General features: G+C 39.7%; 4 protein-coding genes across 7 annotated transcripts in view; 3 read left to right on the top strand and 1 right to left on the bottom strand.

The window, feature by feature from the left end:
• LOC145987158 (deoxynucleoside triphosphate triphosphohydrolase SAMHD1-like) overlaps positions 1-7,608 on the top strand; it is a 144,019-nt gene extending 136,411 nt beyond the window's left edge. For all 3 annotated transcript variants that reach the window (XM_083121667.1, XM_083121668.1, XM_083121666.1), the window contains exon 9: positions 4,827-7,608. In XM_083121667.1, the coding sequence (XP_082977793.1) occupies positions 4,827-4,962 (136 nt within the window). In that variant the 3' untranslated portion in view covers positions 4,963-7,608. The remainder of the gene's footprint in view (positions 1-4,826) is intronic.
• Positions 7,609-28,805: 21,197 nt separating this feature from the next.
• LOC145986940 (protein CFDP2-like) lies at positions 28,806-30,224 on the bottom strand. The gene has a single exon (XM_083121404.1). The coding sequence runs from the start codon at positions 30,222-30,224 to the stop codon at positions 28,806-28,808; it is 1,419 nt and encodes a 472-aa protein (XP_082977530.1).
• A 48,251-nt stretch (positions 30,225-78,475) lies between these two features.
• On the top strand, positions 78,476-95,865 carry LOC145986939 (deoxynucleoside triphosphate triphosphohydrolase SAMHD1-like). The gene is made up of 8 exons (XM_083121402.1): positions 78,476-78,491; positions 78,817-78,988; positions 82,109-82,277; positions 82,624-82,806; positions 85,446-85,705; positions 88,674-88,884; positions 94,289-94,311; positions 95,745-95,865. The coding sequence occupies exons 1-8, from the start codon at positions 78,476-78,478 to the stop codon at positions 95,863-95,865; spliced, it is 1,155 nt and encodes a 384-aa protein (XP_082977528.1).
• A 12,917-nt stretch (positions 95,866-108,782) lies between these two features.
• On the top strand, positions 108,783-404,154 carry LOC145987156 (deoxynucleoside triphosphate triphosphohydrolase SAMHD1-like). 2 transcript variants are annotated; one of them, XM_083121664.1, is made up of 10 exons: positions 108,783-108,869; positions 112,431-112,489; positions 113,389-113,554; positions 125,895-126,063; positions 169,895-170,080; positions 304,519-304,778; positions 342,105-342,152; positions 343,348-343,549; positions 382,506-382,693; positions 402,697-404,154. In XM_083121664.1, the coding sequence occupies exons 2-10, from the start codon at positions 112,474-112,476 to the stop codon at positions 402,815-402,817; spliced, it is 1,356 nt and encodes a 451-aa protein (XP_082977790.1). In that variant the 5' UTR covers positions 108,783-108,869; positions 112,431-112,473; the 3' UTR covers positions 402,818-404,154. The 2 variants fall into 2 exon arrangements, with proteins under 2 accessions (XP_082977790.1, XP_082977789.1); XM_083121663.1 differs by having other exon boundaries at positions 382,503-382,693.
• The last annotated feature ends 68,866 nt before the right edge of the window (positions 404,155-473,020 follow it).

Raw genomic sequence — 473,020 nt, 5'->3', positions numbered from 1 at the left:
GGAAACCGTGAAAAAAAATGACTTGGTTTTCAAAGGCATACAAGCTTGGTAGTCTAGCTTGCTCGCGATCAAAGTGACTCACTCACGCTATTCAAGGCCGCTTCTTATCGCACCCAGCACGTTACAAGTGACCAGAGTCGAATTTTAAAGAGAATCTGAAGAATGGTAGATTTCATCAGAGGCGGCTAGGTAGGCACCAGCTCAACATGCAATAGTTTAAGTGATAATTCCTGACAAAAAATACGTATTGAATAATTATTGTGATAGCAATACGTGTATCCGCTCTTTTTTAGTAGAGGACGATCTTCAACCTCTTAGGTGACGAGTTCAAGCCTTAAATATGAGAATTTCAACCTTAGACGACCTCAATTTCACCTAAGAGGTTGGAGATCGTCTTCTACTTTGTGCGTGGCCTTCTTTGCGTGGCCAAAGGTAAAATAAGAAAAGTCCTCCTCCGTGACCTCCGACTGCAGGACGGCATGGATTCGAGTCCGCCTATGCTCACTTTCTAGGTTCTCGGCCTGTGTATGGGACCGGTGGAAACCCACCATCGTGAAGAAATTGGGGAGCTACGAGTGAGTAGCGTAACCCGGTCTCGGAAATCTCCTATGGGGCATGTTCCTGGGTAAACAAAAAATAATCGATCAGACAATTCGATTATCGAAGGCGATAAAATAACCTCCGGTTGACCAAGTTGCTAATATAAATAAATGGAATACAGATTGTCTTCGAGCTTACATTGTTAAAAATGAGCGGATACACGTATTACTATCCCAATAATTATTCAATACGTTTTTTTTGTCAGGAATTATCACTTAAACTATTGCATGTTGAGCTGGTGCCTACCTAGCCGCCTCTGATGAAATCTACCATTCTTCAGATTCTCTTTAAAATTCGACTCTGGTCACTTGTAACGTGCTGGGTGCGATAAGAAGCGGCCTTGAATAGCGTGAGTGAGTCACTTTGATCGCGAGCAAGCTAGACTACCAAGCTTGTATGCCTTTGAAAACCAAGTCATTTTTTTTCACGGTTTCCGAACGCGATTGCTATTGTAGACGTATATATTCTCTCAAAAGAGCAAGAAAGGAAATTCGACCAATGTTCTCCCGTCGTTTAAAACCAAATATTATCTATTAAACGAAAAGTTCACGATTGTCAATAAACGGTTTAACCTATCTGAGCATAAGGTGAATGTAAATACTAAATTTAATAGAAAGGTTCTCCAAAATTTCTCTTCCACTGTCTACGTAAGGTCAGTACCCAGGGGAGGGGCCATGTGGGCCATGCTTCCCCCTCGAACCCTAAAATATTTAACTGTGAACCTATAAATAAATAATTACGAAAATAACATCGTCGATTTTTGAAATGTGTAAAAATTTCAATTTTGCTCTTGTATAAATGAATCTGTTTCTTGCGCATAAGTCTTCAAGCTGCAATATTGGGTGGTTTTAGTTTTATAATCATTGATGCAAGGCTACCAGACGTCCGATTCACCGATTTAGTCAGGATAGTGCGTTACTTTCAATCCCTGTCCAGACTTTTTCGAACTGCAATCGTGATGCAAAAATGTCTCTTTATTATTGTTTTTTTTTGTAACTCACAATTAGACATGTTCTTTATTGTATGAATAGTTCTAAGTACGCAATATAGAATTATCATGACTTTTTAATGACGTTCGCACTATTTGAACTATTTTGTAATATCTGTCTGTCTGTCTGTCTCTCTCTCTGGTCTACGTCAATGACAGAAATGCAAGCAATATTCTTATTTATTTTTAACCCAATTAAAGGAAAGTGTAAGCATTTAAAAGAAATAAGAAAGATCATCACTGTTGCTCTTCCTTAGAAATTGTTGTTTTTCGAGGAAGAAAAATTAGAAGGATTTAGTTCAGCACCTTAACACAGTGTCCCACGAGTCTCTCTTGACTAACACTGTCAAATGTGAAGTGATTTTATGAATAAAATTTTCCGCCTGTTTACGTATAACGTTGCACAGCTTTGGTAGTTCGCAAACGGTGTAATTATTTCATGTTATCTTACGCAACAGCAAATACATTTCATAAGACTGTTCTGGACACAAGACTTGCATCAGTAAACAAGCATTTTGTCTGTTAGAGTATCACAGGAAAAGAACATCGTCCTGTAATATTCAAGCCTCTAGATATTTTCCATTAGTAATGTCTAATCACAATAATAAGTTAGAAGAAATAACTCGCATTTTCACAACTACCAATATTCTCGTTTTTCAATTACTTCGAAAATTATTTCTCGAAGATATCGGTTATACTACAAGAAAGCAAATCAAAGTTAAAGTAAAAGTTCAACTACATGTATACCAAACGACATTTACAATATTGGAGGGACAGAATACTTAAAAAAAAATTATTGTTTCATTCGAAGGTAAAGGCGTAGTGTAGTGGTTCTTCTACCTGATTTAAGGAGCTAAAGGTTGTAGGGTAGTGGTTACCGTTCAGGATTGTGAATCTGATGGTCGTAGGTTCAAACCCTTCCGCTGGCAGAAAATTTTCGTAAGTTGTATACATATATCCATTGTGTTCATTGTCCACGCCGTGTGAAACGGAATGATTCAGTTTGGAATTAACGATGGGGGAGGGGAAATATTGAATTACAAAATTTCCATTTCAACGAACCGAGAAGTGGAGAAAAATTGAATAATTCTTATAAATATTAAAAATTACGTTCATTTTTTTAGTGGTGTAATCGCAGGTAAAATCAAAGATCTTACATGGAAGATTTTAATTTGCTCTGAACTCAGCCAAAAGGCATTTCGCACCGATCTAATATATTCTCCAATACATTTCAAAATGTCATTGAATGTTTGATGTCGATAATTTGACCAATGCTTCCATTCTTGACGCTCAGACGGTATTTTATGCAACTACCTCTTGACTCCAGTTCCTTCTCCTTCTTCTCTCCCCTCTTTCCGTTCTGCTTTTATCTCATATCGCCTTCTCTACTTTTCTCGCATCTTATCTCCATCCCACTCTTCTCCACTCGTCTTATCTCCTTTCCTGTCTTAGATTTTCGACTCCACTGCACTATTCTATCTTTTATCGTTCTTCTCTTTTTCTCTCCTTTACTCTACTCTCCACTTCCCTCTTCTCGTCTCCTCCTCTCCTCTCCTCTCGTTTTCCTCCTCTTTTCTCTTCTTTGTTTTTTTCCTCATCTCTCCTCGAATATTTTTCCATTCTCCTCACTACATCTCCTCTCCTCGTCTATCCTATCTTTCTTCTCTCCTCTACTTTTCCTCTTCTCCTTTCGCTTTCTCTTTCTCCTCTCCTTTCGTTTCCTCTCACCTATTTTCCTTACTGTATACTCATCAGCGATGAAATACTAGAAAACCTATTTTTTTCTTTCAGAAATGAATTTTGTCATTTGCGATATAATAGTGATATTTTTAATAATTTTATACAATAATACTTGTTTATATTTCTTTCGCGTGTTTTATAAATATCTATTGTGCATGTGGCAACCCTGAAATTGAGCCTAACTCTGCACGCAACCCACCAACGGCTTGTGTAAATTGGGTTGCCTAGTTTAAAATGTCGTTGTCCGAAAACTTTTGAGAGACACTGTACAGGGTAGGACGCCACCACTCAGTCTAAAGCAGAATTTCTCAGCGACGCATTAATAAGCTTAGTCAATGAAAATCAAGCTTTTTAAAATTTTCCATTTTTGTGCTGACTACGACTACTGTAGAAGGTATTTCACGATTCAATGTAGGACACAATACTACCGTGCGTCCATTTCGATCTTCAGCCGAGAGATCGGGAGAAGCGTGGCGGGCGGCGCTGACGGAGATGCCGATATTTGCGGCCTGTAATACCCGCTTATTTTTATGGACATATGCAGACATTTATATAAATATTGCACAACAAGCACTAACCTGTGTTATAAGAGTTGTTCAAACTGATATCCACCAAGTGCCAAGTGTGTAGACTTTCGGGGAGAATACGTTGAATAGCCTGAAACTTTCGTGCCTGTAGCTAAAGTCCTTCTGGGTCAGGCCGAGAACTTATCAGCCCCCCTCGTAACGTGAACCTTGCGGCTGGCATTCCAATCCTCTCACTGACACAACACACATACACATTGCAATAACACAAACGAGTAACGGCAAGTAACCAATAATAACACTCTTGCGCACAGTACGAAATTAACACGCTCTTGGTTTACATCTGCTCGCCACTATATTCACAGCTCTGTCGCGAAGGAACAAAAAACTCGAGCTCGGAGATTTCGGATTGCAAGGAAGCTCACGAACACCATTGACTTATAACGGTTTCGTCTACAGCGTAATCTTGACACAGTGTTGCACATTCGAAACCTCCAAACGATCCCATCGACACAAAACTCTTTCAAGGATATAAACTTAAGCAGGACGTTACTGGTCAAAACTATGATTAAAATGTTTTATTATCTGTAGCTCTTAACATCGTTTCTAAAGCGTATTTTTTTGTGTATATAAGGGCAGAACTTGGATGAATTACAGATGATAAATTATAACACAGGTTAGTGCTCGTTTTGCAATATTTCTATAAATGTCTGCATATGTCCATAAAAATAAGCGGGCATTACAGGCCGCAAATGTCGGCATCTCCGCCAGCGCCACCCGCCACGCTTCTCCCGATCTCTCGGCTGAAGATCGAAATGGACGCATATATTTTAATTGATAATAAGACACACGTTGCTTCTTATTTAAAATACATGACAATTGAATGAATGTTTTTGAATCTATAAGAGTATACTGAATTGCAAGTAGATGAGGCAGTTTTACAATTGAACTTATTGGTTTTATTGTTTTTCCAGACCCAGTACTCGCCACACTGTTGTGCAAGTGCTGTACAAAGGAGTCCATATGGAGGACCAGACGAAAATTCAAGTGGAAGAGTTTATGCGTCACTTCATATTTGAAGAGAATCAACACCTTGAAATGGATAGATAGATAAATAAAGGAAACTTCTTGAAGCTCTATAGTGTCTGTAATTAAACGCAGGATGGACAGTACTATATGGAACTAAGAACCAATCAATATATAAAGAGTCAGTTTAAGAAAATATTTACAGGCTGTGTTTCGACAATTCTTATGAAAAGTGAACAAAATATTTATGTTTTATAGAAACATATATATTTTTTTAATTTATAAAAGGCTTTTAATGTGACATAAAGAGTTATATTATGAATCATCAAAAAATGTTGGAATTCTTAGTTACCACTTTCTGCAAATACAGAGGGTGGAGCTTACTATCTTCTCTTAACTTTAGGAATGAAACAGATAACACACCATTGTCACTAAATCCTGACTATATCAGTTGTAATCAGTCTACTGATAAAGTGGTAATCCAAAGTTCAATACGTGTAAGGATTCAGTAAAACGAAATGTGATGGAAAATCTTTTAACGTGGTTACAAACATTATGATTTCTAAGATTTGATGTAATATTAATCGTCTCGGTTGGTCTTTCATTTGTACTGCCTATGGATGCGAGTAAGAATGATCAAGAAGAGACACTGACACCAAAAACAACAAAGTATAAGGTTTTCCAATAAGAACGATATGATTTTACAATGAAATAAAATAAAAATTATTTCAGATACAACCAAACTTTTTATATTATTGTGAAGCATAGTTTATCATATTATGTTTTCAATAACACATCATTTAAGTGTCCATCTCGACTTCGTGCACACGAGTGTATTCGATGAACCCCTTTTTTCGATGACTTCGTGCAATAACTCGGGCCTAATATCACGAATGCAGCGTTCGATGTTCAATCTTAATGCATCAAGGATTCGTGGTCTGTTTGCCTAGACTATAGATTTCAAATAACCCCACAAAAAGCAATCTAAAGGAGTTAAATCACAACTTCTTTGAGGCCAACTAACAGTTGCATTTCTTGAAATTATCCTTTCACCAAACTGTTCTTTCAATAAGTCGATAGTGGCATTAGCAGTGTGACATGTGGCACCGTCTTGTTGGAACCACATGTCCTCCAAATCAATTTCATCTAAATTTGGCCACAAAATATCTGTTAACATCAATCGGTACCGCTCACCAGTCACTGTAACTGCATCTCCTACCTCGTTTTGAAAAAAAAAAAAAAATGGCCCGATGATGCCATCATGCCATAAAGCGCACCATACAGTGACCTTTTGCGGATGCAAGGGCTTCTCGTGAATCTCTTGTGGATTGTTTTCACATCAAAAACGACAATTTTGTTTGTTAACATATCCACTTAACCAGAAATGAGCTTCATCTGAGAAGATAATTTTTGCCCAAAATTATGATCCGTTTCAAGTTTCAAAAGAATATCAATTTTCATAATTTTTTTGAATAACAACCAAACATTCTTGAAGTGTGTATTTAGCCATGATGAATTGTCACGGCATACTAAGCACAAATGACAACTAGTGACAGTTATAACATTTGAAGCATAGGTGCCAGTTCATTTCAAAATCATATCTTCTTATTGGAAACCCTTTATAATGCATGTTATTATAGTTTTGTTTTCAATAGTTACAATGGCATTCCGTGTTTTACTCAATTCTGCAATAAATCTTGGCATAATTGTAATTTAAAATATACCTGATTCAAAACTTTTCAATAGTAGTTTAATCAATTTTATGTTGATGATGAATAAAAGTATCTCTGTATATTTTTCACACAACACTTCTTCTGCCTAGGAGTATTTCAAAGAATATCTGTCAAATAATAACTAGTATGGACATATATTTGATTACGTCTTGTAATGCAAGCCAAATAATGTATATTCCTTCTATCATTCTATTTCATTGAAGGTAGCTATTTATAATATTAAGGCGGTATTTATATTTTTAAGGCAGTATGTATTTACAACATGAAATCATTCTTAAGCGTTAATAATTGTATGCGAAATTTCATTCCAGCCGGAGGCATAAAATTATTTTTTTACGATATATTGCTGTTCGTGAGTAAATAAATATCATATTTTTTGTTGTGTTTTGCACCATGTGTAGTAGTGGATGTTGATGAATTTACCTAAAGAATTAATCTTCACTTGACTACAGCTTGGCCAAGAAGAGATAAACCCTGTGGCCTTGCTGTAGAATTTCCAACCATAAGCGAGCGAAGGGAGCGTGGGTGATGCAATCAGCAGGTTACCGTGTAATCCTGCTCCTACCTTACAAAATTGTGCAGCTATTTCTAACACATTGTTCACAATTCTTCAGTGTCAGTTGTGTGTATCATCACGAACCAGAAACCGTTGAAGCAGAGGTGTAGTACTTTATGTATAATTCTATTTTTGATGTTATTAATTTGATTTCAAGTTACAAAGAGCAGAAATGTATCACCATGAAGATTATTATGCAGTGTTTTTAGTTTCTTCGAGTAAATATATTATGACAATTTTATTCAGGATTTTAGTGTGCTCCTTACTGAAGAGCAAGTGACGGACTGTTTCAGATTTGGAGTATTAAAAACTTTAACAGTGAGTTAAATCAGCATTATATACAACTTTATTTTTGTAACAAAAGTGTGTGTAACAGACAACAAAAGTGTATGTAGCTTAAAGGTTTACATAATAGTTTACCTGAAAACTGGAGTTTAAGTAGCGAGAAATATCTTTGCAGTCACCGTTGGTTCGAAATAAATTTGTCACACAATGCATGAGAACTATGATTTTTCCAGTTTTCTTTCTATTCCAAAATAAAGGTGGTAAAATGCAATGGGGTGATGTTTCCATCAGCAGTGGAATAGAAAGCAGATTTTTTTCTGGATTGGAATGTTACTTTAGAAGGAAAGGGTGAAGCTTGATTAGTCACGCTAGACATAAGAGAAGAAAAGCAGACGTGTTGTTGTTTTTTTTTATTTATGGTGGTAACATTGTTACGAAGAGCGTTTGAAGTGGACATTTCTAGCTGGGGGGATGCTTGTTCGAGCCTTGGTGCTAGCTGGGGGGCAGGTGCCTCTATGGTTTAACATGGCGACAGTAAAACAACTGGGGTGATGCTTTGCGAAAATTTTGCTAGCAGTAGATATCACCCCCCACATCAACCTCACTTCGAGCACTGCTGACGAATGATTATTTAATAATAAAAATCAATATACTGAAAAGTGTTAACTATCACTAGTTTCACTTACAGTGGCGGCGATTAGGGGGCGAGGGGGGGGCAGTTGCACTCCCACTTTTCGCCACTTTTGCCTCCGCACAATGTTAAATCTTATATACAAAGGGAAATATACTGTATTTGCCCCTCCCAGTTTTGGCACCGTGCCCCCCCCCCGGTTTTAGAACCCAATTGTAGACGATGTTAACTTATATTTAAATACCACGAACTGAAATCATATCACATTTTCTACAGGTACTTAGGAAAGTTTATTAATCTTGAGAATTGCACAGATACTGCCCGTATTACGTATTTTAAAACTTATATTTTAATTTTATGTATTACTAGCTCTGTTAGATCTGCGATATTTCAGATATGCAATAAAAATAACTTGTCATTACACCAACTTTTGGTCAGTTTTCAATTCAGTGGTTTTAAAACAAGTCAGACTAAAAAAGTAAAACACCGTTCTAACCACCTAAGTTACTCAAAATGTGGTGCAGACCTAGGGCCACGTTTGCACCATAAAAAAACAGCCGGCTGGAATTTCTAGCTGTTCTGGGCACGGCCCTAATTTGTTTACCTTTCTACACTCACCCAACTTCGTTTTATTCTAACATTAGCATTTGAGGACGCAACAATGGACCCACATTTCGACATCAACCAACATTGCAGGGAGTCTTCCAGCCATTTCGGTGATTGTGATTTAAGGGTTGAAAGTGAAAACATGGTCAATGCCTGCAAGGGGCCTGCTGATGAAGCTGCGGCCTCCAAATGAATGGGCCAAAGTGTAAAAATTAGGGGGGGGGGGCGAATATATGTGGACGCAAGTATCGTGCAAAGCACGAGATTAGTGACTAGTACATTTTTTCTACAGCAAAAAATTGTTTCAATTAACCGTTCAAAACTTCTACATTCGTATTAAAATAACTAAGTAGCCTATTATCAGCCCTCCTGGCATGACCTATAACTTGACAAGTTTAAAAACAAGACGCTGCAAGTAGCTGTTGCGCATCTCACACCACATTTCCCCTCTCCATTGTTCGCAGCGACGTTGGTTCGCAGTGTTGCAGCCTGGTCTGAGGATTTTCAACGAAATTTGTATTCGCTTTTTCATGGGCTGTTTTCTACCTGTCGGAGTACAGAAATTCAGCTCACCTTCCGCCAACGACTCTTTTCCTTCTCTTAAAACTTGGCCTCCCCGATGGCGCAGTGGTAGCGTTGTCGCCTTGTAATCCCGGGTTCGATTCCCGGTGGAGGCACATAGTGGTTCGGATCCCACTTTAAACTGTAGGTCCAGTACCAATTAGCCTTACTGTGCATAAAGTGAACTTAAAACAACAAATCAATCCAATCCAATTCTTTTAAAACTTGAGAAATCATCCATTTAGATACTCCCGTGGCGGCGCTTGTGGACTCGACAACATTATGTAACTCCTTCTGATTTCGCAAATATGTTGCAACATTGTAAACAATTTCTCTGGCCTGTCCTCTAAGGGGCTTTCCAGAGCAGATTGTGGATTTCGTTGGACCCGGCATGATTTGATTTTTCATTTCAAAAATGTGCAGCCAAGAGTAAAGAGCAAGATCATTTCAATGCTTTAAAAAATAACACAGGCAAGCATGTTATCAGATTGCCTTTTCGTAGCGATTGTTATACGATAAACAAAAGAACCCCCACCCCACTCGACTTTACAAAAACGAACAGGCCACTGCTCGATGTCGCATTCAGAAAATGAAGTCATTCGCCCAGTAGTTTCTCTTCGTTATAAACGTTAACACGGGTGCGTAATACTACAGTTTACGATCCGCGCACAGTACGCATTTTCTAAGACCGGATTAAATCAAATGAACCACTGATAAACTGATATGAGTCGGCATCGTCAATGTACACAGTAAAAATAATTTGTCATATTTGTTTTAGCTTAATTTTGCTGAGTTGGCACCACTCGTAATCTCAAGCCAAGACTAGTGAGTAGAAGAGTGGTGGGGAGGATGACGTAATAGGAAGTGCTCCGCAGCGATCTGCGCATATCGGGACTTAACTTGTCAGGCTATAGGCCATTGTGTAGCTTTCTTAATATACTCTCCATTAGTCCTACACAGATACTTCCATGGCGTGACAAACTAGTCACAGGAGATTCCAGCTTTGGGTACCAGCCTGAGCATGGATGTTTTGAATGTTCGCATGCATTTCATTTAATTAAACATAATTAACCCTTGATGATTGGCCAAATGTCATATGCTGCATAATTCAGACAATCTTAGGATTCAAATTCAAAAGCAAATTAATACTAACTGTCATTTGGATTTCTAGGGATTGTTGGGCAAATCTGAAGTCCTCCATCTAGAAACGCTTTGACAGATTTCACTCACACCCAGTAGATCAGCCATTCACGTATCTACTTGCTGTGTAAATTTCAACTTAAAACATGTAATTTTTCTTCACTTAAGACTGGTGACTTGCCCCAGTTTATATCCCCCGCCCCGTCTAATTTATTTTCTATATTAGAAACTTATCATGAAAAGCTTATAGTTTGAGTGATGACCTTACGTTTGGGTGGATCAAGAAATGCTATAGTTTTATTGTTGTTTGTGGGAACTAGTCATGTTACAAGTGCACAATTTTTATATAAAATCGAAATAATTAATTCTGCAATATGTCCATTTGGTCAAGCGAGGAAGATCTACAGTATGTTTTTTCGAATCTAAGGCACGTTTTTTTCTTCGGGTTCGATGGCGTCTTGAATTCGAGTAGAGGAAGTGTATAATATGTGGGTCCCCACTTTGTTCATGCCACATTTCAAGGAAACCACCAACCCAAAATGAATGGAACTTATGCTTGAAATTGTTCCTTATTATCGAGAAAAAAAATCGCTTCATTGTGAAAATCCTATTTTTTCGAAGACATGCAACTTTGAACATTGAAGAAAAGAAAGCGTTCCTAAAGCGGGCTCCTTTAAATTTAGTACAATTAAAAACAGCAACAGCATAATTTATAGTGATATATGCTGAAATACAATACATGGAAGGCTGTGGAATAAAATAAAAACTTTTCTGAATTTTCAGCACACTGTATTACAAGAAACTTTAACAAAATAACCTGGAAGAAAGAGAAGAATGGAATCTTCAATCAAAACTCTCAAAGAATCAAAAACACTACACACAGTAATCACAAATCAGCCCCTGGAAAATCTACATGGGGCCATAAAAGCGCAGAACACACTGGAACGACGTGGTGGCCCAGTTTAGGACCACACTTGATTATTTTTTTCAGGCTAATTTTTTCTCACGCATTCAAGTTCATTACTTACGAACAGTGGCGTAGCAACATATCGCGAGGCCCTGGGCGAGATTAGAATGCGAGTCCTCCATCCGTTCTTTAAATTTGAAATCTCAATGTGAATCGATAGAAAATCTTCAGGGATACGTCGGAAGATTATCATATATAAATAATAATAATACATTACTGACGAAAATGATATATAATAATATGCCAGGGAAAAATTTACACTTGGTAGAGGTATATTCTTGTAACACACTGCTGGAATTTTCTTTAACCAAATTACTAGTAACTAATAGCACGTTCTTAAAGATGTTCTTCAGACATAACTGATATCCTTAAATATGATACTTTTTTTAATCAGAAATGCAAATTACGAATCTTTAAATATAACTTATATGGACGGGTTAAAGTTACAGTGCTGTAAGTCACTTTTTTTAAAAAAAAATGACTTAGACACAGAAACCAGATCTATACAAGTCAATCTGTTAACAGAAAACGTGAAGTAAGTCAGAGATTCATTCAACTGGCAACAGATGACAATTTGAGGTCTAGTGATAAAGGAAAAAGCTGTTGTGTTGATCAGCAAAGTGCTGTGAATCAGACTTTTTTTTTTTTAAAAAAAAGAAAAGTGAATTACACCACTGTAACTTTAACCCGTCCATATTAATTTTAATGAGTTTTTCTTCGTTTTCTCATTTGAAAATTTGTAGGATGTAAATATCACAAACCATGGCATTAGAAGAAAATATCGAAGGACTCCCATTCGGTTTCAATATCAAAAAATCTTATAACGATAGCCATTTGCTCCATACGTGTGGAATCTTTGGCACAATCAATTGGAACAACTACTTTGACCTAGATTTTATGTTACCTCTGATTTAACGTATTCATTCAAATTATAACGTTAAAATAGAATTTCAAGGAAGATAAAAACAGAATGTTTTAATTTTATTGTCCACAGAAATTAGCCTTTTCCATCTATTTTTCTCACTTCTGAGTCATTCCATGCCAAATCAACACAGACATGTGCAATTTCCAACCTGACCACCTCCGATTTTCATGAAATTTGGGGAGTTGGAACTATGCATGGAACTTAGTAACTACAGAAATTTTTAGTCTCGTGTGTCTTGTAATTGTTAAATTATTCAAGTTCAAAGTTCGCAGAAATTGCCCTTTCTGAGCACGTTGAGCTATTCTAATTCTGTTCCTAATTTGCCTAGGAAGCTGAAATAAAGTGTATTGTGTAGAGAATGGAACATGCTTTCCAATGATATGTAACAAGTTTACTTTTGGATAAAAATAAAAATTGTCACATGGCCTTGGCCTTTGACTTTGAATATCTTAAAACACGTCATCACCAAAAATCACGAAAAAAATATTTTGCACATCATGCTATACTTTAAAACACATGAAAAGATCATGCTGGGACTGCCATGGGATCAGAAGATACAAAATAATATGTGTAACTATGTGACAGATAAAGGCCTCATTACAATGTAGTAGTGCGAGTCAAAAGTCCCTTAACACTCCATATAAAATGTATACGAGTTATGCTGGGTACAATTGGTCATTACAGAAACATGTTAGGTCCAGGGGGAACCATAGTTGTGTGTGCGTGTCAAGCAGAGGTCCGCCATGTTGTTGGCCATCATAGTGAATCAAACTCAAATATTTTCAATGGAAGGGGGGTGATGTGATATATCAAATAATTTCACGAGAAATGCAGTGGTTACCTTACATTGGAAGTCTTTTTTTTCTTCAACAGTTGAAGCAATATTTAAGGTGCACCTTGGATTCGAAGAAATACGATATATCATATTCTCATGCAATATTATAAATTATTCTTTAGAAAAAGAAAACCTTTATGACGACAGGTCAAACATAAGTTACAATCACCTTTAAGTGTGGATAGTTTATTGTATGAACTTGCCATCCAAGTCGGCGGGCAGTACGGCTCATTGAGTTTTTTCAGGGTTTGACGCAATGTAGCACTGCTTGCGTGACGCGAGTGTCTGTCCGCCATGTGCAAGGAGTAGGCTGTTGTCAGTGCAGTCTGTTAGGACATATCTCATTTTATTTGTGTTGTAGTTCTCGGCGTGCTGTCTCGACTAACTTTTAGGACTTTCTGTGTTGAAATAGGCAAAATAGTAATGCAATATACTATATTATTATTACTGTCTGCTGTCCAGAATATGTCCTATGAGTTTTAAACAGTAACGTTTCTTCGTTTGGTTACGAGACATTTTCTTCATTAACGACTCGGTCGGCCGGTTTTGCCCATACTAAGGTCGGGCGGTATATGCCAAATAATGACATGATTTTCTTTCAGGGGCCGAAGCCAAAGTTTAAGAATAAGTTGAAGTTGAATTTAAAATTTTGGGTGCGTCAGCACGTAGGCTATTTTGCACCCGTCACATTATACGGGCGCCAGCCCCTTACCATTACAAGTAACAACTCTAACGTTGCATAACTAAAATCTTAAAATATTCTGACTTCCGTTAAAAGCTGAGGCTGTAAAGAGGCACTCAGCATACACAAAGACAAAACACAGGACAACACACACAAAATTATACTGGCCATAGTGCCAGTCGCCAGAGCCTCGTTCGTCTGCAAAATGCAGTCCAGGGTGTACTACGTGGAAGTGAGGTTGACTTTTGGGTGCCTACGTGGAAGGTACCCCTTACAACCCAGTTTAAGAAGAAGCCTGCAGGTGAAGGCCATGGGGAATGGTCTGTAGATGACATGAAATTAGAGAACAAAATGTCATAATGTAGCAACAACTACTTTACGCAGAAAACTTGATAGTGACAGGTAGAAATGAAACTTCGACTGGGTGCTTTCAAACCAACTTTTAATTAAATGTACACGAACAAGCTGGTCACGCATATGAAAAAACTTGGATGGTCGGTTAATGTCAATGTCGAGAAATGAATTCTTAAAACTCGTCTTTGAATTAGCAGAAAGTTTGAAACTGCCACATCAATTCAATAAAGAAAAGAAAACGGCAGGTTAAGATTTTTATTTAGCGTTCATGAAGAGGCATCCTGAAATAGCCTATAGAAAACCTGAATCCACTAGTCTAATGCGGGCAGTAGGCTTTAATAAATAATAGTTAATAGTTATAAAACTGTATTACCAACTATGTAAACTATATTAAGTGATTACAATAAACTATTTCGTGCTCAAAAATATGTTTCGCAGATATAAACTAAAATTGTCACTAATCTATTATTTCACACATAAAAAATATTTTTTCAGTATGTATGTAAAAGTAATACTTCAAAAAATTGTATTACACAATTTTACATGCTTTTCTTAGTTTTTATAGATTTTATACGATATATTTTCCTTAAGAGGGGCATACTTCTCGCCGTTCCCCTATTACTATCTTCTTGAGGAGGACAAGCAAAGTTCTTTAGTTTGTTTAATTATTCATTTATTTAAATTATGTGATTTGTACAGGTATATGTATCTATAATACGAAACTTATCTAGATGTTTGTGTTTGATCTTATTACTGCGAAATGCTATGTTCTTATTGGATGTTAAGCCTGTATGTTTTCAAAGAATATCGGAGACTATAACACCTGCTGTAATCTCTAAATTGAAGGGGTTAAGTCTGGCTATTATCTCCTACAAATAAGTGAAATGCGAAGTTATTATACAATGTAAAATACAAAGATAAGCATTTCTGAAATGTCCTGTATGCATTCTGATAGTGAGTTATTTAATGTTATCTGTTGCACATTCTCGGGACAGAATCATTTATACAACGCGTCTTACCACACACATCTGCATAGAACAACGTCTCACTTCTTCTGAAGTTCTGAAATAGGTAAAATGCATAAAGTGTTTAATGATTCGGTTCATGAGCACATTAGCATTTCCCAAATCTGTATCAAGTTCGTGGACACCCCTGAATTCCAACGACTCCGGAACATCAAGCAGCTGGGTGGAGTTAATTTCGTGTATCCCGCCGCGTGTCACAGCAGTTTCAAGCATTGCCTGGGGTAAGTATGTTGATTAGTTCATTGAGAGTCGGTGTTAGGTAATTTATGCATAATTAAAAAAAAACATGAGTAGGTTATGGAATGCACTAGATGTATTCCAAAAAATTTCCAGTCAGGGGGAACATTCCAGAAATATACTCTTGACGTAATTGATTGAATAAAAATTGTTGGGTTTGTAGGCGACTCGGCACATTAGGCCATTTTGCACCCTTCAATGTACATGGGGAAATATCCCCTTATCTAAAATTCTTAATTATAAATTTAAAACAAGGGGTGTAAAAAGCTCCTTGGGAAATGTTAAAAAGTGCAAGGTTGTAAAGAGACCTGAACAAGACAAACATAACACATTAGAAAGTAAGAAAGAACTAAAAGCTTTTTCACAGACATTGGAAGAGTCTGGCTCTTCGCAAAAAGCTAAAAACATTTGATAAATCTCGGTCGTCATCCCCCAACAAGGATGGCAAACAGTTGGAAAGATTAAACGTATGTCAAATTCAGCACATTCAACAAGAATAGTCCAATACTTAAAATAACATTACAAACACGACGCATTGGAGGGTTCAGCTCTTGCAGTAAATGACCATGGGCTAGATGGCTGTGTCCAATACGCAGTCGAGTGAGAATAATTTATTCTCAACGTGAGGGACGGGACGATGAATGCCATGCACCTATGGCGAGCTTAATAGCGTCTAAGAGTGTTCCCCGTTATAGCATCCCACTCTTCCTGCCAAGTGTCAAGAAGACATCAAGGGAGGAGGTAGAGGGGGCACGACTATCCCGTGGAAAATTAATGTCAACCTAAAATTATATATTTCACATTATAATTTAATTTCAGTCACAGTTCTTCATGCTAATTATTAGAAGGGCATTGTCAGAATTTAACTTCAAAATGAATGATTGTCTTTTGTGGGACAAAGCATTATTATGGTAGAAATACTGCCTCGTTTGCCCACCCCCTGCAAAAAAAGGACCCTGCTTGCCCCTCCCTGGAAAAAATCCTGCGGACGTCCATGGCAAGAGGAATAAGACGTGGGAATGCTTTCGACTGTCAAACGTGGCACGGGTGGCTATTTCTGCTGAAAATGGAATGGCGGTCGTCATACTCTGTCAAAGCTTATATACACATTGGATAATGGAAATAAAATCTTTGAAGATCAATCATCTTGTACACAACAAACAAGAGTTGTTTCTTTTAAATGTACTTTAACATTTTTTACACCACAAATTAGTTAAAGTAATCATTGCCATGGTGAGGCGCCAGTGGCAGCGATTGAGGGAAAAGAGCGTGGGGGCGTTTGTCCCCCACTTTTTGCTACTTTTGCCCCAGAACTATGCTATACCTTATACACCAATGGAAAGTAAACTGTCCTTGCCCCTCTAGTTTTGGCATCTTGCACACCTAGTTTTGGAAACCCATCGCCGCCACTGGTATCCGTATTTAACACCTGCTGGCTCTGATGCTCTATTCTGCATACAATCGTTCCAGGACATGTTACCTAGCCGGAAAGATGGCAGCGGCTTTGAACGCAAATTCAGATCCAGAGCATAAAATCACCGATGAAGAAATATAATGTCTGCAGATTGCAGGACTATGCCACGACTTGGGCCTTGGACCATTCTCTCACCTGTGGGAGAGAATAGTTGGAGAAGGATTCAAGGTTAGTGTTGGCGTATTAATTTACCACTCTTGTTAAATTTAGCCATTTGGAGGAGAGGGGAGAGGTCAGCGATTATTCCTCTAGATTAGTGGTGACGTTACTAGTAGCCAATGTCCCGGGTGTTATTTAAAAAAAAAGGTTTCGACCAGCGATGGGTTATCGAAAAGGGATAACATTTGTTACAGTGACATCATTTACCATGTAAAATAGTGTAGGTAGTATGTACAGTCACCGGCAATAACAATGGGACACCAAAATCCTAAAATACTCGCTTTCCTGCAAGGCATTATGTGTGTTGCCTATCTCTGCGGCGATGAGTAAATTTTCACAGCGAATTTTCGATTTCAAATTCTGCCACCGTCGGTAAGAGTTATGCAACACACATAACATGCCTTGCAGGGATCCTTTCAGGATCTAGGTGTCTCATTTTTATTGCCGATGACTGTACCTATACATATATGCCTAGAAAAATAATAATTACTTACAGGTGATGTGTTAAATGTTGTATCATATCTACTAGTGTAATCGCATTGACTTACATCATTATTGTGTTTCCTTTGCCTTGTACTGTACCATGTAGTTTTTTTTATCTCTTTTATTTTTAGATAGAAAGATTTGGGGAGACAAGTCAATTTCTGCTACCGCAAAATACCACAAAAGGAGGAAGTGGAAGAGTAGAGCATATCCTCCGAATATCAACTCTCAGTGACCATTTTTTAATATGAATTGATAGCAAAATATACAGGGTGATTCTAAAGGTATAGTACAAACGAAAACCACAGATACCTCCCATGAAATAGAGACGAAAGTTCCCCTTCCACTTTGCCGAGAGATGCCTCCGTGAGGAGCTAGACAACGCCGAAAACGTGTGAAAATGAACTTCACACCTCTGTACAGCCAGTACCAGTGAAGATAGAAAGGCGGAACAAACGAAGTCAAAAGGAACACCAAAGTCGCCCATCCGAAAAACACTAGGCGGCAGCTGCGCAACGCATGCGCATGGGGTTCCACAAAGGAAATAGGTGTGTCCCGCAAGACAAGTGAAGGGAAAGGGTAGCGATCGACAACGGTAGGGAGAAAAGAAGCTATGAAGCATGAAGTAACAATTGCACAGCGGGAAACAAACACATGCAGCGCGTGGGGAGTCCCCAAACACAGTGGGGAGACACCGCAGCAAGAACAAAGCACGGTTCAACAAAAGAGAAAGAGGACCGGACGGGGAATGGTACCTGTCAAGGAGACAACAAATGCGGGACGAGGGATTCCCCGTAGCAGCACCGAGGGGATGTCACACAGAGGTCGTGCGCCAGCAGGACAAACACAGCAACTACGGGCACAGGAGGTTTATTGCCACGCAAAGGTGCACTTACAGATAGGAATAGTACGTAGTCGTACCCCGGACTGACGTTGTTACAAAAGTTGCTCAAATTGACGACCACCACATTCAATGCAGGCATTGCAGCGTCGGATGAAATTCTGGCGAACCCTATCAAAAATCTCTGGCATGGTACACACCTCGGCCGATGCTGCAAGTATCCGCGCTACCAATGTTTCCTTGTCAGGCACCGGGGTCTCGTAGACGAGTGTTTTCACATGGCCCCACAAGAAGAAATCCATTGGTGTGAGGTCAGGCGAACGGGCGGGCCAGGGGACGGGGCCCTCTCTGCCGATCCAGCGCTGTGGGTAGGTACGGTGCAAAAGGGTTCGCACTGTGCCATCAAAATGTGCAGGCGCTCCATCCAATTGAAACCACATACGATGTCGCACGTTTAGGGGTACATCTGCTAGCAGCTCTGGAAGGACTGATGCAAGAAAGGTGCGATAGAGGCGGCCATTTAAACGTGGTGGCAGCAGGAATGGACCGATAATCTGTTCATCGATGATACCTGCCCAGATATTCACTGCAAACTGGGTCTGATGGTGCACCTCGACTGCTGCATGTGGATTTTCATAATGCCACACATGGCTGTTTCGGCAATTGAAGATGCCCTCACGGGTGAATGTTGCCTCGTCCGTGAAAAGCACATGGCGCAAAAAACGGGGATCGTCGGTACAAAACTGCAACAGTCGTTGACAGAATTCCACACGTCGTGGGTAATCCCCAGCCTGCAACGCGTGGACTCGCTGTGGATGATAGGGATACAGCAGATCATCATGAAGGACACGCCACACTGTCGACTGTGATACTCCCACTGCACGTGCAATGCTACGGGTGCTAGTGGACGGTGTGTCGTCCACGCGAGCAAGTACGTCCTCCTCGACCGCCGCGGTGCGCACATGTCTTGGGTGACCGACATGATGGCCTGCACGTAACACACCCGATTCACCAAGGGTACGGTGCACGTTCGAAAACAACCTGCTGTCGGGTTGTCGCCTCTCCGGATACCGTCCGCGATAAAGGCGTGCAGCTGCTCGGCCATTGCCATCTGCAAGGCCGTAGACAAAATGCATGTCCCTCAGTTCTACAAATGTGTAGCGTTCCATGGTACGGTGAGGATAGTGCCAATTATGGAATACTGTACTGCAGTGCACAGGTGGCACACACACACACACTGGTCACAACGGCTTCGAAACAACGTACTCAATTGTCGTACGTCAAGCACACCATCACCGCACCGGCTCTTTCACTGACACGCTCCCTGACGCTGCACTTCCAATCAGCCCACACGTCAGCACGGCGCTGTGGTACAATCAGCTGACGTTCCTGAGCCACCCGTGCCTGTGCTCTTCACTACCTGACCACTGCCGTCAGGTGGGGCCATGTACTATGGGGCCTTGTCATCGTGGAACACATGTAGCGTCCTTCATTCTTGCCCCATTCACCACAACACGTACTTCGTCCGTCTTGCTCGAGCCGACGGGGAGCACTACGTACGATCGTGTGGTGTTTGTGTACACCAATGTGGGGTAACCCAGCAGTTGAACAGACGTGCATACCCCCACATAGCTTCATTACACGATTGTCCCACGCAGTTTATCTGTCCAGCCTTGCTCGGCCCGGTCTCACACCCACGCGGCAGTGTGCGGCTGCGGTGGTATGAGGCCACGCTTGGTTTCGGAGCGGAAGGCTGCGGCCAAGGAGGGACTCGAGTTGTTCGGCTGGGGTTGCGCTCGGAAGCAAGCAGCCGCGTCAGGTCTGGGAACGGTGGACCTGGTGATCGGGATGGAAACATTCCGACATCGTCCATTAGTGTCGTCCACCGTACGGAGTGGTGGGGTCCGTACGACACTCCAGCAGCCTTTCGTCCGCTCCCACCCAGCGATGTGCCTCCGGCTTCATTTCTAAGAGGCTGATTGGGCCCCATTAAGACGTTTGTAAAAACGTCAGTACGGGGTACGTGGTCCTATCTGTACGTGCACCTTTCATTAGCAATAACCTCCTGTGCCAGTTGCTGTGTTGCTGTGTTTGTCCTGCTGGCGCACGACCTCTGTGTGACATCCCCTCGGTGCTGCTACGGGGAATCCCTCGTCCCGCATTTGTTGTCTCCTTGGCAGGTACCATTCCCCGTCCGGTCCTCTTTCTCTTTTGTTGCACCGTGCTTTGTTCTTGCTGCGGTGTCTCCCCACTGTGTTTTGGGGACTCCCCTTGCGCTGCACCGCCAGCGCCGCCATTTCTGCCTCGAACCATGTACGCGTCTGTTGCCTGTCGAGTGTCACGGACCACTTTGCTTGCATTCTCGGTGTGTTTTTACATCCTACGTCGTCCTCCCGTGGTTCTGCAACCCCGCACTACTTTTCTTGACTGCACTGCTTCAGTCATGGTGTTTGTTTCCCGCTGTGCAATTGTTACTTCATGCTTCATAGCTTCTTTTCTCCCTACCGTTGTCGATCGCTACCCTTTCCCTTCACTTGTCTTGCGGGACACTCCTATTTCCTTTGTGGAACCCCATGCGCATGCGTTGCGCAGCTGCCGCCTAGTGTTTTTCGGATGGGCGACTTTGGTGTTCCTTTTGACTTCGTTTGTTCCGCCTTTCTATCTTCACTGGTACTGGCTGTACAGAGGTGTGAAGTTCATTTTCACACGTTTTCGGTGTTGTCTAGCTCCTCACGGAGGCATCTCTCGGCAAAGTGGAAGGGGAACTTTCGTCTCTATTTCATGGGAGGTATCTGTGGTTTTCGTTTGTACTATACCTTTAGAATCACCCTGTATATGTGTTCATTGTATGAAATACACTGGACAGTACAAGATAGAATCTTACATTACCTTTAATGACTAGGAAAAAGATATTTCATCTTCAACGGGTTCATAGAATATCTAAGGTTCTAAAAGCAAGTGTATAATTTGCACAGGGTGTTACCAAAAACTTGGGACATATCCACATCTTTCCCTCATTTTTATCGGAGCGCAAAACCAACTGCTTGTTTTCACTGAGCTAATAGGCACACACACACACACACACACTATATATATATATATATATATATAAAATATATAATATATAATGTGTGTAATTGTGAGTACATTCTCTTCTACCTTTTCTATTCATGTCGATCTCTCTTGCCTGGGCTGTAGCTAATTAATTTGGGAAGAAAAATGTTTTTATTGTTGTAGCATGAGGTTCTATCCATTAAAATATTCGAAAGAATTGTGGAGAATAAGAAAATATGGGACGACGAATCAGGTAAAGAAAACAGAATTCATATGGTGAAGAATATGATGACTGGAATGAAAGCAGATGACTTGTTGAGTCAAGGAGAGAAAAAGTGGTATTTATATCAGGTAAGTTTAAGTCCCAGCTTTATAATGTGAAGTTTCATTCTACAATTTGTATGGGAGAAAATTATGTGTTGGGTGCAGTGCAGAAATATTGACGGGAACCTATCGGGAATTCAATTATGGCATATAATAATCAGAAAAAAAATAGAACGGCATTAACATTCTTTGTATTTGGTGCATTTCATATTATGTCTATATTTTGTAACGACCTTGCTAATATATATTATATTTATGACGCATTTCTAGGAAAAGTTGGTTGGCAACCAACCTGGATGATTCTATCTTGACAGTTGATTGATCGATCTTAAAATTACGGGCACGTCAGCACGCAGGCTACTTGTGCCTGTCACGCAATATGGGGATAAGTCCCTTATCTAAAACAAAATGAAAGACAAGATCCTAACAAGAAACAAAGTATGTTAAAAATTTTCCCAAGTCAATTCTTAAAACTGTCATAGACTCCAATCAATTTGTGACGGAATTACCTTTTGGACAACAATTTAATTACATATTTCCCTTATATACTAATATACATAGTACAATATGGCAAGGTTATTAGAAGTATAGAGGTTTGGTCAGTTCGTTGTTTACTCGTGATGACGAAACGACACGGTAAGAGGTGTTTTTATTCATGAAACGAATTCCAAATCTATGCGCTAATGTTGCACTATGCAGATAGGATACCATGCTAGAACTGAACACACGAAATTGAGTAGGCCTACACAATGAGCATTTCCTGATGTAAGATGCTTTCTTCTTTATAAGCAATAAACGGGCCTTCGAAATACTACAGGCCTCAATCTGCGATGCTAAAAAGGCTGGTGAGGTCAAACGAGTGATCCTATGTTTTACGGAAATACATACCTATATTTGAATGAACAAGTAATTCGAAAAACAGGTCGTATAAATTTATTTATTTCATAGTAAGATTAATAATTATAATCGCAAATTAAAAAAATATTATATCCTGATCAAGTAAATTTGTGCGTTGTATGTAATACAAATCTCAGTTACATGTTAGTGCAAAAATGTTTGAGTTCAACCAGTGCGAAGTACGAACCTAGCTAATTGAACATGTTGATTACATGGATGTCGACCATATTAGTATTAATATTCCTTTATTTAACACGAAAGAAAAATATTGGGATTTTTATGTAGTTAGATGTGTATAGGACACGTATTTATTTTCTAGCCATAAAGCATATTCATTTCCTTCTTCAATAGCATAGGCCTATTATGTTCCAGCTGTATAGCATTATAGTAAACGTTACGTCAAATAAATATAATGCCCAACAAGGATGTTTGGGTCCGGTGTCCATTCTACACCCTCGATTTCGGAAGGTTTTTTTTTTTTTTTAATGAAGATTATGTGATGCTAATTATGAAGAACAAAAATTTGGAGCTCGGAAACAAGTATTTACGAATGTACAACCGTTTGAAGTTGAGATATTGTCGTTTGAAATTGTTGAGTCCAAATTTTCCACCGATTCCGGGCTCCGCCCCTGGGGTAATTGACCTACCGCCCCCTACCGCTACCGCGGCCCCGCCTTTATCTATAGAGTCCCTTTTAAAGGCATGTTACAAATTGGCCGAAGTCACCTGCCCCCAACACTATTTCTTACTGTGTTCCGCATTGACAAATGAAGATACCAAAAATTAAGGCTAAAATTAAACCTAAGAAGGTAACTTACCTCTTTTTACCAAGGCCAGGCACTGAATTGTGGGTCGAAGTTAAATTTGAAAGTCCAAAAATGAAGCAACTCCTATGTTAAAAGTCCTTGTTTTCCTTTTCCACAGAATACCACCCTCCACTCCCGTCCCATCATAAAAATAAGAAGTCGCAAATTATCCCATCCCACAAGTCATTTAGAAAATACAACCCTCCCCTTTAAGGCCTGCAGTTGCCAAAAACAAATAATTAATTCCAATTTCTGAAGTCGCATAAATGAAATCCAATGTCTGAAATGTCCAATATATCACACAAATAACATATCGTAATCGCAAATGTTCCCATTGCACAAGTCAATCATAAGAAGAAAAAGAAAAAAATCAGACGTGCGCCTGTGACATGAATCCATGATCCAAAATCTTCAGACTTGCGCCTGTGACATGAATCCATCATCCGCCATCATAGAAGCCCTGAAAAACCTGTTTGACGTTATGTAAGGAATGTTAATACAAAAAAAGACGTAAGTTTCGTAGCACGTAGATCTAAAAAATTACCTTCCGCGCTATTTACAAAGACTGTTTGTTATGAGGAACTAAATGTTTTCACGAAAATATTTGAAATGTGCCCGAAATCGAGGTGAAGAATGATACCCCGGAGCCGGAAGTTTTACGACTTCATTAAATTTGAATAACCTACGGTATTTCACAAATATATTGTGGATAATTTTGAACCTTTTTACTCAATATAAACAATGGATATTATTTTATCCCTTAGAATATCTCTATCAAAAACAGCAAAATATTTTTCATTATTGTGATATTATTAATGAACTATTTAATTTTTTTTTACCTCAAAGTAGCATTTAAGGTGTATGGAAATTTAAGAAGGAAAATCTGTAGACAAGGTATTAAAGTGAAAATTTACTGTTTAAAGAATAATGATTCATACCTTTGCACAATCAGTCATTGCATTTCGTGTAACCTATTGCTTTATTTTCATTAATGCTCTGCATGTAAGAGTAACAAAGCGAGATATTTTATCCTAACTTGTTCAAAATGTAACAAGTGGTTGGGATCCAACTTTAAATTCTAGATCCAGTCCCGATCAGCCCATATGTGCATAAAGTGGACTTGAAACAACAAAAAATATAAAAATCCTGAATGGATTAATTATACTCTCGAATTCGAAATTTTGTCCAAGTTTAGATTACAGTGTGATTATATTTTCATTATACATACATCTATTTTACCTGACATAATTTCGGCACACGTCTATGTCCCTACCGATAAGGAATATTAAAGGGATTTCAGAACAAAAAATGCTTTAACAATCACAATATTCTCCTGGTTTACAGTACGTACATGAGGTCTCCTGTGTTCTTTTGCTTCTTGCTTTGGATTTATTCAAATAAGTTGCTTTAATTAATATTCTCCACCAGTTTCATTTTTCGTGTGATCGTAAATCCCTTTCCATAGGCTTGAATTAGTAGGTTAGGTCATTTATGTTTGGTATTCTTAGCAGGCGTTTCAAGTAAGTTAGAGTAGACTTTTTAAGTTCGTTGCATGTTTGTACACTTACACTCTTTGCCTGAACGTGTGCACGCAAAATCTTTAGTGAGAAAAATGCTTTTAAAAAACTCCAACCTATGATCACGGTAACTTGTGCAGCCAAATATTTACCATATTTATCGAAACTTTAAAATTTCTGCACATTACAAACGAGAATTGCGTTTTCAAAGTTTGTAAGCTTATTTAATACGAATTCCAATCTTTCTCTTTCCCAATCCTCCTGTACGTTACATTTTCAAAAATTACCTTAAATACGGAACTCGAACACGTAAGTTTTTATTACATAGCAATTTACTATACAGGGTGTCGCAAAACTCTTTCAACAACGCTTGGGTGCTGGTAGATATCATGAAAACAAGTAACTTTTCCCTATAAAGTTTACCTCGAAAGCGCTTAGTTTCTGCGCTATAAGCGCTCAAAATCTATCCTGTACGTATACAACCCAACACAGCAAACGCTTGCTCTGACATAACTACCAGGGGTGCGTAGCAGGGTTGCCACTAGCGTTCCTCGTTAAGAGAGACGACTTGAAAACAACAATTTGGGAGTCTTGTCTGAGCAAAATCCAAAACATTAATGATACTTGCGATGTTGTAAGAAGCATTGACAGTATTTATAAACTGACTGAGACAAATAATGGACAGACTGAAATTCAAGATTACTCATTCTAAAATATCTCGATAATTGATTGATTGATTTGGTTTATTTTAATTCGCTTTTCTGTCACCTTTGGCTAATCGCGAAGAAGAGGATGATATGATGAAATAACAAATGACACCAATGTCTAGGCCAGGATTTCAACCCGAGACACCTGGCGCCGTAGCGAGGAGCTGTGCTAACCACATCACCATAACCTCCTCCCCGAAGCAGTCAGCAGGAAAACAGGATTTTGTCAAAATAAACGTGTGATTGCACTCCGGTTAGTCCAAACTTCGTTATGTGTAAATGTTACCATAAGATTTAATGACCTAGGTTAGAACCAATGCTCTAAGGTACTTACAACTGCAAGCTAAGAGTTTAGTTTACTGACTGCTAACATGTATACAAATTTACCAACCCCCTCCTCCCGCAAGAAAAACTACCCCCCAAAATGTAATCACAAGTAAACCACTAAGTGGGCATCCCCCCATAGCAAAAAGTTTAATTCGCACAGTGTGTAAAGGGGCGCTCAGAACACGCAACAAGACGAACAAGGACTCCACAGAGGAATATACTGGCTGTGGGCCTAGGTGCCAGAGCATCGTTGGCCTGCAAGAAGCACTTATCAAGGTGTCTGTGTGAAAGTGAGGTTGACATTGTGGTGTCTTCGCAGAAGGCCACTCCTTATACTCCTCTATCTCAACAATGATCTATGTATTATCTGTTGTTTACATGTTGTATGTTGTTAGGCGGGTGGTAGGGGCAACATGAATCCCCGAGATACCAAGAGAAATTTCACAAAGATATAATGGTCTGGTCTTTATTTAAGCAGGCGTGTTTCGGCCTCATGCATGGGCCGTTCTTACATAATTTCAATCGTGAAATTGTAGCGTGAAAAACTATCAGGGAAGACATGAAAGCTTTTCATGAAGAAAATAAAGCAAGTAAAATCTAGTTTCTATTTAAATAGTGCAGTTAAGTCTGAACTTGACAACAACGCCAAGGTATTTCTAATTCAATTTTTATTATATGATTTGTAAAGAAAATAATATAGGATAAAATATGAGTTTTTATGACTGAAGGGTAAGATATAAAATCTTACTCTGCCCCCAGTGTTGGAAGTTGAAATTCCTAGCTAGGGGGTGCTTCGCCCAAAGGTGGAGGAATACTTGGGTTGATCAGCATGTAGAAAATGTAGTGGGTGAGGTGCTTATCCAGATTATTCTGGAGGGAGTTTGTTTCGAACTGAATCGTAGAATTGCGTACGCAATTCTTTCTGAGAATTTTCGTAGCTAGGGGATAGCATCCTTCACGTTCCACCCACTTTTAGCACTGCTACCACCCTCTCCCCCCCGAGAAAAAAACACTGCGGGCTCCCTTTTCAAGGGAAGACGATTTAATGTTGGCCGAGTCTGCTGCCACGTACGTGTCAGCAGTAAGAATAAGTGTCAAATTTGCTACTGCCACGTAATTCGTCTGCTAAAAGGATGTTACAAATCTTAAGAACAGATGAAGACGAGAAAAATGCAAGTTTATGATTCTTCTTCTCCTATGGCACTGCAGCCCGATATCGAGCCCTGGCCTCCATAATAGAGCCTCTTCATGCTTCTCTGTCCAATGCGTTCCTCCTCCAATTTCTCATTCCTAACATTCCTTTCACATCTTCCTCCACTGCCTCCATCCATCTTCTCCTGGGTTTCCCTACAGATCTTCTACCTCCTATTGTACTATAAGCCACTATCTTGGGTATGCGATGTGCATCCATTCTTTGGACATGTCCTGCCCACTCTAGTCTTTTAAATTTAATAAAGTGGGATATACATAATTCTTTGTATAGATGGTACATTTCATTGTTATATCGTAGTCTCCATCCATCTCTGTCTCTTACTGGTCCCCATATTCTTCTCATAATTTTCCTTTCAAAAGCATCCAGGTCCATCTCGGATTTCTTATTGAACGTCCAGCTCTCGCTTCCATAGTACAATGTTGGTCTGATTATAGATTTATATAGTTTAACCTTAGTTACTCTGTGTACTTCCCTGGTTTTGAATATCGGCAATAGGGAAAAATAAACTTTGTTTCCCTGATTTATTCTACTTTTGATTTCATAGCTTTCATTTCCATCTTTATGTATTTTTGCTCCCAAATATACAAATTCTTCTACTAGGTCAATATCGTCATTACCTACTGATATTGTTTTTCTTGCATCATATACCTTGGTCTTTCGACTCTGGATCATCATTTTTGTTTTATTTAAGTTTATTTGTAGGCCAACTGTTTTAGCTGCATTTTTAAATTGAGTATATGTTTCTTCTGCTCCAGCAATTGTTCTTGAAATGATAATTACATCGTCTGCGTAAGCCATTATCTGAGTGGTCTTATATACTATAGTGCCATTTCTGTCTATGTTAGTTTGTCTTATTATATATTCTAAAACCATATTGAAAAGTAAAGGAGCAAGTCCGTCACCTTGTTTCAATCCCTGGTTCACTACTATGTTCTCTGTGAGTTCGTTCTGTATTAATTTGGCTTTTGGTTCCTGTCATTGTCTGACTAATCCGTTTAATCAGTTTTTCTGGTATTTTAAATGTCCGTAGCATGTTTTCCAATTGCCCTCTCAGTACACTATCATATGCCTGTTTAAAATCGATAAAAATCATATATACGGTATATCCATATTGTATTCCCAGCATCTCTCAGTAATCTGTCTTAATGTGTAAATCTGGTCTGTTGTTGATCTTCCTATACGAAAACCTGCTTGGTATTCTCCTATACATTTTTCCGCCAAGGGTTCCAATCTCTCTTTAAGAAGTCCTGATAATATTTTTTTTATGCTGTTGACAGAAGTGATATACCTCTGTAGTTGTTACATTTTAGCTTATCCCTTTCTTATATATAGGGCATATAATACTATTCTTCCATTCTTCCGGCATATGTTCTTCTTCCCAGATTTTATATATCAACTGGTATATTGCCTTTATTAATTCCGGTCCTCCTTTTTTGAGTAGTTCACTGGGTATGCCATCTCTTCCCGGTGCCTTATTCCTTTTCTGTCTGTCCATTACTTTCTTAAGTTCTTCTTCTGTTGGTGGTTCGATTTGAACTTCTATATTACCTTTCTGTTCTCTATTTATCTGTATTTCTATTACATTATCTTATACGTTCAGGGGTGGGTTTAGTAGCTGTTCAAAATAGTCTTTCCATACTTGCATAATCTCCTGTTTTTCACTTACTATTTCTCCCTCACTTTTGCGGATTAGATCTGTTCTTGGTTGGTATCCTTCTTTGAAGGATCTAACTTTTCTAAAAGCTTGTTTTATATTATTTGCCTTAAATTCTTCTTCTATCTGTCTCAGGTTATCATTTATATATTTCCGTTTCTTCTTTCTACAAATTTTATCCGCTGCCCTTCTTGCTTCTTTATACACTTCTTCTCTTCCTCTAGTTGGTCTATCCTGGTATTCCATGTATTTTCTATTCCTAAATTCAATCACTTCCTTACATTCAGTATCAAACCATTCCTGTTGTTTTGGTTTCTCTTGATATCCTAGGATTTCTCTCGCTGTTGTTGTTACATTCTCCCTCACTTTTTCCCACATTTCTTCTATAGAGTCTCCTGGTATTATTGGGTTTCTTTGCATTTTTTCCTTTATAACTCCTCTGTATTCAGTTAGTTTTTCTTCTTGATATAATCCCCCAGTCTTGTATTTGTCCTGCCTACTATTTTTACTTAGTTTATTTTTGTTCATTCTGCATCTATATTTGATTGTTACTAGATGATGATCCGATCCACAATGTGCTCCTCGCATAGTTCTTACATCTAATATGCTTGTGGCGAATATTTTATCTATTAGGACATGGTCAATTTGATTAAATGTTTGACAATCCGGTGATATCCATGTTCTTTTGTGTACATCTTTATGTGGGAAAATAGTGGAGCTAATTATCATGTTCTTACTTATTGCAAATTCCATTAATCTCATCCCATTCTCATTGGATTCATTGTGCAGACTATGCATAGCTATCGTTCCTCTATATTCTTGCTCTTTTCCAATTTTGGCATTCATGTCTCCTAAGACTATTATTGTATCATTATTAGGCGTTGAATCATAGACTTTTTCCAGCTGTTGGTAGAATAAATCCTTTGTTACCTCATCCTTTTCCTCTGTTGGAGCGTGGGCATTTATCAAGGTTAGGTTAAAAAGCCTGGTCTTAATTCTTAAGGAGCATATTCTTTCACTGATTGGTTTAAAATCCAGGATATTGTTTTTAATCTTCTTATCAATTATAAATGCCACTCCAAATTCTTTTCCCCCTCCTTCTTTTCCACTGTAGCAAATTGTATGAGTCCTATGTTCAGTGATTCCTTTATCTTTCCATCTTGTTTCTTGTATGGCTGTTATCTGGATGTCATATTTCTTAATTTCTTGTATTAAACGTCCTATTGCCCCTGGTTTATAGAGTGTTCGGACGTTCCATGTACCAATCTTCATATCCATTTTCCGTTGCCTTTGTCGTTTCCATTTGTGGCTACCATTTCGAGGCTCCTTTTCTGGTTTCGAAACCTTTCTCATTTTGCGGTGTGGGGTTGTCAGCCCCACCCCAACCCCCATACTTGGAGGACCAGGATTTTTGATTGAGGTTTACTCCCCTAGAGAGACTGGCTTCACTATGCCTTCGGAGCCCTCTCTGCCCCTTTGGTTTTCTGTCAGGGTTCCTTCCCTTAGCCTTTGGGGATCCTTTCCCTCCCTGCAAGACAGCAGGGGCTCAGCTTTTATAGTGGCGGCTCTACCTCGCCACATCACAGGATTTTCCTCGGAGTCTTGCAGTATTTACAGAGATGTAGATGCCGCCCCACATCTCGCTGCCTCCTCTAATCCTGCTGCTGCTTGTCCGCGACTGTTTCCAGTTAGCCAACATATCTGCTGGCCGTTCCCCTATCCGCAACCTGGGGACGCGCCTGGTGGCATGCAGCTTTGCCTCTGGGAAGGTAGCCCAGCCCAGGAAGTTTATGATTAGTGGGAATGAATGTACATGTAATTTAGAACCTTTTTCTTTAGAAAGCATTTAGCGATATTATTTTAATGCTAACGGAACCTAACCTAACTACGAGAGCATTTAGGTTTATTATTAGAAGAATGCTAAGTGACCTAATCTTAAAACATTTATGTGAAAGTAATCGCTACAACTTCACAGTATGTGTTATAGACGTAATTGCATACATAGCATGATGAAATCACGATAAAACAAAGACCGAGTGTGCTGCCACGCGCATATCTTTTGAGGTTCCAGCAGAAAAAGAACTTGGCAGCAGACACTACTTTTAATGTTATGTTACGGGGGGTGGGGGAGTGCAAGGAAAGTTTGCTTTCTCTTGGTAGACAAGGCTTATAGTGTAGAGGCAAAAAAATGAAGAGACGAGGTGAGGTGCTTATGCAGATTATCAAGGAGGGAGTTTGTTTCGAACAATCTCCTAAATCGTAGCCACTGTTTAAGGCTGCCATTTTAATCAGAACGTGAAATCGGAATATTTTTTACCACTCGATTCCTCTGTTTCCATTTATTAATATTGTGTGCCAGAACCATCTCAGTATGTGTGTTTGTCCATTTCTTCTCATGAGGCATTAAAACATTTATGGTGTCTTTGAGTGTTTTTGCAAAGCTGTTACACACGCACGGAATGGACAATCCACTCGACAACGAGAGATTCAAACTGTGGACTGCGAACTGGACGCAGACAGTTCTCGAATATTTCTCTCTGATTCGAGCCTGAACACCACTACTGTGTCTTGTCCTCCCATGTTTGAAACTCTAAAAGCCGAAATTGTTCGTATTAAGGCCTAAGCATTGGCACTCTTGTCATATATCGGCAAGAAACAAAGGCAGTCTTCTCGAACACAGCTGGATCGTGAAACAATTAATGTGTTTCCAACACATCTAAGTTTCGTCTCCCAATATGATCAAATGCTTACTCATTTATCTCCAGCGACGTGCCCAACGGAGGGTTGGTGGGGTCATAATTCTCCAATTATTTCTCTCCTTACATTATCGTCACATTATTTTATCTCACACCACAAGAAACCAAAAACCTCATTTTATCTAGTTTAAACCGAAAACTTTCGGGGGTGGGGCTTGAGCCCCCAACGCCCCCCTTGGATACGTGCCAGCGTTACATAATGTAACAATTTCAGAACACAGGATTTACATACAAATTGATGGTAAACCTAAGACTTTATAAGAAAACCACCATGGTTTTATAGTACACAAAATCTCCCAATCTCTCCGATTGCGTACAGGACATTTTCGCATTAAATCACACTTAACTTGTTTGAACATCGTTCAAAAACACGATGTAAATGCGGTTCGAAGCACCAAGTTACCAAACATTTATTCTTCGAATGCTAAGAATACAAACAACAAAATACACAATTTCCTTAACCTCACTTTTAACAGATCCAACACCTACTACAATCTGGGTACTATACAGGAGATTCAAACTCGACGTGTAAAAACCAATCACAATGCACAACAAGTCCAAGGGAGGGAAAAGTGTGAAGTGGGAATTAAACAGTGAGTACAAAACACTGATCAAGAAGAACAAAACAGTACATCCTATGGCATAGTACGTGTAACCAAACTTCACACATAGTCAATCAAGTCAAACAAACGAAGAAGAAGAAACGTTGCATAAAAGTATTTTGATATTATTATGTTTTGCGCATTATATAAAACGTATATCTTATATTAATTTTATTTGTGATGTCACATGCATGGTAACTGAGCAAACACGGTGCAATAGGCTGCTTATGCCTTAAGGCGAAGAGTGCAAGTTTTGCACCTGGTATGATTTTTTTTCAATATCGTCTGGAAAAGACATAGCACAAGAGAGCATGAATTTCTCCCCATGTTGCAAGTGGAAGCATTTTTTAAAAAGTTGATTATTAAGCTAGTAGATACGATCTGTCAAAAATATGATGAATAATTATTTACACACTCCCATGTATTTTTTTATGGGTAAACAACTTCAACTTCAAGGTACGGCTAATCAAATGGAAATTTGACTTTTCCTAATACAAATCTTCAACCTGTCCTGTTCCCGTTCATGTGTTTTTCTACGCCATCGGAAATTTGATATTCCCAAGAGAACAAGTAAAATAATACACCCATAAGCGTAATGTTAAGTTTCTCCCTCCTCCTACAACTATCCAGCGAAGAGACCTCTCTTTCTCCAGGTCGCCGCGGCCGCGGGCAAAGGTAGGTGGGGGCGATCAGTTTCGGGTCTCGCGTCTGGCTGGACATGGAAACTGTTCCTCGTGTCTTTAAGAAAATAGATTAAGCTTCATCCGACCTACTGTACATGACTGTAGACCAACCATTCCAATCCCTGGTTGTGACTATATGCTCCCTCCAAAGCTACAGGTTAAGTCTCGGCTGTTAGCTATCCCATACCCGAGCTGAAACTTGATACTCCCCAAGCAAAGCCCTTCAGGTTAATTCTCATATTATGCGTACTTCCAGTCCACCGTGGAGGCAGATTCTCCGTGGCAGTATGGCATTTCAAGAATTCCCAGTGAGTAGGAAATTTCAGTAACTTCTCTTGAAGCATCTGATTTTTCTGTAACTTATACACATCGTTCCTTCCAAAGAGTAATAAATTAGCAACCATAAGGGAGGATGCCCATTCAAATACAACCCTACTTATAAGCATTAATTTCGGAACACTCACCAAGATATATTGATGTTTTAAAATTATCTGGAACTAACTGTTTCTCAGACGGACAGAAGCAAATAAAATATTAACTTTCAGAAATATTCTAAAGTTTTAATTTCCTGCACGAACAACATTAGATGAGATAAAGAGCGTCACTCAAAAGATCAAAAGGAGATAATGTAAAGTACCTACATTACACAGATCCCTTTACAAAGGTTCAGCCAAGGGCCGCTCTGCCACCTTTATACGATGAATTACGTGTGAAGCAGTAAGCTAGCTGTAAAAATAATACATAGGCATTATTATGTGTGTCAATGTTCTTTTAACAGTGTACATTGAGTTACAAGATATAAACTTTGTTTCATTTTCTGCATTTTCATTTGAAAATGTCACTCGAGCATTGACCCTTCCAATATATAGCTACACAAATCTATGTCTGTACTGTGGTCGTCAACCTAAATTGTCATAAGAAGAAATTACAAGGTAAAGATACATCCAACATATCCAATAAGTTCTGTAAAACTCTGTATAAACATTTTCAAAGAAAATTCCAAGAAACTACTTTACGAACCCATTGTGATCAGCGATCTTTGAAATTAAGTGACTATACATTACCGTAGATGGCAATTTTATATTTATCATTTATGGCCACGTATATGTAAGTTTTCACATACAAGTTGCAGAAATATTATGGTTTACTTTTTGCAGATAGTTGCTAACAAGCAAAACGGGATAGACGTGGACAAGTGGGATGACTTCCTCCGAGACTCTCATCAGCTGAAGTTGGGAGTGACCTTTGATTACAGAAGGATTCTGGAGAATTGCAAAATCATGGAGGTCACCGTAAAAGGTGTGGAAGTGCAGCAAGTTTGTTTCAGAGACAAGGAGGAATTCAGCATCTATGACATGTTTTGTAATCGAGCAACTCTGCACCACAAAGCAGCCCAACACCCTGTAGTGAAATGCATTGAGACAATGTAAGTCTGGGAAATGTCATAAAGACTAAAATTAAATGTTTTACAAGGACAACTTTCACTAATGGTACCAATAGCTATATATTATGTTAGACATAGAATATATTCTGGATGCTTTGCCGTTTTTCTTTATAAAAAAAATAATTAAAATATTAAGCTGTTAGTGAGAGAAATGTGCGTTTCTGAAAAAGCATGATACTTTTAAGATTTAATCTACACAAGAGCAGAAACAATTTTTGAGATGGCTAAAATTATCGCCTCTTTTTTTTTCTTTTGGAAATACGACAATATATTGGATTTTTGCACCTCTCAAACTGAAACATACTTTCAAAATTTACATAAATGTTACTTAATTTGATTAGGAAAGCAACATTTATTTTAAAGGAATTTTTGTACAAAAATGGCTAACATTACTGAACATAATATTCAGCACTTTTTTTTAAAGTTGATCATTGAAAGAGCATTGATTTGATATACTGTATATGTTAGAATATTACAATTGGTTTGGGGGCCTCCCATGGCGCAGTGGTAGCGTTGTTGCCTTGTAATCAAGGGGTCCCGGGTTCGATACCCGGTGGAGGTACAAGTGGCTCGGATCCCACTTTAAACTGTAGGTCCAGTCCCGATCAGCCATACTGTGCATAAAGTGGACTTAAAACACCAACTCAACAACAACATAGAATTGGTTTGAAAGTGGCAGAGAATCAAGTGTTAAAGCGTTGCTTTGGAATAATGACCAGCGTACTTTTACATGTATCCCATGTTTTCAGCTTGAAAGAAGTACAAAGCCCAAAATTGCTAGAGAATTAGTTCAGATGTCCCATGCCAGTGTCGATGAAATACGCAAATTCAAAATTTCAGTCAGGAAACTACGCCTCGTATCTTACCAGGTGATCATAATCGTTATGATTGCACCACAAACTTGAGGCAACGACAATTCGATGAGAAATCTTTGGATACAATAACTACAAAAAAATTTTACATACGTTTTTCCATAAATACTAAATTCCTCCAAAAAGAGTAGACTTTTATGACGTACTAAAAATAATACGAAACGTTATGGGAATCATCAATCATATTCGAAGAACATTTTGAATCAGTACAAGAACTTTTTATTAGATTTATGGCTTAATGACTCTAAATATTTCGTTAGTTGCAAAACAGAATTCTAATTATTTGTATCTATTTACAGGCTTGTATATGCAATCGTAGTCTATGACAGAAGGTAAGTATCGTCAAGTAACATCATCTTCACTTATTTTCAAGTAATTTCAAATATCGAATGACACAGTAATTTCAGCAGATAGGATTCAATAAGATCTTTACTTATATTGCCTGCTCTTGAATATCAGAAAAATCAAAATACATTTCGAAGTATTTAGGTTTATATTAACTTGTTGTATTCAATTTTTCAGAGGACAAGGCACAATATATGGATATAGTAATGTTACTTGAAAGAATTGTTAATGCCGTGTCTTGTTTTGTCTCTTCTAGTAGGAATGGCGGAGATGGTATGTGGATTGATATAAGCAAAAAAGCATCTGACGGTAACGTTGACATGGTCGAACGATACGTACAGCTGACCGACCATATCCTAAATGAAGTTCAGTGTGATTCCGGCAGCATAGAAGATATAAAAAGAGCCAAAGACATAGTTAAAAGAATTTACGAGAGGAAACTATATAAGCGTTTTACCAAACGCTTGTTCCTAGAAACAGACCAAAAGGTTAAGGTAAATAACTATCTTTGTATTCAACGAATGTGTGTAACCTGTACAAATAAAATACAAACATTGATTCGCTTTCCATCTGGAGATTTAAAATGTTCACTCACCTATGACAGTCCTGCATTCCACCATCGGTTGTGTTCGATGTGCAGACCAGCACTCTGGATTATTATTGCCTGACATCGCAGTTTCCATTTAAGATTTCTTTGCATGAGTATCTTATCCTACTCCTGTTGAAAAGGCGGCGTTTCAGTCCAAATGCACAGCAGTCCATTGAACTGGCATAGTAAATCTTCACAGGGATGTCATTGAAGGGAATTGCACGAATCCGGGTCTCCGCTTCCATCAGTCTGTAGAATTCCAGCGATATTTATATGACTGGACGGCTTACCATGACGATTAGTGTCCTGTCCATACAATGTGGGGATTTCCTTCTTGTAAATATCATTCCACACAAGTCCCTGATAATACGTAGCGTTGATTTTTACATTTTCTTTTCCATGTAACAAAATCCAGCCACAATCATAAAACCTTTCGGAAACTTTCAGTGCACTTACGAACGATATTGTTTCGACCTTTTACATAGATTTTGTTGCACGAATGTTTCCACAATCAGATATATCCACGTTTCTTCCTAGGTGATTACAAACTACAGTTAGTTTTCCGTTCCATAACATGGCTGGGTTTCAGAGCGTGATCACTAGCCTTGTATACCTCCCTGACACGTAACTTCTTGTAAAGGCACGGTCAAGAGTTGGTTGTGTTGCGACACATGGAAACGTTTGACCATAGCACGCTGTGTCTGAGGATTGTCAGAAGCAGTCAATGTGCGAATTCCACGCAGCACCGGTGCCGTGAGTTTTACTGAGATCAGTTTCAGATCAGGCTTTGTCGGTGATACATGCTCCAGGAGGTGGCCGCCCTGCATATCGTCACACTATGGCATTCTGTCGCATATTGTGAATCCTCAAAAACGAAATCCGTGCTTCTGGCACTGCTAGAGCAACTACACTTTACATCGGAAAGTGCTACAATATAATCTTCTCAGAATCGATTCACTTTTGGCACCATTAGACTTCGCACGACGTCTCTGCTAGTGGACACTAGAAGCACTGATGCGTGCGTGGTGCAACTTTCATAACTATGTGTTACGCCTGCGCCGTAGTGTCACGTTCCAAACTGTTCCAGATGGAAGCGAATCAACTTATGTACGTGCACTTGAGTGAAATATAGTTATTAATGTCATAAGACATTGTATACATCACCTCAAATGTTCTATTTGGCATTTTCTTAAACATGTGCCAAGCTTACACCATTTCATATCAATTGTATACCATCACCACCAACAAAGTCACAGAATATCAGCTTATTTTTTCCTATCTGGCCTCGCTTCTTAAAACCTTTAGCCAATCTTTTGTCTCCTGACAGAATCCAGTAAAATTAGAAATATGCATGAGTTGAATAATGAGCACTTCTCCCCGGTTAACAAACAAATGACTTTTGTAGAATATTTTGAGTTGCATTCTGAAAACGAAGGTGGAAAGCTGGTAATCTTCCTTATAACTCACTTGCAAATGTGAGTTTGGTTACCGAAAACTTGAAATCTGCTCTAAAACTCACCTAGTCATCACTCATATTCACTTCACTCCTGTAAACAAGATTAACGTATGCTCTGAAAACTTGGAATCTTGTCCAGAACTCAACTTCACTTACATCCTGAAGATGAGGTTGGCTTTAGCTTTCTGGGGCTTGGAATCTTTTCTAAACCCCGTCAAGTTGTTAATCAGAGAGAACATCATCTACAATTAATTCTACTTTTTAAAACTTCATGCTGGTACTTGGATGTAATTAAAATACCTTTAGAATAGAGGTCAGCAAGTGCTTGGTAGGTATTTCAGCAAATGTATAATGATTTGGTGTATTAGTTCTAGCCTGCAATTCTGTTGCAATAATAAAATATAATGAAATTACTTTTTCCTTGTTCTTTCAGGATCGGGATGTCATCAAACGCGAGCTGATCGAGCAGCTTAAAAGAAGGCAAGGTGCATCAGATTCTCTGAATGAGGAACATTTTGAAGTCAGGGTGATCGATATTAACCTCAGCAGTGAGAAAGGTGTCCCATTCAATGATATCATATTCTACGACAAGAATGGGAAACTGATGAAGAAGAAACTTAATGACGTCATGATATTTGCTTCTGTGAAGTAAGCACCTTCCAGTATTTTTTACGCCTGTTCCGCGTAATTATGATCGCTGCTCGAAGCTTTCGGGACTGAACCTACAGTTTAAAAATCGCAGTTCATGACTATGTCACAACGTCAATAAAGCATGTACCAGGATTAAACAGTTCCCTATTGACTATGTCGATTTATTATATTGCAATTGTTCTTATTAACCCTCTTAGTTGATAAGTGAATCGCATTTTGTGTGTGTGTGTGTGTGTTTGTGTTTGTGCATAGCTTGCATCTGAACCAGAAGCAAAATGACAACGTTTTATAATGAACACTGCAAAAAAAAAAAAATTAAAATATAACATTTTAAAACATTTATCACTCTGGTACGCACAACTGTAGAAGGTAAACTTGATGTTCTCCAGGATCGAGACTATTGTAATTTTACAACACACACGTTTGTAGGGAAATTTCTTATAATGAAAGGACACCAGTTGATTTTTTTTGAAAGAGACAATTCGATGAAAAAGAGAGTTTTATTAATAAATATATAAGATAATACTGAATTATGGGAGTTGAATTCGATGGTTTTTATCGATCTTACAGGCCCAGCACTCGTTATACTGTTGTGCAAGCGCTTTACAAAGGAGATGATATTGATGAGGAGACGGAGAATGGAGTGAACGAATTTATGCACCCCTTCGAATTCGAGGAGGATCTCTAGCCCCAAAGGAGAAATAACGCAAAGGTATGTTTGTTTGTATTTTAGGTTATTTTACGTCGCTTTTCTGCCTCTTTTGGATAATCACTGCGATGATGATGAGGTGGACACATACACACGCGGTCAACAAGACACAAAACACAAACCCCGCCAAAAGTGATGACACTGGCTCAGGGTTCAGAGCCTTTATTGCCTACCCTACAAGAATGGAGTTTCCAGGGTATCCTGCGCTGTATGTTTGTTTAATATAGTCGAACAAATGCTTTGTGATGCCGTACAGTGCCTGTACTTTTTAATAAAAAATGCTTACATAGAAAGAGTAGGTAGATGGAAACGAGAAAAGATTATTAGGAACGTTTACCCATTTATGATGCTGGTCACGTGCGTAATTTTCTGTAAAGTTAGCACTTAGAGAACTTCTTTATTTTTATCATGTCATGAAGCGTGTGAAGCTGAGAATGGTTCTAATGCATTGCAGGCAGGATCATACATACAGTTAATGTTTGTAAATAGTGGTGGAGCCAGGGAGAAAAGTGTGGCTGAGGGAAGGGGAAGTATTTTCTGGTGGGAGTTACATTTCACATTAAATACAGTGGCTGCAATTAGGGGAGCATAGGGGGCATTTGCCCTCCCACTTTTTTACCACTTTTCGGTCCCACACTATGGCCTCTCAATACTATGTCTACCAAGAGAAAGTAAACTGTCCTTCACCCCCTCCCTCCTCATCAGTTTTGGCACCCAATCGTCGCTACGGATTAAATACCACATAGAAAATGCATATTTGGACTGAGTTTTTCTTGTACAGCTGGGAGGTCGGAAGTGGGAGGCTCACCCTCTTTCCCGCCACCCTCTGGTGCCGTTACAGATTGACTCTATAGACTCAGACTTTAAAGACACAGCATTAAAATAAAATTATTTACAGATGGGATATCATGACTTTCTTGGAGGCCGACACGAAACTGTCCGTTTTTAAAAAAAAGCCATTTAATTGGGACAGAAATACGGCAAATCTTAAAAAATAAAATATCTTATGTTTGAGCATTGGCATTTGCTACTTAGGTGAGAAAGTTGTATACCACCAGGCATGGGCGTATATATAGTTCACGTAAGGGGGGGGGGGTCAACTTTTGGTATGATTAGGGTTGCTATTTGGTAAGTGAAAATCCGGGACACTGTTGACCTGAAGCTTGTTGGGGGAGCGGGGGGGGGGGAAGGTTCCTGGACCCGACAAAGTTGTGTGTATGTACATATCCATTATCATATTCTTTACACTTCTTAAAAAGAAACACAAATCTACTTCGAAGTATATCATTGACATAGGCGTGCGCAGACCCTCTGATTTGAAGGGGGGGGGGGCAAAAGCCTTGATGAAAGTTCAGCCTGGAAAGAAAAAAAACTCATTTTATCTCACTATCTTAGTTATATTGCACTGAGGGTGTGTGCGAATATAATATTATATATTATATACATATTATTTTAATACATTGCATAATCAATTCATCCTCCCCATAACAAATCAACAGCAAAAAATATAAATTCCCTCTGGGATGTGCGCGCACCATTTCCTCCGAACAATTTATTGTTCTTCTATTTAAGACAAAACTGTTTAGCAGCAACAGTCTGAAGTTCTTAGTTGTTCTTATTTCTCTCTCTCTCTCTCTAGTAATTGACAATGCAGTATACAAATGAAAGAAATTGCGAGCGAAGCGAGCAAGAAAATTTTCTGATCCAAATTTTAGCAAACTGAAAACAATATTGATATAATTGAGCGCAAAAAAAATCATGGGGCGCCATGGCATTCTCTTTAATTTTTTTTTCCATTTATATTGTTTGGCACCGAGGGCCAACTCCCGATAAAATTACCCCTCTGTGTTCCATTGCAGGTGCTCTTGACCGTCTGGAAGAAATAATGCAAGAAATACGTAAAAACTAATATCAGCTTGAGTGTTATCTTGTCCTGCTACTCTTAGATTCTGCTAGTCTTTCTTTCTTTTACTTAAATGTTTGCCCCCCCCCGAATTGATTTCCGTCCACTGTACCCTCTTACCCTGTAGTTGCTTTGAACTTTCATCAGCTTGGAAGTACCTCATTTTTTGAGAGAGTATAATATCGTTTAATAACGGCGATAAGATTCCTCTACCCTAAATTTTTAGGTGAAAGTATAATATAGGGGAATGGACATCTGGAAGGGGGACAAGGATGGCCACACTTCCCCCTTAGGAATGGAATGTCAATCTAAAAGTATATATTTCACACGTATAATTTGATTTCAGTTACATTAATTTACATTAATTATTATAATGGGGATGCGGGAATGCGATAATTTCAAATTGAAGTGGCGTTTTTTTTTTAAGGAGCAACACTATTATCGGGGTAATACGCCCCAAGGAAAAATGCCTTGCTTGTCCCTCCGTGCAAAAAATCTGCGGACGTCCATGAAACTGAAGAGCTTGCTGACATATTTATCTTCTACTAGTAAATTGTAAAGTCTGCAAAGTTTCTACAATTAGTGAATATAATTTCACAACTCAAGCTACTTAGTATTGACACTTTTCTGTTCATCTTGTATCAAGCAACTTGAGAACGTTACGGTGTTTCCCTGGTTTTCTTGCACTGCATTTTTTAAAAAACACATTCCTTTAAGAGGACAAAAATTATAACTAATTCGACAGTCTCAATGCAGTTTCTTATCACAGAAATTTCAAGACTATCACGAAATTGTAGACATTTAGTCTGCAATTCCATCTGGTGAGTGGAATTACGTAATTTCCTTCCCATCCGTATCCCATCCTATACGTCTCAAATTTAGGAGAATAAAACAATTGCGAAGAAATTTTTATGAACAAGTTGATAGAACAGGTAATGTGGTAATTTTACTGGACCTAAGGTACCCGGTTGTACCCGTGGAACCCCCACCCCTCCTTAAATACGCCCATGCCAAAATGATATAAATAAATGCCTTTCCCTAGATTTTGCTTCACTGGGTTGGGTTTACTAACTCCTTCAGTCGGTTATTAAAAATAATACATATATAATATAAATTTATCTTACACATGCATATTCTCACTAGTACTCTCTTCTCCCTTCCTATCGGCTTAGCTTCATCCCATTCTATGTCATGTTCTGTTTCTCTTGTGTGCTTAAATATCGCATTTCTCTCTCTCTTAAGTCGTACATCATCTCTATGCTCTTTCAACCTGTCTTTCATCCTCTTTTTAGTTTCTCCTATGTTCCCTTCCTCTTCTCTGTTTTCCTTTTTCTTGTTTGCATTCTTCGCTATTCTCAAGATGCTTCGTCCTTCCTTCCTGCCCGTTTTTCTAAGCACTTTGCATATCTTTTCTGTAGTCTTCCCCATACTCCTTCTGGCAAACCACCTCTCTTTTCCTTTCTCTTCCTCTTCTTCTCTGCCACTTTTCTTCCTTCTTCTGTTTATGTCCAGTCTATCCTCCTTCTCGTAGCCATTCTTTTCCAGCTGTTTCCATACGCTATTTATTTTGACTTCTTTTTCACATTCTTTCGTGCATATTTTCTTGATTCTGTCCTCCATATTCTTTATAAAATTTATTTTTGTCACCTCACTTATATCACTTCTTTTGTGATAGAATACCCCTGCTGCGCACTTCTTCTGATGCCAAGTGGTTTCGATTTCTTGTCCTCTCTTCTTCTTCAATTTCAAGTTCCAGCAATATCCCTTTTTCTTCATCTTGTATTTCTTTGGCAAATATGTCGAGCTGCCTCTTTGTTCCCTTCCATATGCCAAAACAATCGTCCACATACCTGCAAAACAGAATTATTTTGTCACCTCCCTTTTCGACCACTTTCTTTCCCCATTCATTCATAATCAATTTAGCCAATGCTGGGCTTAGGCTAGAGCCGATATTCAGTCCTTCACTCATTAACATTATTTTATCCATCACTTTACTGTAACGTTGTTCCAAATGGTTTCCAGCGCCTTCACTACCCTTTCACTGTCCCATTCTCCTATAATTTCTTGTCCCATTGTCTTTCTAACAATGTCCAAAACGTATTCCCTCTTGATGCTTGGGAACATACTTTTCACGTGTAAGCTAAATATCGTCGTCTTCTTCTCATTCAACTTAAGTCCTTTTATGAGTTCCACCACTTGTTCACTGTTCCTCACTGCTTTGCTTTCTTGCTGTCTTACTAACACTTCAGTAACTTACTTTAATTTCTTTTCCAAGGGTTCCAAAATATTGTTTCTGCTGTCCATTACTGGTTTCAACTTTATCGCTTCTTTGTGTATCTTTGGAAAGACTTTCAAACTGGGCAGTCTTTCTGTCTACTTTATGGACTTCTTGAATCTTCTCCTCCTACGGTATTATATGACCTTTTCTCTTATAGTTTGGTCTTCTTCTGTTCCACAAATCTCGTATCCGTTCCCTTTTAGATCTTCATACTTCCTCTCGTACCATTCTCTTTCCATCACCACAACGTCTCCTCCCTTATCTGCCTGCTCTACCACCACATCACTTCTAGTCTTGATTTTCTTCATGCCTTTCCTTTCTTTTTGACTCATATTATCTACTTTTCCCTGCTTTTCTATTTCCTTCTTCAATATGGCTGCTGTTCTCCTTCTAATCAAGTCTCTTTCTGGTTCTTCTTTTATATGAAACACTGCTTCTTCAATGTCATGTATAACTCCTTCATAGTCAACATTTCTTTATTTTACTTTGAAACCTCTTCCTAGTTTTTAAAAAGCTTTCTCTTTTTTGAGAGTTCTACATTCCCTATTACCACAACTCTTCTTCTGGAGTCCTCCTCTTCTTCCTCTTCTCTTCTTTCCATCCTAGTCCCTCTCCTTTCTTCTTCAACTTTGTTTCTATTTTCTCTCTAAACTTCTCCTGCCAGCTTTTCATTTCGTGAAATGTATATTTTCTCGTAAAAATAGTGAGCCCATCTTCAATAGATTCTTCTATTTTTGTCCTCCTTTATTATTTGTATCTCCTTTCTTCTTGTCCTTATTTCATTCCATATCAGTTCTTTTTCCATTTTCTGAACCAATATCTTCCATCTCCTCGTGTTACACACCACTATCTTCTTACTTATTTTTAATCCTTTCGGCACTGTGCCTATCTCCAAACATTTTCTCAGAAACCGGAATGAAGAAAGAAAGGATAAGGAAAAAGAGCATGAGATAAAGAGTCCAACCACGTTCCAGATGAAAGGGAATGTTTATCAAGATCACCTGTCAGATGAAACAACAATTGACAGTCGGTCGGCCACCTGCTGGAACACCTGGAAAAGAATGTTCCAGATAAACAACTTTCTAATTATCTTGAGTCTGGAGGGGAGTAATTTTTTTGTATATACCGTATATCTTCCTGTTTTGTACCATATGTCATTTGTATTTGGTACAGAGTCTGAAGAAGACCTTACTATAAGGTTGAAACGGTACGTTTAGTTTTATGTTTTATAATAAAATAAATTCTGCATTGGTCAGCATTTTGAGTTTTTGAAAGCCATATCTTGAATTTTTCAGTCAAATACACATAATACTTTACCTCAAAACTTAATTATTATTTGCTTGAGTTCATATAGTGAGATATATATCTTTGTATTCAATTAATATCTTCGTAGTCGCCATTGGGGGTGTGATTTACATATTGAAAATGAAAGAAAGGTCAAATCTTACAATAGTAGAGGAAACGAATGGGAAAAAATGGCCTAACCCGGAAATAAATGCAACATAAATGTCTTTGGCCAGATTGTGCGGAACGGTATAGTGAATGATTCACTAAAAATCCACCATTCAAATGTTTGGCAAAAATCCACTATCATGGAAAATGGTAGCAAAAATTAACCTTAAAAATTTTAAAAATATATAATATTTCGAAAACGGTGAATTGAACACAAAAAGTGAAGATAACCAATAAAATTGCTAAATTATGTTTTTTGTTTGATTGAGCTACCATAAATCGTAACTGAATTAGAAAGATTCAAATATTTTATTTAATTTTTAGAATTAGCATAAAAGTTGGTTTCCGACACAAAAAAGAAACAGCAAGTATGTAAGAAACTATGTAATTTACGTCCCAAAGTCACTGAACTAAATTCATAGCTTATGATTTCCTCTAGAGATTGGTTTTTGTTTCGTGTCTTTAGAGTTTAGGGTTGAGAAGATATGTAGTTTAATGCAGAGTCAGGTGTTACTTTGAATTTACGTGTTCCATTTCTTATGAATTTGGTGAGAATTTCCACGGCTTTAATGCAATTTCAAAGAATATCGAGCATCCTAATGTATTTGCAGCCACAGAGCAGCAGCAGTATGCTGTTATCTTTTAGGATTGAACCAAATGTACGTAGATAAAGATGTTTCAGCACCTCAGAGCTTGAACATTCATTAGTGTTTACTTCTGAATTGAGCAGGTCGATTATTGAACGTATCTCAGAAATACGTTCATTTGCATTGCACTTTGCTTCTTCAAGTAACGTAAAGAGTGCTGCATAAACTATGATATGACCCCTTGTGCCTCTGACTATGACTTTTCCGGATTGATTTTATTTGTTTTAGTTTATATTACGTCGGTTTTCTGCCACTTTTGGCTAATGGCGAAGATTAGGACTGATGGTGATATGGATGAAGGGACAATATGGACGACAACACAAATCCCACAGACGATTATACTGACTGAGTTCAGACACCAGAGCCTCGCTAGTCTTGAAAATACAGTCCAAGGTGTACTTATTGCAAGTGAGAGGCTTTTCCGCTGATCATAGACTACCATAGGTTTAACACTAGGGTAAAGACCCCGAATATGAGGATAGGCACCTAAAATGAGACCCCCATGTATCTCGTAAACAAGGAGCTGTACCCTAGCGAATAGAAGCTGAAACACAAGGAGGATTCACGCCATAGCACTGGAAGTCGCGTGAGGTCTTTGTGTGTAGAGTTGGTGACGTAGCGAATGTGAAAAAGAAAGCGTGGTCGTGGAAATTTTGCTGACGTTTGGAAATTAGCTGCTGAAAATGGATAAGGTAAGTTGTTACTGATCACCCTTTTACTGTGTTTCGTAGTGGTGAGTGTGTGTGTTGTACCATGTAATTAGTTGCTACTTTTCGTCCACTTGTAAGAGAGATAGCGTTGTTCATTTGTTTACCCTGCGAAGGTAAACCTGGAAGAGGTTCAATATATGAGACCGGTCTCATAATAGAACTACCATAATAATGAAGGGTCTCATATTAGGAGTCACAAAATATATCTAATATTTTACGTTGATTTTCATCATCGCTTTTCCTAATTTGGGATTTACGTTGCAATTATGTTACAAATGAAATATTTATTAATCTTTACCTTTTGTTATTTGTAATGATCAGAATATTCTTTTAGTTTTTACACAAAGTAACGAACTATATCGGACGATATGTTTGGGAAGGAAACTTGAAGGCAAAGTATTGCAATTTTCAATAAATTCTATGACGTATTTGTTTCTAACGAAAGAAAAGACATAAAACCATAAAGTACTCAAATTGTTGGATAAATGTTTTGGACCCACTCATTTTCAAATTTAACCCAAATTACTCATAACTAGATTAATAAAATGTGAACAATTATTTTAGAAATGTGTAGGCCTATAGCTCTATAGCCTAGGATTTATTTTTTGTTTCAGGGAGCGGCCTCATCCCAAAGGAAGAAGTGGAGCCCAGAAAGCATGATAAGGGCTGTAAATTATGTTCGAAGTGGCGAATTGGGTTATAAGAAAGCTGCACGTTATTTCTGCGTCCCCAAAGGAACACTAGAACGTTATGTGAGAGACAAAGGTGTTACGACCTTACTTATTTTGTAACTTTGCAATGCCGTGTTAAAAAGAAAAATTGATATAGTGTTACCTCAAGTCATTGTTAATGTCCGTGATACTACATGTTGTGACGCAAATATGAACGCGCCAATCAAGGCGTTGTTGAACTAATGTATTCACCTTTCTGTAACTATCAAATGAAGACAGCTCGCTTAAGACAACGAGCATTTATTATGATGTAAATATAGATTTGCCAATCAAAGATTATCCATGTTTGATGAACTAACCTAATTGTAATTAAATAATGGCGGAACATTTAAATTTGTATATTTCCAAAATGTAAGATTTTATCAACGTTAAAGAAATAATTGTTAACTCAAATGAATATGTAAACTTTCTTTGTAAATTATTAATTGCCAAACTATGTATTTTTCAAATATCTTTCTGTTGTAATTTAGAGTATTGTAATAAGAAATTACCTAAAGACAGGTGTTCGAGGCTGGAACTTCGGGTATAAATACGAAGGAGTTCGGTCCGTAAGGGGGTCTGTTCTGGTGTCAGTCTAGGTAGAAGTGAATAGGTGCAAGCCGCTCTTCTTTAAAGACCTAGACTGGCCAAATAGGAACGGTCTAATCTAGGAAGAAGTGAATAGGTGTATGCCGCTCTTCTGTAAAACCTAGGTTAGCCGAATGGGATATAAGTTCCAATTTAGGAAGAAGTGAATAGGTGCAAGCCGCTCTTCTGTAAAAACCTAAATTGGCAATCTCGGGTGATAACTCCAAGTCTAGGAAGAAGTGAATAGGTGTATGCCGCTCTTCTGTAAAACCTAGGTTTGGGCCACTCTAGTTTGACCTTTATAGAAAGTTCGAAATTATCTATTAACCATTGATCTCCAAGTTCCAGTTGCGAGTTACCTAACCACTGGCTGTAAACACTCAAGCAGTAAATAAACTTTTCATTAAAACTTCACGACGTTGGTTGGATTTGTTCTGCACCTACCCTGAAGATAGGTTTCAGTGTAGACCCTTAGAGACTCCATGCTCCCGACTATAGGAGTAAAGGGTGAGGAAAGTTACTAGGAACGTAACAGATCCTTTTTGGCGCCCATCGTGATGGCCACGACAGTTTAGAACTTCAACCACCGACGTTGGATACTGGGTATACAACGTAGAGGCTCGACAATTGAAGAATCCAGCCAGACGACTATTGCGGAAGAGGTCCTCGTTAGAAGCGAAGTTGCAGTAGCGCCGTAGAAGCTGAAGAATCCTGACCGCTGCAGTTGAAGAAGATGACCAACGACGAGTAGAAAATTCCTATAAGAAGCAATAACTTAAAGACTTCATTAGTTTGAAAAAATTCTTCAAGAAAAAGGACTTACATTTTAAAAGTGTGAAAACTCAAATATTAGTATTTAGTCATGTCTAAAAGGTATTTAAGGGGGGAACAAAGAAAATTAACCATGGCGACCTTCAAGTGCTGCTCTGATGACTCCAAGTCCGAAGAAGGAACTGTCAAATGTCAAGAATGCGAGTGTTTGTTCCACTTGAGTTGTTTGAATATGGATGCCACGAATGAAGACGTTGATAGAACTAGTTTTAAATGCCAAGGTTGTCAAAACAAATCTGAATCTGCGAACCAAATGATAGATTTATTGAAAACGTGGAGACAAGAAGATGAAGAAAAGAGACAGAAAGATGAAGAGAAGAGACAAAAAGAAAGAGAAGAAGATAGTAAAAAGATGAGAGAATTAATAGAGGAAGTAAGATTAGAGTGTAAGATCAATAAGAATGAGTTACAAAAAACTGTAGAAGAATGCCAAAAGGGAATGAGGGCCGAAATGGAAGAATTTAAACAAGTAATGAGTCAAGAAGTGAAAGATCAGATGGAAGCAACCCAGAAAGCCTTATTGGAAGAAATAGATGAAGAAAAAAGTCAGAGGAAAACAAAAGAAACAGAATTAACAAGCTTATTTGAAAGTTTAAGGCTTGAAACTACCAAGAGCTTGATGGAAGAAAAACTGCAAAGAAGAAAGGAAATGGAAGACGAAATAAAGGAAGTACAATGGCAATTTCACAAAACTTCTAGTGAAATAGATTCTTTGGCCATGAAATTAGAACGTCTACCTTTGAGTGCTAATTCAGTAGACCAAAGTCAGAGGATTCACTCTGCCAATTTGGCCACTCCTATCGCTAGTGTATCTAAGAGGAGGTATACTGAAAGAAGTAACCTCTCATCCTCGAGTGCTACGTCCGACGAAGGTTCGGAGTTGAATAGAAGCCGACGCTCAAAGAAAATGAAGCAGTCACAAGAATTCTTAAATCACCTTTCGGAAGAAGAGACTAACAACAGAGTTAGGAAATCCAAGTGTCGGAATTTTAGACTGGCAGATATAAAAGCTTTAGAGAAGTTTTCTGGAGAAATAAATTCAGTCTCGGCCGAACGATACATCGAAAGTTTAAAGACCTATCTAGATATAATGGAAGTTTCAGAATTTTACAGGTTGAAAATTTTACCTTCCTTAATGACAGGAAAGGCCAAATCCTGGTTTATAGCAAATGAAAGGAAGTGGAAGAGTTTTGATCAGTTCTGTTATGCATTTCGAAAGCAGTATGCTTCCTTAGAGGCTAAACAACGAGAAATGCAGCTGTTAAGGAATAAGAAATTTCAGAGGTCCCTTGGATTAACGTTAGAAGAATACTGCTGGGAAGTCTATGGAAACTACTGCAATCTGGTGGAAGTAGTAAATCAGGGTGAAGTCTTGCATTTGATAATCAGCCAACTTCCGGTGAAAGTTCGACAACTAGTATTGACTCGAGATCCTAAAACCATGGAACAACTAGCAAATTATCTTAGTCGATATGAAGCTTCCGAACAACTGGAGATAAGTAGGGGAGATAACCCCAAGGTGGAAGACAGAAGGCAGTTTCAACCCAGAGTTAGGCAGACTAATATAGTTTCGTCTAGGTTTAACAACGAAAGTGAAGGAGCGACCAGAACGCCTCAGAATCCTAATAGGAACAATAATAGAAACCAGAGGGGTTACCAAGGGCGGAATTTCTATAGCAACGGCAATAGAAGTCAACCATATAGACGACCATGGAACCAATCCCGTTTCCCCAACAACCACTTCAATAGAAATTCTAATACAAAGGAAATCTCCTGCCAAACTGAAGAAGTCCCGACTGAGTTAAATCCTGTCGCTCCAGCTTGGGAAGGTTCAATGCTCCCAAATCAAAATTTAAACCAACCCTCGTTGTAAATGAAGCTCTCTCATTTACAACGGAAGGGAAAACTGCATCGGAGAAAAATGAGAGTACCGACAATTTCCTCACCGAAGATTTTTTAGAAGTATTGCATTTAGAATTAGAAATCGAAAATGAGGAATGGGAAAAAATAGAAGAACCTGAACATAGGGGAATATTGTTGTCCAAGAAACCAGAAATTATCGCCCAAATTTTAGGATTAAAAATTAAGTGCACTATAGATACAGGGAGTGAATGCACTATAATGAAATATAAAATTTGGCTTAAGTTACGGGACAGGTTACCCGGACTTAAACTTCAGAAATGTCCCGGAGTGAAACTACGAGATTTTACTGGAAAGGAAAGTTCTAGAATAGTAGGATGTAGAAGAATTCACTTTGAAATTGGGGGATGTGTATTTGAAGATTTGGTCTATGTAAGTCGGAATTTAGATGCTGACTTATTAATGGGCTACCCATTTTTGGAGAAATATCAAGCAAATTTAGATACAAAAAACCAAAGACTGTATTTAATGAAAGAAGGACTGCTGGTGGAAGAAGAATTATTAGGAAGAAATACCTTGACGGGAAAAAATACGTCGGACTTTGAAAACAGTATTAGTCAAGTAATCATTGATGCCTGGATGGCCAATGAAGAAGAAATAAGACAGAAAGCCTATTCTCCTGAGATACTCAACTTTAAAAGGAGACGAAGGAAAGATCAAATGGGAAACCAAATTGTTCCTGGCCTTATATAAACCAAGAACTCAGAAAAAGAAAGGCGAGCAAAGCGGATATATTTTGAACATCGGAGATTTAGTGTTAAAAAGAAATCGTAAACTGAGTTCGGCACCAAACAAAGAAATCGCCAAATTTTTTCGAATATTTCCTAGGTCCCTATGAAATAATAGAAATAGGGAATAATGTGGCTTTGCTAAGGGATCCCTGGACGAAGGAAAGGAGAATTTCCACAACCTTAAAAAAATTAATTGTTCAGCCGAACGTAGAAAGGAATTGCTGGAGAAGTGGAGCTCGAGCCGAGGAGGACTGGAACCTAGAAAAACAGAAATTTAATAATAGTGCAGAACCTGAATGAAAAGAAAGACCTTATAAACTGATCACAGGGAACCGAGGATGTTTCCATAAGCCGAGTAAGCGTTATTGCTTGGTAAGCCAAGGAAGGGCTACCAGGGGAAAAGGTTGATTCCCTTACTCTTCGAGGATAGAAGAGAAATTGCTGTAACAATTTAAAGGAAGAAATTGTTATTTTAAGAGGCTGAGTCCTCATAGCGTTAGCAAAAATGGCTTAAATTGTAAACGTTTATACGAGAGGTCAAATAATAAGGAAGAGTGAGAAACTCTAGAATTAAAAGGTTCTACTGAGAAAAAGAGAGATCAATAATTATTACATAAAGGTCTAGGTCTGGCTCGAAATTCTTTAAAAAGCGAGATTATGATAAACGGTCAAGCATTACGTATCAAGATTGTTAGAGAACTAACATGGCTGAACGACAGAGCTCTGCTATTCAGATACCCAAAGAGTTAAGCTTAGCAGAACTACAAACAGTGGTTTCAACAATCCAACGCTTGGACATCTGACAATGAAAGATTAGAGGGATGTTTAGAGGATCTTACCAAAAGTTTTACCTCAATATTGATCCAAACTAGGCGAAAGGAAAACGAACGACTACAGGATACCTTTAGGAAGATCGAAGCTGAGCAGAAGCAGCATAGGGCTGAACTAAGAGACATACTAAACAAATTTTCCTCTAGTATTGAGGCAGTCTCAAAGGAAGTTGGGAACGACAAAAACGTTAACAAACTAACCTGTGATGAGCTAGTGGACGACCTTCCTGTTGAAGCTTTGATAACCCTAGTGCGCAAGGAGTTAGTAAACGTCCCTGAACTAATTAATGACCATTTTTATGACGATCAACCTGCCCCGCTAGTTACTAGTCCCCTGAAGGAAGACAAGGTTCCTAAAAAGGATGTCCCTGATTGGCAAGGATGGTTCCTGGAGCTAAGCCCGGAAGTGAAAATGAAGAAGAAGATTTTCCTCCAACTCATGGCAAAGAAACTAAAGTTAAGTCGGAATGGTGCCAAGCGAGAAATGAAGAAATGGTTTAGTTGGAACGGGATGCGGTTTATTTTAAAGAAAACCTAATTAAAGAAAAAAATGGTGATTACTGAAATAGCTTATAACTGAACATCACCTTTACAGGAAATAATTAATCAAGCAACAAATTCTTGTTTAACTAAATGTGTGTAACCTTGATATGTTGTATTTGTTTGTTAATTCTTTAAAAACTGTTGTGTTGAATTGAAAAAAAAATATATATATAATAAAAAAAAAAAAAAAAAAAGAAAGCCGTTTAAAAAGTTGTGATCAAATATTATCGTTTGAGAATTGTATGATATGTTGATTTAACAGTTTAAAATTTGAATGTAAAATTGTATTTAAGACATGTACTTAATTGAAATCTAACCATATAATTTCTAGTGTTGTGTTATAAATGTTGATAAAGCATTAATATTTGGGAAACAATATGATTGTTAGTTGTACTGAACTAATCATTTAATTTGAAATAATAAACGCAATTGGTGTATATATAAAAAAATGTATAGGAAAGGCAAAGAGTTTAGAGAAAGAAAAATTTGTTTCACTTTCGTTTCTCAAATTTTCCTTTAAACTACAGAGGGGGGAACCTGTTACGACCTTACTTATTTTGTAACTTTGCAATGCCGTGTTAAAAAGAAAAATTGATATAGTGTTACCTCAAGTCATTGTTAATGTCCGTGATACTACATGTTGTGACGCAAATATGAACGCGCCAATCAAGGCGTTGTTGAACTAATGTATTCACCTTTCTGTAACTATCAAATGAAGACAGCTCGCTTAAGACAACGAGCATTTATTATGATGTAAATATAGATTTGCCAATCAAAGATTATCCATGTTTGATGAACTAACCTAATTGTAATTAAATAATGGCGGAACATTTAAATTTGTATATTTCCAAAATGTAAGATTTTATCAACGTTAAAGAAATAATTGTTAACTCAAATGAATATGTAAACTTTCTTTGTAAATTATTAATTGCCAAACTATGTATTTTTCAAATATCTTTCTGTTGTAATTTAGAGTATTGTAATAAGAAATTACCTAAAGACAGGTGTTCGAGGCTGGAACTTCGGGTATAAATACGAAGGAGTTCGGTCCGTAAGGGGGTCTGTTCTGGTGTCAGTCTAGGTAGAAGTGAATAGGTGCAAGCCGCTCTTCTTTAAAGACCTAGACTGGCCAAATAGGAACGGTCTAATCTAGGAAGAAGTGAATAGGTGTATGCCGCTCTTCTGTAAAACCTAGGTTAGCCGAATGGGATATAAGTTCCAATTTAGGAAGAAGTGAATAGGTGCAAGCCGCTCTTCTGTAAAAACCTAAATTGGCAATCTCGGGTGATAACTCCAAGTCTAGGAAGAAGTGAATAGGTGTATGCCGCTCTTCTGTAAAACCTAGGTTTGGGCCACTCTAGTTTGACCTTTATAGAAAGTTCGAAATTATCTATTAACCATTGATCTCCAAGTTCCAGTTGCGAGTTACCTAACCACTGGCTGTAAACACTCAAGCAGTAAATAAACTTTTCATTAAAACTTCACGACGTTGGTTGGATTTGTTCTGCACCTACCCTGAAGATAGGTTTCAGTGTAGACCCTTAGAGACTCCATGCTCCCGACTATAGGAGTAAAGGGTGAGGAAAGTTACTAGGAACGTAACAAAGGGAAGACACCTGAGGCATTAGTGAGTGTTCGCTTAGGGAGAAAACCTGTGCTGACAAACGACCTTGAAGAATTGTTGGTGAAATATTGTGTAGAAATGGACGCGCGGTGTTATGGACTCAGAAAATGTGATATAAAAAGAATTGCTTTTCAGCTTGCCCTGAGAAATTCTCTCCCTAATTAATTTTCAGGCGAAAAGAAAGCTACAGGCAAGAAATTATTGCGAGGTTTTCTGAAGCGTCACCCCGAACTGTCTATCCGGAGTCCAAAACCTACGTCATTTGTCCGTATTAAAGGATTCAATCCCGATAGTGTGAGTGCCTTCTTTGATTTCTTGAAGGGGAACTGGAGAAGATTCAAAACAAACCACACAGACTTTTTAATGTGGACGAATCAGGAATATCAGTGGTACAGCACAGAATGAGTAAAGTAATCAGTGTTCGAGGAAAGAAGAGTGTCTCTTCATTAGTATTCCTCGAAAGAGGTAAATTGGTCACAGTTGTGTTGTGTATGAACGCAGTAGGAAACTATGTTCCCCCTCTAGTGATTTGGCCGCGCAAGAATATGAACGATAACCTAATGGATGGGTGCACCAGCAGGATCCATTGCAGCATGCAACCCATCAGGTTGGATTCAAACTGGCATTTTTTCTCAGTGGTTTGATCATTTCTTGGAATTCATACGACCTTCATCCCAAGAACCTGTGCTTCTCGTTTTAGACGGTCACTACTCCCACGTAAGAAATATAGCAGTGATTGAAAAAGCGAAAGAACACAATGTATCAAACAAATGTGAAGATACGTAAGAATCTTTCTCATTAGTAGAATCGTCTGACAGTTTAGAATTAGATGAAAATGATACAGAATGTGTATTTTGTGATTCATCGTATTCCAAAGATCAATGGAAGAGTGGGTAAAGTGCACACGTTGTTACAAGTGGGCTCATGCTCATTGTGGTGGTGCAGATGACACATTTGTGTGTCCGATGTGCAAAAATCAAAAGTAAACGCATGATGAACTTCGTTTCTACCAGGTAGCTACTTCATGTGTAACACAATGTAGGTCTTTTCACAGTTTCATTTGAAGTGAACCAATTTTGGTGACAACAGGACAGCTACTATAGTGGAACCACAAGGAAAGAAACCTGCGCAGACCCCATCGCGCTGGCGGGTGGGGGAAAAAAGACAGGAGGAAGGAGCCTTCAGAGCGGCCAACGTCAGTGTTGCCAGACCTATTGATTTCTCGGTAGGATTCCATAATAAACTATTGCTATGGCACCTCCGATGGCCTGCTCAAAAACAAGTTTCCTGGTCACCTTACTTGAACATGGAGGGGAGAGTGGAACTCCACTCAGCCATGAAAAGTGCTGTTTGAACTGTGAAATTATGCCAAACGATGTGCTAGGACATTATTATTATTTTATTACTATTACTACATTACCATAGGCGTCCGGAAGGGGGGGCCACGCCCCCCTGGAAAATGAAAGTCAACCAAAAATTATATATTTTTCACATATAATTTCATTTCAGCTGCAATAATGTGTGTTAATTATTGCATGAATATGAAACATTGAAATTTAACCAATGCTTTTTGAGGGAACAACACTGTTATTGGAGAAAATGTGCCTTCTTTGCCCCCCCTGGAAAAAAATACCTTCCTTGCCCATGCCTGGAAAAAATCCTGCGGACGTCCATGTACATTACTATTTTTAGATGGTTGTATTTTATCCCACCCGAAAATCTATTTCTATTTTAGTTATTTTACGTCGCTTTTGTGCCTCTACGGGTAAGTACGACAATATGGATGAATGAAAAACTGATGAAATGAATGAAGTGACACAAACACAGTGAAACGTCCTTGCCTTACTAAGTAGAAATACTGACTTCGTAGCGTGGGCAAATTATTTTATATATGTATGTATGTGTGTGTGTGTGTGTGTGTAATGTATATATATTAAATGCAGCAACATAGAGGCAGCATAACTGACGAATAAAGCATGTGAGTGTTAATAACAAGAAATTTGCTAGAGAACGAAGCGGCATAGTTCAATTACAAAGGAAATAATGCACCCTCTCCCCCGTAGTTGCTTGGAACTTTCATCGGCTTGAAAATACTTAATTTTCTACCCTTAATATACTATTCTATACTTAAATACTTAATTTTCTACAAAATTATAAAGCGGCATGGACGTCCAGAAGGAAGTGCAAGGATGGTCGCCACCCCTCCCCTTCTGGAAAATGAATGTTGACATAAAAGTACCTATTATTTCACACGTATGAGTTGATTTCAGTCACAGTAATTTACATCCATTTTTATAATAGGGAAATAGGGATGTAGGAACGTGATAATTTCAAACTCAAGTTTTCTGAGAGGGCAACATTATACGGGGTAATATGCCTCGTTTACCCGCCTGATAAAAATACATTGTTTCCCCCTCGCTGGAAAAAATCTGCAGACATCCTCTTGCCCCCCAGTGCGCACGCCTATGGCGCCCCCGAGAAGGTCGTTCATCCGCTACTATTAGATCATCGGATTTTGTAGCAGATCTTCTGGTTTCCCAAGAAACAATCTCCCGATTTTTTCAAGTCTGACCTGGCAACACTGCTCCGAGCACCGATAACGGCAGGGAAGATGCGCGAACGCTTTTGAGGGAAGGTTTTTTTCCTTGTGGTCGAGCTATAGGATAGCATAGAAGGAACATTTTGTTTTGTATTTTTAGCATGGTAAAAATAGTCAGTTTCTTTTTTAGAATAGCCTAATCTTTTAAAACATGGTGTAAAAATAATTTTGTTTCACTTATAGTTTGGTAAGAAAATAATTTAGTTAATTTAGTTAAAAAATCATTTAGTTAAAAGATTCAAATGATTTATATAACCCAAACAAGGTCGGGGTCTCTTATTCGGTACCCCCTATAAAATAGCTCAGTAGCATTTGTTTTAATTTTTATGTTTATAATTTATGATTGTTACCTTTTTTATATTACAATACCTTGTATCATAAAATAGACTCCCTACAAAATATATTTAAAAAAACAACATAAATCGTTTATGCTTTAATTAACAAGTAAATCCAATTCTACCAAAAGGGTCTCATATTCGGGGTCTTTACCCTATTACCTCTGTAAGTGATCTCAAGGATTTGTTGGAGGCCATCTTGATATGAAGACCACCCACCTTTAATATGAGCTGTTTCAGAGGACTCTCTGAGTTCTCATTGGCTACGATACAGAGTGCTTTCAGAAATATTGGTTGATCAAATGTGATGATGTTTGTGTGATTTACCTCTTTGATTGCTCACAAATACAGTGCAATATGGACTGAATGCGTATCTGGAAATAAAGAAATCCGTGGTTTCCCTGCATGATCAACTTTTTCGATTATACGTATTTGCAGCAGGACCTTCCACAGACGGACTCGTGTTGAGTCGTCCATATATGTTTTTGATTGTTCATTCATAAGGATCTTCGTGATTAGCCAAAAGTGGCAGAAAACCGACGTAATATAAACTAAAACAAATAAAATCAATCCGGAAAAGTCATAGTCAGAGGCACAAGGGGTCATATCAAAGTTTATGCAGCACTCTTTACGTTTCTTGAAGAAGCAAAGTGCAATGCAAATGAACGTATTTCTGAGATACGTTCAATAATCGTTGACCTGCTCAATTCAGAAGTAAACACTAATGAATGTTCAAGCTCTGAGGTGCTGAAACATCTTTATCTACGTACATTTGGTTCAATCCTAAAAGATAACAGCATACTGCTGCTGCTCTGTGGCTGCAATACATTAGGATGCTCGATATTCTTTGAAATTTCATTAAGCCGAGTGTATTGGGAAGCGGAGTTTTGCATAAGGGGCAACACGTGTGCCTAAGTGCACGTCTGTATGTAGAGGAAATGATGAAATTTAACATATTAGCACAAAGTATCTACGAAAAATTCTGCAATAAGGCAAAGTGACCGGTTTAGAACAGTATTTTATCATATTAGTTTAAAGTTTTGACAGTGGCGGAGATTAGGAGTGGGGCCACGGGGAGCACTGTTGGTTCCTTTGATCTCCCTATTCCTCGCGTGGCGGGCAACCTGATTGGTGGCCGGGTTTCGCGCCAAGCAGAAATGGTTTCGCCCTATCTGTGGCGCGTTAGCTGTTGAAAGTCGCTGCGCTGAACGTGTTGTTTGAATCTGCACAATGCCTAGAAAAGGGTCGATTTGGTGTTCTGGAATAAATTTCAAGAACAATGGAGGAAGAAAAGATGAACAAGGAAAACTTGCAAGTTTCTTCCGCTTCCCAAAAGAACCAAGAAGGTGTTTCCTTTGTGCATTCATACACTGAATATCATTTTCTGAAAGTCGCACAACGCTTAATTTTGATTGTCAATAAAATGGAAACAGAAATATCCTCACCTTTTTTAACCTTACAAGATTCGTCCACTGAGGTGTTTTTAAAATATTTTTCCTTACTCGTTTGTCACTGTCAAATAAAGTCAAGAAATTAATAAATGTCGCATCTAGAAGTGTATATTGATATTTTATATTTCACAAATCGACCAAAAGAGATCTACCAAACGGTTATTGTGGTGTGATTTATGGTTTATTACTGTGCGTGCAAGAAGGACGGGCGCCAGTAGCACACTTACAGTTTCACATTTAACGTCGTCACCATCATTCCGTTATGATTTACAATAATTTATTATTTTGGCAGGCATATCCTAACTTGAATGTCCCTAAGTTGGATATCCGTTTAGGCGGCACTCATGAGGGGTCATTCATTATTATTTATTATTTGAGCAACATGAAAAGTTCAACTTTTATCGCAGATATGGATAATATATGTATAGGTGCATGTGTGACACCACACGCGCAACCACTAATTTATATCTAGGTTGGGGAAGGGGGTCAAGTACCAGGACAAACGTGCAAATAATAATAATAATACTATTATTATTAGTAGTAATATCAAAGACGTTATTATCCTCGTAAATCATGCAAAAAGTGGATAGAAGTCGTTGCTAACACATTTGTGTTGAAATAAACTATTTCAAATACTTTCTCAACACGTTCAATTTAACGTTACCTAATGATGGAAAACAAGCACAAGAACGGTGAAAGACAGAAAATCCATGACGAATATAATTCTTTTGTACATATGACATGTATAACTTTCATGTATAACATAATATGCTTTACACATATGCAACATGGAGCGACGTAAAATAACAAAATATGCAGGATGTTAACACTAAATCGTGTGTGTATTCAAAGCTTCTTTACACCCCCCTCACATATATATATAAAGGTAAAGTGTTCCCCTGTGCATAGCACCACAAAATGAAGGCGTATAGGGGGTGTGGGGGTAACACCCCACACTTTCTTCATCCGGTCGTGAGTGGGGGTGATGTGATCAGCATTACGCCCCTGACCGCCTTTACCCCCCCGGGTTTCCCCCAGGTACCCATGTTATTCGACGCTGGGTGGGCACCGGGGCCGCTTCCAACGTTAGAAAAGTTCCCGTATTTGAACTGGCCGGGGATCGAACCCGGGACCTTTAGCATGGTAGACAGACGCGTTACCGACTTTTATTTTATTTATTTGAAACTATTACATATTATTGTGCATGTTATACATTTTAGGTCATTTTAAAGTGAACATTACATTTAGGAAATTTGCATATAACATATCTCTTTTACAACGAGGGATCTTTTGGTATTCCTGGTGCAGGTGATTGATAAATTGGGTGTGAAAATCTTGTTGCCTATATATGGATACAAAAAGGGCATATTGGCCTAAGAGCCATTGTACACTGTGGCGTTTTGTTTTTGGATAATATGCAAAGGAAGGATACAAAAGAATATCTACTGAAATGTTACGTTCTGATGTACGACAAATTGTACTCACAAGTTTTTTGATATATAACCATGATTCTTGGATTATTTGAGATTCACTAAGCTTATGCACTAAATTATCTTGTACATTACATGTAGCACATATTGGAGTATTTACTAATTTTATATCATAAAGTTTAACTCCAGTAATGAATATTTGGTGTACAATTATATATCACGCTGATCTGACTCTTAACGTAAGGTGGCGGGCCTGTATATTATTCCATACTTCCCGCCAATTGACTCTTGGATTCCGATCTACAATTTTACACTGTTTTTGTGATAGTGAACACATTCTTCTATATATTTTTGACGTCTCTTGCATTGGAAGGATAGGAGATTGTATTAAAGCGTAACTGATATCCACTATTGTATTCTTAAAATACCATAATCTGTCTGGAAGTCTTGTTACATCAATGGGGGCCTCCAATTGAATGTTGTCCAAGGCGTGTCTCAGAACTTTACTAGTGAGGCTGTTTGGGTGTTGAATAAGCTTGAATACGTAGAGCCTGACTTTTATATTCCACGTTTACAAGGTTCATTCCCCCTTCTGCATAGGGTAAACAAAGCGTTGCGTGATTTACACGCAAGATTTGACCGTTCCAGACAAACCAGTTCACAGCACTCTTGAGCTTAAAAATATCCAGTTGCAGCAACGGGAGGATTTTTGCTACATACCACACCTTGGAGAGAGCGTACACCTGTACAAACGTCACTCTTGACTGTATACTAAGTATTCGAAATTTATTCATTTGTAGAACTGCTTTAACACCATTTATCACTCTGTCATAGTTTAACTGGATCATTCGTGGAAGGGAGCGCGCGAAAATTATTCCAAGTATTTTTATCGATGGAACAACATGAAATTCTCCGCTCTGAGGGTAAGTTATATAACAGTTTCAGCACACAAAACAGCTGTGATTGCCAATTGTATGATTGGTTCAGTTGAATTGACTCCAGTTATAAAAATAAACACACCATGGAAAATGTAGGAGGTAAAATTACTCTACGCTTTTCTCGGTAATATCAAAATTTGATAATGGGCTGAAATTCCCATTAAGAAACTTATTTATTTATTTGTAAATTGTTGCTAGGCAACTTATGAAGCATTGCTAGGCAATATATATCGGACACTCAACAAAGCTTAAGGAACAATACCAACACATAAAAATGGTTTTAGAAAAAAATTGAATATGCTGAACATAAGTGGCTCGTGTATGTGGATTTCAAGATGGTGAAATTTTTACTAGGACAGCAAAGTTGGTACACAAAATATCCCTGTTTCCTATGTTTGTGGGATAGTCGTGCTAGAGAAAAGCATTGGACGATAAAAGTTTGACCCCCAAAATAAAATATTAGTGGGAAAAGCTAATATCATTCATGAACCGCTGATAGATAGGGACAAAATCATCCATCCGCCACTGCATATTAAACTTGGGTTTATAAAACAGTTTGTCAAGGCCTTACATACAAGTGGTGATTGTTTCAAATATATATGCCACACTTTTCCAGGACTAAGTATTGAAAAATTGAAGGCAGGAATCTTTGACGGACCACCACAGATTCGTACACTTATAAATGATGCCAATTTTACAACTTACATGTCTTACATCGAATCTGAGGCCTGGCTAAGCTTTGTGTCCGTCGTAAAAAACTTTTTGGAAATCACAGAGCAGAAAACTACCGCGATATAGTTGGAAATATGTTGAAAAATTTTGAGAAATTGGGAGCTAATATGAGTGTGAAGATACATTTTCTACATAGCCACATTGACAGATTCCCTGAGAACCTTGGTGATTTTAGTGAATAACAGGGAGAAAGGTTCCATCAGGGTATAAGAATAATGGAAGAAAGGTACCAGGGACGGAGGGATCGCCACATGATGGCCGACTACTGTTGGAGCTTACAGAGGGATTGTCCTAAAAATCAATACAGCAGGAAATCGTATAGAAAACGTTTCACATAGTTTGTTACTTCATTGTGTACATATTTTTTTAATTATTATGATCATAGGCCTATATAAATTTATTTTTATAATAATGATTGTAATCACAAAAATAAATATTAAATTGTTGTTGGAAGTTCATTTATATGTATGTCTTATGTTTCCGCCATTTTGGTTTAGTTGCATTTATTTCATAAATTAGAGCCAATTCAGGAAATATATTATTATATCATTATTCAGAAGCATGAAATTGACCTAAATTAGCTCTCAAACACTGTGCCGCAATTTCACTGTTCCCCAGTGTAATTCATTTAGCAGCAACAGTCTGAAGTACATAGTTGGTCCTACTTCTCTCTCTGGTAATTTACAACGCATTGCGAGCAAAGCGATCAAGAAAATTTTTTGATCCAGATTTTTGCTAGCTGAAAACAATATTGATTTAAGAGGGCGCAAACGATTTCACAAGACGCCCCTACCTACGGCTGAACTTGACTAGACTACGAGAAAAGCAGATATTGCGAGCGAGACGAGCAGGACAATTTTGCGAAATGTATTTTTATTTTATAAAATTTGAAACTGAGGGGGGCAATCGCCCCTCCATTGCCCCCTGCAAGTCTGGTATTCGTTAAATAATCGATAAGTGACAATTAATAAGTAATATGTATATAAATTCTGCTGTGGTCAAAATGAGCTACAAAATTGTTACTATCTATGTTTTCCTTAAACCAAAATCAATATCAGTTTAACAGGTCGTAAACAGTTCCAAAAATATTATTAACTTTTAACATTATGCCAATACTAGTGACTCCAACGAACACAAAAAGATACGAGCGTAAAAGGTACAGAGCAAAAACAAATTACCAAATTTTAGGTAAAAATTGATAATTTAGATCGACTTATTAGTATAAATTTTGAATTTACGGGAGGTGGATGCCCTTGGGGGAACGAGTGTCAGTATCTGTAGTGGCGGATAAAAATCAGTACACAATTCTATTTTAAGGCAAACAAATGTAATCAAAAATCAAGAATTGCCTACCATAGAACAAAATACGCCAATTTGAAGACTTTGCATGTAAGTGCAATCATGTACAGTCTCGGTAACTTCTGCGTTGTAGCGATTCCATTGAAAGTAAATTAGGTCATTACAACCCAGAAATGTCCGTGACTGTACTACCACACATTTAGAAATTACATATGAAATAATAGATATCATATATAATTAAAAGCGATGAAGAGGAAAAAATGGTTGCATAAAATTGGAAGCAAATACATTCTAAAATATTACTCTTTATCAAGATCACGATATCTGCGCACATTTAGAAAAGCATATCAAGGAACTCATTCAAAGGAAAAGGTCACAATTTCTTTTTTTAATCACAACCCAAACTATTACGCGTATGCTGCTTTAACATTACGGTCAAGTGCGACCAACGCGCCAGGAAGGTGTCGGCCGCTACAGATCTAGGGTTGCCAGACATTCCTGTTTTATCTTTAACTTCGCTGCTTCTAATTGAAGTAATATCCAGCATTAAACCATCTCGTTTGTGAACGTAATAGTCAGTGGCGAAGCGTGACATTTTTACCTAGTCATCGCAAGACTTGCCAAACGTCATGGTAAATCTTTTAACCAGGGGCAGGCGGGGGGGGGGGGAAGGCAATATTTCTCCAAGGTCATGCGAAATGTTATGCGATTCATATTTTAGTATCTGAGTGATAATAATATCTCACGCTGCTGTAAGCGCATGTCCACATTATCTCAAGAAAACGACAAATTCTGAGTTTGTTTACCATACATATCCGTCCGATGAGATGTTCCGAAATTGGGAAACAAAATCCTATCGAAAATACAAAATTTCAGGTTGCCAACATTTTTTACAATAAATATTACGAACGTGATTTAAAATCCGAATTACTCAAAACAATAGAAAGTACTTCGTGTTTTGTAAAGCAAGAACGTTTCTTACCGAAATCGATATTTGAACCGTAGGATCGAAAAAAAATAAAAGTAGAAATACTATGAAGGAAATATAATGGATCCCGAACTGATCTTATTGCAGTTCTTTCCAGCACTAACCTGGGTAAATGTATGCTATTCCTTAGTTATAATTTTTTCTATGCACCATTACTTTCATGTATTCTGTGTGTTTACAATGCTGGAAATAGCAGACACTCGGAGAAGTTTCATCTTGATGACGTCACAGAAACCCTAGCGTGGTTGTAAACATAGGGGCTAAAAAAAAGGGTCTCTCATGACCAGACCTTCAAGAGCGGCGGAAGAACCTTGGAATCGCAGACCTGCTGCGATGAGTTGGCCCACCTGACACCATTGCACTCAACAGGAAATGTAGCGGTACGGTTTGGCACGGGGGGGGGGAGTGTAGAACTGGGCTCTTCTGACTTATTTATTCACTTCTTCTCTAAAATATTTAAAATGCAATGTTTTTATTATTTTTCCTTTGTCAACGCCGCATCTTCCGATGACCGGACGCCTCGCCTCTGGTAATAGTTAGTTTACACATTTAAACTGAAATCCGTTTTGTTATGCCTCCGGTGAAGCATTGTTGAAACAACAAGGGAGTCGATTCTCTTGGTTCTCTTCCGACCGCGGCAAACATATGAGTCAGACGCAGTGGCAACCATGCCAGCGTAAGCTTCGGCCACCTGGGGACAGAAATGTTCCTCGTCTGGAACATATACTCCATGTCTACCAGCGGATTTGAGCCAAAATCATTTGCCCGAATTCCATTTTAAATACGATTCTTTCTAATTGCAGGAAGTAGAAAGTAAACTGTACTTGCTCATCCTCTACTCTCCCTCTCGTTCAGTTAAGGGAGAATTCACACCGAAGATACACGCGACATGAGAGTTTCACACCTAAGAGACAAGATACACGCGACACGCGGCAAGCGACACAGGTTCCTTTGCTCAGTTTGCATGATGGTACCGATATAATTGCATTAGTCAGTTTATTATTAGTCACCGATAAAAACGGAACAAGATACATTGTTACATCTAAATTGCATTGTAAAATTTCTGCAAGTCATTGAAACTTGAGAGAGGGATGTTGTGCACGAGAAAACTGAGAAATAATATGCACTCACCTCAAACTGTATACGCTATACTTTTCAGCCTGAATAAAGCGAATACCTGAACACTAGAGAAATGGTTTTCAACTTTCGTAAAACCATGTCACCGTATTTTTTTTAAGCCAATGCCCTTAGCCGAAGAATTTTCCTCGTAAATCTTTACAGTATTTAAGATTTTATGCATGAATTAACATGTACCTATGAATTTAAATATTGATAAATAACTTCTAGCATAATCATAAAGAGTAATAATAGTTTGATTACGTGTGCAGGATTGTTGACAAATATAAAAAGATGGAAGACAAAGTGGTAACGTCGTCTCCTTGTAATTAAGTGATCCCGGGTTCGATAACCGGTGGAGGCACCGGGCCAGTTCTGATTAGTCTATTTGTGCATCAAATGGACTTAAAAAACGAAGACTCACAATTCAAATATGATATTGGGACTATGATAGTTGCCAACCACTTTCAGCAGAACCTTTCGCTGCTCAGTATAGTTCATACGAGGGCACGGTAACGTGTCGCGGCCCGGCGGTTGAGAAACATTGCACTGGAGTACTTTACCATGTTGACTAATATATTTTGGACAAAAGTTCCTCCGTATGCTGCCCTTTTCACATGAAAGCAGTCAAGTAAATGGCCAAAACAAGGCCTCTTTACATGACGTTGAAGGCAAATTACAGCCGATAACTGCATCAAAAAACTTGATATAGCGAAAAGAACGTTGTGTTTAAATCTTAAAACATTGTGCATATCGATACTTTATTATACAGTAAAATCTCGTTAATCCGCACCCTGATAAGTCGGACTTCGCTTAATCCGGACAGGCAAAAGTCAACAATCGCATTCGTCATATTACTCCGTAACGGCTAAGAATAGAGTAGAGACGGCGAATGTGGGATGGTCGGCAAAAGTGGAATACCATGATATTTACAACTACATACGTCTACCATCTGTCGGGGTAGTTTAGAACCATCAGACGGTATGTACAGATGGCAGCACTGAAGCAACCACCGCCATCCACTGTGAATGTTTGCTGACAGAGCACATAAAGCTGTTTTGGAAGGAGCGGACTTATTTTCGTTACCGTCGTTTTGTACACACAAAGCAAACACAAGGTAAGATTTCTGCAAGTGTTCTATGTGACATTGTTCACCAATGTCGTAGCTAAATAAGCATTGTCAATTAGGTGTCCTGGAAGTTTCCGTTATTATCTAATTTAAGATTAAAAAAGAAAAGTAGTTAGCGCGGGTAATGTGGAATAGGTGAGGGTGGTTAATGTGGAATACTATTCCACATTACCCTCTCTTCTTCAGGCCTTGATACAATTTGTTAAAATCACATTTTTATAGTTTTATGACTTCCTGAATGCAGTTATAAGGTACAGCTAAATGGCAGAGAATGTTTATCATGTTGTGGGGGGTTCAAGACACCCTCAAAATTTCTGCAACTTGTTAATGAGAACATTTTTGGCAAATATTCCCTCGACATTGATCTTATCATGCGGCAGCCATTCCTTCTTCAGCCCTTATTACTGTTCTTATTACGAAATTATTTCCTAAACCCTTGCAGAAAAAAATTGAAATTGTGCCCATGTTAAGATAGAATAATTACTGTAAATGTATTATGACAAAAAATCCTATATTTAATCTGCATATTTAATGCTCAAAATGGTCTCTTTATATTTTGCAGATTCACAGACCCTCCCAGAATGCCGAAAGGAGGAGTACAGCAGAAGAAGTGGGACCCAGAGAAAATGACGCAGGCAGTGACAGCAGTCAGGCAAAAAGAAATGGGATTTCTGCGTGCCAGCAAAACATATGATGTTCCACGGACCACATTATTTCGATTAGTTAGAGAACATTCTGACAAATCTGCAGATGACGCTGCAAGAATACGTAGGTCGAAAGCCAATCTTCTCTCCAGCCATGGAAAATGATCTTGTCAGTTATGTCTTAGAAATGGAATCTCGTTACTATGGACTCACAAAACGTGACATTAGCTGTTCGAAATAATGTGAAGCACCCATTCTCTGTGGTAAGAGAATGTGCTGGTAAAGACTGGTTTAGATTGTTTATGCAAAGACAAAGATGTAGTGACTCTTCGAAATCCCACTGGAACCTCATTTGCGAGAGTAAATGGCTTCAGTCGCGAAAACGTGGCTAAATTTTCAACAACTTGGAAGATGCCTACAAGAAGTTCAATTTCCCCCCTGACCGTGTGTATAACGTAGATGAGAGTGGACTTACTGTGGCGCAAACCAAACAGGACAAAATCATTGCATTAAAGGGGAAAAGACAGGTGGGTACTCTGACAGCCGCTGAACGAGGATCACTAATAACTGTAGTAACATGTATGAGTGCGGGAGGTTCATTTGTCCCTCCCATGTTAATTTTTCCAAGGAAAAATGAAAATGTTCAACTGATGAAATATGCACCTCCAGGTTCCATCGCAGCGTACCATCCCTCAGGCTGGATTCAACTCTCAATATTCACTAACTGGTTTCGTCACTTCATCAGTAAAGTGAAGCCAAGCAAAAATGACCCAGTACTCCTCATACTTGATGGCCACTACAGCCACACCAGGAATATTGAGGTTATTGACCTAGCTCGGGAAGAATCTGTTGTTATAATTTATTTGCCACCACACTCGACACATAAGCTACAACCTCTTGATAGAACATTCTTGGGCCCTCTGAAGAGATATTACAACGAGGAGTTGATATTGTTTCTCCGTAACCATGGGAGAAGAGCAACTCATTCTGACGTAGGAGAACTCTTTTCCAGAGCTTACCTAAGTGCTCAGTCGGGCGAGATTCCTGTTAATGGATTCAAATGCACTGGGATTCATCCCCTGAATCCAAACGTTTTTAGGGATAGTGATTTCATTGGAGCTACCAACACAGCCAGTAATGACGTCTCTCTACCTCCTGATAGTGTTAATCCACAACCATCCACATCTTCACCAACTGAAAATCCCACACCGCCTGTACAGGAAACAACTTCACCAAGTGAAAAGTTTACAAATGCTGTCTACACTCGCCGATCAACTCAACCCAACCTTGCAGTAACACCATGGGATATATCTCCAGTTCCAACTACAAGTAATGCACAATCCAAGAAAGGAAGCAGAACCACTTCGTCAACTGTACTCACAGGAACACCTTATAAACATTCTCTACAACACTCTCTTCATGAATCAGAAAAGAAGAAGTCAAAGAAAATCAACTCGTGCAAGAGATGTATCTTCAAAGGATCAAATCAGTGTGAAGGGAAAGGAAAAGATGAAATGGCAAAATCCAGAACGCAGCGTGGCAAGAAGCAGGAAGACATTGCAAGTACAACAAGTGAATCGACCATTGAAAGTGATGGAATCACCTCTGATCATTGTAGTGTGATTGGTGAAAGTGTAGGTCCGAGGAACCCAGACACTGAGTGCTTGTTCTGTGGAGAGAATTGGTCGACTGATGTTCCAGGCAGTAAGTGCATCCAGTGTTTATTGTGTGAATTGTGGGCCCATGAGCTCTGTAGTGCATCAGAGGGAGATGTGTTTATTTGCGATTTTTGCAAGTAAATTTGTAGTTTTTCATTTAACTGCATAACGAATGTCGAATTAACATAAATGAACAGAACAATAAGGCTAAGTGTCAAAGTTGTGTAATCTCTAATTATGAGGGTAATATGGAATACTGTATTCCACATTACCCCCACTTTCATTTTGTTGACATTTCGCACTTTATTCACTAATGTTTTTTTCTTCAAAAACACATTAATTATTTCAAATATGTATTGTATTTTTTTTGTTGAATTTTCATATCAAAATGTGCACAAATATAGTAATTATAGTTCAAAACAAAAACGGTATTCCACATTTGCCGCCTCTACTCTATGTACAAGATCCAACGTCCACGAGGGAACTTCCCAAAGAAAAGACAGTCATCCGCTGATGAAATTCTGTTTCCCGCAGACTTATTTAGTATTAGGCCTATTTAGGCCAATGCCCTTTAAATACACCATAATAAACGTGTTTTGTTGCTATAAACGGAGTTTTAATGCACTTTCTACTGTTCTTTTAGGTTATTTCAGTTAATCCGGACTTTCGTTAAACCGGTCAACTTATCCCCCCATTAGTCCGGATTAACGAGGTTTTACTGTAACAGCAAATTAGAGGTTCAAATATGATCCCGACTGGGCTATCTTCCAGAGTCTAAATATAGCTCGTTTGAGTGAACCATTCACTGCGCATACACGAACAAGAAACTGAGGCGACACGATGCACGGTATTGATTGATTAATTAAATTGTCCTATTTTACTTCGCTTTTTGTGCCACTTTTGGCTAATTTGTGAAGATAGGGATGAGTGCTGATGTGATGAAATTGATGAATGGACACTCACAAACATCCATGACCAGGCCGGGATTCGAACTCAGGACCCCTGGCGTCGTAGCGCGATGTGCTAACCACTCCGCCACGGGAGCCGGCACACGGTATTGAGAAAACGGCACAGTCCGAGAGACACGTAAGTGACACGCGACCGTGTCTTTTCGGTTTGAAAGGTTGCATTGATTACTGAATGTTGGCTTCCAAGCGACACGTGTCTCGGGTCGCATGTCGCGTGTCGCTTTTCACGTGTCGCGTGTCTCTTCGGTGTGAATTCTCCCTAAGACATCTAATCGCCGCTACTGTGTACATACATTTTCAAACAACAAAAACAACATGTAAGAAACGCAAGTGAACAGAACACTGCAGAAAACAATATATTACGTTCTCACGAAATTCATAAGAAATGGAACACGTAAATTTAGGGTAACACCTGACTCTGCATTAAACTGCACATCTCCTCAACCCTTAACTCTAAACACACTGTAGAGGAATTCATAAGCTATGAATTTGGTTCAGTGACTTTAGGACGTAAATTACATAGTTTCTTACATATTTGTTGTTGTTTCTTTGTAAACCAACTTTTAAGTTAATTCTAAGAATTAAATAAAATATTTTTGAATCTTTCTAATTCAAATATGATTTACGAGGGCTTTATCAAAGAAAAACCATAATTTAGAAAATTGTTTGCTCCTTCGTTTTGGTTATCTTCACTTTGTGTAAAATTCACCGTTTTCGAGATATTATATATATTTTTTAATTTTTACGGTTATTTTATGCCGCTATTGTCCAAGATGTCGGTTTTTTGTCAAACATTTGGATGGTGGATTTTTAATATATTATTATTCACTACACCATTCTGCACAATCCGACAGAAAAATAATTGTGTTGCAAATATTTCCGGGTGAAATCGTTTATTTCCTCTACGAGTACCACAAGGAGAGGTTGATGAGGCTGTTGCTTTCAAAATTCCTGGACAAAATATGAGAAAAATTGGGAAAATATTTAGGAACATAACTAAGTTGAAAAGTACGAGCTAATAACTAGAATATTTTTTCACAAGGAAAAAACAAAAACAAATTGCTCCAGTAAGTAATTGAATTTCTACATTACTATGAAAAACATCAAACTTGACTAATTAGCCTAAAATTAGCCCAGTGTGTAGCTTCGGTGGCTGAGGGTGTTGAATGATAAACTTCGATTTAGTCACACAAAGTTCCGGGCTTGTGCACGGGTGTTGAATTCGGCGTGCTCTTTCATAATTTCCAAAGAGTGATTTTCAAAATTATTTCAATCAGCTCGTTGAAGCCCATTGCTGTTGTCCATCTTTCTACGATCTAGAACACACATTTCAAGGGGCAGAGGGCGAATTCACTTGTACTTGGAAATTTGAACATTTTCTATGGGTATAATAGGCTTCAGGTTCAGCTGCTCCAAAATAAAATTCGCTTGCAACTGGAATACACCCAGGAAGGGAGATGGCTGGGGCCATGACTGATCACCTGGTCCTCGACGAAAGCGTGACGTCACCGGGCGAACAGATCGCTCCGCTGCACGATTTCGCGGCGAGATCAACGCATAAATTATGAACAAAAATAGCCCTCATTATGCCCAGAAAGTAGTTGAATATACAGATTTGCTTAGGATCTTAGATAAATGTATGTCCTCAGAACTGTATTATACAGCTATTATCACATATATTGCATTGGGAGTTTTTAGGTCGTCACATTTCTCTGTGAAACCTAAAGATTCATGCAACATTGAAGTTAATATGCCTGGTCATGAGTTCTGTTAAATAAATAACGGTAGAAAGGAAAAAGTATGGATATGCTGAATACATATATATATATACGGTATGCGCCAAAATATACAGTACTGAAACTCGTGCACCTCGAATGCGCATGTGCGTTTGTCGATGGGGCATAGCTCCAGCCGCTCGTGTTCTCAGTAGTGAAAAGGAAGTTATTACTCGCTAATAGTGTGTATGTAGTGTTTCTTTCAGGATAAATAAACTCACAGATAACAACAATGTACTGTATATTTTGGCGCATACTGTATATGCAAAAAAATGTCCATTGCTCTCTTTTAGGAGTGAGGGAGGAGCTGTTTTCACTTCAACTTCTTCAATTTGGTAACATTGCTTCGACAATTGATATTTATTTCTTCATACATTTTCCTTATTCGGATTACAGTTATGGATCTTGTGAATGTTTGAACTACACCAGGAGGAATGTGAGGAAGTTCCGTGTGTATTATGTCACAAACAGTTTAAACAACTTTCGACTTCGAACGAAAACTTCTTAAGGCCATGGAATTGAAAAAAGTGGAGGGTCACTTTCTTTACATTTTCCCATCTAGTAGTCTTGGACGACGAAGGAATGGTACTCAGACCGAGAAGAGAACGAGACAGACCCTTCGAGACGAGACTGAGAACGATACATATCCTTGTACGTACAAATCAAGACGAGAATGTCCAGGATTCCCTATCTTGCTCGAGACTTGGGTGTGGTAGTTAAAAAATGCGACTTCCTCAGATATACCAAGAGGGTATCTACATGAATTTTACAGATAAGTCATACATTTTGTTTGCAATGATTAGAAAATCAATCCATTAGTGGCAATCACGAGGCTTGTGTACTCAGGATAAAATTTAATTTTTCGAAGGTCTCTCTTTGTAGCAGGAGCGGCGCCGGGAGGTGGTTGCTAACGTGTGCTTGCGCACCCCTTAAATTTCTTTAGTAGCCCTGTTCCAAAACCTACTTTCAACCCAAAACATTATTAACTCTTGCATTGTCATATTAAGTTATGACATATCGTCATATTGAGTTATGACATACTAAAACCCATGTCATCATATTGAGCTTACCTATAGAATGTTTAGTGTTGAAGTGAGACCGCTGATATTGTATACAACTGACTAGCCATTGATCATAATCTGAAAGAACACTCGCTTTACTCTATTGAGGGCAGCAACAATTATCAGGGGCTGTTGTCTTTCTTTCGCTAGTATTGTTGTTAAACATTCATTCTTCTTTTGTAAGTCACAACATGTTATTAGCCTGCCAAAACGAACTTCGTTCGTTTCAAATTACAAAACATCAAATGTGAATCTGATTCTTTGAAGAAGCCATAAAACACACTTTAGTGCATCAATCGATATGATGTATTTAGTTTTCTGTGTGTGGTTGTTGTGGTCAAAGCAAGCAAAAATGAAGCAAGATCCAAACTTTTGTAAAAGTTGAATGGTGCATCAGTCTTCAGTTTCATTGGTATATTTCATAGAAGCTTACTGAAAGTTGATTCGTGTTTGATGTGGTGGCTAAAACATGCGTGCATGTTTCATGTTTTTTTTTTAAATTTTAATATCGCAACCCCCAAATTTCATTCCACGCCCTATCAGCATCTCTAGATGATTAATCCTGGCGCTGCCGCCTTGTAGCGTCAAAACGACTGATTGATTATTAAGTCCACTTTATGCACATATAGCCTAATCGGGACTAGTACAGTTTAAACTGGGATTCGAATGATTGTGAAATGTGCCTCCACATCGAATACAGTCAAAACGAGACCTTGAACATAAGAGGAAAAAAACTTCCGAAAAGGAGACACATATTTGTAAATCGAAACGAGACAGGCATTTCCAAACCCTAGACGAGACCGAGACTGTAAAATCTATCTTGTCTCCTCTCGATACCATCGCTAAATGATATAACTCTTGCCTCCAAGATAGCAGGAAACAGGAAACTATCTCTTGGCAAAGGCGAAGTAATAATAAAGGTAATTTACAAATCCTCTCCTCAGAAAGAGGGGAATGGAAGCAGTGTTTACGAACTTGTCTTACCAGTTTGTTGGTGTACCAAAGTTAGTAGTTCTTAACGAACCGTTCGTCTGGGCAATTTCGCCATCGGTTAAGATTCGAAATGGCCGAAAATAGTTCTGTTTGGAGAAGTCTTAGCATAAAGGAGCCACGAAGAAGATAATTGGAGTGTAGCTGGTCTTGCAGGGTGCTCTTATTGTGCCTCGTGAACTTTCCATCTCCTGGTAAGTTATGCATAAACTAATTTAGATCTTTCTTAATGTTTGCTCTACATTTGTGGCTTCTTGTTTTTGCTGGTTGGCTTGCTCAGTGATGGCGCAAGAAAAAAATGAACAGGGAGGCAGAAGAGTGTTTACAATGCTTCCTGGGGTTGTCTTTATTTAATATACACTAAAACACAAACAAAAAATGCTTTGGGATAAAATATCCTCTATTTAGAGGAAAGTTGCTTAAATCGCACCGGTTCCCAAATCGGATCACTGGTCTAAAAACCAGTGAATTGATGAACATTGATAAAATCTAGCGACTGTGTATGAAACATCACACATGCCCAAGAACACCGCCTGTCAGCTGTGGCTGTTGGTGAAGTGATAGGCGTTGTATGTGTATTTGAAGAAAACACCTGTCCTTCATGCTATTTGTTGCACCTTTTCATAAAGATATAAGAGACGAGTGGGTTATATATTTTTAAATTTTTGTTATTTGTCCCATTTGTCAATTCTGTTAGATTAATTTTAACCACATTCGCATTGTGACATGCTTACGAAGTGAGGCAGGGAATTATTTTAATTTCAAAATTGCGGGAGCTCCTTAATCGCTCCACGATGTGTCTGGCCAAATGGCACCGCATTCGCTACTAAAACTCTACGAAGATTCGTGTTTGTACAGAAACAGGGTATTTTATCCTCATCGGAGGCAAAAAGCCACAGAAATAAACAGATGAAAGAACTCAAACAACAATCTGCATCTCCATCTATATTTCAAGATCTCAAGACTACCAAGAGAGAGAAGAAAAGTTAACTATCAGAAGAGAAGAATTCTATGAGGCCTACAATTAGATCTAAGAAATTTAAATGTTGTGACCAAGTTAAAGCCCAAGCTGAAAATTACACACAATGGTATTGCTTCTTATGCGAAGAAACTGTGGAAGATAACATGGTGCAATGCATCAAGTGCAAGAAATGGGTACACGATTCTTGCTCTGGCATCTGAAACGAGTAAAAGCATTTATACATTTGTGATGTTTGCTGTTCAGTGCTGTGTTTACTTCTTCCAGCTTCAAAACTAATGTCGAGAATACGTTTACTTGTTTATCATTTTCCATTTCTTATTTCTTATGCTGAAAAACTGATATATCATATATGTTTGGAATGATTGCGGCTCTAAATAAACATACTGTCAATAGAAAACTTGCCTCTGTATTTTGTAGTCTTTCAGCCTTTGAAACTTGTTCTTTCTCAATATTTTAAACAGCGGTGAGATTGGGGCTCCCTGTGGTGCGATTTAGGAGACCAGTTGCCTAAATCGCACCATTTGCAAGGGTATGGAATTTCATATTTTCCTGGTACTTCCAATTGAAATAAAATCTTCCAAAGAGACATGATGAGAGGTAAAAGTTCCCTTTACAAGCTGGTATATCAAAAACTTACGTCACGTCACTTGTTTTGCAGCTACACCCATTTATTTGAAAACTGGTTCGATTTGGGCAACTTTACCCTATCTAGTTTCTTTTGTTCGTTTTGTTGACGTTCACTTGGTACTCCGATAGGCTAAAGGGAACTGGGGTTCGGGACAGTTCCGCGCCGAACATTTCCGTGCAAGTTAAAAAAACGGACTTTTGCGCGCAGGGGTGGGAATGAAGGGGTGCGAGTGAAGGCTATCCCTCTCCCCATCCAGGTTAGGTTTTCCTTCACGGATAATTTCGCGCAGGGTGACCCTTCGCTATAATTTTGCAAGACACTCTAGTCCACTAGTCGGCTATACAGTTACCAGGGATCACCACGAGATTTAGGTAATTAATTGAACTCTTATCTCTGATGTACACGTCATATGCTATTTAGGGAGTGTCGTATACTGACTCATGCTGTGCACTAGACCTGATTATTGTTAATTATCTATAGTTAGTTATTTTGCCACATTTTCTAATTTTCACTCTTTATCTGTCTAACCCCCCTCCCTACAACTCCTTTACTGGGATTGACAATATCCCGGAGGCTCGTGTTTGGCATGTAATTGTAATTCTATCACACACTAAAAAAATTCTTTTACCTTGGAAATTTGGTCTGGTGTTCGCTTTGCGTGAAACTGTTTGAAATGAATGGCAAAATGGTGGACAAAATATCGATGTCTACCATTTTTTGAGATATTCGAATCCTGTTTTTATTATATATATATATATATATATATATATATATATATATATATATATATATATATATATATACAGGGAGGTTATTTCAGTCGTTCACCGCCAGAGTGACGGCCGTTCAGCGGGCTCTTCATGCAACAGGTCCCGGCAAATTGCATTCAGGAAGTCCGTAACAGAAACCGCTTGTTTTGTAATGTTTCCACTTTTCACAATTACAGTTACAATTACAATTGAAATAAGCACGTACCTTGTCGCAAGGATGCTGTGTGTGTGTGGAAAAGGTGTCCTCCCAAATACAAATATTTCTGGCACCTTATTTCTGACAGAAAATCTTAGATTAGACATCGTTACTTTATCGTCAGTTGTCAGAAAGGGAAGACAGCATCCCGGCGCATAAAGCAAACCGAAAGCGTAAAATGATATTTAAAAGTAATAATAATGATGATCACTAACCTCCTGTGTTATAAGAGATGTTGAAAATGACCTCCTTTAACAGCAATACAACACGTTTCTTAGGTTCAAGAGATCCTGTCTATCGTAATTCCCTGACCACTTTTCTGCAAGAATTCGTTTTCACGTAATTATCGTACATAAAAACTCTCTGTTCAAGACTATATTTGTTTAACGACATAACTAATGAATGAATAACAATTAACACACAATAAAGCACTGGCCATGAGTAGCACATTACAATAACACAGTATAAGCAACACGTGTACTGATAAACGCAAACAGAAGTGAACATGAACGTACACTGACGTCTGGTAGCCGACAGTGTTGCTAACCATTTTTCGGCAATGTCCCTACAGACGTAGTCAAAATGTCCCTACAACTGACCAAATGTCCCTACGCCAAGTAAAGCGACTAAAAAAATTATCACCTCATGAGCATGCAAAACAGAAGATAAAATATACACATTTACTTACCAAATCTTTCTGCTCGGTGCTTCCACAATTAATGAAGGAGCGAATTTACATTTGCCTATCCTAACTTAACCTAACCGTACCTGGAAGCGGCCCCGGCGCCTACCCAGCGTCGAATAACATGGGTACCTGGGGGGTAAAGGCGGTCAGGGGCGTGATGCTGATCACATCACCCCCACTCACGACCGGATCAAGAAAGTGTGGGGCGTTACCCTCCCACCCCCTATACGCCTTCATGGCGTGGTGCTATGCACAGGGGAACACTTTACCTTTTTTGTACCTGAATGGTTCGTGGGGCTATCCGTCAATGGTTTGTTGGGCTACCCGTTTCTCGAGCCCAAATTTTAACTATGTTTGCCTTGCCTAACCTAACTTAACCTAACCTTACCGAGAATGCTCAGTGGGGCTATTCCTGAATGGTTTTGCGGTAATTGTGATTACGAACCGATAAAAAATATTTTTTTCGTAGCACTTTAACATCATCGAAGACGCCATTTTAGTATCCTGCAATTTTATGATTGATGTAATGTTGCCAAATTTACCTGTAATCAAATCAGTTCTTCTACATCGTGATTGTCGCTGTCACATGTAAGCACGTTCTTTGGGCAATATACTGAAATGAATAAGTTTATTAATTAGCCCTCCTGCACACTCCACCTAACAATCTGTATAACATTAACAACTTTTTTACTGTTCTCTTCCGCTATTCTTACACAATCCATGCTCTCCAAGTATGAAATCAACAGTGTGGCAACGCTGTAGACAGCGTAACTAATTGTAATTTGTTCATATCAACAAATATGGCTACCATACTTGTATACGGAGAATCATTGCGAGAATTGAAATGCTTATTTTACAACTTCTACACGTTAATTAACATTTTTTCCCCCTCACCCCAACATGTTAACTTGAGATAAATCATCACGAATAATTATTTCGTGAGTATAAGACGTAGCATAGAAATTACAGAAGGGTCCGGTATTGTAAATTCTTGCCTTAATGAATAATAGGGGTGTGCGGGACAGAATTTTTTGGGTCGGGACGGGATCGGGACGGTAATTTTTTTAAATCCCGACATTCGGGACTGAAAAATTTGCAATTTCCCGACCAAGTCGGAAAATTTTCGGGACGGGAAATGTTCGAAATTTCCCGAAGCACTGGAAATCTCGAATTTTACAAGTCATTTTCACTTTAAGTGATTGTTTTTGCATTTCTAGAATAAAAACTTACAATTTTCGATAAGTTCCAGAAACTTACAAGGCAGAAAACGTCGAGAATTAACGACTTTTTAAAGTAAAGGATCCCGCACACACCTAATGAATAACGTTGAGTCGTTTACTGTTGATTATGTTATTTGAAGTCATACATGCTGCTGCTGTGCAGAGATAGATGTTGGTTGGTGATGCTGTATTTCCTGCAGTCTTTAACAATTCTGGTCCCATTTTATTTCCCTTTTTTGTTTTTGTATCACTTAACATTGAAAATATTCTTTCTGTTTCCGCTTTAGAATGTGGCAATGTTAGCACTATTTTCGCGAGAGTGGAAATGTTTTCAAAAAGGAACTTGCCTTGAAAGTTTTTGGCAACCGATAACATGTTCCAAAATTCTGATGGAGATTTGTTAGTTAGTTCTTTTTTCTCCTCTTCGCTAAAGTATCCAGATAAACTAATTCATAAAATGTCATTTACCAAGATTGAAAAAAGTACCTACGTTTTCCCTCATTTGGCAAAATCTGGCCCTACGTTCCTACGCGGGCGAAATTTAGTGAAAAGTCCCTATGCTTAGGGACATGTCCCTACGGTTGGCATCACTGCCGACACGTGCAGTATGAATCGCCCTCTCGCGGCTGACAACTCACCCAACCCCCGATAAGCTGCCGGCGCTGTCGCGACAACTGAGGATAAAGTAGCGATGACTAATCTAAGATTAGATGTCAGAAATAAGGTGCCAGAAATATTTGTATTTGGGAGGACACCTTTTCCACACACACACAGCATCCTTGCGACAAGGTACGTGCTTATTTCAATTGTAATTGTAACTGTAATTGTGAAAAGTGGAAACATTACAAAACAAGCGGTTTCTGTTACGGACTTCCTGAACGCAATTTGCCGGGACCTGTTGCATGAAGAGCCCGCTGAACGGCCGTCACTCTGGCGGTGAACGACTGAAATAACCTCCCTGTATATATATATATATATCTACTCCAATTTTAGGATATTAGTTGCATTACAGTTCTGTGATAACCCATTGAAACATAGTACGTACTTGGTTGAGGAAGGGCATTTTATTCTAATTCTAATGCATTTTATTCCAGAGAATATTAACTGCTGATAACGATTAACAGGCTACACGGGAAATGAACGAATATCAAGGTATGTGATTAAGCAACGAAAGTATTATATAACTAATTTTTAGAAATATAGATCTTATTTTATCAAAAGTGCTGTGTCAAGTTATATATTAACGCATGAGTAAATAACGATGATGCTTTGTTTAAAGTAATATTATTCTTACTTTGCACGTTTGCAGAAATTTATAATATTTTTTTTTATAAATATACCAGAAAGATTCCATATTTTTTATGGATTTGGAAACCTGGTTATACATACTTGTAAACATTGGATAACATGTAGTAACAGAACTTGTTCATTACATAATTTCCACAGTGTACTTCCGCTTTATATATTTCTTAAATAGGCTCATCAAAAGTATTCAACGACTCTGTCTATGGCCATATCACTCTTCCTCCGATATGTGTTAAAATCATGGACACCCCAGCGTTCCAACGTCTCCGAAACATCAAGCAGATGGGAGTTATGCATTTTGTCTTCCCAGGCGCCTGCAATACACGATTTGAACATGCCTTGGGGTGAGTCTGCTGCTCTAATGTATCTGCATTTACATTCTCTCCAATAAGGTTTAGATATTTCGTTAACATTTTAGACAGTCATTCTATTCATTATGTTAAACTTAAGGTTGTGCATTACACGAAGGGGTGATAAAGTATCAAATGTCAGTATAAGGTCACATTAAAGTGAAATACTCTTATCACTTATTTCACGTGTAAATGTTGTGGAAAAGAATGTTGATAAATAGTTTATTTTAAGCGTGATTTAAAGAGTGATTTACATTTATAATTTTTGACCATTACAACCATGGTTTCATATTTTTATTGAAATCTTCATTTTTCATTTACATAGACGAGTGACATATGACTCAAAGGGCAATAAGAATTGCCTTCACATTTCGTACGAAATATTTTGTTTTCTCGTTGTAACATCATTGTATTCTGAAAAAATCTTCAATAGGCTTGCTTATTTGTAACAGAACAATAGTATGACCAATAGTCTGCAGTCCACTTTTCGTGTCGTTGCTTGTATAAATTTGTACAATTCCGTGGTATTTTGACAAAATGGCAGAATTCGAGGTTCCAGAACACATTTGAACACTACCTTTTTCCTCATTTTTTTGACATTGCAGTTAGAACATAAATACCACGTACCTACTTATATTATTGAAGTGTGACTCGTTATTAAACTTGGGGATCGTTGAGTCACGAGGGATGTAGCTAATTATGCAATGCGAGAGGTTTCCATTTTCTAACTTAACTAGCGTTGTCCGGGTGTTTAATGAATTCTAACTATAGCGTAAAATGTAACTATTTTTATTTACAGGTATTTAAAAGTATAAGTATAGTACACAAATTGTAAAGTAATATCCTTTACAAATTCCTTATAATATAAATCTAACAACAATTTATGAACAAGATTTTAGTTTCACCTCCAAGAGCAAGAATAAATAAATTGAACGGCATTGGGAGTGTCACTATTCATCTTATCCACCCCGAAAACTATGGATTCCACACTAATATTGGTCGTTTTACATGTCACCCCTTCCCACCCCCACCCCTAGGGGTGCCAAGGGTGTCTTGGAGTTGAACGGCATTTGGAGTGTCCTTATTCATATTATCGACCCCGAAAACTATGGATTCCACATTATATCGGTCGTTTTACATGTCACCCCTTCCCACCCCCACCCCTATGGGTGCCAAGGGTGTCTTGGAGTTGAACGGCATTTGGAGTGTCCTTATTCATATTATCGACCCCAAAAACTATGGATTCCACACTAATATCGGTCATTTTCGATTATTTTTACGTCACCCTCTTCCCACCCCTTCCCTAGGAGTGCCAGGGGTGTCTTGGAGTTGAACGGCATTGGGAGAGTCACTATTCATCTTAGCGACCCCGAAAACTGTAGATTCCACACTAATATCGGTCGTTTTCGATTATTTTTACATGTCACCCCTTCCCACCTCCACCCTAAGGGTGCCAGGGGTGTCTTACCCCCAGATTATTTCTTTCGAGATTGCAAGTGATACGAGTTCTAAGTTTGGTTGAAATCGCTCCAGGCGTTCGAGAGTTATGCTGGAACAAACACACATACATACACACATATATACACACATATATCCATTTTTATATACAGGGTGTTAATAAAGATTGTTTCCAACGCTTAGGAGGTGATTCTACAAGTGAAAATAAATACAAAAGTTCATGTGAAGAAATGCCGAAAACGGCACTCATTCGGAGTTATTGAAGTGGGAAAAAGTGGGAAAATTATGTTTACAAGGAAATAGTGGCACAACAGCCAACCATATGACCGCGGCGAAGGGCGTTCCACAAAGAAATGCGGCATGCTCTATTCAAAAAAGCACATGGCAGATGTGTGAAGTTGATGCGCAAGGGATTCCCCAAAGGAAGCGAATGGGTCTGTTGAAGTCATCGGGGTAGGGAAGGGTTTAGCGAGATGTGTTATCCACGGAAAGTGATATGTGGAGACTGACAGCTAAGAAGAAAGCGAATATCCGTAGTGGACATCACCATTACGTAGAACAACAAAAATGGTGGTGGTGCTGCGCTAGGTTGCATATGTGTCGACATGTGCCACTTTTTCCCACTTCAATAACTCCGAATGGGTGCAGTTTTCGGCATTTCGTCACATGAAATTTTGTGTTTATTTTCACTTGTAGAATCACCTCCTAAGCGTTGGATTGGATTTATTTGTTGTTTTAAGTCCACTTTATGCACAGTAAGGTTCATCAGGACTGGACCTACAGTTTAAAGTGGGATCCGAATCACTATGTGCCTCCACCGGGAATCGAACCCGGGACCCTTTGATTATAAGGCGACGACGCTACCACTGCGCCATCGGGGAAGCCTCCTAAGCGTTGGAAACGAACTTTAGTAACATCCTGTACATAGAGAAGAGATTTGGCCTATTCTGTCAAGAAGAGGAAAGAAGAGGAATACCGGAGCGAAGATCTCTCCACACTTACCCAGACCAGACCGTGAAGAAGATCGACGTAAAGTCCTGGATTCGAGGTGCAACTTACTGAGGCGTCTCGCGCCTTAAGTTATACGCCGCCTCGAACTGCCACGCTTTACATACTCACTATACTTGATGAATTCTTATTAACAACTCAGCCTTAGTTTTACATTTCAGGACGTTTTATACTGTTCTCTACATCCTTTGTTTCTGACCCTCGACGAGAGGTAAAAGCCTCTATCTTCCACGGAAAGTACCAAGAGGAAGTGAGATCGAGATTACATACTCAGCGGTATGCAGTTATAAGAATAGTCTTGTTCTCTGCGGTATGCAGCATTGTCGTTGAATGGTCGGGTTGATGGTCAATGTGGAGAGGTGGAAAAGTAGAGCTTTCCAGATTTTGCTCGGTAGCACTCTTCAATATGTATGTGCATGTGGCATATAATAATCGTTGTATAATATCTAGAATAATTGTGCTACAGCCAAACTTTGTAAAGTGATCAATCATTATTACCAGTGCTGAATTAATGATTTTATTGGTTCAGAAGAGAAATGATGATGAACAGAGCAACAATTATGTTAAAAATTAGAAAAAAATCGAGTATGAATTTCTTTTATCAACTCAATGTTATTGATAAACTGACCAAAATATTCTCCCTTTTAGAGTATGTTTCCTCGCTGGTAAAATGGTTGACGCATTGAACGCAAATTCGGATGTACAAATCACAGATGAGGAGAAAGTGTGTCTACAGATAGCTGGACTCCGCCAAAATTTGGGGCATGGGCCATTCTCCTACATGTGGTGTCGAGTAATCGGAAATAATGATTACGATGTAAGTAGTCTCTTTACATAACGGCATTAGTGTATCATTATTCAAAATGTCATAATTAAGTCATATGTGTTTCCATTATAATCTATACACATTATGTAACAAATTTAGAAGGTTAGATATTCATAGAATTATACTATATCAGTGAACGATTTGTACAGCATATGATCTAATGAACGAAAATAAATTAAAAATAGATAGTATTAAGAGGGCGATGCCTGCTTTGGATTTGTCTGTAGATCTGAATAAGGACTAAATCAAGTTCCATATCTTTTCAACTGAATTATTTGCAAAATTACTATTACTAGACAAAATCACTTCAAACCAATTAAACCAATTCTCTTTCCAGGACGTGAAAGTATCCTTAAACATTTTCGACTACATGGTAAACCAGAATGGATTCCTCAACGAGTTGACTACAGAAATCCAGGGCTTTCCTTTCACCACGAAGAGAGATTTAATCAAGAAATTGATCGAAGGTGTGAAAACCTCTGAAGAGCAATCATACAGAGAGAAACTCTATTTGTTTCAGGTAAGAGAGAAGAGCACCAACTATTCTTTTTGGAAGTTCAAGTAGGGAAATCAATTTCATAATGGCCACCTTCTAAAATAATTGTGTTACATCCGTGGAATTTATCATTGAAAATGTCATTCGCCAAATATAACAATATTTTTGAAGGATTATCAATTCTAGGTTCGTCATTTAAAGCTTATTTGATGATTTTTGCCATACATCTTGGAATCGAAGTCGCCATCGAATTTAAGCCGAACCTTAAATATTGCTTCAACTTTTGAGAAAGAAAATAATTCCAATTTAAGTCACACAGATGCACCAAATACCGATATTCTATTACCGTACTTTTACATTTATATTATTGTTTCATTTACCTTTCACAATACTGTAATTTCCATTAGCATTTATATTTAGCATTTGAACTATCTATACACCATATTACACTAATACCGTGCTATATTTATATAAGGGTTGCTCAAATGAAAGTGAGACTCTTGTTTTTCTTTTTATAATGATTTATTGGTTGGAATATATGAACATACAGGAAGTAAAAATGACCCACGGGTAAAATATCCTCTACACATAGTCACCTTGTCTTTAAGCAAGTGTCCCAACGCGTCAAAAGGGTATGGATACCCTGAGCGAAGAACGTCCGTGGTTGACTGCGTAACCAATCTTCAACGGCGTCACGGACTAAGCATCGTTGGCGAACCGGCGACCCTTCACACGTTTTTTTTTTAAGTGGCCAAAGATGTGGTAGTCGCAGGGCGAAAGATCGGGGCCGTAGGGAGGATGCTTGAGAACTTCCCAGCGGAAATGCCGCAGCAGATCACGGCACACCTGTGCAACATGAGGGCGTGCGTTGTCGTGCAACAGAAGAACCCCATTTGACAACATGCCTGGTCCCTTACTCTTGATGGCCGATTTCAGTTTGTTTAGGGTATATTCAAAATTGAATAACTGCTCGCTGGCCCCGTTTGGACAAATCCATGTTGTGAATGTGCTTCTGCACATGTAAACAGCAGACTGCGCCGTCAGACCATACCAGTCTGCTTTCTTACATACAACGCCACCTACCAGAGCCAACACAAAGCTCTGCGTTAGTTAAGCTACGATGCTACGACAAAATCTTAGTTTCATTTGAGCAACCCTTATACATATATATTCGAATCCAAGACGCCGTCGAATCCAAGGTGCACCTAAAATTTCAGCATCCTGAACCAGAAGAAAATGGTGCGTTTTAGATCCGAAGAAATAAAGGTAGTTAACGTGGTAATTTATTCACTGTTGATTCACCTGTACTGCAATCCACATGAAATCTTTGCGAATGTAAATGATTTTTATTTTTTATTAATTTTAAAAAAATATTGATCTCTTTGTTCTCTAATTTATTGTTTTGCACTTGTAAGTTTGCTAAGTTCAGGAATTAGCAGTAGTACGGTACATTTCATTTCTGTAAGTGAAATGAAAGTTTCAAATTTAGAATCAGATTTCAAGATTCTAACAGTACATCAACGAAGTGACGAAAACTACAATATTCATATTTTTTGCAAATTGTCTGTGCACATACAGGTATTCTAGAATTACTAACGATAATATTGTGTTTTTAGTATTTAGATACATAGCTATGTCCTCTAAGTTTCAATACATATCAAACACATCGTGTCTTAATGAGGATACAGGAACAAATCAAATAATCTCTAGGACATTTTAGGAATCATATTAGAAATAAGTATGCAGTGCAAGTTATGCTTTTAACCTCTCCAATGATATACGAGTATCATGCATGTTGGGAGACGATGACAGTGTTTTAACTATTGTCTTTAGCTTTTTGAGAAGAGCGAGCCTCTTCTACTGCCTCTGAGGAAGTTTCTTGTCTCTCCTTACCTTTTTAAGTATTGTGTTTGTCCTGCACAGGTCCCTTTAAAACCTTCCAATATTAACATTTTTAAACCCCTTTTTTAACTCTCAGGTAAGAATTTTGGATGAGGGATATTGATAGCCGCAAAATAGCCACATGTGCAGACACACCACAAAAATTTAAATAATTTATTCATTTCAAGATATATTATAAAATATGGACATCCTCGAGATTTTTCCCAGGGAGGGAAAAGCAAGGTGTTCTTTTCCGGGTGGGAGGTGCAAGCGTGACATATTTCCGCCATAACAGTGTTGCTCCCTTAAAAAAAATCTTTCAGTTTGAATTTATCATGTCCCTGCAACGTCAGTACGTTTGAGTTGCTTCCCCTTCTGTATAAAAGCTTCTACATTATTCATATTTAATTGAAAGTATCATAACAGGAAAATGATCTTGGCTTATCTAATTGTAATTAGTTTTGTTGTTCTACTGTTTTCTAGCATGAGCTTGTTAGAAATTCTCAATTTCAACATTGATTCACTATATGTGTTGAAACATAGAGGGAATAACGTTACATTTCTGGTTATTAAAACTACATTGTTGCCATAAATCTAAACACATAGTGGTTCGGATCCACTTGGAACTGTAGGTCCAGTCCCGATTAGCCTTACTGTGCATAAAGTGTACTTAAAACACAAACTCAATCAATCAAGCAAAGTCATTAATCTAAAGTTTACTCTTTTAAAAACTTTAAAAGACTTAATTAAATGGAAATGTAGGCCTTTTATTGACTTTTCAGGTGGTCGCCAATAAACAGAATGTAATCGACGTTAGCAAGTGGGACTTTTTCCTCCGCGACGGATTGCACCTAAACCTGAAGACGACCTTCGATTACAGAAGGCTTCTGGAATTCTGCCGAATACAGAGGGTACCGGACGGCACCATGCAGATTTGTTTCAGAGCCAAAGAAGCCTACAATATTTACGAGATGTTTGTGAATCGAGCAACACTGCACCACAAGGCTTATCAGGATCCGGTGAAAATCTGTATTGAAGAAATGTAAGTATTCCTATAGAGAATCGCGATAAGAGTCCTCTTTTGTTCAAGTATCTTTAATGAGAGTTCTTTTCGGTGTGTCAGTTAGGTGCTGGCACGGAGAGCATTTAACATGTGTGCTATTAGCAGAACAATCGTGGTTTAGTGCTGTACAAGGCTTTTTGCTTTTCTGTATCTCATCTGAAGTGGTTATCTAAAAGGAACCGAGCATATACAGAGCAGATAATGTCTGCGATATATTTAAGATAGGCATGAAGAGTAGATTAAACTGCCAGCAACAGTACATCCTTATTTTTAAAGATGTTAAAGCAGCTGATAAGATATTATCTTATCAAAGATTCTTCTTTACAAACATAATATAAAATGATGTGGGAATGAGATGCGAGAAGACGAACGTCAATTCATATCTCCCCAACAAGTGCTTTTCTTTAGGTAAGAAGTCGATTCCCTTTATCGCTTTTTTAGCCTTCTACTTCGAAGTCGTGACGCACTGTCAGCAATTGGATATTCTTCGCAGGAAAAAAATGCCAATTGACGTGCTAATTTTAGTAACAAATTAAAGTGCATCAACTGCTAATGGTGCACTTTGGTGCATCAAAATACACAGCTCTGTGTGATGCACTAGAATGCATCAATTGAGGTGATCATGTCAGAGAAGTAAAAATTGCATTTTTAACGCTGTATAAAGGATTTCTTCTCAGAGAAGAGTAAGCAAGTTTCTTTCTTCTCCAAAACAGAGCTACACCCTTAAAAACACTGAACTGGAAATTATAATGTTCCTGTGATGCTCTCGTCTATCACCTAACCAATGTATGGACATAAAAATGAAATTTATATGTATGAAATATGTAAATTTCGCGTAACATTCATTTACCACGAGAGAGGGGGAAGTACCGGTACCCTTCTCTTCTCCCTTTTCAGGACAGCACTGTATATTTTATCTTCATATATTTTTTTCTTTGAATTTCTACTGTAAAAAAATGGTTAATTTGTTTCGTACTTAAACATGTACTTAAGGTAGAAGTTTTTTCACGGAAGAAGTTTCCGTTCTATTAAAATGAAATTTACTGTTTGACATTTAAATCCTCATGCAATTTTACACTTCTTCGTCGTGGACAATAACGCGTCCTTCCTTAGCTACACCAATCCATTCCTTGAATTATGTGGGTGGTTCCAAAATGATCGACGCTACAATTTTTTCTTCACACTAAAAGTGAATTTTTAACAAAGTGAGTACACGTTATATTAGTGGTATCCCCCGTCAATGCCTATGCACCTTTGCCATCGTTCCGGCAGTTTTCGTATTTCCGCAGCAAACCGTTGTATCCCGGCACCACTTCTAGACTGTCGAGTGAAGTTCGTCGTTGGAGATAATTTTTCACTACGCACCACCTCTTTCATTGTATCGAACAGAGGTGCATGATCTGGCGAAAATGGAGCATGAGACACAACGGTGCACCCTAGTCACGGTGGCAATGGTGTGGTGACTGCTGTGTTCGCGCATGAAGTCCGACATCCAGCAAGACACGGTTCTGCGACTTTGTGATTCTTTCTCGCACACGACTGCTAACCTCCTTTGGATGTTCCAACCAGACACTCCTTTCTTCCAACGTTGTCCATCATTGTCCATGAGTATCTGCTTCCATATTTTTTCGGTTTGTCCACAAATGCACCTGCACAGATAATGCAGCACTGTTAATCCTGTGTGATGAAGCAACGTCAACTAGTGACAATACGTGGCACTATAGCTTACCTTCACACACACACACACACACACAAACTGCTATGTTTGCGAAGTTATGGGGAGAGTGCCAATCATTTTGGACGACCTAATTACTTGTATTTAATCATCAGATAACTAAACATTCTGAGTACAATAAATGTTTTCTCTTGTAGGCTCATCGATGCGTTTCGAAAACATGAAGCAACGTTGCCACCAGAGGAGTAAGTTTTACTAAGTATTTATAATATAATAATAACTATTATAATTAGAAGTGTAATGAAAAATTACGTTGAAACTTAGAACTATCTATGAGATTCAACAACAACAAAGATCCTTACGTAACCTTCAAAACCTACGTAATTTCCAAAATAAGAACTTCATTTTAATTTTTATTTGTCTTTGTTGCTTCCTTTGCGTTAGATTAAGCGGTTCGAAAAAATGAAAACTTGTGCGAACAACTAAGGTAGCGTTATCGCTTTGATTAGAGTGCTGACTCTGAATTACGATTTTTGGTGACTATATCTAATCATTTAATTTACTTTTAAATCATTTAATTTACTTTTAAATGTACGAAATCGCTACCTCAAATTCAACAATTCACCGGAATCAGTAGTCCGATTTAGACCTTTCTTCACTACACCATTCCTGTAGAATCCCTCCAGTTTATTTCTTCACAGACCGTAAATTACATAATAGTAAAATATATGTTTACTTGTTTTTGTATTCCCAGTTACTCTTTGAACAAGAAAAGATGAAGGACAAGAAAATAACTTCGATATATGAAAGCGACTTAACCTGATGATTTACAGATTTCAAATAAATTTCTTCCATTCATCGGTAAAATTTATTGCAGGAATATATTTGCACAATGCTTACATGATTTCAAGTGTAGTGTTAGTTGAAAAGTATTAATCAGACATTATACTCAAGTTTTGTAAAGTCATTTCGAACAGAGGTTGAGCAGTTATTGAATATTAGTTGCACGGTTTTCAAACTCGAAACACTGATATAAACACCTTTAGAAGACTAAGTTACTTGTTGGCACCTTTTTTTAATATTTTTATTACGAAAGAAAATATGTAGTATTATTGATTGTAAAAGATGTGATGTAGTACTGCTCGAAATACTTACAAATATTAATATTTGAAGGTTGAAATAGATCAATTCCTACTTAGTAATTCCAATAGAGGCAGGAATTAATATTAAATTCTGACGGTTCCTTTGAATTTGAATTACTTCCATGTGCAGAAAATGGAGTGAGATATCCATGAGGGTACAAAATGTGGAAAATGGAAATCGCCAATTCGTGGAGGAGTTTCTAAAGTTGACAGATGACTACACGATGAGGGCCGTGCAGGAAGGAGATTCAGAGGAAGTCAAGACAATCCTTAACAGATTATTTCGCAGGAAGCTGTACGAACGGATTCCAGAGCGCCCAGTTCGAATCTCTGCCGAGCAGGTACATTTATTCACTAACTAACTAACCAACTCTCTAGCCTTCTTAAACCGGAAGGTTCATGGCTGCAGCAACACAGGCCTTCCATCTTTCCCTATCTTGAGCAAGTTCTATATACTCTTTTCCATCCCTACCGATTTCCCTTAGGTCCATCTCAACGTTGTCCCTCCATCTTCGTCTTGGCCTTCCTACAGGTCTCTTACCATCAGGTTTCCCAACAAGAATCCTGTAAACTCCTCTTTCCTCTCCCATTCGTGCCACATGGCCTGCCCACCTAAGTCTTCTTGATTTAATAATTCTAATAATATCTGGACATGAATGCAAATTATGTAGTTCTAAATTATGTAACCTTCTCCACTCACCTGTCTCCTCATCCCTTTTAGGTCCAAAGATTTTCCTAAGGATCTTATTTTCAAATACTCTCAATTTATGTTCCTCTTTCAATGTAAGGGACCAAGTTTCACATCCATATAATACTACAGGCAAAATTACTGTTTTGTATATTTTAACTTTTAGTTTCTTAGATATTAAACGAGAAGACAAAAGTTTATGAAGAGAGAAGTAACATGCATTTCCTGAATTAAGCCTACTTTTTATTTCCTCTTTAATAAAATTTTCATTTGTTACTATTACTCCTAAGTATTTGAATTTGGAAACTGGTTCAAACGAGTTGTTATCAATAATTAGATTTTGATTATTACCTAACACTTGGTTTCGGCCTGTAAGCATATATTTAGTTTTCTCTTTGTTAACTTCCAAACCTATCTCTTTAGCAGTTTTGAAAAATATTTTAGCATTATTCTTAATTGTATTCACATCATCCCCCAGTAAGTCTACATCATCTGCATATGCTAACAACTGAGTCACACCATTTAATTTTAGTCCTTCTTTAGTTTCTTTTACCTTCCTAACAGCATATTCTAAGGCAAAATTAAAGAGCAATGGAGATAATGCATCTCCTTGTTTTAACCCATCATGAATTGTAAATTTGTCAGACATATTAATACCCACACGAATTTTACTTTCTGTTTCACTGGTGCATATTTTTATCATACTAACAAGCTTCTTAGGTATTCCAAACTCTACTAATATATTATATAATTTATCTCTTTTGACTGAATCATATGCTTTTTTGAAATCAATGAATAGCTGATGGACATTTTGATTATATTCCCATTTTTTTCAAGTGTCTGTCTGATGTGAAAAATTTGATCTGTAGTTGATCTGTTACGTTTAAATCCACATTGATAATCACCTATAATTTCATTAGCATATGGGGTTAGTCTTGTTAAAATAATGCTAGACAATATTTTGTATGTTTTTGAGAGTAGAGAAATTCCACGGTAATTATTGCAGTTCATTTTATCACCTTTTTTAAACACAGGAACAATTATGTATTCTTTCCACTGTTGAGGGATTTCTTCTTTATTCCATACTAAACAAATTAATTGATGGATTTGACATATTAATGAATTTCCACCATATTTAATTAACTCAGCTGGTATTAAATCAATGCCAGGTGCTTTGTTATTCTTTAGCCTTTTAATAGTATCTATAACTTCAGTCAAGTTAGGTTCTGGAACTAAAGGTTCTGCTGTGTGTACTTCATTTACTTCTGATTTATCTCCTACATGGACATTTAAAAGGTCATTAAAGTAGTTCTTCCATCTATTTAGAATATCGCTTGGGTCAGATAGAAAATCACCGTCTTTATCTTTTATCAAGTTTACTTTAGGTTGCCACCCCTTTCTAAATTCATTTACACCTTTATATAAATATCTAATATTTTTATTTTTGCTGTTTGTTTCAATTTCGTTAATTTTGCTTTTCAAGTAATCTCTTTTTTTACTTCTAAACGTGCGGTTAACTTCTCGCTTTATTCTATTATAATTGTTTAGATTTGTATCATCAGAGTTATGTAACCACCTAAGTCTAGCCTGATATCTTATTTCTATTAGAATATGAAATTCATTATCAAACCATGGCTTACTTTTTCTCGGTTTATGGTATCCTATACTTTCTTTAGCTGCTGATTCTATTGCATTACGTATGTGCTCCCAATTCTTATTTATGTCTGTTTCATTTATATTTTCATCATCATTTAAATCCTGCAAAACATCAAATCTATTTGACAATTTAATTTGGTAATCTTTCTTAATTCTTTCATCAGTAAACTTTCCTGTATCAAATTTTAGAACTTTTAGATTTTGTTGCTTATGGTTTATCACTGAGAGTCTTTCTCTTAATTTAGCAATTACTAAATAATGGTCACTGGCACAGTCAGCACCTCTATGTGTACGAACGTCAATTATACTAGTATGCCTTCTCTTATCAATGAGAATATGATCTATCTGATTATGAGTTTTACCATCTTGAGAAGACCAGGTATATTTATGGATATCTTTATGTTTAAAAGTGGTACTTTTCACAATTAAATTCTTTGAGGTTGCAAAAGTAATCAATCTTATACCATTATCATTACTTAATTCATGAAGACTTTCTTTACCAATCGTGGGTTTAAATGTCTCTTCTTTGCCAATCTGTGCATTACAGTCACCTAACAGAATTTTCATATCATACTGAGAAAATTTATCAAAGACCTGTTCTAACTCTGTATAAAAATCATCTTTAGTATTATCATCTTTATCTTCCGTTGGTGCATGTATGTTTATTAAAATAATTTTACACCACCTACCTGTAAAACTGCATATGATATCCTATCATTAATAAATTCTACTGTTTTAAGAGCCGAGGTAATTCTATTATTTATGAAAAAGCCTGTTCCAAAATTATGATTTTCAGTACCACCATAGAAAAAAGTATAATTTTTAGTTTTACAATTCCCTTCTCCTGGCCACCTAACTTCCTGGACAGCTACTACATCTAATTTATACTTAACTATTTCATTAACTGTACACTGAAATGCCCCAGGCCGGTAAAGGCTCAGAACATTCCAGGTGCCTAATTTAATATCCTTATTCCTAATGTAGATCTTATCCTTAGTCCAGGGACCTCCCAAAGTAGTCCCCACCCGGAGATCCGAACGGGGGACTATTTTACCTCCGGAATATTTTACCTTGGGAACATCCATGGCCTTATATTGCTGTTTGTTGACATGTCTTTTTACAGTGCAGAGTTGTCAGCTCTACGCCTAACCCCCAATATGAATGGAGGAACTACTACACACAAGACAAACACAAACACATTAGACAGCACAATTACTACACAAGACGAACACAAACAAATTAGATAGCACAACTACTACACAAGACACACACAAACACATCACAACTATAACACAATATAAATACAAACACACCACAACTACTACACAATATAAACGTAAACAAACTACACACCACAACTACTACACAATACAAACACAAACAAATTAGACAGTACAACTACAAGAAATATTATTTAAATACATTACACAACGAAACCATATCCCTATATCAAACTGTTACCTTGTATACAAATAAGTAGGTGGAATTTTACTTAATGGCAGATAGTGCAATCAAAAAGTTTCAGTCCAGAGCCGTTTTATGCAGACAATAAAAACTTTGTAAATGAAGGAACTTTATACCAAAAACGAAATTTGCAAGGTGTAGTCGATAGGGCGTCTGACTGCCAGATGTGAAACCCGGGTCCGATATTCCCAGAGTGAATATACCAAGGTCGAAATTTTTCCCAGCCTTGTCCCAGCATAAAGCGGCTCTGGGGCTCACCCAGCCTCAAATAAATGGGTACCTGTGGGCAACCCTGTAGGGTAAAGGCGGCGAACCGTGGTGCTGATCACATCACCTCTAAACTGGCAGATATCGAAGAATGTGGGGGGGGGGGGGTGCTACAAGGCTTCTTGTTTTCAGAAAGAAGCAATTGTTAGGAGATTCCAAGAAGAACTAAACCTACAAGACGACAGACTGTATGACTTGAATGTCATAGAATTCAAGCTTGGTGGAGAACAAGAAAATCCAATGGAAAGAATCGTCTTTTACAGTAGAAGTGGGAGGCAAGTGGAGTCAAAGACCTTGGATGAAGTTAGCATATTCGGTCCAGCGCCGTAAGTTCCCGTTATGAAAGTCTTTTGCAGCAGAGGCATCTATACTGGACGTAAGGCCAACTGGCGGCAGGCCTACTTTTTGCTGCATAGCTCTATCTGCTTCCCAATCGTCTTCGGGGTGTGTGCCTCAATGAGTGTCAACAACCTTAGTTGCCAAGTAAGAGGTGTAGGGGTAACATCGCTTTTCCCGATACAACGTTGCCAAGCGTACGTCTGTTGTTGTCAGTTGTTTTATTGGCATGATTGTACAGTGTTAGCTTGATTTGTGAACTAATTTTCCGTGCTTTGTGTATTATTGCACAACTTTTATTCACTAACGGCGATGATCTTTTCTCTCTCTCTCTCTCTCTCTCTCTCTCCCCCGTTTTACAGTACGTTTGGCAATGGTGTGTATTCGACGCTAATTTGTTTCGTCCCGCCAGGAACTTTCGTGCCTTGTAACTCAAAAATGCCCGATGTCAATCGAAGATATTTCAACTGATCGCTGATTCGTTGTTTCCCAGCCGCCAGTTGGAATTGCGAGCGGTATAGTAACATATCACTTTCACTGTTGAAGCTGTGATGACCCCAAGGCGGCGGTGATAAATATTTCCTGTCTATAGAAGGTATTGGTTGTAGCCAAAGTGAATTCCTAAACCGAAACTAGTGCACTCATTGGCCGTGTAAGAATTTCCAAGTCCCTTTTATGGTTAGGGCTGAGTTGATTAATCGGTGTAGTAACTGCCGCCTGTGGTTTTTAGTCAAGCACGAGGCACTACATAGCTAAACTTGTGTTATCGCGCTGCAATAGAATCACCACTTCTCACAAAGAGGATGCCTGCAGGTGAAATAGTTACAAAAATTACTTGACAATGCTATTTACTTTATGATTACAGTTGTATACATCCAATTTTTAAAATTGTTAATCATATTGTTTCGTTACATAACGAAAGAGCATGAAAGCCTCGCCACACATTTCAGAACTGGTTTAGGAAAAGTCGTTCAATATACTGACCGAGGTCGAAACAGACACGAGGTGCCACACTGTTTCCAACAATGGGCAACAAAGGAAAGATTTTTGAGTTCTCTACACATACTTCTCAAACTGGAACTGATAATAATGAAATTTATAACAACGAATACATATGCATAAAAAAGGATCTTACAAAATTTGGATAACTTAACTGTATATTAAGTCTTCACATATCGCCAATATTGATTGTTGATTATGTTATATAAATATATCAATTTGAATGCAATAGGTAAGTTAACCTGAAAATTTGTGAAAATTCGAACTTACCTAAATATGCGACGCGCTCCAAAATCTACTGCACAACGTTTCTGTTTCCTGTTGTGTATTTCTAGATCGTACCCAAATCGGAAGCTACGTAGGTGTCACATTGTTCTAGACCACAGACGAGGTACGAACACGCTCTTACATATTCTTCCAGTCATTTCTCGATCTGGAAATAATAATAATGACAATAGGAGCAAAAACATAACAACTACAGACACAAAATCCATAAAACATTACAACCCCTCACACAAAATTCGGATCGCAGGAAGTATATATGGTGCTATTCTTGAAAGTCGTATGGTAATAAAATTACCTAACAATGTAGTGTCCTTCAATGAATTTGTTCGACAACTGATGCAGGTCGTGATCGCACCCCAAATAAATAAACCGGATAAGTAATCACCGTTCCCGCTCATGACAGAGAAGTATAGACAACAAATACATTAATTTCTGTTCTACATACTAATAGTAAGTCGGGCAACGTACGTCTGCAAGATATTACAATTAGGAAGAATCGTATAGAGAATAGAATTCGGGCTGAATATTTTGGGTTCACGTTAATTTTATCTTATTCCGTCACTACAGTAAGCATTTTTTCCTAATTTCTAATATAGTTATAAGGAGATTACAAGGGAGAGTCAAGTGAAAAAAATGATTTGTTTTTGGTTCTTATCTATAGTAATTTCTGTATGTAGGGTTGCACAAGTTTGCTGCATTTTAGCACAGACCTATTGCTGATCTACATATATTTTCAAGTTTGAGTAAGTACCTGTAGGTATACCTCAAGAATAAGTCTTTTGGGGTTGGAAGGTCTTTCACCAAGCTGCCTGCGAACTGAGGCCATTGTCGAACTTTCTCCATCTCCTCCATTAGTAAACTTTCTGGTGTGGTAAGCATGTGTAATGAATTTTCACATGCCGAAACATTTCCGTAAGTTTTAGGCTGACGGAAGGCAAGAAAACACTCCTCTTCACTGGTGCAAGTGTGCAGAAGAGGCGCCATCTTTAGAATGACAAAAATGACGTTTTGAAGCTCACTTGATCAGTGTTGAAGCCATGAGATTGTATTGCAATAAGAGTGGATACATCATGTAAATTTGAGCTGTATACACTATATCCTGTAATTTTTGTCGTACTTATAAAGTTTTCATTTCACTCTCCCTTGTAGTTAATAATTTATGCTTCCAAATACTATATCAGTATGCTAAAAACTTGGATGAAGTCAGATTGAAATCAGCATTGAATATATAAAGGCATGCTTCTCAAGAATTACAACAACTTGTCAATAGTTGCTACATTTTTCTACTGCTTCCTAGGACAGCAGAAAATCCTTAGTACGTTTTCACCTTCAAACCAGTCTTGTCACTTCTACGAGACCATAGCAGCTGCAAGAAGTCTCGTAAAGGTCATAAAAATAACCAAGCATTTATTGTCCGAGAGGTTAATGGAAGTATTTTGTTGTGTTTACTGCTCAAAGGAAAGATTATTCAAATTTATGTTCCAGTAATAATTAACTATTTCTCAGGTCTGAGTTGAAGTACACAGCTGTTCAAGTGCTGTACAAGGGCGAGGAAGGGACTCATGCTCCAAGGGAAGTGAGGAACAACGTCACCAGAATACTTACCGGCCAGAATGCTGCATTATAAGTTTTGCACTAGGAGCGTTGCTTTGTTATTCGAATCTCGTCCATATTATTGTGTCTTCATGTTCACTGAACAATGTTGGTTCTTGAAAGTTATGTAAAGACATTAAGAAACACTGTTGAGAAATGACATGGAAATGCGATAGTTGTATTTAATTAATGATAAGGTAACATCAATCCACAGTATACATCTGTATGTATGCTATTATCATGTGAATTATGTATTCTGTATTTCGAGACTTTAATTCTATTTTATGTGATTTTGATTGAAAGTCTAGTTGGAGTGTCAATAAATACGTAGAACATATTCCAGTCCTAAAATACGATCAATTTCATGAGAACAAATTCTCAAATCGAAATCTTTGATTCTGCCCATACAGGTAAGGTTTCATTTAAAGTATGCTCATTGTCATAGGTGCTCCTAAAATTTGTCTCAACAGTATTATTAGCAATAATAATAATACCATGAAAGGAAGACGTAAAGCATACTTTTTGATAATGTGATGTTCATATAACGCTACACACATCTTACTATTGCATCTTTATTTTTGTATGTATTTAAAAAACGCTATGTATTCTTCATAATAAGCGAAAAGAAACATAAGTTCAAGCATAAATCTGGTAAAAATCCATAGCAACTTAATGTTGATTTTTAGCTTCTAAAAAGCACTATATAGCTAGCTAATGGCCATCAATCATTGTCTGACTGCGCTGCTAGGTTTGAAACGAAATAAATACATGTTAGTTCCACTCTTTTTTTTAATACATGTAGTAATTGTTGGTCCACTATACCCATGTCTACAATCATAAGTTCATTGGCCAAAGTGTTTTATTTTAATATACTATTAAGGATACGCGGCAGAAGAATTTCGCCAGGACGATTATTATCGAAGTCTGTTCTGCCATCTATTAGTGCAAATTCGAACTACAAGCGCCGGTACCTAGTCTGAAGTGCGTGCATAGTTGCTAACTTACGCAAAAACTAGCTAAATCTTGCAGGTTTGTTTATGTCGGTGACGAAATATATGAAATAGTGGTGAGAGGCTTTTGTACCTACTTTACCCATATCCATCAAGATTTACTGTATATTAACATCTAAAGGACTGTTCAAATATGTAAAACTTTTTAATTCACTGATTGATTTAGTTTATTTCACTTCCTTTTTCTGCCACTTTTGGCTAATCGCGAAGAGTTTTCAACTTATCTTTGGATGAAGTAGGAACATATATTGCTTTTATACGAATTAAATATACTACAAATCCAATAAATTTGTTGGAAACAACTAGATGCATTCGTCATTTTTATTATTATTATTTTGCAAGAAGAATTGGCTAGAACTTACTCATATCGATAAAAATATGCCGAAAACCAGGAATTGATTACATTTGAATTTTACATTGAAGTAGCATTTTAATTTTTTTTAAAAAAATATTTTCATGCAGATTTTCATTTAGCTACATTTTAGCAGATTTTACGTGGTGATTTAGCGACGTTATATTTCAATTGTTGGCAACACTGATTGAGTGTGCTTGTTCTGCTGAAAAGAGCAGGTCATACTAGGAACAAGACACTTCTCTCTTATAATAATATACAAACACAACCAGCCTAAGAAGAGTGCAGTGGATTGTTCATTGATTTCCTTCATTTTACTTCACTTTTCTGCAACTTTTGGCTAATTGCGAAGATGAAGATGAGTGATGATAGCACGATGAAACTGATGAAGGGACACTCATAAAGATCGTCCATGTCCTGGCCGGGACTCGAACGCGGTATCCCTGACGTTATAGCACGCTGTAGTAACCACTATGCTACGGAGGTCGGCTCAATGCAATAGATACAATCGCTCTATACACCACAGTAGATTATAAAGAATACATTTTTCGTGAGGATTCACAGCACAGTGGTTCGAATCCCACTTTAAACTGTAGGTCCAGTCCTCATTAGCCTATGTGTACCTAAAGTGGACTTAAAACAACAATTAAAACATTTTGTGAAGTTTCAGACTGAGTCTGGTGAAAATTCAAGACAATCACCCCCCCCCCCCCATGCAGATAATTTAGATCACACTCTGAACAAAGTGCTCCATTAATACATGAATAAAATATTTCAATGCTATTAAAAATAACTGCGTACTACAACTAGCCAATGATTTATAGAATAGCATGATACGAAAATGGATGTCTTATTTCAGTCGCTTTTCTGTCTAGTATATAGCGTATGCTTGTGTATGTTTTTTAATAGAAGTCGAATTAGTTTAGCGATTAGCGTATGGCATGAATCTAGAATAATCTACGAATTGTTTACATTTTATCAAATTATGTAGGTGGGTGATGGTTTTATGGGTCAACATGGAGACAATGCAATTTGTGGGGGATACTTATGCAAATTATCCTAGCTGAGGGATGCTTAATGAAAAATGTCCTAACTGGAAGAATAACATCCCTTTCTTCGCCAACCCCCTGCGAATTGAACACCCCTTTTTATGAGGTGGTTGACTTTTAGACCTGTAAGCTTGGTGTTTGAGTAATTTAAAGTTATACGAAATGTATAATTTTAACTCTGTGCGCTCGGCTGTTGATATGTGAGTTTGAGTTTTTGTTTGCACAGACAGGCTAATCGGGACTGGATATACAGTTTAAGTGGGATCCCAACCACTATGTGCCTTCACAGGGTATCGAACCCGAGACCCCTTGATTACAAGGCCATGATATTACCACTACGCCATCGGAGAGGTCCTAGTTGATATGTGAAATAATTCTACTCCATCTGTCAGTGGAATGTGAGAAGTTGGCGATGATGATGATACAGGGTGTTTCATAATTTCTTCGGAGATTTCGAACGTTCATAGTACAAGAACTATAACACATACTGCAAAAAGTGCATAAGGAATCTCTCCAAGTTTTGCACTCGTAATGGTGGATTTAGTTACTAGGTGGCAGTATAACTCAGTTAACGCAAACATGGAGTGCACTGATGAACACATAGCTTTCTGCGTCTTAGAATTCGCTAAATGTGAGTCGGGTGTGACGGTACAATGGATATTTCTCACGAAATATCAAACCTAAACACCTACAAACAAGACAATTTGCGTGTGGTACGACAAGTTCCAGGAGACCGGCTGGCTACCTGTGTGATGCAAAACGATATGTTGGGACGTGTGTGGCAGGAACTTGATTTCAGGATTGATGTTTGCCGCGTCACCAGCGGTGCAGATATCGAGCACCTGTGATGTACGTACCAAATATCGAGAGATTCGTTATGTACTGATATGCACCTTTTTGCTGCATCTGTTATAGTTCTTGTACTATAGACGTTCGAAACGCAGAAGCGAATTATGAATCACCCTGTATAAGCCATATCTGCACATTCTGTGGGCACGCAATCAGGTTTTGTTGGCTTATATTGCAGCGATGCCTCGGTATCGATCACTATTGCAGCCAGACCAAACTTTACGTGGTGGCACGCTCTCTTCCAGTGCGGGGAAAGATATATATATAGATAAATAGACCGAGAGAGAGAGAGAGAGAGAGAGAGAGAGAGAGAGAGAGAGAGAGAGAGAGAGAGAGAGAGAGAGAGAGAGCATGCTCTAATTCCCTCGCTAGGTCAGCCACACATGCAAATATGTATACTTTTATTACGATTTTTATGGTGAAAAATCCCAACAGATGACCTCTAAAAATACACTTTACTGGAATTATATAACTAAACGATGCTAAAATCAAGAACTTATTTTAATACTTCAATATTAATAAATATAGTACGATGTGGTTCTTATTGGTTTCATTCACAAATGACATATATAAAGATAAGTTTATAAGGAAATACTGTAAATTCGATGTCTTATATGAAGATGTCATGATTGATATGATTAAGAACTAGCCTACTATGATAATCAATACTGCTATAAAAACCTAATAGCCTATGCATTTAACCTGGTATTTAAAATTCAATGATAAATTGGAAATCAGGAGGAAAGTATATTTTAGAAATTTTCAACAGTTATAGTTATAACTTGCGTGCACCCCTGAACATGGTCAAGGAACAAAATATAAACCACAGCAGATATAATTGTAATTTTTTTTTGTACCTTTTAATTTTCGTTTATTAAATACTACTCATAAGCCACAGCGCTACAGCACCTTGGAGGGCCTTGGCTTACCTACCGACTGCTGGTCTCCCTCCCACACTGTTCCTCCGTCACCTGTTATAGCGTGGAGGTCTTAGACCAGTATTGGGGTGACGGGTGATCAGCCCGACTTTAAATACTACTCGTGTAAACTGAAAATTGTAGAAAAATAATTAAATGGTTGTGTAAATTTACCTCTGTATTTATATTTATAATTGAACATGCATATAACAGTAGAAGTCTTGAAAGCATGTAAGGACGCCGGAAGAAATTCTTACCCCAGAAGGGTGTTGGTGGGCCAAAGTTCTTGTCCAATATATATATAATCCCAATCCCACCACTCACTGACATAAATGTTCTCCATGAAGGAAGCCCCGGAAGCAAAAAACGCCCGATTACGACCCCCCATGAAATTGTCCGAAAAGGCGGAGAAAATTAAGAAATCGCTTAACTAGCCCTTCTGAGGGTGAAAATGCCCTTTTTTACGTCCTTCGTAACCCGTTTCCTTGGCTTTTGTTTGCTTACATTGTTTGCTTCAATTCTTTTTTGTCGAGATACATTATATTTGTCACAGATCTACAACACACAGATGAATGAACTCCTGGTTTTGAAAAGGTGTTTTAAAAAAGGGTGACATCAACATAACAATAAGATTCAGTCCAGATACAATTACGTATACATTGGTATATACTCGATGCGAAAATATCTATATCGTGCTTGTTATAATTAAATGTTTAGAGGCATAATAACAAACAATTATTTAGAGAGTTTGGCGTGCTTGTTGTTCACCATGAAAATAGACGTTGCTAGGGTACTTAAAGAAAGTTTATTTTCACCCCGAAAACTACTGTAAGTGAATTATGCTAGTCTTTTCGAATTTCAAAATATGAGAGTCAGAATTATTACAGAGGAGAGGTGGAAATTAAGGATGGCCAGATTCGGATCCTTGGGATCCGGATCCTAAAATTTTTCGGATAAGGATCCGGATCCGTTTGGCCATCCCACATGAGCGCTTCTTTGGAAAGTAGGAATGTGTTTATAACATATTGTTACCTGCTAATATATATATATATATATATATATATATATATATATATATATATATATATATATATATATATATATATATATATATATATATATATATATATATATATATATATATATTGACATTTGAGGGGGTTTGCCCCCTAAAACCGTTTTTTAGCCGAGACAAAAACATGTATTTCTTCCTTTGGGCTCCTTTATACGCCTGCCAAGTTTCATGGAAATCGGAGGGGGACACAGGGGTCAGATCCTCACTTCAATTTGTCCTCATCTTGACATTTGAGGGGTTTTGCCCCCTAAAACAGTCTTTTAGCTGAAACAAAAAAAACACGAATTTCTTCTTTTAGACCTCTCTATACACCTGCCAAGTTTCATGGAAATCGGAGGGGGGCAAAGGGGTCAGATCACCACTTCAATTTGTCCTCATCTTGACATTTGACGGGGTTTTGCCCCCTAGAATAGTTTTTTTTTCGGAAACAAAGAAACACGTATTTCTTCCTTTGGGCCCCTCTATACACCTGCCAAGTTTCATGAAAATCGGAGGGGGACACTTAGACAACCTCCCTTGTTAGTCAAAGTTAAAAATTTAATATTTTATGGGAATGTTCTTCCTCTGAGAAACCCTCTCACCACCCCACCCTCGACGCTCTATGCGGACACCCATACATTATACATGCAAAATTTCCTCTTTACTTGAACATTCTACCGAAGTCTTCAATGTGATGTACAGTCACGGACATTTCTGGATTGTAGCAATGCCATTAACAACGGAATTGTTACAACGCAGAAGTGTCCGTGACTGTACAGTACTAATAGCAAGATTAAAACTCCCCCGTCGTCCAAAAAACGAGATCCAGAATACACCACTGTTTGGAATGAACATGAAAATGTACAGTGCATGAACAACATGGAACACGAAAAATTCAGAACTTATGCAGGTTGCATTCCAACAGCGAATTTTAAATTCTTGCCTTACGACGGTATACACCACAACATAAAATCAAGACGAAACGACGAAAAGGTCATGGAAGACTACCAATCCCGACATCTGGTGATTAAATGTAAAATACAGCGAGTAACTGATTGGACATTACAATGGAATTTCACTAATTAGAAATTTACTTCAATCCTGTCATGCCCCTTGCTTCGGTATATCTCTCTCTTTCTCAATCTCTCTCACACACAAACGCACACCAATCCTCTCTCTAATGTTTCATAAACATATCCCACACTTCATAATCTCGTGACGGAAATAGAATTAAAAAAACAATAAACAACGAATATTTATTAAGACGAAAATATCTATATATTTTGTATGGAGGAGAAAAATTACAGGGAAATTATTTATCTAATGAGGCAATATATCATTCTACGGCCTGGCAATATTGATTCAATACATGAGTTGGAGTTAATCTGCACGGCACAGCACGTTAAACACGACGAGTATTTGCACGTTAAATTTTCTTTAGAGTTTCTTTCCACAATGCAACTGTTGTGGAAATGGGTTTGTTGTATCATTACACTAATAAGGTTATGATAAATATTGTAATATTTGAGGTTATATATATAAGTAATCCATTTTATAAAATAGAGCTTTGATTTGAATTTTGTTATTTAGCATAGCCTTTCTGGCACTTTTGGCTAATCGCGACGATGAGGATGAGTGATGATATGATGAAGAGACACTCACAAAGAACATCCATGACCAGACTGGGATTCGAACTAGGAACCCCTGACGTGTTTTATAGCATTCTTTTACAATTACAAATTACAATTCAAGGATTTAATCTTTTCTCTCAAAATGATTAACATTTCCTTAATACTACAATCAATGCAAGGATTAAGCTACTTGAATTGGGCGAGGAAATGACATGTGTTAATGTATTGAGGAGTATATAGCAAGCAGTGGCGGCGATTGGGTTCCAAAACCGGGGGGGGGGGGGCAAGGTGCCAAAACTGGGCGGCAAAAACAGTATATTTCCTTTTGTAGATAAGGTTTAGCATAGTGCGTGGGCAAAAGTGGCGAAAACTGGGGGGGGGGGGAACTGCCCCCTCGCCCCCCCCCCTAATCGCCACAGCAAATGAATAATGTAGAAACTTAACGAAAATATTGTTTCGGTGAGAGATGGAACGCAAGTTTCTGGCAGACCTTGCCATTGCTTTGTTGCATAATAACACGTTACTTCGGTAATTGCGTTAGTACGCTAATTGTGTCAGGAATATATTATTGTTTAATGTAATTACTACTGTTTTACATTACCTTACTCGCGTTACTTTCTTAAAACCAGTTCGGATGCTGTCTAAGTACGTAAAGTGAGGACTTTCGATCTCGCCACTCATGTTCCCTGGTTCGAATCCCGTTCTGGCCATCGGTGTTCTTTGTGAGTGACCCTTCATCACTCATCATCATATCATCTCTCATCCTCATCGTCGCGATTTGCCAAAATAGGCAGAGAACCTGCGTAAAATAACATAAAATACAATTAAGAAAAGTCACAATTATCCAATTTGATCGCTAGAACAAAATTCTTGCAAATGAAGAATGGGGTTTTTAATTTACACAAGCACTATAACAACATAATGACTGGGATATGGATTATGGTGTGATGGTTGAGTTGAAATTTAAAAAATATCTGTATTGCACGACAAGTTAGTAAAGCAGCACGTTACGTTTGGAAGGAAAATATAGTAACTTGCAGCGTGTTTTACGTTTATTCAGTTATTTCCCAAACTTTGGCCAACCGCATGAATAAGATTTCCCTCAATAATCGATGTTCATAATAACTTCTTGTATATTCTGCCATTTCACTTCAAATGTTTGTGTATTGACCACAGAATGTCCACTGTATATTTTGCAGGTGTCATGGTAACCGAAACACAACAAAGGGTATAGTAACAACGGACTAGGTGTTAAAACATGCGAGAATGCCATGCGAATGCATAATTAATGTTGTTATGCATCGACTCTAGGCGATCCTTTTCCCGAGGATCTTGACGAAAGCAACATTAAGCTATTATTTGGATTATTGACTTTCACAAACAGTGAAACTAGCCAATCAAAGCGGCTTGCGTCACATGAAGGTACTACTGGATAGGATCCTAGTCCTACAAACTCTATCTAACATTGTTTGTGCCATATCACTAATTGAGCTAATTGCAGCACAATGGAGAAGTGCACAAAAGTTAGACGAGTTGAGTATAAACTCGTCCCCCGTACTACGACTCGGGAAATGAAGAAAGAAAGAAAGTCAGGAAGTAAAAATGAATGAAAAAATGATTGGAAATAATTGAGGTAGGAGAAAAATGTTCCAAACAGGGAGGATTTTTTAGTTCGAATTGATGTTTTAAGTCCACTTTTATGCACAAATAGGCTAATTGGGATTGGACCTACAGTTTAAAGTTGGATCTGAACCACCGCAATGTGCCTCCACCGGGTATCAAACCCGGGACTCCTTGGTTAACTTTAGAAATGTATCCCAATGTCTATAATTGTGTTGGAATTAATCGAGTATCATTCACACAACAATATGTTACAACATACAATATGTTAAGTCTGGACTAAAATCCCAAAAAACATAGTCATTGATTAAATCATTAATCAAAACTTATCAATTCTCATTTACTGGTACAATGAATCGATCAGTGATGGCGTCATAAGAAAATATTTCATAATTAAGATAGTACGCAGTGGGAAATTGGTGAATCAAGGAAAGTTAAAACCACTAAATAGATTTAAAGATGACGATAAACAAGTAGTGCCAACTTTAAATGAGGAGTATTACTGGAGGGTAATATCGATATCAAGGACGATTGATTTCAATCAGATGATTCTTTAAAACAAATACTGATTTAAATCACTCTAAATAAATAATTGATAGAATAATATGCATAAGGATTTTGTAGATATCAGAATCACTTTTGGTGAAAGTACATTCATCTCATAATCATCTAATAGTGTTTATGAGGCTCTAAGAAAGGAAAAAAAATATATGTACTGATGGGGTGAAGCTCATACTAAAGGTAATGCAATATATAAACTGCTGAAACACACATTTATCTTGATTTAAAATTCAATATTTTTTTAGTCAAGAATAGCAAACATTTTATGTAGAAAAAATATACAAAATACTAATCATGTTAAACCATAAATAGTGTTTTGCAAACTATCATTAAAAAATTGCCAAAATTCAGGTAGAAAGACTATAAAAATATTTTAAGTTATAAATATTGAGTACATCCAAATTTTTTAATTTCACTGGAAGAAAAGTTACTGAAATTATTATAGTTTCATTAACACAAGTAGTGTATTCTATCCGATTGTGTGGCATCTTTTTGGTTGTTTATGATCCTTTTGGTTGTCCAAAATCCTTTTGGTTGAAATGCATAGGTACGAAATAAACTTGTGGTCCGTTAAGCAAACCTCATCAGGGTCTTGAACTGTCCTAACTTAACCTAACCTAGCTCATTGTGCGCCATCATCTTTTTGGCGGTGCGCCGTCTTTTTGGTTGACCGCCATCCTTTTGGTTGTTCACCATCTTTTTGGTTGAAATGCAGCGGCAGGAAATAAACATCACTCTACACCTTGTGAGTAGTACTGTTAATGGTATGTTATGGACCTATCCTCGCACTATGTAAGCTAAACCTCACTTACATTTTGTGCTGAGTTAAGAAAACCTCATCAGGATTTTGAAGTGTGCTAACTTAACCTAACGTAATCAATAGACACCCCATAGGTACGAAAAGTCTGTACGAAGTGACCCTTGGCATCGTCCTTTGACATACTTTTTTTAACGACCTTTTACGGGCTAAGCTAACCTACAGGGAGAAACACACACACACTATCGTAACGCCCATCTGCATTATCCCCCCTTACAATCCTCGGTTGGACTACAAATAATGTGAAGTTCAAAAATTTTAGATTGATGAGAAAAGGGGGCATCCATGTTAATTTGCAGTTGTCGATCGAATAACACACTTATATAATACAATGGATTGCGTGAGCGCCGACGGATATACAAACGGTGCTTTTTCTTCTTCCCTATTCAATGACAACCGTGACAGCCACGCGTGAGAGGCTAATAATAACCCAAAACAAATAGTACATGATTCTTGTGTATTCTTGTAATGTGGAATCTTCGATACCTGGTGAAGGTGCACGTCCCTATAAAAACTGCATGTCCAGAATAAATGTATCAATTCATTAACTTCGAGGATGCAAAATTTGTGCAGGGATAGTACTTTTCACTCTCAGTCTCATGACTGTTACAACCCAACGCAGTTTCATGAAGCTATAACAATCTACTTCCGTGCCATATCACGCCAAGAGTATGATTCGATAACATACTTCTATACACTTTCGCTAACTGTCACACAGACATTAAGAAAAGTCACTGGCTGGAATTTTTGAAGCTACGGGTTGTGAAAATGTATGTTTTCCCCCCCATAAAGCTACAACATGCTATCATAAAGTACCGTCATCGTAATGATGTGTGAAAAGGAAAGGGAACTCAAAATGTAAAAACTTCATTATCACGAGTTAGGAAATAGGTATAAGGGGAGTGGGAGAAATGCCAAGTAGGTTTAGAAGTGCCAACACGGTGAGTGATAGATGACACGTAAGACGAAAATCGAATTTCCCACAAACGCGAGAGAAGAAGAGGAGAAGAGAAGGGTGAAAACAATTGCGTACTTACAAAGCTTTATCGAAGAAAGATAAAATTAAATTAACATATGTTATAGGTTAAAAGTGAGTTTTACAACTGTTACTGCGTTTATCCCTGTAGGTTAATTTACTCTCGTGGAAGATGCTAAGAATTTGCAAGAGGTGAGTTGGCATGCATACATAGAATATAGAGGTGAAAAGATGTTGCCAGAGCCGCTAGTGTGTTTTGATCCTATAGGTTAGTGTAAGCCGTAACAGGTCCAATCCATTTTTACCCATCACATCTAGTTTTTTTTTTTTTTCAGGAAACAGCAATATATTAAATGCCTTAAAGTAAAGTAAAGGGCTCCCCTGTGCTTTGCACCACGCCACGAAGACGTATAGGGGGTGTGGAGTTAGGGCTCCACACTTTTTTGATCACGGCCGAAGGTGGGGGTGATGCGATCAGCACCACGCCCTGACGGCCTTTACCCCCAGAATTTCCTCCAGGTACCCACTTTATACGACGCTAGGTTGCCGCCGGAGCCGCTTGAACAGGTTGAAAAAACCAGGTTGTCCCCCACCGGGGATCGAACCCCAGTCTCTCGAATGCCCTAAAGACTTTTTTTTTTTAAGGAATGCTCCTATGCGGTAGTATTCCCCCGACAAACACAAACATCCATGTCCTAACCGGGATTCGAAACCAGGACCCCTGGCGTCATAGCACGCTGAGCTAACCACTCCACCACGGAGGCCGAATGAACTACCGCGTCTCATTAAATGCCTTCATTTCACAATAAATTGTGTAATTCCATTATTTACACAATAGATGGCTCTGTATATATACCGGTAAAATATTGATATTCTACAATACAAATTCTCCAATTTTGAACTATAAATGCATGGAATATTGTATGCATTTAATTCACCTTCCACCTACACACGACACATTGGCATGAAAATTGTTTGCACTTTGATTATGTATTTCTATTTTCGAAACTCCTCATGAAAATTTTATTTAAAAATTTCCAAAATTCAATGTTATAATATGGTGGGTTGATTGAACTTAGTGACGTGGAGAAAAATCCAGACAGCGAAAAATCCTGACGTGTTGGGAAGAAATAAATCCCATATGCGTGATCATAATTTAAAATACTGGTTTGTAAACAACTGACACTTCTCTTGTATAAATTTATTATGTTGTGTTGTGTAATAAATGTGATGTAATGGCGAATATGAGAATACTGGTTGTGAAATTGTGAAAAATTCTGTCTTGGTGTGAAAAAATGGATGTCATTTCTGTGATCGGCATTGAAAAAATACTTCCAGAATCAGTTATTGAATTGGAAGCAATCGAAGTTTCCCATTTGTTGCGTATGCACTAAATGTAATGTAATGGCGAATATGAGAATTTTTATTGTGAAATTGTGAAACATTCTGACGTGATGGAGAATAATGGATGTCATTTCCGTGATCAGAATTCAAAATACTTCCAGAAACACCTATTGAATTGAAAATATCGGAATTTTTTTCTCAAAATGTCGATCAGTGTGGTCTATGTTCATAATCACGCTACGGAGCCAGGGATCCCGGGTTCGAATCCCTGAGAATGGGTCTCTGTGAGTCATTCATCAATTTTATCATCACTCAACCCAATCTTCACAATTAACCAGAAGTGGCAGAAAAGCGAAGTAAAATAAACCAAATCAATAAACAATACATCTATGTTCATAATATTTTCTTGTTTATTGTGTCATTTCGTTTCATTTGTTTGTGGATTAACCACAGGACATGGAGTGCGTACAGAAACTTAAAAATATCTGCAATGCGGATTCTATGTTTTGCAGGTGACGTGGTAACCGAAGCACAACAAAGACGAGAAACAACCGACAAGTAATTACCACAGTAATTTATCATTCGTATGAGTGATCGCATGAGTGAGAATGTCATGACAAGGTATAACTTCGTGTCATACTTCGCTTCTAGGTGATCGAGTTCGGTGGATAAATTACATCTCCACCCTTTTTCCAATAATATTTACGTCACATGAAGGTCTTATCTGATCCTAGCCCTACCAAACTCTATCTGACAATGTTTCAGTGAGATCAATACTTGAGAGCAGAGAGGATCCTTTTCTTGGCCAGAGTCCTTATATGCAGCGGTTGTTGATACATCAACTCATTTCCTAGTTTGGTAAGTAAATTACGACAATAACAAACTTGTTCTAAATTTTTGTAGGATCAGAATGGAATATATCAAATAAATCGGTAAAGATATAAATTTCGAAAGCTAGAGGAAAATGAAGCCTGTGCCAGAATGGAGAAATGCAAGAAATGAAGAAGAATTGGGCACAAACTGCTTTCCTTAAATACTACTACTAATAATAATAACACATGGCGGAACAGCCTATTAAGGGTCCGGGCCTACAGACTGCCGATCTCATTCACCCGAGGTGGGAGATCATCCAACTAAAAAACTAGTTACGGGGTGACGTGTGGTCAGCACGACGAACCTCCAGTCGATGTTGTAGCTTTTCATGACCGGGTTACGCTACTCATTAGTAGCTCCCCAATTTCCTCACGACGGTACAGTCACAGACACTTCTGGGTTGTAATAATCCCATTGACTTTCAATGGAATCATTACAACCCAGAAGCATCCGTGACTGTACATGGCCATCGACGTCTGCAGGATTTCTTTCAGGGAGGGGCAAGGGAGGTATTTTTTTAAGGGGATCAAACAAGGCACATTTTCCCCCAAAATAGTGTTGTTCCCTAAAAAATGCTTAAATTTATGGTGTTCATGCAATAATTAACACATATTATTGTGGCTAAAATGAAATTATATGTGAGAAATACATAATTTTTGGTTGATTTTCATTTTACAGGGGGGCACGGCCCCCCTTGTCATTCTTCCGGACGCACATGTACATGGCCACCGGTCCCATACACAGGCCGAAATCTCAGGAGAAAAGTTGTGACGCTTCCCTCAGGAGACTCGAACCTGCATGACGCCTTAAGCTTGACGTCCACTGAGACGCGGAGGAACGTGGCAAAAGACCCGTCTCAGTGGGCGGACAACCTTTAAGATAACCGCAGACTTCTGATACGGAAATTCCCGCTTCTGTTCTGCGCGTTTCCTTGTAGTGGGTGTTACACCATTTGATTTCAATAGAAGCAGACAACTGAAGTTCTGTTGCCGCGTTTATCTGCTTCTCAGTGCGCGTTAAGCTTTAAATCGTACGGCCACTATGCGGGACCCTTAAATACCAAGGCATAGGAAATTAAGAAAGAAAGAAGGCGAAGAAAGAAAAAATGAATTTAAATAATTAATAAACTTTCGTAAGAGGAGCGGGAGTCAGGATTGAGCACCTTAGAAGTTTTAGGTACTGAATCTTCCATTTGGTAATCATTGTATATCTCAATGTGTTGCAATTAGTTAAGTATTTGATCACACCACAATGTGTTGTAACATCTAATACAGTGAATCGGATGTCATGTCAGGGATGGAGTCACAAGAAGAGCTTCCTTACTTAAGATAGTACACAGTGCAGTGGCGTTAAAACCTTGGGCTATCTCTTCATATCATAATGTTCAAATGGGAGGCTCTTTTTCGTTCAATGTCTTGGATTTTAAGGTGATGTGACATTCCGATTAAAAATACATACATTACAATTTACTAATAATTATAAAAATATCACTGTTTCATTAATGTAGAAACAGTAAGGAAAACATTTCAAATATTTCATGGTTATTTATAAAATATAGAGGCCCATATTGTGAAATATTTATGTAGGCCTACGTGCGAGAATAAAATATATAATACACTTCTTACTTTGAATATTTAATTTGAGCAGGAACTCCGTTCTTCACTTGCCGACCTCTGTGGTAAAATGGTTATTTGCATAGTGCACTACGCCGCCAGGGATCCCGGGTTCAAATCCAGGCATGGAGATGAGTATTCTTTGTGAATATCCCTTCATGAATTTCATCGTATCGTCACTCATCCTCATCGTCGCGGTTAGCTAAAGTGGCAGAAAAGCAACGCAAAATAATAAATCAAATTCATTCTTCTCTTCTTTACGATGCCAGAGGCCTGCATATCTTCACGATTTGAAGCTTATCCTCATGCAAAAGTCGAGTAAATTGTTTCGTGAATAGTTTGTTAATTATGTCACTCATTTTCGTTCACTACACGTCGCAGCACAGATCATTCAAAACATATATACGTCATTCACTCACCCACTTAGGAAAATCCACGCAGTAAGAAACCTAATGTCCTTATACTTTCTTCAACGCGATTTCCACTCGCAAAATGCCCTTTGTCATCTCCGGCCAGTCAGTCTACCCCAGCCAGTCATAAACAAACCAGCAGAGGAGTTGAAAACACCGTAAAGCGTGGTTGGTTGAAGGTCAGCGGCCTGCGACTTCCGCATGTGTTCGTTGGGACTGTGTTGTTTTGGCCAAGAGGACAAATTTCCTATCACATGCCAACACATTTCAAAATTTCCCTTACCTGGAAAAAATCCCATGCTGGTTTGCGAATTGGCTTCGCTGTAAGGTTTTACCTCCGTTATAAAATGAAGACTTTCCTGTCCACGCTTGGGCTTGGAAGCTACTACAAATACGTCAGCGATCGCCTCTAGGCGCTGGTAGGGGACGAAATTTAACCGATGAAGCCTGGTGGTAGCTTTAAAGGAAAGGGAGCCATCCCCATGTAGTACTATAGTTTTCTCCCGCGCTGGTTATTTGAGAGTGAAGAATCAGCCACATTTGCTAGTCGATTATTTTCTGTATTTAATCTGGGCTTCGGGGATACCATAGCTAGCCTAGAATATACGCGCCTGACGCAGTGGCAAATTGGTGCACGAGGGGAATTTAATAAAGCAATACGAGATTTAAAGATGACGATAGAAAATGTAACTATGCTGTACAGTGCGGGGCATATTGAGGAAGTTAAAACACGTTCCATTTCTACTCTTTTTCTGTCGCAAGACAGAAGCAGGATCTACAAACCAGAGTGCTAATGGATACATACTATGGACAGAGTCCAGGAAATTATCATTATTTGACACAAAATCTGTAAAAATACGATTCTCATATATTTATTTGAACAAACATTGAAGTATTTGACATTGAACATTAACTTGCATAAATTTACAACCAAGAATTAATTATTTTACAACCATTTATTTCATTAACAAAATCCTTATAAACAAATAATTGAGCAAAATGAATTCCCTTTGTGTGAATTTATACAATTTGGTATTAAGACAGAAAAATGAATAGTGAGCAAGGCCATACGATTGAGAATTACAGAAAGGGTTCCCGTATACCTAACAAAATATCATGTAAATGCTGAGAATAATATACTACATGCAACATAGTAAATAAATCAATTACGAAATAAACTAGTACCTATAACTTAAAGGAAACCGCATCCTATAGTCATACTCACCATTTATGTGACTGCTAGGCTATTTCACATCGCGACCCTCTCTCTTTGACGATACCTCCAGACAAGCCACGTTCATTTCTCAGCCTTTTTGGTTCACATGGTTTTGACGAGCTCAGCTCGAGCGACCTCGTATCTCAAATGTTCATTTTCCTACATAACACGATTTATTTTCTACTTGAAATTTTGCACATAACTATGGAACTCATTGTCCCTTGAAAATAAATAAATAAATAGATATACAGACGTTGACTCTCATCTCCAAGGAAACACTCTTTAATCTATTTGTGTTCCATTCCAGAGTACATTAGTTGCTGTTGAACCCCAAACGGTCACCCGAGACAATGTATAGACCTGAAGGTAAGTGTTGAGGCGATGAGGGTAAGTAGGATATCAGTGATTGTATTTACAAAAATAAATACAGAATACCACAGTTATGAAAAGAACATATAGTAAATAGAATATCATGTTTCAAAATAGAGAAATCATGGACCTAATCTCCTCCAAGAAATATTGAAAAAAGTGAAGAAAGGGCGCTTTAATACTTTCCCACGCAGTGTTTTACATTAAACAAAGGATAGAAAATACCGTTGCAATTTTGTAACTCCTAGGTTAGCATCAATGTGCCATTGTTGTCATGCAGCTATAAGTTGCACATGTCTCTCGAAATGGAATTACCGAACTGCAACTTTCAGATTTTAATAATCCGTACCAACAGTTTCGGGATGGCCAAACTCAATGATATACTTTTAAGCAAGAGTACTGGAGAGTCAAGGACATGGCATTATTCAAGTGCTTCATCAATTCGTCATTAATCTTCATCGTTGCCGAAAGTGATAGTAAAATGTCATAGAGTAAGTAAAATACTGCGTTATAAACAACCTTTTATTTTCTATACCAGTGGTTTCCAAACACGGCGCCCTTAGTGTTTCAAGAGTTTTCCGTAGCAGCCAAGTCGGAATGTAGGCCTATCTACAACACTTGCAGCGCTTAGTTAGTGTGGTTAGGTTGCTTGTCTTAAAATGTATCCGAATTTGATACTTATGTGTAAAAAGTGCTAAAACCCGAGACTAACAAGTAAGTGTCAGTTCAGTGAAAATATTGGAACATTTCGCGAAGCCTCTGTAAGCGTGGTGCACACTTTGGGAACCACTGAACTGGATTATAATTATAATAAGTAGCATATAAGTAATGGCAATATTTTTCATGACATAATTTACATGAACTAATTCCGATTTATATTTCTTTATCACGCGCAGTCAAAGTCTTCAACGACTCTGTCCATGGCCATATCACTCTTCCTCAGATATGCGTTCAAATCATGGACACCCCAGCGTTCCAACGTCTCCGAAACATCAAGCAGATGGGAGTTACAAACCTCGTCTACCAAGGAGCCTGCAATACACGATTTGAACACGACTTGGGGTGAGTTGTTATTTAAGAGCCATTATTTTGACATTCATACAAAAAAGTCATATTTTGATCGATGTATTTTTTATCTCAAAGATTTTTTTATATCTTGAAGTAGGTAATGAGAAATGAATATTGTGCAATTTTGAGACCTTGAAAAAACTTTCCCTCCCCTGTGAAAAATGTCAAAGTTCAAGGTCAGACCGACCATTTTTCATGAAAAGTGAAATATGGGTAAACAAAGTCAATAAAGGACAAAACAAGGCCAATGTCGGAAATAATTCCTTAAAAGCTGAATTTTGGTCAGTTGTTAGAACACTACTAGTAGTGCAAAATCCCAAAAGTCCCCGCCTCTCCTCACGGTGCTTCCCCCCCCCCGCGTCCCCCCAAACAACAATTTCACAGACTCTCAGTGTGGCCGCGGTGGCTCAGTCAGTAACGCGTCTGACTACCATGCTCAAGGTCCCGGGTTCCCCCGGCCGGTTCAAATCCGGGAACTTTTCTAACGTTGGAAGCGGCCCCAGCGCCCACCCAGCGTAGAATAACATGGGTACCTGGGGGAAACCCTGGGGGGTAAAGGTGGTCAGGGACGTGGTGCTGATCACATCACTCCCACTCACGACCGGATCAAGAAAGTGTGGGGCGTTACACCCTCATCCCCTATACACCTTCATGGCGTGCTGTTAAGCACAGGGGAACACTTTACCTTTTTTTACCTTTTACCTCAATTATTATATCTCTGTAACCAATCGTCGTAGGCAGGTTATATTTCTTTAGTCTTCATTCTCATTGGATGGGCTACAACAAAGATTCTGTTCAATGGTTCGATAATGTTGGTGGTTTTGCCGTAATTTAAAAAATAATCTTTAAAAAGTGAAATTTTCTAGTACTTTTTAACGTTTTGGCTTGTAACTTTTGAATAAATTATATTACAAGAAATTGTTTCGAATAAACGTTGAAGCCTATTTTGTAAGCTTTAAAACTATATAAGTTTTAAAGTATTTTAAGGTAGGGTAGACCATAAAACGTGTCTCCAAATGGAAGATAGTACCAAAAAAGACTCTCTTTATCACAGTCCGCCGGTTAAGACCGGAATCATTGACTTTTTAATAAGATAAAGAGACTTGGAAGAATTAATTGTTGTACCACTTAAGATATGTTCAGTCAAATAGCCAATTGCCATCTGCGTTCTCACTGCCGCCATCTTGGAAAGAGTCCCCCATATTGGATATTTTTGATTTGATAAATCTCGGGAACGGTGGCACCTAACAACTTCCGATTTTTTTTTTCAGAAATGTTCCAAATAGTGCAAACTTCAAAAATATAGTAATAAATGTATTTTTGAAATATAAAAAATAGTAGTTTTGTAGAAAAACTCACTACTTTATGTGAATAACGGCAAGTTGAAAGTCTTAATAATTCTGGAACTAAACAATAGTAGTATTTTATATCTTGTAAGATGTTTCTTAGAAGACCTTGAACAAACTGAAGCCTTAATATACTATTTTTATATTTATAAATTTATATTTAATAACATTTTAAAGATATATAAAAGTTATGTGCAACCCAATTTAATTTCTGAAAGTGGGCGTTATTGAAATTTATACAGTATTAAATTGTTTTATTATTCGAAAGAAAACACATATTCATTGTAATTGATGATACGAAAATACTGAAATTTGTTTTCAAAATATTTTGATATGAATTTCTCATTATATCGGTTCCCTTTTCGATCAGGTCTTCAATTCAAATCCTACATTTGGATAATATAGTAGTACAGACAAGATTTCCCATTCAACACCAATCACATATACTCTGTCCTGGGAATCTCTGGAGCAAGGTCACGCATAACGATAGAGAAGGGGAGAAAGCGAGAAGGCGGAGCAAAGCAGTACACTCTGATGAAAACAGCTGGTAAATTCAGTTCCTTTCCCACCTCCACGCAATCCCGGTTTCTCGCAAGTTTTTATTCGTCGAGCCCTCTCGAGTTACTCCTTGCGCAGAGACTTAATTTCGTTCGCTTGCTCAACAGATTCCAGGGACAGAGTATAGTACATCGTGCTTGGTTGTAATGGTCTTGAGCGTGAAAACCCCACTAAAGATCGGACAGAGATTTGATGTATAAAGATAGGTTTATTTCATGAAGGCTCTTTCCCAGGTGAACAGTGTGAATTTCTGTCTCATTTAAGTTCTTACACTGAGAGGGTTTTTTTTACTTGCACTATCTTGAGTCAGCTTCTGCGTTAAAATTCACAAGGTATACATCCTTATGCAGTTTGTAGAGCGCACTGGTTGAAGTCTCATGAGTACTACTGTAGTTATTCACATGTCAAACTTTATGGTTGGTTGGTTGATTTGGTGTTTAAAGTACACTTTAGGCACAGTAAGGTTAATCGGGACTGGACCTACAGTTTAAAGTGGAATCCGAACCACTTGTACCTCCACCGAGTATCGAACCCGGGACCCCTTGATTACAAGGCAACGACGCTACCACTGCGCTATTCGGGGAGGCCCTACCCCTTGATTACAAGGCAACGACGCTACCACTGCGCTATTCGGGGAGGCCCTCAAACTTTATGAAATGAATCCCTTGTACCAAGTAAGAAGTACTTTTTATTTGCTCCAGATCTAGCTTCTTCCAGCGAGAACACCACCATTTATTTTAAGACGGTCATTTCAACGTGGACCCTCCCAACATGATGACTCTCTTATCGTCTCCACATAGATGTGGCCAGCCCAGAACCACTGAATCCAGTTCGATATTTTGAATATTTGTTGGTCGCATGCAATAATTGGAACTGTTCCGATTTCAGAAGATTTACCACTTTTAGAGTGACGTCAAACCAATGTCATATCATTGCGACTTATTAAGTCATCATTAAACAAAAGCAGAAGTGCTGTTGCATTATGTGGATGAGTTGAAGTTTGAAGTGATATACAAACTATGTTGCAGAGTGTGATTGCTATCAATTCATCTGAGGTAATTCATACATTTGAACACCACGCGGTTTCTTTACTTGCAATTTCTTAACTCATCAGATCTTGAAGGCTGAAAGGTTCTGAGCTTAAGTCACTCACTCACTTTCTAGCATTTCTAAACCCGAAAGTTTATAGCTGCAGCAACACAAGCCTTCCATCTGTGCCTATCCTGGGCAAGATCAATCCAATCTTTTCCATCCTTACCGATTTCCTTTACATCTATTTCAACGTTATCCCTCCATCTTTATCTTGGCCTTCCTACAGGTCTCTTACCATCAGGTTTCCCAAGTATCCTGTAAACTCTTCTTTCCTCTGCCATTCGTGCCACATGCCCTGTACATCTAAGTCTTCTTGATTTAAATATTCTAATAATATCTGGACATGAATGCACATTATGCAGTTCTAAATTATGTAACCTTCTCCACTTACCTATCTCCTCATCCCTTTTAGGTCCAAATATTTTTCTAAGGACTTTATTTTAAAATTCTCTTAATTTATGTTCCTCTTTTAATGTACAGGGCGAAGTTTCACATCGATACAATACTACAGGCAAAATTACTGTTTTGTATATTTTAACATCTAATATCTTAGATATTGTACAAGAGAATGAAAATTTATGAAGAGAAAAGTGTTCAGATCTTAAGGCTTTCCGGAAATGTATAGTTATTGGGAAACATCCCAATCTAATATATTCGTTTTGACATGGATAGAATGGGCTATTTTTATCAACTTTTGTCAACATGAGGATGTTAGAATAATAAAATTTCTGTATTATCAAAGAACTTCCAGCACTTATAGTCATAGGGTTGTTATCTTTCGTGTAAGTGCCCTTGGTGTCAACCCAGCTCTGCTGATTTCTGATGCAGGAGTACAGAACAACAGTGGTCCTTGGATACCTCAATGGCTGACAATACTATGTACCTGCTGGTGATAACTATAGAGAAATCATAAGATACGCCGAAAGAAAACAGTACACTGGACGTTCCAAGTGTTGAATGGAAAATCTTGCTTCCACTACATCATGCGAATGTGAAGGATACGATTTTGAAACCTGGTCAAAGAAGGGAAACGATCTTATGAAAAATTCACAACAATATATTTTCTAAATCATTTTCACTATTTTTGTATCATCAATTACAATGAATATGTGTTTTCTTTCAAATAATAAAACAATTTAATACAGTATAAATTTCAATATCTCCCACTTTCAGAAATTAAATTGGGTTGCATAGAAATTGTAATTATCTTTAAAATGTTATTAAATATAAATTTATAAATGAATGGCTTATTGCAGAAAGGGACCTGAGTCACATTTTTGAGGTATCGGAGTTAATTTTTTCATCTCCACTGTGTCTAGCAGCATACTGCAGGGGGGTGCATTGAGGGTTGCAAAATTAACTATTCATTATGTTGAATATTTGAGCCAACAACGGCACATTTCTTTCTTACACTATTAATATTATACGATTTTTCATTGTTTTTCTCAGAATTGTGCAAAAGTGACTCAGGTCCCTTTCTGCAATAAGCCATTCAAATATAAAAAATAGTATATTAAGGCTTCAGTTCGTTTAAAGTTTTCTAACAAACATCTCGTAACCTTACAAGATATAAAATACTACTATTGTTTAGTTAAAGAATTATTAAGACTTTCAACTTGCCGTTATTCACATAAAATAGTGAGTTTTCTACAAAACTACTATTTTTTAATTTTGAAAAATAGATTTATTACTATATTCTTGAAGTTTGTACTATTTGGAACATTTCTAAAAAAAAACAATGGAAGTTGATAGGTGCTACCGTTCCCGAGATATATCAAATCAAAAATATCCAATATGGCAGACTCTTTTCAAGATGGCGGCAGTGAGAATGCAGATGGCGATTGACTATTTGATTGAACATATCTTAACAATTAATTCTTCCAAGTCTCTTGCTATTATAGCGTCGTTGCCTTGTAATCAAGGGATCCCGGGTTCGATACCCGGTGGAGGCACAAGTGGTTCGGATGCCACTTTAAATTGTAGGTCCAGTCCCGATTAGCCTTTCTGTGCATAAAGTGGACTTAAAACAACAAATCAATCAATCAATCAATCTCTTGCTATTAAAAAGTCAATGATTCCGGTCTTAACCGCCGGAATGTAGCCCATCTAATGAGAATTAAGACTAGAAGAAGATCGGCTGCCTACGACCATTAGATTCGGAGATATGGGTCAATAAGTGAGAGTCTGCGAATTTGAGGTTGGGGGGGCGCTGGGGGGGGGGGCACCGCGAAGAGGAATGGGACTTTCGGGATTTTGTACTACTAGTAGTGTTCTAACAACTGACCAAAATTCAGCTATTACGGAGTTATTCCCGACATGAAACCTTTATTGACTGGGCTATAAGCTCGGAGTGCTGTATCTCAGGAAAGCAACAACACCCCGAAATTCTGTTTTCATATATTGTTTGTATAACCCTCCTTGCTTGTAAACATTCGCTTGTTTTGGTGGGGAATTGTTGCTTTCCATTGTTAGGCTCCAACAAAAAAGTACCAAGATCATGGTATTGATACGGTCTTACAGTGGTGGAAAAAAAAGTTCTTCCCCATAAGACTTAAATGGCAGTAAATAATGCCGGAAGGGTAGGCAACACACATTGCACCATTAGGTGATCGGGTGATTCTGTCTGTCTCAAGAGCAACTCGTCTTTCATGCAAAAGCCAACAGGCACAGGAAATGTAGGAAAGTCACGTGACTTGTCAGGTGGAATGTTGTTCGTCAGAAATTCGCCTTTTCTCAACCCAGGTCGCAGGAACCGAAAAGAGCTACACGTTATATCTCCGAAAATGATTCGCCTAAAAACGTTGAACGAAACGCTAAATCAATTCTTGCCTTAATTACATAGGCTACTATACTATATGTGCCTCAGTAGCTCAGTCGTTAGGGCGTTTTATTACCATGCAAAAGATCTTGGTTCGATCTCCGACGGAGGAGAATCGGGATTTTGTCCACCTGTTCAAGCTGCTCCGGTACCCACCCAACGTCGTATTAAGTGGGTTCCTGGAGGAAATTCTGGGGAAGGGGGCGGGGGTAAGGCGGCCAGGGGCGTGGTGCTGATCACATCATCTCCACCTTCGGCCTGGTGAAGAAAGCTTGGGGCCCTAACTCCACACTCCCTATACGCCTTCATGGCTTCGTGTAAAGCACAAGGTAGCACTTTACTTTTTTTAATTTACTATACATCCCGATTTTGTCGGAACAGAAATTCATACATGTTATATTTCCTTATAAGAATAACAGCCGATATATTTTGTGCGTGTGTGTGTGGGTGGGGGAGGTATAATCCTAACATGTGAGGTGATCCTTTTCCCACTACTCCATTTTCAGAAATAAATCTCAATTCCACACACTGAAAATGTAGCACTTTCTACATCTTAGCATGCAAATATCTAGTAGCAAAGTAATGTGTGGAAAGAGAAAAATTAACGATTTGTAACGGCACTCTGGAAATTTCGTAGTTTATTTTTTTCTAATTTGAACTGACATTCATAATATTCATTAACAATCCCAATATTGACTAAAGAATAGCTTAGTCTTTCTGCTACTTTCAATTCTTCATTACCGTAGTCACCGTAACTCTCTCTCTCTCTTAGCCTTCCCGATGGCGTAGTAGTTGCGGAGTCGACTTGTAATCAAGGTGTCCCCGGTTCGATACCCGGTGGAGACACATAGTGGTTCGGATCCCACTTTAAACTGTAGATGCAGTCTCGATTAGCCTTACTGTGCATAAAGTGAACTTAAAATACCAAATAAAAATAAAAATAAAAATCACCGTAACTCTCTACAAAGCCAGAGGATTCAGGTTCGAAACCTGTTGAAGCTTAGATGTAGCATTGCATTCGTATTATTACCCATCATCTTCATCGTCGCGATTATCGCAAGAGGTAAAAATGCGACACAAAATAACCCAAACGGAAGCTTGGAATGAATCTGAATATTGGTTACGTTGGGTATGTAGAAATCACTTCCTGTGATGTAATAGGGTTTTTGATTAGAGACCATTTGTATGTATAATACATATCGTTGTTGCGAACAATAAGTAGTTTCACGTTCACCACACTCTACGGTTATTTAGAAATGTAAGGAAGAAAGATCTCTAAATTTCCGCTTTCACATGTCAACGAAACTTTAACATAAGTTCAGTGTAGGTCACCAAAGAGATTTACATATTGTTATGATATTTTTTAAACGTCACGAAATCTAATTCCAATAGAATACGATACTACTCCGTACGTTCCTGTAAATGTTCACCATTAGTCTGGCGAAAAAAAAAAGTAACAAAGATTTCCGTGTTTCCTTGAGCAAAGGCAGCAAAGACAGCAAACACCAACTGCTTCGATCAGTGACCTTCACTGTCTGAGTGACTCACAGCAGGCCTGTGTTCGCTCCAGTGAGCGTATAAAACAGGTATTTTATTTCGTTCGTTTGAATCCACAGTTATCTAGCTAACATTCTAATATTTTCGTAAAATATGTAGTGAACAAGTTGCATACATTATGGTCTTCCAGAGTGTTGTTGCCTGCTATTTACACGCGGGAGATGTAATCCATGAATTCGGGAAGGAAAAAGTTGACAATTTCGTAAACAAAGTCTGGAAGTTCTTGTTTATTAAAATGTAAAAAACTACTATATACTGGGAAAAAACAGAATTGTGTGCCTTATTTCTCCAATAAGGACTGCTTATGTAATTTCTGGAATGAAACTTGTTACTTTGAACAAATTACCGACACTTATAGTATCGATAAAACTTCACAAAGTAAGCATTTTTATACATTTATCCGGACTTTCCCGGATCTAGAAAATCGGGATGTAATTTCTGAGCTGGGAATGTAATTGTTTTTCCGAACATCCAGTAGCAACAATGCACACTGTTTGATTTAAGCATACTTCTCCAATGAACCACGTTATCTCAGACTCCCCTCAGATTTTCTGTTTCTCCATCTAATTTGAAGTTACCTGATGCCCAAAATACGTATAAGACATTTGTGATTTCTTTCAAATTCCTTCAGGAGGCCAGACACAACTCTAAAATCTAGGACACGTCCGGAAATAAGAACTCTTCTTATAACCTCTTTTTATTTTATTATTTAGCGTCGTTTTTCTTTCACCTTTTGCTAATCGCGACGACGAGGATGAGTGATATGATGAAATTGATGAAGGGGCACTTACAAAGAACACCCATACCCACGACGGGATTCGAACCCAGGACATCAGACATCGTAGGGCACTGTGCTAACCACTCCGTCACGGACGGAATTCTTATAGCCCTATTCGTTCCTCAAGCATTTTTCCTATCTTTAACTACACACGAAACATAAAAGACAATCTAAATAAACAGGTCCCAGTTCACACTCTCACCGTAAAAAAAAACATATGCATGTGAAAATTCAAAATAATATTTATTTTTAGGTAGTTGTGATTTATTATTGTATATTAAAGAAATATATTAGTGGTAAAATGACGGAAGTAGAGGAACATCTCCAATGAAACACTCATGCCTTATGGATTTCTTGCCGAACAAGGTTCCGAGTTCGAGTTCCGACCAAAATGGGTTCATTGTGTATGTTAATTCATGTCTTTAATGTAACCATAAATCGTCGTCATGAGTAATTTAACTTCAGAGGAAGAAAACTGAGGTAATTACCAATGAAAACAATAAGAAAACGAATTTTATCTTAAAGCCCTGGCTTTGTGCCACATATTCCATCACGGGGACTGACACTTTACGTAGGTGTAGACACGCTTCGTACAATTTGATGATATCGCGATTACGTAATGGATGTGAAGCCACTTAAGTGAACCCCCCTATAATTCCAATTTTATTTCTAAATTCTAAATTAGCATAATATCACATAGTTTACCTATTCATAATATGCGCCGCTTTGGTGCACTTTGTGGATTGTTTCGTTGGTTGGTTGTTTTGATTAATGTTGCATTAATCAACATCAGGTTAATCGCGACAGGCAAAGTGGAGGGAAAATGACAATGAAGCAGATCGAGGGAGCCCTTTGTTCCTGAGTAATGAAACTTTGTCTACATGCAAATGAGTCGCTGCGTGAAATCGCTGAAAATGTCATTTATTAATTTCTTAATTTTGCTTATTTTATATTGCTTTTCTAGCACTTGCGTCAACAAAGGCGATGAGGATGATAGCTTCATTAATCGCAGCGACTCATTTGCATGTAGACAAAGTTTCATTAATCGGGAACCAAGGGCTCCCTCGTTATGCTTCATTGTCAGTGGCGCAGTGGTAGCGTCGTTGCCTTGTAATCAAGGGGTCCCGGGTTCGATACTCGGTGGAGGTACAAGTGGTTCGGATTCCACTTGTCGATTGGCGTAGTGGAGATGCGCATTAAGAGTAACAGGACATACTCAAGATGGAATTAATTTTCATATATTTCTTTATTTTCTCTTCCATACGGCTAAGGGCACCTGCATGGGCGGCAATTGCCATCCTCGATTTCAAATTATATGCAAATAAAAATACATTTCGTAATTTTTTTTTCGTAAATACGTAAAAATTCAGAGCCGTAGCTAGGGGGCGGCGAACAATCTAAGTTAAAACGTTATAAAAGAGAGAATGTGGAGCCCTATTAAAATAATATTGTTTTCAGTTTGCAATAATTTGGATTGAAGGGTCAAGTCCTGTAGTACGGCCAGTCTTATAAAATGGCTTTTTCGTACTGTTGTGCCTCGACGACTAAAGAGGCATCTGTTTGGGTACTACCGAAATGTTAGTGAGAGTTATGGCGACCGTCCTGTGGCAGTGAATGTTGAGCTCCGTGCTTTGTTCAGCCGTACGCTTGTTTTAATGAAAAAACTGTGTCTGATGGTGAGTAAAGAACAGCCATATTGTTTTTTTGGTGATTTATATTCTTACGTAGCATTAGTGTTAGATGTGTGTTGCAAACGGGAGCGTCCTGTGTCGGTAACATGTGCTCATTGTAGTATACAAAGACACTGTGAAGCCAACAGGTGCTGTCATCTATGAACCACAAACGGAGCTGTGTATTGTTACATAGTCTTGTATAATGGCCAGGCTTATGTCCTATTCCTTCAATACCCCGAAAGAGAGCTCTAGCAAGATGCCAAAGAGCAGCAGTCCTGACGTCACCTGACCACATAAGGAAGATGTCAGAGAAGAAAGTGGATAAATTAAAGAAAAAGAGTAATAGAAAGCAAAAAGGGAGTAATATTTTGTCCTGCTACTCTTAATGCGCATCCCCACTACGCCAATCGGCAAGGTCGCGCGCAAAAGTCGTTCTGCTTTCCGAACTCGATAGACGCACAGCACTGCGGAGTGGAGACGTGCATCAGTCTGGATCGACGACTTGTTGTCAGCACACGTGAAATACTCCGTGAAAAAGCATGACAAGACAGATTGCAAAATTTGTGTTTTTAAAGAGAAACAAATAAAACAGTTTTTTTGTTTTAAACATGTTTTAATGAAGAACAAAAACATGTTTTAAACAAATAAAGCATTAAAACAATTTAAAAAAAAATATTTTCTAAGAATGATGATTAATAAGGAATCTCTTAATCATCCAAGGAAGGACTGAGTAATAAATTCTTGATTAACTTCTTAAAATACCTATTTACGCTACTCTTAAATATCGCATGTAAGCTGTTCGAGAAGGTTCAACTAATCCAAACTATCCACGTGCTATATTTTATCGTGAATGCAACAAAATAAGACATTGACAGCAATGTCAGTGTGTCAAGTGCGGAACAAATCTGTTTAATCCATGTACTTTATAAATGTTATGAACAATTGTAAAAAAAATAGTAAAGAAAACATAGCCATGTGTTTTATAGGCTACGTGCCCTACCCGTACTTATTACGATATGTTTCTTTGTTGATTGAAATTACATTTTCAGCCATTGAAGAGAAGACTTCTGCGCACAATAAACAAAATGACACGGATTGAATGAAAAGACAAAGTTACAAAACAGGCAAATAACCAGAAGAGTATCAAATATCAAGTATCAAAATTTGTTTTGAACAAGCCTAAAAGAAACGTTACAACACTGTGTTTTTGAACGTTTTAAACAATTATAAAAAAAACAATATTGCGTTTTAAAGGTTTAAAATAAGTTTACAAAATGTGTTTTAAACAAGATTAAAGAAACACGTTACAACACTGTGTTTTAGACGTTTTAAACATTTTCAGAAAACAATGTCGTGTGTTTTAAAGGTTTAAAATAAGTTATATGTTGTTTTATATTTCTATAATCCTATAACTTGCGAGTCCGTCCACTCCACTCCATGATCAAAAGTTGAAAGAAACAAGGCCTAATCCTTCCCTAACCTGGTAGACACGCTCGGCACCACTCGGTGCGTCCACCACTTCGAGCGTCGGCACGATTCCCTTTGAAGAAAACCGCTACTAGTCGGGTTGGAATCGGCCTGGCAACTGGCCTGTTGACACAGGCCAATGACACGTACCCACTTGCTCGGCTTTTGCGCGCGGCCTTGCCAACTGGCATAGTTGGGACGCGCCTTTACATTCTACTAGTTTTTTTATTTTTTTATTTCAATGTTTGCTCCTTACACCCCCATAGAATTTATTTCTGACTAAGGTTGGGGGGAATGCCCTCCTTTTGTTGCGTCGCTGGGTATCTTCCGTCTGCTCCAGATGCTGCGGTGTCAGAACAAAACGAGAAGTGCACGGTAACTTCATCTTTGTTAAAATCCACTTCTGCCACACTATATCACCATCAATGAACTGTAACATTTGTTCGCGAACTTGTGGGTTCCTCGACAAATGGTACTTTACTAAACATGTTACGTGGAACATATAGAACATATAGAACGTACTAACAGGAAAACTACCCGTTACGATACAACTTGCGTTAAATAATTTCCCGAGCACGACCTGATGGTATCTTGAAAATTTGGAGAAAAGAGGAACCACAAATAGGAGGACAACAAAACCATTTAACAACAATGCCAAAAAATGAACTCACTGAGCTGTAGGTAAGTATTGAAAAACACAAACAGGCCACTTAAAACAAAAGAAGAAACAATTCTTAACAACAATACTGACGAAAGAAAATACAACGCCCTTTTGTTATTTATAGAGACTGCCGACAGTACAGGAAAATATATGCGGCTTCTTTTTCAATGCTTGGCTATTGTATACAATAACAGCGGTCTCACTACGATACCTAACATTCGGGAGCTGAATGGCATTGTAAAAGTTCATGTTTTCAACATAGGTTTTGAATAGGGTTTGCTGAAGGGAGGCTTGAAAGAAAATTAGGGGGTGGGCAAGCACCCCATCGCGTCCCCCTGGCCCCGTCCCTGTTCTTGACCTACATCTCTCTAATTCTCATTGCAGAGTATGCTTCTTGGCTGGCAAAATGGCTGATGCTTTGAACGCCAACTCTGAGGTATCAATCACGGAGGAGGAGAAAGAATGTCTTCAGGTAGCAGGACTTTGCCACGATTTAGGACATGGACCATTCTCTCACATGTGGGATCGGGTTGTCGATCGAGAAAATTACTCTGTAAGTACTACTATCTATGTAACAATATTATTGCATGATGGTTCAACACGAGAATGTATCTTTTAGATGCTGCGTATTTGCAGGTACCGACGTTTCAATTTCGAACAGAGATAGAAAATACTTATACGTCTTTTCTACTGTTACGGCGGCCTATCCTTATACTGGCAAGGGAAGTGGGAAGCGACCAATCCAGCACGTTAATAAACACAGCAGCCTATAGCACGAGGTGCACGTAATACTTCCTCCCGCCGCGTCGTAACTCTCGGCGCCACTGCTGTTGTCTGCTTGGTCTGCGTCGTATTCTCCGCTCCCCACTCCCCACTTCCCTTGCCACATGAGGACCGGCCGCCGTAACAGTAGAAAAGACCTATAGTTAAAAGTTAGTGATGATACAGTATTACTTGTTCATTACTCTGTCTGTCTATTTTAATTCAGTGCGTAGTAGATTGTTTCAAAAGTCGCACAACACTACCGTTGTTCGCCTTCCTCAACTATTTGGAAATCTAGATATTATTAATGATTAAAATCACAGCGATTTTTGTTACAATGCCAAATTAGGGGGAAGAAATAAGTAATGAATTATCGGAGTCACAATTCGCAGTTTTGTGGTTGGAGCTAATGTGTAGTTTACGACCGATTGATGTCACGTGCAGCCGACCTCCATTGTTGAGTGGTTAGCACATCACGCTTCGACGCCAGGGGTCCCGGGTTCAAATCCCGGCCTGGGCATGGATATTTGTGAGTGTCCATTCATCAATTTCATCATATCATCACTCATCCCCATCTTAGCCAAAAGTGGGAGAAATGCGAAGTAAAATAAAACAAATCAATCAATCAAATCAACCAATCATGTCATGTGCAGCACTTGAGTGGCCAGGTGCTTCCTCGATGGCGTAGAGCTAACGTCGTCACCTTTTAAACAATGATTCCCAGTTCAATACCCGATGGAGGCACAAGTAGTTCAGATACCACTTTAAACTCTATGCCCAGTCCCGATTAACATTTCTTTGCATAAAGTGGACTTAAAACAAAAACTCATACTTAATATGCGAACTGAGAAAGTGATTTAGTGGCATAAAAATCAACTCAAATCATCGGCTGATTTCTCTTACTATAACCGCCTGGTCGCTGAACAAAGTTCTCCTTCTCTTCTTGCCTAGCGAGTAGCCTAGAAAAACCCGATCGGCAAAGGGACATTCTTCGGGAAACCCAAACTTTTCGCCTTCAGTTGTGGGAGTTTCGGGGAAGGGGGCGGTCCAGTCGTACACGACACATTATCCTGTCATCATGCACCCTTCACTCGCATTTTAGAGAGAGGCAGGGAATTTGAGACACATTCGCTTGCTACGCGGCGGCAACCATTAGGTTTCGCCGAGCTTATTGAGGGTGTCACCTGTATCGAAAACGAATTGAAACGAAAAAAATTGCCAACGCAGAATACCACGAGAATTTATCCTCAGCACGGCAACTGGACAAAGCCAAATGGTTCAGCGGTTCATGTGACCCTCCCTGGCTTTAGACAGGCTTTAGGTTTTGAAGCTCCAACAATCGAAAGCCCACGGATTTCTGCAGGCTTTGCAGCTTCTTCCAACTACCCAGATATCCTATCGACAGCGGACATTCATTCCGACTATGCACCGCCTCCAGTTCTACGAGCCAGACACCGTTGCCAACTATTAGATTCCAAAAGTCTTTTAGTATTGCTTGAGTCCATGTTAGGCCCAGATAGTCTATTCTGGACTGGACGTACAGTTTAAACTTGGGTCGGAACCACTATGTGCCTCTACCGGTCGTACATACAATTTTGAAACATTGTGTAACTGGCGGTGGTTCTATTTTAGGCTCCGTGGTGACATTTTACACCCTCGATTTCGGCCACATCTCAAATATTTTCGTCAAAATGTAAGTTTCTTCTAATAAAAGGGTGTTTCATAATAGCGCGGAAGGTAATTTTTTCACATCTACGTGCTACGAAACATACGTTTTTGTAATATTAAAATTCCTTGCGTACGTAACGTCAACACGGTTTTTGAGGGCTTCCATCATGGATTCATGTCACAGGCGCACCTCTACACATTTTCTTTTTCTACTTATGATTGACTTCTGGAATGGAATAATGGATAAAGAGGTAAGTTGCTTCTGAGGTTTAATTTTTTGGTAAAAATAGTGTTCGGCAGGTGGCTCCGGCCATTTTCTAACATACCTTCCAAAGGAACCCTATAGAGAAAGGCAGGGGCTCGGTAGCGGTAGAGGGCGGTAGGTCAATTAATTACCCTAGGGGCAGAGCCCGGAATCGGCGGGAATTTTGGAGCCAGCAATTTTTATGAAATTTCTTTGGGTATAGCCCTGACAAACCGACTTTTACATATTATATCATTCGGTACGGTTGCAACGAAACTAACATGGCCGCAAGTACTGTTTCACCTCGCAACTTCAAATGGTTAAAACTCAACTTTAAACGACTCTACAGTCGTAAATACTTGTTTCCGCGCTCCAAAATTTTGGTCTTCAGAATTTGCAACACACTGTCTCATTTTTTAAAAAAAACAAATCCTTGCGAAATCGTGGGTGTAGGATGAGACCACGGACCCCTATTTTAAGCTAATTTATTTTTCAAGCTTACTTCTCTGAAAAATGTTGCAACATTTTTTCTGTATTTTGTCATTTCATTAACCCAATTAAACACCCTTCCTCTTTATATATAGTTATACTACCCATGACTTGCTTAGAGTTTTTATCCCTTCTGGGGCACTAATGTGTTTTGTTTTCGAAAATTTCATTTTGAAAGGAATTTTACCGCCAAGTTAGGTGCAATGTAGTACTTTTCAGCTACTACGGTTCTTACATCACGTTTCGCTGATACAGGCATGACAGCGTCGCAATAACTTCTGTCACATCCGCTCTAATATCCCAGGAGTCGTTCGGACCAGATCACAGGCTGCAAGGATTCTTGCCAAGAGTTCCTTTACTCATTGGTGCCTCGTAGAGAAAACCTTTCACGACCCCAGAAAAAAAATCAAGTAGGGATAGATCAGGTGAACGGGCAGGCCATGCAACAGGTTCGCCTTTACCTATCCACTGCTGTGGGAGTGTCTGCGTCAGAATATCACGAGCACCAGCTATGAATTGGGCTCGGGCCCTATCATGCTGAAAGAACATGCGTTGACGAACGAGAAGTGGGACATGTTCCAATAATTCGGGGAAGATGTCTCTCAGAAACGCAGTGTACACTGGTCCAGTTAATCATGGCGGTAAAAGATACGGACTCCATTGCATGCGCGGTGGATTCTTTCACCTTTTTATTATGGGTTTCCTTCGCGTTGTGCGTGGCTGCCTGACCTTCGAAGGTTTTGGCTTGTAACTTTTCACTGGGACATTTCCGGACCAGGGTTCCCTATCTCGTTTTGTTGGTTCGTTCCCTTCCACCATCCCTGCAAATCTGTAACACGGTCACAGAAACACCGTGTATAAATATATCAATAAAAACAGTATTTACAGTAATTTTCGTGTATTTCAACAAGTCATCGTTTGCTCACGTTGTTGCAGGTTACCTAGTTCTAGAGACTGCATTAATAACAACACGATATAAGATAATCTTTAGATAGTTAAGTCGGGTGGAAATAGGCGGCAGTACTGATTTCACGTGACTTTGTTCTCCTGAAACTACTGGGTAAAGAAAAACCTGACAGAAAGAAAAACCTGACAGAAAGAAAAACCTGACAGTCTTCGAGGTCTGTGAATTCTCGTTCAAAGAAGCTCGTTTACTCAACGAACTACATCTTGCTTGGCGTGCCTATTGCTTGTTATACTCTGTCTCGGGAATCTCTGGAACGAGGGAACGAGAGCAAGTCTCTGCGCAAGAGGGCTCGAGCAATGAAAACTTTCGAGGGAACGGGATTGTGTGGAGGGGGAAGAGACTGCGGCTCCCACTTGTGTGTATCAGGGTCTACTGCTTCGCTCCGGCCACTTTCTTTCTATCCTTCTGCGCGACCTTGCTCCAAAGATTTCCAAGATAGAGTATAGGAGCGACTCCTTATGGTCGGATTTCTTCCGGGGTCTCATGCAGAGCTTTGGTTAGTTATACTATGCACTTCTTGACTCCCTCTGCACTCACGCGTCTAGTTGGTTACACGGTGCAACACCGACTTGTCTACTTCGTTGATTTGGTGTCAAGCAGTGATGTGCCGTAGACTATAAGTTTACGTCTACATGCGTTGTCTACGCGTAATCTACACTAAGATTACATTGGCTTATACACTATGTGGAAGAAAGTCATTGGACACCACATGTCAGCGGATGGCATCAGTTTTTTTGCAATCAATAGGAGGTCGGTCCGCCTTGGGCAGCGATAACAGCAGCCACTCGTCGTGGTAAACTAGCCACAAGTTCATGTAATACACCGAGTGGGGTCTTCCGCCATTCCTCCTGCAGTACAGTCACCAACCCTGGAAGTGTAGAAGGGCGAGGCGATCGCGACCCTAATCGGCACTCCAGTTCATCCCATACATGTTTGATAGGGTTGAGGTCAGGGCTCTGAGCAGGCCAATCCAGTCGGGTGACATTATTTTCTGCATACCACTTCATGGTAGCCCTGGAAACATGACAAGTTGCATTATCGTCGTGGAACACACATTCTTCGTTTCCATAGAAACGCCACAAAGTGGGGAGCGTGGAGTTGTGGAGAATATCTCGGTAGGACGCAGAAGTCATGTGGCCATACACCGGTACCAGTGGACCCATGCCATGCCAGCTGAAACAACCCCAGAACATGATGCCGCCACCACCATATTTCACTGTGGTCACTACACACTTGGGTAACAAACGTTCTCTGGGTAATTGCCTTTCTCACACTTTCCCATCTGATCGAAACAGTGTGAAGCATGATTCATCGCTCCATAGAACCTTCTGACATTGCTCCACCATCCAGTTTCTCTTCTCTTTACACCAGCGTAGTCTCTGCCGTTTATTGTTTTTTGTTATCAAGGGTTTGTGGGCAGCGGCTCGACTATGATAACTGAGCGCATGGGCCTCCTTGCGAAGTGTCTTGGTCGAAACAGTCAAATTGGTTGCACTTTGAAACTCTTCTGCAATCGAATACATCGGACGGGTCCTGTTTTTCCAAATCTCCCTCTTCAGCACTCTCCTGTCCCGGTGGTCCAATTTCGTGGATCTTTCACTTCGTGGTGCATTGCTGCAGTGTCCCTTTTCCTTCCACTTCTTGATGAAAAAGGTTACAGTTGATTTAGGGACCTGTCGGGCATCAGCTATGCTACATATACTCATTCCTCCTATAGAGCAGCCTACTATGATCTCTCTTTCAAACATGCTGAGCTCTTTCCTGTCCATCATTTTAGTATCAGCGAATAATCTGAGAAGGCTCCTGCTGCCGTATATATAACCGCCTGTAGTCTCTTTTCCATGAGGAGTTCGTTTCAGAGTTGAAACCGGGTGTCCAATGACTTTCTTCCACATAGTGTAGTTTACATAGTCTACCGTAGACAATGCAAACAACAGGGAAGGAAGAAATCCCAGTGGTCTTTGAAAGAGAAAGTATTTTTTCTTCAAACATGTCGATAATCTTGGCCTATAACTAACTTAAGACCATCCAACGTAATCAAAGTTATCGAATTTTTACTAACGAAGCAAAAGGGACTACCGGAAGAAAAACAAATGACAGCCATAGTGAAAACTAACATTATTTTTTACACTGACGAAAGAGAAGGTTAAAATTTTTTTTATCTTATTACTGCATAGGAAAGTGCATGTCTCTTTAAAGCAGATTTTTCCACGTGTGAAATGGTGGAAATAGAAGTAAAACAAATCTTGTCATTCTACGGACATCGCATTTTTTTGGGTATGTCGCTGAAAGTTTATTTGGCAGTTCAATTAATACATAGTGAATTGGTTGAACGCAAATAAATACTTATTTCTGGGCAGTGGAATACTTCACTCTCTCTATGTCCACCTGCTGAAGTGTGTTGCTGCTTCTAGAACGATGCCCGTGCCTTGCACGGAGAACGCCGAGCGTCATGTTGTCTACGTTCATTACATAGTTTACATAGTCTACATTGTCTATACGAAGAATGTAGACAATCGTTGTTTACGCGTTGACGCACATCACTGGTGTCCAAGTAGTGTGCTTGGTGTACGCACAGTTTACTTTACGTTCTGGAGCGGTGTAATGTGTGGTATGGGTCACGTGGTGCATGCTAACTAATCAAATGAACGCTTAAAGCAGCAGACAGGCATTTGTTGAATCTTCCGAACTTGAACACCGATAATCGTCTACTCGGTTAAACGTCATTTTCTTGCATCAAAATGAAACCTGGATACACATGCTGTATCACCCGTGGGGCATATATTGAACATTCATTAACGGAAGTTCAATAGTTTACTTCCAATATATTTTTGTAACCCCTCAGGTTATGAAACACCCGGTATAAGCAATTAATTTAGAAATAAGTATCATGTTTGAACCATCGCACATAGAAAGGAGCGTTGAGTGACTAACTTTAAGCGTGGCCCAAAGTCCATGGTGCGAGAGGTCGTAGGTTCGATCTTTGATAGGTAAACATACACTCATTGACATAAAAAAAAAGTTAAGCACTCAGAAGGAGAGGATCGATTTGGACGTAATTTCGTACACGTGTGTAACGTCGATGGGTATGTAAATGCGTTGTAACGATATGTAACGTCTAGAATGGCCACCAGAGTCCATTAGTTGTGCCACCGGGTGATACAGTTATCATGCCTGATACCGTTCGTAAGGCGTGTGGGAAGCGTCAGACAGTCAGACAACACCGTGAGGGAAGTTGATCAACACAGAGAATTCCTCGTAGATGCATCAGACAGCATTACCAGCACTTGACGGAGTTCCAAAGGGACCGAATTGCGAGACTGCATGAGGCCGGTTGGTCGAATCGTGCAATTGCCAGGCATCTCGGGCATTCAGATGCCACAGTGACCAGACGTTGGCACCAATGGGTACTCTCTACAACACCCCATGTCATCCCCCACCATTGGTCGTAACTGGCTGCAGCCGGACAACGGGTTCACCGTTCATATGTTTCTGAGAGTATCCACCATTCAGTTACCTTAAGAACAGTAACAAAAGAAACAACGAAAGAAAACAAGTGAAATTGTAAAAAAAAAAAAAGAGTAAAAAATTCTATCCTCAGTAAAAGTGCTTCAAATATGGAATACCACAGGCAATGAACAAAAAATGGCTTATAACACAGAATATTAATCCATAACTTTTTAGATAAATACAAATTAAGTAATTATGATGTATCCCGTTTCTGTAAATCTAAAATACTACTATATCTACAGGATTTACGTGGAAGGAGGAGGGTGTTGTACACCAACCACTTCAATTATATCATTGGCACTGGATAAACCATCCATGGATTTACTTTCTTCACCAGATGTACCGTACTAGGTGTAGGTGACGTTGAAGCGATATCATTGTGAGCAGAGGTTGTAGTACAAAACATCAGAGGTATATGAGACAGGAGTGAGAGGTAGCACCCCAAAACTTTTGATGTCCATAAAGATATTACGCAAATTGTTCCTCCAAAAAAAATTGTTCCCTTCCCATCTACCGCAATACCGCTTCCTGTGATGCCTGGTTTGGTGCAACTAAATTTCATGAACTTGGTGCAAACCTATTCCATATTCACACACTTTCCTCTACTTTCTATTTCGCATTACTCTTCATCACGTAAAAACATAGATCATAGAAACCATGAAGTAAAGCAGATTAAGTGGTCTCTATTTGATATCTGTGCATTGTGAAAAAGTTCAAAAAAGACTGTTTATCAAGAAAGTGATTGATGTTTATGAAAAGGAAGGAAGGCGAATCCAGTTTCTACGAGGGTGGTTTGAAAAGTTCTCGGAATGGAATAGAAAGAAACGACTTACAAAAGTGATTTTTTTTTATTTTTCAATGTAGTCTCCCTGTACACTAATACACTTGGTCCAGCGATGTTCCAATGCCTTGATCCCATCTCGAAAATTAGATTCCTCCAGGCCTGTGAAATACGTGTCAACTTCGGCTATTAGTTCTTGCTTTGTAGAGAATCTCCGTCCACCGAGGAAACTTTTGAGTTTGGGGAAAAGATGGAAGTCTGAGGGAGCCAAATCAGGCGAATAAGGCGTAACCAAGTTTATGAATTTTTGCCATGGCAACGACACTTGTGTGAGGGCGCGCATTGTCCTGATGCAAGATGATTTTCTTTCTTGCCAAACCTGGCCTCTTTCCCCGTATCTTATGCCTTAGTTGGTCGAGGAGATTAGCGTAGTATTGTCCCGTAATTGTTTGACCAGTGGGAAGATAATCGATCAACAGAATCCCTTTCGCATCGCAAAACACTGACGCCATTACCTTTCCGGCCGACCGTATTGCCTTTGCTTTCTTTGGTGGTGGTGAATCAACATGTTTCCACTGCTTTGACTGTTGTTTTGTCTCTGGGGTATAGTAGTGGACCCACGTTTTATCTGTCGTCACAAACCGGCGCAAAAAATCTGTTTGGTTTCTCTTAAAACGAGTCAAACATTGTTCGGAAATGTCCACTCTGATGCGTTTATGGTCCTGTGTTAAAAGTCGCGGCACCCATCTTCCAGATAATTTTCTCATATCCAATTCAACTGTTAAAATGTGATACGCCCGTTCGGATGACATTCCTATAGCTTCAGCAATTTCACGCACTTTCAGTCGGCGATCCTCCATGACCAATTTATGCACTTTTTCAATAATTTCTGGGGTAGTAGCACATTTTGGGCGACCACTACGTGGATCATCTTCTAAGCTGTCCCTACCAAATTTAAACTCGTTTGTCCACTTTGCAACAGTTGAATATGAAGGAGCAGAGTCCCCCAGTGTGTTCAGAAAATCGGCATGAATTTCCTTTGCTTTCATACCTTTCTTTACGAAGTACTTAATCACCGCTCGAATCTCAATTTTTTCCATCTTCACAAAGCACTGCACGGGAACAACTACAAAGTGACGTCCGCACCACAGATCTCTACCCAGAACACTGACGCGCCACGTGTTCATTAATAAAGGATGGCCTATTACTATGCGGGAACCTCGTTGTCCTAGCACTGACATCTGGTGGTGATTCCGAGAACTTTTCAAACCACGTATTTATATAATAGGCTCGAACCTGAACTTGTATACATGCCAAGGTTTTTTCAATTCAATTTGAATTTTATGATTTGTAGAGCAACAATAATAATAATAATAAAGAAGCTAAGACTGAAGAGCAAGACATGAAAACTTACCCCCCCCCCCCAAGGAAAAAACGTGTGGACGACCTTCATATCAACCCAGAATCGGCACGAATAATTCATTATATCTTCATTACAATTTGGGTTCTCATCAAAATAAATAGTGTGCTAACGAATGCCTAAAAGATAGTACATTTCTGTTGCTCAAAAATATTTTTTCTTTTGTTGTGGCGATTTATCTTAAGGATATAAAGTCAGAATCGCTATGAATAATTTATTAATATCCTGAATACTATTATTGTGCTAATTAACCCTAGTATACCGGTGCTGTAAGACAAACTTACTTACCAGAAGGGGGCTCACAGATCGACATTTTTATCACTGAAATTCCAAAACTGTTTTGTTATTGAATCCTGCTTTCTTTATTGATTATATATGTGAAGTTATTTATTAATTAATTATAATTACAAAAATACCACCATTAATAAAAAAATAACCAATTATTGCATGAGTGTCGCACACATATTTTACCATTCGCTAAAACTCACTTAAAACATTTTTTTTATTAATGTTGTTTTGTTTATAGAGAGGAAATTGTTTATTAATTATAATAATTACAAAAATTACTATCGTTTACAACCTATTCTACACTGTAACTGTCATGAGTGTCTCGAATAACACGGATTCAAAGATGACGCCTGATAGGTCCACCTAATGCATTGTACGTACCTCCTATTTACATTACATATATGTTTTTGTGAACGAAGGAAATACAGAAATATTGAGAACACCGTAGGGAACAATGTAATTTGTTTTCAGTTTTTAATATTTTCAATTTTTCATAAAAAATTTCACAGTTGCGAAATAGAAAAATAGAGGTAGTGAGCCCTGACAGCACTCCCTGGCCTTCCTCGGGTAAGCTAGGGTTAAAATATATCGTGTGCTATCAAGTGCCTAAATGATAGTACATTTTTTGTTGCTGAAAAATATTTCTCGTCACATCCTCTCCAAACTCCTCTTCTCTCATCTCGGTTTCCTCCTCGTATCTCCTCTTGCTTCATTTTCTTCATCTCTCCTAGAATCTTTTTCCTTTGTCCTCATTACTTCTCCTATCCACTTCTGTTCTCTATTTTATTCCCTCCTTTACTTTTCCTCTTCCCCTTTCTCTGCTCTTCTCTCTTTTGTGCCCTTCCGTTTCCTTTCTCCTCTTTTATTTGTGTAGACTCATCAGCAAAGAAGTTCTAGAAAATCGATTTTCTTTCTTTCAGAAAGTATTTCTCATTTGCTACAAACGTAATGTAATACTGATAATTTTTTCTAGTTTCGGGTAAGCCCAAAAGTATATAAATCTTTAAATGTACAGGGTGGCTCAATAAGTCACTTAACACCCTCAGTACAAGGCCACTGCGGCATGGAATTTGAAATTGGTGATGACCAATCGTTATCTGGCCAAGGAAGAACCACATTGACGCCACCCACACGGTCGGCGGCCATCTTGATGTCCGCCATCTTGAATTCAACTTCAGAATTTTAAATGGGAAGGGGGTCGTGCGACATATCAACATGGGCTAGAATTTCACGAGAAATGCAATGGTGAAGGTTTTTTCGACGTATCTTTAACCAGTAAAAAGTTATAACTGAATTCTTGTACCAATTTGCTCCTTTTCGAGGTGTTAGAAAAATGCCTTAAAATTTGTTTAGCGCTTCGGTAATGCATCAAGATCAAAGTGACGTCTATGGAGAGACGTTCGCATGCCATTGCACATTATTTTAATCTGATACATCCATGAAGAGCTGTGCATTATGAATGGTTGTCGCGAACCATTTACAGTGTGACGCTTCCATTGAATTAAAAGTCCTTCACAGTGAGAAGGCAAATGTTTATGTTCATAAGGAAGTTTATAAACAGAATATGTGACCCTTGTCATCTGATAACTAACTTTGGACAAAAACTGGTTCATAACGTTCCCATAAGTGTTCTGGTGTTCTTCCCTATTGAAAAAACTCTGTAAAAAGTACCTTCTTCCATAAGCAAGGATGAAAAAACCTTTTTAATTTAACAAATCCAAGTAGCCCTAAGTATTTAAGGTTCCGTTGATGGAAAATTGACTAACCAATCGTGTTCCACACAGCACGCCACACCATTAACTTACCAGCACTAACCATTCAGCTTTGATCTGTCGAAAATGGGTTATCAGATAAAAATCATCGAATATTCTGTTTATGAACTTCCTTATGAACATAAACATTAGCCTTGTCACTGTGAAGGACTTTTAATTCAATGGAAGCGTCACACTGTAAATGGTTCACGACAACCATTCATAATGCACAGCTCTTCATGGATGTATCAGATTAAAATAATGTGCAATGGCATGCGAACGTCTCTCCATAGACGTCACTTTGATCTCGATGCATTACCGAAGCGCTAAACAAATTTTAAGGCATTTTTCTAACACCTCGAAAAGGAGCAAATTGGTACAAGAATTCAGTCATAACTTTTTACTGGTTAAAGATACGTCGAAAAAACCTTCACCATTGCATTTCTCGTGAAATTCTAGCCCATTTTGATATGTCGCACGACCCGCTTTCCATTTAAAATTCTGAAGTTGAATTCAAGATGGCGGACATGAAGATGGCCGCTGACCGTGTGGGTGGCGTCAATGTGGTTCCCCCTTGGCCAGATAACGATTGGTCATCGCCAATTTCAAATTCCATGCCGCAGTGGCCTTGTACTGAGGGTGTTAAGTGACTTATTGAGCCACCCTGTATAATATGTATTGAATGTGGAGCGTATGTGACGAGTCCCAAAATGGTGTCTGTGATCAATTCGAAATTTTTATTACTTGGACCCAAATTTTAAACTCAGCCTAAATATCTTAGAGCATTTTTATAGTTTTACACACGAGAAAATCCCTCCCCCGTGGCACACTGGTAGCCTCGTCGCCTTGTAATCAAGGGGTCCCGAGTTCGATACCAGGTGGAGGCACATTATGGTTCGGATCCAACTTCAAACTGTAGGTGCAGTCCCTCCCGACTACTCTTGTTGTGCATAAATTGGACTTGAAATAACAACTCAATCAATTAGATACAAGTAAAATTAATCGTTATTTATAGAAGACGGTGTCACAAGTTTAATTCTCCAATGCATGAAACATAACATTTAGCAGCAATCACTTGATATAACATTAATTACGACAACCTTGAAAATATGTTTGGTACAGGCGGGGTGTTCTCAAATATAAGAGCAAAGAGTCAGGCAACACCAATATAATAAACTATTCTCTAAAAACTTACTCGTAATAAGAGTACCAATTTCCCCCTTATGCAGGTAGATCAGCACTAATTGAGCACTAAATATTGAACTGGGAGTTTAACCTTTTGGATGTTGTGCGTGAGGCGAACTTCAAAGGCGGCATAGATCAAATGAATCAATTAATCACTAATAACTTTATTTTATTAATAGCACTAATTTTTGTTTCATGCAATTTGATTAGCACTAATTGAGCACTAAATTTTGGCGTGCCTCTTAAAACTCTTGGGTGTTGTGGGTGGAGCTAGCTTCACAGGCGGCATAGGTCAAAGAAATTAATTAATAAATAATAACTTGCTTGTCTTAATAGTACTAATTTTTTATTCATACGGGTTGATCAGCGCTAATCTAGCACTAAATCTTAGCGTGGAATTTAAACATTTTGGATGTTGTGGGTGGAGCTAGCTTCACAGGCGGCATAGATCAAAGGATTCAATTAATCACTAATAACTTTATTTAATTAATAGCAGTAATGTTTGTTTAAAGCGGGTTGATTACCACTAATTGAGTACTAGATCTTGGCGTGGGTCTCTAACTTCTTGTGTGTTGTAGGTGGACCTAGCTTCACAGGCGGCATAGATCAAAGAAATCAATTTAATCACTAATAACTTGCTTGTATTAATAGCACTAATTTTTGTTTCATGTGGGTTTATCAGCACTAATTTAGCACTAAATCTTGGCGTGGGTTTTTAACCTTTTTTGGGTGTTGCGGGTGGGGCTAGCTTCACAGGCGGCACAGATTAAAGGAATCAATAAAGCTCTAATAACTTGCTTGTATTAATAGCACTAATTTTTGTTTCATGTGGGTTGATCAGCACTAATTTAGCACTAAATCTTAGCACATGTTTCGTAATTTGTGCTGTTGTGGGTGGGGCCACCGTGAAGTTAGCCTCACCCAGAATCATTTTCATTTTTCTGGTATATGAAAGTAGCACAATTTTTTTTGGATTGCATATTTTGATAGCACTAATTCGCACACGGTGGTCATCCGTGGTTCTACAGAACCGAGATTTACTGACGAACATGATTCGACGGCACTCGTCAGCACTCCATTCCTCCCGGCTACCGCACCACTCCAAACGAAGCCGTTTGTGTTTACACTCAATGTTTCAGATCTGAACCACCACGGAAAAAACAAAATATAAAGAGATATTTACATAATGCATTGTAATTTACATGAAATATGAAATTGATATAAACACAGTTACATTCAAGGATGGAAGATATAACCTAGGGGCTTGTCTTTATTACATTATGAACTATAGTGAATTAAAAATAAAAAATAAAATACTTTAGAACTGAGGTCCTCATTCCTTCTGAGTATTTGAATGAGTTGAAGCCAAAAATCGGTAAACGCTGTAAGTGCCAGAATAATTCAAACACCGTTTTCCACGTTAAACTGTGAAATGTGCCATGCTTTATAATGTGGTAAACGTTAAATGTGGCTGGTAGCCCTCTAAGTAGTTCAAAGGGCGTGTAAAGAGGTCACTAGTGTGCACGTTCTGACGGGCTCATGTGGGGAACGATTAGATTTCCCAACACTTTCGCTTTTGGCACTTACAACGTTTACCACTTTTAGTCCTCAGTTGATATTTAAAACAAAACAATAAATTTTGGAAGCTAAACAAAAATATGGAAATAGGTTTTGTTATACCAGTAATTCCACGACCACTTCACATCAGCACTGGCCAAAATTAGAGCCACAAAAAGGTTGGTTGTCAAAAAAAACTAGATCTGTACGAATGTTCAAAAACCCACAACCCTTTCCTCTTTTTGCTCTATTCCACCATATATTGCCACTGGGGTAAAATCATCATTAATTCCAAAACGATGACCACAGATATAATTGGCCCCTTATGCTGACTCAAAAAAAAATTAACGTGGATCTCGAATACCAATCCCCACCATACCATATACTTCCCAGCTTATCTAATAGTCGAGATTTAATATTGGTTTCCGTGTTCGTGGTCGTCTAGACACGAAAACAAAAAACGCTCTCAACACACACACACACACACACACACACACATATATATATATATATATATATATATATATCCAAACAAGGTGAAATGCTAAAGAACGTAAATATAAGATCAATTGGATACGTCAAATTTCATTTTAATGGTCATTTATTATAACCAATCATCGCCCGTACAATTAGAAACTTCTCCCCAACAATTGACAAAGATCTCTCCCTATATATATATATATATATATATATATATATATATATATATATATATATATATATATATATATATCCAATATATATATAGCCCCAATCCCACCACTCACTGACATAAATGTTCTCCATGAAGGAAGCCCCGGAGGCGAAAAATGCCCGATTACGACCCCCCATGAAATCGTCCCAAAAGGCCGAGAAAATTCAAAAATCGCTCAATCAGCCCTTCCTTAAGGGTGAAAATGCCCTTTTCTCACGTCCTTAGCAACCGTTGCCACGGGCATTTCTTTTGCACACATTGTTTCCTTCAATTCTTAATTGTCGAGATACATTATATTTCTCATAGATCAATGGCACACAGATGAATGAACTCCTGGTTTTGAAAAGGTGCCTGAAACAAGGGTGACATCTACATAATAAGGAGTTTCAGCCCAGACACAATTACGTATATGTTGATGAACTCAATGCGAAAATATTATCTACATCGTGGTTGTTTTAACTAAATGTTTATGGGGTATAATGACATGAAATTCCTTAGAGCTTGCTGTTCTTGTTGTTCACCATGGAAACGGAAGTTGCTAGGCAACATAAAGAAAGTTTATTTCACCCAGAAAACTACTGTAAGTGAATTATGCTAGACTTTTCGTACTTTAAAATACAAACGTCAGAGGCAAGGTAGGAATTTTAGGGAAATGACGAAAAATAAATATTTTCTAATTACGTTCAAAAATTTGAAAATAACAAAAGACGTAAATATTGCATTTCCAATTTAGTGTCGCTATTGAATTCGTTTATGCAAGATATCAAACTAACTATCTTGAAACGGTTATTACTTACTCAGTTTATTATTAAGAAAATATACAATAATATTCTGAATATTTGTACCTTATTAGAGACCATACACACATAAAGTTACTTTTTAAACTTTTCAAATTAGCGAACTTATTCACTTGTCCCTCCTTCATCCAATACAACATGCAGATATTTTACCCCATCTATAATATGATTGCGCCCACAACGTGGCTGAAGGTCACCCATGTGAGCGTACAAGACGTGGCCAAAGGCCACGTCGAAAGTACGCGAGTATATATATATATATATAACTGTCTGTACAATATAATAAAACCCACGTGGAAAAATAAATAATTCCCTTTTATCCTACATGTCGTTAAAATTATAACAATGAACCCCCATTAAATAAATACAAAGGCATGTTTAAGATTTTGGTGATCGGAATCCTTACGTTATTCTATCGACGAAATTCCCAACAATCAAGATGTCCAATTTTTAACTGTGCTACGTTTCGCATGGAATAAGTGCATTGAGTTTCAAAATACTAAATGGACAATTCAAAAAAAGAAACTATTCCCGAAAATCATTACTGCACTAAAAATGACCGGTCAATAACATTAACATAAACCGAAATAAAGTAAATTATTATACCCACTTATTCCATGCCCAGACACCAGTCAAAAGCCACAGTCAAATTCGTGCGTCGACACGGATCCGATCACCGTCGCCCTGCTCGAGGAACGAGAAGGGAGCTTCTTACTGTACGAATGCCTCTGCTGGAACCAAGGTAGATAGAGATTAGGTAAAGCCATCCGAAGATTGCCGATCTTGCACGAACGCGTGACGTCACCAGAGAGGGAGTGAGCTCGGCTGAAGCAGACGGACGCTAGCATTTATATGGGAGATTCAGAGAGCGAAAGTATATGATTACTTTTAGGAGGGTGAAAATAATAATTGTCATCCTCCAAGATGGTATTGAGGTATCCTTTTAATGATTAGTAACATAATTGAAAACGCGATACTTTTAAAAGGGTGCAAAGTACATGTGAAAAAATGTATTTTGAAAATCCATATTCCTGAAATTTTCTGACCGATGCGCTACAAAGAAAGTTGCGTGTTCTCCTTTAGAATTTCGTCATTTTACAAATCGTAATATAATTTTAACAAGAACATGGCATGCTAAAGAAAGAATTAAGGAGTTTTAAAAAAATAATTGATTAATAGACTTAGTTTATTTTACTTCGCTTATCTGTCACATATGGCTAATCGCAAAGATGAGGATGCGTGATGATATGATGAAATTGAAGAAAGGAAAGTAGACCCATGCCCAGGCGGGGATTCGAACCTGGGGGGGCCTTGGCATCGTAAAGCGTTGTGCTAACCACTTCGCCACGGAGGTCAACATTACAAGGAAATGAACAGAAAATGACAATCATATGGCATCTATGTTTTAATGTGCGAGAAACATTTGCGAAGAGGTTATTGAAGTAACAAATAATCACTACAAGACGTTGTGATGAAAATTATTAATATATCTGAAATATCGAGAGTTGACCTTGCAGTCTCTAAATGTACTTTTAGGGTTACGCAAAACCTTTAATCAAAATTGCTAGTGTAAATTTATAAGCTATTTAAATTTAAAACTTATTCCTGTTCGAAAAAAGAAACTGACAAATCAAATTAATATTTCGTATAAATACATATATTTTTCTTTCATGAGGCCAGGACAGTATTTGGAGGTGACGGTGGCTTGGGAAGGCTATAGCCCTGGATCTCGATCTGCAAAGGGGCTTCCAGTGGGAAAACATTGCTATGAAATAGTCCAGAAGAAAGGGCGAAATGATTTTTTTAAAATGGCTCAAGAATACAAAGATATAAGTGGACATTTGACAAGCTTAGTCTAAAACATACAACTGAAATCGTACGTGTGTGGGAGGGGGTGCGTGGCTACGTGAGGTAACACAGTGGAATATGATTCACAATACTAAAATTAAAATAAATATGTGGGAACAATAGAAATCAAAATATGTTGTAGCTAGTGACGGCGCAATAGAAAAGATGGAGGGGTAAATCATATTTTCCCGGGGCAATGATGTTTATTATTCCGTTACATACGACACAAAAATGCATATTTTGGCTAAAAGAGCATTCATTCATTCATTTATTTTTGTCGTTTTACTGGGGGCAGATAAGAGAGAGAGAGAGAGAGAGAGAGAGAGAGAGAGAGAGAGAGAGAGAGAGAGAAATTGTCGAACGAGAATAGGGGGGAGTTCCTGCCCCCCCCACCTGCCTATAGCTATGCTGGAGAAGAATGCACCAATTAATACGTTATTAAATAAAACATATACTTATAAAACTTTTAATCAAATTATTTGTGAACTATGATTTGAATTTAAAGAGAGCACATACCTGTTTAATTTAATTTGGATGAATTAACTTCTGAAGCCTGCCATTTCCGAGCCTTCTTCCGGTGTAACTGCACTGCCCTTCGAGCCCTAGCTGCTGCGTTCAGGTGGCGAATGCGAATGAAAGTCCGAGTTCTTGAATAGGTTTTAATGACTTCAGGATGAAGCTGCGGATATTTTTCTGATAGTATCTTGAACAAACTGTTCATGACAAATGGTTTATTAGACAAACTATTGCTGTGCAAGGTTAAGAAGACTATTTCAAATTGTTTAACTGTTTCCAGCCAGCTATCCGATGGTACATTTAATGCTCCTCGCGACAGTTTTTCAATCCACCCATTGCTATGATCTTGTGAGATGAGTCTCATATTTTCACCACTAGAATTGCCCAGAGATGGATCAACAAGGCGGCATCTCATTGCAATGTATTCTGCTAAATAGCGAAGGCCTTGAGCTGAGCATTCGGAAGGTGCATCATCTGAAATTGATGTTGGTAGATCTTCAAGTGTCATTTCCCTAACATCTGCATCTCCCTCTATCATATTAATAACTTCTTCCATGCCAGGAGTCAGTCCACTGAAGAGATACGACGTTAGATAATCATCACGATCTTCTTGAGAAACAGGCGCAGAACTGATTAGGGAAATATTTGCTATGTTGCGGCTCATTATGACAAGTCGCAATCGACTTTTAAATTCTACTGGCAAGGGGTGATCGTATGTTCGTCCAATACCTCTTATTTGGGAAAAGAAGTTTTCAACACAGTCTTGATTTAAACGCGAAGTTAAAATGTATTCAACACCATAGATTTTCTTAACATCAGATAAACATCCTAGCAACGAACGAAACGACATAAGAAAGCCTTTTTGGAACGGGAGCATAGTTTTGCTTTTACCAGTTTTCATTTTTTTCCACAACTGTATAGAACTTGCGCAACAATGCTTCTTGAACTTGTAAATTTAACCCGAAACCACTGGCTAGCGGCTGGTCGTGATTCCTTGGAATTCTAGAGTTGAGCACATCAAACACGTCATTGACAAGTTTGAAAAAGTCTGCAGCATGTTGCTGATCAGGCAGAAGATATCTTATTGCCTGTGCAACGTGATTGGAAAACAACTGGCAAGCAAGCCGGACCCTTTGGCGTTCTCTACCGAAAACAGATAAATGTTCAAGTGTTAACTTCGGGCATAGTTTTATTTCAGCGCTGTCTAAAGACAAAAGTTGCTCAACAATGGATTTCCCGATATGCTTGCATCAGGAAGCGTAATTTCGTCATCAAGGAAATGGTTTCGTAACAATTTTAGAATGTGCGGAACATCTGCGAAAACCCATATTCGTTTAGATGCATCTGCAGGATTTTCAAAACAGCTATTCTTGTAATCTATGTGAAGAACTTTCCAGGTCTTTGCATTTTTGCCGCCCATGTCACAAACAACCGCAACAACTGTGAATCCTATGTGACCGATATTTTGTATGATTTCTTTCAACAAGTCGCCGGTCATTGTTACGTCGAAATCGAAATAAACAGGCTGCTTCCAATTTTTACAAAGCCCACGGACCATAGCAACGAGAACCTGACTATGAGGACCGTAAATTCGATCTTCTTCCTGGTCATAGCAAACCCGCGCATCCACATTCATCTCATCAAAACTTAGAACACACAACCTTTCCCCCTCACTAAGTTTTGCTGCTTGCGATTTCATTAAGTGCAACACATCACATAAAATACCTGGCCGGCAACGAAAGGAACTCGACACCCATCTTCTCAGTGTTGAAAGTCCAGGTAAAGGTATACCAACTGTATTTCGCAGATAAATGTAACACTTTTTTGAAATGGAACGAAGAGTCAAAGCTTTACTTATATCATTTTTAGTCCATTTGGATTTCTTTTGACCATGTACTAAGCATTTTATTTGAGAATCAGTGAACACTTTTTTTAAGATGTTGGTGACTTTTCTTGTAGTTTTCGCGTTCAGGTTACTTTCTAGAGTTTGAACATGTTTTGTTTTTTTGTTTAAAGCAAGTTGCAAGTTCTTGTTTCTATTTTTCAATCTATTGATGAAGGAATTGGGAGCATAAAGGTAGAAACATTAATTTGCCTCAAACATCGCTCAGAAGCTCGCAAGTTGAACGCTCATTCACTCCACATTCCACCGGATGCAGAGCCGAGCAACAAGAATTTTCCACTCGGCTCTGCACAGTCAGCAAGGCAACGGCCCTCGCCAGCGGTGAGTGCACCTCCACTGTAAATTTCCATCTGCATCCAGGGATACCCCAGGTGCACAGTGGAGGTGCAAAGTCCACCAAAGTATGACTCAAATCCAATGTATAAAACCGCTGGAGACGGTAAATCGATCTCTCACTTCGCTCCAATATCACCACCAAACTGATCGACGAGAAGACGACGACGGCCTGCTGAGAGATCCCTACGTTACGAGGCGGCAACAAGCGAGAAGTCCATAAGCAGTCCGGATTAAGCCAGCCGAAGAATCTGCAGTTCATTTACAATTCAAGTCGCCGAATTGCCTGCCGTCTCTTATCGTCATCTTCGATCTCTCCAGCGGGCACCTATCACCGTCACCGTCGCCAGAAGCCGAGGGCCAGACCTACAGCAAGGGGTGAGTAGCGTTCAACATCACAGGCTCCCAACAATCCTTCATCAGCTCCCTTAAGGGTAGAGGTGGTTAGCCAAGTCAAACTTAAGACCTATCGTATTTATCTGAGCTACGTCCCGGCGTGACTCGATCCCGTACCTTACCCGACGTCACGCTACACTATTTACTTCATTATGTAGACGCGTGTTGGTCTTTCTTAAATCTTCGATTCTTTTTTCCAACATTGAAACATTGATTGCAGTTTCTGTACCTACATCTAATTTTCTCTTTTTTGGCGACACAATTTTAGCCTGTTTAGGGCACGTTTCCTTAACGTGTATCTCTACATACCTGATCAGCAAGTCCAACACGAGAAACACATTGTGAAGAGGAAGGTCCAGGAGAATCCACCAAACAACTTTCTCGATTAATTTACACTGAAGAAATTGGATCTAATTTTAGCGATGGCACTGCAGTTGGCTTCAGCACTTTCTTTGGCGGTAAACCAAGAAGTTCTGCTTTTAGATCTCGCACATAGTCTTTTTCACAAAAATGTGCAGTAGTGTAATTGATGCTATAACCAGCACCACTTATAGGTGTAGAAAAGAAGAGGTCATTTGATTAAACAGCCCGATTTGCCCACACTTAAAATTATGCCAAGATCCTCTTATTCCCCATTTCTTCAAGTGTGATATGCTCTTAATCCCCAAGAATTTTGAATCCTAGTGTAGAAAAGAAGAGTTCATATGCCCCGATTTGCCCACACTTAAAATTATGTCAAGAGGGGGCATATAGCCCAATCGGCCATGTGTGTACATATTTAAATCTAAAGAATTTTGAATTCTAGTGTAGAACTCCCCTCAGACAGATTTGCCCATGTATGTAAAAGCTACATCTCTCAGTTTGTTGTCCATAAACTTGTCAAAAATATGCCTCTTCTTGATTTTGTTTTGGCTACACTTAAAAACTAAGGCAAAAATGCTTATATTCTCATACTCTTCAACTTACAGATCAATACAATAGGACAAGGTCAGGCTGCAAATTGCTTGCATGTTTTTTCTAATCTTTGATCAGTCATGTCCCGGCCAGCAATAAATTATGCACGCCTAGGAGATTTAATATGCTTGCATGCATGAGATAAAATCTACACTGTGCTCTTTCAGAGAAAATTTTCCATACATTCCATTATGTTATTGACTCCAAGGGTAGTAAAAAGAACATTGGCCTCTTGCATGTTGTCATAAGCCTGAATTGGATTCAGGTTTTGTCTCGTTCTGATAATATATACACGAGTGGGACTTACAGATTATTCATTGCACAGTTTCAAAGTCCAACTTTGAATTGTATTTAGCTGATATACAGCTCATAACTTCTGGGTTCTGATATTCAATGTGTATTGCATGTGGACATAGTCCCATAGCTTATATGCTTTATAATCAAAGGCTTCTGGGTTTAAGACCTCTCTATGGAGAAGTGCTAGTCTTGTTGCCTTGTAATCAAGAGGCCCCCAGGTCTGAAACCTGGTAGTGTGTGTGGGCCTCCCCTGATGGCAAAGTGTTGGTATTATTGCCTTGTAATCAAGAGGCTCTGGGTTTGAACCCTGGTAAAATGTGTGAGATTGAAATACATGTGGCAGAATAATATCCCCACATGTGATATTTTGAGAATATTTACTGCTAGCTGATATACAGCTGAGGTTTGAAACCTGGTAAAGTGTGTTGTACAACAGCATAAAAGAGCAAAACTATTTTATATTGGGGATCACCAGAGCCTAGTTATTGCTGTTGTTTGGGTATAAAAGCATCAGCTCAGCCACTAATTGCTGTTATAATTGTTCTGTTTTTTTTTTTGGACCAGGAAATTTTATATAAACAAACAACAAAAATGCCAAAACAAAAATATTGCAATCAATGCAAGAAAAATATATCTAGTTCTAATTGGTCTAGACACCGGCATATTTGTGACCCTAAGAAATGCAGAAAGGCCACAAATATGTGTCCAAGATGCCATAAAATATTAAGCAAGGCTTATTACAAATGGCATAAGTGTATTTGTTATGAACAGTCATCAACATTGCCCCCACAACCATCTACATCTCGTCTGAAAAGGAAGCATGAAACACCTGTTAATGCTGGACCGGCAAAGCAGCCACGCTATGAACCCATCCATAGCAGTTTTAATGGCCAACTTAGAGATCACCGGTTTGTATCAGAGCCAAAATGTGATATTAAGAATTTTTTGAACAGTATAAATTCTGATGTGCAGGCAATTCTAAATGCACAAAATGGCTCTTATAAGCTGTCCCTCAAATTGTTTACACAATATAAGAAGCCAAATGGCACAAAATTTACACAGCCCCACATAACAGAAACTGTACCGGTATATTCAAATGCAAGTTCAGACAAAATAATAAGCAGTTTGATAGATCAATTGAATATTAAACACTCTGAATTTGCAGCAAAAGAGTCTGGATGGAGCCTACGCGGATCTCCACACAAGTTATATGTTAACATTTCTGAATTCAGCCTATTACAAGGATCTACATATTTGCCATTACCTGCCAATATTAAAAACAAACAAGCCGTGGTTAATATAAAAAATAATGATGAGAAATGCTTTTTGTGGTGTATTTTAGCTGCTTTGTATCCAGTTTCAAGGAATCCTGATAGAATAACTTATTATAAACAACATGAAAATGATTTTGATGAAGCAATGGAGGGTTTAGAATATCCAATGTCTGTTCAGAATATTGATAAATTTGAAAAAAAGGCCAGGGATATTAATGGTAAACAATTATCTATTAATGTTTTTATTTGTTCTACTGGCCGTGGCAATTGCTTGATAGATCCTCTCAGAATCAGTACATTTGATGATGATTCTGCTGTTCCGATTGATCTGCTCTTAATTGAAAGGGATGATACACGCCATTATACTCTGATACATAATCTTGAAGCTTTAGTCAGAACACAACTAGACAAATTTAATACAACATTTAAGTTGTGCCGAAGATGTTTAACTGTATTTGATGATCAAAAAATGGTAAATGGGGTTCGTGAAAAAAATGCAGAAATTGCTAAAAACAAGTTAATTGAGCATCTGAAATACTGTGGCAACCATAAACCTGTTCATATGGTGATGCCTAATCCAAGTGAAAATGCCAAATTCAAAAAATTTGAAGCCTTGTTGGAACACCCAGCATATATAGTCTGTGATTTTGAATCAAATCTCAAACCTCTTGCATTCTGCAGCCCAGATCCTGAGGAATCTTCAAGTACATCATACCAGTTACATGAACCTTCTAGTTTTTATTATGTTGTTGTACAGGATGGTGTTGTTAGTAAAAAATATTTATACATGGGAGCAGATGCCATCAAAAAATTTGCACAAAAAATTGAAAATGAGTGCCATGACATAGCATCTAATGTCTTATTAAAATCAAAACCCATGTTGCCTTTAACAGAGAAACAGATTGAAGATTTCAACAATGCAGAAAAATGCCCGGTATGTGCTTCTGAATTTTCAGATACAAATATCAAGGTACATCACCATTCTCATACAGATGGTAAATTCTTAATGGCCCTGTGTAATAGCTGTAATATTAAGATCCAGAAACCAAAATTTGTCCCCATATTTTGCCATGGTGCATCCAATTATGATTTTCATCATTTGATCAGGTACGAGGGGTTTGACAAGCAGAATTTAAATATTTTAGCTGAAAATAATGAAAAATATATTGCCATTAGCAAAATAATTAAAGTGAATGGTGTTCCTATTCACTTAAGATTTCTTGATTCATACAGAATTCTGTCTGCTAGCCTGGCTACACTGGCCACTCAATTATCTGATGATCAATTCAAAATCACATGTGCTTTGTTTCCAAATCAGGACCTGAAATTAATTAGGCGGAAGGGTGTATATCCATATGATTATGTTACAGATTTTTCTAAATTTGATGAGTGTTCTCTGCCACCACAACAAGAGTTTTACAGCAAAATCAGAGGATCTGGAATCACTGATGAAGATTATCACCATGCCCAGTTGATGTGGAACAATTTAAAATGCCAGACATTTGGTGATTATCACAAGGCTTATTTAAAACTTGATGTCACTCTCTTAGCTGATATACTTCAGGCATTTAGAAAATCTTCCATGCAAAATTATAAGCTGGATCCAATGTATTTTTACAGTGCTCCGGGCCTAGCATGGTCTGCAATGTTTTTAAACACTAAAATGCAATTGGATCTGATCCAGGATCAAGACATGTATCTGTTTATGGAACAATGTATAAGAGGAGGCATGGTGCAATGTTCTCAGAGATATGCCAGAGCAAATAACAAATATATTCCTGATTATGATCCAGCACTGCCAGCAAATTATATACTGTATGTAGATGCCAACAGCCTCTATGGTTATGCTATGATGGATAAATTGCCATATGCAGGGCTTGAGTGGGTTGAAGATTTTAATATTGAAGATCTTCAGGATTTTGATGACAGTAACTATGGCCTGTTCTTAGAGTTTGATCTGACAATTCCTGATGATTTACACAACATATTTTCTGATCTGCCCCCAATTCCCGAGGTTAAGTGTTCACCTGGCTCTAAACAGAAGAAATTGATGATGACTCTAGAGCCGAAACAGGATTATGTCATATATTACAAAAACCTCCAGTTCCTGATGAATCATGGTGTTCAAGTGACCAAAATTGGAAAAGTTTTGAGGTTCAGGCACTCAAGATGGTTGAAGCCATATATTGATACAAACACAGAGCTTCGAAAATCTGCATTGAGCCAATTTGATAAAACTTTGTTTAAATTGATGGTCAATTCAGTGTATGGCAAAACAATTGAAAATGTCAGAAAACATATTGATGTTAAAATAATTACTGACCCAAGCCGGAGCAAAAAATTGATTGCAAAGCCCAACTTCAATTACAGAAGAATTTATGATGAGAATATGGCGCTTTTGAACATGAAAAAAACAAAGATTAAGTTTGATAAGCCTATTGATGTAGGGGCTGTGATATTGGAATTGGCCAAATTACACATGTTAAAATTGTATTATGATGTGTTGAAGCCTTTTTATAAGGATCGTGTAAAACTGATGTGCATGGACACAGATAGTTTTGTTCTTGATATTCAAACAGAAGATGTTTATCAAGATATAACACAGCCTGAATTGTTTAAATATTTTGATACCAGTGAACATACAGAGATTCAACACCACAACAAAAAGGTGCCTGGCAAGTTAAAAGATGAGACACTTGGTGATGTTATTGTGGCATTTGATGGGTTAAGGGCCAAGATGTACAGTTTTGAAACATGTAGTGGCGCTGTTGCCAAAAAGGCCAAGGGCATTGGCAGAGTGACTGTAGACAAAGAGCTTGAATTTGAAGATTACAAAAATTGCCTCAAATTATGTAGCACAATCAGAACATCAGAATCCAGAATTCAGAGTGTGGATCACTTGTTGACTACAAATATTGTAAGAAAAGTGGCTCTGGACCCACATGATGATAAGAGATGCATTTTATCATGTGGCATACATACTTTACCATGGGGTCATTGTGATTTGAAAAGTGGCAAACAATGCCCAATTACAGAGCATGATTTGAAATAAATAAACATGCCTATGAACTTATTTTGGTTCAAAAAACAGGCTATTATGGACCTGCCAACACCACAACCCTCTTCTGATATAATATCTAAACTAAGTGCTTTGTTAATTATTCATCTGAACAGCATATTTACAGATGTTGATGATGAAACAGGTAAAACATTGTACATATTTAACAATAATTTAAATCATTACCAATTACCTGTAGGTGGTCAATTGCAATTTATTACAACCCCTGAGGGTAATGTCAAGATTTTAGTAGGGAGAAATATTTATAGAATTAAGCACTCAAACATGATTTCTGGCACTGTATATACTGTTTCTGCTGGTGACTGCTTATATATTGAGGTCCCTGGGTCATATGACAAGCTTATACCTTTTTTTATAGAATTAAGAATCAGATATTCAATAATAAATAACCACTAAAACAAAAATGCCTAATGATATATTTGGCCATACAAGACATGAAGATCACAGTGATGAGATTCTAATGCTTGATGTCAGAGTCAAGAAATTAAGAAGTGATTTGCAAGCTTTACAAACCACACTCAATGCCAGTCTTCAACTAGAAATTACAAATTTACAATCACAATGCATGGACCCTCTTCTTAAAATTGATTCTGAACTCAAATTATTGCTTCAGAAATATACTGATCTGGCAACATTGGATAATTTTCAAAGTTTAGAAGAAGCTGTAGCAGCTCTTCAAGCCAAATTTAGGACCCAGGCCACCAACTCTGAGCAATTGAAACAGCAATTGGAAGAGCAGATAAATAATGTCCAGGCACAGCTCCAAACAATTGTCAAAAGCATAAAATCACAAGAAGATTTTGATCTAGTGATTTCCACTCTAAAAGAACAGATTCAATCACTCCAAATACCTAATCTGGACCCTCTGAACAATGCCATAGCCGAGGTTAAAGAAAAAATTGAGACACTTGAAAATTTTATGAACAACTTGCCATCTTCTGATGCTTTTAGTGCAATAACTCGGAATGTTGCAAACATCAAGCTGCAACTTGAAACATATGAAGATTTTGGAAAAATTCAAAGTACCATAACCCATCTTGAGGGTACAATAGCAGCAGTGCAAAGTGATTTGACAAATGTACAAGAATCTCTAGAATCCCGCCTGCCCGGTATTGTAGACACACTTGTCAGTGTCCAGCAACAGATCACAAAGCTTGAAAACCTCAACACTGAATCTGAGCTATCTCATTTTCATCACTTGATCGATGATATCCAAACAAAACTTGAAATTTTACAACAATCAACACCTACTCAGGCAGATATAGCCCTGCTCCAAAATGCTATGCAAAATGTGGCTGATGCTTCTGAATTAAATAATGTGAAATTGGCACTTGAATCTTTGCAAAATTTTACTTACTTAGTCGCGTCCTCTTCTACCTGCCGGTGTCGAGGGGTTACAGAGAGTTCTCCAGACGTTTCTGTCCATCGCCTTTTCCTGTGCCTCTTTCCATCTTATGCTTCGTTTCTCCAAAATCTCTTTGACACTCATATTCCATGTCTTTCTTGGTCTTCCTTTTGGTCTTGTTCCTTGTGGACGTGCTTCCCATATCTGCTTTGGCAGTCTCGTCTCACTCATTCTGCTCAAATGGCCGAACCATCTAAGTTGATTACGTTCAACTGTTTCTTGTAGTGGCTGAGCATTTAAAGATTGCCGAATGGTTTGATTCCTTATCCGATCTTTCCTGGTTTTCCCACTTATTCTTCGAAGGTACCTCATTTCCATTGTTTGTACACTTTGCAGGTGTTTTCCAGTCAATGTCCAATTTTCACTGCTATATGTAAGTGTTGGTATATAAATTGTTTTGTATACAGTGAATTTTGTTTGGGTAGATATTTCTTTTTTACCTATAAATCCTCGGTTTATCATTTGATATAGCTTTCCTGTCTTCATAATTCTATCTCTTATTTCTTCCTCTTCTTTTCCTTGACTGTTTATAATTACTCCAAAATACTTGAAATTTGTCACTTGTTCTAAAGGTTCGTTATTCAGTTTTATCTTATGGTTTGTCTTTTCTCTACTGATTATCATTGTTTTAGTTTTCTCCATATTTATTTCCATATTCTTCTTCTTTAATTCTTCATTAAGAATATTTAGATTATATTGTAAACTAGCCTGTGTATTAGCTATTAGTATAATATCATCAGCGTATATGAGCTCTGTTAGTTTAATTGATTTCATATTCCAGTATCCTACCTGAAATTGTTTCATTTTTATATGGCATTCCTATATTACTTCATCCAATAGTATTATAAATAGATATGGTGATAGTATATCTTCCTGTTTAACTCCTGTTGTTATTTCAAATTCCTCTGACTGGTGGTTTCTCGTCCTCACGTAACATCTGCATCCTTTGTACCAACTTTGGATTGCTTTTATTAGGTTTTTATCCACTCCTTTCTTCTCTAAGGATTTCCATATCTCATTCCAAGGAACTCTATCAAAAGCCTTTTGTAGATCTACAAAACATACATGTGCCTTTTTATTGTATTCTATTGTCTTGTCTGTTATTTGTTTGAGGGTGAAAATATGGTCTTGTACACTTCTTGCTGGTCTAAAGCCTGCTTGACTTTCTTCCAATTGCTCTTCGACATATTTTCTGAGTCTATTCTCCAGGATTCTTGAATATATCTTCCCTGGCACACTGAGCAATGAGATTCCCCGATGGTTTCTACATTCTCTATTATCCCCTTTCTTGAAGATTGGGATTATTACTGATATCTCCCATTCCTTCGGTACAGTTTTCTTTTCCCATATAACATTCAGTAGGTTCAAAAACAGTTGCTCTCCAGCATTTCCCATGTATTTAAGCATTTCTGGTGTTAAACCATCATGTCCACTAGCCTTACCTAACTTCATTTTCTTTAATGCTGCTTTTAATTCTTCTACTTTGATATCATTTATTTCCTCTTCTTCATCCTCCATTTCTATATCTTCTGTTCTTTCGTTTCCTGTTTGAACCTCCGTCCTGTTAGTTTGTGTTTCATCCTTCAGCAATTCTTCGAAGTATTCCTTCCATCTTTGCATGATTTCTTCTGGTTTTGTTCTTAGTTTACCATCTTTTCCTTTTATGTATTTTAATGGGCTTTCTTTATCTTTTCTCAAGGTCTTTAAAACTTTGTAGAATAGTTTTTGATTTTCTCGGCTGTTCTCTTCCATACTTTCCCCAAATTTTCTCCACGAGTTCTTTTTAGCCTCTAACACTTTCTTTTTAACTATATCCCTTTGCCTCCTATACTCTTCGAAGCTTTCTAAATCATTAATTGATAGGTACTTTTTCCACAGTATTTTCTTATGCGTGACTTCTTCTTTCAGCTCATCTGTCCACCATGCCGTTCTTTTCATTTTGTTTCCAATGTATGTTGTCCCGCAGCTTTCCTCTGCAGACTGTAGCAAAATCTTCTTAAATTCATCCCACAATTTATCTACGTCTCTTTCTTCCTTTTCATGTTTCTCTTGTATCTTTGCTTCTATTAGTTGCTGATATTTTTCTTTAACTTTTGTATCTTTTAATTTGTATGCCTTTATTCTTATTTTATTTTGCTTTTCCTGTCTTCTTTTTCCATTAGTTTTTAGCACTCTACTTCTTTGTACTACTCTTTCCATTATTAATAGTTTATGGTCGCTCCCATTTTCCGCCCCTCTTTTGACTCTGGCATCTCTTATCTTTCTCATTGTATTTCTCTCTACTATGAAATAGTCAATTATAGATTTTTCCCTTCTTGTTGGTTCTTCCCTAGTGTATTTATGGATTTCTTTATGTGGGAATTTAGTATTTACCACTACCATGTCGTTTGTTACACATAATTCTAAGATTCGTGTACCATTATCATTTAATGTCTCTTCTCCATGTTGTCCTATTAACTGTCTCCATTCTTCCGTATTGTTTCCTACTCTTCCATTTAGATCTCCTACTATCAATTCTTCTTCCTTTCTTTCATCTATGATTTTCTGTAGTGAATCATAGAACATGTTTTTATTCTCTACTGTATCATCTTCATTTGGACCATAAACTATTATCATTACTATATTTTCTTCTTCTTCTTTAATGTTAACAATCATTATTCTCTCACTTATGAATTCCCAATCTATTATATTGTTTTTCTTTTCTTCGTGGATCAGAAGTGCCACCCCTCCTCTAGCTCTTTCCATTCTCGGTACTCCACTATATATCAGTACACATCCGTCATCTAACTCAATTTCTCCATTTCCTTTTTTCTTGGTTTCAGTTAGGGCTAAATATTTTACTTTGGTGTTCTTCATTTCTTTTACTATTTTAACTTCTTTTCCGTTAAGGCCTCTGATGTTCCAAGTTCCAAAAGTCGTATACCTTAGTCCTCGCCAATTATCTTTCCTGTAGATCCGTCCGGCCAACTCTCTGTCTTTTCTTTTAATCATCTTTATTTAAGAAGTGTAGGTGATTGGCCTGCAGCTTCCTAGCATAGTGAAGGGGCTGCCTTCTTACTGCTGCTATGCCAGCAATGGGGTTTGGTGGTTTCTCCCCTTTCTTTTGTGGGCTCTATGCTCCAACCTCCACTTCCTTGGAGGACCTGGGATTTTCTGATAGGGGTTTACTCCCCTTAGAAGGATCGGCTTCTCTATGCCTAAGAGTTCCTTCCACCCTTTGGTTTTCTGTTGGGGTGACCTTCCCCTAGCCTTTGGAGATCCCTCTCCTCCCTGCAAGGCAGCAGGGGCAGTGCTTATTTAATGGCGGCACTTTCTCGCCATGTCGTAGTGCTGTTATAGGGCTTTTCTGGGATTTTATGAGGATGATCTTGCCATAAACCTTCCTCCCCAGACCTCAACAGCACTACCGCCTCGGTCCGGGACTGCTTATTTGGTATTTCCTTATTTGCAGCTAACCACCATATCTGATGGCCGTTCGCTATCCGCCACCTGCGACCCGCCCAGTCGCTGAGGCTCGCCAGAGGATCTTTGCAAAATACTGTATCAAATCTGCCTACATCACAGGAACTTAAAAATATAAAGAGGGCAGTGAATCGCATATTGAAATCAGAAGATATCAAGAATATCCAGACAGAGATCAAACAACTCACTCAAACAGTGGCCACTCTACCAACTAATCAACATATTAATGAACTGCATGCCCTGTTTGAGGATATCAGAAGACAGGTCCATGATCTTACTGCTCAAAATTCAAAATTGGCAGTTATTGAAAATTTGCAACAAATTGTAGCTAATATCAAGCAACAGCTAGGGACCATGGAATCCAATCAAGCAAATGCTCTGTCTGTTTTTGCCACCCAGCTACAAGAAATTGTGCAACAATACAAAAAACTTGTTGTGGACATAAAAATCAAGCCAGGCCATGATGATGTTGTTAGGACCATCAATGAGCACCTTGAATCTGTAACAAGGAGATTGCTTACACCAGAAAAAGAAATAACCGGCATAATTGAGAATCCAAAACATACAGTAATTCTTGAATTGTACAGCATCCCCAACAAAGAATATGATTCACCATTTACACCAGGTGGCAAAATATATATGCTGTCCCCTGCTCAATTTTATTACCAGTTTTTTGTTGGGGGCACACTGAGACCAATCAAGATCAAATATTGGCTTCAACCACAGGCACACCACTACCCCACCTTATCAATAACAAATGCTGACAACAAACCAAAAATCACCAGTGTAGAGTTAGAGGATTTAACAGATCCCAATACATTAGAAACATCTTTTGCTGAAGATGATGTCTCTCTGGAATTTCATATACAAATAGGAGACAAATTATATTTAGAAAATCCTGTAGTATCAGCTGCTGAACACCCCATAGTTGCAATATTCTTGTTTTCATATTATGTCTAGACAAATTATTGTTGATGAATTACACAGACAAGCCAGACATAATTATAAGAGACTGCCAGTAGTCACAAAAGGCATAGATGATTTATGGCAGAGCGACTTGATTGAGATGGCAAGTGGACAGCTGAAAAACTTAGACAAAATCAACAAGGGCTACAAGTATCTACTTACTGTAATAGACACATTTTCAAAATTTGCCTGGGCTGTGCCACTCAAATCCAAGACTGGAAAATGTGTTACAGAAGCCTTGAGGACAATCATCAAACTGAGTGGAAGATCACCGCGCTATTTGCAAACAGATAATGGCAAAGAATTTTATAATTCTGTGTTCCAACAATTTATTAAAAGCCAGTCAATACAACATTATTCGAGTTACAGTGATCTCAAGGCCTCAATTGTAGAGAGGTTCAACAAAATTCTAAAAAATCTTATGTATAAACAATTTACACTTCAAGGTAATTATCAATGGCTTAATATTCTTCCAGAACTTCTACATAAATATAACAACTCGGTCCATTCCACAATCAACATGAAACCCTCTGAAGTAACTTCATCTGATGAGCAAAAATTTATCAGGACTGTTTATTATCCTAGATACCAGCCAACAACAAGAAAGGCCAAATACAAGGTGGGTGATCAAGTAAGAATCAGCAAATATAAGCACTTATTCAAAACAGGCTTTACAAGAAACTGGAGCACTGAATTATTTACAGTGGTTCAAGTTAAACCTGGGACCCTTAACACATATATAATAAAAGATCACCGAGGAGAAATTCTCAAAGGCAGATTCTATGAAGAAGAACTCAGCAAAACTAAACAGCCCTGACACATATCTCATAGAAAAAATCATCCGCAGAAAAGGCAACAAGTTATTTGTCAAATGGCTAGGACTTCCAGAACACAGCTGGATCGATGCAGACAAAGTGATAATATGAGCACCTGGGATGTTATAAAAAGGCTGCCAGAACCTGAACAGCAGATTAAGAGAAATGGCAAGTTGCTGCCTGAAAATATTAGATGTCTTATTGTTGGGCCATCGGCTTGTGGTAAAACTACACTAATGATTGATAATTTTTTATTGGCACCCAACTGGTTAGATTGGAAAAACAGGCACTTGTATGTCTTCTCTAAGAGCTTGGAACAATTAAAATATCAGCAGCTGATGAAGCTATATGATGGATTGGATATTGCCACTTTTGAATCAGATGTTAAGCCACTCCATGAATGTCTCGATAATTCTGTTGTTGTGTTTGATGACATTATACTGGATAATCAAAACAAGGTTAGAAATTTCTTTACACAGGGCCGACACAAAAACATTGATTGCTTCTACCTGGCACAGACTTTTTCAAAAATACCAAAACAGCTGATCCGGGACAACAGCAATTTTATATGTGTGTTTCATCAAGATCATACCAACCTCAAACACATACATGATGAATATGTAGGTGGGAACTTGAGCTACAATGATTTTTCCAAGTTTTGCAGTAGGTGCTGGAATCAAAACAGTTATGGGTTTGTCACAATTGATATGACAAGAAAACCCAATAGTGGCAAATACAGAATTAAAATCAACAATTTTCTAGACATTGAAACATATATAAATAACCATGAAAAGGCCAATTATTGATGATCTTAAATTAAGAGATTATCTTGTAAAAAGATTTAAGGGATGGAAATCACAGAACCGAGGAATTTATGAACAACACAAACAAACAGAACAGCCTATTATTGATGCTATTAGTGAATTAGGTAAAAATATCAAAACTGTTACAGAGCAAAATCAAAATTTGATCACAGAGCTTGTACCTGTAGCTGCTAGGAACATATTAGATTATCCAATCACCCCACTTTCCAGTATTCATACACCTAGTCCTGTTGCTCCTCGAAGAATTGTAGCTACCCAGGATCCTATTGAATTGGGTCTTCTTGCTCAAAAATATTTAAGCACACCTAAAGACAACAAAGATGAGGTCTTTGGCTTATATGCTGACACAGAGCGTGATGGTAGCATCATACATAAAATTGGCAATTTCAGAGTAACATTTATGGGAGATGATATAATTGTATATTCAGAATCTCATCTTGGAGAAAAACGTGGTTTTGTTAAATATCCCGGCACACCTGGGTTGTGGGAACTGATGACTAGGAAGAGACCTGGCAGCTATACAGATCAAGATTATGAGCATTACAAAGAAATATTAATAAAATCAGATGCTCTATACCAGAACAATGATCCCACACAAAAAAGAGTCAAGTCTAGCAGTGGAGCAAAATACAACAACTTAATCAAACCCATATGGTCACAGATCAAGACTGGCAGTGGAATCAAACAATACAACCACAATTTTTACAATGAAAAAGTTGGAATTATGGACATGATAAGCACCAAATTGTCTAATTTTATAGTGAATGACACTAAGGGGATTGGATATCTTATAAAAATTATTAATACTCTACCACCTAAATTTTGGAATATTTCTGAGGGCCGGGGGTTGGTTAATGACATTATAAACAAGCTGCCATTTGAACTACACATTCCAGGCTATCAGTATTGTGGTCCAGGCACAAAATTGGACCATAGATTAAACAGAGGTGATCCTGGTGTTAATCCCCTAAATGCTGCTTGTAGAGACCATGACATAGCATACAACACACATACTGATCTTGACAAGAGACATGTTGCAGACATGAAATTAGAAGAGGCTGCATTTGGTAGATTTGTAAGCAAAGATGCTTCTTTGAGTGAAAGAATAGCAGCATTGGGGACCACCATAGCTATGAACACAAAACAAAAACTGGGGTGGGGGCTGTGAATATGTATATAATAAACCTAGAATGAAGGCCAAGGGTGTTATGTATCAAATACCTTATGCAGGTCTTAAATCTCTTAAAACTATTGGTAGTCTTTTAACCAAAAAGCAGCGCAAGAAAAAAAATTCTTGTCTTGCAAAGGGCCATGGTATGAAATTGTTGCTTAGTACCCCCCAATTAAAAAAGTTACAACAATCTAGAAAAAAATCACATGTGGGGGGTTTCATATTTACTATCCCGGCCATCTTAGCAGCACTTGAAGCTGTTGGGAGCTTGGCTGGGGGATCAGCTGCTATAGCAAAAACAGTAATAGATGCCAAGAAAAATAGGGCAGAATTAGATGAATTGAAGCGCCATAACCTGGCCATGGAGAAACAAGGCAAAGGTGTTAAGAGAGCCATGAATAAGTTTAAAAAAACAAGAGCCGCTTACAAACCAAGATATTGAAGCTTTAATCAAGCCACTGGGCATCAAAAATTTTAGAGGTGTGTACATGTCTGATTCTTTACCAGAACAACCACTCAACAAAGAGTGTGGCATTGTTAATTTGTATAAGTACAAAAATCAGGGCACTCACTGGATTTGTTATCTTAAATATTTAAAAAATGAGGCATTTGTGTTTGATTCATTTGGAGGTGTTCCACCTGAAAATTTAATAAAATATCTAAAATCAGCTAATCTTTATTACAATAATGCCCGTGTTCAAAATTTCAAAGATGTTAATTGTGGACATTTGTGTTTATCTGTTCTCAGATGTACGTCTCAAATAAATAAACCATCAATTGAAAATTTTCAAAAGGCCTTGTGGTATCTGAAACATCATGGGGGTATTCCATCTCACCAGCCAAAATTCAATATTGAAACTCAAATTACATGATGATATAGTGTATCCCAAAACAATAGCTCTCAGAGCATTTTATGGCATGTACTTGATCCCTAATATTACACACCACAACAACAAAATTGCAGTAGGGGATCAAAAAATTGTCATCACTCCAGGGCAATATAATCTTTCCACTCTAAATGCTCAATTACCCAGAGGTATAGTATTAACTCAAAATTCTGTCACTCACAGAGTAGAGATTGTATCTGCTACAGAAACAGTGGATCTGGGTACTATAGGAGAGCTGTTAGGATTTGAGAACAACACAAAACTTGAACCAGCCATCAAACACACTGCTATTAATATACCCAAATTCTTAGCCATAGAGACTCTGAATATTCACTGTAATGTGGCCGAGGGTATGATCACCAAATGAAATGAAATAGGCACTCACAAACAAACTGGCATCATTGCAACATTTAAACCTAATTCTGAATTTATGGAGCCAATCATCTACACTCCATCCCCAACATTATATTTTCCTGTGTGCCATAATAGAATAGATAACATTGAATTGATGGTCACTAATGAAAAAGAAGAATTAGTTGATTATGCTGGAGCCACAACAACTGCAATCATAGAGATTAATATTTAAATAAAAATACATACAAAAAAAATGGAAAATATTGAGAGTTATGAGCTACAATCATTCCCCCCAAACAGGAGGACATTTGCAAATTTAAATGAACCCAACACAGAGATTGAGGTTGATCTTGATGTAGGGGATGGCTTTATATACCCCCACAGAGCAGATCTATACATCAAATTTGATGTTGTAAAGCTCGATGGAACAGATTATCCGGCAAATTCAAATATAAGATTGGTAGATAATTTTGTGCCGCATCTGTTCTCTGAAATTGAGATCAGAAAGCATGGTGTTGTTATAAACAGAGTGGATTATCCCGGCATTACCTCCACAGCTTTGGCCACACTAAAATTATCCAAAACCGAGGCTTCTTACTACAAAATAGGTGGATTTGAGGCTTGTGATAAAATATTAACCAAGAGCCACACAGTGCTGTTCCCAATGCGCCTGTTGCCAGGATTCTTCTCAGATTACAAAGATATTATGTGGAAGGGTGGTTTAAGAATCACATTTAGAAGAGCTGCCAATGATAATAATGCTTTGATGAGGTACAGCACATTAAACTCTACAGGGGAAGCTTTGCCTAATACCCTACCTGATGAAGGCAAATGCATTATTCAGACTATGGAGCTAAGAATCCCAGTTGTTGAATATGAAGCCAGTTATGCTCTTAAATACAAAGCAGATATAAAAAAAAATCCACAAGTACCTTTACAATTTTATACATATCAATGTGTACAGAACCCTGCCGCTGGTACTTATTATGAGTTTGATGCCACAAATTCATTCTCCAGTATACAATATGACATGCCGGATTTTGTGGTGGTACTGTTTCAGACTGGAAGACACAATAATTAGGAAAAAAATTCAAGTAGATTTGATAACTGCAACATCAAGAACATATATCTTAAAAATGGCAGAAATGAGGTATTCCCTAGAGAAAATTATAATTTAGACATGTCCAAGGATGATTTCCTTAAATTATATGAAGCATTTACAGCATACAAAAGGGTCACTACTGGCAATACTGACATGTATTACACACCAGATGAATTCAAAGCACAGAGACCCATGTTTGTCATCAACACTTCAAAAAGGAAACAGGTTGTGGTTAATGACAGGACAAACATTAAAATTATCTGTGAATTCTACAATACACTCCCTGATGACACCATATGTAGTGTTATTCTCATAGGTGAAAAATCATATGTTTATGATGTAAGAAATGAGAGAGTCACAGAGTAATTCTAGAAGAGCTCTGCTTATTACCGGACCGGAAGTAAATATAAATGGGTGTGGGTGGGTGAGAGTGACTTTTTGCCTTAGTGTTTAAGTGTAGCCAAAACAAAATCAAGAAGAGGCATATTTTTGACAAGTTTATGGACAACAAACTGAGAGATGTAGCTTTTACATACATGGGCAAATCTGTCTGAGGGGAGTTCTACACTAGAATTCAAAATTCTTTAGATTTAAATATGTATACACATGGCCGATTGGGCTATATGCCCCCTCTTGACATAATTTTAAGTGTGGGCAAATCGGGGCATATGAACTCTTCTTTTCTACACTAGGATTCAAAATTCTTGGGGATTAAGAGCATATCACACTTGAAGAAATGGGGAATAAGAGGATCTTGGCATAATTTTTAGTGTGGGCAAATCGGGGCATATGAACTCTTCTTGTCTACACTAGGATTCAAAATTCTTGGGGATTAAGAGCATATCACACTTGAAGAAATGGGGAATAAGAGGATCTTGGCATAATTTTAAGTGTGGGCAAATCGGGCTGTTTAATCAAATGACCTCTTCTTTTCTACACCTATAAGTGGTGCTGGTTATAGCATCAATTACACTACTATGTGCACTGCACACACTTGCATATTTTATGTTAATGTTGTCTTTTCGTCTACACGCATGAAGCCACTGTTTCCGTACGCTATTGTCGGCTGGCAATTTATGATATATTATATCACTACCTTTAGTTTTCTGATTGTAGTTTTCACACCTTGCTACAGCACAATTAGGCATGATTACACTTCACAAGAACACTAACACTTCATTTCAAAATAAAAAATACGCCAAAAATCAAACGCGCTAATATAAAACCCCCTTTGGATCGTGTCTTGGACATAGGAACACGTATGTGTATTCTAGTAGATGTTGCACTTGAATATTATTGTTCATTATTTTGTACAATAAACAGAGCAATTGGATCTTCCTTCTTTTGCTGAGAGAAGGCAGGTTGTGGTGTTTACAGAGGGAAGGGTATGATTCGTATAGGGTATATATGTCTGTTTCTTTGTAAGTGGCGTGCTTTACGAATTTATACTCTAGCATTTCTATTTTATGCATGTACCTTTAGTAGTATAAAAGTAGCGTTACCACCACATACTTAGTAGGTATCCTCTTTTTCTATGCATTTATCCTCAGTTGTATCATATTATGACGATTTTTGTGTGGATTTTATGGCGTTCGACGACGTTCCAGTACAATTTCATCGCATCTCGGTTTTCTCCACCTCATACTTTGTAGGTATGCCACGATCGTACGTGATATAACTTAACCTATTCACTTTTTTACGACCTTTTACGGGCCAAGTTAACATGCAAGTCTTGTTTTTTGGTTATGTCCTTTTTTTACGATCTTTTACGGACTAAACTACAGTAGATATAAATGCCCTGTTCCAGAACAGAGGCTAATTTTCCCTCACTGAAAACTCTCGAACAGCGAGTATTCCTATTCTACGACCCGAATTAAGTGTACCGCATGAGATAATTCGATGAAATTCAGTCAACGAAAGTCGGGTCTTGACTCATACCGTCTCATACCGGCATCGGATATGAGAGTTGTTGTATAAGGGTATAGGTCCAAAAATGATCGCTTGTTCCCTTTCAGGCTACATGTACGTATATAAGGGTTTTACATTTTTTTATGTATCACATGTCCTTGCTAATTTCAAAAACAGATTTTGACCAAGTGTAACCGTTTGATATCCGGTCCCCATTTTGTCAGGGAGACGATGTTAACGCAAAAATCCTGAGCTCTTTCCGACCATCTGTTCGAAAGTTACGAGCGATGAAAAAAAAATCGGCAATTGACACCCCTCCCCCATTAAACTTAGGACCTCCAAACTTGGAATACATATTCTAGAGTGTCAAAATCGACAAGAGTGCATTTGGGCGAGATTTTTCGATTTATTTTCGTTCTATATCTCGCCGTTTTAGAGATATTCGCAATTTGATGTTTTTTAAGAGCAGTTAATTCAAAAACATTGTCTAAAAAAAGCTCTCTGGAGAGTGGAGAAGCAAAACAAAAATATTGCTACTCTGATATGTGTGTCTATTTTTTATTACAGTTTGTATAGTGGCATGTACCTTCACCAGATATCGAACTCGGGACTTCTTGATTACAAAACACCACAATTATAAATAATAAGTAAACGAAATAAATAATCATCAATACATTTTATAACATACCATGCTGAAATTGTTCTTTTTATACTATTTGACCTAATCCCTTGGGGGCCTGGGGGTTGAACTTTTCGAATATACCACATTTACAAGCAATACCATTCACAATAATACCTTCAATAGAATGAACGTCCTTTATCGATACTTCAAATTACGCAATGAAATTTAATCACCAACTAATTTTGATAAAGGAAAAAGGGAATCACATTCATATCCGTCACCTACTTTATATATATAAAAAAAAAAGTCAGAAATATTTTATACTATAAAACCCAATTCATACAAAACAACCAAACTCAACAGAACTTTAAAAACAAATCTCAACCATTGCAAGGTGGAAGGAGAGAGCACACGGCGAATAATTTCTATCTTCCGCTGCTGGTGTAAAAGGCAGACAAAAAAACCTTCAGACCTTGTGTGTTCCGTGTTGGAAATATCAATAACCGTCACTTTAGAAAACTATAGCTTCACTTGCGATTAACTTTTCTATACACAAAAATGGACTTTCTTTTTTAAGACTTTTTACAACTCTTCATGCAGCAATTTCACAGATACGATACTTTCCGATGGCATGTTGTAGCTTTATAAGAAATAGATAAAAAAAAATACATTTTCACATTCCACATAGTTTCAAAAATTCCACCCAGTGACTTTTCTTAGTGTTTCTTTGACAATCCATTGCATTCTAAAAGTGTTATTCGATTGACAACTGCAAATTAACATGGATACCCTTTTCTCATCAATCTAAAAATTGGTGTACTTTAAACAAGGATTGTAAGGGGATGGGTGATACGATAGTAAAAAAGAAAATACTACAAAAGCTGATCACTTTATCTCCTTGTCTTCGAACACTGCCAAAAATGGAGGTTAGTTTTTCATCTGCAGCGTAATCCTGGTGGCAGAGAAGTCGTTCGACCAAGATGTCAAGAACGAGAGGGTCACGGAACAGTTTTAAAAACTAACACAAGTAGAAAAGTTTTTTTCATATCATTTCTAGAAAAAAATCGCAATGAAATTGTCAAAAATTCAAAATACTAAATTACAAAAATCGAAAAATGGAAAGCGTATCTCGAAAACGGCGAGAGATATCGCGAAAATAACTCGAAAAATCTCCCCCAAATACACCCCTGTCGATTTCGACGACGTAGAGTATGCGTGCAAAATTTGGAGGTCTTGAGGTCAAGGGTGGGTCAACTGCCGAAAATTTTATTTGTAAGTCATAACTTTCGAACGGACGATCGCAGAGACATGGGGTTTCTTGCGATAGCATCGTATCGGTGTCCTCTTTGATCTCCTAACAAAATTAACATAGGTCATCATGGACCCCCTCTGAAATTTTTCCGAGTCCCGCGTTAAAAAACATAAAATTGAGAATATCTCGAAAACGGCGAGCGATAGGACGAAAATAAATCGAAAAATCTCCCCCAAATACACTCATGTCGATTTTGAGACTCTAGAATATGTATACAAAGTTTGGAGGTCCTCAGTTCAAGGGGGGGAAGGGTGTCAATTGCCGATTTTTTTCATCGCTCGTAACTTTCGAACAGATGGTCGCATAGAGTTCAGGATTTTTGCGTTAACATCGTCTCCCTGAAAAAATGGCGACCGGATATCAAACGGTTACACTTGATCAAAATCTGTTTTTGAAAATTAGCAAGGACATGTGACACACAAAAAATGATAAACCCTTATATACGTACATGTAGCCTGAAAGGGAACAAGCTATCATTTTTTTTCAACAACAACTCTCGTACAACATGAGGATCTACTTTGAGGGAAAAAAAAGGTTTAGAATATTTTATGTAGGTTTAGAAATAACCTGAAAGGGAACAAGCTATCATTTTTCGACCTATACCCTTCTACAACAACTCTCATATCCGAGGCTGGTATGAAACGGAATGAGTCAAGACCCAACTTTCATTGACTGAATTTCATCGAATTATCTCATGCGATACTCTTAATTCGTGTCGGGGAATAGGAATTTAACTCGCTGTTCGAGAGTTTTCAATGAGGGAAAATTAGCCTCTGTTCTGGAACGGGGCATTTATATCTACTGTAGTTTAGTCCGTAAAAGATCGTAAAAAAAAAGGACATAACCAAAAAACAAGACTTGCATGTTAACTTGGCCCCTAAAAGGTCGTAAAAACGTGAATAGGTTAAGTTATATCACGTACGATCGTGGCATACCTACAAAGTATGAGGTGGAGAAAACCGAGATGCGATGAAATTGTACTGGAACGTCGTCGAACGCCATAAAATACACAAAAAAATCGTCATAATATGATACAACTGAGGATAAATGCATAGAAAAAGAGGATACCTACTAAGTATGTGGTGGAAACGCTACTTTTATACTATTACTTTTTGTCCTGAGGAGCCCTTATTTCTTCTGCATATTCTACTTTGATTGTGACTAAGGCTTTAAATATTATTTCCATTACTTCTTTTTTCATGAACTGTTTGCTCATTCTAATTGCGTGCCCTAGGTTTCTGTGTGACTCATTTTCGACCCCTTCAATATGTGTTCCAAATGAGTGTCTTGAATCAAATGTAACTCCTAGATCTTTCATCTCGTTAACCCTCTTAATTTTTGTGATATTTATTTTGTAATGAAATTCAATTTGCTTTCTGTTGAGCGAGTATGTCATTGCGCAGCATTTTTATATATTTAGATTAAGATAATTTATTCTGCACAATTTACTGTGACCGTGTTACTGTATTGATTTCATTTTGTAACGATTTGCAGTCATCAATATTACAAATAGTCCTACCGCATTTTAAGCCATCCGCGTGTAAGAGTGTGAATGAGTCACACAGATACGTTGGTAAATCATTGATTAAAAATTTAAAACAACAGAGGTCCAGATTCGAGCCCTGGGGGACTCTTGAAAAAACTGCACACTGTTCTATTACAATTCCTATATAAGATACGTTCTACTACCGAATATACCTCTAAAGTACTTGAAAATTCCCAGGAAATCCCTCCTTCGTTCTTTCCTTCCTGAATAATGTCCCGGGTGCCAACCGTCGTACCAATGTTCATCCCAGGTAGACCAACTCTTGCTGGTCTCACGCAAGTATCCTTGCGTTAAGCATCACTCGTTCTTTCATATCCCTTCTTCATTCCTAGTATTAACACTTACACCTCAAAGTTAATAATAATATTTCACTATCTGAAACATTATACAATTTAACATAGACCCTTCTTAGCATGCTTAGAATCGTAATGACTGCCAGTCATCTCTTTCATGAACACTAATGCACCCTATACACAATATGACCTATCTTAACAAAATATTACCCATCCATTTACACACTTATGTAATTTTGTATTTGTGTTCATAAATATTACTAATGTTAACCACTTAACCACTAAAGCACAAACATAGCGTCGTCGCCTTGTAATCAAGGGGTCCCGGGTTTCATACCCGATGGAGACACATTGTGGTTCGGATCCAACTTTAAACTGTAGGTCCAGACTCAATTAGCTATACTGTGCATAAAGTGGATTTAAAACACCAACTCAATCAATCAATCAATAAACCACTAACATCCATTTACCTTCTACTCTCACTAACTTGTACTTCAATCTTACTTATCTCCTTGTAGAATGTTGTAAAACCAAATTTGTTAAGGAAAACCGAACAAATTTGGTTCTTCACACTGGGGCATTCATTCTAGAGCTACAGTGAATTAAAAAAAATCAAGGACAAGCTGGGGAAACTGTAAAAAAAAAAGCGGAACTGATGTCCTGGGTTAATTTTCAGGTACCAGAGCATAAGAGCATACCTCTGAAAGTATGCGGGTGGAGGAGGGCATATTTTGTCCCGCCTTCCCCTAATCATTGTTATACAGTCACATAACCTGTCAACACGTGCAGTTTCATTTCATTTCCGCCATTCGGTCTAGGTGCTTCATTTTTTGGTCAATGAGTGAATTTTAAATCTTATTACATTAGTAACATTGCTAAAGGTAATTAGCCAATTTTATAATCTGTCTGTGAGTAGCAGCAGTGTTGCCAGGTGCATCAAAATTGACAATGAAAGAATTTAGATGATTGTTTTTATTTATGTAACATTTCAATTTTCTTTCTAGCATGAAAATATGTCCTTAACTATTTTGGACTACTTGGTCGACAATAATCAATTCCTAGGGCGACTGAATGAAAACGTTCTTGGATTCCATCCTTCCATAACGAAGAAGGATTTAATCAAGAAAATGATCAAAGGTATAGAAAACCCTACAGTGGAACCATTCCGAGAAAAACTCTATCTGTTTCAGGTAACGAAAATAAGCCAAAAAATCTAATTACAATGCATGAAGTTTACCACTGGAAGTTTTCTGTGCGGTCTCTCCATACAAAGCAGTCCAACACTGGTCATTTGACCATACACCATTTCCTGTGTATTCTTCACCCATTAACGCCCATGATCCCATTTGGGGATCACACAAATATTGCTTCACTGAGGATAATATATTGACAATTTTTTTCTTCTGCACACATGGTCACATCAATGAAGATTTTTCTGGCATGACAAAACACAGAAAACAGTTACAACATAAAGTTTAAATATATTTATAGATACAGTTATGTTCAAAAATGCAACATTTTCATCAGTAATTTTTTCTCATTTTATAAATAATTTTTGAATGTAATTGCATAAATTTTTTAATTTTGCTTTTTTTAACAGAGCATGTTTATTCTTTCTATAGATCACCCTCATCAAGATCTTTATGTATATGAGACGCCACTTTGTTCTACAGCATAATTTGTCATGATCCCCAATTGGGGATGATTGGAATTGCATGTAAAAAGAAATCACTATTCTGTGGACGTAAATTTCCCTTTTGTGTAACAATAAGAGTTTGGTCTTTTATTTCAATGAACAACCCTAACCATAGTAATCATAATACACTCTCATAAAATCAGCTATATTTTTCCTGTATATCTCCGGAGCAAGGCCGAGAAGAGGGGGAAACCTAGTGGGCAGAACAAAGCAGTACACGCTGTTGCGAAGTTGCGAAGGCTGGTATCTGCAGTTGCTTTCCCACCTCTATGCAATCCCACTCCCTCTCACATGTTCATGGGTAAAGCCGTCTTACGTCAATACTTGCGCAGACACTTGTTTTCGTTCGCTTGCTCCAGAGACACCATAGAATTGCGCAATCGCACTATAAGTCAACAAATGCAACAATGGTGTTTCTAGGTTGAATCGTGTTAGATGCAACAATGAGTCGGCATAAGTGTCTGATCTTGAATCAAGCTTTAGATCTTTTTGAAGACCCCGACTTTGGTGTTAGTGCCAGTGATTCAGATGAAGAACATTGTGGTACAATAGATATTGTGGGAATTCCGCAAGAAGACGTGACATTATTTCAACTGAAACAATTGGAAATTCGTGTTACAGGAACTGTTCGCATCAATCGAATGAGTAAGTTGCCAGTAAAAAACAAAGCACTGAAAAAGGAACCTCGTAGTATACGTGATTTTAGACTTGACATCAACAATGAGATCTTTGCTATTACATGGAAAGGGAACAACATGGTGAAAGTGATGTCAAATCATCAGACCTGCATTCATTTCCGCAAGTGATAAAATGTCAAAGCCAAAAAAGAAATATGTGGTCATTCTCCAACCAAAAGCAATCTCTAAATATAACACGCATATGGGCGGAGTCGACCCTGCTTGATTGGTCCATTCGCAAATATCACACAAACGTTTGAGGGGAAAGTGGTATATTCCTTTTATAACAAATGCAATTGACGTACAGTTGGGAGCTGAGAAGACTGCAAGGCTGAGGAATGCGAAACTGACCTGCCTGTTGTCGCCGTGTGCAGCCAGCTCGTCTTCCTTTCAGGGTGGCAGCGACATAAATAAAAAAGGCATGGTACGAAAAAGCATTGCAAATGAATGGAACATATTACATAGTAACAAGTGAAAGCAATACTAATAATGGAATGAAACTTCACAAATCAAAGCAATCTGCTTCCAACGTGACTAACGTGACTAAGAAAGTAAGGGTGTGTGCGTGCTTTTTGTGTATTTCCTAGCGTCTTGTTAATGCTTCTTTCCTGGACATGGATAAATTAATTTTAACTTATGCAGGGTAGTACATTTTTTCCCTCGTTTGTATTTACATTTTGGTATGTAGCATCTCTTTTCTGCAACTTTCGGATTATGGAACATGAAGTTGTAATGTCTCGGCCCCATTGATTTATCCACCAACTACGCCCTAACACCCATGGCCGTCCGCAAGGGGGGGGGGGCAAGAGGGGGCCACGGCCCTCCCCTGGAAAATGAATGTGTACATAAAAATTATATAATTCACACATAATTTCATTTCAATCACAGTAATTTATGTTAATTATTATAAATTCGTTGAAGAAACATGATAATTTCAGACTGAAACAGTGTTTTTTGAGGGGGCATCATTATTTTAGATGTAAATATGTGTCCTTTGCCCCTCCATGGAAAAAGATTCCTTGCTTGCCCCTCCCTGGAAAGAATCCTGCGGACGTCCATGCTAACACCCCACACATTATTTATAAAAGGACAAATTTATGGTCATTTTGGCTCTAAGTATATACCTTTTCACACACATAAACACAAACTTACACCCCTCAAATAAAAAATAAATCTGAATAAACCTTTGCTCAACCCCCGAGTCGGCTTTCCCTCTTTTCGTTGCATGTTAATTGTATTGATAGTTAACCTTCAGCGACCCAGTTTACTAGATATAGTCTGCTCTATACATATGCATTTACTTATACACACACGCCAGAACATTCATTCGATTTTTAAAACAAATTCATTTCGGAATACACGGAAGAAGTGTGAATTCCTATGCCGTTGCTGGTCTTTGAGATGTCCCGTGGCTGACATCATCCGTGGAGGTTCAAGAATGGTTCCGAACTTTTCCGAACGCCAGACTGCACCTCACACTGTAAGTCCCGATTCCATTATCAGATTCTTACCCTTCTCACCCTTTCTTACAGGGACTTCTGCATGTCTGGCAACACTGAAAAATTGAACACCAAGTCGAAGCTTCCCTCCCCACACTACCTCCCCGTTCACCCCCGAACCTCACCCCGCACTGGCAGTCTTCTCAGCTCCCAACTGTAGCTGTGGTCAATAGATATGTAATGTATTTATTAGTTCAAGGCAAAATGCCACTTCTCACCTTCCGTCGGATATGCTCGAGCATATCATCAGCTGACCTCTTTAACTGACATCAAAATCCCAGGGAGACAATCTTATCATAAACAAGCAAAATGTGTTTTGCAGAATATTCGAAAAGATCTATTGGGACACCTCATACAAAGGACCGAAGAGGGAATGAAGAGAAAATGTAGTTTCTCCAAGAAAAATGTTGGCAAAGAGTGCAAGAAATGCAATGTTGGTTTGTAAGTCGGTTGCTTCGAAGTGTGCCACAAATAGATATTTCAGTCGAAAGCTTAGCATGTTTATTGTTTTAACGTGTGGGACAAATCAACACTTCTGTAATTACAACAACATTACTGCGTGTTCATAATAATACATCTGTGTTGTTCATCCATCATTGTCAGTGGCGACGATTTGGTTCCAAAACTGGGTGAGGCAAAGACAGTTTACTTTCCCTTGGTAGATAATGTTTAGCATAGCGCGGGGACAATATTGACGAAAAGTAGTGGGGCAATTGACCCCACGCCCCTAATCGCTGCCACTGAATGTTGTTATACATCTATGTTATATTCATGTATGTTAAATGTAAGACGACATCGGGAATTAGTTGTGTAAATGGAAATTGAAATATGTTACAAATTTACACGCTATTGCACATGATCTCCAAATGGGGATCAGCCAATAAAATGCTTTTATTAACAAACTATGACATTTTTCGTTCTCTCGTAATAACATTCACACTCAGGTGACCAAATGCAAACTTTTTAAACAAAAAATCCGAGGGAAAAAAATTTTTCGTTAATGGGTTAAAATAGATAATCCTTTTCATCGTGTGTGTTTTAGAAGCGACGATATTCTCGTCATGGCGTACAGTAAATTTTCCGTCTGTTGAATGTTTCTCTATTGTCTCTTGTCTCCCCGATGGCGCAGTGGTAGTAATTTAATCAGGCCCGTAGCCAGGAATTCTTAGTTTGGGGGAAAGAGTAAATCCCACAGGTGGGAAATTCTTAATATATTGTGTCGCATTGGCAGATATAGCAAATGCTATAAGTAACAGGATAGGGATGACATCTTGAAACTCCAACAAACAAAGAAAAGTTCGAGCAACATCAAATAACAGTATTTCGATAATGACCTTTCCGGGCTGCCAAAGAATACAAAGATAAAGTCTATTCGAGACTGTATCTACTTGATATTTACAGGTCGATAATGTTAATAGACGATTAATATGTACCAACAGCTTTGAGCCTCTCTGCAGAGCTGATTAAGGGAGCCCTTTACAAATCGTGCTTCATAATGTTTCCCTCTAGTTTCCAGTATGCAAGATTTTTACGAACAAAGGAATCTAATGAGAATCCAACTACAAATTTTGTCGCTTTTTAACCAAAATAATAAATGTGAAACACTATCACATTTTCATCATGTTTGATAATAATTTGACCAACTGAGCTATCCTACATCTTTCACCAGCCAACCTCTAGGGTGGGATGGTTACACAACACACTACGAAGCCAAGGGTCCCAGTTTCGAGCCTGGGCATGAGTGTTCTCTGTGAGCATGGGCACAACCATTGGCGTACGCTATACAGCCCCTTCATAAATTTTGAAAAATAGACATTTTCATAAACTCTGGAAAAACCGGAGTGGTAAATTCAAGTCCTATAAAATTATCCCCAGGTGACATTTTTGAGAGTGGAAAGTTGTAAATATACGATATATCTTACTGTGTATGCCGCCCACGAGAAAGCAGTTAGGGATGCCAAATTTTGAAAAACATTGGGTTCTTATAAGTTTAAAAAATCTCAAATTCTGCCTTCCATGTATTATGATATTAATACCCACCATACTCGCTATTTTAAAAATATTATTTATTGATTTTAATACGCAAATATATAACAATAAGAAATATAATAATAATAACACAACAAATTCTTAGATGCGCTATGTTCCCACGGACCCCTATAAGTTTGCGTCACTGAAAGCATCCACCTATACAATTCCAGCCCCTCCAGAAAAAAAAATCCCGCCTCATAAAAAATCAACTGTAAATAATACAAATTTTGTCTCCTTTTCCTCAAAAGAATTATTCGTGCATTTGAAACATAACTTTTTAGCAGCAACAGTCTGAAGTAGCTACATATTTGGTCTTACTTCTCTCTCGGGTAATTTAGAATGCATTACAGAAAACAATCATATTGGGATCGATGCGAGCAAGAACATTTTTAGATCCCAATTTTTCAAACTGAAAACATGTTGACTTAATAGGGTGCAAATAATTTCAGAGGGCGCCATGACATTTTCTTTAACACATTTCTTATTTCATTTAGACCATTCTGGCTCCACAGCTATGGGTCTGAACTTGGACTATAACAATAGGAGAAATTGCGAGCGAAGCGAGCAAGAAAATTTTACGAAAATGTGAAATCAATGAGGGCAATTGACCCTCTGTGTCCCCCTGCAAGTTCCCTTGGCCGTCTGGAAGAAAAAACTAATTCCATCTTGAGTATCCATTTGTCCTACTATTCTTAGATACTGTTAGTCTTGTTTTTTACTTAAATGTTTGCCCCCCTAGAATGGACTTCCGTTCAAGGTTGGGGGGACAATGCCCCCTGTGGTTGCGGCGCTGCTTGTGAGTGCCTCTTCATCAATTTCACGTCATCACTCATTGTCGCTATTAGCTAGAAGTGGCAGAAAAGCAAAGCTAAATAACAAAAATTAAATATCCATTCCCTCTCTCTACTGCATGAATCACTATTACCAAATGGTAGACTTGGGAAACAAAAAATTAAGTAGTTCAAACTTCATAGCAACACATCCAAACACATTAGGCACCTTTAATATAAGACTTCTCAAAATGTCATAACTGTTCTAGATACTGAAAATTACGAAATAATTTCCCGAAGTCTGAATCAGGAAGGGACCCCCCCCAATCCTAGTACGACATTATTAGGAATCCCACACACCTCATTAAATCACAAAAGCCATAAGTGTCTTTGTTAAGTTGCTACAGTAATATAGGATATAACTGTAAAGATTAGTGAGAATACCAGGTAGGATTTTGTTTTGTATATTTCACACAAAGCAGGCTCTCAGGGGGGGGAGATGCCCCCTGCCCCCCTCTAGCTACGGGCATTAATTTAATATTCAAGCAATAGACAATAAATTAAATACATCTCCAATTCGATTTGATAAAGCAGTTAACATCCCCGCAGAGTAAAATTCCTTTCTATCCATATTTTTCTGTTAAAGATGTATTAGGGTCTCTAATTACAATTTTAATATTAATACAATTTTCATGAATATTTCCTACAACATTAGGAAATGCAGAAAATTATACCCCAGCAAACCACCTTGTAACATCGTCGTCGCCTTGTAATCAAGGGCTCCCATGTTCGATACCCGGTGGAAGCACATAGTGGTTCGGATACCACTTTAAACTGTAGGCCCAGTCCCGATTAGCCTTACTGTGAATCAAGTGGATTGAAAACACCAAATCAATCACTCTATTGTCACTTAATGCTAGCTAAGTCATCTCTGCCAAGCAAAAGTAAACTGTCCTTGCCCCTGTTATGGCACCCAATCGCCGCTACTGTGAATTAATATTATAAAAACTAAACTCCATGGGCCTGCCAGCGCTGCTTTTCATTGGGTGACGCGTGGTCAGGGCATCGGATCCCATCGGCACTTTTTTCTGGTTTTCGCTACTTCGTCTTTTCAAGTAGCATCTTACGACGCTGGACCAACGCCGAAATTATGGGAGCTCCAACCGGGAATCGAACCCGGGACCGCTCGCACCAAAGGCAAGAACAGTAACAACTTGGCTACGCGGGAGCTCTGAATTAATATTATATTCTGAATTATATTATGATTACGTGTACCACTAAGCACTTCCTGGAGAGGATGGTGGAACAGGCCAGAGCGATATGGAACGTGTTGTTGACCCCTGAGCCTACGCTCCCGCTTTACCCCGCGATTATCAGCGTAGGCACGACGCAGCCACTGCCTGTCCCGTTTGCGACTTGGCCTTCACCGCCACCAACGGGAAAGTTCGACACCAAGATCACTACATCGGCAACGACATCAACCCTTGGTGCAACAACTGCAACACGAAGGCCCGGGACCCACGATTCGTTCCGGTGTTTTATCACAACGACTCAGGCTAAGATTTTCACCACCTGGTGATGCATCTCGGCTACGACAACGAGCGGATAAGCGTCCTGGCCGAAAACGAGGAGCGCTATATCAGCCTGAGCAAGTGGGTGTCGATTCCGAGGGGAAAAAGCAACCAAAGAACTACGCTTCTTGGATTCGCTGCGGTTCCTCCCAGCAAGTTTCAACGCTCTTGCGGGGAAGCTTAGCGACGACCAGCTGGTCATCACCGCCGCCAGTTTCCTAACTTGGATGTCGGTCTCGTCAGGCGTAAGGGGTTTACCCGTACGACTACGTCACGGACCATGCCAAGTTCGACGAAAAGTTGCTTCCTCCCCAGGCTGTTTCACAGCCAGCTGAGAGGCTCTAGTATTACGGTTGAGGACTACCAGCGTGTGCAGTCTATGTGGCGAGAGCTGGGTTGCAAAAATCTCTGGGACTACCATGACGCCTACCTCAGGCTCGACGTGACGCTCCTCGCGGACGTATTCCAAGCGTTCCGCTCGACCGCCATGAACATCTACCGCATGGACCCTGAGTATTTCTACACTCTCCTTGGGCTGGCGTGGTCGGCCATGCTTCTGCTGCGAAAGTCGAGCTCTTTTCGGACGCGGATATGATGCTGTTTGTGGAACGCGCTGTCCGGGGTGGCATGGTACAGGCCTCGCAACGGTACGCTCGCACCAACAATCACCACATGTCGACCGGGTACGACCCCTCGCAACCAAGCAGCTACATCCTCCACACAGACGTCAATAACATTTACGGCCACTCCATGATGCAGAAACTCCCCTTCGGTGGGTTCGAGTGGGTTGATCCTTCCACGTTCGACGTCGAAACTTTCGATGATTCGGAACGCGGATTCTTCACCGAGGTGGGCCTCAAATTCCCCAAGCATTTGCAAGATGCCTTCAGCCATCTGCCACCTTCACCGGAATTCAAACGTCCACCGAGCTCGGATCAAGCCAAGCTCGTCATGGATGTCGTGCCCAAGAGGAGGTATCTCCCTGATGGCGGTTCCTAATGGAACAGGGGGTTGTGCTTGGCACGGTTCATCACATCCTCACGTTCGCTTATTCGGAGTGGTTGCGCCCGTACATCGAAACCAACACCGAGCACCTCACCACCGTTTCCTCTGAGCTTAAAAGTGACTTCCTTAAGCTCATGAACAACACGGTGTACGGCAAAACCATGGAGAATGCGCGAAATCGCGTTGACGTGAGGTTGTTGTCCGATGCCAAGCGGTGCCGCAAACTCGCGGACAATCTACAACGAGCAGTTGACTTTGGTCCACCTGGACAAAACGAGATACGCTTAAAGAAGCCTATCTACGTTGCTGCCACGGTCCTGGACTTGAGCAAGCTGATCATGTTGGAGTTGCATTACGGTACCATGAGTCCAAACTAGGACCGGCGTTTCTCGCTTCTGTACATGGACACGGACAGTTTTGTCTACCACTTCCACACAGGCGACGTGTACGAGGATATCGGAACATCCGCAAGCTTACTTGAGTTCTTCGACACGTCAAGCTACCCGCAGCCTAACAGGTACAGCATCCCAGCTCGGAACAAAAAAGTGCCCGGCAAACTCAAGGATGAGAAGAGCCGGTTTTCGCGCCAAAGCTTATGCCATCCGGGCCGAGGGGGGTGTCACCAAAGAGGCTAAGTTTGTGGGCAACAAGCGATTCGGGAGAAGCTCACGCTCGAGGACTACGTCGAATGCCTCAGGAGAAGGTCACCTGTTTTACGAGTGGAGCAGCGCATCCAGAGTGTCGATCACGTACTAACTACCAATGTAATGAAGAAGGTTGCCCTGGATGCGCGCGAGGACAAGAGGTGCGTCCTCGAATGTGGAATTCACACTATCCCATGGGGCCACTACCGCCTCAAAACCAGCAAAGTTTGCCTCAACTGTCTGTAGCACCACCTTCTCGCACATCGACACCTATCACCATCAACACACTTCGCCTTCTGATCATCAATTACATAACACACACAAAAAGAACTTTGACTGTCTCAATTTTTTTTGCCCATCAAAAAAATAAATAACCATGCCTATGAACTTGTTCGAATTCAGAAAGCAAGCCGTCATGGAACCATCGACTCAGGCTGTATGCCAAGATTCGACTTGTTACTGTCCATCTTGTCCAAACTGAGTGGCCTCTTAATTATTCACTTGAATACGATGATGAAGTTGGCAAAACGTTTTACATTTTTAACAACAACCTGAACTTTTACAAGATTTCGATCAGCGGAAAACTTCAAATAACTGTGAATCCGGAGAACGTGGGTGAAATCAAGGTTTCCCCCGGCAAAAACATTTACCGCATCAAGCACGATAAGATGGACACCGCCATGACGTACAACGTGTCCGCAGACGAACGCTTATACGTCGAGCTTCTGGGTGATTACAACAAACTCATCCCTCTCTTCATCGAGTTGCGAATCACCTATCCTATAATAAATAATCGTAACGATGCCTAACGACATTTTCGGTCACATCAAGCACGAAGACCACGGCGAGTTTCTCATGCTGGATGTGAAGGTCAGAAATCTGAGGAGCGACCTGAAGGCTCTGCAGACCACCCTCAACTCTAGCATCCTATCGGAGATCGCCAGCCTTCAATCTCAATTCCTAGACCCCATACTCAAAATCGACGCCGAACTTAAATCGCTGCTGCAAAAGTACACCGACTTAGCCTCCATCGATAACATTCAGAACCTGGCGCAGAGCGTAGGCAAGCTACAAAACGAACTTCAGAAGCTGCAGCAAACGCAGACCAACGACGTGAAACAGCTGAAGCCGCAATTGCAGGACCAAACGAGCACCGTCCAGACCGAACTGCACACCATCATCCAGAGCATCAAAACCCAAGATGAATACGATCGCGTGAACGCCAGCATAGCCAAGTTGCGCGAACAGTTTCAGTCCTTCAAAGTTTGCACGTTGGAAAGCATCAAGGCAGAGCTTCGAACGGACGCCTTGCACGCTGCTATCACTGAAGCCCATATCCAAGCTCCAAAACACTGGAGACCTTCATAGAAAATCTGCCTTCGTCCAGCAAACTGAACGCCATCGCCCTTAGCGTGGACAACATCAAACTCAAACTCGAGAATTTGGGAAGCTGCAAGGTACCATAGCTCACATCGAGGACGCCTTTCCAGTCATCAACAATAATTTGGCGAACGTCCAAGAAGCGCTGGAATCCAAACTGCCAGGCATTCGGGACACACTGGCCAGTGTTCAACAGCAGATCGCGAAATTGGAGAATCTGAACACCAATCCGAGCTGTCGCATTTCCATCACTTGATTGATGACATACAGAGTAAGCTAGTAACGCTTCAATAATCTACGCCTACCCAAGATGACAAAGCGCAAATGCAAGAAGGCACACACATGCTGCTGCAGACACCTCCGAATTCGACGCCGTGAAGAAAGCTCTGACGACATTCCAAAACACGGTGGCCACCTTGCGTACCTCGCGGGAACTGAAAGCCGTGAAGAGAACCTTGAACCGAATACTCAAATCCGAATATATGAAAAACATCCAAGCCGAAATTGCTTCGCTCGAGACAGCATCACGACTCTGCCCATCAACCAAAGACTCGGTGAGCTGAATGCGCTGTTTGCAGAAATTGGGACGCATGTGCACGACCTCACGACCCAGACCTCCAAGTTGACGATCATGGAAAGCATGTAGCATATCATCTCGAACGTGAAACTTCAAATTGGCAGCATCGAGGCAAGTCAAGAATCGGCCCTGGCCACTTTCAGCAGTCAGCTTCGCGAGTTGAAAGAGCAATTCAAGTAACTTTACGTCGAGGTAAAGATCAAGCCCAGCTAAGACGAGGTTGTCCGTACCATCGGCGAGCATCTAGGGTCCGTGCAGAGCAGACTGAAGGACGTGCAGAGCGAAGTTCGAACCAACGTGAGCAGACTGAACGCAGGCATCGACAATCTCAAATCAACGATTGTCATCGAACTGTACAGCATTCTGAACCGACTGTTCACCTCATCCTTCAATCCGGGTGCCAAACTGTACATGCTGACTCCGGCCAAAGCCTACCACCAGTTTTTCCTCGACGGCACGCTTCAGTTCGTCAAGGTTTCTTACTGGTCGTTGCCTCATACGATGAACTACCCGACCATAACCCTAACCAACATAGAAGACTAACCTAAAATAACCAACGTAGAGTTAGTCGATTTCACGCATCCGGAAACTCTCATGACAGCTTTCGCCGAAGATGTGACTCAAGTGATCGACATCGAAGTGGGCGACAAACTGTACATTGAAAATCCGGTCTTCTCGGCAGCCAAATACCCAACTGTAGTCATATTAATGTTTTCGCATCATGTCTAGGCAGGCTATCGTGGACGAGCTCCACAGGTCCGCGCGACGCAACTACGAACGTCTACAGGTGGTGAACAAAGGCATCGACGATCTGTGGCAGCTGACCTGGTCGAAATGAGTAGCGCCAACCTGAAGGATTTACATAAAGTCAACAAGGGCAACAAGTACCTCCTCATCCCCATTGACACCTTTTCCAAATTAGCATGGGCCCTGCCTCTGAAATCAAAAAACTGGCGCATGCGAATTCATTTTTGAGCAAGATACTAGATCGCCACGCTTCTCTGCAAACGGACAACGGGAAGGAATTCTACAACTCGATCTTTCAACAATTCATTCAAAAGCACAGCATTGAGCATTATTCGAGTTACAGTGACATGAAAGCCAGCATCGTAGAGCGCTTCAACCGAACTCTGAAGACGCGCATATGGAAACGGTTCACGCTTCAGGGTAACTACAAGTTAGTCGACATCCTACCGGAAATCCTAGCCGATTACAACCACACCGTCCACAGCGCGATACGCATGAAACCCGCCAATGTTAGCAAATATGACGAGCAACGTTTGATTTCTACCGTTTAGGGTCCAAGGTATCGAAAAAAAACTAAATACAAAGTAGGAGACCTAGTGAGAATCAGCAAATTGATACGTACGTTAGAGAGAGGTTTCACCAGAAACTGGAGCACCGAACTTTTCATCGTAAGTCGAGTTTTGCCGGGGAGAAGGCACACCTATTAAATAAAGGACAATCGCGACGAAGTTTTGAACGGACGCTTTTACGAGGAGGAGCACAGCAAAACTAAATATCCCGACACGTACCTCATCGAGAAAGTGTTGCGTAGAAATAAAAATAAACTGTTTGTCCAATGGCTGGGACTTCCGAAAAAAAAATTGGATCGACGCAGACGAGGTGATTCTATGACAACGTGGAACGTGCTGAAGCACCCACCCGACGCAGAATCACCCAAAACCCGAAAGAACGGTGAGTTACTGCCTGACAACATTTGATGTCTTATCGTGGGTCCTTCGGGCTGCGGAAACACTACGCTCGTCGTGGACAACGTCCTACTCGCACCTAACTGGTTAGATTGGAAGAACAGTCACTTGTACGTGTTCTCCAAAGGTTTAGAGCAATAAAGTATCAGCAACTGATGAAACTGTACGAGGGACAGGGCATAGCTACTTTTGCAAATAAAATTCGGTCCTGGTCTTTGACGACGTGATTTGGAAAATCAAAATGAAATTCGGAATTTATCACACAGGTGTATGGACTGCTTTTACCTGGTATAAACTTTTTTCCAAGATTCCCAAGCAGCTGCTTCGCGATAATGCCAACCTCGTCTGTCTGTTTTGTCAGAACCAAACCAACCTCATGCACGTTCACGATGACTACGTGGGCGGTGACCTCGACTAACTTCAACTTTCGAAATTCTGCACTTCTTGTTCGAACCAAGACGACTTTGCATTCGTGGTGATCGACATGACGCGAAAACCAAACGACCGAAAGTAGAGAGACAAAATCAACGACTTTGTAAATGATGCAACGTTACGACAAACTTTGTGAAGTTTAAAATAACCTCTAGTCAAAAATGGCTAAACGTGAAATCTGGGACAACTTGAAATTGCGCAATTACCTGACGAAACGCTTCAAGGGTTGGAAATCCGAGAATCGCTGTTTCTGCGAAGAGCAGAAGCGTCAGGACCAACCTATCATCGATGCCATCAGCGGACTCGGTACAGAAATCAAAGGTGTCACCGAGCAGAATAAGGATCTCATCACTGAGCTCGTACCGCTTGCCGCTTGCAACTACGCAGATTATCCTCCAACGCCTCTCTATAGCATTCACACTCCGCTCGCACCCAAACAGCCGCCGCCGAAACACCAGCAGTCGACAGCACTTCATCGGACAAGATCGAGTTGGGTGCGATAGCGAAAGAATAATTGACAAGGACGAGGTGTTTGTATTGTACTCGAGCATGGAAACCAACGATGGCGTGGTCTAGAAGATTGGAAATAGAGTCACCTTCGGCGGCGACGACTTGAAAATCAACCTATGCGAAAAAAATAGTTGGGCTAGGAATCCCGGCACAGTCGGATTGTGGGAACTCATCACCAAGAAGTATCCCATAGACTACACAGACGAAAATTACCAAAATTACATGGAAATATTGACATGGTCGGACGCCTTGTACCAAAACAACGATGCTAGTCAGATCCGTGTCAAGTCCAGCAGCGGGAAGAAATATAAGAACCTCATCAAGCCCATATGGAACCAACTCAACACAGGCAGCGGCGTCAAACGCTACAGCACTCTGCCTAAGGAATTCGTGTGGATCGACGACGTGAGGAAGCTTGTGGATAGCTTGCTGGTCATCGCGGGCAAAGAAAATGTAGCCACGTAACTTTTACAACGAGAAGGTGCGCATCGTGGATATGATCAGCGTCAAGCTCACCAACTTCATCGTGAACGACGGCAAGAGCATCGGTTACCTCACCAAGATAATCAACACCCTGCCTCCGAAGTTCTGCAACGTGGCCAAGGATCAAGGCTTGGTGAACGACATCAACAAACTACCATTCGAAATGCACTTGCCGGGTTATCAGTACTGCGGTCCGGGAACCAAACTCGAGCAATCAGTGGAAAGAGGAGACAGGGGCGTCAACTCGCTCGACGCCGCATGCAATGAACACGTCATTGCCTACAACATGCGCACTGAACTTGATGCACGTCACGAAGCCGATCGAAAACTGGAACATGCAGCATTTGGAAGGCTGATCAGCAGAGATGACTCGTTAGGAGAAAGGGTGGCAGCGCTGGGCACGACCATGGCCATGAACACGAAACGTAAATTGGGATGGGGCCTATAAATGACACACAATAAAAAATGACGCAGCCTTGCATAACAGAACTTCCTCTCGAACTGCTGCATAAAGTATTTATGAATCACCTCTTCGACGGAGGTGATGAAGATGTTGCGAAGCTTGTTACCTTGGGCAAAATAACGCGGGAATTTCGTCCAACGTGCGAAATGGTTCTCATGGACCATCTTCGCAAAATAATGGGCATGAGGAGCTTGCAAAATCCCGACATCCTTTTTCGGGCTGCAGGGGAAAAGTTGGACGATAGGTTGGACGAGCTTTACGAGGCGAGGAAAGGAAGAAAACGATACACCAACGATTGGTAAATATCAAATGCAGAAACAGACATCATCATCAACTACCTTATTACGTTTTCCAAAGCGAAAACTTTCTTTTGCGTCCCTCAGGATATATAAATAACACACCATCAGCATGAAGCGTAAGGGGGTCGCGTACCAGGTGCCTAACTCGAATCTGAAAACTCTCAGCGCCCTAGACATGTTACTTACTAAGAAACAGCGCGATAAGAAACGTTTTTGCTTGGCCAAGGTCACGGGATGAAATTAACGCTCAGCACTCTTATGCTGAGAAAATTACAGCATTCGATGGGAAAAAACCCACACCGAAGGTTTCATATTCAGCATCCCGGTCATCCTGGCAGCTTTGGGTGTCGTGGGAAGTTTATCGGGCGGTAGCGCGGCTATCGGGAGAACCATCATCGACGCGAAAGAAAAAGGCCGAACTAGAAGAGCAGAAACGTCATAACCTGGCCATGGAGAAAAGGGCAAAGGCGTAACCGCTGTCCAACCACGACATTGAAGCTTTGATCGATCCGTTAGGTTTCAAACACTTCAGGTAGGTTTTCATGTCCGATTCTCTACCCTTTTCAGTTAAAAAAGGAAAGAAAGAAAAAAGAAAAAGCAGAGTGAGGAGTCGTCAAATTGGACAGTTTCAAAAATCCAGGGAGGCATTGCAACTGCTACCACAAGGGAGCCAACGACGATTTCGTTTTCGATTCTTTCTGTGGCGTGTCGCCCGCATGCTTGGTCGAGTATCTCGGTGCTTCCAACCTCTACTATAACGACGAACGCATGCAGGGTTTCTAGAAAGCGTGGCACCTGAAACGTCATGGGAGTGTTCCATCTCACCAGCGAGACTTCTGTCTTGAAACTCACCTTGCACGACGACATAATCTATCCTAAATCCATAGCCCTGCGTGCTTTCTACAGCATGTACCTGATTCCCAACGTGACCGAGCACAACAACGCCATCAAAGTCGGCAACGAGAAGATTGTCATCATGCTCAGCCAATACAACCTGTCCACCTTGCAAGCTCAGTTGCCGAGGGGAGTGCTGCTCTCGCAAAACTCTGTGACCGACAGGGTGGAGTTGGTGTTCGCAAAGAAGACCGTGGACTTGGGTACCGTCGGCGAGCTCCTGGACTTCGAGAATTACACCAAGCTCGAGGCTGGCATCAAGCACGTCGGAGCCAACATTCCTAAATTTTTGACCATCGAGACTTTGAACGTGCACTGCAACGTGGCGGAAGGCATGATCACCAAGGCCGACAACATCGGCAGTCACAAGCAAACGGGCATCGTCGCAACTTTCAAAGCGAACTCGGAGTTCATGGAGGCGCTCATTTTCAAGCCCTCTTCCCCCGTCTACTTCCCTGTGTTTCGTAACCGCATCGACCAGATCGAATTGGTAGTGAACAACTAGATGGTCGAGGTGGTGGATTTTGCCGGAGCCACGATGACGGCCGTCGTTGAAGTCAACGTGAAATAAATAACCATCATGGAGCAAATCGAGAGTTACGAACTGCAGTCGTTCCCTCCCAACCGTCGCACGTTCGCGAATCTCAACGAACCGAACCGAAAAATCGAGTTCGACGTGGTCATCGGAGACGGATTTATTCACCCTCACAGAGCCGACCTATACGTTAAATTCGACGTGGTAAAAAGGAAAGAGGCGAGTCTTTCCCGACCAACGCGAACCTGAGACTCGTTGGCAACTTCGTGCCCTATCTGTTCTCTCAGGTGGAAGTCGGGAAGCACGGTACCGTCAACGAGTCGACTACTCCGGGAATACCTCCATGGCCGTGGGAACGCAGAAACTATCCAAGGCCGACGCCGCATACTACCAAGCAGGGGGATTATAAGAGAGCGCGAAGATCAAAACCCGAAGCCACACGGTGCTGTTTCCCATGCGCCTGCTGCCCGGTTTCTTCTCCCACTACGCGGAGATCATGTGGAAGTGTGACCTCAAGTACAAGTCCGACATCCTGAATAATCCCCAGGTGTCCATCCAGTTTTACTGTTACCAGTGCGTGTAGAAACCTGCTTCCGGCAATAGTTTCGAATTCGACGTGGCCACGCAATTCAACAGCATCCAGTACGACATGCGCGGCCGTGCTCTTCCAAACCGGAAGGGACGACAACCAGGAGAAATATTCCAGCCAGTTCGACAACTGCAAAATCAAGAACGCCTACCTAAAAAACGGCAGGAACGAGATTTTCCTGCGTGAGAACTACAACCTTAACATCTGAGTGTGAGCTGCGCGCGACCTGAAGGTGTACGAAGCGTACAGGACATACAAGAGGGTGACCACCGGCAACGTGGATGTGTATGTACTACATCCCCCAACGAGTTCATAGACCCCAGGCCCATGTTCGTCACCAACACTTCGAAGAGGGGGCAGGTCGTAATCAACGATCGCACGAACATCAAGATCGTGTGCGAGTTCCACGAAGCTCTGCCAGACGACACCGTTTGCAGCGTCATCCTCATCGCCGACAAGACATTTGCATGTGACGTGAAACGAGTGACGGAACAGTTTAATGTAGAGTCCAATAGGGGTAAGCGCTTGCGCTATATGCTGAGTACAATGGGAAAATAATCCGAGTTTTCTGTGATCATTCGTTCCGAAGTTATAAGCAATCAATGCTAGGTTTGGCCAGTGGGCCAAAGTGGTTCTCAGGCGACAACAACTAGCGAAACCCACACATTATTGTAGTTTGTGACACATTGATTAATATGCAAAAAAAAATCCGAGCAGGTGCGCCAAAGTGGGGAGGAAGGGGGCCATGGAATATACGAAAATGTTATAACGGTCAAATCTTGAGTAAAAGGTAATTGTTCTAATTGCCTGTTATTAAGAATTAATTACAATAGGTAATACTAAAATCCGTCGCGAATAAAGATGTCTAGCAAATGCTTTAGCCAAAGCGAGCTTGATCAACAACCGTTTTTCGCCCGAATCCTTTTACATGCATTCATATGGAGAATAACAGGAAAAGAGGAACTTGTAAACTACTGGACCAAATTGGATGAGATTTTAACCAGCGGAAGGTCACATTATAAAAGTACAGATTCCAGAATTTCAGCATAATCAGAACCGAACTACGGGAGTAATAGATTATTAAAGATCCAACGCTGGATACAATGCAAGAGGGCATCCCCGTTTAGAGAGGCCTCGCTAGACGTGCGAGACACAATAGCGGAGGAGTTAGCCTAATCTCTGCACGAGGGGCTGCTACCAGAGGTCAAGGAACGGCATTAGCACAGACCAGGATACGAGGACAACGGTCAAAGCACCAAAAACGACAAATAGTCACCTAAACACAGAGGCTAGAGAGTAGTGGGGTTGACTGTATTATAAACTCACGAAAGTATGAACCCCCCTCAAGCAGGTTTGGCTATACTTAAAACAAGCTCAACATGCCTACATGAGCTTTTTGCTCAAGTGTGGAACCCTGCCTAATCAAAGATTTTTGTGAAAATGCCCCTCAGAAAGTATGAACCCCCTCAGATTGATGAGGCTACACTTATAAAAGGTACTTCTGAGAGATTGTTGTCCATAAATTTGTTAAAAATATGCCCCTCTTTTGGCCACACTTAAAACTAGGCCAAGATGCTTATATGAGCCACCCACACACACAAACACACACATATTTATTTCTGGTTTAAGTTCAATTGGATACCAGCTTTAATTTGTTTATCTAATATTAAAACAATGTAATTATTCTAGAATTGCTCTGTGACCCTCTCATTTCTTACATCATAAACATATGATTTTTCTCCTATGAGAATAACGCTACATATGGTGTCATCAGGTAAAGCCTCATGGAATTCACAGATAATTTTAATGTTTGTCCTGTCATTCACCACAACTTGTTTTCTTTTTGAAGTGTTAATTACAAACATGGGTCTCTGTGTTTTGAATTCATCTGGTGTGTAATACATGTCAGTACTGCCAATTGTAGAAAACAGTAAACAAAATTTGCCTGTTTTAGAGATATTCCAAAAAAATAAGCAACAACAACAGGGCCATCTATGTGCAAATGTCTGAACTCGGTGAACACTTGGGAACAAGTCAATTTTTTTCAATATGTCAATATTTTTAACTCTTTTTGCCAGTAATAGGGAATGGTAGGAAGCATTAGACAAAGTACTTTGGAGCTGAATATGCCTTTCTTAAGACGTCGTATATTGCTAAAATATCTTTAATTCACATATTTCTCATACCGCTGTATCTTGTTCTATTAGGTTTTTTCAATAAAATTGCCTCTTCAAGAAAATTGCACAACAGCAAAAGAGGTACCAATAGGGCAAGCATACAATGATATGGGGATATGTGAATTGTTGGTTTCTTCGATTCAGATAAATGGATTGAATTGAAACTGGGATATTTTGCATTTGTTACATCCAGCTTGTTTGTTGTAATCTATTCATATATAAAATCAAGCACCGAGAGGGTATAAGATCAATACTTGAACAATATGTGCGCATGACGGCCCCAAAGCAATGGGATCAATATTTGGAGCGGCAGTTCTATTGCCTGTAAAACTCCTGCAGTTTTATTAGCAAAACTCTTGCAGTTTTATTGACATCGATTAGTTCCAGACAATTCCGCCGCCGCGCCGGGAGGCATGGCGCTGCGGTATGGATTGAATGTACGCTCAGCAGAAAAACGGGATGTACGCTCAGAAGAAAATACTTCAGCAAAAAATATTAGAGAAGAGCTCATGTTTCTGAATGCACCCCCAACCCACCCCCATACACACCTACCCACATCCATACATATTTACTTCCCGATCCACTTCTATTGCATTAATTGATTAAATGGTTATGACATAATGTGATGATGTGGTGTTTTCTGATTGGTTTAAATAAGCAGTGTTTCTATTGGCTCTGTAAATCTATATAAGCCAGGGCACAGTGCAGATTCTTCACCATTGCTGGATCGGCAGTGGAACCCACAAGTGGGGGGCAGAACCTGAACAGGCTCCACCAAAGTATAGGAGACTTGAAGCATATAATTTGGCGGAATAACCCAAGTAAGGTCATAGAGACAATATACACTGATGCAATAAAAGCCAATTTTTGGCAGGGGGGCCAAAGTGGTTCCTAAATACAAAACTCAAGAACTAATTGACATAGAGCTATGCAGTTTTTTTTGTCTGCACTGAACCCAACTGATATTTTTTATCCAGCATAGAGTTTTGATTTGAACCCCAGGAAATTGTATATAAATACCAAAGCCAAAAATATTAATACACATACACACATACACACACACAAAGCACAGTGCTGAACCCAGCTAATATTTTTTATCCAGCATAGAGTTTTGATTTGAACCCCAAGAAATTGTATATAAATACCAAAGCCAAAAATATTAAGTGTATACACACATATACACATACACACACACACAAAGCACAGTGCTGAACCCAACTGATCCAGCATAGAATTTTGAATTGAAACCCAGGAAATTGTATATAATAAACAACAGCAAAAATGCCGAATCAAAAATATTGTAATCAGTGCAATAAAAATATATCCAGCCCCAATTGGGCCAAGCACCAAAAGATTTGTAACCCAGACAAATGCAGAACTCCCACAAAAATTTGCCCCAAATGCCATAAAAAATAAAGCATGCAATACTTCACATATACACATAAAGATACTTGCTCTGTACAGTCATCAACACAACCATCCACATCTGGTCTGAAAAGAAGGCACGAAGCACCTCTTAATGCCAGAGCAGCAAAGCAGCCACGCTATGCACCACCTATCCATAGCAGTTTTAACGGCCAATTAAGAGATTATCGGTTTGTATCAGAGCCAAGATGTGGCATTGAGAATTTTTTGAACAATATAAATCCTGATCTGCAGGCAATTCTAAATGCACAAAATGGCTCTTATAAGCTCTCCCTCAAATTGTTTACACAATATAAGAAACCAAATGGCACAAAATTTACACAGCCCCACATAACAGAAACTGTACCTGTATATTCAAATGCAAATTCGGACAAAATAATAAGCAGTTTGATGGATCAACTGAATATCAAACACTCTGAATTTGCGGCAAAAGAGTCCGGATGGAGCCTATGTGGCTCTCCGCACAAGTTATATGTTAATATTTCTGAATTTACTCCATTACAAGGTTCTACATATCTGCCATTACCTGATAATATCAAAAACAGAAGAGCCGTGGTCAATATTGAAAATACCGACCAGAAATGCTTTTTGTGGTGTATTTTAGCTGCTTTGTATCCAGTTTCAAGGAATCCTCAGAGAATAAGTTATTACCAACAGCATGAACATGATTTTGACGATGCAATGGAGGGTTTAGAATATCCAATGTCTGTTCAGAATATTGATAAATTTGAAAAAAGGGCCAGGAATATCAATGGCAAACAATTATCTATTAATGTATTTATTTGTTCCACTGGCAATTGCCCGATAGAACCTCTCAGAATCAGTACACTTGATGATGAATCTGCAATTCCGATTGATCTGCTCTTAATTGAAGGGGATGGCACATATCATTACATTCTGATACACAGTCTTGAAGCTTTAGTAAGAAAGCAAATAGACAAATCTAAGACAATATTCAAGTTGTGCAGAAGATGTTTAAGTGTATTTTATGGTCAAAAAATGGTGAAAGGGGTTCGTGAAGAGAGTGCAGAAATTGCTAAAAACAAGTTAATTGAGCATCTGAAATACTGTGGCAACCATAAACCTGTTCATATGGTGATGCCCAATCCAAGTGAAAATTGCAAATTCAAAAAGTTTGAAGCCTTGTTGGAACACCCAGCATATATTGTCTGTGATTTTGAATCAAACCTCAAACCTCTTGCATTCTGCAATCCAGATCCTGAAGAATCTTCAAGTACATCATACCAGTTACATGAACCTTCCAGCTTTTGTTATATAGTTATACGGGATGGTGTAGCTAGTGAGCCACACTTATACATGGGACCAAATGCCATCAAAATATTTGCACATAGAATAGAAAATGAGTGCCGTGACATAGCATCTAACATCTTATTAAAATCAAAGCCTATGTTGCCTTTAACAGAGGAACAGATTGAAGATTTCAACAATGCAGAAAAATGCCCGGTATGTGATTCTGAATTTTCAGATACAAATATCAAGGTGAAACACCATTCTCATACAGATGGTCGATATAAACAGGCCCTGTGTAATAGCTGTAATATTAAGATCAAGAGACCAAGATTTGTCCCCATATTTTGCCATGGAGCATCCAATTATGATTTCCATCATCTGATCAGGTACGAGGGGTTTGAGAAGCAGAATATAAATATTTTAGCTGAAAATGATGAAAAATATATATCTATTAGCAAAATAATTAAAGTTAATGGTGTTCCTATTCACATAAGATGTCTTGATTCCTACAGAATTTTATCTGCTAGCCTGGCCACACTGGCCACTCAATTATCTGATAATCAATTCAAAATCACAAGTGCCTTGTTTCCAAATCAGGACCTGAAATTAATTAGGCGGAAGGGTGTATATCCATATGACTATGTTACAGATTTTTCTAAATTTGATGAATGTTCTTTGCCACCACAAGAAGAGTTTTACAGCAAAATCAGAGGATCTGGAATCACTGATGATGATTATCACCATGCCCAATTGATGTGGAACAATTTAAATTGCCAGACATTTGGTGATTATCACATGGCATATTTGAAACTTGATGTCACCCTCTTAGCTGATATATTGCAGGCATTCAGAAAATCTTCTATGCAAAATTATAAACTGGACCCAGTGTATTTTTACAGTGCTTCAGGCCTAGCATGGGCCGCAACGTTTTTGAACACCAAAAAGCAATTGGATCTGATCCAAGATCAAGATATGTATCTGTTTATGGAGAAATGTATAAGAGGAGGGATGGTGCAATGTTCCCAGAGATATGCCAGAGCAAATAACAAATATATGCCTGATTATGATCCAGCACGGCCATCAAATTATATAACGTATTTAGATGCAAACAGCCTCTATGGTGACGCCATGATGAAAAAACTGCCATATGCAGGGCTTGAATGGGTTGAAAATTACAATATTGAAGATCTTCAGGATTTTGATGACAGTGATCTGACAATTCCTGAAGATTTGCACAAGAAATTTTCTGATCTGCCCCCAATTCCCGAGGTTCAGTGCTCACCTGGCTCTAAACAGAAGAAGCTCATGATGACTCTGGAGCCGAAACAGGGTTGTGTCTTATATTACAAAAACCTCCAGTTCCTGATGAAACATGGTGTTCAAGTGACCAAAGTTGGCAAAGTTTTGAGGTTCAGGCACTCAGAATGGTTGAAACCATACATTGATACAAATACAGAGCTTCGAACATCTGCAAAGAACCAATTTGATAAGGGCTTGTTTAAATTGATGGTGAAGTCAGTGTATGGCATAACTATTGAAAATGTCAGAAAACATACCGATGTTAAAATAATTACTGACCCCAGCCTGAGCAAAAAATTGATTGCAAAGCCTAATTTCAATTATAGAAGAATTTATGATGAAAATATGGCACTTTTCAACATGAAAAAAACAAATATTAAATTTGATAAGCCTATTTATGTAGGGGCTGTGATATTGGAATTGGCTAAATTACACATGTTAAAATTGTATTATAATGTGTTGAAACCTTTTTATGGTGATTGTGTAAAATTGATGTACATGGATACAGATAGTTTTGTTCTTGATATTCAAACAGAAGATGTTTATCAAGATATGGCACAGCCTGAATTGTTTAAATATTTTGATACCAGTGAACATACAAAAATTAAACACCACAACAAAAAGGTGCCTGGCAAGTTAAAAGATGAGACACTTGGTGATGTTATTGTGGCATTTGCTGGGTTAAGGGCCAAGATGTACAGTTTTGAAACATGTAGTGGTGTTGTTGCCAAAAAGGCCAAGGGCATTGGCAGAGTGATTGTGGAAAAAGAGCTCCAATTTGAAGATTACAAAAATTGCCTCAAATCATGTAGCACAAACAGAACATCAGAATCCAGAATTCAGAGTGTGGATCACTTGTTGACTACAAATATTGTAAGAAAAGTGGCTCTGGACCCACATGATGATAAGAGATGCATTTTATCATGTGGCATACATACTCTACCATGGGGTCATTGTGATTTGAAAAGTGGTAATCAATGCCCAATTACAGAGCATGATTTGAAATAAATAAACATGCCTATGAACTTATTTGGGTTCAAAAAACAGGCTATTATGGACCTGCCAACACCACAACCCTCTTCTGATATGATATCTAAACTAAGTGCTTTGTTAATTATTCATCTGAACAGCATACTTACAGATGTTGATGATGAAACAGGTAAAACATTGTACATATTTAACAATAATTTAAATCATTACCAATTACCTGTAGGTGGGCAATTACAATTTATTAAAACCCCTGAGGGTGATGTCAAGATTTCAGTAGGGAGAAATATTTATAGAATTAAGCACTCAAACATGGTTTCTGGCACTGTATATACTGTTTCTGCTGGTGACTGCTTATATATTGAGGTCCCTGGATCCTATGACAAGCTTATACCCATTTTTATAGAATTAAGAATCAGATACTCTATAATAAATAACCACTAAATCAAAAATGCCTAATGATATATTTGGCCATACAAGACATGAAGATCACAGTGACGAGATTCTGATGCTTGATGTCAGAGTCAAGAAATTAAGAAGTGATTTACAAGCTTTACAAACCACACTCAATGCCAGTCTTCAATTAGAAATTACAAATTTACAATCACAATGCATGGACCCTCTTCTTAAAATTGATTCTGAACTCAAATTGTTGCTTCAAAAATATACTGATCTGGCAACATTAGATAATTTTCAAAGTTTAGAAGAAGCTGTAGCAGCTCTTCAAGCCAAATTTAAGACCCAGGCTAACAACTCTGAGCAATTGAAACAACAATTGGAAGAGCAAATAAATAATGTCCAGGCACAGCTCCAAACAATTGTCAAAAGCATAAAATCACAAGAAGATTTTGATCTAGTCATTTCTACTCTAAAGGAACAGATTCAGTCACTCCAGATACCTATTCTGGATCCTCTGCACAATGCCATAGCCGAGGTTAAAGAAAAAATTGAGACACTTGAAAATTTTATGAACAATTTGCCATCTTCTGATGCTTTGAATGCAATAACTCGGAGTGTTGCCAACATTAAGCTGCAACTCGAAACATATGAAGATATTGGAAAAATTCAAAGTATCATAACCCATCTTGAAGGTACAATAGCAGCAGTGCAAAGTGATTTGGCAAATGTACAAGAATCCCGATTGCCTGGGATTGAAGATACACTTGTCAGTGTCCAGCAACAAATCACAAAGCTTGAAAACCTCAACACTGAATCTGAGCTATCTCATTTTCATCATTTGATAGATGATATCCAAACAAAGCTTGAAATTTTACAACAATCCACACCCACTCAGGCAGATATAGCCCTGCTCCAAAATGCTATGCAAAATGTGGCTGATGCTTCTGAATTAAACAATGTGAAATTGGCACTTGAATCTTTGCAAAATACAGTATCAAATCTTCCCACATCACAGGAACTTAAAAATATTAAGAGGGCAGTGAATAGGATATTGAAATCAGAAGATATCAAGAATATCCAGACAGAGATCAAACATCTCACTCAGACAGTGGCCACTCTACCAACCAATCAACATATTAATGAATTGCATGCCCTGTTTGAGGATATCAGAAGACAGGTCCATGATCTTACTGCGCAAAATTCAAAATTGGCAGTTGTTGAAAATTTGCAACAAATTGTAGCTAATATCAAGCAACAGCTAGGGACCATGGAATCCAATCAAGCAAATGCTCTGTCTGTTTTTGCCACCCAGCTTCAAGAAATTGTGCAACAATACAAAAAACTTGTTGTGGACATAAAAATTAAGCCAGGCCATGATGATGTTGTTAGGACCATCAATGAGCACCTTGAATCTGTAACAAGCAGATTGCTTACAGCAGAAAAGGAAATAACAGGCATAATCGAGAATCCTAAACATACAGTAATTCTTGAATTGTACAGCATCCCCAACAAAGAATATGATTCACCATTTACACCAGGTGGCAAAATATATATGCTGTCCCCTGCACAATTTTATTACCAGTTTTTTGTTGGGGGCACATTGAGACCAATCAAGATCAAATATTGGCATCAGCCACAGGCACACCACTACCCCACCTTATCAATATCAAATGCTGACAACAAAGTGAAAATCACCAGTGTAGAGTTAGAGGATTTTACAGACCCCAATACATTAGAAACAGCCTATACTGAAGATGATGGCTCTCTGGAATTTAAAATACAAATAGGGGACAAATTATATTTAGAAAATCCTGCAGTATCAGCTGCTGAACACCCCATAGTTGCAATATTCTTGTTTACATATTATGTCTAGACAAATTATTGTTGATGAATTACACAGACAAGCCAGACATAATTATAAGAGACTCCCAGTAGTCACAAAGGGCATAGATGATTTATGGCAAAGCGACTTGATTGAGTTGTCAAGTGGACAGTTGAAAAACTTAGACAAAATCAACAAGGGCTACAAGTATCTACTCACTGTAATAGACACATTTTCAAAATTTGCCTGGGCTGTGCCACTCAAATCCAAGACTGGAACATGTGTTACAGAAGCCCTCAGGACAATCATCAATCAGAGTGGAAGATCACCGCGCTATTTGCAAACAGATAATGGCAAAGAATTTTATAATTCAGTGTTTCAACAATTTATTAAAAGCCAGGCAATAAAACATTACTCGAGTTACAGTGACCTCAAAGCCTCAATTGTAGAGAGATTCAACAGAACCTTAAAAAATCTTATGTATAAACAATTCACACTTCAAGGTAATTATAAATGGATTAATATTCTTCCAGAACTTCTACATAAATATAACAACTCGGTCCATTCCACAATCAACATGAAACCCTCTGAAGTAACTTCATCTGATGAGCAAAAATTGATCAGGACTGTTTATTATCCTAGATACCAGCCAACAACAAGAAAGGCCAAATACAGGGTGGGTGATCAAGTAAGAATCAGCAAATATAAGCACTTATTCAAAAGAGGCTTTACAAGAAACTGGAGCACTGAATTATTTACAGTGGTTCAAGTTAAACCCGGGACCCTTAACACATATATAATAAAAGATCACCGAGGAGAAATTCTCAAAGGCAGATTCTATGAAGAAGAACTCAGCAAAACTAAACAGCCTGACACATATCTCATAGAAAAAATCATCCGCAGAAAAGGCAACAAGTTATTTGTCAAATGGCTAGGACTTCCAGAACACAGCTGGATCGATGCAAACAAAATAATAATATGAGCACCTGGGATGTTATAAAAAGGCTGCCAGAACCTGAACAACAGATTAAGAAAAATGGCAACTTGCTGCCTGATAATATTAGTTGTCTTATTGTTGGGCCATCTGCTTGTGGTAAAACTACACTAATGGTTGATAATTTTTTATTGGCACCCAACTGGTTAGACTGGAAAAACAGGCACTTGTATGTCTTTTGTAAGAGCTTGGAACAATTAAAATATCAGCAGCTAATGAAGCTATATGATGGATTGGATATAGCCACTTTTGAACCAGATGTTAAGCCACTCCATGAATGTCTCGATAATTCTGTTGTTGTGTTTGATGACATTATATTGGATAATCAAAACAAGGTTAGAAATTTTTTTACACAGGGGCGGCACAAAAACATTGATTGTTTCTACCTGGCACAGACTTTTTCAAAAATACCGAAGCAGCTGATCCGAGACAACAGCAATTTTATATGTGTGTTTCATCAAGATCATACCAACCTCAAACACATACATGATGAATATGTAGGTGGGGACTTGAGCTACAATGATTTTTCTAAATTTTGCAGCAGGTGCTGGAACCAGGACAGTTATGGGTTTGTCACAATTGATATGACAAGAACACCCAATAGTGGCAAATACAGAAATAAAATCAACAATTTTCTAGACATTGAAATATAAATAAATAACCATGAAAAGGCCAATCATTGATGATCTTAAGTTAAGAGATTATCTTGTAAAAAGATTTAAGGGATGGAAATCAGAGAACCGGGGAATTTATGAAAAACACAAACAAACAGAACAGCCTGTAATTGATGCTATTAATAATTTAGGTAAGAATATCAAAACTGTTACAGAGCAAAATCAAGATTTGATCACAGAGCTTGTACCTGTAGCTGCAAGGAACATATTAGATTATCCATTCACCCCACTTTCCAGTATTCATACACCTAGTCCTATTGCTCCTCGAAGAATTGAAGCTACTCAGGATCCTATTGAATTGGGTCTTCTTGCTCAAAAATATTTAACCACACCTAAAGACAACAAAGATGAGGTCTTTGGCTTATATGCTGACACAGAGCTTGATGGTAGCATCATACATAGAATTGGCAATTTCAGAGTAACATTTATGGGGGATGATCTGATTGTTTATTCAGAATCTCGTCTCGGAGAAAGAGGTGGTTTTGTTAAGTACCCCGGAACACCTGGATTGTGGGAACTGATGACTAGGAAAAGGCCTGGCAGCTATACAGATCAAGATTATGAGTATTACAAAGAAATATTAATAAAATCAGATGCTCTATACCAGAACAATGATCCCACACAAAAAAGAGTCAAGTCTAGCAGTGGGGCAAAATACAATAATTTAATCAAGCCCATATGGTCACAGATCAAGACTGGCAGTGGAATCAAACAATACAACACCCTGCCTAAAGAATTTGTCTGGGTTGATGATGTCAGGAAACTTGTAGATAAGTTATTGGTGATAGCTGGGGAGGAAAATGCTGGCAACAACAATTTTTACAATGAAAAGGTTGGAATTATGGACATGATAAGCACAAAATTGTCTAATTTTATAGTGAATGACACTAAGGGGATTGGATATCTTATAAAAATTATTAATACTCTACCACCTAAATTTTGGAATATTTCTGAGGGCCGGGGGTTGGTTAATGACATTATAAACAAGCTGCCATTTGAACTACATATTCCAGGCTATCAGTATTGTGGTCCAGGCACAAAATTGGATCATAGATTAAACAGAGGGGATCCTGGTGTAAATCCCCTAGATGCTGCTTGTAGAGACCATGACATAGCATACAACACACATTCTGATCTTGACAAGAGACATGTTGCAGACAAGAAATTAGAAGAGGCTGCATTTGGTAGATTTGTAAGCAAAGATGCTTCTTTAAGTGAAAAAATAGCAGCATTGGGGACCACCATAGCTATGAGCACCAAACAAAAACTGGGGTGGGGGCTGTGAATATGTATATAATAAACCTACAATGAAGGCCAAGGGTGTTATGTATCAAATACCTTATGCAGGTCTCAAATCTCTTAAAACTATTGATAGTCTTTTAACCAAAAAGCAGCGCAAGAAAAAAAGCTCTTGTATTGCAAAAGGCCATGGTATGAAATTGTTGCTTAGTACCCCCCAATTAAAAAAATTAGAGCAATCAAGAAAAAAATCACATGTGGGGGGATTTATATTTACCATCCCTGCCATCTTAGCAGCTCTCGGGGCTGTTGGGAGCTTGGCTGGGGGATCAGCTGCCATAGCAAAAACAGTAATAGATGCCAAGAAAAATAGGGCAGAATTAGATGAGCAGAGGCGCCATAACCTGGCCATGGAGAAAAAAGGCAAAGGTGTTAAGAGAGCCATGAATAAGTTTAAAAAAAACAAGAGCCGCTTACAAACCAAGATATTGAAGCTTTGATCAAGCCACTGGGCATCAAAAATTTTAGAGGTGTGTACATGTCTGATTCTTTACCAGAACAACCACTCAACAAAGAGTGTGGCATTGTTAATTTGGATGAGTACAAAAATCAGGGCACTCACTGGATTTGTTATCTTAAATATTTAAACAATGAGGCATTTGTGTTTGATTCATTTGGAGGTGTTCCTCCTGAAAATTTAGTAAAATATCTAAAATCAGCTAATCTTTATTACAATAATGCCCGTGTTCAAAACTTCAAAGATGTTAATTGTGGACATTTGTGCTTATCTGTTCTTAGATATATGTCTCAAATAAATAAACCATCAATTGAAAATTTTCAAAAAGCCTTGTGGTATTTAAAACATCATGGGGGTATTCCATCTCACCAGCCAAAATTCAATATTGAAACTCAAATTACATGATGATATAGTGTATCCCAAAACAATAGCTCTCAGAGCATTTTACGGCATGTACTTGATCCCTAATATTACACACCACAACAACAAAATTGCAGTAGGGGATCAAAAAATTGTCATCACTCCAGGGCAATATAATCTTTCCACTCTAAATGCTCAATTACCCAGAGGTGTAGTATTAACTCAAAATTCTGTCACTCACAGAGTAGAGATTGTATCTGCTACAGAAACAGTGGATCTGGGTACTATAGGAGAGCTGTTGGGATTTGAGAACAACACAAAACTTGAACCAGCCATCAAACACACTGCTATTAATATACCTAAATTCTTAGCCATAGAGACTCTGAATATTCACTGTAATGTGGCCGAGGATATGATCACCAAATCAAATGGCATAGGCACTCACAAACAAACCGGCATCATTGCAACATTAAAACTTAATTCCGAATTCATGGAGCCAATCATCTACAATCCATCCCCAACATTATATTTTCCTGTGTGCCATAATAGAATAGATAATATTGAATTGATGGTCACTAATTAAAAAGAAGAATTAGTTGATTTTGCTGGAGCCACAACAACTGCAATCATAGAGATTAACATTTAAATAAAAATACATACAATGGAAAATATTGAGAGTTATGAGCTACAATCATTCCCCCCAAACAGGAGGACATTTGCAAATTGAAATCAACCCAACACAGAGATTGAGGTTGATCTTGATGTAGGGGATGGCTTTATACACCCCCACAGAGCAGATCTATACATCAAATTTGATGTTGTAAAACTCGATGGTACAGATTATCCGGCAAATTCAAATATAAGATTGGTTGATAATTTTGTGCCGCATCTGTTCTCTGAAATTGAGATCAGAAAGCATGGCGTTGTTATAAACAGAATAGATTATCCCGGCATTACCTCCACAGCTTTGGCCACTCTAAAATTATCCAAGACCGAGGCTTCTTACTACAAAATCGGTGGATTTGAAGCTGGTGATAAGATATTAACCAAGAACCACACAGTGCTGTTCCCCATGCGCCTGTTGCCAGGATTCTTCTCGGATTACAAAGATATTATGTGGAAGGGCGGGTTAAGAATCACATTTAGAAGAGCTGCCAATGATAATAATGCTTTGATGAGGTACAGCACATTAAACTCTACAGGGGAAGCTCTGCCCAATACCCTACCTGATGAAGGCAAATGCATTATTCAGACTATGGAGCTAAGAATCCCAGTTGTTGAATATGAGGCCAGTTATGCTCTTAAATACAAAGCTGATATAATAAAAAATCCACAGATTCCTCTTCAATTTTATACATATCAATGTGTACAGAAGCCTGCCACTGGTACTTATTATGAGTTTGATGCTACAAATTCATTCTCCAGTATTCAATATGACATGCCTGATTTTGTAGTGGTATTGTTTCAGACTGGAAGACACAATAATCAGGAAAAAAATTCAAGTAAATTTGATAACTGCAACATCAAGAACATATATCTTAAAAATGGCAGAAATGAGGTTTTTCCTAGAGAAAATTATAATTTAGACATGTCCAAGGATGATTTCCTTAAATTATATGAGGCATTTTCGGCATTCAAACGGGTCACTACTGGCAGTCCTGACATGTATTACACACCAGATGAATTCAAAACACAGAGACCCATGTTTGTAATTAACACTTCAAAAAGAAAACAAGTTGTGGTGAATGACAGGACAAACATTAAAATTATCTGTGAATTCCATGAGGCATTACCTGATGACACCATATGTAGCGTTATTCTCATAGGAGAAAAATCATATGTTTATGATGTAAGAAATGAGAGGGTCACAGAGCAATTCTAGAAGAATTACATTGTTTTAATATTAGATAAACAAATTAAAGCTGGTATCCAATTGAACTTAAACCAGAAATAAATATGTGTGTGTGTGTGTGTGTGGGTGGCTCATATAAGCATCTTGGCCTAGTTTTAAGTGTGGCCAAAAGAGGGGCATATTTTTAACAAATTTATGGACAACAATCTCTCAGAAGTACCTTTTATAAGTGTAGCCTCATCAATCTGAGGGGGTTCATACTTTCTGAGGGGCATTTTCACAAAAATCTTTGATTAGGCAGGGTTCCACACTTGAGCAAAAAGCTCATGTAGGCATGTTGAGCTTGTTTTAAGTATAGCCAAACCTGCTTGAGGGGGGTTCATACTTTCGTGAGATTATAATACAGTCAACCCCACTACTCTAGAGCGTCACCACGTTCAAATCTAGAATAAAAGAGATGTTTGGACATAGCCCGAACACAGTTTTGCCAAGAATCGACACCTGAGTGTGAGCTGCGCGCGACCTAGCTCCGAATCGCGATCAGATCAGTGGTCTGGACTTGTCTGGACACGAGTGATTGTTTAAAGCCATGGAGTAGAACAAAGTAGACCCAGGGGGTCGTGTACCCCTCGCCGTCAACTCATCCGTGTACATACGTGTGGTTATGTAAGAATAACACTTGACACGTCCACCTGTGTCAATCGTCCGGTTAGTAGAAGTTAATAACAATTGATAGCAAAGTTAATACCGAAGTGCATAACAGTCAATACCAAAGTCCATAACATTTAATATCCATGTGTGTCCATGTGATACCGCGAATGGCTCATTACGTATGTTCGTCTCAACGCCTAAGCCATGTATCTCTACGTACGAGTGACAGCGAAGGACTGACCTACAACTGCGCTAGTTTTCGTATGGAGTTCGACAGCGTACGAGTACCGTCATGGACGTGCCAAAGAAGTGAACGTGTGAAGCCAGCATCCGAAGATGCCATATGGAATTGCCGAGTGATCCACTTTCGTCGACCAGGATAACCTCGAAGTACAACACCGGAGCGTGGACACCTTCTATAACTGTAGGACCACTTTCACCCTAACCAGGTCAGAGGGAATGCAGCGAAGGTAAGATCCAACCATGTGTGTGTGTGTGTGTGTGAAAGATGACACCAATCTACCGCGAATCTGCGTAAATCATTGCATAACAACACGGTGCAATGGTATAACTAGGCATCCTTATTCCGGCGGACAAAATCAACGTTATACAGCGTGGCTCAATAAGTCACTTAACACCCCCAGTACAAGGCCACTGAGGCATGGGACGTGAAAATGGCGATAATCAATCGTTATCAGGGCAAGGGGAAACCACATTGACGTCACCCGCATGGTCGGCAGCCATCTTGATGCCCGCCATCTTGAATTCAACTTCAGAAATTTAAATGGGAAGGGGGTCGTGCGACATATCTAAAAGGGCTAGAATTTTACCAGGAAAACAACTGTGACATTTGTTTTCACCTAACTTTAATTGTTGCAGAGTTAACAATACCAGAAAGTTATGGCTCAATAAGTCACTTAACACCCCCAGTACAAGGCCACTGCGGCATGGGACGTGAAAATGGCGATGACCAATCGTTATCAGGCCAAGGGGGAACCACATTGACGTCACCCGCATGGGCGACAGACATCTTGATGCCCGCCATCTTGAATTCAACTTCAGAAATTTAAATGGGAAAGGGGTCGTGCGACATATCAAAGTGGGCTAGAATTTCACCAGGAAAACAACTGTGACATTTGTTTTCACCTAACTTTAATTGTTGCAGAGTTAACGATACCACAAAGTTATGGCTCAAAAGTCACCAGTACAAGTCCACTGCGACATGGGACGTAAAAATGACGATGACCAATCGTTGTCTGGCCAAAGGGGAACCACATTGACGTCACCCGCATGGTCGGCAGCCATCTTGATGCCCGCCATCTTGAATTCAACTTCAGAAATTTAAATGGGAAGGGGGTCGTGCGACATATCAAAATGGGCTAGAATTTCACCAGGAAAACAATTGTGACATTTGTTTTCACCTAACTTTAATTGTTGCAGAGTTAACAATACCACAAAGGTATAACACATGCTCAATATGACGTCCCTCTTGCGCAACAAACACGTGTAATCGTCTCTCCCATGACCTTACCACATTCTGAAGAACCTCAGGAGTTAATGCAGTACAGGCATCCACAATGCGTGTGCGCAAGTGGGCCAGATCCCTGATTTTCGTAGCATACACCATGGCTTTCAGGTGTCCCCAGAGGTAAAACTCCAAAGGTGACAGGTCAGGTGAGCGTGCAGGCCATTCCACAGTCCCTCGGCGACCAATCCAGTGGTGAGGGAATTGTTGATCCAGCTACTGACGGAATATCATCCCATAGTGCGGTGGAGCACCATCTTGCTGGAACCATTCAGGATAGCTCCCATCCTCGGACAGTAAGGATGGTAAGATCTGCTCCCGTAGCAGATGCAAGTAGCCCTCTGCATTTAAGTTGCCCTCAATGAAAAATGGACCAACAAGTCGGGAACCCCATGTACCACACCACACCATTAGCTTCCCGCCGCCCGTCACCTTGCTGGGATCTGTCCAATGTGGATTTTCGGGTGACCAGTACCGCAGATTTTGCTTATTCACCTCTCCCGACACATAAAAATTAGCCTCATCACTGAACAGAATCTTGCTACTGACGGCAGGGTCACGTTGCAGTTGTGCTATAGCCCACTCACAAAACTGCAAACGCCTGTGTGGATCGTCCTCACTAAGGTGCTGCTGCAGCTGTATCTTATACGGATGCCAGTGCTGGTCACGTACAATCCATTGAATTGAACCCCTGCTGACACCGCTTTCCAGTGCCAGTCTCCGTGTGCTACGGGTTGTGGACTTTGCAAATGATGCCAACAGCGCTACAGCAGTACCCTCATCCGTGGCTGTTTTCGGACGTCCATGTCGCGGCTTGTCATCCACAGATCCAGTATCTTGGAACTTTGCCAGCAACTGGCTGACGGCCACATGTGACACCGGTTGTCTTGCAGGATTGCGGTTATTGAAGTCTGCGGCAATGTCACGCGTACTTCTCTCCCCTGACATCAATATGATGGCAATCCGTTCCTCACGTGTTAGTGGCATTTTCGTTCAGATCAGTGAAAAAGGAAATATGCTACTCTTGACACGATCAATTCACATCATCACTCTTTTAAACTTTTATGTAAAGACAAAACACAATCGTAATTCCCATGCCAACCAATACTACAAGATATGACATACCGGTAAGTCAATATCCCGACATTTTCAGTGATTGATCTCACAATAAATACCACATAATCACATACTAACGATAATTTGAACAATAAACATTTAAGCAAAAAGGAAAGGACGTGTCACTCTCCCATGCGGAAATCGCCATTTAGTTTAAAGTTAGGTGAAAACAAATGTCACAGTTGTTTTCCTGTTGAAATTCTAGCCCATTTTGATATGTCGCACGACCCCCTTCCCATTTAAATTTCTGAAGTTGAATTCAAGATGGCGGGCATCAAGATGGCTGCCGACCATGCGGGTGACGTCAATGTGGTTCCCCCTTGGCCTGATAACGATTGGTCATCGCCATTTTCACGTCCCATGCCGCAGTGGCCTTGTACTGGGGGTGTTAAGTGACTTATTGAGCCATAACTTTGTGGAATTGTTAACTCTGCAACAATTAAAGTTAGGTGAAAACAAATGTCACAGATGTTTTCCTGGTTAAATTCTAGCCCATTTTGATATGTCGCACGACCCCCTTCCCATTTAAATTTCTGAAGTTGAATTCAAGATGGCGGACATCAATATGGCTGCCGACTATACGGGTGACGTCAATGTGGTCCCCCCTTGGCCTGATAACGATTGGTCATCGCCGTTTTCACGTTCCATGCCGCAGTGGCGTTGTACTGGGGATGTTAAGTGACTTATTGAGCCACCTTGTAGAACAAAGTATGTTAACAGCCAAAAAAATAGTTATTTGAAATATATTTGTACCTCAAGAAACGATAAAAGGGTTTGCACAAAGAACAATTAATCGCATTACACTTAAAACCTTAAACAGTAAATTGTAAAAGCCAATGTAGCCAAGAAATCATATGAATATCGTCAATGTTTTAATAAATTTAACATTTGTACTTGTAATATTGTCCCAATATGCCAAGAAATGGGTGTATGAATGAACGATAGAGTGAAAGAGGAGTAGATAGTAAATGTGCCTTTGAGATCAACCCTGATTTTTTGACCCCTAAGAAAACCGCACCAAAACCTCGAAGACTCACTTTCTCTCCACGTTCCGCGTCTCATTTATTGCGCTGACGATGTTTCACAGCGAAGAAAAGCAGGTAGGAGAGAATACACTTCTCGTACTTCAAGTACGAATGCACCTTATCGTAATTTTCTAAGTCCGGCCATGTTTATATATCGTGATCTTTGTAAACCTCAAAATGCTCGGAACGATGTGATCTCTGCCACACACACGCGCGCCTCTCATTATTTCTGTATTGTGACGTGTTTTTTTTTTCAAGCAAACAAACAAATAATAATTATTTTTTTTAGGATTCCAGGCCCCTAACCCCGCCAGGGGTGCGTGGTGCCCAACCAAAAAAGGTTCTAACGCTGCGGTTAGATAACCACACCTCTGTAGAGTTTCACGTGTTTTTTTCCTCAAACTTCCATGAAATTCTACAGAGGACCTCCGTAATGCATGCAACGTGTACTAACGACTCTAGTGTTATTTGATGTTGTATTTTTTATTTTGATATAGAGTTTATTGTGAGTAGTGTAAATTGGTTGTTTCTAAGTAATACTTTGTAGGTATCCTCTTTTTTTATCAATTGAATATCACTTTTTGACATATTTTGACAATTTTTTGTCGATGTTTTAGCGTTTAGCGATGTTTTAGTACAAATTTTCACTATACTCATTTTTTTTCCACTCATACTTGGTAGGTATATTATGATCTTACGTGATACAACTTAACCTATCTTTTTTTTACGATTATTTAATTTTTTTTACGATCCTAAGTGATATAACTTAACCTATCATTTTTTTTATTTATGCACTGTTTGATCGTCATCATTTGAGGATCATATTTTGTAGGTATTTTTTTTTTATCAATCGAATATAAGTTTTTGACATATTTTGACAATTTTTTGTCGATGTTATAGCGTTTAGCGATGTTTTAGTACAAATTTTCACTGCACTCATTTTTTCCATTTATACTTGGTAGGTATATCACGATCTTACGTGATACAACTTAACCTATCTTTTTTTTTTACGATTTTTTAATTTTTTTTACGATCCTAAGTGATATAACTTAACCTATCATTTTTTTATTTACGCACCGAACTAACCTACAAGGGACTCTGTTTGTTTTAATATTTCAGTATTATAGGGTTTTCACAAATTTTATATAACCTAAAATGTGTTGGATGTTGATTTTTAGTATGTGGCAATTTTTTATGAATTTTAAAACTGCTCTGTGACCCTCTCGTTCTTCACGTCGTAGGCGAAGGACTTCTCCGCAATCAGGATGACACTGCATAGGGTATCCTCGGGCAAGGCGTCGTGGAACTCGCAGACGACCTTGATGTTGGTTCGATCGTTGACCACAACCTTCTTCCTCTTAGATGTGTTGATGACGGTCATGGGTCTCCGGGCTTTGAATTCGCTGGGCGTGTAGTACATGTCCACGCTTCCCTCGGTCACGCGTTTGTAAGCCGTGTAAGCTTCGTAAAGTTTGAGGTAATCGTTTTTGGTCACGTCGAGGTTGTAATTCTCGCGCGGGAACACTTCGTTGCGTCCATTCTTCAGATAAACGTTCTTGATCTTGCAGTCGTCGAACTTGCTGGAATCTTTCTCCTGATTGTTATCGCGCCCGGTCTGAAAAAGCACTACGACGAAATCTGGCATGTCGAACTGTATGTTGTTGAACTGCGTCGTCACGTCGAATTCCATGTGACTTCCCGACGCCATCTTCTGCACGCACTGGTAACCGTGAAAGTGAATCGGCACCTGCGGACTTTTCAAGATCTCCGCTTTGTACTTGAGGGCGTAGTTCGTTTCGTATTCCACCACCGGCATTCTCAATTCCATGCTCCGGATGACGCATTTCGCCGCTTCGGGTAAAGTGTTGGCTATCGGCGTGGTGCCGTCCGGACCCAAAGTAGCGTATCGCATCAGTGCGTCGTTGTCGTTGGCCGCTCTTCGAAACGTGACCCTCAGTCCTCCCTTCCACATGATCTCCTTGTAGTCCGAGAAGAAACCAGGCAGCAGACGCATGGGAAAGAGCACCGTGTGACTTTTCGTCGATATTTTGGTCCCGGCTTCGAATCCCCCGGCCTGGTAGTACGCTGCGTCCGTTTTGGATAATTTCAACGTTCCCACTGCCGTCGACGTGATGCCTGGATAATCTATTCTGTCGATGACGGTGTTGTGTTTCCTCACCTCCACCTGCGAGAACAGGTAAGGCACGAAGTTGTCCACGAGTATCAAGGTTGCTGCTGCGGGAAACGCGTCTCCGCTTTCCTTCTTCACCACGTCGAATTGAAGGTAGAGGTCCGCTCTGTGAGGATGAATGAACCCATCGCCTACGTCCACATCGTATTCGATCTCCCTGTTCGCCTCGTTGAGATTGGCGAACGTGCGACGGTTGGGAGGGAAAGATTGCAATTCGTAACTTTCGATTTGCTCCATTTTACATGTATGGTTATTTATTATACGTTGATCTCCACGATGGCCGTCGTAGTGGCACCTGCAAAATCCACCACGTCTCCTTTCTCGTTCGTCACCACCAACTCTATGTCGTCTATGCGGTTGCGACATACCGGAAAATAGATCGGCGAAGAGGGCGTGTAGATGATCGGTTCCATGAACTCGGAACTTGGTTTGAAAGTGGCTATGATTCCCGTCTGCTTATGACTTCCTAACAATCCGTCCGAAGATTTCGTGATCATACCTTCGGCCACGTTACAGTGTACGTTCAGAGTCTCTATGGCCAAGAATTTAGGAATGTTGGTTGCTACGTGCTTGATGCCAGCTTCGAGTTTGGTGTTGTTCTCGAAACCTAAAAGTTCTCCCATGGTGACCAGGTCCACGGTCTCCGTCGCGGATAGGATTTCCACTCTGTGCGTGACCGAATTTTGAGAAAGGTATGTGCCTTTGGGTAATTGAGCTTGCAAAGTGGAAAGATTGTATTGGCCTGGCGTGACGACGATGTGTTCGCTTCCGACGCTAATTTTGTTGTTGTGCTGGGTGACGTTAGGTATGAGGTACATGCTGTAGAATGCACGCAGAGCCACGGATTTAGGATAGACGATGTCGTCGTGCAGCGTGAGTTTCAAGATTGAAGATTCGCTCGTGAGATGGAACACGCCCATCCTAGTGATGCTGTTTGAGGTTCCACAATGCTTTCTGGAAATCCTCGATCGTAGGGTTATTTATTTTAGAGAGAAACGCGAGCACGGAGAGGCAGAGATGACCGCAGTTCACGTCTCCGAAATCTTGAATGCGTTCGTCGTTGTAGTATATGGAGGTTTTGTTCGTTTTCAGATAATAGACTAAATTTGTAGGTGGAACACCTCCGAAAGAATCGAAAACGAATGCTTTATCATCATTTTTGTGGTAACATATCCAATGCGTGCCTGGATTTTCTTGACCGTCCAAGTTGACTACTCCGCATTCTCTTCTTTTGACGGTTGAAGGTAACGAGTCGGACATGAAAACTCCTCTGAAGTGTTTGATTTGTAACGGTTTGATCAGAGATTCAATGTCTCGGTTGGTGAGTGCTTCTGTTTCTTTTTTTTAAACTTTCTCATCACGCCCTTCCCCTTTTTCTTCTCCATGGCCAGGTTGTGACGTTTCTGTTCTTCCAATTCCGCCTTGTTCTTCTTCGAGTCAATAACAGTTTTCGCAATGGCAGCACTTCCGCCGGCCAAACTTCCAACGGCCCCCAATGCTGCCAGGATGGCCGGGATGCTGAATATGAAACCTCCGATTTTTTGCTGTTTCCGCGAACGCTGCAATCTTTTCAATTGAGGTGTGCTGAGCAGCAATTTCATTCCATGTCCTTTCGACAAGCAAGAACGTTTCTTCTCGCGTTGTTTCTTGGTGAGTAACCCATCGAGGGCACCTAGATTTTTAAGATTGGAGTATGGTATCTGGTACACGACACCCTTGGGCTTCATGTTGATGCTCTATGTGTTATTTTCACGGTATGTTATTTATATATATATTCTGAGATTTTTTTTTGTGTAGTTTTTTTACGGTATGTTATTTATATATTTTCAAGGCCTCGCAGTCGTTACACAAATTCTATTACGTGCTTCGTTTTCTTGCCAAGAAGTTCCTTTGTCCCCTTGTACACGATTCGAGTTTTGTTCTCGATTAAAATAGATAGCTTCTCGTCGGATAACATGTTAGCGTATCGATCTGGTAAAAATAGACTGTATTGTGCGTTGAGCAACAGGCGTACCTTGGGACCATACTGGGTAGAAACGATTGAACCGGAAGTTATCGTGTAAGGTTTGTCGACTTCCAATTCCTGAATTTTTACATACTCGACTGACAAATTTAGCATTTGTTTTAATGCTTGGAGATCGCTCATTTTTTCAGTTGTCAGAGTGTTAGAGAGAAATTTAATTGCTTTTTTTCACGATGTGTGTTATTTATATATACCGAAGATTATTTTTTTACGATGTGTGTTATTTATATATCAAGTTTTTTTTTTACGGTATGTTATTTATATACCCCACCCCAATTTTTGTTTCGTGTTCATGGCGATGGTGGTACCCAGTGCGGCGACCCGTTCACCCAGCGATGCGTCTCTGCTCACGAACCTTTCGAAAGCTGCGTGCTCTAATTTTCTGTCTGCTTCGTGACGTGCATCCAGATCCGTCTGCGTAGTGTTGTAAGCGATGTCGTGATCTTTGCATGCGGCGTCCAACGGATTCACACCCTTGTCTCCTCTCTCCAATCTTTTCTCGAGTTTGGTACCCGGCCCGCAGTACTGGTAGCCAGGTAGATGCATCTCGAAAGGTAACTTGTTGATGATGTCGTTCACGAGTCCTTTTCCTTCGGCCACGTTCCAAAATTTCGGAGGCAGCGTGTTGATGATTTTGATCAGGTAACCTATGCCCTTGTCGTCGTTCACGATGAAGTTGGAAAGTTTCGTGCTGATCATGTCCACGATGCCAACCTTCTCGTTGTAGAAATTACGGTTGCCTGCATTCTCTTCGCCGGCTATCACCAACAATCGGTCCACGAGTTTCCTAACGTCGTCCACCCAAACGAATTCTTTGGGTAACGTGTTGTAGCGTTTGACGCCGCTGCCCGTTTTGACCTGGTTCCAAATCGGTTTGATGAGATTCCTGTACTTCTCGCCGCTGCTCGATTTCACCCTATTCTGCGAGGCGTCGTTGTTCTGGTACAAGGCATCCGTCATGATCAGAATTTCCTTGTAACTCTGGTAATCTTCGTCGGTGTAATCTTTCGGCTGCTTTTTGGCGACGAGTTCCCACAGTCCCACCGTACCCGGATATCTGTTCCAACTATCCTTGTCGCCTAAATTGACTTTAATGTCGTTGCCTTCGAAGGTCACCTTCGATTTCCCAATCTTCCACACCACACCGCCGCCTTCGCTGGTTTCCATGCTGGGATACAATCCGAACACTTCATCCTTGTCGAATTTCCCTGTACTCGGGTAGTCTCGTGCCAAAGGTCCCAACTCGATTTTATCCGAAGACGACGTGCTACCAATGGCTCGACGTCGTGCCGGTGCATCCTTCAGTTCGAACGGTGTCGAAGGAATGCTCGAAATAGGCGTGGGTACGGCGTAACTTTTAGCTGCGAGCGGTACGAGTTCATTAATCAAATTTTTATTTTGTTCCGTGACACTTTTAATTTCTTTACCTAGACTGCTGATGGCATCGATCACGGGTTGATCCTGACGTTTCTTCTCTTCGTAGAATCCGCGATTCTCGGATTTCCAACCTTTGAAGCGTTTCGCGAGGTAATCGCGAAGCTTGAGATTTTCGTCTTCGATTTTTCGTTTCGTCATGACGTTATTTATACACGTCGTTTCTCACAACGTTGCAACGTTTAGAAAGTCGTTGATTTTGTTTCTGTATTTTCCGTCGTTGGGTTTCCTCGTCATGTCGATCGTAGCGAATCCGAAATCGTCACCGTTCAAGCAAGTAGAGCAGCAGCCTTCCGAAAATTGATTGTAGTTCATGTCTCCGCCTACGTAGTCATCGTACGCATGCTTGAGGTTGGTGTGATCTTGACGAAACAAACATATGAAATTAGCGTTGTCGCGTATTAACTGTTTTGGAATTTTGGAAAACGTTTGAGCTAGGTAAAAACAATCCATTCCTTTGTGACGACCTTGCGTGAAAAAGTTGCGAATTTCATTTTGATTTTCCAGGATGACGTCGTCGAACACAACAACTGAATTTTCACGACAATCGTCGAGTGGTTTTATTTCCGAGGCGAACGTTGCAATGTCCAGACCATCGTACAGTTTCATCAGTTGCTGGTATTTGGATTGCTCCAAACTTTTCGAGAACACGTACAGGTGCCTGTTCTTCCAATCTAACCAATTCGGTGCGAGGAGAAAATTGTCCACGAGCAGTGTCGTTTTCCCACACCCCGAAGGACCTACGATCAGACAGCGGATGCTGTCGGGAAGCAACTCGCCGTTCTTTTTTTTTCTCGTTTGACTTTCCGGATCCGGTAGACGCTTCACCACGTTCCACGTACTCACAAGATCACTTCGTCCGCGTCGATCCAACTCTTTTCCGGAAGTCCCAGCCATTTGACCAAAAGTTTGTCACCTTTCCTACGCAATACTTTCTCGATGAGGTACGTGTCGGGGTGTTTCGTTTTAGAGAGTTCCTCTTCGTAAAATCTTCCTTTCAAAATCTCGCCGCTACTATCTTTTATTATATACGTGTGTCGGTTTCCGGGTAGAACTCGAACCACCGTAAAGAGTTCCGTGCTCCAATTTTTTGTGAATCCCTTCTCGAAGGTGCGTTTGAATTTGCTGATCCTCACCCGGTCTCCAATTTTGTATTTAGCTTTTTTTGTCGTGGGTGTGTACTTTGGACAGTAAACTGTAGAAATTAAACGCTGCTCGTCAGATTTGGTAACGTTGGCTGGCTTCATGCCTATTGTTCTGTGTACCGTATCATTATAGGTGTCGACGAGTTCCCGCAGGATGTCGACCCATTTGTAATTTCCCCGAAGCGTGAATTGTTTCCACATGTGTGTTTTCAAGGTTCGATTAAATCTTTCCACGATGCTGGCTTTGATGTGACTGAAGCTCGAATAATGTCGAATCTTGTGTTTTTGAATAAACTTTTGGAATACAGCGTTATAAAATTCTTTACCGTTGTCCGTTTGCAGAAACCGTGGTCGTCTGCCACCGCTTTCGCGAAAAATTAATTTGAATGCTTCCGTGACGCACGTTCCCGTTTTCGCCTTCAAAGGTAGAGCCCATGCGAATTTCGAAAACGTGTCTATGACGGTGAGAAGGTACTTGTTGCCCTTGTTCAATTTATGCACGTTTTTCAAATTGCCGCTACTCATCTCCACGAGGTCACTTTGCCAGAGGTCGTCGATGCCCTTGGTTACCACAGCCAAACGTTCGTAGTTGCGGCGTGCAGGTTTATGCAATTCTTCGACGATGGCTTGCCTAGACATTTTTTTAGAGATTACGTTTCAAGAGAAGCACAAGCGTGATGGGATTCAAAGAGGGTGGCACTTCGCTCGTGTTTTGAATGATCAGCTTATCGCCGGCACTCACGTCGAAAACGGTGAGATATTCGTCTTCGTGTATTTCATATATGTTGCGCGTTTCGTTCCAACGTGCCAGAGGAATGTTTCCTGCTTTCTGGACACCACGATTCGATATCAAAGTCATGGTAGGAACGCTAGCTTTTCTACCGTGAGACCAGTACGAAAATTCGTTTATCTGAATCGTGCCATCGAGGAGAAACTTGTAGTACGGATGATAAGGGTGCAACATGTACAGTTTGTTACCTTCGACGAACGTGGAGATTCTCTGTTGATTGGGTACGCTGTTGATTTCGATGGCTTGCAGAGAATGCAGTTTAGCGAATTTAGTGTCGACGCCGAGCAGATTACTGTGAACTTGTCAGAGTTTATTTTCGATGGGCAGCAAATGCTCGATTATGGTATCCGTTACGGCAGAAAACGACGGTTTGATTTTCACTTCCACGTTCAACTGCTTGTAGTTTTCGTTGAGTTCTTGCAACTTGGCGCCGAAAGAGGTCATTGTCGATTCCTGCGTGGATTCCAGCACTCCGACTTGATCTCTGATGTTGACGACAATGTTCTGAAGGTTCTCGACTTGATTCAATTTCGAGCTCTTCTCGGTAAGATCGTTCACGATGCTTCGCATCTCTGTAAACTGCGTGTGAAGGTCGGCTACGCTCTGCGAAGTGGGCAGCGTCGACACCAGCGAACTAATTTCGTCTCGAATCTGTTCCACGTTCGCCGTTTCCGTTTCTAGTCGTTTCAGCATTCGAGATATGTTTCTTTTCAAAGCGTGCAATTCTTTGGAGGTGGGGAGATTGGCCACTTTACTCTCGAGATCGCTCAATGAACTTTTGATGTCGCTCGAATCGGATAGTGCCGTCACCGCCGTTTTCAATTTTTCCAAATCTTCGCTGGAAGGCACGCTCGTCCGTAACGATTCCAAGTCACCCTGTATGTTGTCGAGTACGTGATGAAAATGAGCGAGATTCGTTTCGACGTTCAAATTTTCTAAATATTCGATCTTCTGCTGAACCGTGCTCAACGTGTCTTGAATGCTCGTCAACGCTCTCGCTTCAGCGTGAATATTTTTAATTTCTTCGTTGATCAATTCCAAGGACGCCTGAAGCGTAGCGATGGTGGTTTGAATGTGTTCGAAATCTTGATAGGCCTCCAATTGAATTTTTATGTTCGCGACGCTTTTACCGATGACCTGCAGTTCGTCCGACGATGGTAGGTTCGTCGTTGTATCTTCCAAAGTCTGCAACTTGGATTTAATTTCTTCCAACGTGCTGGTGAATTCTTCTTGTAATTTGGAAACGACGACATGCAAGCGTTCTGCGTCTATATCGTTCACCACGGTTTGAAGTTCAGAGAAATTCTTTTCTATTGCGGAAGTTCGTTCTTCGATTTCGAGTTTCAATTTTTCCAAATCTTCATTTTTCGATTGAAATTGCTGTAATTTGGCCAAATCATTTTGAAGCGAATCCACGCTCAACTGTATATTTTGAACGCTGTCGTAAGAAGGTACGTCGACATAATTTTTTATCAGCGTTTTCAGTTCGGAATCGATTTTCAGAATGGGGTCGAGACATTGCGTTTGGAGCGTAGCGATTTCCGACTCTAAACTTTTGTTTAAGGTTTCCTGCAAAGCGATCAAATCGGTCCTCAACTTCTTAACTCGAATGTCCAACATGAGAATCTCTTCTGCGTGGTCTACACGCTTGGTGTTGCCGAAAATGTCGTTAGGCATTTTTGGTTAACGGTTATTTATAATAGGATAGACGATTCGTAATTCTACGAAGAGAGGAATAAGTTTGTCGTAATCTCCGAGGAGTTCCACGTAAAGATAATCTCCTGCAGAAACATCGTACGTAATGTTAGAAAGCATCTTGTCGTGCTTGATTCGAAAAATGTTCTTGCCGGTAGAAATTTTGATTTCGCCTGCGTTTTCCGGATTCACGGTGATTTGAAGTTTTCCGTCGATCGGAATTTCGTAGAAATGTAAATTGTTATTAAAAACATAAAACATCTTGCCCACATCGTCATTCAGTTTCGTCCAAATGCTGTTGAGGTGAATGATCAACAGACCGTTGAGTTTAGGTAACACGGAAGGTAAGACTTCATGATCTGGTATGGTTTCCATAATGATCTGTTTTTTGAAACCGAACAAATTCATAGGCATGCTGGTTATTTATTCTCACAACGTTGCAACGTTTAGAAAGTCGTTGATTTTGTTTCTGTATTTTCCGTCGTTGGGTTTCCTCGTCACGTCGATCGTCGCGAATCCGAAATCGTCACTGTTCCAGCAAGAAGAGCAGCGTTCCGAAAATTGATTGATCAACAGACCGTTGAGTTTAGATAACATGGAAGGTAGAAATTCATGATCTGCCGTGCGGTGTACAGTCTCCATTGTTTGCTTTCGGAAACCAAAGTGATTCATTGTCCTTGCTAGTTATTTATTGTGTATGTGAGATAGTTAATTTTTTTTTATTTTAGTTATAGTTATTTAAGTTCATTTTTTTTTCATTTGCATTGCCTACAATTTTTACTAATTTCTAAACGATAGTGTCCCCAAGGCAACGTGTGGATTCCACAAGACAAAATACATCTTTTATCGTCATGCGGATCTAATGCTACTTTCCTAACTTTGTTTGTTGTAATCACGTGGTCTACACTTTGGATTCTTTGTTCTATGCTTAGTATCGTCGATTGTGAGTAAAGGCAATCGATGTAATCGTGGAAGGTGAGTTTGTTCTCCACCGTATTTTTGCCCACACCTTTTGCTTTCTTCGTGATGCTACTCTCTGTTCTCATGGCATACATCTTCGAACGCAAACCCGCGAACTCGACAATAATATCACCGTTACATTCATCTTTCAGTTTACCTAGGACTTTTTTGTTGAGGGATGGAATTCCAAATCTGTTGGGTTGAGGGTACGCAGAAGTATCGAAATACTCAAGCATGGAAGGATTTTTTATGTCTTCGTATAGGTTAGGTGTTTGTATGCTGTAAATGAAGCTGTCGGTGTCCGTGTACAAAAGTGATATTTTATCATTGTAGAAGGGTTTCATCACGTCATAATGAAATTCGAACATGTAAAGTTTCGACAAGTCGAGAACCGTTGCGCCAACGTAAATTGGTTTTCTGAATTTCATCAATTTTATATGTAGATTGAAAAGTGCTAAATTCTCGTTGTAAATTTTTCTCGACTTGAATCTAGGATCGGCTATCCACTTCCGACATTTATTCTTATCGGAAATTAATTTCACGTCTACGTGCTTTCTAACATTCTCCATGGTTTTTCCGTACACCGCATTGTTCATTAATTTAAAAAAATCCTTGTCTAAATCGGAAGTGGCAGCTGTTCTATGTTGTGTGTTAGTTTCTATGTAAGGTCTTAACCACGTGGAATGTTTAAACTTTAGTATTCTTCTAACATTTACTATCTGAACACCCTTCCCAATCAAAAACCGGAGATTCTTGTAGTGGACGACGTATCTCTGTTTAGGGTCCAATGTTAACAAAAGCTTGTCTTGAACCGAGTCGGGTGGACATTTGATTTCGGGAGTCGGAGGCAAATCCGAAAACGTGTCGTGCAGGGGGTCGGAGAATTGGAGATCTACCTCTGCGAAGAAACCACACTCGCTATCGTCGAAATGAATAATGTCTATCGAAGTGGGATCTAACCATTCGAATCCCCCGTAAGGAAGTTTCTGAACCATGGCATGTCCGTAGAGATTATTAACGTCGGCGTAGAAGATGTAATTCGATGCTCGATTTGAATCGTAATCTTCTTTCATGTGTACGTTATTAGCTTTTGCATGTCTCTGTACGCATTGCACCATTCCACCTCGTATCCCTCTTTCGATAAATAGCAACATGTCAACGTCCGATATCAGTTCCAGCTTGACCTTTGTCTGGAATAACATTGCCGACCACGCTAATCCCGGTAGACTGTAGAAATACGCTGGATCTAATTTATAAATATTCGTTGCCGTTTTCCTGAACGCTTGAAAAACATCCGCGAGTATCGTCACGTCTAATTTTAAGTAGGCATCGTGGTAGTCTCCGAGTGTCCTACATTCTAATTTCTCCCACATGAGTTGCGCGTGTTGGTATTCTTCGTCCGTGATTTTTTTCTCTCTGAGTCTGCTGTAAAATTCTCTTGGAAGTGGAAGAGCGTCGTCGTTAAATTTAGAACCATCACTGACATATTCGTAAGGATAAATCCCTTTACGTCTAACGAGTTCTACGTCTACGTTGGGAAAACTAGCTCTAGTTATTTTAAATTGATCGTCGGTGAGTTTGTTCGCTAAAGCATCCAGACTTGCAGAGAGAAATCTATACGAATCCAGGAAGCGCATCTCGATTGTATTTTTCGTTCCCGGAATCGACACTTGCTTGCTGAGACTAATGTAGCGTTCTTCATTCTCGGCCAAGACACCTATACGTTTCGGATCGTAGCCAAGATGTCTCACAAGGTGGTGAAAATCATATCCGCTTCCGTTGTGAAAGAATATGGGGATGAATTTAGGTTTCTGGATTTTAAGATTGCACGTGTTGCAAATTCCACCTATGTAGTTTCCGCTGAAATGATCGTGGTGGAATATTTTTTTGTTCTCATCAGTGAAACTTTGATCACATACCGGACACACCTCAGTGGAATTGTAATTTTGAAGTTCATTTTCAGTTAAAGGTGCCATCGGTTTTGATGTAAGCAGTACGCTACCAATTACCTCAACCTCCTCCACCATTTTTTCCAGGAAGTGTTCGATTACATTTGGCCCGCGGTATATATATGCTTCATTTATTTTATCACGTCGCACAACAACATAGCCGAAACTATTAGGTTGATGAAGCTGGTACGGCGTTGTGGAGGAAAGTTCGGGATCCGGTTCGCAGTAGGAGAGTGGTTTGAGGAACGCCTCGAAATCTGCGACGATGATTGCAGGATGTTCCAACAATGCCTTGTGCATTTTGAATTCTTCGACTTCGTTCGTTTCGGGCATCAACATTCTAGCCGGTCTGTTGTCGCCGCAATAAATTTTATGTTCGGCAAGTTTCTCGATAGCAATTTGACGTCCGGTGTAATTTCGATAATCGAGTTGTTTTCGATCGTCGAACCTGGTTAGACATCTCGGGCAAACTTCGATGTTGTTTCCATGCTTGGTTGATTGACTTCTGACCAAACGTGATAGTGAACGAATTAGCGTGTAGTGATGAACATCCTCGTTTGAAATTAGAAGGAGATTAATCACACGAGCATCATCATCGTCGATATCGCTTATCCTGACGGGATGCACAAGATATTTATCTGACGTGAAGGAATACACATTAATAGCGATGCGTTTTCCTGCACGATTTTCAAACTTTGTTATATCCGACAATGTCACCGGGTATTCAATGTCAGACATTACACTTTGAAAGTCGGTCTCGTATTGTTTGTAATTAGAAACCTGTTCTGGATTATTTGACCAATAAACAGGATGCAGTGCAGCCAATATACACCAAAGGAAACACTTTTTATCGCTGTTCTGTATATTTAACACAGCCCTCTTGTGTTGAATGTTCGGTGGAAGAGGAACGTAGCTGGAAGCGCGAAGAGGCGAGAATTGGTTCACGTAAACAGTTAACGTGTGAGGACTTCCACATAGAGACCATCCCGACCCTTTAGCCTCGAAATCGTCATGTTTCTTAACCAGCTCGTTGGAAACTTTATAATAGAAGTTGTCCAAATTTTCGACGTCCGCCAAATAAAGAGTCTGGTTTTTTGTACGATGATAAAAAATACTCGTTGTGCCATCATCTTTCTCGTATTCAGAAAACAGAACAACGTATACTTTTATAGAGTTGTTTTCAAGTTTATCTTTTAAAATATTTAGTACAGATGTTTTCGTTTCATCGAAGAAACTAAGAATGTCACGACCTGATTCTGACTTAATTGAGAAATCCTGGAGTTGGTCGTTAAATGCAGATCTAATTGGTTTGCGTTCATTAGATAATTTAATTTGCTTGGAAGTGGAAGCTTCCGTTTCTGAATTATTGATTTTTCTTTTCGATGTTCCTTGTTCGATCGATGGTTTGCAAATTTTGAGATGTTTACTTAAATTTGCAATGCTGATTATTTTTCCGCATCGAGCACAGGGCTTAGAAGGTAACGAACGATTAATTCTCGAACCTGTTTTGCTACATCTTGCCCTGTGTACCGATAAATTGTTCCTTGAGATTAGCTTCCCACAAGTAACACATTCAGTTTTATCATTTTTACGATTGAAACTGGTGGTGGATGCCATTGCTTTCTCCAAAATCACAGAAATCAAAAAGTCTAGTATATAGCGACACAATTTTCAGGTATGTTATTTTATATAGAATTTCTTGGAGTGATTACAAAACTCAAAAATTCAATCTACTGTAAATAGAATTTCAGGTATGTTATTTATATAGAATTTCTTGTGTGCGAATACAAAAACTCAAGAATTCAATCTACTGTAAATACAATTTTCAGGTATGTTATTTTATATAGAATTTCTTGGGGTAATTACAAAACTCAAAAAATGAATCTACTGTGAATATAATTTTCAGGTATGTTATTTTATATAGAATTTTCTCGGGGGCGAATACAAAACTCAAAATCCGAGACAGTCCAGTTTAACGTGTTCATATTTGAAAAAAAATTGCAAAATACCCCGACAACGTTTCAGCTACTAGGACCTCATTACCATGAGCCTAATCCTAGTAAGCCACATACACACCTGTTCTTCGTATCGCATATGCTAGTAAGTCAGATGACATATTGGGAGAATCACATTTCCCCCAATGATCCCACCACAACAAACGTCGCACATGCTAGAAGCGTCACATCAAGCTTCAGGTATGCATCGTGGTAATCACCGAAAGTTCGGCAACCCAACTCGACCCACATAGACTGAGCATGCTTGTACTCCTCGTCGGTAATACCTGAACCTCTCAACTGGCTGTAGAACTTATCCTGGGGAGGCAGCAACTCTTCTTCGAACTTGGAAGGGTCTGTGACGTATTCGTAGGGGTAGACCCCTTTACGTCTGATGAGTGCGACATCTAAGTTCGGGAAACTTGATGTAGTAATGGCTAGTTGGTCGTCTCTGAGCTTCCCAGCAAGAGCATCGATGCTTGCCTGGAGGAACCTCAGAGAGTCGAGGAACCGAAGCTCGATGCTGTTGCTTGAGTTGGGGATCGGCACCCACTTGCTGATGCTAATATAACGCTCCTCGTTCTGCGCCAGGACATTGATTCTCGCATTGTCGTACCCTAGATGTGTAACCAAGTGATGGAAATCATATCCCGAGCCATTGTGAAAAAAGACCGGTATTTCATCAGACGGTTTCTTATACTTGCAGCATAGCACGGCATAGAATTTAGTGGAGTATGTAGCCAATGCATCGTTGAGGATGGATATTATCTTAGCTCGCTCGCTCTCCAGAAAACTACGCACATCGCAGAAGCTGTCTGATGTTATGTTAAAGTCTTCTAATAAATGCTCAAACGCAATTCGGTCTGCTTTCTTCGTCAGCTTGACGCATTTGGTAGGTGGCGATGCATCGAGGGAGGTTACTTCTACCTTTCGCTTGGAAGGTTGCGGTAGAGATGTTCCAGTGCTCTTGCAAGTAAGCTGGTGTCGCTTGAAGTAGTCAATAGAAAAATTTTTTCCACACTTAGAGCACAGTTTGGTTGCACATATTCGCTTTCCCGGCACACAAGTACGACAGTGCCTTTGAAAATGTTTACTTGACACAGTAATTTGGCACGTAGGGCAATTTTTTTCAGAACGCATAATGCAGAGATTTTTTGGGGGTATGTTATTTAATACCAAATGCTGTGCAATGCAAAATATAATTGCTCACTTTTTTTTAACTATTTTCTATGACCTTATTTGGTTTTTTTTTTTCGCCAAATTATATGCTTCTAGTCTCCTATACAATACAATATACGTACAATATTGTCAACAGTATTATATTTCAGCAGGTCGCTTGTCGCCTAAACACTACAGCTCACAGGTTGGGAAAATCTGACATGAAAGTAGATAATACGCTTATGCCTTATTTATATATAATTTTCACGGGGCGTACAATATTGTCAAGAGTATTATATTTCAGCAGGTCGCTTGTCACCTAAACACTACAGCTCACAGGTTGGGAAAATCTGACATGAAAGTAGATAATACGCTTATGCCTTATTTATATATAATTTTCACGGGGCGTACAATATTGTCAACAGTATTATATTTGAGCGGGTCGGTTGTCGCCTAAACACTACAGCTCACAGGTTGGGAAAATCTGACATGAAAGTAGATAATACGCTTATGCCTTATTTATATATAATTTTCACGGGGCGTACAATATTGTCAAGAGTATTATATTTCAGCAGGTCGCTTGTCACCTAAACACTACAGCTCACAGGTTGGGAAAATCTGACATGAAAGTAGATAATACGCTTATGCCTTATTTATATATAATTTTCACGGGGCGTACAATATTGTCAACAGTATTATATTTGAGCGGGTCGGTTGTCGCCTAAACACTACAGCTCACAGGTTGGAAAAATCTGACATGAAAGCAGATAATACGCTTATGCCTTATTTATATATAATTTTCACGGGGCGTACAATATTGTTAAGAGCGTTAGTTTCCGTAGAGCTCTCTTTTTCCATCTTTCCTCTAAACAGTGAAGCTGTAGAAGACACAATTAGCTAACCTAGCATACGACATACCTTCCTAATTAATATGGATATTGTCACACATTCCTCTTATTTTATACTGTTGTAAATGGAAAAGATTATGTACGGTAAATGTTTTGTACATTATAGGAAAAAATGCAAAATATCCCCCAATTTTAATTCGAATCGAGTCGAATTTTTACATATTTCCACGCCGCCACATATTGTCCTATTTGCTTCTTTTACTTGCCTTGCTTAATTAACTCTCGCTAATTAGCATTTTTTTGGAAGAAGTCAACTAGAACAACATATGGCGGTATGAGAAATATGTAAATTAAAGAACATTTTAGCAATATATGGGCCCTAGCAATTAGCTTCGTCGACTAAGAGTACTCCTTCAAACATCTTCAGCTAGATCGTATTACTACGCGAGGACGTTTAAAATTTTTGGGTGTTGAAAAAGTTTGACCCTACTTTTTATTTCTATTGTTTGCTAATAGATGGCGCTAATAGTACTCCCTCCCCTCTCCTCTCCCCTCTTCTCCTCTGCTGTATGACAAATAGCACAAACATAAAAATCAAGATTTTGGAGAGCAAAACATAAAATTACATGCATCTGATGTCGAACCGGGAACTTTTATCTTTCGGGGAGTTAACATTATTTTTTTACTCAGTCGTCATATAACATGAACACACGCAAACATTCACATGTGCTTTTATTATTTTGTGTTCGGTAAGTACAAGTATATTCTTACATAAATTATTGTTTAATTTAATAAATTGTAAACTCAAAACCTGCTATACTAACACTCCTTCTGTGTATTGAAAGCGAATGTTGCGTGCATGCGGAAATAACACAGAAAAAAAAAGCGGATGGAAGCAATTTAAAATCAGTGGAGCAAGGTCAGTATTACGAGAGCGTAAAAACATGTGCTTCCATTCAACTTCGAAAAATAAGAATGAATGTGTGCTTACAGAACACATATGCTTTCTTTTCACAGTTGTAAAATCATATAAATTGTGCATAAAGTAAGTTACGGGAAGGCTCTCTCTTTTATATCTGTGTATATGTTGTACAATTAGGTACAAGTATTGTACAATTAGGTACAAATTGTTGTACAATTATTTTCCCCAGTTGCCCAGTTGGAGTTGGGGGGGGGGCATAACACTGGTATTATTTGTAATCACAGTGCTTACTCATGTATTTTGTTTAATATTTTATTTCAAATTCACTGTCAGAAACTAGTGTTGTTAGTTTCTGCATGTAGGTTTATTTACTCTGTTGGTTGTCACTGTCAAGTTTTTAGTATTCGTACAGCATAAAAAGCTATAACCCCCCTCTCAAAATATATACATTGTATACGCCAAGATGCCCAATAGCCTGGCAACACATCATGAAAAAACATGCCAAGAAGACCCAGTGGGTTTATAAGTCAGTGCTGCCAATTCCTATTTGTAGGTTAGCTTAGCCAGTGAAAGATCATATAGTAGAATTTTTGTAGAGTGGGTGTTTGCGAGTTCCACGACGCCTTGCCCGAGGATACCCTATGCAGTGTCATCCTGATTGCGGAGAAGTCCTTCGCCTACGACGTGAAGAACGAGAGGGTCACAGAGCAGTTTTAAAATTCATAAAAAATTGCCACATACTAAAAATCAACATCCAACACATTTTAGGTTATATAAAATTTGTGAAAACCCTATAATACTGAAATATTAAAACAAACAGAGTCCCTTGTAGGTTAGTTCGGTGCGTAAATAAAAAAATGATAGGTTAAGTTATATCACTTAGGATCGTAAAAAAAATTAAAAAATCGTAAAAAAAAAAGATAGGTTAAGTTGTATCACGTAAGATCGTGATATACCTACCAAGTATAAATGGAAAAAATGAGTGCAGTGAAAATTTGTACTAAAACATCGCTAAACGCTATAACATCGACAAAAAATTGTCAAAATATGTCAAAAACTTATATTCGATTGATAAAAAAAAATACCTACAAAATATGATCCTCAAATGATGACGATCAAACAGTGCATAAATAAAAAAAATGATAGGTTAAGTTATATCACTTAGGATCGTAAAAAAATTAAATAATCGTAAAAAAAGGATAGGTTAAGTTGTATCACGTAAGATCATAATATAACTACCAAGTATGAGTGGAAAAAAAATGAGTATAGTGAAAATTTGTACTAAAACATCGCTAAACGCTAAAACATCGACAAAAAATTGTCAAAATATGTCAAAAAGTGATATTCAATTGATAAAAAAAGAGGATACCTACAAAGTATTACTTAGAAACACCCAATTTACACTACTATTGTGAGATAGATAAAAATTATGTTTATTATAATATTTTCTTGATGAAGATGGAGAATGTGTGTTACAAATAAAGTTGCATGCTTTTTTTTCTAGTGTGTGTGTGTGTGTGTGTGTGTGTGTGTGTGTGTGTGTGTGTGTGTGTGTGTGTGTGTGTGTGTGTGTGCTCGTTGTTCTGCAGCACCTGAAATGAGAAAGCAAAAAAAAATCATTGTAACTGATTGTCTCGTGCTATAGTGCAAACTGATGAAAAAATACATTGTAACTGATAGTGCAAGAACTGATGAAATTGACATTGTAACTGATAGTGCAAAAAACTGGTGAAATTCTTATTGTGCATATTATCATTGTAACTGATTGTGCTAGTACAAATTCTTATTGTAACTGATTGTGCAAGTGCAAAAAAAACTTCTTATCTAAAACCTGTTAAAACTGTTCCGTGACCATCTCGTTCTTCACGTCATGGATGAAGGACTTCTCGGCGACCAGGATGAAGCTGCACACGGTGTCCTCGGGCAGCGCGTCGTGGAACTCGCAAACGATCTTGATGTTAGTTCGATCGTTGACCACCACCTGCTTTCTCTTTGTGGTATTGATGACGAACATGGGTCTTTGTGCTTTTAATTCGCTGGGCGTGTAGTACATGTCCACGTTTCCCTCGGTCACGCGCTTGTAAGCGGTGTAAGCTTCGTAAAGTTTTAGATAATCATCTTTGGTCATGTCGAGGTTGTAATTCTCGCGCGGGAACACTTCGTTCCTGCCATTCTGGAGATAAACATTTTTGATCTTGGAGTCGTCAAATTTACTGGAATCTTTCTCCTGATTGTTATCGCGTCCGGTCTGAAAGAGTACAATGACGAAATCTGGCATGTCGAACTGTATATTATTGAATTGCGTCGTCACGTCGAATTCCAGATAACTTCCTGACGCTATTTTCTGTACGTACTGGTAACCGTGAAAGTGAATGGGCACCTGTGGACTTTTCAAGATCTCTGCTTTGTACTTGAGAGCGTAATTCGTTTCGTATTCCACTACCGGCATTCTCAACTCCATGCTCCGTATGACGCATTTGGCTGCTTCGGGTAAAGTGTTGGGCAGTGGCGTACCGTCTGCGTTCAAGTTACTGTATCGCATCAGTGCGTCGTTATCGTTGGCCGCTCTTCGAAATGTGATTCTCAATCCTCCCTTCCCCATGATCTCTTTGTAGTCCGAGAAGAATCCCGGAAGCAGACGCATGGGAAAGAGCACCGTGTGACTTCTCGTCGATATTTTGGTTCCCGCTTCGAACCCCCCCGCTGGATAGAATGCTGCGTCCGTTTTGTATAATTTCAATGTTCCCACTGTCGTAGACGTGATGCCTGGATAATCGATTCTGTCGATGACGGTGTTGTGTTTCCTCACCTCCACCTGCGAGAACAGGTGAGGCACGAAGTTGTCCACGAGTTTCAAATTTGCTGCTGTGGGGAACGCGTCTCCGCTTTCTTTCTTCACCACGTCGAATTGAAGGTAAAGGTCCGCTCTGTGAGGATGAACGAACCCATCGCCTACGTCCACGTCATATTCGATTTCTCTGTTCGCTTCGTTCAAATTTGCGAACGTGCGACGGTTGGGAGGGAAAGATTGCAATTCGTAACTTTCGATTTGTTCCATGATGTATGGTTATTTATTATACGTTGATCTCCAGGACGGCCGTCGTCGTCCACCACGTCTCCTTTCTCGTTCGTAACCACCAACTCTATGTTGTCTATGAGGTTGCGACATACTGGAAAATAGATCGGCGAAGAGGGTGTGTAGATGATCGGTTCCATGAATTCGGAACTGGGTTTGAACGTGGCTATGATTCCCGTCTGCTTGTGACTTCCCAGCAACCCGTCAGATTTCGTGATCATGCCTTCGGCCACGTTGCAGTGAACGTTCAAAGTTTCGATGGCTAGAAATTTAGGAATGTTTGCTCCCGTGTGCTTGATGCCAGCTTCGAGTTTGGTGTTGTTATCGAAACCTAAAAGTTCTCCTATGGTGCCCAGGTCCACGGTCTCGGTTGCGGACACGATTTCCACTCTGTGCGTGACTGAATATTGAGAAAGGTATGTGCCTTTAGGTAATTGAGCTTGCAAAGTAGAAAGATTGTATTGGCCTGGCGTGACGACGATATGTTCAGTTCCGACGCTAATTTTGTTGTTGTGCTGTTAGGTTGTTAGGTATGAGGTACATGCTGTAGAATGCACGTAAAGGTATGGATTTAGGATAGACGATGTCGTCGTGCAGCGTGAGTTTCAAGATCGAAGATTCACTCGTGAGATGGAACACGCCCATGATGCTTTAGGTTCCACAATGCTTTCTGGAAATCTTCCACCGATGGCTTATTTATTTTAGAGAGGAACGCGAGCATGGAGAGGCAGAGATGACCGCAGTTCACGTCTCCGAAATTTTGAATGCGTTCGTCGTTGTAGTATAGGTTGTTCGTTTTCAGATAATGGACAAAATTTGTAGGTGGAACACCTCCGAAAGAATCGAAAACAAATGCTTTGTTAATGTTTGCATTTTTGTGCTAACATATCCAATGCGTGACTGGATTTTCTTGACTGTCAAAGTTGACTACTCCACATTCTCTATTTTTAACGGTTGAAGGTAACGAATCGGACATGAAAACGCCTCTGAAGTGTTTGTAATGGTTTGATCAGAGATTCAATGTCTCGGTTGGTGAGTGCTTCTTTTTTTTATACTTGCTCATGACCCCCTTCCCTTTCTTCTCCATGGCCAGATTGTGACGTTTCTGTTCTTCCAATTCCGCCTTGTTCTTCTTCGAGTCGATGACGGTTTTCGCGATGGCGGCGCTACCCCCAGCCAAACTTATAACGGCCCCCAATGCTGTCAGGATGGCCGGGATGCTGAATATGAACCCCCCTGTCTTTTGCTGTTTCCGCGAACGCTGCATATATATATATGTTCTGAGATTTTTTTGTTTCCCCCCTCTCGTGTAATTTTTTTTCAAGGTATGTTATTTTATATACTACGCAGCCGTTACACAAATTCTATTACGTGCTTTGTTTTCTTACCAAGAAGTTCCTTTGTCCCCTTGTACAGGATTCGAGTTTTGTTCTCGATTAAAATAGATAGCTTCTCGTCGGATAACATGTTAGCGTATCGATCTGGTAAAAATAGACTGTATTGTCCGTTGAGCAACAGACGTACTTTGGGACCATACTGGGTAGAAACAATTGAACCGGAAGTTATCATGTAAGGTTTGTCGACTTCCAATTCCTGAATTTTTATATACTCGACTGACAAATTTAGCATTTGTTTTAATGCTTGGAGGTCACTTATTTTTTCAGTGATATCGAAGAAATTCAGGGTGTGTTATAGAATTCTAATTTTTCACAATGTGTTATTTATATATACCAAAGAATTTTTTTTGTTGAGACATTTTTTTTAACGATAAAAATTTTTTACGATAAGGCAACTTTTTTCTGACGCCATGGCAACTTTTTTTTGGCATGTACATTTTTTACGTACATTTTTTCTCATATTTTTTTTGACACGTACATTTTTTTACATGTATATTATTATTTTTTTTCACAGTGTGTGTTAGAGGAAGAAAGTTCGTGCTTTGGAAAACGCGATGATGTGTGTGATTATATCTTCGGTCTCCTGTTTAGACTTGAACCAATCATCTGTGTATTGTCTTCTTCCCTGCCTCGCCTCGTAAAGTTCGTCCATCCTATCGTTTAATTTTTCCCCTGCAGCTGAAAGAAGAGTGTCGAGATTATCGCACCTCATGCCACTGATCTCCCGAAGATGGTCCTTGACAACCATTTCACAAGGGATACGAAATTCCGGCCTTGTCCTTGCTATGTTTAAAAGTTTCCCTACATCCCCACAATCTCCGTTTAAAGCGTGTTTGAATATGATGCATAGTAGTTCGGGCGGTAAGTCGGTTATACAAGACATGTTGTTATTATTTTTTTTACTGTATGTTATTTATTTATATACCCCATCCAAATTTTTGTTTCGTGTTCATGGCGATGGTGGTGCCCAGTGCTGCAACTTTTTCTCCCAAAGAAGCGTCTCTGCTGACGAATCTTTCGAAAACGGCATGCTCCAATTTTTTGTCTGCTTCGTGACGTGCATCCAAATTCGTGTGCGTGTTGTAAGCAATATCGTGATCTTTGCATGCCGCGTCCAACGTATTCACACCATTGTCTCCTCTCTCCAATCTTTTCTCGAGTTTGGTACCCGGTCCGCAGTACTGGTAGCCAGATAAATGCATCTCGAAAGGTAACTTGATGATGTCGTTCACGAGTCCTTTTCCTTCGGCCACCTTCCAGAATCTCGGAGGCAGCGTGTTGATAATTTTGATCAGGTAGCCGATACCTTTGTCGTCGTTCACGATGAAGTTGGAAAGTTTGGTGCTGATTATGTCCACGATGCCAACCTTCTCGTTGTAGAAATTACGATTGCCTGCATTCTCTTCACCGGCTATCACTAACAATCTGTCGATGAGTTTCCTCACGTCGTACACCCAAACGAATTCTATGGGTAACGTGTTGTAGCGTTTGACGCCGCTTCCACTTTTCACCTCGTTCCATATCGGTTTGATGAGATTCCTGTACTTCTCACCGCTGCTCGATTTCACCCTATTCTGCGAGGCATCGTTGTTCCGGTACATGGCATCCGCCATGATTAAAATTTCCCTGTAACTCTGATAATCTTCGTCGGTGTAATCTTTCGGATATTTTTTGGCAACGAGTTCCCACAGTCCCACCGTACCTGGATACCTGGTCCAACTATTTTTATCGCCTAAATTAACTTTAATGTCGTTGCCTTCGAAGGTGACTTTCGATTTCCCAATCTTCCACACGACGCCTTCGTTGGTTTCCATGCTCGGATACAATCCGAACACTTCATCCTTGTCGAATTTCCCCGTACTCAGGTAGTCTCGTGCCAACGGTCCCAACTCGATTTTATCCGAAGACGTGCTACCTATAGGTCGACGTCGTGGTACGTCCTTCAGTTCGAACGGCGTCGAAGGAATGCTTGAAATGGGCGTGGGTACAGTGTAACTTTTAGCTGCAAGTGGTACGAGCTCGTTGATCAAACTTTTATTTTGTTCCGTGACACTTTTAATTTCTTTACCTAGACCGCTGATGGCGTCGATCACAGGTTGATCTTGACGTTTCTTCTCTTCGTACAAACCACGATTCTCGAATTTCCAACCTTTGAATCGCTTCACTAGATATTCACGCAACTTGAGATCGTCCTCTTCTTGAAATTGACGTTTTGACATTTTTCTATATACGTCGGAACGTTTCTGAAACGTCGAATTCTCAGCCTATACTTTCGGTTCTAGTAGTTTTCTTGCCGTCACCCGCTTGAGACTATCAACTTTTCTAACACTCACTTTTTGTTTGTAATGGTTATTTTATATATGCTTGAGACGTTTGAAAAAAAAGAACGTTTTTTTAAATTTTATTTTTTTGACTATTTAGGTTCTCGACCGTTGATTTTTTTTTGGATTTTTTTCTTCTCGTTGCAAATCTGAAATTGTCTTCTTCTTAGCCTCAGGGTGATTAATGTACTATGAGACGTCTAGATAAACGTTTATTTTATTCCTATACTTTCCACGGTTTGCTTTTCGAGTCATGTCAATGGTCACGAATCCGAAATCACCTTGGTTCCAACAGTGGGAGCAGAATTTAGAAAATAGATTGTAATTCATGTCAGCCCCTACGTAATCATCATGTGCGTGTTTTAAATTGGTGTGTTCTTGTCGAAACAAGCAAATAAAATTAGCATTATCGCGTAGCAGTTGTTTCGGAACCTTGGAAAAAGTTTGTGCCAGGTAAAAACAATCTAATCCTTTGTGACGTCCTCGTGTGAAAAAATTACGAATCTCGCTTTGATTTTCCAGGATCATGTCGTCGAACACCACAACGGAATTCTCGAGAGAATCGTCCAGTAGAATGATTTCAGATGCGAAAGTTGCAATGCCCAGTCCCTCGTACAGTTTCATAAGTTGCTGGAAATTCGGTTGTTCGAGACTTTTCGAAAATACGTAGAGGTGTCTGTTTTCTCAGTCTAACCAATTGGGTGCGAGAATAAAATTATCAATGAGCAGTGTCGCCTTTCCACACCCTGAAGGTCCTACAATCAGACATCGTATGCTATCGGGGAGCAATTCGCCGTTCCTTTTTTCGTTTGACTTTCCGAATCAGGTAAACGTTTCACAACATTCCACGTACTCGCAGAATCACCTCGTTCGAATCGATCCAACTTGTTCCCGGAAGTCCCAGCCATTTCACCAAAAGTTTGTCACCTTTCTTACGTAACACTTTTTCGATAAGATACGTGTCGGGGTATTTAGTTTTAGAGAGTTCCTCTTCGTAGAAACGACCCTTTAAAATTTCGTTGCGACTATCTTTTATTATATACGTGTGACGGTTCCCGGGTAAAACTCGAACTACGGTAAAAAGATCCGTGCTCCAGTTTCTGGTGAAACCCCTCTCAAACGTACGCTTGAATTTACTGATCCTCACCTGGTCTCCAATTTTGTATTTAGGTCCTTTTGTCGTGGGTGTGTACTTTGGGCAGTAAACTGTTGAAATTAAACGCTGCTCGTCAGATTTCGTAACGTCAGCTTGCTTCATGCCTATCGTTCTGTGCAATGTGTGATTATAGTCGTTAACGAGTTCCGGAAGAATGGTGACCCACTTGTAGCTTCCCTGAAGCGTAAAGCGTGACCACATGCGCGATTTCAGAGTCCGATTGAATCTTTCCACGATGCTGGCTTTGGCGTCACTGAAGGTCGAGTAATGTTGAACGTTGTGTTTCTGAATAAACTGCCTGAACGTGGCATTGTAGAATTCCTTCCCGTTGTCCGTGTGAAGAGACCAAGGTCGTCTGTCGCGTTCGCGAAAAATTAATTTGAATGCTTCCGTGACGCATGTTCCCGTTTTCGCTTTCAAAGGTTGAGCCCATGCGAATTTCGAAAGTGTGTCTATGACGGTGAGGAGGTACTTGTTGCCCTTGTTCAATTTATGTACATTTTTTAAATTGCCGCTGCTCATCTCGACGAGGTCACTTTGCCAGCGGTCATCGATGCCCTTGGTTACCACAGCCAAACGTTCGTAGTTGCGGCGTGCAGATTTATGCAATTCTTCGACGATAGCTTGCCTAGACATTTAGAGATTACGTTTGAAGAGAAGCACGAGTGTGATGGGATTCAAAGAGGGTGGCACCTCACTTGTGTTTTGAATGATCAGCTTATCACCGGCACTCACGTCGAAAACGGTAAGATCTTCGTCTTCGTGTATTTCATATATGTTGTGCGTTTCGTTCCAACGTGCCAGAGGAATGTTTCCTGCTTTCTGGACACCACGATTCGATATTAAGGTCATGGTGGGGACGCTAGCTTTTCTGCCGTGAGACCAGTACGAAAATTCGTTTATCTGAATCCTGCCATCGAGGAGAAACTTGTAATATGGATGATAAGGATGTTACATGTACAGTTTGTTACCTTCGACGAACGTGGAGATTCTCTGTTGATTTCGATGGCTTGCAAGGTGAACAATTTGGCGATTTTAGTATCGACGCTGAGCAGATTACTGTGAACGTGTCCAAGTTTATTTTCAATGGGCAACAAATGCTCGACTATGGTATCCGTTATGGCAGAAAATGACGGTTTGATTTTCACTTCCACGTTCAACTGCTTGTAGTTTTCGTTGAGTTCTTGCAACTTGGCACCGAAAGAGGCCAGCGTCGATTCCTGCGTGGATTCCAGCACTCCAACTTGATCTCTGATGTTGACGACAATGTTCTGAAGGTTCTCAACTTGATTCAATTTCGAGCTTTTCTCGGTAAGATCGTTCACGATGCTTCGCATCTCTGTAAACTGCGTGTGAAGATCCGTGACGCTCTGTGAAGTGGGCAACGTCGACACCAGCGAAGTAATTTCATCTTGAATCTGTTCCACGTTTGCCGTTTCCGTATCTAGTCGTTTCAGCATTCGAGATATGTTCCTTTTCAAACCGTGTAATTCTTTGGAGGTGGAGAGATTGGCCACCGTACTTTCGAGATCGCTCAATGAACTTTTGATGTCACTCAAATCGGATAATGCCGTCACTGCCGTTTTCAATTTTTCCAAATTTTCCTTCGAAGGCACACTCGTCTGTAACGATTCCAAGTCACCCTGTATGTTGTCCAGTACGTGATGAAAATGAGCAAGATTCGATTCCACGTTCAAATTTTCTAAATATTGTATCTTCTGCTGAACCGTGCTTAACGTGTCTTGAATACTCGTCAACGCGCTTGCTTGAACGTGAATATTTTTAATTTCTTCGTTGATCAACTCCAAAGACGCCTGAAGCGTAGCGATGGTGGTTTGAATGTGTTCGAAATCTTGATAAGCCTCCAATTGAATTTTTGTGTCCGCAACGCTTTTACTGATGACCTGCAGTTCGTCTGACGATGGTAGGTTTGGATTAGGATGGATTCAATTTCTTCCAACGTGCTGGTGAATTCTTCTTGTAATTTAGAAACGACGACATGCAAGCGTTCTACATCGATATCATTCACAACGGCTTGAAGTTCAGAGAAATTCTTTTCAATTGCTGAAGTTCGTTCTTCGATTTCGAGTTTCAATTTCTCCAAATCTTTCGATTGAAATTGCTGTAATTTGACCAAATCATTTTGAAGCGAATCCACGCTCAACTGTATATTTTGAACGTTGTCGTAAGAAGGTACATCAACATAATTTTTTATGAGTGTTTTCAGTTCGGAATCGATTTTCAGAATAGGATCGAGACATTGCGTTTGGAGCGTAGCGATCTCTGACTCTAAACTATTGTTTAAGGTCTCCTGCAAAGCAATCAAATCGCTCCTCAACTTTTTAACTCGAACGTCGAGCATAAGAATCTCTTCTGCGTGGTCTACACGCTTGGTGTGGCCGAAAATGTCGTTAGGCATTTTTGTTAACGGTTATTTATAATAGGATAGGTGATTCGTAATTCTACGAAGAGAGGAATGATTTGTCATAATCTCCTAGGAGTTCCACGTAAAGATAATCGCCTGCAGACACATCGTACGCCATGTTAGAAAGCATCTTCTCGTGCTTCATTCGAAAAATGTTCTTGCCTGTAGAAATTTTGATTTCGCCTGCGTTCTCCGGATTCACGGTGATCCGAAGTTTCCCACCGATCGGAATTTCGTAAAAATGTAAATTGTTGTTGAAGACGTAAAAGGTTTTACCCACGTCCTCGTCCAATTTTGTCCAAATGCTGTTGAGGTGAATGATCAAAAGGCCGTTGAGTTTAGTTGACACGGAAGGTAGAAATTCATGATCTGTCGTGCGGTGTACAGTTTCCATGATGATCTGTTTTTTGAAACCAAAAAGATTCATTGTCCTTTCTAGTTATTTAAATAAAATTTCTATGGTGTGCCACATTTTTCCCTTGTAGATCGAATAAAAAAATATATATTTCATCAGAAGGTTTCCTCTGAGGTAGTTCAGCGATGCAATTCAAAAAACTCGAACATGTAATTATGTCATTAGATCATGATGAAGAAAAAAAAGTAGAAAAAAGGTAAGAGTTGAATTTAATGAGCCTCGTTAGAGCGAGCGTAATGACATAATAACGACTTCCACTTTTCATCGCCTGAGGCCTTCCTCTTTTCCTCTCTATGTTTTTGGAGAAGGCAAGACGGAAAAGACAGCGAACTTCATGGCTATGCGGTTAGAGTGCACACACGTCACATTTGTCGCTTCCATTGCAGTGGCCTCACTCTCTTGTGTGGATTTGACAATCAAGAACACGTAACTTGTTGTCTCTGGCATCCAATGCTACCTTGGTTACGCGCGTCGTGTACAGTTCGTGTAATGTATTCGCAATGCGATGATCGGTGCTGAGTTTTCTTTTACCTTGAAACAGGCATTCTTTGTAGTCTTCCATGGTGAATTTACCAGTGCTTGTTTTTCCCACGCCCTTCGCTTTCCTGATCTCTTTTTCTACAATCTTGACGCAGTACATTTTGGCACGAAGCCCCGCAAATTCGCTGATGTTCTTCCCGCCAACTTCATCTTTGTATTTTCCAATCGTCATTTTATTTTCTGCCGAATGCAGGTGATGGCCTGATGGTAAATTACTAAAATCAAAAAGATGCTTCATCGAACTCAGATCATGTTGGAGGCTTGGTGTTTGGATTAGAAAAACGAAGCTATCCGTGTCAATGTAACATATTTCAATGTTATCTCCATAAAAGGGTTGAAACTGATCGTAGTAGGATTGGTACATGTGCAATTTAGAGAGTTCAAGGACGGTGGCAACTATGGCAATCGGCTTGTTGAGCATCACTTGCTTCTTGTTCTTCTCGACGAATATCAGATTCTCGTCGAAAATGGTGAAGTTTTTGAAGTAGGGAGACGCGACAATCTTCTCGAATTTCTTTTCGTCTGTGACCAACATTGCGTAGATGTAATTGAGTAGTGCAGGTGGCCCGGTTCTAAATAATCTTTTGGGGCTCGAATCATCATGTGGGGCTCGTCGTAGCCTTTTATGATGTATATTTTGAGGGCAGAGTTGGCAACACTGTGGGCCCACTGTAGCCTTTTATGAGGGGGGTCTATTGCCCTCTGTTTACATCTAACAATACTGCCGTAGATTTTTTGACAGTGTTGTTAACCTACTGGGTTTTTCACTGTAAATTTTCATCAAAGGGCCTGAGGGGTCCATGTATTTTTTATGTCTGGCAACACTGTTGGGGGCCTAGAGTTGGCAACACTGTGGGTTTTTACTGTAGCCTTTTATGAGGGGGACCTATTGTCCTCTTTTTATATTTGGCAACTCTATTGGATGTTTCTTTTTTGAGGCTTTGGTTTTACCAACCCATCCGAAGAAAATTCCACTATATGATCTTTTACTGGCTAAGCTAACCTACAAATAGAAATTGCCAACACCGACGAGTCTTGAATTATCATTTGAGGCTCGAATCATCATTTGATGCTCGAAATTATTATTTGAGGCTCGAAATCATCATTTGATGCTCGTCGGTGTTGCCAACTCACTCTACAAAAATTCCACTATATGATATTTTGAAGCCTTTCACGGTGTATGTTAACCTCACAAGCAGTGTTGCCAACTCGGGGCGAGGCGTAGCCTTTTATGGTGTATGTTAACCCTACCAGCAGTGTTTCCAACTCGTCGTAGCTTTTCACGGTGTATAATTTTTACACGCGCGCGCGTGTATTGTGACGAATGCACTCTCTCATCCTTGAAGGATGAATGCACCTTATCGTAATTTTCCAACTGTGGGACCAAATGTTTATATATCGTGACTTTTGTAAACCTCTTTCGGGAACAATGTGTCGCACACACACACGCGCGTGCGCGTGCCTGTATTGTGACGCAAGCAAACAAGAAAAAAAACTTTGCCTGTCATTACAAAAAAAAACTTTGACCGTATTCTTAAATAACTAACAAGGACAATGAATCTTTTTGGCTTCCGCAAACAGATCAACATGGAGACTGCACCGCCAAATTTCAATAACCTCTTACCTTCCGTATTATCTAAACTCAATGGTTTACTGATCGTTCATCTCAACAGCATTTGGACGAAACTGAATGACGATGTGGGCAAGATGTTTTATGTTTTTAATAACAATTTACATTTCTACGAAATTCTGATCGACGGGAAACTTCAAATCACCGTGAATCCGGAAAACGCAGGCGAAATCAAAATTTCTACCGGCAAGAATATTTTTCGAATCAAGCACGACAAGATGCTTTCTAACATTACGTACGATGTTTCTGCAGGAGATTATCTTAACATGGAACTTCTCGGAGATTACGACAAACTCATTCCTCTCTTTGTAGAATTACGAATCGTCTATCCTATTATAAATAACCGTTAACCAAAAATGCCTAACGACATTTTCGGCAACACCAAGCGTGTAGACCACGCAGAAGAGATTCTCATGTTGGACATTCGAGTTAAGAAGTTGAGGACCGATTTGATTGCTTTGCAGGAGACCTTAAACAAAAGTTTAGAGTCGGAAATCGCTACGCTCCAAACGCAATGTCTCGACCCTATTCTAAAAATCGATTCCGAACTGAAGACGCTGATAAAAAATTATGTCGACGTACCATCTTACGACAATGTTCAAAATATACAGTTGAGCGTGGATTCGCTTCAAAATGATTTGGCCAAATTACAGCAATTTCAATCGAAAAATGAAGATTTGGAAAAATTGAAACTCGAAATCGAAGAACGAACTTCCGCAATAGAAAAGAATTTCTCTGAACTTCAAACCGTCGTGAACGATATAGACGCAGAACGCTTGCATGTCGTCGTTTCCAAATTACAAGAAGAATTCACCAGCACGTTGGAAGAAATTAAATCCAAGTTGCAGACTTTGGAAGATACAATGACGAACCTACCATCGTCGGACGAACTGCAGGTCATCGGTAAAAGCGTCGCGAACATAAAAATTCAATTGGAGGCGTATCGAGATTTCGAACACATTCAAACCACCATCGCTACGCTTCAGGCGTCCTTGGAATTGATCAACGAAGAAATTAAAAATATTCACGCTGAAGCAAGAGCGTTGACGAGCATTCAAGACACGTTAAGCACGGTTCAGCAAAAGATCGAATATTTAGAAAATTTGAACGTCGAAACGAATCTCGCTCATTTTCATCACGTACTCGACAACATACAGGGTGACTTGGAATCGTTACGGACGAGCGTGCCTTCGAGCGAAGATTTGGAAAAATTGAAAACGACGGTGACGGCACTATCCGATTCGAGCGACATCAAAAGTTCATTGAGCGATCTCGAGAGTAGGGTGGCCAATCTCCCCACCTCCAAAGAATTGCACGCTTTGAAAAGAAACATATCTCGAATGCTGAAACGACTAGAAACGGAAACGGCGAACGTGGAACAGATTCGAGACGAAATTAGTTCGCTGGTGTCGACGCTGCCCACTTCGCAGAGCGTCGCCGACCTTCACACGCAGTTTACAGAGATGCGAAGCATCGTGAACGATCTTACCGAGAAGAGCTCGAAATTGAATCAAGTCGAGAACCTTCAGAACATTGTCGTCAACATCAGAGATCAAGTCGGAGTGCTGGAATCCACGCAGGAATCGACGCTGGCCTCTTTCGGTGCCAAGTTGCAAGAACTCAACGAAAACTACAAGCAGTTGAACGTGGAAGTGAAAATCAAACCGTCGTTTTCTGCCGTAACGGATACCATAATCGAGCATTTGCTGCCCATCGAAAATAAACTCGGACAAGTTCACAGTAATCTCGTCACCTTCGACACTAAATTCGCCAAATTGTTCACCTTGCAAGCCATCGAAATCAACAGCGTTCCCAATCAACAGAGAATCTCCACGTTCGTCGAAGGTAACAAACTGTACATGTTGCATCCTTATCATCCGTACTACAAGTTTCTCCTCGATGGCACGATTCAGATAAACGAATTTTCGTACTGGTCTTACGGTAGAAAAGCTAGCGTTCCCACCATGACTTTGATATCGAATCGCGGTGTCCAGAAAGCAGGAAACATTCCTCTGGCACGTTGGAACGAAACGCGCAACATATATGAAATACACGAAGACGAAGATCTTACCGTTTTCGACGTGAGTGCTGGCGATAAGCTGATCATTCAAAACACGAGCGAGGTGCCACCTTCGTTGAATCCCATCACGCTGGTGCTTCTTTTGAAACGTAATCTCTAAAAAATGTCTAGGCAAGCCATCGTCCAAGAATTGCATAAACCTGCACGCCGATACTACGAACTTTTGGCGGTGGTAACCAAGGGTATCGACGACCTCTGGGAAAGAGACCTCGTGGAGATGAGTAGCGGCAATTTGAAAAACGTACATAAATTGAACAAGGGCAACAAGTACCTCCTCACCGTCATAGACACGTTCTCGAAATTCGCATGGGCTCTACCTTTGAAGGCGAAAACGGGGACATGCGTCACGGAAGCATTCAAATTAATTTTTCGCGAAAGCGGCGGCAGACGACCACGGTTTCTGCACACGGACAAGGGGAAGGAATTTTACAACGCCGTATTCCAAAAGTTTATTCAAAAACATGACATTCGACATTATTCGACCTACAGTCACATCAAAGCCAGCATCGTGGAAAGATTTAATCGAACCTTGAAAACACACATGTGGAAACGATTCACGCTTCGGGGAAATTACTAATGGGTCGACATCCTGCCGGAACTCGTCGACACCTATAATGATACGGTGCACAGAACGACAGGCATGAAGCCAGCTGACGTTACGAAATCTGACGAGTAGCATTTAATTTCTACCGTTTACTGTCCAAAGTACACGCCCACGACAAAAAAAGCTAAATACAAAATTGGAGACCAGGTGAGGGTCAGTAAATTGAAGCGAACGTTCGACAGGAGTTTCACACGAAACTGGAGCACGGAACTCTTTACGGTGGTTCGAGTTTTACCCGGAAACCGACACACGTATATAATAAAAGATAGTAGCGGCGAGATTTTGAAAGGAAGATTTTACGAAGAGGAACTCTCTAAAACGAAACACCCCGACACGTACCTCATCGAGAAAGTATTGCGTAGGAAAGGTGACAAACTGTTTGTCAAATGGCTGGGACTTCCGGAAAAGAGTTGGATCGACGCGAACGAAGTGATCTTGTGAGTACGTGGAACGTGGTGAAGCGTCTACCGGATCCGGAAAGTCAAACGAGAAAAAAAAAGAACGGTGAGTTGCTTCCCGACAGCATCCGCTGTCTGATCGTAGGTCCTTCGGGGTGTGGGAAAACGACACTGCTCGTGGACAATTTTCTCCTCGCACCGAATTGGTTAGATTGGAAGAACAGGCACCTGTACGTGTTCTCGAAAAGTTTGGAGCAATCCAAATACCAGCAACTGATGAAACTGTACGATGGTCTGGACATTGCAACGTTCGCCTTGGAAATAAAACCACTCGACGATTGTCGTGAAAATTCAGTCGTTGTGTTCGACGACGCCATCCTGGAAAATCAAAATGAAATTCACGCAAGGTCGTCACAAAGGAATGGATTGCTTCTACCTAGCTCAAACGTTTTCCAAAATTCCAAAACAGTTAGTACGCGACAACGCTAATTTCATATGTTTGTTTCGTCAAGATCACACCAACCTCAAGCACGCGTACGATGACTACGTAGGCGGAGACATGAACTACAATCAATTTTCGGAACGCTGCTGCTCTACTTGCTGGAACGGTGACGATTTCGGATTCGCGACGATCGACATGACGAGGAAACCCAACGACGGAAAATACAGAAACAAAATCAACGACTTTCTAAACGTTGCAACGTTGTGAGAAACGACGTGTATAAATAACGTCATGACGAAACGAAAAATCGAAGACGAAAATCTCAAGCTTCGCGATTACCTCGCGAAACGCTTCAAAGGTTGGAAATCCGAGAATCGCGGATTCTACGAAGAGAAGAAACGTCAGGATCAACCCGTGATCGATGCCATCAGCGGTCTAGGTAAAGAAATTAAAAGTGTCACGGAACAAAATAAAAATTTGATCAACGAACTCGTACCGCTCGCAGCTAAAAGTTACGCTGTACCCACGCCTATTTCGAGCATTCCTTCGAACTGAAGGATGCACCGGCACGACGTCGAGCCATAGGCAGCACGTCTTCGGATAAGATCGAGTTGGGGCCTTTGGCACGAGACTACCTGAGTACGGGGAAATTCGACAAGGATGAAGTGTTCGGATTGTATCCCAGCATGGAAACCAACGAAGGCGGTGGTGTGGTGTGGAAGATTGGGAAATCGAAGGTGACCTTCGAAGGCAACGACATTAAAGTTAATTTAGGCGAGAAGGATAGTTGGACCAGGTATCCGGGTACGGTGGGACTGTGGGAACTCGTTGCCAAAAAGCAGCCGAAAGATTACACCGACGAAGATTACCAGAGTTACAAGGAAATTCTGATCATGACGGATGCCTTGTACCAGAACAACGATGCCTCGCAGAATAGGGTGAAATCGAGCAGCGGCGAGAAGTACAGGAATCTCATCAAACCGATTTGGAACCAGGTCAAAACAGGCAGCGGCGTCAAACGCTACAACACGTTACCCAAAGAATTCGTTTGGGTGGACGACGTGAGGAAGCTCGTGGACCGATTGTTGATGATAGCCGGTGAAGAGAATGCAGGCAACCGTAATTTCTACAACGAGAAGGTTGGCATCGTGGACATGATCAGCACGAAACTTTCCAACTTCATCGTGAACGACGACAAGGGCATAGGTTACCTGATCAAAATCATCAACACGCTGCCTCCGAGATTCTGGAACGTGGCCGAAGGAAAAGGACTCGTGAACGACATCATCAACAAGTTACCTTTCGAGATGCATTTACCTGGCTACCAGTACTGCGGACCGGGTACCAAACTCGAGAAAAGATTGGAGAGAGGAGACAAGGGTGTGAATCCGTTGGACGCCGCATGCAAAGATCACGACATCGCTTACAACACCACGCAGACGGAACTGGATGCACGTCACAAAGCAGACAGAAAGTTAGAGCACGCAGCTTTCGAAAGGTTCGTGAGCAGAGACGCTTCGTTGGGTGAAAGAGTTGCAGCACTAGGCACCACCATCGCCATGAACACGAAACAAAAATTGGGGTGGGGTATATAAATAACATACAGTAAAAAATAATAATAATAACATGTCTCACATAACCAATTTGCCACCCGAGCTACTATCTAAAATATTCAAAAAAGTAGTAAACGGAGATTGTGAGGATGTAGGGAAATTTTTGATAATAGCAAGACGACGCCGGCATTTCGAATTCCGTGTGAAATGGCCGTCAAGGACCGTCTTCGGGAGATAAGCGGCCTGAGGTGCGGTGATCTCAACATTCTGCTTTCGGCTGCAGGGGAAAAATTAAACGATAGGTTGGATGAATTGCACGAGGCAAGGCAGGGAAGAAGACGGTACACAGTAGATTGGCGCAAGTCTAAGCAGAAGACGGAAGATATCATTACGCACATCATCGTGTTTTCCGAAGCACGGGCTTTCTTCCTCTGTTAAAAAAATAATAATATATATACGTGTCAAAAAAAAAACTTGATATATAAATAACACACATCGTGAAAAAAAATAATCTTCGGTATATATAAATAACACACATCGTGAAAAAAAAACAATTAAATTTCTCTCTAACACTCTGAAATTTTTCTTGATATGGCGACTGAAAAAATGAGTGATCTCCAAGCATTAAAACAAATGCTAAATTTGTCAGTCGAGTATGTAAAAATTCGGGAATTGGAAGTCGACAAACCTTACACGATAACTTCCGGTTCAATCGTTTCTACCCAGTATGGTCCCAAGGTACGCCTGTTGCTCAACGCACAATACAGTCTATTTTTACCAGATCGATACGGTAACATGTTATCCGACGAGAAGCTATCTATTTTAATCGAGAACAAAACTCGAATAGTGTACAAGGGGACAAAGGAACTTCTTGGCAAGAAAACGAAGCACGTAATATAATTTGTGTAACGACTGCGAGGCCTTGAAAAAAAATCTCAGAACATTTATATATAAATAACATACCGTAAAAAAACTACACGAGAAAAAATCTCAGAATATATATATAAATAACATACCGTGAAAATAACACATAGAGCATCAACATGAAGCCCAAGGGTGTCGTGTACCAGATACCATACTCCAATCTTAAAAATCTAGGTGTCCTCGATGGGTTACTCACCAAGAAACAACGCGAGAAGAAACGTTCTTCCTTGTCGAAAGGACATGGAATGAAATTACTTCTCAGCACACCTCAATTGAGACGCTTGCAGCGTTCGCGGAAAGAACAAAGAATCGGAGGTTTCATATTCAGCATCCCGGCCATCCTAGCAGCATTGGGAGCCGTTGGAAGTTTGGCCGGCGGAAGTGCCGCCATCGCGAAAACCGTCATCGACTCGAAGAAGAACAAGGCCGAGTTGGAAGAACAGAAACGTCACAACCTGGCCATGGAGAAGAAAGGGGGGAAGGGCGTGATGAAAAAGTTTTAAAAAAAGAAACAGCAGCACTCACCAACCGTGACATTGAATCTCTGATCGAACCATTACGAATCAAACACTTCAGAGGAGTTTTCATGTCCGACTCGTTACCTTCAACCGTCAAAAGAAGAGAATGTGGAGTAGTCAACTTGGACAATCAAGAAAATCCAGGCACGCATTGGATATGTTACCACAAAAACGACAATAACAAAGCAATCGTTTTTGATTCTTTCGGAGGTGTTCCACCTACAAATTTAGTCCATTATCTGAAAACGAACAAAACCTCTATATACTACAACGACGAACGCATTCAAAATTTCGGAGACGTGAACTGCGGTCATCTCTGCCTCTCCGTGCTCGCGTTTCTCTCTAAAATAAATAACCCTACGATCGAGGATTTCCAGAAAGCATTGTGGAACCTCAAACAGCATCACTAGGATGGGCGTGTTCCATCTCACGAGCGAATCTTCAATCTTGAAACTCACGCTGCACGACGACATCGTCTATCCTAAATCCGTGGCTCTGCGTGCAAAATTCGGTCACGCACAGAGTGGAAATCCTATCCGCGACGGAGACCGTGGACCTGGGCACCATGGGAGAACTTTTAGGTTTCGAGAACAACCACCCAAAACTCGAAGCTGGCATCAAGCACGTAGCAACCAACATTCCTAAATTCTTGGCCATAGAGACTCTGAACGTACACTGCAACGTGGCGGAAGGCATGATCACGAAATCTTCGGACGGATTATTAGGAAGTCACAAGCAGACGGGAATCATAGCCACTTTCAAACCAAGTTCCGAGTTCATGGAACCGATCATCTACACGCCCTCTTCGCCGATCTATTTTCCAGTATGTCGCAACCGCATAGACGACATAGAGTTGGTGGTGACGAACGAGAAAGGAGACGTGGTGGATTTCGCAGGTGCCACTACGACGGCAATCGTGGAGATCAACGTATAATAAATAACCATACATGTAAAATGGAGCAAATCGAAAGTTACGAATTGCAATCTTTCCCTCCCAACCGTCGCACGTTCGCCAATCTGAACGAAGCGAACAGGGAGATCGAATACGACGTGGACGTAGGCGACGGGTTCATTCATCCTCACAGAGCGGACCTCTACCTTCAATTCGACGTGGTGAAGAAGGAAAGCGGAGACGCGTTTCCCGCAGCAGCAAATTTGATACTCGTGGACATCTTCGTGCCTCACCTGTTCTCGCAGGTGGAGGTGAGGAAACACAACACCGTCATCGACAGAATAGATTATCCAGGCATCACGTCGACGGCAGTGGGAACGTTGAAATTATCCAAAACGGACGCAGCGTACTACCAGGTCGGGGGATTCGAAGCCGGGACCAAAATATCGACGAGAAGTCACACGGTGCTCTTTCCCATGCGTCTGCTGCCTGGTTTCTTCTCGGACTACAAGGAGATCATGTGGAAGGGGGACTGAGGATCACGTTTCGAAGAGCGGCCAACGACAACGACGCACTGATGCGATACGCTACTTTGGGTCCGGACGGCACCACGCCGATAGCCAACACTTTACCCGAAGCAGCGAAATGCGTCATCCGGAGCATGGAATTGAGAATGCCGGTGGTGGAATACGAAACGAACTACGCCCTCAAGTACAAAGCGGAGATCTTGAAAAGTCCGCAGGTGCCGATTCACTTTCACGGTTACCAGTGCGTGCAGAAGATGGCGTCGGGAAGTCACATGGAATTCGACGTGACGACGCAGTTCAACAACATACAGTTCGACATGCCAGATTTCGTCGTAGTGCTTTTTCAGACCGGACGCGATAACGATCAGGAAAAAGATTCCAGCAAGTTCGACGACTGCAAGATCAAGAACGTTTATCTGAGGAACGGTAAGAACGAAGTGTTCCCGCGCGAGAATTACAACCTCGACATGACCAAAGACGATTACCTCAAACTTTACGAAGCTTACACGGCTTACAAACGCGTGACCGAGGGAAGCGTGGACGTGTACTACGCGCCCAGCGAATTCAAAACACGCAGGCCGATGTTTGTCATCAACACATCTAAGAGGAAGCAAGTGGTGGTCAACGATCGCACCAACATCAAGGTCGTGTGCGAGTTCCACGACGCGCTGCCTGCCGATACTCTGTGCAGCGTCATCCTGATTGCAGAGAAGTCTTTTGTGTATGATGTCAAGAATGAAAGAGTGACCGAACAGTTTTAAGTACAAGAAAAAAAAATCACATCATTCTCAAAAAATTATACTGACCGTAGGTTCAAACATTAGATTAACTTGCAACGCAATGTTTAGGATGTACTACGAGGAACACCTTCTTATATTTGTGAGAATAATCTGGAATAAAAAAAATAATAAAAAAAATTAATTTTAATGCATTTTAAAAATAAATCACACTTGAACGCACAAAGGAACTTCCCCTTTGGCCCTGCGTGTGCCCCATATTCACCCCGTAGGGCGCGGCAGGGAGTTAGTCCCGCTAAAAAATCCCAAACCTCCACCTGTTTTTTTTTTTTTTTACATTTGAAGATAAACACTATTGTTCTAGTATCTTGGCTATATTAAATTAGAACTTCTGTTACATGAATTGTTTTTTTTTTTTTTTTTCATACATACATAAATACTAGTTACTACATTTGAGGCATATCTTACTAGTTTCTAGACGATGGTGGCCCCATGGGAGCGTGTGAATCCCACATTTCAGAACGCACCTCTTGTCGTCGTTGGGATCCAGGGCAACCTTTCTCACCTGGTTGGTTGTCAACACATGGTCGACGCTCTTGATGCGCTGCTCCACTCCTGGAATTGACGTCCTAGTTTGAAGTGTTTTGACGTAATCCTCGAACTTGAGGTACTCTTGGACGACCTGCCTGCCCACACCCTTAGCCTTTTTCGTGATGGATCCTTCTGCCCGAATAGCATAGGCTTTGGCGCGAAGAGCGGCTAACTCGAGAATTACATCACCGTCCTTCTCGTCTTTGAGTTTGCCAGGCACCTTCTTGTTGCGAGCCAGGATGCCGTACTTGTTTTGCTGGGGATAGCCCGAGGTGTCGAAGAGGTTAACCAAAGATGGAACTGTGGCTATATCCCCATATGCGTCGGCTGTGCGAACGTTGTACACCAAGCTGTCCGTGTCCGTGTAGAGAAGCGAGATGTTGTCGTTATAGTGCTGGCGTAGTATCCCATAATATGTTTGAAACATGTGCAGCTTGCTCAGGTCTAATACTGAGGCACCAACATAAATGGGCTTGTTGAGCATCACCTCGTTCTTCCTCATATGCACCAGAGCAAGCTGCTCATTGTAAATGGTCCTCGATTTGAATAACGGGTTTGCTACGAGCCTGCGACATTGTGCTTTGTTTGATATTAGCCTCACATCTACACGATTTCTCACATTCTCCATGGTCTTGCCAAACACCGCATTATTCATGAGCTTGAAGAAATCCTTATCAAGCTCGGACGTGGCTGCGGTGCGGTGTTTGGTGTTGACTTCAATATATGGACGCAACCATGGAGAATGCTCGAACATCAAAACTCGATGTACTGTGCGGACGGTAACCCCTTGCTTCATCAACCACCGGAGGTTTTGGTAGTGCAGGACGTAACGCTCTTTGGGCTCGAAGTCCATGACGAGCTTTGCTTGGTTCGAGCCAGGCGGGCATTTGAATTCCGGGACTGGCGGAAGATCACAGAACAAATCCTGCAGCTTCTCGGAGAACTCAATGTCCACCTCGGCGAAGAACCCATGTTCCGAATCGTCGAAGCTTTCAATGTCGAAGTTGGAAGGGTCAGCCCACTCGAAGCCTCTAAAGGGGAGTGGCTGCATCATGGAGTGTCCGTAGAGGTTATTGACGTCCGTGTACATGATGTAGCTGGACGGTTGTGAGGGGTCGTAACCGGTGGCCATGTGGTGATTGTTGGCGTGCGAGTGTCGCTGCGACACCTGGACCATTCCACCCCGCACGGCACGTTCTACAAACAGCATCATGTCCACGTCCGAAAGAAGCTCAAGCCTGACTTTCGTAACAAGAAGCATGGCCGACCATGCCAGTCCGGGGAGACTGTAGAAGTATGCAGGGTCCAGCTTGTAGATGGTCTTCGCAGTTGCACGAAACGCCTGGATCACGTCGGCGAGGAGCGTCACATCAAGTTTGAGGTAGGCGTCGTGGTAGTCCCCGAGAGTTCGACAACCCAGTTCGCGCCACATGGACTGGGCATGGTGATATTCTTCGTCGGTGATGTTCGAGCCTCGCAGCTGACTGTAGAACTTCGCCTGGGGAGGTAGCGACGTCTCCGCGAACTTGGTAGCGTCTGTGACGTATTCGTAGGGGTAGACACCCTTACACCTGAAGAGACCGGCGTCCAAGTTCGGAAAATTCGCAGAGGTGATAAGTATTTGCTCATCGCTGAGCTTCCCCGCGAGAGCATCGAGGCTGGCCGGGAGGAACCTCAGGGAGTCGAGGAAGCGAAGCTCGACGGTAGAGCCTGATCCCGGGATTCGCACCCACTTGCTCAAGCTAATGTAACGCTCCTCGTTCTGCGCCAGGACGTTGATTCGCATGTCGTCGTACCCAAAGTGAGGCACCAGATGGTGGAAGTCGTATCCCGAGCCATTGTGAAAAAACACAGGGATGAAGCGCGGGTCCCGGGCCATGAGGTTGCATCCGTTGCACCAAGGACCAACATACCTACCGTTAAAGTGATCGTGGTGTTGGACTTTACGGTTGTTGGCGGTGTACTCCTCGACGCAGACAGGGCAAGCGATGGCCTCGTCGTGTCTACGTTGATCGTCGGGGGACAGTGGGAGCATAGACTTGGGGGCCAACAGTACTTTCCCTATCTCGATGGCCTCGACAACCATCCTCTCGAGGAAGTGTTTGGCTGCGTCGGGACCACGGTACACGTAGGGCTCGGGGGCGATGTGCTGGTCTCGTCGCACCACAACGTATGCGAAACTGGATGCCTCGTGGAGTTGGTAAGGTGTGGTGGAGGAAACTTCGGGGTCGGGATCGCAAGTGGACGGGGGTTTGAGGAAGGCCTCGAAATCCGCGATGATGATAGCGGGGTGCTCTACCATGGCACCGTGCATGCTAAATTTTTCTGTCGCACCAGGATTGGGTAGAATAGTTCGCGCAGGTTTCTTGGTACTGCAGTAACGCATGTGGCGAGCGAGCTTTTCGGCAGCGATGTTTTCTCCTTGTAAGCTCTGGTGTTTTTGTTGTTGGTTGTCAAAAGTGATCAGACACCTTCGACAAACTTCTATGCTACCATGATGCTTGCTTTTTTGACTCGACACCAACCGGGAGAGCGAGCGAATAAGGGTGTAGTGGTGTTGTGTCTCGTCCTTGATGAGCAGGAGGTTGATTTCTCGTACCTCGTTGTTGTTGCTCACGTTGCTCACCCGGATAGGGTACACCACATTTTTGTCAGTGAGGCCGTAAACGTTGATGGCCAACCGAGGGTTGTGTGTACGGGCCTCGAACTTGCGAATGTCCGGGACCTCCACCGGGTAGTCGATCCCAGCCATGGCATCTTCCAGTTCTGGCTCGTAGCGTAGGTAGTGGTTAACCCGGTGTGGTTGGTTTTTTCGGTCGACAGGGTGCAAAGCTGCAAGCACCGACCAGAGAAAGCATTTGGCGTCACTGTTCTGAATGCTCAGGACGGCCTTCTTTGCCGCAATGGTAGGTGGTAAGAGGACGTAGCTGGAGGCGGAGAGAGGCACAAACTTGCAAAGTTTGATGCACAGTTCGTGAGGATCGCCACACAGTGAACCCCCCGAGCCCTTAGCTTGATGTTCTTCTTGTTTCGCCACCAGCTCATCGGCAAACTTGTTGTAGATGACCTCGAGGTTGTCGACATCCGCCAGATGCAGCGTCTTCGCCTTGGTGTTGTGGCAGAAGCTGTAAATTTCGTCAGACGGCTTCTTGTACTGGCAACGTAGCGATGCGTAGAATTTGGTGGAGGGGTGCGTAGCCAGTGCATTACAAAGAATAGAAACTATCTCTGCTCGCTTCTCCTCTAAAAAGCTACGCACGTCGCATGAGCCCTCAGAAGTGAGGACAAAGTCCTCTAACAACCGCTCGAAAGCAGAGTGGTTCGCTTTCGCCATAGGCTTCACACGTTTGGCGGATGGTGGCGAGTCGGCTTCCGCTTTCCTCTTGGTCGAGCTGGTCGACGGTTGTGGAACAGGTGCTCCGACGACTTTGCATGATGTTATATGCCTTTTCAAATTATTAATGGTAATATGTTTGTCGCACCTGGGACATGATTTTTTAGCGGCCACACGCTTACCAGGTACGCAGGTACGACAGTGCCTTTGGAAATGTTTAGCTGAAACACCAGTTTCACAAGTGGGGCAAATTTGTACCGATTGCATCTTGTTGAAAAAAATAATATTTGTGGGGTATGTTATTTAATATATTTAGTGGAGGAGTGCCACAAAATAAATGCCGTGCAATAAAAAAACCTTGAAAGGCTAATTCGCTATAGTGAAAATATTTGTGGGGGTATGTTATTTTATATATATAGTGGAGTGCCACAAAATAAATGCTGTGCAATAAAAAAAAAACTTGGAAGGTTAATTCGCGATGGTGTTGGGTTTGGTGTGAGTGTGCTATTTATGTATATGCTACTTCTTGCTTCTTAATGAATCCTGTAAATAATTGAAAAAAAAATAATTAAGCTTGTGTATAGAAAACACAAAAATATTATGTGTACATAATTCTACCAAACAAACTTTTTTTTTCTAACCCTTAGCCCTCTTGGCGTATGAAGTATAAATCATAATTTCAGAAAACAGAGTTATTTTAAGGCCGTTATTTTTTAAAATTAAACCATAAGCTTTGTTTATGTTTATAGTATTCGTCGAGCAATAGCAGATAGAGCAAGAATCGTTTTCCTACAACCCATAGTTTATGAATTACAAAACATCTTAGAAATTACATCTTGAAATTTTAATCCAAAATAACTCGAAAACAGCAGGCACTAGTCATCATCCCTCCAATAGGTTGTAGAGTACTTCTAATTTTGTATCGAATGCTATTAAAATTTTCGAATTAGAGTAAAAACTAAGCCGGCAAATCAAGTTTCTCAAAAAAATAAAAAATTGTCTGTATTTCCGAAACTTGAGGGGGTAGAATCGATTTTATTTGCTAGTCGAATAGTTCTCGTCGAATCCTATCCAACAAACCTAAAATCATGATCCTAGCTCAATTAGGAGCCGAGAAAATCAAAGTCTTGGAAAACGTCTTAAGATTTTTGTCTTAAGAAAATTTTCTTGACAGACCGGAAGTAACATCTTGAGATACCGGAAGTCGACTTTCTTAAAGATTAAGATATTTGTCTTAAGACGTTTTCCAAGACGTTGATTTTCTCGGCTCCTATGGGACCTAGAACCATGTAACTTTGATCTATGTATATACCAGTACTTGCCCGACCCTGTGGCCGCGTGGTTAGCACATCGCGCTGCGACGCCAAGGGTCCCGGGTTCGAATCCCGGTCGGGTATGGTTGTTTGTGAATGTCCATTTTCATCCATTTCATCACTCACCCCCAATCTTCGCAAATTAGCCAAGAGGCACAAAACGCGAAGTAAAATAAACTAAATCAATCATTAAGTTCCGTGTTGCAATCATGAAATTAAATTTTTAATTAACTTTTTTTTCCTATCCATCTCTCAAATCTATATAGCCTGTTCATATTTGGCATGTCGGCCATTTTGTTTACGTAGCAAAAAAAATCTCAAACCATATTTTTTTGCGAATGCTCGTTGTAGCCATAAGTATAATTGGATATAATTACCGGATTTTATTTAATTTTAGGTTTAAAATCAATAAGTGTACATAAAAAAAAAATATTTTAAATAAATGAGATTCAAATAACTATGTACTTCCACTAGCCTTTGTGATGGCGCAGCGGTAGCCTTGTAATCAAGACATCTCGGGTTCGATACCCGCACAAGTGGTTCTTGAAACTGTAGGTCCAGTCCCGATTAGCCTTACTGTGCATAAAATAGACTTAAAACATCAAATCAATCAGTACTTCCACTAACCTCTGCGATGGCGCAGCGATAGCCTTGTAATCAAGGGTTCGATACCCGCACAAGTGGTTCTTGAAACTGTAGGTCCAGTCCCGATTAGCCTTACTGTGCATAAAATAGACTTAAAACATCAAATCAATCAGTACTTCCACTAACCTCTGCGATGGCGCAGCTATAACGTTCGTTGTCTTGTAATCAAGGGTTCGATACCCGCACAAGTGGTTCTTGAAACTGTAGGTCCAGTCCCGATTAGCCTTACTGTGCATAAAATAAACTTAAAAAAACACCAACTCAATCAATCAATCAGTACTTCCACTAGATATCAAAAACACGCAACTCTCCTCCATTTTTTCTTGCCTTCCTCTAACAATTTAACACATTTATTTTTTTTGAAATATGCCCCGCACACATATTTCCTACCTACCAACAACGGCACACAGAAGAAAAAAAATATTCCAGCTACCAAGATGCGTCCTTCAAATATATAAAAGCAGAGAGAGACATGAAACACCTTCTATATTCTCTCTCTTTTTGCATGTTTTGTGGGTATATTTTCTTCCACAAAAGCAATACCATACTTATAAATCAAAGCCAACTCATGCAAGCTAAGAAACAAAATTACTTACTTTTGGAAAATCCTGCGGAAATGCTTATTCACTGACGTTCAAAATGAAATAGAACTTTCCACACTAGCGCTTTAAGTTTTATGCGGTTTTCTAATGAGGAAATAACAGCCAGCGCAACGTGGACCAATAGAAATCCGAGACAATCTTCTCTAGAACATTCTTCTTCCCCTACATTTCAGCCACATCATTTTGCGAGTTCGAAAATTCACAAGTTAATGCATCGCATCGCATCACTGCTACCTATGCTGCTAACTGACGTCACTATTTCTCAACAGTTGCCAGACCTGATGTTAACAACCTGCTGTAACCTAAGCATCATGTGTATTGAAATATAAGCAAAACAAATTGTATACGTCAGTAGGGAATTCCATTGTTCGGCTATTGAAAAAACAAAAAAACAAGGAAGTATAACTTCCGTCGTCCCAAGGCCTACGTATTGTTGAATTTGTGCCATTGTGTCAACGTTGATAGCACACGCAGAGAGAGGGAACGAAATTGTTGTTTTTCTAGATATCCACAGGCAAAAGCGTAATATTTTGTTTGTTTGCTTGCGTCACAATACAGGCACGCACGCGCGCGCATGTGTGTGCGACACATCGTTCCCGAAAGAGGTTTACAAAGGTCACGATATATAAACATTTGGTCCCGCAGTTGGAAAATTACGATAAGGTGCATTCATTTTTTCAAAAATAAGAGAGTGCATTATTTACTCATCACGCCGTGTCAGCGCGCGTGTGTGTGTGCGACACATCGTTCCCGAAAGAGGTTTACAAAGGTCACGATATATAAACATTTGGTCCCGCAGTTGGAAAATTACAATAAGGTGCATTCATTTTTCAAAAATAAAAGAGTGCATTATTTACTCATCACGCCGCGTCAGCGCGCGCGCGCGCGTGTGTGTGCGACACATCGTTCCCGAAAGAGGTTTACAAAGGTCACGATATATAAACATTTGGTCCCGCAGTTGGAAAATTACGATAAGGTGCATTCATTCTTCAAAAATAAGAGAGTGCATTCGGCACAATACAGGTACGCACGCGCGCGTGTGTGTGCGACACATCGTTCCCGAAAGAGGTTTACAAAGGTCACGATATATAAACATTTGGTCCCGCAGTTCGAAAATTACGATAAGATGCATTCATTTTTCAAAAATAAGAAAGTGTATTATTTACTCATCACGTTGTGTCAGCGCAAGAAATAAATGCGCGGAACGTGGAGAGAAAATAAGTTTTTTTTTTTTCAGATTTTGGTGAACCTCAATTAATAAAAATGAGTTTTTTGAGATTTTGGTGATCCCCAAATGAGTAAAGTGAAAATTTGATGTTTTGGTGCTGTTTTCTTCGCTGTGAAACATCGTTAGCGCAATAAATGAGGCGCGGAACATGGAGAGAAAGTGGGTTTTTGAGGGTTTTTTGATCCCCAATTGAGGTTGCAGAACTCTCTATTTGGGTCTACTTAATTGCGAACGTTCTCCATCGTCTTGCCGTAGATAGCGTTGTTGAATAGTTTGTACAGATCCTTGTCTGCAGGGGATGTTGATTGCGCTCTGCGTTGTGTGTTCTCGGCTATGTACGGTTCCAGCCACTTGCTCTCTCTAAACTTCAATCCTCTATGTATTTTCTTGAGCTGCAAACCATGACTCACGTAGAATTGAAGGAGTCTGTAGTGGAGAATGTAATTCCGCTTGTTTTCCACGCTTAGTATCAGTTTTGGCTCCGATCCTCTAGGTGGCTTCTCTTTGGTGGGGGCCAGGGCCAATCCGTGATGTTTCTCGTGTAGCGTTTCGGGATAATCGAGATCCACTTCCAAGAAACAGCCCCATTCCTTATTTTCGGTCCAGTTGAGAAAATCCTCGGAGGAGAGTTCCTCTTCGTTCATCCATTCGTAGCCGCTGATGGGAAGACACTGCGACATGGAATGACCGTACCAGTTGTTTACATCCCAGTAGACAATGTAGGTGTTCGGCTTCGATTCATCGTAACCAGGAGTATGAGGATTGTTTGCGAGAGCATGGCGTCGGGGACATTGGACAATACCACCGCGTATCACACTCTCCATGAAAGCATACTGTTCTTTCTCTGCGATGAGCCCCAGTTCTACGTTGGTGTATTTCATCATAGATTCCCAAGTCAATCCCGGCGTCGTGAAGAAATACGCAGGATCCAACTTGTAGATCGCGATGCATCTCTTGCGAAACGACTCGAAAATGTCCATGAGAAGGGTCACATCCAATTTCAGATACAGGTCGTGATAGTCGCGAAAAGTTTGGCAATTGAAGGCCGTCCACACACTACGAGCGTGTTCGTAGTCCTCTTCGGAACAGACGTCCTCCGTGAGATGAGAATAAATGCCTCCCGGGGTGGAAGTTCTGTCTCGTCAAATTTGTTGAAATCATTGACGTACTCCTAGGGGTAGACGCCCTTGCGACGCAACAGATTCAAATTCTCATCCCCGAAGCATTGCTTGGTGGCCACAAGATCTTCGTCGCCAAGTTGAGTTGCAAGGGTGGCGATGCTGGAGGACAGGAAATTGTAAGAGTCCAGGATTCTAACTTCTACACTTCCTCCTTCTTCAAGAGGGATCCACACTCTTACTGCAATATACTTCTCGCTCGTTCTAGGGATGATGCTGATTCGAGTCGTGATATTGTACAACTCTTTGATGAACAGATGCGTATCATATTTTTCTGTGTAATGCAGATACACAGCAACAAAATGCGACTCCTTAATTTTAAGATTACAGGAATTACAGGTGGTGTTCAGGAAAAATCCATTCTGATGGTTATGGTGTACGACCTTGTGATTTTCGGGGGTGAAAGCCTGGTTACACTCCGCACATCTTGTTGCCGTGTCATGTCTCCATTGTTGTTCCGTTGTGAGAGGAGGTGGAGAAACGTAAGGGCCTTTCAGTCTGGGTGCAAGTTCTCTTGCACATTCCGCTATCTTCTTAACAAATTTTTTTGCCGCATCGGGTCCGGAATACAAGATGACATCATTTAATTTTTCTCCGTAAATGGAGAAACTGCAAGGTTCGTGGTGAAAAATTTGTATTGTGCTTGAGGTAGAGGGATCAGGGTTGCAAGACGTCATGGGAACTTGGAAGCTTTCAAAGTCGGCATAAAGGACAACGGGATGGTGGAGAAGAGCCTGGTGTTTCTGAAATTTCATCTTGGTTCCGGGTTCCGGCATGACATCTTCGGGTTCTGCATTCACGGAACCAAAACACTTGTGCTGTTCTTTCATCTTCTTTCTCCCGCGAAAAATTCTCAAACACCGATCGCAAATTTCAATCTTATCGTGATCCTTGCTGATCTGTCTTCCGACTAGGCGAGAAAAATTGCGAATCAAACTCTAACGGCCATCTACAAGCAAGAGTCGAATTACATTATTCTGGCTTCTCGCAGGTCTTAACACACAAATGTCGCCGCAATCGTCAACCCCGAACACACAAATACCGACATCTTCTCTTTTTTCCTCTCTATAGTTTTTTAAAAATTGATTGATCTTATTCAGGGGCACAGGATAGGAAATTCCTTTCATCACATTCTTGTATCTCCTCTCGTATCGGGTGTAATTGGACAGACGACGGGGGTTATCATTATTAGCTGGGTGTAATGCGGCGATGACAGACCATAAGAAACTCTTCGCATCATTACTTTCTATGTTTAACACTGCATTTTGCTTTTTTTTTAGCGCTGCGTGACGGTTTGAAGTTGCACACTCGAAGCTGTAACATGTGGCTGCGACCGCAAAGACTCCATCCACTTCCGCGACCTTCAAACTCTTCTTGTTTTTGTGCCAGGTGCTCAAATAGGCGTGTCACAATCTCGTCAAGATCGTCGTGATTGCCCTCATGTAAGCCTTCGCACCCTACGTAAAAGCTGAAAGTGCTTGTCTCGGACGAGATAACTTTCTCATACAGCAGGGTCAAGACGAGATGAATTTTAACTGCAACATTAATGAGGCAATCCCGTAATTTATCAACTACCAGAGATTTCACATTGTCGAGGAACGTGGTCGAGTCACACTTTTCGTCACTTCCAGATTTATACGTCATGATGGGTGCACTTTTATTCAAAGCACCGCCTTCATGCGCATCAATGCGAGATTTCTTTGCGGGGGGACATCATGTTCCGGTAGACGATATTTTTTCAAATGCTTCGAGATGTTCGATTTAGAAATCAACTTCCCACAGTTGTGACATGCCATTTTCCCGCAAAAACCGGAGGGGGCTGGTTGCGATTCCATTTCTCTGTATATATACTCTGTTATTTATATACGTGAAATTTTTTTGGGGGGGTGGTGGGGGAAAGCACACTGAAACAGAAGGAAAACAAATAGAATATAAAAAACTGAAAAGTGCTAGACATTTTTTTCCCTTCCACAAGTGCATATATATATTAGACGCGAACAGTGTGTGTGTGCACTGTTGTAGGAGGTAAAAAAAAATGAAAAAATGTGCGGCATGTGTGTGTGTCAATTTTTATGACTCCTCTGAATATGTGTGTCAGACGCAAAACAAAATAAATATATCATGAAAAAATAAAACACACTTGAAAAAAGAACTTACCTTTTAAGAGAGAGACTTCAAAAAAAACTTGTAGCTCACTGAACTTCCACGATGATATATGTATACTGCCAGACAAACAATTAAGGATACTGAACTGCCACGATTGACGTTCACTATGATAATGATGTACAAAAGGAGAAACTGGTGCGTTATATAGGAACCTCACCCACGCGACCCCTGGTTAAAACACAATGAGCACTATAGTCAATGTCCTAGCAATGAACTCCGTTGACCGATTCACTCATGCGTGTGCGTGTGTTGCCCTGGTACAAACGAACAATGCTATAAAAAAAACTTCCTATTTTTTTCAGCAAGACCTTTGACGCATGTCCTGGGGGACAAATGGCAAATGTTCGTTGACCGATCTACCCATTGGGCGTTTGGGTCTGCTACAAAAGACAATGCTACTTCATACCTTTTTTTCAGCGGACCGGAAGTTTCTGGACCAAAAAATGACAAATGATCGTTGACAGATCCACCACCCATGAGTATTTTGGCTTGGTACAAAATAACAATGCTATACTTCCTACTTTTTCACCCGAGAGCAATTGACATGAGAGAGAGAGGGTGATCATTTTTCCGACATCATGAATTGTATTTCGACGAATCCGACCTAGCAGCAATTTTTTTTAGATTACGACGGCGATCACATAGTCCAAAAAAACGTCACGACTACATCCGTCGTGCCGGAAATTCATTCGGCTTACACGAACCCACCTGATGTTTCAACGGGGATGCTTTACAGCTGCGGTATGTTCACCAATTTTTGGGCTTCCGATTCTTTGGCGATTCTCAAGAAGGACACGGCGAGAGTTTCTTACTATGTTTCCTGCACGTGTTTCAAGTAGCTGGATTTTCTTACCAGAGCTACGCACTCGAAGAGGTTTTAGACCGGCTCAACAATCACTGCGCCGAGTGTTTCACTCAAGGCCAAAAACTTGTTTTTCCTTCGATGACGTTCTCGAACTGTTGGATAGACACGAAGCAGCACGTGACGTGACTTCTTCCCCCCCCCTCAAAAATAAAAAAACTCTCTGCACTTCCTCGCGTCCGTCGGGTTCTCACGCTTCACACCCCAAACCATCTGGAGCAAATTTTCTCTTCGATAAATTGTCCTTGCGAAAAACGTGCAAATTACTTCAATGGGTACGGCGCCTCGTGTCTGTGGGAACGTTTTCTCAAGAGTAGAAGTGCCCAAGTGGATTCCCGCTTGCTCAGCATCCAAGGCTACAAGATGCTGCAGTGGTTGTTTGGCACGCCGAAGCTGATTTGGAACGATCACATGCAGATGACCGAGATCATGTCCAAAAATCCAGAGGGAGAAACGCTCGTGTATTTGAGTCACAATACAGAAATAATGAGAGGCGCGCGTGTGTGTGGCAGAGATCACATCGTTCCGAGCATTTTGAGGTTTACAAAGATCACGATATATAAACATGGCCGGACTTAGAAAATTACGATAAGGTGCATTCGTACTTGAAGTACGAGAAGTGTATTCTCTCCTACCTGCTTTTCTTCGCTGTGAAACATCGTCAGCGCAATAAATGAGACGCGGAACGTGGAGAGAAAGTGAGTTTTTGAGGTTTTGGTGCGGTTTTCTTAGGGGTCAAAAAATCAGGGTTGATCTCAAAGGCATATTTACTATCTACTAAGAGGGCATGATGTATGTTCATTTATCTGTGTTTTAATATATGTGTATATTCTGAATCACCGACGTACTATGTCACGTCATTTCAGCTGCTTGAAAACAAATCATCCTACTGTACGGACGCGATAAGAAGCGGCGTGCAATCAGAACGCAGAACGGCAGAACGTGACCAAATTCAGTCTCCTCGTTGGCTGCCATGTGGCTGGGGGGTTTCTACGTTGCCACGTTCGCACAAACACACGGACATTCTAGTCAGCTGTTGGCAAGTTCGGGCATTCTGGCAAGCATGAAACATTTTATCTTCCTGCTCTACACAGGAACCGAAAACCTTCACTGAAAGAACCTTTGTTGTGTTTTTATTATGGTACATTGCAAGCATCAGCTACCGGCATCTTTTTACTTATGTTGTATCGTATCACAATTCCCAACAAAAGTAAATGCGTCTTCTGTTATGTACAACACTGTGGCAAATCGTTCTCCTTTGATTTCATGCCGCCTCTTTGTCACGCCGCGATTGTTGAAGCTTCAGAACGTACAAATGAAATGTATTTCTTGTAAATTATGTCAAATTACGTATAAACAAATTACGTACAACTTCGTTTCGTTAACACGTTTTTAAATTATATTTTGAGGAACCTACAAAAATTCACCTCCAAAACAGAATTTTACAGAACTGAGTTACTGTATTACGGAGAAGAATTTATCAAGAACAAATCAATTGTGTGTGAACTGATTGATTGAGTTGGTGTTTTAAAGTCCACTTTATGCACACTACGGCTAATCTGGAATGGACATACAGATGGAAGTGGGATCCGAACCACTACGTGCCTCGACAGGGGATCAAACCCAGGTCTACTTGATTACAAGGCGACAACACTTACCCTACCACTGTGCCATCGGGGAGGCACATGTGGGTGTGTGAAGTGAGATAATTTGGGAGCTATATGAGAATACGGGCTCTGGCAATACAGAGTTCAATAAATTACAACGAAATGCTTGGCAATTGCTCGATTTCCTTAACATTAATGATACATTTGGTACGTGTTATTAATGCTCTGAGCTACCTGTATGTAAAAACATAAAAAATGAACGAAAGAACAGAAGTAGTAGTTAAAGAATCAGTTGTTTGCTTACCAGCTACCATTGCAGTGGCGCTATCCCAAGATCATCTTCATTGTTGGTTGGTAAAGGAACATCTTCATCTGAGCTACTACTGTCACTGTTGTCTTCCCGCCCAAGTGAAATTACAAAATCCTCCATTTGCTGCTCTTCAACTCCCTCCTTTTCCCATGCTTCGGAAATAATCTCCCTTGTGTGTTCTATAGCCGAACGTCACCTATCTGCTGTCACATCCCCGATAGCCTGTTCTGTCAATTGCAAAATTTTAGACGGTGTAAAAGGTGGCAAAGTGTTTCTCTGTGCTACCAGCCCTTTGACCTGTGCCCAAAAGTTCGATTGCATTGTGCATACAATGATAAGGCGGGAGACGGCCCACCGTATGTCCCGCTTCTTCTGCAAGCTTGTCTATTCGATATATGGGGAACTGGGGTTTGTGTAACATAAGGAGCTGCAGTAGTTCAGCCTTCCTCATGTTTCTGTGGGCTCGCGAGATTCCTGAAGTAGGTCAATCCGGCAACAGCGCGTCGCTACAAGAGTGGGTGGTCCCACGCCGCTTGCTAGCGCGTCCCGACAATAGGTTTATTCTTAGTAGCTCCGACTGTAGGCACTTATCCTGGCCGTTTTATAATTCAGGTAATGGTTTAGTTAGAGTGACAGGTGTGTCACGGTAAGCGACTCTGGGTTGTTTTGTTATTTAATTTTGCATGGAAAAAAGTCGTCTCGCAATGTCAGGTATGGATAGTTTACCCCATGGTCTTTTGATTAAACCTTTGCCAGATTTCGAACGTTTCGCTCTATCTCTTACAGTTTTCGAGGTATGGACCACCAAAAAATTTGAGGGGTGGACCAACATTGATCATAGCACCCCCAAACTTGGTATGTGGATCCTTGACTATTGCAAAATGCTGCTTTGAATTCGAAAATGTTGTCCGTTTTACTCTATCTCTCACCGTTTTCGATTGGCAGCTATAGGTTAGCGTAACTCGTAAAAGATCGTAGAAAATTTGCAAGATGTGGGTTGGGTGACACTGCTCGTGCCATACTGACCCCTCGGCGTGAAAGGTTACCCCAAGGGCCCCCTATGGGACTCACCAAAAGTATGAGGACCCTTTTAAGATCACATCGTGAAAAGCTACGCCGGGACCCATGAGGTTTAAACACATCGTAGAAAGGCTATGGGCTGCTCAAAAAATACATCGTAAAAAACTACGCCGAGGGCCCTCAAATACGTTGAAAAAAGGCCCATGAGGTTTAAACACATCGTAAAAACTTATGGGCCTCCTCAAAAATACATCGTAAAACTTTACGCCAAGCGCCCGTGAGCCCTCGCCATTTTCATCAAAAACAGCCACTTTCGGTTTTTAAACTACGCCATCTACACTACTAACATGCTATGTGCATCCTTCTGGAAAAAGCTCGTAAAAAAAAAAAAACCTCAATACACATAACAGGCTTTCAGGACCTCGCACCACCGTGGGTTCGTAGTTATAGGGTGTATACTGAATAGGTCGCCTTACGCTCTATAACATGCTGTGGTCGCCCCTTTCGAATACAACACGGGCTTCAGGACTTTTAAGGTTTAGAAGTGACACGATAACAGTACAGAAGGAAACGACAATGGCACGGAAGAGAGTGATCGTTAATTTTCGGATCGTAGCCTATCCCCCGTTGAGGAGTATAGAAGGAAACAACAATTAGGTTAATAACTGGCATGAAAGTGAGTGACCGATTTAATTTCGAGATCGTAGCCTATCCCCCGTAGAAGAGTATAGAAGAAAACAGTATAATTAGATTAAGAACTACCATGATAAAGAGTGATCAATCAATTTCGCGCCAAGATTCGCATAAATTTGGTTAGTTGAGCGAGTCAAAAAGTACTCGTGAAAGACTACAACCCTTCACAAATGCATCGTAAAACGCTACGCCAAAGAACCATAGGCCCTCGCCATTTCCATCAAAACTCGCCATTTTCGGGACGATTTGAGACGTATTTTTTGAACCGGGCGTTTCGTTGAATTTGCTCAGTGGAGCGAGTCAGTTCAGCCTCGCGCGAGGGAAACAGCGTTCGATCCGAAGCCAAAACCAGGTTCTCCGAAGACACAAAAACCGCCATTTTCGGTTTCTAAAGTACACCATCTACACTACTCATACAAGCTTTGTTCAACGTTGACCGAGACATTTGTGAATAAGAATGTGGTAAATAGCTGGAGAATGATAGAACTGCTTGAGGATATTTCTTAATCATCTGTGAGTATTGACCGTTCGCTCCGATGACACATGCGCAATAGTGTTGGCAAAAGTGGCAGCAAGTAGTGAGCAGCAGCCGTGTAAGATCGAATCCCTTGTGAAGGAGAACCTGAAGCCAGATGAAATATTGAGAGGATTTCAAGAACAATTTGGGGAACAAACAATGCCACGGGCAAAAGTGTAAGAATAATGTCAACATTTTGGCGAAGAACGCTATACTCTGTCCCAGTTAACTGTAGAGCAGGCGAAATAAAGCAAGTCTCTGCGCAAGTAGTGACACGAGACGGCTCCACCAATAAACAGTGAGAGGAACGGGATTGCGTAATGGACGGGGAATGCGTGTACAGCTTTGCCCACTCAATTTCCCTTCCCCTCATCTTAGCCCAGTCAATAAAGATTTCATGTCGGCAATAATTCCGTAAAAGCTGAATTTTGGTCAGTTGTTAGAATACTACTAGCAGTGCAAAATCTCAAAAGTCCCCGCCCCTCCTCGCGGTTTCCCCCAGCACCCCTCCATACATCAATTTCACAGACTCTCCGTTATTAACCTATTTCTCCGTAACCAATGGCCGTAGGCAGCCGATCATCTTTCAGTATTAATTCTCATTAGATGGGCTACAAAAAAGATTCTGTTTAAGTTTTCGATAATGCTGGTGGTTTTGCCGTAATTTAAAAACTTATCTTTCTTCTTCTTCTTGAGGCGCTACAACTTCATGTATTGAAAGTTTTGACCTTCTCAACAACATCTCTCCATTTTTTCCTATCCCGGATGCTCTTCGTCCAATTCTTTACTTTCATGTCTTTCAGATCTTGAATTATTTCATCTTCCCACCGTTTCTTTGGCCTTCCTATGGCTCGTGTCCCAAGTGGTTTCTATTTATATATTTCTCTTACTAATCTTTCATCAGACATTCTATTTACGTGGCCAAACCATCTTAGTCTTTGTAATTTTATGAAATTTATGATATTTTCATTCCTGATTAACTTGTTAAGTTCTTCGTTGGTTTGTATTCTCCAATTTCCATCAGGTTCTTTTAGAGGGCCATAAATTCTTCTTAAGATTTTCCTTTCAAATATTGAGAGTTTCTGTTTACAGGAGTCTTTGAGGGTCCAAGTTCCGCATGCATATGTGGTTATGGGTCTTATTATGCTATAATAAAGTCTCAGTTTTGCATATTTAGATATTAGTTTGCACTTAAATAGGGCTAAGTTGGCAAAATATGCTTTATTACCTAGAATAATTTTCTCTCTAATTTCTTCTTCAATTGTGTTGTCGCCATTTACTACTGATCCAAGATATTTGAAAGATCTCACTTCTTCTATTCTCTCGTCGTTTATAATTAGGTCTTGTAATCTGCTTTTACCTTTTACACATCTGAGATATTTAGTTTTCTGCATATTAGTTACGAGCCCCATGTTCAAAGCTTCACTTTTTAGTTCTTCATATGTTTCTATTAATGTCTTTTTCGTCCTTGCTGTTATAAGGATGTCATCGGCATATGCAATACATTGTTTTAATCTTGTTGATATGTTTCCTCTCAATTTCATCTGTTTCAATACAGAGTCTATCACTATACTAAACAGAGTTGCAGATAAGGGATCACCTTGCTTGACTCCACCTTCTATTTCGAATTCTTCACTCAGTTCCCTGTTAATTTTGACTCTTCCTTTATTGTTGGTTAAGGTTAACATAATTAGTCTGATTAGTTTAGATGGTACTTCATATGATTTTAAAACATCTATTACTTTGTTCCTGTGCACTGAGTCAAATGCATGGGTAAAATCTATAAACAAGTTGTAGAGTCCAATATTAAATTCATAGCTTTTTTCAAAAATCTGTTTTACTATGAATATATTATCTATAGTTGATCTGCTGGCTCGGAATCCCATTTGATATTCGTCAAGTTTGTATTCAGTGCATTGCAATAGCCTTTTATTTAGTATTATAGCAAGTATTTTATATGCAATGTTTAGGAGTGTAATTGGCCTGTAATTATCACAATTTAATCTATCTCCCTTTTTGAAAATTGGGCACACTATACCTTCATTCCATTGAGTTGGTAACTTTTCATCATTCCATACACTTAATATCAGCTTGTGCAACTTCTGTTTCAATGTTCTTCCTCCATTTTTAATTAATTCTGCAGGGATGTTGTCTGATCCTGCAGCTTTATTTGTTTTTAGATTTTATATTATGTGTGTTATTTCGTTCCACGATGGAGGATGTAGTTCTTGTTGATTATTGTCATTCTGTTCTATTGGTGCCTGCATACTTGTTGTTACTTTATTATTAAGAATCTTTTTAAAGTATTCCTTCCATCTATTTAGGACTAGTGTTTTTTCTGAGATGATGTTACCTTCTGTATCTTTGCACATCATTGGCGATACTGTTTGCTGTTGTTTAAAGGATTGAATCTCTTTGAAAAATTTTCGTCTCTTTTTTCTTATAATTAATTTCATTTTGCCTTATTTTATCATTCAACCATTTCTTCTTCTTCCCTCTACACATTTTATTAGCTTCTTTCCTTTTTACATTATATAATTCTTGGCTGGCCCTGGTCTTTATTTGCATTGCTCTCCTTCTTGCTTTGTTCTTTTCTTGAATAATCCTTCTGCAATCTTCATCCCACCATTCATTTTTGGGGGTATATCTTTCTTTTTGTATAACTTCTTTAGCTGCCTCATTTATCGCATTCTGTATGTTACCCCAATCTTCGTTAACACCCTTGCTTCCCTGGAGATTTTTCAATTTTTCATGTAATACTGCTCGATATTCCTTCATTTTTTTCGGGTTTTGTAGGTTTGATTTATTCCAATTGCTTTTTGGCGAAGATTTTATCTTATACATTGCAGGGATGGTCTGTTTTAGGATTACTCGCACCAATATGTGTCAGAGTCAATATTTGGGCCTCTTAAAGATCTTACATCATTTATCAAATCCTTTTTGCTGCTGTTAATCAGGACATGGTCTATCTGATTAATAGTACTTTGGTCAGGTGATATCCACGTTCCTTTATGTATTCGTTTATGCTGGAATTGGGTGCTCATAACCATCAGGTTATTTGCAGCTGCAAATTCACATAATATTTCACCATTCTTACTTGTTACATCATGTAATGTGTGCCTACCTGATATTTTACTATATATTTGTTCTTTTCCCAACTTTGCATTAAAATCTCCTAATATAATCATTATATCACTTTTTGGAACACTGTCTATCATATTATGAATATTTTCATAAAAGTTCTCTTTTATTTCATCTTCTTTATCTTCAGTTGGTGCATATGTGTTGATTAGGGTTATATTGTTATACTTGCCCTTAATTCTCAGTTTACATAATCTTTCGTTGTAAGGCACAAATCCTATTATGTGATTTTGCATTCTTTTTTGTACAATGAAACCTGTACCAGCCACTTCTCTTTTATCTCTTGCACCACTATAGAATACTGTATATTCCTTTTTGTTTATTACACCACATCCACTCCATCTGGTTTCTTGCAGAGCTAATATTTCAATTTGTGTTTTCTTTATTTGTTCAGACAATTCTTGCATCTTTCCTGGTTTCAGAAGTGTCATTACATTCCAAGTTCCTATGTTTAACGTATTCCTAGTCCTTTTCACATGCTTTTTTCGGCATCCATGAATCTGTCCGGCTTTTCCTTGTTGAGAATTTTTAGCGGGTGGTATTTTTTTGGTGCTAGGGTGCTGGCCTCGCGCCCAACCCCCATACCTTGGAGGACCAGGAATTTTTTTTTTGGGTTGTTTCCCTTAGGAAGATTGGCTTCTCTATGCCTATTGAGCTCCTCCCGCCCTTGGTTTTCTGTTAGGGTTTTCCTTCCCTTAGCCTTTGGGGATCCCTCCCCTTACTGCAAGGCAGCAGTAGCTGAGCTTATTTAGTGGCGGCTCTCCTCGCCACATCGCAGGATTTTCATCGGAGTCTTGCAGTATTTACTGAGATGCAGTTGCCACTCCGCATCTCGCCGCCTCCTCCAATCATGCTGCTGCTTGTCCGCGACTGTTTCCATCTAGCCAACATATCTGTTGGCCGTTCCCCTATCCGCAACCTGGGGACGCGCCTGGTGGCATGCAGCTCTGCCTCTGGGAAGATAACCCAGCCCAGGAAAACTTATCTTTAAAAAGTGAATTTTTTATAGTACTTCTTGTGGTTTTTGCCTTGTAATTAAATGACAAGAAATTGTTTCCAATACATGCATAAGCTTTAAAACGATATAAGTTTTTATGTATTTTCATTAAAGATATACCCCATAAAAAGTGTCTCCAAATGGAGGATAGTACCAAAAAAGCGTGCATCATCACAGATCGACGGTTAAGTTCGGAATCGTTGACTTTTTGATAAAAGCAAGGGACTTGGTAGAATTAATTGTTATACCACTTAAGACATGTTCAGTCGTGTAGTCAATCGCCATATGCGTGTTTACGGCCGGCATATTGAATATTTTTGATTTGATATATCTCGGGAACGGTTCGCGAGAGAAGGGTCTACCGGGTTCAAAAGAGGTGCCTAAGGACCTAGGTTCTGTCGAGACGCGGATGTGCCCACAAGAAAATAAATGAGACGCCTGTGAAGAACGTCAAGAAACGCACAGCAATTTATACGAAAAAGCGCCGTGATTGGCTGGAGAATTTTCCTATTCTTGAGAATGGGATCAACAGTACAGTCACGAGCAAAACTGGATATTCGTCATTCCATCTTCACTACGGCCGCCAGTTAGGCAGCTCGTTGGACAGGTTGCAACTGGAAATGGCCAAGGGTAAACAGAATTAGTCGGAAGAAGATAAGGTCACACACGTAAAAAGGCTGCAGGAGAAATGGGAATTAGCGCGACGCGCAGAGATTGTAAGGAATCAAAATGCGAAGCCAGACCTAGAAATGGAGATTAGGGGGCTTGTGCAGAAAAATCTACGTTCTAACTTCCGAAATCGGAATTATAATGATTTCGGATACAGGATTTCAGACGCGGCCCCTGTGAGGAAATCCTTGGAGTACGTCGTAGAATGGCATCAGCAGGGTAACCGCGGAGAACCAGGATGTGCTAGGGAAGGGAATCTCGGCAGAGGAGGACTTCTCGGTTCCAGAGGATCTACAAGACGTTCCGGACAGGCTAGGAAGATCAATGGACTTTTTTCAGATGTGAAAGACACACAAAACACGAGTATTGTCACACTGTACTGACCCCTCCCCCAAAAAGGAAAATAATACCCATCACCAAAGGCATGTGCTACATTTGATGATGAGAGAATTCATACACTTCTAAACGTTACAAGTAAACGTCGACCGGGTGATGTCCCGGGAACACTTCATTAAATTTAAGACTGAACGGTTACTAAAGTAATAAAAATCTGCATCTGCATTTCCAATAATCGTTCACTATTCGTAAATGTTGTGGTCACAGTATTTTTGTAGTTTCGTCATATTTTAGAACATTTTTTTCTACCTCTCTAGGTTAATCGTGACGGCGAGGATAAGTGATGAATGTGTAAAAGACGTAAGCATGACGGAACAATCACAAATCACATCTATGCATTATAGCTATTTCGAACCTATGACCCTAAGGCAGCTACACTCTGCCTCAAAGCCTGATAAGCCATCAAAGTAATTACTGTATTCTATATTTTTATATTTGGCAATATAATCTTCAGCTTTTTTTAAAGGTTTGATTTGGTTTATCTTACTTCGCTTTTCTGCAACTTTTGGCTAATCGAGATGAGGATGAGCGATGATATAATGAAATTGATGAAGGGACACTCACAATGAACACCCATGCCAAGGCCGAGATTCGAACCCGGAACCCGTGGTGTTGCAGCTCGCTGTGCTAACCACTCCGCCACGGAGGCCGGAATCTTTTTAACGTACAGGAGAAATTCGTCCCTTGACATTGAACTAAGGACAGTTCGTATAATTTATGATACGTGTATTTTAAATTTCGAACAAACAATTGAGATTTTCTCTTAACAATTCCTTCTCTTAACTTCCACATAATTAAGATGGATTGCACTAAGGAAAGACAGCGGATAGCATCAATTAGTATGTGATTTAAGGAATGATTAAGCACATGATGATGATGGAAAATAATCCATGATTATAGTGAGGAATATTGTTTCTCGATCAGGAAGAGAAAGTGAAAAACAAAGGAACCCAATGACTGATTGATTAATTTGTTTTATTTTACTCCGTTTTTCTGCCACTTTTGGATAATTACAAAAATTAGGATGAAAGGTGATGGAATTTGTGAAAGGAGAATCACAAGCATAGACGGATAGGACACAGCACAAGCCCCACTGGCTGAGTGTCCAGACGCCAGAGTCTAGTTAGTTTGCCTAATGCAGTTAAGGGACACAATGACGTAAGCATTCGTAGAATAGATTTGTATACCATTCATTTTTATTTTTTTTACCGAAAAGCGTGAGGTAAACTATTGCGCATTCTGTGACCTTATTTTATCATTACTTCTGAGAAACCACTAGTACCATAAACATGGCTGCAACTAGTTTTATACATCAGAAAAATTGCGAGTTAGGGGTTTAACACAAACTTTCAAGACAATATCCAAAGAATACTGTCACATATGAAGAATATTAAACATTTTTTATTTTGCAGTTTCTTCGACGTTAGTCACGCCTATTTGTGTTTATCAATCTTTCATTTAAATCTTGCTAATCTGGTTTATTCCCATTACAGCAATTAATGGATGGAAACAATTAAAATACATCCAATTCAACACCAAACAGGTGTCGGTGCCCACGCGCACACACACACACGTACACACACACACAGAGAGAGAGAGAGAGAGGAAAGGACACAAACATATTTCATAAACTATTGAGTTAATGTCTAATTAGGCTCCAAGAAGAAACTTTCAGGAAACAAGTTTACGTGAATATAGCCTACCAACACCTCAGGTTCAGTGCCTCACGGTACGGTGGCCTTATCTGCAACGATCTCCCCCCGCCCCTTTCACTCTCTTAACAAAATACTGGAGTAATGAAGTGTTTCCAACTTCCTTCTGTAAGAGAAAAAGGCCTTTTAAATGAATATTTCTGTACTACGTATTATGGTTACGTGACAGAGGTTTCATATTAGATCACAGATGAGATACCCTTATTTGTGATGCGAACTTCTGCAACTACTGATCCACACACGCTTTCGCTTACATCAAAGTTCACCAGACATGCCACCATAAAACATACGTTCACATATATTAACTAAATACCATGTATGTGCTTTTAATAGAACTACATAAGTGAAGAGAAATCTAAGTCTTCAAACGGGCTATTCACAGAGTCCACCAAAGATTGAAAAAGAAAAATATTTTGAACGTATGGTTTTTCCTCTAACCCCAGTAGCTGTCAATATGTACCTTGACAACAATTTTGATTTCTTGACCCCACGACCGCCAAAACCTCAAAAACTCACTTTCTCTCCACGTTCCACGCCTTATTTATTGCGCTGACGATGTTTCACGGCGCAAAAAAAGCCGTGATGAGTGAAAGATGAGCTCTCATCTTCTCATCCTCTCATCTTCTCATCCTCTCATCCTCTCATCCTCTCATCCTTGAAGGATGAATGCATCTTATTGTAATTTTCCAAGTCCCGGTCAAATGTTTGTATATCGTGATTTTTGTAAACCTCTCTTTTTCGGGAACGATGTGCCACACACACGCACACACACGCCCGCGTGTGTATCACTTTCTCCCCACGTTCCGCGCCTTATTTATTGCGCTGACGATGTTTCACGGCGCAGAAAAGCAGTGATGAGTGAAAGATGCACTCTCATCTTCTCATCCCCTCATCTTCTCATCCTCTCATCTTCTCATCTTCTCATTTTCTCATCTTCTCATCTTCTCATCCTCTTATCCTCTCATCCTCTCATCCTTTGAAGGATGAATGCACCTTATCGTAATTTTCCAACCCCGGGGGACCAAAAATGTTTATATATCGTGACCTTAGTAAACCTCTCTCGGGGGGGACGATGTGCCACACGCGCGCACGCGCGTGCCTTTTATTATTTCCGTATTGTGACGCAAACAAACAAATAATAATAATTGTTGTTTTTTAGGATTCCTGGCCCCTATAACCTCGCCAGGGTGCGTGGTGCCCAACCAAAAAAAGTAAAAGGTTTTCTAACGGCTGCGGTTCTAGATAACCACACCTCTGTAGAGTTTCACGTGTTTTTTTTTCTCAAACTTCCATGAAACTCTACAGAGGACCTCCGTAATGCATGCAACGTGTACTAACGACTCTAGTGTTATTTTGATGTTGTAATATTTTTGGATATAGAGTTTTATTGTGAGATATAGATAAAAATAATTATGTTTATTATAATATTTTCTTGATGAAGATGGAGAATGTATGTGCGTGTGTTACAAAAAAAGTTGCATGCTTTTTTTTTCTAGTGTGTGTGTATGTGTTTTTGATGTTTCGGCAGCATCTGAAACGATAAAAAAAAATTTTATTGTTAATATTTTTGTGTAAAAACAACAACAAATTTTGTGCAAATTCTGATTGTCTTGTGCTATAGTGATGAAAAAAGATATTGTAACTGATAACTAATGAAATTTATATTTGTAACTGATCTGAACTAGTGAAATTCGTATTGTGCTATTGTAACTGATTGTGCTAGTACAAAAAATTTCTTATTGTGCAAGAAAAGATGTTAAAAAACTTGTTAAAACTGCTCTGTGACCTTCTTGTTCTTCACGTCATGGACGAAGGATTTCTCTGCAATCAGGATGACGCTACACACGGTGTCCTCGGGCAAGGCATCATGGAACTCGCAGACGATCTTGATGTTGGTTCGATCGTTGACCACAACCTTCTTCCTCTTAGATGTATTGATGACGAACATCGGCCTGTGGATTTTGAATTCGCTGGGTGTGTAGTACATGTCCACATTTCCCTCGGTCACGCGTTTGTAAGAGGTGTAAGCTTCGTAAAGTTTGAGGTAATCGTCTTTGGTCATGTCGAGGTTGTAATTCTCGCGCGGGAACACTTTGTTGTGCTTATTTTTGAGATAAATGTTTTTGATTTTGCAGTCGTCGAATTTGCTGGAATCTTTTTCCTGATTCTTATCGCGCCCGGTCTGAAAGAGCACCACGACGAAATCTGGCATGTCGAACTGTATGTTGTTGAACTGCGTCGTCACGTCGAATTCCATGTGACTTCCCGTCGCCACCTTCTGTACGCACTGGTAACCGTGAAAATGAATCGCCACCTGCGAACTTTTTAAGATCTCCGCTTTGTACTTGAGGGCGTAGTTCGTTTCGTATTCCACCACAGGCATTCTCAATTCCATGCTCCGGATGACGCATTTCGCCGCTTCGGGTAAAGTGTTGGCTATCGGCGTGCCGTCGGCGTTCAAGTTGGTGTATCGTATCAGTGCGTCGTTGTCGTTGGCAGCTCTTCGAAACGTGACGCGCAGTCCTCCCTTCCACATGATCTCCTTGTAGTCCGAGAAGAAACCAGGCAGCAGACGCATGGGAAAGAGCACCGTGTGACTTCTCGTCGATATTTTGGTCCCGGCTTCGAATCCCCCGACCTGGTAGTACGCTGCGTCCGTTTTGGATAATTTCAACGTTCCCACTGCCGTCGACGTGATGCCTGGATAATCTATTCTGTCGATGACGGTGTTGTGTTTCCTCACCTCCACCTGCGAGAACAGGTGAGGCACGAAGTTGTCCACGAGTATCAAGTTTGCTGCTGCGGGAAACGCGTCTCCGCTTTTCTTCTTCACCACGTCGAATTGAAGGTAGAGGTCCGCTCTGTGAGGATGAATAAACCCGTCGCCTACGTCCACGTCGTATTCGATCTCCCTGTTCGCTTCGTTCAGATTGGCGAACGTGCGACGGTTGGGAGGGAAAGATTGCAATTCGTAACTTTCGATTTGCTCTATTTTACATGTTTGGTTATTTATTATACGTTGATCTCCACGATGGCCGTCGTAGTGGCACCTGCGAAATCCACCACGTCTCCTTTCTTGTTCGTCACCACCAACTCTATGTCGTCTATGCGGTTGCGACATACTGGAAAATAGATCGGCGAAGAGGGCGTGTAGATGATCGGTTCCATGAACTCGGAACTTGGTTTGAAAGTGGCTATGATTCCCGTCTGCTTGTGACTCCCTAATAATCCGTCCGAATATTTCGTGGTCATGCCTTCCGCCACGTTGCAGTGTACGTTCAGAGTCTCTATGGCCAAGAATTTAGGAATGTTGGTTGCTACGTGCTTGATGCCAGCTTCGAGTTTTGGGTGGTTGTTCTCGAAACCTAAAAGTTCTCCCATGGTGCCCAGGTCCACGGTCTCCGTCGCGGATAGGATTTCAACTCCGTGCGTGACCGAATTTTGAGAAAGGTATGTGCCTTTGGGTAATTGAGCTTGCAAAGTGGAAAGATTGTATTGTCCTGGCGTGACGACGATGTGTTCGCTTCCGACGCTAATTTTGTTGTTGTGCTGCGTGACGTTAGGTATGAGGTACACGCTGTAGAATGCACGCAGAGCCACGGATTTAGGATAGACGATGTCGTCGTGCAGCGTGAGTTTCAAGATTGAAGATTCGCTCGTGAGATGGAACACGCCCATCCTAGTGATGCTGTTTGAGGTTCCACAATGCTTTCTGGAAATCCTCAATCGTAGGGTTATTTATTTTAGAGAGAAACGCGAGCACGGAGAGGCAGAGATGACCGCAGTTCACGTCTCCGAAATTTTGAATGCGTTCGTCGTTGTAGTATATAGAGGTTTTGTTCGTTTTCAGATAATGGACTAAATTTGTAGGTGGAACACCTCCGAAAGAATCAAAAACGAATGTTTTGTTATTGTTGTTTTTGTGGTAACATATCCAATGCGTGCCTGGATTTTCTTGATTGTCCAAGTTGACTACTCCATATTCTCTTCTTTTGACGGTTGAAGGTAACGAGTCGGACATGAAAACTCCTCTGAAGTGTTTGATTCGTAACGGTTCGATCAGAGATTCAATGTCAAGGTTGGTAGGTGCTGCTGTTTTTTTTTTTAAACTTTTTCATCACGCTCTTCCCCTTTTTCTTCTCCATGGCCAGGTTGTGACGTTTCTGTTCTTCCAACTCGGCCTTGTTCTTCTTCGAGTCGATGACGGTTTTCGCGATGGCGGCACTTCCGCCGGCCAAACTTCCAACGGCTCCCAATGCTGCTAGGATGGCCGGGATGCTGAATATGAAACCTCCGATTTTTTGCTGTTTCTGCGAACGCTGCAAGCGTCTCAATTGAGGTGTGCTGAGAAGTAATTTTATTCCATGTCCTTTCGACAAGCAAGAACGTTTCTTCTCGCGCTGTTTCTTGGTGAGTAACCCATCGAGGACACCTAGATTTTTAAGATTGGAGTATGGTATCTGGTACACGACACCCTTGGGCTTCATGTTGATGCTCTATGTGTTATTTTCACGGTATGTTATTTATATATATATTCTGAGATTTTTTCTCGTGTAGTTTTTTTACGGTATGTTATTTATATATAAATATTCTGAGATTTTTTTTCAAGGCCTCGCAGTCGTTACACAAATTCTATTACGTGCTTCGTTTTCTTGCCAAGAAGTTCCTTTGTCCCCTTGTACACGATTCGAGTTTTGTTCTCGATTAAAATAGATAGCTTCTCGTCGGATAACATGTTAGCGTATCGATCTGGTAAAAATAGACTGTATTGTGCGTTGAGCAACAGGTGTACCTTGGGACCATACTGGGTAGAAACGATTGAACCGGAAGTTATCGTGTAAGGTTTGTCGACTTCCAATTCCCGAATTTTTACATACTCGACTGACAAATTTAGCATTTGTTTTAATGCTTGGAGATCACTCATTTTTTCAGTCGCCATATCAAGAAAAATTTCAGAGTGTTAGAGAGAAATTTAATTGTTTTTTTTCACGATGTGTGTTATTTATATATACCGAAGATTATTTTTTTTTCACGATGTGTGTTATTTATATATCAAGTTTTTTTTTTGACACGTATATATATTATTATTTTTTTAACAGAGGAAGAAAGTCCGTGCTTCGGAAAACACGATGATGTGCGTAATGATATCTTCCGTCTTCTGCTTAGACTTGCGCCAATCTACTGTGTACCGTCTTCTTCCCTGCCTTGCCTCGTGCAATTCATCCAACCTATCGTTTAATTTTTCCCCTGCAGCCGAAAGCAGAATGTTGAGATCACCGCACCTCAGGCCACTGATCTCCCGAAGACGGTCCTTGACGGCCATTTCACACGGAATTCGAAATGCCGGCGTCGTTCTTGCTATTATCAAAAATTTCCCTACATCCTCACAATCTCCGTTTACTACTTTTTTGAATATTTTAGATAGTAGCTCGGGTGGCAAATTGGTTATGTGAGACATGTTGTTATTATTATTATTTTTTACTGTATGTTATTTATATACCCCACCCCAATTTTTGTTTCGTGTTCATGGCGATGGTGGTGCCTAGTGCTGCAACTCTTTCACCCAACGAAGCGTCTCTGCTCACGAACCTTTCGAAAGCTGCGTGCTCTAACTTTCTGTCTGCTTTGTGACGTGCATCCAGATCCGTCTGCGTGGTGTTGTAAGCGATGTCGTGATCTTTGCATGCGGCGTCCAACGGATTCACACCCTTGTCTCCTCTCTCCAATCTTTTCTCGAGTTTGGTACCCGGTCCGCAGTACTGGTAGCCAGGTAAGTGCATCTCGAAAGGTAACTTGTTGATGATGTCGTTCACGAGTCCTTTTCCTTCGGCCACGTTCCAGAATCTCGGAGGCAGCGTGTTGATGATTTTGATCAGGTAACCTATGCCCTTGTCGTCGTTCACGATGAAGTTGGAAAGTTTCGTGCTGATCATGTCCACGATGCCAACCTTCTCGTTGTAGAAATTACGGTTGCCTGCATTCTCTTCGCCGGCTATCACCAACAATCGGTCCACGAGTTTCCTAACGTCGTCCACCCAAACGAATTCTTTGGGTAACGTGTTGTAGCGTTTGACGCCGCTGCCTGTTTTGACCTGGTTCCAAATCGGTTTGATGAGATTCCTGTACTTCTCGCCGCTGCTCGATTTCACCCTATTCTGCGAGGCGTCGTTGTTCTGGTACAAGGCATCCGTCATGATCAGAATTTCCTTGTAACTTTGGTAATCTTCGTCGGTGTAATCTTTCGGCTGCTTTTTGGCGACGAGTTCCCACAGTCCCACCGTACCCGGATACCTGTTCCAACTATCCTTGTCGCCTAAATTGACTTTAATGTCGTTGCCTTCGAAGGTCACCTTCGATTTCCCAATCTTCCACACCACACCACCGCCTTCGTTGGTTTCCATGCTAGGATACAATCCGAACACTTCATCCTTGTCGAATTTCCCCGTACTCAGGTAGTCTCGTGCCAAAGGTCCCAACTCGATTTTATCCGAAGACGACGTGCTACCAATAGCTCGACGTCGTGCCGGTGCATCCTTCAGTTCGAACGGTGTCGAAGGAATGCTCGAAATAGGCGTGGGTACAGCGTAATTTTTAGCTGCGAGCGGTACGAGTTCGTTGATCAAATTCTTATTTTGTTCCGTGACACTTTTAATTTCTTTACCTAGACCGCTGATGGCATCGATCACAGGTTGATCCTGACGTTTCTTCTCTTCGTAGAATCCGCGATTCTCGGATTTCCAACCTTTGAAGCGTTTCGCGAGGTAATCGCGAAGCTTGAGATTTTCGTCTTCGATTTTTCGTTTCGTCATAACGTTTATTTATATACGTCGTTTCTCACAACGTTGCAACGTTTAGAAAGTCGTTGATTTTGTTTCTGTATTTTCCGTCGTTGGGTTTCCTCGTCATGTCGATCGTCGCGAATCCGAAATCGTCACCGTTCCAGCAAGTAGAGCAGCAGCGTTCCGAAAATTGATTGTAGTTCATGTCTCCGTCTACGTAGTCATCGTACGCGTGCTTGAGGTTGGTGTGATCTTGACGAAACAAACATATGAAATTAGCGTTGTCGCGTACTAACTTTTTTGGAATTTTGGAAAACGTTTGAGCTAGGTAGAAGCAATCCATTCCTTTGTGACGACCTTGCGTGAAAAAGTTGCGAATTTCATTTTGATTTTCCAGGATGACGTCGTCGAACACAACGACTGAATTTTCGCGACAATCGTCGAGTGGTTTTATTTCCGAGGCGAACGTTGCAATGTCCAGACCATCGTACAGTTTCATCAGTTGCTGGTATTTGGATTGCTCCAAACTTTTCGAGAACACATACAGGTGCCTGTTCTTCCAATCTAACCAATTCGGTGCGAGGAGAAAATTGTCCACGAGCAGTGTCGTTTTCCCACACCCCGAAGGACCTACGATCAGACAGCGGATGCTGTCGGGAAGCAACTCACCGTTCTTTTTTTTTCTCGTTTGACTTTCCGGATCCGGTAGACGCTTCACCACGTTCCACGTACTCACAAGATCACTTCGTTCGCGTCGATCCAACTCTTTTCCGGAAGTCCCAGCCATTTGACAAACAGTTTGTCACCTTTCCTACGCAATACTTTCTCGATGAGGTACGTGTCGGGGTGTTTCGTTTTAGAGAGTTCCTCTTCGTAAAATCTTCCTTTCAAAATCTCGCCGCTACTATCTTTTATTATATACGTGTGTCGGTTTCCGGGTAAAACTCGAACCACCGTAAAAAGTTCCGTGCTCCAATTTTTTGTGAATCCCTTCTCGAAGGTGCGTTTGAATTTGCTGATCCTCACCTGGTCTCCAATTTTGTATTTAGCTTTTTTTGTCGTGGGTGTGTACTTTGGACAGTAAACGGTAGAAATTAAACGCTGCTCGTCAGACTTGGTAACGTCAACTGGCTTCATGCCTATCGTTCTGTGTACCGTATCATTATAGGTGTCGACGAGTTCCGGCAGGATGTCGACCCATTTGTAATTTCCCCGAAGCGTGAATCGTTTCCACATGTGTGTTTTCAAGGTTCGATTGAATCTTTCCACGATGGCTTTGATGTGACTGAAGGTCGAATAATGTTGAATCTTGTGTTTTTGAATAAACTTTTGGAATACGGCGTTGTAAAATTCCTTCCCCTTGTCCGTTTGCAGAAACAGTGGTCGTCTGCCGCCGCTTTCGCGAAAAATTAATTTGAATGCTTCCGTGACGCACGATCCTGTTTTGGCTTTCAAAGGTAGAGCCCATGCGAATTTCGAAAATGTGTCTATGACGGTAAGGAGGTACTTGTTGCCCTTGTTCAATTTATGTACGTTTTTCAAATTGCCGCTACTCATCTCCACGAGGTCACTTTGCCAGAGGTCGTCGATGCCCTTGGTTACCACAGCCAAACGTTCGTAGTTACGGCGTGCAGGTTTATGCAATTCTTCGACGATGGCTTGCCTAGACATTTTTTTTTTAGAGATTACGTTTCAAGAGAAGCACAAGCGTGATGGGATTCAAAGAGGGTGGCACTTCGCTCGTGTTTTGAATGATCAGCTTATCGCCGGCACTCACGTCGAAAACAGTAAGATCTTCGTCTTCGTGTATTTCATATATGTTGCGCGTTTCGTTCCAACGTGCCAGAGGAATGTTTCCTGCTTTCTGGACACCACGATTCGATATCAAAGTCATGGTGGGAACACTAGCTTTTCTACCGTGAGACCAGTACGAAAATTCGTTTATCTGAATCGTGCCATCGAGGAGAAACTTGTAGTACGGATGATAAGAATGTAACATGTACAGTTTGTTACCTTCTACGAACGTGGAGATTCTCTGTTGATTGGGTACGCTGTTGATTTCGATGGCTTGCAGAGAATGCAAGTAGTGCAGGTGGCCCGGTACTGAATAATCCTTTGGGGCTCGAATCATCATGTGGGGCTCGTCGTAGCCTTTTATGATGTATATTTTGAGGGCAGAGTTGGCAACACTGTGGGCCCACTGTAGCCTTTTATGAGGGGGGTCTATTGCCCTCTGTTTACATCTGGTAAAACTACCGTAGATTTTTTGACAGTGTTGTTAACCTACTGGGTTTTTTCACTGTAAATTTTCATCAAAGGGTCTGAGGGGTCCATGTATTTTTTATGTCTGGCAACACTGTTGGGGGCCTAGAGTTGGCAACACTGTGGGTTTTTACTGTAGCCTTTTATGAGGGGGGCCTATTGTCCTCTTTTTATATTCGGCAACTCTATTGGATGTTCCTTTTTTGAGGCTTGGGTTTTGCCAACCCATCCGAAGAAAATTCTACTATATGATCTTTTACTGGCTAAGCTAACCTACAAATAGAAATTGCCAACACCGACGAGTCTTGAATTATTATTTGAGGCTCGAATCATCATTTGATGCTCGAAATTATTATTTGAGGCTCGAAATCATCATTTGATGCTCGTCGGTGTTGCCAACCCACTCTACAAAAATTCTACTATATGATATTTTGAAACCTTTCACGGTGTATGTTAACCTCACGAGCAGTGTTGCCAACTCGGGGCGAGGCGTAGCCTTTTATGGTGTATGTTAACCCTACCAGCAGTATTTCCAACTTGTCGTAGTTTTTCACGGTGTATAATTTTTACACGCGCGCGCGTATATTGTGACGAATCCACTCTCTCATCCTTGAAGGATGAATGCATCTTACCGTAATTTTCCAACTGTGGGACCAAATGTTTATATATCGTGACCTTTGTAAACCTCTTTCGGGAACAATGTGTCGCACACACACACGCGCGCGCGCGTGCCTGTATTGTGACGCAAGCAAACAAAAAAAAACTTTGCCTGTCATTACAAAAAAAAAACTTTGACCGTATTCTTAAATAACTAACAAGGACAATGAATCTTTTTGGCTTCCGCAAACAGATCAACATGGAGACTGCACCGCCAAATTTCAATAACCTCTTACCTTCCGTATTATCTAAACTCAATGGTTTACTGATTGTTCATCTCAACAGCATTTGGACGAAACTGAATGACGATGTGGGCAAGATGTTTTATGTTTTTAATAACAATTTACATTTCTACGAAATTCCGATCGACGGGAAACTTCAAATCACCGTGAATCCGGAAAACGCAGGCGAAATCAAAATTTCTACCGGCAAGAATATTTTTCGAATCAAGCACGACAAGATGCTTTCTAACATTACGTACGATGTTTCTGCAGGAGATTATCTTTACATGGAACTTCTCGGAGATTACGACAAACTCATTCCTCTCTTTGTAGAATTACGAATCGTCTATCCTATTATAAATAACCGTTAACCAAAAATGCCTAACGACATTTTCGGCAACACCAAGCGTGTAGACCACGCAGAAGAGATTCTCATGTTGGACATTCGAGTTAAGAAGTTGAGGACCGATTTGATTGCTTTGCAGGAGACCTTAAACAAAAGTTTAGAGTCGGAAATCGCTACGCTCCAAACGCAATGTCTCGACCCCATTCTGAAAATCGATTCCGAACTGAAAATGCTGATAAAAAATTATGTCGACGTACCTTCTTACGACAACGTTCAAAATATACAGTTGAGCGTGGATTCGCTTCAAAATGATTTGGCCAAATTACAGCAATTTCAATCGAAAAATGAAGACTTGGAAAAATTGAAACTCGAAATCGAAGAACGAACTTCCGCAATAGAAAAGAATTTCTCTGAACTTCAAACCGTCGTGAACGATATAGACGCAGAACGCTTGCATGTCGTCGTTTCCAAATTACAAGAAGAATTCACCAGCACGTTGGAAGAAATTAAATCCAAGTTGCAGACTTTGGAAGATACAATGACGAACCTACCATCGTCGGACGAACTGCAGGTCATCGGTAAAAGCGTCGCGAACATAAAAATTCAATTGGAGGCGTATCGAGATTTCGAACACATTCAAACCACCATCGCCACGCTTCAGGCGTCCTTGGAATTGATCAACGAAGAAATTAAAAATATTCACGCCGAAGCGAGAGCGTTGACGAGCATTCAAGACACGTTGAGCACGGTTCAGCATAAAATCGAATATTTAGAAAATTTAAACGTCGAAACGAATCTCGCTCATTTTCATCACGTACTCGACAACATACAGGGTGACTTGGAATCGTTACGGACGAGCGTGCCTTCGAGCGAAGATTTGGAAAAATTCAAAACGGCGGTGACGGCACTATCCGATTCGAACGACATCAAAAGTTCATTGAGCGATCTCGAGAGTAGGGTGGCCAATCTCCCCACCTCCAAAGAATTGCACGCTTTGAAAAGAAACATATCTCGAATGCTGAAACGACTAGAAACGGAAACGGCGAACGTGGAACAGATTCGAGACGAAATTAGTTCGCTGGTGTCGACGCTGCCCACTTCGCAGAGCGTCGCCGACCTTCACACGCAGTTTACAGAGATGCGAAGGATCGTGAACGATTTTACCGAGAAGAGCTCGAAATTGAATCAAGTCGAGAACCTTCAGAACATTGTCGTCAACATCAGAGATCAAGTTGGAGTGCTGGAATCCACGCAGGAATCGACGCTGGCCTCTTTCGGTGCCAAGTTGCAAGAACTCAACGAAAACTACAAGCAGTTGAACGTGGAAGTGAAAATCAAACCGTCGTTTTCTACCGTAACGGATGCCATAGTCGAGCATTTGCTGCCCATCGAAAATAAACTCGGACAAGTTCACAGTAATCTGCTCGGCGTCGACACTAAATTCGCTAAACTGCATTCTCTGCAAGCCATCGAAATCAACAACGTACCCAATCAACAGAGAATCTCTACGTTCGTCGAAGGTAACAAACTGTACATGTTGCATCCTTATCATCCGTACTACAAGTTTCTCCTCGATGGCACGATTCAGATAAACGAATTTTCGTACTGGTCTCACGGCAGAAAAGCTAGCGTTCCTACCATGACTTTGATATCGAATCGTGGTGTCCAGAAAGCAGGAAACATTCCTCTGGCACGTTGGAACGAAACGCGCAACATATATGAAATACACGAAGACGAAGATCTTACCGTTTTCGACGTGAGTGCCGGCGATAAGCTGATCATTCAAAACACGAGCGAAGTGCCACCTTCTTTGAATCCCATCACGCTTGTGCTTCTCTTGAAACGTAATCTCTAAAAAAATGTCTAGGCAAGCCATCGTCGAAGAATTGCATAAACCTGCACGCCGTAACTACGAACGTTTGGCTGTGGTAACCAAGGGCATCGACGACCTCTGGCAAAGCGACCTCGTGGAGATGAGTAGCGGCAATTTGAAAAACGTACATAAATTGAACAAGGGCAACAAGTACCTCCTCACCGTCATAGACACATTTTCGAAATTCGCATGGGCTCTACCTTTGAAGGCGAAAACGGGAACATGCGTCACGGAAGCATTCAAATTAATTTTTCGCGAAAGCGGCGGCAGACAACCACGGTTTCTGCAAACGGACAACGGTAAAGAATTTTACAACGCCGTATTCCAAAAGTTTATTCAAAAACACAAGATTCAACATTATTCGACCTTCAGTCACATCAAAGCCAGCATCGTGGAAAGATTCAATCGAACCTTGAAAACACACATGTGGAAACGATTCACGCTTCGGGGAAATTACAAATGGGTCGACATCCTGCCGGAACTCGTCGACACCTATAATGATACGGTACACAGAACAATAGGCATGAAGCCAGCCGACGTTACCAAGTCCGACGAGCAGCGTTTAATTTCTACAGTTTACTGTCCAAAGTACACACCCACGACAAAAAAGCTAAATATAAAATTGGAGACCAGATGAGGATCAGCAAATTCAAACGCACCTTCGAGAAGGGATTCACAAAAAATTGGAGCACGGAACTCTTTACGGTGGTTCGAGTTCTACCCGGAAACCGACACACGTATATAATAAAAGATAGTAGCGGCGAGATTTTGAAAGGAAGATTTTACGAAGAGGAACTCTCTAAAACGAAACACCCCGACACGTACCTCATCGAGAAAGTATTGCGTAGGAAAGGTGACAAACTGTTTGTCAAATGGCTGGGACTTCCGGAAAAGAGTTGGATCGACGCGAACGAAGTGATCTTGTGAGTACGTGGAACGTGGTGAAGCGTCTACCGGATCCGGAAATTCAAACGAGAAAAAAAAAGAACGGCGAGTTGCTTCCCGACAGCTTCCGCTGTCTGATCCTAGGTCCTTCGGGGTGTGGGAAAACGACACTGCTCGTGGACAATTTTCTCCTCGCACCGAATTGGTTAGATTGGAAGAACAGGCACCTGTACGTGTTCTCGAAAAGTTTGGAGCAATCCAAATACCAGCAACTGATGAAACTGTACGATGGTCTGGACATTGCAACGTTCGCCTCGGAAATAAAACCACTCGACGATTGTCGTGAAAATTCAGTCGTTGTGTTCGACGACGCCATCCTGGAAAATCAAAATGAAATTCGCAACTTTTTCACGCAAGGTCGTCACAAAGGAATGGATTGCTTCTACCTAGCTCAAACGTTTTCCAAAATTCCAAAACAGTTAGTACGCGACAACGCTAATTTCATATGTTTGTTTCGTCAAGATCACACCAACCTCAAGCACGCGTACGATGACTACGTAGGCGGAGACATGAACTACAATCAATTTTCGGAACGCTGCTGCTCTACTTGCTGGAACGGTGACGATTTCGGATTCGCGACGATCGACATGACGAGGAAACCCAACGACGGAAAATACAGAAACAAAATCAACGACTTTCTAAACGTTGCAACGTTGTGAGAAACGACGTGTATAAATAACGTCATGACGAAACGAAAAATCGAAGACGAAAATCTCAAGCTTCGCGATTACCTCGCGAAACGCTTCAAAGGTTGGAAATCCGAGAATCGCGGATTCTACGAAGAGAAGAAACGTCAGGATCAACCCGTGATCGATGCCATCAGCGGTCTAGGTAAAGAAATTAAAAGTGTCACGGAACAAAATAAAAATTTGATCAACGAACTCGTACCGCTCGCAGCTAAAAATTACGCTGTACCCACGCCCATTTCGAGCATTCCTTCGACGCCGTTCGAACTGAAGGATGCACCGGCACGACGTCGAGCCATAGGCAGCACGTCGTCTTCGGATAAGATCGAGTTGGGACCTTTGGCACGAGACTACCTGAGCACGGGGAAATTCGACAAGGATGAAGTGTTCGGATTGTATCCCAGCATGGAAACCAGCGAAGGCGGCGGTGTGGTGTGGAAGATTGGGAAATCGAAGGTGACCTTCGAAGGCAACGACATTAAAGTCAATTTAGGCGACAAGGATAGTTGGAACAGGTATCCGGGTACGGTGGGACTGTGGGAACTCGTCGCCAAAAAGCAGCCGAAAGATTACACCGACGAAGATTACCAAAGTTACAAGGAAATTCTGATCATGACGGATGCCTTGTACCAGAACAACGACGCCTCGCAGAATAGGGTGAAATCGAGCAGCGGCGAGAAGTACAGGAATCTCATCAAACCGATTTGGAACCAGGTCAAAACAGGCAGCGGCGTCAAACGCTACAACACGTTACCCAAAGAATTCGTTTGGGTGGACGACGTTAGGAAACTCGTGGACCGATTGTTGGTGATAGCGGGCGAAGAGAATGCAGGCAACCGTAATTTCTACAACGAGAAGGTTGGCATCGTGGACATGATCAGCACGAAACTTTCCAACTTCATCGTGAACGACGACAAGGGCATAGGTTACCTGATCAAAATCATCAACACGCTGCCTCCGAAATTTTGGAACGTGGCCGAAGGAAAGGGACTCGTGAACGACATCATCAACAAGTTACCTTTCGAGATGCATCTACCTGGCTACCAGTACTGCGGACCGGGTACCAAACTCGAGAAAAGATTGGAGAGAGGAGACAAGGGTGTGAATCCGTTGGACGCGGCATGCAAAGATCACGACATCGCCTACAACACCACGCAGACGGATCTGGACGCACGTCACGAAGCAGACAAAAAATTGGAACATGCAGCTTTCGAAAGGTTCGTGAGCAGAGACGCATCGCTGGGTGAACGGGTCGCCGCACTGGGTACCACCATCGCCATGAACACAAAACAAAAATTGGGGTGGGGTATATAAATAACATACCGTAAAAAAACTACACAAGAAAAAATCTCAGAATATATATATAAATAACATACCGTGAAAATAACACATAAAGCATCAACATGAAGCCCAAGGGTGTCGTGTACCAGATACCATATTCGAATCTAAAAAATCTAGGTGCCCTCGATGGGTTACTCACCAAGAAACAACGCGAGAAGAAACGTTCTTGCTTGTCGAAAGGACACGGAATGAAATTACTGCTCAGCACACCTCAATTGAAAAGATTGCAGCGTTCGCGGAAACAGCAAAAGATCGGAGGTTTCATATTCAGCATCCCCGCCATCCTGGCAGCATTTAGGGCCGGCGGAAGTGCCGCCATCGCGAAAACCGTCATCGACTCGAAGAAGAACAAGGCCGAGTTGGAAGAACAGAAACGTCACAACCTGGCCATGGAGAAGAAAGGGGGGAAGGGCGTGATGAGGAAGTTTAAAAAAAGAAACAACAGCACTCACCAACCGAGACATTGAATCTCTGATCGGACCGTTACAAATCAAACACTTCAGAGGAGTTTTCATGTCCGACTCGTTACCTTCAAGCGTTAAAAGAAGAGAATGCGGAGTAGTCAACTTCGACGGTCAAGAAAATCCAGGCACGCATTGGATATGTTACCACAAAAATGATGATCAAGCATTCGTTTTCGATTCTTTCGGAGGTGTTCCACCTACAAATTTAATTCATTATCTGAAAACGAACAAAACCTCTATATACTACAAACGACGAACGCATTCAAAATTTCGGAGACGTGAACTGCGGTCATCTCTGCCTCTCCGTGCTCGCGTTTCTCTCTAAAATAAATAACCCTACGATCGAGGATTTCCAGAAAGCATTGTGGAACCTCAAACAGCATCACTAGGATGGGCGTGTTCCATCTCACGAGCGAATCTTCAATCTTGAAACTCACGCTGCACGACGACATCGTCTATCCTAAATCCGTGGCTCTGCGTGCATTCTACATCATGTACCTCATACCTAACGTCACGCAGCACAACAACAAAATTAGCGTCGGAAGCGAACACATCGTCGTCACGCCAGGACAATACAATCTTTCCACTTTGCAAGCTCAATTACCCAAAGGTACATACCTTTCTCAAAATTCGGTCACGCACAGAGTGGAAATCCTATCCGCGACGGAGACCGTGGACCTGGGCACCATGGGAGAACTTTTAGGTTTCGAGAACAACCACCCAAAACTCGAAGCTGGCATCAAGCACGTAGCAACCAACATTCCTAAATTCTTGACCATAGGGACTCTGAACGTACACTGCAACGTGGCGGAAGGCATGATCACGAAATCTTCGGACGGATTATTAGGAAGTCACAAGCAGACGGGAATCATAGCCACTTTCAAACCAAGTTCTGAGTTCATGGAACCGATCATCTACACGCCCTCTTCGCCGATCTATTTTCCAGTATGTCGCAACCACATAGACGACATAGAGTTGGTGGTGACGAACGAGAAAGGAGACGTGGTGAATTTCGCAGGTGCCACTACGACAGCCATCGTGGAGATCAACGTATAATAAATAACCATACATGTAAAATGGAGCAAATCGAAAGTTACGAATTGCAATCTTTCCCTCCCAACCGTCGCACGTTCGCCAATCTGAACGAAGCGAACAGGGAGATCGAATACGACGTGGACGTAGGCGACGGGTTCATTCATCCTCACAGAGCGGACCTCTACCTTCAATTCGACGTGGTGAAGAAGGAAAGCGGAGACGCGTTTCCCGCAGCAGCAAACTTGATACTCGTGGACAACTTCGTGCCTCACCTGTTCTCGCAGGTGGAGGTGAGGAAACACAACACCGTCATCGACAGAATAGATTATCCAGGCATCACGTCGACGGCAGTGGGAACGTTGAAATTATCCAAAACGGACGCAGCGTACTACCAGGCCGGGGGATTCGAAGCCGGGACCAAAATATCGACGAGAAATCACACGGTGCTCTTTCCCATGCGTCTGCTGCCTGGTTTCTTCTCGGACTACAAGGAGATCATGTCGAAGGGAGGACTGAGGATCACGCTTCGAAGAGCGGCCAACGACAACGACGCACTGATGCGATACGCTACTTTGGGTCCGGACGGCACCACGCCGATAGCCAACACTTTACCCGAAGCAGCGAAATGCGTCATCCGGAGCATGGAATTGAGAATGCCGGTGGTGGAATACGAAACGAACTACGCCCTCAAGTACAAAGCGGAGATCTTGAAAAATCCGCAGGTGCCGATTCATTTTCACGGTTACCAGTGCGTGCAGAAGATGGCGTCGGGAAGTCACATGGAATTCGACGTGACGACACAGTTCAACAACATACAGTTCGACATGCCAGATTTCGTCGTAGTGCTTTTTCAGACCGGGAGGGACAAGAATCAGGAAAAAGATTCCAGCAAGTTCGACGACTGCAAGATCAAGAACGTTTATCTGAAGAACGGTAGGAACGAAGTGTTCCCGCGCGAGAATTACAACCTCGACATGACCAAAGACGATTACCTCAAACTTTACGAACCTTACACGGCTTACAAACGCGTGACCGAGGGAAGCGTGGACGTGTACTACGTGCCCAGCGAATTCAAAACACGCAGGCCGATGTTCGTCATCAACACCACGAAAAGAAAGCAAGTGGTGGTCAACGATCGTACCAACATCAAGATTGTATGCGAGTTCCACGATGCCTTGCCCGAGGATACTCTGTGCAGTGTCATTCTTATTGCAGAGAAAACATTTGTGTATGACGTCAAGAATGAAAGAGTGACTGAACAGTTTTAAATAAATAAAAAAAAATAGCACACAATAAGAAATGTGGAATTTTATATATATTAGTACAAATTGCAATTAGCAGTTTCCAGAAGTTTAATTTTGCTGTGCCATGCATGCATGTAATCGAGGAAGTGGAAGTAAATTAAAATGGTTTTTTTTCGCATTGCCTATTACTTTTTGTTACACTCTGGGCAGGCCTTACTAGTTTGGAGGCGATAGTGGCCCCACGGAAGTGTATGGACCCCACATTCAAGAATACACCTCTTGTCGTCGTGTGCATCCAGAGCAACTTTCCTGACAATATTAGTTGTAAGCACATGATCGACGCTTTGGATACGATGCTCTTTTTGTAGAATGGGCGATTTTGTTCTGAGGCACTCGAGGTAATCCTCAAACTTGAGGTGCTCCCGAACCATTTGCCTGCTTACACCCTTTGCCTTTTTTGTTACAGAACCCTCAGCCCGGATCGCATATTCTTTGGCACGAAGTCCAACAAACTCCTTAATCACATCCCCGTCTTTCTCGTCCTTGAGTTTGCCGGGTATTTTTTTGTTCCGGGGCAGAATTCCATACCGGTTTAGCTGGGGATAGCCCGATGTGTCGAAGAGCTTGACAAGAGCTGGAACTTTGGCTATATCACCATACGCATCGGCCGTGCGAACATGGTACACCTAGCTGTCTGTGTCTGTGTAGAGGAGCGAGATATTGTGGTTGTAGTGTGCCGTAATATGTCTCGAACATGCACAACTTGCTCAGATCCAAAACTGCAGCTCCCACATAGATGGGCTTGTTGAGTAGCACCTCGCCCCGGTTCATGTGAATCAGAGACATCTGTTCGTTGTAAATTGTTCGAGACCTGAACAGCGGGCTTGAAACAAGTCGACGACACTGTGTTTTCTTCGTCACCAACCTCACATCAACGCGATTTCGCACATTCTCCATGGTCTTCCCAAATTCCGCATTGTTCATTAATTTGAAAAAATCGCGATCAAGTTCCGAAGTGGCATCAGTGCGATGTTTGGTGTTCAGTTCGATGTACGGCTTCAACCATGGAGACTGCCTGAACAAGAGCACGCGGTAAACTGCTTTGACCGAGACCCCTTGCTGCATTAACCACTGGAGGTTCCGGTAGTGTAGCACATAACGCTTTTTGGGCTCCAAGTCCATGACGAGCTTCGGTTGATCCTAGCCAGGTGGACACTTGAATTCCGGAGCAGGCGAAAGGTCACAGAATGTATCCTGCAGCTTCTCGGGGAAGTCAAGGTCCACCTCGGCAAAAAACCCAAACTCGTCGCATTCTTTTTCGATGTCGTGGTATAAAGGATCAACCCACTCAAACTCTCCTGTTGGGAGTGGCTGCATCATGGAGTGCCCGTAAAGATTATTCACGTCAGTGTACATGATGTAGCTTGATGGTTGGGAGGGGTCGTAACCAGTGGCCATGTGGTGATTGTTGGCGTGTGCGAAGCGTTGCGACACTTGGACCATGCCACCCCGGATAGCTCTCTCGATGAAAAGCATGATATCAATATCGGAGATAAGTGAAAGTTTAATTTTAGTCAGCAGGAGCATGGCCGACCATGCCAGTCCAGGAAGGCTGTAAAAATATACAGGGTCCAGGTTGTAAATGTTTATCGCAGTCGCCCGAAACGCCTGGAACACATCGGCAAGAAGCGTCACATCAAGCTTCAGGTATGCATCGTGGTAATCACCGAAAGTTCGGCAACCCAATTCGACCCACATAGACTGAGCATGCTTGTACTCCTCGTCGGTAATACCTGAACCTCTCAGCTGGCTGTAGAACTTATCCTGGGGAGGCAGCAACTCTTCTTCGAACTTGGAAGGGTCTGTGACGTATTCGTAGGGGTAGACCCCTTTACGTCTGATGAGTGCGACATCTAAGTTCGGGAAACTTGATGTGGTAATGGCTAGTTGGTCGTCTCTGAGCTTCCCAGCAAGAGCATCGAGGCTTGCCTGGAGGAACCTCAGAGAGTCGAGGAACCGAAGCTCGATGCTGCTGCTTGAGTCGGGGATCGGCACCCACTTGCTGATGCTAATATAACGCTCCTCGTTCTGTGCCAGGACATTGATTCTCGCATTGTCGTACCCTAGATGTGTGACCAAGTGATGGAAATCATATCCCGAGCCATTGTGAAAAAAGACCGGTATGAAGCGCGGGTCCCTGGCTCTCAAGTTACATCTGTTGCACCACGGGCCAATGTAGCTTCCGCTCCCATAATGGTCATGGTGGTGGACCTTTTTGTTATCGTCAGTGAAAACCGAGTTGCAAACAGGACAATTTAGAGCTATTTCGTGCTGATGCTTGTTTTTGGGAGACAGAGGCAGCATGGGCTTGGGGGCCAACAGCACCTTCCCTATCTTGATGGCTTCCTGTTGCATTCTCTCCAGGAAGTGTTTGACCGGGTCGGGACCGCGATACACATAGGGATCGGAGGCAATATGTTGGTCTCGCCACACCACAACATAGGAGTAACTCGAGGCCTCGTGGATTTGGAAAGGAATGGTAGAGGATGTTTCGGGGTTGGGCTCGCAGTTAGACAGAGGTTGAAGAAAGGCCTCGAAGTCTGCTACAATATAGGCAGGATGCTTCACCATAGCACTGTGCATGCGAAAGCACTCTACTGCACCAGGTTCGGGCAGGATAGTTCGTGCAGGCTTGTTGGTACCACAGTAGAGCATGTGGCGAGCTAGCTTCTCAGCAGCAATGTTGGGTCCTCTGATGCGCCGGTAATCCTGCTGTTCTCGATTATGAAATGTAGACAAGCACCTGCGACACACCTCGACGTGGCGACTATCACTGCTCCGTTGGGTCGAAACAAGCCGAGAGAGGGAGCGGATAAGGGTGTAATGGTGATGGGTTTCGTCCTTGATGAGCAGGAGGTTGATTTCTCGTACCTCGTTGTTGTTGCTCACGTTGCTCACCCGGATGGGGTGGACCTCATGTTTGTTCTCGGTGAGACCGTAAACATTGATGGCTAATTGCAGGCCCAACAAGTCACGAGCACGAACCTCAAACTTGCGAATATGCGAGACTTCTACAGGGTAGGCAATCCCGGCCATTGCATCCTCCAGTTCCGACTCATACTGCTTGTAGTGTGCAACATAGCGTGGACTGTTTTCCCTAGGTATAGGGTGTAATGCTGCCAGCACCGACCAGAGGAAGCATTTGGTGTCTTTGTTCTGAATATTGAGAACAGCTTTCCTTGCTTCAACCTCGGGTGGCAGGGCAATATAGCTAGACCCTGCCAGTGGCAGGAATTTGTTAAGTTTCAGACAAAGTTCGTGGGGGTCGCCACACAGCGAACCGCCCGAGCCTTCAGCCTGATGCTCCTCGTGCTTTGCCACAAGCTCCTCGACAAACTTGTCGTAGATGCTGTCGAGGTCAGTGACATCTGCCTGATGCAGTGTTTTTGCTTTTGTGGCATGGAAGAATTTATATATTTCATCAGACGGTTTCTTATACTTGCAGCATAGCACAGCATAGAATTTAGTGGAGTGTGTAGCCAATGCATCGTTGAGGATGGATATTATCTTAGCTCGCTCGCTCTCCAGAAAACTACGCACATCGCAGAAGCTGTCTGATGTTATGTTAAAGTCTTCTAATAAATGCTCAAACGCAAATCGGTCTGCTTTCTTCGCCAGCTTGACGCGTTTGGCAGGTGGCGATGCATCGAGGGAGGTTACTTCTACCTTTCGCTTGGAAGGTTGCGGTAGAGATGTTCCAGTGCTCTTGCAAGTAAGCTGGTGTCGCTTGAAGTTGGCAATAGAAATATTTTTTCCACACTTAGAGCACAGTTTGGTTGCACATATTCGCTTTCCCGGCACACAAGTACGACAGTGTCTTTGAAAATGTTTACTTGACACAGCAGTTTGGCACGTAGGGCAATTTTTTACAGAACGCATAATGCAGAGATTTTTTGGGGGTATGTTATTTAATATCCAATGCTGTGCAATGCAAAATATAATTGTTCACTTTTTTTTAACTATTTTCTATGACCTTATTTGTTTTTTGTTTTTTTTCGCCAAATTATATGCTTCTAGTCTCCTATACAATACAATATACGTACAATATTGTCAACAGTATCATATTTGAGCAGGTCGCTTGTCACCTAAACACTACAGCTCACAGGTTGGTAAAATCTGACATGAAAGCAGATAATACGCTTAAGTCTTATTTATATATAATTTTCACGGGCGTACAATATTGTCAACAGTATCATATTTGAGCAGGTCGCTTGTCACCTAAACACTACAGCTTGCAGGTTGGTAAAATCTGACATGAAAGCAGATAATACGCTTAAGTCTTATTTATATATAATTTTCACGAACGTACAATATTGTCAACAGTATCATATTTGAGCAGGTCGCTTGTCACCTAAACACTACAGCTTACAGGTTGGCAAAATCTGACATGAAAGCAGATAATACGCTTAAGTCTTATTTATATATAATTTCACGGGCGTACAATATTGTCAACAGTATCATATTTGAGCAGGTCGCTTGTCACCTAAACCCTACAGCTTACAGGTTGGTAAAATCTGACATGAAAGCAGATAATACGCTTAAGTCTTATTTATATATAATTTTCACGGGCGTACAATATTGTCAACAGTATCATATTTGAGCAGGTCGCTTGTCACCTAAACACTACAGCTTACAGGTTGGTAAAATCTGACATGAAAGCAGATAATACGCTTAAGTCTTATTTATATATAATTTTCACGAACGTACAATATTTTCAACAGTATCATATTTGAGCAGGTCGCTTGTCACCTAAACACTACAGCTTACAGGTTGGTAAAATCTGACATGAAAGCAGATAATACGCTTAAGTCTTATTTATATATAATTTTCACGAACGTACAATATTGTCAACAGTATCATATTTGAGCAGGTCGCTTGTCACCTAAACACTACAGCTTACAGGTTGGTAAAATCTGACATGAAAGCAGATAATACGCTTAAGTCTTATTTATATATAATTTTCACGGGCGTACAATATTGTCAACAGTATCATATTTGAGCAGGTCGCTTGTCACCTAAACACTACAGCTCACAGGTTGGTAAAATCTGACATGAAAGCAGATAATACGCTTAAGTCTTATTTATATATAATTTTCACGGGCGTACAATATTGTTAAGAGCGTCAGTTTCCGTAGAGCTCTCTTTTTCGATCTTCCCTCTATACAGTGAAGCTGTAGAAGACACAATTAGCTAACCTAGCATACAACATACTTTCCTAATTAATATGGATATTGTCACACATTCCTCTTATTTTATACTGTTGTAAATGGAAAAGATTATGTACGGTAAATGTTTTGTACATTATAGGGAAAAAATGCAAAATATCCCCAAACTTTAATTCGATCCACCTCTGAATCGAATTTTTTACATATTTTCACGCCGCCATATGTTGTTCAATTTTGCTTCTTTTACTTGCCTTGCTTAATTAACTCTCGCTAATTAGCATTTTTTTGGAAGAAGTCAAATAGAACAACATATGGCGGTATGAGAAATATGCAAATTAAAGAATATTTTAGTAATATAAGGGCCCTAGCAATTAGCTTCGTCGACTAAGAGTACTCTTTTAAACGTCTTCAGCTAGATCGTATTACTACGCGAGGACGTTTAAAATGTTTGGGTGTTGAAAAAGTTTGACCCTACTTTTTATTTCTATTGTTTGCTAATAGATGGCGCTAATAGTACCCCCTCCCCTCCCTCTCCCCTCTTCTCCTCTCCCCCTTTTTCTCCTCCTCCTCTGCTGTATGACAAATAGCACAAACATAAAAATCAAGATTTTGGAGAGCAAAACATAAAATTTGCATGCATCTGATGTCGAACTAGGAACTTTTATCTTTCGGGGAGTCAATATTATTTTTTTACTCAGTCGTCATATAACATGAACACACGCAAATATTCACATGTGCTTTTTATTATTTTGTGTTCGGTAAGTACAAGTATATTCTTACATAAATTATTGTTTAATTTAATAAATTGTAAACTCGGAGCCTGCTATACTAACATTCCTTCTGTCTATTGAAAGCGAATGTTGCATGCATACGGAAATAACACAGAAAAAAAAAGCGGATGGAAGCAATTTAAAATCAGTGGAGCAAGGTTAGTATTACGAGAGCGTAAAAACATGTGCTTTCATTCAACTTCGAAAAATAAGAATAAATGTGTGCATACAGAACACATATGCTTTCTTTTCACAGTTGTAAAATCATATAAATTGTACATGAAGTAAGTTGCGGGAAGGCTCTCTCTTTTATGTCTGTGTATATGTATGTTGTACAATTAGGTACAAGTATTGTACAATTAGGTACAAATTGTTGTACAATTATTTCCCCCCAGTTGCCCAGTTGGAGTTGGGGGCACAACACTGGTACTATTTGTACCCACAGTGTTTACTCATGTATTTTGTTTAATATTTTATTTCAAATTCACTGTCAGAAACTAGTGTTGCCAGTTCCTGGATGTAGGTTTACCTACTCTGTTGGTTGTCACTGTCAAGCTCCCAGTATTCGTACAGCATAAAAGCCATAACCCCCCCTCAAAATATATACATTGTATACGCCAAGATGCCCAATAGCCTAGCAACACATCATGAAAAAACATGCCAAGAGGACCCAGTGGGTTTATAAGTCAGTGCTGCCAACTCCTATTTGTAGGTTAGCTTAGCCTGTAAAATATCATATAGTGGAATTTTTGTAGAGTGGGTTGGTAACACCGACGAGCATCAAATGATGATTTCAAGCCTCAAATAATAATTTCGAGCCTCAAAAAAAAAACATCCAATAGAGTTGCCGAATATAAAAAAAACAATAGGGCCCCCTCATAAAAGGCTACAGTAAAAACCCACAGTGTTGCGAACTCTAGGCCCCCAACAGTGTTGCCAGACATAAAAAATACATGGACCCCTCAGGCCCTTTGATGAAAATTTACAGTGAAAAAACCCAGTAGGTTAACAACACTGTCAAAAAATCTACGGTAGTGTTGCCAGATGTAAACAGAGGGCAATAGACCCCCCTCATAAAAGGCTACAGTGGGCCCACAGTGTTGCCAACTCTGCCCTCAAAATATACATCATAAAAGGCTACGACGAGCCCCACATGATGATTCGAGCCCCAAAAGATTATTCAGTACCGGGCCACCTGCACTACTAATGCAGTTTAGCGAATTTAGTGTCGACGCCGAGCAGATTACTGTGAACGTGTCCGAGTTTATTTTCGATGGGCAGCAAATGCTCGACTATGGTATCCGTTACGGCAGACAACGACGGTTTGATTTTCACTTCCACGTTCAACTGCTTGTAGTTTTCGTTGAGTTCTTGTAACTTGGCACCGAAAGAAGCCAGCGTCGATTCCTGCGTGGATTCCAGCACTCCGACTTGATCTCTGATGTTGACGACGATGTTCTGAAGGTTCTCGACTTGATTCAATTTCGAGCTCTTCTCGGTAAGATCGTTCACGATGCTTCGCATCTCTGTAAACTGCGTGTGAAGGTCGGCGACGCTCTGCGAAGTGGGCAGCGTCGACACCAGCGAACTAATTTCGTCTCGAATCTGTTCCACGTTCGCCGTTTCCGTTTCTAGTCGTTTCAGCATTCGAGATATGTTCCTTTTCAAAGCGTGCAATTCTTTGGAGGTGGGGAGATTGGCCACCCTACTCTCGAGAACGCTCAAAGAAATTTTGATGTCGTTCGATTCGGATAGTGCCGTCACCGCCGTTTTGAATTTTTCCAAATCTTCGCTCGAAGGCACGCTCGTCCGTAACGATTCCAAGTCACCCTGTATGTTGTCCAGTACGTGATGAAAATGAGCAAGATTGGATTCGACGTTTAAATTTTCTAAATATTCGATTTTATGCTGAACCGTGCTCAACGTGTCTTGAATGCTCGTCAACGCTCTCGCTTCAGCGTGAATATTTTTAATTTCTTCGTTGATCAATTCCAAGGACGCCTGAAGCGTAGCGATGGTGGTTTGAATGTGTTCGAAATCTTGATAGGCCTCCAATTGAATTTTTATGTTCGCGACGCTTTTACCGATGACCTGCAGTTCGTCCGACGATGGTAGGTTCGTCATGGTATCTTCCAAAGTCTGTAACTTGGATTTAATTTCTTCCAACGTGCTGGTGAATTCTTCTTGTAATTTGGAAACGACGATGTGCAAGCGTTCTACATCAATATCGTTCACCACGGTTTGAAGTTCGGAGAAATTCTTTTCGATTGCGGAAGTTCGTTCTTCGATTTCGAGTTTCAATTTTTCCAAATCTTCATTTTTCGATTGAAATTGCTGTAATTTGGCCAAATCATTTTGAAGCGAATCCACGCTCAACTGTATATTTTGAACGTTGTCGTAACAAGGTACGTCGACATAATTTTTTATGAGCGTTTTCAGTTCGGAATCGATTTTCAGAATGGGGTCGAGACATTGCGTTTGGAGCGTAGCGATTTCCGACTCTAAACTTTTGTTTAAGGTCTCCTGCAAAGCGATCAAATCGCTCCTCAACTTCTTAACTCGAACGTCCAGCATGAGAATCTCTTCTGCGTGGTCCACACGCTTGGTGTTGCCGAAAATGTCGTTAGGCATTTTTGGTTAACGGTTATTTATAATAGGATAGACGATTCGTAATTCTACGAAGAGAGGAATGAGTTTGTCGTAATCTCCGAGGAGTTCCATGTAAAAATAATCTCCTGCAGACACATCGTACGTAATGTTAGAAAGCATCTTGTCGTGCTTGATTCGAAAAATGTTCTTGCCGGTAGAAATTTTGATTTCGTCTACGTTTTCCGGATTCACGGTGATCCGAAGTTTCCCGTCGATCGGAATTTCGTAGAAATGTAAATTGTTATTGATGACGTAAAACATCTTGCCCACATCGTCGTCCAATTTCGTCCAAATACTGTTGAGGTGAACGATCAGTAGACCGTTGAGTTTGGATAACATGGAAGGTAAGAGGTTATTGGAATTTGGTGGTGCACTTTCCATGTTGATCTGTTTCCGGAAACCAAAGAGATTCATTGTCCTTGTTAGTTATTTAAATTTTCTATATGCTGTGCCCCTTTGTAGATCGAATAAAAAGAAGAGAAGATTTTATCTACGGCGATGCAATTCAAAAGACTCGAACGTGTAATTATGTCATTAGATCAGGATGAAGAAGAAAAAAGTAAGAGTTGAATTTAATGAGGCCTCGTTTAGAGCGAGCTTAACGACATAATAACAACTTCCAACTTTTCATCCCCCGAGGGTTCCTCTTTTCCTCCATATGTTTTTGAAGAATGGCAAAAGACACAGCGGACTTCATGGCTATGGGGTTACAGTTAACACACGTCACATTTATCGCTTCCATTGCAGTGGCCCCACTCTCTCGTGTGGATTTGACAATCGAGAACACGTAGCTTGTTGTCTCTGGCATCCAATGCGACCTTTGTTACGCGCGTCGTGTACAAATCATGCAATTTACTTGCAATGCGATGATCGGTGCTAAGTTGCCTTTTACCATGAAAAAGGCATTCCTTGTAGTCTTGCATGCTAAATTTGCTGGTACTTATTTTTCCCACCCCCTTCGCTTTCTTGATCTCTTTTTCTTCTGCAATCTTTACACAGTACATTTTGGCACGAAGCCCCGCAAATTCGCTGATGTAATTACCAGCCGCTTCATCTTTGAACTTTCCTATGGTCATTTTATTTTCTCTCGAATGCAAGTGATGGCCTGATGGTAAGTTGCTAAAATCAAACAGATGCTTCATCTTAGTCAGATCATGTTCGAGGCTTGGTGTGTTTTGGATTAGAAAAATGAAGCTATCCGTGTCAATGTAACATATTTGGATGTTATCTCCATAAAAAGGTTGAAACTGATCGTAGTACGATTGGTACATCTGCAATTTAGAGAGTTCAAGGACGGTGGCACCTATGGCAATCGGCTTGTTGAGCATCACTTGCTTCTTGTTCTTCTCGACGAATACTAGATTCTCGTCGAAAATGGTGAAGTTTTTGAAGTAGGGGGACGCGACGATCTTCTCAAATTTCTTTTCGTCCGTGACCAACGTTGCGTCGATGTAATTACGCACGTTTTCCATCGTCTTGCCGTAGATGGCGTTGATAAACAGTTTGTACAGATCCTTGTCTGCAGGCGATGTCGATTGCGATCTGCGTTGTGTGTTCTCGGCTATGTAGGGTTCGAGCCACCTACTCTGTCGGAACTTCAATCCTCTATGTACTTTCTTCAACTGCAAGTTGTGACTTACGTAAAATTGGAGGAGTCGGTAGTGCAGAACGTAATTCCTCTTGTTCTCCATGCTTAGTATGAGTTTTGGCTCCGATGATCCTCCAGGTGGCTTCTCTTTGGTGGGGGCCAGGGCCATTCCGTGATGTTTCTCGTGAAGCGTTTCGGGATAATCGAGATCCACTTCCAAGAAACAGCCCCACTCGTTATCTTCGCTCCAGTTGAGAAAATCCTCACAGGAGAGTTCCTTTTCGGTCATCCACGCGTAGTCGCTGATGGGAAGACACTGGGACATGGACTGGCCGTACAGGTTGTTGACATCCCAGTAGACGATGTAGGTGTTGGGCTTCGATGCATCGTAACCAGGCGTATGAGGATTGTTTGCCCGAGCATGGCGTCGGGGACATTGGACGATGCCACCGCGTATCGCACTCTCCATGAAGGCATACTGTTCCTTCTCTGCGATGAGGCCCAGTTCCACGTTGGTGTATTTCATCATCGATTCCCAAGTCAATCCCGGCGTCGTGAAGAAATACGCAGGATCCAACTTGTAGATCGAGATGCATCTCTTGCGAAACGATTCGAAAATGTCCATGAGGAGAGTCACGTCCAATTTGAGATAGAGATCGTGATAATCACGAAAAGTTTGGCAATTGAAGGCCGTCCACACACTACGAGCGTGTTCGTAGTCCTCTTCGGAACAGACGTCCTCCGTGAGATGAGAATAAAATGCCTCCCGGGGTGGAAGTTCCGTCTCGTCAAATTTGTCGAAATCGTTGACGTACTCGTAGGGGTAGACGCCCTTGCGACGCAACAGATTCAAATTTTCATCTCTCCCCGAAAAACATATTTGCTTGGTGGCCACAAGATCTTCGTCGCCAAGTTGAGCTGCAAGGGTGGCCAGGCTGGAGGACAGAAAATTGTAAGAGTCTAGGATTCGCACTTCCACACTTCCTCCAGCCTGGAGAGGGATCCACACCCTTACAGCAATATACTTCTCGCTCGTTCTCGGAATGATGCTGATTCGAGTCGTGATGTTGTAGAGCTCTTTGACGAACAGATGCGTGTCGTACTTCTCCGTGTAGTGAAGAAACACGGCAACGAAATGCGACTCCTTAATCTTGAGATTGCACGAATTACAGATCGTGCTCAGGAATAATCCATTCTGGTGGTCATGGTGCACGACCTTGTGATTTTCGGGGGTGAAAGCCTGGTTACACTCCGCGCATCTTGTCGCCGCGTCATGTCTCCGCTGTTGTTCCGTCGTGAGAGCAGGTGGAGAAACGTAAGAGCCTTTCAGGCTGGGTGCAAGTTCTCTCGCGCATTCCGCTATCTTCTTAACAAAATGTTTTGCCGCATCGGGTCCGCAATACAGGATGACATCATTTAATTTTTCTCCGTAGATGGAGAAACTGCAAGGCTCGTGGTGAAAAATTTGTATCGTGCTTGAGGTAGAGGGATCAGGGTTGCAAGACGTCATGGGAACTTGGAAGCTTTCAAAGTCGGCATAAAGGACAGCGGGATGGTGGAGAAGAGCCTGGTGTTTCTGAAATTTCATCTTGGTTCCGGGTTCCGGCATGACATCTTCGGGTTCTGCATTCACGGAGCCAAAACACTTGTGCTGTTCTTTCATCTTCTTACCCCCGCGAAAAATTCTCAAACACCGATCGCAAATTTCGATCTTATCGTGATGCTTGCTCATCTGTCTTCCTACTAATCGTGAGAAATTCCGTATCAAACTGTAACGGCCATCTACAAGCAAGAGTCGAATTACATTATTCTGGCTTCTAGCAGGTCTTAACACACGAATGTTGTCGCAATCGTCAACCCCAAACACAAAAATATCGATATCTTCTTTTTTTTCCTCTCTATAGTTTTTTAAAAATTGATCGATCTCATTCACGGGCACAGGATAGGAAATTCCTCGCATGACATTCTTGTATTTCCTCTCGTATCGTCTGTAATTGGACAGGCGTTGGGGGTTAACATTATTAGCTGGGTGTAATGCGGCGATGACAGACCATAGGAAACTCTTCTCATCATTACTTTGTATGTTTAACACTGCATTTTGCTTTTTTTTTGCTTGTTTTTTTTAGCACTACGTAAGGGTTTGAAATTGCACACTCGAAGCTGTAACGTGTGGCTGCTCCCGCAAAGGGTCCATCCACTTCCTCTACCTTCAAACGCTTCTGGTTTTTGTGTCAGGTGCTCAAATAGCCCTGTCACTATCTCGTCCAGATCCTTGTGATTGCCCTCATGCAAGTCTTCGCACCCTACGTAAAAGCTGAAAGTGCTTGTCTTGGATGAGACAACTTTCTCATACATGAGGGTCAAGACGAGATGAATTTTAATTGAAACATTGACGAGGCAATCACGTAATTGATCAACTACCAGAGATTTCACATTGTCGAGGAAGGTGCTCGGCTCACATTTTTCGTCACCTCCGGATTTATACGTCATGATGCGTGCACTTTTATTCAAAGCACCGCCTTCATGCGCATCAATGCGAGATTTCTTTGCCGGGGGGCGACATCATTTTCAGGTAGACGACATTTTTTCAAATGCCTGGCAATATTGGGTTTAGAAATTAATTTTCCACAGTTACGACATGCCACTTTCCCGCAAAGACCGGAGGGACCTGGTTGCGATTCCATTTTTTCCTCTGTTATTTATATATATATACGGAGAAATTTTTGGGGGGGGTTGTGGTGATGGTGGTAGGGGAAAGCGCACTGAAACAGAAGGAAAAAAATAGATAAAAAAAACTGAAAAGTGCTAGATATTTTTTCCTTACACAAAAAATGCATATATATTAGACGCGAACAGTGTGTGCACTGTTGTAGGAGGTGTGTGTCAATTTTTATGACTCCTCTCAATATGTGTGTGTGTGTGTCAGACGCAAAACAAAAAAATATATATCGTGAAAACAAAATAAAACACACTTGAAAAAAAACTTACCTTTCAAGAGAGATAGAGAGACTTCAAAAAACTTGTAGCTCACTAAAACTTCCACGATGATATATGTATACTGTCAGACAAACAATTAAGAATACTGAACTGCCACGATTGACGTTCACCTTTCAAGAAAGATAGAGAGACTTCAAAATAAAACTTGTAGCTCACTAAAACTTCCACGATGATATATATGTATACTATCAGACAAACAATTAAGAATACTGAACTGCCACGATTGACGTTCACTATGATAATGATGTACAAAAAGAGAAACTAGTGTGTTATATAGGAACGGGGAGTTTGTTGCCGTTTGTGGTTGCCGAGGGTGGAGTCGTCCACTGCGGAAGCGGATGGCAATAAACACCGTTGACAGTTCCACCTCATGCGTGTTTGTCATGGTATTCGATTATTTTTTCTCAACCAGATTTATTTCGGGCGGAAGTAGATGCGAGATGATTAGGTTCGGGGAGTTTGTTGCCGTTTGTGGTTGCCGAGGGTGGAGTCGTCCACTGCGGAAGCGGATGGCAATAAACACCGTTGACAGTTCCACCTCATGCGTGTTTGTCATGGTATTCGATCATTTTTCCTCAACCAGATTTATTTCGGGCGGAAGCAGATGCGAGATGATTAGGTTCGGGGAGTTTGTTGCCGTTTGTGGTTGCCGAGGGTGGAGTCGTCCACTGCGGAAGCGGATGGCAATAAACACCGTTGACAGTTCCACCTCATGCGTGTTTGTCATGGTATTCGATTATTTTTTCTCAACCAGATTTATTTCGGGCGGAAGTAGATGCGAGATGATTAGGTTCGGGGAGTTTGTTGCCGTTTGTGGTTGCCGAGGGTGGAGTCGTCCACTGCGGAAGCGGATGGCAATAAACACCGTTGACAGTTCCACCTCATGCGTGTTTGTCATGGTATTCGATCATTTTTCCTCAACCAGATTTATTTCGGGCGGAAGCAGATGTGAGATGATTAGGTTCGGGGAGTTTGTTGCTGTTTGTGGTTGCCGAGGGTGGAGTCGTCCACTGCGGAAGCGGATGGCAATAAACACCGTTGAGGCTTCGCATAGGATTATCGATTTATGTTTCATGGAATAATCTACGTAAGATTCCAGCATCGAGAACAAACAACGTTGATTGAATTTTTGGCAGCATTTGCAATACAAATCCAAACTCGTGACGATTTTCGCCGCCACGCACCCCTGGCGAGGTTATAGGGGCCAGGAATCCTAAAAAACAACAATTATTATTATTTGTTTGTTTGCGTCACAATACGGAAATAATAAAAGGCAGGCGCGCGCGTGTGGCACATCGTCCCCCCCGAGAGAGGTTTACAAAGGTCACGATATATAAACATTTTTGGTCCCCCGGGGTTGGAAAATTACGATAAGGTGCATTCATCCTTCAAAGGATGAGAGGATGAGAGGATAAGAGGATGAGAGGACGAGAGGATGAGAGAATGAGAGGATGAGAGGATGAGAGGATGAGAAGATGAGGGGATGAGAAGATGAGAGTGCATCTTTCACTCATCACTGCTTTTCTGCGCCGTGAAACATCGTCAGCGCAATAAATAAGGCGCGGAACGTGGGGAGAAAGTGATACACACGCGGGCGTGTGTGTGCGTGTGTGTGGCACATCGTTCCCGAAAGAGAGAGGTTTACAAAGGTCACGATATACAAACATTTGACCGGGACTTGGAAAATTACAATAAGATGCATTCATCCTTCAAGGATGAGAGGATGAGAGGATGAGAGGATGAGAGCTCATCTTTCACTCATCACGGCTTTTTTTGCGCCGTGAAACATCGTCAGCGCAATAAATGAGGCGTGGAACGTGGAGAGAAAGTGAGTTTTTGAGGTTTTGGCGGTCGTGGGGTCAAGAAATCAAAGTTGTTGTCAAAGGTACATATTGACAACTACTAACCCCTAACCTATCATCCTCCTATACGGTGAATCAACCGTTTTCAATGTTCCAAGAGTAGCAGTGTCAATTTCTTGCTTTGCACTGAGGAGTCGCCAGAACTACCGCGAAAGGGATTAGGCGGGAAAGTGAAATTTTTCCGGTTAATCCGTTTCGCGGTTGTGCATTTTGCGCTTATTCCTTCGCGGTTTTCCCGTTCGCGTTTAAACAATTTCTCGCTCTATCTTTTCGCTCTTGTTCCTTTCGTGCTCAGTTCGTTTCGCTCTAATTTCATTCGCGGTTATTCCTTCCGCGCTTATTCCGGTGTTAAATTTTGGTTTCGCGATTAATCCGTTTCGCGGTTATTCCGCTGTTCTATTTTGGTTTCGCGAATAACCCGTTTCGCGGTTGTTCTTTTCGCGCTTATTCCGGTATTCAATTTTGGTTTCGCGGTTGTTCTTTTGACCCTTATTTAGGTGTCGAAATTTGGTTTCGCGCTTAATCTGTTTCGCGGTTATTCCACCACCCCGCTCTGAGAACTGAAAGATTTCGGTTTGAGATGTACAATGATAGCAGTTTGTCAGTAGCGTAACTAATACGCTCTGTCCCCCCCCCCCCACCCCCGGGGCAACTTTCAGTTCCACTTTAAGCTTGACGGCCACTGAGACGCGGAGGAACGCGCCAACAGAAAGCAAGAGAACTTCTGTTGTCTGCTTCTATTCAAATAAAATGGTGTAACGCCCACTACAGGGAAACGTGCGGAACCGAAGTGCGGAATTTCCATGTCAGAAGCCTGCAGGTTATTTTCAAGCTTATCGCACATTCAGACGCCGGAAATGCGTCTGTTGGGTTCTGTTGTCGTGTTTGTTTCTCCGAGTCTTAGTGGGTTTCAAGATTAAAGCCGGCTTTAGGCGAAAGCATTTCGTTTAACATTCTTGCTAGCATAATGCTATGTAAATGCTTCCAAAAATTTTATAGCAGATTGTACTTTGCACGAAAGCGTTTCATGGGACACTCGGCTGCATTTCGGTTAGCATTTTGTGATTGCAATTGTGAAGAGCTAAATAACATTCGTTCGAAACTTATTTGTTCACAAGAAAATTTGTTCAAACTTATTGGTTTAAACCGGGATCTTCCGCGGCAACAACGACTCAATAATTAAGTTTCAACAATCTTGTGAAAAGCTAGAATGGTTTTGCCTGATAACGCTGGTAACGCCTGCAAATTACCGCGAAATAAAGTTCTATACCTTAGGACGTCAAGTTCAAAATACCAAATTTACAGATCACAACATCCACTATCAATAATAGCAACACCAATCCAATTGTCGGACACATGCGGAATTCCCCCCCCCCCCCTCTGAAATGAAAGAATTAAACATTTATGCACTATCGCGATTAACCGAAACACAAAAGAGAGTGAATGTAAAAGAACGGTAATATATATACAAAGAAACAATAAGTCAATTTATTGAGTTAACCAGACACACATAAGTTACATGCTCTAATTGCCAGTCAGCTGATTTAAGAGAACGCGTAAAGAATTTTTGAAAGAACTTGATTTAAGCAATTAATTGAAAAGCAATTGCATTTGTTTACATTAAAAATAACGTTATGGTGCACCACTGAATTTCTTACCTTAATTTTAATTCAACGCTAACTCAGCTATTTCAACAGCACTCAGATTCGTGCTATATAGAACACAATAGTTAGTGTAATCTCTTAATGCTATTGAGATCATGCATGCAAACAATTCTCAAATGCTTAGGCAAATCACATATCATTTTTATGTTCAAATATACATTAATAAATGCCTCCAGGGATTATGTACATATCCAGTCCTATTTACTTGAAGAACCCCAAGAAGAACCTGTTAGATTTTCAATCTGCACAAATGATATTGGGAAGCAACAAATTTACTCGTATAAGTTAGATTGCAAAATCGAAGCATACAAGAATCTGCGTCACGTGAACATTCATACGCGCAGAAGCAACCTTTATTCAAAAATGTCAATTATCTCTTCACTAAAACAATCCGTATGTATCTTATAACTCGTTTTGAGCAATGTGCACCTTCGTAACACACGGGAGTTCTTGTTATTTTGATAAGAACACTCGAAAATCACCTTTTATTATAGATGGCGGCGTCGCCCATTTTGTTCTTTTCTATTATTCTATCTGCAGCGCTACGTCTTCAAGCAACAACTAAATTGCACCAAGTTCACTCGAAATTCCGTATCAAATAGTGGAAATGAAATAAAACTTACTGCTTTTCTTCAGGGCGCAATTCGGCATCGAAATTCCAGAAAGAAAACTCTTAAGCAATGTGCACCTTACCTGCCTGGCCAGTTACTTATTTTGGCAACCAGAATCCCAGGTTCAACTTTTTCTCTTCAGAATTCGGTGGCGAAGACCTGCTTCCTCGATTCTTTGTAGCCGATATATAACACTTCAAATGCCCGTCAGACTGAATAATCATTTATTCTTCGGGCGATGCAAAAGTTCCGGCAAACGTGCAAAATTAGCGTCTGCACTCTTTTTTCCACCACCGGCATCCCTTGACCACCTTCCCGCGCTCTCTTCTCTTTCTTCCTCTTCTTCTACTACTCGTTCCCCCCATCCTTTTGTGCACAGCACGATTGTCTTTGACAAATCACCAATTTACATGTTTGAGAAACCAAACGTTAACATGCATGTGTACGTGTTAAGAATCCTTTTGTAATGCATATTCAAATAAACTTTTTACTTTTTGCTATACGTCGATACTTAGATGAAAACGCTGGCCGGCACTTCAAAATGTCCCTGTGCATAAGCAAACCGCAAGCAAATCGGATTTCAAACAAAGGAATGGCAAGTATGATAATTTCAAAACCAAGTTAAGTGGCATGGGGCTTAATCAACAATGGAACTTACTTTGTTAGGCAGCTGACAATTAGTTGAGGCGTAAATCGAGCATTTACAATTTAAATATGCACACCAGCCAGAGCCATCTAGCGACTCTTCGCGTAACCACGCAAGCAACCAAGTTTTATTACTGCATTAACCTTCCACCTGTCCTGAATTCTCCACACTATAAGAGTGCATCGTCTTTGGACGTGAGTTGAGAGTTATTTTATTCCAGCATGCACGCACGAAACTCAAACAACCAAAATGCCTTATGACAACTCGTCATACAATGTATAATGCATACAGCACGAAATGCACATCGAGTTACACCATCTATGGTGAGTGCACGGTGTATACAATTGAAACAACTAATATATTCTTCCATATGTGTACAGTAAAGCATGTATTTAATTATCGCCATTTTTTTTGTACGTAATAAGGTTTCATGGGAAACGTTTTTCCTCCCGGTTCAATAGTTATTGGCTTTGAAAAATATGAAGTGATACATTGTTAACATCTCATGCGGCCACCATTACATCTGCACTCGTGACCTAGAGGTCGCTTCAGATTGCTTATGCTACGAAAAATGCTAAAGAAATAGGACGGGTTCTATCCTTGAGAAATGCAATGAAATTTGCCATGGTATCTGAAATGCCATATACTACGTATTTCACTTTACATGGTAGCATTTTGGTCATGGCATAAATGTTAAGTCACACTAACCATGGATTCAATAGTTTCCTTATGTGATTGGTGATGCCCTTACCGGGGCGTTGCTGCAGGTTGTATGGCGTTACCTGGGAGGCAGGCTGGGAAGGGTGGCGTCAAACGCCACATTGTACGTATCGAAGCTTGAAGCCTTTAAAATAACATAGCTGCTATAAATGTAATTTTAAAATTTACTCTTACGACAGCTTTGAGAGATTTAATTACATGGAAATTAAGAAATGTTATTGGTTACTCTACTCTCCAGGTGATCGCTAACAAGCAAAACGGGATTGACGTGGACAAGTGGGACTCTTTCCTCCGTGACGGACTCCACCTGAACCTGAGAACAACTTTCGATTACAGAAGGCTTCTGGAATTCTGCCGAATACAGAGAGTACAGGATGGCACCATGCAGATTTGTTTCAGAGCCAAAGAAGCCTACAACATTTACGAGATGTTTGTGAATCGAGCAACACTGCACCACAAGGCTTATCAGCATCCGGTAAAATGCTGCATAGAGGAGATGTGAGTATTCTTGTAAAATATTTTATTTCAATAATGTTTTATTCACATCCCTTACTTGAGGTTGAAAATTGCAATTATTATTATTTTGAAGCAACAAAGTAGTTGCAAATGTAAAAAAAAAACACATTTCAGCAATAATTAAAAGAGGTGCAGAAGATTCAACATTGGATGCCAAGTGAATTGTCATAGAAATATATTTCTGTATATTCACTTTATAAATGTATTTTTTGTGATGTTAGCTGAAGTGGTCTACTGCTACTCTTATTCCTTTCTTACCTGAAATAACTTTTCTTACTTTTCATAAACGGAAGATATGCGTAAGTGGTACGTAATCCTCTATATTTAATATCTGTATGTAAATCAGATTAAATTTCCACACATACAGTAAATAGCCTTATTACTTTCAAAGATATTGAAGAAACAGGTAAGATAATTTATGTAAAATGAATAATGACAAAACAACGAAAAACTATAGAATGAAAAATGTCGGACATCCTCCGAACAGAGATAGTCTTCATCTTGTCTCTCAAGTTAATTAAGTTATAAATAAATAAAATTTGTTATTAGTTCTTCGTTTTCTATTCCCGTTGTATAAACTCTGTTTTCCTCTGCACTTAAAATATTTTTCCATTCCCTTATTACCAATCCTGCGTAAGTATCCAGTTTTGCAAAATTAATATATTTCACATAGTCATCCAGTTATTCTACATTACTATTACATACAGCTTCGTTTTTATTAAAAAAGAAAAATCAAATCCATATCGAATTCATACATAATTACACATAACTCCAAACGTAAGATCGAATCTACAAAACAAGTGAAAAGCCTCCCCGATGGCGCAGTGGTTACGTCGTAGTCTTGTAATCTCGATTCGATACCCGGTGGATAGTGGTTCGGATCCCACTTTAAACTGTAGGTTCAGTCCCAATTAGCCTTACTGTGCATAAAGTGGACTTAAAGCACCAACTTCACAAAACAAGTGAAGATTGATGGACAAGAACAACTTTGAAGAAGTTCACACTACCCAGCATTTTGAAATTTATTTTTTTGCGGCAAAAGGTGTGATAGGTGATCGTAACTAATTTTTTGTCGCTCAACACGAATCCGTTGTCCGTTTCTACGTATCACGTCACGTTTTCTCGCAATAGGTACACCGAAATTAGATATATATTGCATATAATAATAAAAAGTACTGACAAAATTGAATATATGTGTGGAAATATTTACAGAGAAACATAATGATATTTTCAAACAGTCTACGACATATGTATTCCACTATTGTTTTGAATGAAGGCCAAATCAACATAAGTTTCATCGATAAAGTGCCAGTACCTGCGGTAGAACCAGGATCTCTTGATTCATATAGATGCTGATATACATACGTGCCATTCGTGATTTCTGTGCTCTGGCAAGAAAGTGTTAGCAAAGAATTCACGAAGAAGCCAATTTATATGTAAAACAACACCAGAAAATGCTATTGCAGGGAAAAATTGTACTCACCTTAATGTGAACAGTCGTAGATGTTCCCTTGGAATGACCGCCAGGCTGCCAAGCGTCTGACTGCTGCATGTTTGCCATCTCTTTTCAAACACCAACAGTAGTCGGCCATCATTGGTACATCCCACCTCCCATGGTATCTTCTTTCTGCTTCCTTGATGTCTTGGTGAAACCTCTCTCCCATCTCTTCACTAACAGCCCCAAGATTTTCGGGAAATGATCGAGATGAGAATGAGAGCAGTGCAGTTTCAGGCTCATTCTACACCCCAACTGTCTCATGCGATCCAACATCGTTTTCACTATTGTTTCGTACTGTTCATCCTTTACATTTCCTAGGAACTTCGTCATGACGTCCCTTATTGAAATCCATGCAGCATGCTCAACGGCATTCATCGTCTGTTCAAAGTTTCGGTCTTTCCGTAGCTTTCTAATTTGTGGCCCATCAAAAATGCCTTTCTTGACTTTTGCATCTGATAAATGTGGAAACTTGCTTGCAATGTACTGAAAACCGTAGCTACTTTTGTCCAAGGGCTTAACAAACTGCTTCATGATTCCCAGTTTGATGTGTAGCGGTGGCAAAATAACTTCTTGTGGGTCAACTAAGGCAGCATTTGTAACATTTTTACACCCGGTGTCAACACTTGTTTCTTGGGCCAGGTAGGTGTAGACCAATGTGTGTCCCTAGCTCTGCTGTCATATTTGATTTTGTCCAAAACAGTTTACATTGTGATGTAATTTTTGTTTTAGTGAAACGGAATGTGCCAGAGGTATTGAAGCTAGAATGTTGCCGTTATGAAGTATACAGCCTTTAAGCTCCTTTTAGAGGAATCCACAAACAGTCTCCAATCTTCCGGCTTGTAATCTTCACTCACCAGCTGTTCTATCAGTCCTGGAATGTCACAGCAGTAGGTCAGATCATCTTCTTTCTTTAAATACTTCCTGAACTCCTTATCTCTATGTCTATACCAAGAAAAGGTAGTTCCAGGCGCAAGAATATTTTTTTTCTTTCAATCGTGACAATAGCAGTTCATTTTTTTCCTTCGTGAAACCGAGGTCTCGTATCAGATTACTCAATTCCGCCTGGTTAAACAATTCTGGGCTTACTGCTTCTGTGGCTGGTGAGTATCAACTTGCTCGTTTTCGGAATTTGAGGAAGCTTCAGAGTCAGGTAAACTGTTAGTAGGTGAAGGTATTGGAATTTCTGGTCCATGAGGAACGGGTCTCAACGCCGACTTTATATTCTGGTACACAATACTGTCCTTGTTTTTCTTATTAAATCCAGCTGTTTTACACAGGAAATAGTAGCAGTCACTGATATGATCCTGGGGCTCGCGCCAAACCATCCCTATCCCGAATGGAAGGGCCTTACGTTTCTTTCGCTGTTATTGCAAAGCAACACCGAGCCACAATGACACACTTTCAGACAGTAAATGGCAATCAACACGAAAACTAGACGTGACACAAACAAACCAATGACATTTCTATAATCAGGAGACCTTATTTCCTTAAAATCACCTATGACATGCTTTGCCGCAAAAATCATGCTGGGTAGTGATCCAATACATATTCCTCAAATGAGTACACACAGCAGAACCTTCAGTACCACATCTAACTTGATTGAAATGAAAGAATGCTATTAAATGCTATTAAAAGGCTAGAGAATGGCATTGATTTAATACCAGCTTGGTCAATTAAATATGGTGGGAATTCGTTAATATGTCAAATTCATAAATTGTTTAATATGGAATAAAGAAGAAATTCCTCAACAGTGGAAAGAATCCATCATCGTTCCGCTGTTTTTAAAAGGTGATAAGCAAACTGCAATAATAGTCCAGGAAACGAATTCAAAAAATGGGTGGTTGTTGGAAACAATTCGGGGAAAGCTGAATTTTGGTGTATTGTTAGACCATCATAAGAGATGTATTTTCTTATGCCCTTTCCCTGGAGCTTCTCCCCCATACGTCCCCCTGAACATTCAGTATGCAGTTTTTCAGAAAATCGTGAATATCTCTGAAACTAATAGACATATCGGGACGTTCTTATTTCAGTTTCAGTGCCAACATTACTCTCTACAAATTTGGTCCTCTTCATGATTTATATTCCCAACGGTTTTTGAGTAATTTTAAGACAAAGTGAAAAAAATGTAAATTTTTATACTTTATTTTTTCTTTTTCGCACCTCATTTTCGTTACGAATGACAATATTGAAAAATTATCCGAATAGAAGTTGTATAGTATAAAATTATATTTCATTCGATATAAATAATGACAAGCTTGCTACAAAATTTGTTGTGAAAAGTTTGAACGCTCGCGTGCTTTCACTCACTATGTGCGCTCTCCTACTGTAACATATGGACTTTATAATGATAAACCATGAATCATGTTCTAGCAAAACTAGTCATGTCATTGTAAGATCATGACGACTTACATGTACAGTAAGATTCTTACGTAATGTCTAATAAATAGCCTAAGTACTTGATAATGTGTGTTTGTTAATAATTATAAACACGTAAAAGTACGAAGCAAGGTGTCAGACTCGGGGTTTGACAGTTGAAATAGTCTAAGTGGATGCGTTGAAATACATAAGTAGAAAGTCGATATTATTTTCGAAAACATGGAAATGTTTAACACGCCAACTGTTTTGCAATTTTCGGGAAATGTTGCTGAGAACTGGCAAAAATGGAAATATAAGTTGGGCACTTATTTAATCACGTCAGAAAAAGTGAGAACCCCGACAAGGTAAAAGTGGCAGTATTGTTAAATCTTATAGGACATCTATAGGAGATCAGGAACTTGAAGTGTACAATACGTTCAAGTTTGAAAATGAAGAAGACAAAAAAAATTCAAATTGTTGTAAAGAAATTCGACAAATACTGTCAACCTCGGAAAAATGTAGTATTTGAACGCTACAAATTCTTCTCATGCAGCCAAAAGGTCGATCAATCTTTTGACAGTTACCTAACAACGCTAAAAACTTTAGCAACCACATGTGGATTAGGAGACCAAGAAAGCAGTCTAATTCGTGACAGAATAGTGCTAGATCTACGAGATGCTATTCTACAAGAAAGGTTACTAAGGGAGCCGACATTAACAATCGAGAAAGCAGCAACTATGTCCGAGCAGCTGAAGCAAGTAAGTAGCAATTCAGAATCCTGTGGAGTAATGAAGATGTTCCAGTTAGTGTCGACTCTGCCAGAAGAAATAATCGAAGCACAGGCGAGAAGAAAGGAGGAAAGAAGAAAGTGCTCCATATGAGTTTAAAAAATGTGGTAAAATTTATGTGAAAGGTAAGTGTTTTAAATATGGAAAAATTTCCAATTAGTGCAAGGGCAATAATCACTTTGCAGTGGGGTGCACTGTTACGAGAAATGATAAGATAAGGCAATTGTATCAGGTGCAAACACACAGTGAATGAAGTGATGAGCATGAATCATGCTTGTATGTTTATATAGTGCAGCAAAGTGTTAATTTAAGTACAGGTAAGAAATCGAATAATTTTTAAAGTCAATTGAAATCGTGGAAAATAGAAATCCAAGTGGAAGGTACAAATATAGAATTTAAGCTAGACACAGGCAGCGAAACTAATATATTACCTCAGAGGTACTATAAAAACAAAGTGCAAGAAATAAATTGAACGTTGAAAGAAACTTCAACGTTGCTTATGTCATATGGAGGTAAAAGATAAAACCTGTAGGTATTACTAGTAATAAGTGTAAAACAGAAAAAGTAGTAAATGTACCTGCATAATTTTAACATTGTGCAAAATCAAACAATACCACTGTTAGGTTTTGTAGGTCATTTTTCACGAGACAAAAATATTCTCTCAACTTTCAATTCTAAGAGTTCTAGAACATAGAGGAGCTTCACACGAAGCTGCAATCACCAAAAGAAATTGCTTGCGAACAACGTTTTCAGCGAAGCGTACACGAGATCAAAGTGGCCGTTATACGGTTAGGCTGCCATTACTTAAGGATCGTTCAGTGTTAAGTGATCCTCACACTCTGCATTAACTCGCTTTCACCAATTGGAAACGAGGTTTCAACGTCAACCACAGTTGAAGGCTGACTATACAGAATTTATACAAGAATATTACCAGTTGGGACACGTGATGATGTACAAACAAATGACAGCACCTTTTTACATGTAGTACTCGAATATTGAATTATGCATTCCTTTTCTGAAATGAAAGGGTGTCCTATGATAGTCATTTCACCCTGTGTATGTCTAAAGAACTGTAAATAATCGTCTACTTCCTTTCTAGCGATTTTTTGCGAGGTTAAAGCCCAATTTTGTGGTTGTTACAGAAAAGTGGTCATCTGTTCCAATACATGTTCTTAAACAATAAACGCTGAGACGTGAAATACGTCACATTTTTTTTTCGACGTTTGGAGCATACTGCGATTCAGGAAATTTTAAGAGATACACGTACATGTCTTGAGTGCTACACAAAGAGCCTTAAGCATCTTATTAATATTTAGTAAAGTTCAATTTGATTCTGAATATATTTAGGGGATGGTGGAGTGGGTGCAATTTACCCCGAAAAAAATTTACTGCTTTTACATTAAAAATTATATTTTTTTCCCGAAAGTATCAGAAGCAAGTCGGGAATTCTTGCCACGAGAATGAAACATATATCCGGCAATATGCATGTTCAAACCATAACTTTCCGGCGTTGTCTAAGTGGGGGCCTCATGAAATTTAAATTTCGTAAAAAATATAGTTTTATTTAACATTCATCTTCTTCTTCTACTTGATAAATGAAAATTAAGTTTACTCGACCATGGGCGTTTTGTCTGGTGTGTACGAAAGAAAACGAGATATAAGTTTTAACTCTAATGTTCATAGTTTCCGAGATAACAATTTTGGGAATTTTGAATTTCCCGTTAAAAAGAATGTTTTTTATATTAGAAAATATTTTTCTACGAAAGTGTCATCAGTAAGTGCAAAATTCTTGCTACGAGAATAAAAAAACATATTAGGCAATACGCGTTGCCTATGTAGGGGCCCAACGAAATTAAAATTTTGTAAAGAAAAAATAAGATTATTAACTTTCGTCTTCTTCTTCTATTTGGTTAATGCAAATTGGATCTTTTCAACAGTAGGCGTCTAGCTGAGACTGTACTGAAAGAAACAAGCTATAATTTGTAACTATGGCATTCGTAGTTACGGATATATAAAGCTTAATTTAAAACCTTGCGCAATCTTAAACTTCCCACTGAAAACGCGCTCTGCATTTAAGGGTCTACCTTTACTGTGCGCTAGGGCCTTGCAATAACAAGTTGAAATTTTGACACATTAGAGGAAGATCTAGTTATGTAGTGTATGCAACTTGGCTTGAATATATCTTATCTCTTTTGTGCTACACCATTTCAAAACTCCACTATTCTCCTGTGATTTTTTCATTTCTTGCATATTCAACCACATATAATATGGATTGGGTGATATGTATGAAGACGACATAATGTGTGCATTCTAAGCTCACATCAGGATTACTAGAATAATTAATGCCACCTTCCTGGTTGGATTACAGTTGTAACAGCAGGCACACAAAATATGCATTTTTTGCCACGTAAGGCTTTTTAAGGCATAATTTGGAGTATTTTATTTGCTAACGTAAACAAGCTGAGGGTATTTTGATGCAATACACGTATTCCTTGGTGAGAGGATTGTTTGGTGTGTAAATATCACTAGTCTGTGATCAATAGTTTCAAAGTTATTGAGTCCTGAAGTTAACTCTGAGGCTCATTTCTCATATTTGGATCACATTTTCTGTTGCGCACCACCTTCTTCCACAGGCTATAACTCTAGAACTATTTCTCGGAGGAACCTAATATTTGGAATACTAGCCTTCCAGACATGATTAAACCTTCATTCTAAATTGCATCGAAATCAAAAAACCATGACCATCATCATCAGCGATAATTCAACAACATTTCAGGGAGCGAAGAACGAACTTCAGAAGCTTCAATTGCTATTTCTATTGCAAAGATTCAATGAAGATATTCAATGATATGCAGCACAAGAAAACTTTCAGTGGAAAAATTCACCTCCACGGAACCCATCATTCGGTGGTGTCTGGGAAAACGCCATAAAATCCATGAAGTACCATCTTCGTACAGTGGCCAGAAATGCTGTACTGACATACGAAGAGCTGTCAACTGTTCTGTGCCAAATTGAAGCTTGCATTCTTACCTGACTCTCATGAAGAATTTAATTACCTCACTCCAGGCCACTTTCTTATTGGTGGTCCACTCACTTCCTTCCCTCAAACAGACTTAATTAATCTCAAGAAAAATAGACTTTCCAGGTGGCAACAAGTTCAACAGTTTCAACAAAGGATTTTGAGAAACTGGTCCCGAGACCATCTTCATGGTATGCAAGAGCGTCAGAAGTGGACAACCACGCAGCCCAACCTGCAACCAGGACTACTTGTGCTCCTGAAAGAAGACAACCTACCCCACATATTCTGTAAAATAGAAGTGTTTCCAGGAAAAGGCAGTTTAATTCGTGTAGCAGCTGTTCGCACCAAGCACCAAGGATGGAGTCTATCGAAGGGCTCTCAGCAAGATTGTGCGTCTTCCAGATGTGAAAATCAATTGAACTTTCACCAGTCCATGTAAGTCGGGCTTACACTTTATTAGTTCTAGTAAAATGTATGTAATTATATGGCAAAATTCGTAAAAACTTCAAAGTTCAACTCGGCCCGATACCAGTCTTCGAGATCCTGTTACTTAGATTGCAACACTTCAGCACCAGGGGCACATGGGAACTCCCGTCTTCTGCTTGCGGAAAGTTGTAAGCAGTCTGAATGTTGTCTTACAAATTTCTGACTTGATTGAGAAGAGCAAGGAATATAGGGAGAAGAGCGGGCCAAACCCTAGGTTTGTAAACCTACGGCCACAGGCTTACAGCAGCGTTGCAAACCTCATGTTTAGAAAAAGTGTTCTTCATGGACGTCCACAGTATTTCTTTCTACCAGGGAGGATTAAGCAAAATATTTTTTTTTCAGGGGTTGGGGTAAACTAGGTATATTTCCCTTCTCAAAATATACTAATTCAATTTGAAGTTAACATTTTTCTGCAACACCCTTACAATAATTAACAATTTGGTGTGACTGAAATGCAATTGTATGTGTGAAAATGGTTGACATTCATTTTTCAGAAAGTGTCTCCTTGCCTTGCCCCTTTTGGACATCCATGGTGTCGTTTAAACTCCGAAATTATACTACATACTACTAAATTGTTCTGTGATTTTCATATTATTAATATTAATTTATAACAAAAGCATAAATATAAATTCGAATGGTTCAACCAACGGCATGGGTTCGACGTTATACGTGAAAAGTTTGATAAAATTCAACCACAACGAAAAGTGGTCTTCTTCTTTTATTTATATCACCAACTTACAAACGACTTCTTAAACTTGTGCGAGATTTAGCACCATTATGCTTGGGTTGGAGTAGTGCAGGTGCACCGGTTCACAAACCGAAAATGGGGCTCGGTGGGGCTCGCCTTAATGGTTTGCTCTTGTAAGGCATAAGCCCCATTTTCTCGCAGTGTTGCCAACACCTTACTCGAAAAAATCACCAAGGTTTTTTTTGGTCTAACCTAACCTAAAGCAAGGAGCTGGCAACCTTGCTTGAGGCTTGCCTTACAGTGCATAAAGCAAGGTTGCCAACCTACTGGTACTTTTGCCATAGCCTTTTACAAAAAAGAGAGAGGAGAGAGAGAGAGAGGGGGAAGAGTTAAACAACCGACAGCTGCCAACACCTACCTACAGCTTTTTTTTTTCTTGGTCTAACCTAACCTAAAGCAAGGAGCTGGCAACCTTGCTTGAGGCTTGCCTTACAGTGCATAAAGCAATTTTTGCCAACCTACTGGTACTTTTGCCATAGCTTTTTACAAAAAAGAGAGAGGAGAGAGAGAGGGGGAATTAAACAACCGACAGTGCTGCCAACACCTACCTACAGCATTTTTTTTCTTCCTACTTAGCAAAAGCTACTATCTTTTTTTAGGTTTAGCCATTTTATATACTGGCGTAACATACACACACTGGGCAAGGAGAGCCGGCAACAAACACGCACTGCCGTAAAAAAGAGAGAGATGGGTGGATGGCAACACAGTATGTGTGTGCGTGTGTGTGTATAATATGTAGCATTATTAACTAGAGTGTGTTGGCAACCCACTTACAACTAAAAAAAAAATAGAGATGCCAACGTTGCTGTAAGATGGAGAGAGAGAGAGATTTACGGCTGGCAACAGTGGTGGGCGAATGCGCCATATCGTAATTTTCCAACTCCGGCAATGTTTGTATATCGTGACCTTTGTAAACCTCTCTCGGGGGAACGATGTGCCACACACACACACACACACACACACACGCGTGCGCGTGTATTGTGACGCAAGCAAACAGACAAAATAATAATAATTGTTGTTTTTTAGGATTCCTGGCCCCCATAACCCCGCCAGGGTGCGTGGTGCCCAACCAAAAAAAAAGTAAAAGGTTTTCCCGTACGGCCTTCGAACGTAAAATTGATTGACGTGGGGGCGAATCTCTTCGGGGATGTTTTTCAATTTGTATATTTACCCGTGCATACTATTTATTATTAATTTAGCCGTGTTCTGTTTGGCGTCCATTTCGAACAGTTTGCCCGGTGGTAAAATTTTATCGTTTTTAAATTTTTTGAGTTTTTACACAAGGCTATGATCTTACGGATGCACGTGGCGTTTAGCGTGTCCTGTGAGAAATACACGTGAAGATCAGCTTCCGTGCAGCCGGTGTGGGATTCGTGACGCCGCGATAAACATCAACTTCCGTACCGGACAGAACGCCCGTTCCGGCGGCGTGGAATTCGCGCCTCTCCCAAGTTCACGTTGAAAGGGGAGAGGCCAGCTGCCACCATGATGCTCGGGTAGAGTGACGTAAAGTCCAATGTCAAAATAATCTCATCCTCCGTTCTGTTTTTGAGTGCCACGTTCATGTGAGGGTTACGGCGTACGTAACCCCCGACCAGCTTGTGATGATACTCGAGATGCTGTCGTGGGAAACACAAACATTGCTTGTTCTGCAACGCTTCGCTAAAATAGTAATGCCAGAGATGCCAGTTGAGTTTGTGCCCTCGAACCTGGTCCGCGCGCAACACGCTCTGGCAGCACAATTCGGGTCGCCCTAAACTCAGAGGCCTAGTGAGTTGGCAATACTGACACGACCTAGTTTTTGCTTATATTGTCACCGCAACCGGATGCGACGACGGGTGGAGAGAAGAGAGAGGGGGGGGAGATGACTTTCGTTTCTGTGGAAACTTCTGGACAGAACAGTGAAGTTTTTGCGACTGTGCGCGATTATACTACCATTTGTGAGTGTTAAATTGCCAGCAGCTTTTTGTAGGTAAGTTTTGTTTCTTGTTATTTTTTTGCATGTGTGTGTGTGTTAATAATAATAATTACAAGTGGCGTTAGTGAACAGAAAGTGTTGTTTTGATTAAACATCGAAATTTACGATAAACAAAAAAAATATGAGCATACATAACGTGCGCTTGAAAAAAACTATTCTTCATCGCGAATAACATAAAAGCGAGGTAATAATCGGAGGGAGGGGAGGGACGATGATTATAATCATGTTAGTTTACTCATGGTGGATGGTATTGACGCGTGTACTCTAGGTTAGATTTGTTGTTTTAAGTTTATTTTATACACAGTAAGGCTAATCGAAACTGGACCTACAGTGGGATCCGCCGGGTATCGAACTTGGAAATTAAAATTATACAAGTGTACAGGGGAAACTTTATTTTTTTGTCTGTGTTGATACTCTAAGTTGGATTTGTTATTTTATGCACAGTAAGGCTAATCGAAACTGGACCTACAGTGGGATCCGCCGGGTATCGAACTTGGAGATTAAAATTATACAAGTGTACAGGGGAAACTTTATCTTTTTGAATGTGTTGATACTCTAAGTTGGATTTGTTATTTTATGCACAGTAAGGCTAATCGAAACTGGACCTACAGTGGGATCCGCCGGGTATCGAACTTGGAGATTAAAATTATACAAGTGTACAGGGGAAACTTTATCTTTTTGAATGTGTTGATACCCTAAGTTGGATTTGTTATTTTATGCACAGTAAGGCTAATCGAAACTGGACCTACAGTGGGATCCGCCGGGTATCGAACTTGGAGATTAAAATTATACAAGTGTACAGGGGAAACTTTATCTTTTTGAATGTGTTGATACTCTAAGTTGGATTTGTTATTTTATGCACAGTAAGGCTAACCGAAACTGGACCTACAGTGGGATCCGCCGGGTATCGAACTTGGAGTTTAAAATTATACAAGTGTACAGGGGAAACTTTATTTTTTTGAATGTGTTGATACTCTAAGTTGGATTTGTTATTTTATGCACAGTAAGGCTAACCGAAACTGGACCTACAGTGGGATTCGAATTATACATGTATACAGGGGGAAACTTTATTTTTTTGCCTGTGAAGGTTCTAAGGTTTTGTGAATATGTTGGAAAAGCACTAGTATATACATAGAGCAAAGTTACAAGGTTTTACGTCCCATAGGAGTCTTATTGGAAACATAATGATTAGTGCTTAAACAAGAACATTTTCATAGTTTCACACCTCTACTAGATTGGTAGAAAAATATACTAATGGGCAATAAAATCTGAAGAAGATTCGTGTCTAGCAAAAATAAGCTAAATAGAATTACACATGCATACAATATTTATTGTGCTTTTTTCTATCTACAATCATATTTTTCTTATATATTTTTTAAATTTTTTTACAGGGTTTATTAAAGCACATATTTGAGGAAAACAACACCACCCATATATAAATAAACCCCTCAAACTAACACTAATTAGAATTAGCCTGCAAAATTTTTCACATAAGGCATTTTTTTTGTAAACACTCTACCACCAACAGATCACATATAAATAAACATACCCCCCCAAAAAATGCGCTCCATGAAAAGTTGCCCTGTGTGCAAGAGAACTATATCAAGCAAACATTTTGCAAGACATTGTCGTACCTGCGTGCCAGGCAAGCATTTGGCTGCCACTGAACTATGTTCCGGATGTAATAAACACATCACAATTGCGTATGCCAAGAAGCATAAGCTTACTTGTCTAAGCAAAAGTACATCTGGGGCCCAGTCTTCGACCTCCACCAAGAGGAAGGTAGAAGCAGCCTCCATCAATGCACCACCCACGAAACGCGTCAAGCCTGCGATGAAAACAGACCGGTCTGCTTTCGAGCGTTTGTTAGAGGATTTTGTCCTCACTTCGGAGGGCTCATGCGACGTGCGTAGCTTTTTGGAGAACGTGCAAGCCAAAATTATTTCCATCCTCGGTGATGCGCTTGCAACGCACTCCACCAAATTCTACGCATCGCTACGTTGCCAGTACAAGAAGCCGTCTGATGAAATTTACAGCTTCTGCCACAACACCAAGGCGAAGACGTTGCATCTGGCGGATGTCGATAACCTCGAGGTCATCTACAACCAGTTTGCCGAGGAGCTGGTGGCAAAACAAGAAGAACATCAAGCTAAGGGCTCGGGGGGTTCGCTGTGTGGCGAGCCTCACGAACTGTGCGTCAAACTTTGCAAGTTCGTGCCTCTCTCCGCCTCCAGCTACGTCCTCTTACCACCTACCATTGCGGCAAAGAAGGCCGTCCTGAACATTCAGAACAGTGACGCCAAGTGCTTTCTCTGGTCGGTGCTTGCAGCTTTGCACCCTGTCGACTGGAAAAACCAACCACGCTGGGTTAACCACTACCTACCCTACGAGCCAGAACTGGAAGATGCCATAGCTGGGATCGACTACCCGGTGGAGGTCCCGGATATTCGCAAGTTCGAGGCCCGTACACACAACCCTCGGTTGGCCATCAACGTTTACGGCCTCACCGACAAAAATGTGGTGTACCCCATCCGGGTGAGCGACGTAGACGACGATGGTGCGCAGGAAATTCACCTTCTGCTCATCAAGAACGAGACCCATCACCATTACACCCTCATCCGTTCCCTCTCTCGGCTTGTTTCGAGCCAACGGAGCAGTGATAGTCACCACGTCGAGGTGTGTCGCAGGTGCTTGTCTATATTTCATAATCAAGAACAGCAGGATTATCAGCGCATCAGAGGTCCCAACATCGCTGCAGAGAAGCTCGCTCGCCACAAACTTTATTGTAATGCCAACGAGCCGGGTGTGGCAGTCTTGCCCGAACCTGGCGCCGTGGAGCGTTTCCGCATGCACGGTGCCATGGTGGAGCATCCCGCTATCATCATCGCGGATTTCGAGGCCTTCCTCAAACCCCTGTCCACTTGCGATCCAGATCCCGAAGTTTCCTCCACCACCCCTTACCAACTCCACGAGGCATCCAGTTTCGCATACGTTGTGGTGCGACGTGACCAGCACATCGCTCCCGAGCCCTACGTGTACCGTGGCCCCGACGCAGCCAAACATTTCCTCGAGAGGATGGTTGTCGAGGCCATCGAGATAGGGAAAGTACTATTGGCCCCCAAGTCTATGCTCCCACTGTCCCCCGACGATCAGCGTAGACACGACGAGGCCATCGCTTGCCCTGTCTGCGTCAAGGAGTACACCGCCAACAACCGTAAAGTCCAACACCACGATCACTTTAACGGTAGGTATGTTGGTCCTTGGTGCAACGGATGCAACCTCATGGCCCGGGACCCGCGATTTATCCCTGTGTTTTTTCACAATGGCTCGGGATACGACTTCCACCATCTGGTGCCTCACTTTGGGTACGACGACATGCGAATCAACGTCCTGGCGCAGAACGAGGAGCGTTACATTAGCTTGAGCAAGTGGGTGCGAATCCCAGGATCACCCTCTACCGTCGAGCTTCGCTTCCTCGACTCCCTGAGGTTCCTCCCAGCAAGCCTCGATGCTCTCGCAGGGAAGCTTAGCGACGAGCAAATGCTCATTACCTCCGGAAACTTTCCGAACTTGGACGCCGGCCTCTTCAAGCGTAAGGGGGTCTATACCTACGAATACATCACAGACCCTTCCAAGTTCGCGGAGACGTCGCTACCTCCCCAGGCGAAGTTCTACAGTCAGCTACGAGGCTCGAACATCACCGACGAAGAATATCACCATGCCCAGTCCATGTGGCGCGAGCTGGGCTGTCGAACTCTCGGGGACTACCACGACGCCTACCTCAGACTTGATGTGACGCTCCTCGCCGACGTGTTCCAGACGTTCCGTGCGACCGCAATGAAGATCTACCAGCTGGACCCCGCCTACTTCTATAGTCTCCCCGGACTGGCGTGGTCAGCCATGTTTCTGGTGACGAAGATCGAGCTGGAGCTTCTTTCCGATTATGACATGGTGCTGTTTGTGGAACGCGCTATCCGGGGTGGCATGGTCCAGGTGTCGCAGCGACACTCGCGCGCCAACAATCACCACATGGCCACCGGTTACGACCCCTCACAACCGTCCAGCTACATCATGTACACGGACGTCAATAACCTCTACGGACACTCCATGATGCAGCCACTCCCCTTTAGAGGCTTCGAGTGGGCTGACCCCTCCAACTTTGACGTTGAAGGTTTCGACGATTCAGAACATGGGTTCTTCGCCGAGGTTGATCTGCAATTCTCCGAGAAGCTGCAGGATTTGTTCTGCGATCTTCCCCCTGCAACCGAGTTCAAGTGTCCACCCGATTCCAACCAGACGAAGCTCGTCATGGATTTCGAACCCAAGAAGAATTACGTCCTGCACTACCAGAATCTCCGGTGGTTGATGCAGCGAGGGGTCACGGTCCACGCAGTTCACCGCATCCTCAAGTTCGAGCATTCTCCGTGGCTGCGTCCATATATTGAAGTCAACACCAGACACCGCACCGCAGCCACGTCCGAGCTTGATAAGGATTTCTTCAAGCTCATGAACAATGCGGTGTTCGGGAAAACCATGGAGAATGTACGGAATCGTGTAGATGTGAGGCTAATATCAAACAAAGCACAATGTCGCAGGCTCGTAGCAAACCCGTTATTCAAATCGAGGACCATTTATAACGAACAGCTTGCTCTGGTGCATATGAGGAAGAGCGAGGTGATGCTCAACAAGCCAATTTATGTTGGCGCCTCAGTATTAGACCTGAGCAAGCTGCACATGTTTCAAATATATTATGGGAAACTACGCCAGCACTATAACGACAATATCAGCCTACTCTACACGGACACGGACAGCTTGGTGTACCACGTTCGCACGGACGACACGTACGGGGATATAGCCACAGTTCCATCTTTGGTTAACCTTTTCGACACCTCGGGCTATCCCCAGCAAAACAAGTACGGTATCCTGGCCCGCAACAAGAAGGTGCCTGGCAAACTCAAAGACGAGAAGGACGGTGATGTAATTCTCGAGTTTGCAGGTCTTCGCGCCAAGGCCTATGCCATCAAAGCCGAGGGCAGCGTTACCAAGAAGGCCAAGGGTGTCGGCAGACAGGTGGTTCGGGAGCATCTTACATTCGAGGACTTTGTCGATTGCCTCAAGACCAGGTCGTCGGTTCTAAGAGCAGAACAGCGCATTCAAAGCGTCGACCATATCATCACCACAAACAAAGTTAGAAAAATTGCGCTGGATCCCGATGACGATAAGAGGTGCGTCCTCGAGTGTGGTATTCACACATTGCCTTGGGGGCATCGTCGTTTAGAAATAAATAAGAATTGCGCACAGTGCAAATAATTAGCACTCGCCACCACACACAACAATTTTCACTAACTCAAAAAAAAAACATCTTGTTACTCAGTAAAAAAAAAACACTTTGACTGTCATTACAAAAAAAAACTTTGGCCGTATTCTTAAATAACCAGCATGCCTATGAATTTGTTCGGTTTCAAAAAACAGATCATTATGGAAACCATACCAGATCATGAAGTCTTACCTTCCGTGTTACCTAAACTCAACGGTCTGTTGATCATTCACCTTAACAGCATTTGGACGAAATTGGATAAAGACGTCGGCAAAATTTTTTACATCTTCAACAACAATTTACATTTTTACGAAATTCCGATCGACGGGAAACTTCGGATCACCGTGAATCCGGAAAACGTAGGCGAAATCAAAATTTCTACAGGCAAGAACATTTTTCGAATCAAGCACGACAAGATGCTTTCTAACATTACGTACGATGTGTCTGCAGGAGATTATCTTTACATGGAACTCCTCGGAGATTACGACAAACTCATTCCTCTCTTCGTAGAATTACGAATCGTCTATCCTATTATAAATAACCGTTAACCAAAAATGCCTAACGACATTTTCGGCAACACCAAGCGTGTGGACCACGCAGAAGAGATTCTCATGCTGGACGTTCGAGTTAAGAAGTTGAGGAGCGATTTGATCGCTTTGCAGGAGACCTTAAACAAAAGTTTAGAGTCGGAAATCGCTACGCTCCAAACGCAATGTCTCGATCCCATTCTGAAAATCGATTCCGAACTGAAAATGCTGATAAAAAATTATGTCAACGTACCTTCTTACGACAACGTTCAAAATATACAGTTGAGCGTGGATTCGCTTCAAAATGATTTGGTCAAATTACAGCAATTTCAATCGAAAAATGAAGATTTGGAAAAATTGAAACTCGAAATCGAAGAACGAACTTCCGCAATAGAAAAGAATTTCTCTAAACTTCAAACTGTCGTGAACGATATAAACGCAGAACGCTTGCATGTCGTCGTTTCCAAATTACAAGAAGAATTCACCAGCACGTTGGAAGAAATCAAATCCAAGTTGCAGACTTTGGAAGATACAATGACGAACCTACCATCGTCGGACGAACTGCAGGTCATCGGTAAAAGCGTCGCGAACATAAAAATTCAATTGGAGGCCTATCAAGATTTCGAACACATTCAAACCACCATCGCTACGCTTCAGGCGTCCTTGGAATTGATCAACGAAGAAATTAAAAATATTCACGCTGAAGCGAGAGCGTTGACGAGCATACAAGACACGTTGAGTACGGTTCAGCATAAAATCGAATATTTAGAAAATTTAAACGTCGAATCCAATCTTGCTCATTTTCATCACGTACTGGACAACATACAGGGTGACTTGGAATCGTTACGGACGAGCGTGCCTTCGAGCGAAGATTTGGAAAAATTGAAAACGGCGGTGACGGCACTATCCGAATCGAGCGACATCAAAATTTCTTTGAGCGATCTCGAGAGTAGGGTGGCCAATATCCCCACCTCCAAAGAATTGCACGCTTTGAAAAGAAACATATCTAGAATGTTGAAACGACTAGAAACGGAAACGGCGAACGTGGAACAGATTCGAGACGAAATTAGTTCGCTGGTGTCGACGCTGCCCACTTCGCAGAGCGTCGCCGACCTTCACACGCAGTTTACAGAGATGCGAAGCATCGTGAACGATCTTACCGAGAAGAGCTCGAAATTGAATCAAGTCGAGAACCTTCAGAACATCGTCGTCAACATCAGAGATCAAGTCGGAGTGCTGGAATCCACGCAGGAATCGACGCTGGCTTCTTTCGGTGCCAAGTTACAAGAACTCAACGAAAACTACAAGCAGTTGAACGTGGAAGTGAAAATCAAACCGTCGTTGTCTGCCGTAACGGATACCATAGTCGAGCATTTGCTGCCCATCGAAAATAAACTCGGACACGTTCACAGTAATCTGCTCGGCGTCGACACTAAATTCGCTAAACTGCATTCTCTGCAAGCCATCGAAATCAACAGCGTACCCAATCAACAGAGAATCTCCACGTTCGTCGAAGGTAACAAACTGTACATGTTACATCCCTATCATCCGTACTACAAGTTTCTCCTCGATGGCACGATTCAGATAAACGAATTTTCGTACTGGTCTCACGGTAGAAAAGCTAGCGTTCCCACCATGACTTTGATATCGAATCGTGGTGTCCAGAAAGCAGGAAACATTCCTCTGGCACGTTGGAACGAAACGCGCAACATATATGAAATACACGAAGACGAAGATCTTACCGTTTTCGACGTGAGTGCCGGCGATAAGCTGATCATTCAAAACACGAGCGAAGTGCCACCCTCTTTGAATCCCATCACGCTTGTGCTTCTCTTGAAACGTAATCTCTAAAAAAAATGTCTAGGCAAGCCATCGTCGAAGAATTGCATAAACCTGCACGCCGTAACTACGAACGTTTGGCTGTGGTAACCAAGGGCATCGACGACCTCTGGCAAAGCGACCTCGTGGAGATGAGTAGCGGCAATTTGAAAAACGTACATAAATTGAACAAGGGCAACAAGTACCTCCTCACCGTCATAGACACATTTTCGAAATTCGCATGGGCTCTGCCTTTGAAGGCGAAAACGGGAACATGCGTCACGGAAGCATTCAAATTAATTTTTCGCGAAAGCGGCGGCAGACAACCACGGTTTCTGCAAACGGACAACGGTAAAGAATTTTACAACGCCGTATTCCAAAAGTTTATTCAAAAACACAAGATTCAACATTATTCGACCTTCAGTCACATCAAAGCCAGCATCGTGGAAAGATTCAATCGAACCTTGAAATCACACATGTGGAAACGATTCACGCTTCGGGGAAATTACAAATGGGTCGACATCCTGCCGGAACTCGTCGACACTTATAATGATACGGTACACAGAACGATAGGCATGAAGCCAGCTGACGTTACGAAATCTGACGAGCAGCGTTTAATTTCTACAGTTTACTGTCCAAAGTACACACCCACGACAAAAAAAGCTAAATACAAAATTGGAGACCGGGTGAGGATCAGCAAATTCAAACGCACCTTCGAGAAGGGATTCACAAAAAATTGGAGCACGGAACTCTTTACGGTGGTTCGAGTTTTACCCGGAAACCGACACACGTATATAATAAAAGATAGTAGCGGCGAGATTTTGAAAGGAAGATTTTACGAAGAGGAACTCTCTAAAACGAAACACCCCGACACGTACCTCATCGAGAAAGTATTGCGTAGGAAAGGTGACAAACTGTTTGTCAAATGGCTGGGACTTCCGGAAAAGAGTTGGATCGACGCGAACGAAGTGATCTTGTGAGTACGTGGAACGTGGTGAAGCGTCTACCGGATCCGGAAAGTCAAACGAGAAAAAAAAAGAACGGTGAGTTGCTTCCCGACAGCATCCGCTGTCTGATCGTAGGTCCTTCGGGGTGTGGGAAAACGACACTGCTCGTGGACAATTTTCTCCTCGCACCGAATTGGTTAGATTGGAAGAACAGGCACCTGTACGTATTCTCGAAAAGTTTGGAGCAATCCAAATACCAGCAACTGATGAAACTGTACGATGGTCAGGACATTGCAACGTTCGCTTCGGAAATAAAACCACTCGACGATTGTCGTGAAAATTCAGTCGTTGTGTTCGACGACGCCATCCTGGAAAATCAAAATGAAATTCGCAACTTTTTCACGCAAGGTCGTCACAAAGGAATGGATTGCTTCTACCTAGCTCAAACGTTTTCCAAAATTCCAAAACAGTTAGTACGCGACAACGCTAATTTCATATGTTTGTTTCGTCAAGATCACACCAACCTCAAGCACGCGTACGATGACTACGTAGGCGGAGACATGAACTACAATCAATTTTCGGAACGCTGCTGCTCTACTTGCTGGAACGGTGACGATTTCGGATTCGCGACGATCGACATGACGAGGAAACCCAACGACGGAAAATACAGAAACAAAATCAACGACTTTCTAAACGATGCAACGTTGTGAGAAACGACGTGTATAAATAACGTCATGACGAAACGAAAAATCGAAGACGAAAATCTCAAGCTTCGCGATTACCTCGCGAAACGCTTCAAAGGTTGGAAATCCGAGAATCGCGGATTCTACGAAGAGAAGAAACGTCAGGATCAACCTGTGATCGATGCCATCAGCGGTCTAGGTAAAGAAATTAAAAGTGTCACGGAACAAAATAAAAATTTGATCAACGAACTCGTACCGCTCGCAGCTAAAAGTTACGCCGTACCCACGCCCATTTCGAGCATTCCTTCGACGCCGTTCGAACTGAAGGATGCACCGGCACGACGTCGAGCCATAGGTAGCACGTCGTCGTCTTCGGATAAAATCGAGTTGGGACCTTTGGCACGAGACTACCTGAGCACGGGGAAATTCGACAAGGATGAAGTGTTCGGATTGTATCCCAGCATGGACACCAACGAAGGCGGTGGTGTGGTGTGGAAGATTGGGAAATCGAAGGTGACCTTCGAAGGCAACGACATTAAAGTTAATTTAGGCGAGAAGGATAGTTGGACCAGGTATCCGGGTACGGTAGGACTGTGGGAACTCGTTGCCAAAAAGCAGCCGAAAGATTACACCGACGAAGATTACCAGAGTTACAAGGAAATTCTGATCATGACGGATGCCTTGTACCAGAACAACGACGCCTCGCAGAATAGGGTGAAATCGAGCAGCGGCGAGAAGTACAGGAATCTCATCAAACCGATTTGGAACCAGGTCAAAACAGGCAGCGGCGTCAAACGCTACAACACGTTACCCAAAGAATTCGTTTGGGTGGACGACGTGAGGAAGCTCGTGGACCGATTGTTGGTGATAGCCGGCGAAGAGAATGCAGGCAACCGTAATTTCTACAACGAGAAGGTTGGCATCGTGGACATGATCAGCACGAAACTTTCCAACTTCATCGTGAACGACGACAAGGGCATAGGTTACCTGATCAAAATCATCAACACGCTGCCTCCGAGATTTTGGAACGTGGCCGAAGGAAAGGGACTCGTGAACGACATCATCAACAAGTTACCTTTCGAGATGCATTTACCTAGCTACCAGTACTGCGGACCGGGTACCAAACTCGAGAAAAGATTGGAGAGAGGAGACAAGGGTGTGAATCCGTTGGACGCGGCATGCAAAGATCACGACATCGCCTACAACACCACGCAGACGGATCTGGATGCACGTCACGAGGCAGACAAAAAATTGGAACATGCAGCTTTCGAAAGGTTCGTGAGCAGAGACGCATCGTTGGGTGAACGGGTCGCCGCACTGGGTACCACCATCGCCATGAACACAAAACAAAAATTGGGGTGGGGTATATAAATAACATCCAGTAAAAAAAACAACATGGCTTGCATAACTGATTTGCCGCACGAACTACTATCTAAAATATTCAAAAAGGTAGTTAACGGAGATGTTAATAAACTTGTGATCATAGCTAAAACGACGCCGGCATTTCACATGGGATGCGAAATAGTTCTCAAGGACCGTCTTCGGGAGATCAGTGGAATGAGGTGCGGTGATCTCGACACTCTTCTGTCGGCCGCGGGGAAGAAATTGAACGAGAGGTTGGACGAACTGCACGAGGCGAGGCAGGGGAGAAGACGGGACACCGATGATTGGAGAAAATCTAAGCAGGAGACGGAAGAAATCATCACGCACATCATCGCGTTTTCGGAAGCACGAACTTTCTTCCTCTGTTAAAAAAATATTCGATAGAAAAAAAAATCCCGTGAAATAATATATATATAAATAACACACATCGTGAATAAAAATTAAATTTCCCTCTAACACCCTGAAAATTTTTCTTTGATATGACGAGTGAAAAAATAAGTGACCTCCAAGCATTAAAACAAATGCTAAATTTATCAGTTGAGTATGTAAAAATTCTGGAATTGGAAGTCGACAAACCTTACACGATAACTTCCGGTTCAATCGTTTCTACCCAGTATGGTCCCAAGGTGCGTCTGTTGCTCAACGGACAATACAGTCTATTTTTACCAGATCGATACTCTATCATGTTATCCGACGAGAAGCTAGCTATCTTAATCGAGAACAAAACTCGAATCGTGTACAAGGGGACAAAGGAACTTCTTGGTAAGAAAACAAAGCATGTAATAGAATTTGTGTAACGGGGCTACGTGGAGTATATATAAAATAACATCCATTGAAAAAAATCTCAGAACATTTATATATAAATAACATACCGCGAAAAAATAACACATAGAGTATCAACATGAAGCCCAAGGGTGTCGTGTACCAGATACCATATTCGAATCTAAAAAATCTAGGTGCCCTCGATGGGTTACTCACCAAGAAACAACGCGAGAAGAAACGTTCTTGCTTGTCGAAAGGACACGGAATGAAATTGCTGCTCAGCACACCTCAATTGAGACGCTTGCAGCGTTCGCGGAAACAGCAAAAGATCGGAGGTTTCATATTCAGCATCCCGGCCATCCTGGCAGCATTGGGGGCCGTTGGAAGTTTGGCCGGCGGAAGTGCCGCCATCGCGAAAACCGTCATCGACTCGAAGAAGAACAAGGCCGAGTTGGAAGAACAGAAACGTCACAACCTGGCCATGGAGAAGAAAAGGGGGAAGGGCGTGATGAGAAAGTTTAAAAAAAAGAAACAGCAGCACTCACCAACCGAGACATTGAATCTCTGATCGAACCGTTACGAATCAAACACTTCAGAGGAGTTTTCATGTCCGATTCGTTACCTTCAACCGTCAAAAGAAGAGAATGTGGAGTAGTCAACTTGGACAATCAAAAAAATCCAGGCACGCATTGGATATGTTACCACAAAAATAATAATAAAGCATTCGTTTTCGATTCTTTCGGAGGTGTTCCACCTACAAATTTAGTCCATTACCTGAAAACGAACAAAACCTCTATATATTACAACGCCGAACGCATTCAAGATTTCGGAGACGTGAACTGCGGTAATCTCTGCCTCTCCGTGCTCGCGTTTCTCTCTAAAATAAATAACCCTACGATCGAGGATTTCCAGAAAACATTGCGGAACCTCAAACAGCATCACTAGGATGGGCGTGTTCCATCTCACGAGCGAATCTTCGATCTTGAAACTCACGCTGCACGACGACATCGTCTATCCTAAATCCGTGGCTCTGCGTGCATTCTACAGCATGTACCTCATACCTAACGTCACTCAGCACAACAACAAAATTAGCGTCGGAAGCGAACACATCGTCGTCACGCCAGGCCAATACAATCTTTCCACTTTGCAAGCTCAGTTACCCAAAGGCGCGTACCTTTCTCAAAATTCGGTCACGCACAGAGTGGAAATCCTATCCGCGACGGAGACCGTGGACCTGGGCACCATGGGAGAACTTTTAGGTTTCGAGAACAACCACCCAAAACTCGAAGCTGGCATCAAGCACGTAGCAACCAACATTCCTAAATTCTTGGCCATCGAGACTCTGAACGTGCACTGCAACGTGGCCGAAGGCATGATCACGAAATCTTCGGACGGATTAGGAAGTCACAAGCAGACGGGAATCATAGCCACTTTCAAACCAAGTTCCGAGTTCATGGAACCGATCATCTACACGCCCTCTTCGCCGATCTATTTTCCAGTATGTCGCAACCGCATAGACGACATAGAGTTGGTGGTGACGAACGAGAAAGGAGACGTGGTGGATTTCGCAGGTGCCACTACGACGGCCATCGTGGAGATCAGCGTATAATAAATAACCATACATGTAAAATGGAGCAAATCGAAAGTTACGAATTGCAATCTTTCCCTCCCAACCGTCGCACGTTCGCCAATCTGAACGAAGCGAACAGGGAGATCGAATACGACGTGGACGTAGGCGACGGGTTCATTCATCCTCACAGAGCGGACCTCTACCTTCAATTCGACGTGGTGAAGAAGGAAAGCGGAGACGCGTTTCCCGCAGCAGCAAACTTGATACTCGTGGACAACTTCGTGCCTCACCTGTTCTCGCAGGTGGAGGTGAGGAAACACAACACCGTCATCGACAGAATAGATTATCCAGGCATCACGTCGACGGCAGTGGGAACGTTGAAATTATCCAAAACGGACGCAGCGTACTACCAGGTCGGGGGATTCGAAGCCGGGACCAAAATATCGACGAGAAGTCACACGGTGCTCTTTCCCATGCGTCTGCTGCCTGGTTTCTTCTCGGACTACAAGGAGATCATGTGGAAGGGAGGACTGAGGATCACGTTTCGAAGAGCGGCCAACGACAACGACGCACTGATGCGATACGCTACTTTGGGTCCGGACGGCACCACGCCGATAGCCAACACTTTACCCGAAGTAGCGAAATGCGTCATCCGGAGCATGGAATTGAGAATGCCGGTGGTGGAATACGAAACGAACTACGCCCTCAAGTACAATGCGGAGATCTTGCAAAGTCCGCAGGTGCCGATTCACTTTCACGGTTACCAGTGCGTGCAGAAGATGGCGTCGGGAAGTCACATGGAATTCGACGTGACGACGCAGTTCAACAACATACAGTTCGACATGCCAGATTTCGTCGTAGTGCTTTTTCAGACCGGGAGGGACAAGAATCAGGAAAAAGATTCCAGCAAGTTCGACGACTGCAAGATCAAAAACGTTTATCTGAAGAACGGTAGGAACGAAGTGTTCCCGCGCGAGAATTACAACCTCGACATGACCAAAAACGATTACCTCAAACTTTACGAAGCGTTCTCGGCTTACAAACGCGTGACCGAGGGAAGCGTGGACATGTACTACACGCCCAGCGAATTCAAAGCACGGAGACCCATGACCGTCATCAACACATCTAAGAGAAAGCAGGTGGTGGTCAACGATCGAACCAACATCAAGATCGTCTGCGAGTTCCACGATGCCTTGCCCGAGGATACCCTATGCAGTGTCATCCTGATTGCAGAGAAGTCCTTCGCCTACGACGTGAACAACGAGAGGGTCACAGAGCAGTTTTAATAAGTTTTTAACATCTTTTCTTGCACAAATAAGAAATTTTTTGTACTAGCACAATCAGTTACAATGGCACAATACGAATTTCACTAGTTCAGATCAGTTACAAATGTCAATTTCATTAGTTATCAGTTACAATATCTTTTTTTGCACTATAGCACGAGAGACAAATCAAAAAATTTGCACAAAAAAATTTGTTGTTGTTTTTACACAAGAAAATTAACAATAAAATTTTTTTTTTTATCGTTTCAGATGCTGTCGAAACATCAAAAACACATACACACACACTAGAAAAAAAAGCATGCAACCTTATTTGTAACACACACACATACATTCTCCATCTTCATCAAGAAAATATTATAATAAACATAATTATTTTTATCTATATCTCACAATAAAACTCTATATCCAAAAATATTACAACATCAAAATAACACTAGAGTCGTTAGTACACGTTGCATGCATTACGGAGGTCCTCTGTAGAGTTTCATGGAAGTTTGAGAAAAAAAAAAAACACGTGAAACTCTACAGAGGTGTGGTTATCTAGAACCGCAGCCGTTAGAAAACCTTTTTATTTTTTTTGGTTGGGCACCACGCACCCTGGCGAGGTTATAGGGGCCAGGAATCCTAAAAAACAACAATTATTATTATTTGTTTGTTTGCGTCACAATACGGAAATAATAAAAGGTACGCGCGTGCGCGTGTGTGGCACATCGTTCCCCCCGAGAGAGGTTTACAAAGGTCACGATATATATAAACATTAGCTAAGCCTCAAAAAAAATAGTAGCTTTTGCTAAGTAGGAAGAAAAAAAAAAGCTGTAGGTAGGTGTTGGCAGCTGTCGGTTGTTTAACTCTTCCCCCTCTCTCTCTCTCCTCTCTCTTTTTTGTAAAAGGCTATGGCAAAAGTACCAGTAGGTTGGCAACCTTGCTTTATGCACTGTAAGGCAAGCCTCAAGCAAGGTTGCCAGCTCCTTGCTTTAGGTTAGGTTAGACCAAGAAAAAAAAAGCTGTAGGCAGGTGTTGGCAGCTGTCGGTTGTTTAACTCTTCCCCCTCTCTCTCTCTCCTCTCTCTTTTTTGTAAAAGGCTATGGCAAAAGTACCAGTAGGTTGGCAACCTTGCTTTATGCACTGTAAGGCAAGCCTCAAGCAAGGTTGCCAGCTCCTTGCTTTAGGTTAGGTTAGACAAAAAAAAAACCTTGGTGATTTTTTCGAGTAAGGTGTTGGCAACACTGCGAGAAAATGGGGCTTATGCCTTACAAGAGCAAACCATTAAGGCGAGCCCCACCGAGCCCCATTTTCGGTTTGTGAACCGGTGCACCTGCACTACTGGTTGGCTTTACTGAATACGCGCCAACGAGACACAGGTCCTGCAAGAGGAGGGGCTCCAGCGTTGTCGGGTGTGAATGGTTGACTGCAAAGGAAATTTGAGCCGGTGGTGCTTTAAGGAGTTTTTTTTTTCAGGAACAGGGAATTCTGAATCAAAAATCTAGCAGGAAGGGGAAACCAAAAAATGAGCGGGATACGGGAAAACTAGATACACATTGATGTGCTAAATTCTTGTTTCTGTTTTTAGCTTGTAGGAGAGCATAAATATCAGAAATATTAAGATCTCTGTTTTCTGTTTATATATGAACTCAGCTGGTAATAATTGAGCTTAAAAGTGCAAAAATTAATAAATAAATAAATGTTAATGAAAGCTGAAAATTGAACCAATTTTACAAATCTCATGCCAAATGTGAACCAAATATTATTAATTACGTAGTCCGTGATTCAAACACTCTTCGAACAGCGTTCGAAAAACCTGTTTATGATCTTTTAGGTGCTAGATTTGCTTTTAGAGTATCCTAAGAAAGCACTTACATGTCCTTTGATAGAAATTTCTGGATATGTCCATGAGCATTTCTTTTATAATTAATATTGTATCATTATTTTTTTTTACTAAATACAGGGAATTTTAAGGCAAGAGAGGGAATTTATTTATATCCGAAATGGATATTCTCGTCACAGTCACTGACTTTGAGCAGTGACCGATTTTGGATCTGGTTTCTTTTTGTTTCCCCCTTCTTGTTGTCAAGGTATTGCTTTTGCGAATTCCATCTAGTGAAAGTGGACTGTCGGCGCTGAGCTGTGGTGTGATAGTGAAGTGCATTATGGAATAAAATGAGTGTGATTGTGCGGTGGGGTGGAGAACTTGTTGAAGACGCCGTTATCCAGCAAGGATTTTGCTGCCAAGAAGAAACTTGTGGATGTAGGTAGGTCCACTCCTTCCTTCTCTAGTAGACATAGTAACAGAAACGAAAAATAAAGTGTGCCGATTTTGTGATTCAGGGTACGAAGCTGATACTTGGTTATGCGGTTGTAAAAAGTATTCAACACTTTTATGTTTTCGTTTCTTTATTATTATTATTCATTTTATCTAACTTTGCATATTTTTTATCGTTACGTTATTCATTGTGATAGGAATAAGACTGACTTAATTATCAGTTGAAATGTAGGAGATACACAGCGTAGCAAAGAGAACACCAATCACAGGGATTTATCCAGAACTTTTAATTTGGTGAAAAATTCCAGGGAAGTGTTCTGAAAAAATGAGGGGGGAATCGATGTGTGTGGATAAATCACTAATAATTTCAGCCCAAAAATAAGCACAACGAGAAATAACCTTCATCATGATAGGCTTACACTGTTGGAAAGGTCACGCTCCGCCACTGACTTTTACGATTTACTTTGGATGCTGCTCATTCCAACGGGGGAGAATGTTTAAGATTGTATGTACGTAATTTTGCTTTCCGCTCCTCATTTGTTTTTTTATTTACTCCCGCTGGGAACATCTTGTGAGGAAGTAGAATTCTGAGAGCGTGACTTCTTAGCGGCATGGTGCATGTCGGCTCGCGAAAGCGAGAAAGACATTTAAGTTACCTACTCAGATATAGGCATTTGTGCAATTCATCAGTGTCTGCAAAGTGTTACCATCGCAGTATGTCAACTGCATGAAAGGATTTGTATTAAAACACAATTGTTACTGTGTTCATAGTTCCAGCTTCATGGTAAAGCGTCCAACATGGCACAAGTCCCAGAGGGAATCGCAACACCATGTTTGTGAAAAGGGGAGAGGTAACATATGGGCTTCATAATGATAAACCATATATCATGTTCTGGAAACACTAGTGACGTCTTCGTAAGATCATGGCGACTTACTTGTACAGTAAGCTTCTTACGTACTGTTCAATAAATAGCCTAAGTACTGGATAATGTGTGTTTGTTAATAATTATAAACACGTAAAAGTACGAAACACCTACTTTCGCTGCCTCCCGCAAAAATTGAGTTACTTAGTGAGCTGACTGCACACATTTTGATGCATTTTGTTCATGTGTGTGTGCTACATTTAAACAATATTTTTTAATATTTCGTAACATTGCAAAATAGCCTATTGCTGTAGATAGATAGAATATACAATTGTATGAGGGCGATTCAATAATTATTGTCCCCGGCATACTTAAAGTATATGAATTGCAATGAATGATGGGGATATTGTAGCCTAATGTCTTAGATGCCTATATGCAAAATTTCAGAACCGTAGGTGTTATAATAAATTTGTTTTTCTCGTTTTAGGTGTGAGAGGTGGCACTTAGTTTGAAAAATGGAGAAAACCGAACAACGAGCTGTCATCAAGTACCTCCAGAAAAAGGGGCTAAGCCCAAAGGAGATTCATGAGGACATGGTCAGTGTGTTGGGTGATGGGGCTCCTACCTACCAGGTGGTAAAAACTGCTGCCGCGATTTCCGTTGCGGCAGGGAAAGCTGTCAACAGGCCCCTGGTGCTGGTCCTCCAACAACAGCATCCACCCCAGAAAACATTGATGCTGTGCATGACATGATTATGGCTGACAGAAGAATCACGGTGCAACAGTTAGCAGACATCATGCACATCTCTGTAAGCTCAGTGGAAACCATTGTGCATGAACACTTGGGATTCAGAAAGGTGTCAGCGCGATGGGTCCCCAAAATGTTATCCCGTGAACAACAGAAAGACAGAGTTCAATGTTCAAGGGCTGGTTTGGAGCTGGTGGGGGCAGACCTGAAGCAGTTCTGTGATAGATTTGTGACAGTGGATGAGACATGGCTCCACCACTATGATCCCGAGTCCAAACGACAGAGTATGGAGTGGCGGCACAGCAATTCACCTCCCCCCCCCCCCGCAAATTCAGGGTGCAAGCATCAGCACGCAAGGTTATGGCCACAATTTTTTGGGATGCGAAGGGTGTGCTCCTTATTGACTACCTGGTGGGACACACTGTTACTGGGGACTATTATGCAGCCCTAATCCCTAAGTTACGCGAAGCAATCAAGGAGAAACGGCGTGGGATGTTGCGGCGAAAAGTGCTGTTTCACCACGATAATGCTCCAGCACACAGAAGCCATGTTACTGGTGCCGCAATCCATGCTGCTGGTTTCCATGTGTTGGAACACCCTCCCTACTCACCCGACCTCGCCCCTAGTGAATTTCATTTGTTCCCGAAGTTGAAGGAGCACCTCAAGGGGACGCATTTTCCCTCAAATGCTGCTGTTATGGACGCTGCGGAAGAATGGCTCACGGCTCAGCCACAGACATTCGTTGAAGCTGGCATAGTGGCTTTACAGTATAGGTGGAGGAAGTGCATTACTGTGAAGGGGGACTTTGTGGAAAAATAATACTACTTATATGTCAGGGACAATAATTATTGAACCACTCTCGTATTTGTCTAATTTTGAAAATATTAAAATGACTTTCATTCTAATATCTGTATTACTTATCTCAGAAAATATAATCATTGTATATTGTTGAACTTTACACATGATTGTATCAAGTACTTTTCTGTAGACTAGTTACGCTCTGTAGCGGGAATCTGTGAAGCAGCACCGCGCACAACGGTGGAGAAGGGAGACACCGAGTGGACGGAACAAAACTGTGAGCGCTTTTGCAAACAGCTGGTAGCTGCAGTCGAGTTTCCTCTCCATTCATTCACGCACTCATTGGTCGAATCCTCTCGAATCCTACCTGCACAGAGGACTTGTTTTCGTTTCCTTGTTCCAGAGTATAGCCTAGTCCTCTTTGAAAATACTTTTCATCTTATGTACACATACGCACACTATTTAGAGGGGTCTATGATATTCTGGAACAAATGTAGAAAATATAGTTAATGTTCGTCAGCAAACACTACAGAATTGTGGCAGGAAAGTTCGTTGCAGTGCATCTATATCCTGATCTCCGGTAACCACAGAAGTATCCAGAAGCTGCCCTGCAGCCAAATAGGTCATCAGGAGGAACAGTTGGGTTGTTGTCGTTTCAAATCTTGGTCAATTTTTTTCCATCCGTAATCAAAATGTTTAAGTTTGTTTCCAAATGTTTTGTTAGTCAGTGATTTATCCACACCCCCTAACACCCCCCAACACCCTCCCAAATTTTGACGAACACCCCCAAGCAGAAAAGTGAAACACCCCCCCCCCTGCAGGGGGAGGTGTATAGTCCAGCACAGATATTTCTGCCGTGCGATGCGCGACAGAACTAAAGAAGTAGTGTTGCTAATGGAGCAGATAGAAAAATCGCTGCAGTGCGCCGATGCACAGCTGTTACGTACAACAAGGAAATTAGAGAATTCAAATCTATCTAACGTTGAGTTTTAAACGTCATGCATTATACCAGGACTAGGTATAATAATATGTACTAACAAGTGGCTTTGTATGTAGCTACATACATATGGACTAAAAATTCGCAAAATATGAACTAACACATACGTAAAATTACCAAAAATGCTGCAAAGAAGACTTCTTCATACGATTCCTTATTTGAGTGATTTCAAACAAAATAAAAAAAAAATATTATTTTTCATTGCATTAATGCACTGGTGGCGTTCTAACTGTTCACTCCCAAAACCCGTATACACAGGTACGGAACTGCAACGGCAGATAACAACATGCCAACGTGTTAAACCGCGACAATTGGACCACAACACTCCTCCTCAAGCAGTATTATTATTTCCTCTCCGTGATCGGTGAAAGTCGGTTGCCTTTGTTCTACATTTACAAACGATGCCGGCTTCCACAACAATAACAAGTACATATACTGCCACTAGACGATAAGCTGCGCGGCTTTTTCTTTTGCTATGAACCAGGGCTGGCGCTAGTCATTTGCCATTTCGAACCCTCCCCCCCTGTTACGCAGCAACGGGAAATTGAAAATCAATATATTCCTAAGTAAAACATCAAAATATAAAATAAATAATGAGACTTCTTATGCTATTTCAATACTATTAAGCGCAAAAGAATATCTCGCTCGACCACAGTTTTCAATAGGCTTATTTTATCTTCTCTTCAAATTTTGCTGCCCTGGCTGGTGTCACGGTTCGCTCTCCCCTTTCGCCGGCCTTGCTATGAACTTGGTCACCCATCAAAGCATGGCAATTTTAACACAGAAAACAATATGCATCGCATTAAGCAGCAAAAATGACAGCCTCCTCTTCCTCCACCTAAATCCCATCTTTCGCAGCAAACGTCGCAAACTCTCTTGACTTCCCGCAAAATGTATGTCCGCCTGTAATTTGACATGCAATTTTTTCAATGTCGGCACTTCATTTTCACGCAGAGCGTAGTCGTATATGCGCCTACGGATAACGTTTTCATCGAAAGCGTCCACTGACGATTTGGTCGCTGGTCTTTGTCGTTCTTTCCCGGGAGTGTGGAATGATGTGGAGGGGCCTTCTGACATCTCAAGAGATTGTCTTTCGTTCATGATAGTCCTGATTGTTCGTTCAGGAACTCCAGTCGTAGCCGCTGCTCTCTTGCCAAAATGCTGTATTGGGATGCTAACACCTTCACTGGCTTCCTCCTTCATGAACTCTTGCACGTTGCTTAGAATTTCCCGAGCTTGGCTATGCAAGGTTTTTGATTTCAACTTTGACAGAACTGGAGGCATTCTGGAATTTAACGTTAATTAACAAACGCACACGCAATACACGTACACAACGTGAAACCGGTAAAATACTTAGTATAAAATAAAAATATGGTGCTTCCAATCCAACAAAACTCACCGTCATTTTACCTGCCTTTCCCCTTCCGTGACAGAAATAGTGCTTCATTATTACAGTTGGCAACACTAGTTACTAGCTAGCCAATGAACACGCACTGCATAAAAGAAGCAACCACTACGCCGTGCTATATTGCCACATTACCGTCCCTGCCGAACGGTGTGAACCGCGAGCTGGAGCGCTATTCAATTGTTTTCAATGATGTTTGCGCGAGTGTGTCCAGGAATGGAATGACAATATGGCAACAATAGCGAAGGTTTTCGAGCAGGGTAGAACACGTGATACTAAGAGAGAGGGAGACGAAACGAAAATTGGTATCTACGCAACGGCAAATTTATGTGTGATGCACTCTAAGTATGGATTTTTACATCAACAATAGGTAGAATAACAATACTTCAACATAAAGGAACCACTTTTAGCTCTACGAGAAGCGTAGTTTAATGGGTGTCGTGGGAGAAGCGCACGTGGGAGGAGCGCACAGTCGGTTCCCTGACATAATGACATATTTAATTTTTTACAACTTTTAAAAGGAAGCAAAGGAAGTATAAGGAATTAAACATAAAAATAAATTTAATTTACATGAAGTCCAAAATGTATATCTGACCATAGGCGCACCAGTGGAGGCACGACGGCGCTTGCTACTCACTGCCTGCTGGAAAACGTGGAGATAAAAATTTTGTTTGGTTCATTGTTCTCTTTGTGCTGGAAAGTGAAATAAATGCTATTCAATTTTTAAATAATTGAAAATAAAGCATTACCTCAATTTAGAAATTTAGATGTGAAAATTCCTTGCCTTCCCTTTGCAGCTAACATGCCATACGTGTATTTGCACATGTTTTCGTTTTCTTTTAAGGTAAAGATACACATGACTCCTAATTCCCTAGAGTCTCTCGTCCAGTAGCTATTTGAAAGATAAACTCTGAACAGCGTTAAGAGTATTTTCCAAAGTTTTGTAAGGGCATAGGACTTTAATATGAAATTCCTTGACCGATTTCGTTCAAAAACAATAACAGACATCTATCTACTTGCATCCCAACTTCCCACTATATTTTAAAGTCTTCATAACCATGCTCTAAATATATAGTTTCATCACTTTATTTCATTTTGTGAATAATTTTTTAAATAGATATTTGAAAACAACAGCAGAATTTGTAACTCACTCGCAACATAGAACTATTAATGCATATTTTCTAACTGAAGCTAGAACAGGAGGGGGCAGGGGTCATGTGCTGAGCTAAAGAGGGCTCCGATCGAGCAAAGCAAGATTGTAAAGAGTAAACATTGTGAGATACTGTGAAATGAAAGTATTGTCGCTATGTTTAATTAATAATATGCAATATAAGTTTGCAAAGAAATAGTTCTAAAAATTTTCTTGTTCGCTTCGCTCGCAGTGTGTTCATTTTTTTAAGAGTCATATTATATCTGTATTCAGACATGCAAGCGCACGCGTACCCAAGCAATGCATTCTCACTGATATTTCATCTATGAATTGGGCACCCCCTAAGATTAACTCCGACTTACACCTACGACGCCGGATCCTGTGGCTGAGTGGTTAGCACATCGCGCTGCAAGGCCAAGGGTCCCGGGTTCGAATCCCGCTAGGGCTTCGTTGTTTGTGAATGTCCATTAATCAATTTCATCATTTCATCACTCATCCCCATCTTCGCAAATTAGCCAAGAGGCATAAAACGCGAAGTAAATTAACCTAAATCAATCAATGTTCCTAATTTCTTTATAACTAGCTTAAGAATTACATTAAATGATATCTGGTAATAATATGTTTAAATTTTGTGTTTTTCAACGTCATCTCTTGTCTTTTGTCTAACGATTGATTAAATCAAGTAGTGAACATTATAGGAAAGCAATACTCGAAACGTTAGACTGAAATGTTAACATTATCACAAAAATCTATTTTCCACCTTTTCCTGCATTTGACATATCTTTTCTACTGAAATGTTACGTGATGGGAAGGGGGGAAGGTTAATCTCTGGAAACATCTATGAACAAATTAAATAAGAAACGGTCAAAAATATTCACTTTACATCCCCAAACTTACCCCCCCCCCAAAGTTTCCAACACCCCTCCAAGAGAAAAAATCCTGGATAAACCCCTGTTGTTAGTTTTTTCTTTATGTGTAAGTGAGCCCTGAAAATATGTTGACAAGCTGCTGAGGCAGTTGGAGCGAGCTTATCTAAATCAGGATGACCTTTTTATTAGGATTTGCTGGTTTGAAATATGAAGTTGAAGTTGCAAGCTTCATCTAGATGTCTGTATTTACTCAATCCAAACAACACAATAATAATGTTGTATTCCCTTTGTAATCAATTCGACTTGGGTGCATCATCCTTGGCCGAAGATAGCTGCCTGATCTTTTTCATGAGATGATAAGAAGCTCTACTGCTTTTGTCTTCCCAAACACCACTCTCTCTCAGAAAAGAAGCCCTTTAATGGCCACGAGGAAAGATATATCTACGATCATCTCGGTGAAATAGAATTAAATTTTGGATACTGCAAATAACAGGGAAATTTGGGGCCAGTGAAACTGCAGTACCAGCAAATCTACATCTGATCCAACTATTTATTATAACTTTTGAATAATCATCAATTTTTGTATGGCCACTGTGACGTGGTCGTGGTATTCAGACCAAAAAATTGTAAAAAGGTGGAAGAAATAAATAAAAATAAAGCTAATTTTCTTTTTATGATGATGACTAAGCCGCCGACCACCTCACATCAGCAATTGGCCCATTCGAAGCAAAAAAGCAAGTCAAATGCTTAATCCTAGATATGCGAGAAATATACGACCCACAACCCTTTTTTTACTTCTTACTCCAATCAATTTAGAATTCAAAATCTCCGTGATAAAAATCACCATTCATCCAATATATTATATTTAGCAATAATATAGTAGACATCGAAAATTACACATTAGTTCGACAAGATAGATTAAACAAATCTAGAGTTGGTGTGTGCTTATACATATCTAAATCGCTTAAATGAAAATTTTTATACCGGTTCGTTAATAATGATATCGACGTAGAGTACCTTGTAATCGAATTAACTATCGATAGGGGAAAAAATGGAATTATGGTAGCATATAAACCCCCAAATGTCAGCTATACTCATATCAGTCACGTAGCTGATATCCTCCAATACCTATACTTAAATTACGATTACTTCATTGCGTTAGGCGACTGGAATATCAACATGTTAAGAAATAACGAGAGCAGTACTAGACTCCTTCAGAGCATAATCAAGGAAGTTCACGGGAAACAATTAATTACCAAACCAACCAGAGTGACAGCGACGTCAAAGTCATTAATTGATTTGTTCAAAAGATTTAATTGTAAAGCATACTCCATATTTGACCTGTACGCACCAAAACAATTTTAAAAAAATATCAAAATTAGAAATTTCAAAACCATGGACTTGGACAAGTTTCGTACGGACGCGGAAAATATGGAATGGTGTAAAATCGAAAGAAACGAGGACGTAGATGCAGCGGTAGAGGCCTTGAATGATAACATTATCAGATTAATAGATAAGCACGCCCCCAGCGAAAAATTCGTGTAACCAAACCTCCCGCCCCCTGGATTTCAAATCATGTATGGGAATTCTGGAAGTTGCACGACTTCTTTCATCTGAGATATGTAAATACAGGAGACCTAGACGCTCTTCTATCGTACAAATACTTCAGAAACAGAGCCAAAAAAGCAGTAACAAACGCAAAATTTAAGCACTATAACGAAACGCTAAATATGAATGTAAAAAATGCTAAAAATTTATGGTCTAACCTCAGAAGCCAGGGACTTTTACCAAATAAAAAGAGTAATGCGTTCTCCTCAGATACATTCTGCCGAATGCGGTAAACGAGTTCTTTGTTAAGCCGAGTGCACCCTCAGATAACAATGCAGCGGTGATTGATGAAACTAACAATTATCTTGAGCTACCCAACAATGACACGTTCTTTTTTACCCCAGTAAGTAGCGAACAAGTACGTAAAATTTTTAACAAAATGAAATCAAAACCGTACGGTTATGATGGCATAATCCTAAATGTTTTACAATATTGCATCCCCTTTTGCTTAGAAGCTCTTACGCACATTATTAATCTTTCCTTTTCAAAAGGTTGGTTCCCTCAAGAGTGAAAAAAATGCGAAGTAACACCTGCACATGTAAGTCGCCATGATCTTACGATGACGTCACTAGTGTTTCCAGAACATGATACATGGTTCATTATTATAAAGCCGATATGTTACTTCACTGGACGCCATGGCATTCTCTCTTTCGCAACTTTTTTTATATCATTCGGCGCGCATGACCTACTCCCGCCCACTAGCTACAGCTCTGAACTTGACGAAAACGAGAAAAGCAGATAATGCAAGCGAAGCAAGCAAGAAAATTTTACAAAATGTATTTTTATTTGCATAAAATTTGAATTCAAAGGGGTAATTTCTCCTCTGTGCCCACCCCTGCAGGTGCCCTTGGCCGTCAATGTTTGTCCCCCCTTGCTACCCTAGAATTGACTTCCATGGAAGGTTGTGGGGAGGGCAATGACCCTCTGCCCCCCGCCTGTGGTTGCGTCACTGTATAATATACAGACATATTTAAGCAATATATGTTTACTTTAGATACTTTAGGCTCACTGCCATTGTTAGTAAACCTTACTCTGCACAGTTTGTCTGCTCGACTAACCTTGTATTAATACGAATACCACGCCTCCCCCCTCTATCAAAACAGATTCTAAAGGCATAAGAGGTGGTGTTTCATTTCAACCCTATCGCCGCGATCACCCACAGGTAGGTAGAAAAACTAAACATAATAACCAAAATTAAAAATCAATAACAAGTCAATCAAACGATCCGATCCCCCCCATTTTTGTGTGAAGATATATAGAATTGGTATAAAATATTATCCGCCCCAAAAATTTCCATGACGCAGGCCTGTCATGAAACCTCCCTGTGGGCACCCCTGAACTAAACTATTGAATAATCTTCAACACTACATATGAATTAGACTTTTAGTACAATAACTGTTCTCTTTGATTTCATTTATTTTACTTGTGAATAAATGTTTTCTCTTGCAGGCTACTCGATGCCTTTCGCAAACATAATGAAACATTGCCACTAGAGAGGTAAGCTTCGCTCAAGTGAGTAGTGAATCAAATAGTTACTGACAAATAATTTGCCAATTATAATAATTTACTTGGAAGTGAAGTGAAGCCTCGATGTATGCCTTTGCAGATCGTACGCATAATAACCAGATCCAATATTTACTGCTGAAAATAAATGCATTTAGAATGCATAAATTAATGTGCCTATATTTCCTAAGTGTGTTTCAAAACTGTCACCTCTGTGTGCTATCTATCCATTATATTAACCATTGACTGGCTACTTGTTTTCTTATTGTAAAGTAACTGGCGAGGTGAGGTCATGAAGATCTTCAGTATTTTTTAAGTTACAAATACGTACATTTAATGATGAAAATGTCTAGATTCTAGTTATACGTCAAAGATTACGCATATGTACACAGATTGCCTCAAAAAACAGTTCATGAAATTAATACGTGCAGTCGTTTAAAAAAAACAAAGAAACTAATTTCCTCATAATTTATTGAAACATGCATCACTGTGATATAATAAGACGAACTATGCCTGGAATCTACTAGATTGGATATGCTAATTACAATGTTGCAAAAGCTACAATGACTGACTACACGGTGACATGCTGGAAATATGAAATTGCTCGCAACCACAAACATACAAGTTACGCTCAGATTGCGAGGTCACAGGTTAAAAATATGAGATCAAGTTAAGAAGGCGAAATACTGGCAATAAGCAACAAACTACTCTAATTTTAATTTTGGTAGTTGAAGTGTTCGCAACATGTGAGGGAAAATTATTAAAAAAAATAAACAAGAAAATGGGGAAAATACTTGGGAAATGCAAACTTACAAATTTGGAATGTTCTCATTGCATTTCAACAAAGTTGATTCTAGAATGTGTAGCTTCCTTAAATTGAAGTGAGATTTTATGCAGAAGTTATTAATCAAAGCCATGTTTTGGTAAGTCTGGTAAGGTTGAGCAGTAATTTGATAAAGAGTTCTTGATGCATTACTATACACTCTGAAAAGATTAAGTTAGCCTACTTGTTGCGATGCTCGTTCAAATTTATCACGAAATATGGTGTGCTGCTGTTAAAGACGTTAGCTCACTGTTAAATAATACAAATGCACATCAAATCAAAGCCCTAATTACTATAGTACAAGCAGGAATTAACATTAAATTATGGTGGTTCATTTAATTCATTTTGAATTACTTCCATGTGCAGTAAATGGAGTGAAATATCAATGAGGGCGCAAAAAGGAAATCGCCGTTTCGTGGAGGAGTTTCTGAAGTTGACAGATGAATACACGATGAGGGCCGTACAGAAAGGGAATTCAGGGGCGGCCAGGACAATCCTCAACAGAATATCTAGCAGGAGGCTGTACAAACGGATTCCTCGCCGTCCGATTCGATTTTCTGCCGATCAGGTAAATTTATTCATGCACTCTTCTACATTAAACTAGCTTTCAGTGAACACAATACTGATATACAGGTGGTGGACAAAATAATATGAAAACCGTGATACAAAAATCTTTATTCGTAGGAAGTTGACCCATCCTTGGTTGTAATTGCATCTGTATCCGACGTGGGGTGGACAAAATGCAGGTCATGTACAATGTTCAAGATAATGGGATACACATACATTCCTTATGCAAAATGGTCTTCTTGGAATGTGTAGCAGTAGGTGGAAATCTAGCAGGCACTTTAGTCCCCAAAATGCTCCACAAAGGTTCAAATGTTCTAAGATCAGGTAACTGAGGAGGACAGATGAGATGTTCCACTTCTTCGAATCATGCTTTGCCGCACGGAGCAGTGTGGATTGGGACATTGCCCTCATAGGGAACACAGTCTGGATGTAGGGTTGGGATGTTTACCCAGAATTCTGCGATATTCCTCTACCATGGATGACTATAAGTGGTCCAAGACTACATCAAGATATCGCAATCCACACCATCAAGGAACTCCCTCCATGCTTATCAGTAGGGAAAAGGCAGTCAACATGAAAGGCTCCCGCAAGCGTTCCAGACCCGATGACTTGTTTCCACTGCAGTTCTGTCCAGCCTCTGTGTTCTCGCCACAATTTTCGATGCTTCACAGCATTACGCGATTTCGCCAATGGTTTTGGAATATCTGCTCTACGAGCAATGTTCGCAGTATGCAGATCCCGTTGAATGGTTTTGGTTGATTAGTCCTGAAGGTGATTGATTGATTCATTTGCTTTATTTTACTTCGCTTTTTGTGTCACTTTGGCTAATTTGCGAAGATGGGTATGTGTGATGATATGATGAAATTAATGAATGGACACTAACAAACATCCATGCCCAGGCTGGGATTCGAACCCGGGACCCCTAGCGTCGTAGCGCGATGTGCTAACCACTCCGCCACGGGGGCCGGCTCCTGAAGATGGAAGATCGTCTCGGAAGTTATCTTCGACACTGTTGTCTTGTGCTTTCAGGTCACTATCCCCTTCAACCCGCCTATCCCTACCCGATATAGAGCCAAAGGAGAAAACAGTTTTACAGTAACTTTAAAAAATCACAAAGGATCCTAATTTTCAAGCATCTAATCAGTCACTTTCTATGAAACATATTCCCAAATGCATCAAAGGGGCCAAAAAGATTTTGAAAAATGTGATTATCATTCTTCATAACATTCACAATTTTATTGTAATGCTAAAAATATTTGATGAGAAGGACATTTTATTTGTGTCGCCCCAGTCGAATATGGTCTTGCTCACATTGTAAAACAGCACTACAGCATCTACGCATGCACTAATCTGTGCCATGCACGAAATTCGAACATTTGGAATGAATCTGCAATTGTTTTAGATATCGAAATTAACCAGTTAGTAACCTCTCTTGGCATTTGAAAAATATTTTAAAAATGGTATGTAATTTCCAACTTTAATTATTTTATGTAGATATTGTAAAAGTCTCAATTACATGATGTAATTATACAAATCTATGGATACGTGTATACGTCAACTAAGCAAGGAGGCGAGTTGCATCTCTATTTCTCATTGATCAGCTTCTTCTACCTATTTTGGGAAACGAAAGCTTGTAAAGTAATGATTACAGTTAAGGATTGTCAATCTGATGGTCGTAAGCTCGAAACCTCTCCTGTGGCAGAAACTTTTCGTAAGTTTTAGACATATCCCATTGTGTTCGTTGTCCTCGCCGTGTGAAATGGAATGATACTGTGTGGCATTAACGATTAAATATTAAATATTATAATCTCCATATCAACGAAATGAGGAGTGGAGAAAAATTGGATAATTCTTATAAATATGAAAATTACATTCATGTTTTTAGTGGTGTAATTGCAGGTAAAATCGCAAATCTCACGTGGAAGATTTATCTTGCTCTGAACTCCAACAGGGGACATTTCGCAGCAAGAGATCGCAATTTAAAAATATTATTGAATGTTTGATTTCGATAATTTGATCAATGCATCAATACTAGACGTTGATACCATATTTTCTGCAACAGCCTCTTCTCACCTCTCGTCTCCAGTATCTTCTCTTCTTCTCCTCTCCTTCTTCTCTACTCTCCTTCTTCTCTGCTTCTATCTCATATCGTCTCCCCTTCTGTTTTCGTCTCTTGTCTGCATCCAACTCTTCTCCATTCATCTTATCTCCTCTCTTATTTTCTATTTCCGACTTTACTGCACTCATCTCCTCGATTACTCTACTATCCACGCCCTTCTTATACGTCTTCTCCTTTCTTCTTCAATCTCCTCTTCTCCTCTCATCTCATCTCGTTTGCCCCCTCTCGTTTCCTATTTGCTCAAATTTCCTTTTTCCTTTCTTCTCATTACGTCTCCTCTCCTCTTCTATCTTCTCTTTTCTTCCCTCGTCTACTTTTCTTCTTCCTCTTTCGCTTCCTCTCGTTTCTCCACCTTCGTTCCCTCCCCTTTCGTTCCCTCTCTTCTTTTCCTTTGTGTAGACTCATCAGCGATGAAATAGTAGATAATCTCTTCTCTTTCTTTCAGAAAGTATTTCTCATTTGCGACATACGTAAATCTGATATTTTTAATATTTTTATACAATAATACTTGGTTTTGTTTATTTTGCGTATTTCATAAATATCTATTGTGCATGTGGCAACCCTGAAATTGATCCTAACTCTACACCCAACCCACCAACGCCTTGTGTAAATTGGGTTGCCTAGTTTAAAATGTCGCTGTCCTAAAACTTTTGAGAGACACTGCACGTACAACACACTCTAACATTATACTAAAATCACTTTTCAAAAAGTGATTACATGCTCATAACGAAGTACATAATTTTGGAGGACAAGATTACTGTACTCTTTCGTAATAGTCTCCGGCCGAGTATAGCACATGTCAAATTTCTGGCAATTTTCTGACGGCGGCAGTGGAATCGTTTGGCAGTATTTGTCAAAATGAGTATTGACTAATAAAAAAAACAAACTATATGTACCCCTTTTTTTCGAAATTCTTGGGTACGCCACTGGTAGAACCATTGTCTCTAGCATTCAGTGATTTTTTAAAGTAATATTTCTGATCCTTTATACATAAGGTTAACATATTCTAGATTTTTATGCATTCCTACTCCATTTTTCTAATAAAAAAACAGAGATAGTAAAGCAAAGGAGAGGGGAAGAGAAAAGCGAGAGATAGAGGAAGAAGTAGCAAAGAGCAAAGAGAAATATAAAAGACAGAGAAAGAAATAGAAGAGAGAGAGAGAGAAAGATATAGAGGAGTGAGAGACAGAGAGAAATAGGAAGCAAAGCAGACGAAAAGAGACAGACAAGAAATATGAATACTAAAAGATCAATATAGAGAAAGAATACAGAAGAAACAGACAAAAAATGTATACATAGGGAAATAAATGTTCGAGAAGAGAAGAACCAAACACGAAGGAAGAGATACTAAAATAAGAAATGAAAATCGGAAGTTAGAAAGGAATAGAAATAGACAACAAGTTACAAACAAGAGGCAGTTTTCCCGTGTTCCAATAGGTGTGTGTATGTGGGGGGGGAGAAAAGCGGGTCCCCGTGGCGGAATGGTTAGCACATCGCGCTATGACGCTATGGGTCCTGGGTTTGAATCCCGGCCTGGGCATGGGTATTTGAGAGTAAATAAATAATAATCCGTCGCGCAACAGCCCATGAAGGGCCTAGGCGTACCTACCGACTGCCGGTCTCCCTCCCACGCTTTCCTTCGTCACCTCTAAGCGTGGAGATCTTCAACCAGTATTGGAATTGTCGGGGGGTCAGCCGGACGTATCCCCAGCAGTTATAGTAGGTCTCCGTGACCGGATTACGCATAATCATTCGAAGCTCCCCAATTTCCTCACGATGGTGGGTTGCCACGGGCCCTATACGTAGGCCGAATAAATTCCGACCAGAGCCGGATTCGAACCTAAGCCGTCCCGCAGCGACCGATCTCAAGACGAGTGAACGCCTTAACCCGCTTGGCTACGGAGGAAAAGTTACTGAAAAAGGTTATGTTATGCTTTTTGATAACAAAGGTGTAGTGGTTACAATGTATCTGATATTGAGAGTAACGCTACTCCAAAATTTACAGCACCAAAGGTAGGTGGTATTTATAAGTTAGACCAGGCTGAAAATATGTCAATGATGAATTTAAACAATACTACTGTAAATTCTCTTGAAAATTGTGAAGAGACAGACAGTAGCTATGTTGTCAGTTAATGCTTCACAAGATGTATGGCATAAACGTTTAGGTCATTTGAGTCTAAGAGGAATGATATCATTGAGAGATAATTTAGGTGATGGAATATGTTTTCAGGATGACACCCCCAAACCATGTATTCCTTGCATTGAGGGGAAGCAAAAAACTGTATCTTTTCACAAGGGAATGGCAAAAAGAGCTAAACATAAACTTAAGTTAATACATTCTGATGTTTGTGGACCAATGTCCGAATCAAGTTGGGGCGGTGCACGATATCTTGTTACTTTTACTGATGATTATACTCGCAAGGGTTTTGTATATTTTCTTAAATGTAAACATGAAGTATTTGAAAAGTGATAGAGTTCAAAGCTTTTGAAGAAAATCAGTGTAATTTAAAAATCAAGAAACATAGATCAGATAATGGTTCAGAATACTGCAACAAAAAAGTTTCTGCATATCTCAGTGAACATGGTATAATCCATGAGACAAGTATTCCATATACTCCGCAACAAAATGGAGTTGCTGAGAGACTAAACGAAACAATTGTAGAAAAAGCTAGAACCATGCTTCATGATGTTAATCTCAGTAAGAGATATTGGGCTGAAGCAATTTCAACAGGTGTATTCCTGAAGAATGTTTGTCCTACATTTGAAATTAAAGATGCTACTCCAGAGGAAATGTGGACAGGACATAAGGTTAATTTAAGTCATCTTCTTGTATTTGGTTGTACAGCATATGTTTTAACACCAGACCATCAACGAAAGAAGAGGGATTGTAAGTCGAAACCATACATTATCGTAGGATACTGTGAGTTTGCAAAAGGTTATAGATTAGCCGATACTTCAGATCCTGATAAGGTTATTAAAGCAAGAAGTGTTATATTCCTGGAAAATGTTCCAGGATCATGTGTCGATGGGACAGATGTCAACACTGACATGTCTTCCGATGTAATTTTACCTCTGACTGTACAGCTACAATTTAATGGATCACAAGTTAAATACAATGACAGTCAAAATGTTGTAGATAGTATACAGAATTCAGAAGAAAAGTGACACTTTATGTGTTGATAGTAATGTCAGTGAATTATCAGAAATAATAAATTCAGAACCTGCTGAATGTTCAAATGTAGATAGTAATTTATTTCAAAATATAGAACAAGAAAATGGTAGTCCTGTTAGAAATAAGCAATTACCAATTTGGACAGGGGAGTATGATTTGTCCAACGCATCTTTTGTGAGTTTTGAAGAACCTGTAAGTTTTGAAGATGCCACAACATGCAAAGACAATTCTAAATGGAAGAGAGCGATGGGTGACGAATATAAATCACTCTTTAAAAATGAAGTTTGGGAATTAGTAGATCGTCCAAAGGACCAGAGTGTAGTTAAATGTAAATGGGTATATAAAGTAAAAACAGATGTAAATGGAGACATAGATAGATAGAAAGCTCAATTAGTAGCACGGGGCTTTACGCAACGATACGGTATCGATTATGAAGAGACGTTTGCACCTGTTGTAAGACACTCTACTCTCAGACTTTTGTTTGCTATTGGTGTGGAATACAATATGGACATAGAGCATATTGATATAAGTACTGCGCTCTTAAATGGTGATTTAAATGAGATAATTTATATGGAACAGCCACAAGGTTATTAGTTTGATAATAAGTATGTCCACTCAAAAAGATTTTGTATGGTCTAAAACAAGCAAGTAGAGCTTGGAATCAGAAAATACATGATGTGTTAATAAAAATGAAAATGAGTATACAAAACGTATAAAGGGTAAAAAGATGATTGTAGCATTATATGTTGATGATATTTTTGTATTTAGTGAAGATGCATGCGAAAACAAATGTTGATCAATGTACTGAAAGAAAATGTTGATATCAAACTTTTGGGACCACTAAGACATTGTCTAGGAATTTAGGATGACAGGAATAAGAAACTGAACACTCTGACTTTATCTCAGTGTTTTCGTATGAATAATTGCAAAACTGTTTCAACTCCCATGGAGTTAAAAACGATGAGAAATGTGAAACCAAATTTCCCTATCAGCAATTGGTATTTCGTACGCGACCAGATATCGCTTTTATTTGTATTAAACTCGGTCAATTCAATAATTGTTATGATGTAAGACACTGGGTTGCAGCAAAAAGAGTTTTGAGATATTTGGCAGGTACACTAGATTATAAACTTAAGTTTCAAAAAGGTGAAAATGACGTAAAAGTGTACATAGATGCTGACTGGGCTAGTGATTTGGTAGATAAAAAATCATAGAGTGGTTTATTTGTAAAATTTGGAGGTTCAATTGTAAATTGGGAATCAAGGAAACAACGAACTGTTGCTTACTCAACTACCGAAGCAGAGTATTATAGTTTGGGTAATGCCGCCAAAGAGGCACAATTCATGAAAAATTTGTTATCAGAGATAATTGATATTAAGGCGCCAATTACAATTTTTAATGATAATTTAAGTGTTCATAAAATTATTGAAAGTTCTCAGCCGCATAGACGTACAAAACACATTGATGTACGACATCATTCTATTAGGAATGCTGTTCAACAAGGAGATTTTAATTTGGTTTATCAACCAACGAATGATATGATGGCAGATTTATTAACAAAACCTGCATCTAAAATTGTGCGTGATAATTATGTATCACAGTTAGGTATAAAATAATTATGTTCATATGTTTGTATGCATATTTGAGTAAGGGGAAGTGTTAAAATGTTTTGATAGAAAAGATTCTCATACTAAAATATGTTCACGTTAATTTTTCATAGTGTGATATAATCTGTGAAGCGACTCAATATGTTTTGTTAGTATTGTTCTGTCCGGTGTGTTAATCATTACATTATGCAGTATCAGGTTTCAATAATGGCTTCATAAAATATTTAACAGTCCATTCATCAATTTCATCATAACTTCATAATTAGCCAAAAGTGGCAGAAAAGGAAGTAAAACAAAACAAATCGCTCAATCAAAAACCACGAGAGAAAAAAGTGTTCTCTTGTCTTCGAGTTCTTAACCTTTTACGCGTTTTAGCTCATACTTCTTGGGGTGCTGATAGGACGGTACTGCTCCACCTGTACCGTTCACTCATCAGGTCAAACCGTGACTACGGATGTGTTGTGTACTCGTCTGCCCGCCCATCTAGGCTTCGCACCCTAGACACCGTTCACCATGCTGGTATTCGTGTGTGTTCTGGTGCTTTTCGCATCAGTCCTATCGCCAGTTTGTATGTAGAGGCATCTGATTCGTCGCTGTCTTTGCGAAGACAGCGGCTGGTAGTGAACTACTTCCTCTATCTTCGCTGGATGCCCTCACATTCATCTTATCATACCGTCTCAGACGAGAGTAGGCTGGCAAGGTTACACCCTAGAGCAACTTGGTGTTCGTGCAGACGAGATCCTGTCAGCACTTGGTGTTGACAGTGATCTTCCTGGCGTCTCTCCACTTATTCCGCCTCCCCCGACCTGGAGGTTTCCTGTACCTTCTATCGATTTTTCTCTGAGTGCCCTCAGAAACACCACTGGTTGTATACCAGCAACGGTTTTTAAAACTTCGTGCGAAACACCCCAATTTTAATGTGTCTTACACGGATGGGTCCAAAACAGTCGAATCAGTAGTTCCAGTTACTCGCTACATCCTGCCTGTTCCATCTATACGACAGAGTTGTACGCCATTCTAAAGGCACTGGACTTTGCAGACGTCAATGGGCTGAAGAAAGTCCTTGTGTGCTGTGATTCGACCAGCGTGTTGCAGACTCTAGATTCTCCGTATTCCCGGCATCCGGTAGCGCAATGCATATTCAGACGGCTTGTGTCCTTATCTGCCAGTCCAGTGCTGATGTACACTTCTGTTGAGTCCCTAGCCACGTGGGCATCCAGGGGAACGAAGCAACTGATGCCGCCGCCAAGTCTGCTGATGCAGATGGCGGCGTTCTCGTTCTCCTTTTGCCAGCTAGCGACCTGCAGAATGTGTTCCGTTGTTGCGTTCTTGACACTTGGCAGACCGAGTGGGATACGGAAACTGGGAACAAGCTTCATGCTGTTAGGCCCACTGTAGGTGCTTGGCGTTCCTCGTCCCGCCCCACTCGGCGAGAAGAAGTTATTCGTACGCGCATACGTCTAGGACACAGCCGTCTAACGCATGGTCACTTGCTGCAAGGGCTGGACCCTCCGTTGTGTCGTGTTTGTAATGTTGTTCAAAGCATTCGACACATTCTCGTTGAATATGTCGATCTTGCTTAACTCCACCAGACGTTTAACCTTTCCGGCTGTTTGTCATCTCTCTTCGGTGATGACAGCAGTATTTTATCAAATGTTTTTAGTTTCTTGCAAAGAACTGGACTCTTCCATCGTCTGTAAAGAGGGTTTTTAGTTTGTTTCTTCTGACTTTTAAATGTGTTGTGTTTGTCTCGTGCAGGTCTTTTTACAACCTTGCACTTTTAGTTTTTTCCGAAGGTGCTATTTACACCTATTTTTTAATTTTTCAGTCAGAAGTTTAGATAAGGGGATATTTCCCCGTATACATAGAAGGGTGCAAAATGGCCTTAAGTACCGACGCACCCAGTAATTTAAAATCAATCAATCAATCAAAATAATTTAAACTGTAGGTCCAGTTCCGATTCATCTTACTTAAAGTGGACTTTAAACGCCAACTCAATAAAGCAAACTCGCATTAAAATTAGCCACGATTGCATTTTTTCTGAGTACAATTGAAACCCCCTAGAGTGCAACTAAATATGCAGTTTTACAATTATATCCCCCCAAGAAAAACAACCTGCGTACGCTGGTGAGTGGCGCGCGTGTCCTATATGAGAGTTGTTTGAAATTTAACATCTGTCTGTCTCTCATTCTCTCTCGTTCTCTCTCTCTCTCTCTCTCTCTCTGTTGTATATATACACACATAATGTTGTTGTTGGTAATTTTCTTAATGGATTGATAGAGAATTTCTGACATTTGGGCCCCCCACACTGATCAACCTAGCTACGTCCTTGATGTAGACGCAAATTGGGAGAAGAGAGAGATAAGGAAATTCGGGTACTTACATGTTGCCTTTTTGTGAAGTCTTGGATGTTCGTGAATCACAGGTATATTTGACGTTAAAACATCACTCAAGGAAAACTGTATGAAATAATTCTCAGCAGCGCGCACCGAAACACATGCGGAGCACTTGAGCACACGCAGATAAACATAAACACTCGCATAAAGGAAGATGGTTGACACACAAGATACACACAATGGACATAATAGGGAAACGATTTCAAACACACGCTCATAATACATATAACTAAAGAATAAAACGAGGGTGGTCATCACGGATATACACTTTGATTATACACTTAAGTTTGTGGGGAAAAAAACTAGTAATAATAATAATAATAATGTATATATATATAATGATAAAAATATGAGAAATATTACAAAGTATTTCAATGTTAACCGGTTACTAATGTTAAAGTGGCTACGGAGTCCTAGAAGTCTTGTTTATGGGTCTAGTCTTTTGAGGGGTAAAGCTCAGGGACCAGAGTTTCCTGCCGGTAGCGGTGCGCACCACGATCCTGCCGTCTTCGGTGTAGAACGCGCGGCGCCGGAACTTCTTTTTCGCCGCCCGCAGCATGTCCTGTCGCACTGGAGTCAGCGACTCGGTGATGTAGATTCGCGACCCGGCTTCTTTTAGCTGTTTCTTCGCCGACCTCACTGAGTGCCTGGTTTTGTAGGTTGCGAATTTAACAATAATGCAGCGTGTTCCTTCCTGCACGGCCTCGGCCACGCTACGGTTTGGTTTTCCCAAACGATGGCACCTCGCAATCTGGTCACTCTTTATGTCGACGTGCATCTTATTTCGGAATAAGTCCAGGACCTTCTCCTCTACGTTCTCCTGGACGTTCTCCTGCACTCCGTGAATAAGAAGACACTCACGCCTTGAATATTGTTCCAAATCGTCCAGCCTATCTTCTTGCGATTCTATCCTATCCACTAAATAATGGAAGTCGTCCTTTTGCACTTTGAAACTTTCCTCCAACAGTGCCTCCAATTTACTCAGCTCGTCTTTGAGTTTCTTCATTCCTTCGGAATCGTACGTAGCACTTAGGTCCCCGCTTCATGACTGTGTTTCATTATCATTTTTTCGTTTGAAACTGTCCAGCTCTCCACGCACCTGCTTTTCGAAGCTTTCCAGCCGGTCGCCGAGTTCCTTGGCCACAGCACGAGACATCTTGGGTTGGTACGCGTGAAGCACAGTGGTTATGGCTTGCGACGAGCGTCAGATAATTATTCCAGTATTTTCTGTTAATTAACGTTGAAGTTGCACTTGCACATGTCAGTCCTGAACCTTGACACTACCTCTTCCTTGTGTGAAGATAAGAATCAGCCAGCAGCCCGATGTCCAGCAGGATTTTAAAATCTTCTCCCGAGCCGATCAGCACGTCCTTTGCACACTTCCGCCATATTTGAAAAGAAAAGAAAAAAAAGATGACCCGTTACGGTGATGAGTCATCCAGGGGTTGTTTGTCCGGAAGTTTTCCGAGCCAGGCGGGTGGAAAGGGGTTTAGCTTTAGAGTAAGGATAAACTTAGAGTCAAAATAACCATAAGTTGGGACTTTGGGAAACAATTCAGAGGGATGTTACTAACATCATGTTAGGAAGGTCATCTGTTTGTGGATGCACCAAAAGTGTTTTCTCTTCCACTTTTGGCTAATCGTGACGATGAGGATGAGTGATGATATGATGAAATTCATGAAGAGGCATGCACCCAGTGGCGTGGCGTGACTCTTTCAAAATTGTTACCGGCCATCAGACGTACTCATCTCTATCCTACCCCTCCCCTCCCACACCAATATGCCTTTGATCTAGAGTTTTGTTCATTTCGTTCTTTTTTTTCTCAATCCGCTCAGTGATTTAGACGCAATCACGCCTACAAGGAACTACCTACCACTCATGAGAGAGTTACCGCGAAAATCCAGTGAATAGTAGTCGAGCCTTGTCAACCATCTGTTTCTTTGCAAAGAGGTGGAAAGGGGAAGAAGAACCACACATTCGGGTCAGTTTGACAGAATTCCCCTCCTCCAGCTGTGGAAGAGGAGTCCAGATGTACGTACTACTGTTGACAACTTAGTTTTTTTGGAGCAAGGTTGGTCCAAATCACGAATCGCATCAAGTACTTATCTTTTCGTCCATTACGTCAACGGTCTCAGTTGTAGTTAAATCCAGTTTTGGCTTTGCAGTCTAGCTCTAGTTGCTTCAGAGACATAGTATCCCCGTTTTAGGCGGGGTTTAGCTATTTTCTGGAAATCCAATGTGACAACACTTGCTGATCCGGTAGGCCGGAGCGGCAACAGGGCCCCTAAACCGGCATATGATTAACCCCTTAGCACATTGCCTCTAATGGCCGTGTCCACGAAAGAAGATCAAAATTTAAACTCAGATCGGGAAAGGATCACTGGAAAATTCCTTTGCACGAAGACGGTTCAACACTTGGTCGCGATCTAGGAACATCAAAACAAGTTTATGTTCTGATCGGCCATTCGCCACCGTTTTGGTGTCTGATCCTGGTACACGATACTGGCGCTTCGACTGCAGGCAGTTGTTTTTGAATATTAAAAGAGCGGAAAGTGATATCGAGGGCGTGCAAACGCTAGAGATGTTGGGTGTACAATGCTGATAATTCGAGAACTGTGTAAAACAAAGTCGTAATATTTCTAAATACTTTCTAACTCCAGAACACAAAACATATATACATGTCAAATAGTAGTGGGAGTGTATTGTTTCACCGACCATCCCTGTAGGTATGCCTAGTATTTAGCCTCAGTTGTGACATATTTTGATGATTTTGATGATTTTTTTATGGATTTTACTGCATTTGACGATGTTCTAGCCCTATTTTTTGCTCAATCTTGTTTTTGAGACTTTTCTTGTAAGGTGGTGGAGCTCATCTTTGTAGGTATGCCATGATCTTACGTGATATAACTTAACCTATTCACTTTTTTACAGCCTTTTACGGGTTAAAATAACCTACAAAGTGTAAAATGATTGTTTCTACGCAACCCTTGTAGGTGGACTTAGTATTTAACCTCAGTTGTGACATATTTTGATGATTTTGATGATTTTTTTATGGATTTTATAGCATTTGACGATGTTCTAGCCCTATTTTTTGCTCAATCTTATTTTGGGATCTTTTTGGTAAGGTGGTTCAATGTAAACGCCTACGGGCCCTCAGCGTAAACGGCAACGCCCACGATGTATGTCGTGGCAATAGGTTCAATGCCCCCACGACTACTTTTGGAGGAGGGGCTTCGCAGTGTTGCCAAATTACTCCACAAAAATTTTACCATATGATATTTCACAGAAATATAAAAAAAAATGGACATTTTTGGAAGTTGGCCCACCCCTTGACTTAGGACCTCTTGCTCTATCTCTTACCGTTCTCGAGATATTTAAGTTTTTTTTATTGAAAATTTCGAGCTGGGTGGCGCTGTCAGCACCATCTATGAGGAAACAAAAAAAACTAGGTGTTTTGGTGGGTATAAAAGGACAAATGGGATCTTACCTGGTATGTTGATTGTGTGTTAGGGAATATTGTAAGTGGTATTGTCTTATATTAGAACGCTCTTTTGATAATTAACTTATAACTGCACACAGGCTGCCGTAATTAACATAAAATATCCCGCCCCTGTTTCTTCTAGCTTGTGCAATGCCAGTTTGGGTAGGATCATAGGGTGAAATGTGATTCTCCTATGATAATATCTGGCTGACTAGCATATGCAATTACGAAGGACATGGCTGTGCATGTGACTTCTAGGATCAAGCCTATGAAATTGGGGTGCTAGTAAGTTGAAACAAATGGCGGGATATTTTGCAAAAAATTTCCATAAACAGCTAATTTCAGACATTAGATAGATTTTTTTTATAAATATATTAATAAAAAAAAAAGAGGTTAGGAAAATTGTGGCTTCTACAGCTCGACAAGCAGGGGTGCTTTCGCATAAGCTCTTATTAGCCTGTAAGTTGTAATATATCAGTAACAAGCGACCTGTGCTAGAGGTAGATGCTCTTGACATTGTGTTCATGAAAATAAATATTATAGAAGAAAGTGACCAAAGTCGTACCCCAACCCTATGTACGACCCCCACCTGTTCTGATAATGTCCACACCTGAAACCTAACACCGGGAGATGGAAAACTGTAGCTTGGGACGTTGTTGTGTGGTGGACAAGTTGAGACTTGTATTGCTCGCACCAGTAGGCCATTGTGAGATGTGAAAGGTGCACGTGGTCGAGTAAAATAGACGCAGGACATTGGAGTGACGTCTGTTGCAGAACAAAGTCGAAAGTGAGTACATTAGAAATATTACTGCTAATGGAGCTAATAGCCAAGTATATGGTAACTGTGTTATTAGTCCTGTAGTTTTGCGAAGTTATTGCCACGGGCGATAGACAGAGAGAGAGAGAGTGAGACAGCTTATACGCAGTTTTTCCTACACATGTACTGGGTTTAAAAGGTAACTTGCAACAACTATTTCACTCACCTCCTATCATATAATAAAATAATCACAGGTTTTTTGATACTTACTGTCAGAACATGGTGGTTTTAGACTGTAAATTCAGCCCGATTATTCTATTTGTGGAATATATAATTCTTCTTACGGTATCTTGCGTGGCCCAGTAACCTTGCGTTCAATTTACGGAAGCTATGACGTGTATTTCCTGTTTCGCGAACATGCGAGAACCTTTCACAATGTCGCATCAGATAATATATTGCAAGAGCGAGTTGTTTGTGTATATAAATCTAGTTTTGGGGAATGGACATGAATATAATGTCAAAATTATTGCATAACTTAAAACATTGACATTTATTGCACTAGCAAAGGTAAATGTGGAATGCCCTGCCCCCCCCTCAGCTGTTAGGTTAAACAGCATAAAAATTTTATTACTGATAGCAAGCATTGTCATATGGACAAAACAGATCTAGTAATGAGCTGTCTTGTAAGTCTCTCGAGTAAAGGAATATGATGCCACTATAAACTGTACACAAGATATGCAGTCCCTGGCATGAGATGGACGAGGCTTATGAACCTCGAGCTATACAGTTGTACAATGGATGTTTTTTTTTAAGCGTAGCGGTGTGTTTCCGCTTATTTCAATGTCATCGAGCGTGCATGTAAAGTAAAGGGGGGGGGGTATAACGGATAATTCATATTTCGATTTCAATATTTTTGCTAGTCACGATTCACCTGCTCTCTAGAAGGACACTGGACGATGGCTAAAAGCGAGGGAAGGAGAGACTTTTATCCCTTTGATTGTGTGTGATGAAATAGTTTTAGATAATAATAGTAATATAATTTTAGAAACGGCTGTATCGTGATGCGAGGCTGAACGCAATTTCGAAAGCAGTCTCGGGCATTTTCGCGTTCAGCCAACAAGGAAAATGCACATGGAGGGTGCAACGGTATTGTCCATGGATGTTTTTTCTGAATAAACATACATATCAGTTTTTGCAGTATCCAGATGGAACGGAGCTTTTGTTTTGGTTGGACAAGGGGGGTTCAGATCAATGCATGGACATCAAAATAAAAGAAAGAAATTTTACTCCACTGCTCACATGTATTGAGTTTTTCAATAGCACACCTCGCGGGAGCATACTTGCATGTATGCAAAATATAGTTAATAACTTGTTTCTCGAACCTGTGGTCTGTAGATTTGCTTTTGTTGGCAACAGAAACAGAAAAAATGGCACCATGTTATTGTATACTGATATGGGTGTACTGTAATTATAACAATTTTCTAGTTAGAAATCTATGTTGAAAAGCAATGTTGGGGGACTTGTCTGTGTTGGGTCTTATTAACAACTTCACAGCTGTACCTGCACAACTCATCGGCAACAAATCAACAATGTTAGGAAATGTGTGCATGGCTCCGAGAATACAATTTAAAATCACTAATGTGACCCTTCACTTGTGTGTATTTGAATATGGGAAAATTAGACACTTTGAATAATCGAGGAGAACAATCACAAAAAACAGCTTGCAATGGTATGGCGTGCTCAAACTTCAGACATTTTTTTTGTTAATCTGCAAATGCCCATTGCGTACGTACGAAAATTGTAAAGAAAAAAGAAGCGAAGCTATTTTGGCTAATGGTAACTATGAGGATGAATAATGGTTGTTTTGATGAAATTGACGAAGTGGGGCACGTCTGCATTACCCTAACAACTACAATTGCCCCCCCCCCCCCTCCTACACGAGGCGGTTAACACAGGTGTACTTTTGTCGGTCTACGACTCTGAGGGCTTAAGTTACTCTGTTTACATATAGAAGAAAAAAGGACCTGAGCAATAAAATGTAAAAATACATATCCTGATCTAGGTCGAATGACGTAGGTTGCAATCCCACCCCCGATGGCGTATAAGCATGACATAAAATACTGTTAATGGAAAATGTGTCGTTTCTAATGTTCAATATAGAAATCAGATGACAAGAAAAAATGTTGCGAGCCTCAACCCAAACACATATATGATCAGACAGGATGTCAACGATGCGTTCATAACTAACATGTGAGTATTCAAAAATTGAAATAGTGCTGTGGGGAACAAGCAAGTAACTAACTCTCTAAGCTTCTTAAACCCGATGAGGACAAATACAAGCCCATCCTGATCTATTCATTTTTTTCCCATCCTAACCGATTTTGCTTTTAGGTCCATTCGACCCCTCATGGTATACGAGCTCCCAGTGCCCATCTCCCCTAATGGTGGGGAAGCAAATTTATGTGGATATGAAAGAGCGTTATGTGTGGGAGACTATAATTTATACATGTGGTTGCTTGGATGCTTACAGAGGATGACAAGGTACCCAAGGATGCCATTGCTTGTACAATTGAGGTATTTTCTTAAGCACATATTTTGATGAGTGTAAAAGAATTAAGTAACTCACAAGAGACTGAGGCATGGTTCGAATCTCTCGGTCTAGGTATGGATGCAGACAGGCACGAAGTTCTGTTTGTGGACACAATTGATAATGAGAAAAAATGTCCTTCATCCCGACAGCATAGTGGTAATGTTGTTCTTGCCTTGTTCCCGTCGATAACATAGTGGTTACACTGCCTCCTATTAAGATGTTCTTCTCAAAATTATTCAACCACTCTCTCTCTTCTCTAACCAAAAAAGATTTTCTCAAACGTTTAGACGACTACGAAAACGTTGAAATGTAAAATATTTTAATCAAATGAATTCGTTGAATATGCCTAGTCTAAAATAAAATTCAACAATTAATGTTAAACATTTGCCACTCTGAAATGGCGACGGCTATCATCATAACATCACTCGTTTCTAACCTGTCCACATTGACCCTCTCTCTACCACTCCATAAATTCGATTCGAAAGGCACAATCATTCCAGTTCTTGAATAAGACTCGCATATGCCCTCAGAAAAAAGAGAAGAAATAAATAAATCAACTCATGTATATTCTTCATGTACGTACGCTTGGTGACAAGAAAAAGTATGTTTTTTTTTGTTATTTTTTTTCGCTGGGTGACCCGACAGGAGTGGACGAAATAGCTTTTTCATATAAACTGGATGCTTGCTTTCCCTCCAACAATTGAAAACACATTATTTCCAATGAAATATCGACTCAACTACCTAGAATGGCTACCACGGGCACGCAAAATACCGTAAGCCAAGAAAAAAGAATTAAATATCGAGATTTTTTTGTGTGTGTGTTAGAGGCGTTATGTCAACAATAGTACCCAATGCTGCAAAACAAAAATTTGGGTGGGGTGTATAAATAACATACAATATGTCGCAGTCTTGTATAACTGATTTACCGTCCGAGCTGCTATGTAAAATATTCAAACACACTTTAAACGGAGATTGTGAGGATGTTGAGAAACTTGTAAACATAGCAAGAACAACGCCGGAATTTCGTATCCCATGTGAAATGGTTTTCAAGAACCATCTTCGGGAGATAAGTGGTATGAGGTGCGATAATCTCGACACTCTTCTTTCAGCTGCAGGGGAGAAGACGATACAAGGATGATTGGTGCAAGTCTAAACAGGAGACCGAAGATATCATCACACACATCATCGCGTTTTCCAAAGCACGAACTTACTTTCTTCCTCTAACACACACACAAAAAAATCTCGATATTTAATTCTTTTTTCTTGGCTTACGGTATTTTGCGTGCCCGTGGTAGCCATTCTAGGTAGTTGAGTCGATATTTCATTGGAAATAATGTGTTTTCAATTGTTGGAGGGAAAGCAAGCATCCAGTTTATATGAAAAAGCTATTTCGTCCACTCCTGTCGGGCCACCCAGCGAAAAAAATAACAAAAAAAAACATACTTTTTCTTGTCACCAAGCGTACGTACATGAAGAATATACATGAGTTGATTTATTTATTTCTTCTCTTTTTTCTGAGGGCATATGCGAGTCTTATTCAAGAACTAGAATGATTGTGCCTTTCGAATCGAATTTATGGAGTGGTAGAGAGAGGGTCAATATGGACAGGTTAGAAACGAGTGATGTTATGATGATAGCCGTCGCCATTTCAGAGTGGCAAATGTTTAACATTAATTGTTGAATTTTATTTTAGACTAGGCATATTCAACGAATTCATTTGATTAAAATATTTTACATTTCAACGTTTTCGTAGTCGTCTAAACGTTTGAGAAAATCTTTTTTGGTTAGAGAAGAGAGAGAGTGGTTGAATAATTTTGAGAAGAACATCTTAATAGGAGGCAGTGTAACCACTATGTTATCGACGGGAACAAGGCAAGAACAACATTACCACTATGCTGTCGGGATGAAGGACATTTTTTCTCATTATCAATTGTGTCCACAAACAGAACTTCGTGCCTGTCTGCATCCATACCTAGACCGAGAGATTCGAACCATGCCTCAGTCTCTTGTGAGTTACTTAATTCTTTTACACTCATCAAAATATGTGCTTAAGAAAATACCTCAATTGTACAAGCAATGGCATCCTTGGGTACCTTGTCATCCTCTGTAAGCATCCAAGCAACCACATGTATAAATTATAGTCTCCCACACATAACGCTCTTTCATATCCACATAAATTTGCTTCCCCACCATTAGGGGAGATGGGCACTGGGAGCTCGTATACCATGAGGGGTCGAATGGACCTAAAAGCAAAATCGGTTAGGATGGGAAAAAAATGAATAGATCAGGATGGGCTTGTATTTGTCCTCATCGGGTTTAAGAAGCTTAGAGAGTTAGTTACTTGCTTGTTCCCCACAGCACTATTTCAATTTTTGAATACTCACATGTTAGTTATGAACGCATCGTTGACATCCTGTCTGATCATATATGTGTTTGGGTTGAGGCTCGCAACATTTTTTCTTGTCATCTGATTTCTATATTGAACATTAGAAACGACACATTTTCCATTAACAGTATTTTATGTCATGCTTATACGCCATCGGGGGTGGGATTGCAACCTACGTCATCCGACCTAGATCAGGATATGTATTTTTACATTTTATTGCTCAGGTTCTTTTTTTCTTCTATATGTAAACATAGTAACTTAAGCCCTCAGAGTCGTAGACCGACAAAAGTACACCTGTGTTAACCGCCTCGTGTAGGAGGGGGGGGGGCAATTGTAGTTGTTAGGGTAATGCAGACGTGCCCCACTTCGTCAATTTCATCAAAACAACCATTATTCATCCTCATAGTTACCATTAGCCAAAATAGCTTCGCTTCTTTTTTCTTTACAATTTTCGTACGTACGCAATGGGCATTTGCAGATTAACAAAAAAAATGTCTGAAGTTTGAGCACGCCATACCATTGCAAGCTGTTTTTTGTGATTGTTCTCCTCGATTATTCAAAGTGTCTAATTTTCCCATATTCAAATACACACAAGTGAAGGGTCACATTAGTGATTTTAAATTGTATTCTCGGAGCCATGCACACATTTCCTAACATTGTTGATTTGTTGCCGATGAGTTGTGCAGGTACAGCTGTGAAGTTGTTAATAAGACCCAACACAGTCAAGTCCCCCTACATTGCTTTTCAACATAGATTTCTAACTAGAAAATTGTTATAATTACAGTACACCCATATCAGTATACAATAACATGGTGCCATTTTTTTCTGTTTCTGTTGCCAACAAAAGCAAATCTACAGACCACAGGTTCGAGAAACAAGTTATTAACTATATTTTGCATACATGCAAGTATGCTCCCGCGAGGTGTGCTATTGAAAAACTCAATACATGTGAGCAGTGGAGTAAAATTTCTTTCTTTTATTTTGATGTCCATGCATTGATCTGAACCCCCCTTGTCCAACCAAAACAAAAGCTCCGTTCCATCTGGATACTGCAAAAACTGATATGTATGTTTATTCAGAAAAACCATCCATGGACAATACCGTTGCACCCTCCATGTGCATTTTCCTTGTTGGCTGAACGCGAAAATGCCCGAGACTGCTTTCGAAATTGCGTTCAGCCTCGCATCACGATACAGCCGTTTCTAAAATTATATTACTATTATTATCTAAAACTATTTCATCACACACAATCAAAGGGATAAAAGTCTCTCCTTCCCTCGTTTTAGCCATCGTCCAGTGTCCTTCTAGAGAGCAGGTGAATCGTGACTAGCAAAAATATTGAAATCGAAATATGAATTATCCGTTATACCCACCCCCTTTACTTTACATGCACGCTCGATGACATTGAAATAAGCGGAAACACACCGCTATGCTTAAAAAAAAACATCCATTGTACAACTGTATAGCTCGAGGTTCATAAGCCTCGTCCATCTCATGCCAGGGACTGCATATCTTGTGTACAGTTTATAGTGGCATCATATTCCTTTACTCGAGAGACTTACAAGACAGCTCATTACTAGATCTGTTTTGTCCATATGACAATGCTTGCTATCAGTAATAAAATTTTTATGCTGTTTAACCTAACAGCTGAGGGGGGGGCAGGGCATTCCACATTTACCTTTGCTAGTGCAATAAATGTCAATGTTTTAAGTTATGCAATAATTTTGACATTATATTCATGTCCATTCCCCAAAACTAGATTTATATACACAAACAACTCGCTCTTGCAATATATTATCTGATGCGACATTGTGAAAGGTTCTCGCATGTTCGCGAAACAGGAAATACACGTCATAGCTTCCGTAAATTGAACGCAAGGTTACTGGGCCACGCAAGATACCGTAAGAAGAATTATATATTCCACAAATAGAATAATCGGGCTGAATTTACAGTCTAAAACCACCATGTTCTGACAGTAAGTATCAAAAAACCTGTGATTATTTTATTATATGATAGGAGGTGAGTGAAATAGTTGTTGCAAGTTACCTTTTAAACCCAGTACATGTGTAGGAAAAACTGCGTATAAGCTGTCTCACTCTCTCTCTCTGTCTATCGCCCGTGGCAATAACTTCGCAAAACTACAGGACTAATAACACAGTTACCATATACTTGGCTATTAGCTCCATTAGCAGTAATATTTCTAATGTACTCACTTTCGACTTTGTTCTGCAACAGACGTCACTCCAATGTCCTGCGTCTATTTTACTCGACCACGTGCACCTTTCACATCTCACAATGGCCTACTGGTGCGAGCAATACAAGTCTCAACTTGTCCACCACACAACAACGTCCCAAGCTACAGTTTTCCATCTCCCGGTGTTAGGTTTCAGGTGTGGACATTATCAGAACAGGTGGGGGTCGTACATAGGGTTGGGGTACGACTTTGGTCACTTTCTTCTATAATATTTATTTTCATGAACACAATGTCAAGAGCATCTACCTCTAGCACAGGTCGCTTGTTACTGATATATTACAACTTACAGGCTAATAAGAGCTTATGCGAAAGCACCCCTGCTTGTCGAGCTGTAGAAGCCACAATTTTCCTAACCTCTTTTTTTTTTTATTAATATATTTATAAAAAAAATCTATCTAATGTCTGAAATTAGCTGTTTATGGAAATTTTTTGCAAAATATCCCGCCATTTGTTTCAACTTACTAGCACCCCAATTTCATAGGCTTGATCCTAGAAGTCACATGCACAGCCATGTCCTTCGTAATTGCATATGCTAGTCAGCCAGATATTATCATAGGAGAATCACATTTCACCCTATGATCCTACCCAAACTGGCATTGCACAAGCTAGAAGAAACAGGGGCGGGATATTTTATGTTAATTACGGCAGCCTGTGTGCAGTTATAAGTTAATTATCAAAAGAGCGTTCTAATATAAGACAATACCACTTACAATATTCCCTAACACACAATCAACATACCAGGTAAGATCCCATTTGTCATTTTATACCCACCAAAACACCTAGTTTTTTTTTGTTTCCTCATAGATGGTGCTGACAGCGCCACCCAGCTCGAAATTTTCAATAAAAAAAACTTAAATATCTCGAGAACGGTAAGAGATAGAGCAAGAGGTCCTAAGTCAAGGGGTGGGCCAACTTCCAAAAATGTCCATTTTTTTTTATATTTCTGTGAAATATCATATGGTAAAATTTTTGTGGAGTAATTTGGCAACACTGCGAAGCCCCTCCTCCAAAAGTAGTCGTGGGGGCATTGAACCTATTGCCACGACATACATCGTGGGCGTTGCCGTTTACGCTGAGGGCCCGTAGGCGTTTACATTGAACCACCTTACCAAAAAGATCCCAAAATAAGATTGAGCAAAAAATAGGGCTAGAACATCGTCAAATGCTATAAAATCCATAAAAAAATCATCAAAATCATCAAAATATGTCACAACTGAGGTTAAATACTAAGTCCACCTACAAGGGTTGCGTAGAAACAATCATTTTACACTTTGTAGGTTATTTTAACCCGTAAAAGGCTGTAAAAAAGTGAATAGGTTAAGTTATATCACGTAAGATCATGGCATACCTACAAAGATGAGCTCCACCACCTTACAAGAAAAGTCTCAAAAACAAGATTGAGCAAAAAATAGGGCTAGAACATCGTCAAATGCAGTAAAATCCATAAAAAAAATCATCAAAATCATCAAAATATGTCACAACTGAGGCTAAATACTAGGCATACCTACAAGGATGGTCGGTGAAACAATACACTCCCACTACTTCAAATATATATACGTGCAAGTGCAAGGTAAATTAGAACAGAGCAATGTTACGATATTGCTACATGGTGTTGGAAATATGATTGTATATATTTACGAAAATACATGTTACTGGCTATTTACACGACACGACAATATAATTATATAAGAATTAAGAAATGAAAAACTCAAATACTTACCTCACATCGAAGTCGAATGCATATCGTAAGGCATTAAAGTCTCGTAGAAGAAGGTTCCATGCTTTTTCCTTCTCCTTTTGTGTTGTGCGGTCAGTTCTTTTTTAATATTTTTTTTTACACTCTACAACATCCTTGTATACGTCGCGACAAGGTTGATTAGTACATCTCTCAAATATAGAGAAGTTTGCTGTCCGAATTATTTTCTTCTCCTACATGTTGATACTTTAACACATCACACTACTCTATGTGGTTCTTGATTGTCATTTGTTTTTAACCAACCAATCAGATATAGCCTTACAAATTAATCTCGGATCAGTTGAACGGAATCTCATGAACGTCGTATTTCGTTGGTGCAATGCAAATCTTTAAACCAAGTTCATTTAGTGTGGATTAAAAATGATCTCGTTCATCTGAACTTCGAAATAATCGGCGTTGGTGCACGCGGACATCAATCTTTCCCCGCTGTTCCCTTTAATTGGCGTCCTCTCCTCTTGTTACTTCTTCAGGGTAGCGGAAACTGCCTCCCCCAAGTGGTCTATAATATCTGTGCATCGTGAAAATAGCACAAAAATATTTCACTTATTCGTCTACTACTCTTCATTTATTCGTCACATAGAACTGTTCGTGAACAAAGTAACAGATGATTATGGAAAGAAGCGAGGCGAATCCAATTTCTACTTAAATAGCGTACATAAGTCTGAACTTGTTAATAACGCCAAAGTATATTCAATTTAATTTCAATTTCATGGTTTGTAAATAATGATAATAACCAGCACGTTTTTTCTGGCTTTTTTTATATCTATGAACATGCAACAATATTTTGAGTAGTTCTTATGATGAACACAACATCAAACCGATTTGAATCGTACCGGAACCTTTCTTCCCAGAAAAAATTATAACACTAATAAAATGGAAGATATAAGATGTGAAATCTTACTCCCTCCCCTTGAGAAAAAATCCTGCTCTTAATATAATAACTTAAAAATTGGGTCGTAGATCTCTGCTACAGTTAACGTACGCTCACATTTTGTACGCATTGTATGAATGAATGTGCAACAAAAATGTGTAAAACGGATATTTTTTACAGTAAAATATAATATTACTGTTTAGTATGCAACAACCCCCCGTTGGACAATAGTCGTTACAAAGTTAGTCCGCTACTCCTTTTGTCGGGAACATGAGAATCTTTATCACTAATCAGGGCTTTCTGGGTAGAAAAGAAGTCACAACATGGGTTTCAAATTTAAACGCACTTATATTTCATAATCACATAGATTTACTATTGTATGTGAACTTACAAGCAATGTACAGATTTACATTACTTACGTTTCTTTGCTTTTCTGAAGATACGTAAAGAACAATTCTATAGCATATCATTTGATGCCTGAAGGTGCGAAAAGAAACAATTCTTACAGCATTTCAAATCACAATCACTAACACACAACGTTAGACCAAAATAAACCAAAATGCACGAAGGTTTATGCACGTAATCATTATTTCAGCGTATCGCCTAAAGAAACACAATTCATGCAAACCAATAACACTATTCCATTTTCCCGTTACCACATACCTTTTTTTATATATATAAAAAATATTTATTGGTTGTGGACAAAATCCATGCACCAGTTAACAATTTATCAATTTGTATTATATACATGTATGCACAATATTTACTCACAATTATTCCTTTCATAATAAATAGTTACCAAATTTCATTACAATTTTATAGAATTATATTCGACTTATCAAGATATTTTGTATGAATATAGATTACCGAGGATGAAGGTGAAGTCAGTAAACAAGGCAGTGACAGTGGCGCTTGATGTCCACTCCTGTACAATTCCGGTAAAAATGGTTCTTTGTAAGTTTCATAATGTGGTTCGGAGTTGCAGTATATTCAAACAAACTGGTGAAGTCACTAAATTCTTCTTGTAAAGGTTAGCTGCGGTAATAGTGTGATTTAACCTGCAGCGCATTATAGTTGTGAGGAAACTCCGGGAGAGTTGAATCTGTTTAAACCAACATTCCTTTGGAATTATTTCTTGTATAGAATAGTAGGCCTTACCGCATTGACTGCCAGTATTTGTCCAAAAGCTTTGCCAGTTAGTAAATGGTATTTTTCTAGTGTATGATGTAACGAGTGCACTCACGGTCCCCGAAATGACGTGTCAGTCATACCCCGGCACGGGACCAAACGTCGTTATGTGTACGGGGCACCGGTCGTGACTCTTACGGTCCAGGTTTTCAAGTTCGGTACTGAGACGGTCGTTTATTGTCGTACTATTGCAAGGCGGAGATAAATACCTTGAAATGTTACACTGTTTTTTTTACCTTGGATATGTAGATTCGAAAAATCATAACTCACTAATAGCATAATAACCAATACCTGAAATACATCAAATAACAACACTGACGAACGGTAAAAAGTGAATATATATTGCAACAACAAAAAAATATTGCAATCAACAACTGTTTACATTGCCTCCTCAATCACTCACTCATTCTCTCTCTCTCTCTCTCTCTCTCTCTCTCTTTCACACATATGAGGTATTTTTACATGTGAATTATAGATACAAATCATGGATCTCATTAACATATCATTCCTTTTTAGTTTAAACCTTTATGTGAATTTAGGTTATTTGTCTGCCGGCTCCTGTGCTCTTTTAAATTAGTTTATGTGCCAGCCCTCGGAAAGCGGTTATCGAAAACAATTGGGTCGGCGTGGTTAAATCTTTCGTTCGAATGAACGTATGCACCCAGTCGTAAGCACGATATTTAACAAGTTTCTCGGACGGGGGTAATACACATAAGCCTCTCTCGTCCATTGAGAACAACTACACAGTTACATAGTGATACAAAACTTAATCGGCTCCAGCTGCCGGAATACACAAATCAATCGTCGGCGCGAGCAAAAATTACATCAAAAACCACTATGCAACAAATAATACTACTTCACGCGCACAACCTTGCAATATAAAATACGTTTCCCACAATTAGAAAGGACTCATGAGTCAACTATTGACAAATTAAATGGCGCGACGGGGCGGTCGGTTACACAAAAATGGAGCGCACTTTGACAATTTACACTAAAAATTAAAGTAATGAAATGGAGCTTCTAACTCTAAATGCAGACAATTAAATTAGAACATGTGAACATGAAATGACTTTTTTTTTATAGCAATACAAAAAAAATTATCAGACACGGGAGTTAGGTTCGGGGTTCCTGAGTCACTTTGCAAATAAGTGTGACTTCGGCGTTAACAGTGCGGTGTTGATACTAACAATGCACGTTTACGTGGACATAGACCATCTGAAGAATACTCTACCGGACTCTGCTACATCGTGTGGTCATTCATCTCTCCTGGACGCGGGATTCGCACACGGTTCCTTTTCGGCAAAATTTTTCTCCGAGGTCGATCGCGACGAAGGTTGATTGCGACGATATGGTGTACTTCCACTTCCTTAGAACTTCGGGCGTTCCTCTCGTCACTAGCGTCGGGTGTACGTGGTCACGCGCCGGTCCGGAATCTCTCTAGTGTCGAGCATCAATTGGACTTCGGTCTGGAATAAATCTCTCTCTGGTAACTGGCTTCGATTGGACGTCGATCTGGAGTCGTCCTCCTCTCTCTCTCTCTCTCCCTGGTGACGGGCTTCGGTTGGACGTCGATCTCGAAACGTCCTTCGGGCTTTGGGCAGTGTTTGGCTTTAGTGTCGTTTCTGGCGTTGGCTGGCTGGCTTCACGAGATGATGGCGATGCATCGTTGCAGGCGACAGGGAAGTCGACGGGCTCCCTTCTCTATTTACCTTTAGCCGCCCATTATTATGTAGTCCACGCTTGGCAAAAACAAATCACCGCGTAATACCTTACCAGAATAAGGCACACACTGGTAACTCTCTATCTGCAATTCGCTCACGGTACGTAAGAAAACAAAATCCACGGAGACGAAAACAATAGTCACGCGAGAGTGTAGCGCGGAGATGCTCTCTCTATGAAATCCGGGTAAAAACTGTGTCTTCACTCGTAGTACTCTTGATTTTATATCACTTTCGAATTTGTCCGTTGAGAAGCACGCTAAAGTGACTTGGCTTCGGTTTCCGAGGAGATGGAAATGACCTCTGTCCATTGTCTTGAAACAAGGTCACCAGGCGCATCCTCGATCCTTGCAGGCTTGGGCTCCATCTGATTTTCCTGGTCATTCGTGAAAAATGGGTTCGCCCACCCGCTGCGACTCTTAGCCGGGTCCCGACGAAAATAATCCTTCCTTTTCTCCGTGACGCCCCGTGTTGGTGCAAATATGTCATGTTCTAAGCCGCAGTGACTGTTCGGCTGTCACTCAGGATAAACCCGTCTCCCAACTCCCGACGTCTGGCTCGGATACAAGTTTATCCACAAAATAAATCAAACCTCACACTTTTATATGTGAACATAAAATGAATCAATAAACAAAGATAATTTATATTACTGCGTTTCACATGTCACTGGATACCGTGAAATCTCGCCCTCCTTCCAATCAAAAAACTATGTAGGCGAATATACTTTTTCTCTACTCAGGGGCACGAAATTTGGACTACAAATTTTTTAACACCCTGTACAAGAAAAGTCAACCAGTTCGATAACACAAAACACATGATATGAACGATACCTCCAATTTACATAATAAAGATATTATCCACTCTCAATAATTTACACAAAAATAGGATAAATGTACCTCACATGCTGATCAGAATTCAAAGCAAAGACTCGCTCGTGCTTTTATATCGCGCTAACCACTCTTGGCGCTTTTCGTCGGAGCAGTTCCGCCATTTGAAGTTATCTGCAAAAATACGGCCCGTCGTACATAAAAAACAGCTTCTTGATCTTTCCCTTCACTTGCATAGGGCGTGGAAAGTGCGTCAGGAAGGCTTCCCTAAAAGCCGAGTATGCATGAAAGTGTCTTTCCTTCCGATCCAGCCAGTTCTTTGCTCGATCTTACATCCAGCCTTTCAGTACATGCAATCGCTCTCCATCCGTCAGTCCTAACTCCCGGGCTGTTGCTTCGAATTCCTCGACGAAGGCAGACGGCGATATCCTGTCGTCCCCGGAGAACTTCTTGAAGTTTTTCTTATATTCGGGCGGGAACAAAGCTCTCCTCGCCGGTGCTGGTTCGGACCGTATATCTTCCCGGCTTGAAGTTTGGGCTTCGAACGGTCGCAGCGATGGAAGATGTAGTCCAGGTTCCACTTCGCTTCCCCCTTTGACAAGCGGAGTCGGTCGTGCTTCACTCGCGCTCCTGGAAGACGAGGGGACTCCAGCTGGCTGTGATGACGTCATAGCTGCCGGCTCTCGCGATGATCCCGGAACGTCGGCTACGTTCAGTTGTTGCAGTTTTTCCTCGATTCCCTTTATCTTCTAGGAATTCCCTTTCGCTGGGTTCGCTGCTCGCCGCACTTGTCGCTCGAGGACATCGTTGCTCCATTTGCCGGCTGACTCCAGCTGTGCACTTTGCTCGCCGATGTGTTGCAAAGCTCCTTCCTGTTCACTTACGCCCTGCGCCAGAGTTGCCACCTTGGCTCCTTGCTCATTGATGCGCGCGTCTGTCTTGGCGGCCCTGGGTTTGATTCGAGCCTCGGATTCTTGGATCGTCGGAAGGAGTTGTTGCGTCACTTCCTCTCCGGAGACGCAAACTGTTCCTTGGGGGCGTTCTTCCATCCCACTTACGTCGGTCTGCATCATGGTTTCCAACCCCTGGATGTTGGTCTGCGTCTCGGTCTGCAACCCCTGGCTGATGGTTTGTATCTCGGTCTGCAATCCCTGGATGTTCGTCAGCATCCTGGTTTCCCATCTCTGGAGCATCTGGAGGATTAACTGGAATTGGTTGGCAACACTGCCACTTCCTACGTCATCTCCTTCTTCCTTGCAGTGGTCGCCGTCCGCACGTGATGTACCCCCCCTGGGCACTTGGTGTCTCCCTTTCCATTTCTAACAGGCCCTTGCACTGAAGACAAACCGGTCTTGCTCCCTCGCTGTCGATTTCGAAATCAGAAAATTCCTGTCCACAAACCTTGCAAACCATCATGACGTCACTCTTGTTCAAGCAGTCTATACGACGATTTCTTAATCTCATGAAGGCCTTTCGCTAAATATCTGCTCAATCTTCTGTCGCACTTTGGAACAGTTACGCAAACTTACGCGACCTCACACAATATATGAATTACAAATCGGTACATAAAAAGAAAAAGGAGGTCCGTCGGGAATCCCTTATCCCGCATCTCAGCCTGATGCCATAAATTACGCCAACAACCAAAAAAGGTACACAAAAAGTACATAAAAATGCCCTATGCATCTGCCCTTGCTGCTTTCGCCGAAAAAAAATATCTGCCCTATTGTTACCACTTATGCCCAATAACGTGCCCTTACACGTGAACCTATGACAAGTACATGAAAATAACCCTCGAAATACAAAGCGAAAAACACAAAAATAACCAGGAACCTAAAAAAAGAATTATATGCGTGACGTACCCAACAATGAAATTTCTACAGCTCTCGCAACCTGGCTTTCCTGGAAAGGCACGACAAAAGTTGCCGTCCCATGTTCGCGGCGCCAAATGTAACGAGTGCACTCAAGGTCCCCGAAATGACGTGTCAGTCATACCCCGGCACGGGACCAAACGTCGTTATGTTTACGGGAGACCGGTCGTGACTCTCACGATCCAGGTTTTCAAGTTCGGTACTGAGACGGTCGTTTATTGTCGTACTATTGCAAGGCGGAGATAAATACCTTGAAATGTTACACTGTTTTGTTCACCTTAAATATGTAGATTCGAACAATCATAACTCACTAATAGCATAATAACCGATACCTGAAATACATCAAATAACAACACTGACGAACGGTAAAAAGTGAATATATATTGTAACAACAAAAAAATATTGCAATCAAAAACTGTTTACATTGCCTCCTCAATCACTCACTCATTCTCTCTATCTCTCTTTCACACATCTGAGGTATTTTTACATGTGAAGTATAGATACAAATCATGGATCTCATTAACATATCATTCCTTTTTAGTTTAAACCTTTATGTGAATTTAGGTTATTTGTCTGCCGGCTCCTGTGCTCTTTTAAATTAGTTTATGTGCCAGCCCTCGGAAAGCGGTTATCGAAAACAATTGGGTCGGCGTGGTTAAATCTTTCGTTCGAATGAACGTATGCATCCAGTCGTAAGCACGATATTTAACAAGTTTCTCGGACGGGGGTAATACACATAAGCCTCTCTCGTCCATTGAGAACAACTACACAGTTACATAGTGATACAAAACTTAATCGGCTCCAGCTGCCGGAATACACAAATCAATCGTCGGCGCGAGCAAAAATTACATCAAAAACCACTATGCAACAAATAATACTACTTCACGCGCACAACCTTGCAATATAAAATACGTTTCCCACAATTAGAAAGGACTCATGAGTCAACTATTGACAAATTAAATGGCGCGACGGGGCGGTCGGTTACACAAAAATGGAGCGCACTTTGACAATTTACACTAAAAATTAAAGTAATGAAATGGAGCTTCTAACTCTAAATGCAGGCAATTAAATTAGAACATGAGAACATGAAATGACTCTTTTTTATAGCAATACAAAAAAATATCAGAGACGGGAGTTAGGTTCGGGGTTCCTGAGTCACTTTGCAAATAAGTGTGACTTCGGCGTTAACAGTACGGTGTTGATACTAACAATGCACGTTTACGTGGACATAGACCATCTGAAGAATACTCTACCGGACTCTGCTACATCGTGTGGTCATTCATCTCTCCTGGATGCGGGATTTGCACACGGTTCCTTTGCGGCAAAAATTTTCTCCGAGGTCAATCGCGACGAAGGATGATTGCGACGATATGGTGTACTTCCACCTCCTTAGAACTTCGGGCGTTCCTCTCGTCACTAGCGTCGGGTGTACGTGGTCACGCGCCGGTCCGGAATCTCTCTAGTGTCGGGCATCAATTGGACGTCGGTCTGGAATCATCTCTCTCTGGTAACTGGCTTCGATTGGACGTCGATCTGGAGTCGTCCTTCTCTCTCTCTCTCTCTCTCTCTCTCTCTCTCTCTCTCTCTCCCTGGTGACGGGCTTCGGTTGGACGTCGATCTCGAAACGTCCTTCGGGCTTTGGGCGGTGTTTGGCTTTAGTGTCGTTTCTGGCGTTGGCTGGCTGGCTTCACGAGATGATGGCGATGCATCGTTGCAGGCGACAGGGAAGTCGACGGGCTAACTTCTCTATTTCCTTTAGCCGCCCATTATTATGTAGTCCACGCTTTGCAGAAACAAATCACCGCGTAATACTTCACCAAAATAAGGCGCACACTGGTAACTCTCTATCTGCAATTCGCTCACGGTACGTAAGAAAACAAAATCCACGGAGACAAAAACAATAGTCACGCGAGAGTGTAGCGCGGAGATGCTCTCTCTATGAAATCCGGGTAAAAACTGTGTCTTCACTCGTAGTACTCTTGATTTTATATCACTTTCGAATTTGTCCGTTGAGAAGCACGCTAGAGTAACTTGGCTTCGGTTTCCGAGGAGATGGAAATGACCTCTGCCCATTGTCTTGAAACGCGGTCACCAGGCGCATCCTCGATCCTTGCAGGCTTGGGCTGCAGCTGATTTTCCTGGTCATCCGTGAAAAATGGGTTCGCCCACTCGCTGCGACTCCTGGCCCGGTCCCGACGAAAATAATCCTTCCTTTTCTCCGTGACGCCCTTTGTTGGTGCAAATATGTCATGTTCTAAGCCGCAATGACAGTTCGGCTGTCACTCAGGAAAAACCCGTCTCCCAACTCCCGACGTCTGGCTCGGATACAAGTTTATCCACAAAATAAATCAAACCTCACACTTTTATATGTGAACATAAAATGAATCAATAAACAAAAATAATTTATATTACTGCGTTTCACATGTCACTGGATACCGTGACAATGATTCCAAAACCACAGACGGAAACTTGATTGAAAGCGGCCGTTGGATTGTTTTATTCGCTGCATATCTGCTATATTGTTACCTTCTATTAAAGAATGTCCAGGTGTCCAAATAAAGTTGATATCATATCCCAGTCTCGTTAATTTCAGTGTGAGTATTCCTATGTTAACAATTTACCATTCCGTATGACATGACCATGATGAAAACTGTAAAGAATTTAGCACAGAGGCTGAATCGGTTGCAATTATAACTGAATTCAACTTCTTCTCTTGTACATAAAGCAATGCCTGTCGTATTGCGAAAACTTCTACAGTGTAAATGGATATAATACGATGCCAAAAGAAAAAAGTTGGAATTCTGCAGAATTATCACAGTAAAATGCTGCTCCTGTTTTTCCAAACGTTGATTTTGAAGCATCTGTATATATGTGATATTCACATTGTAATTTTGACTGTATGTAGTCTTGATATATATTATTTGAAATTTTAGGGATTGTCTTCCTGAAATCTCAACTTTGGTAGGCTGGAAAATGAATCCTCACGGGAGATATCATATTAAAGTAGTCTGTCATGAAGCATGGTGCAGTAGGTAAACGAATAATATTAGCCTGAAATTTATTAATGTCCTATAAGAATAATATAGTATAGGTAACCTGGATTTTTATTTTGCTGTACGTTTGTTGTGCATCAAAGAGTCCAACAGTTGAAGTTTTGGTATGATCGGAGATGTCGTGTTGGCAATTTTCTTAAGTAAAATTTTGCTCGCAAGATATTTAACTCTTAAGTTTGTATGGTGAATCTCCAACTTCTGCAAAAGTTGCTTGTTTTGGAGTTCCTTTCCAAAGGCCATACATCCTGCATAAACTGCTATATTGTATGGAAGATAGCGTGTTAAAAGCCCAACTTAGATTATCATTGTACATAAAGGAACCATACTCTAGTCTTCCGTTTAGCATCTGTTTATGGACCTGATGTAATAATTCAGGATCAGCACCCCACTTTTTCTTAACTGTCAACATTTTTATTATGCTAAACACTTAAGATCCCTTACATTGTGCCAGTTCTACTTGTGACTTCCATTTAAGTTTTTCATCTAATATAAGTCCCAAAAATTTATGACTTCTTTGATGACTAATAGTTTTTCCGTTTATATTTATTGATATGCATGAATGAGATCTCTTCTTATAAGAAACTACCACCGAAGACTTATCTGGATTTACTTCAATTCCATTGATATCACACCATGATGATAATTCATCCAGAGATTTTTGAATGTTTTGAACCCCTTCTTGAATATGCACATGCTTATTGATTCCTCTCCTTCACCTGTTTGTTTTTCAATTCAGTCCGTCATCAGAAGAAAACATTCAGGCGGGTTTTACTTCCTCTGTTTAAATGGGAAAGTGACATCAATGCAAACAGATTATGACGTATTTCTAAACATATTTAGAAGTTCCAACCACAATTGTACCAATCTAACTAAAGTTGTCTGTGACATATTGCACATAATTTGAAATAACAAACATTTAAAAATCTTAATATCTCAACAAATATTAAGCAAACATTCAGCTTTGTTACAATTGCCCCTCGTCAGGGGAAAATTTTTGAACAAATTGTAATTTACAAGTTCTGAAAAAATTTTGAGTACATAAAGAACATTGAAATATAGAATTTATCTTGATACAAAGGCTTCTCTTCATTCGACAACAACTCAGAAGGAACGTAGTTAGTATCTAAGACAGAATACGATCCAGGATAGTTAATCAGCCAATAAACAGTGAGTTCAGGCATTGATTCCATGATGATACAATAGAACAGCAGGCTTCCATATATCTAGTTTCTTCTCCATAAACACCTTTGTAGAAAGCGGTTTAAGATTCGATAAGCAGTGAAATGAATCAGTAATTTTAAATAGCACTTCAAACTCAACCTTCTTCTTGCTTCCTTGCTTCTAGAATAATGCCTTTAAATTCCACACCAGCAATATAATAACTCCTGCTTATAGGATTCAATCCAAATATTTACTATATCGACCTTCTATGTGAGGTCCGCGGTTTTATACATCCATTCCCTATCCTCATTTTGGACCTTTCGGATGTACCGCACTAAATATATATCTGGAGAATCCTCCTTCATTTGATCAGGAGTGGTAACAAATAACACACTAACTGCATTCTTCCTAAAACTTATTTCTGCCTGGTGCAGTTTTTAGAAAAGGCACAGTCAAAGAAACTCAGAACCAAAACCTTTTAATATGAAAAACATCGATGCTAAAATTCAGACCACCAATTTCCAGTTCTACTTGTCTACCACCTAACACTCTTTTCTTGAGGCTTCCGGAAAATATACCAGTTTAACATTCGGAACCTCTTGCATTTGACTGCCTGAAATTTACATATTGTATTTTACGTCCCGTCGAGTTCACTTGCCTAAACGAAACGGCGGCACTTAGAATAGGTCGACGTTTGTTTGACACGATTAGGATCGCTGGTTGTGCAGAAACTTTCTAGTAGTCTCCGATGCTTCTTCCTGCTCGGAGGCAACATCATCTCTTGGCGAGAAGGAACAAACATTTTCGCCTCTACGTCGCGGAGAGTACCGTCTGGGCGGACTAAGGCTACGTCGTTCTTGGTGAGTGATTACTCTAGCTTCTAGTACTGTCCAATCCCACCTCTTGCAGTTGCTCCACTGAATTCACAACATTCGAGTTGTGATGCAGGAAAATCGGATGTCTCGCCAGAAGTGTTGGTCGCTTCCAACGATTAGCTGATCGAAGGTGATTCTCCAGAAAGTTTCTGTAATACGAGGGTTGCTGGAAAGTTTCTGCAAACTACCACCAACAGGCGCTAGTGTTCCGCTATTATAAAAATCGGAAGAATAGACTTTTTTATGTTTAAATTATCTTTGTTTGTTTATTTAAGCCTATTCGTTTATTTTTCAGAGCAGTTTGAAAGTGTGGGGCGTTACCCCCACACCCCCTATACGCCTTCATGGCGTGGTGCTATGCACAGGGGAACACTTTAGCTTTTTTTAGCTTTAGTTTGAAGAAGTGGTTTCGTGAGAGAAATGGAAATTTCTCGGGCAATGATTTTTTTATGATTTCAAATGTAGTTTATCACCGAAACAATGCATAGAGCGACTTCATTTGGCTTTTGGGGATGAAGCACCAATTGTGTACAATTGGTTTCTCGAATTCCAGCGTGGTTGCACATTTCTCGGTGGTGAATTTCGTGAAGGTCGTCCATCCACGTCTGTTGTTGCCAGTAATGTTGATGCTGTGCGTGAAATAATTGAGAGAGATCGGCATGTGACATACCGTGAGAATTAGGCATCCTTGAACATTGACATGAAAGCAATATATACGATTTTGCATGGTCATCTGAACGTACGGAAACTTTCAAGCCGTTGGATCCCACACAACTTGACCAAAGCTCAAAATCAGGCTCGTGTTAATTGGTGTAAAAAAATGCTCAAAAAATTCAACCGAGGCAAGTCAAAATTGGTGTACTTCATCGTTACAGGGGACGAAACTTGGATCTATTCATACAAACCCGATACTAAACAGCAATCCAGTGTTTGGGTGTTTCAAAGTGAGCCGAGACCAACCAAAGTTGTTCGTTCGAGGAGTGCTGCCAAGCAAATGATTGCTTGTTTCTTCGGTTATAACGGACATGTGGCAACAATAGCTTTAGAAGATCGAAGGACTGTAAATGCTGAGTGGTATAAAACAATTTTTCTTTGTAGCTAATCAGTGGTGATTTATTCATTCTAGTTCAAAAAATTGCCATGTAAGATTTTTTGTATATAGAGGTCCTTGTGACTGACAGACGCGGTGGAGCCTAGGCCACCAAGAATAATCCTCCTAAGCAACCATTTATGTGATCTATCAGACTACACGCTATCCTGAAAGCGGAGGCAAAGTCAGGTAAATATCTTTAAAAAATAACATTGGTTAAAAGTCCAAAAACTAGAATGAATAAAACAGTTTGTTTGCCACAGGTCATCAATGAATTGCGTAAAACAAACCCAAATCGTCGCATTATTCTTCACCACGACAACGCCAGTTACCACTCAGCACACCAAACTGTTGATTTTTTGTCCAGTAAAAATGTCGAATTAATGACTCATTGTCCGTACTCACCTGATTTATCACCTAATGCCTTCTTTTTGTTCTCACACATGAAAATAAAATGAGTGGTGAGCGATTTGTGTCGCCTGAAGCAGCTGTTGACGCATTCCGGAGAGCGGTTTCTGAGATATCAGCTTCAGAGTGGAAAAAATGCTTTCAAATTTTTTTGAGCGTATGCAAAAGTGTATCGATCTTAAGAGTGAATACTTTGAGAAACAAAAAAGCCATTCCCAGAATTTCACGTCTTTTTCATATTTATTTCAGAAACTTTTCTAGCAAATCTCGTACTCACTAGTGTTGCCTACGAGACGAGACATGTCCCGTCTCGTGTCGAAAACGAGACGACACACGAAACGGGACAGGCTTTTTAAAATTCGAGACGGGACGAGACTGACCACCTATCTCGTCTCGTTTTCGAGACGAGACACGAGATGGGACGAGACGGCTCCTGAAAAATCTCGTCTCGTCTCGAAAGTCTCGAAAATATATAAACAAAATAACTAATCAATTGCAAATATATATTTACGCGGAATAAAGCATTTTCTTAGGAAAACCAAAACAGCTTCTATTACATTAATCTGTAAGATTCCCCCTCGAAAAATCTTAATTCGTCACACGTTGTCCGTAACGAATTTTTCCCAGACTTTAGCCTCGTGTCCCAACTATCTTAACTTGCAAAATCCCTGTATCTTTCTATTGACATTTCCTCAGAATACCTTAAATCTGGCAACTATCTGCTACCCCAAGAGCTTTCTTCCATTCATCCTTGCGGAAAACGATCCGTAGGTAGTCACTGCAATTGTATACTACGGCTCTGTTCCAGCCATACTGGAGACAATCGTCATAAAATTTCTCGCCCAAACATACCCTTCTTTCATTTGCGACCCTCTTTTCAAAATCCACAGCAGCCTCGAGTGCTGGTTGCAAACTCCAAAGATTTCGCACAAAAAACCTAGATAAAGGTAAAGTTCCAAGTGCATATAACACACCACAGTGCCATGAAGGCACATTTACGGGATGCGGGGGAAAGGTCATTTTGAAGGCGAAGTGATCAGCATCACACTCCGGCTTCTTTTGCCCTCCAAGATTGCCCCCATGCACCCATTGATATGAGGCTGTTGAGCCCCGGAGCTGCTTTATGCGGGGACAATGCGGAATAATTCCGACCTTTATTCACCCACTCCGGGAATCGAACCCGGGTCTCCCGCCTGGCAGTCAGACGCCGTAACGACTACACCACTGCGGCTCTAAAAACCTGGTAAAAAGCTAGTGCAATTAGGTACTCTGCTTTGACGTAACGAACATAAAATTGCCTGAAGCCTGCCATGCTCCTACGCTGTGAAACGTTGCTGTTGATTGGCTTGTTCCAAAGCAACATGTCGCTTGTCGCCTGTCGCCTGTCGCCTGTCGCTTCAACCTGAAAGCTATCTTGTGGAAATTTCACACCGAAGCGACAAGCGACACGTATAATTCACACCCAAGCGACAAGCGACACAATTCCCTTCATCTGAAGGAAAGCATTCACCCCGCACCCGTGAACAACGGACCGAAGCGACAAGAGACACGTGCAGCTTTTCGTCTGTCTTCTGTTCGAAAGGTTGCATTGACTACTGAAAGTTCGCTTCCAAGCGACTCGTGTCGCTTGTCGCCTGTAACTTTGGTGTGAAGAAATCTTCCTCACAGGAAACTCTTCGAACCGAAGCTGCACGTCTCGCTTGTCGCTTGCTTGTTGTTCTGCTTAGGCCGTTTTCTGGATACCGTGTATAGTCGCGAGGATTGTTATCCGCTTGCTTGCTTATAAACTGAAGTGTCTCTGTCGTTCGTTGCTTCATTGTGATACTTCTGGTCGCTTGTCACATTGAACAAGTCACAGGAGAGAAGCGACAAGCAACATGTTTCGCTTGGATACGAAACCTCAGTAAACGTAACATCCAGAACAGAAGCACCACGTGTCTCTTGTCGCTTGCGTGTCGCTCAAATTGGATCGTTTTCTTAATATCAACTTTTTAGTGCGAAATCTTTGGAGTTTGCAACCAGCACTCGAGGCTGCTGTGGATTTTGAGACGAGGGTCGCAAATGAAAGAATGGTCTGTTTGGGCGATACATTTTATGACAATTGTCGCCCGTATGGCTGGAACAGGGCCGTAGTAAACAATGGCAGTGACTACCTCCGGATCGTTTTGCGCAAGGATGAATGGAAGAGAGCTCTTGGAGTAGCAGATAGTTGCCATATTTAAGGTATTCTGAGGAAATTTCAGTAGGAAGATACAGGAATTTTGCAAGTTAAAATAGCTGGGACACGAGGCTAAAGTCTCGGCAAATTCATTACGGACAACGTGTGACGAATTAGGATTTTTCGAGGAGGAATGTTACAGATCTTTATTCATGTAATAGAAGCTGTTTTGGTTTTCCAAAGAAAATGCTTTATTCCGAATAAATAAATATTTTCAATTGATTAGTTATTTTGTTTATATTTCTTCAAGACTTTCAAGACGAGACGAGACTTTACAGGAGTCGTCTCGTCCCGTCTCGAAAACGAGACGAGACAGGTGATCTGTCTCGTCCCGTCTCGAATTTTAAAAAGCCTGTCTCGTCTCGTTTTCGAGACGAGACACGAGACGAAACGTAACATGTCTCTTGTCGTGAGCAACACTAGTCGAGAACTTCATGAGTATTTTGAAGTGGCCGCCAGTGCAATGACCACAAACGCAGACTCGTCAGCCTATCACTATTCAAATAGTTTTGTGCTTTTCATCGTGGAAAGCAGTATCTCCACAGAAGCTTCAGCAGTCATGTCATATATCACGAACACAGCCAGATCGCGAAATAGTCGTAAATCGAATGTAAAATGTAAACTGTTCCGCTACTAAAACAACTACGTAAGGTTTCGTCTTCAAAGATGGTAACACAGTAAGATCGATAGCTCATCACAAGATTTTTATCACTAGGTTTTCGATAACTAGACTTTAGTAAAGTAACATGTGTTCTCGCTGTAGCCCTGGATATAATATTTAGGGCGTTGTACGCTGCCTTCGTACAAAACCTTAAAGCAATACATTTCCCATCCCTCTAATATTGATCTTAGAGTCAGTGTCATTGACATCTCGAAACAGTAACTCAAGTAGATCACGACATCAGTGATATGAATGGATTATAATTATTTCATGTTTATTTATTTATATAATTAACCCAGAATTCAATATATAGTAATGTTTTACCATAAATAAGCGTATTACATAATACGCTTATCTGTGGTTTTACAAATAGTCCGCAATCTTTCTGTTAACTTTCTGATTAATCAATATATATTATTATTTTCCATGTCTTATAATTGCAAATTAATGGACCTTTCAATGAACGTGCATTACGTACGCACATATTTCTTGTTTCAGCAGGAAGCTATGAAGACAGATTTCATCCCAGAAACCAATGCAGACCCAGAGCACTATTCTTTGAATTTCATGAAATTCAAACTTGGCAGTGAACATGACGACAATCCACTGGAAAGAGTTTTCTTCTACACTTGGAATGACGGAGAAGTGACGACAAGATCGATTAATGAAATTAGCATATTTGGTGCACCGTAAGTTTTAATTTTAATGATTTGGCTTTATATTAACTGGTGGACAGTAGCGGCTTCTGCCTATTCGCACATGCACACACAAACAAATCTGTAATAAATTAATATTTATGATACTTATTCATTGAACACCATCTTCTTCATAATTTCAAATGTTCCCATGCTGCTTCACCTGCCATTTGCTTCCCTTCACCAGCTTAGCTTCTAATGTAGACCGTGGCGAACACATTCGAATTGTGATAGTTCTGCATCTGTTTGCAGCAGGCGTGGGTCTTCTGGTTGGCATTAGTAGTGTCATTATTCGCATAGCCAGCGCGCGTGTTACCACTAGCAATCATGCGCTCGAATGTAGCCAGTGTTGCAATCCCGTTCCATTCGAAACCGTGTGACGGAGTCGAGTAAGCTAACATTTTTTAAGTATTCTCTCTTAGCAAGGGACGCGAGTGGCAACACGCTTCTCCGTCCATCCTTATGGCATAGCCCTGCTTCTAGCAATCAACAACTACATCTATTAGCAAAACAACTTAATTTTTTATTTGTTAAAGGCAAGGCATGTGATTATACCGCGGAAAGTCAACCAGGAATAGTTTTGGATTAAGTTGACGAATTTTGAAAGGTTAATAGAAGTTCTGGACCAGCTGGGCAGCAAGCAATTAGCTCATGTTATCCTCTCGAACAACAATGCCAAAGAATGGCATTTGCAAGAGATTTAGCTGTAAAATAATTTCATTATAATATTTAAGTATTGTTTTTGAGTCTTAATGTATATACCTTGGCCGTGCGGTTTAAGGCGTCAGGCTCTGGGCTCGGGCTACGGGATGCGCGCAGGTTAGTCTCTCCTGGGGGAACAACTTTTCTCCTCAAATTTCGGCCAGCATATGGGACCGGTGGCCACCCACCATCGTGAGGAAATTGGGAAGCTACGAATGAGTAGCGACACCACAGGTATCGTTACCATTCTTTATCGGACTGATTTTCTAAGGCAGAAGGTAACACCTAGCCCGTTGCCAGAAGTTACAGGTTGGAATCTATCTGTTTTCTCCTCAAACAGATTTGTATTAAATTATCAAATTATTCTTCAAAATAATTTTGCATCAAGTCGCTGCTTTCGGATTAATTTCATCTCTTGACGTCACCAGCTTACGTGGTACCGCTATTCCAAGAAAGAAGCTTCTTAACGTATAGCTTGCGTAATTTATCGACACTGCTGATTCCTGTGAATAAATTAAATGTCTTGTTAGCGGTAAGAATCAAGTGCCCGAGTGAAGACCCTGGGTCGTCTTAACTGCTGACGACGCTGGTGATGACCAAACGAATGGTCTTGGTTAGGTTTAGGTAAAGACCTCTCTCCCCTCCAAGTTTTCGTAAAGATCTTCAAACAGGGATGTCTTCGACCAACGAATAAAGACCCAGTTGGCCGGACAGTTGGGGTGAAGAACTCACGAGTAACCTGCATGTCTCCCCCAGAGGTATTGGCTAGAGCTTGTGACGTCACCAAGATGACACGAGCAGAAGAAAGCTATGCGGAGAATGTAGTAGATGGCCCACGAAAGACTGTGTTTTCATACATCTTTTGATATTATACACCAAAACCAAGGACGTATTTAGGGGGGTCCGGATCCCCCCCCCAAAGACTTAAAAAGTACAAAAATTAAATAATGAAAATATGCATTGTTTAACATTTCTTGTATAATCGAGGGTTATTTGTTTCAATTTATTTGAAGGCAGTAAATATTTAGTTTTTACAATTTCTTTATTTAACATTAATTTGATGTGAGTGTGTGTCTAAACAAAAGCTAACGCAGTACAATGACTCTTTTGTTGCATAACAACAACATAATTATTTTATTGGGAGACGCTTGACACTAAACTATCCTACCTCACTGACAATGACATATTTAGGGGTGAAGCCCCCGAAGCAAGACTTACCAAGTACTAACATTAAACAATTAAAATATACATATTTAGCATTTGCTGTATAATCGAGGGATATTTCCGCAGAACTTTGAATGGCAGTACCAAATATATTATCTGAAACTTTAATTTTTGTCAACTTTATCTAACATTCTATCTTGTTATTTAATAAATATTCAATTCTTTATCTATTTGGCACTGATTTCCTTGCCAGGGCATTTGCTTTCAAACAAATTTTAGCTATCTTAATTACACGTAGGCTAGATAATGAATACATGCTTTATATCTCTATTCTTACACCGATTTGTACCTACAATATTAATTTAATATTTATTAATTAATATTATTTTAATTTAATATAACAATAATATAATTATTTTAATTTAAGCGTTTATATTATTATAATTATTTCTGAGACACTTGGTTCGGACCCCCCCCCCCCCCCCGCCGAAATAAATTTTTAAATACGTGCCTGACCAAAACTTATGACGACGGGAAGTAATAAGAATCAGTTTCCTTGACTTACTATTTATTCAATACGAACACGTAATTGCAGGTATTACACCCCGTACAAACGTCAAGCCACTGCTCGCTACCCAGTCCGACGTCAAGCGATCTGCCGTTTCAACTGCTAGCACCGCCCCCTAACCACTTCGCTCGAGCCGCGAGGCATGAGGAGCTCTGAGGTCGTTCACCACGTCACAGCGACGTTTCTACCTCCATACACTCTAGTACAAAATTATTCACATTATACAACTGTCATAACTCCCCTCTCTTGGGAGAAAAATTTCCTTCAAGTGAAATTTTTACAAAATAAAATACCCATTTATAATTTACACATTGTTATCATATCTACACTCATACTTTGTGTAGTTACAGTTAAGCTGGTATCCATCATGGTGAAATACACTTGATATAATCAATACAACAACATTTATGTTAAAGAAAATATAAAAATAGCAAATAAATATAAATAATTTTAAACAAAATCTAAACCTTTCTTTGGTCTACCAAAACAAATGTTTGTACAATTTTGGATTTAGTTTTTCCAATTGGCTTAAATAACAACTTATTTTTTCACTGGAACAATTCCAGATTTTTAGATTATCACTGTGATGGTTACCACTGATAATGCCAGTTTTCAAATCTATTACAATGTATACATTAGTTGCTTGTTTGTCAATTACCATATACGGACCTTCATAGACCTCACAGTACTTTTTAGTGCGATTTTCTAGGAGGCTGCTAAGATAATGGGTTTTTACAAATACCAGGTCTTTTATTTTAACTTCAGGTCTATTTTCTTGTTGCAAGTTGTACCTGTCATTTCTTTTCTTCCTTGCTTGGAAACCCTTTACAAAAGCCATGTATAGCTTATCTTTCCACAGAGAAATTTCATTAGGCGGTAAATTAAAATGATTCAAAATACATGAGTTAAGATCTCTATTTAGTTGTAACTCTGAGGGAGCAAATCCTAGCTGTGTGTGTACGCTATCATTTAATAAGCTTACAACTCCATCTATATATTTCGGCCAATCTTTGTGGTTGTTTTTACAAAACACACGCATGACCCGGTTGAGTTCAGAATGAATTCTCTCAACCAAATTAGAACTAGGGTGATATATTGGGGTATACGCCAATTTTATACCTAAGCTTGTTAAAGTGTCTACATATTTGTTAGAATGAAACACCGTGGCGTTATCACTGACCAACCTATGTGGAATGCCGAAATGCCTGACATATCCTTCTAGCAAGGCTTTTACAATACTGTTGGCTGTACCTGACCTCATTGGATAAGCGAACAGATATTTAGTGTTAGCATCTTGTAAGGTTAGAAGAAACCTTTCTCCTTGCGAGCCTTTAATTAATGGTCCTTGTATATCTAAAAACAAAGTAGTTTCACCCTGGTTACAATGTTGTTGGAATATGCTCTTGGGTGGATGTCTACTCGGCTTCGTTTTCATACATAGTTCACAATCTTTGATATAACTCAGAATACCTTTTCTCACACCAGGCCAAAAGTACAGTTTCCTAACCCTTCTGAGTACCTTTTCACAACCAAAGTGGCCCATATTATCATGATAATTCCTCAGTATTACAGAAACTAAAAATTGAGGTATACATATTTTCCAGATGTTCTCAAAGTGAAAATCTCTTATCATCAAAATTCCATTGCATACTTTATAAAACTTTTTCCAATTTCTACACCTTTGAGGTAAACTTACACTTACACTTTCACAATTGTTCAAATAATCAATAATAGGTTGAAATAGCTTATCATTGTACTGTTCTTGGACTAACAACTCTACAGGTATATCTAATACTTAATTTTTAAACCTTACATTATTGTTGATGTGCATCAAAATCGGCTCTGATTCTGAAAATTGTCTGGACAATAAGTCCGCTAGGCCATTGTCAGATCATTTGCAGTATTCTTCAATGAACTGGTATTTTTGAAGTTGAAGGGACCAACGCAATAAGCGAGGGTTCCAATTCTTCGAATGGTTCAGCCAAGTGAGACACTTATGATCACAAACTAAAGTAAATTCTTTACCCAAAAGATATTGATTACATTTCTCAATACAAAATAAAAGACTTAAACATTCTAGCTCGGTTATGGTGTATTGTTTCTCATAACCTTTCAGTGTACGACTTACATAACTTATTATTATTTTCTCATCATCAATTATTTGATACAAATATTCTCCGATGCCAAGTAAAGAAGCATCTCCTTGGACATAAAACCTTTGATTAAGATCAGGATGAAATAGTTTAGCATCAATAGAAATTTCTTGCTTGAGCAAATCAAAACTCTCTTGTTCCTTCTTAGTCCATATCCATTTCTTACCTTTCCTTAACAATTCATATAAAGGTGCACATTTTGTAGCAAAGTTTGGAATGAATCTTCTCATCCAAGAGAAACAACCTATTATTTTTTGAAGTGTCTTTACATCCTTCGGAGTAGGAAGATTGAGAATAGCCTCTACTCTCTCTGGATTTACTCTTATACCTGTTTTGTCAATAATGTAACCCAAGTACAATAACTTTTCTTTACAGAGGAATGTCTTCTTGAGACGTACAGTCATACCAGACTCTCTTAATTTAGAAAATACACTTCTTAAATGTTCTATGTGACTTTCTAAAGATTCACTTCTAATGCATAAATCATCAACATAAATGATAACATTCTCTGACAGAATGTCGCCTAATACCTTGGTCATTGCCATCGTAAATGCTTGTACTCCATTACATGTACCAAATACTAAACGTTTGTATTGGTATTGTCTACCTTCAAACAAAAATGCAGGATACTTTTTAGATGACTCTGACAACAAAATTTAATGAAATCCAGAGGACATATGGACCAGTGATACATATGGTCTACCAACAAATCCTTGTAATGCCTCTTCAATATTAATTGGTCTAATTTGACTAACTTTTTGGTGCTGATTAATATTCCTGAAGTCAGTACATACCCTTACACTTCTATCAGACTTAGGAACTATTACTAGCGGATTTAAATAAGGTGAATCAGAAAGTTCTATAATGTCCCACTCAAGTAATTTTTGAATATGATCTCTAACATTTTGTCTGTAATGATAAGGTATTCGATATGGCTTAGAAACTAAAGGTTCTGTTTTATCTAATTCAATATGATGTTCATATTTAGTACATAAACCAGGTTTTTCATCAAACAGCATCCTAAATTCAAGTAACAAATCAAACAGTCGTTTCTTTTCATCTTCATCGAGTATTTCAGCTTGCATAGCTTTTAATTTAAGATCTTCTACACTAGCAATAGTTATTTCCTCTTTTGACTTTTGGGTTACATTAAGACAACTACTCTATGCCTCTTCACTCACATCAAAAGTTGGACAAGATATAGGTAATTATTTAACTAACCGTGCACCTTGTTTGGTGTGAAGCAATAAAGAATTTTCCTTGAAGTTTACAAGAGCCTCTACATTATACAAAAAATCTAAACCTAAAAGAATTTCTACTGTCAAATCTTTGACGACAACAAACTGAACAAAAAATATAATATCTTCAATTTCTATATCCACACAAAATTTTCCAAGTACTTTCTGTTTTCTTTTTCCAGAATAGTCAACCAAAATAATGTCTTCTATTGGCTCTAATTTAGGTCTGGTGACTTCGCTAGTAATACTTTTCCATTTGTTCTCTGACATCAAACAAATGTCGCTACCACTATCTACTAAGCATTTACTCTCTATCCCATTAATATTTGCAAAGATAGAAGTTGTATTCTTGACTTTGTTCCTGAGGTTTACAGGTAACATTAAGTTATTAGAACTATATTTCGCTTCATCTTCTAACAAGTCTTCATAAAAATTAATATCTACCCTACATACATTTTTAAGGCATGATTCACAGTTTGCTTTATTAGAATTTTCATTACAAAGTTTGTTTCTTAAATCTTCAGTATTAAGATTGACTACTGACACAATATTCTCATCTTCGTCTATGCTATTCTGTGTCACAATAACAATAGACTCACTATCTAGTTTAAAGGTTGTTCAGGCACAAACCAGGGCGCATTCACCCTAAGTGAAGACCCACCATTACCATTTTCTATTTCTTCCCTAGTACTAGATCTAGGTTCACTTCTTTGAGGATTGTTTTACAGTGTTTGTACTAGTATTTCTATACCTAGGCCTACTATTATCAGCATTTATACGATTTTGGTTACTATAATTGTATCTACCTCGAAAGTTACTATTTCTATAGTTATTACCGGAATATGGAAAACGGTTTACTCTCCAAGACCTTTGACCAGATCTATCATTACTACTATTATTATCAGTGGCATATCTCCTGAAATTACCAGAATTCCTTACATTAGTCTCATGGCTTGTATTAGAATTTTGCATATTGCTTACTCTAGATTGATTATTTATTTTAGTTTCATTAACAACTTGTACTTGTCTAATACCGACAGGCCTTCCATCTCTCCTACTTTCACCTTCACCACTTGCATACAAAGCTTCATGACGCGCAACCAATTCCGCAGCGGTACCAAGACTAATATTAGGTTGATTTAAGATTGCTTCTCTAACTCTATTTGGTAACTGTTGGGCTACTAAAATAGTTTTTTGCTGTTCTGGCATGTCTGGCTGAATGGAATTTAGTAAATTAATCTGTGACCAGAAATAATTTAACAGAGTTTGTCTACTTTCTTTGCTGTATCTCTTGCACAAGACATTTGCAAGACATGTTGACTTCCACGATGCACTTTCAAATGCATTAAGGAAAAGAACCTTAAAAGAACTATAATCTACAATGTGTATTCTATCCTGAGAGAACCAATTTTTAGCAACACCTTTCAAAAGCATTGGTACATACTTCATGTAATCTTTTTTTGGAACATTTAACATATCCAAGCGATCCTCAACCTCTTGAAGAAATTGTGACGCCAAATAATCCATCCTAGTTGCAGTAAATTTAGGTAACCTATCTAGATCAGAGTACTTAAGTGTACTAGGTACAAACTTCCTTCTGTAACTACTACTCTCGTGATCAGTTCCACTTTCCGAACTACTATCATGAAATTTATCTCTTGACATGCTTTTTGCAACTGTACCTCTCTTATAGCTACTTGCAGATTTACGTTTAAGCCCACTTAACTGAACTTTAGTTTCAGAGCTAGAAGATTTTACATCTGAATCAGATTCTCCTTTACGTAATGCTCTTTGCTTTCTAAACGTGATATATTCAGTTTTTCAATGGGTAAAGAAGTTTCTTCTCTTCCCTTTGCAGTTCAAACAATCTAGAAACAACAGGACTAACTAAGCCTTGTACTCTAGTTTATAATCCTAAAGAAGATTTTACCGGTTCAGCACTTACTCTTAAAATGGAAAAATCATTCGTTAAATGTCTAACTTGATACCGAATATTCTCCAACTTATCATCTAGAACCTCATATTTGTTAGTAATCTCTGTAAGTTGTTGTAAGCAACCCTTAACAGTAATGTCATTACTAGATATTTTCTGTTGAACGGTTTGAACGCTCAATTTTAGATCTTGAATAGTTTGTCCAGACTTAACACTAATTTCGTTAAATTTACTATTCAACTCATCAATAGCAACTTCATGTCCACTAATGTTATTAAACAGCTCCTTCATAATACTTTTATTTCCATGTACAAGGTTGACTAAACTTTCAAACTTCTCTTGATTCATTTCGAGTGTTTTCTTAATTTCTATGCATTCATTTTCTACCTGTTTTACATGAGAATCGAAAACCTCTCTCAATTTTTTATGTTGATTTACACACGTAAGAGAAACCTCGTTTATCTTCTCTTCCAATTTCGTGCTCAAGTTGACCACTTGTTCCTTTAGTTCATGGGCGCATTCCTTTCTTTCGACCAAATTATCAAACACTTTCTTTTCGACTCGTGCTGCCAATAATTCGAAGTCTTGCCTTAAGAGACCTGGTGCCTACATTACTTACACTGGCCTCAACACTATTAATATCCGCTTTGACGTTACTTTCAACACTGTTAATATCAGCTTTGACATTAGCTTCAACACTACTAACTTGTTCCGCGGTGCTACAATCACAGCACGATTAAGTTTTTCGTCCCTCTTCTTTTCCACATAGGAAAAGTTCAGTACTTACGTTCCAACATCACAGACGCAAAAGTTGAATTCTTCCATCTAACAGCTACAACCAGATTCTAACGACGTAGACGATCGAGTCCTCCTGTTCGTGCGCCATACTTATGACGACGGGAAGTAATAAGAATCAGTTTCCTTGACTTACTATTTATTCAATACGAACACGTAATTGCAGGTATTACACCCCGTACAAACGTCAAGCCACTGCTCGCTACCCAGTCCGACGTCAAGCGATCTCCCGTTTCAACTGCTAGCACCGCCCCCTAACCACCTCGCTCGAGCCGCGAGGCATGAGGAGCTCTGAGATCGTTCACCACGTCACAGCGACGTTTCTACCTCCATACACTCTAGTACAAAATTATTCACATTATACAACTGTCATAAACTGTTAATTTAATTTGATAACAAGAGATGAAATTCGCGATAGGAGAATACATTTATTCCAAAACAATGCATAGTTTTTATTTCATCATACATTATTTTGCGTGATTTATTGTCGATGTAGTCCACTGCCGGTGTTTCTTTGCTGCTGACCTATTTATTGCATCTGTTGGAGAGACTTATTTAAATGTCTAATTCTAATGAAACACTTCTTGTCCGGACATACGGTATTCTGATATAACTTTTTCGTGAATATCCTGGAATTTTTCCTTTAATATCTTGCATAACGAAGTCATAACGCTGGGAGCATTTGCATATCTTTCTCCGTGGAAAAGTGCAAATGCAATCTCAAACTGTTTTATGGTGTCCATCCATTGATCTGATGGAACTGTAAGCCCTCCACGAGATATAATGGCTATCCAATCACTGGAACTTTCGTCAGGAACTAGAAATGTTGTGCCTGGCTTTCCCAAATGTTTGTTGATATGGCGACACTTGTATGCGATATATCCACCAAGATAACGCAATACATCCAAATTAACGTCTTGATCACATTGTGAAGTTGTCAAGTCTGCATGTAAGGTCTCATGTGAAAGTAAGTCTAGATCTACTGTAACCTGTGACGTGTTCTGAAAAGATGTTACAAATTTCTCATCAACAATTCCTATAAAAAGTTCATTAGTTATAAAATCTTTTAAGTTTTCTTCTTGATCTTCGGTAGTTTCTGCACATTCCTGGCGTTTTTCAGAAGCAGAAACTGGAGCACTTGTACAGTCACGGACACTGCCGTCTTGTAATGAATACATTGACTTTCAATGGAATCGTTACAAGCCGGCACTGTCCGTGACTGTACAGAGGGGAATGTCGTAAGCATTTCCTGTGAGCAAATTTCTGGAAACCTCTTTATGGTATTTTCTTGACTTTGGATATTAAGACCGTAACCACTACGCAATGGCGTTTTGTTGTCGTAAGGACGTCTAGAATTTAATACGTCGAAGGCATCATTTACTAGTTGGAAGAACTTTGCTTCACGGTCTTTGTGTAACACATGTTGTATGGCGCATGCTGTGTGGCGAGATACTAATCTTGCAGCCATTTTTACATTTTGACGGGCACGACCTTTCACATTTATGTGGGCATCTGTTATGTGATGAGTTACTGTCAGTTCTGATGCCTGGCTTTCCAGAAGTTCTTCGATGAGACTTCTCTTTATTAGTGTACCACTGGGTAAAATAAATTCCTCGTCCAAAAAATGGTTTCGTAAAAGCTTTAGAAGAAGGGTGAAAAACCACACCTTCCTGTTAGAGTCAACAGGATTGAAAAAAAAAAAAGTTTTCGATGTATCAATACACAATTCCTTCACCACCTTGGCATTCTTTCCCCCCATATCACACGTGACTGCTACAATTTTCAATCCTGATTTCTCACATTCTTCGATAATATTTTGAAGTAATTTACTTGTCATGGTTACATCAAAATCATAATACACAGGTTGCTTCCACTGAACACACAAACCTCTAAGCATGACTACTTGGACATTATTATGTGGTTCTAATATTCTTACATCACGCGAATCGTAGCAGATGCGACTGTCAATATTCATTTCGTCAAACGAAAGTACAGTAAGGCATTTCATATCGTTAAAATCACTTGTTTTAGCTTTCAACAAACATAATACTTCATTTAAAACTCCAGGTCTGCATTTAAATGATTTAGTCCACTTTTGAAGAGTTGAACGTCCAGGAAGTGGAACGTTACGTTTTCTCAAAAATGCATATGATTTTGTTGAGAGAGCCCTCAAAGCTAATGCATTTGCAATGTCTTCTGAATTCCACCTCACTCGTTTCCCTTCACTTAACAAGCACTTAACCTGCCCTTTCGTAAAATACCTGGACAATATTTTGTATACTTCCTTATTCACTACTTTGTTTTTATAAGTCTTTGTCAATAGCAGTTTCCGTGCATTCTTCACAGAACCTAAATATTTTGCTTTCTTTAAAGCTGCATCGTGTTTCTTTAACGCCGTGTTTTTCGCTGCATTAATCTTCTTTAAACATTCGATTTCAGATTTTAATTTGTTAATTTCCTCACGAGCTTCAGTAACTTCCTGTAACTTGATGATAGATTGAGTATTAGTAATTTGACTGCATTTTAGTTTAATTGGCGAGAGTCCCTTTAGCTTCGACATTGCCCTGCTTCTTATCTCTCTTGATTGCAGGCGCTGTCTTCTTGCTTCAACCTAAAAATAAGACAATATTGTAAGTATCACAATAATTACTAAGTTCATGGTGGGTGAGAAATAACTCTCTCTTAAAACTTAAATGACCTCATATTCATGCAAGGTGGTGCCCTTTCGTATTTTGCACGCACTGTTCGTGACTGACTCGACATCAAATTACCGGGACGTTGGCTGGGTTTGTCGAGGTCCACATGAATGGCCAGCAAGAAGCCCAGACCTCACCCTACGTGACTTTTACGTGTTAGTTTATAAAACAAAGCCAAAGACTTTGGATCAGTTGGAGAATTGCATTCGGCATGTTCTGGCACATGTGGAATTTTAACAATTGTGCCTATGTGAACTTCTAGCACTTGTAAAGTTGTACCATTCTACTGTGCGATGTATAACTAGTTCCATTAAAATCGATCAATTAATATTAAGGTTATTAAATATTTCTAATAGCGAGTTATTTTTCACCCACTCTGTAGTTTATTTACACTTTCAAATTTACATATGGTATGTATTTGTATGTTAGCTATTTTACGTTACTCTTCAGATTCTCCAAGTTGATTGCGATTAGGATGAATTTTTATTTGTGTTTTTGTTATTTAGCATCTCTTTCCTTCCATTTTGGCTAACGATGAGGATAAGTTGTGATTACATTAAATTGATGAAGGGACACTCACAAAGAACAAGCATGCCCACGCTGGAACTTGAACTCTGGAACTTCGGGAGAAAGATGGAAAAATCAGGTCTTCAGCGTGACAGTCAGACGCCTAACCGACTGGACCCCTGTGGCTCATTTGAGCTCATATAAAATAAATTCAATTCAATCCAGCAACACGAAGTATTAGATTTTGTATGGTGTCTTTAAATTAGATATATATTTATGCTATGATAAATATATATTGTAATGTGACTGACTCTTTAAGCTTTTGGTGCTTGTTCTACTTCTCATGACAATATATTGTGTTATTGATTATAATTAAAATATCATTGATAGAACTTTATCCGTTTTGATACGTATGCATTACAATGATTATCTACACAACCTCAATGTTTGACGAGAATGTTCAAAGGATGTGCAAGGGCAAAACGTCTGTTTTATAAGTCGTATATTACATTTTCTCAACTATTTGTATAATACAAATTTGTCTACAGACGAGCACAATGTGAATACAAGTGTAAATTAAAATTAGTGTTGGCTATCCACGGGATATTCAAAGTATTTATTCCTCGGTGATGTTTGAGCTTCAAAGCTGAAAGGGTCTATATTACTCTCAATATTTAGTAAATAAATAACCAGAAACTGAGTTTTGATCGTGTAGTGGTTTTTAAAAGTTACACTTGTGATGATGTGGAGGGCGTTTAGAGTAATGTGGAAGTAAGTCTGAAGTTTGGAGAAACAAATTGAACCTCTTTAATTTGAATAATTTATGAAAAATTGTGTCGTGAAAAGTTAATTGTGCAACTCGTAAGTTGCTGCTGTCTAAGGCATTTTAAAAGCGTGGATAATAATAAGGCTGTAAAACATAACATTTCCAACCCAGTATTAAGACCAACACTAAGTATGTAACAATAAAATTGTAATGACACGAGCACCATTCTTGACCTATCTCACACGGGTAAGGGCAAAGAACCATTACACAATCTAAACTTAACTTTACATTGATTTGATTGATAGAAAAGCATTACTTACCGATTCTTGTGATGTGCTTGGCGTTCCGTGCCAATGCTGATTTGGAACTGCTTCGGCTCGAAGTTCTTTTTTCAAAGGCAATCCTAATAATTCATTTTTCAGGTCTCTTGTAATCTTCAGGTAAAAAGTGAACTGAACATACACGTGAATTGTTAACATTAAACTTCTCTCTTCGTTTGCAACGATTCACCCATTCCTTCTGCAGCAACTCATTTTTTGGGAAGCAAGGGTATTTTATTCCAGACGATTTCCTTCCATTATTTTTGCACGTGGCAACAGAACAGACAAGGTGATTTGTACTCATTATACGGGCACTTCAAGAAAAGGTGCGTACACATAAAAATCGATACATTTATGGCAAGCTTCCGTAAACGCTAACGAAGTAAGTTCGATTCTGTCCTCTTAATGACGTCACAGCGCGCACAGGATCATGGAAATAAATCTCGGAACCTCGGGAATGGCATACCTAATAAAGGTACCTTGGTGTCTCCCCGTTTTTTTGTGGATTTGCCCCAAAGGTAACTTAATATATAAGGTAGCGCCATCCGAAAATTGCCGATCATGCACGAGCGCGTGACGTCATGTGGGAGGATCGGTTATGCTCGGTGCCCCTTCGGTTATGTTCGTTTGGGGCTTGGCCGAAGCAAACGGCCGCTATCATTTCTATGCGAGGTTCAGAGAGGGAAAGTGTTTGATTACTTTGAGGGGTAAATATTAATTATCATACTTCGGGATGGTATTGAGGTATTCCTTTAATGATTAGTAACATCATTAAAAGATGCTACTTTTAAAAGAGGGAAAATTGCACAAACAAACGTATTGTAAAAATTCATTTCTGAAACCTGATCGATATATTACAAAGAAGGTTGTCCGTGTTCTCATTAGAATTTCAGATTTCATCATTTCATAAATCGTATTATGATTTTAATAAGAAACGTTGCATGCTAAAGAAGAAGTGCATAGTGAAAGAGTTACAAAGAAATAATTGATTGACAGATTTGGTTTATTTTTGCTTTTCTGTCTTTTTTTTAAATACGAAAGGAAACCCCATAAGAGGTAACTCCCCCCACTTCGATCTCTTTCTTTGTTTCCACAAGCCGGCCTCCTTGGCGTAGTGGTTAGCACATCGCACTTCAACGCCAGAGGTTTGGATTCGAATCCTGGCTTGGGCATGGATGTTTGTGAGTGTTCATTTATCATTTCATCACTCATCCCTATCTTCGCAAATTAGCCAAAAGTGGCACAAGAAGCGAAGTAAAATGAAGCAAATCAATTAATCAATATTTGTTTTCACATATACTATCACATTTACTAAATTCTCAATTTTCTCATTAAGGACAAATCAATGTCTTACCCGATTGGATTCAAATCCGGGACCCCTGGCGTCGAAGCGCGATGTGCTAACCACTACGCCAAGGAGATCGACAGAAGCCTCGGAGGTACTACGGGCCTCACAGAACGTCACAGGAGTACTATCGGATTATAAATTATGGATATTAGAGTTTGGATAACAAATAAATAAATTATATAATATATAATCTATAAATAAAAAAACACTCGTTCTTTATTTATAGAATCTCAGAGAGAGCGATAGTTTGCCAAACTAAAAAATAATCCTATTTTGTTCTCACGATGATAAAAATAGAAGGCATAATCAAAAATAAATTGGTAACTATAGATTGACACAGAATTGAATAAGCTGAATTTTGATGTAAGTCGTTTTTATGTGGTTCTACAGATTAACTTTTAATTGGAGTCCAAACTTGAATATCCGTAATTTTTAATCCGATAGTAGTCCGGTATAGTCTATTTACAACATTTAACACACCGCAGTACAAAATCCTAATATTTAGTTTTCTGACTGAATAGTTCCTTCTTATTCATTGAGAACGTTGCAATCATTTCCAGGAACATTTCAAATTTTACATAACATCAGAAAGTTTTAAAATTATACTGATATACTTAAAATCCAATCTTTACCTTTCTCCATAATGTAACTTTATTTTCGAAATTATCAAGTGAAAGAAGCAATATACAATCTAGATAAAATTTTACTCTGCATTTGAAACTTACTCTAAATTCGAAAGAATTCCCAACCTTCTTCATATATTTATTTACTGTACAATAATTTACGTACGGATCAAAGTTCCACATGCAAACATTTTTTGGAAAGTTTTATGTGGAGGAAGAATGATGAAATAGTTTGTAAGATAGTAGTTTCAGACTTTGAAAACGCAATTCCAGTTTGTAATTTGCAGATATTTTTAATTTCTCTGGTTCACATTTGGTTGCAAGTTATCGTTGTCATAGTTCTAACAAGTATTTTTTCGTATTAAGAACTTTACATACAAATGCGTGCAGAAGACGAGCCAAAGTGTACAAGTACTAATTTAACTAAGTTAACCTACTCGAAATACTTGATGAGTACTAGGAACATCAAACTTAAATGTCTTAACCTACTAATTCAAGCCTATAGAAATAGATTTATGATCACAAGGTAAATGAAACGCTTTGAGAATATCGATGAAAATATCTTAGTTTAATTAAACAATAAAGGAGAAAAGTTACATGAACTCACAATGATTGACCGTGCAACTGTACGAATCATTAATCGTTAAAGGACTTTGTCCGCAGATTTTCCATTTCCATTTCCATGTGTGTCTCAGTTGTATAACCGGAAAATATACTCCAAGGATGATATGCGACACACATTTGTACATTAACGAAGTAACTTGCATTACACTAATCTTAGATCTTGCTCTTTTTGACAGAAATGTACTACAAAGAAATAATGTAACATCCATTGGTTTATATTGAGCACAAGGGTACAAAATTATTCACAATATATTTGTGAAATACCAAAATTGAACAAAGTTGCAAAAATTTCAATGATGGGTGTAATATTCATTCATGCAATATTTACCATCGTGCATACAACGCTATGTAACTCGAATTAAAGATGTACTAAGTGAATTTCATTTCGAATAGCGTGAAAGTTATTCGAAATGCCCATTTCCGACAACGTTTTTCACAATAATGTGAACATACAAATCGCAATTAACATCGGTCTGTGTTAAATGAAATTGTTAATAATTATAAATCCGACTTACATAAAATGTACATAACAAATCAGTTAGGCTCACTACGTACTTCGCACTAGTTGAACACATTTTCAAGATATTGATGACTTTTCTTGTGGTACTGTCGGTTAGATTACGTTGTAGATTTTGAAGTTCTTTATTCAGTTAAAGCAGGTTGATAGAGGTTGTTTGTAATCTTTAATTTATTTGCTTCGTTATGCAGACGAGTGTTTTTCCTTTGTAAACGATTGAATATGTTTTCCAACAACGAAGTATTGCTTGCATATACCTTCGTCTATATATTTTTCTCTTTTCTGGCAGCATACTCTTTAGCTTGTTTAGGGCACGTCTCCTTATTGCATATCTTTCATAGCGTACATCTCTGCAAACCTTATCAACACGTCCTACAAGCGAATCATATTGTGAAGATAAGCATTTAGGAGAACTATACCATTTCCTTGATTATTTGGTACTAAAGTAATTGGGTGTAATTTTAGCGATGGCACTGCAGTTGGCTTCAGCACGTTCTTTGGTGGAAAATACAGAAATTCTGCTTTTAGAACTCGCACATAGTCTTCTTCACAATATTTGGCACTGCACACTTGCATTTTTTACATTTCGTCTACAAGCATGAATCCACTGTTTACTTACGCAATTATCGACTGGAAATCTATGGTATTTTATGTCAGTTCCTTTAGTTTTCTGGTTATAGTTTTCATAGCTTGCAGCACAATTAGACATGATTGCAGTCTACAAGTACTAAAATATAATAAAAATAAATCGAACGCTACAAAATCAATAACCTGCTTGTTTCGATTTTTGCGACGTGTTAGTAGCTAAATGTACCCCGCACCAAACTTACTGCACATAGCAACGAGCACCGTCAAACCCGATCCTCCCAGATGACGTAATGCATACGTACTTCACATAGCAACGAGCACCCCCTGAGTATTCACCTGTTTGAGGGTTGTTAAGGCAATAGTTTAGATATATGATTTTCTGACTTTTCATAATTTATAAGTAATATACTAAAATTATCCTTTAATTTTTAGAAATCCTTTGAGATTTTAATCTTCTTTAATTTCTGCAGCGTTAACATTTAAGCGAAATATAATTAATATTTGTTGTTCTATGTAATTATGTCCAAAATGTCCTGTTGAGAAAGAGGCCGTCGTAAAGGAGCATTCTGAATAATTGAATGTGGGAAGGTAGTGTTCCTATAGGAGAGTCCTAACTTACTGATTACAAGAAAGTGACGCTCGTAGAGAGGCACCTGTCAGGAGTGCGGCCGACAGTGGCTAGGTAAGCTTTGGCTCTCAAGGGTTGTTTTGCCACGGGTAATGTTTTTTTTTTTTTTATGTTAAGAAGGTTGTTCTAGAACAGGGCATAAAAACAGCAATGATGATGCCCTAAGATACTACTAATTATTTATGATATCTAATTAATTCACCCCAGAGGAATGTTTATTCTAATGTTTGCCATTGGGACAAGAAGATTTAGATGTATATAATAATTTAGACTTCAAAATATTGTCTTCGAAATTGTCGACTGAGTTCATAGTTATAAACAAGTTTCTCTATCAAAAACATATTTTTCATTGTTTATTTAAAAACCTTAACTGGTGTGGTACGGGTCAAAACGCTGGCAAGCATGAATTTCCGTTTCTGTAGTTTATGAGTTTCCTGGTAGAGAGCTTTTGTTCTCAGTAGCTGTTTATTGTTGCAGTGTGCATTGACAGCAGTTGCCACCTGACAGTTGCAGTTGATAGTTTTCGTATAGTAGCGAGTTCGGGTCAATCTGACTCACACCAGATCGTTTACGTTATCATTTTTTTGTGGGGTTTGGTGCTATGGCGCGAAACGTGAACAAAACTTTGGCCAACGATTGTTACGCTATACGTCGTTTGATTGAAAATGAAGAGTCAGATGATAATGTGGAAATTGAAAGTGAGGTTTCTGAGCTTTGTAAGAAGTGCAAACGGCCTGTGTGTGGAAAATGTACTGCGAGATTTTGCATATATTGTGACCCAAGTTAAGTCATGTAGAAAAAAATAACTATTCAATTCATAAACAATTTATGAATGTCAATGTTGTTATTCATGTTTGTTTTCTTAATTTCATATACTGAACAATTATCTTCAACATTAGTGAGTTCAGAATTTTTAACAAAAATATCAGTCTCTGTAAACAAGAAAAAAAATGTAAATAATAGTTGATAATTTTTTTCAACATTTTAGTGTGAAGAATTTTAAGCGAAAGTATGCTTTGTATACTTAATTAACATTAATGTAATCAATATGATTTCAATTTTATAATTATTTGATGATATACTATCAAAATAAAGAAAAGAAACCCTGGTTCATTTTGACCCGCACCACACCACTAGCGCAACTTACTATTCTGTCAAAAAGTTCCGGGAAATTGTAATTTAAAAGACCCGCGCTAATGATTTTTTAAAAATATTTTTTCCGTAATTTGGTAGCACTATACTTAATTACTATGTCAAACGTGAGCGCGATCTGTCAATCAGTTTGTTTACAGCAGCTGGTTTAATCAGTCCACTTCAGTAGTGCATCACCATTTTTACAATGAACGAAATTTTTGAACAAAGAGTTTGCCTTAAATTTTGTGTTGCGGACTGAATTTCGTGTGCTGACTCGCTAAAAATGTTAGTAAGACTTATGGTGAATCAGTTTTATCAAAAACACGGGCTTACGAGTGGTACAAAGCGTTCAAAGAGGGCCGAGAGATCGTCGAAGACACGTCTCGTTCTGGACGACCATCGAACTCTTCAACCGATGAAAACATCGAAAAAGTGAAGGAAATTATGCTCGATAATCGCCATTCCAGCTTGAGAGAGATAGCTAGTGACTTTAAGATCTGTCACGAATCTGTTCATTAGATTTTGATGGATATTTTGGGCATGAGACGCGTCGCCGCACGGCATGTTCCAAAAGAGCTGAATTTTCTTCAAAAACAGTATCGTGAGCAGGTCTCTTTAGACATGCTGGATCGCGCCAATTCTGATCCCACATTTATGGAACGTATCATAGCTGGTGACGAGACATGGGTCTACGAGTTTGACATGCAAACAAGTCAACAGTCATCAGAATGGAGGAGGTTCGATACCCGGTGGAGGCACATAGTGGTTCGGATTCCACTTTAAACTGTAGGTCCAGTCCCGATTAGCCTTACTGTGCATAAAGTGGACTTAAAACACCAAATCAACCAACCAACCAACCAATCAGAATGGAGGACAAAAGACGAGCCGAAACCGAAAAAAAAACACGTCAAAGTCGCTCAAATATCAAGGTGATGCTCATTGTTTTCTTCGATATTCGTGGTTTGGTGCATCATGAATTCGTTCCAGAGGGACAGACGGTCAATAAAGAATACTATTTGGCCATATTAAAGAGTTCGCGTGAGAAAATACGTCAGAAACGGCCAGGTTTGTGGAAGAACAATTCATGGATTTTACACGACGATAATGCGCCATCGCATAGAGCGACAGTTGTGACCGAATTTAAGGCCAAAAACACAATAAATACCATCTATCAACCACCGTATTCACCAGATCTAATCCCGTGTGACTTCTTTATATTCCCGAAACTAAAATTGCCGCTCCGGGGTACCAGTTTTGACTCGATTGAAACCATAAAGCAAAATTCGTGGAAGGAGTTGAAGGCCATACCGGAAAGAGCCTATAAAAAGTGTTTCGAAGACTGGAAAAAACACTGGCATATGTGTGTTGCATCAAATGGGGCCTACTTTGAAGGCCACAAAATAAATATTGATGAATAAATGAAAATTGTGCGTTTTATTTAAAAATTCCCGGTACTTTTTTGACAGAACACCACACCAGTTAAGGGTTAAAGAAAATAATACTCCTTCCCATAAGTACATACAATCATTTGGTGATGGGTATGCACAGTTTTGTTGCCTTCTGAAAAGTGTTATAAGCTATTTTTTTAAAAAAAACAATAATGTCACTATTTTCATACATACTATTAAACTATATTTTAGCTTCCTGCGGGGTTATAATTTGTGTGTGTTAATGATTATGAACTGTCTCGTAGGAGAGAGTTTAAGTACACGGCTGTTCAAGTGCTGTACAAGGGCGCAGAAGAGATTCATGTTCCAGAAGATATACATAATACCATCATCAACTTTCTTCGGCGTTACAATGCACCACAATAAATTCTGTGTCAGACAAGTTGCTTGTAATTTGAACTGATCCATGCTGTTGCAACTTAGATGTTATTTGTGAAATTTACTTTAGTTTTAAGAAATGAATACACGCACAGACATTGAAAATACATTAACACTTACTCAACTTGACAAGTCTTGAAATATTCTGTCACTTGCAAAGTCCTGTTTGTAACACGTGTACTTGAGAGTTATTGGTTGATTTAGCCGGGGACTCAGGGGCATGTGTCCCCGAAAAGAGATAGCTAAGAATAATAGAAGGTGAGATGACATTTTTATATCCCAACGAGCAAGAAAATTTCCATCAGAGAAAGACAAAAGAATGCCAAAGAATGACAAAAGAAAAAAGTAAAGCACCAATAGGTATTGCATCTACTGAATTTGAAATGTCGGCCCCGGAAATTGTCACATATGATGATGCAGGGTTTTTTCTTTCACATAATAACCCTACCCAGAGTTAAACGATCAGAATGGCCTTGTTAATATGCAATAAAAATCAAATTAGATGTAATAATAATAGAGTTTCTTCATGCCTACACTCTGCAGTAGGGTGAGGTCGTATGTGTCAGATTAACAGCACACTTTGAAAAGACGCACGGACGAATTCTGTAGCCGTATGTTATATACCCAGGTACATCGAGCATAGGCGTGCGCAGACCCTCTGATTAGGGGGGAGGGTGCAAGAGCCATGATGAAATTACAGTCTAGTAAAGAAAAACCTCATTTCATCTCACTGTTTTATTGCATTGATGGGTACGAAACAAGGACGTTTATAGTGTGTGTCCGGACCCACCACTGTACTTGAGGAATTCCGACTTGCGTGACACCAATGATCTCTGCACACTCCCTTATTTCCCCTCTGGTTCAAAGACAAATTTACATGTAAACATAGTTTCGTTTGTCCATGTATGTTTTTTTAATTTTCTAAGCTATACTCCACTGGATAATATGGCTCTGCATAGGGTGTCGCCATTCAACACAGACAAATTTCACAGTGGGTAGAGGGCATAAAGTCGAATATATTTTCTTGCTCGTTGAGGCCTAGAAATAATAAATGTCAGTGTAAACTGTGTCAACTGATTGCAGACATGTAAGATACAAAATGTCATTTTACGAAGATTCGTAGCTTGTAAACGAGCACAAATGTGATTCACAAAACTTAAGCCCCATCACATATATATATCTGTCTCGCGCACGCATGCACACACACACACACACACACACGATATTATGTCGATAATAGTTAATATTTTATGATTTTCACAAATTCAGATTATCTTTGAGGAAAAAATGCTGAACAAACCTTGGTAAGCTCACCATCAGTGTACCCGAGTAATATATATATATATATATGTATTTATATATATATATATATATATATATATATATATATATATATTTATGTAAAAATAGTGTGAGAGTTAACCTGGTTTGATTTAATCTATGGCTGGATTCACGCGTCAGCAGGAAAGAAGTTTATTTACAAGGCGATCCACTCTCTTTTTGGGAGTGGGTTAGCAATAACTAAAATAATATCAAACTTCACAAATCATTCATTTTCTCTCATCATTTTTTTCCACGATTTACTGCACTCTTTGCTTATTATTCATTTGTTCATTTATACTTATTACTCGTGATTTTGTTCTGTAACAAATTTATTTGTTTATAGAATCAAAATTTAAATTAAGGCTGTGTCCGAAAGGTACGAAGTACAGACTTGAAGTATGGTCTTCACGGTAGTGACGTCACCTAGTGTGGTTCAAAAGCGCCAAGTACTCAAGCAATCGATACCATAGCTCGGAGTACGGATCGTTGCAGACTTGGGTCACGTGATTTCCGCACTAGTTGTTCATTTGTTTGAAATCAAACAATAGAAAGCCAGCAGCAACACAGGTTTAGGCCAGCAAGTTGTTGGTTGAAGTTTTTCTAATGTGTGGAAATGCATGTCAAACAACATTCGAAAATGCTATGTGATTTCTATGGTGAGAAACAAGTGTTTAAAACACGAGGAATACTAGTCCTCAGTTTTATCTACTGATCGTATTTGGGGCTGCACTCGAAGTGCAATTAGAAAGACTTTCACTTCCAGTCCACGACTTCAAGACCACACTGCGAGACCATACTCGGAGGATGCTGCTTTCAAGTACGGTCTTGCACAATTCGGACACGGCCTCAGTTTTGTTAGATATAAAATAAAGTTTTTCTTAACCCCCCCCAAAAAAAAACAGTCTTTTAACTTGGTCTTATTGTGCGAGGATTTAATAGAACGACCAAACAAAAAAGATAAACATTGTTGTAGATTATTCCAGTCTATCCACTTTTTACATTAAACTTAGTAATGTATTATTGTTAATACACAATAACAAATTATTAAAGTATTGTTCAACATTTCTTGACAATAAAAATTGGTAAATTCTGTAAGTTTCTCAAGGTTCTCAAGGGAATGAAAATTATTTCTGGCAAAACCCATCCCTTCTCCCTTACTTAATATCGCACCTAAATACTAATATGAACATGCACTATAATAGATAATTGCAGAAGAAATTAACTAAAGAAGCAAACTAATACGTAGTTTGAAGAATTCACGCCTTATCTAGTCAAGAATAAATCCCGAGCATCCGTGCAATTTAATGACTGTATAATCCATGAGTGACAATGAGTGTGATGTGTTTTTATGTAATTTTTCGTGAATGTGTGTACTATATTCAAAACTGTACTAATACCAATGTCCTCTAAGAATTGTCCAGATATGTTCACGTGTATTTTACTGTCTTATAAGCAAATGAAGTATATTGTTTCATTGTGAAGTTGTAAACAACCAAATAAAGCTTTTATTCTATTGAAATTGTAAAATTGTTCCTGGTGACCGTTATTTCTTTGTTGTGTCATTTAAATACTTTGCCATTTTTCTCCTGTAATTATACCCCTGGCTATGTTCCGTACTTAGGTGTGTATAAGCTGCACTTTTAAAGAAAGTAGGGCTTATATTCAACATAAACAAACCATATTTGAGACCTTTTAAACGTACATAAATACACACCACGCATCTTGTAAAACAAATATTCTGGTACGTATAACTAATGTCCTTACATATTCCTGAACATAACACATTATTTGCAACTTCCATTTCGTCACTAGCTTGTACTACTCGATTCATATTTCATTGACAAGTGACCAATCAACTCGGTCTCAAGTAATGATGGAGAGTTTGAGACGAATACTAACTGCAACTTCAACCATCTTTGTTTCACCCACGAGGCTAAAGCTAAAATTGTGCATATTATATGTAAAAGTGTGAAACTTGTTATGAATAATTAGTGCAAATTATTTATGTTAAGGGTTTTAGGTGTCTTGGAATGGACTTTGAGCCGTCATATTAGAAAGTGAAGGTCACAGGACATTTTAGCCTGCAACTTTTAACTAACTTCTATTTACAAACTCTCAGTACAGCGTCTTGAATAACGTAGTGTGGAAAACGACCCAAGAAACTGGTTCCCGAGACCGATGACAACATAGACGGCAGTGCGATCAGCACAGCTGCTAATTTTCTTATGAAAATAATGCGGTTTAGTTAGTTTTTGGAATATATTGTGTAGATTTGTTCGTCTTGAAAGGCGGTACGTGAATTGATGGAAACAGTTATATTTGTGGAGTGATTTGCAGTCACGAAATGGCATTAATTTGGAAAGAAAAGTAAAATAAAATTAATAAATAACGTAGCATGCGTAACACAAGAAGAAAATCGCAATGTGATTCCCGATGTCAGGTGTTGGATTGTGTACTAGAGTTTATTTTTCTATGTTATTATAATGTAAATGGTATCCTGAGAGATATTTCATACCTAGGCGACAGTAGTATAATAAGTTACTTTCCACCCCACACTTTGTAGGTATCCCCTTTTTCTATGGATTTAACCTCAGTTGTATGATATTATGACGACTTTTTGTGTGGATTTTATACCGTTCTACGACGTTCCAGTACGATTTTTCCAGAAACTCGGTTTTTCCCACCTCATACTTTGTAGACATGCCACTATCTTACGTGATATAACTTAACCTATAATTTTTTACGACCTTTTACGGACTAAGTGTTTTTTTTTCTTACGATCTTACGTGATAGAACTTAACCTACTATTTTTTTTACGATCGTTCACTAGTAGTTGGAAACGGTATGAGCTTTGACCTACTTTTGCGTAGGTGAAACGGTAGGAGCTGGAGGCATCCTTTGACCTACTTTTGCAGTAGTACGTAGTAGTTACGTTCAAGGTAATCATAAGTAAGAATTTCATCATAAGTAAGAAGGGCCCTCGGAGTAATCTTCTACTATGTACTTTTTTGATTTTTCACGTCCTCGAGGGGCCGCTGGAGTAATCTTCTACAATGCGTAAAGGAATCATAAAGATTTTAGTGGACCAACCCCCTCCTCCCCCTTGAACTTAGGACCTCCAAAAAAATTCGTACGCACCGTTGAAAATCTCCCCGTGTGTGTTTTTTCCCGCAATTTTAGGTTTTTCAACGCTGGGGTGGACTTGGAAAGAAAATGAAAAATATTTCGACAGGGTTTCCGAGTTATGGTCGAAATATTTTGAATTTCGCGGAATTTTTGATAGGCGACAACAGACAGAGCCATCCATATATGAGCAAAACTCGGATGTTGGAATTTTCTGCCAATTTTTTTTCACTACGTCGATTTTTTTTTCACTGAAACATGTCATTTAGAAACCTTGTGGTAAATTTTTGGTAATGGCCAATTTGAAAATTGAGTCAAGGTAAGAATGGAGGTGGCGATTGAAAGTTCGGAAAAAAATGACAATAGGTTTCTCCAATCTAAATAGAATTGGTTGGTTGAAATTTCCAAGGCGTGTTTTGCATTGTTTTAAAAAAATATAAACACGTTGAATTTTTTACGTGATCGGATTTTTTATTTGCTCTCACCGAGAAATTCTATATAAATAACATACCTGCAAATTCTATCGCATTTGCGACCATAGTCCTATAACTTGTTTTTCAACAAATTATTTCAAGTTTTAAGGTGTTTCCTAGGTTTTTCGATCACATTGAATTCTTCATGTGATCGAATTTTTACTTGCTGTCCCCGAGAAATTCTATATAAATAACATACCTGAAAATTCTATCGAATTTGCGACCATAGTTCGTTAACTTGTTTTTCAACAAATTATTTCAAGTTTAAAGGTGTTTCCTAGTGATTTCGACCAGATTGAATTTTGACCAGATTGAATATTGACTTGATCGAACGTTACGTGTTGCCTCAAGAAATGCCATATAAATAACATATCTAAAAATTATATCGTTTTTTTACTTAACTTTTGATGTTTGTGAAAGCGTATTTAAAAAATAGCATCCACCGGTTTCACTCACAAAAATGATAATACGGAATGCGTTACTTGTGGGAAGCTAATCTCAAGAAACAATTTATCAGTACACAGGACAAGGTGTAGCGAAAAGGGTTCGAGAATAAATCGTTTGTTGCACACCAAACCCTGTCCTCAATGTGGAAAGAAAATTAGCGTTAACAACCTAAAAAAGCACGTTAAGATTTGCAAAGAGTCAATTCCCGAAGTAGCGACAACTAGTCAAATAGTTCTGAAAAGAAAAACTGTCAATCCTTCGACTGATGCGCCCAAGTCAAAACAAATTAAGTTATCCATTGAACGTAAACAGATTAGGTCTGCATTAAATGGTCAGCTCGAGGATTTCTCTTTTACGTCGGAACCAGGCTCTGACATGCCTAGTTTCTTGAGCGAAACGAAAACATCTATAATAAATATTCTGAAAGATAAATTAACACATAATTCCAATAAAGTATTCGTTGATATATTTTCTGAATACGAGAAACCCGATGGCACAACGAACATTTTTATCACAGAACGAAAAACCAGGTTCTTCATGCGGCGGACATCGATAACTTGGACGACTTCTATTCTAATCTTTCCAACGTACTGGTTAAGAAACACGATGATTTTGAGGGTAGGGGATCAGGTTGGACATTGTGCGGTAGTCCTCACACATTAATCGCTCATTTAAACAAATTCACGCCTCACGAATTACGGACGAAATTGAATCAATTCGATCCCCATTTGGCATCTTGTTACATTCCCCTTCCACCTGATATTCAAAATAAAAACGCCGTGTTGAAAATCCAAAATAATAACAACAGATGCTTTCTCTGGTGCGTCTTGGCGGCTCTGCATTCGATTCATTTGTCAAATCATCCGGAGCGGGTTGGATATTACAAGCAATATGCAGATGAGTTTGAAAGTGCAATGTCTAGTATTAAATACCCGGCTGTTATTACTGATATATCGAAGTTCGAAACTCGGGCGCGAGACGGTGAAGGCAATCGGTTAGTCATTAATGTGTATTCTTGGTTTGGTTTGAGTTGTTGCTTTAAGTCCACTTTATGCACAGTAAGGCTAATCGGGACTGGACCTACAGTTTAAAGTGGGATCCGAACCACTTGCGCCTCCACCGGGTATCAAACCCGGGACCCCTCGATTACAAGGCAATGACGCTACCACTGCGCCATGGGGGAGGCCCAATGTGTATTCTTACACATCAATTAAGCATGTCGTACATCCCGTCAGGATAACCAATGTTGATGATGACAATGCTCGCGTAATAAATCTCCTTCTTGTTTCCGACGAAAATATCCATCACTACTGCCTCATGCGTCCACTTTCCCGGTTGGTCAGAAGCCAAATAACCAAATATCACGGGGAAATCAAGATTTGTCATAGGTGCTTAACCACGTTCGATGGTCGTGACCAACGTAATCAACAAAATCTTCACAGTCGTCAAATTGCTGCTCAAAAACTTGCCGACCATAAAAAATATTGCTGTGTCAACAAGTCTGGGCGAATGTTGATGCCAAAAGCGAAAGAGGTCGAAGAATTTAAAATTCATAGTGCAATGTTAGAGCATCCTGTTATTATTATCGCAGATTTTGAAGCATTTCTCAAATCACTCTCCTATTGCGAACCGGATCCCGAACTTTCTTCCACCACATCTTATCAGCTGCACGAAGCCTCGAGTTTCGGATATGTGGTTGTGTGGCGTGATTCATCAGAGAGAACAAATGAGCCTTACGTATAACGAGGACCAAATGTAATCAAACACTTCTTTGAAAAGATGGTCAAAGAGGTTGGAAAAATTGGTAGCGTGTTGAATAAATCGAAATCGATGTTTCCGTTACCTGCTACCGAATTGCAAAATCACAATGCAACTGTTGTCTGTCCGGTCTGCAATTCAGGTTTCACGGTTGATAACAGAAAATTATGCCACCACTATCATTACACCGGAAGCTACGTCGGGGCATTATGTAACACATGCAACCTTAAAATCCAAAGACCTATGTTTGTCCCCATATTCTTCCACAACGGCAGCGAATATGATTTTCACCACCTGGTTAAGCGTCTCGGCTATGATACACAAAAAATAGATATTCTCGCTCAAAATGAAGAACGTTACATCTCTGTAAGTAAGAAAGTTAAGATTCCAGGAACAAAACAAACCATAGAGATGAGGTTTCTAGATTCGAACAGATTTCTCTCTACCAGCTTGGACGCTGTAGCGAATAAACTTTCAGATGAACAATTCAAAATAACTAGAGCTAGTTTTCCCAACGTAGATATAGAACTTATTAGACGTAAAGGCATTTATCCATACGAATATGTAACCGATGAATCTAAATTTAATGGCAACACTCTCCCGCCACGATTAAAGTTTTACAGTCGACTCAAAGTTTCAGATTACGGACGAAGAATACGAGCATGCGAAATTAATGTGGGATAAATTGAAATGCAATACTCTCGGGGATTATCACGACGCATACTTGAAATTAGACGTAACAATACTTGCAGATGTTTTTCAGGCATTCAGGAAAACGGAAGCCAATATTTACAAGTTGGATCCTGCACATTTTTACAGCCTTCCTGGTTTGGCGTGGTCGGCCATGTTGCTCCAAACAAATATCAAGCTGGAACTTATTTCGGATTGTGACATGCTTCTCAATGTCTAGGAAGGATATAATGAACGAGTTGAACAAACCAGCGCGTCGCAACTACAAACGTTTATCGGTGGTGACATAAGGCATCGACGATTTGTGGCAATGTGACCTGGTCGAAATAAGCAGCGGTAATTTGAAGAATTTACATAAAATCAACAAGGGCAACAGGTATGGTCACCGTCATAGATACATTTTCAAAATTCGCGTGGGCTTTACCTCTAAAAACCAAAACGGGAACACGCGTAGTCGAAGCATTCGAAAGAATTTTCGATGAAAGTGGCAGACGACCTCGATTCCTTCAAACGGACAACGGAAAAGAATTCTACAACTCAATCTTCCAGAAATTTGTTAAATATCAAAACAGTCATCATTATTCGACCTTCAGTCACTTAAAAGCCAGCATAGTTGAACGTTTCAATCGAACCTTGAAAACGCGCATGTGGAAACGGTTCACGCTTCAGAGAAATTACAAATGGGTCGACATGCTGTAGGAACTCGTTGACGATTACAATTACACGGTTCACAGCACAATACGCATGAAACCAGTCGACGTTAAAATATCTGACAAGCGGCGTTTAATTTCTACGGTTTACTGTCCAAAGTACCGTCCCACTACCAAGAAACCTAAATACGAAGTAGGAGACCAGGTGAGGATCAGCAAATTCAAACGTAAACTTTTCACCGTAGTTCGAGTTCTACCCGGAACAACACGTATACAATAAAGGATAGCCGGGATGTAATTTTGAAAGGAAGGTTTTACGAAGAGGAACTCTCCAAAACTAAATACCCCGACACGCACCTCATCGAGAAAGTATTGCGCAGGAAAGGCAACAAACTGTTTGAAAAATGGCTGGAACTTCCGGAAAAGAGTTGGATCAATGCAAACGAAGTGATCTTGTGAGTATGTGGAACGTAGTGAAGCTTCTACCAGATTTTAAATGCCAAACTAAAGAAAAGAACGGCGAGTTGCTACCCGATAACATTCGTTGTCAAATCGTAGGTCCTTCCGATTCTGGAAAAACCAAGGTTACTGGTGGACAATTTTCTACTTGCACCGAATTGGTTAGATTGGAAGAACAGACACGTGTATGTGTTCTCCAAAAGGTTGGAACAACCGAAATACCAGCAACTGATTTATTTGTACGAGGGACTTGTTACGTTCCTAGTAACTTTCCTCACCATTTACTCTTATAGCCGGGAGCACTGAGGCTCAAAGGGTCTACACTGAAACCTATCTTCAGGGTAGGTGCAGAACAAATTCAACCAACGTCGTGAAGTTTTAATGAAAAGTTTATTTACTGCTCGAGTGTTTACAGCCAGAGTTTAGGTAACTCGCAACTGGAACTTGGAGATCAATGGTTAATAGATAATTTCGAACTTACTAGAAAGGTCAGACTAAGGTGGCCCAAACCTAGGGTTTTACAGAAGAGCGGCATACACCTATTCACTTCTTCCTAGACTTGGAGTTATCACCCGAGATTGCCAATTTAGGTTTTTACAGAAGAGCGGCTTGCACCTATTCACTTCTTCCTAAATTGGAACTTATATCCCATTCGGCTAACCTAGGTTTTACAGAAGAGCGGCATACACCTATTCACTTCTTCCTAGATTAGACCGTTCCTATTTGGCCAGTCTAGGTCTTTAAAGAAGAGCGGCTTGCACCTATTCACTTCTACCTAGACTGACACCAGAACAGACCTCCTTACGGACCAAACTCCTTCGTATTTATACCCAAAGTTCCAGCCTCGAACACCTGTCTTTAGGTAATTTCTTATTACAATACTCTAAATTACAACAGAAAGATATTTGAAAAATACATAGTTTGGCAATTAATAATTTACAAAGAAAGTTTACATATTCATTTGAGTTAACAATTATTTCTTTAAGGCTGATAAAATCTTACATTTTGGAAATATACAAATTTAAATGTTCCGCCATTATTTAATTACAATTAGGTTAGTTCATCAAACATGGATAATCTTTGATTGGCAAATCTATATTTACATCATAATAAATGCTCGTTGTCTTAAGCGAGCTGTCTTCATTTGATAGTTACAGAAAGGTGAATACATTAGTTCAACAACGCCTTGATTGGCGCGTTCATATTTGCGTCACAACATGTAGTATCACGGACATTAACAATGACTTGAGGTAACACTATATCAATTTTTCTTTTTAACACGGCATTGCAAAGTTACAAAATAAGTAAGGTCGTAACAGGTTCCCCCCTCTGTAGTTTAAAGGAAAATTTGAGAAACGAAAGTGAAACAAATTTTTCTTTCTCTAAACTCTTTGCCTTTCTTATACATTTTTTTATATATACACCAATTGCGTTTATTATTTCAAAATAAATGATTAGTTCAGTACAACTAATAATCATATTGTTTCCCAAATATTAATGCTTTATCAACATATTTAACACAACCCTAGAAATTATATGGTTAGATTTCAATTAAGTACATGTCTTAAATACAATTTTATATTCAAATTTTAAACTGTTAAATCAACATATCATACAATTCTCAAACGATAATATTTGATCACAACTTTTTAAACGGCTTTCTTTTTTTTTATTATTATATATATATTTTTTTTCAATTCAACACAACAGTTTTTAAAGAATTAACAAACAAATACAACATATCAAGGTTACACACATTTAGTTAAACAAGAATTTGTTGCTTGATTAATTATTTCCTGTAAAGGTGATGTTCAGTTATAAGCTATTTCAGTAATCACCATTTTTTTCTTTAATTAGGTTTTCTTTAAAATAAACCGCATCCCGTTCCAACTAAACCATTTCTTCATTTCTCGCTTGGCACCATTCCGACTTAACTTTAGTTTCTTTGCCATGAGTTGGAGGAAAATCTTCTTCTTCATTTTCACTTCCGGGCTTAGCTCCAGGAACCATCCTTGCCAATCAGGGACATCCTTTTTAGGAACCTTGTCTTCCTTCAGGGGACTAGTAACTAGCGGGGCAGGTTGATCGTCATAAAAATGGTCATTAATTAGTTCAGGGACGTTTACTAACTCCTTGCGCACTAGGGTTATCAAAGCTTCAACAGGAAGGTCGTCCACTAGCTCATCACAGGTTAGTTTGTTAACGTTTTTGTCGTTCCCAACTTCCTTAGAGACTGCCTCAATACTAGAGGAAAATTTGTTTAGTATGTCTCTTAGTTCAGCCCTATGCTGCTTCTGCTCAGCTTCGATCTTCCTAAAGGTATCCTGTAGTCGTTCGTTTTCCTTTCGCCTAGTTTGGATCAATATTGAGGTAAAACTTTTGGTAAGATCCTCTAAATATCCCTCTAATCTTTCATTGTCAGATGTCCAAGCGTTGGATTGTTGAAACCACTGTTTGTAGGACTTGTCGAACTCCTCCACAATTTGTAGTTCTGCTAAGCTTAACTCTTTGGGTATCCGAATAGCAGAGCTCTGTCGTTCAGCCATGTTAGTTCTCTAACAATCTTGATACGTAATGCTTGACCGCTTATCATAATCTCGCTTTTTAAAGAATTTCGAGCCAGACCTAGACCTTTATGTAATAATTATTGATCTCTCTTTTTCTCAGTAGAACCTTTTAATTCTAGAGTTTCTCACTCTTCCTTATTATTTGACCTCTCGTATAAACGTTTACAATTTAAGCCATTTTTGCTAACGCTATGAGGACTCAGCCTCTTAAAATAACAATTTCTTCCTTTAAATTGTTACAGCAATTTCTCTTCTATCCTCGAAGAGTAAGGGAATCAACCTTTTCCCCTGGTAGCCCTTCCTTGGCTTACCAAGCAATAACGCTTACTCGGCTTATGGAAACATCCTCGGTTCCCTGTGATAAGTTTATAAGGTCTTTCTTTTCATTCAGGTTCTGCACTATTATTAAATTTCTGTTTTTCTAGGTTCCAGTCCTCCTCGGTTCGAGCTCCACTTCTCCAGCAATTCCTTTCTACGTTCGGCTGAACAATTAATTTTTTTAAGGTTGTGGAAATTCTCCTTTCCTAAAACTTCCTTCGTCCAGGGATCCCTTAGCAAAGCCACATTATTCCCTATTTCTATTATTTCATAGGGACCTAGGAAATATTCGAAAAATTTAGCGATTTCTTTGTTTGGTGCCGAACTCAGTTTACGATTTCTTTTTAACACTAAATCTCCGATCTTCAAAATATATCCGCTTTGCTCGCCCTTCTTTTTCTGAGTTCTTGGTTTATATGAGGCCAGGAACAATTTGGTTTCCCATTTGATCTTTCCTTCGTCTCCTTCGGGCCATTCTAAATGCTTCAATAAATTAGAAGGTACTGGCTTGTTATAAAATAGTTCAGCTGGGGCGTATCCTGTAGCTTCGGATACCGAATAATTAATCAGCCAGCATACTTTATTTACGTATTTGTGCCAAGAATCATGTTGCTTCGAGCAGAAAGTCCTCAGCAACCTTACGATTTCTTGGTTTACCCTTTCTACGGGATTACTTGCAGGATGATAGGGAGTGGTGAACCACGGAATTATCCCATGTTTCTTCAAGAAATTAGCCCACTTATGGGAAGTAAATTGAGTCCCTCTGTCTGATAAAACATATTTGGGTTTAGGATAATGAGCCATATATCCTTGTTCAAGTTTATTTTTTACTTCTTCAGTTTTAGCAGTCCTTAAAGGGTAAGCTATAGCGTATCGACTGCCTACATCCACCATGGTGAGGATAAAGTTAAAAGTTCCGGATCTAGGTAGCTTTCCCACTATGTCAATAGACAATACTTCATGGGGAAGTTTGTTCATAATGCTAAATTGTTGTCTACAGATTCCTTTCCTGTCTGGTTTGTTTCGGGAGCATACCAAACATTCCCGCACATATTGCGCAATCTTCTCTTTCATTTTCGGCCAGATGAAATGAAGTCTTAATCTTTTATACGTTTTGGTGAACCTGAAATGTCCCGCTTCGTCGTGTTCGGCGACCATTACCTTAGGAACTAAAATGTCTGGAACTAGTAATCGGTAAGTTCCTCGTCCCTTCTGATCCTTGTAAAACAACAAGCCTTCATGTAGCAGGTAACCGGAATCAGGTTGCAATAGAACGTCTCCAGAGATGTTACGGCACCATTCATCTTGAAGTTGGGCGTTCCGCCACTCTTGCAGTTCTTCTCCTGCTAAACTGGGTGTTCTCGTCAATCCCACTGAGTAAGTGACTTCATTTTCAGGATCGTTATCCAGGAAATTTTCTGCTTGAGGATATCTACTTAGGACGTCGGCTATCCCATTTTGCTTCCCACTAATATGAAAAATGGAGAAGTTAAATTGCTGAAGTTTTAAGGCCCAACGGGTTAACCTAGCACTCCAGTCACGGCTATTCTCTAGCCATATCAAATTTTTATGGTCAGTATAAACGTAGAACTTGGTGCCATACAAGTAGACTTTGAAATGGTCTATTCCGAAAAGTACTGCTAAACATTCTAATTCTTGCACGGTATAGTTTCGTTCATATCCCTTTAGTTTCCGACTGGCATACTGTACAATGGCGATGTCTTCTAAGTCCGGAGTTTGTTCTACTTTCCCTTGGAACAACACTGCTCCTAATCCAGTCAGGGACGCGTCACATAGCAGGCAGAAAGGCTTGGTGAAATCAGGCTGCGCTAGGGCAGGTAATTGGACTAACTCCTTCTTCAGAATTCGAAAACTAGCTTCATTTTCGTTAGTCCATTCCCATTTGACATTTTTTACTAATAATTTCTCCAAGTTTGCTGTCTTTCGAGACAGATCCTTTACGAACCTTCTTCTCCAGTTTAATAACCCTAAGAACTGTTGAAGATCCTTTTTACTTCGAGGTCTAGGAAATTTTAAGATAGCTTCATCTTTTTTAGGGTCGACTCGAACCCAACTTCCAGATATAATATGGCCAAGATACTTAATCTCTGATTTCACCCATTGGCATTTTTTCAGTTTTACTGTAAATCCTTCGGCCTTTAGCTTGGATAAAACCCAGTTTATGTGCTGGAAATGATTTTCCAGAGTTTCATCAAAGATCAGCAGGTCATCTATGTAGATGGTTAGGAACTCTTCAGTGTGAGGTTCAAACAAAGATTGCATGGCATGCATAAATACAGCCACAGCGTTTGATAATCCAAAAGGCATTCTCGTAAAACACCAGGAACGTCCTTTATATGAGAAAGCTGTATATTCTTGATGTTTATCGTCTATAGGGATTTGCAGATATCCTGAAGCTAAGTCTAGGCAACTAAAATACTTTTTTTCTCTGAATTTTTGTAAGGCTTCCTGTAAAACTGGTACCGTGTTTCTTGGAGTTATTATCAACTTGTTCAACTTTCGGAAATCAATACACGGTCTCACCGAACCATCAGGTTTATTGACCACCAGCAAAGGGTTTAGATATGGAGACTGACATTGCCGAATTACACCCCACTCCTTCCATAGTTCCAATTCTTCTTCCAACTTCTCTCTTTTTGCCATCGGAATGGGATACGGACAAGAATATACTGGTTCCTGGGACGTCAGAGGTATTGTACATTTAGCATTTTTTGCAAGTCCCGGTTTGCAGGAAAAAATCTCCTGGTATTCCAATAATAACTGCATCAATTCTTCTCTCCTTTCAAAGCTGAGTATCTCAGGAGAATAGGCTTTCTGTCTTATTTCTTCTTCATTGGCCATCCAGGCATCAATGATTACTTGACTAATACTGTTTTCAAGGTCCGACGTATTTTTTCCCGTCAAGGTATTTCTTCCTAATAATTCTTCTTCCACCAGCAGTCCTTCTTTCATTAAATACAGTCTTTGGTTTTTTGTATCTAAATTTGCTTGATATTTCTCCAAAAATGGGTAGCCCATTAATAAGTCAGCATCTAAATTCCGACTTACATAGACCAAATCTTCAAATACATATCCCCCAATTTCAAAGTGAATTCTTCTACATCCTACTATTCTAGAACTTTCCTTTCCAGTAAAATCTCGTAGTTTCACTCCGGGACATTTCTGAAGTTTAAGTCCGGGTAACCTGTCCCGTAACTTAAGCCAAATTTTATATTTCATTATAGTGCATTCACTCCCTGTATCTATAGTGCACTTAATTTTTAATCCTAAAATTTGGGCGAAAATTTCTGGTTTCTTGGACGACAATATTCCCCTATGTTCAGGTTCTTCTATCTTTTTCCATTCTTCATTTTCGACTTCTAATTCTAAATGCAATACTTCTAAAATATCTTCGGTGAGGAAATTGTCGGTACTCTCATTTTTCTCCGATGCAGTTTTCCCTTCCGTTGTAAATGAGAGAGCTTCATTTACAACGAGGGTTGGTTTAAATTTTGATTTGGGAGCATTGAACCTTCCCAAGCTGGAGCGACAGGATTTAACTCAGTCGGGACTTCTTCGGTTTGGCAGGAGATTTCCTTTGTATTAGAATTTCTATTGAAGTGGTTGTTGGGGAAACGGGATTGGTTCCATGGTCGTCTATAAGGTTGACTTCTATTGCCGTTGCTATAGAAATTCCGCCCTTGGTAACCCCTCTGGTTTCTATTATTGTTCCTATTAGGATTCTGAGGTGTTCTGGTCGCTCCTTCACTTTCGTTGTTAAATCTAGGCGAGACTATATTAGTCTGCCTAACTCTGGGTTGAAACGGCCTTCTGTCTTCCACCTTGGGGTTATCTCCCCTACTTATCTCCAGTTGTTCGGAAGCTTCATATCGACTAAGATAATTTGCTAGTTGTTCCATGGTTTTAGGATCTCGAGTCAATACTAGTTGTCGAACTTTCACCGGAAGTTGGCTGATTATCAAATGCAAGACTTCACCCTGATTTACTACTTCCACCAGATTGCAGTAGTTTCCATAGACTTCCCAGCAGTATTCTTCTAACGTTAATCCAAGGGACCTCTGAAATTTCTTATTCCTTAACAGCTGCATTTCTCGTTGTTTAGCCTCTAAGGAAGCATACTGCTTTCGAAATGCATAACAGAACTGATCAAAACTCTTCCACTTCCTTTCATTTGCTATAAACCAGGATTTGGCCTTTCCTGTCATTAAGGAAGGTAAAATTTTCAACCTGTAAAATTCTGAAACTTCCATTATATCTAGATAGGTCTTTAAACTTTCGATGTATCGTTCGGCCGAGACTGAATTTATTTCTCCAGAAAACTTCTCTAAAGCTTTTATATCTGCCAGTCTAAAATTCCGACACTTGGATTTCCTAACTCTGTTGTTAGTCTCTTCTTCTGAAAGGTGATTGAAGAATTCTTGTGATTTCTTCACTTTCTTCGATCGTCGGCTTCTATTCAACTCCGAACCTTCGTCGGACGTAGCACTCGAGGATGAGAGGTTACTTCTTTCAGTATACCTCCTCTTAGATACACTAGCGATAGGAGTGGCGAAATTGGCAGAGTGAATCCTCTGACTTTGGTCTACTGAATTAGCACTCAAAGGTAGACGTTCTAATTTCATGGCCAAAGAATCTATTTCACTAGAAGTTTTGTGAAATTGCCATTGTACTTCCTTTATTTCGTCTTCCATTTCCTTTCTTCTTTGCAGTTTTTCTTCCATCAAGCTCTTGGTAGTTTCAAGCCTTAAACTTTCAAATAAGCTTGTTAATTCTGTTTCTTTTGTTTTCCTCTGACTTTTTTCTTCATCTATTTCTTCCAATAAGGCTTTCTGGGTTGCTTCCATCTGATCTTTCACTTCTTGACTCATTACTTGTTTAAATTCTTCCATTTCGGCCTTCATTCCCTTTTGGCATTCTTCTACAGTTTTTTGTAACTCATTCTTATTGATCTTACACTCTAATCTTACTTCCTCTATTAATTCTCTCATCTTTTTACTATCTTCTTCTCTTTCTTTTTGTCTTTTCTCTTCATCTTCTTGTCTTTCTTTCTGTCTCTTCTCTTCATCTTTCTGTCTTTTCTCTTCATCTTCTTGTCTTTCTTTCTGTCTCTTCTCTTCATCTTTCTGTCTTTTCTCTTCATCTTCTTGTCTTTCTTTCTGTCTCTTCTCTTCATCTTTCTGTCTTTTCTCTTCATCTTCTTGTCTTTCTTTCTGTCTCTTTTCTTCATCTTCTTGTCTCCACGTTTTCAATAAATCTATCATTTGGTTCGCAGATTCAGATTTGTTTTGACAACCTTGGCATTTAAAACTAGTTCTATCAACATCTTCATTCGTGGCATCCATATTCAAACAACTCAAGTGGAACAAACACTCGCATTCTTGACATTTGACAGTTCCTTCTTCGGACTTGGAGTCATCAGTGCAACACTTAAAGGTCGCCATGTTTAATTTTCTTTGTTCCCCCCTTAAATACCTTTTAGACATGACTAAATACTAATATTTGAGTTTTCACACTTTTAAAATGTAAGTCCTTTATCTTGAAGAATATTTTCCAAACTAATGAAGTCTTTAAGTTATTGCTTCTTATAGTGATCTTCTACTCGTCGTTGGTCATCTTCTTCAACTCCAGCGGTCAGGATTCTTCAGCTTCTACGGCGCTACTGCAACTTCGCTTCTAACGAGGACCTCTTCCGTAATAGTCGTCTGGCTGGATTCTTGAATTGTCGAGCCTCTACGTTGTATACCCAGTATCCAACGTCGGTGGTTGAAGTTCTAAACTGTCGTGGCCCCACGTTGGGCGCCAAAAAGGATCTGTTACGTTCCTAGTAACTTTCCTCGCCCTTTACTCTTATAGCCGGGAGCACTGAGGCTCAAAGGGTCTACACTGAAACCTATCTTCAGGGTAGGTGCAGAACAAATTCAACCAACGTCGTGAAGTTTTAATGAAAAGTTTATTTACTGCTCGAGTGTTTACAGCCAGAGTTTAGGTAACTCGCAACTGGAACTTGGAGATCAATGGTTAATAGATAATTTCGAACTTACTAGAAAGGTCAGACTAAGGTGGCCCAAACCTAGGGTTTTACAGAAGAGCGGCATACACCTATTCACTTCTTCCTAGATTAGACCGTTCCTATTTGGCCAGTCTAGGTCTTTAAAGAAGAGCGGCTTGCACCTATTCACTTCTACCTAGACTGACACCAGAACAGACCTCCTTACGGACCAAACTCCTTCGTATTTATACCCAAAGTTCCAGCCTCGAACACCTGTCTTTAGGTAATTTCTTATTACAATACTCTAAATTACAACAGAAAGATATTTGAAAAATACATAGTTTGGCAATTAATAATTTACAAAGAAAGTTTACATATTCCTTTGAGTTAACAATTATTTCTTTAAGGCTGATAAAATCTTACATTTTGGAAATATACAAATTTAAATGTTCCGCCATTATTTAATTACAATTAGGTTAGTTCATCAAACATGGATAATCTTTGATTGGCAAATCTATATTTACATCATAATAAATGCTCGTTGTCTTAAGCGAGCTGTCTTCATTTGATAGTTACAGAAAGGTGAATACAGAATTAGTTCAACAACGCCTTGATTGGCGCGTTCATATTTGCGTCACAACATGTAGTATCACGGACATTAACAATGACTTGAGGTAACACTATATCAATTTTTCTTTTTAACACGGCATTGCAAAGTTACAAAATAAGTAAGGTCGTAACAGACTGGACATAGCTAGATTCGAATCCGAAATAAAACCACTCGACAGCTGTCACGAAAAGTCTGTCGTGGTCTTCGACGACGTAATCTTAGAAAACCAAAATGAAATTCGCAACTTTTTTACTCAAGGTCGTCACAGGAGAATGGATTGCTTTTACCTAGCTCAAACGTTTTACAAAATTCCAAAGTAGTTACTACGCGACAACGCTAATTTTATTTGTTTGTTTCATCAAGATCACACCAATCTCAAACATGTCTACGATGACTACTGTAACATTTCCGATATTCTTATATTGTAAACCTTACATAATCAGAAAATTGATATATATATATATGCTTAGTTCAATTTTCGGCTATCAGAGGGCACGCCCCCTGAATAGCTCTACCGGTGCTGCCTCTAGCGGCAAAACTTGGTACTTGTGGGCTAGCCGAAACCTCGGCACACAGCCGCAGTTGCACTCGATCGCCTGGGAACGACACGGCAACAGCCAGCCTTGCTGTTCTGACTTCCTTTTCCTCGCCGGTGGAGAGTGAGACGTACCTGACCATGCTGTACGTAGCATAGAGTCCAGCCATTTCAGCCAAGAGTGTGATGCGCCTACAACTTAGAACATAGGACTACAAACGGAGTGTGGTGCACGTAGCAATAGAGGCAGAACTTTGTGTATTAGGTACGTAAACTCTCCCTGTGCAATAGGAACATAACATCGCATTTTTGCCGTATCTGTGTCACAATTTTTACGTTCCCCCTTTTTTTTATTTCACATTAAGGCGATAAAGACTTGTATGTTCAACATCCCCCCCTTGTCCTCCTTGAGTGCGCGTTGAATAGACCAATTGTCCATGTACCTTTTTTTGTCAAATGGACAAAACAATGAAAACTGGACGCGGCGTATATGAACAGAATTAAGTTACGTTGTTGATCCTTGCGCCCTAAACGTTTATTCAGACTATTTGCGCCTAGTGCATACATAAATAACCTAAGAACGGGCGCACGCTAATTTAATGAACAATCGAGCCTCCATCTTCGTCCTAGCAATACAATTTTTGCTGCCCATTTAGCGTTTGTCTAGTGATTCAAAACCAAGTTTAATTAATTTAAAACTTGCAGAGAAAAACTACGATCATTTATTGACTCCCTAATTGGGACAGAAATATTTATTCCTGTTACTTTCTCCCCCCCCTTTCGGTAGCATTAGAATACCCAAGAATCAGAATAATAATAATAATAATAATCGAGGTATGGTTATACCGAATTGTATTAATTAATGTATTGGTTAAATGTTGGATTTACAATTGTGTGATTGAGTGTGTTGCAATAATGCATGCACTTGTACGTAACGCGTATTTATGATTAATGCTCAATTAAATGCTAATGGTCGGGACGTGCTTGAAATTAATGCGTGGCTACGCGCTTTTGACAAGTATAGACATTTCATGTATGATTATTATTATTAAGGTTGATACTGTTATTACGAACAATCTTGTTTTTGGAGAAATAAAACTGTGTTATTGAGCAATTACATTTATCTTCTTGATGGTTGGAATTTTAAGTACACAATTTTTGATTGCTACCTTTTGAATTCTAGTTCGTTAGCTAATGTAGGGAACGTACGTCACCAGACGAATAATAACCAAAATACGAGTGGTTTTTGAGGGGGATTTGTCGTAAAAGAGAGAGAGAGATAAAGACGTTGGTTTAATTACTAAAACTATTATATACAATGGAGAAGGCTTAAGAGGCTATTCATTGTCGGGACCCTTTGTTTAGGCACATATAATATATATACGTGTTTTTCTCTTACAGGGCCTTTGTCTCGCGCTTCTCGTGGGGTCTGCTCGTAAACTTCCGCATTATCTTGCGAGAAGTGCGACACAAATTTAGAATTTGTAACCAATAGTACGGGTCTCAATTTAATTTTTGCAGCTGTGGTTGCCGCGCAGCCGCTTCCAATTTAAATATCGTGAGCAACCGCAACTTGACCCCAACTAACACGTTACAAAATTGGTATCAGAGCGTCGTTCCATTTTGATCCGTTGTAGCAACATTACTATTGTTACTATACAAACCTGAAAATTTTTTTCCCTCCCAATTGTTTTTTGACCTCCCCTTTTTTTATGTAATCGATTTTTTTCTCCTTTTCAGGTTAATTTTTTTTCTTCAACATATTTACTGTTATGCCACACCCTATATTTGCCTTTTTGGTAATACCTTTTGAGAAATTTGTAACTAGGTGCTTACAGTTGCCTTTCCCCTTTGGTTTATCACCATGGCCCCCCCCCCCCCCCCGATGAGGCCAAAGTTCTTGAAGCTGGTTGCCAGACGGCGTTGTCCCTCCCTGTTGTGCCCCCTTTGGCGGGTTCCAATTCATCTATACCCTCGGCTCCTCCTGCTACATCTTTACGGACCACTGGAACAAATCAGTGAACTTGTCGGCGCACGTTTCCCAAAACCAACACGGCTCCGTTTCTCGGGATAACTCCCCCTTTTGTACGTATTGTCACCTGATCACCTGATTTCTACGTGTCGCCGTCGCCCTAACTCTTCTCATTCAGCAAATTTTAGCCCTGAGGCGCGTCCTTCATAGTTTTCGGTTAACATATACACCTTTTTGTTTATGACTTGTCTGGTTCGGATGTAGCTTTATCACCTCAGTCTCCTTCAGCCCCCATTAATGGATTTTTGTTATTCCTCCGTTATGGTTTGTACTTAAACTAACGTCTTCCCACTTTATCATTTTGCATTTATAGTTCTATGATATTTACTACATGTCTCTATAGATATGTTTTTTTAACAAGTGATTATATATAATGTGTAATATCTCATTCAGATATTTTTTTCTCTTATTCAAGTGTCTTTTCATCATTACTTTTTGCATATATATGTATTTTTTGGGAGCTTATTATGCTTTCTTTTGAGTAAATGAAACTGCGTATGATTGTTGTATAACCTATGGTGTTACTGATTCCTTGCTTACATTGTAATAATGCTACCTCCTTCTTCCTTCCTCTGGTAACTTTCCTCCTCCTCTTTCCTATTTCTTATTCCTTCTTTCTCTCTTTTTCTAGTTTTTCATTTTCGTTTCTCTTTTTTTTATATGTTTTTACTCCACGAGGATTTGATTTTTAACCGGAGAGAAATCATGGAAACGTCAACTTGCTACTACCAATTATTTCGAGCTATCGACTTCCATCTCATGCCTTCTACGGAATTCCCATGGTTACAACAAGAATGCAGTGTGTGTGGTTTGTGCCTCAATCAACTTGTCGAGTATGTTCTTACATCTAGGTGTTTGGCCGGGAGGCGAACACGATGTATAAAGGATCTGTACCAAAACAACGACGCCGCTCAAAATCGTGTCAAATCCAGCAGAGAAAAATACAGGAATCTCATCAAACCTATTTGGAACAATATAAAAAGTGGAAGCGGCGTCAAAACTCTACAACACGTTTCCGAAGGAATTCGTGTGGGTTGACGACCTTAGGAAACTCGTGGATCGTTTACTTGGCATAGCAGGCGAAGAAAATGCAGGTAACCGTAAATTTTACAACGAGAAAGTAGGAATCGTGGACATGATCAGCACCAAACTCTCCAACTTCATCATGAACGACAGTAAAGGAATAGGATACCTGATCAAAATAATCAACACTCTTCCACCGAAATTTTGGAACGTGGCAGATGGCAAGAGACTCGTGAACGAGGCATCATAAACAAATTACCGTTCGAAATTCACATCCCAGGTTACCAGTACTGCGGACCGGGTACTAAACTCGAGCAAAGATTGGATAAAGGAGACAGGGGAATGAATCCGTTGGACGCCGCATGCAAAGGTTACGACATCGCTTACAACAGACAAACAAATCTACAACCTTAGAGACAATGAAGTTCGACCAGTCACAAATATAGGAGTGCGTTGTGAAAGAAGGAGAACACATGCATATGCTGAACATATTTTATTCAGCAGGCTACATGGAACAAAGGAAAACATAAATTTCCGCTGCAACGCAGCAATGTATGGTGTCCACACAAAATCAAACATTTTCGTCCATCTACACGTGACATTGAAGTTCGACCACTGTTAGAGGGGATCCTGTTTACCATGGTGTGATGCCGCCCCGTCGGCGAATAACTGTGGCAATGCGTCGGGGCATGCTGCGGACGAGTCGTTCAAGGTATTCCACATCGATGCGGTGCCATTCCTCCTGAAGGCAGGCGATAAGGGCAGCCACTGTAGTGTGTCCCCTCTGTTGCACACGTCGCTTAAGAACACGCCACACATTCTCAATGGGCGAGAGGTCGGGACTCGATGGTGGCCATGGCAGAGTTCGCACGTGATGGCGAGTCAACCATTCTCTTGTCAGCCGCGCTGTATGAGGCCTGGCATTGTCGTGTTGAAAGATGAAACGCCGCCTGTGGAACAGGTGCCTTCGCACTGTGGGAAGATGCCGCTCCAGTATGCGTGTATAGGCGTGTGCATTCACAATGCCCTCACAGACGTGTTGTGGGCCAACCCCAGATGCCGTCATGCATCCCCATACCATCACTGACGCAGATTTCTGTACCCGACGTGCATAACATTTTGCTTCATTCTGTTCCTCCTTCCGACAAATGACTGTTTTCCGTATTTTCCCGTACACAACATTGAAAATGGATTAGTCCGTCCACAAAACCCTGTTCCACTGCCGAAATGTCCATCCCCGGTACATTCGTGCCCACCGTAGTCGATTGCCTTTGTTCAACATGGAAATGAAGGGTTTACGTTTCGCCTTGTACACTCGGTAACCGCATCGCTGTAGGTAACGGCGAATGGTTCTGGTTGACACTTCAATGTGAAAGCGTTCTCGAGTCCACAGTCGTAATTCGGCCACAGAAACATGATTGTTGGTCTGGATATAGCGCCTAAATATCCGTAGGTCACGCACGCTCAGCAGGCGTTTTCGACCGGGGGCCTTACCTGGCTCTGTAGTACCCGTATTTTGGTGATGTTTGATGATGCAGTGGACGGTTGACTTGGTAAGTTTAGTTGGAGCCCTATTTCCCGTTCACTGAGTCCATCCCGTTGCAACTCCACCACTCTTCTCCTCATGGTGTTGTCCATAGGTTTGCCCCTGGCCATGGTGATGATGCACTGCGGTTCCTCGGTGCACAGCACGCGCTTATATACGGCGGACTCCCTTATCGTGTCCGTGACGTCATGCATCCGTCGAATGCGCCACTATCTGGAAATTGCCCGTATGGGTCTGGTGCCTGGTCGAAGTTCAATGTCACGCGTATAGTTCCCCGTTTTCGTCCTTTACGTGACCTTGGGTGCAACATGCTGGGATCACGATTCTTGCCTGCTCACACGCCTCCTCTTACACACATGCGTCACTTCTGCGGGTCACCCATTCCACCGCCTATGCCTCTGTACATTTAATCACGTATTCCTTTCTGGTCGAACTTCATTGTCACCAAGGTTGTAGATGCACGTCACGAAGCAGATAAAAAATTGGAACATGCAGCATTCGGGAGATTCGTCAGCTGGGACGCTTCTCTGGGAGAACGGGTTGCAGCTTTGGGCACGCATCGCCATGAACACGAAACGAAAATTGGGATGGGTCTATAAATAACACCCGTAAAAAAATGACGCAGCTTCAAATAACAGAATTTCCTATCGAATTGCTGCATAACATATTTACGATTAAGTTCGATGAAGGTGACGGGAACATCGACTTAATCAAAATAACGTCGGAATTTCGTGCACCGTGCAAGATGGATTGCATGGACCACCTTCCGAAAATATGCGGCACGAACAGTTTGCAAGATCTCGACGTCATGTTTCAAGATGCAGGAGAAAAATTGGACGACAGGTTGGACGAGCTTCACAAGGCGAGACAAGGAAGGAGAAAATTCACCGACGATTGGAATAGGCCAAACATGGAAACTACTAGCATCATCGCGCAGCTCATCGCGTTGTCCCAAGCACGAACTTTCTTCTTCAACTCCCACGATATATAAATAACCGATTGTCAAAAAATAAAAGAAATTAAAAAAACTTATCACGTGAAACGAGTGAGACAAAAACAGAATATATATATATATTATATTTATATATATATATATATATATATATATATACACATATATATAACACAGCATCATCATGAAGCCCAAGGGTGTTGTTTACCAAGTACCGTACTCGAATCTCAAAAATCTGGGTACCCTCGACGGGTTACTCACCAAGAAACAACAAGAAAAGAAACGTTCTTGCTTGTCCAAAGGTCACGGAATGAAATTGTTGCTCAGCACCCCTCAATTGAAAAGATTGCAGCGTTCGAGGGAAAAGACACACACGGGAGGTTTCATATTTAGCATTCTAGCAATTCTAGCGGCTTTGGGTGCCGTGGGAAGTTTGGCCGGTGGTAGCGTAGCCATAGCAAAAACCGTAATCGACTCGAAAAAGAACAAGACGGAATTGGAAGAACAGAAACGTCACAACCAGGGAATGGAGAAGAAAGCAAGTTTTAAGAAAAGAAGAACCGCTCAGTAACCGCGACATTGAATCTCTCATCGAACCGTTGGGAATCAAACACTTCAGAGGAGTTTTCATGTCAGATTCTTTACCCTCCGCAGTAAGAAAAAAAGACAATTACGAAAATCCAGGCACGCATTGGATATGTTATCTCAAAAATTCAAACAGCAACAACGCTTTCGTTTTCGATTCTTTCAGAGGTTTTCCACCGTCGAGTTTAGCGAAATATCTTAAAGCTTCCAACCTCTACTACAACAACGAGAGAATCCAAGGTTTCGAGGAAGTGAACTGTCGTCACCTCTGCGTTTCCATGCTCGCCTTTCTGTCTCGAATAAATAACCCATCGATTCGAGATTTCCAGAAAGCATCGTGGAACCTGAATCATCATCATCATGGAAGTGTTCCATCTCACAAGCGAAACTTCGGTCTTGAAACTCACGTTGCACGACGACATCGTCTATCCTAAATCCATAGCTCTTCGTGCATTCTACAGCATGTACCTTTTTCCAAACGTGACCGAACACAACAACACCATCAAGGTCGGAAACGAAAAAATCAGCATCATGCCGGGACAGTACAATATGTCCACCTTGCAAGCCGAATTACCGAGAGGTAATTACCCACAGAGTAGAGTTGGTGTCCGCAACGGAAACCGTGGACCTGGGTACGATCGGAGAAATTTTGGGTTTCGAGAACAACACAAACCTCGAATCTGGAATCAAGCATATCGGCGCAAACACTCCAAAGTTCCTGGCAATCGAGACTCTGAACGTGCACTGCAACGTGGCGGAAGGAATGGTCACAAAAGCATACAATATCGGCAGTCACAAGCAAACAGGAATCGTGGCGACTTTCAAACCAAATTCGGAATTCATGGAACCGATCATCTTCACGCCATCGTCGCCGATATACTTTCAGGTATGTCGCAACAGAATCGACCAGATTAAGTAGGTGGTGACCAACGAAAAAGGAGCAGTCGTGGATTTCGCAGGAGCAACGTCGATGGCCATCGTGGAGATCAATATATAATAAATAACCACCATGGAGCAAATCAAAAGTTAAGAGTTGAAATATTTCCCTCCCAATCGTTTCGTGTTCGCCAATCTCAACGAACCGAACCGGGAAATCGAGTTCGACGAGGACGTAGGGGACGGATTCTTCCATCCTCACAGATCGGACCTGTACGTTAAATTCGACGTGGTGAAAAAAGAAAGCGGAGATGCATTCCCGCCCAACGCAAATTTGAAACTCGTGGACAACTTCGTGCCCTCCTGTTCTCGCAGGTCGAAGTCAGAAAACACGGAACGGCCATCGATAGAATTGATTATCCAGGAATCACTTCCACTGCACTGGGAACGTTGAAACTTTCGAAAACGGATGTCGTTTACTACCAAGCGGGAGGATTGGAAGCGGGAACGAAAATATCAACGAAAAGTCACACGGTACTGTTTCCCAGCGTCTACTTCCGGGTTTCTTCTTGGACTACAAGGAGATCATGTGGAAAGGAGGTTTGAGAATCACTTTTCGCAGTGCTTTTTTTCCATTATTATCTAATATATCAAATCATTTGTTCAAACACAAATGCATTAGCACCGACTTGTACCCCCTTTTGCATGATTTACGACGATAATAACGTCCTTTTAATGCTACTACGTATTATTACTACCACTACCACCACTATATTACTATTATTATTATTGGCATGTTTGTCCTGGTAATTGACCCCCCCCCCCCTCTAGATATAGATTTGTGGATTCGCCTCTGCTCACAAAGAACACTCATGCCCAGGCTCGAATCTGGAACCCCTGGCTTCGTAGTGTGTTATGTAACCATCCCACCATGGAGGTCGGTTGTCTGTTAAAGTACCTCAGGCACAACCTAAATTTTTGACAAATAATTATGTCAACTCTTCTGCTATGGAATGGATTCTCCTAATTTTGTTCATATACGTATCTTAAGCCATTCTGTGACTGACAGAAATCAGTATCAGCATAAAAAACCTGATATTTGGAATTTGTACGCTTCTGCTCAAAAAGTGGTGGCGATAAGCGGCCCAGAGACCTGACTTTTTCGGAAATGGGGTAAGGCGAAGGAGGCCCCTTATATCGTTCGGTTTCGTACCATAGTCATTAAGTATTTTTTCATAATGTAAAGACAATACAACATTTTCCTCTATAAAACTTGATATGAAATATTAATGATGACACTGTAATCCAAGAAGTCATTGATCAATCAAGGGATTCTTATTTGTTTGTCGGGTGTCAAACACATGTATTTGAACAACACAATATTTTGCAAAATGGTTAACGTAACCAGTAGGCAAACATTGTCTGTAGTGATGCAAGTCTCTCCCCTTTGAAGCAAATAGAATCCGTGGTGGAGTAAAAGACCCATGTTTTAATGTTTTAGCAAGTAGGCCTACAAAAAATTATTACAAATTTTTACACAATTCATCAAAGTGTACATAATATGTAACCATTGTTATTTAATTAATTCGATTTATCTTGAATAACACAACACAATGGTGTTGTTGGATTCTCGTTAGATTCCTTTGTGCGTAAAAATCTCGCATACTGGAAACTAGAGTACATTATGAACCACGATTTATAAAGGACTTCCTTAATCAGTTCTGCAGAGAAGCCCAAAGGTACATATTAATCGTCTATTAACATTATTGACCTGTAAATATAAAGTAGATAAAGTCCCGATTAGCCTATTTATGTTAAACTTTATCTTTGTATTCTTTGGTAGTCCGAAAAGTCATTATCAAAATATTGTTATTTGATGTTACTCGAACTTTTTTGTTCGTTGGAGTTTCAAGATATCATCCCTTTCCTGTTACTTATCACTTTTGGAGGAGGGGTGGGGGCCAAGTGCCCCTCTGTACCCTTCTATATCTGCCAATGCAACACAATATATTAAAAATTTGTCCCCTCTAGGATTGACTTCACCCCCCCCCCCCCGCTCCACTAAGGATTCCTGGTTACGGGCCTGGTCACATCAGTGTGAACATCCCGTGTCGCTTGTGCCATTGGTCTGTGAAAGTTTCCTTACACTCATGTCGATGGCACTAAGGAAGTTTTGTGGGTTTCCCCTTGTCGTTTCATGCAATCATCATTATCATCATCGCCGCGATTAGTTTAAAGCGGAAGAAAAGAGACCAAAGATACAAATGGTTCAGTGTGTATATCTTTAAAACAAATGATGATGATAATAATAATGAACCTAATTCATACACAAAATATTAGTTACCAAGAGCATTCAACGCGTATTTTTTCTCCCTTATTATTAATGAAAGTATAACGATAACAAGACGTGGACGACTGTATAGAATGTTCGTTAATATCTTCGCGACCACTGTGCCAAATATCATAGCAATTATCACATTCATAAAAATGCTTCATGTAAAAGAATCAGACGTTGCAGCGAAAACTCCATGTTCTTCCATTATAAGCAGACGAATGCCATGCAGCTGTACCCACACCAGCTCCTCTATACCTGCCGCAAAATTAGTTTGGTATTGAGAGCTGAAGGAACACGCGTCACGGTGTTGCCATATCATGCGGTTACGGTACGGTACGCAGTGCAGCCGTCTGACGTTGTGTCGAGGAAAACGTGTTATGAAAAGGAACAAAAATGATGAAATGTGCTATTGTTTTTCGAGGAAAACGGAATAAAAATGATGACAACAATGATGAATGTGTTATTGTTTTCTATCTTCATTTCCATCTCCCTTACAACATGAATGAATTAACAAAACGAGCATTCTTTACAGGTTACCTTTTCAATCCATTCTGAAAGTACTGAATATATACACTTTCAATAATCATTTCTTTCCGAAGTTGCCATTCAAGTCTGCCCATCTTTCAATTATACCGCAACTGAATTGCACAAAGTCCAGTTCGTGAGGCGTCTGGCTTTTACGCGGGAGACCGGCGGTGGTTTGGGGAACTCTTTCAAATATCCTTAGCAGGCCTCCCCGATGGCGTAGTTATTCCGCGACGAGGCGAGGTAGAGAGCAGACGTGTCTAGCGAGCGCTCCCCGAACATTCGTCAAGTAGAGTAGAATCAACACGCGGAATTTACTTTCTACAGACAGGTGAATATATTAACAGCAGCGCGAGAAGCTCTGTAGCAGTGAAGTTAAGTGAACGTATGTAATTTCTCAGACATGCCGTCAAAAGGTTAAACACTTTGCAATTTTCTTTTGCAAGAGTCAGCAAAGGCCGACCACGCTTGCCATTCACAAATGGCTGAGAGATGTAGTGAAATTGCGCGTTGTGGATGTTTTGAGTATTGAAGTAGACTTCGTAAAACACCAAGTGTTTGTTAAAGTAAGCACCGAGCAATTTTGCAAGGAAATAATAGCACGTACACTGTAAAAAGTTGACAGTTAAAAAAACGGTCTAAGGCCGTCAATTTTCGCTGCCATCCAGATACCGTAAAAATTACGGTGACCGTAAATTTCTTTTTACAGATATGTGTATATTAAACGGTAATATACCGTAAATTTAAGAAGTTTGTTTTTAAAAAAATACGGCATAATGCCGTAATTTAAACAATAATTGGCTGTATTTAGATGGAATACTTTTTTGCATAATGTAAAAAATTATACTTTTTTGGCCAGACTTAATGTCAAAAAGTTATTTTCACATTACATATTGATGATTAATTTTGTTCTGGCATAGGTATAAAATTTCCAATTTCACTGCCAATTTATGTGCTTAAAACACTCCTTGGCAGCACAGTTCATGGTTTTCCACAATACTAAGGCATTTAGAGAGAATTTTACATTTGCACAATACACAATTGATTTACGTACCCTTGCAGTGGTCGACAGTAGTTAGAAAGTAAAAATTACCTGTTTAACTGGGGGGAAATACTGATCTACGAATTGCGTATTAGAGCCCCCTTCTGGCTTCTGTAGTGGACTGGTGAGCTAACTCCCATAAAGCTAGATGTGCCAGGTATTAAATCCAGTTCATGCATGAGTATCATTGTATTTATTATACCCATTCCATCATTTATAATCATTATCACATTTAACCCAATATGCAGAAAGAAACAAAAAAAAATAATTACAACTTATTAATTAAATAGCATTTCTATGGCATCCACCAACTCCATAACCAGCAATGACATACATTTTCATTGGACAAAATTAACATGTTCTTGAAGGCAATGTTTTAATTATTTTATTAGATACTTCCAGGCCCTCTGATGGCACAACGAAATTATTCTTACCTTGTGATCGAGTCCTGAGTTCAATACCCTGGTGGAGGCATAATGCAATGGTTTGGATTCCACTTCAAAACTGTAGGTCCAGCCCCAATTAGCCTATCTGAACATAAAGTGGACTTGAAACTATACCTCTCCATTTACTACAATATTTATGTGTGCGAGAATGCATTGTAAGGATATGATACATTCACAAAGAAAAACAGTTATGAGGAAAAGGTGAAATATGTTTAAAATCCTTCCAAGCAAAAAAAAATTTCTCATCGTTTTCAGATATTCAGGAACCCTGTGAATAACATAATAGAAAGCAGAAAGGAAAACATAGCCCTCAAACCTTAAAATTTCAATGTTTTAGCATTTATGGAAACACATTTCCATAATGAGACTACTTTGTTAGTACAATAATTATTATTACTTAAATTAGGAAATATTACAAAAATATCTGTAATTGAACTGAAAAAAATTAATTTCACTTCAAGTTCCTCACAATGCAACAAGTAAATCACAAATTGCACTCATAAACACACACAATACTATAATAAGCCGAAGTTTTTCTGTAGGCAAATGATGAACAGATTCTCTCTCCTTGACCACATGAATTCTACAAAAGTCTGAGAAGTTCCTAGATCTGACTTTATTCTCATCTTCAGGGTAAAGGTAAAGAAGTAATTCTAGCCTGAAGATAGTGGCATTATTCTCAAAAGCTCAGAAACAATTGCAGAACCCACTTGATCGATAGCCCAAGAGACATAAAAAATTAATAAATAAATAAGTAAAATAAGATATAAAAAAACTGGCTTTTACTGGCATTACTACCAATTTTCCATCCCTGCTATTGGTCCAATCCTCTGAAATACTTTTCAGTTTTAAAAATGGAATTTTCAAATGAGATATAATAATTCAAATAATATAAATAATTTATTCAAATCAACCAAGTACATAATTATAATTTACTTTTTATTTATTTTCACTTTACACTTGTTTCTTTGCATTTTGTCAAATAATTACTACATTGCACTTGTGCTTTTTCTTCTTAACTTAGGACCCTTCTGCTGGATTAAATAACCTGGGAAGAAGAAATATACCATTAAGGAATTTGATACAAAACCAAATGCAATTGCAATAGGATAAATTTAAAATTTCATTAATTCTCAAGTAACAGAATAACATTGTCAAAGGTGTTCAGTGGTGCGTAAGCTCAGTAGTGGTTTCCCACTGATACAGTTCCCTCAAAAAATAAATACATATGTGGAAAGGTGGCAGAAATTGTCACCATTCCATGAAGGCACATGGTTCCACATTCTCTACTGGCTACAGTGGAAATGATGTGATCAGTACCATGTTTCAGCTGTCTCACCCCCTCCCTTCCCAGTTACCCATAGAGTAACTAATTTGAAAAAGTAACTATACTAACTTAGCTACTAAGCCAGCCCTGGTTTATTTCAGTCCGTAGAGCAATGACATGGTATGCCAAAGAACTTGGTTTGTGTCCTGGTCAAGCCTGAATTTTCTTTGCAAAAATTTCTACGCAGTACATCTCCTATGTGAACCATGACAATCCAGTTAGTTGTGTGTCTTTACTGCCATGAGACAATTGAAGTCTGCATTATGTCAATTCAAAACAAGAAGAGAACTTCTTATGTACGTTTTTGCAAGTTTTCATTTTCAGTGTCATTACGAGTATTATTAAAGTGGTTAACAGAAAACAAAACTAAAATTCAAAAAAGCAATGAAACAAGAAATGGAGATACAATAACATGCTGTACTATAGCCTGCATGTTGAAATGCAATCATGAAAATATGTATTCCATATTTGTTTTTATTTGTAAAATACCACATATCATCATCATCAGTAATCCACCACGTTTTCCACATTTTTAGAGATGTTTGCAGATTTCATCCATATATTTAATAGAAACATAATCCATAGTTAATGGAAACATGGTCTCCACTTAACGTTTCATGAAATTTAGTGTATAGCTGTGGTAAATTATGGTATCACAGCACTGGTGGGGCCCAACTTCCACATTGCGCTGTGCCTTCATGGCATGGTGCATGGCATGGCTTTACCTTACTTCCGTTCCGTGCGTGCCAAATCATATGGTAAACCCAGTACTGCAGTCAGTCTTTAAACCATTCATCTTTTTGATTTAAGAGACAATACTAACATGAGAAATGACCAATATTATGATTAAATAATAAATGGTACAGTGGGATGCACAAGTATTTGGTCAGAAAATTGTCCATAACAATTTTCATTCATATTTCTCTTGCTTCTTTCGTGTTCTTAGGGACTGATCTTTTATGTATGCAAGTGCTGGTGCAGAAATTTTCAGCAGCTTATTTGACATTTTGTTTCATTTTTTTAAGCACTCATTTCGTAAAACAAGGGCAATAAACATGGCGATGGACAATTTACTTTGCAATTCTTATGCATCTCATTGTACAACAAACCACATCCATACTGACAAGAAGACTCAAACTCTGAATGTTTGGTGATTAAAGTATGGGTCTAGCAATAAAACCACATTGCCACTGACCCAACCACCTGTTTTATACACTGAATTGATGTGAATATTTCTGGAGAATTAAAAATATTTTAACTACAAACTTGGAGCTTTTTAATTATTATGTGAAAGTTTGTGCAGTGTTCCATTCACACATGATACAACATACCTTTTGCCACACACCAATGTGTTGCATGCTTGAAATGGATACTGATATAGTATTCAGGAAGCCAAGCATTCTATCAATTCTTGCTCAATTGAAAGCATAATTTCCATGCATTCTATTAGGGACGATCCTGTAATAACAATAATAAATTTAAGAATCTCATTCAAAATATCAAATATATGAACAAACAAAAAAGAAAAACTTGCATTCAGTACACGGAAGGGTTATTTCAAAGAATGTCAATTGGCCCGCTTTTAAGGAAAGCCCACTCTGACCTTAAATAGTTACAGGAGTGTGTATGATAAATTGGCCGCATTTTAAAAAAGCAGTAGGCCTGTGTGTTAGTATCAATTCAAGTAATTGTTCAATTCCATGACCCACTCTTTCCACATACAGCCATTCACATGGAAAGTAAAGGTAAGGGGATTGAATAATAGTTGTCAGAACACAAGATTGAAAACTTTCAATAACCTTTACCATGATTTATTTTATTTATCTTTCAAGCTAACTTCCAACCATTGAGAGAGTAACATTTCAAATTTCTTATAAAAACTTATTGGATCCATTTCTAATGGGAGGAGGGGTGGGTATTTTGTTGTTTCAGGTTCTAGTTGAAAACATGAAAGCAACTTACTTGTGGATCTTGTCCGAAAGAGGTTCCAATGCAGTTTTGGACCTCCCACAGAAATTTCACAGCTCACTACCCATTGGCACAATTCTTGGCATATCTTACTTTCCAGACTTAAAATCAGAATTTCTCATAAAAACCTGTAATTAAATTAATTTTGAGCATGAAAACCATAAATTATTAACAATTTTGTACAGTTTTAAACTTAATGATAACAATTAAACCATAAATTACCTAAATCTAGTATATTAATCTTATATTGTGTCATTGTTTTGATTACTGGAACTTTAAATCCAAATTTTGTCCAAAATCGTAATTCTTGCGAGAGAAAAAGAATTTTAAATCAGTCATAAGATACCTAATTACATTTAAATATGCATGAATGCTAATTGTTGCAGTCATAAACAGCTTAAACTTGAAGGGAAATACAAAATAACACCAAGAACTAACATCTTTCATGTCAGTACCATTCACTTTTTATGTAAAAGTGTCCTTCTTGGAAAATACCGCAAAACCGAAGGAATTTTGAATTATTACAAAAATTTTGCTTTTATTTCACATTATTTGCTTAGAACTAGCAGAAGGATTTTAAGTGGATGCTCAATATGTTATGGAACATCCAAATAGTTAATATTAGTGTTGCCATCTAATTTTTTTAGAAAATTCCTCAGTGTTCCGCAGATATAAATTTCTAAGTTTCAATTTTGTTTTCACATACAAAGTTAAATATAACACCTCCAACTTGTGTAAATGTACACTATTATAATTACTCATAAATTTGTATTTTTAACCATTCACTTGACTTTTTGTCAAAGCTATGTAATTCTACTTACCTAAATACAAAATTTTGAATAAAATGAACAATATTGGGAGACCAGTTGGACCAGTTCTTCATTTATAAATCTCCCATGGGATTAAATACTTCTCAACAGATAACCTTAGCTAGATTAAAATATCTTTACTCTGATGGGGTCTAGAACTCAATATTGAATTTTACTATAATTTTGGGACTTTCAGATAAATTTCACCTAATTTGCATGATTTTTTTTTCAGTGTACAGGATAGGTGAAGGAAGGGGACAATTGAAGCACACCGTGTCATTTTTTTCCCGTAAAGCTTTTAAACCCTTCCCTGGAATTATTTATGTGTGAAGGTTCAGGATTAACAGTATCATTCAGTCACTACTGATGAAATCCATACAATTTCAGCCAGCACTTTTAGGCTGTTATGCCAGATGAATAGTTAGGTACCCTTGACTTTCTGTAACACCAAGTGAAAGTTTTTGCATTTCATATAAAGATTAAGTTGTTTATGTAGCTTTTCTGCTGTTTTTAGCTCAGGGAAATGAGTTATGGTGAAGTAAAGTACCTAGTTTCCTTAGCCTGAAGCAGGAAAGCTCGAAGGCTTCGTGCAAGTGCACCCAAAATATTAATAATAAAAGTCAATAATTGAAAATAAATATTAATTTTACATTTTAAATATATTATAAAATAAGGTAAATCAAACACGAAGGACTGAAAACTCACAAAACCAAAATAGAAGTGTAACTATTGTTAGTAGTGCTAAGTTTGGTGACGTTATCATTTGCACGTATTTTAAGCTATTGGAATGTGCATACACCAATTTTGACCAATAAAAAGTTGCGAAAGTACTCCGAGATAGGAGGTTTTTAATTTACGTGAGCTGTAGTTTGGGATCAAATATCGCGGTTGTTCGTGCTTTCCGCGCTTTGAAGCACATTCTATGTTACATAAAACATCAAAACCTGTCAAGAAAAAATTGTACCTCAGAGTCTGTGTTACTAAACATTTCTACTATCCGTAACTCGGCTATTGCAAGTTTCTGCTTTCAAAAATTTCTGAGTACTATTTGTAAACAACAGACACGCACTTCATATATCGTTTGTATACTACCTAATGAAAGTGACCGGTATTTGCAATGTGGTACATGTGATAAAGACATCGATGAATTTATATCTTCCACTACACAGGCAAATTGAATAAATGCACGTGGTTATTGGCTTCGTTGCATAGTACAGCAGTACAATAATAATAATATAGCACTAATAAACTGTGTTACAATGAATTTTCATTCCATTATGTTAAAAAAAAACATTATACGCACCTTGAGTTATGTAGATTTACTTTCCACGCAGGAATTCGAAGCACAACCATCGATAAAGAAGCACAACACAGCAACAAACACATACGCTTCGGCCATGTTGGCCTGTGAAAGTTGACGAGCGACACAAATGCGCATACGCGGCTTGGTCTAAAACGGTATGGAAGTATTCTCCGAATCCACGGTCCAGTCCGTAAAATTTTTACGGTAGGATGTAGTAAATTTCACGGTAACTTCTAACAGTGTAGTACGGGAACTTTCGTATTCTCAGACGCCACGGGAGAATAAAATATTCCAGTACACAGAGCAGACAAACCTGTTACAATCGTTCGTATTCATCTAGTTCCCATGGAATTACCAGAAAGTGTCATAACAACTGAAATTTCTAAATACGGAATAGTACAAATAGTACGAGATGAAGTGTATTCCACCTGCCTCCCCTATCCAGTCAGAACGGGCAGGAAGATAGTGCGTATCATTCTACAAAAACCGGTGCCATCTTATATTATGTTAAATGAGAGCGTTATTGGACTACGTATGAAGGGCAACCCAAACTCTGTTTTAGATGTAATGCACAGGACCACTTACATCATGAGTGCCAGCATAGGGTGGCAAGGCCGACACGTACTACAGGATACGCTGCGGCGGTGGTTAATACACTCCCCAGTTCTTCACACCCTCATACGGAATCAACTGCTCAAGACCAGAATACCAGAACCATTTTATCAGTACCGGCATATCGACAGGCTACACCAGAGGACCACAAGGAACAACAGGAGCAGATGGTAGTCACTGAAGACAACGAGCCCCAGGAAAGTACTACGATTCCCAAACCCCCACAGTTAAATCAGCAAGAAGATAATGCAAGTGATGGTAACAAGGAAAGTGTGCACGAAAGTGCAAGAGAAAGTGTAAGTGGGAACGAATCTATAGTCCCAATTACTCTATTCGAATTCCAGAATCAAGACCCCCAAATCCCTACAAGTTCGATGTTCGCAGAAGCAGAATTTCCAGAACCTACCCCCAAAAAAACCCGCTCACGATCCGCCAGGAAAGCGAGGAAAATGCTACAGACCATATGACCTTACGTCCGAAGAAACAAAAAAAGGATGACGTGGTAAGTACAGCAGTAGAAGTACAACTTAAGTCCAAGAGTGAAAACCCTATTCAACCGACCCTTTTTTTAGGAAAAGAGGAAAAAAGTTTAGAACTAATAGGGGCAGGGACACATAAACCAAGTGATACAGTAATGCATACAGTTCTTGATTCGGGTAGTGACGAAGAGATATGAGTGAGTCTGCCCAGCGTCAAAAGTGGAACAATTGCAAAGCGTAAAGTACTAACAATTATTAATGCATTGCTTAAATCAGATCCTTACATCCATAATGTACATATTCACATTAGCAACGATTAACCTTAATAAATTACAAAGTCAGAATAAACTAATGGCGTTAAATGATTTTTTGACACAGTCGGATATTGATATACCCTTCCTACAAGAGGTAGGCATTGACAATTTTTCATCTTTTGCAAGGTACAATGTTCATAAAAAATTCACTGCCACATATCAAGGCACAGCAATAGCGGTACATCAAAGAATTGATTTACATAATGTTACCCTCCACCCATCAGGAAGACTAATAAGTACGGAATTAGGTCCTTTGTTTTTATGCAATGTATAAGCGCCTTCAGGAAGTCATAATAAGCATGAACGAGAACATTTTTTTCTACAATCCTAAGTCCAGAATTAACATCGCATACATTAAATGCGGTAGTGGCAGGTGACTTCAATTCCGTCCTAGATAGGCAAGACCAACAATCTGGTTATAATTTTTCCCGGGCACTCTATGAATTAACAAAAGGTTTGCAGTTACAAGATGTATGGAGTTGTAAACATAGAGACCAACCAGGATTTACACATTTTACAACTCAAAATTCTTCACGCATTGACCGATTTTATATAGCGAAGGGTTATAAAGAAAATGTGCATAGTGTAAGTGTGTTTCCCGTTTGCTTCAGTGATCATAGTGCCTTAATTTTAAAAATAAAATGGGAAGAAAACAAATCATGTATGGGAAGAGGATACTGGATGCTAAATTGTTCAGTATTGGCGGATAAAAATTACGAACTGCTAATAAAAGACACTTGGCTAAAGCTAGTTAGGCGTAGATCACCCACTAAGACCCTAACAGACTGGTGGGAATTCATTGTAAAACCAAAATTTCGTTATATTAGTAAAATGTATAGTATAGAAAAAAGTAGATTTCAACAACATGTATAATTTCTATTATGCAGTGTTACACGATTTACAAAGTCTAGCATTACAAGGTAATGTAAATATGCCTTACATTAACGAGATGAAATCAAAATTACTCTCTCTACACAGAAAAAAGAGAATCATCGTAAAAATTAAAAGCAAAAAGTTACCTTTGGATAATGATGAAGAGGCAAATTTATATCATATATTACAAGAGCATAGACAAGTTAAAAGTCACCTAATAACAGATAACAGATGACACAGGAGAGATTACAACTAATCCCAGAGTAATTCAGAGTACATTTTTACAATATTATTTAAAATTAATGGGTCAAGCTCGTAATCCCGTAGAATCCGATTGGGACTTTACGAACCAAGTAACAGAAAGAATAACTGAAGAAGAGCGAACGGAAATTACTAAACCCTTCACGAACACCGAAGTAAGAAATGTAGTTTTCAAAGCGGCCAGAAATAAATCAACGACAGAGGATGGCCTGCCCTCAGACTTTTATCAAACCTTTTGGAATCTATTCGGGGATGTTTTCACGCAATGGGTCAATGATGTATTACAGAGTAGTGATGGGTCGTTCGTGAACGAGTCGTTCAAAAGTAACGACTCTCTCTTGTGAGCGGTGAACGACTCGTTCACCAGAATTGAACGACACGTTCAAAGAGTCGTATGTGTGCCACGACTCCTCCGCCTGCCAAGCAACTATTATTCCATTATTCCCTCTCCTTTCCACGAATTTTGCGAGGAAGGCGCATGCGCAAGTGTATACTCGCCTGGCGGCCGGAATTTTTTAAAGAAAGCAAGTCGATTCTGCGGGCAGCAAATGGGGACTGGAGAGGAGAGGGAGGGGGGTCCTCTCTGTTCCTTTTCCCTACCCCTAGTTGAGTAAAGCTGGCTGAAACGTGCCGTGTACGATGAGAGGGGAAGGAGCATGCTCGCGAGTCGACTCTTTCCTTCGTTCAAAGAGTCGTGGCACACTTTAGCGACTCTTTGAACGAAGGAAAGAGTCGACTCGCGAGTGTTGTTTGCAGAGAGAGAGAGCGCGCAACCTCAGCCCATGACGGGCAGCGAAGAACAGCCAACAAATTTGTACTGTAGTTTCAAGTTCGGTCAAACCATTAGCGCTAAAATTACAAGAAATTAAATGTTAGTAAAAAATATTAGGGGAGTCTTGTAAAGATTTTGGGAAGGTGTTAGGCACAGACCTCTTGATTACAATATTCCGATTAGCCTATTTTGAGTTGTTATTGTTTAAGTCCACTTTATGTGCAGATAGGATAGTCGGGACTGGACCTACAGTTTAAAGTGGGATCCGAACCTCCACTTTGTATTGAACACGGTACCCCTTGATTACCTTGTATTGAACACGGTACCACTTGATTACCGGCGACGTTATAACTACGCCATCGGGGAGACCCGATTAGCCTATTGGAGCATAAAAGTGGACTTATAACAATTTTTGCCAAGCAAACCATTTTAATACATGACAGCGTTAATCACTATGCTATTAAAGTGAATCAGAAAAGGGAGGCAGTAATTTATAATTTGCAACACAAAATACTTAGTGTGGAAAGCGATTGTTACTTTTAATTATTTTCTAAAGCGCCGGCCTCCATGGTGGAGTGGTTAGTACACCTCATTACTCATCCTGATCTTCGCGATTACCCAAAAAAAGTGACAGAAAGGCGAAGTAAAATAAACCAAATCAATCAACCAATCATTATTTTCTAAAGCAAGATCAAAGACAATAAACACCTTTTGTTTTCTGTTACTCCAAATCCAAAAATGACGTAATACAAGCAGCAAGCACAAGTTCAAATGATAAACCTTTAGTGAAAATAACAAACATGCATTAAAACAAAAATTATAACTTACAATTTTTTATATTCAGTTAAGAATTACCTAATAGAACAAACCACATGATAATGAATTAATTATAAGTGGACTCGTGAAATGAAGGTCTTTGAATCAGTTTCACAAGTAGCAGGGCATTACAAAATCGCAATGAAAACAGGGCCAACCCTTCCAAAGTTGGTGAGATGATGAGAGACACTCCGTGTAAAATGTACTGTCCGAGAATCTCGTCTCATTGGAGTAACGATACCGATTTATGCTTTGATATCCATAAGCGAACAAGACCTGACAGGTGTTTTTAACTTGAAATCAAATCACGAACAAGATATGCATTCTCATTCACGAGTTGAAACGATGTGCCAAGTCATCTTGTCTCACCACGATACTCGATCGAGTTGCTCTTCCGCTTCGTGCACATGTAAACCTTTTAATTTACACGTTCAATTTTATTTATCCAAGAAAACAAATCTGTTAACATGAGAATGAACAGAAGAAATAAGCTACTAGTTATTTTCCAATTAAGGAACAAACAAATTTTAAAATGCTACAATTTCTTATAAATTAGCATGCAGTAAATATATTTTATAATTTATTAATTCAGTTTTAATATTTTAACTGTCTAACAAGCTTTGTTGTATTTTATGCATCTTTTATACCTAATTACTTAGTATTGCAGCGAGGATGAATGAATTTTACGTACAGATAAGCTAATCGGGACTGGATCTACAGTTTAAAGTGGGATCCACCAGGTATCGTTACAAGGCAACGACGGAGGATGGATGGTGATTAGAGTAATTGACAAGAGGTTAAATACAGATTACCACTCATCTCTGGGCTGGGGTTCGAACCCGGAACTTTCGGTGTCAATAGGCTTACTTTGAGGAGGGCGACACCACTTATCTGTCACTCCAAGATTATTTCAAGCTGGCCAACATAGAAACCAAGAAACAAAGACCATGCACCATGGAGTATGTTTTATTTATGTTATTCAGCCATCCTTTCATTCCTTGTTAAATCCTGGTAAGGAAATCGCTTCCTGTCTCGGATTCGATCCTCTGTGGAGGCACCTTGCCCAGTGATTTAGACCCCCAGTTTAAAATGTAGCTTCAATCCCGAGCATAAAGTGAACTTTAAACATTGTCTGACAAAATCGTTTTCATATGACGTGAAATATTTAATTAACATTAACGTGTAAATATTTTACTAATGAAAACAGCATTAAAGAATAAATATAGAAGTTTAATTATAAATCTCATCGTACATGATACTGCAAAAAAGCTTTTATTGAATGACTGCAGAATTAGGAACAACTACGTAAGATGGACATGGGTCATGTTCACGAGTGATATAAACAGCTGTTGGCCATCTGCGGTGAGCCTACGTGTTAAGGTGTTTTACTAGTAGAAAGCAACATTAAAAAAATACATACGTATAATTTGGCCCGCTTTATAGAAATTCGATCATACATTATGATATTGGCAGAAACTTATATTGAATGACTGTAGAACAACAAAAACATGGATATGGGATGGACATGGATAATGTTCAAGAGCGATATATATTTCTTAAACACAGCTGTTAGCCATCCGCGGAGAGCGAGCGGGTGGATCCTACTTTAAACTGTAGATCCAGTCTGCTGGCGAGACTGCCGCCGCCGCGCCTTGTGTAAGAGAGCTCGCGACTCGCGAGCGAACGATGAGTGAGGAGAAGAGTCGCTAAGGCGAGCGAGTCGTTAAGGTGCTTAATGACTCTTCGTGCCGACTCGCGAGTCGTGAACGATGAGGGAGGAGAAGAGTCGCTAAGGTGCTTAATGACTCTTCGTGCCGACTCGCGAGTCGTGAACGAATGATGGGGAAAGAGTCGTGGGACTGTGCTGTGACTCTTCGTGCTGTTTCAAGAGTCGTGAACGAGCGATGCTCGTGGAAATGCAAGCATGTGTCGCAGCGCAGATCTGGAGTGCATTTTGTTGCGATATTAAAACCAGGATCGAATGCAAAAAAGGAAGAATATGTAAATGCACGTTATTACTAATAAAAGGTTGATATAATTATATAGCATTTCTGTGTATGCTATCGTACTGCATAATTTGCATTATCCGCAGCATGAAATGTAAACTGAAACAAGATACAAATATAGAAAATCTCACTCATGAGGCAGAGTAATGAAAACAAGTATGTGTATAAAAAAAGTATAAATTTTGTTTGTGTGTGTGTGTGTTTACTGTTTACACATATATGTATATCCACACACATACAGAATCGTATTTGTATTTTTCTTATTTTATGCCGCTTTTCTTCAAATTTTAAGTAATCGCGACGATGATGATGATGCGTGATGATATAGATGAAGGGACACTCGTAAAGAATATCCTTGCCCAGACCGGGACTAGATCCCGGGAACTTCTGTGGCAAGATCAAATGTCGATTACTTCAGAATCTTGGCCATCTAGTCGGCTACACGCACACACACATACACAAAAATGCAATACAATTTATTAATCTTGAAGGACGTACGTTGTGTTCGTTTACTTAAATACAATCATCTGCTTCAACACCACCTACCCCCTTCCCCCTCTTCAGGCATGTGTTTCGAGAAAAAGAAGCTTGGCGACTCTTTTGAACGACTCATTTGAACGACTCTTCTCAGTGAGCGAGCGCTCATGAGTCGACTCGCACAAATGAACGGCTTGAACCCATCACTATTACAGAGTGGGAAATTAGGGTCCTCAAGTCGAACAGGAATAGTGGTTTTCGTTCGAAAAAAACCGAGACCTAAAGTGGTTACTGATTACCGCCCGATTACAGTTCTAAGTAGCGATATTAAGATTATCAGCAGATGCATAAACATCCGCCTAATTCCTTACATGCATAAACTAATAGGGGACACACAATATGCATGTAATCATCAAACAACAATTCATCATTTATTACAAACTATACGTGATGTAATTATTACAACACAAAACCAGCAACTCAACAAAGCAATTTTATGAGTGAATTTCTCACAGGCTTATGATAGAGTTACTCATAAATATATGTACAGTGTGTTAAGGGCTTTTGGTTTCGGAGATAATTTTATAAAATGGATACAAATTTTGTACGGAGACACTAAGTTAAAACTAAAACTTAATGGGTGTCTTACGAAAACATTTCAAATGAAACGAGGTGTTTTACAAGGAAGTCCACTCAGTAGTGCATTATATGTATTAACACTGGTTCCCTTACTTAAATGATTGCAAGAAATAAATGAAGGCATTTCTGTCATGTCAAAAACGATTAAAGTTAGTAGTTATATGGATGACATTACGTTATTGTTAAATAGCGAAAGGAATTTGGAGAATGTACAAAACTACTTGAAATATTTCGAAAATGTCTCGGGTGCAAAGCTAAATTTAAACAAAACGTTTTTGTTATCCTTGGGAGTCAACAATTTGTTTAGTGTAGCGCAGAAAGTGAAAATACTAGGTATACATTTTTATACAAATATCCGAGATACCATCGAACATAATTGTCGGTTAGTGACCGAAAAAGTGATATATACTTTACGTGCAAATTAACTCTCAGGTTTCTTTGTTTGAAATCGAGAGTGAGATACGTAAACATCTACGCTTTATCTAAGCTTTGGTACCTATCCAAGACATTGACCTTGTCAGCGAAGCAAATAGCTAGGGTAAAGCAACAGATTGGCAAATTTCTCTGGCATGACTCGGTGTTCCGTGTGGCCATGAGCGAGCTATATATCCCGGAAAAGAGGGTAGGTATGAACTTAAAGAGTGTGGCGATACAATCAAGAGCTTTATTTATTCAAAGCGGTCTTTCAGGGATATATTCTCCAATTGACTCCACCACGCAACAAATAATAACTGCACTATTAAAAGATGTACCATTAACAGCACCAATGGATATATAAAATATTCCCAGAGAATTTATGTTTTATACCGAGATCGCTATTAATACATTTTATGGAACTGTGCAACATACTTATGACAGTCCTTCTGTCAGACAGATTTACAGAGAGCAACTTAACGCAAATATAATAACTGTTCGAATTGAAAGAGAAAATCCCAAATGTAATTGGAAACAAATATGGAACAATGTAACGGCGAAACATCTAACGAACAAGGCATTATCTATATGGTACAAAGTGATTCAACAAGTAATTGTAACGGCAGATAGATGTCATAAGTATGGTTTCAGTAATTCTCCAAATTGTTATAATTGCCATGTTCCAGATTCGATTACCCATAAGATAACAGAATGTAAGAAAGCAGCCACAGCTTGGTCAAAATTAAGAACAATGCTCAGTAGAATTTGTCGTACTTCACCAAACCAAGTGTCAGCAAAATACATTATCTTACCAGAGTTTCATTTGTTCTCAAATACAAAGCAAAAATCAGTTCAGTGATTAATAGCACAATACCTAATGTTTTTATTTCCTGTGGGAAAAAATTATAATTACTTGGATTTTGGACTAACTCTAATACAAGAATATGAACAAATGTCTTTAGATTATAGAAAATTACATTATGCCAACTTTTTAAATGTAATAATTGAATAACACACCTGCAAGAATTGTAAAGATTTACTGTAATTGTTTGATTTAAAATGGAAATAAAAAAATAGTGGTAACGTCGTCGCCTTGTAATCAAGGGGTCCCTGGTTCGATGGCCGGTGGAAGCACATGGCACAGTGGTTCGGATCCCACTTTAAACTGTAGGTCCAGTTCCGATTAGCCTTCCCGTGCATAAAGTGGACTTAAAACAACAAATCAATCAATCAATCAAATATCTCGAGTGGCTCCGGCGGGAGTCGACTCAGCCCAAATGAGTACCTGGGGCAAACCTGGTGTAAAGGCGGTTGATGAACCACATCACCTCCATAATATGGCCTAGGTCGAGAATGTGTGAAGCCCTACCTCCACATCCCCATATGCCTCCATACTTTACTTTATTTTGCGTCCATTATTTTTCTTTGTATGAGAATCCCATAGATTTGTCCTTAAAAATGTTTCCCCACCTTGAAAAAGTCCCGAATCTTTCAACGAAACGCGCAGTTTCCCTACAGTGGGATGAACTTTCCTCCTATAATAAGAGTAAATATGGCGACGAATAGCGTCTTGCTGAAAGGTATCTAAATTTTTCACGCGTTTACTGATATTCCTCTTCTTTCCTGGGGTTTGCAGTTTTGAAGCCTCGCATTTATTTATTTATTTCTACCACATTATATTTTTCTTTCCCTATGGCAACAATAGTGTTCTTAGACACGCCGACAGCAGCAGCATTCCTGTCCAGAACTTTATTTACAGAAATGATTGAACCCTCATTGTTTTTCTCTTGCTCAAATTATTTGCGCTCAGAACAAACCATCTACCGCGTTTGGCCTTTGAGAGGAATTCCTTTTTCTTTTAGTGCATGGCCTCTTTGGTACATTGTCATCTCGAGTATTGCCTCCTGTGCTTGGCATTATTCCCACAAGCACACGACACACTCAAGCAGAACACAGAAAAGTATGTACAAAAAATAACACACTAAAACAACACGCTATATACAACAAAGAATACTCTAAATTCAATAAACACTAAACAAACGGACCCAAACGGACCGGATAAAATATCACAGCAACGCAACAAACAAACAAGCAAACAACACGTTCTCTCCCAACAACATGAAAACTGATCGCAGGAAGAATCGCCGATAAGCGGCAACACCGAGATAAACGTTTACTGTTGCTAGGTAACCAGGGGATGAGTGAAGCACTGGGAAGATTTTTAATTGGCTCGCAAGCCAGCAACCCACCCTCCCGCAGTGACGTAGATCCAAGTTTTCCACGTGCTTCTCAAACGTCAATACCAAACTAATTTTGCGGCAGGTATAGCTGCATCATATTCGAGTGGAACCAGCCAGAGAGCCCAGAACATTGCTTTTTTCCACACTACGTTACGAAGGCGCTGTACTCTCAGTGTTTCAGCTGCTGCATCTAGTTTGAGGTTTCATTTATAGAAGGAAGCACAAACATCGTTATATTATTATGTGCCTCCTTCTGTGTAGGTTTACTGAATTTTCTCTCATAGCATAGGGTTTTATTTGTTGTCTTTCAAGGCTCGACGCCAGCGAAGCCGTTTATAAATTTCATCTCCTTTCGAAAAAGTAGTATGATATTCCACATTATTAAAAATTTAATCTGCTTAGAATTCAATGTTACGTTGCCCGGTTTATACCACTTTAAAAACTTACCATCACTCCTTTCGCAGAGAACACCAAGATGCTACAAGTCTACTCTGAGGGCAACTCAAGCGTGGGATCAAGCTTAAAACATTAGAAGATACTTATATCGCAAGTATCTACACTGCTTGCAAGTTAACAGTAAATACAACTTCCATTGATGCTAGTTCGATATAATTCATATTATAAGGAGAACACGGAGACTGAAAATAACAATATTAATCTCAAAACCCCTTCTTCAATTACAGTTAAGAAATAATACGTTTGAATCCGCTTCCATCGTCATGTCTGTAAACGACGAGCATATCCTAGGAACCGAAAGAAAACTGACAAGATAGCCAATAACTATTCGCAAGAATCACAGAATTGCGTTATAAAAGAATTGACGTTATAATATGAGAAAATTATTGCTTAACATTTTAATCGTCGCATTACTGAATTACGTGGGGCCGTAACGAGCATTCACGTGAATCTTCGGTGGGTTTGCTTTCACTGTTACCTAGATATTCTCAATAGTTTCGCGATTAAGTAAGTCTATTAAACTATTGAGAATAACTAGATAACAGTGAAAGCAAACTACAAGAAAATTCAAGTCAATGTTCTACAAGGAATTCTAAGCTGATGTAATTTTTCAGATTTTGGAATATCACATCGGTTTTTCGAACGGAGGAAAATTTAAAAAAAAATAGCTCCGACGGTTGTCGAAGATCCTTCCAGTCTAGCCGGGTGCGGGAGGCATAGTAGTGCTACTCATTTCAATAATGATAACATGGTATGCTATTCTAATCTTGACTGTTGGGCCACGAAATTGCTTTAGAAATTATTTTTGCCTTACTTCAACCGTTACTATCTACAGACCACAATCCAAGTCGTTTGTCACCTGGAAAGTTGCACGTTAGGAAGTCAGAGGGGCTCGTGCTGTTGAAATCACATCTCAACCTTTAGGAAATTGTCTCTCGGCTAGCAAACTCTGCACGTTAACTTGGCAGGGATGGGAGAAACTCACCTATTTTTTTTTCAATAATTCCATTTTCCACATTTTCGACTAAGGAAAATTCCCCTGGAGTCCTTCCGAAAATAAATTGATATTACACTCAGTGCACTCATGTTTAGGGTTACTATATTTAGTAACTAAAAATCCGATACGCCGCTGTTGGGGGAAATGGGAGGGGGGGACTGGACCGAACAAAGTATTATGTATGTACACTCAACGGCAAAATAAATGGTAGGCGAAGTGCCCATCACTATTTTCATTCTTTGTTTTCCGCAACGTGATGATCAAAATTTGTAATAAAATCATCCTCAATAAGCAGAGGACATCATGTACTACTTCACATTCCCATCAACAGAATTCCACAATTTAGAACAACACAGTAACTCAGTGGTTCCCAAAGTGTGCGGCGCGTGTGGCGTGGCTGGCTTACAGGGGCACCGCGAAATGTTTCTAACCACACTAACTGAGCGTTGCAAGTGTTAGATAGGTCTGTCTACATTCTGACTTGGGTGCCATGGAAAACTCTTCAAACACTAAGGGCGCTGTGAAACGAGAAAGTTTGAAAACTCCTGCAGTAAGTAGAGTTTTAAAAAATGAACATTGTGATGGGCAATTACTATTATCTTTGGCGTTGGAGGCACTGTGCGAATTAAGCTTTTTGCTTTGAGGGGGGGGAGGGAGGATGCCCACTCAGTGCAGAATTTGTGATTTCAATTCAGGAGGTAGTTTTTTTTCTTTGGGTATGCAAATTTGTATATTCCCTTACGCTTGCAGTATCTTAGAAAATTGGTTCTAACCTACGTCAATAGATATTATGATAACATTTGCACGTAATTTTGAAACAGTATATTTACATTCTAAGAAAACCCATGCACTCACCCTCGCACACAAAAAGAGCTATCGGACTAGTAAAACCGAAAACTTGATTAAAAATTTTATTGTAAAGTACAAACTTAATGTCGATCTAATCTACCTATAAGTTTCTTGTGAACACTTTAAATAGGCCTACTTGTAAAATATCAGCACTATGCCAAGTAGAGGTAGTTGAGCGGTTCAAAGTCACACTTGGTACGAGGCCTATTATTTTCATTAATTTAAGCACAATGGAAAACCTATTTTGATGATGTTTTTGTCGATTTTATACTATTGCAAATCTGTGTTTTTTCACCTCACACTTGGTACGAGTGGTACGAGGCCTATTGTTTTTATTAATTTAACCACAATGGAAAACCTATTTTGATGATGTTTTTGTCGATTTTATACTATTGCAAATCTGTGTTTTTCATCTCACACTTCGTACGAGTGTCATAATTTCTTACGAGTTAAAGTACGTAACGCCCACCCACGCACACCCACGCTCACCCACGCACACCCAAGCCCACCCACGTTCACCCACACAAATTTACTTCTGGTCTACTTCTATTGTAACATGTTGCGAAACAAGTTATTATGCTACATTGTGATGGCTCGTAAGGGTAAACTATTGCATCATGTTGCGCAACAAGTTATTACGCAATATTATGATGACCCCGTATCTGATGTGTTGTTTTCTGATTGGTTGGATTATGACGTAATGGGTGTTTTCTGATTGGCCCACTGTTTCTGATATTTTCAACGCAGTCCGCGCTTTTTACTTAAAGGGTTTTCGCATTACAGATCAGTCAGTATCGTGAGAGTGTTTGAAGAGTGCGGACGTGTTGTTGCAGTGCTGCTCATAATTTTTTTCATGTGCTAAGCACAGGGTGATATTTTTATTACTATATGTGCTTATTAATTTTTTATACCTAGTACAAATATATATTTTATATATAATAAAAATAGCTAATATAAAATAAAACGTCATGAATATTTTTGGGTTTAAAAAGCAACAACATAATCAGCCTGTAGAGAGAATTCCAGTAAACATGGATGCATTTAGAGAAATTTGTCATCAATTGAAAGGGTTACTTCTTGTTCACTTGAATAGTATTTGGTCTCATGTTGACGAGGATACTGGAAAGCACTTATTTGTATTTAATAATAACTTATCATCATATAAGTTACCTGTTAGTGGGAAAATTCAAATAAACGTTTCACCACCCAATGCAGCAGTTTTGCACATAGGTCGAAATTTGTATAGAATTAAACATAGTACATTACTTCCTGATACGTCTTATGATGTGGAAGCTGGTGAATTTTTGTATGCTGAGATAATTGGAGAGTATGATAAATTTATTCCTCTGTTTATCGAAATAAGAATAATCTATCCTCTTATTCATATATAAAATACCTAAAAACAAAAAAAAACATGGATATATTTGGTAATAGAAGGCGACAGGAGATTCCAGATAATTCCAGCGAGATTGCTAGTTTAGATGTACGTCTAAACAAACTGAAATCAGATTTATTTATATTACAGAATTCACTAAATCTAAATATTCAAGCAGAGATTACAAATCTTCAAACTCAACTGATTGATCCTATAGTAAAAATTGATGGAGAACTCATATCTTTGCTTGAGAAATATACTAAATTAGCTTCAATAGATAATCTTCAGAACTTAGAAGAGAATATTGCCAACTTGAAAAAAGAACTTGATAAATTTAGACAAATCCAGAGAACGAATACCGAACAGCTGAAACAGCAATTAAATGACCAGGCAAATAGTATTCGTACCGAACTGCAAACCATCATCCTGAAGATCAAAATTCAAGAGGAATATTAGCAGGTAAATGCCGGTTTTGCTAAATTGCAAGAACAGTTTCAATCTTTCGACGTTTCTAAATTGCAAAGTATCAAATCTGAATTACAGACATATGAACTGCATACAGCTATAACAGAAGTTTATTCGAAACTACAGACATTGGAAGATTTTATCAATAATTTACCTTCATCTTCTGAATTAAATGGTATTGCTCGGAGCGTTGCCGGCATCAAATTGCCGTTGGAGACTTATGAAGATTTTGGGAAGATACAAGGTACCATAGCTCACATAGAAGATACTATGGCAACTATGAGAAATGAGCTAACAAGTGTACAGGAAACTCTGGAATCGAAACTGCCTGGCATTACTGATATTCTAGCTATAGTTCAACAGCAAGTTAGTAAGCTTGAAAGCTTGAACACTGAATCAGAATTATAGCATTTCCATCATCTTATTGACGACATTCACAGTAAATTTGAAACACTGCAACAGTCTACACCTACGCAGGATAACATAACGCAACTGCAAGAAATTTTGAAAAATGCAGCTGATGCAACAGAACTCGATGCTATAAAATTAACTCTTACCACACTTCAGAATACTGTAGCTGCTTTGCCTACTTCTCAGGAAATCAGAGCTATGAGGAGAGCAGTACATCGAATTTTAAAATCTGAGGATATCAAAAACATTCAAGCAGAAATTGTGCAAATCAGAGAAACTGTTGCTAGTCTCCCCAACAATCAAATAATTAACAAACTACATGCATTATTTACAGAAATCAGAAGTCAAGTACACGATCTTGCTACCCAGAGTTCTAAATTGAAACTTGTAGAAAATTTACAGGAGATTATTTCTAATATTACGTTACAAATTACTACTCTTGAAGCAAGTCAAGAATCTGCTTTATCAGGTTTAGCTACTCAACTTCACGATCTCAAAGAGGAATATGAACAACTGTATGTTGATGTAAAAATCAAACCTAGCTAAGATGAGTTGGTTCGTACTATCAACGAACACTTGGAATCGGTATTAAGCAGACTAGATGACGTAGATACTCGTCAATTTTATTCTATGGAAATTGTTAGGTTACAAAGTATTCCAAATGCTCGAGGGCACTGGACGTACGCTAATGCTGGCAATGTTTACAAATTATATCCGTACACTCAGGTACATGAATTTCTTGTTGATGGTAGTTTACGATTTCTTAAGTTTAGTTTTCTAAAACATGGAAAACATATTGAAGTTCCTCAGTTTACTATATTGCGAAAAGATGGTATACACAAGGCAGTTCAAATACCTATTGCATACTGGGATGAGTCTACCAATAAATATAAAGTACATGACGACGAACAATTATCAGTTTTTGATATTGAAATTGGTGACAAGCTAGTATTTGACATAAAGCGGTTATACCCTGAGGACAATCCATTTTATGCGATATTCTCACTTCGAACTCGATGTCAAGACAAGATATAGTTCATGAATTACACAAACCAGCCCGTCGCATTTACAAGCGATTAAGTGTAGTAACAAAAGGTATAAATGAATTCTTCCAGGCTGATCTGATTGAGATGGCCCCTCCAAGGGGGACTTTAAAAAATTTGGATAAGATAAATCATGGTTACAAATATATACTTACAGTTATGGATACCTTTAGCAAATATGCATGGGCTGTTCCCCTAAAATCCAAGACTGGTACTTGTGTTACCGAGGCTTTTAAGTCGATATTCAGTGAGGGAAGGATACCAAAATATTTACAGACAGATAGAGGGAAAGAATTTTACAATTCTACATTTCCTAAGTTAATGCAACAACATAATATTAAACATTATTCTACATACAGTGATCTGAAAGCTAGTATAGTGGAACGATTCAACAGAACAATAAAAAATCGCATGTGGAGACAATTCACTCTACAGGGCAATTATAAATGGGTGCAAATTTTACCCGAGCTAGTTCATGATTACAACAATACAGTACACAGTACTATTCACATGAAACCTGCTGAGGTAACCAAATCTGATGAGCAACGATTGATTTCTACTGTTTATTGTAAAAAATATACATACACAATCAAGAAGCCAAAGTTTAAAATAGGGGATCAGGTAAGGGTCAGTAAATATAAACAGTTATTCAAAAAAGGTTTTACTAAAAATTGGAGTACGGAGTTATTCTCATTGGTTCAAGTTTTACCAGGGAATAGAAATACATATATCATAAAAGATAATCATAACAAAATTTTGAAAGGGAGATTTTATGAAGAGGAACTTAGTAAAACAAAATATCGAGATACATATCTAATCGAGAAAATATTGAAGAAGAAAAATAATAAATTGTATGTGAAATGGCTAGGTCTGCCAGACAAAAGTTGGATAGAAGCAAACCAGGTGATTCTTTGACACCAACATGGAATGTGGTACAGCGTTTACCAGATGTAGTGGAAACTAATAAAAAAAGTGGAGAGTTGTTACCTGATAACATAAGATGTCTTATTGCAGGCCCATCAGGTTGTGGAAAAGCCACTTTGCTGGTTGATAATTTCTTGCTTGCCCCCAATTGGCGACATTTGAAAAATATACACTTGTATGTATTCTCAAAGAGTTTAGAACAACCGAAATACCAACAACTCATGAAGCTGTACGAGGGACTGGGCATAGCTACATTTGCATCAACAATAAAACCTCTCGACCAATGTTTGAAAAATTCTGTTGTGGTGTTTGATGATGTTATTTTGGAAAATCAGAATGAAATTTGAAATTTTTTTACACAGGGTCGTCACAAAGAAATAGACTGCTTTTATGTAGCTCAAACTCATTCCAAAATTCCCAAACAATTACTACGAGATAATACAAACTTAATCTGTTTGTTTCGTCAAGATCATACTAATTTGAAACATGTATACGATGATTATGTGGGAGGATACTTAAATTACAACCAATTTTCAAAATTCTGTTCATCTTGTTGGAACAGCGACGATTTTGGATTTGTTACTATCGACAAGACTCGTAAATCTAACAATGGTAAATTTAGAAATAAAATCAACGACTTTTTAAACGTTGAAACGATATAAAATAACCATTAATCAAAAAACAAAAATATGACAAAACATAAAATAGAAAATAATTCGAAATTACGAGAGTACTTGTCCAAACGTTTCAAAGGTTGGAAATCAGAGAATCGAGGTTTTTACGAACAACACAAGCGTCAAGACCAACCTATTATCGATGCAATCAGTGGTCTTGGTAAAGAGATTAAGAGTGTGACAGAACAAAATAAAAACCTTATCAATGAATTGGTACCTCTTACTGCTAAAAATTATGCAGATTTTCCTCCAACGCCATTATCTAGTATCCACACTCCTCTGGTACTTAAGGAACCACCTGCTAAAATAGCTATAGAAGAATCAGAGAAAATCGAGTTGGGTCCCTTGGCAAGGGATTATTTGAGTACAGGAAAATTCGAAAAAGATTAAGTATTTGGATTGTATCCAACTATGGAGGGTAATGAAGGCGTAGTATGGAAAATTGGCAAGTCTAAAGTAACATTTGAAGGGGATAACATAAAAATTAATTTGGGTGGGAGAAACAGCTGGTCCAGATATCCTGGTACCGTAGGGCTATGGGAGCGCATTACCAAAAAACAACCAAAACATTTTACAGAAGATGATTATCAAAGTTACTCTGAAATTTTGACACTCTCTGATGCTTTGTACCAAAATAACGATGCTAGTCAAAAGCGTGTAAAATCGAGCAATTGGGATAAATACAAAAATCTGATTAAACCTATCTGGAATCAACTCAAAACCGGTAGTGGTGTAAAACAATACAATACTCTACCTAAGGAATTTGTATGGATAAACGATGTGAGAAAACTTATAGATAGGTTACTGGTTATAGCAGGAGAGGAAAATGCTGGGAACAATAATTTCCATAATGAGAAAATAGGTATTGTAAACATGATTAGTGACAAATTAGCTAATTTTATTGTAAACGATCCTAAAGGTATAGGATACTTAATTAAAATTATCAATACTTTACCTCCTAAATTCTGGAATATATCAGAGGGTCGAGGTTTAGTAAATGATATTATTAATAAACTTCCGTTCGAGTTACACGTACCTGGTTACCAATATTGTGGTCCTGGAACAAAACTTGAGAAACGAATAGAAAGAGTGAACAGGGGTATTAATCCTCTGGATGCAGCTTGTAAAGAACATGATATTGCATACAACACACACAAAAATCTGAATGATCGTCATGTGGTTGATCAAAAGCTGGAAGAGGCAGCTTTTGGAAGATTAACAAGTAGAGATGCATCATTGAGTGAAAAAATAACAGCATTGGGTACAACTATTGCTATGAATGCAAAACAAAAATTAGGGTGGGGTTTGTAATATAAATACTTTGAAAAATAATAATAGTAACAACAACAACATGAAACCAAAAGGAGTTGTGTACCAAATACCGTATCATGATCTTAAAAATTTAAAACTTAATTCGATTTTAACTAAAAAACAACAAGAAAAGAAGAGGCAATGTATAGCCAAAGGAAATGGAATGAAATTATTACTCAGTACGCCACAATTAAAAAGATTGCAAAATGCAAGAAAGAAAACACACAGTGGTGGATTCATATTCAGCATTCCAGCTATCCTGGCTGCATTGGGGGCAGTTGGGAGCTTGGCTGGGGGTAGTGCTGCTATTGCCAAAACTGTAATTGATTCGAAAAAAAAAATAAGGCAGAACTAGAAGAGCAAAAGCGTGATAATATTGCCATGGAGAAAAAAATAGGCAAAGGTGTGAAGTCTAGAGCACTCAGAAAATTTAAAAAGAAGAAGAAGCTCTTACCAACCAAGATATTGAATCTTTAATTAAAATATTTAAAATTGAATACTTAAGGGGGGTTTTAATGTCTGATTCTCTCCCTAAAGATAGTCCTCACTCTCGAGAATGTGGCGTGGTGAATTTGGACAAGTCCGAAAATGTTGGTACTCACTGGATATGCTATTATAAACAAAATGACAATGCTTTTATTTTCGATTCTTTCGGAGGGGTACCCCCTACAGAATTAATTCGTTACTTGAAACATGTTAAAATTTATTACAACGACGATCGTATTCAAGATTTTGATCAAAATATATGTGGTCATGTTTGCATTACGATGCTCAGAATTTTAAATAAAATACCACACATCAAATTAAAAGATTTTCAAAAAGCTGTATTATATATTAAATATGGGAATTTTTCATCTCTCCAGCGAAACTTCGGTTTTGAAACTACATCTTCACAATGATATTATCTATCCAAAATCCATAGCTCTAAGGGCATTCTACAGTATGTATCTGATTCCGAATGTAACTACCTACAACAATACTATATTAGTAGGTAATGAAAAAATAATTATTCCTCCTGGACAGTATAACTTATCTACTTTACAATTTGAACTTCCAAACACTGTCTTGCTTTCTCAAAATTCTGTAACACACAGAGTAGAGATTGTAACTACCAATGAAACAGTGGTCTTATCTACCATGGGAGAACTTTTAGGATTTGAGAACAATAGCAAATTAGAACCAGGTATTAGGCCCAGAGGTAAATTTATACCAAAATTCTTAGCTATTGAGACATTGAATATTCACTGTAACATTGCCAAAGGTATGATTATCAAAGCAGAAGAAAATTCGATTGGCAGTCACAAGGAGACAGGTATTATTGCTACATTTAAACCGAATTCGGAATTTATGGAACCTATCTTTTATTCCCCAATCCCACCAGTCTATTTCCCTGATTCTATTGATAAAGTTAATTACATAGAAATAACAATTACGAATGAGAAAAATGAAATCATCGATTTTGATGGTGCTAATAGCACTGCGATAATAGAAATTAATATTTAAAATATATAAATAAATACCAAGGTGGAAAATATCGAGAGTTATGAATTACAGTTCTTCCCTCCAAACAGGAGGACATTTGCAAATTTGAATCAGCCCAACAAAGAGATACAATATGACATCACGGTAGGGGATGGGTTCATTCATCCACATAGATCTGTTCTGTATATAAAATTTGATATTCTAAAACAAAGTAATGGTGAAGAATATCCCCTCCCTGGGGCTAATATAAAACTTATAGATAATTTTGATACATTCTTATTTTCTCAAATTGAAGTAAGAAAGCATGGTACATTAATTGACAGGATTGATTGCCCTGGAATTACATCCACTACAGTAGGGACATTGAAACTGTCCAAATCAGAGAGTGCATATTATAAAGTTGGTGGGTTCGAAGCTGGAACAAAAATTCAAGCAAAAAGTCACACAGTACTGTTCCCCATGAGATTGCTATATGGATTTTTCTCTGATTACAAAGAAATTATGTGGAAAGTTGGTTTGAGTGTCATATTTCGCAGAGCACCCAATGATCATAATGCCATCATGAGATACAAAACTTTGAATGTAGATGGAACAACTAATGAGGCTAGTTTACGCGAAGCTGCGAAATGTGTGATCCAGTCTATGGAGTTGCGAATGCCTATAGTTGAATATGAATCGAATTATGCTCTCAAATACAAAGCCAACATTTTGAAAAATCCTCAAATTCCGATTCAATTTTATACTTATCAATTCATTCAGAGGTCAGTGGAGGGTAGATTGTTTGAATTTGATCTTACTAATCAGTTCCAATCTTTGCAATATGACATGCCAGAGTTTGTAGCTGTGCTGTTTCAGACAGGGAGAGATGACAATCAGGAAAAAAATAGCAGCCAGTTTGATAATTGTAAAGTTAAAAATGTGTATCTGAAGAATGGCAGAAATGAAGTATTTCCTCGTGAAAATTACAATTTAAACATTACAGAACAAGATTATTTAAAATTATATGAAGGTTATAGTGCATTTAAAAGATTAACTGAAGGTAACATAGACATGTATTATAATCCAGATGAGTTCATAATTCACAGACCAATGTTTTTAATCAATGCATCAAAAAGAAAATTGGTAGTTATAAATGATCGAACTAATATTAAATTAGTATGTGAATTTCATGAAACTCTATCTGAAAATACTACATGCAGTGCAATTTTAATTGTGAGAAATCATATATTTATGATGTAAAAAATGAAAGAGTGATAGAAAAATTTTAATAGGAGAGAATAGTATATAAAAAATTAAACTACGTGTAGATTTTTTTTTGTTATTTTCAAAATTTTGGTTTGATGTTAGGTTTATTTTTTTCACATGTGTTGACTGCAATTATTATTAACTTCTAAACTAAAGTGCCCCCAAGGCAAAGTATGGATTTCACACTCGCGAATACACCTCTTGTCGTCGTGTGAATCCAGGGCTACTTTTTTTATTTTATTCGTTGTAATCTCATGCTTTGAGGTTTGTATTCTGTTATCCTCTCGAAGTATCCTCGACTGTGAAGAAAGGCAATCAATATAATCCTGGAATGTTAGTTTGTATTCCACGGTATCTTTGCACGTTACTTTTGCTTTCTTCGTGACGCTGCTCTCTGTTCTGAATGTATACATCTTCGAACGCAAACCAGCGAACTCAACAATAATATCACCGTTACACTCATCTTTCAATTTGCCAAGAACCTTCTTGTTGTGGGAAGGAATTCCAAATATGTTGGATTGAGGATAGGAAGAAGTGTCGAAATACCCAAGCATGGAAGCATGTTTAAGATCTTCGTAGAGGTTAGGTGTTTGTATGTCATAAATAAAACTATCGGTGTCTATGTACAAAATTGACAGCTTATCATTATAGAAGGGTTTCATAATATTATAATGAAATTCAAACATGTACAGTTTTGACAAGTCGAGAACTGTTGCACCAACGTAAATAGGTTTTCTGAATTTTATCAATTTTATATCTAGATTAAAAAGTGTTAAATTCTTGTTGTAAATTTTTCGCGATTTGAATCTAGTATCAGATACTAATTTTCTACATTTATTGTTATCTCAAACCAATTTTATGTCTACATGCTTTCTGACGTTCTCCATCGTTTTTCCATAAACGGCATTATTATAAATTTATAAAAACTTTATCTAATTCTGAAATGGCAGCTGTTCTGTGTCTCGTGTTGGTCTCAATATAATATTTTAACCATGGAGAGTGTTTGAACTTGAGAATTCTTCTCACATTTACTACCTGAACACCCTTCCCAATCAAAAACTGGAGATTCTTGTAGTGGACGACATATCTCTCTTTTCTCTCCAGAGTTAACATAAGCTTGCTTTGATTAGAATCAGGTGGACATTTAATTTCGGGAGCCGGAGGTAAATCGGAAAAATATCATGCAAATTATTTGGAAATTCAATGTCCACCTCAATGAACAGACCAAATTCACGATCGTCGAAATGATTAATATCAATTGAAATGGGATCTATCCACTCGAATCCTCCGTATGGAAGTTTTTGTATCAAGCGAATCCATAGAGATTATTTACGTCAGCGTAAAATATGTAATTCGATGGTCGATTTGCATCGTATTGATTCTCAGACATGTGGATATTGTTTACTTTTGCATGTCTCTGCGGGCATTGCACCATCCCCCCACGTATCCCCCTTTCTATAAAAAGTAACATGTCCACGTCCGATACAATTCCAACTTGATCCTGGTCTGGAGCAACATAGCAGACCACGCCAAACCAGGAAGACTGTAGAAGTATGCTGGATCTAATTTATAAATATTTATTGCTGTTTTTCTAAACACTTGGAAAACATCAGCAAGTATTGTTACGTCTAATTTGAGATATGCATCGTGATAATCGCCAAGAGTATTGCATCTCAATTCCTTCCATATTAATTTCTCATGTTCGTATTCTTCATTCGTAATTCTAGTTTTTTTCAGTTGACTGAAGAATTCTTTTTGAGGTGGGAGAGTGTCATCGTCAAATTTAGATTCATCGGTTACATATTCGTAAGGATAAATGCCTTTACGTTTAATCAGTTCTAGGTGTATGTTCGGAAAACTAGCTTTTGTAATTTTAAATTGTTCGTCAGTAAGTTTACTCGCTAAAGCATCGAGACTTGCCGATAGGAATCTAAAAGAATCTAGAAACCTCATCTCTATGATTTCATTCGTTCCTGGAATCTTAACTTTCTTACTTATAGAAATATAACTCTCTTCGTTTTGAGCAAGAATATCTATTTTTTGCGTATCGTATCCAAGATTCCTAATTAAGAAATGGAAATGATAATTAGATGCATTATGAAAAAATATTGGTACGAATTTGGGCTTCTGGATCTTGAGGTTGCAGGTGTTACAGATTCCACTAATATAGTTTCCGGTGAAATGATTATGGTGAAATACTTTCCGATTCTCATCCGTGAAATATTGATCACACACCGGACACGTTTCAATGTTATTGTAAGATTGAAGTTCATCGCTGGATAATGGAAGCATTGATTTCGATTGACATAAGAAGCTGCCAATGTTCTCAACCTCCTCCACCATCTTTTTGAAAAAGAGTTCAATAACATTCGGTCCGCGATATTAATATGGTTTATCTATCCTATCCTGCCAAACAACAACATGTCCAAAACTATTTGGATCATGAAGCTGGTACGGTGTTGTGGAAGAAAATTCGGGATCCGGATCGCAATAAGACAATGGTTTGAGAAACGCCTCAAAGTCCGCAATGATAATAACCGGATGTTCCAACAAGGCCTTGTGCATTTTAAATTCTTCGAATTCATTTGCTTTGGGCATCAACATGCGAGCCGGTCTGTTGACTCCACAGTAGACTTTATGTTCAGCAAGTTTTTGTTTGGCAATTTCTTGATTTTGGAAATGTTGGTAATTACGTTGGTTACGATTGTCGAATACAGTTAAACACCTTGGACAAACTTCGATGTGTGCATCACGCTTGGTTGTTTGGCTTCTGACTAAGCGGGAGAGTGAACGAATTAGCGTGTAATGATGAACATTATTGTCAGCAATGAGAAGCAGATTGATCTCCATGGCTTCGTCATCAACAATATTAGTTATCCTAATAGGATGCACAAAATGCTTAATTGAAGTATACGAATATACATTTATAGCTAATCGTTTTCCTTCTCCATTTCGTACCCTGTTTTCAAACTTTGTTATGTCGGAAATAGCAACAGGGTATTCGATGCCTGTCATAGCATATTCAATCTCATCGATATATTTCTTATAGTAACTAACTCGTTCCGGATTATCTATCCAATGAACCGAGTGAAGTGCCGCTAAAATGCACCACATAAATCACTTATTGTCAGTGTTATAAATATTTAGCACAGCTCTCTTATGCTGAATTTCTACCGGAAGTGGAACGTAGCTCGAAGCAGAAAAAGGTGAAAATTTGTTTACATAAGCGATTAATCTGTGAGGATCCCTTAGCCTCGAATTCATCGTGTTTCCTAATCAATTCACTAGTAAGATTAGAATAAAAACGTTCAAATTATCAATGTCTGCCAAATAAAGAACTTGGTTTCTCGTTTTGTGAAAAAAAAATATTTCTTGTACCATTGGTTTTCTCATATTCACAAATTAGATCAACATATACTTTTATGGAGTTGTTTTCCAGTTTATTTTTCAGAATATTTATGATAGATGTTTTAATTTCACTCAAGAAACTAGAAATATCACAGCGTAAGTTCGAAGTAAAACAGAAATCCTGGAGTTGGTCATTGAATGCAGATCTAATCGGCTTTTGGTCATTAGAAATATTTATTTGTTTGGAAGTAGAAGCTTCAGTTTCAGGATGATCAATTTTTCTTTTCAATGTTCCATGTCCGGTTGATGCTTTGCAAATTTCCATGTGTTTACTTAAATGTGCAATGCTAATTATTTTTCCACATTGAGTACAAGGCCTAGTAGGTAACGAACGATTTATTTTCGAACCTGTTTCGATACATCTTGCTTTATGCTTGCTAATATTACTTTTGGAGATTGATTTCTTACAAATATCACATTCGATGAAATTGGTAGATGACATTTTTTTAATATGCTTTAAGTAAATAACAATAAGACGCACAATCAAGTCAAAATTCGATAAGATTCTTTTAAACTTACGATAATTGATAGAATGTAACTTAAAAAAGACAATAGTTATAATTATAATAATTTTTTTCAGCTCTGGTATTTATATATAAATTTTCTCGGAAAAAAATACAAAATTCAATACAAATACAAATTCATACAAATTCAATCTGTGTGAAAAACAACTTGAACCACCTTCAAAATAAAATAATTGTAGTTATTACGATAAAATTTTCAACTATGTTATTTATACAGAATTTCCGGAGACAACAAGTAACATCTGAACACACCAAAACTAAATCTAATTGAAATTACTATGAAAAAAAATCACTTGATACACTTTTTAAACTTAAAAATAATAAATAATATGTAGCTTTAAAATAAATTAAATACTTAACTTTTAACAAAAAAATATGAGCAGCACTGCAACAACACGTCCGCACTCTTCAAACACTCTCACGATACTGACTGATCTGTAATGCGAAAACCCTTTAAGTAAACTAAGCGCGGACTGCGTTGAAAATATCAGAAACAGTGAGCCAAACAGAAAACACCCATTACGTCATAATCCAACCAATCAGAAAACAACACATCAGATACGGGGTCATCATAATATTGCGTAATAACTTGTTGCGCAACATGATGCAATAGTTTACCCTTACGAGCCATCGCAATGTTGCGTAATAACTTGTTGCGCAACATGTTACAATAGAAGTAGACCAGAAGTAAATTTGTGTGGGTGAACGTGGGTAGGCTTGGGTGTGCGTGGGTGAGCGTGGGTGTGCGTGGGTGGGCGTTACGTACTTTAACTCGTAAGAAATTATGACACTCGTACAAAGTGTGAGATGAAAAAACACAGATTTGCAATAGTATAAAATTGACAAAAACATCATCAAAATAGGTTTTCCATTGTGGTTAAATTAATAAAAACAATAGGCCTCGTACCACTCGTACCAAGTGTGAGGTGAAAAAACACAGATTTGCAATAGTATAAAATCGACAAAAACATCATCAAAATAGGTTTTCCATTGTGCTTAAATTAATGAAAATAATAGGCCTCGTACCAAGTGTGACTTTGAACCGCTCAACTACCTCTACTATGCCATGAAAACTTAAGTGGAAAACAGCCTGCTGTTGGCTCGGCTCGGAAAACTTAGTTCAGGTTCTGAATGCTGCCCTTCTTTAACCCACAAGGCGACATACTTTTGGCAGGAAAATTTTTCATGACTGGACCATTAATGAACACGACGAATGATTTTGTTTGTTAGTTACATAGTTACGAAATGGCATACTATTATACATATAAACATATGTGTTTTCAATCCCATTTTCTTTGAAGGGGATAAAAACATGATCGGCAGGGATAATATAATTCTACTTTGCCGGGGATAAAATTTTCTGTGCCGGGAGAAATCCCTCGCACCTCCACCCCCTTGTGAATTCACACACTGGTTGGCGGTACAATATAATTATTATGGATTTTACACTGAAGCTTCCGAAGGGTTTAAAAAATGGTAAGGTATTTCAGAAACAATTTTCAAGGACACGGAAGAAAATAAAACGGCACCTTATAGCTTAATTTTAGAAAACACGTTCTTTCAATATAAGTCACAAAAATTCAAAACTTAAAAAGAATTTTCAGAAAATTATTTTCTACCTTACATAATAGATTCATATATTCACGATTCATGTAAATGTAATTAAAAAACAACGAGAACTTACGTTAAGTGCACGTAGATATATATCTTCGGCTCTGTCATCTTGATTTCAAACAAATTTCTTATCTTGGAAATCAATTTATGAAGCTGGGGTTAGGGGGTATTTCCCCCCTCTAAGAATCTTGGGCTCAAAAATTCCCACCAGCAAAAATTTCGGGGGCTTGAGTTTTGTTATACCAACACAAAATAAGCAATTAGTTTTGACTTCAAATATACTTTTGTAAGGATAATATCGGAAATGCACACAAAGTAGTGTGGTTATGAGTGTTGAATGCTTTCTCGTTTTCTCTCTCTCTCTCTCTTCCCCCTCTCTCAGGAGATCATTAACACATCTACACCAATAACTATATACACGGCACAATAAAAGTAAAACAAAGATGCAAAGAAAGTTAACTAAAGTGTAAATCACCAACCCTTCTGTAAACAAACGGTCTCACCGATTCGATGTATCACTCCGCGTCACCTGATTCATGACCGCAATCATCTGCTGTTACACTCATAGTTCGAAGCACCTCTTAATTTTATATAAGAGTCTCTGAATGTGAGAACCCGCTCTCAAAACATCAGACGAATATGCAGCCGCATACATTGTTACTCTCCCGGTCATTCTCTCTTTCATAACCCTTAAAACTGCAGACACTGACACACCATTGCACTGGGATCCAACTTAACCACTTCATTTACTGGTTTCTCAGGATACCACTGACAGAACGTTACATAAATATTGAGTAGAATCTGTTTCTCACCCCTTTTCAAAGGCTGTCCTTGCTGATGCTTTGAAAACAAGCTCGGCGAACACGGAGACTTTCCCGCACGCATAGAACTCGGCATGTTATTTTTCTAAGAATAAGTCAGGCAATATTACTAAGTTGCACTACTTCCTTGCTGTTCACATGATTATTTTTAGAAAATAACCAAATGTTATAAAATATCATTATGTACACAAATCTCTAAGCTCATTGAAAGTTACAATGCATATTACTGCAAAATGTTCACACTTATCTTGCCTTGCCTGTCACCAAGTTATTTTACGAAGTGCACTATATTTGGCGGAACAAAAATCGTTATTAGGATGCTTGTCAAAGTTTCCAACCGCAATAAATTTACGAACTTTCTTTGTCTTGTTTTGATCATCATCATCAATATATTTATTGGACTTACAGCAATGCATATGGCTGTTTATGCCCATTATATATTTTATTTACATAAGATACAATTTACATAAAATCTACAAACAAATTTCAAATACACTTCTATCTATATCATCCTTAGAAATATACATTACTATGTTATATCATTTTGTCTAAAAAAATGCAAGTAAAATATATTCAATTCACATGCAAAAAAGAAGCACAATTTATCGGAAAATTTTTACTGGTGCAAAGAGTTAACCATAAATGTGAAGCAATAAGTAAAAAAAGAAAGAGCATTGGGTTTAAAGTGAGACGTCATTTGCGGCAGCGTATCCCATACTACAAATTGGCCATTGTTTTACCTTACGTAATGAATCCTGTAACAACGCTGGATTTTCGTGTGGATTATTTTAGTTCTATGAGTTTGCAATGCTTTCTGCAAACAGGTGGTTTTGTTTACAGAAGGTCTCAGGGTTAGTGATTTGAACTTTATGAAATTTAATTTATTTATATTAATAGAAAGCAGAAACTAGACAAAAAATTAGGCGTATACATTATACAACTATTTTGTAATGACCAGTTAGGATTTAGCATGTTTATTTATTGATTATTCCCTTTTATGTATTCAAGAAGGTGGATTGATTTAAATCAGGTTGGTTGAAATCAGATGATTTTTTTTTAAAAAAATCACTGATTTATATCACCTTAAAGAAATAATTTATCGAATAACGTAGATATGAAAATCACTTTTGGTGAAAGTACATTAATCTCGTAATCATTTAATAGTGTTTATTAGGCTCTAGGAAAGGAAAAGAAAGGAAACAAAATAGGCCCTATATTTACTGATGGGGTGAAGCTCATACAAAAGGAAATGTAATATGTAAACTGTAAACACACTTAAATTTCTCTTGATTAAAAATTCAAAATTCAAAAATAGCAAACATTTTGTGTAGAATAATGCACAAAATACTAATCATGTTAAACTGTAAACAGTGTCGTTATCATTAAACTGTAAATAAACATGTCATGTGATGCTTTGTAAATTATCATTTGAAACATTAACAAAATTGAGCTAAAAAAAACTTTATAAAAATATTTTCAGTTACAAGTATATAGTACACCCAGAATGTTTTATTTTCACTGGAACAAAAGTTACTGAAATTTTTATATTTTTATTAACCCACTCAACAAACATTTCCACAGTAGGTTCATATAGCTATACAGTATCACAAACAGAAAAATGTTTATTGACATATATTTTTTTTTATTTCCTTTAAGCAAACAGTTCAAATATTTTGCAGGGTAGTTTACCAGAAAACGCCTTTCTATAAAATAAAAACATATATCTATATGTATTGTGCCAAAAACCATACAGCAATTTCAAGCGTGTTTCTTAAAAAAATATAAAAAATTGATGTTAATAAAAGAATCAGATTTATATAAACAAATCATCAAAATGATTTTAATAAAAATCATGATTTTTATCCACCCTAGTATAATAATAATAATATATTTTTAAATACTTAGTAATATACTTTTATATAGATATATAGTATATATATAGTATTTGTGGTGTGTAGAATAAGATCTTCCTCTCTCACCAGTTTTCAATGATTTCGCATCCTAGTCATGGGAATGACAATTCGACAGTACATAATATATTTCCAAATTTATTTCGTCCATCTGTCCACAGTGGATTTGTGAGCGAAAACTTGCGTTCCATGCAAGGAAGAGTGGAATTCTACTACAGAAGAAGAGACCTAAGACCTTTTAGTAATCCTCATTTCCTTCTGCGCTAAGTTCCTTAAGTACCTCATCTACTACTGTCCCAGCAAGGAACCGGAATCAGTGTCTTGCGCTTACAAGTTAGGCTATTCTAATGAACTAACTTTCTCAACAAGTTTATACTGTTCATCAATACTAATGGCAGAAAATTTACGAACGACACTCAATGAAGTATGAGTTTCCTTCCAAGTTATTTTCCTTGAAATCGGGGCTCAGCAATCGGGGACATGAACTTTGAGAAAGGAAATGCGATTTTAACCCAGCGAACATGGAAATTACTCTATTGATGGCCCATGCTGATGGAAACCATCTCGTGTTCGAATGCCCAAGAATTTCTTTGTACTTGACAAACATCAGCAAAGTCACAAAAGTCTTGCAAACTTTGAGTCCGGATAGCGTATATGAAAATATCTTACATACAATTGCTTCAAAGCCCATTGGCTTCTATCTCGCATTGTCGAAACTTTTGAAAACTTCGGACCGGACACATACACACCCGAGCACTGGCTGCTTACAATAAGGATCTCACTATACAATGGAAGGTAATCTTCATAGTTTCCGCGTAATAACCATTCCGAAATTACTCTCCTAAAAGGCTTCACGAACAAATTTCCCCCTCCACCCCACACGGCATATTTATATTTATCTTAGTTTATGTTGTTCCTCTTCTTGACACTAATCCCCTCCGGCTCGGGGACTCGAACCCGGAATCTGCGGTTTGGGAACTTCATACGACGTGCTAACATCATACTATTCCTACTATAATTTACACCGAGATCTCTCACGTGCCCCTGAGGAGCTTCGATGTTAACCTAGGTATGATACGCGCCCTATCAGCAAGGCACAGAGCTTGTAACGAATAGGTTGACGTGTCTGTTTCACTTCTGGCTGGAATCACGTAAGAGGAAACATGAGGTTTTTTTCGGTCTTTTTATCATTGCTATCAGTGTGATCGTGAAACTGACGTATTATTCAAGTTAACGGTGATGGCGCAATTATGTTTCTAAAGCAGTAACGTTCCCGTAAAATAGTTAGTTGATGAATCAAATTTTTTTTGTGCTTCGTCACATATGGCCATTTTGCACCCTTCAATGTATACGTGAAGTATGAAGTCTGGTAAATCAACCGCCTTCGTGGGAACGTCGACTTTCGTGATTTTACAGGTTTAGATCCGATATTATCGTACCAGATGCATATTTCAGAGAACTACTCTGCTACATCTGGTCAAACTTGATCAAGTCATTTGAAGCTAGTGAACATCAAACTTGCTGCAACAAAAGTTCGTAAAATATCCAATTCTGCTTCGCATCAAATAAATTCACAAGTGTGTCCTTGCACCCAAACGTCCAGGCAGAGTCCACCCTAGGTAGGTGGGGGGCCTGGGGAATGCAATGCCTGTAACCAAAGTTTTTCTGAAGTCTGAACAAATCATAGATTTTTCCCTTAGTCTGAAGTACAGGTGTCCTATATAAACGCAGTAAAAACATTATTACATCTAATAAATTAATAAACAGTGAAATATATATATTGTATCATTATTACAAGAGCAATAAGCAAAATGTGTTGAAAGTTAAAACCATGAGGCTAATAAAAGTTTCTAAACTACATTTTCATTTCATTTCCCATATGACACAGGTGCGTGTGTTCAATATCAAACTATTGTTTCCAAATCAAAGTATCAATTTTTAATCATACCCAGAAACATTGTCTATCATAATTCTCTATTGTTCACTTTTAATTGAATTTTAACGATGTAGTGAATTTGTACATTTTTAAAACAAGATTTTACTATAAACTTTGCAACCTAACAAGTGAACATCTGAAGTATATAATTTCCCAGAGTTCTCTCTATTTCCAGGCAGTTGTTTCGCCAGCCTCGAAGTATTTAGTGTAGGTAACAAATTGGGCGTCCGAAAGGGGGGTGGGGGGCGGGTCAAGAGGGGCCGTTGATCTTCGTGGAAAATAAGTAGCAGCTAAAAATTATGTATGGTAGGCCAGGGCATTACGGATCAATTTTTGTTTTAAAACAGTTTTCTTGCTTTGATCGACTGATTCATTTGGTGTTTTAAGTCCATTTTATGCACAGTAAGGCTAATTGGGACTGGGCCTACAATTCAAAGTTATATCCGAACCACTATGTGCGTCCACCGGGTATCGAACCCGGGACCCCTTGATTACAAAGCAACCGTTCTCTTGCCTATCGAATAATGTTAGCGATACAAAAATTAATTATAGTTTCTACTACATGTTCACAGCATCATATGAGCCAGAAGTTAATGACACAATTTATTAAAAAATATTATTAGACATTTAGACATAGAATTAACAAATTACGTTGCGTCAACTATTGATGATAAGGACAAGTCGATGTAATATACACGGACTTCTCAAAGGCCTTCGACACGGTACACCACGATACTTTAATTCAGAATCTAGCTTACATCTGCCTCTCCCAGCGAATAATAAAACTACTTGCTTCATATTTACAGAATAGACGACAATATGTCATGCACCAAGGACTAAGAAGCTCCTAGTACATAGCCAGCTCCGGTGTCTCCCAAGGTTTGAACCTAGGTTCCCTGCTGTACTTGATTTTCATTAATGCTTTATCCGACGCACTAAAAAAACTCGGAAAAGTTAATCTTTGCTGACGATGTCAAAATTTTCAAACACATTAAAAGCGATCACGACTGCACGAAACTAATAGACGAACTTAACGAAGTACTTGAATGGTGCAAGAACAACAAGGTTAATCTCAATCTCAAGAAATGCAAAGTATCGTAGTATCTTTCACACGTAACAAACGCCCCATTCAATTCTCATGTAGCATTTAAACATAATCCACAGCGCTACAGCCCTTGAAGGGACTTGGCTTACCTACCGACTGCTGGTCTCCCTCCCACACTGTTCCGCCGTCACCTGTTATAGCGTGGAGGTCTCAGACCAGTGTTGGGGTGACGGGTGATCAGCCCGACGAACCCCCAGCCGTTATTGTAGGTCTTCTTGACCAGGTCACGCTCAATCACTCGGAGCTTCCCAATTTCCTCACGATGGTGGGTTGCCACCGGCCCTATACGTAGGCCGAATAAATTCCGACCAGAGCCGGATTCGAACCTACGCCGTCCCGCAGCGAACGATCTCAAGACGAGTGAACGCCTTAACCCGCTCGACTACGGAGGAGGACCATATAGCATTTCCGACGTAGAAATCCTAAGAGAGAATACTGTGACTGATCTTGGAGTCACATTTGACATAGCTTTAAATTTCCAGACACACACTGCGCGCATCCTCAGTGAAGCACAAAGGAACCTAGGATTTGTGATGAGAATGGGTAGCCAGTTTAAGAAAAGAAAAACCTTTTTGCTACTTTACTATACGTTTGTCAGATCAAAACTTGAATATGCCTCAATCGTTTGGGACCCGTTATTTAAAAAGGAAATCGAAAAATAGAGAAACTCCAAGATACATTCTTAAGGTATTTTATATATAAACTAGATGGCATTTATCCAAATTCACGTCGGGTGACGTCTAACGCAACATGCTGAGTGTCCCGTCCCTTGAAAAGAGAAGACAGATGCACCAGATAACCTTCCTTTCCAAACTTGTGAATGAAAAAACAAACTCCTCCGCACTTCTGGCAACAAAAACCTTTAAGTGTTCCATACTCAAAATTAAGACCCAGAAATGACCTCTTCCAAATTCAATGCGGTAGAACCAGGATGGCCGAAACGGATCCCATGAGGAGGATGTGCGTGTTGTACAATATAGTCTCTAATAACACCCCTGACATTATCTATTTAGACCTAAAAGCAAACATATTATGTAAACTTTGGATGAAAGCATTGTAACTAAATATGTTGTATACTTTATGATATGTTATGTATCGATTATTCTGTTCTTGTAGTTTCTTTTCTTATTGTTTTTGTTTTCTCTTCCCAATTTTTAATTGCTTTTGTTTTCTCTTTCCAATTCTTATTTGCTTTTGTTTTGTCAACATGTATGTGAACTTTACTCAGAACTTAACCGTGTGCCTGGTGGTCGCTATCTTTATTTGTACAACGCTGTAATCTTGTTAATTTTCTGTTCTTTATATCCTTGTAAGGACCCAATTTGGGATTGTACTTTCATACAATACCTCAAAGCACTGTAACAGGGCATTTACCTGTTGTATTTAATAAATAAATAAATAAATTGCAGTTGATCCGTTTGGCTCCGAAAGGAGGGTAAAACGGATCACTAACGGGGCAATAGGTATCAGTGGAATTGTAAGTCAGGCACGTACCCAGGATTTTCTTTATGGAGGGGCCAGAGCTGAAAATGTGTGTGTATGGGGGGGTGTTTGTGTGTGATTGTGTGTGTGTGTGTGTGTGTGTGTGTGTGTGTGTGTCTAGACATATACATACAATGCACGCTAGTTCATCGATAGACTTGGACCCCCCCCCCCGGAAGATAAACTCCGATTTAAGCCTATGCATTTACCACCAGGTATTCATTTTATTATAGGCTGGGTGAACCCCAGAGCCGTTCTTTGATCACTCATCCTCGGGAATCGAAACCGGGTCTCCCGCGTGGTAACCAAATACACTTCAGAACGAAACGGTGACTAAACAAAATGAATGTGTCCCGTGGCTGGCCGGGACTCGAACCCCGTGGCGAGCACCTTGGGGGCTGCTAGCACAGCGCGTTACGACGCTAGGGGTCACTAGTTCGGACATGGTTGTTGTTTGTAAATGCCCCTTCATCAAATTTCATCACTCATCCTCACTAGCGCGATTAGCCAGAAAGTGAGAGAAA

Source organism: Lepisma saccharinum, chromosome 4, assembly GCF_977018435.1.
Source record: "Lepisma saccharinum chromosome 4, izLepSacc3.1, whole genome shotgun sequence".
Lineage (NCBI taxonomy): Eukaryota > Metazoa > Arthropoda > Insecta > Zygentoma > Lepismatidae > Lepisma > Lepisma saccharinum.
This window is presented reverse-complemented; position numbering and strand designations above follow the sequence as displayed.

Excerpts from the sequence above, each read along its gene's own strand:
- LOC145986940 (XM_083121404.1), bottom strand. The coding sequence starts at position 30,224 with ATGAGAAAGGTTTCGAAACCAGAAAAGGAGCCTCGAAATGGTAGCCAC.
- LOC145986939 (XM_083121402.1), top strand. Across the intron at positions 78,989-82,108 it reads CGATTTGAACATGCCTTGGG|AGTATGTTTCCTCGCTGGTA; the intron begins GTGAGTCTGCTG and ends TCTCCCTTTTAG. Across the intron at positions 82,807-85,445 it reads AGAAACTCTATTTGTTTCAG|GTGGTCGCCAATAAACAGAA; the intron begins GTAAGAGAGAAG and ends TTGACTTTTCAG.
- LOC145987156 (XM_083121663.1), top strand. Across the intron at positions 342,153-343,347 it reads GAAACATTGCCACTAGAGAG|TAAATGGAGTGAAATATCAA; the intron begins GTAAGCTTCGCT and ends TTCCATGTGCAG. Across the intron at positions 343,550-382,502 it reads TTCGATTTTCTGCCGATCAG|CAGGAAGCTATGAAGACAGA; the intron begins GTAAATTTATTC and ends TTCTTGTTTCAG.